Source organism: Rousettus aegyptiacus, unplaced genomic scaffold (assembly GCF_014176215.1).
Source record: "Rousettus aegyptiacus isolate mRouAeg1 unplaced genomic scaffold, mRouAeg1.p scaffold_m13_p_9, whole genome shotgun sequence".
NCBI lineage: Eukaryota > Metazoa > Chordata > Mammalia > Chiroptera > Pteropodidae > Rousettus > Rousettus aegyptiacus.
Window position 1 is genome coordinate 95,141,726 of NW_023416312.1, and position 576,716 is coordinate 95,718,441.

The 576,716-nt window shown below is 37.7% G+C and overlaps 2 protein-coding genes, 1 long non-coding RNA gene, 1 other non-coding gene and 4 pseudogenes across 25 annotated transcripts; 5 read left to right on the forward strand and 3 right to left on the reverse strand.

Annotated features, from left to right (window-relative positions):
• Positions 1 to 4,356: 4,356 nt before the first annotated feature.
• On the reverse strand, positions 4,357 to 374,297 carry LOC107520735. 10 transcript variants are annotated; one of them, XR_004952773.1, is made up of 14 exons: positions 374,171 to 374,297; positions 214,300 to 214,448; positions 64,610 to 64,663; positions 62,820 to 62,922; positions 56,227 to 58,321; positions 51,706 to 51,943; positions 30,460 to 30,637; positions 24,328 to 25,475; positions 18,613 to 18,718; positions 15,867 to 15,988; positions 15,140 to 15,538; positions 12,159 to 12,289; positions 7,069 to 7,171; positions 4,357 to 5,243 (listed from the first exon to the last, which is right to left on the reverse strand). It is a non-coding gene; the product is annotated as an uncharacterized LOC107520735 (long non-coding RNA). The 10 variants fall into 10 exon arrangements; XR_004952772.1 differs by lacking the exon at positions 374,171 to 374,297 and adding an exon at positions 341,622 to 342,569; XR_004952774.1 differs by lacking the exons at positions 214,300 to 214,448; positions 374,171 to 374,297 and adding an exon at positions 121,954 to 123,043.
• Positions 111,062 to 111,180, reverse strand: LOC118608430 (annotated as a pseudogene).
• Positions 268,830 to 272,886, reverse strand: LOC107520733 (annotated as a pseudogene).
• On the forward strand, positions 339,634 to 339,752 carry LOC118608485 (annotated as a pseudogene).
• Positions 374,298 to 390,872: 16,575 nt separating the features above from the next.
• Positions 390,873 to 390,979, forward strand: LOC118608120. The gene has a single exon (XR_004952920.1). It is a non-coding gene; the product is annotated as a U6 spliceosomal RNA (small nuclear RNA).
• Positions 390,980 to 432,880: 41,901 nt separating this feature from the next.
• FMR1 (FMRP translational regulator 1) lies at positions 432,881 to 475,109 on the forward strand. Of its 12 annotated transcripts, none has more exons than XR_001599396.2 (17): positions 432,882 to 433,147; positions 441,563 to 441,615; positions 444,923 to 445,016; positions 455,140 to 455,211; positions 455,476 to 455,624; positions 456,640 to 456,733; positions 456,818 to 456,934; positions 459,061 to 459,231; positions 459,328 to 459,406; positions 461,875 to 461,984; positions 462,772 to 462,906; positions 463,409 to 463,471; positions 465,747 to 465,833; positions 468,263 to 468,458; positions 469,164 to 470,136; positions 470,529 to 470,611; positions 472,749 to 475,109. XR_001599396.2 is itself a non-coding variant. In XM_016164836.2 (17 exons), exons 1-17 carry the CDS (start codon positions 433,097 to 433,099, stop codon positions 472,908 to 472,910), a joined length of 1,899 nt encoding a protein of 632 aa, XP_016020322.1. In that variant the 5' UTR covers positions 432,882 to 433,096; the 3' UTR covers positions 472,911 to 475,109. The 12 variants fall into 12 exon arrangements, 11 of the variants coding, with proteins under 11 accessions (XP_016020325.1, XP_016020322.1, XP_016020324.1 ...); XM_016164836.2 differs by having other exon boundaries at positions 469,954 to 470,136; XM_016164838.2 differs by having other exon boundaries at positions 469,954 to 470,136; positions 472,800 to 475,109.
• Positions 475,110 to 492,503: 17,394 nt separating this feature from the next.
• FMR1NB (FMR1 neighbor) lies at positions 492,504 to 526,618 on the forward strand. 2 transcript variants are annotated; one of them, XM_036227251.1, is made up of 6 exons: positions 492,504 to 492,904; positions 505,820 to 505,936; positions 508,877 to 509,017; positions 510,378 to 510,474; positions 524,829 to 524,980; positions 526,469 to 526,618. In XM_036227251.1, exons 1-6 carry the CDS (start codon positions 492,595 to 492,597, stop codon positions 526,483 to 526,485), a joined length of 834 nt encoding a protein of 277 aa, XP_036083144.1. In that variant the 5' UTR covers positions 492,504 to 492,594; the 3' UTR covers positions 526,486 to 526,618. The 2 variants fall into 2 exon arrangements, with proteins under 2 accessions (XP_036083144.1, XP_036083145.1); XM_036227252.1 differs by lacking the exon at positions 508,877 to 509,017.
• On the forward strand, positions 500,317 to 500,435 carry LOC118607999 (annotated as a pseudogene).
• Positions 526,619 to 576,716: the final 50,098 nt, after the last annotated feature.

The window sequence follows — 576,716 nt, forward strand, 5'->3', positions numbered from 1 at the left end:
CTTCCCTAGCATACATACATAGCTGTCCAAATAAGCCACACAGGGAAAGAAAAATACTCTATGATTTAGCTTATAATGTGGAACCTAAAAGTCAAACACATACAAACAGAGTAGAGGGGTAGGGGCTGAGGGAGATGGGGAGATGTTAGCCAAAGAGGATGTTACAAACTTCCAGCTATGAGATGAGTAAGTTTTGGGGTGTAATGTACAGCATGGGATTGCAGAGAGTAGATCTGAGGTGTTCCCATCACACAGAAAAATGTAACTCTACGAGTTGATGGATGTGTTAATTAACTTGGTTGCGGTAATCATTTCACACCGCCTACATATATTATCATGTTTTACACCTTAGAAATTATATCCAACCCAAATGCATATAATTTTTTCTTTTTCAACTGTAGCTCAATAAAGGTGGAAAAAGTAAGCTGATGTTTTGGTCTGAGAGAATAATGGACTTTGGCGTTAAGCGGCGGAGAAGTATTTGGGGAGCACTGAAAGAGGAGTCTTGCAAATGATGAGAAGTTGATAGGTGAAAAAAGATTTGGGAGTTTGGCAACATCGAGGGGACAGTCTCAGCTCATAAGCTAGGAAGGCTGTGTCCCAATACCATGGTTTTCCCACTTTAGTCAAGCCTCGTTTGGCAAAACTATATAAATTCTTGATGAACCTGTTTTTCCAGGAGCCCACTAAGTTCTTGTGTATACTTTTGTACATTGCATGGAATGCTCCCTGAGGTAGGTAGCCCAGCATCTCAGTGCTTGTGGCCACAACCCCATTGCCAGGGCCACCACTCATGGCCTATATGTTGTACATTGCTCTTCACTAAAAGGCGCCATTCATATTTTAGTGTCCATGAATGACACCTTCTTGCGAAAGGCACTGCACACTGAATGGCTCGATGTGGCAGCCCCATCCGCTTACTCCCCTCCGCCCCCACATCCATGCAGCTCTCGTTCAAGCTTTCACAGCTTTCTTCCTTTGCAAGGCACTGAGCTAATAATCGTGGGCCCATCAAAAGAAAGCTTCATCTCTAAAAGTACTTCATTGTGTTTTCCCTATTTGAAGCATTTCTATTTAACTCTTTCTTACAGTTTCTATCTCTGTGCCAAAGTTCCCCATCTGCTCATGCAAGATGTCTAATTTTTGTACTAGATACTAAATATGGTAAGCAGAGTTATGGTATATTCCATGTCCGAGAGTTCTAATATTTGAATCGTGTCTGAATCTAGTTTTATGGATTTCTTTGTCTCTTGGAACCAGGCTTCCTTGCCTTTCTTTTGTGTGTGTGCGCTTTAAATTTAAGATTTTTGTTCCTTGGGTACTTGCTAGCCCAGTACAATTACTTCACTTCCTCTGTCACTGGTAAGCCAATCTCTATATCCCATTTCTCCTTGGAGGCAGCTATCTTTCCTTAAGATCAAGCTACTTAATAGATCAGTAACCTTGGATCTCTATGGCGTTCAAGAAAAATCAAGTTAGGTATTTATCTGACGTTCTCATGTTGTAAGGTTGAAATCCACACCTTTCATTGTTCAATGTGCCAGGCGGAAGCAGAATTGGATGTGTGCTTTTTAGTTGCTGTTTCTTTGTTTTTCTTCCATTTAGTTTGGAATAATTTTTGGTTTACAGAAAAGTTGTAAATCTAGTACAGAGCATTCTCATACACCCATCACCCAATTTCCCATAAGGTTACCATCTTAAATAAGCATGGTATCTTAGTAAAAACTCAGAAAGTAATAACAGCACGATAACATTAACAAAACTATAGACAATATTTGGATTTTACCACTTTTCCCATTAATTTCCTTCTGTTCCTCTAATCAGTAACATTTCCCATTCATTTTTTGTTTTTTATGCCCTTTATAGTTTTGAAGAGTAAGGGCCAGAAATTTTCTAGATTGTTCCTTAAATTGAGTTTTTTTTGATTTTTTCAAAAATCAGACTAGGGTTCTTAGTTTGAGGAATACCACAGAGATGAAGTACCTCTCCCTCTCGTTGCGTCATATCAGGAGGTGTATTCACATAACTTATCACTGATAGTATTAACCTTTAAATTCTTGGTTAAGACGGTATCTGTCGGCCAGATTTCTGTAAAGTCATTACTTTTCACTCTCCATGCACTATATTTTAGAAATGAGTCACAGAGCCCAGCCCACATTCAAGTGGAGAGGCATTCATGCCATTTGGAGAGGGGCGTATCTACAGATATTTAGAATTCTTTTGTAAGGAACTTTTGTAGCTTCTCCCACATATATTTACTTAGTCTATAATTTATTTATATCGGAATGGGTTCATCAATATTAATTTTATTATTTGAGTTTTAACCTAATACTAGTGTTATTGATTTTGCGATCAAATTGTTCATTTTGGCAATTGGAATTTCTTTCAGGTTGGGTCATTTTCCATGCCCTGTTCTTTTTGTTGGAAATACTTCCTTAATTTCTGGTATTCCAAATAGCTCAGGGCTCATCTTGCATTTCACCTTCCCTCATTCCAAAATCAATCATCTATCTAAGGATTCCAAGTTCCTGTTGTTAGAGAATTAAATATAAAAAGTAAAACCTGGAATATGATTTTTGAGATAATATTTTTCCATCTTCACATTTTGAGACATATGTTCCAGGGGCTATTTACCTTGACCAACTAAGATTTGGACATGATGTAAAGATATGTGCAGAGAAGATTTGTACACACAAAAGATATTTTTAAAAATAATGTACTAAGCCCCCACCTCTCACACCCTCAATGGATTTCTGTTCAAGAAAGGCTCAAGGACAATCAATCCAATGGCCTGATTTATCAAGTGGCTTGGCATAAATTAAAAAGCAACAAGAATAACATTCTGTTCAAAAGGATATGGTTTGGACTAGTATCAGGCTGCTAAGGTGAAAAGAATGCATAGAAAGGTGTCATAAAGTAGGAGTGGGAATGATGGTCCATAGGACAGGTGAAATTACAGCCCATGAGAAACCAGAACCTAACAGGTGCAGAAGCACTATGGGATAGTGGATTAAGTAGCCATTTGGTGGAGTTCCCTTTATTGCTGGTATTTATGTTCTAAGGATGATACATTTAATTTTTTAGGAGTACCATCAGTCAATCAATAGATAAAGTTTTCCTGTTGAATTACTATGCATTGTAATTATAGGAGTGAGAATGTACACGCACAAAAAAAAAACCCAAGACAAGAAAAAAATGTACTAAAGTAACCTATGGACTTTAGGTGCTAATTATGTGTCAATGTAGGGTCAACAGTCATAACAAATATAGCACTCTGGTGAGTGACCTTGATAATGGGGAGGCTGTGCCTGGGTTGGGACAGGAGGTATATGAGAAATCTGTATATTTTCTTAATTTTGCTGTGAATTTAAAATTGCTCTAAAAAATAAAGTCTTTAGAAATAAAAAAAATTGAAAATTTGCATACAGTAAGAGTATATAGATGAGAACATAATGTGCAGTAAAAATGAAATTTTTTGTTTTTGTATGGGTTCTGTGATTTTAAAACATGGACAGATTTCGGTATGCTTCACAACTCTTAAGGTAAAGAATAGTTGCATCATCTTAGACACTTGCCTTTTGTTATAATTTTGTGGTTACACCCTCTTCCACTCCTAAGCCTTGGAATGATTAATCTACTCTTTATTAATATCAGTTTATCTTTTTAAGAATAGCATACAAATGGAATCATGCAGTATGCAACCTTTTGAGATTGACTTCTTCTAATCAGCAAAATACCTCTGAGAGTCAAGCAAAATGCTGTATATATCAGTGGTCCCTTTATTCTTATTGCTGAGTAGGATACCAATGAATGGATATACCACACCTATTGAAGGAAATTTGGGTCGTTTCCAGTTTTTTACCCTTACAAATAAAGTTCTCTAGAAAACATATACGAATGGCAAGTAAGCACATACAATGCTCAGCATCATTAGTTATTAGAGAAATACAAAATTAAACAACAATGAGACAGTACTGTACCCCTACTAGGATGGCTAAAGTGAAAAAAAAAAGACTGAATATATAAATGTTGTTAAGAACACAAAGGAACTGGAACGGTGGAGATGTAAAACAGTAAAAGCACTTTAGAAAGTTGATTAGCAGATTCTGAAAAAGTTAAATACAAATCTCCCGTAGGATCTTGCTATTCTAAAACAAATGTTTGCACAAAACAACTGTACATCGGTGTTCACTGCAGCATTATTTATAATAGCTGAAAACTTGAAACGACCCAAATGTCTATCAACAGGTAAGTAGATGAACATGATCAATATATATTGGAAAACCACTTAGCCATTAAAATGTTTGAATTATTGATACACAGAACAACTTGGATTAATCTCAAAATCATGATGCTGATGAAGGAAAGCTAGACAAGAGTTATACAACTTATTCTGAACACAAAAGAATAATAGCAGTTACCAAGGCAACAAAATGACGTGGTTTAAGAGAGGGATAGCCTTGGGAGCAAGTTGTGTGTGTGTGTGTGTGTATACATATATACATACATATATACATATATCTTTTAAAAAACCAATTTCTTTCTGCCTTTTGGGACCCTGATATGAGTAGGGACACCCCCCCAAAATAAAAGAGTAAATAAAAGTCAATATAAAATCTCACTCTCAAGAGTTCTAATCTAATATTCAACAAAATACCAGCAAACCAAATCCAACAGCATATTAAAACCAAACTTAAACATAATAAATAATAGAAATATAAAGAATAAACTCATAAACTTGGTATCAAAATCAATCCAATGAAAATATCCACACAAGAAGCACACCCACATATAATTACAACCCCAAACCAGACGTACATACATATTACTCTCACTACTACTATCTAAACGTAAAAATGTGAGGATTAATTCAGATTAGTCACTGTACCAGACTAGCATACGGGACATGATGAGAGTTCAGAAAGGAACACATAACAGTACCACTGGTCACGTGAGGTACTCTTCTTATAATGTGAGATGACAAAGAACAATTTATATTACAACCTAAATTTTCTCCCATAGCTTAGAGTGAGGTAAGCTGATATGACTGAGATTTGGACACAAAAATTCACAAAGAGAAAGGTCAACTCAACCCCACATGATTTAAATGAGCTTATATCAGAGGTGATACCAGTTTCTACCCCATTTCCCAACAGAACGATGTAACATTGACAATTTACCTTCAGGACCTGCTGTGGCTCTTGATATCCTTTCTCTCGCCTGTTTCTGTCTCACTTAGTCCTCTATTAAGAAAGAATAATCCAAGAAAAATTAGTGGGGGAAGCTAATACAGTATTTATTCACATTCAAATGATTCTTTTGTCATTTCATCCCTTCACACATAATATTTTCAAAAGTTAATATTAAAAATATAAGGAGAGTAACCAGATGAGAAGTTCTGGGTACCATCTTCATCTCTATATAGTGACATCAGAGAGGAGTTTCTAAGCACTGGCAAAGTTCTAGAGTCTGAGAAAGAAGGTGGAATAATGAGAGGGAGGGTAAAGGGATTTGGCGTTCAGATGGAAAGGTTTCTGTGTAAGGACAGAATATGAGTGATTCCACAGCAGGAGACTTGAATAACATAAAATTTATTGCCGAGAACAAAATAGGTTCTTTACCCGGTCCAACTGTTTGTGCACTGAGAATAGGTATTGTCTGTGAACTACACGAAGCTTCCAGAAATTTAAGTACAAAGTGGGCTTGGGGGAAGCACTGACATGTCTTTGTGTTCACTGCCGAGCTGTGACTAATGTGCCTTCTGTGGCAAAGCACTACTGTGACACCGTGTAAAATTAAAACCTTAAGAAACAGGCATGAAATCCTCAACTCAGAATTTACGGCAGCTTTTTGCAGTGCTGAACATCAGCCTTTTACCCGGATACGCCAGGGAGAAGGGACCTCCCCCAAACTGTGACAGACAATCTAATTCTAGAACATCTGGGATGCTAAATGCTAGTGAAAAGGTGAGCTTTGCATGAGATGAGAAACCTGAAGAGCTCAAGTCCTGACATCTGGTCAACATGTATATCACTGTACTCACCTCCGTCCCTACCAAGGGACAGGCAACTGTACTCTGTTTATTATACTTTTCCACATACATGCCTCTTCCTCTCTGACCTGACTACAGGCTCCTTGAAGGCAAGTCCCAGCTCTTATTCCACTATGTAAAATCTGTGTGTTAGAGACATTCTGCAAATGTCTTTAAACGTGTAAAGGGACAAATTTGGCACAATTATGATCCACTCTTCCTAATAACAGCTGGACACTTACCTAAGATCCAAATTTATAATACTGAGAAAGTACCTGTCTTGGATATGTAAGAAAAAAGACTGTGGCTGACTTGCATCTCCTCACACATCCTATCATGAACCTACCATGAAAGTACAGCCCCCCAAATGTTAAACATTATAAAGTAAATTTCTCATAAATAGAACAACTGGATGTAAGTCAAAAGCAATGAAAAGACTCTCCTCTAAACCAAAGAGTTTTGATTAGAGATGATTTATTCAAATTACATAGTTAAGATCGGTGAAATTTAGGGACATTGGCAAGGGAGAGTGAATAATGCAATGTGACATGGTTGTAACGTTATGGCTCTTAGGCCCACCCGCTTCCTCCTTTTCTAATGAACTAACTACCTGCTTTAGAGCTACTTCTGTGTGATTTTTTTCTGAAGGATTTTTGGATGGCCTTTCCCATTTAACCTCCTGGCAGCAGACCTTATGTAATATAGCATCCTAAACGCAGTCAGGAAAGACGGATTTTACACATTATTACCCACATGATCGCAGGTAGATAATAATCAAATTAATTCCTCAAAACTTTTTCAACTGACCAACGGATATTTTCCAAAGAACTATTAAATACTAAAATCCTCAGTGTCCCTCAGAATTCTCTCTTCGGGCAGCCCAGCACAGGCTCTCTCCTCGAACTGTGGACCTTCTCACCCATTTCATTTTATGTTACATATATATACACACACATATATACATACACGTATATACGTACATACCACACATGTATGTGTGTATATTTTTATGTATATACACATATATATTTACTTACCTGTGTGTGCGCGTTCCCCCTGATTGAAGTCTCAAGCTGAAAACTTTCTCTGACACACTCTTCGAGGCTCCAAGTTCTGCATCTCCCTCTTAACCTGCAGGCCCTCATCCCAAAAGACAGTATAGCATGCAGTTAAGATCAAAGAACATATACACTCACTGCTTGACAGCACTGTCATTTAATGAGTGTATGACCTTAGGCAAACTCTGGAACCTCTCTGCCTCAGTTTCCTCATCTATGAAACAGATAACAGTAGTTGTTGCAATAAGTAAGCTGATACACTGAGGAGAGCATCTGGTGTATGGCAAGTAACCAATAAATTGTATATTTTATTTATATTATAATCATCAAGGCTACATTTCCTTGAATATAGAATTTAAAGTAAGAAACAGAAATATCCTGGCTTTTATGCTTCAACTTTTTCCTTCATTTAAATCCCCAGCCCATTTTCAGTAATGGATCTTTCTATAATATACAAAGAATGCAAATGTAATTGGAAAATCATGTTAATAAAAAATAAAGAAAATTATATACCTCTTAAACTAGGATTCATCCTATTGGTATGAATAACCTTATTATTGGTTGTTATTTTCAACTCACCAAGAATCCCTGATGTTTCACTTTTTTATGACACTACTTTCTGTAATTCCCACCCTACAATTTCCTTTACTACAAAATACTTCATACTAACCTCTTTTTCAAGATAAACGACTTCTATGACCTGAGATTATTTCTGACTTAAAGGTTTTGCTAGCAAGCTCAGATTTCATGTAAAGGAAATCAAGGAAAAACCTGATACATATGGGTAGGTCAAATTTGTTGCTTTTACCAAAATTAAAATATCAACAATTCTAAGGGTTAAAATGCAAACACATGCACTTCAGATTTTGGGTTGGATTTATTTGTTTGTAATAGGCTAACTCTCTCTCCTTGAAACAACTAAATAAAATATTATTTTAAAGTCACTGGAGGGCTGTGGAAGAAACAAGAATAGAATGAATAAAAATTCCAGACAGGCGAAAGCCCTCCTAGGTAGCCTGATGATCACCAATTTTCTTTTCTATCCTGAAACATACGATTCAAACACTTGAGCAGCTAATGTAACTTCATCACTACTGCTCTTGAATCTAAGTAATGGCTGACAGGCAGTGTCAGGAGTTACGCTGCTCTTAAGACTAAAGGGTATGGAGAGTTCTGGCCAGGTTGTGGGGTATGCACAGTGGCCCCAGGGACAAGAGAAGAGAGGGATGGTGGGACAGGGGCAGCAAATGGTGTGCAGGGTCATCTGGGGTGCCACCAGCTACAGGGGCCTGCAGGCTCCAGCAGAGGCCGCGTGCCTGGGCAAGATAAGTGTCACAAAGTAAGTGCTCTGCTGACCCTGTGTTCCCCACAGATGCCAGGCCATGCACTGCATCTCATTTCGATCTTCTTAAATCTGCTGTTTTGTGACCTAACATATGACCTATACTAGAGAATTTTCCATGTACACTTTAGAAGAATATGTATTTTGCTCCTGTTGGTTGGAATGTTCTTTATATGTCTGTTAGATCCAGTTGATTTATAGTGTTGTTCAAGTCCACTATTCCAATATTGATTTTCTGTCTGGGTACCCCATCTATTCTTGAAAGGATATTAAAGTCCCCTGTTATTACTGGATTGTCTATTTCTTCCTTTGGTTCTAATATTTACTTTATATACTTATATACTCTGATGTTGATTACCTATATATTTATAATCAGTATATCAACCTAGTGAATTATCTTAGCAATATTGTCTTCCAATCCATGAACACAGTCTGTCTTTTAATTTAACAAGTTTAGAACTTTTTAAATAAACACCTTTAAATTTATTTAGGTATGTAATTTCTGCCAATAAGTCTCTATAGTTCTCATTGTACAAATATCACACTTTTGGTTACATTTTTCCCAAGTATTTTATTTTTTTGTTTGCTGGTTATGTTTATAAAGGTTATTTCTGATTAATTGACTATTTACCATTGTAAACCGTTTCTCATTTTCTCTAGAAATAATTTTTCTTTCAATCTATTTCACCGAATGTTAGTACAACTACTTCAGCTCTCTTATAGTTACTATTTGTATTGCACATATTTTTCCATCTTTTTATTTTCATTCATGCATGCAGAGTCTGAGCATAGCATGACCCTCTGGCTGTTTAACAGGATTTCTCTGTAAAACTTTTGGCTCTTCTGCCAGTTGTTAAGCCTGTCTCACCTAGTTTCACTAGGATACAAGCTTCCTCCGACTGTGTACCAGTGAGATCTCTGTTGTTTTAAACAATGGCCCTGGGAATGGGTTTTCCCGTGATCTGCTCTATATAAAGTCACCCGCTTCCAGCAGAACATCAGAGATGACAGTCTCATCATTGTCCTACATCACTCCTCTTTGGGTAGAACTTCTGCGCCACAGAGCTGGATTTGGAGGGTGGGGAAAGTAAGATGCCAGTCCTGAAAGCCTGTCTTAGCACCTGAGGCAGAACTTCTGCACCACGGATCTGGGGTGCATGATTGGAACAACTCCTGGTTAAAATGCCACAAAGAGATGCCCCAAAACACAAAGAAAGAAAAGCCAATTCAATATTTCCTAATTTTCCAAAGGTCTGAAACGGGGGTTACTGTGCTTGGTAGGGTGGTTGATCTCTTGCTACAAAGGGAAAATCAGACTGCTGGTCCTGAGGTGAGAAAGAGTATGTGTGGAATAAAAGAGATCCCTCAGGGCATCCCTTGGTCTTACCGCTCCCTGTGACTAAGCTCAATGGAAAATGACAACGACCTCCATCCAGGCAGTACTACTAATGCCCCAGGGCCTCTGGGAGTTAAGAACCAAGACCGGCTGAGGTGCTCACTGAAGGCAAAGGGAATAGAGAATGGGTAGTGGAAGAAGGTCGTTATAAATAACAGTGCAACCATGTAACTAGTTACAGAAATGTACAATTGTACTTCCTCTTTGTTTTTTTAAGAATATATTTGCATATATTATATGGCAAACATTTTTTTCCTTCCTTCTATTACCCCTTTATCAGGTAAAGTGAGATGTACTGACTTTAAATAACAGTAATTACATATTTTAAACTTTATATCCTATTGTTTCAGGTACAGGATACCGAGAAGAAGAGCAAACATCAAGGACTTCGCCTCCTCTTCTGGGGAGTGGGTCAGTGCATATTCAGCTGTATGTGGAATAGGTGTAGCACGTTAGGCAGAATTATGGCCGTGTTATGATCTTCCTTTGGAGACTAAGTAGGCTTTAAGGAGGTGGGTTCCAGGTAGACAAGGGGTACACTTGTGATGGTAAGATTTATGTAACAACTTGACTGAGTCACAGTGTGTTCAGGTATTTGACCAAATATCTGGGCGTTTCTGTGTGTTTTTGGATAAAATTAACATTTAAACTTGGTCACCCGAGTGAAGTAGATTATGCTCACTAATGATGGTGGGCCTCATCAAATCAGTTGAAGGCCTGAAAAGAATCCAAATGGTCACCCTTCACTGAGGAAGAGAAAATCCTGCCTGACTGCCTTCAAGCTAAGACACGAATTTTTTTCCTGCCTTTGGACTTGAACTGAAACATTGAATCTCCCTGGGTCTCCAGCTTGCTGGCTTTCAGAATGCACACACACCATTGGTTCTTCTGTGTCTCCAGCTTGCTGGCTCACTCTGTAGATCTTAGGACTTAACATCTTGGGACTTAATAGTCTTTCTAATAACGTGAGGCAATTCTTTATAATCGATCAATGTCGATCTCAATAGATAGTGGTGTGTGTGTGTGTGTCTATATATTTCAACTGATATGATGATATCATTGAGGCTGCAAAGAAACATTCAAAGAAATTGGGGAACATCTAAAACTTGAGGAGGGAGGCAGAATCATTCCATAAAGGAGTTTGGGGTTCAGTAGGGCAGGGCGGGAGGGTCTTTGGCTTGTCAAAAAGAAGGCTTGAATACTGTAAGGTAAATTCTAAAATATAACCTTTTCAGGAGTTTTGAAGGCAGGAAGTGTATCTGGATTATGCAAAGAGGAAAGACTAAGATGCACAGAGAAGGAGGCACATGTTCCTACCCAAAATATTGTTCCCAGTGTGGTCAGTTATTTTGTGGACAAAGCTATAAATACCTGAAGAACCTAGATGGGAGACTTTTTCCAGGAGCCCTAGGTCTCTGAATGGGTGCTTCAGAGAATACTGGGAGGTGGCCCATCACTGAAGGGCAAGTACTAGGGCTCAAGGGACTACAGCATTGTGGCTAAAGCTCCACCCGCCATCACCGATGCCACAGCGAATGTCGTCCAGAGTGCCCAGTACACTACTCAGAAAGGTGCCATTCATATATTAATCTACATTATGTGAATGATGCCTTCCTGAGTAGGGAACTGAACACAGTACAGCCGAAGGTGGCAACCCTGACCTTAACAAAGTGATGTGAAACCCTGCACAACCTACAGCTGAGGCTCTTCCTAGGATGCTCCCTGCCTAGGTTTTAGAAAGCTCTTTAAAGTGTCCTGAGTTGAACCAGCACTAGGTGGCTGGTTCCAAGAGTCAAAAAGTGACAGCTGTGGGCAGGTAGCTATATGTCCGATCTAAGGGCCAGAAGCGATGTCGTACTTGTTGTGCATTACTTCACTCTAAGAGGTGCCAATCATAATTTTAGTCACATGAATGGCACATCCTAAAGTGGAGCACTGCACAGAGCTGAGTTGAAGGTGGGAATCCTGCTCGACCCCCAAGAACCCTCCCCCTCACTATGCCGGTTCAGTCGACACCCCAACACTCAGTCAATGAGGGATCAGCGGAATATGCCCCAAAGACCTGGAAAGCAAGTGCTGTGCTCCCATCTCTCTTCTTCCTTTACCCGAGTGCATACCCCTTAACTGCTGTGCATTTAATGGCACAGATTTGAGGACTGAGAGAAATAAACCTTCTTCCTTTCCTCTTCCCCCTTCCTCCTGGACTTCGAATATCTGCCTACATTATTCTGCTTGTTTTCAATATGACATAGTTAGAGCATGAAAAACTATTTTCTATTTTCCCAAAGTCAGTTGTTAAGCAGAAAGGAACACATAACTCACTCATCATACCTAATATTGCAGACCTGCTAGAGCTCAGCTGGAATAGTGCTGGACAGAATCATCACCTGCTTCACACCTTGATTCTTCCTTATGCCACTATGTAGGCTTTGGTTCGGCATCCTCTTGTCAGAGATGGAGGTCTGCAGCAACAGACGAGGGGGCAACATTATGTACTATGAAGTCAACATGCACAAAAAGCAATACATGCAGCACATGCAAACCTATGTAACATGCAAGCAGTACGCACAAACACAGGTAACACATACAAACACATATAACACATGCAAATAAAAATGCAGATAATGAAATAAACCAAAAGATAATCCATGCAAAACAGTACAGTGCAAACAATAAAAAATTAAAATACTAATGAAGTAACACACATTAAAAAACATCAGGCAACAGAGCAGTAAAAAGGATGCACAAAATACAACAAATTCAAATATACAAACCTTCACAGGAAACAAACCCCCAAAAAAACAACGAGCAAAGAAATGATAACAATGCATAAACCAAATTTCAATGAAAAGATAAAAACAAGAATTCTACAAAAAATAAACAGCAACAAAAAACATAACGTATACTGTCACACATACAAATAAAAACCTCCAAAACATATACACTAAAAATGACTTCACTCCTCAATACACACAAAACCTTAGGACAAACTGCAAAGGAGACCCTGCTGCAGCCTGGCCCATATTAGAGATAGATGCTGCATTCTAGGGCTTGGTGCCCGCTCACCCTCTCCTGTGACAGCTGTGGGTTAAGAGTGACACCTCAAATGCGCAAGAGAATTGGCATAAAAACAGTCACATACACCAAAGGAACAGAATAGAGAGCCCAGAAATAAACCCACGCATATATAGTCAACTCATCTTTGACGACGGTGCCAAGAACACACACTTCAATAAATGGTGCTGGGAAAACTGGATATTCACATGCAGAAGAATGAAACTGGACCTATACCTTACAACGCTCACAAAAATTAACTCAAAATGGATTAAAAACTTACAAATGTAAGACTTGAAACCATAAGACTCCTAGAAGAAAACATAGGTCAAAGCTCCTTGACATTGGTCTTGGCAGTAATTTTTTGGATAAGATATTGGAAGCATAGGCAACCAAAGTTAAAACAAACAAGTGGGATGACATCAAACTAAAAAGCTTCTACACAACATAGGAAACAATAAATTGAAAAGGCAACCTTTAGAATGGAAGAAAATATTTGCAAACCACATATAATAAGAGATTAATATCACAAACATATAAGGAACTCGAACAACTCAATAGCAAAAAAAAAGCAAATAATCCAATTAAAAAATGGGCATAGGGCCTGAATAGATATTTTTCCAAAGAAAATATACAAACAGCCAATAGGCACATGAAAAGGTGTTCGATATCACTAATTATCAGGGAAATGCAAATCAAAATCACAATGAGACATCACCTCACACCTGTCACGATGGCTGCCCTCCAAAAGACATTAGATAAGTGTGTCAAGAATGTGAAGAAAAGCGGTGTTGTGCACTGCTTGTGGGAATGTAAAGTGGTGCAGCCACTATAGAAAACAGTATAGAGTTTCCTCATAGAATTAAAAATAAATATATCATATGATCCAGCACTCTCACTTCTGGGTACTCATCCACAGGCAATGAAAACACTAACGCAAAAAGATATCTGCACCCCCTTGTTCATTACAGCGTTATTTACAAAAGCCAAGACACAGAAACAACCTAGGTGTTCATCAATGGATATAGAAAATGCCATGTATATATACAGCAGAAAATAACAGCCATAAAAAGAAGGAAATCTTGAAATTTGTGACAACATGGATGGACCTTGAGGACATGATGCTAAGAGAATTAAGTCAGAGAAAGATAAATACTGTATGATGTCGCTTATAGGTGGAATTTAGAATGAACAAACAAACAAACAAACATAAAAGCCAAATTCATAGATACAGAGATTGTTTGGTTCTCAGTGGTGAGGGGTAGGGTGTGGGTGAAACGGGTAAAGGTGGTCAAAAGGTACAAATTCCAAATTATAAAATAAATAAGTCCTAGGGATGTAATGTACAGCGTGGTGACTACACTTAACAATGCCGTGTTGCATATTTGCAAGCTGCTAAGACAGTGGGTTTTATAAGTTCTCATCATAAGAAAAAAATATTTTGTAACTATGTGTGATAGATATTCAGTAGACCTACTGTGGTAGTCATTTTGCAATATATACATTAAATTGTGCACTCGAAAATAATATACCTAAATATTTAAAAAAATTGTTTTGCCACCGCCAAAGTTAACCTCTAAGAAAAGTCAAACGGCACCTCAGCATTTCAGGCTCTTGCGCTGCAAATTTCCTGATGAGTCTTTCAGTGTTATTTAGCTAAACTCCAATCCATAGCAGAGCCAATGAATAATATTGAGAACCTCCTTGACAGGAAGTGGGGTTTTAGGTGCCAGGACCATGGGGTCAGAAAGCCTACTTCCTCTTGAGGTACAGGAAAAAAAAAACATACCATATAAACAAGCAGAAATGGTTTACAAAATAGACTTTCTGGGACTTTCTGTGAGACTTATTTGCTGAGAGCATTTTCCCCACATTTTCATTCTATCTCTCTAGGTGTTTTCAACTCTTGTGACAATATTTAACTGAATAAACTCAGAATGAAGTTCAGGGTAAAGAATTTCCCATAACAAATGTGACATTGAGAGATGAGCAGTCAGAATCTGAAGTTCTTGGAGACAGGGAAGTGAGAGGATTTGGGCAAATCCATACCTAGCTGCAATACTTTTCATAGAAAAAGGAAGTCTGGGGTGAAGTAAATAGATCCAAACATCCCCAGGTCCTTGGCCTTTCTACTTCGTTACCCATCATTAATAATAAAAATCTCAGAATAAATAAGACAAACCACATGAGGACATTGCAGTTCTGATGGGGCAGTGATTTCATTTCCATGAGAAAAGGAGAGGGATGAGGAGTCTTACCTAGCTTGCTTTGTGTTGCTAGGTGGGAGATTGGGGAACCCCACGCTTGAGTTGATATCTTCTGTTGGGCAGGGAGCCATAGGGTAACAGGCAGGTCTACTATTTCTCTCCAAGCCTGAAGCTCCTAACCAGTTCACCTTCGTCTTTCCACCTTTTTGAGTTTTCCTTTAGTTGCCTCTTGTGTTATTTCCAGCATGAGAGGTGGACTTAGCTGAGATGTGCAGGGCTTGGTTTACACCACCTCGTCTGAACTTGAAGTCTCCCATTTTACTGATGAGATTTGGACTTGCAATGATTTTGAGGCAAATATTTTGAGAATCTTGGTTTGAAGCCCAAGACAACTACTGGAATAGTTTTGATGATGAAGCAGCTAATTTGATCTCCCTGTCGTGTGCATCCCTGGAGAATGTTTTAGAGAGAAAAGAGGTGGTAAGTGATAGGATATTCATGACTATCTAGTCAAAAGCAGCTGTCACAAATACAATGGGAATGGGAATGGGTAACAGGAGTACAGAATATCAGATGTACCCATGTCTGCCTTCATCCACCATCCCTACTCTACCCAACTTCTCTACCCTCATCCCAGCCCTGACCCTCTCACCGGACACCTGAAGGCAGAGGTGGCAGACTTCTTTCTCATCCCTTCTGTCTTATCCCATTTGGCTGCTATAACAAAGTACCAGAGACCGACTGGGTGGCTTGTAAACAACATAAATTTATTGCTCACAGTTCTGGAGGCTGGAAGTGTGAGATCAGGAGCAGCACAGTCACATTCTGGGGAAGTTTCTCTTCAATTTTGCAGATTTTCTTTAGGTAAAGATTTCTTAGATGTGACATCAAAAGCACAATCTATAAAAGAACAAATTGAAAAATTGGGTCTCATCCAAATTAAGTTCTTCTGCTCTTTGGAAGATATATTAAAAGAGAATGAAAAGAAAATCTTCCTGGGACAGAATGGCAGAAAATATCTGCAAATCACATATCTGATAAAGGACTTATATTCAGAATTTATAAAGAACTCTCAATATTCATTAATAAGAAATCAAACAATTAAAAATGGACAAGATTTGATTAGGTGCTTCACCTAAACAGATAAAGGGATGGAGATTAAACACATGAAAAGATGCTCTAAAGCATTTAGTAAACAGGGAAATTCAAAATAAAACCACAGTGAAGTACCATGACACAGCCATTCGAATGGCTAAAATTAGAATGATAAGTAATTAAAAGCACCTCCAAAGAGGTGGAACAACGGAAACTATCATAAACTGGCAGGTGAAATGTGAAACGGTACAACCACTTCAGAAAGCAGTTTGTTAATTTCTTTAAAAAGAAAGACATAGGCCTACTATGTTATATGACCCAGCCTTCTAAAGAGAGTTAAAGCACATTTTCATACAGATATTTTACACCAAGGCTCATAGCTATTTTATTTCTCACAGTCAAAGCGAAATCACTCCAAACTGGAGACAAATGCCCATCAACAGGTGACAGCATTAAAAAAAAAACAACAAACCTGTGGGATATCGACACAATGGAATACTAATCAGCCATAAAAATAAATGAACTATTGATTCATATAGCAATATGGATGGATTTCAAGAATAATCATGCTGAGGGAAATAAACTAGACAAAAATAGTATATACTCCATGATTCCATTTTGATAAAAATCTAAAAAGTCAAATATAATTTCTAATGACTCAAAGCAGATCGGTGGTGGCCTGGGCATGCAGTGGTAAGTGAAGAGGAAAGAATGAGAAATCAAGGGGAAGGAGGAATCTTTTGGAGATGATGGATGATATTCTGTATTTTGATTGTAGTAATGATTTCATGGCTGTATAAATAAGCCAGAATATAATAACTTGTAGATTTCAAATTATACCTTAATAATGTTTTGTAAATGGAAATGTATAGAATAGCCAAAAATAAAGTTATTCCCCGAAATAAAGTCATTCCTTAATACAAAAACCTTCTAATAATAAACTCATACACATGAATAAAAAATTATGTAAGCTAAAAAAATTAACAAATACAAATAATCCATTCCTAACAGAACAATTTATACTTCAGTGTACCAAAACTTTTATAAACAATTAAAAAAAAGTCAGAAAAACAAGGTACAAATAAACCAATAAAACAAAACCAATTAAGTTTTTAAAAAACATCCCTACCAATAATCCTCCATGTAAGCCAAGCTCAATAAATAGGATTTAAAAAAATAAAGTTACAACAAAGTCCAAACAAAAAGAATACATGAATATATCGATAAGAAAATATATTGCAAATATCAAACCATATAAGCATACACAGACACTGAAGTAAAACACATAAAACCCAAACAAATTCCTACAACTTGTGTGAATCAAACCCCCAAACAATAAACACACATAGATACCCACAAAATGTAAAGAGCCCCACACAAATATTAAAGGGAAAAAAAACAAAACCCACCCAACAATAATCATACAAATTAAAAAAATCACAAGACACAAGAAAAATGCACACATAAATACACATGCACACATGTGCAAACACAACTAAAACTCCAAAGCACCTCTCAGAACGGATCAAACAAAACACATAAATTAAAACTAAATCAGAAACAGGCAAAGAAACCCAGATTTGAACCAAAAACAAATAATTAAAAAGACACTCCCAAACCCAAAAACAAGATGAATATTCACTAATTAAGACAAAATTCCAACTAAAAAAATCCCTCATGCATACAAGCAAACAATAACAAGCCAGGACGCCATGTACAGAAATAGAAACAAATAAACAACAACAACAACAAAAAACTAATTAAAACAGCAAAGGCCAGATTCTAAAAACAAATACACACAGAGTCTGCAAATGAATGCACAATTATAAGCAAAATGATCACAAAAAGCAAAGAAACAAATAATAAAACCAGGTACCAAAGTCCAAATAAATATTACTAACCAAAACCGATCTGAAAGCTCAAACCAAATTAATATACAATATGTATGTGAACAGTTCAACTAATGCATGAACATCAACACACACACATACTCACATATGAGCTCTCACACCTTTTCAAAAAACAGGCACACATTCAATTCTGAGGACAATGTGCAGTGGCACCACTGTCACTGCCTGGCATGAACCTGGGGATGTGAGACTTTCTACGCAGGGAAATCCATAGAGCTCATGAGAGGGGAGCGGAACCCTTGAGCGGTAGACACTGATTGTATATAGGTGGTAATGTAGTAATATCAGGAGATAAAAGAGATTCCCTTCCTCTTGGGCATAATCTAAATTTCCCCCAAGATCTGGAGTGGGGTACAACATGGAAGTGATCTGAGATGAGAGCAAAATTCCACAGACTTCCACTCGCCCATTCGATGAACTGATACCATGTGGTTTATGGGACGTCATCTGGGCATCAGGACAAAGGAGCCGCAGCCCATTTCCCAGCGTGGCAGCATAGACCACGTGCTTGCCACTCACCGCTCCAGCCCCGCGCATGGTCTCCAGGGGTCCGGTGGTGTCATCCCTCTTCTCTCCGTGAGTCTTGTTTTGTTTTGTGAAGACGTTGGGTTAAGAACGAACAAGCCTAGGAATGTGAAAGGGAAAAGACAAAGTGACATGTCCTCGTTTTGAAGAGGTCTGAGATTAGTACCTTCTCTTCCTTTTATCCTTTCACAGAATTTAAAAAATAACATGTTAAATAGCATAAGAGGAACTGACCAAATTAAATATTCTGGGCATCTTTTTAACCCTTATGGTTATGGAGCATTTAAAAAGACTTGATATAGATATATGAAGATACATAGATACATATACATATATATGTATGTATTTAAAGATTTTAAAATATGCATATTCTTACATACATATACTTTAAAAGAAAATGCTTGTATTTTTCCCAGTAAGAAAGTGTGCCCCAACCCCTGGAAGACTGACTTGTCCTCAATCCTGAGAGAGGAAAAGGGCTATGGGGTATTAAAGGAAGCTTCTGAGGCAGAAGGGAATTTGAAAAGTCCCAAAGAAAAAGGGAAAAGTTTGGAACTATAAGGAATGTTGGCAAGAAAAAACAGGGGGTCATACAGAGTACTTGGGTTCTGCCGACAGAAGGAATTCTGACAACACAGGGAGAAAGCCACACCCTCACTGTGACTTTTACACGTGAGCGGGCACATCTCCTCTGGACAAGGGTATCAAATGCCTGGAGAACCTCCATGGGTGACTTTACCCACGTGCTAATGAGTCAATTGAGGTAGCCCAGCAGTGGGAGGGCAGCTCTGTGTATGTAGCACATACACTGATCCACAGCCAGCCATATCTTACATGATGTGCATTACTCTACTTAAAAAAGGTGACGATCAAGTTTTAGTTGATGAGAATGACATCCTTTGGAATAAGACATTGCACTCAGCCGAAGGCGGTGGCCCAGCCCAAACACACATGTGTAGTTTTCATACAGTACATGTGACTTTCCAGCACATGAATGACTGGTCCCCTGTCCTCTTTCCCATCCTGGGTATCTCCTTACTTGCCGCAATATTTAATGTTCTGGTTTTGAGGCCTGAGAGATAACAAGCCTTCCCTCCATTTTTCTCTTCCTCAGATAAGAGATAGCAACATCAACATTTTCCTGTTGATGTTCAAATTGTTAAGTTTGCTTTCCACCAAAGCTAAAATTTTCCCCAACACACCCACCATACCCCTCTGTCCCCCAGCCTTCCCAGTTGTTCATTCAAACTTCTATAACTTAACTCCAAGAGCCCAGAGAAAAGTGGAGACAATTTAGTTGTAGCCAAGATTCATAGGGAAGAAATCTCGTTTTCTCCACCATTCCTGTAGAGGATATGGACCATTCACTCTGCCTGGAGTTAAGAGAGAAGATACTCTTAGGAGTGCGTGATTTTTCCTTCCCAGCCCTGGATTTTGTCAACTTTTCTTAGAATCCCCATTGTTGGGAGGATCTCTCGCAATCTTTTCATTTGGAGGCATAAACCTCCAGGGGTCCTTCTTTCCCCTTTAAAAACTGAGGCTGAGAGAAGGTAGAAGCAAGAAGGTGAAAGAAATGCACACACCCCAAACCAGCTCTATTTTAAGAGCTAGGGAGATGAGTTAAACAAGAGTCTGTAAGACGGAGATGGATGGACTTAGTAAAATACACAATTAGCTAAATTATTTGCCATGGAAAGAGAGGTGAGAGACATTTAATCTGGATGCCCTGAGTCCCTCAGCATTCAGGCATCTCCAGTGCTGTTTGTAGACTTAACTGACTCAAGTCTAAGTCTTAAATCCACATCTATACACACATACAAAAAGCAAACCTGAAATAAAATATTTTTTAAAAATTCCTAGTCAATAAGCACATGAAAAGATTCTCAACATCACTAATCATCAGGAAAATGCAATTTAAATACCAAGTATTGATGAAGATATGGAGAAACTGATATTTTTGTGCATTGGCAGTGGGATGACAGAATGGTGGAGTGTCTATGGAAAAATGTATGCCAGTTCTTCAAAAAAAAAAAGAATTACCATATATTCCAGCAATTCCACTTCTGGGTATATACCCCAAATTACTTAAGGCAGAGACTAGCAGAGATATTTCTATAGCCATGCCCACAGCAGCATTATTCATGATAGCAAAAAGGTGGAAGCAACTCAAATGTCCACCATTAGATGAATCAACAAAACATGGTCTATACATACAATGGAATATTGTTCTGCTTTGGAAAGAAAGGAAATTCTGACAGATGCTGTAACACAGATGGCCTTGAAGACATTACACTACATGAAATAACTCCTGGCCAATGCATGGCTCTGCAAAAGAATCGCTCATGAGACATAAGCACCTGCCTGGAGCCCACATCATTGCCCTGCCCCGATTCCTGAGGGACCATCCCAAGGGCTCTTGCTAGTGACAGAGCCCTGGAGTCATGCGTTTGGGTGGTCTTCCTTTCCCCATGCTGGACTCCGGCTTCAGCTCCGCTCCCAGCTCCCCCATCGCTTCTCACGGAAGGTCTCTTGTGCTGCTCTCACCTCCCGAGGCTCCAGGACCGTTCTTAGTTTCCCAAATTCCACAAATCCTCCTGTTCTTATCTTCTATCCTAACCTACTCTTCGTCTTACCATTTTCTATTAGAGTCTGTGTTCTATTTTCTTGATTACCCACACCCAGAGGAGAACACTGAACCATGCAGGAGATCTGCTGACCTGGGGAGGCAGTGTGCCAACAGCTTAACTCTCGAGGACATCTAGTCCATAAGTAAGCCTGGGGGCTTCCATGCAGTCTCATCTGTGATAGTGGAATCCCCATAATAAAGGCTCCTTGGTGGATGACATAAACGAAGACAGAAATGATGTGGTGATAAAATCTGAGAGTTGATAAAAGTCTATGTACCTCATGCAATGGGAGATATAAGATGTCACTAGCCTGTTAGCATTGGGAAGGGAGGGACTCTGTGCTTTTCACCTCAGCATCCCCAGTGTGCAGGCTGTGGCACATAGTAGGACCCACGCAAATGCACATTGATGAGATGTCCCAAATTATGCACAACACAGAGAGATTTTAAAAAGATGGTAAAAATGCAAACCTATAGGACTGTTTAAGTCATATTACTCCTCAAAGACCAGTTAGCTAGTTATTAAATCACACATTATTTAAATAATGGCCTTTTCCATGTAGAAACAAATTCCATTTACAACTCTAACTGATGTTGTATCCTCTGCAATTGTAAAGTCCTTTAGAGATGAAAGATGATCTTTCATCCCTTTTGTATTCTTGGCACCATCTAGAAATCTCAATAAAGTAGATGATCCATTAATAAAAAAAATGCAAACTTATAATAACTTCCCTAATTCTTCCCACCAAGTAGACCCCACCGCAAAACGACACCATAATCAGCCATATCCACGTGCTGGTTAAAGACAAGGACAAAAATGAAATGAACCCAATTACTGGAGTTTTCCAATCCTATCTTTTCCATGATGTATGTTCATCCCTTGATTCTCCAAAGAGGACAAAATTCCCTGCTTGGTGCCCTAAAGCAGATCGCAAAAAAACACACATTCCTCCCCACCCCCCAGTCTTATGTATGGCTGCAATGAGTAGGATACTCCAGCTCTACCATTTTTGACATTGTGTGGCCAGTGTTGTGCTCCCCTGGGGGACTGTTAAAAACCGAAGAGCAGATGGGTGACATCAACAAGATGGTGGGCTGGAAGGTCCCAACACTCGTCTCCCCACAAAAGCAACGAAAACAACGAACAGCTACACACCAGTGAAAATAACTCAGAGGAAGCTCTGGACTGCAATGAAGCAGCAGCAGAAACCCGAAAGCGGCACGCAAACACCAAGCATGGAAATGTGCAGGAAGCACTTTACCTGTGTCATCTCATCCCATCCTGTAGTCCAAAGCAGCTCTCACCAGGAGGGGTCCCCTGGAGAATTTCACCCCCATGGGAAACTGAGACCAGGAGAGGCCCAGCAAGCCACACTGCCTTCGCTACTAAGGAACCCCCTACCTGCTAGTCTTCACCGACACTGATCCCAGTGGTCCGAGCATCTCAGAGCCCCTGTCTCTTTGTCCACCTGGGGCTGGAGCTGTTGCTGTCGTGAGATCTGTCCCCAGGTTCCCCATGTGCTGCTGTTCCCACTCTCCAAAATCGGACCACCACAGTGGGCTGCCAGAGCTGCTGCTGCTTTGTACCCTGCCAGGGGGGCCAAAGTCACAGGCTTTGACCACTCTGTACCCTGCTCTCGGCATCCTAATTTGCTGCTTGAACCACCAATACCAGGTGGCGCTGTGGAGTCCTGTACCCCACTCCACTACACCCTGGCCCCACCCCTTTGCCCTGCCATCCCCAGAGTGTGCCGCTACTGCACTACATTCCCTGGGCCCAAGCTACCAACCAAACATGTGTATATATGCATAGAAAAAGGCCTAGAAGGATACAAACCAAACCACCAGAAGTTAGGTCAGAGGTCCCCAATCCCCAAGCTATGGACTAGTACTAGTTCATAGCCTGTTAGGAACTGGGCCGCACAGCAGGAGGTAAGTGGCAGGTGGGTGAGCAAAGCTTCATCTGTATTTGTAGCCACTCCCCAGCACTAGCATCACCGCCTCAGCTGCACCTCAGATCACTGGGCATTAGATTCTCATAGAAGCACCGGTCCCTGGTGCCAAAAAGGTTGTGGGCCACTGCTGTAGGGAACTAATTTATCCTCCTGACCAAAACAATGAAAAAGAACTGACATAATACAGAGCTTACCAGAAATCAGGCAGTAAAGGGACAGTGATCCCTGAGAGAGTCAAAGCCTGGTGACATCAGGATATATACCAATTTCCCAATTTCCTAACAGAGAAATGTGCAATACACGTAGTGCTTCCCACGAACTGTGGCAGTGCTGAGATGGTCCCCAGGACTGTGATGTCTCTCTTCTAGTCTCTCCTTTTAGTTCCAAAGGTCTGAGAAGCGAAACCTCTCATCACCTCAACGAGAGTTTATATTTTACACAGAATACAAGAGTTAGTTAAAAGAAAGTGTACAAACAGACTAACTGAATGGAAAGTTCTGGTCATCATTTGAATTGCTGCCGATATCGTGGTATCAGAGAGGATATTAACAAAGGAAGAGCTACCAGACTCCTAAGAACAAAAGTGGCATTAGGGTACAAGAGGGGAAAGAGTGAGAGAGGGAGCGTGATGGACTGAATCTAGATCTTGTTCCTAGGGACTCGGGCCCATTTTGGACAGAGGTGTGTAAATCCTTAAAGAACCTGGATGGGAAGTGTTCCCAAGAGCCCTGAGATCTTAGGTATGGTCTTTCCAGAGACATTTAAGAGACTTCAGAAAGGATGGTGATTTGGCCAAAGTGAGCACAGCTGTGCCCAGAAAACCACGCCACCTGTCTCACTAGGACTACCACATGTAGTTGAAAATGTTGTGAATTACCACACTCGAAAAAGTGCCAATCATATTTTAGTGTACCTGAATGGCACTCTTTAGAGTGGGGCACTGCACAAAGAATGATTAAATATGGAGACCCTGACCAAATGCTCCTGAGCCATGTTCCTTTCAGTCACCTACTGTTTCCAGCCCATGTGTGGCCCCAGGATTTATACAACAACAAAAAAATCTAAAATCTATGAGCATCCATGCCAGTGCCCTCCCTCCTGTCTCCCCCTGCATTAGTATCCCCTCACCTGCTGCAGGCTGGATTTGTAGGTCTTCAGGCTGAGAAAGACTGATCCTTTCTTCTCTCAGAAGAAATACATCTTCATCTGTGTTAACCTGTTGGTTTTCAAGTCTTTAGAAGTGATGCTTTATATATGAGTTGTTCTCCTCCAAAGCTAAGGTTCCCATCAACACACCCACCGCGTCTTTCTCCATCCCAAACGTCAGCTCATACTTCCAAGTTCCTTAGGGGAAGGCAGGATCCTAAGACAGTCTTGAAGATAAGCCCCATGCACATGCCCTGAATAATCTTTCCCCTTTAGAGTCAGCAGGACATCTGAACTTTATGGGATATCATTCCCATGATCATGTTTTATAGCCAAAGGGATGTTACAGATGTAATTAAGGTCACTCATTTTTTGAATCTGATTTATTCAAAGGTAGATTATCCTGAGTAACCTGACCTAATTAGGTAACCTCTTTAAAAGAGGATACAGAGAGACAAGAGAGCAGCCTTGAGGCAGCTAACTGCCCTGTTGCTGAATCACATGGCAAGGAACAGTAGGGGTCTCTAGGAAGCAAAAGCCTCCATCCTGTGGCTGAGAGAAAATGAAGTTTGTCCATCTTGAAAGAGGACCTCAAGCTTCAGATGAGCTCATAACTCCAGTTAACACCTTGACTTTGGCCTTGTGAGATCTTCTGCCAAGGACCCAGTGAAGCTGTATACAGACTCCTGACCCACAGAAACCGGGATAATAAATGTGTATTGTTTTAAGCTGTTAAGATTGGAGTAATTTGTTAAGTAGAAATTGCAAATTAATACACCATTGTTTGGAGTTCCAACCCTTAATGACAAAAACAAAAAGCGGCAGAGAAAGCATGCATAAATCTCAAGGGAGACAAGGAAAGAGTAACTGGTAGTTGCCAACAAGTAGAAAGTCGAAATCCCTTTTACTCCTCCTTCTCCAGAGAAGAAACAAAATATGAAATTTACCTGGATTGAGTTCCAAGAAAGAAAATGAACTTAGAGTCCAGAAATGCTCTGTTTCTCCTCTCATCCTTGAAGTTTTTGGATTTTTTATCCGAGTTCTGGGTATAGAAAAGACATTTTCCAAACTTTCCATTCTAAGCACAGGCCTCCATGAGTATGTGTTTTTTTCTGGCTTGCACAAACACCCTAAGATAACATGGGAGAAAGGAGGCAAATGAGTGTCAAGATCAAAGACATTCTTGGTTTAAGAGCATGAAAATAAGGTTACAGAAAAGCTTATGGGTTGACAAGTTAGAAAATTCAGAAAACTACATACCTGTGCAAGTTACTTGCTATGAGGACAGAAAGTAAGTTAAGAAGTGAGGGGCACTTAAGCTGGATTACAGAATCCAGGGGGCTATTTTGCCTTCCCTAGCTTAAAAAATGAGTCAAGGCTGTACACTGCATCACCCATAAATACAGAAGAGTCAAAATATTTATATTTACCTGGTCATCCATGGCCCCGAGTTGGTTCCTATTTTTGATCATAGCCCCTTCTCCTTTATTCCGAGTAGAAATATTATTAGATGAAACAGAGAAGAAACTTGCCCAATGGGTATGGACCCTGAAGGTTCTGAGTGAGTTGGCCGGCAAAGAATTTGACACCAATCTCTCTCACCCACCCCAACTCAACCTTTCTTTACGTTCATATTAGAAGCTTTGGGACCTTTGGTTCCTAAACTTGTCTATGGGAATTCATTTAGAGTCCCCTGAGCTGGTCCCACGTAGGGAATGGCGTCAGGGGAACCGCGTGTCCTCAGAGCAAGCACCCCTCTGGAGGGCTGAATGCTCCCTACGCACCCACCCAGAGGGGCGCCGCACACGTTGCGTGTATCATGTGTTACTCCACTCACAAAGCTGTCAATCACACTTTATGACACATGATTGCCAGCTCTGGAGCAGGGTAACGCACAAAGAATGTCTGAGGACGGCGGCCCCGCCAAGTCACCTGTCCACACTCCTGAAAAGCCCGCCATGCCCCGGGCTGGAGAGGTACCCGCCTTCGCCCAAAACCGTTCGCCAGCGCCACGCCGCTGTCCTCCCGCACCTGGCCTGCCCCGACTGGGGTCCCCTCAGAGTCTGGGCTTTTCTCAAGGCAGATGAAAAACTAAGAACCATTAAGCCCCCTTGTTAGGGTCTCCTGCTCAGGGAAGAAATATCCACCTATGCCTTATGCTACTCCTTTCCCCACTGTTATGTAAAAAGCATCAACAAGCAGCATGTATCCCCCAGACCCCTTCATTAAGCAGACTTCATGTCAGCAACCCAGCTCGCCTCACCTGCTATGAGTCCCTCTACTTGAGTTACCTACCCCAGCTCCTGAGACAAAGGCATAATCAGGGAAAACGTACACAATACTAGATGTAAAGAACAAGAGACCTAGTAGTAAATGGTGGGGTGGAAGGAATAGAAAGCCCTTTTCTTCCTCAGACTCTGGGGTGTAAAAAGCCCATATGACTTCCTAAGAGTAACTTAGTAAATGGAACGTATACCTGACACCTGAGGATGTGCATACATTCCTTCAGCTCTTATGTTTTCTTGGTCATTCCTTGGAACAAGATTGTTTAGAGCACATTATTGCATTTTTGTGAGATATGCTATGTGATGCCTGCACTTCTCCGGGAAAATACAGTCTGAGACGCCATGATACAGGTACACAAATATGGTGTGTGAATGCCAGAGGCTGGGGTTTGAGTATTCAAGGTGATTGTGGCCTACAAAAGGGGTTCTGTCTCCCTCTAGCTCCCATTCAGGAGTCGTAGTGTACTCTCAGAAGTTGCAATCCTCCAGCATTTCTCATCCACTCCATAAACCCAGCTTAAGGCTTCTGAGGCCAAACACCAGTGGTGAGAGCTCGTGGGGCTGTCCCGCCACTCAGCCTGCCATCATGGAGTGCAGGCTCTGTTGCAGGCACTGGGCATGACAGCACTGCGTCTCTACTTCCCCCAGTTTGGCCACTGGATGGAGATTCTGCATGAGGTGGAGCGGGCCAAGGAGAACAGTATCTACTGCCACTGAGAAGCACCCTCTTTGTAAAGCCAAGAGTCACCCTGAGAGAAGCAGGCCACTGCCTTTGGTGCTAGCTTCACATGAGTCTGTTATTTTCCCTTCGTGTGAGGAGCTGCCCTGAGTCACAGGTGCCCTTAAGGCTCTCCCTGAAGAACATGACTTTGTGTTTGACAGCGTGTGGGGAAGGCCACACCTAACCATGGTCTCAAAAACAATGTAGATTTTGGTGATCGGTAAATGAAGTGAGACTGTGGCACACTCAGAGCAATGAGCTAAAGACTAGTCCCGCTTGTTCACCAGGGAGAACCCGGGCGAGAGATAGCTCGTAAGAGCCCTCATGGTGTCTGAATAAACCTCAAAGATTTTCCTTGAAACGACCTGTGCAAAAGGGTCTGAATTATTTAGATCAAACTCTGGAGAATTTTTTGCCTAAAAAATTTTGAAAACTATATAACAATCAGCCTGTGATTAGGAAGGCTAAGGGCTGGATGTGACACACACAGAGGCAGACAGCTTGATAGAAACATCAGGAAAAGAGTCAAAGAGTCAGAGCAAGCTGGAACATCAGAAAACACAACAAAATCTCATGATGGAATACCAAAAGCAGAAGCGAAAGGGAATGGATCTGAAAAAATCTTCAAAGAAATGTGGTTGATATTCCTCAGATATGCTAAAAAACGTTAATCTATACACATCGAAAATGTGTGAGAAACCCAACATAGGATAAACACAAAAAATTCAGACTGCCACATATTCTAGCCAATCTCTTGGTGCTGGGGGGTTTGGTGGGGAGGAAGAGAGAGGGAGAGCGAGAGCGGGAGAGGGAGGGAGGGAGAGGGAGAGAGAGACAGACAGACAGACAGACAGACAGACACAATTGAGAAAGAGCGATTTTATTTTCTGAGTTTTCATCAGAAACAATGGTGGTCAGAAGACAAGATATTCAAAATGCTGAAAGAAAATCTATTAACATTCAGATATCTAAGATGAAAAGCTCTGAGGTATCACATCGAAAGCAAAATTTAAAAATGTATGTTTAAGAAAATTAGATCAGTAAACCACAGAGTGAGAGAAATTTATGCAAATCACATTTCTGTCAAGAGAATTATAATCAGAGTATATAATAAACTCTGAAAGTCCCACAATAAGAAATAAAGAACCCAATGCAACGAGGGAAAGTTTCAACAGACACTCACCATAGAAGATTGTGGATGGCAAATAACATAAAAAGATAATCAATCCAGTTCGTCAATAAAGAAATACATGCCAGTGCACTGCAACTATCAGTTTACTAGGCAGTTGCATCCCTTTAAGAGAAGAAGAGGCTGAAGTCTCAGTCTCTGATAAGGATTCCTTTGGGTCAAAATTAATCAGTACTGGCAAAAGCATAATTTAAAGTATCTTCGATTACTTTTTCTCTTTTAAAAAACACATTCATTTTCTTACTGGTGAATTTTGGAAACCTCCCAGGCAAGAGCAAGGCCCCATACATAAAGCATTGTGGCAACAACTACTTTGTTCTTATTTCCCCCACTTCCTATCCTCCTGTCTTGGAAATACATTATCCAGCTTGACAGCTAATCTTTGTTTGTGCGCTCCTCTTTCTTTCTCACTACTCCAAACCTAGTGCCTCATTATTTCCATGAATTCGCATCGCAAATCCCTTGGAAAGGGACAGGACTGTGTGGGCTAGAGGTGAGTATGAATAGCAAGAACAGATTAAGAGGAAAAACGGAGATAGTCTTTCATTGCCAAAGAGGGGAAGTCTTGGAGCACTGAAAGATTGGAGACTGATTCCATCCATTACCTAATATAGGACTTGGCTCAAAATAGCGCCTCGTCAGAGAAGCCTTCTCTGACCACTACTCTGTTTAAAAGTGCCACATCTCCTCCTTCCTGGAGCACTGCCCAGCCCTCCATATGCTTTATTGTTTCTCCATAGTACTCTGGACTGTTGCTCAGAGTTCCCATTCTACTCACTTACTAGCTATTGTATATCTGTACTGACAGCACATCAGCTTCTTCAATATAGTAAGTTTTGCCTGTCCTGTTGGCCTGCTGTATTCGCAGCACCTCACAGATTGAACTGGTATTCAGAATGCACTCAGTGATTTTTCAGTTGCATGAGTCAGTGGATAGATAGCCCATCTAATCTCAGTTTCCAGGTCTATGTCCAATCTGGGGTTTTCAGATGTCCTGTGCATATGGGGGGCCTGGCTAAAACCATGCTGAAATTCCAACATGGTTGGAAAAGCCCACCAGGGAACTCTGTTGCTCTCATGAAGACCGAGTGGGATCGCGCTGTTGAGTATAGACAGGATTATATTGACAAGAGTCTAGGTATTGTCTAAACCAGGGAGTTTTAATTGGCAGAATTAAAGAAAGGCTATATGCCCAACGCAAATCTCCTTCTCATTGGCCTTATGTCTTACAATAAAGAGTTATAGACTATTCAATGACTTCTTCGGGATGAATTTTCCACAGGAACTTCAGCCACCACACAAGTTGGACTCGTTGAGCATTACTCTACTCAGGAAGGTGCACTTCATAATATAGTAATTGTGAATGGTGTCTTCCTAAATAGGGCAGTGCACACAGCACGATGAAGGTGGCTCTCTGCCCAACCCAACCCGTACCAATGTAGTCCTTCTCAAACCTGCCCGATCCCTGCCACCACAGCATGACAGTCGTCATTGCTCTCTAAGAACTCAGCACTTCCCATTTTAGTGCCCCTACCTTCCATCTCTCCCTGAGTAAGGTCTCCCTCACCTGCTCTATATATCCGTGGAAGGTTTTTATGCCCAAGAGAGATTAGGCCTCTTGCTGGTTTTTCTTCTGCACTTAAGAAATATCTTTATTTTCTCTAACCTGCTGGGTTTCAAGTTGTTAGGCACTAAGTATTGAAAATATCTGCTTTCCACCAAAGTGAACCAAACCACCCTCCAAAACAAAACAAGAAAATAATTAAAATACCCCCACAACTTATTTATTGTAAATCTACATACCATTAATGAAAACATACTGAAACCCTTCAGAAGTAATGGAGAGATCAGTCAAGAGGTGCTAATATTGAGAGGGCATTTTATGAATCTCTTGAGAGGAAACTAAGCATTTAACTCACCATTGTCGAATTCCCAGAGATGTGAGCTTAAATCCCAGAAATGTCCTCTTTTCCTCCTCTCAGCTCTACGTTATCTTGGCCCTTGATCGATGGTGTGGTTGTTGACAGTATATTTCTCTACTTTTCCATTCTGTGATGCAGGTGTCCAGCACTCTAACTTTCCAATGACCAACTGACCCTGGGAGATAACAGAGAGTGTGTAAAAAGCATGTAAAGGTGACAGGAGACCACAAATGAGTCACATCCTAAGAGAATGGGAGCCATGTTATACAAATTTTACAGAGAAAGAGGAAAGGATCTGGAAAGACAGCTCTGGCTAAGTTAATCGCCACAGAGAAAGAAGAAAAGACTCAGGGAAGAGACATTTAAATTGGACCTTCCTGTCTTTTTTTTTCTTTAATAGACTAAAAAGTAAGTCAAGTTCCTGTTTCACGAAACTGTTTTCACATATTCAATAAATAAACCTGAGCCATCTGTGACCCTAGTGTCTGGTCTGTGATAAGAAGTTTGTTATGGGTAAAATCCCAATGGCCTCTCTCAGCTCTGACAGTCTACTTACTGGTACTTACTCCACCTCAGCTATGCCCTGCAGCTGATTATCCCAGTATAGGAAGTGCGATGGGACAGACAGGATTCTCCCACCTGGAGAACAGAGAAAAAACAGCTGCATCCCTTCGTGTTTGTCTTCAGGAAGGAGAGTAAGAATTCAGAAAAATTCTTTGAAGTAAGCAGTTCAGTACTGAGCTTGACTGTATAGTAAACTTGAATGTTTTTGTTCTGCTAGAGACCCAGGAAGACTAAAATAATATATTCTCAGGCTTCCAAATCCCTGACTGACTGGTCCCCTTCTCTTTGTGAGATGAGGGGCACCTACTCTGAATACCCAAACCCACCAGTGAACAAACTCACCAGTGAACAGAAAACTCACCGTGGACCTTTCTGAAATGGTGTCTACAAGAACCAGACTATGTCTGTTGTGCTTCTCATTTGTGATTTAATGTCTTTATCATATGGTTAATGTGTAAGGAAATAGAATCCTCCTGAACACACATTTGCAGTCATTTCCTCACTCATAAGGAGTCCATTCCCTATCCCTCTCCTCTGTGCCAACTCGCTCTTCCCCTCAAGCTTCCTGTCAGGTCCCACTTTCACTAGAGAGAAAAGAAGTGGTGGCCAACTCACCCTGCTTCGCTGTTGCCTGGTAAAAGCGGGAGCTCTGCTCCCCACTGGGCCCTATTGCCCTAAGGAGAGGAGGAAAAGCAAAGTGCCAACTAGCCCCGCCTTCCTCCACTATCGTTCTGTCTCTGATGTCAAGAGCAGGTAAAGGCTCAGCTTCCCTTTGGGCTCTTGATATTCTCCAATAAAAAGGACCAAGGCTCCTTGAATAAGTGGTAAATCTAGGGATGGGTTGGGGAAATTACGAGACATGCCTAGAGCATCGTATAGTACCAAAAAAGTGCTCAAAAAACTCAAGGATGAGGACACATCGAGGAGACACAGGGGCCAACCTAAAAGAGCTCCCAATGGCCACTTACTCCACCTTATCCTCCCCCATAAACTCTTGCATGTCAGCTTTACTTAGTAACCAACTTTCAAATAATAAAGTGTGCAATGAGAAACTATATTAACATTTCAATAGTGAAATCTGACAAACACTAACATAACCAAGTGATCAAGGCTGACGACATCGGTGATACCATGTATATGTCATGGACCCCCGGACGTGATGTGCTAGGGAAGAGTACTTCACCTGTGCAGCATTTTTTTTTCTGAAACTCATAATCTTGAGTCAATCTTGAGAAAAGGAAAACATCAGAGCAATTCAAATTAGGTCGGTCAAAAGGGTATACCTTATTACTATTCCTCAATATTATGAAGGCCATAAAAAACAAGGAAAGACTAGAACATTGTCACAGATTGGAGGAGACAGAAGATATGAAGAGTAAATACAATAATATCTTTTGGATTAAATCCTGGAACAGAAAAAGGACATTAATGGGCCAAACTAATGAAATCAGAATAAAGTCTGACATTTAGTTAATAGCAATATGCTAATGTTGATTTTTTAGTTTTGAATAATATATCACAGTAATGTAAGCAATGTAAGCTGCTAACATTAAAAGGAAACAAATTGAGGGGTATATGGAAACTCTCTGTTTTACCTTTGGAACTTTTCTGTAAATCTAAAATTATTCTAAAATAAAGATTTATTTTTTTTTTAAATTAAGTCGTATATTTTGAAATAAGATGGGAACAGTTAATATTGTTGAGATCCCAAGTTTCCCTAATTTTATCTACAGATTCAAAAAAATGTGAGTCACATGTGTCTGCTGTTTTGTAGGAATTTACCAGGTGAGTCTTAAGTCTATGGAAATTAATCTAATTCAGGGGTCCCCAACCCGTCCGTGGTCTGTTAGGAACCAGGTTGCACAGTAGGAAGTGAGCGAAGGGCCAGGGAGCGAAGCTTCATCTGTATGTGCAGTCGCTCACCAGCCCTAGCATCACTGCCTCTGCTCCACTTCAGGTCATCAGGTGTCGGATTCTCAAAGAAGCACCTGTTCCTGGTGCCAAAAAAGGTTGCAGAACGCTGATCTAATTCATTGAAGACAAAATATAACCAAAACAATCTTGAAAAAATATAACAAATTTGTAGGTATCACACTATTCAATTTGAAGACTTACAATGAAGCTAAAATATTCAGGACGAATACAGAGATTTCATCAGTGGAATAGCATAGAAATAAACCCACAATTATACGGCCAATTGATTTTGACAAAGGCAACTAGGCAACCTAACAGTAACAGAAAAATCTTTTCAATAAATGTTAATGTAAGATCTAAATATCCTCAGGGATAATACCAACCGAGTCGGCTTGCAAGACCAATCATGCACCTAAACATTACAGTAAAACAATAAAGCTTGTAAAAAAAAAACATAGCAAATATCGCTGTGACCTTGGGGTAGGCAAATCTTTCTCAGAGTACATAAAAGCACTGAACTAAATCTAAAATAAAATATTGATTTTTCAAATGCTCATCAAATTAAATTCTGTGCTCATCAAAATATATCATTAGGAAAGAAATATTCAGAACAAAGAGTAGGATAAAATATTTTTAGTGTAACCAGAATATAGATAGCATTCTTACAACTCAAAAAAAGAAAAATACCAGAAAAAAATTAGCAATATATTTGTATTGTTGTCTCACAAAGATAAAGAAATTGTCAATAATCACATGAAAATATGCTCAAAACCATCCATCATTACAGAAATGCACATTACGACCATAATGAGATACTACTAAATATGTATTAGAATACCTAAAATTAAACAGCCAGACGATGACCAAGTGTCAGCAAGAATGTGAAGGGCCTGGAACACTCTTGCGTATTGCTGGTGAGAGTTTGGTGGCATAATCGTATTAGAACATTATTTGGCAGTTTCTTGTAATGTTAAATTACATCTACCCCATGACCCTGCAATTCAATTCTTATGTATTAACCCAAGAGAAATGAGTAACAATCAGAAATGAGTATAGAAGACAGAATTCAAAGTACAAATAGTGATTTTTACCCACAATACTTAAACACATTTCAGTGCACAAATATACTTTAAAGCATCTAGGGTGTTTTTTCTTTTTTCTTTTCGATTTGGCAGTATTTTGCAAAACTTCTCATTCAAAGGTGGATGACATGAGATACAATGCTATATAATTACTTAGTAACTGAACAAGGGAGAGAGTCAATCTGCACATATATGTACAACAACACATTTTCTGAAAGAGTGGAGGGGGGAGAGAATGAGGCAAAGAGAATATCGGCCAAGATTATCTGAACAGCTGCCTCCATTTTCTGACTTGGGTTTCCAATTTGCCTCCTGATATGTATGTTCTTACACAGACTTTTCGAAAAAGTACTATTTCATTGCAGAATCATGTCACAAATGTTTGAACAAGGTGATCAGTGTAGAATAAGATTCCCCGAGGTTTAGAAATAGAATTTCCTTACAAGTAAAACCGTTTTGAGTTCCACAGCTAGGTCTCTGGGAAGTTGTAGGGCTAAGCCCATTAATTTAAACCCATAAGGTTCTTTTATCCACTGTAAAGGTTTGTTTATCATTGGTGAATTCGCTGTAACCACTGTATTTGAAAAAGGCTTTGAAAGGTATAAAAATGTAATGGGAAATAAAAGAGAATAGAAATGAACGTGAATGCCTACATGTCTTGACTAGAAAACCAAATTTTATGTAAGAATGCCAATCGTTGCATGCATTTTCTTTTATTTAAAAATTTCAATGTTCTAAATGGATACGTCAACTACTTAAGTTTATTCCAAAATAATTTTATCCTTTTTGTGTGTGGTCATGACTGTGGAGAACTGTTATATAATCTACTGTATCATTGGCCAAACAACTTTTTTCTCTAATTCCTCCATTCAACAATCATTTAGTGAGCCAATGAATGGCTAAAGAACATTATGGCTACTCTCAAAGCTAAGGGGCATTCACCAACAAGCCTATAAGCACTGCATTCAGGAGATTCTTAACTCCCCAGCCTCTGTAACCCTATCTAGTTCTTATCCTGATTCAAATAGCTTTGACCCTCTTTTTGTTCACCCTCCAATTGACTGTTTTCACTTAGTGTGAATTTATATAATGATAAACAGGAATTTATCTTTTAAAATCTATGGTATGTCAGTGGTAACTGCAGAAGTGTGTGTAAGTAGACCACTGAAAGTGTTCTCTGTCCAATCCAGCACCACCACTGAAAGCATTCATTGTTAGAGATCAAGTTTTGATTTGTCCTTGAAAATTGAATTAATGTTCCTCACACAGATATCATCAGAACGATACCCATAGTAAAGTAAGAAACTGCAAACTCCAGTTCAGAAATTACAAAAACAGGAATCAATTCTCTAAACTTGTCAATAACCTTTTATGAAAACTCATTCCAAGGAAAGATTTCTGTGACAGATATAAAAGACACTGACTCTAGCTAACACAAGGATCTCATGAATTTTCATTTTAGTTACAAATTAACACCTGCTGGCAAAAAGTACTAATTCTTTAACAAATTGCAAATTAGTGATTGCAATTGCAACAGGGGTGCTAATTTTCATTTACTAAATGCTATTAAAAAAACTCTTTTATAATTCAAGTCCCTTAACATCAATATCATCATATTTTCATCATTTTTAAAATGAAGGTGGTTACTTTCTGAATTTCTATGTAGAACCCAAACTAAAATACAAAAAAGGAAATAAAATTATCAAGTGAAGGTATGTTGCATGTATATGTAGTTGTGTCTTTGTGTGTGTATATGTGTGTGTGCGCATACATGTATAAGGTGTATTTGGGCACATGGCACGAAGGTGTACTTGCATGTGTGTGCACGTGTGGGTAAGTGAAGGAAATATATTTAGACTTGATAATGATTTCGTGACCTGTTTTTTCAGTTATAATTAATTTATCATTGGTGGCATGTGACGTTATTTCAATTGGCATGTATTCCAACATTGTGTAATTGCTGTTTTATGTGAATGTGTATTAGAAAAACACTAATTAATAAATAAAACTTTTGGCTTCATGGATATTATTTGTCAGAAAGAAACCAAATATAAAAAGTGATTTGATATAAAGAATATAAGAAGTAAATTACCGTAGAGGTAAAATATGACAGAATTGTAAATAAGTTATAGAGGCCTTGAAGTTTAGGATACAATGATTTAAATCTGCTGTAAAAAAAATGGAACACAAAATAAGTGCCTTTATATTCTATATTTGTATTTCGACAGCAGACTAAGTTCTTTTCATTTAGGTGGTAATGAAATAGTTATGGCAAAAATATTCTATTATAACATAATTGGCATTATGTTTATACCTATGTTGTTGTTTCTAAGTGATTACAAATGTTATAGTATGAGCATGAGATAAAGAATTATCTGAACGACCTTAATCAGTTATACAGTAAAAGACTATGAAAAAGTCACTTGGTGTAAGCTAGAGAAAGAAACACTTGTGATGTTGCAGCTTCTTAGATCACAGTAATGGCCTACGACCACTCCACATGAAGACTGAAATCGATCACCTGATATCTCACTGGGATTAAAGATGCATGTACCAAACTTTATTACATTAAATCATATACCATTTTTCCCTGATTATGTGTTTATTTCTATAGCCAACTTGAGGTCTGGAGGTTTTACAGAACTCACTAAATCTGGATCACTAAAACTGAATTTTTAATTGTTGTATAATGAGCCGGAAATTATGTTGGGAATTGGTAAGGATGAAATGTACTGACTGACACATGCAGAATGAGAAATTGGATAACACATGGCCTAGCATATTTGGCAGTATCCAGTTATATGATTTACAGATAATACATAATGCAGACAAAGGGTTTTGAGAATTTCATTGGAAAACTGTCATAGATCAGCTAAATTTGATTTCATGAGCTATTCAAATCTTTATGGTATTGTGTTCCTTAACCAGGCATAAACATTCACCATAAACTCTTAGATCCATAAAAGACAAATACTACCAGGATTCCCTGGCTCCTAACACCTGTTATTTGTTTATTAACAAGATTAGAATCTGTTTTGCTCATTGATAGCCTTAGTGAGACCTGCTTTAGGGTAGAGAGGATAAGTTTCTTGTAATATAATAAAGAGGAAAGGAAGATATAGGATCAATGAGTACAAAAACCTCCCAGAAAGTAAGAAAAAGAAGTGATTTGGTAGTTGGTAAAGGTAAGACAGAGAAGAACATGTTTGGTTCATCTGCAGTCACCACCTGTCATTTAAGAGCCCTTAGGACAAATGCCACAATATCGAATGGCATGAGTTAAGAAACAGACTTTATTGGGGAGAAGGAAAAATTGCAAGAATTGAACCAACACAATATGAGAAAGCACAAGTCCTCTATTATTCAGTTATCCCACAGAAAGATGGGTCAGTGTCTCACTCTGTGACAGGATGAGCTAAGTTAAAATAGAGAACTCTGATTGCTATCCCTCCTTCTTTTAGGCACATGTGAGAATGTGACCATGACAGATGGGATACAAACAGATTCCTGGCACAAGGTGGTCTGTTTTCAGGTGCTGGCTTTACATAGGAGCTATACGGGAAGGATATTGGCTCTCATTACTTACATTCAATGTTAATGTGAGTCTTAGCAAGATAAAGCAAAATGAATAAATCTATTAATAAAGACCTACAGATGATGGAGGAGGAAGTTAAAATTGCCTTTATTTGCAGATGGCATGATAGTCTATGAAACAAATCTTGAGGAATTTACCAAAGTTACTAGAACTGACATGAGAGTTTAGCTTAGCAAGTTTGCAGGATATAAAGCATACGAAAATTGCTTGCAGTTTAATTGAAAATGGGAAAGAAAGGCCACTTACAATAACACAAAAGCGGGCAATACTTAAGTTATTTTAGCCACTACATTTTATTCTAAATGGAGATATACTTTCATTATACCTTTGATGAAATTAATCTTGAAATTTTCTGTTTTTACAATTGGGGAAAAAATATAAACCTATTAACTTAATGCCTTCTAAACAATGCCTTGCATATACTGTTTACTTCATAAGCCTTAAACTTGCCTTTAGTCAAAGGTAATAATCTTCTTTCTGTAAGATTAAATTAAGTTAAAATTATTGGCATATATTAATATGTATAGCCATAGAGGGGCACAAAGCTGAATCTAGTGTTTGACTGACTTTGAACTCATGCATTCAAGAAAAGTGGTCATTTAAATGCTTCAGGACTTTTATATGAAATTAATATAATTCTATAATTTCAAAGGAGGCTTATAAAAATTATTAATGTATAGAGTTATATGTATGATTGTTTTACTCTTAGAGTAAATTGAGTTATAGAGCTTGAACCTGTTAAATATTAATATGCTATGGGAGAATTAAACAAAGTAATAGAATACAGACTTCTCGAAATAGTTACCTATAAAATAGAAAAGTTTTGCCTAATTTCATCAGATTCTTTGCCACTAACATTTGAGTAGAAGGGCTTCTTTCCATGGAAATATTTAATTGCTATAGACTATAAACCTCACCAGGACAGAGACTTGATTTAGTTCACTGCTGTATTCCCAGAGCCTACTATCTCAATGCCTGAGAGTAGCTGTCAATCAATACTCATTAAAGAAGCAAATGTGTAACAGTTTCTTTGAATTTATCTACTGAAGAATTTCTATAAAACTGAAGATTTTTGATTAAAAATGAAAAACTAAAGTTTTCAAGAAGAGAATAATGATAGTCTTCTAAACTATGACCATTTATATTACATTGATGGTAATAATAACAAAATAATAAAATAGTAAGTAAAAGTGATGGAATAAATTTTTATCGCAACAAGAATAAAGGACAGGTATGCAATATTACATGTGAAATGCCTATTATAGAGTTTGATACATAAGTATGAGCTCACTAAATTAGTCACTACAGAGAGAAAGGTAGCATAAGAAAACCAGAGATGCAGAGTCCAAAGAAACGCAGGATGAGGAAATTCTTCAATGGATAGCCTCCAGGAGACTATTTGGGCATTATTCACACCACCCTGAACCCTTCTTCTCTGCCCCATCTGCCAGTATTAGAGTTGGCACCTTAATTCAAGAAGTTCCCAACAACCTGCCACAAACAATACCTTGAAAGTATATTGGGGTAGCTGATCTGATGTGTCCAAGCCACATGTTCCAACATTTATGACCTAGCACATCCCATCCCATTGGTTTTCTTTCCTCATATGTGTGTACGTAAATATTTCTATATATTTATATGTATATATAAAATTTGAATATGTATTAGAACATATATGCATGTATATTATTCTGAATTATCAAAACTTAATAGAGTTTCCTTATGTATTTTAGCAAAGAAAGTGATTTTGTTCAAATATAAGATTGCATTTCAGCCTCAGAATATATAATCGGGCCATAGTATAGTATTGGATTTGTGACATTTAAAAGAATAACTTAAGAGGCGGAGGGGTTTTACCTAAAATAAGGTGCTTTAAGTATTGTGAAGTACCTTCTAGCTTGAGTTAATGAGATTGCTCCATCACTTCCTCAGAGAGCTGAAAACCAGGGAAGTGAGTAACTCATTGGAACTTGTTTGAATCATTTATCGCAACATTTTTAGGAAGTTCAAGATAGCTCATGGTTCTATGTTTGCACAATTGCAAATGATTTCTTTAGTGTATATAGAAAGTATATTTTCCTCTTGTAGATTTGCATACGATTTAAGAAGGATTGCTTTTCACGTGAGGCTTTTTCCCTCCATTTCAACACACTCTTTAAAAAGCTGCAGTGGGCACAGTTGTTACATGGGTGATGATTTCTGATGGAATGGCAAATGGTCCAAGTTCATTTAATGTGAGTAAAAGAAACTAACTCATTTTACTACACGAACACAGAATCCAGAGGACCTCGGAGCCTATTTCCAGTCAGAATGAAATATTTCCTTGGAGTCCTTGTGTATTTCCCCAAATGTGCTTATTAGGGTTAGTACCAGCTGAAGTGAGAAATCTCAGAAGATTTTCTATATAGACAGAGAATAACAGTTTAGATTAAGATTGAATAAACAACAGGGATATGCATATGTTATAGCTCCACTTTTGTACATTTCCATGAATTCTACTAGGCAATTTGCATTAGGGAGTCATAGATCTATTTTCCTGAACTTTGAGCACTATCTAAAGACACAGAATAAATCCTCTTAGTACAATGCAATATTTAGCATTTTACTTGATAATATATATTATGCGACATCGATTCAGCATTAAGCACTCAGACTGTAAATAGACATGGAGAATTCCTGGTAGATTTCCATGTGCAAACAGTTTCCACATCATCCACTAACCAAACTTGGGACTATATGCTCCTCTGCCATTTGAATCTACTAATTGTCTCCTCACTTCACTGGTAGCCCAGACAACGTGATGACTTTGGTCTTCTCCATGCAATTGGCCCTTCCGTTAGACAGAGATTCAGTTTCTATGCCTTTTAGTCCTTCAATATACTTTCTGTGAATTCATCTCTGCATTCAAGTTGTGTAACAAAGATTTTTTTGTCATCCTTAAAATCTAGAACTCTTGTCACTGCTATCCTCGAACTTCATAAGATCCCCCACTTCTCTCAAACTCCTCTTATTTATTTTCTTAGCAAATATTTGAGTGCCTACAACATACCAGGCATTGGCAATACAGCAAGGCTATACAAATTACATAGCCTTGTAATTTGGCAGGGAATTATTGAAATTATTATCTACTGGGATTGCTCAATTATCTGGGTGTCCTATCAAACTGTAAATTTTGAGAGAACCAAGATCCTGTATCACCACCTTCAGTCCCAATATTGTCACGGCTGTCTGAACTAGATCTAGATAATACCAACATGGTCTGGGCCTTCTCACATACGTGCCTTGGCATTAGAATTGTAAAGACTGTTTTCCCCTTTGGGGTGTCTGTACCTGTTTGTGGGTAAGGACCAGTTTTGTTTGCAGTTTTGTCAGTTTACAGATTTTACAAGTCTGTGCCTAATAAGATTATATTAAGGTGATGCTGATAAAGATTCAGTATCTGCCTGATGTGGGTTCTCAAATTTGATTAAGAAACTTTACTCATCACAATTTATTCATTCATTCATGCAAATATTACTCAGTGCCTATCATATGCCAAGTACTGTCAAGGAAGCTAATATAACTCAGAATTCAAGTTCACCATATCCCTTACTCTTAGACATGGAACAGTATATGGACATAAAGGAGACTGTAAACAATGCTGTAAATGAGACTCTCTCTTTCTTGGCAGCACAATACCATAAATTACCTCATGATATCCTACTTCCTTTTATTATTGGAAATGAAATAGAAATCATTTCATATTCAAAACTCAGCAGACCATGTGCTGCAAAACCCAGATGTTTATGGCTTTATTATCTGAAATTCTTTTCTGCTATAATGCATTGACACAAATAAACACATAGCCAGCATCAGTGTATATATGCAGAAAAAAATGTACTAACAATGTCACTGGAGGGATTAGTCTGTAAATATTATCATTTAAATTTAGGTTATTTTTATATGCAATTGTTCTCGTTTGGTTATATATTTTATGCAGATATGTAGTAGCCACATAAATTATCTCTAGATATCTGGTTTATAGCATATAGCACATGGCAAACTTTATTTTCTCTCTAGTTTCTTAAAAGAGATTGTAAATCTTTGGGGAGGGGCGGGTAATGCCATAGGAACAATGCTGTTGAGATGGATTAGCTCAAAGCTTTATATAAAGCCTTAATTGTCCTCCCCAGTTTCCTCAAACTTTGACACCTTTCAGGAGAAAGGAGAGTATTAGAAAAATTGATGAAAAAGTAACTCAGTGCCTTTATAGTGCACTGCACTGAAGGACTCTCACAAAATATTTGTTGATTTGATGAAATGAGAGGCAACTCAACCTAACCAATGGTATAGCTCAGGTGTCTGTTATGTCATATGTATGTAAGCCAGTGAGAGAGGCCACAAGAATGTTAATAATAGTTGACTTTCCCACTATAATTGAACGGACAAATTTAGGAAGTCAGGGATTTTGTTTTTTGACAGAAAGTTTAAACGTACTAATACATTTATATAAAATTTAACAAAGGGTTTCAGATCAAATCTCAGCACATTAGAATAGACTGAGAATAAGTCTCTATTTGGAAATAGGGAATGTTCATCTCATTCCTCAGAATTATTCAGAAAATTATAATGTGTTACTTCTAATTAATGAGAAATTCTTAACCCTATGAATATGCAGTTTCTATGTTCAGATATTTCTGACTGGATGTGTATTTGATGTTCTTTTTTAATTTAGATTTTATCCTTTGATTAGTAGGCTGCAAGAAGAAATAATGTTCTTATGATGATAAAAATCTTTGTTTTGAATATTTTAGTAACTTGTAATGGGGTACTCCATTGACTTGATTCTCAAATACTTTTACTGATAAACACCATTTCTGCTTCTTGCCTGAAATCCAGACTTCTATAATTTCAGTCATTTGTTTATTCATTGATTCATTTTCATCTATTTCTGAATCAAGTATGTGCTGAGAACCTACTGTAAGCTAAACCCTGCCCTAGACATTTATACATGTAATCTTCCCTGTACCATCCCCCACCCAGCAGATGCTTTGAGTTTGATTTTGCAATGGCATATAAAGGGGTTATGTTAATGTGACATTTCTAGGCATTTTCTTACTGTTTATCACTATTTTCTTTTTCTGCCCCACTGTCTCATTCATAGACCCAATTGTGTATACCAGATGAAACCCTCTTGATTTCCTTCCTGACTGTAATAGACAGAATCAAAGATGACTCCCAGTTGCCTTTGGTAGTCATGTCTTTTTGCGAGCTCCTCTTTCTGAGTATAGATGAGACCTATGGCTTGATTCTGACTAAAGGAATACAGCAAAAGTGATGGGTGATGATAGTCCACTTCCAGGAGTACACTATATATAAATGAGGCATCTGCGTACCTAGGAGATTCTCTTACTTGCTGGCTTTCATGGAGCAAGCGGCTATGTTGGGGAGTCCCATATGTCAAGGAATTGAGGCTGACTTCCAGCTAACAGCCATCAAGAAAATGAGGCCCTCAGTCCAACACTGTCTATAAGAAACAATTCGACCAACAAACACATGAGCTCGGAGGTAGATTTTTTCCTAAATGAGCCTCAGCTAAGGCCACAGACCCAGGTGGCACATTGATTTCAGCCTTTTGAAACCCTGAGGCAGAGGACCCAGACAAGCTGTGCCTGGATTCCTGACCCACGGATACAGTAAGACAATAAATGTGTGCTATTTAAACACTAAGTTTGTGGTAATACTGTTACGCAACAATAGGTCATTAACACGAGTACTTCTATTTTAGTGTTCTTCATTGGTTCTACCTTTCTCCATCCTCTCCTTAAATATGCATGTTCCAAAATTATACACCTCAGATATCCCCTAGTTTTTCTTCCTAATTTCTATAAGCACTATTTATGTAAAGCCATCATCTCTTGTTATTACCTGATAGAGTCTAACTGGATTCTATAACGCATCTCCCCATTTTTGCACAAAATCTTCCCTGTTTTCAGAAGTGTTACTTCAAAGATCAGATTATGCCATTTCCCATCTTTGAAAAAGCACTTTCCTTTCCAACTCATTTGAGACTGCTATTACCCTGATCTCAAAAACAGACAAAGACATTACAAAAAAAGTAAAGGCTGATATTCCTCATAAACACTGATGCAAAAATCCTCAACAAAATTTTAATAAACTGAAATCAGCAATACATTAAAAATATCATTCACCATGATCAAGTTGGATTATTCCTGGGATGCAAGTTAGGTACACTATCTATGAATCAATTAATGGCATACGTGACATTAACAAATTGAAAGATAAAAATCACATGATCATATCAATAGATGCAGAAAAAACATTAGACAAAATCCAGCATCCATTTATGATAAAAACTCTCAGCAAAGTAAGAATAGAGGGAACATACTTCAACATGTTAAAGGTTATATATGACAAAGCCACAGCTACCATCAAACTCAATGAGAAAAACTCAAAGTGTTTTTCTTAAGATCAGGAATAAGACAAAGATGTCCAGTTTCACCATTTTTATTCAACATAGAGTTGGAAGTCCTAGCCACTGCAACCACATGAGGAAAAGAAAGAGATATCTAAATTGGAAAGGAAGGAGTAAAACTGTCATTATTTGTAGATGACAGGATACTACAGAGCAGTAGTCCCAAACTCCTGGGCTGTGGACCAGTACCGGTCTGTGATCTGTTAAAAACCAGGCCACACAGTAGAAGGTGAGCAGTGGGCAAGGGAGCAAAACTTCATCTATATTTGCAGCTACACCCCAGCGCTAGCATTACCACCCCAGTTCCACCTCAGATCATCAGGCATTAAATTCTCATAGGAGTACCAATCCCTGGTGCCAAAAGGGTTGGGGATCCCTGCTACAGAACACGCTAAATATTTCACCAAAAAAACTATTAGAACTGATACATGTACTCAGTAAAGTGACAAAATACAAAATTAATATTAAGGAATTGGTTGCATTTTCATATAGCAGTAACAAACTATCAGAAAGAGAAATAAAACACTCCCGTTTAAAGATGCATCAAAAAAAATACCTAGGAATAAATTTAACCGAGGTGAAAGACCTATACTAGAAAAATCATGACACTGAAGAAAGAAATTGATAAAGATGCAAATAAATGGAAGCATATAGCATGATCATGGATAGGAGGAATTAATATCATTAAAATGTCTCTACTACCCAAAGCAATCTACAGGTTCAATGCAATCCCTATTAAAATACCAATGGCCTGTTTAGAGAACTAGAATAAATAATCCTAAAATTTATATAGAATCACAAAAGACCCCAAATAGCCACAGCAATCTTGATAAAGGAAAACAGAGTTGGAGGTATCATACTACCTGATATTAAACTATACTACAAAGTTATAGTAAGGAAAACAGGATGGTACTGGCATAAAAACAGACATATAGATCAATGGCACAGAATAGAGAGCCCAGAAATAAACCCAGACCTATATGGTCAATTAATTTATGATAAAGTTGGCATAAAGACGGTCTCTTCTATAAATGGTGCTGGGAAAACTGAACGGACACATGCAAAAAATGAAACGAGACCACTTTCGTATACCATATACAAAAATAAAGTTGAAATGGATTAAATATTTAAATATAAGACCTCAAAGTACAAAACTCCTAGAAGAAAACATAGGCAGCAAACTATTTGATATGGCTCAGTAATATATTTTTGGATATATGTCCTCAGGCAGGGGTAACAAACAAACAATAAAAAAAATGATACTACTTCAAACTAGAAAGCTTTTGTACAGCAAAGGAAACCACTGACAAAATGAAAAGACAACCTACTGAATGGGAGAACATATTCATCAATGATACATCCAATAGCAGCTAATATCAAAAATTTATAAAGAACTCATATAACTCAACACCAAAAAACAAAACAAAACAAAACAAAACAAAGCTAACAGTCCAATTAAAAGTGGGCAGAGGACCTGAACAGATATTTTTCCAAAGAGGACATAATGATGGCAAATAGACACATGAAAAAATGCTCAACTTCACCAATCATCAGAGAAATCTGAATTAAACCACAATGAGGTATCACCTCATACCTGTCAGGATGGCTATCATCAATAAATCAAAAAACAAGTGTTTTGAAGGATATGGAAAAAGGGAACCCTCATGTACTGTTGGTGGGATTATAAATTAGTGCAGCCACTAGGGAAGAGAGTTTTGAGGTTCCCGAAAAACTTTAAAATAGAACTACTTTATGACCCAGAAATCACAGTTCTGAAATCTAAAATACTGGGTTCAAGAAAGATATATGCATCCCTTTATTCACTGCAGCATTATTTACCGTAGCCAAGATATGGAAGCAACCTAAGTGTCCATCAAAATATGATTGGATAAAAAAGATATACATAATGGAATATTACTCAGCCATAAAAAAAGAATGAAGTCTTATCATTTGCAACAACACAGATGGACTGACAGGATTTTACGCTAAGTGAAATAAGTCAGGCAGAGAAGGACAAATGCCATATTATTTCACTTATTTGTAAAATCTAAAAATCAAAATAATCTAACAAATAAAACAGAAACAGATTTGTAGATACAGAAACAAACTGATTGTTGCCAGATGAGAGGGCAGTTGAAGGGCTGGTTGAAAAAAGTGAAGGGATTAGGAAGTACAAATTCATCGTGACAGAATAGTCATAGAATGTAAAGTACATCATAGGGAAGAGTCAGTAATATAATAACTATGCATGGTGTCAGGTAGGTATTAGACTTATTGGAGGAATCACTTTGTATATTGTATAAATGTCTATCCTTTATTCTATATACCTGAAACTAATATAATATTGAATGTCAACTGTGAGTGAATAAAAATTTAAAATATGTAAAATGTAGAACTATGAAAAAAATAACACAGGAGAAAAATCTTTGGGATTTAGGGTATAGGAAAAATTTCTTAGGCTTGACATCCAAAGCACAATCTATAAAAAGAAAATCAACAAAATTTACCTGATCAAAATTGTTTCTATCAAAAGAATTGTAAATCAAATTTTGCTCTAAAAGTGCATTTGAAGAGGATTAAAATACAAGCTATAACTGGGAGAAAATATTTATTTGCAAACTACATATTCAACGACGTACTCATATATAGAATATATTTTAAAGACTTTCAAAATTCAACAGAAAAAAATATTAGAAAATGTGACAAATATATAAAGACATTTCACCAAAGAGTATATAAATATGGCAAGCACATGAAAAGATATTCAACACCATTAGCTGTCAGAATTGAAAATTAAAACAACAATGAGATATTGCAACACACTAATTGGAATGACTTAAAAAAATAGTGCCAATGCCAAATGCGAGTAAAGATAGGGGGAAACCTGGCTCATTCATACATTGCTCATGGGAATATAAAATGGTGCACTCACTCTAGGAAGCAGTTTGGCAGTTTCTTTTAAAACTAACTTGTAGTCCAATGTAACTCAGTAATTGCACTCTTGGTCATTTATACCAGAAAAATAAAACCATGTTCACACACAAAAAAGTAGCAACTTGACTTGTAATAGTCAAACCTGCAAACATTATTGATGTCCTTCAACAGATGAGTAGTTAAACTGTGATACATCCAAGCCATGGAATATTACTCAGCGATGGGAAGAACTAAACTATCGACAGACATAAAGGAGTTACAATCCCAAAAGTATACATGCTAAATGACAGAAGACAGATTAGTAGATGGAAGTGTGAACTAGAAATCAGGGATTAGGTTTGGGGATGGGACTGGAGACGGTGGTGGGTGTGATTATAAAGGGCAACAAGAAGGATGCTTATGTGGTTGGAACTATTCAGTGTTTTGACTGTGGTGGTGGATATACGAACCTACACAGCTAATGATGAAATTGTAGAGAACTTCACATACATGCACACACACACCCACAGAGGAGTATAGGTGAAACAGAAAATCTGAGTAAGATCTATAGATTGTACCAATATCAGTTTTTTTCATTGTTTTATGGTCCTACAATTTTGCAAAATGTTACTAGGGAAAACTGAGCAAAGAGTACATGGATCCCCGTGTCTTTTCTTCTCACAATTGTATGTGAATCTACGATTATCTCAATAAAAATGTCATTAAAAAACACTTCAGGGGTTCTTCAGGCTTATAGAGCCTGGGAATGGCAGAAGTGGTGTTCTCGCTTGAGACATGTGCACGTAAGTGATATAAAATTTGACAAAATTCATTCCATCAGACACAGTAAGTGCAAGAGCATGGCAGAGGCAGATCATACAGAAGAAGGAAGGGTACAGCAGCTTACCCACAAAGATGGCTGATCTCTGTAATCAACAATAGGCACTGTTGTTCATGTTTTTAATTTGATTTGTAGAAAAAAATTTTGGTTTACATTACATTTACTGAGAATTAAATTCACTTGTAAGGCATGAATGTTTTCAATAACGGAAGTGAAATTTTTCATGGATGAGAAAGTACTTGTTAATGAACAAGCAGCAAAAGGCAACAAAAGACAAGGACATCAGAGATCCCGCAAGTCCCTTATTGTCACAGTGCACATGGATTGTTGGGCTTTGCTCTCACTAAATTCATCTGATCCATTTTATAGGACTGGACTTTAAGGCTGTTTAATCAAAGATGAAGCCAAGTTGGAAGGTAATCATTCCTGGAGTGCACAGAGCTCTACATTAGCATACAGGCCCTCTCAAAAGGCTGATGTAATGATTTTCATCACTGCTGTTTTTAAGAATCACACTGCAGGGTCTGCAGAGCAGAAAACTGATATTTTCCTTTTGATGACAATGAGCTTGAGCTGAACTGATTCTAGTTTACCTATCAAATACTTTTAACATATACCCATAGACAAAAGAGGTAATGACAAACAGCATGCCTTGAACAAGGCTATGCTTAGAAAAAAAATTTGTTTCAATATGCCTAGAGGCCCCTTATCCATATTTTCCTCTCTCCCCCCAGATCAAGAACTATGATTAGCTAACAAGTCTTCACCTCCTCTGACCCTCAACCACGACGACTCACAATGGAGTATAATGATGATGATAACTATAATTTCTTAATAAACACTTAACAAGCTCTACACCCAAACAAATAATTATATAAAGAATTTATTTCGATTGTGAAGATGATATTGAAAGTTAAATTGAAGGTTTTATGGGAGTGCGAAATAGAGGTAGCTCATCTAGTCTGAGATGTCAAACAAGGCTTCCCTTTAAAAGTGGCACTTAACTGAGAACTAAAGAACAAGTAGCTAAGGAAACATGGGTGGAATAAGTGAATCTACGATTCCAGGCAGAGTAAAGATCATCTGTAAAGGCGTGGGAGTCGGAAGAAACAATTAATGAATCTAAGGCTAGACACGAAGAGGAAGAGAAGCCAGAGAAGAATCTGAACACGCAACAAAGTTCCAAGGGATGCAAGGAATTGTAGGGCAATGGATGCGCATTATGGATTTTCTTTACAAAACATAATAAAAGACGTTGTGTATATCCTGTGAGACTACCTTGTAAAGAGGGGTTAAGCATGGATAAACAAAGGACAGGTGGGAGGCTACTAAAAATGTGCTAGTCGGAAATGACGGTGGCTTAAAACAGGGAGGCAGCAGTTCTACCGGGTGGTTAGATTCTAGCTTTTTTTTTGGAGGTAAAGTAGGCCATTGTGAAGCTTAAGACCTGGGGATGGGGGAAAAGCATGGCTCAAGGACTCCGTTTGGGTTTCAGACTTATGTACCTAGAGTGGAGAGTGATCACATTTTCAGAAATTGATGTTTGGTAGAGAGATTAATTCGATTCAATTTTAGACACGTTTAGGTTGAGGTATCTGTGAGCTTATCTAAATTAAAATGTGTAATAAACATCTAAATATGGATCTCGAATTCAGAGAAGAGGTCTGGGATGGTTAATTCCTAGAACTTGCCTCTGAGAATTCATCTAGACTCCCCTGAATTGGTCCCACACAGAGGACTGCGTCAGGGGAACCGCGTGTCCTCAGAGCAAGCACCCCTCTGGAGGGCTGAATGCTCCCTACGCACCCACCCACAGGGGCGCCGCGCACGTTGTGTGTATCATGTGTTACTCCACTCACAAAGCTGTCAATCACACTTTATGACACATGATTGCCAGCTCTGGAGCAGGGTAACGCACAAAGAATGTCTGAGGACGGCGGCCCCGCCAAGTCACCTGTCCACACTCCTGAAAAGCCCGCCATGCCCCGGGCTGGAGAGGTACCCGCCTTCGCCCAAAACCGTTTGCCAGCGCCACGCCGCTGTCCTCCCGCACCTGGCCTGCCCCGACTGGGGTCCCCTCAGAGTCTGGGCTTTTCTCAAGGCAGATGAAAAACTAAGAACCATTAAGCCCCCTTGTTAGGGTCTCCTGCTCAGGGAAGAAATATCTTTGTCTTATCCTGTTTCTTTTCTCACTGTGTGTGTGTGTGGGGGGGGCGGTTATATTCCTCAGAACTAACAATTCATATGATATACTCCATATTGCCAACCCCTGCTTGTCATCCAAACATTTGAATATTTCTACCGAAGTATATAATTCTTGAACCACAGAATAAACAGGGAAAATACAAAAGATTCTAGAAGCAAACCACTGGAGACTAATCAGTGTTGCTGTGATGAAAGGAATAGAAATCCCTCTTTCTTCTGAGATCAAGGAGTAAATAAAAAAAGCCCTTTTGACTTACCAGGAATAATCTGAAAGACAGAAAACGTTACATGCACCTATAGATGTCCTTATATTGCTTTAGTTTGCAAGATTTCTGAGCCTTTTTCTCGAGCAAGATGTTTTTGTACTTTCCTTGGGAGACATGTAACTAACTAGGTGCCCTCGTTTACCTGGACAGATTAGTATGGGACACCGAAACATATGGACAAAAATGTGGTAAGTAGATGCCAGAGGCTGGGGATCGAAGGGCTAAGGTGAATGTGGCCTATTATATGGGGTCAGGTTCCTGGAGCTCCTGGTCGAAGATTATGGAATCTTCATGAAAAGAGCCAGTCACCAGCATTGCTCATCTGCCCCACCCCTAGCTTTGTGCTGCAGAGGCCTAGGACCCGTGCGTGTGCTGACTGGCCACAATGTCAGCAGGCAGACGCTCCGCGTTAGTGACTGGCAAAGGGTCTCGCGCATCTGCTCACCTCTGTCTGAGAAAGACTGTCGGGCAGAGCTTCAACATCAGGACAGGCAGGCTGACAAGACCAGAGTCTACTACTGCCAATGAGCACCCTGGACAGATGGCAGGAGTGCCGCTGTGAGAGAAGCAGGCCAATGTCCCTACCCTGAACTCCAGAACAACAAATCGGAGGTTTCTGCCCAGTGAGCGAGGCTGGTCTGAATACCAGAGGGCTTTAAAGCTCTTTAAAAATTCTTTATTTGTAGCAGAGTGTGGGGAAAGTCAGGCCAATAGCACTCCAGAAAGCAATGCAGATTTTGGGGATAAGGAAAACAGATGAGACTGGTAGCTGTCTGACAGAACTGAGCTAGGCACAGGCCCCTTCGTCTACGAGACGGTACCAGGCAGACAGACACCTAATAAGAGCTCACCTGATATTAACATAGCTGACTTGATTTTTTTTAAATGACTTACTGAAAGCAGTTCAAATTATTTTGATTTAACCCTGAGGCCCCTTGTTTTTTGTAAGCCTATGTCCCTGGACTGGGAACTTCCCAAGTTTTCCTAAATATTTTCCTCCCTTCTTGGAAGGACAGCATGGCTAGAGTAGGCTGCAGTTAGGTATTTCTGTTCTCTGCATGGCAGGTTGGAGCCAAGTGGAGCTGGGCGTTTCCCTTCCCCAGATCAGGTAGGCTCTGATGACCCCTCAGCAGGTTAGGCTCTGCTTGTCTCCTGAGGGCAGGCCTCGTCAAGAAGGGCAGAATGTTATGGCTTACTTTAGGGCTGGTGTTTCCTTTTCTCCTGCCAGAATGCCAAAAAGATACTAGTCTGCTATTTACCATAGGAATCTTGCCAGTCTCCTGGATGTAAATCTTACAGAACTGTGGGCCCCCCTATGACTAGGTCACCCTGGAGTTTTTCACTCTTAGAGTTGCCCGACTCATTAAATACAATTCAAGTTTTCCTACCTTGGTTCTGGTTCCCACGTGCTTTCTCCTCCCAGTTCTTGATTTCAGAAGCTGAGACTCTCTCGGTTTGCTTGTTTGTCTCTCCAATCTTCGGTGAAATCATTCGCTGTCCTCTCCTGCTTTTACGAATCCAAGAAGAGTTCTTGATTTTTCAGTCTGTTCAGTTTTTTACTTGTAAGGATGATGTGGCGACTTCTAAGCTCGTCACTTGCAGAATTGGAAACTGCTGTTGACACTCCTAGATATATAAACAAGTTAAATGAATCCTGTGTGCACATGCACATCTTATGCAAATACAGAGTAGCACTATTCATAATTGCTTGAAACAACTTGAAAAAAAATCCGATATCTTTTACCTGTGACTGGTACCCTGCTCAGTATTAAAAGGAAGTAGACTTTTGATCTATTGATTCTCCATGTCCTTCTCTTTCCCTTTACACCCTTTTCTCTTTTTCTCTGTCTTCACTGCATTAGGTAGGGACACCAAAAGGAAAGAGCAAAACTAGACAAATATTTTTTTTAGTGACAACAAAAAAATATCAGAGTACCAATTTCTCAGTATGATGCATATACCCAAATACACTGATAACTTAAATGGGATTCCAACATTCTTTCAAAAGAATGAGCAGGTTGTAGGCACATGTAGAAAGAAAGACCTCCATGCATGAGACACAAAGTATTCTGTGCTTCAGAAGGTTAAGGAGAAGCCTTAAAAAGAGGGAGGGGATCTAACAGAAGACAACAGTTTAATTGGTTTGTTTGTTTGGATAGAGAATAAGTTCTACAAAAGGAATTATATTATCCACATAGAATGGGACAATATAACAGGATGGAAATCAGACTGGAAGGTATTACATTCAATTTCTTGGTGTTGGGTGATAGGGGTTTGGTGTGGGGGAGGGGAGAGAGGAAGAGTGGAAGAAATAGATATATACATATTGAGAAAAAGGGATTTTATTTTCTGAGTTTTCATCAGAAACAGTGGTGGTCAGAAGACACTAGGATAAGATATTCAAACGCTGAACAAAAATCTACTGACATTCATATATCTAAGATGAAAAGCTCTGAGGTATCACACTGAAAGCACAATCTAAAAATGTATGTTTAAGAAAATTAGATCAATAAACCGGAGTGAGAGAAATTTATGCAAATCACATTTCTGTCAAGAGAATTATAATCAGAGTATATAATAAACTCTGAAAATCCCACAATAAGAAATAAAGAATCCAATACAACAGGGAAAAGTTTCAACTGACATGTCACCATAGAAGGCTGTGGATAGCAAATAAAAACATAGAAAGATTCTCAATCCAGTTAGTTAATAAATAAATACAAGTGAGGGGGAGAATATATTTGCAAAGAATGCCTCCGATAAGGGGCTAATATCCTAAATACACAAAGAACTCATACGACTCAACAACTCATACAACTCAACAATAAAAAACAAACAATCCAATTAAATGGGCAAAGGACCTGAACAGATACTTCTCCCAAGAAGACATACAGATGGCCAACAGACATATGAAAAGATGCTAAACTTCACTAGCTACTAGGGAAATGCAAATCAAAGCCACAGTGAGATACCATGTCACACCTGTTACAATAGCTCTCATCAATAGAACAAGTAATAACAAATGTTGGAGAGGATACAGAGAAAAAGGAACCCTCATACATTGCTGGTGGGACTGCAAATTGGTACAGCCACTATGGAAAACAGTACGGAAGATCCTCAAAAAACTCAGACTGGAATTACCATATGATCCAGCAATCCCTTTTCTTAGTATCTACCCCCTAAATTTGAAAACATTTATCTGTAAAGATATACACACCCTGATGTTCATAGCAGCATTATTCACGGTGGCCAAGACATGGAAATAACCAAAGCGTCTTTTGAAAGATGATGGGATAGAGAAGCTGTGGCACATATATACAATGGAATATTACTCAGCCATAAGAGATGAAATGCTGCCATTTGCGACAATATGGATGGATCTTGACAATATGGATGGATCTTGATATTATCATGCTGAGCGAGATAAGTCACTTGAAACCCAAGTATGTCTCAATTCAACATCAGCATCTATAAGCTTAAGTTATTCTTTGCAATGGTTTTAATACTTCCATTGGCGATCCTATTACATGAATATTGTCAATAGCAGTGTTTTATGCCACAAGACAATGATAAAGCTAATTAAAAAAAAACCTAAAGAAATAGGAGGCAAGAGTTTTATATCAAGCCCAGAAGAAATAAGAAATTGAGGGGCTCCCTTGCTAAGAGATAAGCTAAGGATATGTAAAGAATAGGCAAATCCTAAAATTTCTTGGAAAATATTCAGGGCCTATTTGAGAACAGTAGCTAACACTGGAATGGATTTTGGCACAATCTATTCTGTGGCTGGATACAAGGGGCACTTCAAGGAATGAAAAGAGCAGGCTGGGTCCTAGGAACTCTCAAAACAAACCAGCTGAACTTTCTCTTTAAATGCTTTTCATCTTTTTTCATTAACTTATTTTTTAAGTTCATCCCTTACCCATTTTATTTCCCTTAATTAAGAATCATCATCTGTTCTGATTATTTGGTCTTGTAATCCTTCTAATTTAATCTTTATTTCTGAAATGACTTTTATTTATAATTCTTTTCTGGGCATAATCACATCATCCCAAGTTTATCTAATTCGAATTTACATTTGTCGTTTATATCTTCTATTTGTCTTTCTACTTGTCAATTCATTTTAACTTGTTTTGAAATATTAGATAACATATTTTATTTGGTTTGTGAATGTCTTTCTAGAAATGCTTTCATTGCCCACAGTGATATTATTCTGCTTCTATTTTATTTTTAAATTTATACATCGCTATAGTATCCTCTCATGATAATGTCCTGGTCATTTTTGTGAAATTCATTTTCCTAAACTCACGGCTATGACGTTCCCTTTCTGTGAATTTTGCAGTGTTCATACTAAATGACCATATATTTTACATAAACTCCTGGCTCTCTTTCCCTACTGCTATATCAACTATCAACTATCTCTTCCTTTCGCTCCTAATGTCCCTGTTTTACTGAATTGGAATTCTACTCCCAGGGACTACTCTTCAGCAGAGGGCTTTGTACTCATTGGTACACATTGTTAGAGCCAACAAGATCTGCTCATCGTTAGGTGTGGGATATAAGAGGAAGAGAATATGGGTGATGCCTCCAAGGTTTTTATTTGGCCTAAGCATTAGAAGGATGGAGTGGCCTTTAATGAGCACAGAGGAGATGGAATGAAGAGCAGAATAAAGTGCAGGAGAGACAGGGCTTCAGAGCTCAGATTTAAGAATGTTAGTTTCAAGCAACACGTTACACATAAAAGTGGCAATATCAAGTAGGAACTGGGTCTGGGATTCAGGAAAACTGTCAATGCTGAAGACACATATATGTGGCACTGTCAATAAATATACAGTTTTAAAACTGTGACACCAGATGACATAAGGGGGTGAGTAGAATTTATAGCACATAAATAGATAAGAGATCCAAGGACTGGTCTTGGGTCACTCCAAGCAAAGGAGACTAAGAAGGAGAGGCCAGTGAAACGAGGGAAAACTAATAAGCATGTGGTACTTTAGAAGTTAAAGGAAAGAAATTATTTCCAGACGGAGGAAGTGATCACATATGACAAATGTTGCTGATATCTACAGCAAATAAAAGGTACCTGCAGGCTAAAATACTCTTACTTTATGTCTTCTCTTGGTCTCTCATTAGTTCATCCCTGTCAATATACAGACAGAGACTCTGACGCCCAGACTGGGGAAATAACTGTTTCAAAGCCTTACAGGTAGTTAGAGGCAGGCCTAGCTTAATGCTCACGTCACCTTACATTCAATCTAGTGTTGTTTTTTACTAACATTCAGTGCTAAATCATCCAGGCTTTCCTTCTGAGAAGTCTTGAATTATATTAATGAGTTGATATTTCCAAAACTGTAGTCTTTAATGAATACTAAGCATTCTGTCTAGGTTTATTTAATACAGTTCATTTAAATCTGTCTAAATCTCTCATAAAAAAATCCCTCCTTAAAAACTCAAGAAGGATCCTAGATCATCTGGAATCTCACACTACCAGATACGCAGAAGAACAGGGTGCAGTGAATGACAATAATCAATGCTAAAAATAATTAACATCTTCACATCTTTTTGGAGCAGGGGTTGTCATGTGCTAATACTGGGAAGATGGCAAAAGCGTGGCCTAGTGTCTGCTTGGTAAGATAGCAATCAACCTAGAGATACAAATGGGACAGTGCTCCAACATGGATTTTGGCACTCAGAGGTGGGAGGGGCAGGAAACCCCCAAAACAAACACACATTAGGGAAAACAACTGCCTCTAAGGAAATCCTTCCTGACACTGTAAGGATCAATCAATAATATTTTACAAAGAGACTTAAACATTTCTCTGGACCCATTTGAAACATTTCACTCTTCAGTCAATGTAATTAGCCTTTCACTGCATGTGAATTTACTTTTATGCAGTCATATCTTTCTTTACCTTGGCCGTCTTATGCAAGTCACATACTCCTCTGAGCTCCAGGGTTATTTTCTTCAATTTGGAAAAAAGAGATTAACAATGCAGTAAGTGCAGAGACCATTACAGCAATCATCTATTTACCCATTGCCTAAAATGTGACAGATATTACTATTTGGCTATACACATGTCATATTTTTAAAATAGAAGCAGCTAAATTTCTCTTATCATTTTTGTCTCTAGAATTTCCTCCTCAATTTCATTTTCCTATCTTAGCCCCTCCCTAGAAGAAACCATGAATTTTGTGTTTGTCCTTCCAATCCATATGTTATTAATATATATTTATCTCCATAAATACAATATAGTTATGTGATTTTAAATTACATAAATGATGTTCATGCTATATGTATCTTCCTACAAATTATTTTTCTCTAGATTTTGGAAATCTATCATGTTGATGCAGAGAAATCTAGTTGATTATTTTTAACTGCCATAAAACATTATACTCCATGAATAAACAAAATTTCATTTGTCTAAGTTTCTACTGGTGGACATTTATTTCCAGTCTTCATCTATTACAGACTGCGCTGTGTTGATTTAAAGATGCATGCCTCTTTGCACTCAAATAGGAGTTTCCCTAGGAATTATATCTACAAGTGGAATTACTATGTTATAGTGTATGCACATATTTAGGTTTTCTAGCTATTTCTGAATTGCCCTGTACAAAATGGTTGGGCTAATATACACACTAACAAGTACATACTTGTAATTGCCAGATTTTATAGTTTTTGCCAGTCTGAAAAGTATGGAATGGTATTTCACTGATATTTTTATTTTCATTCCCCTGATTACTACAGAGGCATAGCATTTTTTTGATTTTTTTCTACTGTGAATTACCTATTTTTATTATTGCCTATAATAATACTCTATTCACTTGTAGAATGTCTTCATATATTTTGGATTCTAATTATTCATCCACTGTATATGTTGGAAATATCTTCTCCTAATCTGTCCTTTGTCTTTTAACTTTTTTAGGAGATTTTTTTTGTCACATAAATGTTTTAAATTTTGATATTACCATTTTTATTTTAATTAAATGTTTTAAAAATGAGCATCTTAAAAGAAATCCTCTTTACCCACAAGATCATGAAAGTATTTTCCTATATTTTAAACATGTTTAAAGTTGTTTGGTTCACATTTAAGTCTTTAATCCATTTGAAATTTATTTTTGTATATGGTGTGAAGTAAAGATCTATTATTAGGGTTTCTGTTTTTCAGTTACCTGGTAACTATAGTCGAAGCACCACACGTTAAATAGTCCACCCTTTTCTTACTAATTCTAATACCACCTCTGATATATATCAAATTTCCTCATATGAGTTATTGGCGCATTCGCATCTGGAACTGAAAAACTGCAATATTAATATATTTATTTACTACAGGAAATTCCTAAAAATTCTGCCTTCAATGGCCAGAAGTGAGAAAGTGAAATGCTTCAGTACAATCCTTTGGATTCGCCTTTTTATATTCACCCTCTGGTGTCAAGACGCTGTCAAGTTAATAGAACACTGCACTGTAGAATGATGAGAACTAATTCAGAGTAGGTGGCACTAGGAAATGTCTATTATAGCATAGGGAAGCCAGGGTCATTCATGAAGGAGCTAAACTATATCTAACTTTAGATTATAAAGCAAACATAGGTCCCTGACCAGCAGTGTAAATCTGAGCAAGGTATTTAATATTTCAGAGCAGTTTTGTCATCTATCAAATAATCACAACACTTTTAAGGCAGAATAGTTATGAGAAATAAATCAGACATGTATACAGGATGCTGAGCATAGTGTCTGGCACATAACAAGAGTTTAGTCAACGTAAGTTTCCCCACTCAAAAAAGGATGAACATTTATAGTTGCATTTAACAATTAATTCTGCTCACTCAGTTTCATAACAATCTGTTATTCTGGAAGCGTCCACCTCCCTTTGTTGAGCAAGTTCTAATAGGTAAGAAGAATTCTAGGAACTGTAATGAAGGAGAAGACTTACCAATGTTGTCCACAGCACTATTGGAAGAGAAATGTGTGAAAATGTAGCTTTTCCAAGTCGGCATCCACTCCTCAACCTTGGGAGAGAACAGAAGAATGCTAGGCTAGCGATGGTTCTCAAACTTGATCATGCATCAGAGTGTCTTTAAGGGCTTGTTAGACACAGATACTGGGCCACACCCCCAGAGTTTCTGATTCTGTAGGTCTAGGTGGAGATCTAGGAATTGGCATCTCAATAACAAGTTCCAGGGAATGCTGGTGCTGCTAGTCCAGAGACCACACTCTGAAGAACGCTGCTCTATAGTGTCACAATGTGTGTGTTACTGCCATTAAACACTTTCTGTTATTGTTCTTTTCGAAATATGCTGTACCAGAGAAATCTAGTTACAATTTGCCATGCAATGACCTTCATATCAATCTAGAGAAGATTTCAGGAGAACATATTGTACAAAATATGTTACTTCAAATCAATTTGTAACACTGTTTGTAAAAAGCTAGCTATTTAAAACTGTGAAACAAATACATTGCTGAGTTTCCAACTGGGTAGAAAATGCAAACTCTTTTAACACTACATTTGTGCAATTCATTAGGTCAAAAAATCCACAATGACACATTCAATGTGCTGTATACCTTACTCATAGCAATCTTATTAATATTATATCTCAAATGGAATCATATAAACAAAACAACTGGATTAGAAGAAATGCCTGCTGGGACTAGTTTTAGATAATGAAAAACAAAAGAAAATCTGCTTCTGGTAAAACACAAAATGCTGAATGAGATCTAATCAGTTCAAGAAACAGTTTGGGCACTCTTAAAATAACATTGCATGTGGACTCAAAGCCAGTGTCTAATTACCTAATATTCCATTAATTAGCCATATAGGCTGGGAAAAGCATCCTGATCACTGATTTTCAGTTTTCTAATCTGTAAACTGGGGATGAAAATGCCTAATTTACAGGCTCCTTGTAAAGATCACACATAGTATATAAACACACTTTCTAAACTACAAAGTGCTATCAATATTAAAGTATGTATCATCTGTCAATCAATAGTAGCTTGAGGCAAATAGCAAGGAACTGATACCTGAAACATTCTCCTCCACAATCACTGAATGAAGAAGCAAAGCTGACAATCCCAAGATCCCCCAAATTAGGGCTGCTGGATTTAGCGACTAAAAACACAGGACACACAAATTTGAATTTCAGCTAAACAAGTGATTTTAAGTACTTCCCATATAATATTTGGGACTTATGTATACTAAAACTTTTTATTTGGTTTATATCAAATTCAAATTAACTCTATGTGTTAGATGTCACTGAGAGGATGTGACTGCTGTTGGCCTTTGAGCTGGAGCAAACTGGAGGCTTCTTACCCTCTCCCCTAAACCTGGGGTGGCGGGGGCAAGATAAGCCTCATTTGTAAATTCTCTTGCTCCTTAAACCTGCCACCTACCAATCTGGGTGCCAATCGACAGTATCTTGTATTTTATCTCATAGCCCTATCCAAAAAGCTTACATTCCTAGAAATTAGGGAAAGATGATCCCATGTTTCCATTTTCTCAAACTTCCAGTCACTTCTACAACCGTTGGCCCCTAACTCCTGCAAGTGAATGACCTCTTCTACCTCACTGAAAAAATGTGCTTTTCTGTAGGTCAGCTCTAGGAGCACTCACACCACTCCCGTGGGAATGTCTAATTCCAGGAATTCTCCATTTGCTCCTACTGCTGTGATCAGTCCCTCATTTTCAGCTACCTCACAGAAGATAGCATACTAAACTAATTAGATTCTCACAGCAACTCTGAAAACTTAAGCCAGGTGTTATACTTTACTCAATAGAATAATAATGAAGCTAAGGATCTAAAAATTAAGAGAAATGCACAATATTAGGCAGAGCAAGAACTAAATGCCTTTTTTGAATACTTATCTAGGGCTCTTTCCATTCCACTCACATTCCTACCCCAATCCCTGACACGTTACCCATTACCACCACCAGAAGGAAGAGAAAAAAAGGGAAGTTTTCTGGTCCTATAGGTAAAATTGAATTAAGAAACCAATGGGCATTAATATGTATAAATGAGAGCTAACTGAATGAAGGAACTGATGAAACTTGACATAATGGCTTAAGGCAAAACGAATCCATCCATTTCAACTGAGGCATCTTAAAGATTCCAGGGACCCACTTGAGGGCATCTGCAATTTTCCATGGCTCATTAAGCACACCTGACTTGCTCATATGGCACATTCAGCCATGCATGCAGAAGGGAAAACAACTAACGGCAGGACTTTAGTATTCAGCATAGCAGTAGGTTTTCACATTTGTGTTTCCAAAACTCTTTTGTCATTGCTTGTGCAGTTTGGAATTTTCAGGTATCCTGGTGCAGAAAAATATATATACCAACATGGAATGCTGAAGCCATACGGATTTGAAACTGGCTGACCATGCGACGGACTAGAATCAAATACACGCTTGACATGCTATCATTGCCTTTCTTATTATCTTTTGTTTCATATGGCGATCACATAGCAGATAATTCACCCCTTGGAATAGCCAATATTGCCATTCCCTCCTACAGCGCTGCCTTTTCTTTAATTTCTCTTAAGTTCTAAAAATAAGGCAAATACTTAAAATCTAGTTCATGCCTGAACAGAGAGATGTGCACACAAATCCTGTGCAGCATTGATTCTCCAACTTGGCTGCAAATCAGAAGAAACTCAGGGAGTTTTAAAAACACTACACCTGAGTCTCGACCTCCCTCCTTTTGAAAATTTCGATTGGGTTGGGGTATGGTGTGGTCATTTAGTTATTTCTTAAAGGTGCATGAAATGGACAAACAAGTTTGAGAACCACTAATTTAGGAAAGCTTGGCTACCAATTAGAAGGATTTGAAGGGGCTTTTACTCCCACCCCCCAACGCCCAGGGAAGACCTCAGACCAATTAAATACAAATATCTAAGGGTGGGATCCTGGAATACAATTTAAATGTCCCATGTGATTGTAATGTGAAGTCAAGGATAAGAATCACTGCTTTGGCTTTAGTGTTTTTTCATGTCCTTCCTGGCATTTAATTCATCACAAGAGGAGAGAAGACAATTATTTGTTAATCTATTTAAACTCACATTTGACTGAACACAGGGAATTCTGACTCATCCTGAGTGCTTAGAAAGTATTTGTTTAATGCATGAGCATATCTGAAGATCTTAATACATCGAAGACACAGTGAGTTCAACACATGGCTAAATATACTATCTTGACAATATGACAAAAAAAATACGTATCATATATAAGATACCTATATGGTGGACAAAAAAATTAGGTATGAGTATGTGGTATTAACACAATATGAACTTACTCTAAATTTCTCAATTTTACTTTTCATGTAACTAAGATGAGATGGGGGTGCTTGTACATGTTCCCGAGTCAAAACAAAACTACATGTAAGTGACGCTCCACCTCTGTGATCAGTCTAGGGTTGTCAGATTTGGCAGGAAAAAGAAAAGAGATGAAAAAAATAAAAAGACGAGGACTCCCAATTAAATTTAAATTTCAAATGAACAATATTTTTAGTGTAAGTATATTCCATGCAATATTTGAGACATACTTACACTAAAAACATACCTATCCTTTGTTTCTCCAAAGTTAACCTTTAACTAGGTGTCCTGTATTTTATCTAGCAACCTGAGACCAGTCCGGACTGTTGAGCATGCAAATGTCTTTAAAATAAAAAATGAGAAAGGTAAAAATACCAATTAAACATTACCTGACGGTTGCAAAACTGCTGAGATGTTATCTTTTAAAATTCATCTAGCAGTCCCTAATAAAAATAAGACCTTATGAACTTTTATCTTAAATTCAATGTCTAATGATTTCATAAACCCATCTGGCACAAGGCTTTTAATTTAGGACATAGGTAAAGTTTCCAGGTGGCAATTAATCACCCACAGAAGCACTATCGTTTTCAGGAGGAACCTACTTTAGGTTTTCATCCTATTTAATGTGCAGTACATTTGGGAGCAAATTCAGAAAATAACAGTATTTGCCTTACTTGATCATCTTCAGAATTATAAGTGGAATATTAGCAGACAAGATAGAAACAATCATAAAATGAAATGTATTTAAAAATCATTGATGAGGCTTACTTTAATATAAAATGGCATACACCTCTTTCAATGGACTTGATACATATATGTTTTTTTTTCTATTTCAAAACATTATTGATATGTGCAAACTAAAAAGATGATATACTGCTTAGCAACGTGCCATATATAAAGAGGACTTACTAATAAAGCTAAGAAAAGGCATTAGGTAAAACACTTGCTTTCTGAAGTGTCCCCATTCTACAGGAGAGAATGCATGAGAGGACAGATAGACTGGGTCTAGGACTGACTATACCACTGGGTTGGTCTTTGGACCAGCACTATCAGTATCACTTGAGTAATTGTTAGAAACAGAAATTATTAGGCCTCCACCTCGATCTGCTGAATCAGAAACTCTAACCCAGAAGACTGCTTTAACAGGATCTGCAGGGACTTCTGATGTACCCTAAAGTTTGAGGACAAAGGTTTGAATCCTACCTGTCATTACCGAGCTGAGTAACTTGCATAAATCCCAAAGTTATGGAATCTCAAGTTCATCATCTCTGAAAGGAAATTAATATCATGTACGTTGCAGGAAGGCCTGTCAAGATAATTCATACAGATAATGAACACGAAAACACTGTAAACCTACAAGCAAGAAATGTGAGCAATCTATTACTTATCATGTGGAAAAATTTTTTTAAAGCTTTTGAAACTCATAATGACACTCATTTAAGATGAGTATCTTGTTCTTATCATTATTTTTGGTCATTTTGACCATCAACTATAGATATTAAAATAAAAATATTCAAGATTAAAATGACTTTGAGGCTTAAGCTATTGTTTCTGTCTGCTAAAAGCATCCTATTGAATCCTCAATGCTTTACCCAGACATACATCCCTTATAACCATTTCTAAATGGAACAGTTCTAATGACGACTTACACTATGTAAGTACATAGTGGGGAGACTCTATAGTGGGGTCCAGGCTTACTGGGTTCAAGGACTGGCTCTGCAGGCCACTCACTGTATAACTCTAGGCAAATGCCTGCCTCTCTAATACACGTTGACCAGTTTAGGAAGATGGGCTTTGTGTGTTCTTTAAGCTCTAACCATTATGCTAGGAATATTTTATCATATTAAGGCAGACTGTTCTCTTCCACTGGCAGCTAGCACCTGAGAGAGAATTACCCTGATCCCATTGACATTAAATTTTTATAGATTCCGAGATGGTATATTGTTCTTAGAGTGTTCAGGAAATTCTTAAAGAAAAATGTATCTCTAAAAGGTTCTTTTAAAAAGTTTTTCAGTGTATTCAGAGCAAATATTTTATCTGACTAAATCTGTATGATAAAGGCTTATAGAAAAACAAGCTTGGAGCTTAGTCCATCACAGCTGTGTCACACTGCTTCCTAAAATCTAATGTCTACTCCATGGAGACAGAGATTTCATTTAGTGGGTATGTTGTGTTGCCCTTTACAGTTAAAACCCTAAGTAAAATATGCTTTAGTTCTTAGAGATTTAGATGACTGCTTTAAGCAAGAAAATCTCAAAGGCAGAAGAGTAAAACTTTTGCAAGAGACACATAATTGAAAATCAATACTTTGAATAAAACATACTGGCTTTGAACATGCAAATCATTATGTATTCAAAAATATTAATGCATAGTCATTTCTCCAAAATATTCATTGACCAGAAGAGTATCCATTTATTGCTTCAATAATTACAGCCTTTAGAAAATGCAAAGGGTGTTGAGCTCTATATTTCAACCCTTTTAAAGCATCACTTTAAGAACCTGTCAGAGTAAAAATTCTCATTAGAGAACCATTTTTTGACCATGTACTGTAGTTCACTTTAAACTAAAATATGGACTATTTATTACCCTGTCTACAGAACACCATTTGTCTAGGTCAGAAAAAGAAAAAAATATATAGGCATTATCCATGTAGATTTTCTATATGATGTTATTCACTTTTAATTATTATTTATGCCCACATCTTCTAAAAAGAACCCTAAGCAGATAGTCAGGCAGACAACACATGTTTATTGAGTATCCACTGTGTGCTTGGTCCTAGGGCAGGTGTTATAAATGCAATGGCTAATAAAACATATATGGTTTCTCCTGTCACTGAGCTTACAATAACCTGTAAGAGAAAAAAACACACAAGCAGATGAATATAGAAATAAAAGTCACAATAAGTGAACTGAAGGAAACAGAGGGTGCAGGAGTAGTGAACAGATAGGGATCTAACTGAAATGGTCAGAAAAGAACTCTCTCTGCATACTTACTGTTGAGCAGAAACAGGAACAGCGAGGTGAAAACAGGTCAGGTCTGAGGTGGCCCTGAGAGGAAAAAAAAACGACAAGATGTCTTTCTGAATGAAGATAATAATGACCAGTAAAAATGGAAATGAAAGGAATACAATCGTGAACAAAGTTCCATCCTTACTTTTATGGAGTGCAGATATTAAACAGATAATTACCAGTAATGATGAACATGCTGGTCAGGTACTGTAATAGAGAGTTACAGGGGACTTTGGGGTCAAAAAATAACAGGAAGTACCAAACCTGGATTGTGGGAATCATGAAAGTCTTCTTTGAGATAATAACGTTTAAATCTAAGAATTAGGAGTTCAAACTCATAAACTCCACATGTAATAGAAAAGATGGACCATCTATAGGGGATTGTAAAAAAGTCTAAGACTAGTATGAGATCTCGGGGAAGAACTACAAAGTAACTTGCAGGTTTAAGGCTATGACTAATCATTATGGTCATCTTACCGACTCCAAAATTCTGGTAATAATTTAGCTTTGGAAGAAAATGAAGACATTGATATTAGTACAAAGGCCCCCCCAAATGGTTAATATTCTCACTGTAATTAATATAAGTTCTCTTTAATGATAAAAAGTTCATTCAAATATAGATGTTTTTATTAGGATTAGCTATGTTTAAAAAAAAAAACTTTTCCTCATACTCTAGGCTAAGGAAAAGTAATTCGGAGCATTGCCAAAGATTACTCACTACCAATGCAGGCATCATGATGACCACATGAATTTTTGTCTTTTTGGGGGTCTTGTATCTATCTTTAATAGTTTAAAAAAATTGTTGTCAAATACACATAAAAAATTTACATTTTAGCCATTTTAAGTGCACAACTCATTGCCATTTATTCCATTCATAATGTTATACAACCATCACGAGTACTCATTTCCAAAATTTTTTCATCACCCCAAATAGGACTCAGTAATTATTAAGCAATAAACCCATTTCCCCTTCCACACAGTCCCTGATAACTGCTAAGCTACATATGTTTTCATGAATTTGTCTATTTTCAATGTAAAATATTTTTTCCAATTGCAGGTAGCTGAAAACTTTTACAAATAGAAAGAATGGAAGAGACGAATGGAGACATTTCTGAACTAATTGCATGTGGTTGCTATCTGACCAGCTCTCAAGACTGAGGATGGATAGTGACACTTTCAAATTCCTAGAGTAAAAAAAAAATCATACTCAATAAGAAACAAAAGACAATAAATAAAGTATAATGCAATTAAGGAAAACAAAGGTTTGGGGCTCAGAGGAAACCGGACTTTAACCTGGCTCAGCAACTTACAAAATTATCTGTATACCTGAGCGAATTATTTAATCTCTCTGAATGTCTCTATTGTCACATGCATAATGGATGAAGTTGCCGATGACTGTGAAAGGGAAAAATAGCAAATTGATTTTCATGAATCAATCTCAGGTTAATAGGAAGGCGCATATGTTAGCAATAAGCTTGGTCATCTAAATCTTTCTCAATCAGGTCCAATAATGCATAATGTTATTTGCCATTTAATCCCTTTCAAAATGCCCAAGAATTTTAGACCATAATAGGGTCAACTACACTTTCCGAAAAACTCTTTATATCACTCTTTACATAAAATGTCTTTGACACCAAGACTGGAATGCAGAAAAAGTAGTTATGATTTCTCATTTGTTTTGTGACCCTGTCCAAGTCAGCCATTTTCTTTGTAAAATGTCCACACTGTCCCACAGAGTATTCAAAGTAAAACAATAAAAGGTTAAAATGCATTGGAAAAAAGGAAACACACTGTTCACTGAAGACCAAATTACATATTATGTGCTTAATGCAAAAATCTAGACATAAGAAGACTTGGTTTATAATACAAAATATTAAGATACAATAGCCAGTATATGTTAAAAGGATATGGAGAGATAAAGGACAGCTTTTTTAAGGTTCAATTTTATCTTAATATTTCATTTTGCCAAGGTACTCATTAGCAAAAAAAGCACATCCCAAAAGCCCCCGAATATCATGCAACTTGGTAAGGGAGGCTGATACAATAGCTTGCACAGGCATTCGCAGAAGTGACTTTTCACAATCTCTTCCCAATTCCTGTTCAGTGGCTGCAAGTTCTTACCTTGACATTGACCGTGGTGGGAGTATTCACACCAAGGAAATCGGTGAGCTACAGGAATCAGGACCATTTTTTTTCTCTCTCCGAATGTCACCACCATGCCATAGGTTCTCCATCACAGTTACTTACATTATGGCTACAGAAAGAAGGAATGTAGAGGCAGACATCCCTACTGGGCCAGATATTCTACAGGAAACTTTTTCTAGGATTTGGTAACACTTTTGGTTCTTAGAAAGAACAAAGGAGAGGAAGTGGGGGTGGGGGGTGGGGGGGCGGGACTGAGGAAGGGAGAGGAAGGGGGGAGGGTGGGAGAGAGAAAATAAGAGAAAGAGAATAGAGGGGGTGTGGATCTGTCTTCAAAGCCAGGAGGAAATGAAAACAACCTTAATTCACATTAAACATGTCTCCAAAACACTATGAAATATAAGGCAAAATAAGGGAGAAGATTCAGATATAAAGCACATACCTCTTTACATCTTGAGAAAGATTCAGAGTTTCTCCAGAATAATTATCTCTATCCTTGGTGTTCTATTCAACAAACCTTTTGAATAATTAGATTTAGAAGGCTGGGCATACAACTAGAGAAAAAGAATATCTCTGCAGAAAATCAGATTGGCACCGCAGAATGGCATGAGATATAGACTTGTGGAAGAAAGCACACTGATATAACATGTTTATCTCCAATCTTACCTTATATCCAGTTAGGACTGCCAGAGGGGAAATGGAGTAAATGACAGAAGGGAAACAATAATCACTACAGCACACAAAAGAGTCCACAGCTTAAGGGATTTGCTGTGAAAGACCAATCTCTTGAGTGCCAGGAACTTAGAGAAAACATGCCACTAGAGAAAAAGGAATGACATTTGTGGTGAGGAGTTGGCGTAGGAAATAAACATGTATCAAAGATCTTGGCATCCCTACATCAGTATCCTGCCCCCACCCCTGAAATATGGCTGACCCATTAAAAGTGAGTAATAATCTTGAATAAATAAACATTAAATTATCCGAAGAAATAGAAAAAAATGTTATTTTTAATTAAAAGAAGAAATTAAGACACAAGCAAAAGGTCAGAGAATAATACGTCACAGGAAAAAATATCCAAGGACTCAGAAGGCAGATTAGACAAATACTTCTTCGCAGTCTCAAAAAAAAATTACAAATAGCATAAGGTGGATAACAACAACAAAAAAGAAGTCCAATAAGAATACAGAGGTTCAAGCTTAGGTTATACGATGATGGAGGTGAGAAGCTAGTAGAACCTAGAATATAAGTGGACAAGAAAGATCTAAAGAGTCCACATATAAGATCATATTAGAAACAACACAATTATACATAAATTATTAAAAATATAGTGGTATTTCATGGAAATGAACAAATTATACAAAATAGAAACAAAAGGCAAAGGAGAGTTTAAAATATTAAAAGCTATACCTGAAGACCAGACACAAGACTTCCAAAACACACAGCACTGGTGTTCCTAAAGAATGAAGCAAGATATATAAAGGCTAAGAAAGCCCTGGATATGTAGATTAAAATGTAACACTGTATCTCAGGAAAAATGGTACAGAACATTCAGCATGAGAACCTACTGTGAAAGAAGTTACTGAATCTCAAGGACAAAGAAAGATACATTTAGGTATTGGGGAAGAAAAACAAGTCAGTCACAAAGAGGGTTCTCTATTCTCTACTTTCCCTGACAGATTTAACTTATACTAAACTTTCTCTCCTGCTGTGAAACGAGAAAACTGGATAAAATATATGAAACAATTGTTTGCAGACAGTGGGTAACAATCTGTTTGGGACTATGACACCCAAAATAAGGAAAATAAATGCAGTCATGGGCCTGGAGGCATTTCTGGAGCACTAATCAAAGATGGAGAAGTAAAACTAAATAGTGGTCTTCATGATCTTTGCTTAAGGCTGCAAAAGTCATAGTTTGGGGAATATGAAGCATTGAGAAATAACAGAGTAACTAGAGCGGCCTGCGGGAGATATGGAGAACAAGAGTTGCAGACTTCAGCATAGAAATTCCTTGAGTTTTCAGCTCAATATTAAGCTATGCAGGTATATAGCAGAAAACTAAAAGAGGACAAATAACATGTCCTGGAGATTGATACACTTAACAATTCCTAACATAGGACAAGGAAACTTTTGAGTCCCAGCCAGCCAGAATGGAGGCATTATGTTGAATACCCAGAGCATTAAGAAGAGACCCTAGAAAAATGATGCCTTAGGAGTAGGTATAGAATAGCCCTAAAGTTTACTAATAAATATGATGGCAGAAAGCGTTAACTCCAGCTTCTGAAGAGTTGAGCAGGTCTGCAAGTAACTTAGAGCATTGCCAAATAAAAAAATAAAAAATGAAATATAAAATATAAAATAAAATAAATGAAGAAACATTAATCCTCTTTTAGGAAGACATCAAAATCCAGAAACTCAACAATGCAAAATTAAAATGTCTAGTGTAAAATAAAAAAGGTTCCAGACATGCTTAGAAGCAGAAAGATATACTCATGGCTGGGAGAAAAATAAGCCATTAGAAACAGACCCAGATATGAGAGACATGATAGAAGCTGCAGAAAAAAAAATGGATTAAAATAGCTATTACAACAATATGCTTTTTAAAGGAAGGCACAAACATAAAAAGTAGAACATATTAAAATCAAATTGAATTTCCAGAGATTTCAAACACAACACTTAAAATGAGAAATTCACTGCATGTATTTGTTAAGAGAAAAATCAAAATGGAATAAACATTGCTAAGAGAGGCTATCAGGGAAGTGGGGCCAAGGTGCATCTTGTGCCTCAGTTCTCAGAGTTGCTATTAAGTTGCTAATCTGTTGCTAAACTCAGCTCAAGGCTGAGACGACCATCCTGGAACTGTTGCATGGACACATATGCAGGTGACCTCCTACTTGCAGTTTTTGCCCCCATCTCATTTGAATTTTGGCACTAACCGAATCCTGTTCATCAAGTCAGCGATCCTCCATTTGCCTTGGTTTTTGCCTTTCTAAACCCTGCCTTTGTCTGCTCTCTCCTGTACACAATTTAGGTTGATACCTAAATTTGTGTTTTCCAGGCTGCGGCTCCTTTTGCTCAAATAAATGCTTTTTATTCTTCATTAGAGCCTTAATTAATTATTAAATTTATGGGGGGGGTGATATTGGCTAATAAAATTAGCCAATACGGGTCTTAAGTGTGAATTTCAATAATATATCATATGTATATTGCATTGTGCGTTCATCACCCAAAGTTAAATCTCCTTCTGTCACCATATAATTGAGCCCCTTTACCTGTATCTACCTCTCCCAGCCCCGCTTCCCTCTGGGAACCACTAATCACTGTCTGTGTGCATGAATCTCGGTTTGCCGTGTTTGCTGCTTTCAGTTTTATATCCCACATATGAGTGAAATCATATGATTCTCACCTTCTTCTGTCTGACTTCTGTCACTTATATTACAGCCTAAATTTAATTTTAGTTGACAGGTTTAATGACAGATATGACACGGCTAGCAAAAAAAGTAACTGAACCTGAGGATGTGACAATAAAAACTACTGAATCTAAACCACACGGAGAAAAAAGTGTAAAAATATGAACAGCGCCTCAGAGAAGTATATGGAAATCTGTAACAATTTAACACATGTGTGATTGTACATGGAGAAAGGTCAGGGGCAGAAAAAATGTTTAATGAAGAAGTAAAGGCTAAGTTTTTGGCAAAGCTGTAGAATAAGGACTTATAAAAATTCTCTCCTCCATAAAATCAATGTGAAAAGTGGCAAGAAAAAAAATGCCAGAGCAACCGAAGTGTCCCACGATAGATGACTGGCTAAAGAAGCTGTGGTACATACACACAATGGAATATTACTCAGACCTAAGAAGAGATGAAATACTGCCATTTGCAATGACATGGATGGACCTTGAGATAATCATGCTAAGTGAAATAAGCAAGACAGAAAAAGTTAAAAATCACATGTTATCACTTATATGTGGGATATAAACTTAAAAGCAACAAATGAACAGGACAAATAAAGAGAGACTCATGGACATGGACAATGGATTAATGGTTACCAGAGGGGAAGGGGAGGGAAAAAATAAATAAAATATTTTTTAGAATGCCAGAATCAACAACTGCAGAATTATAGAAAAAAATGAAAGTATTGCAAGCAAACCAGAAAATACTTATTCAACAAAAATGGCTAAAATTATGTTAGGTCAGTCATCTATAAAGCATTAAGTATACTGGCAAATAAATTGACAAAGCCAACTTTAATAAGTGGAAATTAATCAAAGGCTTGTGGCATTCTAAGGAGCATTTTTTCCCAAAAAGCAGAGAGGCATGTTGTTAAGAAGAGCAAGCTTTGGCATTTTTACTTCCTCTGTTCCCAAAGTCATGTATGCAAATATTTATAACAGTTACTAATAATCACCAGAAACTGAGGGGAAAAACCAAGTGTTTATCAAGTGATGAACAGATAAACATATTGTGCTAGAACTTCATCTTCCCATATTAACTGAAACACATCCCAGTCTCAAATATACTAAGAATAAAGAATAAAAGCAAAAAAAGAAACACTTCCCTCTTCAACTTAATTTCTCTAGCTAGTACTTTCTCTCTTACATCCCTTTACAACTTTTCAAGACGTTTGCAATGGCTGTCTCCTTTTTCATCCATCTCTCAAGCTGCTCAGTCAGTCTAGTTTCTGCCCACTCGCTCTTGCCAAGTTAGCTGGTGGCCTTTGTGTCGTTAAAGTCAATAGAAACTTTTGAAATACGGCGGGGCCTCATTCTCTCAGCGGCATTTCCATATGTTAATTCAAACATTTCCAGTTATTAGGCTTTTTTCAGCATTGCGCTTAAAATATAAAACCTCAGAAATTTAATATACTCAGAAAAATGCAATGTGCTCATAATATGTTTCGCCAATTACTACTGCTAACATTCCTTTCAGGTGATATGGATTATGTTTTTGAAAAGTGAAAGTTATTAGGGTTGATACATTTAATCCTGCACCATAGCAACTTTCTGGATTTAATCCCATTGTGCTATAATTGGATGTATTTTGTATTTATTATATTCAGTGACTGAGGTAATAGAAAAAAAAGATTAAATGTGTTTACATTCCTTCAAAAAGGGCACACTGTCTTTTCGTGGCCCACTTTTAGAATGTATATAATCTGAAGCTTTATTAAAATTAAGAATTGTCATATTCAGGTTGAAACTGCTCGGTATAAATTGCATTATTGTTCATAATATTTACCCGATTAAAACCTTTAAGAATAAACAGTCTTCTTTTAAAATGAAATCATGTTTTTAAAATACTTGATTTATTCCACAAATTGTAGCTATGATGAAGACTGTGTTTTATAAAGCTGAAGACCTTGTGAGACCTTTTGTACTATACAACCATGAAGCAATTGTTAGGTTGTGGGTCTGAAGTGTGATCGGCTCACCTGGTCTGTCCACACATGGTAGCAAGACAGTATTTCTCATTGTCTACTATGTCCTCCCTACACGGGTTTCTCTCCATGAGCGGCATTTGAAGTTTACTGTTGCTGTTGTTTGTTTCCCTTCAAGGAGATCTAAAGGGCAACATTAATGAGTAGCTGAAAAGAACTGAATCCCCTCCCAATCGAGAGAATAAGAGTGATCAGGATCAAGGTCAGGGCTACTCTCTGCTCTTCAACACCAAGCTTTCTAAGGGCAAAATCTAGTAAAAATGGATACAGAAATGTGTCCTTGCTAGTCCTGGATTATTTCCTCACTATTTCATATTTTTAAATCATTATCTTTTGATATGTCACTCACTGATTAATCCAAAAATGCATTTTTTTTTAAACTCCACATCACATGAAACTTACCTAGTTTAACTCCTAGAGGAAAATTTATTTCAAAGTTCTGAGGAACGCCTCACTATCAACCTAATGTACATATGAATCTTCTTCCAATTTTGCAAAGTATTTCATGAAGCTACCTCTAGATATGTCTTACTAAAAATCACCTTCTAGGGCTTCAGTGATAATTTTCAAAGACCTTCCTTTCCTTTACCAGGTAGGATAATATCTCCCCATTTGAGGCTGAGGTTACTGGCAGGTTAGGGTAGTACTTTCTGCACATGCCGGTCATGGCTGTTTTTAACCAGTTATTGGTTTATGGCCTTTCATTCCTTTGTTCCTCAGGATGCAGGGGTGATTTATAACTATAAAACAGGTGATGCAGGGAGGTTTCTAAGGTACAGAGTTGGGCCTTTGTTTCTGTCGCTCATGTCTCCCTAACTACCTAACACTCTACCCCATGTCTCCCACCTAATAGCAGTAACCCTAACTCTAAACTCTGTGTACTGCACTAATCTTTTTCTTTTGTTTTTGTACTTTAGCCTTTTATGTTAACTCTATGTACATTATACTGAGAACCCATTTGTCCATAGCTTAGCTTTTTGGATCCTGTGCATCAACAATACTGAAATATTTACTATTGTAAAAAGTTGTCATTAAGTGGAACCATTTTAAAATGGAGCTAGAGCAGCCATTCCAGAGGAACTGCCTTGCACATCTTACTCCTTGACCCCCTGCAATGTTTGAAGGTGGCAAAATAATCTTTGGACGGGGCCAAACCAACGTTGTCTTTCAAAAAACTGTTTGTGAAGCTAACAGGAAAAGAGATCTCCTGACCACAAGGGTCGATGATTATGGATATTCTTTACAATCAGTAATCAGCCATTTATAGATGAAGTGTAACTTAGCTTGCTAGCACCAACAGAAATTCCTTTCTACTGTTTCATATAATTATTTCCCCTCCATTTCTCATAAACCTCCCTTTCTTTCCCCCTATAAAGGAGACACTATTTTGGGTTTCTGCCTGAGTCTGTGCTTCCTGGAATTGCAATTCTTTGATCTCAAATAAACACTTTTTACCTCTCACTTTAGCTTTTCATTTTTAGGTTAATACTGCATACTCTATTCCTGCCCATTTTTCTGAATCATTGTCAGCAAACAGCTGTGCCGTTCACCTCTACCCTGTTTAGTGAGATATAAGAGAGCCAGACAGATTTAGGTTTTAGCCCCAGGTTCACCACTCCATAAATATGTGACCTTGGACAATGGTCTAACTCCTATAAACTCAATTTCTTCACATGTAAAATGAAAGTGATTACTGGTACCCTCCCCTGTAGAATTGTTATGAAGACTGAGCAAAATTATAAGATATTGTCATGTAGCACAATATCTGGCATACAGTAGATAATAAATAGTGATAGTTGGAATTTTAGGATGCCAGTGAACAGCAGTCCTTCTTTCCACGTGCAATGATTGAACCAATAGCTGAAAGAGACCAAGAAGTCAATTGATGAACAATAAAGGAACCTCTTATTACTGATAAGAGGTGCTAATATTGAAGCACGTGGTTTAAACTTCTGAAAAAACAGACTTCCTAGTACTCTATTCTAGAATTAGGCAGACTTACCCCAGCCAGTCCCAGTCAGCACTGAACAATCATAGGCTTATTCCTACAGAAGGAATCATGTAAAATTTATGGCTTGCAAAAATGTGACAAAATTTGCCCTCTATAATCACCCTTATTGCTGAAGGAAAGCAGAATATGCCACCCCAAAACATGCCTCTTTAGCATAAACATTATCTAGAACTTGTTACTTTGAAGAGACAGCAGACAAAGGAAAAACTCTGAAAACCTGGTAGAAGTTATCCTTTTGGAAGAGACATTTACATTTATAAAAGAAATCCCCATTTGTACCAGGAAGAGAAGAATGACTCTAAATTTCTAGAAACTCTTATCAATGGAAAAGTTCCCAACTTAAATCTTCATAACAACCATGCCATTTTTTATTGTGATTTTTGGTAATCTCCCATTAAAAGGCTTGCCCCCACCATACCCAACATCTTTTGTCTTTAGCTGAGTAAGGTATTTAAGGTGGTGCCTTGAACCATTCCGGTGAGTCACTCAGTTTTTGGGGGAGGTTTCTCCCATGAATACAGGAGGTGTAGAGTTATTAAATTTCTGGTTTTCTCCTGTTAATCTGTCATTTATTACAGGATTTCTGGGGGTCTTAACCAAGAACCTAGAAGAGGAAAAATTATTTTTCCTCCCCCATTGATCACTCTCAGTGTGCCAAGAGCTGGTGAACATGATATAGTTCCTATCCTATTGGAGTTTATAAGCTGGTTGAAGAGATAGACAATAATTTCCTTGAGGGCATCATCTGTATCTGTTGTCTTTTTCTTGTAGCCTTTTGATGCCTAATATTTGCTCAATAAAATTTCGTGGAATGAATGAGTAAATAATTCAAGATAAAAGTCACTATTTGCATGGGATTCAATATAAAAGCAAACAATTTTTCTCTATTTGAAGTGTCATATTTGCAATTAATAAGGACTCACTTTATACTCGAAATATGTGAATTACTAGTGACTCTACAGAACATGTTCACATAAAATATGAAGTGCTAATAAACACAACTGAATCTCATTAATATAATGACACTTACACACAAACAAAGCATCTGATGTAATAATTCCAAGTCAGAACCAGCTGGCATACTCTTAAAAAGATATCAGGATCTAAACAGATGACCAAATCACTGAATGAACCACTGCATTACATAGCAAAGGAATTCAGAACAGGCCTCCCCAAGATGTAGCACTTTGGCATGTGAATTATTTTGAGCTGAAGTCAGTCAAGATCCTACAAATTCATGAGAAGCTTTTACCTCTCTTTTGAAGAATTTAAGTTAGGAACTTTATGCATAATAAGAGTAATCATCAGAATTAACTTTTTATGAACTAAGTATAGGGCAGGATAAACTTCTAATTATTGAACAACTGCTCTTTTCATCATCCCGTGAATGACCTTCCTCCTCTCTGAAGCCCCAAGGTGCCTTACCAAATCTTTAGCTCTGAATGTCATGCCATATATACTTCATTGTTCCTTCCTATCTCTGACTCTCTCATGTATGTGGGGTTCTCATATGTTCATATGTAATTAAATTTGGTCATTTTGTCTTGTTAATCTGCCTCAAATCTATGTGATTATTTGACTAGCTGAAGAAATTAGAAGGGTAGGCAAGTTTCTTCCTCTCCCACCGTAGCTTGCATACAATTCCAACAGTATGAGCAGTCCCACAATTCACAACATGCTTATTAATAAGACATCTACGAGTAACCACTGAAGTAAAAAAATCCTGTGTAGTGTTGAAAATTTAATGTAGATCTCATGGAATATAAAAATATAATTCAAGCTCAGTTATTTCCATGATAAAACACAATCTCTACCACCCAGACTTTAGTGTGCATATAATTTGACTAGTAGATGTTATTAAAATGTTCTTTCCTGGGATTCATCTCCAAATATTCTGATTCCTTTATCTTGAGATAAGACCCTAGTATTTGGGTTTTGTAGGCATGGGAGATCCTTATGCAAGTGGTCACTGGACCATACAGTACTTGAGATACACTGTTCTAGATTAAGAATCACTTTCCAGACATCTAGACAGATTGACTTTCAGATAACTTCTTCTGAAATCAAAATAGAACTCCATCATATGTAGGGGAGGAAATATAACTTTCCGTCTATCTTTCTATATATTTGGCTGAGAGCCCCACGCAATAAAAGGCAGATTAACAGACGAGAAACAAACAAAAGTTTAATAACACGAATAGCTAACTCTTTATATGGGAGAAACCCAGGAAAAATGAGTAATTCCAAAATGGCCCAAGCCACCATCTTAAATACCATTTCCAACTAAAGACAAAAGAAAAATGTTGGGGGAGTAGGAGAGTTGGTTACGGGAGGTGACCAAGCAAAACACAGTAAACAGGGTATTGTTGTTATGTAGATTTAAGTCCTTGCTTTCTCCATTGACAAGTTTCTAGAGACTGAGAGTCAACCTCCTCTTCCTAGCACTGACAGAGATACCATTACAGATGGAGATTGCCCTTATAAATGTAAATGTCTCTTAAAAAAGAAAGGGTAACTATGAAGGGTAACTTCATAGTTTTTCCTATGTCTGCTGTTCTTTAAAAATAATCAGCCTCAAATAATCCTTATGCCAAAGAGGCGTATTTTAGGATGGCAAATTCTGTTGCCTTCATAGAAAATTCCTGAGGTAAGTGATATATAAAGATACTGAAAGGCAGTGTCTCTTAAACTTGACTTTATGTTGGAATCACATGGGGATATTTAAAATATAACAATAAGCGGACACCTCTCCCCAAACTTTGGTTTAATTGTTCTGGGGTACTTCCTGAAAATCAGTATTTTAAAAAGTCTCCTCAGGTGATTTTTATGTGAAACCAATGTTATGAATTTTTGATATACTCAAAGCGCTTCTCAAAACAATATATATATATATATATGAAATCATTGGAGACTGTTAAATCTTGTTTTGATATGGCAATTTAATCTAACCTTCCTGATAAGAACTATAAACTGTACAAAGTCAGAAGATTATAAAAGAGGGAAAACAGCATATTGTGGAAGGAAGTCAAAACTTGATTAAGCAACAGACAGAACTGTGAGTTCTTTTTAAGTTTTTTTTCAGCTTTGCCTCGAGAATGGGCCATAGTACCAGAGTAGCATAACACAAGCCGTTAAAACTCTAGTAGAAACCCTATTATTTTTCTGGCTGGAAGAACTAAAATGAGGAGGCTGTCTAACTATGCCCCATCTCTGGAGAGTGAGGGGGGACCCCTAATCCTATGTATAAACATATACATCTCAGACTAATCCCTGAGCGATGCATGTGCAAGACTGATTCAAAGCAGAAGGAAGGCTTAAAGAACCAAAATGACATTTGAACCACAGCCCCACAGAAGATGAGCCATAGCTAAGTTTGAATCTATCCAGTTTAACTGACACCAAAACCAGAAGTATCAACCATCCTCAAAGTGTCTACACAATGTAGTATTTACACTGTCGAGGATAAAACTAAAAATAACGTATCATCATTATCATAATAAGGAAAATGCAATGAAGGTGAATGAACCCCAAAATATCAAAGAAATTAGAATTATCAGACCATGAATTTAATGTAGATAATATATTAAATGAGGTAAAGAAATGAATACAAATAAGAAATAACAGCAGTAAAGCACAGAAAAGAACCAAATGAAAACTTTTAAATTATAGAACGTAATATTAGAAACAAAAATTTTACTAAATAAGTTTAAATACAGAATGACAGAGGAAGGTGCTAGAGCACTTGAAGATGAATAGAAATTATCTAATCTGAGGAACAGAGGAAAAAATTAAATTAAAAAACAGTCTCAGGGATCTAAGAACCTTGGGCTATCCCCAAGGATAGCCTCTGACGATATGGCCATCGTAAATCTAATTTGAGTCCTACGATTACTAGAGAGAATGTGGCATTAAAAATATCAAAATAATGGCTGAAAATTTCCCAAATTTAGTGAAAGATGAATTACAAATTCATGACCAGTGAACCCTAAACACAATGAATTCAAAGAACACCATACCTAGACACATCATAATTGAACTACTAAAATTAGAGAAAAAATGAAAAAAAGGTATAGAAAAATAATATTTTATATACAGATATCAATGCTTCAAATGATTGAAGACTTCTCATTAGAAAACTAGAAGTCAGAAAAGAGTATAATATTTTAATGTGCTGAAAGAAAGTGGAAAAAACCTGTCAATCCAGAATTCTTTATCAAGTGTGTAAAAAAGTAGTAACAGAAATCTCATTTGAAATCAAGTGGGGAGGCCAGAAGGGGAGCTTTCATGCTCTACACCAAACACAAGCACAATGGGGAGGACTCTGTTCATAACAACCGTCCCAACTTCCTCTTCCTCCATGGACTTGCATGTGGCCTGCCAAGGTTGCATGTTCCAGATTGCAATTCTTTGTTATTCCTGAATAAACCCATTTTACTGGAGAAATATCTGACTGACTTTCTGTTTAAGGTCAACAAGTGAAAATGATCTACAGGAATAAAACTTCTTTAAGATCATAAAAGCAAACTAAAACAGGATGTTCTTAGCATATCTGTATCACATGAACTACTAAGGGAAATTCTGGCTGAAGGAAATGATATCTGAGAAAAATATGGAATTTCCAGAATACATGAAGATAGCTAGAATGACAAACATCTGCAGAAATGTAAAATATTGGGGTTTTATATTAAATCATAAAAATTCTTTAAAAATAACATCTCATGAGGTTTTCACACATGTAATATTTATGACAGCTATGACAAAAGACAGCAAGAAGGAGAGGTAAAGAGTAATATTAGTAAGAAGCTTTTATATTTTATATGAAGTAGTACAATATTAAACTCTAATAAACTGTAAGAGGTTAGGAATATAGATGGCAATTCTTAGAGCAACTAGGTAAAATTATAAAGAAATATATCTAAAATAATAATAGATTGCTATTTTTAATGCTAAATTGAACACTGACCGCAATATAAATTAGACTCTGATATAAATATTCTCTCTAATGTTTTATTTGAGAAAGCAAATATATCCAACAGCAAATAGTACTCACAAACATCAAGATACCAAAAATATTTAGTGCTATTTGAAGAGAACTTTTCTTTAGAGAATCTTTTAAGTGATAAAAAAAAATCAAATGCACTTTTCTATTTTTAGAAAAATCAGATAAGACTACTTCAAATCCTTTGTAATTTTAGTTTTTCCCTTCAGAAAATGTGGAGCTATGCATTTGAGAAGGGATTAAGTTGTAGTTAGATTGATAAGAGATTAATAATCTGTGAAAAAAAGGAACGGAAAACGTGAGCTGCTTCAACCTAGATGATTGAGAAATCCAGGTGGCCCTCTCTAGTGCTTCCCTACTCCTCTAAGGGAGGATAGAGACACTGAATAATGTCAGAAGGCTGTCTACATCCTTGCTCTGACACTATTTCTGTAATCCTCTAACAAGAGACTTAACCTATCTGCACTGTGCTTTCTTTATCTCTAAGAGAAGGTTACTATCTGTCTGATCTATCTCCCAAAGTTATTCTGAGATCCAAACAGGATAACAAAGATAAATGTGTGGCTAATTGTAAATTGTAGCAAATTATAAATTATTCCAATGACTCAAGGTGACGCGGCATCGTAATTATAAGAGCTAAGATTAAGTATTCTAAATATCTGGCTCTGGGACAAGAACATCACTAAATATACCCTTATCCTGCATACATTTTATAAATGACGTATCAGTAAACTCTAAAATGTCTCTCCCACTTCCGCCCCTTAGCTGAGAGCCTGTCCCTACTTCCTGCCTTTTTTTGGGTGCAGCATATGCACATCAAAAAGGGCTCCAGTGTTAAGGGTGGAAATTTTTCAAATGGCCAACTTCTGCTTCCATTGTTTAATGTTAAACAGGGTGTAGTTCTAGGAGATATTCTGTGCAAAGATATGCTAATGTTAAGGGTGTCTTTATCCTGTGTTAAGATATGTTAATGGCCAGTCTCTGCTTCTGTAAACTTGCTTGCTTGCTAGAGGGGGTTTTGGGGTTAAGTTATTCCTTCTAGAGGCTCGGAGCTGATTCTCTTGGGGGGAGAGTCAGTCTTTGGCTGGCTAATAAAGGCTCATAATTAATTTCAATTGGCTCCGTGGGTCTTAAATTTGATCGCACCACAACACCAGGAGAAGAAAAAGCAAAGCTTACCTTTTTTTTTTTTACTTGGTGCAGAAAAATGCTAAACATGCTTTTAATGGTCGTTTTTCATAGAATTGTGATAGAATGCTGTATAGATTTGTTTTCTATCGCTGCTGTAACAAATTAGTTAAAATGACAAGTTACATCACAGTTCTATAGGCTAGAACTCTGACTTGGGTTTCACTATGCTAAAATCGAGGTATCAGCAGATATGTTTTCTACTGGGAGCTCTGGGAAAGACGCCAAGCTCACTGACTGTTAACAGAATCCAGTTCCTTGTACTGTGTTTGTAGAACTGAGGTCACCAATTCAAGCATCTTCAGAGTGGATGAGTTCTCAGCATATCTCTGATTTTTGCCTCCTGCCCCGTCTCTGTCACCAGTGAGAGAAAGTTCTCTGCTTTTAAGGATTTATGTGAGTCGACTGGGCCCATATGGAGAAGAGATAATCTCCCAACCTTAAAGTATGTAACTTTAATTACATCTGTTTACAAAACCATACATATGTATGATTCCATATTATGAAGTCCCTTTGGTAATGTAAGTTAACATATTTACAGGTTACAGAGTTTAGATTATGGACATATTTGGGGAGCCATTATTTTGTCTACCACACAATCTGTACGTTTATGATTTTTTCCTACCATAAGGAACATTATTTAAAGTAAGAGTGTACATATATTTGAACAGATATGTTGATATTACATGGATGTCAGTGACAACAGATACTCCAGTTCTTTCATTTATTAAGTCTATGCAAACGGTCTTCGTGTGTGAATGGGACGAGGATGTTGAGAAGATAAAGCATTAAATATTGGGTCATTTCTCCCAGAAGTTGGGATTAGCCTATTTTTGTTATTTTGTGATTAGTTTTAATTTGTACTTAAATTTGTACTCAAATAAGCAAAAAAAGGATATTTAGATTTAAACTTCCACATATAACAGGAAGGAAACAGAAGACATCTCAATTCTTTTGATTCAAGTAAAACTTTTGAAATTTATTGTGTATGTACACTAGTTACGATTTAAGTAAGAAGCTAGCAGAAATTTAGAAATAAAGAAATAAAGAGATTGGCTTCTTTGATGACATAAAAAGAACATAGCTCAAGGAACACACCTTTGAAGAGAAGGTCCTCGGTCCTGATATCTAGAACCCAGAATATTTATTAGCAACAACAAAACTGCTCTCTTGGAGCTGAAGTTCGCATGGTTAAATCATCTGATCAGACCATAAACTCACATGACAAGGAAACAGCAAATAAAAATAGAAGTATATATCCTGTAAATGATAAAATAGGCTAATTGTACATGCCTAATCTCTTTTATGAGATGGAAACTGAAAAAAAAAGATACTTTGTACAATTCAAAACAGCATTTTGAAAGAGATATTAGGAAAATAAAATGCATGGTTCGTAGCTTTTAAAAGTGTGTTTATAGAACACCTTATTACTTTTACTTTGGAGTTAAAAATTTTACACTTAATGAAACTATCCCTGTGAATTTAGACTTTTAATGTCATTAAGAGAAAATCTCTGGTTTTTATTTATGTTAAAATCAAACTATTTAATCTGTAAGAATAGTAGTTACATTCTAATGAACTATTTATATATTCAGTTTACATCATGTCATGTTAAAAAGTGAATTTATTATGCATAATTCCATAAAAATATTTCTATAGGAATATGTATTTGAAGCAGATGAGAAAATAAAACATGGACTTACAGGATAACCTTGGGTAATACATGTTTGTTGAGAAAATAGCCTTTTTAATCAGAGCTTTCAAGTATATCAGCCTAGAATAATATAAACTTATTATCATATTTTATTTGTGGCTATAATACTGACCTTTAAAAATGATGACTCATATATCTCTATTCTTTCTTCTTGAAACTTAGTCATTAATTTGTCTTTCATTGCTATTTTCAAAACCCAGATCCTTTTATTTAGTGATCACATGATTTTAATCTATTGGTAATTCAATTTAATGAATCGTTCTGGTCTCTTTCGAATCTTCTTGCTATCCTTAAGTTTATTTTCTTTCCTAGCTTCCTGAAATAAATACTTAACTTAGTTTCGAGTCTTCTTGTATTAAAATAAGAACATTTAAAGCTATTGATTTTTCTCTTACTACAGAATTTGTCACATTCTCTATGGTTTAAAGTGTAGTGTGATTAATTCCAGTGATTTCCTATAAAGTCAAAGATCAAAGTTTGGGTCACTGCTTAATTCCAAGAATTATATAAAAAGAGTTTCGAAATTTCCAAATGAGTTTGCTTTATTCTTGCTGATTTATTTAAAAATCCATTGCTAGTTGCATTTTCTCTATAGGTTCTGTATAATTTGTGTTAATATTATTCCTTTCTATTTTATCATTTTGCTGTTATGGGAAAGAGTATCTGTCCTTCCATTGATTTTCTAAATAGTTACCATTTGTATGTAGGAAAGCTATTGATTTTAATATATTAACTTTGTGATCCACCAATATACTAAATTTTCTTTTTGTATCGAGAAGTATTTTTGTTTGATTTATGTTTTGGATTACCTAGTATATATTCCTGTCACCTGTACATGATGACACTTATTTTCTGTTCTGCTTTTTTTTCTGTTTACATGCACAATTGTATTTTCTTGCTTATTTGCCATTTGCCTTGACTACTACCTTTAGAATGTTCAGAAAACATGACAGTTGGCATCATTGCCCCATTTCTGATGTTAATGAAAATGTTTCTAGCATTTCACAATTGAGCATGTTAAGAAAGCATCCATCTAGTCCTATATCAACAATGAGAAAAAATCTGACTCGATTTATTAATATGGTGAATCATATAAGTATACTAATACTTTCCCAGTAACAAATAATCCCTACATTCTGAATAAATCTTGTTTAGCTGTGGTAAATTAATCTCTTAATATGCCACTGGCTTCTCTTACCAACGTTTTACTTAGGATTTATATATTAAAATCTTCTAGGATTTTCTTCTTGTCTGCTATCTTTGAGTTCAGCATTTTGTCAATTTCCTAAAAAAAATTGGAAGTACTCATTCTCTTTCTATGCTTTGAAACAGTTTGAGTAGTTATTGGGACTATTAGACCTTCAAATATTTGAAATAATTCACTGTGAAATCAGCTTGAGCAGGGAATAATTTTAAGGGGAGGATTCTGCCTCAGACTTTATAAAATCCTTCTCCAATTGTTTTGGGCCTATTTGAGAGAAAAATGGGAAATATTTAATGAATTGTGTTTATTTTATTATTTGCCAAGTCTGACGGCTTATTTTCTATTGGGAGCAGTAGGAGGACAACAGTTGGAGTCAAACATATGTCAGTGAACTCCACCACTGAACTAACAATTCATTCATTTACCAAATATTTATTCAGTACCTACTAGACATTGTTATATACTAGAGACAGAGTGATAAGATAGATGTGAACTCTGTCCTCATAAAGCTGAGAGTCTAGTAGTGAAGACAGTCATTTAATGAATATCTATACAAACGATTATCAATTGCTAGAAATGTTGTGAATTTATGAAATAGGGTTGGTTATCTTGAGGAAAATCCTAGATTTGGGGAGCACACTTGAGTTTGGGGAACTGGGCTAGTTCTTGCAGAGTCCGTGACATTAAACTGAGACTTACGTAACAGTTGAGAGTTTGGAAAACAAAACAGGAGGAAAGAGTGCTCCAGTCAGATGGAATAGCATAGGGAGGTCCTGAGCTGGGAAACAGATTGGTATTCTCAAGGAACTGAAAGGAGTCAGAAAACTTCTCACAAACAAGGACAAGTAGAAGAATAGTGTCAGAGGAGGCTGGAGTTAGAGGCAAGGGGAAGACCTCACAGTTTCCCACCACCCTCTCCCCATAAACTAGGTAGGGTTCTTGCTGCTTGCTTCTAGCCCTCTTCCTTGACCTTTGGTAGGCAGTTGAGAGGTCAAAGCAGTCCACTCTAGGGAAGTGATGCTTAAGCTGGGCACTCAAAGTGAACATGATGTGCAATTTCTCTGTTTCTTTAGAAACTTTCGGTTAGTTGGGATAATGTTGCATTCTCTAATTCATATGACTGCTCATGTTAGGAACTCATTAGTGTGGCATCGAATACTGCCAGGTCAAGAAAATGCTAAGAGGTAGAGGTGGATACTCACTCTCGGTGCTCGCACTAATGCACTGATAGATTGAATTTGGATCCCATGGCCAACCCATCATCCTGCCCTCTGCTGTAGGCCCTGCTGCTCCGAGGCTGAGGCTTCAGGGCTCTGCCTAACATTGCATTTGCTTATTTTCTAGGCACACTCAACATTCAAAGACTTACAAGCTGCTTTGTTCTTCTCTCAATCTTTTATGTTCTGTACTATATTCTGAAAAAAATAATCAATGTTACCTACTTGTGGATAATACCTTTCTCTAGTTGATATCCGTGATTTTTTTTCTTAATTTCATATTCCCTTTTCAGTTTAAAAGGGATTTGGGAGGGGAGTCAGGCATATTTATTCAGTTGGTTATTTTGAACTAAAAGTTTGAAGAGCATAAAATTTGAAAAGATATAAAAGAGAAAAAATATAATGCTGCTCTTGATTCTCAGTTAAATAGGAGAAAGCATATATTTTCAGAAGCAAGAGTTAGAAATGGAGAGGAGACAACAGATTAAGATGCACAGGATATTGGATGAGATAAGCGATAAACAAATAAATTGTAAATGTCATGAAATAATTTTAAATTGTATAAGATTTAGTATTAACCAAAATTATCACTGTAAGAATGTGAATCACACATGCGGAAATAAGCCCGAGAAGCCAAAAATGCAGAAGATTATTACAGAGAAAATAATATGACAAAAGAAAACAAAACAGAAACAGACTCATGGATATAGAGAATGAACTGACTGCTGCCAGATGGGAGGGGGTTGGGGAGCTGGGTGAAAAATGTGAAAGGATTAAGAAGTACAAATTAGTGGTTACCAAATAGTCACGGGGATGTGAAGTACAGCACAGGGAACATAGTCAACAATATTGTAACAACTATGTATAGTGCCAGGCGGGTACTCAACTAATGGGGGAATCACTTTGTAAATTACATAAATGTCTAACCAGTATGCTGTACACCTGAAATTAATATAAAATTATATTGAAAGTCAACTCTAATTGAAAAATAAAATTAAAAACTAAACCAAAAAAAAAAGGAATATGATAAGAGGGAAGATCACAGAAGTAGGTGAAGATAGAGAAAGGAGAGTCAACAAATGGATAATTTGTGTTCCTGCAGAAAAGACCTGGATATAATTTATGGAATCAATTTACATTATTTTTATAGTAAAAAAAGTCATAAAAGTATTCAAAGCAATGCGATAAACAGATGGAGGCAGAGAGGGGGAGAGAAGAAAGGGGAGAGGGAGAGAGAAATAAAGAAGATAGAGAAACCAGATCTCTAGTGAGATTCTTAGTATTAATACTCTGTTAAAGCAAAACCTATATTCTCAGGTCGTCAAATTAAGCTCGGTATTCTCAGTTTTCCCCAGTTGCCATATAATTTTATTTATTTATATTTTTTATTAAATTTATCAGGGTGACATTGGTTAATAAAAATTATACAGGTTTCAAGTGTACAATTGCCATATTTTTAAAACAGAGTTTATGGCACAGTTTGTTTCACTGGAAAATTAAAGAAATTATAATATGTAGAATACAATTTTTCTATAGTTCTAATTTCCGTCCACATTTTCTTCATATAGACATCTGTAACTAAGTCAAGATCGACCAGCAAATACAATTTTGTATTCCAACTTTCCAACTTCATTTTGCCATGTCACCAAAATTCTTTACAATGGCTGCTGAATTTTCCATTGCTTTAATAGGAAAACTTAACATTAGTTCCTTTAAAAATGAGCACCTACCTTAAGGCTGCAGGGTTTTTTTCAGTCTAAGTAGAGAAGTTTCCCACTGAAAAGTGTAATGGGAGCTTATATAGATAAGACTAATGATTAGAGGAAAAGAAAATCCCATCAGCACAAATCAATGTCTATAGGGGACAGTATGATGAACTTCAATGATAAATGGTTAATGCATAGCAGAGAGAATGGTTGTGTAACATTATTTCATCAATTTAAGCAATTTACTTTATTATTCATTCAAATTGATGGTTTACATCTAAAATTGTATCATGGAGAGTAGTATGAAATGGTTACTTTTGAGCATAGAACAGTTAATACACAGAGCTGAGATGGAAGAGTTCCATATACGTGACCTAAAACAGGAAGCGTATTTAACTTCCAATAAAATAGTTTTAAATCAAAAGCTAACATTTCATACCTAATAAACCAAAGGAAACTCAGAAGTGCATGTGATAATTTTAAACATTTACTTTGATATCCAGATGTAACACTTTAATGGTTATACTCAAAATAATTTAAACCTGACAATTTTTTATGTATCATTTTCTTCTCAAAATGGCATTGTAATTTAACAAGAGAGCTAATGTTGCATCTTGTCATACGCACTGTATTTAGCAAATAAAACTAACAGTCATCAACACATGTGGTTAGAGTCTCACCATCATGGTTTACTATTCTATGATGTATGGAGAATAACATGAGTTTTCTGAGAGGATAGTGTAGTATGTATAGTCTTTGCAAGCACACATACTTATATTCTAATCCAATCTATCTATAAACTAGTTAGGAGACACTGGAAAAATTCCTTAACCTCTATGAATAACATTTTCACCATCAGTAAAAGAGAGATATTAACCTATCTCACGAGGACAATTGGGTGCATTACATAATAACATTACTGGTACTGTACCTGGAACACAGTAGATGTGCAGTGACTGCTAATCTTGGCCTCAGTTTCCTAATCAATTTCCTACTCTGCAATTAGTCAAGATGAAAGGAATGAATGAAAATCTTTATGATAACTAAAAACACACCATTCTAATATATTTTAATGTCATTGCTATAGAAGAGCACACACATTGTGTGCACACATATGCACACACGAAATCAACCTGTATAGAGAAGCACACTTTGTTACTGAATACACAACTTTGAATGTGCACATGAACACAAAAAAAGGCAACTGAAATGCATTCACCACACCATTATCAGTTATCCTTGCCTGTTATATCCACTGCATAGCTACCTTCATGATGAATATCCAAGTTAATGTAAATTAAAGATTGAAAGCAGCAAGAAGACAGTTGGATATAGCCTTTCATTTAGTTCCCACTCGGTTTCCTAGACACCTACTCCTTGGGATTTCTAATGTAATATGATTTCTTGTTGTCATGTAATCTTCCAAATAGGAGGGAAGGAAAAACTAAAGAATGGCAAGCAACAATTGAGACTATAAGTGAAAATAAAGGACTTTTTCTCTACCAAGTGAAAAACTTCTAAAAGAAATATTGCTGAAGCGAGACACACAGCGGCACGGGGTCGTGGTGGCGGGACCTCGGGCTCATCCCACACCCTCATCCACATGGCGTGGCCCTCTGTTGGGTCCAAGGCTGCTGTGTGGCCTTTCAGCCCTCTTGCCCTTCCGGCCAGGAGGCCCCCTACCAGACAGAGCTGACCCCGCAGTACCGTGCACAAGTGGAAGGCCTGAGCCAGAAGTGTGTCCCGGAGCAGCAGCCCCCAGGTCCACCACTAGCCCTCCACTCTGCCCTGGGGATCTGATGCCAGGGCTGTGGGCCAGGCGGAGTGCCCTCCACTGGTGGAGGTGCTTCGGGGCGCTGCCCCTGGATCTCACTGTATCTGCCTGGAGCCCTGGCTTCTCTAACTCTGAAACAGTTCTCTCTTAACCTATGGGAAAACACTGGAATTATTATTATGACTGTGGTTATTAATATATTTTTAAAACTAAGGTCCTAACCAATGTGCATAATCACTAATTCACTAAAACTCTCAGAAATATAGCATTACATTGCCACTCCTTACCTCATGTCCTTCTCCAACTCAGTTATCAAAATTAGAAACTTCCATTAATATAAAGAAAACATCCATCATTCATAATAGATGTTTTAACATGTAATTAGGAGAGTCCAGAAGCATACCACATTGCATTAACACTGAGAAAAAAAAAGATGAAAGCTGAAATTCGACAAAATCTCTTAGTTAGGGAATTAAAAATAAAACAGTGGCCTGAAGGTAGATAATGTATTTACACCTCTATATTGTTATTAAATTATGCAACAATGTAAAATCAAAGCAAATCATTGAGTCACCGTTCAAAAGCCCAGCCTTGTTTAAAAATGCTGATATCTGTGTTCATCACAGCAGCCACAAACTGTCCATCTGAAATGTCCATCTACTGGTGAATGGATTAAATAGCTTCTGCTATATCCATAGAATAGAAAACTACTTGGCAGAAAAAAAGGCTAATATGAATGAACCTCGAAATCTTCATGCTGAGTGAAAGAAGCCATACTTGACTCCACTTACATAAACTCCTAGAAATAAAAACTAATCTCTACTGTCAGTCAGAAAGCAGATCAGGGGTTGCCTGGTGAAGCAGAGGAGAGAGGTTGGAAGGAAAGGATTATAAAGTGGCACAAGATTGGTGGTGAAGTATATATTCATTACCTTGATTGTGGTTATTGTTACATGTGTGAGTGTGCGTGCATGTGTATATGTCAAAAGCTATCATATTATATACTCTAAATATGAGCAGTTTATTTTAAGCCAATTATACTTAATAAAACTATAAAATGAATAATCAATAGACAATTACATACAAAAATTCACAAAATTTCAATTACAAGGCAATAACCTCAGTGAAATTATTTTTTCTGATCCCCACTTTCCAGCCTTTAGAAGGGGTAAAATAATAGTGCATCTCCACAATACCATCTGGTGTACAAAAGAGATAAAGCATGTAAAAAGCTGAGCCCCGTGTCAGTTACATAATCCATATTCAATAAATGCTAGCTATTATTAATTTTAATATGGCAAATACATGGAGGGAACTGAAAAACAAAGTGCTAAGCTAAAACTGATTCTATAGCTACACTAGAGTGATATATGCCTTTCTCAGTTACCAAGAAGTTTGGATATTAACGGCCAGGCTAGAATAGAACATGAGGTCGTGTATACACACAAGGTGAGCAACAGATCTGAGATCTCTGCTTTAAGCCCAGAAACTCTAAGTCCTACACCTGATTAAAACGTCCACCTGCAGGCAAAAATAGGTAAAAGGAAACTTTTCTATTCTTTATAGTCTTTGAATAAAAAATTCATCCAAATATTGGGAAAGTCCAAGTTAACAATTACCTTAAATGAGTCAAGGCTAGTTTTTGTTTTGACCCAAGGGTAATTAGTAGCAGCAAATGCAAAATCTCCATGAATACAAATATCCTCCAATCAGCACTCTTGGGATTTCTACAACTCTCTTGCTAAACATAAGCCCACAACTTATATTTTATAAAGGTTAATGCTGGCTAGGTGGAGGGCCAGAGGAGAAAGGGAACAATTGGGGGGATCGTTTTATGAATATTATAGATATCTAACCAATGTACTGTATACTTGAAACTAATTTAAATAAATAAATTTATTAAAAAAAAGGTATGACAGAATAAAACTTAAATGTTCAACCAGGAGATGGGGAGGGATGGATGGATGTTATAAATACCTTATAAATTTCTATGCCGATTATATCTTAATAAAGGTGAAATTTTTTTAAAAAAATAAATGAGATAACACATGGAAAAATACATGTATAATCAAGCTACCATGAGCAAGAATCAGAAAACAAATAGCCAAATTAGTATGTTTAAATTGCTTGAAGAAATTAAAAAGGAATAAAACACAGGAAGGAAAGATATATTATCTTTGAAAATTAAAAACTCAAGTCTTCATGGACTAGACAACTGAATAAACAAATTAAAGATGGGTGATGGCAGATTAGAAATTACAAAGAATGTCACTCATTCTCATAAGTGTAAAAACATGCTATAATATCTTCTATATTAAAAAACAAAACAAAACAAAACAACTCCCACTGTTCTTGCTGCTTCTGCCCTTGTTCCATCACGGTCTTTCAAGGATAATCCTGCTCAAAAGTAAACCAGATTACATCAGTCTCCTACTTAACACCTTCCAATGCCATCTCATCTTAATCAGAGTGAAAAGCCCTCCGTACTGGTCCTGGCTCTTTGCTACCCCTTTGACCTCATCTCATACCATTTCCCCCTTTCCTGCTACTCTCCAGCTCCAATGATATCTTTGCCGTCTACTCTTAAACATGTCAAACAGGTGCTCACCTCAGTATTTTCACTCACAATGCCCTCTGCCTGAAATGTTCTTCTCATGGATATTCACTTGGTTTCATCCTTCACTTACTACAGGGCTCTAATAAATATTCATTAAAGACAGGCCTTCTCTGACCACTCTACATAACACAGTACACATACATACAGTCTTTCGTGTTATATACATACTGCTTTAATGTTACTTACGTGCTGCTTTAATGTTTTAGAACACGTTTCACTTTCTGTCGTATTATATAATTTTACTTTTCATTGTGAAATATAACGAAATACTAAAAATGCTCATCAGGTAATTAATATGGTATCAGCATTAATGTAATCACTACCAAATCAAGACATAACCCCTGACGGTATCGCAGAAGACTCCATCTGTCCCTTACAAGTCATTAACCTGTCCATCCTCCCAAAGGTAAAAACAACATGAATGTTTATCAAAACCTATTTCTTGCTTTTATTTAATTTTTCCCCATGAATGCCTTTATATAACAGTTTAGTTTTGCCAATTTTATCTTATAAAAACCCAAACATACTCTATGTATGTGTTCATTTGTATCTGGCTTTATTCTTTCAACATTACTTTTAAGATTTATCCAAATTTCTGCACATAACTCTGTCATTCATTTGCATTGCTGTATATAATGTCATTGAATATATACACTAAAGTTTATTGATTCAGCTATACTTTATGAGCATTTGCATTATGTCCAGTCTGTAGCTATAATAAATGATGCATTTATACACATTCCTTATGCATGTACCTGATATATATATATATATATATACATACATACATATATATATATATATATATATGTATGCCCACATTTCTCATGAAAATCCTTCACTATATATTTTCACAAACACTAGATATTGTGTGGTATTTACTGAGAGTAGAGATTTGAAACAACAGTTAAGAAGGTTAATCTAAAGAATATATAAAAGCTGTGCCCCAAATATATTAGAGAAAACATATAGAGCATATATAAATAAGTGACCATAAAATTCGTCAATAAGCCATAACTTAAGTCATAATAAATTTCAAAGGGCCATTATACCAACCGTGTTCTTTTACCACAATGCAGCTGAATTACATAGATCAAGGGGGGAAAAATCAACAAAAAAAACTTGGGAAATTAGGGAATTTTAAATATACTCCTAAATACCTCATGACTCAAAGAAGAAATAATAATAGAAATTGGAAAATCTTTAGATCTGAATGAAAATATGGCATATCAAATGAAAATATTACATTTCAAAACTTGTGGAATTTGCTAAAGCAAATATCCATAGAGAAAACATCGCCTTAAGTAATTACGTGAGAGAATAAATGCTGAAAATTCATGAGCCATTATCTAACGTAAGAGTTATGTACAGTTTCAATCAAATCAACCCAAAGAGAGTGAAGCAAAAAGAAAGGAAGAAATAATGAAATAGAAAATTATGATAAAATAATATCAATAAAGTCAACAGCTACTTCTTAGGAAAAACTAATGAAATAGATAGATCTCTGTCACTAAGAACAAGAAAATATATCAAAAGTGTAAAGGACACATAACTATAAATAAAGCAGCTATTGAAAAAAATGATGATCAGAGGTTATGATTAACTTTAGGCCTATAACTGCCAAAACTTATACAAATGAGCAGTTTCCTTGAAAAATAACTTATCAACACTGACAAGAAATAAGAGAAACCCAAATACACCTATAAGCAAGCATTAAAAAGGTGACCAGTCCTTAAAAATTATATGCCCCATCCATCCATCCATTCCTCTCTCTCCCCCACCTCACCCCCACAACACACACACACACACACACGTAGTTATACAGGAGGTATAATCTACAGATATTCTGAGAACATATTAACATATATAACTTTTACAGAGAATCAAAATAGAAGGAACAATTTAATCAGGATAGCATAAACTTAATACCAAAACATGACAAGTCCATCAAAAGAAAGAAGAATCACAAATCAGTCTGATATAGTGCTATTCACTTATTTTTGCTTTTACGTCCCTTGCTTTTAGGTCAAATTTATAAAATACTCTCTAAGTCCAAGGTCCATGAGTTTAGTACCTATGTTTTCTTGCATTCACCAATAACTTTTAATTAAAAAATGAACTGTTAAAAAAATCAAAAATCTACCTCTCGAACATTGAAGTAAAATTCCTAACTAAAAATAAAATTATACACACATATATATAGCAAATTAAAAAATATATATAATATAAATATATAAAATATGCATATATTATATATAAATACATAAAATACATAAAATATATATAAAATATCTAAAAATATATAAAATACACACAAATATGTATATATATATATATATGTTGGTTGTATTCTAAGAGACCCTAATAGTACAAGGATAGTATTAATATTAGAAAATCAGTTAATGTCATATCCTACATTAACAGATAAAAGGAGAAAAGCCAAATAATCAGACCAACTTAAAAAAGCTAGGGTTCTTACTTCATACCAAGTGCTTTGCTGTCTGGATCCATAACCTGGCTCCATCATTAATATTAAATTTGAGCTAATTATGGAAGGGAGCAATTTAGTAATATAAAAATAATAGTTTATGAATTAGTGAATTGAAAAATTTATAAACACTACTCACCTTCATCTCATTTATAAAAATAATGGGTTTGTCTTGTGAGGTACAAAAGCATACACTGATATAAAATGCAGGATTTTCTTGCTGACTAATAATATTCTTTGTAGAACATCAAATTCCTAGTGATAATTTTTTTTCATTCTTGGGCTGAAAGGGAGTTTATAGAAAAAAGGAAACATCTTTAAAAATATAAACATATGTCTCCAAGCAAAATACACTTGATAAAGATAACACATTGTGGGAACAACTGATTAACGCATATTTCTCAGAAAACAGAGCAGTTTACAAAGAACCAGTACTTTTTAGTTTCCATTAACTATTCTCTCTCTCCTTGTTCTGGAATTTGGATTTCTACTTTATATAAAATTGTATTAAACAGAGTAATCTTAGCAGATAATATAAATAAAAGGCATCTAATTATGAATGCTGGAAAAATGGGTTTTGTTCTTTTAACTAGAATTATAGATTCTTTGCTCAAATGAGAAAAAAAAAGTAATTTATTTTTTTAGCCATATTTCTGGTAGGTAAAATCATCTTTAAACCCAAGGCTCTGCTTCACAGGGGTGTTGAAGTTTCATCTAAAAGATGCTCCATGCTGGTTCTGTCAAAATGGTCACTTGCCTTGAAAGCATTTTTAAATTTCAGCTTTGTACGTAGCCTGGGAGTAGGCAGACTGTCATACATTTTCCTGAGACTGGGAGAGAATGTTAGAATTAGACAAGAAGGTTAGAAGGATCAATTGCTTTCTCATATAAGATTTGATTTTCTTTAACTTGAGCCAATTTCAACAAACCAGAACGTGTGTATACTCCTGATGGCAGAAGACAAGGCTAATGTTTGTGATCAAAGCCTTCCACGTGACTACGTGAGAAGGCATGTGCTTTGGGGCTCACTGGAAAATGGAATTCTCTTCTACAATAAAATATTAGAGATTAATTTTTAAATGATAATTTATTTATGTCACAAATCATAACCATGGATAAAAACGTCTCCAGTGACTTGAAAAAAAGTCAAGCTTTACTATCTTATATATAATTGACACTTAAGAGCTGAACAATATTTTCCTTCTTATGTAATACTCCTTTTCCCTATGGAGAAAACTGAAGCTCAGTAACATACTTGCAATGATACTATTAGCAATGCTGACATAACATTTATTTAGCGAGTCTTTACTCTGTGCCAGGCAGGCATCCATAAATGGCAGCACGGCAGCAGCTGCTAGGTTAGCTTGCCACGATTCCATCCATTTGACCAGTAAAGAGACGTCAAGCAGAGATGGACTTACTTTACTAATTACATAGAGAACAAAAGCAAAAGAAGCATGGTATCACCTTCACATGTCCCTGGACCCTTAAGATGACACTGAATCAGAGAGGTTAGATGACAGATGACTCGAGTAGTTCACTCTATACCCTAAACGATTTTGTAGATCCACACAGAAACTTGGAGCTGTATCCTAAAGGGCAGGGCAAAGTGAAAAGTCCTGTGCCTCAGTGGAATCGGTAAGATAGATGATGAACTGCATTATGGAAGCCTTCCACAAGATAGGGAGCCTCCTACAAGATGGGGAGGAAGATGAGAAATGGACTCATGACCATCTTCACAAGAGTTCCTTCTTGCTATATTTCTGGGAGGATCACAGAGTGTTCTGCCAAGGTTTGAGTCACATCGTGGTTGAGCCTCACCTCCACGGCCTATGTGGATACATGCGAAGTCACCAGGGTGGTATGATGGAGAAATTCCTCTACACGTATGTTACATAAATTAATCGTCAAAAAGAGATTCTTATCTCTAGTTCACCAAGAGGGGCTCAGAAGCTGAAAATGGTTAAATACTTATATGTCCAAGAGCACAGTTTATGACTTTGGGCTTTCAGGATCTAAGTAACAAAACACCCAATTTAAAGATGCTTAAACAACGGAAGCATTAATTTTCTCACCAAGATTTTGGAGAGTTGGTGATTCCAGAGTCAGCCTGGTAGCTCAATTATGTCATTAAGAACTCATTCTTTCCTTAATTCTAATCTGCCCCACTTTAGCGTGTGATCTTTTTGGCCTCTAGCTTGTTGCTTCATGGTCACCAGATAGCTGCTGCAGTTCCAAGTATCACATCATCACAGGACAGTGAGCAAATGAGGAAGGCAGAAATAACAGAGGTAAGGAGGGGAGGTGCTGCCCTAACAAAGTCACACAGAACTCGTCAGTATTGGAATTAAAACTAGAGGAAGAACTCATATTTTTGTAATTTAAGTCCACCATTCCCAAAGAAGACACTTGTTTCCTACTTGCCTATTTGCAAGAGAAAAGTCTGATTTCTCCTATTAGTGGTACCCACCAAATAGATAGAACAGATTTTATTATCAACATACCTTATCTAGTAGGTTAATCTGTTAGGCTTGTCCTGTGTAATTCTGAAGAGAGCAAAATAGAGGCAACTATATCCTCATGCTAAACCGAAAGTTTCAGGTATGTTCAGTAAGTGATCAAGACCACGCTTTATTTTGTCAGCAGGCATAGCCACACGACTCCTTTTGACAAGTGGAATGTGATTAAATATGGTGTATTTACTTCTGGACAGAAAACCCTTTAAGAATGGGTAGGCGAACATATATACTTTTTCTATAAAAGGCCAAATAGTCATTATTTTAGGCTTTCTGGGCCATATCCAGTCTGTAACAATTACTCAACTCTGCCTTTGTGGTATGAAAGCAACTGTAGACATAGACGAATGAGTGTAGCTGTGTCCTAATAGAACAGATGGTGGGCTAGATTTGGCGAACAGGCCGTAGGTGCCAACCATTGCTTAAAGAGATAACGAACGAATCATCATGTTCCCTTCCCGCTGGCCAGGATGAGAAGCAATGTTCCAAGTAGTGAAGAGCCTGTCAGCCCCGATTTCTCATGGAGAACGACGTGGAGCTGAACACCTGGTAAAGATGGATGTGTTGCAGGGGTAAGAAATAAACTTTCTTTAGCTCTCTGAGATCTTGTAGTGCTGTGTTCCCACAGCATGATCTAGCCCACCTTGACTTACACGACATATTTATTCCTAATTTAATTGAATTGGGTTCTTTCAGTAATAAAAGGGAAAATAATAAAAATGAAATATTTAAGAGTGGGAGAAATAGGAAAGCTTCTTAAGTTGCCAATATCCAACACTAAAACCTTAGCATTCCTGCAAATGAATGTGATTAATTAGAGTCTTGGCCTGACCCAGTTTTTCAATTTTATTGGCAGATTTCTTTTTGACTCTATGATTCACTTTTACAATCCCATTTAATATTTATAACATTCTGGGTAGGCACCCAAATATCTCTGACCACAGAGCCCATCTGTAAGAGAGAGGAGAGTATTGAAGAGACAAACTATGAAATCAGATTACTGACAAAGCAGGAAGGGGCAGTGACCAAAGCACAGGTGAGGCATCAGCCTAGAATTGGAGGAGCAACCCGACTGTGACCACGGAAAAAGCTGTCAAACCCAGCAATAAGCACAGTCGATATTAGAAACTTTACCAACCATATAAGCATATTTTATTCATAACGTTCTCTACTTTGTAAACTCTTCACAATAACTTTGCAAATTGAGTAGTATGCCCTTAAGTGTCCTTACAGGTGAGGACATTGTATCTCAGAGAGGTTAAAGAATTTACCTAAGGTCACATGACCAGGAAATGGTGAGTAAAGATTCAAATCTGAGGATTCTCCCCACCCATGGTTAATCATAATTTTAATTAACTTTTCCTTGTTTAAATTACAGTTGATGTTCAATATTATTTCATATTAGTTTCAGCTGTACAGCATAGTGGTTAGATATTTACATAATGTACAAAGGTATCCCCTGAACAATCTAGCACCCACCCGGCACTATACAGTTATTACATTATTGACTATATTCCCTATGATGGACTCCATATCCCTATGACTATTTTGTAACTACCAATTTGTACTTCTTAAGCCCTTCACCTTTTTCACCCAGCCCCCCCATACCCCTTTGCATCAGGCATCAGTCAGTTTGTTCTCTGTATTTATGAGGTTTTTTTTCTTATTTTGTTCTTTAGATTCTATATATAACTGACATCATATGGTATTTGTCTTTCTCTGTGTCACTTATTTCATTGAGCATAATACCCCCCAGGTCCATCTACATTGTCCTAAATGGTTAAGATTTAATTCTTTTTTATGGTCAAGTAATAGTCCATCGAATATATACACCACATCTTCTTTATCCAATTGTCTGTTGATGGACACTTAGGTTACGTTTATGTGTTGGTGATTATACATGATGCTAAAATGAACATAGGGGTGCATATAACTTTTCAAATTAGTGTTTTGAATTTCTTTGGATAAATACCCAGAAGTGAGATTGCCAGGTCATAAAGCAGTTCTCTTTTGAATTTTTTGAGGAACCTCCTCCATATTGTTTTCCATAGTGGCTATACTGATTTGCAATCCCAGCAACAGGGCCTGAGGGTTCCCTTTTCCCCACATCCTCACCAACACATGTTGTTTGCTGATTTACTGATGATGGTCATTCTGACAGGGGTGAGGTGATACCTCATTATGCAAACCTGAGGCTTCCTGATTCCAAAACGTGGGTCGTAAAATTGCTCAGTTGTAAGCTTCTTGAGGACAAGAACAGTGTTTTATTCCATACTCTAATAGTGGTTCTCAATCAGGGGTTGATTTTGTGCCTCAGGGGTTATTCAGCAATGAGTAGAGACAGTTTTGGTTGTCAACAATTGTGTGCGTATGTGTGAGGGTCACCACTGGCATCTACGGGGGAGAGATCATGAATGCCATTATATATCTTACAGTGAACAGGACAGTTCCCCTATGGAAAAAAATCATCTCAGCCCCAAATATCTGTGGTGTGGAGACTGAGAAACTCTGTTCTATACCTTATCTGCCTCAGCATAAATCTTATAGCGGCGGCAGGTGCCAAATGATTGTTGATTGAACAGTGGCTTGTTTCATGGAATAACTTTTTTAAATGAAGTTTATTGGGGTAACATTGGTTAATACAATTATATAATTTTCAGGTGTACATTATAATTTGACATCTGTATATTCTATTGTGTTTACCACCCAAAGTCCAGTTTCCTTCGGCTACCATATATTTAATCCCCTTACCCACTTTGCCCTCCCCCTACCCCCTCTATATTTGACCCCCTTAACCCGGTCTACCTCTTCTCTCCTCCCCTATCCCCTACCTTCTGGTAACCACTAGTCTATAGTCCATGTCCATGAGTCTCAGTTTGTTTGTCCTCATAGAATAATTTTTATTTCATGAAAAATGGAGAACAGTCTTTCCACACTGGGTTTACCAAAACGATAATCTTCAGATACCACTTGGTAGCACCACTGTTGGATAACATCCCATTTTTCTGATAATACATAAACAAACAAAACAGCTTGATCTGGCTCCCATAAATCAAGGTAGGGGCGTATGTTTTATTTATCATTCCTTGCCAATGCTCTACAGGCACTTTAGTATTCAAACTATTAAGCATCGTAAGACAATTAAAACATTAAAATGCAGCAACAAACAAATATTTTTAAACTTAATTTTAAATGTTCCAGCAAACTGAGTGTTCTGAATACCAATAGCTTGCTGATGCTGCAGCAGATTCCTGTAAATGCAGTATGTTCTGGCCCTTGCTGAACAGGATTATAATTAGCAAACACTGGGGAATCGGTTCATTCTCACCTCAGTAAATACTTACGAACTTACAGAGATCAAAAGTGAAAATGCTCAAGTAGCTGTGATAATAATAAGGACTCCATAGAAACAGGACAAACTTTACCAAAAGCTAAATAGGTGTGTTGAAAATTCTGAAACGCTAAGATCTTACTACTTTCAGGCTCGCCTTCCCCATTCCTTCTACCATATCCACCTCCATCTTTCCCATATCCACCTACCACAGTGTGGCTTGATGAATGGGATTGTCCTAAACTTCAAAATGTCACTTACGTGGGTATATGAAATAAAATACAAACTCGTTAGACTAGAATTCAACACCATTAACAACCTGGCCTCTTCCTATTTTCCCTAGCCCATTTTTTGCTTTAGCCATTCTCCATGTACACACCATGCCTCACTTCCTGAGTATTTCCTTTATCTAGAATACTTCTCAACCAAGTTTCTCTCCATGGGAAGTACCCGCCCACCATCCCACATCCTGGCATTCTTAATCATGATGAATCCATTGGAACAAAGTGCTGTACTATTTATTTGTCCTTTAAATGGTGACTTTAACAAACTGACACACAGGAGGCAGGAACCAAATTTTTATTTTTTACAATACTGTCAACTAGAGTACAGTTCTTTTTTTTAATTTTTATTTTTCAATTAGAGTTGAAATTCAATATTACTTTATATTAGTTTCAGGAGTATAGCATAGTGGTTAGACATTTATATAATTTACAAAGTTATCCCCTGGTAGCCTGTAACTAAATGTAGTTATTACAGTATTATTTTCCTTATGCTATACTTCACATCCCCATGACTATTTTATAACTACCAAGTTGTACTTCTTAATCCTTTCACATTTTTCACCCAGACCCCCAACGCCCCTCCCATCTGGCAATCACCAGTTTGTTCTCTGTATCTGAGTCTCTTTCTGTTTTGTTTGTGTATTTTCTTATTTAGATTTCACATATAACTGAGATAAAATGTTATTTGTATTTCTCTGTTTGACTTATTCACTTAGCATAATATCCTCTAGGTCCGTCCTTGTCACAGATTAAGATCTCATAATCATCAGAGAAATGCAAATTAAAACCATAATGAGATATCACCTCACACCTGTCAGAATGGCCATCATCAACAAATGAACAAACAAATGTTGGCAAAAATGTGGAGAAAAGGGAAACCTCGTGCACTGTTGGTGGGATTGCAAATTGGTGCAGCCACTATGAAAACAGTCTGGAGGTTCCTCAAAAATTTCAAAATAGAACTACCTTATGACCCAGCAATCCCACTTCTGGGCATTTATCCAAAGAAATCCAAAACACTAATTCGAAAAGACATATGCATCCCTATGTTCACTGCAGCACTATTTACAATAGCCCAGATATGGAAGCAAGCTAAATGCCCATCAAGAGATGAATGGGTAAAGAAGAGGGAGTACATATATACAATAGATTATTACTCGGCCACAAAAAAAAAGAATAAATTTGTAAATTTGTAAAGTAATTAAGTAATGAAATATAGAAAAGAATAGAACCATTCCTGGATAAATATTGTAATGGTATATCTGGAGCCAAGGATTATGATATAATCAATTCTATGCATTTGAGGTCCATAGGATAAAGATAAAAAGAAGAAAGACATTGACCACATTATTTTAGCTATTGGAATAAATTGAAAACTGCATTTAGGGGAAAAATAGAATGAAACCAATGTTTTTGAGATACAATTCTCTTCATAAAGAGGCAGTGGACTGGGTGCTACTGAATTATAGGAGATGGGATAAATTTTAAAGGCACTGGAAGAAAAACGGACCTTAAATTTAGAGTGTGATTAGAGAGGAATTGTATATACATATGCGTTTTTTTAAGTTAAACATTTTGTTAAGCATCAGGTGCTCTTTCAGCAAAAAGTTGATAAAATCGATAGTAGGAAATATTTTAAGCATTTCCCCCTAAACATAAAAATTCCTTCCAGGACAAAAGTAAAGAAGCTAGGAAAAAGTAGTACATTTAACTCAAATATATTTTATCAAATAAAAACAAAAACAAAACATTAAAATGATAAAAACGGGGTTATAATAGAAAATAATACCAAAGTGAACTGATTCATTACTATGACACCACACACTGACAAAGCTTCTTTGTTAATCAAATCTTAGTCAAGCTCCCAAACCTCCTGCTAGGCCAACCTGTGCAATTCCTTACACAATCCAGTTTTAACAACCATCCTAGGTCAGTTTAACCAGCCACCCTAGATAGTGGTTCATTCTTGTCTTTGGCAAAAAAGAATCCTGTTAAGTCAGTTTAGCCTGAATCCCCCTTAAGTTTGATTTCCTCTTGGTAATTTTCCATTTACTGACTCTCCACACTGCCCCTTGGCTATAATTTCTCAGTTGCACACAACGTATTCAGATTTGAACCCAATCTCTACCTTATTGTAAAATCCCAGTTGCAGTGGTCCTTATATCTAGCACGAGGGTCCTTAATACAGTCTGCCTTATCATCTTTAACAAGTGTCGCTGGATATTTTTCTTTAACATTTCATGGCGAACAGTGATATCGCCAACTCTTTATAAGAATATTAACAGGCCCTCTTGTAATTGTGTCAGCCAAGAAATAAGCATACAGTTGAAGTGAATTTCAGCATTTTAATGTATCTCCACTTTCAAGGAAGAAACCTAAAATCTATCCAAAGAAATATCTGAAGCTGGAATTTTCCATGCTACGCCTTCTAGTGATTTAATGTATTCCAAGCAAAGTTTTAAAATGGAACTTAAAAAACTGGGGTTGACAGTAAACCATAAAAGGCATAGGCATTTTTGAAGATAATTTTTTAAGTTCTTTTTTGTTTCAATTTTGTATCATTCTCCTCTGCAAAATATGTAGAATTCAGATACTGATACCTCAGTCTTCTAGTTCACTGGACATTAAAATTGTTATTGTTTTTAAAGTGGAAGCACTTCTTACCTTGAAAGAAGGGCATTTACTAGAAATAGTGCTGACATAATCAACACGGCTCAATGTAAATTTTTAAAATGTCATTAATCATCCACATATTTCTGTACCCAATGCGATGCCTAACACTAAAGAGAAAACAGCAACCTCTGTACCTGCTGATTATTTCCCAGACATTAATACCCAACTTTTACTGCTACATGATCAATTATAGAAATGTTATGTTTCCAAAGAGACAGAATTATTTATTCAAATATTAGCGGGGTTTTTTTGTGTATGAACGTGTTTTTGAGTTTTCAAAGTGTTTGTACACAGTTAACTCTTTAACTATGTTTAAAGCTTTTTAACTTATTTGAAAACTGCACACGGTTTTTTCCTTTAAAGTATAACTTGTCTACATGGACAGGATAGCTGCACAGTTTCTGTGACACATACTTGATTCAAACCTCTTAGCATAATCAGTTTATATATAGATGTGGCTCAATTATTTTGTGTGACTTGAAAGTTTCATTAGTCTGATATTGCACAAAAAGGCAAAAATTGTTTTTAAAGCTTTACATTAAAGAGAAGCATTACAGAGTAGATTATTTCAAAATCAGAAAGATTTCCCTTTATGTAATACATGTACGGGTTTATCTTATTGTGGTATGATAAATATAACATAAAACCTATCTTAACCATTTTTAAGTGTACGGTCCAGTGATATTGAGTATTTTCATCCTGTTGTGCAACCAGCATCACCGTCCATTCCCAGAACTCTATGAGTAGACTATCAGACTCCTACAAATAGTAATTCATAAATAAATATATTTTACATAAAAAATAGATATAGAATCTAAAATGGAGAAAATGACATTGTGAATCTATAAATGATAAACTTTACTCATGGAATAAGGTAGTCTATACAATGCATGACTTAAAGTGGGATTTAAGAAAGTTGAGCAGTGGGTACTGAATGGAGACTATGTTTCTTACACAATTTAAAACCCATATACAGTTAGCGAGGTTCTGCGAAATATAGGAACAGTTAACTCAACTAATACGTCAACACAGATATCTATTATAAGGTCTAAGTGATGAATGGCCTTTGCTTGAGCTGATGCATTTTATGGGGAAAATAAAATGAAATTATGTACTATGAAATTTGAGAGAATGGTTTATCTTTAAAATACTGTCTAGACTATTAAAAAGTTGATTTGAAAAAAATGCCAGGATGGAACAATTGAAATATTATGTACAAATAATGCCCCAAGTAAATTTAATTTTGAGAGTCTCCATTAACCCTTACTCTCTACTATCCAGTATGTTCTTGAAATATAATATCTAAATGTCCATTTGTAATATAAAAACTATTTCTATATTTTCAGGGTAAGGTAGAGGCGTCATGGGGACATTACGAATTCAGTGTTATTTTTTGTCTGTGTACGTATTGGGATGTGGTTGATATATTATAGCATAGCTAGTGTTGCTGATTATACTAATAACCATGGTTTTCATTGAATCACAAACTATCAGATTTAGGCAGGACCCTAGAGATCACGAAGTCTGTATCTTTTCAAACTTCATAAAGCGACAGAATGAAATCTGCCACAAAAGCCCAATATTCACTAGTGATAAAAGAGGAACCACTGTGTTGGAAGCCCATTCTGTACCTCTGGGGTCTTTGTGAGCCCTTTGTATTTAATTGAAAAGCTATTTCAATAAGAAGCTTTTTCACTAAAGAAAACAAATTCTGGACCCCTTTTTTCCTACTTTCAAAATATAACAGTCTATGTAGATGCCATACTGCACATTTTTGGAATGAACTATGTTTTCTGCAGCCTTAAAAGAAAGACCAAATTATACCAGTTCATTATCAATGCCAGGCCACATGCACTGTCAGGTACATAAGGTACCAATCTGTCACTCCTTATGCAGAGAGAGCAACCCAGGAAAAGCAATAACATTTTCACACACACACACACACACACACACACACACACACACGCAGAATGCTGTACCACTGTGCCACCCCTGCAACATATACACACATAGAAATGCATCAGACTTTGTTGTATGACAAAAATGGCTTTTAGGGGTATTATACTAAGTGAGATAAGTCAGACAGAGAAAGACAAATATATGGACTCTAAAGCAACTAAAGTTGTAAAAACATAATAGAATGGTGGTTACTAGGGGCTGGGGTGGAGAATTGGGGTGATGTAGTTCAAGGGTATAAACTTACAACTAGTAGACAAATAAGTTCTGGAATTCTAATGCACAACATGTGATAATAGTCAATAATACTGGTCTATAAACTTCAAAGTTGCTAAGAGACTAGATCTTAATTGTTATCACCACGAAAAAGAAATGATAAAGATGTGACAAGATAGGCATGTTAGCTAACACTACAGCAGTAATCATACTACAATATATCAATGTACTGAACCAACGCATTGTACATCTTACACTTACTCAATGTTATATGTCACTTCTGTCTCAACTCAAAAAAAATGGCTTCCAAGGATTTCCACTTATATGTTCTTTATTTAACTTGCACATCCGTCATTCATTTAAGTACTTACGATGCATCAGAAATGGTGAAAGGCATGGTATGGTCCCTGATCTTACATTCATTGAGTGCCTATCTATTGTGGGCCTCTTTTCAGAACTGTCCCTGCAATACAGCCCTACACCCACAATCCTCCAGTTGATCAGAATAGGACAGAAGAAGTACTATATGTTTAACTGACGCAGAGAAAGGTAATCTATTGATTGGTCAAAATAGCAGTTTTTCACCTGAATCTTGAGACTCTGAATACAGGAGGAAAATGGTGATGGTGACTTAAACTAAACTATTTGAAATCGGTTGCCTGGGGAAGCTGGGGGAAGGCATTTGGCAATTCATACACCGATGAAGCACAAAGGGAAAAAAAAAAGTCTACAGAAAGAAACAAGAGAATGAAAGACCACAAGGTCCCAGAGACACCTGGGAGAATCCTTTTACAGTCCTACTTTAGTTGTTTTAGACTGAATGAGTTCATTTTTCTTGAAGCTTAAAGAATGTAACTAAAGCAAACTTAAGAATACATGTTAGCACTCTCGGGTGGCAGGATTATGGATGACAAATGGGTGGCTTTTCTATCTTCTGAAATACAATTTCTACATTTTCCAAATTTTATGTAATGATCCTCTATGGCTTTTATAATTAGATAAATGTTCATTCATTCATTCATTCAACAAATATTTATTGAGTACCTACTATGTGTCAGGTCTGGTCCTAGGTTCTGAATATAAAATGGTGAAAAAAGTGGACGATGTCCCTGCTATCCCATAGCTCATATCAGAATTCATAATTTACCACAATCTTTCTCCTGTCTCATGGTCGAGGTGTACAATTTCTTAGAGAAACTGAATGACTTCAAATGACCTCTTTAGTTTGGCTTCGTTGGAAGTTTATGTGTGTGTATGTTTTTTAACATGGACTTTTTATCAATATTTGCAGCTGCAAACTGAAATTTCTCCTAAAATATAAAATCTTTTGAAACAAAATGGTAAATAGAAAGAGAGGAGAGAGAGACAGAGAGAGAGACAGAGAGAGAGATAGAGAGATAGAGAGAGAAGAAAGAAAGAAAGAAAGAAAGAAAGAAAGAAAGAAAGAAAGAAAGAAAGAAAGAAAGAAAGAAAGAAAGAAAAGTACAATGCAGTGTATGTACACACAAATACACATACATATATGGTACCACATTAGAGCAATATTCTGGGGATTCATAAACATATAGTCTGTTTCCTACCCACACCCCCTGCCCAACTTTTTTGTAATATTGTTTTACATCAACCAGACAGACAATTATTTCTTAAAGGCAGCTGTAGCTGTGTCAAATACATTGCAGATATTTCTAACTCTTTGAAAAGTGTAGACAAGAACAGAACAAAGACAGGCTGTGAAGATCTAAAAGCATATCTCAGGAAAGTTATTTGCCTGGGAAAGCTAGAGTTTGCTTTGCTATAATAACCTATTTTCAAGGACAAAGTTTATACAAAAAAGATACAATTTGCTGAGCAATATTATGAAGAATATACAGTGTGATTATAATTTTTATCAGCAAGACAAGATATTCTTCAAATAATTTTTGAAAGCAACAACAAGATTCTTCCTGCCTTTCTGATTCACAGCGTCCTCCATTACAAGCTGTTAACCTGCAATTGTCTATGGGTTTATGCACATCTAAAGCAAAATACTGCAAAATGAACTCTTGAAAATTAAATATGCCCACGCATAATATGTAGCAATTTATTTTGAAATTGACCAAGAAATGGGGTTAAGGGTTTTATGTGGGGTCTTTAAATGTAACTCACACCTCCCTTTCCTTTGCAACTGCAGAGAAAGGGCAAATTTGATGATCTTCCATTTCATTTGTAGTCAAACATAAATGCAATACTACTTACTTTCATCTATCAAGAAGGATATATGTACTGGTGAATACCCACTCAATATAGTCTCCTGTTTCAGATTGGGAATTAGACTTGCTGGAATAAAAAATCTCTCCCTGAGTCCTCCCTGTCAATATCATTTACCTAGCAGTTTTGGTTTGTTAAGAGATGGGTGGAGTGTAAAAAAAGAACAGAGCCATTTATTAAATATTTAGTGCATTTCATGTACTTTATGGAGGACCTTACAGCCATCTTCTCATTGGATCCTCTCAAGAAGTCCATTTGACAGGTACTATCAGCATCTCTGTTTTACAGTAAGTAAATAGGAAAGATAAGTAACTTGCCCAAGGTCCTACGAGGCCAATACATGGAAAGGCTAGGATTTGAATGACGGACAGTCCATCTGCAAGCCCCTACTCTAAACTACTATGCTATGCCGATTAAATGCAGAAATGGGATACTCACAAATTTATTCAATACCTATTTGTTGACTACTATTATGTACATTCTAGGTCCTGGACTAGGTGTGACAGAAATGAACAGGATACATTCTCTGCCCTTGAGGAACACAAGGTCCTACACAGGAGACTAATATATTGACTAATAGCTATAAAATGAGACAACCATAATAGGTAAAGGGTATGTACTGCATACTGTGCAAATACCAGCAGGAGAGCAACTAACTGTGCTTGGTGGCTAGACAGAGAAGGACTTCACAGTGCAGAGTGACATTTGAACATTGACTCGAAGGTGGAGTGATAGGGGAGTTTGGAGGAGGAGTGGCAGGGTAGGTACACTTAGGTAGAGCATATACAACAGGTGAAAATATTTTTCATTCTCATAATACAAATCCATGTTGTATAATAGATCACCAAAAGCTTAGTGGCGGAGGTATAAGGCTAGAGAGTTAGGAAGGGTATACGGTGTAATGAAAAGTTCCCTTGAGAGAGAGAAACTGCTTTGTATCACCTGATGACAGAATCAATCATGGTTTTCTCTCTTCAAAACTGAGTATAAACCATAATTTCTTTTTCCAATCATCTGTTGATAGGCATTTAGGTTGCTTCCATATTTTGGACTCTTGTAAATTCTGCTGCCGTGAATATTGGAGTGCATAGACCTTTACGAATTATTGTTTTGGTTTTCTTCAGATAAATACCCAGAAGTGCAATTGTTGGGTCAAAAAGTATATCTATATTTAATTTTTTTGAGAAACCTCCATACTGTTTCCATAGTGGCTATACCAATTTGCAATCCCACAGACAATGTATGAGGGTTCCCTTTTCTCCACATCCTCACCAACACTTGCTGTTTTTTAAAATTTATTGATAGCCACTCTGACAGATATGAGGTGATAGCTCGTTGTGGTTTTAATTTGCATTTCTCTGTTCATATGTACAATGGAATATTATTCAGCCATTAAAACGGAAATCCCACTATTTGCAACAACGTGAATGGACCTAGAGGTTATTATGCTGAGTGAAATAAGTGAGACAGGGAAAGATAAATACCATATGATTTCACTTGTATGCAGAATCTAAGGAACAAAAAGAACAAACTAATAAAAACAGACACAGAGATAGTGGACAATTTGGTGACAGACAGAGGGGAGGGGGGTTGGGGGGCTGGGAGAATGGGGTGAAGGGTTAAAGAAGTACAGATTAGTGGTTGATAGATGTTCATGGCAATGGGGAGCATGACATACAGAATGCAATCACCATTAATATGATGTGCAAGTGGAGGGCCAGAGGAGGGAGGGAGCATTTGAGGGGATTGTTTTATGAACATTATAGATGTCTAACCAATGTACTGTATACTTGAAATTAATTTAAATAAATAAATTTACTTAAAAAAACTGAGTATTAAGACTGTTGTTGTTCTGTAAACTTTGTGTGTTTTTGTTGAGAAAGGGGAAGTGAAAAAAAAGAGGATAATGTTAAGGATCGCCATTAGTATGTTTATGGGATTCTAGAGGTCAGCCTCTAAGGTTTTCGCAATATGCATTCAAAGGTAGGGTCCTGTCACCAAGATGGGCAAGCCCAACTACAAGGTGATGTTGACTGATCACAGTGCCAACTCTAAGGTGGTACTTCAGCGTTTACCACTTACATGAGCAGAAAATCATTAGCAGCCTGCGCTACACAGAAGAGAATAAAGGGAGTGATAAGGAAGGCTCTTTGGCAGTTGAAGCTATTGTTTTACAGGCTAAAAGGACGTTTGCTACATTTATAGTTACTATGATAATCCATTCATTCGGAATAGCAAGTTAAAGTCCCACAGCTGTTAGCTCCAAACTATTTAGAAATAGTTTTTCTTTTCCTGTTTGGTAAGAGTTAGACAAAAAACACCCACGTGTGCACATGCATTCACTCTCACATGGACACATGCATAACACAATTAACACATTTTCTTCAGAAGAGGAGCATTCATGGAGATGAACCCCAAATTTCTCAGTTTATTGTTTCCTCTAAAGAAAAGTAAAAAGTTTGTCATGTCATAAGAGTTCTCTAATTTGACCTCTGTTATTTCCCTTTCAGCCTGGCGAGCGGGTTACCAGGTTATATAACAGGGAAGATGTTTTTAAAATCTATTCTCATATAATTATGTATGGTCAGCAAGAATTCCCCCTTGGAGAAAATGAACTCAGGTCTGACTCTGAGATCGTGACCTGAGCTTTTAGTGTTTTGTTTTTCATTTAATTTTTTCTAATTTAACTTTATTTTTATTTGATATAAATTGGCCTAGAAAGGTTGATAAGTGAGCCTTATCTTGATGGATTTACTCTGTTTACAAACAAATTTTTTTTTCAAGACCTGGATGTTAGCCAGACTGAATAGAACAGGTTCAATATATGCTAAAGAAAAGACGGTTTTTGTCTTAGAAATTACCCTAATAACTGTATTAGTAAAGGCTATTTTAAAATCTGATAACACCATAATCAAGTGATTAGAAAATTGTGATTTTGCCCTTTAAACAGCTGAGTGCCTTCCTGGACCTATTAAGAGTACTACGGATCTACTTTTTTTTTTACATTTACATAATTCTTCACAGTCTGATTGATATATTAGTCCATTAGACCATTAGACTGTCCTAATAAACAATTTCAAAATAATAGGGCTTAATAAACTATTCTGGCATGTTTCACACAGTCAATAAAGAATGGAGACTTCTTCCATTGAGTGATTCATTCCACTGTCCCTTAAGGCCTAAGAAAAATACACTTTATCTAGTTTTGAACGGAAGTGTGTACATAAGATCACATAAGAGTTTTTTGGAGCCAGCCCTGAATGTGAGGTCCATCACCTGAGTTCACATTCTATTTTCTAGATTAAGTCAAATGCCTCCAACTGATTACGAGGATAGGAAATATAGTCTAGCCGTGAATCCATTAAAAAAAGAAAACATAATTTGATAAACATATCAGATTTCCCTTTATAAAGTCCATTTCCAGTGACTTTCCTGTGATTGCTTTGTTTTGGGGGGGCATGTTATTAGATAAGTTCTGGCAATCTAATAAACAACACAGTGCCTATAGCTAGCAATATTGTATACAGTAGATAAAATTTGTTAAGAGATCTTATGTGTTCTTCACACACACATTCATACACACATAAAAGTAATAACAGAGGGGGCAGGAAATAACTTTGGGAGGTGATGGATATGTCTATGGCCTTGGCGGTGATGTTCAGGTGTGTTTACTTATCCCAAAACTCATCAAATTGCATACATTAAATGTGGATAGTGTTTTCTATGGTGAAGATATCTCGATAAAATGTTTTTTTTGTAAAAAAGAAAAATTTCACTGAGCTCTTTTTGGCATTTACATATATTCTTGCTTGAGAAGAAAAGGTAGCAACAATGTAGATGTCATCTTTAGAGTCTGATGATGTCGTGCTCATCTAGATTTTCACATGACAGTTTAATAGCCTGGCATAATTGAAGCGTATAGGCTAAACATGGCAAAAGTTAGAGGTACCAAACATAGGGGGAAAAATTCATCATAGGCTTTATAAAAATTTTAAGATGAATTCTTGTTGTAATCACAAAAAGAAGCATATAGAACAGTGATTTTTTGGTCACATAGATATTGCATGGAAAATTTGATAATAACTATGAGCCCTATTCCCAGAAATGCATATATACACACACAAAGAAAAAACTGTGAATAAAGTTGCAAGAGATTAGCATACTTTCTTGTAATATATTAGACCAAAGCGCTTTAGGGGACATACATTTTCTATGGCCAATGTAGGTTACATGTTAACGGGCTTACTTCCTCAGATATTTTAGGCTTTCTCTGTCACCACTACTCACATGTACCATTGTAGCTTGAAAGCAACCATAGACAATATCTGAACAATTAAATGTGGCCATATTATGACAGAATTTTATTTATAATGGCAAGTAGCAGGCCGGATTTGATCTGTGCTTAATAGTTTACTGACCTCTGGTTTAGGTCACCCTTGGATATTCTAATGTCCCTTCCAAGTGATCAAACAAATCTAAGTTTGAACAACTTAAGGATGGAGAACTCATTATCTCCAAAGAACGACCCTTACATATTAGGACGATGCTGAGTATTACCTATGAAAACAACTTTGACACTCTTTTTTCAAAATATTAAAACCTGTAATTACATATTGCTTTCATTCAAAAACATTTGAGTGCCTATTAAGTACAAGACCAGTATAGCACTGGAAGACATAGCTTTATTTTATTAACTGAATATAGTCTGACTTTTTTTTTATCGCCTACAGTGCCTGGTATTCTTAGGTGGTCTCCCATCCAAGTACTAACCAGGCCTGACCCTGTTTAGCTTTGGAGATCAGACGAGATTGGGCGCGTTCAGGGTGGCATGGCTGTAGACCTGACTTTGAACATAGTGTGTTCTCACATCAATACTTTCCCATTGTAAATACGAGTAGTGTATATTAGCAAAATGGCTGACACTATGTCTACTGGAAGTGCTGATGAGCAGGTTAGAAAGTTAGTTCACATGAAAGGATAAATATATCTTAATGTGGTGCTTTCAGGAAGTAGTAAGTACAGAAAGAAACAGAAATCTATATACATGTTGCATGGAGGCTGAACACTGATTATGGGCACTCTATGCTCTGCACGTTTCTCTCCACGTGACTATGGATGCAGCAAAGCAAACTGGACATCACAGCAGAAAGAAAACATACTAGGGGAATACCCATCCTCAAATAAAGTGCTGAACAAGAAGTGTTTGTAAAACAAAAGAAAACAGATCTAGGAAAAAGTAAGGAAGAAAAATATCTCAAGAGGGCAGACAGTTATGAAGGCCAATGTCATCTGTTTTCTGATCCTATGGATGCAAGCCAGAAAGGAAAAAAGTTCTGCTTAGGGAACACTAGTCCAGACTCTCTGGTGAAGTGGGAGATAACTCATAGGATATCAAAAAGGAAAAATAAACCCTTAATGTGGGTGGTGTCACATTACAATTTCCAGGAGGAAGAAAATTGCATGGCTTTTGACCAAAGTGCCTATCTATAGACAGGCTGAGACTTATAAATACCTGAGAAAGAAGCAGAAAATTCTAAGACTGAATTTGGAAAACTAGAGTGTACAGAAGACACCAAATGTAGACAAAGGGTAACATAATGTGGAAGGTGATCACTGATGCTCAACAGTAATAAAGCAAGGAAAGGAGTCAGAAACAACACTTTTGGTCTCAGATGCAAAGGAACAATAGATGAAAAGTTGTTTTTCAGGAAGATTAACCTGTCAGCAATGTAAAGGCTACATTAGGAGTAGAGAGTCTGCAGGCAAGGAGGTGATTCACAAGATCCAATGTGAGAGGACAAGGATGTGTGCAAAGGTGGTAACCATGGAAATGGAAAGGAAGAGATGGGTGTAAAGTCACTATAGAAGAGAATATGCAAAACTTGGAGCTTTACTAAATGTCAGGATGAGAGTGACAGAAGGCCAGGCTCTTACAGCTTGAATTAAATATCCTATACTGAATATCCTTAGCTGGCTTAGCATATGATTGAAATCCATGGGTCCCAATTCTTACTTGGTTCAGGTATACAGGGCAACCAAAAGACAACGAACTACTGAGAACTGTGATCAAATTTGGATTTGTAAGTGTGGACCATATTAATCCCCATTTTCCTCTATAGACTACAAATCTCTCGGTCTTTCTGTAAATTAGGTTTACATTCTCTCACTGGGCATTGTTAAATCTCAGCAGACATAAACTAATCACTATAACATAATAATTAAGTCTTACTGTCAGCTATCAGTATCTACTTTTTTCTAGGGAAAAGAAAACAACTGGAAATGTTAGGATTTGGAGGAAATTCAAAGGAAGTACTTCCCTCACACTTTAGCAGTTAAGGAAATCTTTGGGTGTGCTATGGCTGTTTTGTTAAAAGATACGAGGCCAGGTAGTATTTTGCGAATTCATAAGAGAAATCCATAATTTCACCAGGTTAAATTATAAAGCTGAATTCATAAAAGGAGTTATAAAATTATGATCTTGAATGTATTTTATTTGCTGATCATGAAATCAGACAATCCTATAAAATATGTTGCCAAATTTTAAAAACAATTACTGTATATAAAAATACACTGTACTTTAATGTATTTTATTTATTGTCATATATGTTGTATTGCTTTACTCACGATCTTTAAAAAAAAGAAACAGGGACAGAGAGGTTTAGTCAGAAAAGATCAGATAATAAGTTATAAAAAGAAATGAGAAAAGGATCCAAGGTCCATTCTCCTTCCTCGGAAAGGTGTGGGTGGACAGCAGCTCTAGCTGGTGTGCTCATGGACTGGAAATTCTTCCTGGATTGCTTACACAGATCTGATCCAGAAATCTCTTCAAACAAGGCATCTAATTACTGCCTCCTCAGCTTCACATATCATCACCATAAACGAGTAGAGTGAACTGTAAGAATTCTTTATTGCTAAGAATTCTTTGGTTCTTTTTCAAATTTGCTGGTCATTCTGTATACTCTCAGTGGTTGCCGGTTTTATTGCCTTCATCTTCTCTTTCATTAAACATTTCCTAAATAATGACTTTACTACACACACACACACACACACACACACAGTCTAAAGCTGTTTAATTCTCACTCATGATCACTTGCTTCCTCATGTTTTTGGTGACGAGTTATTGCTACTGAACTTAACTGTTCAGAATACTGACGGTATACATTGGGTTGCAGTCTTCCAAAGAGAACTGATGTCTCCTTCTGCCAGAAGATGAGGAGTACTTAGAAACCTATCACACTCTAGCCTTCCTCAGTGGTACAGAATTAACACAGAAGTCTCACTTTGATCAGGTCTACAACCACGGCAGACTCTTGCTCACAGAGTGACTCTTTGATATTTTCTTACCCACCTTTAGAAGTTTCAGTTCCTGATTTTTTTTGATGAATCTCCTTTTTGAACGCTTACTGGCTTTCTTTGCTTTCATGAAACATGGTGGTGCTTTAAAAGTGAGCATGTTATAATTTGTCTGTAATCTATTTTTATTTTAATGGGAGAACCCTTCAAAATATTTAGTCCATCATGCTGATTGACATGGAAATCATTCTAGAATGTTGGGTACTCTAAATTTTATATGCTTACAACGACTCATAAATGCGTTACGCTTCCTTGGGAGATGTCAGGCTTTTCGGGGAAGGCTTAATGTTAAGCCTATAAACACAAAACTGAGGAGATGATGAGTCACAAAATTTGGCCTCACTTTATATATATCAGTGATACATGTTCAGAATATTTATGTCTTGTACTTTGTTAATGCTATAATTTAGTAGTGTACCGATCACCTTTAAACATATATGTTTTTCTTCTTTCCTTATTTATTTTTAACTGCCTTGTCTCCTATGGTCTTCCGTGAGTGTGCAGCTACAGTATCTGGTAGTAACATATAACAAGTAATGCTTTTATGACATCCTCTACTCAAGAACATGCCAGATACAAACCTAAATAATCCTGATATAGAGCTGACTATAGTAAGTGCTATTATAGCAAGTTTAGAAAGATCAAATGGCAGTTTCAGGGAGACAGAAGTTCACCATGACTGATGAGAGATAAAAAAATATGTTTTCTTATATTTTATTCGTCTTCCCAAAATTTGGAAGTGCACTTTATTGTTTTTTTTTAAATGACATATATCTTTCATCTCTTCTTTTTAAACAAAATTCTTTAGATTTTTTTCTGAACCAGTTTTATACAAGTTCAAAATTCGTTGTTTTTCTTATACTTTAATTTTACTTAAAATATCAATAAATCATCAATGATTAAGTATATGACTTGAACCAACACTTCCCATATTATAAATTTTCTGTTTCTAACAATACAATGAATCCTACAATACAGTATATGGGTGATTCAAACACTAATACACTCCTAACTACTCTGAGTTTAAGTAATTTTTACATTTAAGTACTACAGTCCTTCACATCACTGCAGAGGAGATCAAATGAGGATCAGAGCAGGAACTGGATCCAAGAGCGAGAAGCTCCACACTGAGGCTTTCCTTTGTAAACTATGGAACAGCCAGAAGAGAGGCTTGACCTCAAAATAGAGAAATCACTGTCCTTGGAAGCCACAGAATCATAAATATTGTCCATCTCAACTTCTCTTACCTCATCTAATCCTCAGGTTCTATGCACAGTGTCAATGAATATATATATAGCCAGATGAGAGGAAAAGATTCAAAAAAAAACACTGCTGTAAGAAAATTGTTGATATCAATTTTGAGTTGTATAGCAAAATATAAGGATTATAAATGTGATTATCTTCTGTGAGCCAGGAATTTCTATTTCAACTCTTAAAAAAAAAGGAATGCTAAAGTCTTTTCACTTTGGCTCTATGGCTCATACTTTATCAAGAACAATACGGAGGTCCAGTGTATCTCCCCAAATAAATTAGAACTCTAGCAAGAAAGGATACTACCATGCAGCAGCTGTGGTCCTGTCTTCTCATTAGTTGCATGAAGCCACATTAAAGTGGTTCGATGGGACTTAAAATATGTATGTGTAATATTTGTTAAGTGTCAGGTACTTTTGGGGTGGACATTAAACATATTTTTCCATTTAATACTCAGCAAAAATCTCTGGAATATTCACTGCTAATTTTAACCCACTTAACATATGAAAAAACTAAGTATTTGAGAGGGTAAGAAAGTGTCCCTCATCCATCTGATTCTAATAAACCACACTTTCCAAGTCTAAGATGGTAAGTAGTAACAATACAAGAATCAAGGAGCATTTAATGGGTCGGCATCAGGAACACATGGCTTCATGTTCCACCAGAGGGAAGCTCACTGGGCTAGACTTTTAGCCTAGACAGAAGCACAGAGAAACATTTATATCACAAAGTACCTTTTCTCCTTTCTGGTCCAGGGAGGCTAATATGTGATCAAAGAAGTCATAACAGGATCACTGTGGAGCAGTATGTAAGGGCTGCAGTGTGATCATCTTGGCTTTGAAGGCAGATTGACCCAATCTGCAGGCCTGCCTCTCGCCCTTGCTAATTGTGTGAACTTGTGAAGGTACTTAAGCTCTCTGAGCTATAAAATGGGGACAGTATGGACATCTATAGTTCTCTAAGTATCCTCAGCTACAAAAAGCAATAGATAATGATCTTTTAGGTTGTTGCGAAGATTGAAATAATGGATGAAAAGAGCCTAGCAGTGTTGGTCATAAGATGAACACTGAAGAAAAAAAAAAAGAAAAATGAATGCCACCGTTAGTTGTCAGCTTTCATATGTTTAAACTGCACATAAACTGACCTTTCAACCATAACACATTCAGACCCTTATTCTAGCTTCCCTATAGTAACTAGCAAACAAGTATTTCAATCTATCACATGATGGTATATCTGCAAACCAACAAATGCAGCTTGGTTTCTATATTGTCCTTCTATCTGTCCATCCTTCCCTTCCTTCCTCTCTCCCTTTCTCTCTCCCTCTATCCCTGTAGATATGCATGGGGCATCTACTATGTATTAGGTGCCATCCTATACACTGGGGATGCAGCAGTGAACAAATCGACCTGGTTCTTGCACATATGGAATGTAAAATCTACTAGATAAAGCAGACCCTAAATGAGCAACCTCAGATAAATTTATAATAATAGTGGAAAGAGCTATGAAGAAAAATAGCATGGCCATGGTAGATAATATTAAAGACAAAGCCTTTGTCTTCATAGAGCCAACCAGCTAGCACAGAATACATCAATTTTAAAAGCAGCTATAATAAATACATTGTGACAGTGGCCACGATAGGAGATGTAAAAAGTGTTCCTGGCAGAGAATAGCAGAAACTGGCCCAATCCAATCTGGAGAAAAGTTGGGGTGTTCCAGGTAGAGCATTTTCTCACAGTGATGTTTAACCATAACCAGGTGAATTAGGAAAGAAATGCTTTAGGTAGAGAAAAATTTGTGTGCAAAGGCTATGAGGCCAGAGAAAGACTGGTGCATTTAAAGAACTGAACAAAGTTTAATACAAAGTTTAAAAGATGACTGAGGAAATGGAGAAATGGGGATCTATTGGTCAGAGGGTACAAAGCTTCAGTTCTGCAAAATGAATGAGTGCTGGGATCTAACGTACAGCACGGTGACTGCAGTTAACAATATTATTGTATCGTAGAAATTTTCTAAGAGGACAGATACTAATTGTTCCCACACACAAAAAAAGAAAAAAGGAAAATGTTAACTATGTGAGGTGATGATTTGTAAATTAGCTGATTGCAGTAATCATTTCACAATGTATAACGTATCAAAACATCCAGTTAATATATATCTATATCCATATCTATCAATCAATCAATCATCTATCATCTATCTAATTATAACTCAGTAAAACTGGGGGAAAGGATAACTGAGGAAAATGATGAAGCTGTGGAAAAGGGTATGAGGATCCTGGTGAGAAAGTGGTTGAAATGATGCCCTATAAACTTGCATAGAATTTAAGCTGGATACAGGTCACCCAGGGGACTGAAAATTGAGGTGAAATTTCACTAGATGCTCCAATGAAGACAAAAGGCAGTTATAGTGAAAATGGATGAATGAGAAAGCTGGAACGGAAGGATATTAAAGTCAGAGAATGAATTGACATAATTTATATCAGAGTTTGAGACATCATGGCTGGTAAGATCAAGGTGAGGCCACCAGACTAGGGGACTGAGATGGAGGGGAAGAACAAGAGCTTATTGAGGATGAAGAGAGAGACCAAGGGGTGTGGACAGTGAAGTCCTCTGACAGTGAAGCCCATGATCACACTAGGGATGGACAGGGATACTATGATCTGGGGACACAATCAGTGAATAGGGACAAACAATGGAAAACTCCTAGGTTAACTGATGAGATTTTTGCCACCCAATACTGTAGCCACCAACCAGATGTGGCTACTGAATGCTTGAAATGTTTACAAGGCACTGTGGCAAATAAAATGTATTTTTAAATTAATTTCAACTGTTTGTTTTTAGTTGTTTAAAGAGACTAACGGAAATTTTAAATTTACATATCTGATTATATTTTTATTGAATAGTGCCTGATAAGAGGAAGAATTAGAGAATTCTTTGGCTGAATAAAATTATGCTCAAGGAGCTGGGACTATTTTCTATGTTATATATAGCAATACCTTTTGATGCAATTAGCTAAATATTTTGCTTTCGTACACCTTTGTTACATCATAAAGATGAGTAGAAAATGAAAATGTCAATACTAGTGTTAATACAATTGTGACAAAATTGACAAAATTACCTACACCAAAACATTTTAATCACTTAGCTTGAATTGGATTCTCACTGACCAATAAGATTTCACACTTGAACATACAGATAATCCCTTGCCACTGTGTAAGAGAGGTCGCAGGTAATTTCTGGGAAGAATCTCAAGTTCTCTGTCACTCTGTCATTTCTCTGCCCTTGGTACTGGTGGGTGAAATGAGGACTAGCCTTTCTTTCCATTTGAGTGATAAAATCTATGTCTAAAATAGGCTTAAGGCAAGTGGACCAAATCGGTTGCACAACTCAGATAAAGGAGTTTTACCCACTATTTTGTTTAATTTTCTAAAATTTCCTGTTTGGGGAAGTGGGGAGAAACGATGTAGCCACAGGAAAATGTCAGTTTTCCTCGATTTTCACCCATTCCAAGGATAAAGTAAAATAATAAAATAAATGAATGAAAGAGCAAAAAAAAGCTGGAAATAGATCATTAAACCTATGCCTAAAAAGACAAGGTGCAGTGTTGTTGGAAATGAAAATATCTAATTTTAGAAATCCAATCTGAATACAGAAAAGTCCACAAGTCCATAGAGCTTTGATAGTTTGTATGACGTTTGCTAAATTAGAATCTCTGGCAATGGGGTCAATGAATCTGCATTTTTAACAAGCTCCCCAGGTAATTCCTAGGTATATTAAGAGGTAAGAACCCTAATCCATTCAAAAGTGCCCATTCTATTAATAAGGAATTTGACACCCAGAACATCTTAGTGATTTACCCAAGGTCACACAATCAGGTAAGTAGCAGATTTAGGGCTCAAACTCAGGCCTCCTAATCCCTACTTTAGGCCTATTCCCAATGACTCCACACTGCCTTTCTCACTCTAGGTACTGATTGCTACGAATGGAGTCCACACTTCCCCTAATGTTTGTGACAAACTTTTCCAATGGCTTCTTCATGCTGAGCTAGAAATTTGCGAAAGAATCACAGAGATTCAAAGTGAAAAGTTATCATAAAAATATTTTACTTTAAAAGGGCTCGAGAATGAACCCCCCCTGCGGCATCCTCTTCAAATGCTCATCTTTCCTCTGCTTGATTACCTTCACTGACAGTGGGTTCACTACTTTACAAGACAACTGTCACCAATCTTACAAAATCTGGACATTCAAAAGCACTGTTTATTTGTAGTTAAAATCTATCTTCCTGAAACTTCCACCTATTCTTTTCACTTATGCCCTAAAAAAAATCACACAGGACCAGTCATTCCTTCACCCATGATATTCCTTTGCTGTCTGAAAGTAGGCCTCAAGTTCCACCATCCTTTTCCCGCTGCCCATGAATCAGCCTTCTCTTACACAGTCTAAAAATTTTACCTCTTTCAAACATTCTTCATGATAGTTTACAGAATCTTTCAAGCAACTGTCACAAAGTGGTGGCCCACGGGACAATATTACCTACGCTATGTTTAAAAAAAATTGTGACCCGGCATTTAAAAAAAATCAGTACATCACGCACACAAAAAAATGTGTTTTATTTTCTATAAAAGGTAAGACATCCAACCAGGCCTGCATCCCTGTGCTATTTCAATAGGACACATGCTCACCAATCAACTGGTCACACGCACAGAGTGTTAGCCTGTGCCCTCACACCTGGCAGTCTTCTCTTGTCTTTGTTACTTGTCTGGCCCCTGAAAGCATGTGAGTTTGCTACCCATGCTTTTGGCACACTTCTCGTATCTGATCTCTTTTAGAGTGCCATACCCAAAACTGAACAGAAAGCTCCAGATGTAATTTGCCCAGCAAGAAAAAGAACAAAAAGACTCCTTTTCTTGTCCTGGACACTACACTCTGGTGCATCTGCAAACCTATAGGTTATCTCTTACCTGGACTTGGCCGTTGCTGTGCTAATTACACTTCTTAAATTCCATCTTCCTCTATCTCACAATCGACCACCAAATAAATTTTCCTAAAATATAATCCTGATCATGTTTCTTTGTTGCTTGCAAATCTTGGATTGCTCCTACTTGTTCATTGACCTGCTGGTCAAGGATTATCACACTTTTAATTTTGTATGTGAATTGTTTACAGCCCTGTTTCCCTGGCTATCTGTGATTCCTGTGAGGGCAGTGAATGGCTCTTACTCCCATTTTTAGCTAAACTGTCTTTGTTCCTAAACCACCCCATTGTACCTACACAGGACTACACCTTGTGTATATAAAATCTATTGTTATTGTCTGCAATGCAAATCTTCCATGAAAGGAGCTGAACATCTTATGCATGATTATATTCTATTACATGCTGAGTTTTAAATAAGATATGTATTCAACTCATATCTGCATATTTTTTATTACAGGAATGCTTACATTTCAAATCCAAATGGGAGCAAGTTTTATAAAGCCAATACCCTATTCTCTTGAGATCAAAGAATATTTGTTCTAAATGAATAACAATTATCTTGAAATTAAGTTATTGGAAAATATCACAGAAAAGAAATTATCTGTAAATTAAATGATCTACAGAAGGTATATAAAACAATTATGAATTAATTTGAAAAATTAGTCAATTATGGACATGTAATACAATCTAGCCAGTAGTCCCCAACCAAAAAAGTTCCCACATGTGGAGATCATTCTCAAAAATAAAAAATGACTGTCCTTTGTGATACATGTTAGGCCTTCTTTAACTAAGATATTAGGTGCCTTACCAGCTCTATTGAGAGAATTCCTTTGAGATTGGAATTTTCCTTCTACTTTTTGCATAGGTAGAAATGTAAGCAGATGGAGTTTGAAGACATAATATACCACATACCATAACTGAGATAATTTAAATAGAATTCTCTAGAAGTAGCATGGTATAGTGGTGAGTACACTGGACCAGAAGCCAGGACCTGGCTGGATTCTAGTTCCAGTGCCATCATGTACTACTAATACAGTGAACTCTTTACACTCCACATTCTTCAAATGCCTTCCACAAATTAAGAAAAAAATACGATATGGAAAAATCAGTATTTATACGTAGGCCTTCAGACTGCAAATGATGAGCTATTTCCATTATCTCATAATGCCTAAAGAGATTTTTTTCTTCATAAGTCGTTGAGGAAGAGGAGTGTTCAGATTACAAAGTAGGAACAACCTAAGAGGACTTAGACCCAGAGACTCAGGCTTGAATCCAACCTTTCCATTTACTAACTTATGTGTCCTTGGTGATCATTCTGAGTCCAAATTTTCTCATTTGCTAAATGGTAAGACTGCTTACACCACAGGTGGTTTTGAGAATTGATAGTGCCTCATCCTGGCTGATTGTGTAGTTGATATTAACTCAAACTACAATAGTGGCTTTTAAAGTACTTTCAAAGATTTTAATTTGTTTGTACATTAGCCTTGCTCTAAATTTGTTTCATTCCAACCATCTGGTCCTAACAAAAATTGGAAAATTTAAACTGTCATCAATGACAAATTCGCAAATGTAAATCTGAGTGGGTTTGACTAGTGATCTCTAAGGTCCATTTTTATAGAAAGTAATTTTGCCATTGGTATAAATTAAATGATTCCTATCTTAAGTTAGAATGCCAGGGGCATAAATTCAAAGAGTACCACTTCGTTTCATTTGTCCCCAAAGGACACTTTGGTATCTGAACTATACAACTGGATGCAACTATGTACTGTGACTTAAAACATTTCTGTAAGTGATTGATGGGGAAATATCTAACAGTTCTGCAACTCCAAAAGACTTGTGTCATCATGGGGATTTATAGCTTATTTCATTACTACATGAACTAATCCGAATGCTATGAAAAAAATTCAACTCTGTCTCCCACTTAAATTATAAACTTTGAAAGATCTGAAATTTTATCTGATTTGCCAATTAACAAAGTAGCCTATATGTACATATGATACAAAACCTCCGGGTTGGAAACAAAGCCAATTACTCACAACAGAAGCAGCAGTCTGAGTGACATCTTCGCACCAGTTTCTTGGGACCAAATCTTCATGGGGCGAAACAGTGAGAGTCAGATGGTACACTTGCACATGCAATGGATGAATTTTTCAAATTCATTGCATCAAAGGAGAGGAAGCCGAAACTTAGGAAATTCTGGTTTTATCTAGGGCTGCTGGTGATCCTCTCCTGGAGAGAGAGAAACCTTATCTAAACTCTGGGTCAGCAAATGTCTCTGAAAAAAGGAAGAAGAGGTCTTTATCTTTGTTAATGTTGACTATCTCCAAAGAGAGAGAGATGTCTCTAAGCTTTACTACCCTGTAATTTCTCCTTATACAAACATTCTTAATTTGACTGGAAATGATCAGAGGATATGAAGTATGCAGAATCATGAAATGGTCATGGAGAATTATTTCCCAATAATCCCTTCTTCCCACCCACTATATCATCCAAAGAGAATTCAAATGTTCGATCTCAAAACAGTGTATTTGCAGTTTCGCTCTTTTTCTTGGGTTGTGAATATCCAACATCAAAACAAAGACTAATTAAGGCAATTGAGAGGAAAAAAATGTTACTGTAGAGGCAGCTCAGCACAGTAAAAACTACAATGGCCTGAAAGTCAGAAAATCAGAGAGAGAGATCTAGGTCTGACTGTGGTAGTATCTTACTGTGTGATCTTGGCTAAGTTACTTCTCTCTGGGCCTTCGGTTCCTCATCTGTAAAACTGGAATATGGAAGGGGTTTAAACTAGCTAGGTGCTCAAGTTACATTCTGGCATCACTTTCTATTGTACCAGGAAATCAAATCAGTTCATGGGCACTGTGTACACTGATGTCTCTAACTTTTCTACATTAGGATCATAAGCAGATTCAATGTGCTGAACATGTTAAATAACTGTTGCTTGCAGCTAATATACTGCCAAATGCAATGACTTGTATAAGAAGACTGTAAATAAATATTTCTTGAATCAATGAATAAAAATAAATGAAATATACTTTATAAATCCTTACGCTATGTCCACATGAACTCGACTATTTGAATACTTGGAGTATTTAGTGTTCTAGATACCTGAACATTTTAAATAAAGAATTCTATATATCACACATAGATTAGATTTTTTTCAATTATTGAAATGGCATAAACACACTTGGCATTAAAATTATATTGACTATAATATTTTATTAAAAGATACTTAATGATAATAAGCCAATGATTGATGTGCTGTAGAAATACTGTGATATAGAATAATTTCATGGGACACAATTTTGTGTCCACCTGCTGTTAATTCACCTCTCTGTCGATAAGTTCCAGTCTATCAGTGCCTTACTGTTCACCTCATAGCTTCCCATGTGCTTGTCATCATGAGAGTTTGACTAGCACATATTAAGTACGCAATAAAGTAAAGCTTAAAAAGCCATTTTATCCCCAACTTTATTGTATGCTTCTTAAAAATAGGTACCTTTGAACATACTAAGTAGCTTACAGGACAGCTAGCATAATGCTGTATCTTTGTAAAACACTCATTACAATTACTGAATTTCTACACTTTGCTGAGGGTGCAAAGATGTCTAAGATACACTTTCCATGAGCTCACAATTTACATGCTGATAGACTGATTAGCAATCTTAGAAAAAGGCCCTACTATAGTATATATATCATATGTCTATACTCTGTAGTTACACTTTCAATCTTAAGTAAATTCTCTTTATTGATTTTTTCAGATATAATAGCATATATCCAAAATTAAAATATAGATTGTAGTAGATTCTGCTGGTTACAATATTTCAAGTCCTTTAAAAGCCAAGAATGAATGTAAGATGATTTAATATTTCAGGATAAACTCAAGATGATAAAAGATGATAAAGTTTCTTTTAATGTTACCCAACTTCTCATATGCATGGATTATTTCTTTGAAAGCTCATTGTATTTATGTGTCTTATTAAATATATTCATACAAGCATTTTGAATTTCATGGCTAGCTCTGGGATTTAAAGAATAAAACTATGCCACTGAAATAACTGATTCTATAGTATTTCTTTGGGATCAATCACTAATTTATTATTGTACATAAACTGGGTAGCTAGGTTTGTAGGATATATGGCTACTGGGATTAATTTAATAGCCTATCTACTTATGAGAACCAGTGACCTGGCAAATTTATTTTGCCTTTGCAAACTAGAGATATAAAATACAAGAAGTAGCTTTCTTTACTTATTCCAAATGCCTTTCCTCTATCAAATATGTCAAGGTCAATGTTAGATACAGTGATTAATACACTTAAGATCTTTTTTTTAATGACTAAACTAAATTCCTGTGTAGATATAGACTATGAATATATTGGATTCGGAAGAGTCTGGAAGAGTTTTACAGACAGAAGACCTAAGGCTAAATGAAGAAAAGTGTTTTGTGTATGTTCATATAGATTTCTGTGACGGCAGCATGATAATACCCTATTTAGTTTTTTTTTTCTATTCCAATTGTTTTTGCCATGGCCTACTACTATCAAAATCGTTTCTTTTTAGACATAGTCCAATACACATAGAATAGTTTTGAGCTTTACTTTCAAAGACACATTAGTAATGTAACTGTTATCATATATTGAAGCTTCTTAATGATATAGGTTAAAGAAAACTGTTAGACAAGCTGATCTACCTTAGGAAGCCTGTACTAGCTTCTTACTGCTATTGTGATAAATTACAACAAATGTAGTGGCTTTTTGTTTTAACAACAGTAATTTATTACCTTACAGATCTGGAGGTCAGAAATCCAAAATGAGTCTTATGGAGCTAAAATCAAGGTGTCGATAGAACTGTAGTATTTTCTGAAGGCTACTGGAAGAATTCAGTCATCTTTTCCACCTTCTAGAGGACGCCTGCATTCCTTGGCTCATTGCCCTGCATAACTCCAATCTTTGCTTCTGTCATCACATCTGTCTCTGACTGTGATCCTCCTGCATTCTTAAAAGCACTTCTTATAATAGACCACTCAGAAAATCCAGGATGACCTCCTTGTCTCAAATTCCTTCACTCAATCACACATCTACAAAATCTCTTTTGCCATGTTAGGTAACATATTCACAGATTGGAGGGATTGGGGTATGGACATCTCTGGAGGACATTATTCAGCCTATATAGTTCTAGCATAGGGACTGGACCCAACCCATGGAGATAGGCATGGAGAGACAGGTTATGAGTGGCCTTGTAAGAGATGCTGCAGTGTTTGAGATTCATCCCACAGGCAAGGAAGACTTAGTAAATGGTTTTGAGCAAAGGAGAGCCATGATCCAATAGATATTTTTGGAAAGTTACTGCATTAAGTGTGAAGGAGAATTAAGGCCATGAGAGTGCAGGGAAACCTTCCTGAGGAGGATGTTACTAAACATGATGGCTACCTGCATTTAGGATGAGAGAGGAAAGGAAGTGTGATTATGAAAGGAAGAAGCTGCTACTAACTGAGGCAGGCAATACAGGAGTAAATTGGGGATGTGTTAGAGATCATTACTTATGATCTCTATATTAATAAAGCTTTTCATAGTTCAGAGAAAGAAACTTGGACATAGTAATTACACAATGGGAAGAAAAAAGAGAAAGATTTAAAGAACTTTAGATCAAGAAAGTGTCTTAATATATCTCTTTGACTTATTTCCAAGGTAAGGGAACTGAAGGGCAGAATGGAAAAGCCTACATAAACATCATGTACAAAGGGCCAGCTTCCTCCAATTACAGAATTTTCATTTTAAATTAAAGCTAGTTTTTATTAAATTTATGACTTCAAGGGCACTATTTTTTATTGTTTAGTTTTTTTCCCACATGCAAAAATTTTAGTGTGTTTTATGGAACTTACCTTTAAAATATTGCTTACATTGAAACACAATTCACATTGAATGATTCGCTGGTCAAAACATATGGAATTTGAGTCATAATAATTTTCCTTCACAAATGTAGAGAAAGTCATAAGATTTATAATGATGGAGCTAAGCCAGGTCTCAAGCCCAGATCTCCTGTTTCCTGGACTTCTATTATGTCATATTTTGGCTTTTTGGAAACCAGAGTTCCTAATTAGTGAATACGTGCACGCAGTGAATGCAGCTTCATTTTCTCTCCCTTTCCTCCTCAACAGAACCACTGCCACCATCATCCGCAGTTGCCAGGCAGGTAGAGGAAGCACCAAGAGAAAAGTTAAAAGCAGGATTCTTTTTTTTTCAGTTGTGTTGCAGCTTCTGATGCTGCTTTCTTTCAACTCTCCTAAACTCTTTCCTTAATTTCCAGTGATTCTGTCCAAACGTCCAGCCACCTTACACCAATTATATATTTAGCTAAAGAAGAAAACCAAGAAAGCAGATAGGTGGGCCTTGGGAGGAGGGCACTGAGAGGTGCACAGCTGAGTCATCATTTGCCTTTTTTGACTGTTAAATGCTTACACATCCCCATATGTGAAGGGAAAAGTTATGAGGAACATCTTATCATTTCCAGGGTAGGTGAACTAGACATAAGTTGCAACATTGTGTGAACCAATTGCTAAATAAAATGTCACAGAACTGCCATACAAGCTCCAAAACAGTTAGCACAAGTAGTTTTTTCATGGACTGCTACAGAATTCACAGTAGGTTCAGTCGGTTGCTGGGTGAAGATACTGACCGAGAGGCCCAGTGCAACATTATAGACAGGTGAAGGTCATTTTCAATAATGGGATATACCACTGAATAAAAACCAAATGGAAATTACTCAATATACACAATTCCAAGTTACAGAAGGAGTTTTCTGTGTATGTTAGTTTTTGAAGATGCAAAGTACAGATTGCAAAGTTGTGTCAAAAAAAAAAAGTAAACAGCAGTATTTCTGAAAGTGTGTTCTGCAGAACATGAGTCCAGTGACATATTCTGGGAGGAAAAGGATCTAAGATTAGGTTCCTAGAATATTTTACCTGCAGCAGCAGGAGGTGTCATTATCATTATCACTATCATCATAACACAGAGCAATAACTACCAATTTTATTTAGGGCTTACTATCTGCCAGACATTCGCCTATGCACCTCATATGTACTATCTAATCTAATTTGTGCAGCAATGCTGTGAGGTAAGTACTACCTTGTCCCTTTTTACAGATAATGAAACAACACAAAGAGTAGGTCATTTACCTGAAGTCCACAGCTCAGCAGAAGTCATTAAAAGCTCTAGGAAGTCCTACAGAAAAGAAACCTCCTTTATTTCACTTGGCATTTCTCAAACTTATTGGACTCAAAATCCATTAATATACGGTAATGTTAACATGTAGAAACTCATTGTTAAACAACAGTACTGAGCATCCATGTGATTGTACTTTCTAAGACAGGATTTTAACAAACTAAAAAAAATTTATTTAAAAATGCAAGCCATCAGCTAAATAAGGCCTAAGGATTTAATGTAAAATATTGACTGCAGTTGAGAACTGTAAAATTGAAATTTGCTTAGAGAGTAGAACTTAAATATCCTCACATAGAAAAATAATAAATATGTGAGGTGACAGATCTGTTAATTATATGTGGGTACTCCCTTCGAATGCACATTTTAAATATACTATGACCAGTGTTGAATCTAGTAAAGAGAAGGCCCTTAGTGAATATTTCTTGAATAAGTAAATGAGCCTATATTGAAACAGCCTTCTGGAACTTCAAAAGGAGTTTGGAAAGAAGTAATGGGTGAGTCTAGCCACTATTCGTTTATTCAAACTGAAAATTTTAAAAGAAAAATATAACAGGCATATAATTTGCCCAGTACTGGAGACAAAGTGAAGTTTATTATAAATATAAAGAACTGAGGAGAACAAAACAAAGACGTGAAACATAGGTGTTCTGATTCCAGAAGTAATAAGGGAAAAATAAATCCAGACAGAAAAATAAACAAAAATGACGACAAAGGAAAATCACTAGATGACTCTTAGAAATAGCCTAGTAGGTAAAGTTCTGTGAATCCTTCTGTGAAAATCAAGTTATTTTTATGTATGTATGTATGTATGTATGTATGTATGTATGTATGTTTTATTTAGACTGCTCCAAAAATATAACTGTTGATTAAGATGCAAACATCAATGGTCACTTATTAGGTCCTGTGAAACATACAACCTTCCAGCAAAATCCAAATATATCAGCCAACGAAGCTTGGGTACTGCTGTTAAATAATATCAAAGATCTTTAGAAAAAAAGATGAGATAAATGGAATATTAGCCCCTGAGGAGATACCTTGAGTGATGAAAGTTATTGTCAAATCAAATCAATGGAGACAGTAGATCACAGAAGCCCCAAATGCCTGAGCCACATATTCTTTCTGATCTGTTTGAGTACAGGAACTCAGGGGAGCATGTGAAAAGAATTTCAAGTAAATGTATCATTAAAAGTATTATGCTGGCAGATGGCTTATACTTAAAAAATTGGCCATGACTCATGGAATTACAAACATGTACAATTTAAACTTTCTTTACTGAGTTCCAAATTTAAATTCGAAATCTATTGCACTTTTCTAATGACACAAATAAAAAAAATCTTGCTTTCTTGTTAATTGAGGTCAATAAAACACTGTGGCCTACTTATGTCAATGTCTAATGCATCTTAAGTCAAACCATGGAAGTAGTGACAAAGTAGTTCCTTGCATAATTATCACTGCATTCATCCTTTTATCAGACACAATCTAGGAGCAGATATTTTGGCTGTGTTAAAACCAAGCCATGGCAACAGTCCAGAGATACAAGATGAGATTAATACCAGCCAAGGAGCTAGGCAACAAACGTTCGTGTTCCGATAAGTATAAAATTTATAAGCTAACGGTATCTACTAATTACATTGCTTCCTGAAATGTTTTATCACCTTTTGTTAAAACTTGCGTGGTGGAAATTAATTAGCAAAGAGTATCTTCCTAATCTCTATTGGACAGAGGAAAATTCACCAAAAAATTGTTAGAATGATGAAGGAGAAAATCACTTCCTTTGAAAGGGAACATTTTTCCTCCTCATGCATCTTTTCAGGCTTTTAGGGGATTAACCTGTATGTGTGACATTATTTCCATGTTTATTTGGAAAGTTTTTTCCAATTTTCATTTCTCTACATTTCAGAAATATCTATCCTCAAGGATTTATCTTAAACCTCTCCAGCTTTGATGTCATTTTGAGAAACATTCCAAAGAACATCACAGTGTTTCATCTTCACCCAACAATCTCCTGCCTTCATGTAAGATGTTCCTCCTGACTTCTCTAGCACTATTAAAGATGCCGCCATCCTTGCATTTGATTAGTTACAAATATTCAGATCATCCTTGAAGATATTTGCCCCTTCACCCACCAAATCCATTGATTCCACCTCTATTACATCTGTTGTAACTGTACCCTGCCATCACTAATGCCAGCATTTAAAAGTTACCAATTTACTGATGTCTAATTGAAGAGTTATTCTTTCTGTTAACACTGATCATTTGCATTAGTTGATACCTTTATAGTAGAAAAGAAATAGCCTTTGTTTACCAACAGTACTGTTTCATAAGATTCTGTGTGTTCTAAAGATATACGCAGTTTTTGTATAGACACTGCATGATACTATTGTACTTTTTTTGACGTTTTCTGATATTTACAACTATGTACATGGCCTACTTGATTTTCACATTTAACGGCAATATATTATATCATTACACTGTTATACGAGCTGACCTTTTAATGTGCTCCTGACTGTGGACAAATGCCAGTCTCTGCATCTATGACTGAGAGATTTCCTCTCCCCCTCCCCCAAGCACTATAAGCCATTCTGGTCATGCCCATGACTAGCGGGATGTGTTAAAGAATTAACATCACCCTGGAACGTCTCTTAGGAATTAGAGTATCAGTACAGAGTTCCATGAGTGGCATAATTCTGGTGCACATCATACCATTTTTCATATTTTTCCCATGGAACAGTATCACCCTCAATGGTGGCTGCCCCACTCTCCTCCCGGTGTCCCTTTCACCCCCCAAATTAACTAACTCTACTTCCATCCTTAGTCCCTGGATCTGTTTCCTATAGAAATCGAAGCTAAGACATTATATGATTCTATCGCTATTTTAACAATTCCCCAAACATATTAATTTTTTTTAAATTTCCAATTTGCTATAGGTTGTGCAGCTATAAATATCTTTGTATGAAAAAGAATTTTTTTTTCTTTTTGATTCACTTTCATGAGGTGTATTTTAAAAAATGGGTTCTTGGGTCAAACTATATCTACGATTATTTATGCTCTTTGAATTGCATATTACCAAACATTGCACACTGAAAAGACTGTAGAACATTTAAACTATCAGAAAATCCAGGCTATTTGATTGATTATAGCCTCATTGTAGGGTTTCATGATTTTTACTTTTTAATTTAGTGGGTATATGGTGATAACAACCTGTATCTTCCAGTAGAATCTAAATTCCCTGAGGGCAGAAATAGTGTTTTATTTACTGTTATATCACCACTATCTGATGTGTAATTGGTATTCAATAAACTTCTTTGAAATGAATTAACTATTGAATCTTTGTTATTTCTACTGGCATTTCTTTGATTTTCATTAGTGAACTAGTAGATATTTCTGAAGTAGTAAACAGGAAAAAAGTGAAGTATTCTTTGACCCCCTCAATCCACATGCTAACTTCAAAGATTATGTAACAAAAAATTTAGACTAATTAGATGAGGAATGATCCTATAAGGAAATACAGGTAAAGTAATTATTTTCACAGAAAAATGAATCAGGAAATTTCGAACCCTGTTTTTTGTTTTTTGTTGTTTGGTTTTTTTTTGTTTTTTGATTTTGTTTGTTTTTGGTTAATACTCAAAATATTTCACACTCTCTGTATAAGGGTAATTGTTTAATAGTCCTTAATATTCCTGTGCAGTCTTACGCAGACTTGGAGAATGTTATTATGTCATTACCTCACACTCCCCTTTCTCAGTATGGTCCCCTGGCTGACTTCTAGCAGTCTCAAAAGAAGCGAGATATTTCAAAATGAGAGTATCCCAAATCAACATGAGTCTTTTCTCTCAACGTTCCAGAAAAATAGAATTCTAGTCTCGGGTTAGTTGTTATTTCCAACTTATTTTATTGGTGGCTGGGCTCATTTTATCAGTTCGGGGTCAAACATAACAAGAAACAACCATCCAGCAAGAAGGTTTCCTAGGGTCCAGATTGCAGTGAATGGGCAGAGGTCAAACAGCTGTAAATTAGAGTCTGGGCAAATTAAAAGTGGCAGAGAAGAAAGTACAGTGAAGATGGTGGGCACAGTTAGTTGAGTAGTTGAAACATTGAGGAACAAAGCTCACAGCAAAGAAGATGGTCGAGTTGAAGGAGCATTAAAAAAGGTATTCATTTATCATCAAATATTTGTTATGTTTCCACTATGTTATAAGAATTTTTCTTGGTTCTGCAGATACAGAATTTTATAGTACAGATGTGGACCCTGACCTCACAGAATTTACATTCTAGCTGAGAAGTAGACAATAACCAAATATTCAGACAATTAAATTAAAATAATTTCAAGAGTGAATGCACGCTGTGGAGGAAGCAAGTAAGGGTATTTATAAGAATAACAAGAGAGAGGTGTCTATTTAGACAGTGCAATCGTGGATAGGTTATCTGAGGTTACAATTAAACTGATCTAAAGTATTGGAAGAAACAAGACATGCAAAGAATGGAAAAAAGGGACAAGAAACATCATAGGTCTTAAAGAAGGAAAGAATTTTCCATAGACAAAAAAAAATCTGAAAACGGACCACTTTAACTAGTGCTCTGTGGGTAAGAAAGAGACTAATAAAAGATGAGGCTGGACTATGTAGGGATTGTAGGCTGTGGTAAAAAGTTAAATTTTTATTGCAAGTATAACAAAACCATTACAGAATTTGAAGTTTAGTAACAGGAGCATATTTGCATTTCTAAAGATTATTCTGTTTTAGTCCATATAGCCTGCTATAACAAAAATACAAGTGACATTTATTTCTTATAATTCTGGGGGCCGGGAAGTCCAAGATGAGGGTGTTGGTGGATTCTATGACTGGTGAGAAACCTCCTCAGGGTTTCAGACTGCCATCTTCTATAACCTCACATGGCAGAAGGGGCAAGGGTTCTCTCTGAGGTCTCTTACATAAGGGCACTAATCTCAATCTCCACTTTCATGACCTAACCACCTCCTAAAAGCCCACCTACAAATACTATCACCTTGGGCGTGAGGCTTCAACATATTAATTTTGGGTGGACACAAATATTCAGTATACAGCACTTTGGGTATTACATGAAGAATGAATTAGAAGGTAGGCAAGAAAGAAAGAAGGAAGATCAAGTCGAGGGCTATTGTAATATTACAAGAAAATATAATTTGTGAATAAGGATATTGACAATGGAAATGGAGAAAAAGATAGATTCAAAATATATCCTGAAGATTATATATTTATGTATATTGAGTTAGTTGGTGTGGAATACAGGAATGAGTATTTCATAGTGCCATCTACTGAGAAGGATAATACAAGTTAGTAAGGATGGGGATGAACTGATTCTGGAAGGCAGGGACCATTCATTCAGTTTTGGTAAGTTTGAGATATCTGTGATGTAGCTAAGTGAAGATGTCAAAATCACAGCTGGATATGCAAGTCTGGTTGTCAGAGGAGGATCCTGGACTGAAAATATAATGAAGAAGATGAAGAGGATTGTATTAGTTTCCTTGGGCTGCCATAACAAAATACCACAGACTGGGTGGCTTAAAGAACAGAAATTTATTTCTCATAGTTCTGGAGACTAGAAGTACAAGTCCAAGTTGTGAGTGAGTTTGGTTTCTGCTGAGGCCTCTCTCCTTAGTTTGCAGATGGCTGCCTTCGTTTTGTGTCCTCACATGACTGTTCCCTCCCTCTAGGTATGCACCCCAATGTCCAAATTTACTCCTAAGAACAACAGTCAGATTGCATTAGGACCCACCCTAATGGCCTCATTTTAATGCAATCACATCTTAAAAGGCCTTCCTTCAAAAACAGTTACATATTGAGGGTTAGGACTTCAACACATGACTTTTGGGATCATAATATTAGCCATAACAAGGGTATTCATAGCCATTGTAATTGATGAAATCACTTTAAGACAAAATGTAAAGGAAAAAAAAGAGATCCTAGAACTAAATCCTGAAGAATCCCAATATTTAGAAGAGAAATTGCTATCAAAAGGACTACAATTACACATCCGGTGAGACAGACAGAAGAGTATGGCATTATAGAAGCCAAGAGTGGATAATGTTTCAAGTAGGGAATGGTCAGTAATGACAAATGATGCTCAAATATTCAGTAAATTGAGATTCAGATGTGTCCTTTAGGTTTGGTGACAAGGAATGCGTTTGTAATTTTGAGTAAACCTGTTTTAATGGAGTGGTGTTGGGAGAAAGATGATTGCACTGGATCCAATATGAACTGTGAGATAAAAAAAAAGAGCCAAGAAATTTGTCTCTTTTTATTATTTAAAACTTTTATAACAAAATCCATAATTTATATGGTAATTAAAATGAATAAGTAAAAACGAAGGGTTGATAGTCGACTTGATAAGGCCTTAAGAAAGCAAATGAGGATGGGATCTAGAATACAAGTAGAAGAGCTGGCCTTTGATAAGAGAGAGTCATCTTTTTTTCAGTTGTAAGGGAAGGAAAAAGAAAATAGATACAGACTAAGTATTTTTGTAGCCTTAATTCCAGGAAAATGAGCAATACTTCTGATTCTTTCAGTTTTCTAGGGAAGTTTGACACAACGTCACTGGCCGAGAGAAAGGGTGGGAAAAGTACAAGTGAGAGTTGAGAAGGGAGACTACCTGGAAGCTTGAAATGCATGTCTATAGATGGCATTTAGTCTCCTCACCTCTATTTCACAAACTTGTAGGCTTAAAGTTTATACGCAGTGCCTACCTGCTTCCCTGCAGGGCACTGAAACTCTGCAAATTGGTCTTTGGGGCTAAGTAGAGAGGGAAGCTTAATTGAGAGCCTTTAAAATAAGTAAGGTAATAAAAGGAAAAAAAAATTTAACTTTTATTATATTCAAAAACAGTAACTTCGAGAGCAATTAAATTGAAAACAACATTTATTGAATTAACAAATCATGAGTTAAAAACAATTTAATTTTTAAAGACTTTCATTGAGTTCAAAAAATAGTGCAACCACTTTATTAATTTAATTGTTTTGAAGTCAATGTTTTGGAACTCAATAAAAGTGTTTTTATTACTTTCATTTTCCTAAGCTTTCCTCCATACTCAGTCAGATCCCCTTTGTCAAAAGAGCTGGCCAAACTGTAAACGGGGAAGAGTCTACATATGAGGATAACATTTCTCATGTCTTTTTCCAACATTTACACTTTCTTTTCTATCCTCACCTCCAAAAGTCTTGTTAGGCTATCGCAAAAGACAAAGAAAGACACAGTAATCCTACTTGTGGATATTTATCTGACGAAACCCAAAATACTACTTTGAAGTGACATGTGAATCCCTATGTTTGTGGCAGCATTATTTATAATAGCCAAGATATGGAGGCAACCTGGGTGTCCATCAATGGATGAGTGGATAAAGAAGAGGTGGTACTGTTAAGGGTGGAAAATTTTCAAGTGAACCAACTTCTGCTTCTGTAATCTGCTTGCTTGTTTAATGTTGTTAACCAGGGTGTGGTTCTAGGAGATGTATTGTGCAAAGATATGCTAACAGCCAGCTTCTGCTTTTGTAATTTGCTTGCTTGCTTGTTCAAAGGCCCACCAGGATATGGTTTTAGGCTTTATAAACTGCCTCCTCTGGAAGCTGGGGCTGATTCTCTGACCCTGCATGGTAGAGAGTCAGTCACCAGCCAGCTAATAAAGGCTCGTAATTCATCTCAATTGGCTCTGTGGGTCTTAGAATTGATCACGCCACAACAGTACATATATACAAGGGAATATTACTCAGCCATAAAAAAGAATGAAATCTTGCCATCAGCAACAACATAAATGGGCCTAGATGGTATCATGCTGAGCAGAGTAAGTCAGACAGAGAAAGACAAAGGCCATGATTTTACTTACATGTAGAATCTAAAGAACAAAATAAACAAACAAATAAAACAGAAACAAACTCACAGAGAATATTTTGATGATTACCAGGTAAGAGGGGGCTGGGAATGTGAGCTAAAGGGGAAGGGATCGAGAAGTGCAAACTGGCAGTTACAAAATAGTCATAGGGATGTAAAGCGTAGCATAAGGAATATAGTCAATAACATTGTAACAATTATGCATGGTGTGAAATGGGTACTAGATTTATCAGGGTGATCACTTCATAAGTTATATAAATGTCTAATCACTATGTTATATATCTGAAAATATTATAATATCATATGCCAACTGTAATTTAAAAATAAAAAAATATTATTTTAATAAAAGTCTTGTTGGTCAGTTTATTTTGACCTTTATCATGTGCCGTGTGTGTGTGAGTGTATATGAGGGGGGGAGGGGGAGGGGGGAGGGGGGAGGGAGGGACAGTGTGTGTGTGTGTGTGTGTGTTGCTGTGCCAGTGATTAAAGGTATCAGTCAAGGTCCATTCAGGTGACATATAAAAACCACATTAGTACTTTGATTAAATATAACAAAAGTCGTTTTAAGTAGTTCAACATGGCTGACTAGTAAGGAAAAGAGGACTTTAGGGTTAACGGAGATGGACCGAAGAAGGAACTCAAACTTAGAAGAGTCCCCACCCAAGGGAAGATTCTGACCTGAAGAGAGGGAAATGACAACCACAGGAACACAAAGCGTGCTGTGGGCAGAAACTTGCTAGAGGCCAAAAGCTGCAGCTGAGCCTCAGGGCAGTTAGTCCAACAGTGGGTGAAGTAGAAACTGGCTTGAGAGCGTATGCCAAGGCTAACCAGGAGGACTGCTGCTGTGCTGGCAAAAACCATGCCAGGAGATGTGGGTCACTGCTGAAATGAAGGCTACTGAGGTTAAGCTATCTGTGTCCCTGACACAAATCGCAACAGAAAACAGCACAGGGAGAGAGGTCTGTCTCCTTCCTCCCTTCTAATGTGCGCTGTCCCTCCAGCACCCTCTACTGATACAGCCTAATATTAAGCCAGCTGGCAAAAAAACATCTGTACAGTCCAGCTGCCTTATCACAAAGAAAGGCAAAGAGGTGTGGATTCAGAGATGAGAGAAAACAAATGAATAACTATCACATTAAGCTACTGTCTCTCGGCCTAAAATCCACTCTTGTATACTCTTGACATTTGGGGGCTGAGGGTAAGGCTCTCCTCTGAAACATGTATAGATCAAAGATTCTTGTCGATGGCCATGCCATCCTGACCGTGCCCGATCTCATCTGATCTTGGAAGCTAAGCAGGGTCAGACCCTCTCTTCCTCCCCTAGGGAGTCAACGTTTTGAAAATATAATCTAATATGATTATGCTCCTTTATTAATATAGTAGTTCTTTCAGTCATCTACTAAGGACGGTAAATCTAATTTTTACAAACAAGGAGGTATAAAACACAATTGTAAAACTTTGGGGAAATTTCCAGTAGTTGCAAGGAAAAGCTGTCATTGTGTTATAGCCAAACGTGTTCTTAAACTTTGGAAGGGAAAAATAAACAAAGCTTCTATAAAGAGACTTAGCTAGGCAGATGTGGGCTGCGAGTCTAGTTCGGAAGTAATCCTAAATGGTTTCATGTAAATTATTTTCAATTTACAAGGAACTTCAGGAGTAAGTTACAGAGCAGCTAGCAATGGTTACTATGGTTTCAAAAGTAACTTTATGCTGGTTGGTGAATAGGAGTTGATGTTGGATGTTGGCTATTGGGTTCTTCTTGTAGGGATTTTAAACTGTTTAAATAACTAGGAGAGAAGAAAGAAAGAGGGCAAGATTCAGGGATTCAGCAGGTCTGGCTGCAAAAAGAAAAAGAATTTGCTGAGGAAAGCTACTTCTAGTTCTCATGAGCAGAGGCGAAAGTGATACATTGCCTTGACAAAACAGTGGGATGAAAGCCTGCCTACAGGGGTTTTTGAAGACCTAGAAGCAGCTGATCCCAGCCAAACTGCAAGTAGGGAAGGGAGCCAAGGTGACAGAATTTCATATGGAGGCTGCTTGGTACTCATGAAGGCTGGATCCGTGTATCAGCTCAGGTGGGAAAGGTCTTTGGTTCCACATAGTCAATGGAACCAGATGTCTGGTTGAGATGGGGCGCATTCCCTCCGCAAGAAGAATTAGATGACTTAAGGTGAAAGGGAGAGCCCTTGGTAAGTCTTCCCTGTCCCCTGCGCATAGAGAATCCTGCTCTTCCCCAGGTATGTGTGTTCCGGAGGCATTTGCAGAAAAAGCAAGGGTTTTGGAATTTAGATCTGGATTCAAATCCAGACTCTGCAGATGATTTACTCTCTCAGAATTAAATTTCCTTGTGATAAATGAAACCAGCGGTGCCTACTCATAGGTTTGTAGGGAGATTAAATAAGATGCACAACACAAGAAAAGCACCTAGTTACACACCTGGTGGTGTACTGATGCTCGATAAATGGTAGCTGCTGCTACTTTTGCTGCTGCTGCTGCTGTTACAACTACTATTGCTATTACTACTACTACTAGTAGTGCACCATTACCGCCATCCTCAAAGCAAAAAACAGGTTATTTTTTCTGAAGGGAGAACCATGACAAAACCAGCTTAGGGACTGGATCTCTAATATTTGGCATTCTACCCCCACGGCTTGGAGGACAGACTAGATTGGGCATAAACACACACATAAACCTCCATCATACACCCAAGCCTCACCAGTCTTCATGGCCATCTCCCACTTCCATAGGCATAAAAGATACAGAGGTTGTGCTACTAGCAAGATAAAATAGGCTTGTATAACAGAAAACATGGATAAAAGATTTTTAAGAATTTAAAATAATAAAAGTATCTAAAAACAATACTCAAACATGAAATGTTAAATGGAAATAATGGTTGTAAGCCAACCTTATTTGTTACAGGGTCTACCACGAGATCAAATTAAATAGGGGAACATACATGAAGAGTAAAAATGATAAAATATTCTGTGAATTAAACACTATAATACAGAAACAAATCAATGAAACCTAGAAAGTTAATGAACAAACAAGTAAAATGTTATCATTAGCCAAAATGGCACACTAACAATATTGACTAGTAAAACGAAGTAGTTTAAAATAAAGAATCTTTGACAAAATCACATGATGTAAAAACATACAAAAATCATCTTAGGATCAAACCTATCTGGAGAAACAGCCTTTTTTTTACATGAAAGGCTGAAGTGCGTCTTAGAAAAGGACACATGACAAGAGAAGACAGATGCAAGAGGCATGTGTCTAGCCCAAACGTGATGGTCCAGTCACTGAAGGAACAATTCTGAGGACAATGCACACTGTGTCCCTCAGCTCTCATATGACTTACACTACTATTTTACAGCAATTCCTACTAAGGGTTGAGGCTGGGCTCTGGTGAGAGGTAGACCTGGGTTCATATCCTGGCTCTACCACTTACCACTTACAGGCTGTGTGAATTGGGATAAGTTGTATAATCCCTCCATGTTTCGATTTTCTCATCTATAAAACAATGCAATGAACAGTGCCTTCCTCATAAGGTAGCAATCAGATCATCCATTTCAATGGCTTAGGTTATCCTGCCCAATTAGCACGAACTCAATAAATGATAGGTGTCCCTCTTGATATTATTAGCTTAGGTAACAGAAATAGTGCAGGTGGGGTGGAGCCCTTTAGAACATGACACAGAGTGTCCTAAGCAGCTAATTAGACTGACAAATGATATAACGGAGATATGGAGAGACAAGAAATACATGGCCGACACAGGTACCTTCGGCATAAAAGGAAAGGAGGGAAATGACAAAAGCCACATAAAATTTGAAGGAAGTAATCAATAACTGTACTTGAGATCCTCTATCCCATAAGGATAAAACACTGCAGGATAAATGTGAGGAGTCTGGAGTTCCTACAGATTGGTTAAGGGGAAAGCCAGAAATATACTGTCTTGTAATGTCTGTCATGGTCATATTTGTGCCCCCAGCCTACTGTGACCTGGAGGAAGACATTACAACAGCTACAGCAGAGTCCAAGGATTAACACAACAGAGATCTTTGGATGAGAAGACGCAGGGCACCAGACTGCCCCTTTAAATACCTTAATAATAGAATTCTCAGCAGGAAGTTCTTTAGAATTAAGTCCCATGCAGTTATGTCCAAGATCGAAAACTCCTAACCAAAAAGCCCTTCAGCTGTTACTGACGTTTTAAAACAACAGAGAAACATTTCCAATTATACACAAAAAGATGCCAGTGAATTTCCCGCCAGGCTCCGAAGACAAGCCAGGACAAGCAGTCAGTCATTCCAGATCCACTCTAGAGAGATGAGCCTAATTGTATGCGTCTATCAAAGGAACTTCATGTTATAAGGAGCGCTCGGTGGTGGATTAGTTATAACCTCAGTCAGGTCCATGGTATAATTTTTTAAATAATTAATTTAAATGATCTTTCCTTTTTTTCCACATGTAATTTAAAATATTTATTTATTTATTAAAGTACTGTTGACATACAGTATTATATTAGTTTCAGGTGTACGACATAGCGATTCGACATTTATATATCTTACAATGTGATCACCACAGTAAGTTTAGTAACCATCTGTCACCATATAAAGTTACCATGATATTGTTGTATATCCCCTGTATACTCCTTACGCTACATTCCCGTGACTTATTTATTTCATAACTAGAAGTTCGTACCTCTTATTCTCCTTTGCCTGTTTCACCTGCCCCTCAACCCCTGCCCTCTGGCAGCCATCAGCTTTGTTCTCTGTATCTATAAGTCCGTTTCTGTTTTGTTGTGTGTTTTTTTAATTCCCCATATAAGTGAAATCATACTGTATTATTTTTATCTTGTTTTTGAAGTACACGTACACACATAAAATTACACATATGTTAAGTGTGCCAAGAATTTTCACTCACCAAATACACCCACAACCGTCAGACAGATCAAGGTATATAACATTACCTGCACTCCTTCACGTCCTGTCCTGGCTGCTACTCTTCCAAAGATCACTAGCCTCCTGAATTTCTAATCGCACAAGTAAGTTTCTGCCATTTTGTATTTATTTAAATGCAACCGAGACAGTATGCACTTTCTGTGTGACTTCTTTTGCTCAAAATAACATTTTGTGATCTCCACATGACTGTGAAAAACTGCAGATCATTGATCCTCAATGCTGTCTGGTATTCCACTGTGTGAATGAACATGTATTTATCCGTGCTATTGTTGATAGATATTTGGACCATTTCTAGTTTGGGGCTATTATAAATAGAACGCTATAAACATTCTTGCATATGTCATTTAGTGATTGTATGTATGCATGTTTACTGATTATTTACCTAATAAAATTTTCTAGGTCATTGGATTCTTTAGGTTTTTAATGTTTCAAAGTTTGTAATACTGGATAAATCTCCCATCTGAAAAAAAGTGATAGAAAAAAAGTGATACTAAAGCTTGGGTATGCATAATCTACCAGTAGAGAGTTTGCAACAATGCTAAGGGTAAATTTACACATTGATGCAAAGCTTCTTAAAGATTATAAGTTACCCAGAAGAAATAAGACTCCTAGGGTTTACTTTGAAAATCCAATCTAATTTACTTACTTCAAATGTCTTAATGATTACTTTTTAATGTCTGGCTGCATCATGGGTTGCTATATATTAAAAACACTGGCAAGTTGCTGGACATCAACGCTATGTTCCTACACTAACATGACAAGACTGGATTTGGTATTTGATTTCTTAATTTTTCCCAAGAATTGGTTGACCATATCCACATTTCTTCTTCTTTTTTTTTAAAAAAAACTTTCAACAAACCTGTTAACTACATGAAAGAAAAAGAAAACATGAAGAAAGTCATCTGTTTAAGTCTTCATACTGAAACTACTTTCTCCAAACTACTCTTAAAATGTCCAGTCTAATTAAACACTAGAAAGGTTCTCAAAATGGTGAAGCTGTTAGGACTCGATAGGAATTAACTCAATAGCGTTTTTAGTAAGATAAACATTGAATCTGGGAAACAAAGTCTCCTGATGCTCAAATCGTGATTAGCAATGCCCATATCTTGAAGGAACGCTTTTTGTTTAAGTGCAGCTTCACCGGTATTTATGGTCTTATCATTTTTGGTAAATCACTCATACTGCTTCCTAGAATCACATCCCTTTGCAACATGAAGGGCCCTGAGAAACTGCCTCTAATCCACCTCTTTCCTCCATGTCTATTTTACTGATAAGAAAACTGAAACTTAGACAAAGAAAGCGATTTGCCCAACCCCGACCAGCATATTTTTTAGCAAACCAGTGCTGGAAAACCTGCGACTAGATCCCAGCTCTTTGCCTACCGCACTCTTTTATACCTCCGTTTATGGATATTAATTACTTCTTCTCACTATAGTAGAAACCAACAGTACACACAACATTCCAGACATTATACAATGTCAATAGATAACCAAACATTCCTTGTCATACCTGGAAAGACCTCATATAAACTTAAACAAAATTTTCATCGCACATACACATTAGTAAAGCAACCTAGTAAACATTTATTCACTTATGCATTCATTCACTCAGCAAATACATTGAACATCAATTATATGCAAGGCGTTGTACCTGGAATTTGGAAGAGAAAAATAATCAGCCAGTATATTTGACCTCAAAGGGTTTACAGATTTGTTGGGACTATGATCAAGAAAACAAATAATAGCAAACCAAGGAGATGAACGTTATGATGAAAATATACACGAACTTTTATGGGGGTCACCATATGAGGAAGTAGGGACTAAATCTGCCTGGAAACCAAAGGAATCATAAAGGGTTTCGCTGAGGAATTAGTGCTTGACCTGAATACTGAAGGATGAGTAAGAAAGAAACTTGCCAAGGGACAAGGACAATAGGAACAAGGGAGAGCATGTTCCTGACAGAGGTGACATCATATAAATCACAGCACGTGTGAGATCACAGAACATATGTCAATCAAAATGCCTGGAATAGAGGGTGCCACATGAGGAGGTGACTAGAAAAGTGAGTGGGGAAGATCATGATGGGCTTTGAGCTCTTTTCCATTGATAAAGCAGAACCCCTGGGACATTTTAAGGGATAGATAAGATGCAGATTGTTTTAGGAATATCACTTCAGCTGTAGCATAGAGACACATTCACAGGTTAGAAAAAGGAAACTGGAGGGAGAGATCAGTTGAGGAGAACTGAGATATGGTAGTGGCTTGATTTAATCTGAGGAAAGCGACTGCTAAAATAGGCAACACACAATGAAGACACTTTATTCTGAAAGTAATGGCAGCTTAACAACGCTATAATCTCATGTGAACTATTTTTACATCTCCTTTGAAAATAACCTTGTAAAATGATTTCCTAATCTTATCTTTGTTGTCCTTTACTGAAAACATACCTAATAGCAGCATGAGACCCCCATTCATTGCAATTCCCATCTCCACTGGAGAATCTTCCAAAAGCTGACTGGGGAAATGCTCAGGGCGACAGTCCACTATTGACTTTGATTCCCTGCCCTATGTCTCCTTATAAAAACTCTGCGGTGCTTTCTCTAGTGGAAAGCACATGACATTTGGAATGAGGTGGCAAAGTTTCAAGTCCCATAGTCACTGTTTGTTTACTTTATGACCTTGCCTAGCATAGCTCTCTGAAACTGAGAATGTATAAAATGGAATTACTGTATATTCCTACTCAACTCACAAGATTCTTGTAGAGATTAAATGAAATAAAAATGCTGTGTGCTATTACTTTGAAAACTGTAACATGCTATTTGTTGCTAGCATATATATCATAGATTTCATAGATTACATCCTTGAACATGAAACGAGTGACATAGTATTTCTTGCCTCTTAGCCATACATATAAATCACAAAAGCAATCAACAGAAATCTGAAGAGCTTCTAGATTCTTCTATTACCACCAGAGGAACTGACTTTCTACCTAAAAATGAATCTGCTAAATTCTCAGTGCTACCTCATTCCACTGTAAACCCCAGAAGCAGAGATTAGAATGGCATTCATCTGATGTACCATCATCACTCATGGAACATTACAACGAAACTCTATTTTCCTTAAAAGCAATGTTCTCCTCCTCATGTCTGTAGGCTTAGTGTGTCAAACTGGGGAGTGTATGAAAGTCATGAGCCCATCCCACTCAGGTTGAAATTAAGTGGCCCTACGTCTAGATATATTGCCTATATCTCCATCACACTCAGCTATGACCAGTCTCCAACTGCACATGGTAGAGATCGAGGTTGTAGATGGCAACAATGGAGCAGCATCTCTTAAGAAATAACTGTGGCTTGAGGGGAAGGGACAGTTGGAGCAGCCCAGCTGTCTCCACGCTGGCCAAACACCAAGGTCTCCAATAAAGGATTCATCCATATCCAGGAGATTTTTCACAGTTGTGCAAATTTTACCCCAATAAACTCAGTATTCTCTGATGAGAAACATTCCCTGTTATTCTTTCCAGGATATGTACAAAGACAAGAGATTGCTTGGCATGTAACAAAGTCAATAAATATGTATTTGTTGTTGACTGAGATCCAGGAATATTCAGAGTCTCCAAGGGGCTCAACCAAAACAGCCAGATACATTAATACAAACCATCTTTCAGAGGCTCTTAGAAACTGTCTCTAAAGTGCTGAATAATGAGTGTAGTAGACTGCTTTGGTTTGCTGCCCAGCATCCATTTCCTCTCCTTCATGATAACAGTATCCCAAACTTTCTCTTCTAGGTGATTTGTATAGGATTAAGTTTATTTCCAACTTCTGGAGGTGAATTCTGAATGTCTTAAACCAATTAGCATTTTCCAAACACCTGAACACAACATTGTCACTGGGAATGGTAGGACACATTCATTCTCTGTCTTAAAAAAAAAAAGGAGGCATTTCCCTAGGGATCTGGTCACAACCATGTGCGACCCAGGAATAAAATAACTGGCCTTTGGGATGAAGATAACCCCATGGAAGAGTGAAACAGAGCAGGTCCTTGGTGATGCTGTTTGGGCACTGAATCAGACTACCTGAAGCTCACAGCTTCTATGCATTTTTCAGTTATGTGAGTCTACAAATTCCCGTCATTATTTAACCAATTTTGAGTTGGTTTATATGTTATTTGTAGTTCAAACCATCCCCACTTATACTCTGGTAACTGTGAAATTAAATTGATACTGGTACTTAGGCTAAGATTTGTTTTCTGAGTGACACAACTAGAGTGTCTTTTTGGAAAGAAAAACATATAAATAAGTGACAAAGGTTCTGTGTAAATCCTTGTAAATCCATGGAATAGTTCCTGAGAACTTACTGTGCCTCCAGAAGGGACTGAAGGCCTTTTGGCACCCACTGGTGAATTATTTCTTCAACTATTGGTAAGTGATAGCTCTTTACTCCTTTCCACAGTACAATTCTGGGGGCCTGACACAGATTCTATTGCTTATAATGCACTGACCTGAATGTACTCCATTCACATCACTGGCTTCCTTAAAAGACTCCTCCACAAATGTTACAACACTGTAAAAGCATAAATATGGGTCAATATGAAAGGTACAGATCTATTGAGGGGAATTACTGGACACCTACGGCTGCTCCGTGAGACAGGTATGACCCTGGGCTAATAATTCACTAAGAAGATCATGAAAGTCGTAGCGTGTAACTGGATCTAAAGATAGGACTTCAGTGGTAAAGATGATTAGTCAGTCTACCATGCACAGGAAACTATGTGGCCAGAGACAGGGGCCCTCCTTAAAACCCACTGATATGTATGTGGAGAGCAAAAATAGCTTTCTAGTCTTGGCAAAAGCAGAAAATCTGTATACTAATAATGGTAACTATAATGTATAGATTTATGAGTTGCACAGTTGGATTATCCTAATCATAGCAACTTTGAGACACTTGTATGAAACAGATATAAAACCTGAGGCTTAGAATAGTGTATTCTTTTTCAGGGTCACGTTACAAGTAAGTGGCAGATCTGGGATTTGATCCAGGACCATCTGATTCCAGAGCCTAGACACTTAACCACCCTTCCACAGCACTCCCCAAAGCAACACTAGGTTGGAAATCCTGAAAGGCAGCACAATGGAGAAGAGATATTCATCCTTCCTCAACTAAATCAAGGTAAATGCATGTTTACTAGGTACATGATGGTACCCGTTGAAAATCTATCTGGAAATCCTGAACAACAAATATCTTCCTTTTTTCTTTCAATAAAGTTTCTTGCAGTTTCTTCCTCTTACTGTAGGACTTCTGACTATTCTGCTTCTTTGTCTTCTTTCTTGATTTGCCCCCTAGTTCTCAATGTAAGTTTTAGAAACGATGTACTACATTTTATACCATAATTACTTTTGTACCTTGTCTTGTAGCAAGGCAAAGAAAACAGAGATGCTTCGGAATGACAATGACATTTTCGAAATGACAAGAGGGCATTCATTTAGGAACCTGTGGTGTGGTAAATTGTATGGAACTGTTCTTCTCAGGGGAATTAAGAAGATAAAAGGGGGTCAGTAAATATGAGCTAAAGGTGGAGTCTGATTCATACCTATAAAAAGCAGCAGCCAGGAGTGTTGATCCACCACCGAAAACAGAATGTGCTTGGCGAGTACTGATGCAGAAATAGACCACTCTAGATGGCTTTTGCTCACCCTAGGATCCTAAAGGAAAAAGTCCTTCAGGAAGAGCATTTTAATCAGCAAGTTTTAAGCAATTAAATGCCATCTTCAGAAGCTTTATACATTAGGAATTCAATGTATAGTTATGAATGTTGAAGCCTTTAGAGAAAAGGGAATGAAAGCTGTATCAAAACCAACAGGGCATCAGGACCACAACATAAATGCTGAAGTAATAAAACTGTCCATAAGTGGTGGATCATAACATAAATCAGAGAGACTCGAATACAGAGAGATATGAGGTGAGAACTAGTTCATCCTTGCATGTTAGCGAGACATCACACTGAGTGGTTCATTTTGTCAACAATAGCAGGAGTTGTTTGCTGCCATCGTATTTCCCCTCACATACCCATTTATTTCTCCATTGTCAAATTACACCTGTTAACTGGTTTGAGGATCCAACCAGGTGTAAAAATGCATATGTTAAGTTTTTCAGAAAAAAAAAAATCAACAAACTTCTCCTCAACTTTTCTTGTTCGTTAGTTACTAAATCCTGCAAACTATTTGGAAATAAAAAATAACATTGTCATCCTTGTCTTTCTGTGATCATTTTCTTGACCCTAAACGAGCACCCATATCCTCGTGCCTACTGGAGAGTGCACTAACCTCCTAAGTGGTGATCCTACACCCTGCCCATTCTACACATTGCTAGCCAAATGGATTCAACAGTTATTGAGTGCCTTGTATGTATCAGACATTGTCCTAGGTGCTTGGGATCCCTTTGTAATCAAAGATCCTTGACCCTGTGGAACTGATTTTCTAGCAGTAGGAGATAGGCAAGGAAAAATATGTATAATAAATAAGTCATACTTTGCGTTGTGCTGATGACAAGTGGTAAGTGCTGTAGGGAAAAAAAAGAAGAGAAAGAGGAAGGTACATAAGATCTTCCCCAAATAGCACTTTTCATCGTGCCATTCTGACCCCCACCCCGTTTATCTGCCTTCAATGGCTCCGTTACACGTTTGTTTAAATGGGAACTCTGCAGCCTCTCACTTGCTTCTGTTTTCTGCCGTACACTCAGGATTCCACCACTTCTTTTCTATTTTTATCCTCTATCACTCCACATTCACAAGCTTTTGCTCTAGCAAAGCCAGTGAGCTTACAATAAGGAGCTCATAACAACAACGGCAGCAGATAAAAGAAATGAGCACTTACTGTGTGCCAGACATTTGCTGAAATCTTCACAGGGTCTACTCATTTGATCCTCACATCCTCACACTACTCAGTGAGGTAGGTATTATCCTCCTCCTTTTGCAGATGAGGAAACTTAAGTACAGGGAGTCATGTGTTCAAGGTCACACAACTAAGTGGCTGAGCTAGTGCTTGAATCCAGATCTCTGACACCAGAGCCTATGCTCTTCACCAGCATGTGCTGGATTTTAAATGATGACCTGAAACCATCGCACGAGGGCCAGAGTTGGCAAATATTTTCTGTAAATGGCTGGATGGTAAATATTTTAGGCTTTGCAGGCCACGAAGTTGCCTGGAACAACTACTCAACTCTGCCATTGTAGCATAAAAACAAAGCATACACGATATGTTCTACAGCGCTTGGAAACTGAGTCCCAGAGTCCACACAGTTTGTAAGTGATGGATCGAGAATGCTGACCTAAGCAGTCTGATTCTCAATCCAACAGGCTGGCCTGCTTTTCAATGATTAAATAATGTTATACACATAAAGTTCTTATAGAGTGCTCGGCACATAGTAAGTCCTCAAAAATAATAGTGGTTATCATCTTCATCATCTAAAAAAACTCACTGAGGTATAGAATAGTGAGGGCTATTACAACTAGTTTTAAAACAAAATTTAAAAAAATTATCTTTTCCAGCTTTATTGACAAATTGTTAGCAAATAAAATTATATACATTTAAAGTATACAACATGATGACTTAATATATGTATAATTGTGAAATGATTACCACGAGCAAGTTCATTAGCACATCTATCACTTCATATAGTGTGAATATGTGGTGAGAATGCTTAAGATCTAATCTCAGCACATTTCAAACACATAATACAGTATAATTAACTATAGTCACCATGCTGTATGTTATTAGATCCCAGAGCTTATTATTTTTTAAAAAAATTCTAGCCTGACAGGACCGAATGAAATTCATATTAGTCTTTATGGGTGATACACTCATGAACAATTGAACAAACGACAAAAGAACAATTTGATCGCAGTGTCCATCCTTACCAGCACACTTCAGTAGCACAAGACTAACCTCATCTGTAAAAGCCGAGTTTCCTGCAGGTGTAGTCTAAATTATCTGGTGTTAACCCAGAGTGAGGTCAGGGTGTTATCACCTTAGAACACAGAAGAACAAAACCCAGAAACCAGGCCAGGGCCTCCAAAATTTCTCTCTGGCACAAGATGCAGCATGAATGGTCATCAGAGTAAAGTGGTTCCTCTTGAGGCCTGGCTGCTACCTGAGGAGCCATGGGTATGTATTTCAGCTTTGCTTTGGGTTCTCATTTTTGGTTGGGCACTCAAACGGCTTCACTATCACCTGTCTAACACTTTCTCTTATAAAAATGTTGCCTGGTCTTGGCTCCTCTGTAAAACCCCTCCCCGGGGCTGTCCTACCACTCACAGGCAAACGAATCAAGCAACTTCTTTCCTGCTATGTTCACATTCACTTGTCAACACCAACTGTGCAGGCCTCAGGTGAGGTGTGGAAGATGACATCTCTGGAATGCTGCAGTCCAGGATATTGTGCAAAGAGGTAGGTAGGTAGATAGACAGATGGATTGATATGGAGATATATATTTTTTACTGGCAGAGAAAAAATGTATTTTACGTGTGACAGGGATCTGGAATTAGAGGATTTCCTTGGATGTAACTTTCTATCATTATAAAGCATCTACTCATGAGGCAAATTACTTTTTTCCAGACTTCCTATAGGATAAAACTTATGTTCAAATACTGTTAAATGTTGTAGGTAAATTGTTCTTTCTGTGTTTAAGATCATAGGGTGGTCATTTCTTATTTATATTAGCCTGATTCGTAATTGTTCCTTTGTGAGGTTATCATGACTACATGCATAATGGATGTATTTTTCTAGGGACAAAGCAGAGACATGAAATAAAACAACATATAAAATACTATGACTTTTTGAATTTAGTGTACTACTTTTATAACTCCAAAAACCAAAGTACTGAAGTCGACTTTGATATCCAAAATTTTCATTTCTCAGTTTTTAGTTAAACTATCTCTCGATAGACAGACAGACTGTTCATGTGGTATTTCCAGTCCAACAGTCCTTACTATTGGAGAGACAATAAAAAGTCAAACTTAGGCATTGCTCTGGTGTATTTTACAATTTAATAGAGAAGAACAAGACATACACGAAATCATTTTAGAACATGTGGCAAGTGCTATGACTGCAGGAATTCAAGGTACTAGAGAGAACTGAAAACAGGATGGCTTTGTTGAAAGGAAAGTGGTCAGGGAAGCTCTTCCTGGAAGAAGTGACATCTATTATGAGTAATGAAGCGTAAGTATGAATTAGCCAGGTAAATAAGCATTTTCCACATGGGAGAAATGAGAAAAAGCAGGAAGGTTAGAATGAATGCTCCAATTACAAGAAAAATCAAGACTCTCTGAACCACGAGATGATACAGCTTGAGGAAAAAGGAGGGATGTGAGACAATATTGAAGGTATGCTAGGAGTTCAGATCCATTCATTCATTTGTTCACGCACTCCTTTATTCATTAAGCAAGCTTTTAAGTGCATATCTCCTTTTTCACAAAAAGAAATGACTGTCATTGTGATGCTTATCATTGAGTGGAGGAAACCATTAAAACAAATAATTACCATCCAGTGCAGTGAGCATTTCCTATATAGAGGAAATTTATCCCCCAATCAAATATTATTTCTTCAGAAAGTTCTCCTTGATCACCCCCTCTGAGGAGTGGCTCTTCTCTTCCTATGCATTCCCTTTCCAATATTCTTTTACTGCTTAGCAAATTCTTAAAATATTAGGCCAATTATGTGAACTTGCCATTTTTATAGGTCAAAATCAGTAAAATATCAATAATTTAATTTCATGTGATTCAAACCAATATATATTTTTTCAACACAATATATTATTTGGGTAGTCACTTATTTTTATTGCCCCTTATGTCTATGAGCAAAGACCATATCTATTTTCCTCAACACTACAAGCTCAGTATATAGCGCAGTGCCAAGTACAGTGTATTCAATAAATGTCAGCTATTATGATTAATGTTGCTATCATCGTAATCATCATCATTACAGCTCTATAAACATTTTTTGGATTAATATGTGCTAAAATGGTATAATTCGCATAATGTTGGAGCACATAGGAGGAGCATCTAACTCAGAATTTTCTGGAGAAGAGCAATAGGTTAAGAGAAAAAGAGTTATTTAAATCGAGGTCCCCAACATGACCAGTAGTCAAAGAAAAGAAAAGTTACGATAAAGGGTGTCCTAGAAGAAAACTCAGCAAGTGTAAATACTCACAGATGAGAGGGAGCACAGCCTGCATTTCAAGGAACTGAGAGGCCATTGTGGCTTGAGCGAATGAAGGGCAAGGGGAGAGCAAGCTGAGACAGAGTGGTGGGCAGGGGACAAATGATTAAGCGCCTTGTCAGGCCTTGTAAGGGGTTTAGGTTGCACTGTAAAGGTGACTGGAAGCCACTGAAGAGTTTTGAAGAGAAAAGCAACATATTAAGGCCAGTGCTGAAGCTGTGTGTGCAGAATTAAGGAAGAGTGGAAGGATGAAAGGAGATCATTTAGAAATCTGGTACACGATCCAGGTTAGAAATCAGAAAACTCTAACCTCTGAAAGGAGGGGCGGATTCGAGTTATTTAGAGCTTTGTGAAAGGTTTAGAAGTGGGAGGGAGAGGCTTCCGGCTGGGCAGACTTGGTAGGTGGTAGGGCCATAACTGAGACGGGCAGCACTTAAGAAAGAACAGAGTAGATAAGGGTCGTTGAGATCAGTTTTGAACATATTGAGATTCTGGAGTTACATTCCTAGCTAAAGAGCCATGCAATTACAGGAAGGACCAGCTGTGGCTTTTGCCAAACTATTATTTCCCATCAACTTTTACAAACTGTACCATAACTACAGTTATCCTAACACAGAATTTACTACTTTGGAGTAAAATTTTACCATGATGAAACCTTAAAATATGTGGCATTGGTTTAGAGGGGTGAAAGCAGGCAACAGGTTATAAGAAAATAAATTTCGAAAGCTAAAAACTGGAGAACTGTATAATGCCGTAACAAAACATGTCATAAAACTTTTGCCTTCAATAATTTTGGAGGCAGAGCATATACATGCTGAACTAGTAGCTCTTGGAGAAAACATTTTGAAAAAGTGAGTGTTGGTCTGTATTAATTGTTGTTTCTTATGTTTAGCAAGATGAAATTGCTCAATATAGTTAGGTAAATATAAAGGAAAAATATGAGATCAGGAAAGAATACTTATGCTTGCAAGAGAAAATGAAAAATAGTAATGGAGTCCAAAATTTTAGTTTCCATAGGATTAGAAAGGCTGACTGCTTTTGGAACCCCAAAAGTATAAAATAAGACTGACAAAGGCTTTGACCAACAAATACCCATAAAAACTTTGCAGTTATACAAACAAACTCAGTTTAAGGGTGTTAGCTTCCTGCAGGCCTATAATCTCAGATGATCAGAAGGTAACAGCGTCAAGTTAAGAAAAAGAAGCATCAGGTAAAGTAATCAGGAAACAGAGGAGACTTAATGATGTCTACGAAAGAACTTGGGGTATAATTACTGGCACGCTGAAGTGCTTGAGACCAAATAAACATAAACCTGTTTTTCCCCAATAATAATTTCAAAAGGAACATACATATGTAAATTTACATATATGTAGTAAAAAAAAATATTGGCATCAGCAAGAAGCATGCTATAAAATCTGTACATTTCCCAAATAGAGACTGTCCCCTTCACATTGATGATAAAGCCCAATAGCAAAGGTCACCAGGAAAACTGCTGTCATCAAAATTCATTTTTTAACTCACTGCAGCAAGGGAGACTACATACCATGGGAAATCAGGGTGCCTCCATAAGAGCCAGTTAGGATGGAGTATGAATTTGCGAGGGTTACCACAACAAATATCACACACTGGGTGGCTAAACAAATTTATTTTGCACACTTCTAAAGACTGGAAGTCTTAAGATGGAAGTGTTGGCTGCTTTGGTTTTTTCTGAGGCCTCCCTCCTTGTCTTGCAGGTGGGTTTCTTCTCTGTGTCCTCACATGGACTTTTCTCTTGTATGCCTGCCTCTGACATCTATGAGTCCTAATCGCCTCTTTTCAGAAGGATACCAGTCAGAATAGATTGGGGCCCACTCTAAAGATCTCATTTTAACTTAATCACCTCTTTAAATATAAGATCTCCAAATACAGTTACATTCTGAGGCACTGGAGGTTAGAAATGCAACGTGAATGTATTTTTTGGTGGGGACACAATTCAGCCCTTAGCAGATGGGAATGTTTGGTCTTGTGCTACAGAATTTTAGGGAGGACTTAAAGAAATGAGGATGTGTTCTGGATTAAATGCTATCAGGAAACAGGGATAAATCTGTAATTTAATATCGTGTGTTTTATCTAGGAGGTAGAGAGAATGATATGGGCTAGAGTTGTCATTGGTAAAATAGTTGTATTACCAGGAATGGGAGGTTTTCAGTTATTTTATGTGGGTGCGGGGTGTTCTTGTTTTTTGGCTGCGTTTAGTCATGATTACTGAGAAGGCTTGTTTTTTTCTTTTATTTCATCAAGGTCACGGAGTGATCTCTTTTCAAATGCTGTTGATATTGTATGGAACTGTTTATTTCAGCAGAGAACACCATGGCCTAGCTATTTAGCAGTAAACACCATGGCCTAAATTTAGTTGCCAGGCCCGCTACCAGCTGTCAGCTGTCAGGGCTGTTTATTTCTTTCTCACCCACTTTCGATGTGGCAATGAAGAATAATGAACAATAAAGAACATCCTGGAATGTGTAGCCAGGTGCCACGGAGAGTAACTGAAAAAAGGATTTCCTCCAAGAAAGCAGAATTAGGGGTTTATCGTGGATGTTTCTTCATAGCCATGGCAGGGAATTTCACCGCATCCTTTTCCAAACGGGTTTCTCACTGTGTTCACCCTTTCCTACTCCATCATTCAATTTTGGGTACAACAAGGTGGAGATACTGATAATTCAGCTTTTTGGGTCATGGGTAATCAGAACATAAGGAACTATATTGAGATCGGATTGAGCTACATTTGGTGACTGTGTGAGATTTTGGGATATGTCACTTAAAGAGTTCTTGATTGTGTGCCATGTGGGAGAAGGATACAAAGGAATATTTGAACCAGAATCGTACACATGGCAGAGACTGGCCATAATTTGCATAGTGGTAAATGGCACTTCCCAGCCTCACTTGCATAAAGTGTGGTTATATGAATGAGATCTAGCCGAGGAAATGCTCTGTGCCACATTAATCCTTGATGCATTAGAATCTTTCAAATAAATGATGCTCTTTCTCCCTTCTGGCTGATTTGGATGGGGATTACCATGGAGATCAAGGAGGCCAAGTAGGACGATGGTGAAGTCTTTGTCAGCTTGAGCCACTTAATGACTGTTGGAGAACCGACCTCCCCAGCCAGAGCATCTATCTTGTACTTTTAAATGAGCAAGAAATAAATCTATATTTTGATCAGGCCATTATACATCTGGTTGTATATTCTTTACAGCAGGTGGTGATTTCCTAATTCGAGCCCAGTTTAGCATAATTATTGATTGATGAAATGGTTAGCTGTTGGTTGACTGCACTACTAGAAAAAATGATATAAACTCTTAAAAGCATATAATTCTTGCGAAAGGTACATTTTTGTTTGCATATTTAACCATACCTGGGTTACAATCATCTGGCGCCTAAAAGTGGTCATTATAGAACTATAAAATGTCTTTGCCCTTGGATTTCCTAAGCATCATATGTCACTGCACAGGGGAAAACCATCGAGGATATGGCTACTAACACTCCTCTTAGCACCCCTCTTGATAAATTCCTCCTAGGGCCTCTGGAAAGAAAAAAAAAATGTTTATTTCCCTGATGAACTCAAATACTTAATCAGACTAAAACAAGAATAACTACACATTGTATATGTTGTAGATCTTAAGACATTTAGAACTGAGTTTCATCATAGCTATCTTCTGACAGGGTCTTTTCAAAATTTAATATAGTCCCTTCCTTCCACCACTTGGTTTATGTGTTTTCTCCAATGTTAAGATCTTTCCTCCTAGAGAATTCATACTTCTATGTACATTGCCTTCCATCTTTCTTGGAAGCAGATATTGGATATTTATATATTTATAGTGTTATAGATTTTTCTTTCTCCTTCAATTCCTCTCAATGCTCTGCATGATCCCTAAAGTTTTCGGAGGAAATAAAATTTTCCTCAGTAATTCCAAACCTTTCTATTCTATGTTATTTTTACCTTTTTGAAATCATCCAAAGTTATCTGTAGAAGACTTTGAGTTCCCAATCAGGTTAAAAACCCAGAAGCAGTATGGGGTGGGAAGAATATTTGCAATTAAAATAGTAGAAGAAGCAAAGCCTTTCTAGCTACTTCTAACTGACCAGTGGGAACAGAAGGCAGAACAAAACACTTTTCCTCATGCATCCAACTCAATCCTTCTCTAGCTCACCTTTTTTCTCACACTACCCTGGGATTCTTGGCTCAGGCAGTGGGGGGATTATAGTGATTTTTATGGAGAAATAAGAAACACACCCAGGTAAAGCGAGTACTTCTGGTATTTGCTTTCCATTTAGAATGCACTTGAAATCTGAGGGAAACTCTCGAGCAGTGACTTGAGATATTTGTACTGCCTGGTCTTTCTCTAGATTTAAGCTGTACTTCAAATTTAAGAATGGAGATTCTAGAGTGATATTGGCAACATGGCTGAGCAAGATGTCCCTCATTCATATCTCCCCTCACCAACAATTTGGCATCCACCTACAGATAGAGGTGGCTTTGCGGGAGCTGCAGGATCCAGCAACATTCGCCAAGGGACCCAGGAGGAGTCTCACTCACTCATTTGTTGGATAACAGGCATACAAACCTTGGTCTCGACTATGGACCCTTTGGTGGCCTATGAACCAGCTCTAGCTCCTTGCAGCTGTGGTCCCAGAGCCCCTGAAGAACACTATCTCAAACAGAAACAGTCACATATGGATAAGAGAGCCTTTGAGGAGGTCCAGCACATTGTCGGAGCAATAAACCAAAACAAATAAACAAAAACCCAAAACAACAACAAAACCACATGAGTGTGTAAGCATTCAATAGGATAAGAAGACAAATTTGACTTTACCTGAGCCACCCCTCCCCCAAGGCAATACCACAAAGTGCAGAGATCTTTTCTGCAGTGATTTCTCCCACGAGGGAAAGTGAGTGTGTGAGTGAGCACCTGGCTTTGCCAGCTGTGTGGGATGCTGCTAAAGGCACCCACTTCTCTCTCATCCCATACGGAGTACTGAACTGTGCTGCTTGACTGGGGTCAGGAAGCATCTGGAAGAGTAGCAGATGGTGCTCTCAGAGGACATCGAAGGGAGGTGTGTCTTATTAGCTGCTTCACAGCTCCATCAAGAAGCCTGCCTACAAGGTGCTGGGGATACCTTGTCTCCATGTCCTCTTCAGCTGGCCCATGGGCACTCCCAGTGCCCCACATACCGCAACCAAATGTCTGTCTACATATGAGTCGATAAAGACGTGGCATGTACATACAATGAGATATTATTCAGCCATGGGAAAGAAGGAGATCCTGCCATTTGCAAAAACATGGATGGACCTTGAGAGCATTATGCTAAGTGAAACAAGTCAGACAGAGAAAGACGAATACCCTACGATTTCCCTCATATGTGGAATCTGAAAACATCAAACTCATAGAAACAGAAAGCAGGGTTAACCAGAGGCTGAGGAATGAGGAAGATGGGGAGATATCGGTCAAAGGGCACAAACTTTAAGTTATAAAATGAATAAGTTCTGAGGGTCTAATGCACAACATGGTGGTTGTAGTTAACAATACTGTATATACCCTTAAAAGTTGGTAAGAGAGTATGGCTTAAATGTTTTCACCACAAAAAAAAGGTAACTATGTGTGGTGGTGGAGGTGGTAACTAACTCTACTGTGGTGACCATGTTACAACAATATAAGTGTATCAAATGATCATGTTATATACCTTAAACTAATGCAATGTTATATGTCAATTAAATCTCCATAAAGCTGGAAAAAATAATAGAAATTCTAAATTTTAATAATACTTTTTAAACAAACAGTAATATTTCCTCTACTCCCACTCCTTTTCGGTTGCTTCCTCACAATACATAAACACGATCACCAAAATATGTTTCGGCAAAGCATTCTAGAGATAACTTTTAAAAAACAGAAGAAATTAACGTATTTGTCAGAAATGTGACAGTTTATATATGTAAGTAATTTTGACACTGTTCTCTATTATCAAAGTTTGAGAATCTGTAATGTTAATGAATGCTTCACTATTCTGTCTATACCCCGCACGCAGAGGTGTGATAGAAACTAGCACCCTAAGAGACTGCAAACAGAGCTTCCATCTGCCTTTATTTTTTAAATTTCTTCTAAGGCTCTCCAAAATTACTCTCAATAATACACTCGGGACACAGAAGTCCAAACTGAAAAGAGCTGGAAAGAACCTTAGAAGTCATCTACTTTAATCATCTTCTTTCCTGTTTTTTTTCTTTTCTTTACTTTTCTTTCTTAATACACAGAAAGAACTTTATTTTGTTGTGTGTTAGATATTTTTGTATTCTTATAAATATTTTGGAGCCTGTTCTCAGATGTAATTAAGTTGCCTGGAAGTAGTTCGATCTCTGATCCATCCAGGTCTTGCTTTCTGAGATTTGGTAAGCAAGGAAAAAAAACACAATTTTTTCTGTATGGCTTATTATTCCTCATGACTCAGGCAAGATCCTTCTGAGCACTCTACTCAATGACCTGTCAATCTTGAGTATTTCCCATGTGGATGTTGGGAACGGGCACTGTTACCAGCCCTGTGTGAGCTGCAGGCATTGATGCTATGGGAGAGTTCCTTCTCTGCCCTCAGGTAATTGCACACACAAGTGTCAAGCAGTATTACACTGAGAACTCAAGGGAGACTCTCTACAGAACTTCAGAATTCTCTACGTAGCTCTGAGAATAATTCAGTCTCATTGTGATTCCTTTACTCCTGTATAAATGTGGTGTGTGGCTTAAAGCCCCTTGCTATTGAAGGAAGTTTTGAATACTACCTCAGAGAAATTAAGTTCTTTTTTAAAAAACCATTACCCAATAGATATATTTAGTAAATAAAGTAAATGCTTATTTAACTGTTTAATGGTAATTATAATGTTGTAGATATTAATCTAGTAAATATATGATTCCCATCTTTTTTAGTATTTCTCTAAGAAGCCCTACTCATTTTTCTTATGTGCATCATTTTCCACACTGTTGATCTGAAGAAGGGATTACACCTTCTATCATAGATAAGACTCTTTTAAGGGAGAGAGGAGAGACTCCAGTACTAATGAGCTTCTGTATTTTGAGTGTCTATGGGAAAAGTTGGGCTGGATTGCAGTGTGTGTGGGCATGAGTATGTAGGTATGAGGTCAGTGTGTGTATACCGACACGTGTATCAGACTGAAGCATAATTACATATGTGAGAGAATGGTATTTACTACAGCTATGTATCTATAAGGCCCCCTGTGTGGTTATGTGTCTCGTGCAAGGGAACTGGACTTCTGGGGAATGATGTGAGATGGGGAACTAGGCTGCCATCAGATAGCTGTGTGGAAATGGCAGGTGGGGTGGGGACCAAGGCTGTGTGGTGACAGTGAGCAGGCAGAGCTTCCAATTCTACTCTTCCATAGCAATGAAATTTCATTCTACCTAATTCAAATTCAATTATGATGTCTTGAAAGCCCTTTGTTCTAGGGCAAATTCTGAAAAATATATGAAGATTACAGAGCATACCCACCCAAAGTTCGTATTTGAAAATGCTTAATGTTTTGAAATTTCATTTTGAAGTAACGTTTATGCTGCAGCAGCATTTAAATAAAATTTGGATGACCTCTAAAAACACCCAGTAAAAGAAATAAAGTATTAGGAGAAAAGAGGTAAGAAGTTGAGATCTATTTATTTAAATACGATTTTGGTGTGGAAGATGGTTTACTTGCCAAGTTGGAGAGAACCTATCTTGGTAGCTGCTTTGTTGTCAGATGTAGGACTTCCATGGATAAATAAAAAAAGCAAAATTAATAGGTGGAGAAAGAGTCATTTAAAAAAGAGCCAACCACTCCCATTATTTTCCCATGTCTTACAGAAAGTAGCCCAGATCAAATTCATGAGCTACCTGGAGAATCATGCAATGCTATTCGCTTAGAGGAAAGACTCTGGAAGATACTAGAAGAGAACCCAACAAACGCCCAGTTGCTGACTGTGTGTGAGACCATTCACCAAACAGTTCCTAAACACATATTTTCATTGTGCCTGGCAAAGTGCTAGTTGAGTAGATATAAGCTGGCCAGACATATGACCCTTACCCTGATGATCAACTGGAGACCTGTCTAGCAAATATAAATGAGGCAGAGCCTTACCCTGAAGAATGGGCCAGCTTTCCTGTTCTCTGTTCAAGCCCTAGCACCATGCTGTACTTGGCATAGGTAGGACAGCAACAAAGGATCCAATGTTAACACAGGATGACCTTCGTTTGCTATCTGCATTAAATTTTGATATTTAGATATTGTTTTTCAAAGATATATGAGTAATACCTGATTAAACATATTTTATTCAAAGTTCACTCAACAAATTGTTATTGGATGACTATTATGTTCCAGGCACTGTTCTAGGACATTAAGGTACAATGGTAAATAAAATAGAACAAGATTATATCTTTTAGCTGGGGAGAAAGAATAAACAATAAATATCATCTTTAAAAGGCAGCCATCTAATATGGTAGAAGATGATAAATGCCACGGGGGGGGGGTGGAGAGGGAGGGGGAGGTGGGTGTGAGACTGGTTAAGAGTGATCAGGAGTACTGAGGGAGCAAGTTAGAGATTTAAACAGGGAGGATGGGACAGCCCTACTTGAGAAGATGATATCTGAGTGACACCATGAAGGCAGCAGGGAGTTGGCCAGGAGGCAGGTGGGAAAGGGTACTGCAAGCTGAGAAAACAAGTAGAGAAAGATCCCAAGGTGGGAGCATACATGGCCTGCTCAAGGAACAGCAAGGGGGCCAGTGGGCTAGATCTGAGTGAGGAGAGAGTAGGAGAGAAAGTCAGCGGCGGAGGGTGGCGGGATGAAGATGGTAATGGTGCAGATCATGTAGGGCCTTGGGCAGTCATTAAAGGGACACCTAAAGAAGGTTATAATATGGGGGAAAGAACACTACACCTGGAGTCTGACAGTTCAAGTTCAAATCCTGTTCTACACATTTCTAATGGTATAACTTTAGGCAAGTCCATTGTTCAGGGTCTAAGTTTCCTAGTCGGTTCAACAAATATGTATGAGGTGCCTTCTCTGCATAGTGGATTCAGAGATGGAAAGCCTCCCAATGGGAAGTACCCATTTGGTCAAGAAGTCCACAGACTCTTAGGGAGAAAAGACAAGGAGACAGATAGGTCCAGCAGAATAGTCAATGTACAAATACGAGTGAAAGGTAGAGAGATGGAGGCCAAGGGGAGGCTTCCCTGACCACCCAACTACCACCTGCGTCCTCATTCTCTATCACAGTGCCCTGTCTTTTTCATGGCACATGTCACGATATGAAATTATTGTATTTATTTGTTTGGTTTATTGTCTCTCCTCACTAGAAAACAACTTCAATAAGGGAAGGACATTTGTCAGCCTGCTTCATTGCTTGATTATATCCCAAATCCCCAGCACAGGGCCAGGCACAAGGTTGGCCCTCCATACTGTGAAAAGAATGAATGGAGAGTGTATAAGGAAAAGCGTCACAAAGCAGGAGACACTTAAGCTGAGTTTCAACATTTATGTAGAGTTTAGTAGGTAGACAAGATGGAATAGGTCACTTACAGAATAGGAATGAACTTGTGCAAAGGCAGAAGAGTGAGTTTAGCAAGAGTCACAATTCTGTAACACAGGGGGATCATATCAGGTGTCTCATAAAATGGTTATGAGCATTCGACAAGATCATGAATCTGAGTGGTGTGGAATGGTTCCCCATAGTTTCTGTTGGAGCCATGTGAAGAATATTTGTTACACATGGTTTTATCTATGTGTTTCCAAAAAATCTCTTTGACAGAACTGTTATACAATTGCCTGGATGTCTCAGTGCCATTTAATGCTGCTGTTGTATCAGCAAGAAGAATTTATGAATAGGTTGTTGCTGTCTTTCAAACTTGACAAGTAGGTATCAAAACCCCAATTCCTCCTTTGAAGTCTCCTACTATCTCAGCATCACTGAGCTAAGATTCTAATAAATAATCAATATGGCTTCTCTCAAGGAAAACACCACTCCTGCAGTCCATGAAAGATCAATGTTGCTGTAGCGTTGGAAGGAAGTCACCTTTATGAGATACCTATTATACCAATATGGGGGATCTTTGGGGTGAGAAAAAGAATGCCAACAGGGGATTTCAGCAGACTAGCACAGACCAATCCAGAAATGTTATAAAATGGTATACAAAAAACCCCACCAGACGTCAAGGAATCAGCATCTGTAATGCAATTGGGATCCAGTCTTGTGATGTTCTCATATGATTTTTCACAATACTGTTTTAAATTTATATCCAAACTGACCGTTGAAAAGATTTTCAGAAATCTATGCCCATAATGAATATATTTTTTAGCATTTTCTTGTACCTAGTATTGGAATAATGAGACAAGAAACAAGATAGGAAAAAATATATAGAGGAAGATTGTTTTTGGAGCCTTTGATTCTATACAGGCTGAACACTAGAGAAATAGTGTGGGATCTGAGGTGACAGAATATTTTAGTTCAAATTCTGGCTCAGACACTAAAAGCTATGTTTGTCAGCAAGTCATTTAGTCTCTAAGCCTCATCTATAAAATGGAAATAATGATAATACCTGAACTCATAGAGTTGACAGAGGAACAAATGAGATAATAGATGTGAAATCGATTCTTTAAAATGTGATATTATACACAATGTCGTTTATTTTATCATGTCAGTTGTTTTACTTTCTACAAGTGTTAACTGGGAATAGCACAGGTTTTACAGCAGTTTAAATTTCTGCTACTGACAATGCATTGCTAGTAGCTTTGTATAATACTCCTTTTTTATGAAAAGCTGCGCTTGTGATCATGTTGCTGCTATACTACTTTGGATAATCCCTTGCCTATAGACTAAAAATTCTATATTTAGCATCCAAGAAATTTCTCAATATTACATGAATTTAAAGATTGTCTTGTCCATTCTTCCATTACCACTTTCTAGAACAATCCCTGGCACACAGGTGGTACTCAATAAACAGTTGTTGATTAATGAATTAGTTAACAAACCTACATTTTACTTTATTTCCCATTAGTCTTCTTAGTACCCATCCCAGAGTTCAGCCTCATTAAATTAGGTTCTCCTCATATGCAGGCTACTCTCTCAGGTCCAAGTCTTTGTTCAAACTTATTCCTTTCACCTGGAATGCGCTCCCACCATTCATTTTCATGTGTTCTTATCCTAACCTAGTTATCTTCACTTTTGCCCCAATTAGAAGTAATAGCTTCCTTTTCTGGGCTCCCGGAACATTGTATTTGCATCTCTCATGTGATGCTTGTAACATTGCACCTTGTGGCAAACAAATCAAAGGATGTGTTTTATTTCCCCTACTAAGCCACGCCTTTACTGGATTCAGGATTCCTAATGGATTCATTGATACATTTAACACAGCGCCTACCACAGTACACTGCACATAATAGATGCTCAATAAATATCCACTGATTATGAGTGGCAATATGTGAATAAAAGTCTAACAGAAGACAGAATTACAAGTTTCCAACTCCCAGGTAAAAAACATAGGAAGTGATCCAATTCTACTTAAACCAGAGTGTGGTTCTTGAGGAAATAAATCAACAGTTTGCTATTGAAAAATTAAGACACGAGATCATTTTGAATTCAACACTCATATTAAAACATCTTGGGAGCTTATATGTTCTAATTTAATGATTCAGTAGAGATGAAGGAAATGCATATGATGCAAATTTGTTAAAAATTCAACAACCTATGTCAACTAAATCTCAATCTGCAAGTCTGAAAGCTTCTCTATGATAATATTCTATTCAATGACCTTTCATATTTATCCTTTGGAAATTATGCTTAGACTTAATAACCCAACTTACTCATTATCATTTATTTTGACCTCAAGATTAATTTTGTAGCCTGCCAGGGAAAACTTGTCCCACTAATTAGTTCTTCTTGGTTGTATTCCAACAGAAATGACAAATTTTACCTTATTTACAATGTATCTTGATACCGACTTAAGTCAACTGAAGAAACCATGTATAATTTTTAAATTTGCATATTTTCCCCATGAGAAAAAAACCAACATTTTATTCAAACATTTCTCACTTTTTAACACCATTTAGCAACATACGACTTGGAACCCTGGTATCTCTTAGCATAATGAAATATAGAAGTAGTAAAATAATTTGGAAATCACATACTAATTTCAGTAAATTAACTAGAGTCTGACTTTCATCCTCGATGTATTTCAAATGATTGCTTTATTACTAAAGTCTACCTGTATTTCCTCTCTCAGGTTGATTATACACTATTAAGTCTACTGTAATTAAGGGATATTTCAGTGTTAAATACTTTATTAATGGATCTGTATTATGAGTGGCAGTCCTTAGCCATTTGTTTATCCTTTTAGAAGGAGACAAAGAGGTACAATTAGTGATTCTGTTCTAATTCTACGTTCCCTACTGCTTCAAAATCCTTGGAGATGATTCAGCTTTTTAGAGTCACCTATTTTGAATAGTGACATTTTTATGGGATTGACAAGATACATACTTTTGTGTTGCCAACACCACCCTCTCAGATGTCCTTTTATTGTCATTCTGTTAAACATCTCAAATCAAGAAAGTATATCTTTTCTACTTTCCATTTATTGATGCTTTATAAAAAGAGATATTTGGAAAACCTGGGTTCAATTTGTCAGTTTTGCCACCAATTCGTGTTTTTGTTTTGCCAATATTCTCTTCGAATCTCATTGCCAAAAAAAGATATTTAGCATTTCTCTGCCCAATTTCTCATTTATAAAATAAATATAACACACGTACTACCTTCAAATTACTCCCAACACTTTGCAAAACACAAATGTCGCCATGTTATCTATGCTTAAAACCCACCAGTGGCTTCCTGCTGCCTGCAGAATGAAGCCCATACTCCTCATCTAGGTAAACTTGGTCCTCCTTGATCTGACCATATTTATCTCTGCAGGCTTTACATCTGCAAAATGAGGTGCTACAATGAGCTCACACTACTGACATTTCTTTGGTGATGTGAAATTAGCTATGACGGGGGTATTTCCATCATAAAAATCAATAACTGGGCAGTTTGTTGTTCGGCATTTAGCAGCACATCTCTGGTGTTAGGCTCTTTAATCAGAGTGGCTCTGATTCTAATCCTCTGATAACAGCCCACCCAACTCAAAAGGAAAGCCAAAACCTTTGCAATGGCTTGGGAAATTTTATGCACTTTGCCCCTCATTACTTCTCTAATTTCATCACCTCTTCTTTTCCTTTACATATGCTGTTCTAACGACATTAGTCTGTTTACTGATCCTCAAACGCACTGGGCAAACTCTCAACTAAAGAACAACCAGACACCTGCTTGCTGTTCTTTCTCCCTCAAGTACGAATCTGCCTGCGGACTCCTGCTTATCTTTTAAGTCAAACCTCAAATAGCACCTTTGGAAAGACATCTTCCTTGATCAGTGCTGTCGTCTTTTTGTGCAAATTAGAACAAAGTCCCCTCTTGGGTGGGGTTCATCCCTGCAAGGACAGGATTTGGAGAGAAGACAGTATCTTTGGAGGAAGTAAAAGGTGGCCCCAACTCAAAAGAAAATGCAACCTGACATAGGACACTCAACTTGGCAAGCAGTGTTTGCACTAAGTTTTAGCCCTCACTCGCACCTCTGTGCAATGCCAAACTACACAACCATGCATGGGGCACTGCCCCTCACCAGTCTATATGAACAGCCACAGTCTCAGTATCCTCTATCATAGTACCTACTCTGTTTCCTTTCTACCACCTATCACGACATATAATCACTGATTTGAGCCAACTGAAAAAGTGCTGTACAATCTTTAAACTGGCATATTTTCCCTCATGAGAAAGAACCAACTTTATCCAAACATTCCTTCCTCTTTAACACTATTTAGCTACACACAACTTGGAACTCTTGTATTTAATTGTTAACATAATGAAATACAGGAGTAGTAAAATAATTTGAAAACCATATACTAATTTCTAGTGTCTGACTTTCATCCTTGGTTTATTCTAAATGATTGGTTTTTTTTTTTTTATAAAAGTCTACCCCCATTTCCTCTGTCAGGTTACACTGTTTATTAGTTTAGTTGTTGAATAGCTCTCTCCTCCAGTCACAACAGAATGTGACCCTCATGAAAATAAAGACCCTCTCTTGTTCACTGCTGTATTCAGAGCTTAGAACAGTGCTCAACAAAGGTTTATTGATACTGAAAGTTGAAACAACAGGCTTCCATGTAATATTTCATTTGAATGAGAACACATTTTTCTGCCTAAAAGTATAAAAAAACATTTGAGCTCTTCCAATTCTAGGATTTGATATTATTATCACTTGGAAAAATTCTTACCACAGATAGGATAGCAAAGGTGGAGTGAGGAATTTTAGTGCGACAAGTTTCCAAGATCACGGAATCCTGTTTCTCTGCTATCTTGAGGTGGAAAGTTAGTCTTTTAACCCCTAGTTTGTGTACTTGAAAAATATGTTGCTCTTTTTGTGCCTCAGTTTCCTCATCTGCCAGATGATGGGTTGGGGAAAACTGATCTTATGGGGGTGGGGGGAAACCTCCATTTAAGAAAAACTTTAAATAGCAAAAATGCTCCCCCCCCCCAAACAAAAAGACCTTGCTGGGAATCCCAGTATGTGATACAAATTGGGGAGTTTCTGCTCTGGTTGAAGTGAGGGCAGGAGGGCCCAGACCTTATCAAGTGTACAGAGCACAGAGTGGGAACTCATGCACCAGATGCTCCTGAAAGTCTCTGCCATCTTTAACATCCTACGACTTTATGATTTTGTCATGCACCAGATTCCAGGGGCAGTGAGGGATATGGGCAGGCGACGATGAGTTGAGAATTCATTCATTTAACAAGTATTTGAGTGTTTTCTGTATTCTAGGTACTATGTCACATGAAGGGGTGGATGAACAACATGAAAAAAGCATGGAGATTCTAAGATCTAATCGGATGAATTTCCTAAGCCATTCTCTATTTCTATTCCCATGGCACCCATCCCCATCTCTTCCAAAAAATGGGGATCACATCTAAACATGTGAATGAAAAAATATCATGACCTTTCTATACCTTAGGTCATAGTACCTTAGAGCCTTCATTTTTTCTATTACAGCAGTAATCTCTTCTACTTAAATAAGTTTATTTGCTCAAAACTTTTCAACTGCAAAATAAGTAATCTATATATGACTCCAACATAATCTACTTGACTTTCCCCTATACTTTGGTCACTGGAGTGAAGCCAATTGCAAATAACTAAAAAGCAATAGCAAATGAACCAAAAAGTTCATTGGCTTGCAAAGTTCATCCAATGTACTTTCTATGACTTACTTAGTCAATAAAAATACTAGACTAAAAAGTAAGTTCCCAAAGAGCCAGACTACAGATTTTGAGTAAGGTTTTAGTTCAGGATCCAATTTACTATTCTAGTTTTCTAAAAAAGAAAAAGAACAACAAACAAAAAATACAGAAGGTAGTTGTACAGTAACAACAATTGGGTTAGATATGCTGATGTCATGAAATGGGAAACAGTAGTCAGATAAATTCTAGAGATATATGGAAAGTAGACTGAGCAAGATGTTTTATTTCCTGTAGATCACAGAAGGAAGGCAGGGGTCATGGGTGAATGTTTTACTTGAATGACTGGGTAGACCAGGTGATACCCACTGCTGAGATAGGAAACGCAGGATAAAAAGATTGTTGAGGTAGATGAAAATGAGTTTTATTTAGACCTTTACAATTTAACTTTCCCATGGAATTTCTAAACGAGGCACTGTATCTCAAAGCGGGGTCCACAGGCATATTCTCAGGAACCTTTTGTTTTCATTAATTCTGTTTTCACTTTAATGGTAAAAATTTATAGAAATAAATAGCATTTTTTTGGATCATCTACCAAATTAGATTAAATAACGAACAAAATCCAAATGATGTTGTGGCACTACGCTATATATGTAAAAGAAGTTTCATCATGGAGTAAAAGAAGACGTGGTGACAGAACTGAGTCATCTCGGAGCACACAGGGAAGGCATGCTGAACTCAAAAGAATCTGACCTTTAGCAGTCAGCACCATATCCACGATGAAGGAAGTTATTTAGTTTGAGCAAAGAACATTATCTGTCACATTATGCTGTTGTTTTGCAGTATTTATTATATTTAACTTGAAATGTTGTCATTTTATCTTTAATTATAAAGAATACTGTCACACACAGGATTTACATCTTTAAAGAATTCTTATAAGAATAATATAAGAATCATTAAAGTCAGCGCTCAGGCATCTGCACGAATTTTCTTTCTTTCTTTTAAAAAAGAACCAGTACATTATTTAAGGTTTCAAAGCAAATGTGAGAAACACTGGGTTAATGCTCAAGGCTTATATTTGAATTGAAGATACACACACACACACACACACACACACATATGTGGATATATATATATTTTTAAGAATCGACTATGTCGATGGTATAGAAGCCATGAGACTAGGATGGAGAATAAGTAAAAAACAAGAAAGTCCATTTCAGAGCTTTGAGAATCATTAATATTTAGAAGAGAAGCAGAGAGGGAAGACGAAACAGTAAAGGAGATGGAGAAGTGGCAGCTGAAGAGGCAAGGAGACAACTAAGAACGTGTGGTGTGATGACTAATAAAAGGGGCATTTCAAGAAAGAGGTAATGGTCCACAGCAGCAAAGGCTGCTGAGAAGTCATGTTAGAAAGGGACTCAGAATTGACCATCAGCTCTGGCTGAATTCTGTTAGTTCACAGATATGAAACAATTCGTTTTCCACTCACAGCCCATCCCTATTCGTGGCATATAGCCCATAGTTGACCAGCTAAAGAAAGCAGGCCTTAATAATACCTCCACCAGAAGCATGTATGTTGGCTCTTTTCATAGGTTTGTTCCTTTCCGCAACCAGGCCCAGTTCCAGCTGCTTGACGGCACTGACTTGATGCTGATTCTTGCCTCCCTGAGTTTCAATATCTGACTCTTTTGACATTCAGCCTGTTTTCCAAAACTTTTGCTGTGGCCTGGTTTTGGGGTCTCATGTAGTCTGCATCAGTGGATCAGGCTGGTTTGCAGGACTTGGCCCTTGTCTTCACCCATTCTCATGATACCAGCCATGCATCAATTCCAACATAGAGGAGTTGTGTAACTTCATTTGGTCTACACAGATCCCTCTCTGACCTCTTTTTTCAATGTACCCAATCTACTTCTCCTGCTCAATTCCCTGTCCCTTATTATCAACATTCTGTTACAGTGATAAAATAATTCAATACTCAAATATCTTCAATATTCAGAATCAAATCCTCGATTCTCTGTGTTCCTTACATTTTCTATTTTATTTCTTTCTGCATAAAGACCCACTTTTTATATAGTGTACTCTATGTCTTTGAATCTACTTTATTCCAATGCAGCAGCAAAGAAATGATTGTCAGCTAAATTGTGTTCTTCATTTTTAAAAAATTAAGTAGCTTATAAAAGAGAGCAAGATGACATAGTTCAGACCAGTCACTGTATTTACTGCAGAGCTTGTTTATAAAAGTCAAGGTATAACTTAAAGACTATACATGTGGCTTGCTCATGGGTCATTAGGACACATTCTGCAGGCTTCAGCAAGGTGATTCTGTGAAAATCTACACACGTTAATGAATCCAAGTTTCATTAAATTGTTAATTACATTCAGCGAAAAACTATGTGGTGTTACTTTCTACAATTACTGGAAATCACAGCAGAGGAAACTCTCGGAAATTGGAAGGGCAAGTGTATACAAGTTACCGACATTCATTCCTTTTGGTTTTGCCTCTTGTTAACCTTGAGCATCACACCCATGGGACTCTAAGGCAGCTTTGGGGACACTTGCTGGGAAAATTCAATGGAGTGAATTCCAAAATATCGAAAAATCATTCAAGGCAATTCCCATTTAGATCTGACACACTTCAGGCTGCCCAAACTCGGGCATAGCCCTGGATTCCTAATTGTGATTGATGCTTATCGTTTTAAGTACCAAGAGAAGCATCTACGGAAGTCAAGGAGAACAGGTTTCGGTCCTGGTTTTTTCATGAGCTATAGAAGGAAAAGTCAGTTTTCCTTTCTTAGGGGCAACTTCCTCCTTGGAAATGGGGCATAGATCCCCATTTGGCCACCTGTGTTCGTGAGGGTCAAATGAAATCACATCCTTTTAGGGAAAGGCAGTTCACCACTAGCCCTGCCCTGAGCATCCCTGCAAGTTCTTGCTGACTGTGCCAAACTGCAAGGCTTATCGGTCTCCTGATACTAAGTTACTTCTGCAGCTAGTCACATAGGCAGCTAAGTAGGTCAAGGCGACCACAGCATGAATACTGTGGAAATGCTCACTCTCTAGGGAAATGTCACTGGCATGGCTTGTTTGCTGCTTGCTACAATGTTTCTTTCTTGCTCAAAACATGCTGAGTCCTTGGCCCTTGTTTCCTCAGCTATGGTGCAATGCCATCCACTGTGTGGCTAGCATCTATCTGGGGCTATCGCGTTGTCACATGGGACCTGGAAGCAGGGAAACTATATGACTATGTTGGTATTTACCTTGTTTGTTGTAGCATGAAAAACAAACTTTTGCTTTAATTCATTCGGCACCATTATCTACTTTCAACACTTCTGAGGTCGAAACAGGCTTAGTCCTTGGCATCCTATATGAAGCTGGGGTTCTCTTAAAGCCTTCAACCCTCAAATCCTCTTTCTCATACAGTACCACAACTTCAGTTATCATCTATATGCTACAGACCCCAAATTTATGTCTTCGGCTCTTCTCTCCTATGTTTCGAGATCCCATATCCACCTGCCTACTGAATGGCAACCCTTGATGTCCTACAAATACTTTCAAGTCCACCTGCCCACACCTGTTATTATCTCTTTCACCCACTATTCAGATCTGTCCTTCCATTTTGCCTGTCATGGTTAATGGCGCCACCAACTGCCTAATGTCCCCAGTTAGAAAATGTGCATCATTTTCAACCACTCCTTCCTCTTATCAAGGCCCCCAAACACACACACACACACACACACACACACACACACACACACACACACATTCAATTAGTCAACATATTTCTTACTTTTGATCCTATGTCCTGATTCCAGTCCTTCTCTCCCATCCCCATTGCCACTGCTCTAATGTCATCATCTTTTGTCTAAATATACCTTTCTTTCCCCAAAACTTGAAACATTTATTGCTGTTTTGGGAATTTACATTTGCGTGTCCCTCTCTACTTGTCCGTACAGTATAACATGTCATCAGTATCTGGCTTCTACTGATCTCACCAGCATTATCTTCTGCCATCAGCCTAACATCACCACCTTATGAAATAATAATAATAATAATAATAATAATAATAATAATAATAATTACTTACTGGTTTCTAAACCTGAAAAGCTATTTCACTCTTACCTGTCATCTATAATGCATCACCTAGATCCCTCTTCAAAGAAGGGCTTTCTGCCCCAGCTTCTGGGAATCTTATCAGTGGACAACCTTCTACTGGCAGCCCAATGACAGATTGCCTCAGTTGGAGACAGCTGCGTTACCCAAGGTCACACCCATTCCCAGGGCAACTCACATCTAAATGACCAACGCAGGACATTTTTGCCCAAGAGGTCATAACTCACAACCCTGTAAGGCCATCTCACCTTCTGAGACCCCTGTGGTATCCTCCTAGACCTGTATCACAACTGGTCTTCTCCCCCCGACCAGTACTGCTTCTCCTTTCTTGCTTCCATTAGTATTGAACCTTAATAAATAGCCTGCACACTAAACTCCAACTCAGAGTCTGCTTCTCAGGAAACCCAAGCTATGACACCCTCACACTTGCTCCTCTATGTATCCTCATGGTGAATACTTAATGATCCTTGAAGAATCAAATCAAGCATGATCTCTTCTGTTACTCCTTTCTTGAACTTTCTCCTCAACTGTCACCCCCACCCAGTATATAATTCAATAATCTTTCTTCTGTGCTACTATTAGGTTTTCTAGAAAATTCCATCAATTCACTCATCACAGAGTATTATTCATTGATCTGCCTGTATCTCTTCATTAGACCTTGCACTCCTTCATATAAGGATCTATATCTTGTCCGTCTTTACATCCCCACCATCTAGCACAGTTACTGGTACATGACTAGGGCATAATAAATACTCATATGATTATAATATTTCAGTGAAGAATAGGGGAATGACATTTCAGGTTGGTTGGATATGAATTTTATATGGATGTCATATAGAAAGTCACCAAGTCATTGGAAGTGCATGATGTGTTCATATATGAGTTAACATTCATTCATTCATTCATCAAATACTTTTTGAGTACCTATTATGTGCCGATCACCCTATTTTTACACAGAGATGCCAAAACAGATATGGTGTTTTTACAATTGTGTAAAGAAGACAGATACTGAATAAGTTACTAGAAGAGTTATGACAGTTACAAAGGAGAAATATGGATGGAGCATTATAGGATTCTATAGCAGGATGGTCTAATTTAGCCAAGAGGGCTTAAATTAAGGCTCAACAGAATAATTAATGTTTAAGCCGAAACCTTAAAAGTAATAGTCAGCTAGGTGAAGAAGTGAGAGCAAGAGTGATCCAAAATGATTAAACAGCATGTATCAGGATCCTGAAGTGGAAAAGAGTATGACACGTTCAAAGACAGGAAACAAGACTGGAAAGAAATGCCAAGAACTGGCACTAGAAAGATAATTTGGATCCAAAGCATTAAAAAATTTTAATTAATGATAAGAGACTTATTTGGTAGAAATCTGCATCTACTGAAATATAATTTAGTCAAAAATCAACATGATTATCTGCTGCATTGATAACAGATTAGAAGGAAGAGAGACTGGAGACAGAAAGACTGGTTAAAATGTTGTTTACTAATTTATTTCTACTTTAAAAAATATATTTAGGTGAGAAATGATGACTGAACTAAGGCCATGGTAGACAGGAAAGAGAGAAGATTTTGCATAGTAGAGACATCTCTAAAGTGGAATTGGAAGACCTGGTGACTTGTTAAATGGAAGAGATGGAGAAGAGGAACAAATTGAAAAATGCCCTACACGGTCTTGCAGAATACTTGAGAGGAGAAATTAAGAGTTCTTCTATGCCAAGAACAAAGACTCTAGAAGAAAGAAAAGTAGATTTATATGGCTATGTCCAATCAGGTGTTTATTGATGATAAATGTGGTTTTCTCTTTATATAGAAGTCGAAATACCACTGCAGTAGGATCTGGCATTTCCCCCCACCCAAGCTCAGGTTATTTATTCATATAGCTAATACATATTTATTAAACCCTGCCTGCCATGTGCCAGGCAGCAGGCCAGGCAACAAGGATAGAGCACTGAAAAAGACAGATTCATTCCCTGCCATCACAGAACTTAATTTTACCAAATGAATAATCTGATCAATTTATATTCCAATGGTTCCCTGTTCTATGTATTTTTCTTTAATTCTGAGAGATTGTCATCAGCGTGGGCTATAAATATTTGTCATCTTGTTAAATTGTAAAGCTACTAGGAGAGATATATGCATTGCCAGTATTTATTTTCAATTTTCATTTAATATCCACTCTTCTTTATAGTGACAAAAAGGCTGTTTAAAGGAGCTTTGCAAACTGATTCCAAGCACCAGACCGAAATATTGAGATTGAGTAGATTAGGCACTGTCAGCATGAGGGTTGCTTTTTCAATTAAAATCAGTGATGGTTATGTTAATATATACTTCTCTTTGGGGAGAATTTCCAAATACAAGTGTTGCTAAATGAAGTGTTTCTGGCTGTTGGTTAGACATAATTTTGAGCATGTACAAAAGGTAAAATGCTCAATGAAGGTGAAAAGAAGGGCAGAGTCTATTTCACAGCTCCATATTCTTTGCCTTCCGGTAACTTGCTATTGTGGCCTAAAAAAGGACTGTGGCAGTGGCTTGCCAGGCCCATCCTTGGCGATGCAGGCCCATGTTTCCGTAAAGAGTTCACCGTACACCCCCTTACTGTCCAGCCTGAAAAGCTGGCTATCAAGAAAAAGAAGGCAAACAGGAAATTCTTTGCTTAATCTCTGCTCCATACATCATGATACGTGTTACCCTCATTGGCATGTTGGTTTCATCTGTGAAATTTAAATTCTCTATAGAATAATTAACGGGTTTTTAATAAAGCAGGAAAGTAATTAACCGTTCCTGAGGAGCAATGAAATACCTTCTAGTAGCATACAATTTTTTTTTCATGCCTGCATCATTTTAAAAACAGAATGAAGGGCTTTTACAATACAAGTCCTACAAAGCAGAACGCCTAATATCTAGTTTTTCTATGTGAACCAGAGCAACCATTTAAAACCAAAAGGTTGTGAAATAGAAAAATCCAGTGACAGTGTCAGATGCCCTTCCTGGAGCTTTAGCTGCATTACCTCATTTAGTACCCATGACAATCTTCAGAGGCAGCTATTATGGACTCCACTTTTTAAAATGAGAAAACCGACGTTACGAGAGTTTAAATGTCTTGAACAAAGTTGTCCAACTAGTTACTAAAAAGTTAATATTCAGGCCTACATCCTACTCCAAAGTCTGTTGTAAACCATAGAGCTCTTTTCATTTGAAGAAGCTTACTGTGTTCCTCCTAATAAAAGCAGTGATTTATTTAAGCCCCTTATACGATTCACCAATCACCTTGGAGTGGAAACTATGAAATCACCTTATATTTCCTAAAATCTAAGAAATTATTCCCTCTTGGACATTCCCATATCCATTTGCTAGGACGGCAGGCGCAAACACAGAAGCCACACAGTTTCTGGAGCAGCTGCACCAGGCCTGGTGTACCTATCTCCACATTCTTTATTAAGTGAGAAAATCATGCCCTTAAGTGCTGTGACATTTTTTCTCGCATCCAGCCAAATACAATTCACTGCAGCAATAAAGTCATCCATTAAAATGTCTGGGACCAGGGGTTTTCCTGTAAAACACACACACTTCGACTGAAAAAAAGTCTAAACATGCATGTGACAAACAGGCAAAGCTTGTTTAATAACATATGAACATGGAATGAATCCCAAACAATAAAAAAGGATGTACGGTGAAACCTAGTTTTTTTCTGCCCCCTAAAATCCAACTCTCCCAGTTCCACTCCAGAGGCAACTGATAAGTTTTCTCCTGTACCTTCCAGCAATTTTCTATGCAAATCAAGCCTAAATTAAAGCACACTCTACACACATTTTCCACCTTGACTTTTCTCCCTTAAAAATATATCACAGAGATCACTCCATACCATAAATCCCTGTACTCTTTTTAATGGCTGCATAGTATTCCATATATTGATATACTGTCTTTATTTGACAATTGCCCTATAAACGGACATTTCAGTTGCTTTGGGTCCTTTGCTTTTATAAACAATGCTACAGTGCTATGGCACATCAAGCAAGGAATGGGAGACAATGGGAAGAAACTACCCTGGCAAGCAGGGTATTAACACTGACATAGTGTAGAATTAGCTGTTCATGATGATAATAAAAGGCAGACCAACATTTAGTCATATGTTTATTGTTCTTAAATTCACTACCAACAAGGTATTCAGGTACTGTCTCTCCTTCCTTGGTAAGCAACTGTTTTAGTGAGTAACCTTGCACAGAATGTTTTGTGCATACAGTCAAGTTTAAATGCATTACAATTTTGATAGATATTAACGAATTGCCACTGAAAGTGGTATCATCAGTATACATGTTCATCAGGAAGAAATAAGAATGTTGGTTTTCCTACACTTCCAACAACACTGTGCAATGTTAAACTTCTTGGTACCTTTTCACTCTTACTGGCAGAAATGGTCTCCTGTTTTAATTTACATTTATTTCATTATGCATAGAGCTTAGTATCATCTCAGGTGTTTATAAATTCCTCTTCCTATCAACTGTCTGTCCATGTGCTTTGTTTACTTTTAAAAATATAACTCACATGTCATAAAATTCAGACATTTAAAGTGTACTATTCAATACCACTTAGTATATTCACATGGTGGTGCAAACATCACCACTGTCCTAATTCACAACATCTTCATCACCCGGAAGTACAGCCAGCACAATATTTGCAATCATTCTGCATCACCAACTCTCCCGCCCAGCCCCTGCTAACCACAAGTATACTTTTTCTACAGATTTGCTCATTGTTGACATTTCATGTAAATGGAATCATACACTATGTGGCCTTCTGTGTCTGGGTTCTTTCACTTAGCATATGTCAGGATTCATCCATGGTGCAGCATGGTGCAGTCCTTTACATGGCTGAATAATATTCCATCATATGGATATAGCACATTTGTTTCTCCATATATCAATCGATAGACATTTGGTTTGCCTGCTCTTTACGGCTATTGTGAATAATGTTGTCATTAACATTCATGCCAAAGTCTCTGCATGTACATGTTTCCATTTCTCTTGGGTATATATGGAGGAATGGAATCGCTGCGTCCTTTGGAAACTCTATGTTTAAATATTGGAGGAATGGCCAAACTGTTGCAGAAGCTGCATCTGTTTGCATTTCTACCAGCAATGTGTGAGGACTCCAATTTCTTCAAACCTAGCCAACACTTGTTGCTGTCTGCATTTATTCTTATAACCATCTAGTGGGTGTGAAGTATGGTTTCACTGTGATTTTGATTTGTCTTTAACTGATGGTTAACGATGCTGAGCATCTTTTCATGTGCTTATTGGACACTCATATATTTTCTTTGAAGAAATAACTATTCAATTCATTTGCCCATTTGTAATTGGGATATTTAGTTTATTGCTGAGTTAGACGACTTTTTAATATAGTCTGGATGCAAGTCCTTTACAAACATGATTTGTAAACATTTCTCCCAGAGAGTCGTCTCTTCACTTTCCTAATTTTGTCCTCCAAAATACAAAACTTCTTCTTAATAAAGTCCAATTAACCATTTTTATTTTGTTGCTTATGTTTCTGGTGTGTCCTATTCTAAGAAACCATTGCCTAATCCAAGGTCACAAATATTTATGCCGGTTTCTTCTAAGAGTTTCACAGTTTTAGCCCTTTCATTGTGGTCTTTGATCCACTCTGAGTTTTGTGTATTACATGAGCAAAGGTTCTAATTACTTTACTTTCTTTAACATGTGGACACCTAGTCATCCCAAACACCATTTGTTGAAAAGACTATTCTTTCTTCATTTAATTGTCATGGCCTCTGAGTTGAAAATCAATTGACCATGAAGTTAAGGTTTTATTTCTGGACCCTCAATTTTATGTTATTGTTTACATGTCTGTTGTTTTGTTACCACACTTTCATGATTATTGTAGCTTAGTGATAAGTTTTGTTATCAAGAAGTGTGAGTCTTCCAGCTTTATTCTTCTTTTTCAAGATTATTTTGGCTATTCTGGGTCCCTTGCATTTCAATAATAATTTTAGGGTCAGCCTATTGATTTATTTATAAAAAAAAGCAGCTGCAATTTTCATAGGTATTAATTAAATATATCAATTTGGGAAGTAGTGTCACCTTTACAATGTTGATTCCCTATCTACAAATATATGGTATCTTTCCAATTGTTTAGGTCTTCTTTAATATTTTCAACATTATTTATTCCTAAATATTTTTTTTCTGCTTGATGATATTGTAAAAAGAATTTTCTTCTTTCTTTTTCAGATTATTTATGGCTAGTATAAAGAAATACAATTGATTTTTTTGTAAATTGATCTTATATCCTGAAACCTTGCTGAATTCATTTATTAGCTCTAATATTTTTGTGTGGATTTCTTAAGATCCATATACAAAATCAATTTATCTCTGAGTAGCGATGATGTACTTCTTTCTTTCCAATCTGGATGCCTTTTATTACTTTTTCTTACCTAATTTTCCTGAATAGACTCTCTAGTACAATGTGGACTAGAACTGATTTTTAAAAAGTCATTCTTTTCTTATTCCTGATCTTACAGGAACAGCTTGCAGTCTTTCACCAAGAAATATGATGCCAGCTGTGTATTGAGCATAGACGTCCTTTATCAGATGGAGGAAGTTCCCTTCTAACCCTAGTTTGAGTGCTTTTATCATGAAAAGGTGCTGAATTTTGTCAAAAACATTTGCTGTATCTACATAGGTGATCAAATGTTGCTTTTCTTCCCCTTCATTATATCAACATAATATATTACACATACTGATTTTCATATCTGGCACCAACCTTGCATTCCTGGAATAACTTTCATTTGGTCATGGTGCATAATCATTTTTGTTGTTTCTGGATTTTGTTTGCTGCTATTTAGTTAAGGATTTTTGTACATATATTCAAACGTGGTATTAATCTAGTTTTCCTGTGAGGTCTTTTCTCTGGTTTTCCTATCGGGTTAATATCAGCTTCATTAATGCCTTGGAAAGTGTTCCCTATTCTTCTATTTTTTGGAACAATTTGTGAAGATTTGAGCGAAAATTTTACAAATGTGGTAGAATTCATCAGTGAATAGATCTGGTCTTGAGCTAATCATTTTGGGATTTTTTTAAAATTACAAATTAAATCACTTAACTTGTGAGAAGTCTACTCAGATTTTCCACTTTTTTCTTAAATAAGTTTTAGGAGTTTGTGTTTCTATGAAATTCTAGGAATCTGTCCATTTCAGCAAGATTATCTAATTTGTTGGCATACAATTGTTCACAGATTCATGTCATTTAAGTAAATGTCTATGCCAATTTTATTAAGATTTTATGAGTAAACATTGAAGTTTATGAAGTACCTTTTCAATATTCATGAAAATGTTCATATGGATTTTCTCCTTCAATGTATTAGTGTGGTGAATTATATTAATAAATTCCCTAATAGAGAACCATTCTTATTTCCTATTTGTCTTCCATTTTCCTTTTAGCATATGGATGTATTCTACTTGATTACATTTTGTTTCAGGTGTTTGCTTTGAAATTCAAGTGTGGTCTATAGTTTTCTTTTTTATGCTATCTTTGTTGAGTTTTGATATTGAAAATATAATGGGTTTATAAAAAATTGAAAAGTTTTATGTCTATGTTCTGGGAAATGTTAAATTAAAATGGATTTTTCAATTCCTTGAATATTTAGAAAAATTCATCAGGGAATCTTCCTAGGCCTAGTGTTTTTTAAGTGGTAGCTCTTAGATAACTTCTGTAACTATCTCCCATGATTTTTCATTCTGTTTTCAGTTAATTTCAAGAAGGTAATATGTAAGAAATTATATTACAATGTTATTTTAAATGAGAAACAGTCTCCATAAAAGGTTTCAACCTAGGAGTGTTGGATCCATTCTTCTTCAGAGCTTATCCAAAATATCTCTATAGGTTCCACTCTTAGAGATGCTTATTCGGTAGGCCTGGAAAGGAGCCCAAGTTTTTGTTTTGTTTGTTTGTTTTTAGTTTTAACAAGGGTCACAGGCAATTCTGGTGCACTTGTCAAACTTTCTAATTTTTATTTCAGATCTGGTATTTTGACTTTGTCTTATGATACCTTCTTTAAAATAATAGAGTACCTAATGCCAAAGAAGCCATCCACTGACACTATGAGACATTTCCATAACTTTCTGCTCATTGATACCTCTTATAATTTTCAAAAAAATATATATATATATAACAAGACTTGTACTAACTTAGAATAACTTCATCTATTATCCCCCTACTCCTGCCTCTACCATCAACACAAACATGTACACACACTCAAAAATATGCACATGTGCACATGTGAACACCTTTGCACACATACCCACATATGCGTACTCGCATGTACATGAACTTGAAAGTGCACACAAAGACACATGTATACAACATGTGCATAATGTTCATATGCACATTCATATATGCACAAGACATTCAAGTGTACATGCACACTTACACCTTTCTTCTAAAAAGGTACAGTGAAAAGGACAAGGGCTTTGGTCAGACCTCGGCCCGAGTCTTGGCTGTGCCAATGACTGGTCATAGGACTTTTCTGACTCTGGGTTTGCTCATATTATTATTATAAGCCCTGCCTTGCTAGACCACAGTGAGAGTCAAGACATAAAGTCATCTGTATCACTCTGTAGCTTTAAAAAAAATTAAAACTCTACTTAATTATGTATTCCTATGCAACAACGTTATTTTTTCAAGAGACTTGTTTTTCTTTACAAAACCATTCAGTGTGATTTAGACATCTGGTAGTACCTGTCTCTTACAGATGAAAAATTGAAGGCACTGAGAGTTTTAACTTAACCTATAAAGCAAGTGTGGTGGAATTTGTGTTCTAATCCTGTTCTCTTACCTCTGGGGGCCTTGCTCTAAGCATCATCAGTGTTATATTGCACCTTCTGGAGCAACCATGCTGATGCCATAAGGATACTGCACTCAGATGGCAATTTAAACCTAACCAGTTTTATCTTTTAAAAAACTGGCTTAAGACAATAAGTGGAAATACTTCCTATAGATGTGACTCAGAAGACTGCAGAGCTCTCTGCTATACTTCTGTTTCTTCTGAAAGCCCCCCCCCCCAAATAATTAAACAGAGAGGTAAGAAAAATGCATTGGTGGAGCATATAAAATTATACTGCCCATATGTTTGATTTTAAGGTATGCTACCTTGAGAAGACTCAGAGTTGCAAAGCATGAGAAATCTATCACTTTGTTCTCTTGCCCAGAATAGTGTTTGTTCCATTATAAATGTCACCAAAGTACATTTATGTCAAAAGAAAGATACCTAATCAAATTGACAATGACTCAGTGATCAGCGCTGGACAGAAATTATTCTATGAGGTATCTGCCATGCAAATTGATGGGGAACTTAACAAAGATGATATCTCATGTCTCATCAGACATCACAGTAATTTCTCAGAGGCAAAAATATGCCTATGAAAGAAAACTACAAATTCTTTTGAGGTTATATGAATGATCCCACTACCTAGAACAGATTTTGCCCACAATATGCAGAAAGTTTATAAATATTCTATTTTGCATTGTGATGATTAATTTTATGTGTTAACTCGACTGGGCACAAGGTGCCTAGATATTTGTTTACTCGTGTTTTTCTGGGTGTGTCTGCGAGGATATTTCTGGATGAGATTAACATGTGAACTGGTGGAATGAGTAAAGCAGATTTCCCTCCTCCATGGGGTAGGCCTCAGCAGAACAAAAGGCTGAGTGAGAGAATTCTCTACCTAACTTTCTTTGAGCTGTGACATAGGTACTCTGCCTTCAGACTCAGACCGAGAGTGGAACTTATACCACTGGCTCCCCTGGGTCTCAGGCCTTCAGGTTTGGACTAGAACCGTACCATTGTCTCTCGAGTGTATGGACTTCAACTACTGGTTCCGTTTCTCTGGAGAACTCTGATTAACACATGGATCGATGCAAAGCTCTCTTATTGCCATTCAAGAAAACAAAATAGAAGAAATAGCTGTAGATGTTCAAGACAAAGAATATTAAAGTTAATTTAAAAGGCGAGATGAGTTTTAAGTGTGGAAATAAACTGCACTCTCTTTGGAAGCCAATTCATTTACAAGAATAAAATATGTACAGAAGGAAAATATGGGTCTGCTAAGAATAAGAACAAATATTTTTACAGTACTTTAGAGTTTACAAAGCACTTTTCCCTATATCATCTCATTTAATCCTCAGCACAACTATGAAAAACAAGAAAAACAAATATTGTCATCATTTTTTAGACAGCAGCTGGGCTCAGAGGTGTTGGATAGTCTGACTCCAAAGAGTCTTAAAAGCAAATAAATGGAGCAGGAAAGTGTACAAAAGCTATAAGAAATAAAACATTCTCTAGAATGCTTTTCTACCTTCAAATCTGATTCAAAAATATTGAGAACACTGATTTTCAAACTTGGCTGTGCACTGGAATCACCTACGGAGTTGTAAAAAACACTGATGCCTGCATTCCATACTCAGTGATTCTGACTTGACTGGTCTGGGCCACAGGCTGGGCATGATCATTTTGGAAAGCAATCTAGGCAACTATAATTTGCAAGGATTTAGGATCCCTTGGCCCAGAATGCCACACCAGGTCTTAGAATCAAGATCATCATCATCTCTGTTACTGAATTAAAAATGCAGATATATTTTAATGCTCAGAGGAAAACTAAAGAACTGAAATTTTCTTTCATTCGTGGAATATTTCATGGAATTATGGGAAATCAGACATAAGTTCTACATCCGAGGATTCACAGCATAGTGAAAGAGACAGGCGAGTATTCCAGTACTCCTATGAGAATTTGATGCATGTGTTACTTACAATGTGCTATAAATTTCAGAAAGCAAATGGTTGATTTAGATGCTGAGAGAGGTTGGGAAATTCCAGAAAGAAAATGGTTGTAGATCTGGACTCTAAAAGATAAGTCAGAGTGCCAGGGCAGGACATTTGAGATGTGTGTGTGTGTGTGTGTGTGGTGGTGGTGGTGGCGGGGGGGGGTGCGGGTAGATTGCCAAATGATTAAGAAAACTGGCAAGGGGAAGGGAAAGTAATCCAATCAGGCTAAATGACAAGTAGAGCCATAGAACAAGAAGAGACCAGGCTGGAGAGGTGGGTTCACTCGTTCATTTCTGGTTTCACACATTAGGTTCATATGGTGTTCAAATGTCTATTTAATAGAGAGTTCAATTCCTGGTTCCTAACTTCCAAATCCTTGTTGGTAGTTTTTGGTACATCATTTCCACAGCAATTTTAAAAATACACACACTTACTGTGTACAATTCTCAGCCTTTTAAAAGTTTACAGTTCCATTTAAAATATGGAACTGTAATTCTCCCATATTCGCCCTTAATTTTTATGTGAACCTCAATTCTATCAGGTAGAGGCACTCGATGTCACCTAAGCCAACAATGTACCCAACACGCATATGTGCACACACACACCCATGTAGAGTTTTCCTAGATAGCATCCAAGTTCCAGAAATTTAAATTTACTTGGTCTCGACCTTCAAGAAAGGAGGATAGCGACATAAATTTGGTCTGAGTTATCATCCACCCAATCTGATGGTCCCAGAAAATTCTTCCCACCTGCTCCCCCTCCTCCCCTCTCCCTGTTTTCTAACTCTTCTCCCCACCCCACCCCCCACACACACTTCCAGATTCTAGGATCAGACCTTGGAGGCTCCTGAACCCTGCTAAGCTCTGAGGAAATTCAGAAACTCAGGCCTTTTGCACTTCTGTGCTGTTCTGAGGAACAGAGGAACCACTTACATCCCCTACCACCTTCCTGCAACTCAGGGAGAATTCTCTGAGGCTAGCTCAGGTCTGCAGCCTATGCCAGAATTACAAAGTGGTAGCCTGCGTATGTGTTTTAAGTGGCCACACTGTTTTTCTTTGTTCCTTATTTCTTTGCTTTTAAATGTGAGCTAGTTGTCAACATATAAACTAAGGATATTGCTAATAAAACCTAGATTTCTAGCATCTCTTGAATAATCAAATCTGGCACCACTGGACCTATAATCTCACACAGCAATACTTGGCTGGAGCTAGTCATCTAAGCATGAGTTCTCCACTTTGATTGTTCCCAAAGGGCCCATGCCATCCATTCACATTACCGGACTATTACCTGTAGGTATTTAAATTTGACCTTCTGCCATAAACATGTCACACAACTTTCTCTACTCTAGGCTCTTGCTTCTTCCATAAACTCTATTTGAGAAATGATTTACACATCCTCGGCTGCTTTTCAACTCTTATTAACCATAACCTGTCCCAAGAACTCACAAGATCTTTTCCCTCCAGGTACACCTCTTCCCACTTCCCCTCCCACCTCCCTTAGTCCAGGGAGTAGTGTCTAGCCCTGAGTTGATGACAAGTCCCACTCTCAGCTCATCTGAATTTACACAGTGCTATTGAATGGTCTATGGACTTGTATTTGCCCTTTCTCTTTCTCCGAGAGAACCTAGGTTTTTGAAACTTCAATGGCCAGAAAAATGGTTGGTTTTTCTCTTCTGGACTCTCCTTTCCTTCAGGTAAAAGGTATACAGTGCCTGAGCTCTTGGCTAAAAGAGAAAAGGCAACAGGGTAAAAGGAAGTAGGAAAAAATGAGTTTAAGCAAAATAAGTCAGACAAAAAAAGTCAAGAGCCATATGTTTTCACTCATACGTGGGATATTAAACTGAAAGCAACAAAGAAATAAGACAAACAAGCAAAATCTCATAGACACAGACAACGGTTTAGTGTTTACCAGAGGGAATGAGGGGAGGTAGGAGGTAGATAAGGGTAAAGGCAGTCAAATAGATGGTGATGGAAGGAGATGTGATTTGGGGCAGTGAACTCATAATGCAATATTTACATGACATTGTGAAACTACATTTGAAACCTATATAACTTTATTAGTTATCTAATATCACCTCAATTTTTTTTTCAAATAGTATATTATTTATAATATATAGTTTATTTAAAATAATCAAACAGTATATACCTATTATGTTTCACATATTCCTTTTACACAACATAAGCATATATATTTGCATATATTTTTTCTTTCAATTTCTTTTGTTTCATTTAACAACCTATCTTAAAAACTGTTCCACACTTATGTGTGTATTTATAATTTTTATCAACTGAATAATATTCCAATATGTAGATATGCCTCCTGCTGGCAAACGAAAAATTTCCCTTTTCTTACACTCAATGTTCTAACAAGGTTCTCTCTATGCATATACAAATATATCTACTAGAAAAATCCCTATAAGTGGTACTAACAAGTCAAAGAATCAGTGGCTTTTAAGTTTTGATAGGTATTACCAAACTAGTCACCAAGGAAAGCTATACCAATCACAATGCCTTTGATGAAGGGCATACCTGTTTCTCCATATATATACGACCATGTCATATTTTCATTTTATCTTTTGCAACCTGATAAGTAAAAAGTAGAATGTAGTTTTTCTTTCATTCTACCTTTCTTTAAAAATGAGGGGATTTAAATAGCACATGAGGCCAAATATGTGATCAGTGGTAGATGGAGCAAGCATATGGCCTTTGTCTATCTTCCCCATATGTCTTATCACCTTGCTTTTTTATCTTTACAGGCTTATCGACTAGTGAACAAAAGTGCCACTTCAGGAGAATCTACTCAGAGGAACGGTTGCCGTCATCCTTACTCCAGCACTCCAGAACGACCACTATGGATGGGCAAGCCCTGTCCAGATATGTCCTTTGGCAACAATCAGAATTCTATTTTAGATAAATGATTCTGGAAGATTGATTAGAAAGGCAAGAGAATGAAGGCAGGGCAGACCAGTTAGATGGCTTCCCTCATTCAAGGGAAGAGAAGAAGCCCTAAAATATGTCAGAAGAGGAACTAGAAAGGAGAGATGACATCTGTAGACCTTTTAAGAACAGAAACTCATCAGGACGTAGTAACTATTTTCAGAGGAGGGCAGAGAAAGAGGGAGGTCCTGAGAGGGTGCTAAGACTGTTACTGCTATGTCAATTATGAAGCCATTAACCAATTCAACATGCACAGAAAGTGGAAGAGAATTGCTTTACTTTATGGAGGATAATTCATCTGCTTTTGAACATTTTGAGTTTAAGATGCATATAAAATTGCCAAGTGGAGAGGCTCAGGAATCATTTCAAAATTAGGGTCTGCAATGCAAGAGAAAAGAGAAGTGATATGTATTTAAAACCTTATATAAGAAAAATTGGATTTGAAGAAATCAGCATAAGTTCTATATTTAAAACATATCGATGCAAAAGAAGATAAAATAGAAGTCTTGAAGAAGAAAATGCCTGAGGGATTATACTGAACTAGAATCATATAAGCTTACATACTTTTATTAAACACTTTTAAAGTTTTCCATCTTGCGGCTGTGCTATAAAACAAGGACAAAAAGGAAACAATTACTTGAATAAGCATAATAAAAAATGCCTTCACACAAAGACTCCCACAATCACAAGGCAAGCATGGGAGCCTATTCTCTCCCTTTCACACCCCTCCCTGAAAAGGAGACAACAATAGCTACATTTTCATAAAATCTTGGAGCAAAGGGAGACATTTCTAAGCAGAACATAAAAGTAGAAACCTTAAAGAAAAAGATTCAACTCCCTGAAAATGAAAAGCTCGTGCATGACTACGAGAAAGCATTAAAAAACAGCAGGCAGATGATTACATGGATAAACGTCTGCAAAATATGACAGAGTTAGGATCTTCAATATATAACAGAACTTTTACCAATGAACAAGAGAAAAATGACAACTATGTCCCAACTCATACCACCTTCCTCTCCTTCCTTGCCACCCAGCAGTGCTGAGGTTTCGATATGCCTCATCCCCAAGGCAGCCAAGTAATGAAAACATCTGCTCTGCCTACCTCACAAAGTGGTTAAAGGAATTAAACGAACGATAAATGTGAAAATGCTTTGAAAACTGTAAAGATTTATTCAGATGTTAGTGCTTCATCTTATTGTTTACGAACAGTTGTTAAAGGTATTTTACTCTCCAGATCCTTCAGAGAGAAGCTGTGTGCTTGGAGGACTGTGAACTTTGTCACTTTTTTAGCGCCTGTCTGGTCTGTTTTATGTTTCAGAAAAAGATTTAATTGCTCTACCTGTTTTCCCCCCACAGATTGGCACATGGTTTTATGAAAGACCATGTAAACATGTTTTCTCAGACTCCACTGAAAGATGGTGGCGTGCCCTGGTTCTCCATCGAGGAGAAAAAGCTGACTACTCAAAAGGCAGAATGTTGAAAAGGTCACAGTAGTAGTGCTCACTTCCCTAATTTATATACCTTCTTCCAATTCATGAAACCTGAGTGGCAAATGGGAAAAAACGCAGGACAACCACCACTGCCTAAGTCAGAGAGCATTGTGGAAAAGTGGGAACAGATGTCAAATCATCCATCTCCCAGCTGGAATCCTGGGATCTTCCTCAGGTCTACAGTCAGTACGAAACCTTAACAATACGGATATTTTACAGTTCTTTCTTGAATATATTGCTTGTTTGTCATCCAACATAAAGAATTTTCACCATTCCTCTGAACAGTGCTTCTCAGTGCTTAAGAAGAGACTTGTTTCCAGAATAAATGATATGAAGAAAATGTGGAAAAATAGCACCCTTAGAGTTCCCTGACAACAGAGTCCTCCTAAAAATTGACCCTAAATCACAAGGGAAAAATGGTCTTTAGTTTACATGTATTTCTACCCATTCATATTCCACACAGGAATTATAGTGACAGGTTCAATCACTTCCAAGTGGGCCCACCAGTGAGCATGTCTTATGGACACCACTGTAAGGCCATACCACTGAAGGGATGTACTAGCCTGTTGCTGTCACTTTCACCCTCACTCTCAGCCCATTTGTAAGGCTTCAGGCCCTTAAACCCGTCACTCACTCTATAACAAAGTATTCACGCCAGGGGAATGGAGAGGCAGAAATGAGAAGGTCTGGGCCCTACCACACTTCTCAAGTGAGCAGCTCCTGTAGGGGGCTGCAGCCCCTTTCTGTGCTGTTTCCTCATTCAAGGGATTCTTTTCTCCTTATAACCTTACCGGCTTCAAGGGGCCCATTTTCCTCCTCCTCTCCCACATTTAAATCAATGTATGGGGACTCTTTTTGACTTGGGAGCAGAAGATGCTGTCCTCCATTAAATAAAATTCCAAATAAGGAAAATATTAGGGGACTAAATTCTACATTAGAGGTCTATAGCCTCAGAATTACACCAATATACAGCAGCCTCTTCTACCTCAGTATGTGACAGGACCAGCTGAGCAGAGTGACTGAAGGTCCAGACCCACAGTACACATGTAGGTGGCCCACCTCAGTAGATATATGCTTTGGAGAGAGTCACCTCATTGAACCATAATTCCCCCATCTGGGGATGAGATAGCATCTATTTATAAGTGTGTTCCTTGCTTTCTGTGGAATAATCCTTGTAAAACATTTCCCTGGTATGTGGTATGAGTTTTATAAATTATTAATAATTGTTATGGTTTGAATTGTGTCCCCAATTCATGTATTGCAGTCCTAATCTTTCGTACCTCAGAATGTAACCTTCTTTGGAAATGTAAAGACTTTATCTGGTCTTTACAAGGGTAACCGAGTTAAAATAAGGCCACCAATATGACTGGTGTCCTTATAAAAAAGGTAAATTTGGATACAGGGAGGAGGCATACAAAGAGAATGCCAGGTGAACACACCCAGGGAGAGACAGCCACCCACACGCCAAGGAGAGTGTCCTGGAACAGCTCCTGCCCCCACAGCCCTCAGAGGGAACCAACCCTGCTGACGTACCTTGATTTCAGACTTCTAACCTCTAGAATTGTGACATGATAAATTTTGTTTTAAGGCACCCAGATGGTTGTACTTTGTTACAGAAGCCCTAGCAAACTATTACAATAATCATCTGTAATAAATCTGACTGCATAATATACATCTCTTTTTGGTCAGTATGTATGCTTGGAGATCCCAGAAAATAAGGTATGTAAAACTAATTGTAGTCTGTTTGAAAGGTTGGGGTATCCACATTTATCAAGTTATAGGCAGGTAAAGAGAAGCATTAAATAGGGTAGCCATACAATTTATCACCCAAACTGGGATAATTTTGAGGATGAAAAGGGACATTAATAAATAGACTCAATACATTATTGGTAAGCATAAAAACAGGAGAGGCCAGGAATTGTGATCTCCCTAGCAATGGAGAACAAGGATGTATATACCCCCCCAAGCTCCATCAGCCGAGTTTGCTAACACATGATTCACTAGTTCCACTAGAGTAATCTCGTTAATTTAACTATAGCTATCAATTAGCTTGCAAAAATATGAGTTAAGTTCAGAATAACATCAGCCCTAGTTAATTACCTCCGCATAATTGACTTTGACATTTTGTTCATTTCCAAAATATCCTGAGGCTGACGGAGCTTAAGTTCAGAGATTTGGACAAATTTCAGGGTAGGGAAGTGTATAACCATCGCTGATCTATTACTTTCTAATTCTCTAACTTGGAATGAAAGAAAAAGATAGGTAGGTGCTCGAAATAATACACATTCATCTTAGAACCAGATCACTGGCAAACTGAAGGAACGAGTCGAGGGCGGTCATTATTTAGTGGGCCAGGGGAGAGAAAGTTGTTAGCTCAGAAAATTCCTTCCCCCTCCTGGGCAAAGAACAGTTAGTATGTCCCAGGGGTTGTTTCCCTGGCTTGGGTTCCTCCCCACTCGCCTTGATTGTCACATGGCCACCTCTGTACAAAGGGGAGTGCTCTAAACTGGAGATGGTTGTGAATAAAATATTTGCTCTCCATATTAACTGATCTTTTAAATTAATCACTTCATTTAGAATCCATTCAACCTAGTAGAGATGAGCATTCATCATACTAGGAAGACCCTCAGCTCTGAGAGAACATCCACGGCTGGTAATTAGTGTATTAACTGGCTCAGGAGTCTTTAAATGAGATTAAAGCCATTTTTATGAAGTTAAAATGCCACGCAACATTAAAGTTAAATAACCTTGGTTCACAAAGTGAACCTATTTAGAAAACTTTTTTAAAAATTTTATATTAGTTTCAAGTATACAGTATAGTGGTTAGACATTTATATATAAGTTACGAAGTGATTCCCCCAAATACTCTAATGCCCATCAGGAAAATTATTGAGTCAGTTGATTTTAATACTGATAAGGAAGAGATTATTGAATGGACAGTCCCAAAACTCATAACTGCCCTCTGCCTATGGAGGGGCAATGTAGTATAGTGGAAGGATGTGTCTTGCAGTAGTAAGCAAACCAGGACTCCGTCATTTTCTAGAAGTTCTGTCTTGGTTCTGAGCCTTAGTGTCTACATCTGTAAAATGAGGCAAGGACTATTTCTCCTTCTTAATTTGTAGGGCCCTTATGAAGATTCAGTAGGATAAAGTATATGAATCTTCATAAAATAAGAACTATCTCATAGTTAATTGGATTATTACAGAATTTTTTGAAAGCACAATAGTTATTTATAAACTTTAATAAGTAATTGTTGGGATGCTGAAATAAATGCAATGCTCCCATCCTAGTCAAACAATGGATGAAGCAAAGGTATAGTTGATAAAAAACCACAAACTCTCATAATCTCCCCTACCCCTCACCAAACTCACCATAAATACAGCACTATTAATGAATGACACATCTCGAGAAAAGGACTTCAGTAAAGGTGACATGTGACCCAGCACGCTTGCCAAGAACTGCTAGAGCAGCAATGTCCAACAGCGAAAGGATATATATGATGTGCCACAAAACATTTCAAGCTTTAATAAAAACAGGAAATTAGTGTTTTCATAAAAATGTTACACTTCAAACCAATAAGTAGGCTGCAAATGATAAAATAGTAATGAGTAGCGAAGGTGACAAAATTTAAACACATTGTAGAAATAATCGATTATAACTGGGTTAACTGAGTAACTGAATACAAAAATCCAGATTCTAGTTCATTGAGCAAGTTTATATTGCTTATTAAAAGCTTTTGATTAAAGCAGAAAGCAAAGTTGTTTTTCCCCAGTGTTGTAAAAAAACACAAGCACGTTTTCTTCCATTCCGCCCCCCCCCCGCAAAAAAACCCTTTTCTTGCCATGTTATTCTTAATCATTGCATTCTTATCACATTGAAAATGGCCCTTATACTCAGAATGAGAGCTTAAATGTTAGCACCATATGAATCTTGTGCTGTAATGAATATCATTAATACTAAGAATCTAATAAGAGCTTATTATCAGAATAATAATTCCATTAACAGCTTTTAATGGGATTATGCTAACTCTAAATGCGATTCTAATATAAACTATTCCAAAACAAGTGCCATTTTTATATAATCACTCCCTTGGAATATAGCAAAATGATAGCCTCAGCGTATGACTCCTGAATTTATTGTAAATGCCCTTTTGTGACTTTCCTGGATATTACTAACCATAGAGCATTAGAGCCACGAAGTTCCTTAGGATCATTTAGTTCATCTTCCTCATTCTGCAGGTCAGAAAGCATTCCATTCTTAATGAAATTAAAATTTAAAAGGGATTGTCTGTAAATAACAAGCTTGTTGAAATGCTGTAAGGCTAGCAGCCTAGCAGAAGTGCATGTGGGTTGGAAGGCTGGTGGTGTTAATAGCAGACAAAGGACGTCATGGCTTTGGGTCTCATAGGAGCAAGTAGATGTCGGTTAAAACAAATAAAATATTGAAAATAGGCTAAGAGTTTAATTGCAAAATAAGGGAAATAAGGGACTGGGGCTGGACAAATGCTTTCTTTCAGTATACCTATACCTCTATCTACCTACCTACCTACCTACCTACCTATCTCCTTATGTAATCCTTACAAGAAGCCTTTTACATCATGGGGAGACTAAGGCTTAGTGGTATTAAAAATCCACCCAATGACATAAAACTAATGAGTTCAAGACTAAGATTTGGAGCCAGTGTTCTTCCCATCACAACATGCTGCCTGGCTCACTGTCAAGAGTTCATGCAAAGGTCTTGCCTTTGCATACTTTATTTTCAGATTTTCTCTTCACTCCGTCTCCCTACTCTCATCCACAAAGAAAGCCACAATGTTTTCTATATATGTCCTTAAATATATATATATGTATATTTGAAAATATACATATATAGTGTTTTATCTATAAATGAATTACTTTATAGATTACATGTGGTTACTATTTTCCATTGAATATCGTTTTTTTAATATTCATTCATGTTGCCATATGTACATCTAGATCATTTCTTATGACAAGTGCATAGTATTCCATGATATAAATCTACCATCAATTTCCCCAATGATGCACACCAATGGATCCACAAAGCAGAATTATCTAGAAACTCAGAGGGTTCCTAAAGACATCAACGGTTTATTAGGACTTTGCCAATTGATTTTGTTCAACCTCACTATTTTATAGATGATAAAAATGAAGGAAAACTATCCAAGAAAGTCCATAAGAACTAGCATTAACCAATACTATCAGTTCACAAGGCAATCATTAAGAAACAGAATTTACTTTCCTATTAGGAACTGCCAAATGCGGAGAGATCACTGAAATCTGCTGATACCGAAAAATAAATGTATAGTGTCTTTGGAGACTGGTGTTATGCATGTAGGCATAACATACACTTATGCAGACCGGCAGAGACCTAGGTGAAGAAAAGATAGAGGTCCAGGCTCCCTGACAGTGTGACTGTGTGAACTTAGGCAAACTTAGGCACCTTCCTTAGTTTATTGTATGGGGTAACAGCATGAATCCCGAGCTAGACTGCCTCACTCCAAGCATTAGCTTTACCAATCAAGAGCTCTATGACTCTGGGAAAGCTGCTTAAATCCTGGATGCCTCAGTTCCTCATGGGGTAAAATGAGGATTGAGTTAATATTGCCAATGCTAAAAGCTGTGCCTGGGGCATGGGAAGTGCTCTTAAATGTATGTAGAGGTTTTTTTTTAAATCCTCTATAAATAAGAGCTTTCACATTTACAAAATACTATCTACCTCCCATGCATTTTATAGAGGGATAAATAAATGCATTAAGTAGTGGCATACCTTAGATGCTGCGGATTTGATTCCAGACCACCACAATAAAGCAAATACCACAATAAAGCAAATTACACAGCTTTTTTGGTTGCCTAGTACATACGAAAGTTATGTTTACACTATTAAGTGTGCAATAGCATTATGTTTCAAAAATGCACATATCTTAATTTTTAAAGTATTTTATAGCTAAAAACTGGTAGTCATAATCTGAGCCTTCAGAGCTGAAATTTCTTTTTTCCTAGAGAATGGTCTTGTCTCGATGTTGATGGCTGCTGACTGATCAGGGTGGTGGGTGCTGAAGGTTGGGGCTGTTGTGGCGATTTCTTAAAATAAGACAATAATGAAATTTGCCACATCAACTGACTCTCATGAATGATTTCTCTGTAGCACGTGATGCTGTCTGACAGTATTTTACCCACAGTAGAACTTGTTTTCTAAATTAGAGTCAATCCCCTCTAACCCTGCTGCTGCTTTATCAACTAAGTTTATGTAGTATTTGAAATTCTTTGTCGTTATTTCAATAATCTTCACCAGGAGATTTCATCTCAAGAAACCATTTTCTTTCTCCATCCAAAAGAAGTAACTCCTCATCCATCAAAATTTTATGAAATCTTAACAGTTCAGTCACATCTTCAGGCTCTCCTTCTAATCCTATCTCTTGCTATTTTCACCAAATCTGCGGTTACTTCCTCCACTGAAATCTCAAGCCTGAGAGTTGGAACCATTTTCTTCAAACTTCTGTTATGTTGCTATTTTGACCTCTTTCCATGAATCACAAATGTTCTTAATGGCATCCAGAACAGTGAATCCTTTCCAGAGGTTTTTGATTCACTTTCCCACATCCATCAGAGCAATCCCCACCAATGGCAGCCATAGCCTTGTGAAATGTATTTCTTAAATAATAAGACTCAAAAGTCAAAATGACTCCTTGATCCATGGGCTGCGCATGGATGTTATGTTAGCAGGCATGAAAGCAAAATTAATCTTGTGCACCTCCATCAGAGCTCTTGGGTGACCAGGTGCAGTGTCAATGAGCAGTACTATTTTGAAAGGACCCTTTTTTTCTGAGTAGTAGGTCTCAATGGTGGACTTAAAATATTTGGTAAATGTTATAGACAGATGTGCCATCATCCAGGCTTTGTCATTTCATTTATAGCGCACAAGTAGAGTAGATTTAGCATACTTCTTAAGGGTCTAGGATTTTCAGAATGGTAAATGAGACTGGCTTCAACTTAAAGTCACCAGCTGCATTAGCTCCCAACAAGAGAGTCACCTTATCCATTGAAGCCTTGAAGCCAGGCATTGACTTCTCCTCTCTAGCTATGAAATTCCTAGATGGCATCTTTCAATAGATGGCTGCTTAGTCTACATTGAAAATCTGTGGCTTAGTGCGGCCACCTTCAATGAATCATCTTGGCTAGATCGTCTGAACAACTTGCTGCAGCTTCTACATCAATGCTTGCTGCTTCACCTTGTACTTTTATGTTACAGAGATGGCTTCTTTTCTTAAACCTCATGACCCAACCTCTGCTGGCTGCAAACTTCTTTTCTGTAGCTTCTTTGCCTCTCTCAGCTTTCACAGACTTGAAGAGAATTAAGGGTCTTGCTCTGGATTAGGCTTTGGCTTAAGGGAATATGGTGGCTGGTTTGATCCTCTATCTAGACCATTAAAACTTTCTCCATATCGGCAAAAAGGCTGTTTTGCTTTTTTATCATTCATGTGTTCACTGGAGTAGCACTTTTAATTTACTTCCAAAACTTTTCTTTCGTATTCACAATGAGCTGTTTGGCACAAGAGCTTTTGGCCTGTGTTGACATTTGACATTGCTTCCTCACTAAGCTTATCATTTCTAGCTTTTGATTTAAAGCAAGAGATGTGGTACTCTTCACTTCAATGCTTAGAGAGCATTCATTATAGAGTTATTATTTGTCCTAATTTCAATACTGTTGTGCCTCAAGGAATGGGTGGCCAGAGGAGAGGGGGAGAGATGGGGGTTGGCCGGTCAGTGGGACAGTCACACATTTACAGATTAAGTTCACTGGCTTACACGGATGCAGTTTGTGGCACCCAAACAATTACAATAATAACATCAAAGATCATAGATCACTTAAATATAATTATAATGAAATAGTCTGAAATATTACAAGAATTACCAAACTGTGACACAGATACACAAAATCAGCAAATGCTGTCTGAAGAATGGCGCCAACAGACTTGTTCAATGCAGGTTACCACAGAACTTTAGTTTGTAAAAATGCGATATCTGCGAAACATAATAAAGTGAAGTGCAATAAAATGAGGTATGCCTATATATGAAATTGTGTGTTACTAGTCCATTATATTCTTGAGGAATATTCTGATAAATAACAGTAAGAACGAGGTCTCATTTATATGGAGAGATTTTATAATCTCATGGGATTGATAACAAATAAAAGAAACAGAAGTAAAATCTGGCTCTCCTTGGACTCAGGTGTGTAGCTTCCACAGGGCAGAAATTAGGTTCAGCACTCATGGGGTACAGTGAGAATTCACTCTAAACCAATGATGTAGGAAAGAGTCAATCGAATAGTTGGAAAAAGCAAGGACACCAAAAGGCTAATAGAACAACAAATTATTTGAATGGCTAAGTCTCCTTTAAAAATGGGAAGTGAAGCCCTTTGCTTAGTTAAGGGGGAAACTGAGACATACATTTAAAAAATAACTCATTCAAGGTCACAGAAGTGATCAGTTACAGTACTTGGCCAGTCAATCAAGGGTTCTTTCAGCCAAGTCATGCGCAAACTCAAACTCCCATTTATTAGAAGTTCGTGCACCAGATTTTTTTTGAAATCATACAAAGATAAATTGGGGGAAATTATTCACTTTGAAATAAAAAGACTTTGCTTTAAAAAACTCACAGCAGGGTTTTCTTTTTTTTTAACATCGGCTCTCTTCCTGCATTTGAAATTAGATCTGACTCTGACTGAAAATGAGGGAGCCCTGTACTGGTGCGGAGTCCTGGTTCCCTAAACACTAAATAAAGACTCTGATGAAGCTGGAAATTAATTTCATTAGCATAAATAATCACAGTCATGACTTTACAAGCATATAAATCAGAGACGTAGTGGAGATGAGCATTTGGTATTTATATACAGAAAAATTGCAAAGTCAGAGGAGCCTTAGGGGAAAGGCACATTTGGGTTTGACTCGGTGAGTGATTTTTTTCTTGGTTTGTTATGAACAGCCCTTCCAGAGCAGTCATGTTTGTCACTCACACAGCCATGTGTCACTCCCTCTGGGAAAAGTGGTATTTGTGTCTTTCTCTCTGATTAGACTATGATTTCCTCAAGGGCAAGGACAAGGACAAAGATCTTGACGTCCTCGTCATTGTATCCCTATTCTTCAGAACAATGTCTCACACTGAGAAGAAAGAACGCAATGACTGTCGGTTGAAGAAAATTTGAGGGAGTTAACTAATATTTCTTCAAATTAAATATTTTGTACATATAAATCTCTAAGCAAATAGACTTGTGATGTTTTTGTAGATAGAAACTGATAGGATAAAAATAAATTATACAGTTTATCAGATGGTGATAAATGCTGTGGGAAAACAAGCAGGACAGAGTTATAGAGAGTACTGGGGAGACGGAAGGGGGTTTGAGATTTTAAACAGGGAGGTCAGGAGAGGCCTCACTGTGAAAGTGGTATTTGAGGGGGATTTGAAAAAGGCAACAGACTCAACTATGCTGTTGAAAGGGAGAAAAGTATTCCAAGCAGAGGCAAAGACTACTCCAAAGGTCTTAATGCAAGAGCCTCCCTATCTGAGGAACAGCAAGAAACCTGTGTAACTGGAGGATGCTGAACAGGCAGAAGCATTGTAGGACTTAATTAAAGTCAGAAGCGTGACCGGGGTACAGTATCATGAAGGATCTGGAAGGCCACTGTAAGGGAAGCCAGTGGAAGGTTCAGAGCAGGAAACTGACATGATCTGACTTACGTCTAAATAAATCACCTGGGCCTCTGTGATTGCAATATGCCATAGGGAACAAGGGATGAACAAGGAGTCCTATCAGGAGGCTATCTTCAATAATTTAGGTGGAACTGAATGGTGACTTGGATCAGGTTGGTAGCAGAGGACATAGTGGAAAGTGGTCAGATTCTGGATACATTTCGAATATGGAACAGCCAACATTTGCTGAGGGATTAGACGTTGGGTATGAGACAGAGAGAAGAGTTAAGGATGACGCTAATATTTGTGGCCTAAGAAACTGGAAGGATGAAGTTTCCATTTACTGAAATGAGGAAGACTAGGAAAGAGCAGGGCTTTTCTTGAAGGCTGGGGTGCAGAGAGCAGAGTTTGATAAGGGTACATTATATCTGAGATGTCTGGTAGATTTCCAAGAGGATTCATAAAGTAGGCAGTTGGAATCGATGGCAGGGGCCCAGGCTGGACACATAATTTAGGAATCCATCAGCATACAGATGGTACATAAAGTAAAATTATTTAATGGAACCAATAGTAGAATTGTGGCCCTTGCCCAAATTCTTACATTGAAGTCCTACCCGCTCCGCCCCCATACCTCAGAATGTGACCTTATTTGAAGATAGGGTTCTTACAGATGTAACCAAGTTAAAATGGGGTCATTAGTATGGTTCCATTCTAATAGGACTGGTGTCCTTATAAAAAGGGGAAATTTGAAACATACACATACACACACAGGAAGGAGGCCGTGTGAACATGAAGACAGCCATCTACAAGGCAAGGAGAGAGGCAAGGAACAGATCCTGCCCTCGCGGCCCTCAGAAGGAAACAACCCTCTCGACACTTTCATTTTAGACACCTACCCCCACCACCCAGGGCTGGGAGACAATCAATTTCTGCTATTTGTTGCAGCAGCTCTAACAAACTAATACATTAACCTGATGAGTGACTGTGGATAGAGAAAACTGTCCCCGAACTGAATTTGAACCCTAAGTCGCTACAACTTTTAGAGTTAATGAAAAGGAAAAGTAACCAGTGAGGGAGACTGAGGAGCAGCAGCCAGTGACATGAGAGGAAAACTGGAGAACTACTGAAAGCGAAGTCAGGGAAATGTGACAGCAAGAAGGCAGTGATGAGTGATGAACTTCATCCACTACTACTCATAGGTCAAGTGCGATGAGGGCTAACACCTGACCATCAGACTTAGCAATGTGGATTTCATTACTGAAATTGAAAGAGCAGTTTTGGCAAAATAGTGGTGGTGAAAGCCGATTGCTGTGGGTTCAAGAGAGAAAGAGAGGAGAGAAATTGGAAATAGCAAAGGACATAACTCTTTTGAAGAGGTTTACTAAGAAGGAGCAGAGATATGAGGTGCTGGAGGAAGGGCTGTGTGGAGAGAGACTTCTGTTCTTGCAATTGGAGAGATTACTGCATCTTGGTATTAGAAAGGATCCATTGGATTAGAACTGGTAATGTTATGGGTGGAGGGAATTGTTGAAACCATATCTCTGAGGAGGGGTTGGGGTCTAGTGTAAATGGAAGGGCAACAAGAAAGAAGGACAAGTATAATATAGTATAATATGGTGTGGTGTGGTGTGGCGTGGTATGGCAGTACAGAATTTTTGCAAGAATTTAATTAGAAAAGACAGTGAAAGCCCTTACCCTGGCACAATGTGATTATTCAATGAATGTTATTATTTAATATTATATAAATACTACTGAACTAATCTCCCTGGCCCCCCTTTTTTCACTCTCGTTTGTGAGTTATTTACACATAAGTATGGACACCTACATGTATGATGTCATAGGGGTAACTGAGATCATATGAAGAGTATAGATACAGGAGACCTCTGAGTATTTCAATATTTAGAAATCGGATAGAGGAGCCTAAAAGAGGGCCTGGAGAATGAACAACCTGCATGGTAGAAGAGAAACTGTGCAAGGAAACCAAAAGGAGAAGTATTCCTCAGACTGGATGGAAGTAAAAGGTAACAGAAATTGTGAACACCTAAGTCTCTACAATGTCAGTAAGCTGCAGGGAATCCTGGGGCAGAGGAAGGTGGTGGCTCACTGAAGAAGCAAAATGATAAAAGGGACTTAATGCTCTCTTCTCATCTCACGTAGGCAGAGGCAAAGGGAGGAGGAGATAGCCTGGGCTACTATAGAGTCACCAAACCTCATGGTAGTCCTCATTGAGGTCGCATCAAGGGAAGGAAATCTGGGAATTCCATATAACATTATTTGGATTTTCAAACTACCAACAATACTTCCCTTTCTGCAATATGATAAATCTAGAGTGTACCACTTGAATCAGATTAATAAATGCATCTGTTCACCAAAGACATTGTACATTTGTGGATGATCCATCCTAAAATTTTGGCTAGCAGTTTCAGTGTTCTATTCTATAAATGGGAATTATGTCACATGCCGAGAGAAGTTTCCAAATAAGCAAACACGTCAATTCCAGACATCTTGATAAGTTTCTTAGGTTGTTCTTCTCAAGACTGACATAGGTCAGTGCATTTTTCAGCATATTTTATTTACTTTAATATTACGTATTTTTCAATTAATATGTTCCAACTGCTACCATTTACACATAAAAACTTTGATAAAGGTTGAAATGAAAGAAAAGGCAAAGATTTGACAGGTAAATGCAAGTGAACTTAAAATAGGTTCAATAATATCAAAATCAAACAAAAAGAATGTAAAGCAAAAGGGCACTAAACTGGGAAAGGTCATATTTCACTGATGAAAAGAACAGTCACAATAGCTAATATGAAGAAGCTATTAGAAATGCAAAGAAAATAAGAAATCATGGCATTGTTCATAATAATGGGACACTGGAAATAACGAAAGCTAGATAAACACGTAGTACTAAATAAAAGACTAGAAAATGATAAGCAAAATACATCAGAACATTATCAATGATAAGGCACGAAGTAATATGATCAGATTTGCATTTGATAATAAAAAAGATTCCACCCACAGTAGCCTAAATTAAAACATCGGATCCATATAAAGAGAATATTAAGTTTTGCTGGCAGCATAATGCCTTTGAATAAATGAAAAGATATACTATATTCTTGGATGGGAAGAATTAATACAGTAAAAATGTCAACTTCTCCTTAATTATTCATAGTCTTAACATAATCATAGTTTAAGCCCTTAATAAAACTGAACTAAAGTTCTTAGAGAAGACTAAAATTCATATGAAGAATATTAGAGAGTAATTTATGAAAATTCTGAAAAGAGGAATGATGACTCCAGAAGTGTCTTCTCAAAGGGCAAGTATTTACTTGGATAGATATTTGTTCAAGGGCTGGCTGACATAAGGCAGAACCCTAAAACAGACCCTGTAAACTTAAGGCTGCCAGGGTTAGCAACCAAACATAATCAAACACGTTGGAGACAACAGCAGAAACTTCATCAATGCCTAAAAAAACTTTAAAGGAAAGAAAGAAACTTGGACACATTTCAAGGAATATGGCAGATAAGACAACAAACTGTTAATGCCCTGTTGTCTACAAACCAGTCAGAAAAGGGTGAATACAACCCAAAGAAAATGGCAAAGGACACAAGCCAAAATTTCACTAAGAAAAAAATGCAAATGGCCAATAAGTACATAACAAACAGCATGTTCAACCTTACAACTTTGTTTGTGCTGTTTCCTGTATTTCTCGCCCTCCTACCTGTTCTTTGTGTGACTGATCCCTTCTCACTTTTTGACTCCCTGATTAGTTGGCACCTCCTCAAAAAGAACTTCCTGTCTTATTTAAGTAGCCACACATGCCTCCAGCAGGCACAGGCGTTTTTCACAATTGAAACACGGTGTCCTTCACAGCAAATACCTTAAGAATATATTTGTTTCCTCTCTACACTACTATATACAATATTCCATAAGAGTAAGGAGTATATTTTTTTACCAATATATATCCAATATGTAGCATGGTGTCTGGCACAAAGCAGGTACTCAATTACTTTTTGTCAAACAAATAATGAAGGTTTTTTGTTCCAATTGCTTTTTTTTTATTATGTTTTAGTACAATATGTGGTTGGTGTTAGGCAAGACCTCTCATATACTGCTGGTTGGAAGTAAAAATTGGTACAATCATTTTGGAGGGAAAATTGTCTGTATTTTAAAACATAAGACACACCTTCTTTGTTCTCTTCTCAAAATCTTCCCATGACCTATCTCCCTTGGAGTCGAAGCTAATGTCCAAAAAGGCCTACAAGAGTCTACATTATCTGTCATTCCCCATCCCTCTATCATTCTGGCCATATGGGCTACTGCTCTCTCTTCGTTCACTCCGTTCCAGCCAAAGTTCCTTCCTCATGGTTCCCCCAATACCTTAGACATGCACCTGGCTCAGAGACTTTACACATTTGCCATTCTCTCTGCTGGGAATTCTCTTCTCTGGATACATAAGCATCTCCCTCCCTTCCACTTTACCCTTCCTTCAAGTTTCCCTTCAAATATCTCCAGATCTTCTCCAGCCACTTAAAAAAGTCATTCAACCCCATGCCCAACCCCAGAGCTCCCCATCCTGCTACCCTACATTATTTTTATCCACTTCACACACTAGCACCTGATATATTCTATATTCTCCCTTTTTTCATGGTTTATCGTCCCTCACCCAATGAGGAAAGGGATTCTTCTTTTACCCATTGCCAAATACATAATCCCTTCCAGAGAGCGTGACACATAGAAGATTCTCAATAAATATGTGTTGAGTGAATGAGTGAATGAATAAATGAAAATTTTTCATGTCTAGGAATCTATGCTAAGTAAATAAATGGTCTAGTTGGACTAAGGTCTATATTAGGTTTCCCTTCATGACACTACCTATAAGAATGACAAATTAGAAACACTCTTTGTGTGCTGTTGTTATAAAGAAGTCAAGTAGAATGTTATACAAAAATTAAAATGGAATAGTCTGCAATCATTTAAAATTATGTCATTATAAAATCATATAACATGGGGAAATCTTCACAATGGAATATTAAATGAATAAATCATAATATCATGTAGTACCTAGAGCATAATCTCAAATATGTAAAACTAAAAAAATATAGATACAGTAGTATGATAATTTTTAAATGCATGACAAACACATACATACTATGTACATTATATAGACCTGTATACTTTAAGGACAGTAATATACTGAATATATATAGAGGGGGTGAAGGGATATAACTAGAACTTAAAATGCCCATAAGGGTTATCGTCGTGTAACGAGACTATAGAATTTGTGTGTGATTTCCCATATTTTAGATTTTTTATGTACTTTCACATTTTCTATAAAGGAAGGTTAAAAAGAAAATAATGTTATAATGAGAAGGAAAAAGATCAATGATATTCCTGTAACCTAGTTCTAAACAATACCACTTTTAACTGTTATTGCAGGATAAAATAGCAACAAAATGCAGTCAATGGAACTGAACGAATGGACAGGAAACTGTTTAAAATGGAGGGCTTAAAAGATCTATTTTGTCCAAGTTAATGTTAAGTAGTGCCTGCTAAACATAGGTAACAGGGTCATTTATCTCTTTAATAATAATAATGATGATGATGATGATGATGATGATGAAATCTGCTGTTGACTTATAGATACTTGTCCTTCTGTTTTCAGGTCAGAGGGAAAAAAAACAACCAATTATCGAAAGATGGAACGAAGCCTCAGAATTTAGTTATTTAGGAATGACTGTTGCAATGCACATGCAGTAGATATGAAACGGGTAAATATGGGTTCAGACAGTTCCTTTGATGTTGTATTTACTATGGGGATATTTGTCCTTAAAGCCAAGAAGTGACCAGAAAAAAAAAGTAATAAGTGAACAGGTTCTAGGAAGTCTTCAGCTCAGGAGGAAATTCTTTTTTCTTGTCTAAATCAATGCAGTTTTTACTACAAACCCTCACCATGCACAACAGCAGTAAACATTCTAGTACAGACACAGAAAGCATTGTGGAGCTTTACGGGGAGTTAACACAGCAGAGAAGAATCGCATGGGTATATGTACTTGCGTTTAAAAATAAAAATTAGCCAGAGGAGACCAAAAGCAATGTGATCACCAAACTCTGTGGAATGAAGACAGGAGACTTGTGTATTATAGGGAAAGAACTTTGTGCAAATGCAAACAGACTGAGAATGTTATCTGCATGGGTACCAGCCTGTCTGGAGGGACCTAGGTCGGATGCAGACGTAGACGCCATAGGTCAAAGACAGAGCCACTAAAGAGTAGAGTCCAGATGAGAAGGGTGACAGAGGAACTGCCAAAACTGAAGGTTACAAATACAGTTGCTCATAATGCCTTAAACATAAGTTGACTCTTATAATAATAACCATAATGATGACAAGAATTTATTTAGCATGTATTATTATTATGTACCAACAATTGTGCTGAGTGTCCTTGGTCAATTTTATATTTATCAGCAGAATCACTTTATTTGATGTCGACTCCTTAAGACATGGGTGAGAGTGTCTGGAACCCACATCCCCCCCACCCCCCACTTTTTTGTGGAAAGTGTACTGCTCTCCCCAAGTTTCAGTTAATTTGTATTGGAATTACATTCTCTTAGTTACTCGTGGCTCCAACCTCTTTCCTTTCATTGCAGGATATATACAATTCTGAGGTAACACCATTATCAGTTACCCTCGTACCAGGACTGGATGCACCACTCAACGTGGCCATCTACAGTCTCTGTCCTGAGTCCTCTCGATGTTGGCCAGGTGATAAGGGCAAGTGGACCCAGTTCTCGAACAGGACAGTCCTAAGAGGGCCTCTCAGAATTTGTGTGTCTCTAATGCCCCCACTCAAATATCATTTCAGATTAACCATGACCAGATCCTCCAAACTGCTCCTAACTGGACGAGTGTTTGACCACCTTCCCTGAATGTGCTCAGTTTTGGCTATGTCCCCTTAAAACGCTGCTCTAGAATTTCTACACTTGGGGCTATTGAGTGGCAATCTGCTTGAAAGGAAGTGTGCCAGTCAGAGACACTATATGTGCGTAGCACTTTATAGAAGATTAAGAGAATGTCAGTTCCCCAAAACAAAGGTTACAGAGACATGTGGGGAGAAGGGCCATTGGAGGTGATGAAAGGAGGGCAAAACAAAAATGAAAGCAAACGACGGCAGCAAAATAAAACAGGTCGGTCCTGGGCCTGGTTACAACAGGAAGATACAATCAACACTGAGGATAACAGTATTATTGCTTCACCTGTTCTAGATTTTACACATCTATTATTGTAGATAAGACTGACTTATTGAATTTATGATCAACTAAAATTCTCATTTCAAAGTCTATCCTGTCGAGTTGGTTTTTGGAACTTGAGCACAGTGGACATTTTTTCTTTATTATTTTGTTGGAATTGGCCATTCCTTCTAAGCTGTCAAGATCTTTTTTGGATCCTAAGGCATTAGCTATCTCTAAAGCCTTAGAAATCTCTTCCAGTCTCATTTTATTTGCAAATTTGCACTGCAGAATCATTTGCTTGGAAAACACACATGCACATGTGCACTGAAAGCTAAATCAACGTGGTTAGTTTTCACTTCAAGCATCCCATTCAGCCTTCTTGGATCCCTAAGAAGGCAACAGTTGTTTTAATGACTTAATCACTTCATACTATTTAAAGCAAACATATGGCCTTTAATGCAAAAGGTACCAGAAGTTAAATGTTCAAGTCTGAAATTAAAACATAGCTTCTGTACAGCCTGCTACTAGGACAATTGTATCCAACACTCTGGGAAATAAAAATAAATTCTAGCTTGAGAAAAGGAAAGAGAAAGGTGAGAGTTTACAGATGTGAAAAATACAAAGTGATACTTTCATATTTGAGCCCGACTCACACAAAATGTCAGTGAGCAGAATAATTACCATGGAAAGCAAAAAAAGAGGAAGATCCCTTCTCTCTCTGTAAAGGCATGAACCAGATTTGTGTGCCCTGAGCACATTCTCACTCAGAGAGCACCGATGAGTCAGCATTTTCTACCTCCCGGTGCACTGGCCTACTCTGTGGTGTAAATTTGTACATGGTAAAAAGCAGATCAAGCGTATTAGGGGATTTATCTGTACATATTCTAGAACTGCAAATTCTAAAAACAAACCAAATCTTGGAGTCTGAGGATTCTGGAGAATTCTATACCTAGGCATGGTCTGCTCACTCAGTCCAAAGCAAGACCCGGAATCTCTAATCCATGGCTTTGAGTCCTGTATCTTAAGGGCTTTGTGGGAGTTGAGAGACCTGAATTTTGGTACTGCCACCAACTGGTTCTGTCCCCCTGAAAAAGACAGAGCTCTGTAAAATGAGGAGTTGCATGAAATGGATGATTTGCAAACTCTTCTAATAACACTGAAATTTTTCAGAATTTAAGTGGAATCTTATGAAAATTCGGTTAATAAATGACATTAAAAATATACGGATTTTTCTGGGTAAAGCAAGACGGTAGCCCAGATACTTGTCAACTTAGCTCCAGAAACACATTTAAGAGACTCCTAAAACTTCTGTAAGCATAGTTTGAAAACCGTTAACAAGGCCCTTCCAGTTTTATAGAATTCTATTCTGGCTTATGATAGAAGAAATCAAAGCTACTGTTCAGCTCCTGCATTCAAAGGATGTATAAAGCAGAGGCTGGGCGACCTATAACTGATCGTCAATATCAGTAATAATCATAATGAGTACCATTTGTTGAGGTATCCTGCTGAGGAAGCTGATGATCTCAAACATCTAGTGGCAAGGTCAGGTTTTGAGCCCAAGTCTGATGTATTAACAGGTAAATGTACTATGGCGTGACAAGTGCTAAAACAGCTCTAGCTACCAAATATGGGAGGGTCATAAAAAAAGGATGTGATCAGTTCTACTGAGGAAGTAGGAGAAGCTGACCCTTGATCTGGGTCTTGAAGGATCAACAGCGATTTGCCAGAAAACAAATTTGGGAAAGGAATTAAGGGCCGTGGACACGATACGTGCATTGCCAAGGAGGTCATGCAGCAGGGGAGACTGGCTGGAGACGAGAATGCAGATATAGGAGGCTCATCTCATCATGAAGACATCTGTGTCTCACACTAAGGGATTTAGACTTATCCTACTGGGCCAACACCACTGCAGCACCAGATAATCCCTCTTTCTGGAACACTTTTTCTCCAAGTCTCTTCCTTTCTCACCATTCAGGGTTTGGCTTACATATCATTGACTCTGAAATGCATTTCTTACCCTTTATCTAAAGAGAACCTTCTTTTTCTCCATCCTCATTAGAACCTAAGTTCCATGAGAGGTGGCACCTTAACATCCTGGTTCAACTGTTTTATCCCCAGCAGCTAGGAGAGTGCCTAGCATACAGTGTAAGTGCTCAATAAATATTTGTTGCATGAATGAGAGAAATGAAATTCTGTCCATAATGCTTGGACTCACAATCATCCTTGCAATGCCTTTTTGACTGAGCCTGTTATGTTCGTGACTCCGCCTTGAAATAAATAGGGGATATTGTGTTGACAGTGGCAAGGTACCTGACAAATAAAGAGGCAAAAATGAAAACTGTGCTGTCTCACTATAAGAAAGGAGGAGTCTGTGTCTATAAGATTCCTTAGTGGCCTTAAAATGATGATGTCTATCCAGATATACCTACCTAACTACTGGGGGACTTAAGTCCCCAGGGAAAATATACCCTATTATCTTGTACTTACAGAAGCTCTGATGACTTAGAAGACTTTAGTTTATGCATTAAAGTCATAATCAAATCCTTCCAAATATAAAAAATGCATTCCATCTTTCCAACCGAAATAAAGTACAATGAACCTAACTGGCTGGAAGGAGGCTTATTATTATTTTTGGCAAGTTACTTTGGCTCAGTTTTCTCAATCGAAGAGAAACTATAGTAACACTTCCCTCATAGGTCTGTAGTAAGGATTAAACCAAATGATCCACACAATGCACTTCACACAGTGCCTGGCACATAGGAAATGATCCGTCAGAGTGAGCTTTCGCAAGCATTATTGTTATCCATGGCATTTTAACACAGTGAAGGCATTTATAAGAGCAAAGCATTTTTGTGAAGGCAGCTCCATTTCCCTTTCATAAACCTGTCCCTCCCTGTACGGCAGGTTCCAGACCCTGACCACAAAAAACGCAGTCTCGGTATCTGTTCTTTGCTGACGATATCCTCAAACCTCCCTTTCATTTGTCTTTCTCTCTGACTAATAAACCGTTTACTGCTAATTACTTATAATCATTTTCTGCTGCATAGTTTTATATTTGTTTATTACGTTCACAGCTGTCTTACTTAGTAAGGATAGAAATCTATTATCTCGTTATTATACCCAAGTCCCCCGATCACAGTGTCCTTGCCTTCCATTTCTTCCTCTGAAAATGTCCTTTGGCGGGGCAGGATTTTCCTTCTTCCTCACCCCTTCCTTCCTACCCCATACACACTCTGTAAGGAAAGAAGGGTTTGGAATAGATAAACCACATAACTAAACCTGCTAAACTATGATATGATTATGCTATAAAAGATGGTCAAATATCTGACTTACAGAGACTCCACTCTAAAAGAATTTATTCATTTATTCATTAAAAATATTTATTTAGCATATCCTATGTTCAAAGTTCTGGTGATTCGGCTGTGAACAAAAGCAGATTAAATCCTTCCCTTTCATGAATCAGATACAATAGGGGAGACAGACAACAAATATGCATCATCAGATAGTGATCAACATCGAATAAAACACAATAGGGTAAGAGAATGTGCTGAGTGTACTGCTTGAGTTTGTATGGTCAGTGTGGGCTTTAAAAGGAGGTTCATTTGACAATTGGAAGTTCTTAGAGGACTTCAGGGGTTTGGTGCTTCCTCCTTGTGGATGAAATCAAGATTCAGGGAGAAAAAAGAGGGCGATAAAAAGTCCAGGGGATCATGGGGAAGGGTGAGGAAATGCCCAGATTTCATTTAAGATGTACTCTGCATGGAAAATGAAAGGGACTGTTTGCAACATGCTGGGTATTATTTAAAATAAAATAAAAATGCTTGCTCAATTAATAGTACAATTCTGGTGGGAGCATCCTGGGCTTCCAAACCTGTATCATCAGGGGCATTAGTTTTAAAGTTAGATTGACGGGACAGTGTGGACAATGAAAGGGAGGACTATTCTACACCATCTTCTCCCAGGATGCAGTGGAGCAGGCCTCAGACTTTTGCATGGATGAGGGAATGGCAGTTCAGAGTCCCAGGTGGTGACTGTCAGCCACTTCAAGAAGTCACAAGAGGCAGGAATGTAAAAGAGTAAGAGCAAACCTGATTGCTCTTGTAGGCCAGGGAATGCTGGCCCTTAGAAGATGAGAGACAGCTAGGCAGGCAGCCACAAACATTTCCATTATCATCCTAGAGGTATTTAAGTACTTAAGTATAGTTTGAAAAGTTTACAGTAACATATAGTTTCACTTGACCTTCTGTGAGAGAGATAAATCAGGCATTGTTATCCAATTTTATGTATAAGAAGCTTAGAGTGGTGAATTTGAACCCAGAACTTTCTGCTGCCTTAACCAAGTGCTTAGTGAACTTCTACCTTCAGTCCAGCAATGTTTGTAGCACCAACAAGATACTGAAATCATCCAGAATTATGTTTGTACAAACAATTTCTGGGACAATATGAATTAAAAGTTAAAAGAAATCCAATACGAATTAAAAGTTAAAAGAAATCCAAAGGAAAAAACCTTCTACCCAAACATCGCACTTTACACAAGATTAACTTAAAATGGATCATAGACCGAAATGTAAAATGCAAAACTCTAAAACATTTAGAAGAATAGGAGGAAATCTTCAGGACCTAGGGCTTTGTGGAGAGTTCTCAGATATGACATCGAAAAGCATGATATATAAAACAAAAAATGGATAAATTAGACTTCATCAGAATTAAAAACTTCTGCTATACAAAGGAGTCTGTTAAAGGGGTAAAAATATAAGGTTATAGACTGGGAAAAATATTTACAAACCACATATCCAAGTATAATACCTCTCCTAAAACTCAACAGAAAAAAAAATCCATTTAGAAAATGGACATAAGACAGGAATCAATTTCACTGAAGAAGATACAGAGATACCAAGTAAGCACATGAAAAGATGGTCAACGTCATCAGGGAAATGCAAATTAAAACACAATGAGATCACTTCAGAATGGTTGAAAGAAAAAAATAGTGACAACACCAAATGCTGGCAAAGATATGAAGGCACCAGATCACTCGAGAATTGCTGGTGAGAATGTAAAATGATACAACTACTGTGGAAAACAGTTTAGCAAAACTAATGATGTGCTTACCATGTGACCCAGCCATTGCAGTCTTGGGCAATTGCCCTAGACAAATGACAATTCATGCTCACATAAGGATGTACGCACAAATGTTTTTAACAGCTGAAAAGTGGAAACAAAGAACAGATGTCCTTTAACAGGTGAGTGGTTAAACGAAATGTGGTACATCCATACTATGGGGTACTACTGAGCCATGAAAAGTAACAGATTACTGATATACTCAAAACTTGGATGTGCCTCAAAGATATTATGCTGAATGCAAAAAGTCAGTCTCAAAGGTCACATGCCATATGATTTCCATTTGCATGCCATTCTCAAAATGACAAAAGTATAGAGACAGAGAAGACATTACCGTTTGCCAGGCATTCATGATGAGGTGAAGGAAGGTGGGTGTGAATATAAAGGGTTAACATAAGAAATCTTTGTGATGGTGGTACAGTTCTGTGTCTTGATTGTGGTGGCAGTTTCATGACTCAACATGTGTCATAAAATTACATGAAACTGCACACATACATACTAGTGAATGCATGTGAAGCTGGTGATATCTGATCAACTTGTGGTCTGTATTAGCGTCGATTTCTTGGTTTTCATATAGTACTATCATTATGCAAGATGTTCACATTGGGAGAAGCTGAGTAGAAGATATATGGCACTTCTAGGTCCTATTTTTGCAATTTTCTGAGTATCCGTAACCATTTCAAAATTAATTTTTTTAAAAAAATAAATGAATGCGACCTTTATGTACTTCTGAACAGAATTCCTTCTAAGACAAAACATTCTGGAGAACAAAAGCAGCATATGACAGTAAGTTATGATGGGAAGAAGGGGACAGTACTGAGAATGAGAATACTTTTAGCCATTATTTAACCTCTGTGATTTCTATAGTTGTCTTCTCTGTAGCTCAGCTTCTAGTTACAGACCTTGCTCCCCTGACCACATATGTGCCTATCTGAAAAAGCCCAGGTTAATCACAAGCCTGTATCTCCTTGAGTACAGATTTTAATCCAAGAAATGGCATGTAACCCAAGGTAGGCCTCCCAGAATTTTTCTGTGGGGTTTGAAGAGTTAGTGCTGAGCAGCGTGGTGGTTTCGAAACAACAATGATATGAGCCCCCACCCTGCCCCCCGCTAAAGCTGCCAGTAACCATGTCCTTAGCTAATTGAAGGAATCTGAGAGTAAAAGACTAATATGCAAACAGCAACTGGAATAGGACCCGGGGAAAGAGCAAGAAAGAGACCAAGGAGCAAAAAAGAGACCATTAGACACATGAGCCCCTAGATCTACTAGCTTCTGAGGTCAGATCTGCCCAGTCTTCCCAGATACCTGAACAAATAAATTCCTTTTCAGCAATTTTGAGTGTATGTTGGAATTGCAACTAAAAGACTTCTGAACAGGATAATCTCATGGAATCTCAATTTGTGCATCTATAAAATTAGAATAAGAATATCTGATGTTCTTGCCTCACAATTCTGCAGTAATAATCAAAAGACCACACATGAATGCTCTTTACAGCACTGTATAAACGTAAGGGACTGATATTATTACAGACAAAAAAAACCGCAAAAAAATTCAAACTTTCCTGATGATATCATCATTGCATTTCAGTAATTTACAAAGCAACATTGAGGGTAAGAAACAAATACAAAATGCCACCATAAATAAACAGATTATTATGATTCATGTTCAATGATTCATTTATGACTCAGAACAAAACAAGCAGAAAGCAGTATTCAAATATATACAAAAATCTTCTCTGAAATTTAAAAATCAAAGAAAAGTTTAAATGTGTGTGTGAGAAGAAGCTTCTGTGTCAGAACTTTTTAAATTGAGCTATATTTCCATTTTGAACCAACTTGCTTATATTATTGTATGGAACCACTTTTATACTTTGCACATTTTGGCCAGAAAATTACCTAATTCTTAATTGGAGTAAAATCCTCAACAAGTAGTTTCTTTCTTTTCACATTAAATGTGTAAAATTTCAATTGAGTTCAAGATGTCTCCATTTTCCTAAATTATAAAAAGCCCAACCAGATTACTATATTGATATCAATTCAATTTGATTTAAAGCTCGACATCTTGGCTATTGTAAACAGTGCTGCCATGAACACAAGGATGCATAGATCTTTACAAATTATTGTTTGGGTTTGAAGGGTTAAAGAAGTACAAATTAGTAGTTGATAGAGGGTCACGGGGATGGGAAGCACAGCATAGGGAATGAGAGAAAGGGCAATTAGGGGGATTGTTTTATAAACTATATACCTAACCAATGTTCTGTATATTTGAAACTAATAAAAAGAAAGAAAAAAAAAAGCTAGACATCTAATTGAATTGGTAAGTCCACAAGACAGCTGGAGTTGGGAGGGCTTGGTCCAGCAGTGACAGCCCAAACCCTAAACCTAATGCAGCTTGTGGGTAAATCCACCTGAGCACGTGATGCGATGTTCTAGCTGCATCTCAGGAGCTACACGCAGCGCAGAAAGAAAGATGTAACTCCTACCAGTCATACCTAGCTTGTGCAAGAGGATATATGCACTGGGTGAGGGTGGGTATCAAGAGCACCAAAGCCACGAGAGAACAAGAGAACAATGGGTATCAGCTACCCTGCTAGCCTCCAAAGTGTCTGGAAACATCAAACCTTTAGCACCGACAGCGAGGCTAAGTAGTACTTGAAAGTGTGAGGGGGAAAGGAACCAATGAAAAGGGTGGTTTAATTACAAGGAGAGCTCTTGGTAGATTTACTCTTAGAAAGTGGTTTATTTCCATTCTAGCAACTGTCACTCGGTAACAAGTAAAGCCCTAGTTACCGAGCTCTGCTTCTGATATTTCCTAGAATGGAAAGGAATGAACATACATTTTCTCTACTATCAAACATCCATGCGGAGCCAAGTCAATGCTCCTTTTCACATCACGGAGCCAAAGCAATGGTCATAATGCTGATCACCATTCACAGCATTCTCATTCCCTCACACAGCAGTAGAGAACGGTGGTTAAGGACACAGACTTACACTGAAATGGAAACTACCTTGGCTCTAATCCCAATTCTACCACCTATTAGCTATTAACACATCGACGTGTCACTTCCTTCTGTGTCTGCTTCCTTGCTGTGGGGTGTCAGATCTTGATTGTTCTCCCTTCCAATTCAGAGTTGCCATCACCTCCCTGGTTTTGTGCGTCTTTCTTCTCTAAGACAGCCCAAAGAGCAGAGCAGAGTCTTCCCCATTACAGTTCTATCTCTGTAAGCGAATCTACATCTTTCAGTTTTGAGAGGCATGCTCTTACTGTAATCTCTGGAATAACAGAGGGCATCAGTTCATGAGAACCACTGAAAAAAAGGTAGTCACAACTAAGAGACAGTAGAAACACTCTGTTGGCACCAGACATTTCAGGGAATTATGGTTACAAAACAGAATTAAAATGAAAAAAAATAAAACTGACACTGCAAAAACGCTAAAAACTTGATAAAGTAATAGCAAAATCATTGAGGGCCATCTGAGGGCAGCCTACCACAAAGGTAGTTTTAAAAATAAGAATCCCAATCCCTCCTTTTTCATAATATTTTTATTATCTTTAGAAGTATAGCATCTAATATTTCTTTTGGAAAAGTAATATTTATTTGAAGTTTAGAGATATCTTTAGTTATACTGATTTTTTTCTCTGTTAAATTAACTAGAATTCAATTTCATACCTATTATTAAATCATCCAGTATAGTACAATCTCAATTTGTAAAATTATATCTATGTATCTAGCTTTATAAATGCATAGATCAACATGTATAATTATATTTATTAATAAGTGTGTCAAAATGAACCAGACTACTGTATTGTAAGGCCAAGGACACCTAAAGGGAATGCTAAAGAAAGGAAAATCTTCACCAACGAGACATTTCAAACCCAAAAGTTTCAGTCACTGATGCTTCTAAAGAAAGACTTTCGTCACCACCTTTGTTTTATGGATTAAGACCTTGATATGCATTTAATTTCCCTCGCTGGCAGAAATAAAGATGAATTCATTGCTCACTAGTCATTTCCAACAAGTCAAATTAAGGAGCCAACATTTTAGAGAACACAGAACTCTGGACTATAAGGGGGAAATATTTGCATTCTAGTTATGTATCTACCACTAAACTGCTATGTGATCTTTGAAAAGTCTAGATTCCTTTCTACAAAATGAGGGTCTTAGACTAAGCCATCAACAGAATTTGTCACTCAAGATGATCCAGGAGACAAAAAATGGCACCTTAGTCAAGAGCGTTTGGAAAATGCCAAATACAATTCTTCCGGAGTTTCCCAGTGAACATTATTATACTTAAATATTTAAGTACTCCTGAGGTAAATGAGTTTGTTTAAAACTATTTAATCTAAAGTTTCTCAGTTTACAAAGCTTTTTATGTCATACACACTGTCTTTAATATCACTATTACCTCCATGAAGTAAGCATCATTACTTTCCAGATGAGAACAGTTTTACTATTAAGATCACTTTAAGCAAATAAAAACAATTATTTTATACAATTCGGCTCGTGTTTCCATCTGAAAAAAGATATAACTTACATCTGAGTCCCAATTTTACCAACATAAACATGCACTAACTGTACTTCAAATATGTGACTAGAGATTAGAACATTGCTGTTTACAAATATCGAAATAACCACATTTTGAAAAATAGGGCAATAACTGACTTTTTCACATGAAGCCATGGTGAAAAATCAAATCATGCTTTGTGCAATTGCTTTATTTTTTATTTCTCCACTAAATCCTTCCATTGCTCATAAAGTCATTTCCAGAAGCAATTATATTTTAAATCATTTAATTTTCAACTGATTGTATTATTCAAAAAGTGATAACATATTTCATCTGTTGCCTTACGAATTCTGTTATTTTTTTATGTTGCAAATAAAGGTGAAAGAATTAAAGTTTGAAAATGCCCATAGACTTAATAAGAATACTTATCAAGTAATTACAAAATGCAATTGCAGGGCAAGCTTTTACTATGTTATGAGTAAAGAGTAAAATATCTGCATTATTTCAAGGGAGGGGACACTTTTGGTTTAAACCTCAATCATTACAGAGAAACAAGTAATAATAATAACAATAATAACCACTTACTGAATACTTACTATATGACAAGCACTGAGCTGAGTGCTTTACATGTTTCCTTTCATCCTTAAGACTGCCCATAATTTGGGTACTATTATTAGTCATTTATAACATCAAAAAAAAAACAACTAATGTTCACAGAGGCAAAGCGACTTATGCAAGGTCATATAGCTAACAAGTGGTAGAACCAGGACAAGAAGAAACATCCTTCTCTTAATTTCTATGACATATAATATTCACAATCTACCTGCTTTTCAAAACAAATTTAATGTTTAAAAAAATAAAGAGACATTACATAACATAATTTAAGGGAACTTTGGTAAAAAAAGGATGAGAATCTAAAATAGCCATCATCAACAACTCATTAATATATAATGATGCATTCTGACACTAGGTGAGTTCATACCATGTTAAACTGAAACCAGTAGGGGCCCTTGGTAGCCATCTGGTCCTGCCTCCCATCTGGTATTTTCAACAGCTTTCTTAAATGCCACAGAGCCTTATCTTGCTTGCTCCTAATGACATGAAATTCATTACCATGAAAGGCAGGACATTTTACTTCTAAATATCTTCAGATGAATTAAAATATACAGTCTTATTTTGAGTCAAAATTGCCATTCTTTTTTACTTTTACCCATTGATACTGCCATTGATATAACCCAATACTTGGTCCCTCTCCATGACCATGCTTTAATGGGACCCCCCACACACACACACACCTCTTCCCCAGTTTAGGCTGTTTCAATTCTTCCTAGTTGAAAGCAGCAACTTACCCTCCTTTGAAGGCATCCTAATTTGGCACTGTTCCTTTTAAATTTGAATACAATATCCCTGACATGTTTGAATCAATATAACAGTGGTTATGTATTTATTCTGTGATCTGGACATTGTAGTTCTGGTGACACCAAAATTGCATCCCCTTTTAAAAGTCACATCAAACTGTTTGCTTACAAAAACTTACAATTCTTTTTCACATATACCACTTCTAAATCAGGCCTCTGTCACGTGATGGCAATTTCAAAATGAAATTCATGATTAAACAATTATTTTTATAAGTTTCTTCTTGCTGACTGCAGTCCAGCATTCCCATTTGGGTCATATTAGAGGATTCTGTCACTTTCACTGTTGTTGAATTACCTCATGCAAAATCCATAAGAAACACTGTTTAAATCTCCATTTGCCTCCTCAGAGAAAAATACGGGTAAATGTGTCTTTTGTAGGGAAAATATGTTTAAGGTTTCATTAAACAACCTGTGCAACTTGTTTTTTTTCTTCTTCCCCCTCAGCGATTCTAAGAACCCTAAGAGCATATACTCCACAGAAATGCACTTCTGATCCACCACGACACCTCAGTCTGGGGCACGCTAGTTTCATTCATCGACAAGATATAAGAAGTTCAAACTTCTTAGATTCACTAATAGTAAGAAAAGTAGTGTAACATCAAACTATTTTTTAAATCCCTAAAATAAAACCTATAAATCCATATTTGTGGTCTATCTGGTTATGATTTCAGTACTTTTTTTCTTTCCTTTTTTTCAGCTTCTAACTTGGAATCCCATGTTCAACTCCATTTAAGAGACACACATCCTAGAACCTTCATGCCATGCTGGGGACCCAGTGGAACCACACTATGTTAGGTACTGCGTTATGTGTTGGAGAGCAAGGATGATGGAGAGAAAAGCAGCTTCGAAGGCATACACGTGGGAGAGAGTTTAAGCTCAGAGACTAGTATAACTAGAGACTGGAGAACATACAAAAAGAACAGAAGCAGATAAAATAGGAAAGAGAGAAAAGTTGGGTAAAGGATGTAAGGCCAATCTAGGAAGTAGTAACTTGATCCTTTAAGCAATGGGGAAGGGGAAAGGGCATCGAAGTTTTTAAATCAGAAGGTAAAATGATCAGACTTATGTTTTGGAAAGATTCTCTGGTGGCCATGTGAAGAGAGCTGGAGTGTCGTTAGGAAAGACTGATGGCATAGAAGGTCAGGAAGGAGGCAATAAGAATAGTATAAGTTGCGGACAGTAAGGGCTTGAATTAGGGAAATGGCAGTGAGAAAGGAAAGAGAGAAGCTTTGAATGTTTAGGCTGAGGGAGAGGACAATAAGGTTTCAAGTGTGGGTGACTGAGCTAATGTAGTAAGAGTGGGATTGGAGTGGAATATAGTAGGAATAATGAGTGCAATTCTAGATTTGTTGAATTCGAGACGCCCATGACACATCAAGGTATAAATATCCAGTAAAGAGTTTAAAGTATGGATCTGGACCTCAGGAAAGGAATCACATCTGAAAATTAAAATAGCTGATACCTTTGATGACAGATACAGGATCCAAAATGAATTTGCTGCTCAGACTGGAGAAATTCATGAGTACAAATGGAGCTCTCTGTGAGGCGGACTCTGAGCTAGAAATTAGCATGCAGGAGATTCATTAGTGAAGAGGCTCTGGGTATCAGCACCTGTGAAAGGAAGAGAAAGAAAGCAGGATAAGTGGAGAGAGGGACTGATGTACTGATTTATGATGCAGTCCCAGTGAAGGTCCAGCTTACTTCCCAAAGGAAATACTGGACCTGAGATTAACAGGAAAAGTAGTACCAAGCGGGGCAAGGTGCTTTACACCTCTGAGCTGATCAGTCAGTAGATGAAGGCTGCCCGCAAAATTAAGTGCGACACTGCTGGCAAAGGAGGATTTTTTGGCTGAGGCCATCTCCAGGGACTGCTGACAGCTGAGGGTTCCTGACAACAACATTCCCAGCAGCAGGAGAAATAAGCTCTTCACCTCTGAAGAAAGATCCGGCATCATGCGCTGAAGTTATCAAGGCTTAATATAAAGTCCTGACTTGATCGCCCAATAAACTCTAACACACAGGAGAGGTATAACACTTGTGGAAAAGATTATGGCCCTTTAGCTGACTGGAAGGGCAATATAAGTATTGGTTTTAAAGAAATATAAGTACCATTTTAAATATAAGTACTATTTTAAAGAAAAAAAAGCTAAAGTAATCTCAGGCTCTGTCAATAAAGATGTAGCATCCAGAACTCAGGAAGTGAGCACTCTGCTCAACTCTGTTACTGATAAAATTCCACCTGAAGTGTCCGTTTCATTGACAAACTGGCATATGTCCAGATCCAGATAACCAGGACAGGACAGAAAGGAAACCTGAAAGTCTGCCATGAATAAATTAATTAAAAGCCAATCCAAAAAATTCTATGTAAAAATAAGAGTTTTATCTTCAAAGATTTACTGGACTGACACAGGGAAATAGAGTTACATGTACTGGTACTATCCCACAAGTAGAAACCACGGCTAAAAACCAATTCTGTCACACCGTAAGGAGGAACTTCCTAAAGATGGATGTCATCCAACAGTGGAATGGACAGCCTCAGGAAGCAGAAGGAAGGGGTTCCTGTCACTGACACTCCTAAAAGAGGCCCAGTTGCCAACTGTGGAGAAAGAAGTGAGGAGGGGCAGTGGCGAGGAGAAAAAGAAGAATCCAGCTGGAGGCTGTTCTAGACGTCTCCATGACCCGCTGCAGGCCTCGAGTGTGTTGACTTATATGTGATGAGTGATTTCTTTAAAAAGTAATAAATGAGATACTAGTAGTCAGAATGTGTTGGTAAATTAAAACTATCTATGTCCTCCATCTGCTTATTCCTCTTCCTCAGTCTGTATTCTTAGTGGAGAATTACTTGTTCACACCAAAGAAGTAATTTAGTAGGAGGAAATTAAATGTATTTAATCAAATCTCTGTAAATGTCATTCTGAATAAAAGTTGCATGTCTTCAGAAATAGCACATGTCACAACACTCAATGTATTAGAACAGACTGGTTGAACAAATATGGTAAATAGGAATCTACAAGGAAAGGCAATGGACTAGAGAACCCAGAAACTATAGTGACAGGGGAGATTGGTTAAACAAAAAATCCCCAGCCTTGAAGTGCATGTCTACAAAGACTGTGAGAAACTTAGCATTGCAAGCAATGAGCCACATTCTGGAGTCCAATCCTCAAACTCTTAGCTGTCCAATACTGCAGATGCTAGCCATGTAGTTTCTTACACTACAATTGAAATTAATCCCTCGGTCACAATAGCCACATTTCAAGCACTCAGTGGCCACACTCAGCTAGTAGCTACCACACTGCATGGCACGGACATAGAATATTTGCAGCACTGCAGGAAGCTACATCGCATAGCCCTGCCTCAACTCTACTGGGGAATTAGCATCGCTACAGAAAAACTGCAAACGAGCTTTCACTTCTCCTTTGCTTTATTTTACTCTGTTCTTTTTTCTTTTTGTTTAAAGCTCTCACAGTTCAGAAATAACTTCCCCAGAGCAACTTCTCTGATAAAGCGCCCACCCCTCCTGCAGGATTCACTCCGAATTATCCTGCTGGACCCAGGAAAAGGCCAGGTTCACTGTGGTAGCAGGTGGCCCGACTCAACAAGACATCATTGATTCCTAGCCACTATATATTAAATACCATTTATTTACAGATTTATATTAAATAAAATAAATCGTATTGGAAAGGTCTTGAGAATATTCACCAGTGGCAGTCCTCCTTCCCCAGATGTCTACTCTTGCTGTGAGTCGCTAAAAGAAAAATAGCTTTAGCAAGAAGGAGATGAAAATGCAAGTCATAATATTGTACGTTTTCCTTATATAGCATCTAGAAGCCAAAGGCACTTTTGGTTTGTTGCTAAAATATAAATGCACATAGAAAACATACATTATAACCTATGGGTCTTATGAGGGAAAGATTTTAAGAATAAAAACCGCATGGGAAAAATTTATAAATGGTCATACATTAATGTCAACATTTCCAAATTTCACACCCAGGGTAAAGATCAGACTGATTTGGTGGCAATATGTGGTGGCTGGGAACAAAGAGACACAGGTTCCATTCTGTCTGTAAAGTAATAGGCTTACTCTTCAGTGTCTAGGCCTGCAGGTTGGAGAGAGACTGGGACAAGGGAGCCTTCCCTAGAACTTAGAGTGAATTCAAAGGATCAGAACTCAATAGCAAAACCAAAGGTCTAAAATGGTCGAACCTGATAACACAAGGTTTCCTGTAGGCCGAATGAATGTAGCCAGGTCAAGGTTGGTAAGTTTAAGGAGTGCTGGGAAACAGAGGTTATTTCAGGCAGGCCAGTCCACCCAGTACTTCCCTGGTATCATGTAGGGAGCTCAGAAAAATTTGTGTTTAATGTAGCAATACAGCTATCAGAGTGAGGAAAGGCGGAAACAGAGACAATGGTGAATGATGTACAAAGAAGCCAGGGGCTGTCGCCTTTGTCTATGGGTTGTAGCAAGCTCATCATAATGCAGGCAAAGGCCAATTCTGCAACTTGCATTCAGGCAGACAAGTGGGGACAAAAGCAGGGGATTCGTGAAGTAGTCAATGTTCACATGTCCCCCAGTGCAAGGGCAGTATCATCTAGAGACCTGTTTACACACGGCAGTATCATCAGCCAAAAGGCCAGAGTGGGAAAGGCAGCATCCATTTCTGAGGAAAGGGACTGCCCCTGGCTCAAATCTCCTTGGCAGCAACAGCTAATATAGGGAGGTGACAGAGAGGAGAAGAATCCACTGACGACTGGATCCCTTATCCTAGTTTTGAGAAATCACCTTTATTCCCAAGACTTTGAAAATAGAGAAGATGGGGAGGTGGAGGCTACTAAGATACATAAACTTATTTCTTACCAGGGCTTTCGAAGAACTGTGGTGTGTCTAACAGTACTGGGGTGGCCAGGGAGAGTGTAAATGTGTGTGTGTCTATGTGGGGGATAGGGGGTGGGGATGAGGGACCTGGTGAATACAAGAAACCCAGGCCGGGTTGACCTCCAAAACTGCAGTAAATCACCCAGATACACCACCCTTTCTGTTCTGCTCATCCTGCCTTATATCTCCTCTTGTCCAGTACTCAGAACTTCCTGACCAATAGATGTTTGCATTAATATTCCTATTAGACATCTCCTGGGCATAACATGGTGAGAACGTAGCAAAAGGAGCTGGAGTAGGTTTCTAATGCCCCTGCCTGAGCCCCGTTTTCCCCATGGATTAATTAAGAAAAAAAGATAATCCTAGGTTAAATAGTTTCCAAGAAAATATTTGAACAAAAAGATACAAAGCTATGACACATTTAGATTTCAACTTGTCATAGTGTTCTTCAGACATCCCCAGGGGGGTGTCATTCTCCAAAAGCAAACTCAAAACATCCAGGAAATAGGAAGGCACCATATTCAATTTGACAAGCACCTTTTTTTTCCTGAATTTTATGCCACCCCCATCCAACTGTAACTATTATGCTTGGAATAAAAAGCAGTAAAAATGAAGAGGCTCAGCTAGGATGTGTTAGGATCGTAGCTGAGCTTAGGAAGACATTAACGGAATTGCACTAGCTGCAGGGGAGCTTCCCTGCTGGGAACTTCAGCCCCTTCTGGCTACCCAGACATGGGACCCACAAACAATGAGTCGATTGATGCAGCCCACTGAGAATTCAGGCTGCTCAGTCTGGCCCAAGGTATCTCCATCCCATTTGTACAGGAGAAGCATCTGCAAGCTTTTCGTAACACTAACGGACTTGGCCATCCCCCTACACACACACACACACACACACTGCCAACAGTTAAATCAGAACCTCCAGCTATGAGGTCTAGATATCAGTATTAAAAAAAAAAAGGAAAAAGAAAAGCTTCTCAACAGATTCATGTGCAGCTCGGGTTCAGAAGCATACAAAGATCCTCCTGAGTTGGTTTTGGTTTTCATTTGTCCTGATTGTAGATGAGCTTCCTGATCTTTGATGAATTTCCTGACTACAAAACAAGGATAATATATACCCTGTGCTACTTTTCTCAAGTCTATTGTGATTATATGAAACTATCTCACGTAAAGAAAGAGCATTAATAGTAAGTGAGCACTTACGGCCCATGTAGACAGTTACAAATTGTCATATCTTAACAATCACTCTTCTATTCTCACTATTGTTTGAGACATAAAACATACCAGAATGAATGAATCCCTTAATTTAGAACTGAGGAAAATGATGCTCAAGTAAGTTAAGGGCTTCTCCCAAGTTCACAAAACTGTAAGACTTACCTGTTCTACTTTAAAAGCTAAGATCTTCCTATGACCCCCAACTCTATCTGGACCAGGATATCCTGAAATTTAGTCTTGATTATTGCACTAACTGGATGTTGGGCCTCTCAAGCCACTTACTCTCTGTAGTGTTCCCTTTCCACGAGTATAAAATAAGAAAGTTGAACTAGGCCATTCCTGATGTTGCTATCAGGTCTAATATTCTATAAGCATGAGATTTGATGTGTGAGGACATGTCAAGTCCACATATTGCTGTTGACCACATATGTGTTTTTCATTTTAAGTATGATGCTTTATCTAAATTATAAGACACTTGTCATGAGGAGAAAGCTACCTAATATTAAAGTTATCCCTACTTAAAGACAGATTTACTACATATAGTAGTTACATATTAGAAAATTATAAAATTATCCTACATTCTATGATGGTAAATGAGAGTCTACAAGAAAATAGACATGCAAAAAAATTGTTGCTGTTGTTAACAGTGAGAACCGAAAAACTGATTCCATCAGCCAAAATTTACTATATTAATGGCATGCTTTGGTTGATGGAATAAATTTGTATTTTATATATATATTTTACTTATATATATATATATATAAATGTGTGCATATATATATATATATAATGTATATACATGGTATTTGTGAACATATTTCAGGCACATACATTGAACGATTAAAAAAAACGAACAGAATTATAGATACAGAGAACTTATGGTTGCCAGTGTGAGGGGGTTTGGCAGGCTGGGTGAAAAAGGTGAAGGGATTAAGAAGTACAAATTGGGAGTTACAAAATAGTCATGGGGATGTGAAGTACAGATTAGGGAATATAGTCAATAACATTGTAATAACTATGTATAGTGCCAGGTGGGCACTAGATTAATTGGGGGATCATTTCATAAATTATATAAATGTCTAACCACTATGCTATACACCTGAAACTAACATAAAATATATTGAATATCAACTATAATTGAAGAAAAATAAAAAAATAAAAAAGGAAGAAAATAGCAAAAAAACATTAATTCAGTAGTCAAAATGAAATGAAAACCAATTGTAGTTTTTCATCCAGATTGTATCCTTGTCTTTGGGAACAAAGTATGGAATAGAGCAGTAGAATTCTCATGTAAAGCACAGCCAGCTCCCTTGTCAGTAGACACTGCCCACCGGCTCTGGAAAAAATATGTATTGTATTGCTATCTTCCATTTCTAGTGAGGCAAATTTATTTGGTTTATGTGTTAGCTGTCCATTAAACAGCATTCTTATCTGAAAGAGTAGCAAATCCTTCCATTCAATGTAAGTGATCATTAGCTAAAAAACAATGTTTAAAATATTAAAATACTAAACTTCAGCATAGTATGATCCAGCCTTGCTACCTTAATATTAGAATTTTTTTCAGGGTTGATTCCTTTTTTGAGTTTACCAGCCATGAGAAGTGACAGTCTCCACAGGTGCTCCTTCACAAAAGAGGTGGCAGGTCTGTCCTCATTAATTATACAACTGCATGTCCTCTACCATCAAGGTTCCTCATCTGTAAATAAGGATAGTAACACTGACCTTATAAGGCAATCATAAAAATTAAATAAAATCATTTATTAACCACACAGAAAATTGCGAGTTATTGGGGTCCTAACCCTTAAAAAATCCTATAAAATGTAAGCTGTAATTGCACTCATTATTCTCACCATTTTTCCCCTCTAAACCTACTCTTCTCCTACAGTTATTTCCATCACCAACATCTTACGTTAATGTGATACATTTTTTTTACAAATATTCAATCAATGTTGACACCAAGAAATCAAATAATTAGATACATCTCTAACAAAATACATATAAGATCTAGAATGGAAAAAGTGCAAAGCTCTGATGAACAAAATCAAGAGATCTAAATAAATGGAAAGAAAATCCATGTTCATGAATAGGAAGACAATATATCTAAGCTGTCGATTTTCCCAAACTTATCTATAGATTCACGCAATCCCAAACAAAATCCCAGCAAGTTATTTTGTGGCTAGTTAGAAACTGATTCTGAAGTTCATTTGGAAAAGCTAAAGACCCAGAGTAGTCACTGCAGTATTGAAGAACAAAGTTGGATGACTGACACTCTGACTTCAAAACTTACCATAAAGCTAGAGTAAACAAGACAGGGTGGTATTGGCAAAAGAAGAGATAAACAGATCAATGGAACAAAATAAAGAACCCGAAAATGGACCCACACAAATACAGTCAACTGATCTTTGACACAAGGGCAAAAGCAATTTGATTGAGAAGAGATAATCTTTTAAACAATGCTGATGGAAGAACTGAACGTGTAAAAAGCGAATCTAGACGCAGACATTAAACCCTTAGCAAAAATTAACTCAAGGAGGATTATACATCTAAGTGTAAAAAACAAAACTATAAAACTCCTAGAATATCACATAGGAGAAAATCTAGGTGATCTTGGGTTTGGTGATGACTTTTTAGGTACAACGTCAAAAGCAAAATCCATGAAAGAAAAACTGGTAAGTTGAACTTCGTTAAAACTAAAAACTTATGCTTGACTAAAGACGCTATTAAGAGAATGAAATGACAAGCCACAGACTGAGAGAAAATCTTAGCAAAATACATATCTGATAATGAACTGGTAGCTATAACATCCAAAAAAACTCTTAAAACTCAACAGAAAGAAAATTAATGAATGAATAATCCAACTTAAAAAATGGGTCAAAGATCTGAACACACACTTCACCAAATAAACACATGAAGATATGTACAACATTATTTGTCAGTAGGGAATTTCAAATTAAAACCATCAGATACCACTACACACCTATTAGAATGTCTAAAATCCAAAACTATAACACCAATTCTGGTGAGGATGTGGAATGATGGAGAGCCTCTTTCATTGCTGATGAGAATGCAGTTTGGCAGTTTCTTACAAAACTAAACATACCTCTTATCATACAATCCATATCATACAATCCAGTAATCATACCCTTTGGGTATTTACCAAATGAGTTGAAAACCTATATCCACACAAAAACCTGCACATGGATGTTTATGGCATAATTGCCAAAACTTGGATAAACTGTGGTCCATCCAGACAATGGAATATCATTCAATATTAAAAAGAAATGAGCTCTCAAGCCATGAAAAGACATGCAGGAACCTTAAATACATTTTACTAAGTGAAAGAAGCCAGTCTCGAAGGGCTACATACTGCATGATTCCAATTATATGGCATCCTGGCAAAACCCTGTACACAGTAAACAGACCAGTGGTTGTATGCCCCACTCTGAGTCCAAGGGTATACTTATCACCATTTACCATCACTGTTACCCTGTTTTTCTTATAATAGAGATAATAATATATAGACAAATCAAGAAAAGTTGGATAATTAAATTTGCTGGTTTTGTCTCTTCTTACAATTTAATCTTAAAATACAATCTACAGTATCATGCGTGTTATGTTACATGTCTACACTATAATTCAGTAAAAAAAAATTAAAAAGCATGATTTAGCTTTCTGGTAGTTTTTTTAAAAGGAAATAATATACCTGGTCTTCTTGTTTATCTTCTTGGTTGTGTGGTAGGCAGGTCAGTTTGCAAGCCCTGCTCTATGCCAAAGGAAAAATGGAAAAGTACAAATGATTTTCCAACTACTCTGGCATCTGAGTGGAGAATGGATAATAGGGCAGGAGTAGCAGCAGGGAGAGTGGGTAGGAGACTACACTAGAGGTTATTGGGGTAGAAAGAAATGGATAGATATTTTCAATATAAAATTTTGTGATGAATTTGGTCAGAATAAAATTTGGAAAGTAAAAATTGGGGAAATAACAGGTTTGGGGCTAGGAGCTGGAGTTACATTTTGAACATATTAAGAGAGAGCTACCTTATAAACATCTAAGAGAAGATACTGGGCATCCCATTTATGTACATGCAGTATTCACTGGATCTGATGACAAGAATTTCAATGTCACACTGGTGTCATGAATACTGACCTCAACAAAAGGACATATTTTCACAAAAGTCAGATCATGGTGACTTGAAAAATAAATGGGAGATGAGGAGGTGTTATCCCAGAAACTACCCTACTCTTTCAAGATGTTTTGATGTGAAATAGAGACTAGAAATGGAACAGAATATGGAAGGAGATATGTGATCAAAACAGGTTTTTGTTTGTTTGAAGACAGAAACTAGTACAGCATGTTTGTATGCTGATTAGATGATGTAATGGAAAGAGAGAAACTGATGATACAGGAGAAAGAAGGAACAATCGATGGAGTGATTTCAAACCACAGTAATGGAAAGATGAGAGGTCTCTTTTATTATTTTTCAATAAAGTATGATGTACATTCATCAGCTCAGAGTTTGTGAAAGGGGAAGTTTGAGCAAAAGATGAAGGTGAAGAAAAGAGTGTTGATAGAAATTGGTGAGCTCAATAGACTGGAGGTCTCAATTAGGATGTATGAAATTGAAACTTCAGAAGTGGTACAAGGGACTTATGGGCCATTATATGAGAGTGATTACATTTTACCTAAAATATATGTTTTATGAGAGCCGGACCTTTATTTTTCTCACTACTGTATCCAAGAAAAACACATAGCAGTTGTTCAGTTAATATTTAAGTGAAGGAATATAAAAATGGCTCATAAAATATAGTGGGTAAGGAAATACTTGAGGTAAGAATTGGGAAGCTAATTAAAGAGAAAGGATAAATTAAATTGTATCAGTGCAAGTATTGTAGTAAGTAAGGATAAGAGGAAATAATTATTGAGAATGGCATGCTTGAAATTGGAATTTTGGAATTGTCGACAAGGAACTGTGTGGCTGATTTGGGCTTGAGGAAAATGATGAACGATAATAAAAGCTCACCCAACTAGAAGGGCAGAGTTGGAGAGGTCATGCCGGCAAAAATGCTGATAGGAATAGAGAGAAACACAGCGACCCAGAGATATAATGGGTAGTATGCACTTATAATGTGTTTGAAAGAAACAGGAAAGTCTGAAGTAAAAATTTAAAAAACAAATGTTGGGAAGATTCACTGCCAATGATTTTGATTCAATCGGTTGATGAGCTAAAGCAAGATTGGCATGACATCAAATTCTTTTTGTCATTGCTATTTCCATTGCCTTAGTCCCTATGGTAGCCATAATAATGGCCCCCAAATGTGTCCACGCTGTAATTCCTGGAATCTAGAAGTTATCTTACATGGAAAAAGGGACTTTGAAGATGTGATTAAGGACCTCGAGATGGGGAGATTATCCTAGATTTTCCGAATGGGTCCATTATAATCACAAGAGTCCCTACAAGAGGATGACAAGAAGCTTATAGTAGTAGATGTGATGACAGAAGCAAGAGGTTAGAATCACGTGAGGAAAAGGTCACAAGCCAGGAGATACAGGCAGCCTCCAGAAGCCAAAAGAAGCAATAGAACAGATTCTCCTCCGAAGCATACAGAAGAAACACAGCCCTACTGACGCCTTGATTTTAGACTTCCATCCTCCGAAAGTGGAAGGGAGTAAATCTGTGTCATTTTAAGCCACTAAATTTGTGGTGATTTGTTACATTAACCAATAGAAAACTAATACACCATTACAATCTAAGGGAGAAACTGTCACCTTAAGGCGACATGGCAAGCTTCAGGCCAGACAACCACTCTTTCATATTCCAAGATGATGTGGCACCCTGCCCCACACTTGTGCCTGTCACAGTCCTTTATAGCACATAGTGTAAATGCATATAAATGCATGCGTATTGGTGTGAGGTCTCTAAAGGAATTAAAGCCCTCCTGTAGCCTCCCTGCTTTAAGTCTTGCATGTACGAAAACTGTTGCACAACTCCCAATAGTTTATGGTAATTATTTAAGTATCTATCCATCTTTGCTCTTAGACTGTAACTTCCCTATAGTTTTCCTATATATTCTCAATCTCCTTAATATGAACGCTTTAGCAAAAGACTTGTCATTGTGTTCAACACATGTGAATTAAGCAAACTTGAAGTAATAGAACACTAATGGGGTCCAAAACGGACCCCATTACATACACTTGCCTGAAGAAGCCAGGAAGAAAACTCAGTGAGTAAGGCATGGGCTCTGAAGTGGGGAGAAAGACAACCTGGACCACAGATCAGGGCTGGAGAGTGGCAAAGAAGACTTACTGCTGAGATCCTGTTTGCTTTTTAGATCCCACGTGCCTGAGGTCAGGTGTGGTCCTACAGCATGACACGTCTTTTGTGAAAAAAAGACAATCCAAGCATGAGATATGTGAGTGATGTGCACAATATTTTAGTAGATGTTCGGCTTATTCAGGAAGTCAACAAGTCTGAGCTGTACAGTGACTTCAAAGATGAACGAAATAAAATTTCCATGGCTTTCATTAAAAATGTCACTCTGAATTGTGCTCTGAGTCAGTTTGTGAGTCACACAAGAAAATTGGTTCCATTGTTTAGTAGTTACACCTTATTTCTGAGGGGAAAAAAAGGAATTTGTTGAATGAATCTATGAATGAACTGAATGCTCCTAAAAAGACGTTAGACAAAGTCCCCCACCAAAAAACAAACAAATAAACAAACAAACTTCAAAATACAAAAAAACATACCACAAGATCTAAAGGCTTCTTCTCAGAGGTTATTTGGAGAAATTAGCGGCATTTATATTTTGGTCTCTGTGTTAAAAATAGTTGTATTCCTTATCATGGGTCACTAAGTGGCACATTGAAAATGGACTCTGCCAGTTCCAGAAGTGGCTTATCTTAAAGCAGGCTCTTGAACTCAAACCAAGCAGCCTTAATTTTCTCCCACCAAAGCTGCCTATAATTCATTCATTAATCCAACAAATATTTAAGTGCTCATGCTGAGCTAGGCACTGAAAATACCATGATAAACAAGACAGATTCCATATGCCACTGAATTTCTAGCCTCGCCAAGGAGGTACATGTTCAATAAGCAGTCTCAGTGATCTTGAACTTCATGTATTGGGGAACAGAGGGTACTATGGGAATATAGAACAAGGATTCTCACCTAATGTGGGTTTAGGGAAAGTTTCTCTGAGGAAAAGATCTTGAGCTGAGATCTAAGTAATAAAGAGGAATTAGCTGGGTGAAAATGGCAGTGGGGAAGGAAAGAATGGGCTAGATTTCAGGCAAAGAGGCGGCATGTGCAAAGGCCCTGAAGCTAGAAATAATGGCATGATTATTTGAGGAATTAAAATAATTCTGGAGTGGCTGGAGCAGAGAGAGTAAGAGGAAAAAGACATGTGAGTCATAGGAGATGATCAGGTCCCCAGGTCCCTGTAGCTCATGGTCTTCATTTACCAGTTTTCATTTACTGGTTTTTCTCAGGACCAGTCAAGTAAACAGGAAGAAAGAACGCCATCCATATCTGATTCTGTGATGGATTTAAGTTGTATTTCTGTTGTGGTTCTCATTTCAGCTAAATATATATAAGAATGTGTTTCAGAACAGGCAACTGGAACCGGTAAATGAAGACCATTTCACACGCAGATCACACCAGAAAAAGCACCTAAGCTGGCTCTGCACCTAAGCTCCACCTGGTAACAGCTACACCAAACTGCATGAACTGCCTCTCACAGAGCAGTTACTCACCGAAGCCTTGTCCAAACAGTACAAAGTCTATTGGTGGTGCAAGACAGTCCTTGCCCAGATGCTGGATTCATATTCTCGCCAAACCATAGGGGAAGTGATTTACCCAGCGGCATACTGTGCCACAAATTACTGTTCTATTTTCTGGTGTGTATTTGCATTAGCATGTGAAACGTGGGCATCCCTGTCCTCTTCCTTAGATCCTTAGCATACAAACAGATGTGGCTCGTGCACAGCTGATCACTTTCATGTGTTGCCAGCAGCACAGGCATCTACACTGACATTACATGCAAATGGTTCCTCCCCTGCTAACAATGCCTAACAGTTGAGGGACACCCTAAGAAAATTAAAAACAAACAACAAAAACCAAAAACTCCATTTCTCTTCATCATGAACACCTTAATTATTGATTGGTCTAGTCATGCACAGCATTCATCCTAGATATGGACCATTTTGACATTTAAAGTTCCATGTTGCTTGAAGATTAAATAGCTTCAGAGTGAGAAATTATTGCTATAGTAACAGATTATTCACGGTTCTTTTAAAAATATACTTCCATGTCAAAGCAAGAATCCATTCAAACTCTAATAATAAGCAAGCAAAATGAGAAAGGGTAGTATTTAAAAGCATTGAATATTTTCCACTTTTACTTCTTAAAAAAGAAAAAACACGTAACCATACCTAGAATAGAAATTTCGGATTGAATCAAAGGATTCCCATTTGCTCAACATATAGGGCAAGCTTTGTTTTTTAAGCATAAACATTTTTTACTTTTTACACCTAGAATTTTAATAAAGGGTGCCACATTTGGAAATATATTTGGTTCTTCTGAGAAGAAGAAAGATTTCTTTTTTAAGAGACTGGCTCTTAACTAAAGAGAAAGAGATGTTGTTATAAACATGGGCTGAAGTTAGGTTGACTTCACTCTTTCTTCAATTCTCTATTTATATGAGTCTTTATGTGACCTTAGGTAACTACTTGTCCCTTTTTCTGTGGGTTAGGTCAACTGCCTGAGAAATGCCCAAATGTTTTGAGACACCTTACCCAGTTAACTTAACTCTAATAGCCAGCATTAGTCAAGTGGGTCCCCGATCACTCAAGACTTACGGAGACATAAGCTCACATCCCTGGTCCATCACCCAGTAACCTATGACTCTGAGCTAGGCCTTTCAGTTTTCTAAACTTCACATACTTGAACTATTAAATAGAATTTATAATTGCTGCATGCCTTATTCCACACCATTTTTTAGGGAGGATCAAATGAGGAAGGAAATGTGTACATACTTCTGCAACTCTCCAAAAGTAAGAGATGATAATTGCATTGCTCTCCTTTCTTACAAAGAAAAGTTTCATCATTAGGTAGATGTGTGTGAATTTCTGTATTCTTAATGTGTGGTTATAGACGTTGGTTTTTCTCAGAAGAGACTGTGTTTCTTCGCCAAAGAAGATGAAGTACTTCTGGAGCTACTTCTAGTTTATAGTTAGGTCTAGAAAAAAAAGGGGGGGGGGAACTCTCCTTGGAATCAAGTCTGATTGGAAGAGAAAGAGCTGAGTGAAGCTGCTGGTAATTTATAATTATTTTTATCATTTTATAGATGAGGAAATCGAAGCTCAAATATTGTTTCAAGTCCAAGGTACACGATTAGTAAGGGGCAAGATTCAGCCTAAATCCAGGTCTTATGATTTTTCAGTCTGGTCTCCTTTTTACTAAAAGAACTCCAGAGAAAATCTGGATGAGACTTGAATGCTAAAAGGATGAGAAAGTTAGCCTTCTAGACTGGGTATAAAATCTTTCAGTCAGTTCAACATCCAAAGACAAACTGCAAATAGGAAATGCACTCCTATCTCAAGGACCAGGTGAGGTTGTGTATCTCAACCAGGGAAAGGTAATAAAGTTAGAACTAAGCATGAGGGAGAAGGGACACCAGAGGCCTCTAATTTTTTTAAAGGAAGTACCACCCCTGAAAAACAAAAAAATGAATGTTAGCTGAAGCAAGAAAATCATGGTTCAGTTTTCTGGCTTTAAGAGACATTTCATCAAGATGTTTACCTATATGACAGTAACTAACATGTAACTAACATCAGATCACACAGCTGACATAAGTCAGGAAAAATTACCTCCCACTGCAGAGTAGGCATGGATCTTCAATCTCAATGGCAAAGGGTAGACAGAGGATGGGGGCCCCTCTTCAGTCTGTAATAAGATAAACTGGAGCTCCTCTTGGATATAAGTTGAATTGTGATTTGACTCGGAATCACTACACTGGGTATGTATGATTCAATACATACTGAAAAGTAGTCATAATAGAGTTGATTGTTGTACCAGAACTGAGTATTGATGGATTTCTCAGAGATCTTTGTGCACAAGAGGTAACTAGGTAGGCTCGTGTGTCAACACGTACTGGGAGTTGACCAGCCTCAGGGAGAAATGGGCTGAGCGCCATCTAGTGTAAATGCTTAAGGAGTAAATGTTCTTGAAATGGGAACTACTCACGAGTGCCATCTAGTGACAAAGGGAAAAGTACTCCCAGGACCGGGGAATTCAGCTGAAGTCCTTTTGTGAAGTAAAATTCATCTGGTGATGATAAAATTGGTTTAATTTCAATCTCCCATAAATAGGAATTAAGTCGTATTCCTAATTGTGAGTGCATTATAATGTGAGTGTATTAGCCCCTCTGACCTTCCCTCTGGCCCCCATCCCCTAAAATGTGACCTTGTCCACTAAGCATCCTGACACTTTGTCCATGTCTCCCACACTCTACTCTCAACATAAACAGCAACCAGACTTGTTATTTTTAAAAATATATGCCAAGTCATGTCGCTTCTCTGCTCAAAACCCTCTCATATTTCCTCATTTCACTTAAAGCACAAATCAAATTTCCTACAAATTCCTACATAATCTGGGCCCCAATTACCTCTCAGAGATATCTCCCATCTCCACTCCCTTGCCCACTCAGTTCCAGCCACACTGGTATTTTTGGAGCATCACAAACACATCAGGCACGCTCTGTCTTAGCCTTGTCGATATTTTCCCTCTGCCTGAAATTTGTGTTACATACGATATAAGTTTGGATTTGGGACAACTGGCTTTTCAGAGGATGAAGATAGTACAGCATAGTGGTTAACAGCATGGGCACCAGTGTCAAACACGCCTTGCTTGGTTAAGTCCTGGAACCACTCCACACTAGCCGTATGACTTTGCATAAAAGCATTCGATCTCCCCAATGCTCAGTTTCCTCATCTGAAAAATGGGGATAATAATAAAACCTATTCAGAAGGTTGTGGCAAGAATTGCCTGATTAGAAAGGCTTGTTCTCAGCAGAGGCTAATATAGAAGTTCCATAAATATTACCTTGTTGCAGTTAAGATGGACAAATGCTGGCTGATGAGGGGTTTAGTCAGATGGTGTTCTACTTGCCTGAGCGACAAAGACTGTAGCCAAAGCAGCTTAAGCCTATGTGCTGCACCTTTACCAAATGAAGACACAAATGACCTACGCAGCAAAACCAGAGATGACACGAAATAACAGCAAATGGTAGTGTTGTGGTGCTATGAGTTCTTCCCAAGCAGGAATGCTGGGCCCATGTTCTCATTAAGAAGGATAAACAAAATGTTTAAGTCCAAAATCTCAAAAGACATAAGGATAGGAGAAAGAGTGGCTTAGCAACAGCACGTATGAAGATGGCAGGGATTTTAGTCATCTGCAAGCTCAGTAGAAATGAGAAATGCTGTGTGACTGCTAGAAGGGCTAACATGACCTTGACTGCAGTAAGAAAAACACAGCGTGCAGAACAAGAGATGGGCCGGCTCCATCCTCCTTGCACAGCTGAAGCAGTGGGCTCATCTCTGGGCAGCACTATTTAAGGGGACACACACCTAGAGAGCAATCACTCAAATGCAGAAGGGATGACGGACATATGAGAAGCAGTCTAAGGAACTTGGGACATTTAACCGGAAAGCGTGTAGATCTGAGAGCACTGTCTTCCAGTCCCTGAGAGCTGTCACGTGAGAGAAGGAATAAACTAATCTGCTCCTTATTCTGGATGGCTTCATTCAGTAAATACTGATGACTTTAAAAATACCAGGGAGACAGATTGGGCCTTGAAAAAGCAAAACATCTCCCACTTGAAACTGTTCCCCCATGTTAAAACGTACTCGATGGTTTTATCTGCAGACTTTCCAGTAGACACAGGTATGGAGAATATTGCAGATGCTGTTCAAGTGTCATGGAGAAGCTAAGTGCGAAGTTTCCGATCCCAGAGTCTATGAGACAGCTGACAAGGGACAAAACAATTTAAACAAGAGATGCCAGAATCAGATATGGCTGGAGGGTGGGAGGCACATAGACATTAAGGCTGAGAGATGCACAAAGAAAATGAGAAAAGTTTGAGGTGCAAGGGATTTGATGCTAATTAGAGGAGACAAGACACCAATGCCAGCCCTGTCTGAGTCTTCAAGTCTCCTCCTTGCTAGTTTACGGCTCAGGGCCCAGAACCTGTTCCAGAGTGAAACTCTGTGTCGCCAGGTAGACACCTTGAGTCAGAGTTTTCTCTGTTCCACACCTGCTCCCCACAGCACCCCAGTTGTTTCCCCTATTAGTAAGGTCTTGCATTTCTGTGGTACATTCCTTACAATCAATAAACCAATATTGGTGCATTACTATTAACTGAACCCCATAACTTACATTAGGGTTCACTTTTCATGTTTCACTGCCCTAAAAATCCTTTGCTGCACCTACACATCCCTCCCTCCTCCTGAACCCCTGACAACCACTGACCTTTTTACTCTTTCCATAATTTTACCTTTCCTAGAATGTCACATAGTTGGAATCACACAATATGTATCCATTTAAGACTAGCTTCTTAGCAATATGCCTTTAGGGTTCCTCCATAGGTTTTCAGCTTGATAGCTCATTTCTTCTTAGCAATGAATGATATTCCACTGTCTGGATGGACCAGGTTATCTATCCATTTACCTACTGAGGGACACTTTGGTTGGTCCCAAGTTTTGGCATTATGAGTGAAGTTACTATAAATATTTGAATATGGGTTTTGGTGTGAATATAGGTTTCCAACACATTTGAGTAAATATCAAGAAGCATGATTGCTGGATCATCTGGTAGGAACATGTTTAGTTTAGTAAGAACCCGCCAGTCTTCTACAGTGGCTGTACCATTTGGCATTCCCACCAGCACTGAATGAGTGTTCCTATTGCTCTATATCCTCACCAGCACTTGATGCTGTCAGAGCTCTCAATTTTGCCCGTTCTAATAGATGTGCAGTCACATCTCATTAAGGTTCTAATTTGCATTTCCCTGATGACATATGATGTAGACCATCTGGTTCATATGTTTATTTGCCATTTACAGATATGCCTTGATGGGGCATTTGTTTAGATCATTTTGCCACTTTTTAATTGGGTTGTTTTCTTATTTTTGAATTTTAAGAGTTCTTTGAATATTTTGGATACAAGTCTTTTACCAGATATGTATAGATAAGGAAAAAATTTTATAGGCATTAATTAATTAAAATTAATAGTTCTGTGGTTAAATTTTTTTCTGGATTTTCTCTACTTTCTAAAATAGGTAACTTGGAGTGCTTTATCTTCTCATTTTAAGTCAATATTCATTCATGTTCATTTCTAATGTTGTAATCTTATTAAGGAAGACCCTCCCCACAAAAAAATTATATAAGCTTCAGGCCCTATACAACCTGGGTCTGGCCCTGAGTCCTGGCTCAGGGCATCCAAGGGGACTTGAACTCCAGAGTCATCTACAGCTGTGTGAATAGGGAATAAATGGTAAGCTAGACTTCAAGGCTGGTCCACATAGGTTTGCAGTTATCAAGAGTCACACCATGTCGCTCCCTGTTTACAACTCCCAAGTAGCTCTCACTATTTATAATTAAATTCAAGCTGAACATGCCATAAGGGCCCCTTGCAATCTGGTAATCGAGACTCTGCTGGCCTCTCTATCTTATTGTTCACTTTTCCCCTCCAGTGTTTCAGCTAAACCTATGATCTTAGTTACTCCATCCACTCAAGCTCTCTCTCAGCCTCCACATCTGCTGCTTCCTGTACCTTGGAATGCTCTCCATCCCAGCCTGCAAGCTGACTGCCACTCAACCTTCAGGAATAAACACGGATGTCATGTCCTCCAGAAAACCTCTTTAGATGTACAAGTGGGTTAGGCGCCTCCTCCTGTGAATCCCCACAGCCCCTAATTGACCCCTATTGTACACGTGTGACATGTTGTGCTATAATTGCTACGTTTTTAAAATTATTTTTACTTTATGGGATTTTTAATTACAAAAGATAATTGCTCTTTATAATAAGCCAAACATTACAGAGATACACATGGAAGAATTAATAACCTTCCCAGTCCCCTTGGCTCTAGAGAGATTTAACTCATTGCTGTTAATAGCTCCATTATACCATAGCAAAGATCTACTATAATTTATCCAGATAGTCCTCTATGGATGGACATTCAGGGCACTTATGGGGAATTTCTACTGCTATAAACATCCTTGTACTGCAAGGACTTTTATTTTTGTAAATTATATTCCCAGAAAACCAAAAAAAATATGCATTTCTCATTTTAAATAGATATTTCCCAATTACTTTTCCATAAAAGGTAGCAATTCACCCTTTCGCCAGCAATGAGTGAGAGTGTCTATGTCCCACAGCCTTCTCAGGATTGACACCACTCTTTTCTTTATCTGATGGGGAAAATGACATTTCCATATTTTATTAATTTACACTTCCCTGATTATTTGAAAATCGTTTTATATGTTTATTAGGAATATATACTCTCATCTGGGAATTGAAAGCTCATATCCTGGGCCTATTTTTCCTATTGGATTCTTTATCTTTTTCTTAGTAATTTGTAGAAACTCATTGCTCATTGGAGTTCTTAACCATTTATCATATGTGTCACAAATATTTTTGCCTAGTCTCTAAGAATTTAATTTTTTACTTTTATTATGATGTATTTACAATGCAAACATTTTCAAATATGTATGTAATCATATATCTTTATTTTTTTTTCTTTATGGTTTCTGAGATTTTCAGTCTTGCTTAAGATCTCTCTCATCCCCTATGCTTACAAATATTTATTATTTTGAATTTACTGATATTTCATATCTTTGACATATTGTGACATTAAATCTGTCAGAATTGACCTGCCTGTAAGTTCCTTGAGGCTAGAGATCACATCTGACTTATTTACCCACCTATCTGCAGTGCTTAGCCTAAGGTCCGGAATATGGGAGATTCTCAGAAACATTTGTTGCACTAATAAGTAAATGAACAAAGTCATGTGTATTCTCTTTCACTACACCAACCTATTTATATCTCATGTACCTCATAAGTAGCCAGTACTATGCTAGGAGCTAGGGACATAGTTCTTCCCTTTTAGAGAGGCATAGATTAGTCATAGAGGAAAACTCATGATATGATCACATTTGGTGATCCTAACAGTTGCTTTTGTACTTCTTGTCACCCCATTACCAAAAACATTAGGGCCATTAAACATGTAGCACTCATGGACTCAGGGAAGAGGTCACAAGGAAGACAGGCAAATGAATTAGATTTTGGCTTCTGAGTTTCAATAATCAAGGTCTAAGTCAAAACATTTGAAGAAAAACTATGCAAAAAGTCAGTCAGAACTTTTACTACCTCTATAGTTTACACAAAATCTTAATGGGAGGAGAGGAAAAGGGAGAAAATAGCTCTAGGAGGGCTTAGTGAACTTTAGGATTTCATTGTTTCCACTCAGCCCCATTAAACAAAGGCACATGGTGGGGAGATTCCCAAATGCAAGCTCCAATATGTTAGACCTCAGTCATCGCTTTCAATGAGACCCCCCTGCCCCATTGCAGAGCATCCATCAGGCAAGCTCTGCACACAGCTAAGCAGCCAACCAAGCTCATGCTCTTTCCCTCTCTTTGACCTATTTTCCCAGGTCTCATCTAATCACCAACTCCTTCTTAGCTCTGATCAGTGTGGGTGAGAACACCCAAGTCACGAAGCTAAGTGCTTTAGACACATGGGAATGATGTCCCACTTTAAGAAAACAAGTATAGTATAGATGACCTCAAACTGCCCACCCAAAATATATAAATTAATTTTCCTTTAAAAATTCATTAACTTTGCAAAAATACTCACAACAGGCTCTCTACAGTTCAATTATGAACTGATCTATAAATATTTGCAGATTGTGCATAAGTAAGTATATTGCACAAAAGGAGGTTTGCCTGCAGAGAGCAATTAAAATGGTTAGACTGGAGGAGGAAATGGATGCATTCATTCTTGTTAACTGTACTTTCAAAAGTAGCTCCACTTTGTAAATGCAGAGCGACTATCTGATAAAAGACTTGTGTCCAAAATATCCAAGGAACTGTTAAAACTCAGAACGCTATGGTCAGAATAAGGGGCATTTGACATAAGTGAAAGTTTAGATATCATCTATTATGTTGTATTTTGGTTAATGAGCAAAAATATCTGGTATTTTATGTCTACATGTGAACACTCAGATGGGTGGCTCTCATTTTGTTCAGAAAGTTAAAAAGTCAGATATCGAATTGTTAGGCTGTCATTTTAGTTCCAATCAATTCAACACACTTTTGAGCAATTATTATGTGTCAGACACTGTGCTTAGTGCTTATGTGAGATAGAAAGATGAACGAGACACAACCTGCTGTAGCACTTAAAACATGGAGAAAGTAAGAACGTCAAGTGCACTCATAACTAGAGACAGAATGAGGATCACACTGAAATAGACTCACCATGTGTCATGTGCATACATCATCTCATTTAATCTTCCTGACAACCTTTGAGGCACACATCATTACCCCCACTTTACAGATAAGAACAGAGAGGCTCAGGGATGTTAGCTAACTCACCAAAAGGCACATAGCTGGTAAATGACAAAGCCCGAATTCAAAATCGGGTGGTTTTTATGACTCTAAAATTCTTGCTCCATCCACTACGCTTAGCCACCTCATCTACTGCTGGAGGTAGAGTGCGAGAGGAGCAGTATCAAGAAATATAATCCCAAATGATGGTTAGTACCAAACTGCAGATACTTGGAAAGCTATAATAAGTTTTCACCTGTGCCATGAACAACAGGGATGCATTGAAGTCCTTTAAGATGAGCGGAAACAATGTCCGATTTCTATTTTAGAATGAACACTCCTTTAGAATGGGCTGTAGGAATAACAATAACGTGAATAAGGATACCCATGAGAAGGCTGCTGCACTAGTTCACAGGAGAAATAATGGCGGTCTAGACAAATACAACGAACATGGAAGGCAAAATATACTAATGATGCCCCACATGCAAAATCCATCTGATCTTGGGGACTTAATTCGGAAGACAACTAAGTATGAGAAGGGAAAGAGGTCTCTCAGCTTAATATTAGGGTGCCTGGGAGAATGGGGTGGCTATTAACAGACACTGAAACAGAGGAGGCAGCATGAATTTAGGTGATGAGAGCACTTATGGTTCCTTGGATTTTTTCCATGAGATACATATTTATTAGTCTGAATTTTTATGATGTTTAATTAGCAATATGTTTACTCAATAAAATTTCTGGCCAATTTAGTGAAAACAAACCAGCACTGCAAATTATTTGGGATACACACAGTGGCGCAATGAGTGTAAAAGAAAATTACATCTGAGAAAGTGGATATTCTTCTGGTCAATGTCCTCTGACACTTAGTTGTCTAAGAACTTGGAACTACGTTCAGAGCTCAGTAAACTAATAGATTCAGTTCACGGCTGCTTTCCAGAAACTATCAGAAGATACTTGAACAGGGACAGTGATCCAATGCAACCATCTAATGATTCTCTTTCACAGCAACTGAAGTTACGTGCTTTTCATACAGGAAATCGGGAGGCCAGATAAGAGCGATATCTCTTAAACTTGTCAGGTCTTGAACAGCATGGGAAAGGGGAAAAGCTTTTGAACACTGGGCCTTTAAAACAGTGTTCTCGTCACCCTTTCAAATGCCTTATCTTCTCAGAAAACCTACTAAAAACCATATCCACTTTTAAATGCAAAACATTCCTGAAGACTGCATTCTAAGAGCATTTATAAGAAGATAAAATTCTGACTGTTTGCTTCTTTTATCCTAATATTGATGCAGACAGAAACCTGAATATGTGGGTAAAGGTTCCAGGAAATGATAATTAAGTAACTTCCAAGTAGTGGAGTGATATAATATGAATCAAATTATTCATTTGTACATTCACCTGAAAAAGCAGCCAAATCCAATATTCACAGGCTTTGGAATCAGGCAGATGTGGGTTTAACTCTCACCAACCTCCTAGTGTTGTGGCATCAGGCAAGACACCTAATTGCACCTTAATTTTCTCATCCGTTAAAATGGGAGTGATGCAATACATAAGATTAAATGAGATCATGCAAATAAACTGTTTAATGAAATACCTGGCAGAGTAGACAGTCAAAGAGTAGGGGCTTAATTCTCATTCAATAAATATTTATGGAGTGCCTGCCACATGCAAGACAATGCACTGCATGACATGGATAAACAAAGAGGCCCCTCACTCTCCAAAATCATGCACCTGGAAACCTGAATTGGAATAAGGAAGTCCCATGAGCCTCTTCATTCATAAGTCAGACATATTGACGCTAATGCTGCTTTCTTTCCATGTCAACACTGCTGCACACATTATTCCTTCTCTAGGACAGGGATTCTTGGCTTTAACATTCTAACCTCTACAACATGATTAGGGGAGAAGAGATTTTGGAAGAAAAATAAAATACCAGTGAATTATTCATCATCTTCTACTCTCAAGAAATAGCACGATGCATTTCTACGCTTTCAAATGTAAGACTCAAGTCATTAAAACATTAAGTGCATTTTGAGAAACGCTCTTCCATGAGCAATTTTTGCTGCACTTGTAGAATCATTTCAATGCTTAATTTGTTTAAATAATTGTGCATGTCTCCAAATGTGTAAAAGGTACAAGCAATCTCAAAACACTTAAAAAGTAGGATTTGACTCTTCAAGAAAATATTTGCGGCATGAGTTTAAATTTTATCTTTCAGTCTCCAAAACACACATTCCAAAGGAGGCCCTCTTTACACTTAAATTATGAAAAAGAGAAATATCAAGAGGAGTGAGAATTCTCTATTTCTGGACACACTGGCCTAATGCAAACAAAAACAAAAAAACAAAACAAACAAACAAAAGCCTCATTTGCTTACGTGAAGTATTTTCAAATAACTAAGATTTTAATCTTTCAACTTTTTGGAATAAAATCAGGTTCTTGATGTAAATACCATAATGATCTCATGTTTTCTAAATCTAATTTCCAGACGGCATTTCTCCAAAACATTTTGAGAAAAACAATAACTGAAGACTGAAGCAGCTTTCTACCATAACTTGATCTTGCATTCTTACAGATGAGAGAGTTTGTTGCTGGTGTTGATCAAATTTTAGTTTCGTATGTAGTGGAAACTCATATTTTCTAATTAAGCTATACTACAGAAAGATGTTTATAGATTTACCCCTATAGGACCCATCATTAAAATAAATTATTTCACTCCTAAGACTATCTGGCGCATATGATTTTAAATATAATGTCTAATTAATGGTTTCCTAGTTGCGTGGTAGCACAGGCTCCCATCAGAGGAGCCTGACAGGATGAGTTGAAATCCAGAACAGACTCCTGCAGACAGAAACTGAGTCTTCACAACAGACTGATAACTAGCAGGAATGTTCCCAGTCTCCAAGAGTTTGAAAAAAACAACACTGAACCTAAAACTTTCTACTCCAGTAGGTTAACCAACAGGCTATTGCATACTTTAAACTATTTTTTTTCTGTATGTTCTAACGCATCTTTAAACCAGGCTCCAAATAGCCCATTTCTGCATTCATTACTAGAATTATACATTCCACAGTGAGAATGACCATAGATTAAATTTCCCTGTGCCTGTTTGCAGAGCAATAGTTTCTCTTTCACTTTCAAATGCCTTTTAGCCATATAAAACAGTAATCTCTAGAGACATATTCAGTGATAACAACTGAATATGTTCTCTCTCCAGCATGTATTTCCTAAGATGCTGCTTTTTAATTAGCTCCACAAATTCAAAAAAGCTGGCAGGCCCTACTTTATGCCAGCGCTCAAGAAGTCATAATTTTCTCATGACCCTTAATATTTTCTTTTACTCCATGAGCTGCAAAACATGTCACGAGTGCTCTGACCTCAAATGTCTCCCATAAAACAGAATGTTGAAATTCAGGTAATGAATTCATGCTGCCAAATCTCTTGGAGACAGCTCCTCTGCTCATCACTTCTTGTGGAATGAGTGCAAGTAAGGATCAGATTCAGTACTCAGATACCAATTATGTGGGCCATGTGTTAAATCCAGGGCTTCTCCCAGCTTGTCTGCTGAGTAGCCATGATTTCAAAAAGCTTCTTCAAAAACAGAACTTTGGGACATTAAAGGTGGTTTCCAAAAACTAAGCAAAAAATTACTGTCATCTGTCTATCAACCCATCCATCCATCCATCTGTCCATCCTTCTCTTTTCCTTCACCATTCCTGCTCCCCAACATTATGACCAACACATATGGCAAGGGTACTGTGTTAACATACTTTCATTTTCAAAAATTACTCCATTTCCTGCATAGTTTCACATATATGTATAAGAAAAACCATCAAAAAGTAAAATATTTGCATATATGTGTCCCCCTGATAAATTTTTCTAGGAAAGAAAAGGTGACTTGGAGCTTTTAGTAGCAGGGGAAGGGGGATAGGGAAGTGCTGCCATTTAAATTGCTTTAGTTCTGTTTCTTGAACATTTGCTGTTAGTATACCCAATCCTGAGAATATGTAAAGGACAAAGTAAGTTAAGTCTGTGCTCTTAAGAAATGTATAATACAACAGGAATCACAATGAAGATACATAAAAAAGTTCCAAACCACATAACTCAAAAATGCATTTAGCTAACTGAATAAAGTGGTATAAAGATATACTCCTGAGAGGGGTGGGTTTCCTGGAAGCGAATATCAAAATGTATGAAAGTCAAGGAGTTTTAAAACAGGCAAAGGGAAGTACGGTGGCAAAGAGATGACATAGCATTTAAAACTGGTGGAATGCCTTGCATGAATGATCAAAAGGAACGAATAAACCCTGGAGGAGAGTAAGCACAGATGTGCCCTTACATATAGGGTACAAGCTCAAACATCACATACATATACAGCAAAAATCAAGGCAGTTACATTAAGTGGGGTCTCTGTACACAACACTTTTGCAAACATTGTTTCATTGCAACCTCACAACAATGCTATTAGGTAAGAGAAGTGGTAGGTATCCAGTTCCCCAGAGCAAGGACCTAGACAAAGTCTTCACTCTGAATTTACAGATGTGAAGAGATCCAGAAGGATATGCCAGCTGTGATCTGTTCACCTGAATCACCCACAAGCATTCTAAGGGGATCTTGACTGAGAAGGTTTAGAGTTGCCCCCCAAGCACTGAGAGAACCAAGGTACCCCGTAAACTTCCCAAGCAGTGAAGAAAGCGTGTGAGAGAGAGTGAGGGCCCAGGCTAGAACAAGCATACAATTTGGTGTTCAGTGGGGGTCAGAGGAAAGAGATGATTTTTTTTTCAGAATCTCCTGGTCTCAGGCTACACAGTACCCCAGGGATACTATGCCAGGCCTTTTGGGATCATGGGCTGTAACAAAAAATAAAGAACCACATTGTTCCTGATGACAGAACTGAGACCATGAGAGTATAAGCAGTGGTGAACAGACTAAAGAGGAAGCGCAGAGCACTCCCTCACTCTCTCCTTCCAACCTTTGCAGTGAGATGGCTCTTGGGAGTGGAGGTAGGAGAGAGGGATATTCTGGGGAGAGGGAATCCTGAGCTCAAATCCTCGATTGTCTCTTCCTGACAAGTCTTTGAAAGACCAACTGAACAGCCACGTTTCCCTGACAACATGCGGGAGCACAGACAAGTTCCATAATGACATCTGAGATACAGTGTCAACTGGGAAGAAGATTTGGTTGCAGAACTTCATGAGTTATATTGCTTGGAAGTGAGTGACCTAGAAACCAGAATTTGTAAAGAGGCTTGCCTCTCAGCATATGGAACAAAGAAGGCTTCGCAGTTGCCGGGGAGAGTGATGGATGAGGGTAGGGTAGAGTTCAGTTTACCCTGGTGGGTTCCCTCACAGGGGGGAAGAGAAACATCTGTATGCAGCGTGGGGAGGAGCCAGCTGTTTCAGTCCATGTCAATCCATCACATCCTTCCTGTCACCAAAGAGACCTCCTCACACCAGACTTGCAAGAGTCCTATTTTGTCAAGCTGTTGACTGCTTTCCCTATGGAGGATAAACTCCCACCATCTCTCCTGTTGTCTGTTGATACAGCACTACCCAAGATATCACAGCCTGAATTTCAGGTATATTGAGAAAAATCTCGATGTTATTAAGAGTAAAATTAAGACCCCACGCTGTTTAAAGGAGAATGATCTAAACAGGGTAGTTCTTATGGAGACAGAGTAAAAGAAACAGAAAAAAATAATAAAAGTTGAATTAAGTTTTAAGATGATTCAACTTATAAACACAAAAGTTTTCAGTAACCGAAAATTCGATGTCTAAATTGAATTTAAAAAGTCCCTACTAAAATTCAAATTGATTTCCTGGAAGACAAAAAGAGGAACAATTCCATTGTGCAGGGCATAAAGAAAAAGAAACGAATCTAATGACTAAAAATAAAAGATGCTGGAGAAAGAGCCAGGTAGCCTAACATGATTACTAGAAGGTCCAGAAAGAAAAGAGGAATAGATAGAAGAGAAATAAACCATCGAGGATATAATAACAACTCCCTTGAGCTAAAGAATAACTTAAGTTTGAGGCTCTAAGAGCTTGCTGAGACCCAGGCAAGGTTAATAAAGTACAGACATAGTTGGACCTACCCTGATTACATTTCTAAACTTCAATGTTAAAAAAAACCACACTCTTAAAAGCTTCTAAAGAAATAAAAGGGTTTTTTTTGTTTGTTAAAGGGAGAGTAGCATCCAGTAGCTCATGTGTGACACTAGAAGCTAGAATACAATGCAGCAACATTTACAGTTTACAGAGATTCAAGAATTGTGACCTAAGAAACCTATATTGGTCAAGGTCTCATTTATATGAAAGAACAAAGAAAAGATAATTTAAGATTTGCAAGGGCTGAGAAGGCACTTTCTGAAGAATTCACTCAAGGAAGTATTCTAGCCAAAAGAAAATTAAACAGGAACAAAAATCTTCTGAACTAAGTACACAAAACGGCATTGAACAATGGATATCACTTTTATAATTACGTCTAAATGAATAAAGATAATGATACTAGAAACTAACAAAAGGGTTTTGTAAGGACTTTTGAAACAGAAGAGACATTTCTAATTGAAAATATATAGAACTTGGAATTAAAATTCTATAAACTATCTCAGCAAAACCCAAGATATATAAGGTGAAGGTGGGGGAGTAGGAGGGCGTTCAAAAAATAGGAAAGCAAAAGATTTCTAAAAGTGTTAATGGAAATGAAAGAATGAATGAGTAAATGACTAGGGAAGGAGGAAGCACAGGTCTATGTAAATGTGATATACTGATAGATAAATGTATATAAAATGTGCATACTACTACACAAAACAGATTCGATTTTAAAAATTTGACAATTTAACTACATATACATCAAAACTTTCTAAATGTGAAAAAAGCACTTCAAGACTAATGAACAGAAAAAGATTAGCCACGCATACCACCAAAAAGTCCTAATTTTCTTAATCTATAAATGGAAACTTTAAATCAATAGGAAAGGACGAATGATTCAAAAGCAAAATAGGTTAAAGGGTATGAACAGAGAATTCTCTTGGAAGATGCACAAGAAACTGTTGACTATGGCTGCCTCTGGAGAGAACGTGGTCTCTAGGAGACAGAGAGGAAGGATGAATTACTTTACGATGTATACGCTTGTGTACTTTTTCAATTTCAAGCATTGCAAATTTATTTCCATATCAAGGTAGATTAAATACTATGATCCCCCCGCCAAAAAAAAATAAACCTAGATTCCCTCATGTCACAATGCACTTGGGTGTTCTTGACGTTTTCCATACAAGCCTCAGGCTCCCTCCATCGTAATGTCTGCCTTCCACTAGGATCTCAAAGTACTTTTTGGATCCTCTGAGTTTAGTCAGCCCATGAACAGAGAGAATGAGTGAGATATAGGATCATAGGAGACCTTTTAAAGGCAAGACTTTTAAGTGACACGCATTACTTCTGTCCATATTTTTTTGATCAGACCAGTCCTTTGTCTCTATCCTTTGTTTCTAGCAAGAGTGCTAGAAAATGTCTTTTAGCTATTGACCCAGCCAGTTTTGGTGAGTATCAAGCCAGACTCTGCACCAATTACCTATTTCCAAACACGATGTTTTTTTAAGAGTATAAAGAAAATAAATAAAAGAGTATGTTGTTAAATTGGGCAAATGAAAAGTCAAAATATACATATCAGAGGGTTACCCTAAGTTCTAAAGTATTAAACTGGATGGGGAGAGATTTTGTGAAGCTGTAACCGACAAAGTTAATAAAACTAGACTAAACCATGATGCAGCAAACAGCTTAACTACTGAATACATTGAGGAAAACCTTCTAGGAAGACAGCAGAGTCAAAAAAGAAAATACCTAGATCACTATTGGGGACAGGAGTGGGAGCACACCATACCAAAAATACCTTGTATAATAGTTGAACATTCCCTCATGTTATTGGAACATTAATAAAAACTGTCACATACCTAGCCACGATAAAACCCAATTAGACTCAGGTTGGAAGACGGCAGACTAGGTAAAAGCGGGGTTCGCCTCCTCCCAGGTCTGCAATGAAATTACAACCAAATTATAAAATAATCAATGTGGAGAATCACCTGAAGTCCAGCTGATCATAACACCTACAGCTGATAATACAGAGGAGGCATACTGAAATCGGTGGGAAGTGCAAAGTCGGGAATTGGACTGGACCCGCACCCACGGGTGGAGGAGGATCACCAAGAAGGAAAGTGAGGCTGCAGAGGCTCCCCTTAAGGAGAAGGGGGTCCTGGCCTCATTTGGGGGCTTCCCAGCCCAGGGTCCTACCCCAGGGAAGAGGAGATTCCAATAATTCTGACTGTAAAAGAAGGGATTCGGGCCATCTGGGTGAGATGGAAGGAGACCAAAACCCTAGACGCCCCTTTGAAGGACCCACACACAGGGTCTCTGACCTGTGAACACTCACCCAGACGCCGGCAGAGGGTCAGAGACTCGCGGGATCCATACCAAGAAAATCCGCATCACCTGGCGCCAGAACCAGGGTTGAACAGGCAGCCAGCCACCATTGTGCCTTAGTCCGGCCCCCTACGGGGCAATCTGCAGACTGCTCCTGCTTGACCGTGCAGACCCCTCCCACAGGGCCATTAGGAATTTGGCCTGAGGGGATCCGCCCGCCCCACCCTACCTGCAGATAGCCCAGGACTATTGTTGCTGGATGGCTGCCACCCCCGGAGCCCCTTCAGGGCCAAACATTCACAGCAGGCAGAAAACACTGTGAGCACCACATTTCAGAAACAGTTTCAGGCAGATCGCTGCTGCCAACGTGAACTTGGGCAGATCTTGGGGATCTGTGGGCCTGTCACAGCAGCTAATCTTGCTGTGATCTGGGACTTTTGTGAGAACGCATGAATCTTTACCAAAGTTGCAGCAAGACTAAGGCTTTATTGATCTGACTGCCATTGTCTCCCTGAGACTGAGACCCACCTTACCCACGAATTGCCCCAAGCAGCCCATTGACAGAAAACTGCCACCACCATGCGCCCCCACCCACATCTCCCAATCCACCCAGACAACAAACTTTGGCTAGCTCACGCAGGGCGGGCACTGCACGGAAATCAGTGTCAGGCAGACCTGTGTTCCCTACAAAAACTGCAATGTCATGTGGGGGGAGTGCAGGGGTCTGTGGGACCGCTCTAGACAGCAGCTGGTCTCACTGTGATCTGTGACTACTGTGGGGACATGTAGACAAAGGAATTGCAGAAAACGGAGGCTACTGGCTTGATGGAAAAATGACTGCTAGAAATTTATTACTTGCAGGAAAATTACTGCTTGGCTATGTCCATGGGAACATGGCTATGTCCATGGGAACACAGGCTGTCACCCATAGGAACATAACATTCTAACAATAAGCTCTCTGCTTCTGTACCCCGGCTTATGCACCTGACCTGTGAGTTGACAGGTAATGAATAGAAGAAGGATAAACCTTTGTGTTTAGACAGAATAAAGAATGGGATTTTGGGCTTAAAAACCCTGCACCTCTACATTTCGGGGCTCCTTAATTTGGGGTGTGCATACCCCTGGCAGACCCAGCTGGCTGAATAAAGAGTGTTTCCTATAATTCACTGAGTTCTGGTGGTCCGTGTGTCTTTCGGGGTCTGGCGGCTACAACAACGGCCCTGGACTCCCTTAGCTCCTGCCTCATCCAATACCACAAAGTGCCCACCACACATTGAAAGGCAGCTGCCCCTGCCCTGGGGTGGCACATTCTGCGCAATCAATAGATCTCAGCCAGCAAAGTGAGCAAAGTTCAGGGAATACAGTGACAGGAAGATCACTGCTGCTAGTTCAAGATACAGTAGTGCCTGGGCAGATCTCAGGTGTTTTGTGGGCCCATCACAGACCACAGTATGTGGTGCAGTGATATCTGACTGGTGGGAGCCCACAGTCCCAGAACTGGCAGCAAATCTGATGCTGTGTAGGCTTCAATGACACGACATCCCACCTAACCCACAAATGACCTGTGGCCAGCCTGCCCCCAGACAACCCAGTTCCATGCTGTGCTTTCCTCGGGTCACAAATTAAACATCAAACAACAGACTCAGTTCACGACCCACGCAAAGCCCATTCATCTGGGAGAAGCATTCAGTGGCAGGCCACGAACTCATGCCTAGAGCTTCAGCAATTCTTAAACAGAGCTTAGGTGTTTGCAGGCCTGACGCGGGCAGCAGCTGGCCTCGCTACAACTGGAAAACTGTACAGGAGCCACAGAGACAGCGCTGGTATGTAAACTGACACTGCAGTGGCAGGGGGAAGTTTACTCCATAGACCCAGGAGACTCCCAGGCGCCCTGCACCACCCAAGATGCTTATCAACCAGAGGCCCTTCCAGTTTCAGAGACTTACGGGCAATTGACAGGCAGTGACAGGCCTGGAGGATCACTGGTCCCTCTGATACAACGGCCCTAGGTCAGGGACCGGGAATAACCGGATTGCTGCCTATTGGCATTATCTCTTCCTCTTACCTAAAGATGTAGCACAGGCAACAACCATCTGCGGATCACTTTATAGTTCCCACCAGGTGGCCCTGAGTAATTAAAAGCAGTGACTGACCTTGGCCTATAGGGGAGGCCCTTCCAAGTGGCCACAAAACCAATGCATCTGGAGGCTGGCACCAGACCACAACAGAGCAACTCCTGACTAGCCCCATAAGCAGTACACACATGCAGAGATCATGTCCTGAGCCCTCGGCATAGGGGATCAGAGAGAGTGTGCCACTGGGCCACATAGGACACCTTCCACATTAGGCCATCTGGCCAAGGCTGAGAGACGAAACAAATATTCCTGACACACAGAAACAAACACAGAGAGGCTAATAAAATGAGAAAACAGAGAAACATGCCACAAATGAAACAGGAGAAAACTTCAGAAAATAAACTAAATGAAATGGAGGCAAGCAACCTACCAGAGACAGAGTTCAAAATATGGTTATAAGGATACACAACAAACTTAGGAGGAGAATGGATGAGCTCAATGAGAACCTCAACAGAGAGACAGTAAGCATGAAAAAGGACATAGAAACCATAAAAAAGAACCAGACAGAAATGAAGAATACAACTGAAATGAAGAATATGCTAGAAGGAATCAACAGTTGATTGCATGGAGCAGAAGATCAAATCAGCAAACTGGAAATCAAGGTAGCAGAACACACCCAATCAGAACAACAAAAATAAAAAAGAATTTTAAAAAATGAGGATAGTTTAAGAGACCTCTGGGAGGACATGAAGAATAACAATATCTGGATCACAGGAGTACCTGAAGAGAAGAGAGAGAGCAAGGGATTGAGAATATATTTGAAGAAATGACAGAAAACTTCCCTAACCTGGCAAAGGAATTAGACATACAAGTTCAGGAAGCACAGAGTCCTAAACAAGGTGAAACCAAAGAGACCCACACCGAGACATGTCATAATTAAAACACCAAAGTTTAAAGACAGAGAGAATCTAAAAAGCAGCAAGAGAAAAGCAGTCAGTTACCTTATAGGAAAAGGGAGTTCACATAAGACCATTAGCTGATTTCTCAACAGAAACTTTTCAGGCCCGAAGGGCTTAGCACAAAAAATTCAAAGTGATGAAAACCCAGGACCTACAATTAAAATTACTCCACCCAGTAAAGCTATAATTTAGAAGCAAAGGACAGATAAAGAGCCTCCCCTACAAGAGAAAGCTAAGAGTTTATCACCACCAAGCCAGTATTATAAGAAATGTTGGACGGACTTAAGAAGAAGAAAATATGTACCAAATATATGAATAAAGAATGGCAATAACTACAATATCTATCAACAAATACTTCAAATGAAAAAGAATTAAATGCTCCAACGAAAAGGCTGAATGGATAAGAAAACAAGATTCTTACATAGGCTGCCTACAAGAGACTCACTTCAGATTAAAAGACACACACAGATGGAAAGTAAAGGGATGGAAAAAGATATTTTGTGATGGACCTAGAGGGTATTATGCTGAGTAGAGTAAGTCAGATAGAGAAAGACAAATGCCATATGATTTCACTTACATGTGGAATCTAAAGAACAAAATAAATAAAAAAAACAAATTCATAGTTAGAGAGAACATTTTGAGGGTTACCAGATGGGAGGAGAATTCAATGACATATAGGGGAGGGATTAAGTACAAACCGATGGTTACAAAATACTCATGGAGATATAAGGCACAGCACAAAGAATATAGTCAATAATATTGTAATAACTATGTATGGTGTCAGAGGTATACCAGGTTTATTGGGGTGATCACTGTGAGTTATATAGTGGTCTGATCACTATGTTGTACGCTTGAAACTAATACAATATTTTATGCTAACTATAATTAGAAACTAAAATTTTTTTAAAAAGGAAAAAAGAGAAAAATTTAAATATACTTAGGTATTCATCTAAGAGACTAGAAAAACGACAACAAAATGAACCAAAAGGGAAGGATAAGGTATGTAGCACAGATAAAAGTGGAAATTGCTGAGACTATAATAAATGTGCCTGAAAAAAGGTATGGATGCAGGTTGCCTTTGCTGAATGAGGGGAAAAATGAGGGAGGGAATCCAGGTTACAGAGATTTTGCTGGTGGGCCCTGAGTCAAAGACAACCACTTTGTAAAATTCTTGTGACCATGTGAGTAGGGTACAGAATACATGAAAGTACAGCTTAAGTTCTCAAAGGTCATATTGTCACCAGATGAGTTATAACCATCATTCATAATGTTATTCAAAAATCTTAGTGATTTAATGAATATGAGTCAAACATTCTCATCTCCTATAGAAACCACTGACAACTTGAGAGAGAGTATCCCTCAATTGTAGTCACATAATAATTTGTACACATCGCTGTCACATGATCACATTGCCTTATGAGTTATGCTTTTTTTTGTAACTCCCTTAGGCAGAGGGATCATGTTGTTTTCTTCTTGGATTCTCCCCAGTAACTCCCCAGAGCTCCAATCATGAACTATATGATAAATGACTAAATAAAAGCATAAATGTACAGATACTAATTAAAGAGTCAAATTGGATGACTTATGATGGCTTTGTGGCTGCAAAGAAGGCTTGGCTACTCCACTTTTCTGAAGTTAGGGCTAGAGAATTAGGGAGGAAACAGCTGAAGATAGCAGTTGTTCATCAAAGTCTAGGTCCCTTTCATGCAGAGTGACCTAAATAAAGAAGATGCCATAGGCCCATTAAATTACAGATGACAAGAACTCAACTGATAGAAGGAAAGAAACAAACAGATCATGTAGGAAACCTAGTAACATTTTAACTCAGAGACACTGCCGTTTTTAACGACTATTCAAAGATTTCAGAAATGATTTATTTTTTTAAGCCGTTGTCAGCCCCCAACACACATAGTGCAGTTTTAAGCTTCTGGAAAATCACTAACGAGACAGGAAACTGTCTGCCGACTAGGCTACCTTTGTAGTTATCATTAGTTTCTTTTGCTCCTAGGGACATAGATAAAATTTGAGTCAAAGAAAAGAAAAACAAAGAGGAAATGTGAAGGTTAGGTAAATGACTACTGGCTCATCAAAAGAGAGAAAAAAAGATCCATTCACACATCACCTACACTACCCACATTCGCACAGATCTGGGAAAAAAGTTGCATTCAGTAGATAGCCTATTGCTACCCCGCCCCTTCCATTCTATCCACAGTTCCCATTGAATTTGTTTCCTAATGAGGTCTCTAAACATCCAAGACAGATGTGGATGGTTTTAACAGTATACAAGAACCAAGTGAACCTACCAAGTTGTGGAAAGCCCTGAATGGATATGGCTAAGGGTAAGTCTTAATTCATTAGGGCAGGACCTTCCTTGTGCAGGGCCATTAATCCTTATACCTGCTCCCCTGTGGCCAATTACACCACTGGAGGCTGATAGGATTGGATGACTTATGATGGCTTTGTGGCTGCAAAGAAGGCTTGGCTACTCCACTTTTCTGAAGTTAGGGCTAGAGAATTAGGGAGGAAACAGCTGAAGATAGCAGTTGTTCATCACCATTAACAATTCTGCATAGAGATCCAGGGAACGTGCTTGACCTGCTCCTACATTCCTCTCCCCTTGTCTGGTAACTTCCATTCCCTCCTTTACCTCTCAGCTATCTTGGACATCACTTCTTCCAGGGAGTGGTCATTCTGGATTCCCTAAACTAGTCCCATAACACCATCTTCTACTGTCATATGTCATTTCATTGACTGATTCATGCCTGTCTTTCCCTATAGACCATAAGTCTACAAGGGCGGGAGCTATGCCTAATTCGCATCTGAATCCCTTATCCCAAGCATATTACATGTAAAGTAATACTTAATAAATGTCAAGTGAATGAATCAATCGACAAATCAATAAATAAGTAGCAGAGTGGCCTAGATTAAGTAGGGCCGACGGTCAAACCAGGTTTATCTAAAGAAACTGAAAGACTGAAAATTCATATTATCCCTGTCTATGAGTGATTTTGTTAAACCTATTATAGGAATAAGAAAAACAAAGCCTAGAGAAATTAACTTGTTCCTAAAGAAGAAAAGTAAGCAAATTAGCTACCTTGTCCTGTGGATCCTACATCTCAGGTCTGATTACTTAGGCTCAGAACAGGGATGCTGAACACTGGTCATTATCTGAGGGCCTCCCCAGCTCTGAAGGTTGGTGAACAGCCACATGAAATAGCTGTTTTTTAATTGTGTCCAAGTAGTAGGGTTTGTTACAGAGCAGGTTAGTATGGTGGAAAAATATGTAGTTTGCAGCCAAAAGACTTATATTTCACTCCCACTCTATGTTCCTATTTATAGGATCACCCTAGTAAGGCTTGTAACCTCTCTAGACCCACTAAATTCATCTATAAAATGAGAAAAATAAAAATACTATTTTGCCATGTTATTCTGAAGAGTAACTGATAGTACCTAGCACAGTCTGACTCATGGTATATATTCAATACATTTCTTAGAATGGACTAAAATAGAATTTAACTGAAATATTCCTCTTACGACCTGAAAACTAGGAGTTTCACTTACGATTTCCTCATTCATGACAGAGTGGGAGCTCTGCAATCAATGAATTGAAATTGGATACCCAGGCTCAAACTGAGAGGTTAGGATTAAATTCTGACCTAAGTAGGCATACTCTTTTTAACTTGTTTTATGACTGCTGCTAAAGCTGAGGAGATGCTCCTCTACAGAAAAAAGGCCTTTCTAAAGAGGATTCAGGTCAAGAAATCTTCATTGAGCACCTCCTAGATGCAAGGCCCTGTTCCAGGCTTACTGGGAGATCATGGAGGGAGAGTGGGGAGAAGGGAGAAATGGGGACATAATAATACCTACAATCTCTCTAACCAATTGGTCTTTTCTAGGCCAGTATTGGCAAGTCAAGTTCATTGGGATGGACTGCTTTTCTTTTCTGAAAATACCTTCACTTTCCTAGTCTAGCCCCCATCATTGCTACTTAAAGTGTAAGCTGAATCTATACTCATTTCCTATGTATTTGCTGGAACTGAGAAATGGAAGTCAACTGATGCTGGAAAGTCATGCAGTTGAATTCATTAGGATTTCCCTTATTAAGAAAATCACCTGAAAGATTCAAGAGCATTGAAATATAATTACACTCAATCTTCTGATCTGATATACTTTTAATTTTCATTTATTAGAAGAATAATTTGACTGTCATTGCTCCCTTCATAAGTATTGTACATTCTATTTTAAATGTGCTGCCTCCAAGCTATTACCCAAGTAGCCTGGACAGGACATCTTCATTTTTAGAGATGGATAATCATCAAGGACCACTCACTGTTCCCTGGATTTGGTCCAGCTCTCTATCACTGAACTACAGGCTTTAATCTTCTCACTTATAAAACTCATCTATAAATTTAAACCTATAGAAATAAAATTTTATAGTGCAGCTGACAACCTATATGAAAAGTATCAGTACCATGGGATTTATAAACACTAAAAAACTGCATTTTTATAATAGATTTCTTGACAAGCCTTTAATTTATAATGCAATGAACACTATTAGGATATTATGACAGACTCAAGATAGATTTTGTAATTCTTCTCTGAAGACAGGACAATTACTAAGTCTCTATTATTTACGTGGGAGTTCATCTTTGCAGTTAAAAAAACCTGGCTTCCTGACAAACTCAGAATGTTGATATCTAAAACACTGGTTTATACATGAATCCTCTAACCTAGGACACTGAGATGGAAATTACCCAAGAGAATGTTCATCCATGACTTGAGTTACTCTTTTTTTATTGGCAGGAGGAAGAAATAGATGAGTCAATGTCTAAATTGAATCATAGTAAGACATCTGAAATAACAGACTATTTGTGTTATAAATGGCCTCTGAAACCAGTTGCACCAAATCTCTCATTCTACATTAGAAGAAACTGAGGCCCAATGGAGGGTATTTTCATGTAACCATTTAATTATTATTAGTAGAGATATGGAGTAGGAGCTGGCTTTCCTGATTTCCAAACCAGCATCCACCGTATTACAGAGGTATATACCAGAAATCACAATAGAAAGGTAATAGGAAAACAGACCAAAATAAAAGATAAAGGAACAGAAGGAAACATACAGGAAGAGGAAAGAGCTGGAAAGGCATTTTACAATTTACTGTTGTCTTAGTCCGCTGAGGCTGCTATAACAAAATACCACAGACTGAGTGGCTTATAAACAACAGAAATTTATTCTTCACAGTTCTGAAGCATGGATGGAAGTCTGATATCAGGGTGCCAGCATGGTTGAGTGAGGGCCCTTTTCTGGGTTACATACTTCTCTTTGTATCCTCACATGGCGGAAGGGGTAAGGAAGCTCCGTGAGGCCTCTTTGAAAGGCACTAACCCCATTCCTGAGGGCTCCTCCCTTATGACATAATAACCTCTCAAAAGGTCCCCCCTCCTAATACCATCACCTTGAACATTAGATTTTAAAAGATAAATTTTGGGGGCGGGACACAAATATTCAGACCATAGCAACCATGGAATGAATACTGACAATCTGGGTTTTGTGGGGACAAGAGGTTGTTTGTGTTTGTGTTTATATGTGTGTGTGTGTGTAAATGTATTATTTATAATTTATAAGACTAAATAATACATGTATGTGCAATTTGGAGAAACCAGCAAATTATAGGTCATGGGCCAAATCTAGCCCACTGCCTGTTTTGTAAAGTAAGTGTTATCGGAATACAATACAACCAGTTGCTTTCATGCCATGACTATAAAGTTGAGTAGTAGTAACAGAAACCTTATGACCCACAAAGCTGACAATGCTATCTGCCCCTATATAAAAAAAGTATGCAGACTCCTACTTAAAAAATACTAATAAATACTAACGACACATACTCATACTAGTAATACAAATAAAATGAACTCCCAAACACCTCACATCCGAGTAAAAAAGGAAGGCATTTTCACTAAACTATTAAATATTACCAATACTTTAAAAGATCTATGAGCCCCTCCCTTCATCTATACATTGGTTTGAAATGCCAAGTATGAAGCATAAACCCAGCTCTAAAGAACAGGAAATATTACCATTGTTAGATAAAGAAATTTAAGAGAGGGAAAGCTGAATGGAGTGTAACTTTTACTTCACTGAGAGTTTACAAGAGCGTTTTCTGGGGTAAAAATGAACAGGGTTATGAGTGAGGCCTGGGAAACAAAAACCTCACCACATGGGACATCTGGCATGGCTGCAAAATGGTCTGCTAATGAATGTCTGCCAGGAACATGGTCGGTGAAGAAGGCAGCTCTAGTTTTTGCTTTTAGGTTCCTCCTGGAGAAAGAAAAGAACACCTCTGTAGTATGGTGTCATTCGCTGACATAGGCAGAAGGACTTGAAAAACAGACCAGGAAAATTTCCAGCAAATGGCGATGCCCAGAACAGATCAAAATCTGGGCTAGCCTTACATGGGAACTCTGTCCTTAGGTTAAAAAAGAGGGTACAGTGCTGGCAGCATATCTTGAATAAAATTGCCGTAATTGTGGCTGGTTACATTGGGGCATGGCTGTCATCCTGGGGCTCTGATAACCATCCTCAAACTCTCTTCACCCCTTTCTGGTGTCACCTGCTTTTTATATCCCATGTCTTCCTCTCTCTTGATTTTCTCTTTCATTTGGTGGAGAACAGCCTCCAATAGTTTCTTAAGAGAAGGTATATGGGAGGTAAAAGCTTCTAAGACCTAGAATTTCTGAAATGTTTATATCCTATCACATATTCAATTAATGATTTGGCTGGTACAGAATTTAGGTTGTAAACTACTGACACCCATGCACTGTGTGTGTGATATTAATTCATTATTTATTTGGTCAGACATAAGGAATTTAATGGAAGCAAAGAGGCCACACAGAGCAAGAACAGATGTAGCCAATCTTGACATAGTCTCTCTTCCAGCCCACTCACCCAGGCCACTTAAGGAAGAATTTGATGACACTCTCCTCACAAGTAGTGGACTGTCAGAGTTGAGAAAAAAGCTGGATTCTTCCTTGCTACTGCCCTTTTATACCTCCAAATTATTCCACTATAGCCAAATAACCCATACAATCTATGATCTTGTATTTGAAAATGTTTGCAAATACCAAGCCGTCTTGCTTCTTGAACCATATTTAGCAACTGCAAACCCATATACACCACTAGTAATGAGATTCCATGCAAATGATAATAACATGGCTGATAATGACAGTTCAATCATTAATGGTACATCATTCTTTCATATACTCTTATCTTATAAAAGGTAAGTTCATATTCATGTGTTTATGAGAATCCAGTCAGCTTGATTATGTATGTTTTTCTTGACAATAGCAGCAAGTTCTTAAAATGTAAATCTATGAAAATTTCATTTTTATCACCATCCTAGAGCTATCTTTATATAAACCTGGTTAAATATTTTTGTCCCTGGATGATGAGAATTGAAAGAATATATATTATACATGCATATACACCTTAATACATTTTGATCTTCTGAGAAAATACAGAATCTCATTTCAACATGTTCAAATAGATGACAGTATAGCAAAGGGGCTTTCAAATTATATAATCAACTGAACCAAATAACTTATATTAGATCCTTATTGATAAAACTGTCATTTCAGAACTGTGGCAAAGTAACAGCCCCACTAATTACATATATAGGCTACCTAGTCCCACAAGCATGAAATTAAACTGAAGATGGATATTACCTCCAACAAATACAAGTTCACCCAGAGCAAGTAACCATGTTATTAATAAATTCTACTTCCACTTCTGCCTTGGGCAAATTCTTTGGTGTTCCTCTTCATATTAGCTCCTCCAACTAAAAGAATTAGCCAAGTCTCCTGAATGGATTAAAAAACAAGACCCATATGTATGCTGCCTACAAGAGACTCACTTCAGATTAAAAGACATGTGGACTGAAATAAAGGAATGGATAAAGATATTTAATGAAAATGGAAATGAAAAAAAGAAACAGTGAGGATGTAATACTTACATCAGACAAAACAAACTTTAAAACAAGGGGTATAACTAGAGCCAAAGGAGAGTATCTCATAATGATGAAGGGATCAATCTAACAGGCTATAACTCTCATAAGTATCTATGCACCCAAGGTAGGAGCGCTTAAACATATAAAGCAAATATTGACAAAAATAAAGGAAGAAATTGCCAATAATACAGCAATAGTAAAACTTTAACACCTGTGTTGACATCAATGAATAGACCATTCAGACAGAAAATCAACAAGGAAATAGTGGTCTTAAATGACACATTAGATTAGATGAACTTTATTTTTTAAGGACATCTTACCCCAAAGCAGCAGAATATACATTCTTTTAAAGTGCACATGGAACATTTTTCCAGAACAGACTGCATGTTACAACACAAAACGAGTCTCAATAAAATTAAGAAGACTGAAATCATATCAAGCATCTTCTCCAATCACAATAATATGGACTAGAAATCATTTACATGAAGAAAACTGAAAAACACAAACACGTAGAGGTTAAATAACATGCTACTAAACAATAAATGGGTTAACAATCAGATCAAGGAGGAAATCAAAAGACGGCTTGATACAAACAAAAATGAAAACACAATGACCCCAAATCTATGGTACACAGCAAAAGCAACTCAAGAGGAAAATTCATAGCAATACAGGCCTAACTCAAGAAACAGGAAAATTTTCACATAGACAATCTAACTTTACACCTAAAGGAACTAGAAAAAGAATAAGAAACAATGCCCAAAATGAGTGGAAGGAAATAAATAAAAAAGATCGAACTTAAATAAATGAAATAGAATATATTTCATTTATCAAAAGATCAATGAAACCAAGAACTGGTTCTTTGAAAAAACGACATTGGTAAACTTTTAACAAGACTCATCAAAAACAAGAAAGAGGACTCAAATAAATAAAATTAGAAATAAAAGTGGAAAAGTGACAACCAACACCACAGAAATACAAAGAATTATAAGAAAGTACTACGAATGATTATATGCCAACAAACTGGACAACCTGGAAGAAATGAATAAATTCCTAGAAACATACAATCTTGCAAGGGTGAATCAGGATGAAAAAGTAGATCTGAACAAATGATAACTTCTAATAAAATTGAATCATTAACCAAAAACTCCCAAAAAAAACAAGTCATAGACCAGATATTGTCACAGGTGAATTTTACCATACATTCAAAGAAGAATTAAGACCTGTCCTTCTCAAACTATTGTAAAAAATTCAAGATGAGGGAAGGCAACCAATTCACGCTACAAGGCCAACATTGCCCTGATATCAAAAACAGATGAGGACACTATAAAAGCTTCTTTATCCAATCATCTGTTGATGGGCAATTAGGTTGCTTTCATAACTTGGCTACTATGAGTGCTGCTATGAATATAGGGGTGCATAAATCTTTACAAAATGAAAATTAAAACCACCATGAGATATTGCCTCACACTAGTCAGAATGGCTATCATCATTAAATCAATAAACAAGTGCTGGCAAGGATGAAGAGAAAAGGGAACCCTTATGCACTGTTGGTGGGACTATAAATTGGTGCAGCCACAATGGAAAAAAGTATGAAGGGTCTTCAAAAAATTAAAAATAAAAGTACCTTTTGACCCAGCATTTTCACTTCTGGCTATTTATCTGAAGAAACCCAGAACACTAATTCAAAAAGATATATGCACCCCTATGTTCACTGCAGCAGTATTTACAGTAGTCAAGATATGGAAGCAACCCAAGTGCTCATTGATAGACTAATGAATGAAGAATAGGTGGTGCACATATACAATGAAATATTTCTCAGCCATAAAAATAAAATCTTGCTATTTGCAACATTGCTGATGCTAAACAATGGATGTGGTTGCCACCACATCAATATTATGTCTGTCAGCATAGATTTTGCACAATCTCTGCTTTATAGCATTAATATGCTTCTTAAGTTCTGGGACAGTATAACTGGTATAGCCTCGGCTTCAAAGGATATTGGGGAAGGAAGTATCAGGCATTTTCAGCTACACTACTCTGCTGCAAAGAAAGCTCATTAAGTAGGCTCTGCCTCAAACATAGGAAAAGAATCTAGATGCTGAGCAGCAAAAGGCATGCATGCTAACTATCCACTACAGTGTGGGCTTTCTATTTCTTCTACCTTGTTAACCCATTTCCTTTCTAGGTGATTAAATGGCTATGTGGCATACTGGAGGGAAAGATGCCCTCCATCTACCCCAGGTGCTAAAATGGTATAATGGCTACTGGGGACACAATTTGGAGGTTGGGGTGGGAAGACTTGATAAATTATTAGAATTTTCAAAATACTCCCCACTAAATTGGCAAATAAAGAAGTCGAAATCACTGTTACATAAAGCTTTAATTTCAAGCATTTTTATATTCCAAGCACTGCGCATTATACACAAGAAACTATTTTGAGATTCAGAGTTTGGATTTGTTTTAGAAATCTTAATTTGAATGCTTATCTAAAACATATACTACCTAACAAATCAGGCTCCAATCCTTTAAAATTAGCAATGCCATTTCCCTGTGGGTTTATAATTAGAATAAAAATTTCTAGTTTTAGAAGATATATTTCATCTTTAGAAACAACAAGGCTTGACTATTTTTTGTTTGTTTTTACACATGATATTTTGTCTTTGTTTAAATCACAATTAAATGCTGACATGTAATTGTTAGGACCATGTAAATTTTCTATATTTATCCAAGATTTCAGCTGCATTGATTCAAAGAGCTGAATGTAAGAGGGTGAAGATGACTCCTCAGCAAAATATGTTTGGGAATAATCAAAATACAGGTACATTTCCATGTGCAAGTCAACACTTTGGTAAACTTTCCTTTTGCATGGGAAGAGTAGACAGACAACCCCCACTAGCAAACAGAACTCTTATAAAGTGTTGTCCATAAGGAAGCATGCCTATGTTCCTAAATCTCAAATACTTCAACACATGCCCAAGCAACATGATATGTCTCTTTCTATCAAAAGCACAGAGTATTCTTATGGTTCTGAATTTTTCATAATTGAAAATTATGAAAAATTATGAATAGATAAAAACAATGAATGTTGATGAAGATGTAGAGAAATTAGAGCCCTGAGACATTGCTAATGGGACTGTAAAATTGTGCAACCTCTTTGGAAAACAGTTGGGCAGTTCCTCAAAAGTTAACCATAGAGTTACTATATGACCCAGCAATTCTATTCCCAGGTATATACCTAAAAGAATTAAAAACAGGTACTCAAACAAATACTTGCACACAAATATTCAAAATGGCACTAATGACAATAGCCAAAAGGTAGAAACAACCCAAATATCTAACTGGTGCACAGATAAACAAAATGTGCTATAACCACGCAATGGAATATTATTCAGTCATAAAAAGAAATAAAGAGTGACATCAACAAAATGGTAGAAAAGGAAGCCCCCAGCTCTAGCCATCCTCACAGAAATACTGATAAGCAGCTATTCACAGACAACAGCACATTTGTGAAAATCCCAGAACCTGGGGGTTAGGTTGAAGCACCCATTTAGAGCACAAAAACCAGGAATGGACACATTAGAAGAGTAAGAGGAGCCATTTCACTTTGATCATATTGTCCTTCCCCCAGGCCAGCACGATGCCATCCCTAGAGAGATCCTCTGGGCCTATGGTTTCTCTAATGGAGAAAAGAGAGCCTGAGACAGACATCTAGCTTCCTGAGAGTCCCAAAGCACAACCCAAAAGGCCCACTTTGGTCTCATTGCAAGGGGAACACTGGGGAAATAGGCGAGGCTAGACTATGAGGAGTCAGCTGAAAACAAGGAAGTAGAATGGCGTTCACAGTGACCAGTGCACAGATCTTGGTGGTGACACAGCACCCCTGCCAGCAGCCTCACCTGACCAGAGAGTCTGGCCATCAGCTCTGCCTTTCCATGGAACTGACACTGTAGACCTGTCTGGCCAGGAGTACTATAAGAAGTCCTGTCCAGCATACCAGCTTCAGAGACTGGCCTAAAGCTCCACCAGATCACAGAGCACAGCCAGCGATCCCACCAAACCAGAGGACAGTCAGCGACTCCACCCAAATATGGAACTCCCAACAAAGAAAAGCCCAGGATCGGATGGCTTCATGGGTTAAATTCTACCAAACATTTACAGAAGGCAGAAACTTCTCAGGCTCTTCCAAAAACCTGACGAGGAAACACTTCCAAATTCATTTACAAGGCCAGCATTACCCTGATACCAAAGCCAGATGAAGACACTACAAGAAAATAAAACTATGGGACAATATTCTTGATGAACAAAGATACAAAAAAAATACCAGCAATATGAATTCAACAGCACATTAAAATGGTCATACACCATGATCAAGTGGGATTTATCCCTGGGATGCAAAGATGGTTCAACATAGGCAAATCAATAAATGTGATATACCACGTTAACAGAATGAATAAAATCAAATAATCATCTAAACAGATGTGCAGAAAAAGCATCTGACCAATTTTGACATCCTTTCTTAACAAAAACACTCAACAAACTGGGTATGTAAGGAATATACCTCAACATAATAAAGCAATACATGACAAACCTACAGCTAATATCACATTTAAGAGTAAAATACTAAAAACTTCTCTAAGCTCAAGAACAAGAAAATACTGCCCATTCTCACCGCTCCTATTCAACACCACAGTGAAAGTCCTAGCCAGGGAAATTAGGGGGAAAAAAACCAAATCAGAAAGAAAGAAACTTGTGTCTATTTGCAGATACAATCTTATATATAAAAAACCCTAAAGACAAAAATTGTTAGAACTAATAAATGAATTCAATAAAGTTGCAGGTTATAAAATTAACATACAAAAATCAGCTGTGTTTCTACCAGGCATCCCTAACCCCCAGGCTACAGACAGGTACTGATCCATGGCCTGTTAGAGACTGGGCCGCACAGCATGATGTGAGCAGGGAGTGAGCCAGTGAAGTGTCATGGTATTTGCAGCCTCTCCCTAGGAATAGCATCACCTTCTCAGCTCCACCTCAGATCATCAGGCATTAGATTCTCATAAGAGCACCGGTCCCTGGTGCCAAAAGTTTGAGGACCACTGCTATATACTAACAACAAACTACCTGAAAAAGAAATTTTTAAAAAATCACATTTACAATTGCACCAAAAACACCAAAATACTCAGAGATAAATTTAACCAAGTAGGTGAAAGATCTGTACATTTAAAACTACAAAGCACTGATGAACAAAATTGAAGAAACAAATAAATGGAAAAATATCCTGTGTTCATGGATTGGAAGAATTAATATCATTAAGATTTTCATATTATCCCAAATAATCTACAGATTCAATGCAATCCCTATCAAAATTCCAATGGAATTTTTCACAGATAGAAATCAATTTATATGGAGCCACAAAAGAACCTATAGAACCAAAACAATCCTGAGAAAAAAGAACAAAGCAGCGAGTATCACACTTCCTGATTTGAACTATATTTCAAAGATATAGTAATCAAAATAGCATGGCATTGATATGAAAACAAGTACATAAACCAACTGAACAGAATAGAGAGCCCAGAAATAAACCCATGCATATACGCTCAACTAATTTTTAGCAAGTGTGTGAAGAATAAACAGTAGGCCAAGGATAGTCTCTTCAATAAATGCTAATGGGAAAACGGGATAGTCACAAGCGAAAGAATAAAATTGGGCCCCTATATTACACCAATCAGAAAAATTAACTTGAAATGCATTAAAAACTTAAATGTTAAATGTAAAACCTTAAAACACCTAGAAAAAAACATAGTGGAAAAGCCCTTTGACATTGGTCTTGATAATGATTATTTTAAATATGACATCAAAAGCACAGGCAACAAAAGAAAAAGTAAACAAGACGACATCAAAAGAAAAAGTTTCTGTATAGCAAAGGAATGAACAAAATGAGAACACAACATAAGGAATGGGAGAAAATATTTTCAAACCATATATCTGATAAGAGAGTAATATCTAAAACCTATAAGGAACTCATACTAAATAGTAAAAAGTCAAAAACATAAAATCAAGGAATCCAATTTAAAAAAATGGACAAAGGAACTGAATGGACATTCTTCTAAAAAAGACATGCACATTATCAACAGGTATATGAAAAGGTGCTCAACATCATTAATCATCAGTGAAATGCAAATCACCACCACAATGAGATATCACCCCGCACCTGTTAAGAAAACAAGATTATTATCAAAAAGACAAAAGGTAAGTGTTGGTTAGGTTGTGGAGAAAAAGAAACCAGTGTTTGGTGTTGGCAGGAATGTAAATCGGTGCAACCACTATGAAGAACAGTATGGAAGTTTCTCAAAAAGTTAAAAATAGATCACATGATTTAGCAATTCCGTCTATGGGTATATATCCGAAGGAAATTGAATCAAGATACTGAGATATCTGCATGCCCATATTCACTGCAGCATGATTCACAATAGCCAAGACACGGGGAAAAAAACCAAGTCTCCATCAACAGATGAACAGATCAAGAAAATGTAGTACATACATTCAATGGAATATCGTTCAGTCATTAGAAAGAAGAAAATCCTGCCATTTGTGATCTGGAGGGCATCATGTTAAATGAAATAAGTCAGACAGAAAAAGATAAATACTGTATGATCTCAATTATATGGAATCTATAAAAGCTAAACCTGTAGGCACAGAAATTTAAAAGGTGGGGAGGGAGATGGAGAAATGGAGAGACATTGGTCAAAGAGTATAAACTTCAAGAAATAAGACAGATAAATTCCGGGTATCTAATGTACACCATGGTGATTATTATTAATAATACTCTATTATATACTTGAAAGTTGCTAACAGAGAAGATCTTAAACGTTATCACCAAGAAAAGGAATGGTAATTATGTGATGCAACAGAGATATTAGTTAATGCTACAGTGATAATCATTTTGCAATATGTAAGTGAATCAAATCAAACGAACTTATGCAATGTCATAGTATCTCAAAAATGTGGAAAAAAAGAAAATTAAAGAGGTGAGGGAAATGATGAATAAGTTCTGGAAATCTAATATACAGCATAGTGATTATAGTTAATAATACTGTATTACATATTTGAGATTTTTCTGAGTAGATCTTAAGTGTTTTCGCCACACATACACAAAAAATAGTAACTATATGAGGTGACAGATGTGTTCATTAACTTGACTGTCATAATCATTTTGTATGTATATGTATATCAAATCATCACATTATATACTTTAAATATATGTAATTTTATTTGTCAATTTTGCCTTGATGAAGTTAAAAAAGAATGATAAATACTACAACAGATACAAAAGTTGAAAACATTATGCTAATTGAAAGAAGCTAGACACAATAGGGCACATATTGTATGATTTCATCAGTATACATTGTCCAGAATAACCAAATCTATAGAGACAGAGAACAGATAAGTGTTTGTCAGGAACTGATGGGCGAGAGACCATGGAATGACTACTAATGGATACAGGATTCCTTTCTGTGCTGATAAAAATGTGCTGGAATTAGACAGTAGTGATAGCTGCACAATTCTGTAAATATACTTAAAACCACTGAATTGTATACAGCAATGTGCTGCTTAATGACAGGAATATGTTGGGAAATGCGTCATTAGGTGATTTCATCATTGTGTGACCATCTCAGAGTGTACTTACACAAACCTAGATAGTCTAGCCTACTACTGTAATTGTACGTGCCAGACAGGCACTGGTGAGGTCTCCTAATCCAGTCAGGAGCAGGAGGTGCTGGAGCTGCCAGATAAATTTTGGAATTAAGATTAAGAAGATCTCATACCCCACTTTTCATAACTGTGGCTCTGGATGGCAAAAAGACTCACGGAGACATCTTCAAACTATCGTGGCTTAGAAGAGGAAACATCTCAGCAAGTAGCAGCACAGAGGGGTGAGGATCACTGGAAATAAGACAGGAATGAGTACATTTCAGGGCAGATGCCATCCTAGGGCCTGGTATCTACCCCAGTACATTTTTAGCCCATGTTCCCTGGGAAGAAAGTCTGACACAGATTTTCCTTGAGAGTGTGATCCCAGGGATCAAGGACGAAATACAGAGGAGTAAAGTAGGGAAAGGACAGAACCAGAATAAGAATGCATTACTGTTGATCACTGCAAAATATAAATGGTTATTTGATCCAATGTAAATTGAGCAGCAATTATTGACTTATCCCTATGCTGTATGGGTCAAAGTTCTGCCCCACTGGGCATGAACTCCTCCCAATTTCCATCCTGCATACATACAGGCTCTAGGTGATTTCTGAAACATCTCACACTTGAGCACCAATAAGGCAAGAACTGCTGAAGCTGATGACAAACTGGTCTCCTCTTTGGTGGCTGAAATAGCAAGAGGCTCTGAAGGGATGCATAAAAAGTGTCGGATACACCTAAGTGAGCACATCTGACCTAAGTGCTGTTGTAGAGAAAAGGTGGGGAAAATAACCCTAAATTGACTGTGTATTCATTCCAAGTCAGCTGCAAAAGCTGAAGTTAAAAAGTTGACCTTAAATTGTCAAAATTAAGTTTTCCTTTTTGGAGCTGAAAGGGAGTTCAAAATAGAGACTAAATTGGGCTATTCAAAAAATCACTATACCGCTTCAATATCTGAGTTTAATGGCCTATAAAATGCATCTCTACTAGGTATTAAATTTAACAATATTCATTCAAAAAAATATGTATTGATTGCCTGCTGCATATGAGCCCCTGCACAAGGTGTCACAATGAGTATACACATAAGTAAAAGTTAGCATCTGTCCCCAACTTGTTCATAGTCAAGTGGGGAGAAAGACAGCCATACCTCCAACTATAACCCAGGAGGAAGAGCTAGCTATATGTGACAAAGCCAAGCCCTTGACATGTCTGGTCCTTGGGGCCCTCATCAGTAAAATGAAGTTAGAATAGCCAATTTCTAATATCTCTTCTCTCACTGAGATTCTGTGAACCTCTAAGTGTCACATAAAACCAGCTAACCCCAATGTAAAAGCTATACTGTTTAGTCCAAATCATGCTCCCAACTTCCTCTTGCAGGGGAAATTGTTCTAGAAAAAGCTGGATGGGAACCTGGTAGTCATGCTCACTTGTCCAATATAAAGCGTACACTGGCTTTATAACAGCTGACCTAGAAGTGGAAAATTCTAGCAAAAGTATATTCTAACGTCATACAGGCAGAGTAAAAGATTTTAAAATCAAATCTAACTTTGTGCACATAATACTGTCATAAGCAACTGTGAAATATCTTTAATAGTTGAAGAGTCAACCAGCACTAGAGGTTACTAATGACAGGATTTATTAACTGCTCGTCTGATACATCTCACCTACTGGTTATCCCAATTAATTTCTCTATTCATTCAAGTGCTCATTCCTGCTCTCCAATTCCAATCCACTCTTTGCTCAAATCCCACCTATACCAACCATCCTTTCGTGGCTCTCCAAGTCATACTGTTCAATGAAATATTTTTTCTTTTTGACATATATTACATACTAAATTTTTTACATACTATATTTTTAGTTATTACATAATAAAAATTCTAATTGGAAAAAGTACCAATGACAATGAGTGGAAGTTGACCTACCACTGGAGAGCCAATAGAAAGCCCTCAAATGTAATACCACTGTACAATTATGATCCATAAAATTTTACTGAAATATCCTAGGTAATACCACTTATTTTTCAAGCAAAAGTTTAATAGTACAAAATATTGGATCTGGGTAAAATTTCTGACACATACATCTAACTTTTGAGGGTTAAACAGATTAAATACTGTGAAATGTACCAACCTAATTAATCAGCCATACTTTTACAAATATAGTTGAATTCTCTCTCACACAAGATTGAATTTATCTAGATATAAGGTGTTTCTTCAGTTTTCCCAATAAGGGCACCTTTATATTTCAGACTTTGCTATGAAAATTTTGTTTCTAATACTTTTTTTCTTACAAATGTTATCTTTTTCATTAAATACAGGACAAAGAACATGAAATGTACAGCAACATGCCCACCTTTACACACTAGAGCACATTTAAAACTAGCATAGGAATATTTCTGTCTCATTTGTTCTTTTTAAAGTCTAGTGATTCTATGGAATCACTGCATTATGGTGTAAATAATGTATGAAATGAAAAATGGTGAGTTTCTTTGCATGGAGAATATAGAGGCTACTTTTAATTTACTTCTAGACTGGACTATTTGCTACAGTAAAGATAGTTTCTCACTCTCAGGTTGCCTTGATGCAGTATTCTATATAAAGTTCTTCGATAGCTGAGGGAATGCGATGTTAGGGTCCCAGTAGAAAAAAAAAACCATAAAGCTACCAATATGGATGACCAGGTCACTGGTTTAATTTTTAAACAGTTAGGCAGCCTTCAGGGTGGAAAAGTCAAGACCAGTTGTTTTAAATCAAATGTGCATGATGCAGCACCAATGTTGGTATTTGGTAAATTAATGGAGACAGTAATTTAAAAAGCTGAAAGAAGTATCGGTGTTTTTTTTTTGTTATGAATGTGTTAAAATGTCACTTCACACTTACTTTTAGATTTGAATGCGCCATGGGCTTGTGTACATGTGCATTTACACAGAAGTAGGGACAATATTAATACTTTTGGATGGCAATGATAAAATCTGTGGAATTACACACTATTCCAAAATAATATATATTTCCCACTGTCTAGTCAAACTCCTTGCATATTCTTGTGAGATAGAGTAGACAATAAAATGCTAGTCATGTAAGCAGTTATAATAAATATGGAATGGAACTCTGCTTCTGTTACTAAATACTGTTTTCTTACAAAATGTCAAAGAAAACTCAAGAAGCTATTGTGTAAAGTATACCCCCATATTGTATTTTCAATAAATATAATTTACTTTTTAAATTTATTACCTCCTGTACCAAGATGACATAGAACACATTTTTCCAAGATAAATTACTCAGTGATTGGAATCAACCGTCATATACAGGTCCCAGAGCTGAGAAAAAGCAGAATTTAATGAGGTCACTACAAAAAAGATTGCTGCTTAACTGTTCAAAGTCATTTGCGCCTAAGAAGACTTTATACTAAACAAAAAATATTTAAGACAGTGTCAGTAGAAGCCTTGCTTGATTGCTTTAGCAGAAGCTAAAGGGTTTAGTAAACCCATCTGGGAGAGAACTATTTCGGAGCCCAGGCGGAGGGTGAGGGGAGACAGAGAAGAGACCTGGGGAACAATGGAGGAGCCAGTAGCTGAGGAAAGACAGGGGATAGGTTGTGGGCTGGATGCAGACCAGCAGCCCACCTTTCCACTTCTTGATCAGGCCCTATTGCTAAGGCAGAAAAAGACAGTGTGGGCAGTTGGGTCACTGCCAAGTTCTGCCTTTTGAATTTAGTCTAAATTGAATCAGGTGGTAAGAAGGCACAGGAAGAACTGGTAACTGCTATAGCAGAAAAAACCAGGCTTCAAATAAATGAAGTAGTCAGTTAGCAAAAGAAAAAGGCAGCTGTGGTTCCTAAGAGACTTAAAACTCAGCAGTTCAGGGAAGCGGGGGCAGAGGTGCAGGGCAAAGGAATGTTGGAAAGCTTCTGATTAGAAGAGGAGGTTTAAAAGCAAAATGTGCTATAGCTCAACGTTTTCTCAGAGTCCAGAACCAGGGATTTGGGTTTGGGTGGGATGGGGGAGGGGTGTAGGGGGGTGTGTGTGTGTGTATTTAGAAATCACCTATCCTTGATTTAAAGCCTAATAACATGTCTTTCTTATATCCTTTATTAACTAATAGTAAGTCTTAGTGGTTTTCTTCACATAATAGTTTCTTTTCACAAAACAGTCCCCCAAAATAGTACAAGTTCCACACAACATTTAGATACAAGGCAAGTAAACCGAAATGAATACTTAGCTATGGACCAGAAATAACCAATTAGAAGATCTGAGTAACCTGCTAACTGCATTAAAAGGAAACATAAGAAAATTATATGAAGAAAACTGGAAAACATTGTTGAGAAATATAAATGATTTTAATAACGGGGAGACAAACTGAATCTGAATGGAAAGAGTGACTGTTAGGAAGATGGCAATAGTCCCTAAGATATTATGTAGTTTAAAAATATTTCTAATTATAATACCAATGTAAAAAATACTGGCAGGATTGTTTGAAACTTTCTAACATTAATCTAAATTTTATCTAGAAGAGAAATCAATCATGAGTTAATATGAAATAGAAAAATAAACCAAAAAAGGGAAACTTACTCTGCAAAATGTTAAAATTTATTATTAAGCTATAATAATTAAAATATTGAAGTAATAACACAGAAATCAAAGAAATATCAAGGGAAAAGATCGGATGGCCTAAAATGGAACTTAACACACAGATAATCTTAGCATACTGTGAAGGAATTGTCTCAAATCAAAAAGGAAGAAATGAATTTTTCAATAAATGGTATTGTGAAAATTAGCATTTTGGAACAAACAAAACTATTCATCCTTACCTTATTCCATGAGCCAAAATAAAATCCAGATGGATAAAAGATTTAAGCTTAAAAAAACTGAAACCATAAAATGCATAAGTGAATATTTAACTGTCTTGGAATGGGAAAGGACTCCCTAAGCATAGGATCAATGAAAGAAGTCACAAAGAAAAAAATACATAAATATGATTACACAGAAATTTCAAAATTCAGTTCTAAAAACTGGGGAAAAGACCAGATGAAAGGAAGAATGTTTTCTACAACTATAACATAAAAAGGGTTAACATCCTAAATACAGAAATAACTCATACAAATTGAGATCCATTAATATTCCCCCCAAAACCTGCAGAAATAGTCAGCTTTATTAGTAATTGAAACTGCAATTTAAATCAACATAGAAATGTCATTTTTCTACCTACCAAAGTGGCAAGAAAAATTTTAATGCAATTCATGCGCACCTCTGAGATATTATGGGTTCCGTTCTGGACCACCGCAATTAAGTAAGTATTACAATAAAATGAGTCATAATCTTTTTGCTGGTGGAGGCTCTTGCCTTCAGTTTGTAAAAACACAACACCTGTGAAGCGCAATAAAGTGAAGCACAGTAAAATGAGATATCCCTGTACTCTATGGCTATGCTATGCATTATAGTAATGACTAGCCACTCGAAACATGGCTAGTCCCAAATGTGATATGCTGTGAAGTGTGAAATATACACAAGAATTCAAAGACTTTGTACAGAAAAGAAATAAAATATCTCAATAATTTTATGTTGACTGAATATTCAAATGACATATTTAAGATACACTGGATTAGATAAAATATATTATTAAAATTTACCTGCTTCTTTTTACCATTTTAATGTGGTTACTAAAATTTGCTGATTGGTTTACATATCCACAGTGAAATGACTACCACAGTCAAGTTAGTTAAGATATCATCTCTTCACATAGTTACCATTTCTTATAGGAAATTTTAATTTGCATGTATGGCTTACACTGTATGTCAACTAGAGAGTGCTGCTCTGAGAATTAGGGGGCAAAGAAATCGTTACAATCATATACTGCTGGTGGGTGTACAAATCACTACAGTAGGATTTCTGGATGGCATTTCACAATATGTACCAAAAGTGCTTATTTAAAAATGTACTGTACCCCTTGATTCAATAATTTCTTCTCTAGGGTTAAGGAAGTCATCAGAAACAGAACAATGAGAAAGATAGATAATTAGTATATAAAATATAAATATTAATAATGAAATATTAGAAAAGTAGAAACATTCACTAACGGGGAATAATTAATTGTAGTATGTTTATTTAGTGACATGATGCAATACATATGATACAAAGTTAGGTGAAAAAAAGCAAGAACTAAAATTGCATATTCATTAATCTCCCAAATGTATAAAAATCATGTATATACATACAATCACAGAAATAAAAGACTGAATGAAAATAAACATATTGTTTCCTCTGAGTTATGAAATTATGAATTTTTTCTTTTCTGTATATGCGTTTTGATAAGCGTACATTCATTTTTATTAAAAATTAAATTGTCTTTTTGAAAAACGTCTTCCAGTTTGTTCAAACTGACACAAACCACAGCTAACAAGGAAATCTCTTAACTAGTCATGAAACCCTTGAAAAGGGGCCACGTGTTTACTTGGGGAATAACTTAGTTGTGTTTAAATGACAGCTCGAAAATAGGTTAGAATACTCAGTGGAGTCAGGATTGAACATGAAAGTCAAACCAATTTAGCCAACCATTTACTCTGGTCTAGGTTTTCTTTGTCTGCTGCCTGATAGGTTAGGAACTTAACAGTCTAGACCCAGGGCAGATGACTAACAGGTGTAATAGACATGAGGTTGAATGTTTCTTACCTCCTTGTTCAACATCAAGTATTTTAAATGGCCACATATTATTCATCTGTAGAAATAACTAGCCTCATTTCCCAGTGTAATCTATAAGTAGTTAGTTTGTTTCTCACACTCTCTGTTGGTAAAGAGGTCAGGAGTATCTGCTGACACATGACCAATAGGAAAAGATTGATTTAACTTAAGTCAGGGCAAATGTCCAACTCTGTCCTAGATCACCCAAGTCGGCTCGTCTTCATCCTGAAGTCTTCAATTCACCCAAAAGAGATGTGCTAATGTCATGTAAGTGGACATCAGAAAATCTCTCGGATCCAAGCATTTGAGGCAATGCCACAGTGAAGATTCAATTTGAGAATCCAAAAACATGCAGTGGAGCTAGTTAGTTAGGTAGATTTATGTATAGCAACAGAAGTGAGAAATGGCTTGGTTTGCCATAAAATACTTGAGCATTTTCGAGAGATATTTTGAAAGTTAGAGAATTTTATTACTTCTTGCAGAAGTCTCTTCAAAATGATCGCACAGGTAAAAATAATTTAATCTTGAACAAAATAAGTTAGGAAACCATGAAACAGCCAAACATTATTCTACTGATATGAGAAAGCAATGTTGTTATTTGAATTCACACTGACTTCTCTTGCTATCTCTGCATCTCCTCTTTCTGGGTCTTTTTCTTTCCTTCATTGTTTCCCTTTACATGCATTTCCCTCCCGACTTCTCATTCTGTTCTGCAGTTCTTTCTCCAGCTCTTTTCTTTCTTTTCCCCCTGGTTGCTAAATATTTTTGCCTTTTACTGCCTTCATGACGAATAAGCCTGTCATGAAAGCAAGTGTCTTCAGCCAATTATTGAAAATATCAATTTCCTGTAGTTTTGATCTACTTTCTTTCTCAGCTTCATCCAGTTGGTCTCATAATTGCCGCTCAGCTAGTACTTTTGTGGCTAAGCCTCTTTTGAGTGTAAGAAGTCAATCTCTGTGCCAACTGTTTTGCCGAACTTGTTTTAATTGGTCATTGAGTATCTGTTTTTCTAGAATAAGTCTTCCAAGCATTTGCTGAGACTCCTGTAATTGTTGCTGTAGATGGGTGATTTCAGCAAATTCTCAACTCTCTAGATTTGTTTGCACTCTCAATTTCTTGCCTTTGGATGGTCAATTGACATCCGATACCTTGAAGTTTTCCTTCCAGTTCATGCTTTTTATCATTTAGAGTGTCTAATTCAAATTGCAAAGTCTTTTTTTTCTGCTTTCAGTGCAACTATGTCTTCTTGTTCTTTCTTTGATTTACTAATTCTTGTCTTCAATTTTATTCCCATTCAAGATGTCATCACCTCTCAAGTTCTCGTTTAGCAGCCTCTTGCCTCTTGATTGCTTTCCTTCTTTCCTACTTTCTCTGATGTTCTAGTCTAGCTCCTGCTGCTTTTCCAGCTCTTTCTCAAACTCCAGCTGTCTTTTGTGCTCTTGTTCCCGGCATGTCTGCTCTTACCTTCCCTGTTCTCCCCACTCCAGCTGTGCCAGGAACTCTTGCTATCTTTGCTTTTGGTTCAAGAGAGCCTGTCCTTGTTTCTTCAGTTCCAGATTGTCACGTTCAAAATGCTCATGTTGCTTATCTTCAAATGTTACAGACAATCCTTTTCCAGTTGTTGTGTTTGCTAAAACTGGTTCCCCTGATAACCTCTGGAATATCAAAATTAAGCTTATGACAGATACACCACTGCCAGATCGAACTCTTCTAAAGGTAGGCGGAATATATTCTGGAGGCAGGACAGATGGCGGTGGTTGGCCAGATGTTGCTACATCAATTAGATGCATAGCCAGGATAAATACTTCTGATGTGAATTTTCCATATTGATCAATAAGAGAAACATTCCATTTTTAAGTCAGCTGAGACTGTGGTAAACTTGATTACATAAGAATAGTTCTTTCTTGGGGACCTGTTAAGGGTCCACTCATAGTTTTGTCACGGTTATTAATAGCTATATATCAGTCAGGATGACACAGGAACAGCCCATTCTGTCACTGGAGGGGCACGAGCCATGTCAAATTTCTGTGCCTTCTGTAATTTAGTGTTTAATTGTGACCCTGGACCAGACCTACTAAATGTGGCTGCAGGAGAGCAAATGTAGGCAGATGTCATATGTCTGGGGGAGTCCCATTAGCCAGGGAAGGCACTGCTGCTGGAGGAACAGAAGATATTAGGGGTGAAGACATTCCAACAACTGGAATGAATCCCACTGGCACTGGAGCAACAGCTGTAAGTGGTGGCATGTGGCCATACCTCCTATGCCGAACGCTGGTATACTAGACATAGCAAATGGTGGTTGTTTCATGACAGGGGATGTGCAGAGGGGAGTTGATATCCTTATAGCTTCTTCTTGATATGTTTCATATCTTTGGAAAACTCCACTTGATCCATTCCTCCATCATTATTCATATCAACTAGCAAATGTCTATGCTAAAACAGGTTGAGGTAACCCAGACTGAAAAAAGTTTTTAGCTTGATCCCAGTAATAAATTCAGATTTTAGCTTATAATGATGAAATTGTTGATCATACTTTGCTCTTTCTTCTACAGTTATGGCCTAGATACCCAGGCTGCCACCAAAAGGTGTTGGAAACTGAGCCACGATTCTGTTACTTTTACCTTGCTAATCCACGCCTTATCTCCAGACCGTCGGCACTACTACCCCAGCAACAAATCAATGTAGCGCCCACTCGCTGTCTGGAGGGGCACACGAGCCCAGGAGCACAGCCTTGGACACCATCCCACCCCGTAGCCTGCCTCTCAATGCATCCCGGAGTCTACTAGGAACTCTCCCCTCCTTGAGCAGCTACAGAGCAACCAAGCTGCACTGCCTCCCCTCTCCTCCACTCTTCTCTACCTCTTTCACTCACTCTCTCACTCCCTAAGAAGAGGTATTTTAAATTGCACAAAAGACACATTTTCAGTAACTAAGTGCTAGAGATCTACATTGTAAATCTCACTGGCTACTATTTGAAACAATACCTGTGCTACTGTTTGCAGTCAAAAGCATTCTGATTGTAATATTCGAAACTGAGCATCATGCTATAGTGACTTTGCTCTTGTGAGTGAAAGAAAGCCACTCTACAAACTTGGGGTGGATCCACTCACTAATACTAAAAAACTTCAGGCATCTTTCTCAACTGGAAACTTGCCCTTACACTTACTGGCTTATTATGTGTGAAAACAAGAGTTAGAGAGATTGGGTCTAGGCAACATCTGATCTCCCTTGTTCATCTCACACAGGAAAAAGCAAATTGTAATCAGCAAAAAGAACTGACTTGGCCATCACTCTCTGAGCCTCAGTTTCCTCATTTCTTCAGTTCTGACAATCTGTGATTTGCACTTCCACTAGAAAATCAGAATCATGCTACTCTATTTCTTTGTGTGCCAATAAATCATATAGGCAATATATACTACATAACCATATAAATAAAATTATTGAAAATATCTCTTGCTTGAAACAGTTTATACTGCCTCTCTAATTAGTCCTCAAAAAAACTCAGTACAGAATTAATCTTTATAAATATGATTGTGCATCTTCAGATTTCCTTGGCCCCTCAAACCATCTTAAATAACCAGCTTGCCTCCCCCCCACACACACACACCGTCCCAATACTGGGTAGTAAATGCACCCATCATATAATTTCAGTTCAAATTTAACACAGAACCATCTTCTCAGATGTGACCAGTAAAGAAATTAGTGTTCTTTGTCTGCAGAGAAATTAAACTTACAAGGACTATATAAGTGTATATAGTCATTCAACATCAAGCATAAGGATGTTTTATCAATGTAAAAATCTGACATGCAAATCTCATGTCTTATTTCCATTAAAATACTTAAACTTTTCAACAAAATTGGCTCAAACAAGGAGTTTGTTTTTCAACCCACAAAATAAAATAACTGTGTGCAAATAGCCCTGTTTTACATACATGAATTTATCATTGGCTCATTTCTCTGTAATAGATGGATTTTACCAGACTGCCACCATTTTAACCATTATTCTTTTAAATAATTCAAAAGTACACTTTCAGAAAGTGCCATGTCTATATAATTCGTATCCTGCTAATATTATCTCAGTAAATAACGGGGAAAATGTTTTTGCCTAGCAAAAGAAATTTTACAAATCATGTGAAATACCATAATTACATGATTCAAATGATTTTAAAACATACTACATGGTATAGTGACATGAGCACCAGGTTTATAATCCACCAGGCTGGCTTTCCCTGCCCAGCTCCACCACATACGAGCTGCCAGACATGACTCAGTCTGGGTTCTCCCTGTCTTTCGAATAAGGATAATAGAACCTACTTGGAGTCTGTTAGAAGTATTAAAGAATCGCTAATATTAAATGGATATTTAGGACTTGCTATCACAAAAGGCAAACTAAGCAATTTAGTCATCTCTACGACTGAGGATAAGTAAAATGTTATTAAAAATATTAAGAACATCTTTAAAAGCATTGAAGAGCTAATAATATAGTTGGAAATTGCCAGCAGTCCAAATCTCAGGGATGAATAGAACCTGGAGAAGAATGCAAAGCCCTCTTAATTCAAAGGGTATAGACTGATATAAAAGGAAAGTAATTGAGCTGCACTTTTCATGCGTGGCTCTGCAGGCCTAAAATAACAAAAGTCAGGCACTCTGAAAAACCATCTCCCTTTTAGGCTAAAACACCAAAGTTAGGACAAAACAAAAACAATTTCTCACACTGAACTTCACCCCAGTTTTGCAACATCTGGGATGTCCAGGAAAATGACCTCAAAAATAGAAACAAAATGTATAATTTTGAAACCAGTAAAATGGAATGATAAATAATCAGTACCGCTGAAATGAAGAAAGGGAAAAACAAAATACAGACCAGGCAAGACAAACACATTAGTAGTTATAATTAATGCAAATGGATGAACTGCTCAAGTTACAAGAAGAAGATTGTAAGACTGTATTTAAAAAAAATATCAGCATTGGCTCTTTCTAAGAAACAAATCTAAAGCATAAAAACATCTAAAGGTAGAAAATGCAAAAACATAAATGCATCATGCAAACACTAACAAAATTGTATTAAAAGCTATATTAATAACAGATAAATTTTACTTTTAGGCAAAATCATTACAGAGATAAGGATGATCACTGTCTAATGATAAAAAGCTTTAAAGAACAAGCAAGCTTAAGCAATCCCTAAACTGTATACGACAAAAAACTAAAATACATAAATCAAAATTTATCATAACTATGGGGAAAACTAGACAGGTCTATTATACTGGAATATTTTAACACATAACTCTCAATTATTGACAGAATGATCAACAAATAAATACACAGAAACTTAATAACAATCTCAAAAAAACAAATGACCTAGTGGAACTATTTGGATCACTGTAGAAAACAAGTACAAAATATCCATGCAAGAAAATGTACAATTTTACCAAAAATAGCATGATATTGTGTGCCATAAACAAGTCTCAGCAAATTTTAGAGCACTGAAATCTTACAGATTATGATTACAACCACAGGACAATTAAGAGATAAATCATTTTTTTTTATTTCAAAAAAAGCAGAAAAAATACCTGAATGGTTGAATATTAAGAAACACTTTTCTAATAATCCATAATCATACTGAATGTAAACTGTAACTGAAAAATAAAAAAAAATAAAAGAATTGACCTTAGAATAAAAGAAAAAAATAATCCATAGTCAAAAATTAAATGGTAATGGAAAAGTTTAGTAATTTTCCTGGATAAAATATCAATATAAAATAATCAAGTGTCTTTTTCTACATAAGCAATAATAATTTTAAAATTTTTTTAAAGTACCATGAAAAGTAACATAAAATATTAATTACCTAGGAATAAATCACACAAAAAGGTGCACAGGATCTCTAATGTAGAAAATTATAAAATTTATTTAAAGACATTTAGAAGATATAAGTGAAGAGATATGCTACAGTTAGGGATTTGAAGACACAGTATTTTTTAAATGTTATTTCTCCACAAACTGACATAGAGATTTAATATAGACCCAATCAAAATCACAACATGAAGATTTCTATTAACAGCCAAAATGGAGCAAGCCCCTCTACCCTATCTCTCCTACTGATTACAACTAAAACTTCTGGATGAAATACAAAAACAACTACCTGAGGGTTTGGAAAAGTAAACAATAGAAAGCAGATCTGTGAGATGATTCAAATTTACAAAAGCAACTGATATAGAACTAAATTTCTCAGGTTTATTTTCTCTCTTATCTTCCAGCTTTGACATGAATTACGGCTCAGTCATGTAACTGTACAGGCAGGAGGCAGCCAAAAATCTGAAAGTTTGTCTTTTTAGTTAGAGGGCCAGGAAAAGGGGCCTGGGAGCTAGGGTGTGTGAGGGGAACACAGATTTCGAGAAGGGAACTCATAATTCTGTATGTGGACTGGAACAAGTCCCAGGCTGTGCCTTGACTTTCTGGCCATAAAACCGAGGAAAGGAGCCAATTGAGAATGAGAGGAAAATCCCATTTTTTGTATTTTTCTCTCATTGCCAGTCTCCAAGGGAACTGTATGACAGCAGCATGAGCAGCTAAAACTATGGGAGCATCCAACATTGCTCGCCAGGAATTAAAAAAGAAGAAAAAAGAAAAATAGGAGGATCCTATTATCCAAAGAGTGTAGGGGGTACTCCCAAGAATTTTTATATGTCTTTCGATAGATATCACCCAATCTAGAAAAGAGAATAAAAAAAGTTTGAAGAAAAACAAAACCCCAGAAACTCAAAAACCTGTAGAGTAATATCGAATTACCTGACATTCATGTAATTGAAGTTCTATGAGAAAGAAAGTGATGAAGTATTTGAAGAAATAATGCCTAAAAAATCCTAAATTTGGTGAAACAGATAAATGTAGATTTTCATGAAGCTCAGTAACTCAAAGCAAGAGAACTCAACAAAACCATGAAGAGACACATTGTAATCAAACTGCTAAAAACTAAAGATAAAGAAAAATCTTGAAGCTGCCAGAGAAAAATTGACACATTATAGGTAGGGCAATATTGACTTGAATGGTGAAATTTGTCACCAGAAATTACGAAGACCAGAAGACAGTGGAATAACATCTAAAGTGCTAAAAGTAAAAAAACTATCATCCCAGAATTCTGTAACTAGGAAAAATGTCATTCAAGAATTAAGGTGAAATATAAATATTCTCAGATGAAAGAAAACTAAGAGTTTGTCACCAGTAGATCTGTTCTATAACTAAAGGAACTTCTTCAGTCTGAAGAGAAATGATACTAGAGGGAAACTCGAAAATTCAGGAATGAAGTGCAACAAAAATGATAAATAATCTGTGTAAATATAGTAGACTCTTTTTCTCCTCTTACATTATTTAAAATGTGTACAACTGTTGAGAGAAAAATTGACTCTGTCTAGTTTTCAATATATGTAAATGTACTACACCTGAAAACATCGACATAATGTAGGGAGAGCAAACAAATCTATATGGTTTGAAAAGCTTTTACATTTTACTTGAAGTGGTAAAATATTAACTCTAAGTAGACTGTGAAAAGTTAGGTAGACATGTTGTAATTCCTCTAGCAACCACTAAAATTATACAAAAAGTAGTAGCCAAAAAGCAAATAAATTTACTAAAATGGAATACTTAAAAAATTCAGAATAGAGAGAATATAAATAGACCCAATTCAATATTGAGAGGATAGTCTTTTCAACACATATTGTAGTAAATATTGGCTATTCATACAGAAAAAAAAGAACTCCATCCCCCTTATCTCGCACTTAGTTAAAAATTAACTCAAAATGGATTAAAACTTAAATAGAAAATGGAAAAATTCCTAGGAAAAAATCTCAGTGACCTTGGGTTAGCAAAGAGTTCTTAGATATGACGATAAAAGCGTCATGCACAAAAGAAAACTGTTAAATTAGACTACTTAAAAATTTAAAAACTTTCCTGCAGAAGACAACAAAGAGAATGAAAAGATGAACCACATACTGGGAAAAAATATTTATAAATTACATATCTGACAAGAGAGTTCTATTAAGGAGATTATACACACACACACATATGTGTGTGTGTGTGTGTGTGCGTGTGTGTGTGTATAAACTCTCAGAACTCAACAATACAAATACATAACATCTAATTAAAAATTGGAGAGGATTTAACAGATCCTTCACCAAAAGAAGTTATACAGAGAGCAAATAAGCAAATGAAAAGATGCTCAACCTCATTTATCTTTAGGGAAACACAAGCTAAAGCCTCAGTGAGATATTACTACACACATATTAGAATGGCTAATAATAATAAAATGATGATGATGATGATATCAAATGCTGATGAGGATGCAGAGCAATTGAAACTTTACTACTTTGCTATCAGAAACATAAAATGGTACAGCCATTTTGGAAAACATTTTGGGCAGTTTCTTATAAAGTTATACATATACTTACATATGACCAATCCAGCAATCTCATTCCTGAGAAATGAAATTTTTGTTCACACAAAATCCTGCACATGAAAATTTATAGCAACATAATTCATAGTGTTAAAAAAATACTGCTCGTGGACACGGACAACAGACTAGTGGTTACCAGAGGGTAGGGGGGAGGTAGACGGGGTACAGGGGGTCAAATATGTGGTGACAGAAAGAAATCTAACTAAGGGCAGTGAACACACAGTGTAAACATATATATGCTTTACTGTTAAAGTGTACAGCTGAAACATCAGATTTTGTTAACCAATGTCACAATAAAAAAAATTAATTAAAAAAATAAAAAAGTTTAAAAAATTAAATTAAATTAAAAAAAGAAATAACATTTGATTAGAATTACTTGTAATTACTTGCCTTACTTGAAGTGATTAATGTAAATATTTGGGAAAGTTGGCTTCCAAGAAATACATAAGTGCATTGATGATTCTGAAAATTATCTTCTAATTCTCTTGGTAATGCAAAGTATGGGAGTAACCTTAATATTAAGAGACAGAAATTGTTCAACAATTGGAAGGCTGCAATTGAAACACATCCCTGTTAATTCGGTGTATCAGAAAAAGCACCTGGAAATTATGTGTGTGTATGGGAATGTGGACATTGATACAAATAACAATGATAGAGTAGATGTTCCAAGAGGATTAATTTTTTTTTAATAATTTTTTTTAAATAAAAAAACTGGAACTACTCAAAAGCCCTTATATGATAAGTGAATAATTAACAAATTGTGGTACATCTACGCAGCTAAATGCTACACAGCAATAAACTGGAATGAATCACAGTAAAGTTGGTGAAAGGATAATCTTTTGAGTAAATGGTCCTGGGGTAATTGAGCATCCACACAGAAAAAGTGGAATTACACTCTACCTTGTATAATCAACTCCAGGTGGGTTACAGAATTAAAACGCAAAAGGCAAAAGTATAAAACTTTTTCATAATAATATAAATAATATAATAGAACATCATATGTGGAAAGACTTCTTAAAAGAGACACAAAGGTATTAAGCATAAATAAATGATAAAGTCTTCCAAGTTTAACATATCAAAGTTCCATCACTCTTTTACATAAAACTACCTTAAAATGAAAACTGTCGGTCTATTAAAAGACACAGGAGACAAATTGTAGAAATAATTAGTAAAGGACTCTTATTTAGAATATAAAGAGCTCCAAAAAATAAATAAGAAAAAAAATTAGGCAAAAGACAGGAATGAGTCCAAATAGTATATATATGGAAGGAGTGCATGATCAGAAGGGTCTCTTGGAGCATCTGAGTGCTGGAGGGGGAAAGGGGGGGTGTGTGTTGAGTTTTTTTAAATGATACTGATACTTGCTTTACTTTTGTAATGTTCTGTTTTATTTACTTGATTGCTGGTTGCATAGATTTTGATTTATAATTATTCATGATTCTCTCTTTCTGGATGTACATTTTATAGTTCATAACAAAATGATAAAAAAGGTAAAATATATTTATATAGCCAATTGTTTCTATAGCATTTTCAAGTAAAAGTAGATAAGATAGTAAATTGTCCTTAGCTTTATTTATAATAGGCATTTACTTCAGATGAAGGGTGAAAGTTGCATTGTTCTAAATCACTAGTGCTAGAGAAAACCACTTTTAAAAAACATTTTACTTTATTATTAGTTTCAAGTATACAGTACATTGGTATAGAAAACTACTTTTTTCACTATTTTTAATGATAATTTTTAAGAGAAAAGTTTTCTTCATATTCAAATTCAAATTAACTGTGCTTTCACCCATACTTACTTTTTGGAGTAAGAATATATGTGAGTTTATAATCTAGCTCAACTACTTCCTACCTCTGGGATCCCAGCTGACAAAGTTAATTTGCCTCTTTGAACCTATTTCCCTTTCCTTATGTAGGTAAATAATTGTATCTATGTCTTCTGGTTCTGGTGAGGATAATATAAGAAACCTCATGTAGAGTGCTAGCACAGTGGCTAGCACCCAGTAGACACTCAGTGCTTGGTAATTATAATAGTAGTTGTTGTTATTATAACACTCTTCCTCCCAAGCCAATTTAAGTAAGGGCAGTCAGCTAGTCCTGGATTGTATTCTGGCCTCTGCTACTTCACAGTTAATTGGTGATCTTGAACAAGTTCTTTAATCTCTCAGAGCCTCAATTTCATCATATGTAAAATGGGGATAAGTATGCCTCTTTCAATGTAGGACTCAAAGGGGAATATGTATGCAAAATCTGTGTCTGAAATACAGCAGATATCCCTAAGGCACAGTTAGTAATATCACTGCAAAGGAACTCAGAGAGCGAGCTGTCAACTCAGACTTCCTAAATGGTTCCCCATAGAGCCTCTGCTCCTCGAACATTCTCAAGATGTTAGTTATAGCTGTTTCTCTATTTCTCATCAACTATGATGGCCCTAAACCCCACCCAAGCTTTCACTTTGTTCATATATCTTGATATACTAAGAGAAATTGTAAAAAAATAATTGCACATTCTAAAAATTAATTATAATCTGTGTACAGTCATCTGTCACTTGACTCAGATGCTCGTGTCAATTCTATGACCTCAAGTGATGTAACATTCAGGCTAGTTACCTCTCTGGACATGTTTCCTCATCTGTAAAAGTTTTATTAAAAACTTACTGAGGTCTACTAATGCTGGACACTAAAGCAGAGGCTTAATATATTAGCACTCTTAATATCCATATACCATAAAAGGTAAATATTACTATTGCTATTATTTCTATTTTACATATGAGATAACTCAGACAGGTTAAGTAAATTGCCTAATGTTATGCTGGAGAAAAATCAAGATTTGAGTCCAGGTCTCTATTGTCAAAACCCAATTTTACTACACTTCAGTGCTTCTCAGTTAATGGAATACCTACTAAGTGGGAGGCAAGGGCTATTGGTTATCAAATGCTTGGCACAGGGCCTGACAAAGTTTATATACACACAGAAAGTGAAATGCCTGTAGCCTTCCAACTTTCTTCCAGTGCTCTTTCAAAAAACAAAACAGGTAAGACACTATTCTTTTGATTGGATAACAAGAGCTGCAAGGTCTCTGTTCTTCCCACATAGCTAATGTTCTTCCCACATACCTAAGGTTGAGTTCCAACTGACAGTACTATATGGACTAACATTGTTACAAAAATATCTTGAAATATAAACAACTGGAAGCACATTTCGCATGGAAAGGAATCAAATGGACTCACTTTTTAAACTGAGCAAAAAAAATGACACAATTTTTTTCATGTCATAGCAAAAATTCATGAACTCACGAAGATAGTCATTCTGGGGGCTTCAGAGTTTCCCTAAAGGTGGATGCAAAATGTGTATGTTTGATCACCAGCTAATTTTTCTGGAAATAGGATTCTTCCACAAGATTTATATAGGATTCATGATCCCAAATGCTTCAGAAAAAAACTATCATAAAATAAATTCAATTTTACTGTAGCCCAGATATTTTAGGAACTATACTTGGTCCCTGCGATAAGGAGAGTTGTTTGGCTAGGGGATCTATCTTATTAATAGGAGCAGAATGGGGAAGGGAACTTGCAATTAGACCAGTCAAAGTCCTCCTGATTTTGTCAAATATCAAGGCAACATATAAAATTGGTCCTTAATTTTAGGTCTTACACCACGGTAGGTTGGTAAGATCAAAAGTCTTAAAAATATACATCATCTTTCACCCTGTAGCTCCTCTTTTAGAAGTTTGTTATTAGGAAAATAATCCCATAATTGCATCACAAGTGATTGTTTTTAATAAAGAAAAATAGAAACAATGTGAATATCTATCATTGGGAAAATAGTTATTAAATTTTGGTACAAATAATGGAATGCTATCGAGCCTTTCACATAATGCAGAGGGAAATAGAATGACATAAAATATAATGAGATAAGCAGGTTCAAAGAGGTTTAAACAGGTTTTTTAGAACATATATGATTCTATTTTCTATGTATTTGCATAGAAACAATGCTAGAAGAATATGCACCAAAATGTAACCAGTGATTCTCTCTAGGTGGTAGGACTGCAGATGATTTTTATTTTTTCCTTTTGCTTGTATACATTTTGTGATGATGTGTATTATATATAATACACATATACAGTGTATGTTTATGACTACAAATTTTGTGACTATAGTCAATAATACTCTATTATATATTTTAAAATTGCTTATAGATCTTAAATGTTCTCACCACAAAAAAAAAATGAAACATTATGTGACAGGGATGGAGGGGTTAGCTAACACTAAGGTGGTTATCCTATTGGAATACACATGTATCAAATCAACACATATACCTTAAACTTGCACACATTATGTGTCAATTATATATCAGTAACAAAAATGAATGCTAAACTGACCATCGACTTTTCAAATTAGTCTGTGAGATATGTGTGCTGAGCTAAATTAATGTAAAGGTTTACCACTATAGTTAATTTTCATCTAAAAAATTCTATTCTGGCTCTACTTGTCATGTATTATGTATTTAAACAATGCCCTTTCTTTAAGAGAGAGTTGACATTGCTGGTTTTGAAGATGGAAGAAGAGGCCATGAGTTAAGGAATGTAGGTGACCACTGGAAGCTGGAAAAGGCAAGCAAACAGATACTTCCCTAGAGCCTCTAAAAAACTGCAGTACTGTGGACATATTAAGTTTAGCCCATTTTGGTGAGGCCCACTTCAAATTTCTAACCTACAGAACTATACTAGAAATGTGTGTTGTTTAAGCCACTAAGTTTGTGCTAATTTGTTACATCAGAAATAAGAAACTAAAATAGTGAGCAAAGAATTCTATCACTTTTCTAACACCCTCCCTACTCCAAACCCCTTTTCCCTTCCTAAGTGATTCATAACCACATGAAAAGCTGGTAACTTAGGGAGAAAGATAAGGGAATGGCAAACGACACAGCTCCAGCTTTAATAGATTTCCTCTGTGAAGATGCAAGGACTAAGAAAACATATTTTTAATCTTTTGCTCACTTAAAATTAACTAGAAAAATATTGTGACAGATGGTGTCCCTCATGCTGCATAAGCATTTTGGCATGTTCCATTTAATACATCTCCTATGCTCCCAACTCAGAGTGGAAAATCCAATTACTGTAAGGGCATTCTAGTGTTTTTGACAACTTCACTTCAGTACATTTTAACTGAAAAAGCGAGTTGACATAGTGACCAGTTGCAGGTGAGAACCAGCAGAGCTGGAAGGTAATGTACTTCAAGCAAAGAGAATGAACATTCATGTCTAAAGCTGTGAGCCACTGCTCAGGAGAGAGCAGGGAGGAGAGTGTAGCACTGTATTGTACTTTTACATAGTTTTTAAAGGTGCTCACAACTCATTTGACAGGGCAGGGGAAATAGTTGAGGGAAAAGAGAGAAGGAGCTGGAGGAGGTAGGGCCTGCCTCCCCAAACTTCATACAGTTTTGATCCTCTGAAGAGAAAGGGAAGGAAGGAAGCTTAGGTAGGAAGTCTCAGAATGTAGCACAAATCTAGGAAAATTCTGATCAGGCCAATGAAGAGTCCTTAAGCCAAAGCCTTCCATCACAGGAACCCTACATCTTCTAAGAATGACTTGCCTTAGCATCCTAGCCGTGCTCAGTCATTGGCTGAGGGCAGCCATGGGAAGCATGGCTTTGGCATAAACTTAGCGATTGATTTCACAGCACAGCAGCTAGAGCTGCCTGTCAATTCTCTCTGCAGCAGGAGATCTCAGAAGGGCATTTTCATGAATGTCAAAGTGGTGACATGTAAGGACAGAGCGGTGAGGGGGCCAAATCGCGTGGGTCCAATTAGGCCATCCTAAGGACTTTGGTTTTTACTCTCTGTCACATGGGAACTGTTAGAGAGTTTTGAGTGGGGGAGTAATGTGATTTAAATTAGCCAAGAATTAATTTAATTTAGTTATAAGGGGGAGTTATATCACTTAAATTAAGAGGGATATTCTGTTATGTTGAAAATAGTTAAGGGGAATGAAGGGGAAAAGCAGAGAGATAAGTCAAAGGCTATGTTATTAATTCAGGTGAGAGGTAGCAGTGACTTGGACTATGACTTTAGCAAAGGAAGTGGTGAGAAGTGGGCAGAGCCTAGATATATAATTTAAGGTACAGCTGACAGAATTTGTTTAAAGATAGGATATGGGGTGTGAGCAAAGAGAGTTGATGATAACTTAAAGGGTTTTGGCCAGAGCAACTGGAAAAATGGAGTTTTCATCAACAGAGCTGGAGAAGACTGTGAGAGGAGCAGATTTGAAGAGGGGTTATTAGGTTTTATTTGGACAGGTTAAATTGGAGATGACCAAGTATAGGTGCCAAGTTAGATGTATGGGTTAGGGGAGAGAACTAGGAGACACAATTTTGGAAATCATGTTTGTATAGATGGTACCTAACATTATGAAACTAGATGGAAACACCAAGGGAATTCAGACAGACAAGAGAAGAAGACCAAGAACTGAAACCTGAAGCACTCAACGTTAAGAGGCCAAAAGATGAGAAGCAACCAGCAAAGTATGCTAAGAGCAACCAGTGAAGCTAGAAGACAAGTGGTGACTCAGAAGCTGAGACAATATTCGAACAGTGTCCAACTGTGTCAGATACTGCTGCCAAGTCGAACAATATGAAGACTGAAAATCTGACCACAGATTTCGCAACACTGGTGATCTTGACAACAGCAATTTCAATGAAGGTAAAAGCTTGGATGGAATAGACTTTTTTTTTTTTAATGCGAGGAGAGGAATTAGTACAGAAATCTGTTTTCGGGAGTTTTCTTCAAATGTCCTAGAAGTGTGATGTAAAGTCAGATAAAGGTGTCCGGCCAATTGCTATAACTTTCTTTAAATGGTGCTTTACACCAGGAGTCAGAAAACTGTTCCTATAAAGAGCTAGACAGTAAATATTTTCAGCTTTGTGAGCCATATACTCTGCCACAACTGCAGTCACGCACTGCATAATAACGTTTCGGTCAAAGACAGATCACATATACAACGGTGGTCTCATAAGATTATAATGGAGCTGCAAAATTCCTTTGGCCTAGTGACGTTGTAGCTGTCCTAATGTCATAGAGCAACACAGTACTCATGTGATGCTGGTGTAAATAAACCTACTGTGCCGCCAGTTGTATAAAAGCAGAGCACAATTAGGTACAGTACATAATGCTTGATAATGATAATAATTATGTTACTGGTTTATGTATTTACTATACTATACTTTGTATCATTGGTGTACTCTTTCTACTTTTTTAAAAAATATTACGGTAAAACTGTATGCCATGTTACCACCACACCAGGCTCTTACATCTCATGTTTACCACCTCTGTTGATTGCATCATTTTCTCTTATGCTTCATTTACTTCCATGTTGTTTTATAAATTTACTAAGAGCACAGTATTTACTAAGTCTACAGGACTGCATAGTCATGTCCTAGGCCTTGACATTCACTCACCGCTCTGATTCACCCAGAGCAGCTTACAGCCTTGCAAGCTCTATGCCTGATAAGTGCCTCATACAGGTGTACCTTTTTTATCTTTTATATCGTATTTTTACTGTACCTTTTCTATGTTTAGATAAATGAAAATCACTGTTACAACTGCCTACAGCAGTCAGTACAGTCACATGCTGTACAGGTTTATAGGCTAGGATAACTAGCTATACCATACGGCCTAGGTGTGTAGTACACTAGACCATCTAGGTTTGTGCAAGTTCACTGTTATGATAATCGCACAATGACAAAATTATCTAATGATGCATTTCTCAGAATGTTTCCCCATCGTTAAGTGGTACACGACTGTTTCAGCTCAGCCACTGGAGTACACAGACAATATGTAAGTGAATGAGCATGGCTGTGTGCTGATCAACTTCATTTGCAAAATCAGGCAGCAGGCCAGGTTTGGCCCACAAGCTGTAGTTTGCTGACCGCTTATTTACAAAATCTAGCTCCAGTAACTATTTATAATGATCAGACTGAAAATACGTATTAACCACCTACAGTATGGCGGGCACTTTCCAAAATGTTGTGAATATAGTGGTGAATGAGAAAGACAGAGTTCCTGCTTCCAGGAGCTTCCACCCTAGGCAGATGATACAGGACTCCAAGGCAAGATGTCGGCCCTCACTCCCTGAGCCTCCTCCTTGCTCCTCCAGTGCCCTGCCCCCAGGCCACCTCCAAATTTAGTCACACGAGCCTATCCAGAGGCTGCTTTTACCTCTGCCAAGAGGAGACTAAGCTCCTTTCCCCACTCACAGTTTCCTTTCCTAAAAGAAGAAATTTGCTATGTTCATAAAGCAGCAACTTTTCTGTGACAACCCTGCAATATCCTTTGCAGTTTTAAGGAAATTAGGAAAATGTCGCATTTCTCTAGCCTCTTCTAGCTCCAGAGATTCTCTCTCCCATTACATGAGCACAGGCATCTGTCACTGTCTGAATGTGACAGCCCAACTCATCATCTCTTCTGGCTGACCTGCCAGAGTACCTCATTCATCTCCTGTGGCAGCAGGTGCTGCCATGTCTATGGAGTCTGCGTTCTCTGTGTGCTTGTGGAACAGTCTTCCTGAAATGGCATGGTCTCTGGGGGGTCACTCCATGTGACCAGTGAGTAGAAAGGTGAGGGTCTCTCCAGAGTCAGTTTTAACTGGACCCTGCAGGTTTCAGTGCCAGTTATCAGACCACTTCAGTGGGCAATATTATCACTTCCCTCCCCCATCGTCCATAATCCCCGAGTTTCCAGTTATGTGTCCTGATAGCAAATAAAGCTATGGATGTGAAAGCTCTTTAAAAACAGCTGAGTTCCATACAAGGTCAAAGTCAGAATCCAGAATATGGCTATAAACTACAAATTTTAGGGAAAGTGATTCTAATCTACAACAACAGGGCAGGCTGTAGCCACAAATGGACAGAAAGCTGAAGTTGAATCTCAGCTCTAATCACCATGGGAGCATGGGCAAGTCCCTTTAACAAATCTGATTCTCTATTCTTCAGTTGACAACATGCGGATAGAGCCACCCCCACTAAATACAGTAACCTTTGCAAATCACCAGGATCACATAAAGACACTCAGTAGATGTTTGTGGTATCTGAAAAACAATCAAGGAGAGTCCGGTGTGTTGGCTGGTTTGTGTTACAGCTGTCTGTCACTTCAAGAAGTCACTACTATGGCTTCTGGTTCTAAAACCATGCCAGCATTGCTTTAATTCTCACCAGCCAAAATAGATGCCTCACATACTCCTCACTCTCCCTTACCTCAGTTCCAAGTTAAAGTCTCATGTGAGTACATCTTATTGGCCAAACCAAAATCACAGCCAGAACCTCAGCTACAAGAGAGGATCTAGCCTCTACAGTATAGGGAAATATACTCCCAAAAGGCTAGGATGGCTGGTAAATGAGCCAGCACCCAGTTTTCTGCACATTCTGTGTGGTAAGCCAAATTTTAGCCCCTATGACATTCACCCCTAGTGTGATGTCTGTGGACATGTTACCTTACATGGCCAAAGAAACTTTACTGGTGACCTCAAGGTAGGAAGATTGTTTTGGATAAGCCAGGTATAATGACATGAGCCCTTAAAAGCAGAAAAGGAAGTAGAAAAATGCTGCAGATGATGACTTTTAAAGAGATTTAAATCCTGAGAGGTATTCAACCCACTGCAGTTGACTGGAAGATAGAGACCACCATGTGGAAATTGTTAAGAAGAAACTGAATTCCTGCCAACAACCTAAGTGATCTTCAAAGCTGATTCTTCCCACCAAAGAACCTTAAGAGCTCAGGCCAGCCACCATCTCAGTTCTGCCCTTGTGACACCCTAAACAGAATGCCTAGTTGAGACTGCCTAATCTTCTGAATCTATAGAATTGTGATAATAAATGGATGTTGTTTTAAGCTGCCAAATTGGTTATAGTTTGATACGGCAATAGAAAACTAACACATTCTCAATTCCATCACTGAACTCAAACCCTTAGCATCACCTTCTACTAATCTTTCTTCCTCACCCTTACATAATAAATTCTCCATCAAGTCCTTTAAATACTCTCTGGGGAATGGGTCTCACATTCAGCCTTTCCTACACCCATTCCTACTGCCCTGGGTCAAAAATCTTCCTTTTGGGCTATTGGAACAGCCTCTTAACTGCTTATTCACCATCTGTCCCTTCTAATACTTGTCAAACTGCTCTACATCCATCTGTTATCCTAACAAAGTACTGATGTTGCACATTTCTAATTTTTTTATTTATTTCTTTACAAGAAGAATATGCTTCTCTTGTAATTAAAAAAAACAAAATCACATTACTACTGTCAGAAAAACAAAACAAACTTGTCCATTCATTTACTTAGTGAACATTTATTGAGTGTCTACAAAGTATCAGGCGCTAGAAACATAATGAAAGTGACAGAGACTGGCTAGCTCTTTATTAAACCCATTTCTTCTACTCCTGGGCATACAGATTACATTTCCCAGCCTCCCTTAGGTGTGGCTACATGACCACATTCCAATCGATGGAATGTGAGCAGAGGTTTTAGAGGTCACTTTCTGGCCTGGCCCTTGATATCTTCCCATAAGCCATCTTCCTCATTCTTTCTCCTTCTGCCAGGTTGATATGGAAGAGCATAAAAATATTGGAGGCTATGTGTTAAAGATTATGAATCATAAATAAGACAAAAGTGACAAATGGCTAAGTCTTCTGACTTCCAAAAGCAGTCTTCTGGCCTCTTAATGGCCTCTAAGCAACATGAAGCACTACCATTGATAAAACAAAGTATTTATATTTATTACCCTTAAATGGCATTTAACATACACATATATACATAGACACACACACCAGGTGCAAGATGTGTGGATACATGAATGAGTGGTTCTTAACTACTGCTTGTTCTATTCACTGGAAGGTTTTGGATGTTAGCACTATTCTGGGAAAAAACTAGTATGAAGTTGTGGACTATTAAGCCTGAAGGCCTGGAAAGTCCATTCATGAAATTAATAAATGTGAATAAAACACATACTCTGTGCCCAGCTTGACTTCTGTCCTGGCCCACAGTCTAGTGAACATGAAACTAGCCTGAGAGAAGTACTCTAACAGAGACAGAAACAGAGACCAGGAAAACAGAGAAAATGTAGGTTGGACAAATCTTCATCAAAACCAGAAAAGACAAGAGAAAAATCAATTGTGCAGGGTCATAGATCCTGAGGACAGAGCAAACATCATCTAAGAAATAGCATGCCTAAAAGATATCTTAATAGAAATGATGGTTTTGAAAGTCTCTTAAATATTTTAATATAAAATTGCTATGATCAAGATTAAATTAATAAATACCATAGAATCACAGATTTTTTATATTTTTATTTTTTTAATTAAGTTTATTGGGGTAACATTGATTATACAATTATCTAATTTTCGGGTATACGTTATAATTCGACATCTATATATTCTATTGTGTGATTACCACCTAGAATTCAGTTCCCTTCAGCTACCATATATTTGATCCCCTTTACTCACTTCACCCTCCTCCTACCCCCTACAGATTTTAAGAACTAGTAAACACCTTAGAGATTACCTAAAATTGTAAACCTCACCACCCCACCTCTGCTAGCACTTCAAAATTCTCTCACTGGACTCTGTTTTGTCTTTTCCATAGCATTCATCACCTTCCAACCTAGTAAAACATCTTATTATTTTTATTGTTTGTATTTGCACTCCCACCCCCAACTAGAATGGCAATGCCATGAGGACAGGGATCCTTGTTTTGTTCACTAATACAGTCCAAACACCTATGATAGTACTTAACACACAGCAACTACTCAATAAATATTTTTGAATGTATCAAACACAACTAACAGTCCTCCTTTTTACAGCTGAGAAAACTAAGTCCCTGACAAGTTCAGTGCCTTTCTTGAAGTCACACAGCTCATCAACAGAGCTATGGCTAAAATCCAAGTCTAGTCCGCTTTGACACCACAGTGCTAAATAAAGGAATACGAGTTAGTTTAAGTGACCCCCATTTGACCCCTCTCCCCATACACACTTTACCTTTGACAGGTATTAATAAAACTCAAATGTTTCTCTCCTCCTAAAGAGCGCCTATATATCATAAAGGCTTGGGTAGTGCTACCACACATCAAAAAAGAAAAATGTATTCATACGGTTCGAAATGGAAAGTTTCCTAAGTGTGGTAAATGAGATTTTTAGAAAAATGTACTCTCTTCCTCTGAAGCATCCCAAGTAGCATATCATTATACAAACTGCCTTATCCACTCACTGTCTCATGGGTCAGGTAGCAACACAACTTGTTGGCCAGGCAACAATCTAAACACATTTGCTGGCTTTGCTGTGCTGCACTCAGATCCCCTAAAGGACCTGTGGCTTTCTTTCAAGGAGAAAAACAAAAGAGTTTGACATTTTTTGTTAACGATTTGTAGAAAAATATCCTGTAAACCACAGAATTGGGCACATCCCCTAATCCAACTGTCAACAGGAATAATATCAAAATTTTTTTTGTTAAACCAATTTTCTGACTCTTCCAGGTATAATTAGCTTTGGGTTTTCTATAGGGGTTTAGTTTTCTAATTGTGGCAACTCTAAGTACATCAAAATGCATTCACGACAGGGGGTTATTGCCTTACCTGAGCTGCTTTTGCATCTGTTATACAGAAATAAAGCTACATATTTCCTTCACACATTAAGCAAAGAGGAAGTAATATTTTTAGAACAGAGACAATAGAAATAATTCAGCTCAAATTTCTCCTTTGCATCTGAGTTAGCAGAATCATCTCCAAGCACAACAGAGAATCACACCTTCTGAAATACTGCTACACATGTGTGTTGGGAAAGGGTGGGGAGGAGTTGGGGAAAGAAAAAGGGCACACAAGCGAAGCACTAGGAAACTGGAAAGTAGGACAAAGGCAAAATTCTTACTGGCGACCTCTGCCCAAGAGCTGGCTTCAGAATATGTGATGTTGGCACGTGTTTTCAATGAAACACGGTGGCAGAAAACACCCATACTTGAAACCACCTTGGTTTCATGTTTGCCAGTGAGTAAAGGCAGAACAAATCCAATCCCAGGAGGCAGACATAGTGTTAGGGAAAAAGGTCCCCTTTGGGAATGTGGAAAGGAATTTTTCTCTATGCTGATCTGCCTGGGTTGGTGGGCTAGGCCTGACTACAGATGATCTGAAGTAACAGCAATGTCAAATCATGTTTCTTCGGATTTTCATCAAATAAAGGTCTGTGTGCAGTTTCATGAATGGCCTGAGAAAGCCCCCTCTTCAGCCTGGGCAATGGGAGTTTTCTTCTTCCCTCAGGAGTCTCTCTCAGGCCCCATTTAACCTCCTGGCCAAAATAATATTCCAAACCTAATCAAAGTCATTTACCTGTATGATGCCTTACATCTGGCAAACTTTCACACACAGCATTACTTTACTTGATTCATAAAAATCATCTTCAAATATCTCAAATCTGACACTTCTTACCACCTCTAATGCTGCTAGCTCGTCCAGGTCACCATCATCTCTCACTTGGATTATTGCAAGAGCCCCCTAATGGGTTTCATAACTTTAACCTTCACCCTGCTACCATCCATTCGCAAAACAGTAGCCCCAGTGATCCCCTTGAAAACTTAGGTTATGTCACTCTTCCACTCAAAGCCCTCCAAAGGCTTCCTATCTTACTATGACCTACAAAACCCTACATTATCTGCCCACCCATCCCTCTCTCTTACAACCTTGCTCCACAAACTTGAGTTTACTTGCTGCTCCTTGATCTTACAAGGCATGTTCCTGCTTTTAAGCCTATGTTCTAGTTGTTTGTGGAAACAATGATCAATTCTCTTCTTCTGCAGGGAGTCCAACAACCTCCTTCTAAAGTTCAATGATACACTAGAAAGAATGGATTCAATAGTGGGCTCTACTCATGGCCAAGATTTATCACAGCAGAAGATACAGAGCAAAAGCAGAAGGAAAAAGATATTTATTAAGAGTCCAGAGAGGTCCAGCATAGGTTTCTGATGTCCTTCTTCATCCAAGGCCACACAGGATGGGGTTTTTCCCCTCTGGCAGCAAACTACATGGACAAGTGTGGGAAGTTTCTGCCAAGAGAAATCCATTTGAACCTTAGGGCCTGAAGCTTTTATAGGAGGTTGGTCACATAGGCACCTCTTGCTAGCAATCAGCCATGACAACTGAAACTCAGAATCAAAATAATGAAACCAGGTGCACATCATCAATCTGGATGTTTGTGCAAAGCAATGCTGACGAGCTACTATGGGATGGTTTATTTCACCCAGGTGTACACAGAAAAATAATTGATTCATTGGTGATATAAAAAAAAAACATTCTAAGGGCTACATTCTCAAGAGTTGCCCCAAGAGTAAATCCAAGACACATGGAAACCATTAAGGAATGAGCAACCACTCCTGCTGTGTTAACTCTTAATACTCTCTAATCTTGCCATGCTTCCCTGTAGTAGAATATATTTTCCTGCCCTGATAAGCTTAAATACTTCCAATTAAGTCTAGAGAGAAGAAAGTATTTTTAAAAATTATGGAAGTGTCTATCAACCACATAATATGAGTAAAAAATAAATGTGTGTGCCTGTCAGAGCCTAATGTATTAGGGTTGTTTCTTGCTGCCGCAGAAGCTAATACATTGTTCCTTCTGTCTGAAATGCTCTTTCCCCAGATATGTCTTACCTCATTCCCTCATCTCCTTCCAGTATTTACTCAAATCTCACATTCTCCATAAGGCCTATACTGATAATGGAATTGGCTCCCAGAGCCCTCCTGCAAATTTCTGATTTCTCTTAACCCATTGTATTTTTTTCCTTAACACTTATCACCTCCTAATATACCATATAATTTACTCATTCATTAAGTCTCCTCTCCCCGCCACTTTCTCCCACCACTCTCAACCTGGCTAGAACAGAATCTCTGAGAAGGCAGAAATATTTATCTGCTTTGCTCACTAATTTATTCAAAGAATCTAGAATAATGCCTAGGAAATAGTGGATGATAAATAAATACTTACATTTATTGAATAAATTAGGTAAATCGTGTCAGGGATTATTATCTCATGTTTTTCAGATAAGGAAACTGAGGCAGAGAGGTTAAATGACTCAGGTGAGTCATTTAGTAATGTATATAGCTGAGTCTAAAATCATTCAGTAGAACAACAATAAAGCTGTGACTACAGAAAGGACAAATCCAAAGTAACATGCAAAATTAAATTGGATTTATTTTTAATATCTAAGAAAAGCACAATTCTATAATTATGTAAGAGTGCAAGATTCCATCAAGTTCAAAGATCTTTCAAATTAAATGGAAAACTACGTTCATATCTTAGAAGGAAAATACACATAATGATTTTAATAATTAATTTACCTATATAAGCACATACAAGCCAGGGACTATTCAAAGAGTTTTACACATAGTAACAAATTTAATTTTCACAACAAACCTATGAGGCACTTTCTGGTATTATCCCTATTTTACATATTATAAAACTGAGACACAGATTGTTTAAGCTCCTCGTCCATGATCAAACAGCTAATGAGTGGTAGAGCCAGGATTTGAACCTAGACAAGCTGGCTCTAGAGAGCAGGCTTGGGCACTAAGTACTATAACATACCTTAAGAAGCACAGAATTGCAAGTGGTCAGTGTTGGTGGGCAGTGCTGGACTCTTTAAGAAACAAAATCAGGTAATGTGAGTTAAGAGGCCTATTTCCTTTTAAGTAGAGTCAACTGAGATACAGTGACTGTATAAAAAGGGCTCAGAATGATAGCATGAGTGATCCACAGAACTGCAGTTTCAGGTCTCATACCTGGCCAACATCTCTGGTTGTAAGTAACAACAGGAGTGTGGAATGGTAGCTGTATTCTTTCGTGAGTACAGATTTCTTAAACATGCAAAGATTTAAAATGAAGAAAATAAAGCTTTAAGAAGATCAAACTATATTGTTTTATTTTTGTATATATTTCATATCTACATTCCTGCTATTTTAAGATAATCTGGCTTTTTAGAGTGACAGCCTGGTAACTCCAATATAAAATGTAGAACCGATTAACTGATTATACTTATGCTTTTAAGAAAAATTTTATTGCATTCTTTAAAACTACTGGAGCATCTAAGAGAACATTTGGTTCACTATAGATATAAATTCAATTTACTTTAAGAATTATTTCATACTGTAGAGCCTTTGTTTATCAGACAATTAAAAGACTTAAGGAAAATGAACACTGCATATTAAAATATATAAGTACAGTTTAAAATATTTGAAGGTGTCAAACTAAGTTGGTAAATGGTACTATACATTATTTAAAAGCCCTTTTAAGGACTGTTAAAATCTATCAGATTTATAAACAGAATAATAAGATTTGTATGCAGAACTCAGAAAAAAACTGCATTCAGGGATTTGTAATTTTAATAAACTAAATATAAATATTTAAAACCAAAGAAAACTTCTGAATAATCTGCCTTACGAAGACCAAAAGTTCATTTCCAAAACACCTAGGGTCTCTGAACTGGGTCCAATGTACTCGAGTTGTCACCATGTTCCCAGAAATCACAAATCACAGTTATTTATGTATTTTCTATGAAATGGGGAAGAAAAATCTTCTCACTCCCCAAGCTATGTCTTTACAAAATTAAAATGGATGCATTTATTCCCGGGCCAGACTGAGCAGATTGAACCTATGAACAAGGAGGCATTTTTAAGAAAATATCTCAGAAGTTTAGAGAAATTCCCATGAAACAGGAAGCTTTAAGGAGTGTACATTTATGTTTCTTTCCTCTTTTCTCAACCCACAGTCTACTCTGCCAATAAATTATCTTCATTATTTAGCCAAATGAAAGATTTGCAAATGCTGTAATACAGCTTATTTTTGTGGCCCATTTTCCCTCTAGGGATGAAGTTATTCAAATAGTGTTCCCTGTTCTAGTGATTCATATTCTCAACAATCAACACTTAGTACTTCAATTTAGATTTGCTTGAATCTTTAAATTGTTTTTAATGTCACAACCCCAGGAGAGTGGTATGTGTCAGAGAAATCTAATTCCATTAAAACGCTAGTTGTCAATTCACTCAAATAATTTTAGATCGAATTGAAGTTTTTCTAAGTCCTTTCTAATTAAATCATAAATCTGAAGAACAACCATCTGAAAGCCATTTGGGATGCTCCCTAAGTAAAGAGTATGCCATTCTTCAACTATGTATCTTATAAATCAGAATATCTCCAGGTACCTAATGTATAATGCATGCAGAAGGTTATTTAAATTCAGAAATGTACAGCTATATTGCACACATCGTAAGATAAATTTAATTGTGTATCCGTACATAAGAGTACAAAATTTGGTATTTAATAGAATTTGTAACTCAATTCAAAGCCAAAAGTATATGTTTAGTGTGAAGTGAAATTCAACAACTAAAGAAAACTGAAAGATGTGGCTTGGGAAGACCTGGACCCGAGACTCAGTCTTTAACACCTCTTGGACAAGTCATTCACCTCTTTGAGTTTCATATTTTTCATCTACAAAAAAGGTATAGGGATCTCTGACTTGCCTACCTCCCCAAGTTGTTATGAAGACTGCATGTTCTCTCTGCCCTTTATAAATTATGGCTTCACCTTCTCTGTAAAATATTGGGCAGCACTGTTGATGTTGTTCACATAAAAACGAAGCAGGTTAACTGGCCAAATGCATGAAATGATACACACATCATTAATGTTCCCAATGATAATATTTGAATATTTCAGGGACTTATTGGCCCTAACCTAACTTTCTGCAATGATTCTGGTTTGAAGGAACATTAAGCCCCTTATGATGGATGAACTCTTCCAGTGACTAATCTGGTATTAGACCATAGAATGACAACATGATGAAAAGTAAATTATATGCTGAGTTCCATTATCACTTTTTTGGACAATGGAAATGATTATTCTCAGTTTTCAATTGTCTCTATTTTTACTTCACCAGTCTTTTTTAAGCTTTCTTTCCTAATTGTTCTGTATATGAGAAAAAGATATCAATAACATTCAGATATGATATAGCCCACATTTTGCAGGACTCAAAAAGATTTGCTATCACACAAAAACTAATTACACAGAGTTTGTAAAAGGGTCTCAGTCTTCATAAAGGCACAACTATTATTTCCCTAGTTACTTTCTAATTGCACTCTTTATTACTGTTGACAAATTCAGAAGCTAAAGATTCAATTATGGAGACTGCCTATTGACTGCAACTGTCCCTATTAACTGTTCGTATAATAAAGAATTAGCAAAACTGTCAGATTCTAGCTCTAATTTATGAGAAATAGTTCCCTTGATCAATTAGAACTTAAACTATCTGATTAATGGCCTCTTCTTGGAAATATATCCTTTTAAACTTATTTTCAAGTCATAAACTGGCAATTTTCCTGTATTCTGAATTACAACTAATTTAATTCTTTTATTTTTGTATCTGACTTGTCACTGTGATTGAATTCAAGGTTGGTTATGACTTTTTGCATGCAGTGTAAGACTTTCTGCTGGTACAAAAATCAGAGAATCAATAAAACTTGGTTTACACTGTCTAGCCTTACATTATCATCTCTGCATGTGTGAAAATCACTCTGAATTGCGTGAAAGGGATAAAAGAGCAGTAAGAGGTAAAATACAGAAGTCTTAGTGTGCCATGTGCTGGGAGGAAGATGAGATTTTACCTCTTGAGACTTGCACTTGTTTTTTCATCCCACCTTTACCAGGAACTTCCACTTCGACATCCTAACCTTGGTTTCTTCTATTAAACAAGATGTTGGGACTAAGTGATTACAAAGGCCCCTCCGGCTCTAGAATTTTATGATTCTACACATTTTAATGTTTTTAATTGAGATAACATTGGTTAATAACATTGTATAAATTTCAGGTGTACAAAATTATAATCTGATATCTATATATTGTATTGCATACTCACCATCAAAAGTCTAGTTTCCATCCATTACCATATATTTGACACCCTTTACCCATTTTTCCCTCCCAACTCCCTTCCCTCACCCTCTTCTCCTCTGGTAACCACTATTCTGTTGTCTGTATCTATGAGTTTTTTTAGTTTTATATTCCACATTTATGTGAAATTGTGAAATCATCAGTTCTTGTCCTTTTCCATCTGACTTATTTCACAGACTAGATGGATTAAAAAGTAATACCTAACTATATTTCAGCTTCAGGAGACCCATCTCAACTCCAAAGATGAACATAGGCTCAAAGTGAAGGATTGGCAAATGGTACTCCAAGCAAATGTCATCGGGAGAAAAAGCAGGTATAGTCATACTGGTATCAGACAAAATAGACTTCAAGACAAAACAGGTAACAAGAGACAAAAATGAACATTTTGTAACAAGGGGGACAATCCACCAAGAATACTTAACATTTCTCAATATATATGCACACAACCTAGGGACACCAAAATGAATAAAGCAATTATTAACAGACCTAAAGGAAGAAGTAACAGCAACACAATAATAGGAGATTTTTAATACTCCACTTACATAAATAGGCAGATGGAGTTAATAAATTCTGTATGTAATAAAAACAAAGGAGATACTGCTGCAAGAAAGTGTTCTTTATCCTTTGCATTCCGAGTTTCCAATTTATGGTTTATTCCCAGAAGAGATCTATGTCTTACAGTCAATATTTCTAATTTTAATACTTCTATTTTAATAATTTCTCGTTTTCCCCCAAAGTCACCAACAGACCTTTATCACACACTCTGGAAGAATGCACTCAGATTAATGATAGTCAAAAATAACCACATTAGACTAAAGCCCCCATAAATACATTCAGTTTTTCCATCCGTGTGTTCCCAAATTATTAATAACAGCATATACAAATCATATCATCAAGTCTTATAGAAGAGAGGGCTTATCTTTTTTTACCACACATGATGTAGAAAATGGAGACAGTTATATAATTAACTCCAGTTCCCTTATACCATACATATACACTCACATCTCTTGCTCCAATTACCCAGATATTTCAAGAGATAATGTGAGCAGAGTACTCAAAGTTATGTTAAACCTGCTTTTACAAATTAGAAGACTGTTAGAGAAGAGATTTAAATACTTAGGAATAGGATCAAACTTCAAGGTGTCAGACAAGTCTACAGTAGTGAGCAGTACAGTGGCTAAGGAACCAGAAATCTTTAGTTCAAGTCCAAGTCTGGCCCCTACTAGGTATGCAAAGCTCTTCCGCACCTAGGGTCTGAGTTTATAAAAAGAGTGTGGTAATTCTGCCACCCTCACAGACTCATTCTTAAGGACTGAATGTCTGTGAGAGCACTATGGGCTATAAAAGTGCTATGCAGTATGATTCCAATCCCGCAAAACTCAACTTTCCTACCCTTAATGGTGAGCAACATCGTTGAGAGGAAAACTCTAAACTCACTGTAGAAGATCCAGATTCCATGTCCCACAAGGTTCCTCATTAACGGTGTTTCCTTAGATCTCTTAAATCTGAAGCCAGAAGTCTGCTAACACTCCCATTCAACTTCTCCCTTAACCTCTAAGAGAAATCCAGAACCAATAACTGGAAACCTAGCTAGAAGAAAGTCACAGAATGGCTAAAGTGAATTCTAGGCTGTCATATTGAATTTAAAGGCCTATTTATCAAATTTATGGAATAATGAGTGTAAGCGAGTAATCTTTTTAGATATACTCAGAACCCGATGGAACAGAAATTGATCTTTACAATTAGATCAGAAATGTAGAGAAGGATGACTAGGTTTGACAAGATGAATCTCTTCTGGGAAGAAACTACAAATCGTGGATTTTGAACTTCTTTCAAGATACATAAAATACAACCTAGTAAACTATTTTAACTATATAAATAATTACATAAACTAAAATTCAATGTCTTGTATTATGTTGGTTGCTCCCTTGAAGTCATATGCAATAGTGGCTGACTCACTTGATATTTCTTAGAAATAATCATGATATCACCATCTTATATGTGGACATAAGGTTGTGGTAGGCTGAATAATGGTCCTGAAGCTATCCACATCATAACTACTCTGTAAATGTTACTTTGTATGGCAAAGACACTGCAGATGCAATCAAATACCTTGAGATGGGGAGACTGTCCTGGATTTATGTGAGAGGAAGACTTAATAATAGAAGAGAAAGTAACAGATATGACTATGAAAACAAGCTAAAGTGATGCAAGAAAGGGGCCAAAGGATGCATATGATTCCCCGAACCTGAAAAAGGAAATAGACTCATCCCTAGAGCTTCAAGAGTGTTGCTCTGCTGAGACCTTACTTTTAGCCCAGTGAAACCCATTTCGGACTTATGATCTCCAGAACTATAAGATAATCAATCTGTGTTGCTACAAGCCTCTAATTTTGTTGTAATTTGTTACAGTAGCCAAAGGAAACTAGTACAAGGATGTTCAATTCACTATGGCTGTGTCCTTTTGACACTCCTGACTCTTACAAGCTAACTTTACCACCTGCGGCTACCCTCAGAAAAACTGGTCAATGTGTGGGCATCAGATTCTTGTGTCTATCTTCCCAAAGCCTTGGAGCAAAGAAAGCCAGATCTCATGTATGTATACTTCCTTCCAGCTAGGACTGTTGACTGCTGAGGCTTATTGGTTGTCTGTGGTTATGCTGTGTTGAGAGCTAGGAGACAAGATACCCTTTACCTTTCAGACAGTGTGAGATTAATTTCATTCAAAATATTTCAAATGCAACCTAGTGAATTATTTTAACAGTTATAAATAATTGCAAAAACTAAAATGTAATACCTTATATTTTATTGTTTTTATAAAAAGTGTTGTCCCCTTGAGAGCATATGTGACAGTGGTTTACTGGTTTGGTATGTCCTAGTAATAATCATGATGCATCTTATATGTGTGCAGCAATTTACAGTTTATACATATTTCTTCATCCTCACTATAATCCGACTGGGGAAAATAAAATCACCCCTATTTTATTGGCAAGGAAACAGAGACTCAGAGAAAGTTTCCCAGTATCTCAAAACCTAAAGAAGTTCCAGAGCAAGGACTCCAAATCTGGTCTTCTGACTATAAAGGGCATAGAACAAAGCCACTATCCAAAAAGTTAAGTGGGATGCTCCCAGCATTTCTAGCAATGAGCAGGGAGGATTAATAAAATTAGCCTTTCTTATTTAACAAAATTATAATGTTTTGTCAAGTAATATATACTTCCTTCTTTATTGTGTTCACAACTCAAAATGACTACTTTAAAAGCATTAGGATGTTCTTGAAAGAGCAGAATGTAGAATAACGCACACTGGCCTTGAGACCTGACTGTGCCTCTTTTCACTGTAGGACCATATGACATCCAAAAGGTAACTTCATTGTCTAGGCTTCAGTGTCCTACATTACTTACAATATATAGAGAATCGATCCCACTTTACGGATGAAGAAATATACTGAAAGTAGTTATAACTAATAACTGGGAGCCAGGACATACAGCAGGTCTTCTGAATTCATTCATTTATTGAAAACACAGTTATTCAGTGTCTGTATCAGCTAGCTCTTGGAAATACAAAGATAAAAAAATACACAAAGATGAAAAACTCCTCACAGAGCCTACAGTCTGATGAGAAGACATATGAAGGTAAACAGGTAATTACAATGGAATGTAAGTGACATGGTCAAGGTGCTACAAAAGCACACGGGAGGGCTTCTCAGAAGTGACATATAAATTGAGGTATGAAGAATAAGCAGTAATATGCCAGGCAAAGTCGGAGAAGTTGTATAGACATAGATGTATGTATCTTGCATGCAAAGCCTCGATTCACTGTACTATGTACACTCATGTCTGCCTGTACCTCTGGCCTTGAAGCTTAAACCAGTGGTCTTGCCAGTTTTGTATGGCCACTAGGGTATGCCCATGAGCCCACAACACATCAGATCAACACACACAGAGACTGAAGGTAAAGGGATGGAAAAAGATGTTTCATAAAAATGGAAACAACAATAGCGATACTTATATCAGACAAAATAGACTTTAAAACCAAGGCTATAAGAAGAGACAAAGATGGACCCAGTAACTCCACTTCTGGGTATTTATCTGAAGTAATAGTAATTTGAAAAGACATGTGCATCCATATGTTTACTGTAGTATTAGTTACGATAGCCAAGATATGGAATCAACCTAAATAAATGAAAACAGACTCACAAATATAGAGGACAATCCGGTGACTGTCAGATGAGAGGGCGTTGGAGGACTGGGAAAAAGGAGTGAAGGGTTAAAGAGGAACAAATTAGTAGTTGAAAGATGGTCACAGGGATGGGGAACATGGCATAGGGAATGCAGTAAGCAGTAATGTAATGGCTGTGTGTAGAGCCAGATGGGTGATGGAGTAATTGGGGGAATCATTTCATAAACTATATGAATATCTAACAATATACTGTATACATAAAATAAAAAAAAATTCCACTAAAAAAAAGATAAGATAAATGAATAAAGAGGTGGTGTGTATGTATGTGTATATAAATACACACACACACACACGCACACACACAATGGAATATTACTCAGCCATAAAAAAGAGTGAAATCTTGTCATTTGCAAAAACATGGATGGACTTAGAGGGTATTATGCTAAGTGAAATAAGTCAGACAGAAAAAGATAAATACCATTTCATTCATTCATTTTTGGAATTAAAAATAAACAAACAAACAAAACAGAAATGGACTCACAGATACAGAGAAAATTTGAGGGTTCCCAGAGGACAGTGAGGTTGAGGGCTGGGTGAAAAATATGAAGAGATTAAGAAGTACAAATTGGAAATTATAAACAGTCATGAGGATGTAAAGTACAGCATAGGGAATATAGTCAGTAATATTGTAATAACTATGTACGGTGTCAGATGGGTACTAGATTTATTGGGGTGATCACTTCATAAGTTCTATAAATGTATAATCACCGCTGTACACCTACAACTAATATAATATTGTATGTCAACTGTAATTGAAAAGTAAAAGTTATTTTTAAAAATGGCTACAATTGTATACCATACATAAGATCAATTGCCTGGCTCTAAATGTTATATATTCTCTCCTTTGCATATTGTTGCTGGGGGAATAGAGATACCAGTTGGTTGTCACATTTTAAAGAAATACCACATTTAAAAATCACCAATGGTGATTATTTTTGACATCAAAGCAGACCGTGACACAAACATTCAGAGAATTCATACCAAGAGGGAGCAGCTCAGGACATCCTCAACAAAAAGGGCAATTGAGAGTGCTCTTCAAGACCATCTGAGGTATTTTACACTAAACAAGATGCAATATACAAAAGTACCTGGACAAGTTTAAGATAGAACTCAATAATTTCCATTTTTCACATGAAGAACACATTTCTCTGCTTTAGACACTTTCCCATCAGATCCAAAGCAAAGAATAAATCAACTAAAATACTTCTTTTTGAAAGGTTTAATGCATCATTCCAGTGGATGCCTTCTTTCACTGTAATAAGATTTTCAAATGGTACATATGCCCCCAAAATTTCTGTAATATATATCTCTGAGTTATAAAACTGTTTTTACTTCCCATGTAATAGACTTAATTGAAAAACAGCAAATTTTATATTCCACAGTAACAAAAAAAAAATCAGAACAAAGCAGCATTGATGTGTTCACTTCATTATCCAACCTAATTTCTTAAAAATTAAATGAATTTTTGATTAAAATGTCCTTCTCCATGACTAAACCCTTTAACAAGCTATATTTGACTTTAGAACAATCTGAACTGAATTTTGAACATCTGCTTAATCTTAGACCAACTGGAAAGCTTTCAAAGCCATCCCTCTGTGTCTCTGCTTGCACTGAAAAAAAAAATGAATTCTCCTTCTTTGAATACTAAGTAAAATGATCTTTCCTAGACTCTTTCCTGGGTACAAATGTATTTGAATAGGCCAACAGTGCAATCCAAAAGTTAATAAGTGCCAGAAAAATCTCTGTCCTAATTCTAAAAGTAGAAAAATGAACAAAAAATTTCAAGCTTACACAATGCTGATTAAAATATTCATACTTTTTTCATCCTTGAATTCAAGGAAAAAAAGTATCGTGTGTTATGAAGTTGTATAGACCTAGCTAAAGAAACGTGCCTCATCAGATTCCAGACCATGTGTTGGTAGTCTAAGCAAGCTGTGGTAATGGCACGTGGTATTTAGATGCAGCTGTTTTGAATAAGACTTTTTTTGTCTTCTGCTTTAATGCAGCAATTTTGATGCCTGGAACAAACCATTAAACTTGCAGCTTAAAAAATCACTAAATGTGTGAAGCACAGACATCCTCACTCATCACTTCACTTCTCCTTCTGGCCCACCTCCATCCCAGAGTATGTATGGAAGATGAGGAGCAAATGCAGGATGGATTGAATCTCAGAGATGGGGTGAGGTAAGTTGAGTAGAAATGGGATGAGTGGGGGTAGACATCATCTGGTAGAAAACCCACATTAAACTAGAAGTCATATGCTTACCATATTCACTCATTGAAAAACATGGCACTTACCATTTTAGCAATGTCGCAGAAAGCAATTGTTCCTTGAATGCTGTTTATCTCACATTCTCAGTTTCTGATTTTGAAGTTACAATAGTTACATGAAGTTACTTGCTAGACAGAAATAGATATGCATATAGATGTAGTGTAGAGACAAAGTCAAAGAGATATGATCTGGTGGTCTTAATGGAACTATTTACTTGACTGTCTTTCTGAATAGGAATGTTGTTGGTGAATCACATGTAAAACACTGGGATGGGAGTCAGCGGGGGGAAGCAATGTAGAAAGCTATTTGGACCACAACATGACTTCTTATTCTCTCCTCCCGAAGGCACAGGAAACTCTAACATGAAAAGTCTAACATTTCTGTCACTATGCAAATCTCAGCCACAAACTCTGGTTTAGGAGAAATAAAACTTTACTGTAACTCAAGTTTATTTCTACTTCGAAACTTCCTTCTTCCCACTTGGTAGAAATTTAATATCAGTCAACTCATGGTTCCACCTCCTTTGACCTCTGTCATATTTAAGTTCTGTAGGGACCACTGTTTTCTCCTCTGCCACACTGGGAAGTCTTGTTGGTTTTCCAAACAAACAAACTGTGCCAGGAATCTCCTTTCCCCTGACTTTTGGATGCCAGGCCAGGGAGCCTTTGTTTCTGTGTTCAACCATGTCAAATTCCTCCCCTGAGGCAACTGATTTATTCAACAAATATTTACTAAGATTGCACTACATTCCAAGCACCATTCCGGCAATGAACAAAACAGAAAAACAAATCCTTACTCATATGGGGACAAACAGAAAACATGCAGGCAACTATGTAAAATGCATAGTATTTCAGCTGCAGATGATGGGTGCTATGAAGAAAACTCAAGCAGCAGAGGGAGTAGGAAGTGAGGTTGCCCTTTCGTAATTTTAGATTAGCTGGTAGACATCACGATTAGAGTGACATTTCAATAAAAACCTGAAGGCAGGGAGGACGCAAGCCCATGTGATTATTTGATGGGAATATGTTCCAGGCCCAACAAACAACAGTGAAGCCCCTAGGACAAAAGTCAGCAAGAAAGAGAATAGCAAATGAGGTCAGATGGAGGAGGCCATCGTCACAGAACGGTCTCGCTCAGCCCTGTCCAAAAGAAGCATAATGTGAACCATGTGTGAAATTGTAATTTTTCTAGTAGCCACATTAAAATCAGGTGAAACTGAGTTTAACATATTTTACCTGATCTACTATATCCAAAATATTTCGACATATAAGCGATATAAAAAATATTAATGAATGATTTTACTCTTTTACACTAAGGCTTTAAAATTCAGTGTGCATTTTATTCTTGTGGCACATGCCAATTTGAACTAGCCACACACATTTCAAGTGCCCAATACCTAGATGTGGACTGTGACTATCATATTGGACAGTGCAGTTCTAACTACTTGAATGAGGGAAAAGGTGAGGAGGGGATATGCCAGGAAAAAAAATCAATTACTATACCATTGACATTATGCTATTGTACATACTACATTCCATTTCCTATAATAATACCCCCTTATGACGCTGGCTTAGGGAGATGGGAGGACTACCATAGAGGCAGCATTTTCTTAAAGATTTTCTTTTCTAATTATAAAAGTCATATGTGCCCCAATTAGTCAAACAATACAGAAATGAATAGTGGAAAGTAGATATTTACTCAGATCAGGTGACAGTCAGGGATGGAAGGAGGTTCAGGCAGCCTGAGGTACACATTATGTGCTCAGTACCTGTGGTCTGACACATTGACATGCTGTTTTGCTGTGACTATTTTCTAAATTCATTTTTTCTAAAGTGGAAGTTTGGAGAGCCCAAGATCTATAGACAGAAAATCTTTGATGAGATTGCACATAGTGCCATTATCAAGACTTACCTATATAGCTCCAAACTGATGTAGCAGAGTACCATCTAGAGATTAGGGTGTATTTATTTCTCCTCTTCTACATAGCTAGTATACTCAGGGCAGCTCAAACTCGAGGAGGGGTGAATAGAAGCTTAGGCCAGCAATGCTTAGAAGTAGGAGTGTCATGGAATGGTCAGGTTAGTAAATCTGGAGCTGCATTGCTCAGGAGAGAGTCCTGGATCTGTCACTGACAACTAAATGCACAGAAATGATTCCACTCTTCTCCTCTCGTGGGTCTATTTCAAGCCTTCTTCTATCTCCTCAAACCTTCCATACCCATTCTTCTACAATCTTAATTTCACCAGAATTTCAGTTCCACATGGATTATTCCTTGCTGCCCTAAGCTCTCCCCAGAGAGCTTAGGGCAGTGCTTGGAATTTGGTGATATTCAAAAAAATAAGTTGAGTGAATGAACAAAGCAGGTATCATTAGGCTTGAATGCCATCACTTTCCCACAGCCAAACCTGCAAATCCTCCCACACCTGCATCCTTTTCTATTTTCAGTAGTGGCCCTTGTTCTACTCCCCTATAAGGAAACACTGCCCCTGGGGTTCTGGGCCCCAGCCTCCTTCTTGGCTTCTCAAGGCATCAATCCCTCTCTAGCCATTCTCCTTCTGTTATCAGTATCTCCCAACTTAAAGAAAAATCCTCTCATAACTACATATCACTCCACACTATCCACCCCCTACTTCTTACGTCCCCTTTATAGCTAAGCTACTCAAAATATTTGTCTATACCAAAGGTCTCCAATTCCTCTCCCATTCCCTCTTGAGAGATGTCTTTTGCCCACACTAATAACATCCATATTGCCTACCCCAACAGATATTTCTCTGTATTCCTCTTCTTACCCTATTGGAAATCCTGGACATAGGGAACCACAATCCTGACTTTCTTTTTATCCCAATAGCCACTCTTAACTCACTTTCACTGGCTCTCCTCCTGTGAAGTCTCTACAGGTGCTGCCCCAAACTCCACATTCATACTTCACAGCTCTCTTTCTCTCACCGCCACATTCCATTCATTAGCAAGACCTGTCACTTCTATTCCAAAAAGATATGTTGATTCTGTCTGTTTCTATCCCCCTACACCACCACCTCTCTAGGTCAAGTCATCAACATCCTCACTTAAATTATAACCTAAATTGTCTTTCTGTTCCCATCTGGGTCTAATCTCAGCCAAGTACCCAGAGTGATTTCTTTTAAAACCAAAGCCAGATCAGTCACTATCCTGCTCCATGGCTTCCAATGGGTCCATTATGATGACAGTAAAATCCAAAGTCTTTACCAGAACTCCTTCCTCCCCATTCTTCCTCTCCTACCACTCCCCCGCCTTTGACTCGACTCCAGCCACACATAGCTTTCTTGCTGTTCCTCAAAAACTCTAATCTTTCTTGCCTCAGGATCTCCGCATATGTTATTCCTTCTACCTGCAAGGCTCTTCCCATTTTCTTTTGTCTGGCTGGCTCCTTCTCTCCTGAAACTCTCAGCATAGATGTTTGCTCTGCAGAGGCCTTCCCTGATGACTTAAACTCCCACCACCTTCCAATCTTCCTTCTCGAGCTATGCTGCTTTTTTTTTTTTAACTCCATGGCACTTATGACAACCCATGATTATTTCACTTGGTTTTTCCTCTTTCTCCCCCACTAGACTGTCAGCTCTTTCAAGTTATCATCTCTCAACCTTGTTCACTGTTGTACCCCAAGTGTCTGGCTCAGTATCCTGCATATTTCAGTACAAGTGCTCAATAAATGTTTCTCAAATACATGAATAATTGAATGAATGAAGACAGGCATATAGTGATCTAGAGAGATGCTGGGGAGAAGCTGGTAGAGGGAAGTGCTGCTGAGTTCCAAATTCAAATAGTTGACCTCTGTACCTCAGACTAGCTCTCATATTTGGAGTGTGACTGAGAATATGCTGGATCCAGTGGGTCAGAAGAAAAACTAGACTCCATCGTAGCTATACTCAAACCAAGAGTTAACCCAGTCCACAGGCCCTTCCTTTATCACAAGCCTAAACTTGCAAACTGGCCAGTTATGGTTTAATGGTACTCCCAGCCCATTGGTGCTTCAAATCCTCATTGTCCAGACTGTTCAGCCACAGGTCAGGATAGTCTGTGCCTTGGGACTTTGTAAGCTATTAGAATCAACAAAGTTGTGGGCACAATGGGGTAAGAGAAAGATTGGAGCAAGCTCAAAGCCAGAGGCAGAGGAGAGATCACACTTCTGTTACAATTAAATTTCAAGGGAAAATGCCTTTTGAGAATAAGAAAGCAAAAGAATGAAATATCTAGGTTCATTCAGTAGTCTTAATCTATGTTGCTTATACTTCCTTTAATGCATATTCTGCAACTAAATAGTGGCATTCACTGACCTTAATATTTGTAAAATGGAGTTAATAATGGCTACAAAAGTTGTGAAGATTAAGTGAGATGATTCATGTAAAATTAGCACAATGTTGGTGCATAGCAAGTGTTCAATAAAGATTTATAACTTTGATTAGTAATGGTAATAGATAGATATATCAAATGGAACATTTCTTATAGCACGAGATGCAACTAGATGAATTTAACTTACTATAACACATAGCACTTAGTATGTGCTCAGTAGATGGTAACAATCACTAAGATTATTTTACTTATATATTATTTCTTCTTATTCTCGCAGATGTGTGAAGTAAGTAAAGGCAGGTAATGCCATTTTAGAGCAGTAGGAACTGAGGCTTAAAAATGTAAACTGACTTGCCAAAGGTCACGCAGATAGTAGGTGATGGAGCCTGAGCATAAGCCAGATCTTAACACTCGGGTCAATGCCATTATGATTACTAAGTGTATTAAGTGTGTCACAGGTAATATCAGGCCAGCTGTTTTTGTAAATAAAGTTTTACTGGAGCACAGCTACACCTATATGTTTACATATTGGCTATGGCTACTTTTATGCTATAACAGCAGACTTGAGTAGTTGTGACAGAAACCATATGGCATGGAAATTCTAAAAATATTTACTATCTGGTCCTGTACAGACAAAGTGTAAACCCATGCTCTAGATCAGAGATTATGTAATGACATTGTGAACTAACATTCTATATAATCATTTTATAAATTACCAATTATAAAATGAAACATTAGAAACAGATTGCCGAAATTCAGTCTTTTCTCAAAAGCAGAACACAAATGTGACAGCAGCCCTGTGGCCAGTGCTCCTTGATGCTGAGCAGGAAGGGCTGCAGTGTAAAAAGCAGATCGCTAGAGGGATTTTACTGCCATGGACCGTGCAAGGCTTCTAATACCAGGCGACTGCAGGTACCCTTTGACCTCAGGCCTAAGTGCCACCTGGTATCAACCTTTTCAGACACACCTTCAGACTAAAAATCACAAAACTTTTACCCTTTCCTTTTTATTTCCTTTCATAGTAGTAGTTATCCCAATTTGCTTGACCCCAGAAACCTGGGCTGGAAAATTTGAGACTGTAACCTCAGCTGGCACCACTAACCACCTGGCCCCAGCCAAAGAGTACGAAACAAATGGTACTGTAATTTGTGGTAATGATGCTGGTTGCTCTGTCCTAGATGTGCAGAGATGTTTTTGATTACTAGCCCAGAGCCCTGTCCCATCTGGAGGTCAAGACACTGCAATTCTATTAAACGTTTTCAACCCCGAGAGACAACACCGTTCCCATCAAGGAAGAATTTTCCTCAATCAGTGTAAACTTGGCCCTTCCTTTTAAACAGGTGGTATGGAGAAAGCATCTTATCAATCAAATCTTTTGCCTGGTTATTACATCACCGTCCCTAGACAGCAACTTATAATGAGTGATCTGCTATAAAAGTTACTGAGAACAACTTTAACAAATATTATTATGACGAATTCACTGACTTCCAACATACGGCTCTGAATGTACGTGTCACCGATGCTCTTTTCCCTGGTGATAAACTTAAGTAACATATCCTTGTCACTGTTATCAAACTTTTAATATGAGGCAGCTTCCTGTGACTGTGCTGTGCACAGGCTCTTCATCACTTTAACACATGCAGTTGACTGTGCAAGAAAAATTCGTGGTGGTGGGGGGGGTTCCTCCTAAGTATGTCACTATGAAAGAAAGTGAAACTGACTGGCAGTGGGGATGAGGAAGCCTTTTCTTCCTGGGTGAAAAAACACATTGATATTTAAATGCAGTTAAAATTGGAATGTTTAGTTTACATTAGCTTAAATTCTATGTAAGGAATCAGTACACTTGGTTGCAGAGATAGACTGCAATCTGTAGAAAGGCCATTTCTGAAAACGTAAGAAAAATTAACTCCAAGTAAAAGACAATATCAGAGCCTCAAAAGAGTCATCTTTAAAGAACGCAATACACTACGGTATTTTAATTCCAAAATATCATCCATAATCCAGACATGGCAACACTGAGGAAACAACTGAAGTATATTTTTATGCTAATTATCCTAACAATATTCAAGCCTTTATCATATTTATTTTATCATATTCCTTGAGGACTAAATTCTGGTTTATGTTCTTGCTACTGAAATGAGATCAGAACCAGAATAGCATTCAAGAGACAAAGATTAACTTAAGCAGCAGCAGTAATGTGATTTTCTTGGCAAAGATGCATGCTAAGAGAGTTGATGTTTTAGTTACAAACGATCTTTTTTGGAAGGAAATACACAATCCATTTAAAGAAACTTGGGTGTCTCTAGAGAAACTGTGTGGGAACGTAATAGGCATTTGTCATTCTTTTTAGCATTCCAAGACATGAACCACCTTCTAATGCACCAGAAAAATCCTTACCTCATGATCTTTGGTGTGAGATAGGGCCCACTTCTTCCTTAGAGAGGTTGAAAATGCCAGACACTGGCTTTGTCAGGCTCCCTTCTGCTGGAGCTTACTTAACTGTCCTAGGAGAGTACTTTTCTAACTGCCCTGATGATAAGAACCACCTGAAGTTCTTGTTAACAGTTACACAGCTTATTCTCATGGAGATTTTGACTTTCTGGCTCTGGGATTATCCTGGAGAACATCTACCTTTAACAAGTGCCCAGGTGATTCCTCTTATCAAAGAAGTCTGATAACCAAACATTGGCCTGGAATAGACCAGTGGTTCTTTACCATGGGTGTACATTAGAGTCAACTGTGGAGGTTTTAAAACACAAGATTCCTGGACCCCCACCTCAGACTAAAATGAAACAAAATCATCTCTGGAGTGGAGAGAGAGAGAGAGAGAGAGAGAGAGAGAGAGAGAGAGAGAGAGAGAGAGAGTGTGTGTGTGTGTGTGTGTGTCTGCGTGTGTTGTTTCACAGGTGATTCCATTACAGAGTGAATTTTTTAACCCCTATTTTAGGCTCAGAATTCACTAAACAGCTGCTGGAACTCTCCTGTAAGAGTGATGAGAGGAGAGAATGACTGTGAGCAGGGGTCAGTGGTAAGTGCAGCACAGTCAAATTGCTGAGGTGGCAGAGACTTCAGGGCTTACGAAAGCATCTATCAGCCAGTAGTCCATCATCGGTGGTCTCAACATAGCATTCAGTAAGGTGGGGTCCTTATTCAGTCCACTCTTTGGTCTGATTCTGAGCATTGCTTAAGACTGCATAGTCTTGAGACTGACTTTCCAATATCCCAAGTGATTAAATCCCTTCTCTACCTAAATCAGCCTGAACTGGTTTCTGTTGTTTTCAAATAATAATAATAATATAAAGTATTATTAATACAGAGTGGTCAGGAGAGACTCCAACTTTGCAGTAAGGGGACCTAAATTTGAGTCCTATGTGACCTCTATTACTATTTCCTTATCTGCAAATTGGGAATTCCACCTAGTTATACGGAGCAATTATGATTATTAAATAGTAACTCAGAGTGCTTTTGGCAGCCTCCAGAATCTCATTCTGAGAGAGTCTTAGTGACAGCAGTCTGGAAAGGGGTGAGGGATGTGTCTTGAAGGTCTATGTGCATAGCAAACACAATATATTTGTGTTTGCTATGCACATAGCCACTCGTGGGAACTGCCATTAGAAAGGGCTTGACACAAGCCATTAAATGTTATTTTCCTTTCATTCCTTAATATTCAATGTGCAAATCTAGTCAAAGAACTAGATCCTAGGAGAGCAAGATTCCAGAGTTTGTAAAAAAAAACAAAAACAAAAAAACTGTTGTTCATTTGTCTTAGTCACTAGTCTATTGAATAAATAATTTTGAGTTACAAAATTTCAAGTATATTTAATGAATATAATTTATACACCCCACATAATTTTCTCTGATATGCTTAACTATGGCCCCAGTTCCTATTTATATAGCCTTTACGTATGTGATTAAGAATCTAATATGTGGCCAATGTCTTCCAATCATAAGGCTGTATTTTGAAGTCTCAGCCAATATTAATTCAGTCAGGTCCTGTCATTAGTTGGCTGTTGCTATAGCAAAATGGAAATTAAAACTTGAGAATTCTAAATCTGATATCTGCTAGACGGGTAGGATGCAGACAAAATACATTTCTATTATGATGAAGCTTTTTTATAACTTGGCTCTCCACTTCCTCTTCTCTCCCCCTCACTCCAGATGATCCCCAATCCACCTCCTCTTCACAGGAAGATAAACCACTTTAACTACCTAGAATTCCATCACCCATCTTTTTCCACATTCATAGACACATGCCTATGTATATATCTCATACACAGGCTTTTTTCTATCAGTGATTATTTATAAAGATAAGATCATAAAGATAGTCTTCTGCATCTTGCTATTTTCACCTAACAATACTGTGTGGAAATCCTTTCAAATATATTTTTTTTCTTAATGGCTGCGCAATATTCTATGATTTAGATATACCATACTTTATTCAGCCATTCCCCTATTGACAGGTGTCATTTTTCTTTCACCTTTTTACAGTATCAAAAAGCATGATAAGTATATGTAAACATTCATTAAATAGACATGGGGGTTTCTATTGAATATAGAAAAGGAGCTGTTCAGGAGCTTTGCACGCCAGAGTTCTCTGGGCACAGAAGCTCCTGGGACCCTCCCCCACTCACCTATGTACCACTTCATCTATCTGTTCATCCATATCCTCTAAAACATCCCTTATAATAAACTGGTAAAGAACCCTGGGAAATCCCAGGCATTAGAGATAGCAGGCATCACTGATGGCAGGGTATTGGATTTTTCTGAAAAGCAGGACAGATTGAACATCTGATTGAGAATCCCTTACATATGCTGATGGAGGAATACTGGGGGGAAGCTGATCCAGAGAAATTTTGGATTTTGAAACACCAGTCAGAGCTAAGGATGAAAACACCTAAAGAAGAAGAGAATAAAGACAGGGGTACCCACTACAGCTATTAATGGACAGCTTAGCAACACCATACATTTGAGGGAGATCTCCAAAGTGAAAGAATCAGTCAAAAAGAATGATGCACTAAAAAGGAAGATGAAGAAAACAGAGCTAACATAGGAAACAATATAAATTTATAAAACAAAAACAAAAATAGGATAATATAAGGAATATTCCAAAAATAGCTTTAGGAAATAAAATAAGATAGCAGAAACTTTAAAAATCAATAGAAAGATTGGAAGATAAACATAAAGAAATCTCCCAGAATATATAGCAATAAAGCAAACAGAAAGAAAGTCAACATTTTTTAGAAATCTGAGGTTACAGGAGTTTACCCCCTTGAATACTTTTGGAAAATCGATTGAGTGTGTGTGTGTGTGTGTGTAAGAGAATACAATGGTGTTATAATGATAGGTACTACAAGCAAATAAGAGAAAAAAAGATATTCGATCAATGCAGACTAAAGAGCTGTATAAGAAAGGAAATATAATCATAATATACTACATGATTTAGCCATCGACAGAATTTCTGTGATAGTAATAATAATATAAAGAGTGACTGTGGATTTAATTATAATTATAGTATAACCATATCGGAGAAATCAGAGATACATATTAGATTGAAAAGTTTGAAAACTATGTAAGAAAGGCAAATTCTTTTTGTTCAAATTTGAAAGTGAAAGATAATATATGAAACTGAATTATAAAGAAATAGAAGTATTATATCTTATTTTTATATGGAGATAAATATGACAAGAAACACATAAAAAAGGATTTTTAATTAACTGCATCTGGGAAATGACAATGGGGATTGGGAAACACTGGATAGTTCATGGCTATTTTTATAGAATTTATAGAACTATTTGATGTTAAAACTATATATGTATATATATATTACATATATCATATATATTGTAAATGTATAAAACTGTGATAAAAAATAAAGAGAAATTTGAAAATGATACTGAAAAGAAACAAACCAAAATGCCAAACCAGGTATATCTAGGTGGTGAGACTATCACCACCTAGATATTTTTAATCTTCATTATACTTATCTGGATTATGAAATTTTTCTTCAATGAACCTGGGTTACTATTATAAACAAAATTTTAAAAGACAGGAAAAAAACAATTGTGATTAAAAATACCTTACTACTGTGAACAAATTATGACATTAAAGAAGAGTATTTTCTGAAAATAAATAAATATATTGATTTCTTAAAAAATGGAGTTGTTCAATATGTGATGTTTTGGCCATAACCGAACTCTCACCAACAATGGCTTATACCAGGAAGATATTTACTGTTTACTGAACAGGAAATCTAATGGAAAACAGTCCCAGGTTTTGTTTGAGCACTCAAAGACATAATCCAAAATCAAGCCCTTTTTGTCATTCTAGTCCACCATCCTCAGGCTCATTTCCCCTGGGTCTCAAGATGTTTGCTGCAGCTCCAGACATTCACACAACAAGATTCAAAGCCCAATAAGGAAAGGGGGAGAGGCTTTTTATATAGATCTCTGTGAGGGAGAAAAATATTCCTCCAGTAATCTAGGTGGCCAAAACCTGTGTCACACATACCCATTTGGAGACCAGTCAATGGTCTGTGGGAATAGTATTCCATGACTGGTTTAGACTGGGTACATCATCACCTTAAAAGACCAGGGTCCTGTTAGCAAAGAAAAAAAAAAGGTGGAGGAAGTGACTTGGAAAGGCAATTGAGAGTGACTGCAACAACAATGTATGGAGTTGATTGACATATTACTTTAGACATTCTCAGAAGAATATCTGACCAGTGTATATCTGGAAAAAAAACTATGATTCTATCTTACCAAAAAGATACACAGTGATATTTTAGTATAGCATGTTCTCTTGAAATAATCGAACATTTAAAAAGCATGTACTAAGTAATCCCTAACTATAAGGCATTGTGCTAAGCACACTAGTGAACATAAAGATGAAAAAAAAGGAGCCAATACCCTATACAACCTCGATATACTAATTCTGAAAGAGACATGACAGATCCAGTGATGGTTCTCAATGCTGGCTGCACATTAGAATCATTTGAGAAGCTTGGTAAGTGCTGATTCCAGCACCATACACTAAACCATTTAAATCAAACCTCTGGGCAAAGCTGGGTCAATGATTAAAGCTCCAGGATGGCAAAGATTGAGAACAACAGCAACAGTCAAGAATCAAAGCTTTCTATCTTGTTTTCACTCCTTTCCGCCTCCTGGTCACATCTCTTCATGAGAGGCCCTGACACACAACCCAGATACCCCGTCCCCAGAAACACCCCGAGACTTATTCGCTTTCCCTTTTCCAGGCTCCCAAACTCCTTCCATCAAAAGGAGCTACCCTGTGGCCATGTCCTGTCACATGTGAGGTCGCAGCAGCTGACCTACTTAGTTAACTCAAACTTTGCATTTTATGGCTTTCTGAGATTCTTCTTGAAACCTCAGCCTAATAACAGGTAGGGCTTGGGAATGATGAGGGAATAGGTTATGGAATGATACTTTATAGTCTGGTGTAGACAGATTCCACCTGCTCCATTTTGATGGCTCCTTTCCTGCCTTTCTCCACCTGGAAAGATTTTGCCCATCCTTCATAGTATGGTTCAGATAGACTGCATGCTTCCTTCTTGAGCCACAGGCATGATTTCCCATACCCTCCTCTCTGCTCCCATAGCACTAAATGCCTACCACTCAAAGTGCACACTGTGCCACCACATTAGAGCAGAGTCATTTGTTCCCACCCACGGTGGGCTTCTTTAAGGCAAGGATCTTATCTTACTGCTTCTTACCTCCAACTCCAGTACCTTTGGCCAAATCTTTTGAAATCGAACTTAGCTCTCCAACTGCTATTGTAGAATTTTCCACTGCAATAACAAACCTTTCTTTGCTCAAATTTTCTTTGGGATACTCTTATTTCTTTTACAGTTTTTTTTTAAATTCTCATATTTTAGTACTCCACCTTACTTCAGCTACATAAAAGGCAATGGGGAGAGATGATGAGACATATGTTGCAAGAAGACAATTGTAAAAGGCGGATCAAATACAAACAAAATCTTGAAAAAAGGTAGGTATGAATTACCTAGTCCATTACCCAAGGAAAAAGTTAATAATTTTTTTCAGATCTATCATTCAATTTGTTAATTAAATATATCGAGTTTTAAATTTCACTTACATTTTTATTACTATAAAATGTTTCATTATTTTTCGAAGCTTCCTGATAATTTTTATAACCTTATGTTCATAATTTTATTTCTTATAAATTTAAATATGATAAAAATACTTTTAAGTTTAGTATCTGATAATTCCAATATCTAAAGTTTTTCTTTCTGAATCTTCTGCCATTTCAGATGGCTGTTGCTCATGATGCCTTAAATTTTGGTCTTGTTTTTTTTCTGTGAATTCATATTTATTTGAATTTTAATTCTGTGAATTGAGGAAAAGCATTATGGTAGATTAGCTTCCCTGAATGACCCTTCCACTTAAAAGAATTAAAAATGCTAGACAGACAAAATATGAAATATATATATGTTTAAATGTATTAATGAGCTAGCAAGTGAAGAATATGCAGAGGCCAAAAAAAAAAGTGGGAATGCAAACTTAGAAAGGTAAGTCTATATATGAGTCAATCCCTGGACACCTAGTTGTTCATTGTTCAATCTATACAAATGTGGCAGTCCTAGATAGAAAGTTAAGATGTCCTCACCTGTCATATTAATACAATATTGAAATCTTTGCTTCAGGCCTGAAGGTCGGGCAAGTTTTCATAGAATGGCTTCGACAGTAAAAAAAAAAAAATCACATATTTTTTTACAAGAGGCTAAACGTAGTCAGTTAATAAGTGAGAAAAAAAAATGACTGCCCCACAATAGCATAGCCTGTGTGGACAAGATTGATGAAACTTATCCATACCCAGTTTGTCTTCTTAGGTACACAGAATACACTTCCTCATGCCTCTTACATTAAGGGAGGAGCATGTGAACTAGTTTTGGCGAATGAAATATGAGAAGTGATGTGTGCCATTTCAAGGCTTGAGAATTTAAAAGCCTCTACATAATCCTCCAGCTCTCTACCCCTACTGGATCATGGAGGACATGTATTGAAGTGATGCAGCCAGAAAATAGCCTGATATTGCTAAGTCACTTCATGGTGTAGAGCTGCCCAGAAGAGTCACCTGACTTGCATTATACTCACAGGTGCAAGAAATAAAGCCTTTTATGTTAAGTCATTAGAAATTTCAGAGGTAATTTGTAACTGTAGCATTCTCAATGAATTCCTTCCTACAAAAGCCAAAACCACAGATATTTCTCCTGGACTGTTACAGGCATAATGCTAATAATAGCAGTAGAGGCAGCAGTTACAACAACTGTTACTGCATCCTTTTTGCCAAACATTATGTTAAGGACTTTACATGCTTCAATTCTTCCATCTCCGCCACAAACCTATTAGATACTATCAGTATCCCTCTTTCAACTTATAAGGGACCCAAATCTTAGATAAGTTAGGTAACTTCTCCACAGTCACAGAGCATGTAAGTTATTCTGGGCTGACAAGAAATCCCACATCTGCTCTGACATTACCTCTAACACTTTTTTCACTCAAGTATTTATTCAGGGCTTACCTAGTTCTAGGCATTTAATTGCTGCATTCGTTGAGCCCAGGAAACAAAATGGACACTCCCACTACTGTCTAATTTCACACAGCACACAAAATCACATACAAAAGTTCTCATGAACAATCACAAAGTAACACACATAGTAACACACAGATCATTTTTTGGACCAGTTCACAAACTAACAGGCCTAAATGCAACTATTTATTCTTTAACACTCATCAAACAAATGCCAGGCACTGGGAATACAAAGTCAAGAGACATATACAGTCCCAAACCTTAAAAGAGATTACCTTTTAGGACATAAATCAATCAAATAATCTTTCTCTAAGAAGAATGGTTAAGTGGAGGCTATGAAGAAAACCACATGACAAACTCAAAGTTTTATTACACTTACAAGTCACACCTCGATCTTTGTCCAGCATATATTTAAAACTCACACACTCTCTGTGAAGTCAATAGGACTCTGGATATGTTAATAAAGCTTAATAAACTCATAGTGACAACTGCAGCTTATTTCTCTCAGAACAGAGGTATTTTCACTGTTAGACAGCTTTTTTATTATTAGCAAGAAACCCAGTCCCAAGACTTAATAATACTATTATTACTAATAATAACAATAATATGCTAAGCTATATACTTTTTGCATTTTATTTTATTATTAGTTTCAAGTATACAATACATTGGTTAGACATTTATATAGTTTATGAAATGATCCCACTGATTGCTCTTTCTCTCCTCTGGCTCTACACCTAGCCATTACGTTATGGCTGTCTGTATTCCCTCTGCCATGCTCCCCATCCCCATGACCATCTATCAACTACTAATATGTACTTCTTTAACCCTTCACCACATTCTTCCAGCCCTCCAACCCCCATCCCCTCTGGCCATCCCCAGATTTTCCTCTATATTTGTGAGTCTGTTTTTGATTGGTTTGTTCCTTCTGTTCCTTAGATTCCACATATAAGTGAAATCATATGGTATTTATCTCTCTCTGATTTATTTAATTCAGCATAATAACTTCTAGGTCTATCCATGTAGTTGCAAATGGTAGGATTACATTTCTTTATGACTGAGTAATATTCCACTATATATAAACCATAACTTCTTTATCCAACTGACTGTAGATGGGCACTTAGATTGCTTCCATATCTTGGCTATTGTAAATAGTGCTGCTGTGAACATAGGGGTACATAGATCTTTACAAATTAGTATTTTGATTTCTTTGGATAATTTTGGAAGTGCAATTAATGTATCAAAAGGTAGATGTATTTTTAATTTTTTAAGGAACCTCCAGACTGTTTTCTATAGTGACTGTACCAATTTGCAATCTCACCAACTGTATTTTTTTTTTCATTTAATCCTCATATCAATCCTATGAAAGAAATGCTGGATTATCCCATGTTTTTTAGACTAGGAAACTAAAAATCAGTGGTTAAATGATTTCTCTGAGGTCATATAGCTTGTATCCCCATCCCACATATACACTTGTTCATTTTACAATGTGTATATTTAAAAACCCATCCTCAAGTATAAGTGGGAGTTAACATCATTTAAACTGACCTAAACATTGAGATCATAACCTGAAATTTTACGGGAAAAAATATCAAGAAAACTGGAATAGAGAAAAGTAAAAGCAGTAGATGATGAGCTAAAAATTTTATTTTTAGAAGAGATAACAGATGTCATGTAGGCCATTGTACACTGATTTGAGATGGTAAACTTACTATAGGCTTTGGAGCAGGTGATTGATACTATCTGACTAAGAGTTTTAAAAGATCGCTATGGAATAAGGAAGACAAGGTAGCAGACTATTTCAATAATTCAGAAGGAAGATGGTAGAAGTTTGGACCAAAGTAGTTCAAAGGTGAGAAGTGGTCGAATTTTGGGTTTAATTGGCAATAGAGCCATAAGATTTGCTGAGATATTGGATGTGGGATGTGAGAAAGGAAAAAAATTAGAATAACTTTAATAATTCTGGCCTATGCAACTAGAATAAATTTGCTATTTTCTGATCTTAAAAAATGCAACAGATTGGTCGAATTTGGGGAAAAACATCAGGAATTCTGGTTTAGATGTCTTAGTCTATTCAGGCTACTATAACAGAATAGCATGAACTGCATGATTTATAACAACTGATATTTGTTTTTCACAGTTCTACAGGCTGCAAAGTCCAAGATCAAGGTGCTGGCAGATTTGACGTCTGGTGAGGGTTTCCTTCCTGCTCCACAGATTGCCATCTTTTTACTGTGTCCTCATATGGTGTAAGAGGCAAGGGAGATCTCAGGAGTCTCTTTTATACGGGCACTTACTCCGGTCATGAGGGTTCCCCCCTTATGACCTAATCACCTCCCAAAGACCCCACCTCCTAATGCCATCATACTAGGGGTTAGGTTTCAACATATGAATTTGGGGCAACAAATATTCAGTCCATAAGAAAAGTATTAAGTTTAAGATACATGTTAGCTATTCATGTGAAGATGTCAAGGTCACTGGATATATGAGTCTGGAAATGAGGGAAGTAGTTCTGGGCTGGAGATACAGAAATGGGACTCACTAACATATAGATGGTATTCTAAGCCATGGAACTGGATAAGTCAAGAAGGAATAAGTACAGATAGAGAAAAGAACTAAAGATTGAGTTTGGGGCAGCCAAATACTTAGGAACGAAAGATGTGGAAGAATGAGCAGAGGAAATGGAAGAGTGGCCAGTAAGGTAGAAAGAAAACCAGGAAAGCATGGGTCCTGAAATCCAGCTTGAAGAGTTTCAAGGAAGAAAAAAAGATTAACTGCATCAAATGTTACAAATAGGTCAAGTATGATCTATTTACCACTGGGTCCAACAATAAGAAGGTCTTTGACCTTGACAATAGCTGTATTAGCAGAGTTGTGAGGATGAAACCCTGATTTGAGTAGATTCAAGAGGGAATATAAAGAGAGGAAACAGAGACAGTCAGCACAGGCAACTTTTTTTCCCCCAAGTTTTGCTATAAAAGATAGAAGAAAAATGGGACAGTGGCTGGAAATGAATGTGGGGCCAAGGTTTTGGTTTTGCTTATAAGAATGGAGAAATTACATGTCTTTATACTCACAGGAATGATCCAGTTAAGAGGGAAGAAGTTGATGATGAAAAGAAGAAAGAGAAAATTGCTAGCATTGTCTTTGAATAGGTGAGAATGGGTGAAACTGACAGCACAAATGGAGGATTTGGCTTTAGTTACGAGCTTGCATGGGCCATCCATAGTACTAGAAGGCCAAATATATGGGCAGAGATAACAAAGCTTGGTGGAATGGATTTTATCAGATGGTCTCTCCTGATAACAGGAAAAAAAAGAGGCAAATATTGAGAAAGTAGCAGAGCCCAGTGAATAAGAGTTGTGAACTGGAGATCCATGAGTAGTTTCAGCTGAGAGTATGTGGCAAGAAAACCCAATCCTTGGAGCAGCTCCCTTAGTTACTGAGTGACAGCTATCTGTAGGTCTGGGGAGGTTACTCCTAGTCTATATTCTTACAAGAAACCCCAGTTACTTAAGATATCCTGAGTGCTTCTTTGTTCCTCGGAATCAAGGGAGCTTAACACACTTGAAGAAACTTTAGTCCCAGGTGTGATAACTGAACCTGCTTATTCTACACTCAGCAGGATCTTAAATTGTATCTATCTCAATCCAGTCCTTTATGGTTTTAACACCAAAACAAATGTTAACTATTTGACTTTTTTGGCCCCTCCCAACCCTGAGACTTTGATATGAGGAATATCTGGCATTATGACAGGTACATGATGAATATGAATCTGCTGTTCTATTGTGGCTATTTTTACACTCGCTATTTGAAATGACATTGTACTTTTCTACTGCCATTTTTATGTGTCCAAAATAATTTATCCTCAACTTTTCATTCATGCAAAATAATTTTTAAGTGATAAAGATGTTTATGCCTAGATTTTGATGTGATTAACTTCCCATAAATTTTGGCATCTGCAATAGTAATTTTACACTAACACACAACTCTTTTAGTATACCTCCAATGTCTGACATCCTTTATGTAACTGTCAGTGATTTCCATATCAATTCAGTGTACTAACAGCAATTTAGCACAAGTATTGACTACAAATAAAAGGGAAGAATTAATTGTTTAGGATCATGAATTAATGGGAAACTTCTTTAATCAACAGAGGCATCTATTGTATTTCCTCTATGAGATAATTGAAACTTTTATGATCTGCATTTTAGTGTCACCACAAAGCAAAAATGAAAATGTTGATATCTAGCATCCTTATACTTAGCATGACAATCAGTAGCAAGTAGCCTTCATCAAATACTACATCTCTATATTAGTAGCATCATGCTAGGCCATGGTAACAAATAATACTCCAAAATTTCAGGAGCTTAATACAACATAAGTATATTTCTTATTCCTATAATAGTGCAAGGTGGGTGTATCAGTTCTACTGGCAGCTTTCCTCCATGCAGTCATACAAAGATCCAGGTTCTTTCAACCTGTGGCTCTGTCATCCTCTAGGGCATTACTATTTGCATCTAGCCAATGACAAAGGAAAGAGAATAGAAAAGGCACATCCATTTCATAAAAGCTTCAATCCTAAAGTGATGTACATCATTTTCACTCCCATTCCATTGCAAAAATTAGTCAATGGCCACAACTAAAAGCAATGGATTCCGGAAAATATCTTTTCTGGCTGGTCAGCCACTGTCCAGCAGCACCTGAAGGGACATGAATTGTGTTGCCCAGCACAGAAGCTAATCTCCAAAGAAGGACCCAAATGAGCCACGCCACATGTCATTCATCTCTTTGAGTAGCCCCCTCTCACACTGAATCTGACTTGCCCCATGTTTTCCTTTATACAACAGAATACAGCCAAAGTGACCCTGTGCCTGTTCAGAAGAAAACCTTAAGAAGACTATGTGAAAAGGCCACATGAAGAAAGGATGACCCCCCAATATTCCAGCCAAGCCCATCCTTCAGCCATCCCCACAAACATGCCAGGCTACATAAATAAAGGAATCTGGTGTGTTTTAGCCCCAACCATCATCTGACTATGGCCATGTGAGAGAGCCCAAGCAAGTCCAACCGGAGAATAACCAGACTAAGCCTAATCAATCCATGGAAACACGAGAAACAATAAAGTGGTTGCTGTGCTATGCTGCTAAGTTTTGATGTGGTTTGTTATGCAGTGATAACCGAAACACACAGCTGGCCATCTTTCCTACAGTTCCCAAACAAATAACTATTCTTTACTTTAATGGTTTTTCTTGACAAAGATCAGAGAGCTGTATTTTTCTCAAGAGGGAAAAATAAAACTTTTTTTCAGAGTAAGTCTGCAATATCACATGAGGTACCAAAATGTCCATAGCGCCCAAATGGCCACATCACAATATCCTTCTTTGGAGAGTCAGGCAGTTTTCATTGGGAGCAAAAGGACCTGATGACATTTTCCTAATACTACTTCATAAGCAGCTGTTTAGACTTCTTACTTGTAAGCTCAGCTAAGGATAAAAGCAGCAGGGAAGAGAAAGAAAACATAAAACAGGAGACGGGAGAAAAAGGGAGGAGGAAAGGAAAGAAAGAGATCTTGTGAGTTGCCAAGCAAATCTAATGAGGGAGGAAAGTGACATAGAAAACCAAAGAAGAAAAGAGCTACCTATCAAGTCAAGAAGATCAAAGAAATTTAACAGCATAATGTGCAGTTCGAAATGAGAGAGTGAAAGAATAGTATATTTTCTTTATCTTAGAGTAGCCTGATTTACAGTAATATGAACTGAATATAATACATACATTCCACTGCAATGTGGAATAATTTCAGTGACGATGCTCAATTTTGAGTGAGTTTTCCCTTCACTACTCTTCTAAGTCTGTTTAGCATTTCCCTGTAAGCTATTGCATATTTTCCACAAATCTGAAACAGTAGAAGCCTCAATGAAAGTCCAAGGATTGACAATATTTCATTCATTGAAATCCTAGCATACCAGGATGAATCCTATATGAAGAGTCCTATCAGAGTAACATGATCTTAATGAATTACCAAGTTAGGTCAAATGTCTGGACTTCAATTTTGTAAACTCTGAAATCTGATTTTATCTTTTATTAGCTCACCTGAAACGGAATGGATTTGTCTCTCAAGGGCAAAGTCACATTAAGCAAATCCGGAGACACTAATAAAACCAGAGGCCAGTGTACTAACTTGTAATAAGTAATGTGGTTATCATTAGGACATCATTTGCCAAGCTCCTAGCACTAACAACCCAAACAGCCTTTGTAAAAGCACATTCTTTCATTTCATGTGTTATTATCAGACTACATTCAAGTCCTGCTGACCCATGAGTCATTCCATTACTTTGTGGTGACTTTGCATGCCATATATCCTTTATTCAAAGACACCACTGATTAAAATGTAGTACTGATTTAATAACAGCCCATGCTAAAATAAAAGAAATACTGCATGGAATGTACCTATTAACTCCAAGTGGCATGTGGGCTTTAGGGGTACATTATTTGTACCTCTCACTGGGGAGAGGGTCATTAGTTATATTTACTGAGTACATATCATGCAGTAGATATTGTTCTAAGCTTTAAGAATACGATAGTGAGCAAGAACATGCATGATCTCTGCCACCATGGACCATATATTCTAGTGGAAGAGTTAGATATCACATCAGTCACGATACAGAGTGAGAAACTGTAGTAAACGCCATGAAGGAAGCCAATAGGATGCGATAAAAGCTAAATTGAGTGGACATAGTAATGGAAAAGTAACCTGTGGCTTAAAAGACAGGTAAGAGCTGCCAAGTAATGAGCTTTTCCAAAAGACAGACTCCACAAAACCCCCAAGGCAGGAAAGAGTTTGTCATGTTGAAGTAACTAAGAGGCAGACAGTTTAGATGGAGCAGAATGGGCGTAGGGTAGAGGAGTAGGAGATAAAATGTGAGTGACTTTGGCTTTTTAAGTACACTGAGTGAGATCAGGAGCCACCATGGAGTTTTGAGAAGAGAAGGGGCATGATCTGACTGAAGTTGTTAAAGGACCCTTTGGATACCGTATTCATGATGAACTGAATGGGAGTGAATGTGGAAAACAGAGCTCAGTAAACAAGCATGAGATGATGATGGCTTAGACTAGAAGGCTGAAAGACAGTTAAGATTTTGGATGGATTTGAGATGCTTTTAGAAAGTAGAATTGACAAGCCAATATCCACTCAATTGATGCTACAGAGGAAAATACCTTCTCAATCTTATCAACTAGTAGCTTCAATCCACATACTTCCAGCTTTGCAATTAGCAGGCATTCAAGAAATATTTGTTGAATTGAATCTCTTGAACATTAGTGCATCGAACATTAGGTTCTACCCTTTCATCAGCACCATATGGTGTAGAAAAAGAAGCAGCAGGCTTTCCTCAAAAATCTAGGCTTAACGGTTTAGTTTCAACAATGGAAGGTGGTGGGCAGAGAAGGCAAGACAAAATCTTTTCCCCCTTTTGCAAGGCACTAAAGTGAAAAGAGGGACCTGTGCCTAATCATGTCTGTTAAATCATATGCTACGGTATGTGTAGCATGATGCTTCACCAGTGCCCCTTCACAAGGAACCAAACAAATGCTTCACAACACAGGCCATGATGATGTTTCTCATGGCAGAAAGCATCACACTGGGCTGCCAAGCAAAATATTTTAACTATCTCGAATTGTCAAAGTCTGGTCAAGACTTAACTACTCTTCAATTCATTACACCAAATCTGCTCTCCCCCAATCACTCCAGGATCTCTCTAAATTTTATATTCCATCAGAAAGCATTTCCTGCATCCTTATTTTATGCCAGGCCCTCTGCTGTGAGATGAACAAGACATAGTTACTGCTCTTGCAGAACTTGGAATCTAAGAGGGATGAAAAAAACTGCTGTCCTTATCAATATTAATTACAGTTTAACTATAGATTTTTTTTGAAAAGTTTTGATCTTTCCTCCCTGTTCTCTCTCAAGGATAGCCAGGGGTCTGGTATTAATCCACAATCTGTATTTTAGCTTGCTCTCCAATAAAATGTAAAATCCAACATATCTATTTACCAGGATGATTTTTGATTTGCTTCATCTTAATTTCTGATTGGTATTCCTTCAGCAGGGGCTTTTAGTTTATACCTCTGTTGAGTAATTAATGACCTATAAACAAATACTTGAGAGGTCCCACGTTTAAAGGACTTGTCATCCTTTTTGTAATGAGAAAAATCCTTTTGTCAGGTGACTACTTTCATCCTCACAATGCATTCGTTTGCAAGGCCTTCCCTCTTCTTTCCCCACTTTTCTTTATCATTTAACTGGGTTAAGCCGTTTCTCTAGAGAGCTCAAAGAGAGCTAGAACCCATGAAAGCCATCTCGCAGTGCCTGTGGGTGGTTGGGCAGCTTCATGGATGATACATGCGGCAACCCTCTGCCTGCTATTCGCAAAGCTGAAATCATTTCCTTTAATATTTGTTTTCCCGATATTTCAGACTTTCCCCCTCCTAATCCAATTATATTTCTTACAGCATTTATGTTCTGAGCTTCCCAATTATTTCTGCCTCTTCTGATTTTCCTTTTAATTTCTCAAAGAAACATCTCCAGTAAGTGAATGTGAGAAGCAAATGACAAAGACACATTCCCTAAAAATGCATGCTCCCTCATCAATAACAGAGTCTGGCACATGTTTCACAATGTGTTTTCCTATTTCAAGTAAAAAGCACTTTCTTGACAGCTCTCTCTTAGAGGCATTTTCAAAGTGAAGGCTCTTTTGCTGTTCCTAGGAGCCAGCTCCTGCCCTTCTACTGAGTGAGTGAAGAATGGAAAGTGTTTGAATGCTCTTCCCAGGAATGCTGTCAGATCACCTGCCCTCTCTTACTCACATGAGTGTCTCAGAAAATCAAAGCCACTCCTCTCGAAGATAAACTGTGATGTACTTTCTGTTCAATATCATATCGTTTGAATAAATGCAAATTGGAGTAGGACTTGTTCTTGAAAGATGAGAGCATTTCCTTTGTGGTTTCAGTGAATCGAATGCCAAGTGAGAATCAAGAATGATCTATAAGTATAGTAAGACTTTGATAGATGTATTGAAATAATGTAAAAGAATCTCACAGAAACATGGCTATGTTTCCTATTATGGATAGAAAAAACTGTGGACAATTCAACATTCAAATTTAAAATCATTTACGGAAGCCCATGCTAGGTGCCATGCACTGTACTGGGGGCAGGATTCCCTACATAATTTGCAGAGTGCAGAACAAAATGGAAATGAAAACGCAGGGCCCTTCATTCAAAAATCATTATGAGTTTTAAGACAACAACAGCACAACATTAAACCAAGTGAGGAATTCCTCCAAGTGTGGGGTCCTGTGTGACCACAAAGGTTGCATGCCTTACTTGGGGACTGGCTTTGTAACAATATAGAAAAGGAGAGGTAACAACTGATTTGGCTCTGCCTGTGGGTGTCCAGGAAGGTTGTGCAGCAGAGGCAGTAACTGGGAGGGCTTTTGAGGAGGCTTTTTCTAGATAGAGAAAGGAGGACCCAGAGAACAGAAAAGCATTTGACAAAGAGGGAGCAGCATTATTCACACATTTTCCAGATATTGAGCTCCTACTTAGTTCTAGACACTGCGAGGACACAAAGATGAAAAAGATATAATCTCTGCCTTCTAACAGTAGAGAAGACAAACAAAAAACAGGGGGTTATACAGTGGCTACTACAGATGGAATGTTTGTCTCTCCCCAAAATTCACGTGCTGACACTTAATCCACAGTATGATGGTATTAGGAGGTAGGGGCCTCTAGGAGGTGATGAGATCATGAGGGTAGAGCCCTCACGAATGGGATCAATTCCCTCATAAAAGACTCTGGAGAACAACCTGTCCCTTCTGCCATGTGAAGACACAGTAAGAACAAAGCCATCTATGAACCAAGAAGCAGGAGGATCTCACCAGACATCAAATCTACCAGTGCCCTGAACTTGGCCTTCTTAGCCTCCAGAACTGTGAGAAACAAATGTCTGTTGTTTAAGCTACCCTGTCTATGGTTTTGTTTGTTATAGCAGCCCAAACAGACTAAGACAGAAGCATTCGTTCGTTCTTTCAACAAATATTTATTGAGCATCTACTGTGTGCCAAGCACTGGGATAGTTATATGAGATACAATTGCAAATCCTAGACTTAGCCCTATAGTCTATTGAGGAAATGGACAATTTAGCAAGCAATTATAATGAAGTGCAGTATTTGCTATAATTGGATAACTCAGAAAGAATATATAATCCAGTTAGGGTAGAAGTGGGGTGCGAAATTAAGGAAAGACTTCCCACAAGGGTTAAGGGAGGAAAATTGTAAATTATGTATAAAATTTTATATTTTAGACTTTATTCTAAGGGTAATGACAAGGCATTTAAACTTCCAAATAAGGGTAGGACATAATGATTTTAAAATCACTCTAGCTACTGTGTGGATTTTTTTATTATTGAGATTAGTTTATTTTTTAATTTAAATTTTTTTCAATTACAGTTGACATTCAGTACTATATTAGCTTCAGGTGTACAACACAGCGGTAATACAGGCAAGAAAAAACACAGTATATTTGAGGATTAATATTCCGAAAGGGAAAAGCATATATTTCTATCCTCCTATTAACAGCTAAGAAGCAAAAATGGTCTTATTCAGTTATTTAAGAAAACAAGCATCACCTAAGGCTTTTTTGCACATATTGTCATAAGCCAGGCTTGGCCCAAAAGAGTAGCAATAAGTGTGTGTGTGTGTGTGTGTGTGTGTGTGTGTGTGTGTGTGTGTTTGAGAGAGAGAGAGAGAGGGAGCGAGAAAGAGAGAGAGAGAGATATGAACCTAAGGGTATCATCAAAACCCATTATTAGCTCTTTCAAAATGCAGGCATTTTGCAAGGAGATTTATAAGTGATTACAGTGCATACTTTGAAATAAACATAGTGCCCAGACAGGTTATAGACTAAATCAAGTAATTCTTTAGCCAGGGACCAGGTTTCCTATTTTTGTTTTCATTATCACCATCTTTGGACAAATAATAGGTGCTCAATAAATGCTTGCTAGCAGATTTTGCTGCTCAACATTTAAGAGCATTGCTCCATATGATATTTGGCATACCATTGTATGCTCATGCTCGCAAGCTATTTCTTCATCTTTGTTATCTGACACAGTGGAAGAATGTCTGCCGTGATATTTGAATGTTTTGAAAGAAGTTCTTGATGGGAATCTCCTTTTAAATCAGTGACAGATGTACTGTTGGAAATATTTATCAGTATCCTTTCTGAAGAGATATGTGGTTTGTGACGTGACTGCAATCAGGACTGGAATGGGGTGGGGTGACAGTAAACATTCCTCAGACTATGGAAATGGAGAAAATAAGGTTACCCTCTGAGTTAAACTTTAAAATCAATAGGTAATTATTTAGAACAGGGGTATGCAATCACCTTTAAGGTAGAGAAAGTCTCCCAAGCCTGAAGGACTAAACAATAACCAGAAAGAACCCATTAATGTAACTAAAATAATTTGCCCATCAGAAGAATCCTTGATACCTAAAGAAGCAGAAGACACAAAAAATAGCTAAGGCGAACATTGGCAGCAGCATCCAAACCCTGTCATAGGCTAAGTTTCTAACCCCATCATCAAGGCTACCCTTGCAGTGACAATGAATGCCTGAACACAATATACATTCGATTCATATAACTTATTCACTAGCTTTTGGTTCCATTATCATCATGTAACCTTCTGATTATTGTTTTGCTTCCCATGGAGATCAGCCTATAGTTTCTAATTTAATTGATTTGCAAAATGGCCTGAGATGAGGATTGTATAAGCTCACCAGGTGAATCTAATATGCAACCAGGGCTGTGAAATCACTGGCTTATTAGAAGATACTATGTGGTCCTACAGACTTAGGACACTCTAGGAACTCTGTGACGGGTGGCTGGTATGAATTCCTACTCATAAACTGAGAAATCTGGTAAAAAAAATTTAAAAAACTAAAATAATTGCTTTTTTCCCACAGCTGTAATTATTGCTATTTTGAATCCCAGGTGAGCAAAAATTTATCTTGGCTGCCCCCCTTTCTCCTGAGTTGCTAAGTTGGCAAGAAGACATTAACACGATCGCTTCAGAGTCTTGTCCTTGGTTACATGTTACCTCACTTACATCCACTGAGCTGTATTCATTTCTATCTAGTCTTTGGTCACCTGTGCACACAGATCACTGCCACAATCTCCTTGTCCTGACCACAGGACTTCTTCAAGTTTACCATTTCTCTATGCCATGTCTGTGTAGTTCTCAGGTACTCAAAAAAAAAACTCTACTGCTCTTGCAATACCTTGGACTCAGGATATTCTGTAAGAAGTTCTCAAGCCCTCACGTTAACCTCACTATCAGATATATTTACTTTGGGGTCCCATTGCTTTACTGAACTCTGTATGGGAAAAGGGAGCAGGGAACACAGGTCTCTGCTTTCAAATTCCCCCAAATTATTTAAAATCATAATTGTCTTCCCACACTTCTGGGGCTCAACCTGAAGAGGCAGGCATAAGTTTACTTACTCAAGGACCCAACCAAAACCCAAGCTCTCTTTGACTTCCCACTGACTTCCTACCCCTCAGTCTAAAGAATCCCTAGCTAGAGAAGTTGTGCTCTCATCACAGCCCAATCTAGCATTCACTGTTACTGCTCTGGTTCTTATTCTCCACCCACAACCTTTCCCAGGGCTCTAGGCTTTTGAAACTCAAGAGCCAAGAACTGACCTCTCCAATTTGGTCTATCATCTTTCCCCGAAGGCAGAGAATGATACAGCTATAGCAGAAGAAAGGGAGAGGAGCAGGGATGTTGGAAATGCCAGGGAAATGAGAGATTAACTTTCCAAAAATATCAGCTTGCCATAATATTAACGGTTCTCATTTTAAAGTTAGAAATTAGAATTTAAATTACAATTTGGATTCTCACATCAGTGTAAATTTCAAATCAGTGATTCTTAACCTTCTTTGCATCATTTATAATCCTCTGTAGAAATCTACTAGAACTAGACCTTCCCTCCAGAAAAATGCAATAGATACATATTTTGCATACAATTTTCAGGTGCCCCAGGACCGAATCCGAAGACTCTAGATTAAGAAGTGCTGACCTAAAGGAAAAGAATGAGTTAGTCATGCCAGTGAATATTCTCACCCCTGTGAGAATTACTTCTCGGTGTACTTTACTAACTGCTCGTTCTGGCAGTTTTATGAACTTGGCCACTTTGAATCCAGCTCTGAAAACTGAATCAGCTCTTATCGGGCTATGTATGTTCCCATGCTTGCAAGATTGATAGATGGCACTGGACTGAAGCCAAACACTGTGAAGTCTCCTGTGTTAGAACAACAGTCTTAACTCCAGTGCATATAGCTTTCCTTTCGTTTGAATTTTTAATGAATAAAGCATCTTATTCACATTAGAAAGCAAGGTACCGGTAAGAATGTATAGGGCATTGCCATGTGTCAATGACCATGGTAGAGAAAACAACAGGCATGACCCTCAGGATGCTTATAACTAATATGGCAGGAACAAATAAAGTATGAACCATCTAGGGCAGAGCCTGGCAAACTACAGCCCACAGGCAATATATGGCCCAACTCTGCCTGTTTTTTAGTAATAAAGTTTTACTGGCACGTAGCCACGCCCCTTCATTTACATACTGTGTATGATTGCTTCTGTGCTAAGATGGCAGAGCTGAGTAGCTGTGACAAAGACTATACAAAAACCACTTGCAAAGCCTCAAATATTTACTGTGTGGCCCTTTACAGAAAAAGGTTGCTGACCTTGGCTCTAAAGCCATGCTTCTCAAACTTTCACGTGTCAATGAATCGCTTGGGGATCTTGTTGAAATGCAGATTCTGATTCAGTGGGTTTGAGGTGGGACCAGAAATTCTGCTTTTCTGACAAGCTCTCAGGTGATGCCACTGCTGCTGATCCAGGGATCACATTCCTCAGGTAGTGACAGTGTAGAACTCTGAACTACTAGATCATTCACTGAGTAAACTTCTTCAGAGCGGGAGAGAGGTCTATGATCAGATATTAAGATAGCGATAGCATGTTGTGTACAGGCATATGTTCTGGCACTTAATAGCTCTACTAAGTCTTCCACTATACACACAGATACCAAATTTGACAGTCTGGATGGGTTGTTCAGCCACTAAGATAAATGAAAAGACATTGAGAGTCATTTGCTGTGAAAAATACTTCAGCTAGCTGCTAGAGTACAGAAATCCAAGGCTGCTATTTACCGCACCCACAAATTCTCCAAAGCACAGCGTATTTTTAAAAACCTATAAATTAAATTTGGTGGACACAATCCCAGACTGAGGAAAAAGAAACCAACATGACATTGTGAGTACATGACTCCACAGAAGTTACCTCTTATTCCTTGATGTGTAGGAGGAATCTGTAGCTGCTAACCATTTTCTACTTTGAAGTAAGTGAAGACGGAGAGACTTCTGGGAACCTCACTCAGTCTGCATAGACCTTTAGAGATCCATTATAGGAAATCATGCTGGTTTCCTTCTGAAAGAACATACCTACCTCACGGTAGGCAGTCTCAGGAGGCTTCCTGGGCTCAAACAGCAGAGAGTGGGCAAGAAAGGTGAACACCAGCCATAGAAATAAATTCCTTCCTGTCCCAAGGAGAACTAGTAGGGGAAACTGCCCTCATATATGATAAATCAGAATCAGTCAGGGAGGGAACATGTGCAACTTCCAAAGCAGAATTTGAGGGCGTGCTTCCAGAGTGGGGGTATGGGAGAGAGGACTGAAACTAGTGAGTCAGAGTAAGGAGATTAGGGCAGGGATAATGCCTTTAAATTAAAGGAAGAATATAGAGGTAAGGTAAGAACTATATAAATTAAAATTCTTGCCCTGAGTGGCAAAGAGAAGCAAGAAAATCATCATCTAGCATTCAGGCTCAGCTCTACAGCACTTGGAAGTCTAGAGAGAAAATACCGCCCACATAGCAGAACGCTGCTTGGTGTGTGGAAATTTCCATCCCAAGGATCTAGATGGAAAACAGAGCTAGAAGACCTTGGGAAAATGCTTTCCATTCCCTGAGATGAAATAAAAAAGGAGATGAATATAAAAAGATTCTTAATCTCTACTTTAGTAAGAAGGATATCAGGAAATCATTTTGGTAGTATCTCAAAAGACAATCACCTTTAAGCTAACAAAAGAGGAATAGGCAGAGATAGAGAACATGCCCCTCTGGAACAGGCTGAAAATATGAGTCCCATCAAGTTCTTTTAAGAAGGTATAATAGGATTCTGAGGGAAGAATACAAGATGTTGCTCAGGTCAATGGATGGACACTTGAGTGCATTTGGTCCTGCACTTCAGGTTGAGCCTAGGAGGAGCTAGGACCTGTGGGATGGGAACTATGCTGAGTTTGAGCAATGAGGATCTACCCCAGTATGCAGTCTGGGTTACAGCCCACCTTGGCAGTCCAGCATTCTAATCATTTTCAATTTCATGGATGCTATGGAAGGCAAAGCTAGCTAACCACCCAAGTCCCTACCTAAGTCAGATCTCACCTTCCCATTTCTGTACTTAGGTGGTGGTGGTCATTGTTTACCTTAGGTGCTGTGGACTGGAGCTGACATTTGACACTCTAAGGATGGACTGGAGAATGCTAGTGCACCCAACACTGGGGGAATGAAGGAATGGCTATCCTCTTTATATCCCGCGACCCAGGATGGTATGGTAGAAAACACACAGATTCTTGGAGCCACACTTATCCATATGGCAGGCAGTAGCATTTAAATTAATTTAAGTTAATTTAATGAAAATTTTAAATAGAGTTCTTCAGTTGCAGTAGGAATATTGCTACTATGTAATAGTCACATGTGGCTGTTGACTATTATACGAGATAGTGCAGATATATAATATTTCCATCAATGCAGACAGTTCTTTTGGACAGTGCTGCTCTGGCCCAAATCCTGACCCTGCCATTTACCAACTGTGTGCTTTTGAGAAAATTATTTTAGCTCTCTGAGCCTTAGTTTCCTTGTCTGTGAAGTGGGATGCTAAGAGAATCTACCTCGCAGATAAGGACCCAGTGAGGTCATGAGGGTAAAGTACTCAGCAGAGGGTCTGGCACATAATAATGACTAGTCATCTCTCCAAGTAAACAAAAAAATACTTGAAAGGAAATACCACCTGTCTGATTCACTGGTGTGCTCTCTAGAGTCTTACAAGGGGCACACACTTGGCAAATGTTTGCAAAATGCCCTACTAGACAAAACAGTTGGGTAAGAAATGGAACTGCTCTTTTTAAACTGTACCCAAGAAGAACAAACTGCCTTTGATACTTCCTGTTTACCAGAGAAAGAATTGTGGAGGCTTCTAGTGAGCTGTCTTTCATTTTGAGAAGTGCCAGATTATACTGATTTCATAAGAACAGGCTTTTAAACTGAAGAGCAAAGCAGAAAACCAACCAGGTTTAAGATAAGCTCAGGAATTCTTAAGGAACAGATAAACGACCTCATATAGTTCTTCCTGTAAGTGGCCTGAGGTGACCTCTGAAAATAGTTCGTTATTCACTTGACCCAGAAAGTCCCACAAAATCATGTAAATTAAGAGGTTCAACTCTTCGTGTTCGCTTTAAGAACACTTGTGAAACTGCCCAGGCCATCAAGGGAATATATATCCAAAAAGTCATCAGGTATCTGAAGGATGTCACTTTATAGAAGCAATGTGTGTCATTCTGTCGTTGTAGTGATGGAGTTGGTAGGTGTACCCAGGCCAAACAATGGGGCTGAACACAAGTTCAGTGGCCTAAAAAGAGTGCTAAATTTTTGCTGCACATGCTTAAAAATGCAGTAGTGCTGGACTTAAGGGTTTAGTTGTAGATTCTCTGGTCATTGAGCACATCCAGGTGAACAAAGCTCCCAAGATTCGTTGCAGAACTTACAGAACTTGGGGCAGATGACCCCTCCATGTGCTCTCCTTGCCACACTGAGATGATCCTCACAGAAAAAGAGCAGATGGTTCCTAAACCAGAAGAGGAGATTGTACAGAAAGAAAAAAAAGGCCAGAAGAAACAAAAATTTATGGCCCAGGAGTAAATTTAGCATCAAATAAATGCTAATAAAAGTAAAAAAAAATACATACCTCCTAAAAAAACTGGCCAAGGGAAGCAGAAACCTCCTAGGAATGATGAGCTTGGAAGCATATTATATTCAGGCATTGACATTTTCCCAAATGCTTTTAATTATTATTATTTCCCTGTATACTTACAAGAGAAATCCTCAAGCGGATTTCCTGGGCTGACAGGAATTATTACTGGCAATCCTGGCCGCATCAGCTGAGGCTGGAGTCTATCAGCTATGGTCGGCACACTTTGTAATATTTGGTTCAGGTTGTGCAATTTCCCCATCCCATCTCCACTCTGACTAGCTCCCTGACCTCTGCCTACTCCAAACTTCGCCCTACGTTCAGATTATAGCCCCCACCAACCCCTCATCCTACATCTCTCTTCAACCATGGCCCTATTTCTCTGCTTCCCTTAACAGCAAAACCTTTTTGCCTCCACCAACTCCAATCAGACTTCTGTTCCCACCTCTCCACTGAGACTACTTCAGGGCGATGATCTTTTCCACACTGCTGACTCCAATGTCAGTTTCTGTTTCTCATTTGACTTGATCCCTCATCAGTTGTCAACACAGTTGGCCACATTTTTCCTTTTGAAACTCTTTTTATGCCTTCCTCAGCTAGAGTTCCTGTTTCCCTCCCACCTCCCTGGCCACTTCTCCTCTGTCTCCCTTGCTCATCTCCATTCTTCACATGGGAACTTATTCGAAGTTAGTTCAGATTGTTACTCCCCCTCTTGAAGCCTTCAAAAATCTTCCCTCTACACTTAGAATACAGTCCTGACCTGTTCCCTAGGCCAGCAAGGCCTTCTGTGACCTGAGTCTTAATTCCCCCCCCCAACTCCTTATACTACTTCTTCCTTGCCTAACTGCCTTCAGCCACATTGGCCTTCCCTTTGATCCACATGTGCCAAGCTCATTCCCATCTCACGATATTTGTCCTAGTTTTACCCTCTGCCTGGATTGCTCTTCTCATGATCAAAATGGCAGGCTGCATCTCATCATTCAGATCTCAGCTCACATGTTCTTTCCTCTGAAAGGCAAAAATCTAACCTGATCTGACATGAGGCTATTTATATTATCTACTTATAATGTGAATGTTCATACATTCTGCTGCAGAAATATTAATGTATTGATTATAGGATGCTGTCCCTAATCTTGTTGAAGGTGTTACATAAGAGATATTACCTTTCCATAATTATGATAAAATTTGAATTTCCATACATATCTGGACTCAAGAGTTTTGGATTAGGGGTTACAGACCTATATGACTCCCAATTTTACACATGAATAAACCCAAATTCCAGAGAAGGGAACTGAATTATCTGAGGTATCATAACTAGGTTGAGGTCAGATCTCTTATTTCCTATATCAATGCTATTTCCACTATACTGTGCTACTACCCTAGAGATACTGGCACACATCTGGGGTCTTGCAAGGGAAATTTGTCTTGCATCATTTGACAAACAGAAAAGTTGATTAAAGGAGACCGACTCTCTTAATCTCCAAAGTTCCCTTAATGTTCTCAAAAGATGGAAAGGAAAGTCATAGTTTTGAGAGGTGCTTTGGGAATGGAGAAGGAAGGAGGAGTGATGTTAGAATTTAGAGCAAACACTATTCTTCTCTCCCTTTAGCCTATTACCCTCCATATTGGTGGGAGTGGATCAGAATGTTTTTAAAAGTCGTAAGCTATGTATATGGGAATAAGAAGGGATAGTGCCACCCACTCTGCCTTAACGACAGGGCAGTATCATCACAAATCAGTCCTGAACAGTATTTGAGAATTAGGTGAGTTTTAGCACCAGAACAAGGGAGAGTCATCCCTTCCGTAGCTGGCTGTCTCTCTGCATCAATTGCTCACTAAGCAGAACACCCTATACTTTCCCCCTCCTTATTCCACTGCTTTCTTCCTATAAATTAAAGTTCAGACTTCATCTTTATGAAGTTTCTATACCTGGACCTACTATGCCTGGTCCATCAATCAAGAAAGAGAACTATGAGCCAACACCTATCAGGTATGGAGCAGGCTGGAGCTGTGGATGGCAAAAATAGTCTTCCCAGGGATGGTCACACCTCAAAGGTTGCTGAGCAGAGAAAGGACTCAAAGGTACAAAAGAGAGCATAGAATTTTGTCCCTAGACAGGATGAGCAACAGAATAAATCAAGGCGGTATACCAATGATGATAATAACAATAAATACAGCTACTGTTGCTTATCTACAAGTGCCTCTCAGGTTCTGTGGTGAATGTGTCACATATAACATGCAATTTCATCCTTACATCCACTCTAGGAACAAGTTAGAGCTTATGGAGAATTTACGGCTACTTTGTATTTTAAATGGAAAGGTTAAATAAGTGAATTAGAAGCTTTGCAACCTTTAGAAGAGCTAGGGGAGTGCAAGTCAGGATTGCCACTTTCCAGAAATCTGAAAGTGCAGAAATCTCAAGGCGGCCACTGTGATGATCTCAGCTGCTACCGCACTTCAGTGGGGAAGTCTCAGAAGGACATTGAAAACCAAGGAAAGCTACGACAGATGATCCACTTTCTCCTTCTGTTTTGCTTTCAAAACTCACACAATTCCTTTCCACTGCAAAGTTATAAACCAGACTCATGGTGCTTTGGGAATGGAGAAGGCAGTCTATGAAATGTTGCTCCATGTTTAAACTCTATAAACCAGAGAAATTTTAGAAATATGCTAGGTTGACAACAAGCAATCCAGTCAACTTGTAAGATAGGCATTTTGACCCCTACTTACAGATAAGGAAGCTGTAAATGTCAAAGGTTACATAGGTAGAAAGCAACAGAGTTAAAGCCAGGTTTTTCCTACTTTGTCGAGCTGCCTTTTCCAAAGAGAAGACTAGTCAATGAGTCATGTCTACTAAGAAAGCACTGGATGTGAGAGGCTATGGCACCCTTAAACAGAAATAAATATAGTCCTTGCTCTCAAAGATCTTAGAGTCTTGTGGAGGAAGAAGACTGAAATAGAAGCATGGCAGAATAGGATGCAAGATTAAAGGAGCAACAGATTACCTGTGAATGTGTGAGTTTTCCTAAATTAAGCCAAACAAAGGGTAATCATATGTCTTGGCTGCCCAGAAAAGTCCTGTTATATGCCTATTGTCCCAGAATTCCATTTAGTTTAGCATTTGTCCTGGCGATTTTTTTTTAATGAAGCATTATTAATGGTTGCATTAAAATAAGCCAGGGTTTATTTAGTACATTGTTTTTGTTGATCCAGCTTCTGCCCTGGTTACCTCTAGAAGTGCCTGAGAGACATGTGCACTACACAGTTTAACTCATCATTAAATTTGAAAGATAATCAAATAAAAAGATGACTGTCTCTGCTGATCCATGATGACTTACAAGGACTCACTGTCGCACAATCACTGCTGAAATGAAGTGCTCTATGATTTGAGGTTCTAGCTTCCAGTTTCAGGTAGAAAAAGGGAACTATTTTATCTCTGTTGCCCTAGTCAGACACTTGATATACCAGCCAGTAGTGCTGTGGCCCAGGCCTTAACCCGCAAATTGCTCAAAGCAGGACATTTTAGGTATTCATGAACAGGGAGCAGAGACAGCAGCCTTGCCATGGAGTGTATAGAAAGTAGCCTGACCACTCTTGCACAGTGAATCTGTTATTCACTACGTGGCACAAATGTATAACTACTTATTATTTGTCAGCGTTTTATTTTTATTTTGCAATAACTACTTTGGGCAGCAATAAACTCAAAATATTAAGGCGCACATTTCACGGAAAATTTAGCACCAAATTTCCGCTTCTCAAGAAAATGGATGATGAATGGGAAACTTGCACAAAATGCTTGCCAGCATCTACTCACCACCATGGGAGCCAAAGTGATTATCATTGTGCCCACATGACAACCAAAAGACACAAATATGCTGAAGAAGCATCAGCATCTTCTTCAAAAGTTAGTAGTTATTTTAAGGAGAATCTGTCCAAAGAAAATGTGCAGCTGCAGAAGGTAGGCTTATATATCATTCTATGAAATGTGATTTTCATTTAGATCAAATGACTGCTCTTAATTAATTTATTTTCCATCCCAAATTTCCTAATACTTTGAAGGAAAGTAAAGCTACAGCTGTTAATGTATCGGTTTCATTAGCAGAAGAATTGCCCAAAGAATTAAAAGATGCTAGTAGCATCTGGGTCATCAGATGCTTCAAATATCCAATAATTATTTGATTTTCTTCATTCAATTCATGGAATCGAAATAAAGCTATGGATATTAATTTGTGTGAAAAATCTGATTTTGTTGTGAATTTGATTGTAAGTTCAATTAAAGCTTTGACACTGAAGATAAAATACTTGTTTTTGAGTGGCAATACAAGTACAAATGTAGATGAAGCACAGTATTATTGTAAAACTGTTGTTATTACTAAATTAAGAAGAAACCTATGGAGCAGAAATGTACTTTGATTTATTTCTGGTGCACGCATAATTCATATGTACACCCAAAAAAGCTGGGTGTCTCCCTGTTGAAATGGAAGCTGTACTAATCAAAATGTACAAATATTTTTAAATATACAGTTACATAAGTCAACTACATTTTCATCGTGAAGCTAATGTGAACTCCAAAACTTACTACAGTATATTGATGTGTGCTTTCTCACTTTGAGGATCATAATCTATTACATTTTAGACATTTGTCAATCTCTGAAAAACTATATTTTTAAATCAACTCTGTGTCCTATAAAATTGAATTTTTTTTCTAAATTTTGGTTGCATTTTGGTCAAAATCATTTTAAAATATTATCCAAGTCTTTATTAAATGAATTGATAAAAACTTTACCTTTTGAAACTTTTGGCAAATTTTATTTATGAAAAATGAAGTTTGCAAAAGACACTAAAGTATATTTCTACAAAAGCAAGGAAGGAACTGAAATAAATCAAAAAATACGGTACATATATATGTTGTATAATTTTTTATTTTAAATTTTGTGTGTTTTGGATTATTCCTGTTTTCGAAAAGAGTTTTTTAAAGGAGTTCCTCTTTTAATTATTTAAATGTACATTCTGTAACATAATGGAATAAAATCAAGAAGGCCTATGATTTTGCTCCATTTAAAATTGGCAAAGAATTCAAAAATATTTTAATTTTAGACAACGTTTGACAAGTTATTTCTTATAAAAATATTTGTTGAAGAAAGCATCTGAGTGAAGAAGAAAAATCAGTACCTATAAAAAATTTGGATTAAAACATGTATAAAATTATATATAAAAATAAGATTTGAGATTATCCTCCATTTAGCAGAATTTTCTCTGAATTTACCAGACACCAGATATCTCTGCACTCATGAGGACTATATTTTCTTAATTAAAAATATATGGTTTTTCTATGGCCATACCACCCTAAAGAAGCCCAATCCTGTCTGATCTTGGAAGCTAAGCAGGATAGGGCCTAGTTAGTACTTGGATGAGAGACCACCTAGGAAGACCAGGTGCTGTAGGCATAATAAATAAAAAATAAGGGACTGTAAACTGACAAGGTCCTTGCAATCTGAGATCAAACCAGGGATGCCTTGCATAGTATGTGTGTGTGTGTGTGTGTGTGTGTGTGTGTGTGTGTGTGCACAGTGAATATTTCACAGAGAAAAGGTCATTCAGATATCTCCATCCATTCCCTCCCTCTGGTCTTCTTTGCTCACTTGCTTCAGTCTTCTCTCTCTGCAAAATCCCTTTCTTCATATGGCAAAAACCTGGCATTAGATGCCCCTAAATTTACATCTTATTGCGTCAGCCATTAGGTGGCCCTCTGACTCCCAAAATCACAAATCCAAGAGAACAGATTCATTGGTGAATATCTGGTCAGGTGCTTTGGGCCATTCAACACAGGATGTCATTGTGAGCCATATGGAAGGCTGAGAGAGGGGTGATCCTAGAAAAGCAGTGCTGGACAAGCAATTCATAGGTGTCCTCTACACTGTAGACTTTGGTGCCATTCTCAGGTACAGAGAAATCAGGGGGAGGAGCTGTTTTGGGACCAATGGGAAGATCATGAGCTTTTTTGCCCAATAACTTATTATTAATATTTTCAAATATAAAAAAAACTTGCATCATGATACAATGAACATCTCTGTAGAGCAACCATCTAGATTTGATCATCGTTATCATTTTCTTATATTTGCTTTATGTCTCTACACATGCTAATGTGTATGCATGTGTATTTTTCTGAACTATTTAAAAGTCAGCTGCAGCTTATCATGATGCTTTACCCTCAATTGTTCATGAAGTATTCCTAAGAATAAGGTCGTTTCCTTACAAATCCACAATGGTATTATTGCACCTAAAAAATAACAATAATTTCTTGATATCATACTTAGTCTATATTCAAATTTACCCAATTTTACAAATAATGTATAGAGCTGGTTTTTGAAACCAATATCCAATCAGTATAGATTTATTTTTATACATGTGCTTTAAAATGACTGTTCAGATTTAGATGTTCAGCAGACAGTCCAAGAGCAGGCCTAGAGTTTAAAAGATAGTCTACAGTTAGAAAGAACAAAAGAGAATAACGAGGTTCCATTCAAAAGAGGAGGAACAACATGAGAAGCTATGGAATGAAATATCAGTGAATCAGGAAGGGAACCAGTGGCTAACAGAATCAAATACTGAAAGCCAGATGAAGTGGATAAGGTCTGAGGAGAAACCCATTGACTTGGCAAGCCAAATCCCATGGATGGCAGTTTTGGCAACAGAGTAAGTTTACAAGGGGTTAAGTACAAGCAAATCATGAAGAGATGAAAACAAAAGTATAGTCCTCTCTCCAGAAGTTTCACATTGAAAGGTAAAGAGATTAGATGGACCGGAAGTTCCCATTTCCCCATCACCATGAGCCTTTTTCATTTTTCTCTCCAGTCACCAGCACCACTACCCCGAAGGCAATGTTTTGAAAGGTACTGTTTATCAAATGGTATTTAACGATAATGAGACTCATAATTTTTTTAAATCTAGGCTAGTTGTCTAGTTAGAGCTTCTCATAATCACAGATGAGCAGTCCCTTAAAGAGAAGAGCTGGTAAACAATGTAGTGAGCCTTGCCAAAAGAGAAGGGACATCTTTTTCTCCAAGACACAAGGGAAAGAGGAGACAAGGAACTGCTGAGGTAGAGAGGGCACTTGTAGAAACAAGCGTTATAAGCTGTAAACTGCTGTGCAGATTGTAATAAAGTAAAAGTCAGATTAGCAAGGTTGCCTGTTTCAATTCCACAAATAGTCATCGAGCATTTATTATACTCCAGGCACTCTGACAGACCTTCAGTTACAAAGACACACAAGCCAGACTTCACTTCCTTTCTAGCAAGAAATAGTACCCTCCTACCTTGGTTTTCATGACAAAGCACTCTGCTGCTTTTCCTCCTGCTTCTCTATCCTCCTCAGGCCCCTCCAAGGGTCCCTTTTCTTCCGTGGTTCCCTTAGATACCAGATTTCCTTCCTAGGCCACTTTCTCTTCTCACTTAACACGTTCTCTTTGGGTGATCGCGTCCACTCTTACTGCTTCAAGTATAAGCTGTCTGTTGTTGAATGCCAAACTTCTACCTTCAGCTCTCTCTCTCCAGACTCACATAATGAAAGGAAACAAGTGGACATTTAAAATCAAAACTTCATTTCCCTTCTAGGGGGTATCATTCATATCAGCGGTGAAATAAATAACTCTTATACTCCTCCTTCTCCATACAGACATACGTGGCAGGTGGGGGAGGGATGGAGGGAGAACCCAGAAGATAATGTGCACTGTTAGCAGAGCACGTTATGAATCTTAGGATATGTAAAGATGGCTTGAAGAAAGGAACTACAAAAAAAATCTTTTTGCATAATACAATGGGAAGTTTTGTTTTACTTTGCTTTTGTTTGTCCATTTCTGTTGCTAGGAAGCACTGAGAGAGGGAAAGTAGTGGGTAAAGCAATTCAGGAGGAGGTTGCCACCCAGGTTGGCAGGTTGGCCAAGAGCTTCTTAAGAACAAGATGACAGTTATTCATTTTTAAATTGTACTGCATTGCAGCCATCCAAACCCCTTTCATCTCCACAAATCATGAGTCAAACCTGCTGCATACACAATGGCCTATGTGGTTGAGTTTTTGGTTTGGGTTTTGGGAAAATTAAGGGAAAGTAGCTTAGTTTAACAGCTGGGGGAATGTGGCACAGAGCCAGGACAGGGAGATGATCCATAAACTGAACTAATTCAGCAGAGACCAGAATTGAGGTCTACAGGCAATGAGGAAAAACATTAATCAGCCTCTCAAGAATCTGTGGAGACTTCAAGAAGCATGTAGTGCTCCCACTGCATGTGGGATGGAGTTGAATCATTTCCATTTAAATTCCATTTTAAAAACCCAGTTTATCTCAGCAGACTGGTTATACACAAATCCAAGTGATTGCAGGACATCCTTAGTTAGGGGCTGCCCATGGGGCACTCCCTGCAGCGTGGCCACAACTGACCTCATGCTCTCATCCCCTGCCCCGACGCACACCCACAGCCGGCTCCACCTGCAGTTTTCTATATTTCAGTGAATGGCAGGTACCACCATTTACCCAGCTGCCCACATCACTCTTCCTTATCCCTCTGCCCCCACATCCCACCAATCACTATGGCTTATTGTTTTTGCCTCCTATATACCTATCAAATTCCTCCTCCCTCCCCTTATTCCCTTGGTTTAGGCCCCCAGTGTCTCCAGCCAAGGTCTCACTGATATCATGGGTTCCATTCTCACCCTCCCACAGCCCCTTCTCCACACAGTAGCCAAAGTGATTGTTGCAAAACACAACCACATCATGAGATTCCAATGAATAAAACCTTTCAATTGTCACTCATTGTCCTTGGGATAAAATAAAGTCCAACTTCCTTAGGCCCTTTGTAATCTGGTCCTATTGACCTTTCCGCCTTCATCATGATTCCCTCTTTCATTTGTATTTCCCACTGCAGTCACAAAGAACTACTTTCAGTCCCAGGACTGCTTCATGTTCTCCCTTTCGCCTCTTGGATTTTACACATGTTGTTTCCTCTTTCTAAAACACTCTCCCCACTCAGTCCATTCCTTTATGAAGCTAACTCCAAATTAACTTGCAGGTTTCAGCCTAAATGTCACTTCTTCCAGGAAGGCTTCCACGATCATCCCCTCCAACTGGTCTGGGTTATGTGGCTCTCCTCTATGCTTTCTCAGCAACTGGTGCTTCCCCTATCATAGCCCTTACCACTCTCTATTTTAATCACTTGTTTATTTTGCCTGTCTCTCTCCACCAGCTCGTAAGTTCCACAAGGGCCGGGACCATGATTCTCTACCTGGTTCACAGCTATATCCCTACCATCCATCAGCAAGCCTGTAAAAGCCAGTAAAGAAATATTTACTAAATGAATGAATAGTATGCATGAAACATGTTACAGTTTATAAAGTACAAATTCATTTTCACTTCACTACCCTGTGAGAAAGATATTATCACCTTGAAGCAAAGCTCTGTGTCATTTTTACATTTAAGTTTGACATAGACTACATTGGTAAAGTTTTATTTAAGTAATAATTACCTGAAATATTAATAAATCTGATTTTTAGACTGTTTAGAGGAAGTTTTACTTACATAAATCTTTCAAAATTAGCGTTATAATTACTAAATGCTAACAAAATACCCTAAAGGCTACCCTGTTAGATGCCCTTTAATGAATATGGGACACTCTGCTGTGCAGAGCAGAGTATTCTTACATTCATAAATGTGCTGAAGTCCCACAAAACACTTAATACTCTTAAGTGGATTAAATACACCTCTTGTGATCTGATTTATATGGTGAATATGCCAAATAAAACCTTCCTCCACAGAGAGATCAGATTGTAAACTTCAGCTGAACTCTGATAAAATTATCATAAATTCCAAAGTAGTGGAGCCCAAATTAATGAGATTTTGCTTTAAGCTCTTCTCATGAAATGGGCAGCCAATCTGTGTTAAACATTTTAAATGTATCAAAACTGTTCTAAAATCATACTGTTTAATACAGTAGTCAGTAGACACATGTGGCAGAGCACTTGAAATGTTGTGTGTGATCAGTATGAATAGGATTCGAATTTTTAATTTTACATCATTTTAAGTACTTTAAATTTTAAAACAAATGGTATAATTTTATATTGATAATATGCTAAAATGAAAATATTTTGGACAGACTGAGTTAAATAAAACATTTAAATTATTTTTACCTGTTTATTTTTACTTTTTTAATGTGACTACTAGAAGATGCGAATTTCCTTACATGATTCCCATTATATTTCTGTTGAACTTTCTCTTCTAAACACACTCTACTGAATTGTATTTGCACTTTTAAAATGTGTTATTTATCCCCAATAGTAAGTTAAACTCTTTGGAATAGATGGTTTCTAAACATCTAGAAAATGTTCAGTGCCTCCTCAAACCATGATAACACCTTCATAAAGCATGTTCTGGGAGAGGGTAACTAAGCACTTACCTAATTACACCACCACATTACTTATCTGGATTTCTCTTCTGTTTTATTTGTATGGTTGTTGGCTTTGCTTTGTTTTTTATTTGTCTATTTATAGGTCTGTTAATAAAATCTGACCTTCAAAGTATGAGATAACGTAAAGGGATACTGCTCCAACTAGAATGAAAGGAGTGTGATCACTGGCCTCGCCTGCCACAAGCCACGACTCTAACACTACCACCACTCCCCTACACATACACACACACCTCCTGGCTGCCTCTAGCATCTCTGCAGAATCCTAGGGCCCTGCAATAATAAAGGGTGTAAATAGCACTGCTCTAGAACACAGCCTAGAATTGGGAAGAAAACAAGAGCCCCTGAGCATTCAAACGAGATGTTGTCAACATTCAGACGCTTCTGTTCCCACACTTCCCTCCCATGAGTGCTCTTTGAGACCCTATTAAATATGGTCTTTCCCTCGTCCTGCACACACAATTCTAAGATGCTCAGTTATAGTTTCCCAAGCACAGAATATGAACCATAGGAAATTAAAAGATGGGCCTTGAGGGGTTGGGACTGGGGTGGGGTAGAATGCAAGAAGGATTGCAAGCCAAAAAAGAAAAAAAAGAGCAAACAGGGAAGAGATCATTACAACTGGTAGCTCTGAGTAACAAAAGCAAGACAGAGAAAGAATTTTCCAAAGCAGGTACCAGAATTCACATAGCATGGCCATCTGGAGCTACTGAGTATAGAGATTTGTTGTCCCACACCCCTTAATAGTTCCCGAGGAGACTTCTATGTCACTGATGCTCTCATTCAACCTTAAGTTTTAAAGAAAGGACCAGTATGGTTTATCCTATTCAATGTAGAAGGCAGAGGAGTATATAATACATAAAACAGGCTAAAACAAACCAAACTTTGGTACTTAAAATGTAGCATCCAGCTACCTGAATGACTCACGTAAGTGAAATAGCTCATTTCCTACCAAAGTCTGGCAAATGAGGTGTTACAAGGAAGAAAAGAAGTCTCCATGAATTACAACATATAACTTACATACATCTCCAAATGGCCAGCACATGCATAAAAGTATCCTGTGCCTATGGACTGTGAACTTGGCAACTGAACGGAAAGCTTGCTCCCGTAACTCATTCATCCTACACGGCTATAAGTCAAGTCTGTATTCTGACAAGTATTTCCTGAATCAAAGCAGCTGTCTAGGAACTGGGTCCAAATTGCTGTGTCACTGTGGAATGGTGTAACAACAGATATCTTTCAAGGCTAGGGGGATGCTGGTGGGGGAGGGAAGTGGATGGGGACAATCATGGGGGGCTCGAAATGGATACCAATTGGGAATGGAAAAGAGCACACAAGGAAAGTAGCAGCAGCTTCTTTGCCAAGAAGAAATCCTTGTAGGTCCTCACCTTCAGCCCTGAAGCCTACCAGACCATCACAGCTGTTGGTATAGAAGTAATCTGTTCAAGAAACAAAATACCCTTCAGACAGTGTTTATTATTCTTTCCAACTGGTAGTGTGCTGAACATGTAGGCAATATTATATAACCTTTGATATGACCCAGATTAGAAGGGACTGGTAAGAGACCTTGGCATTTCTGTTTTGCTAGAGTTATAATTCAAAACCTCACAGGTGGTGTAATATAAACAGGAGAGAATGCATTTGGTAGAAGGGTTTTGGCATATCATGAGTCCTGTCAACTGGTCTCCTTAATAAAGCTACTATTCTTTTGGGTAAGACCACCAGAGCAGTCTAAGAAAAGTGCTATTATATGGCTGCAGTGTTTGCAAGGATTTTCCTTGTATTTATTGAACATAGAGTTCAAACACCTTACATGGTATGCTTAAGGAATACATGCAAGAGTCATGATGAACCATGTCTTATGCAAAGAAAATCATCAGACTAAGAAAAAGATTTGTTGTGCATCCTTTGGGTGAGTCAGTTTGCCAGTATACTCTTCAATAAAATGAGGAGATTCAATATAATGACCTCTAAGTATCTCCTGTTATGGTTCTAATAATACTTAGGATAGGGTGCAGATAAACGCCTATAACTAGCATTAGGCAGAACTCGTGCCATTATCCCACTGGCACACTCCTCAGTCACTAACACTACCATTACTACATGATGTTGGCTTAGGGTGTTTAGGACAGAATGTCCTTTGTGACTGATGGCAGCAGGCTCACTGCATGTGTAGATGTGGCTGGTAATATGCCAACTTTTAATGGACTGTCCAATTGTTCTGATGAATTTATGAAAAGATTAAGAATATCTTGTTTCATAATGCTTTCCACATTCCCTTCCCTGGGAACCCCCTTTTACCTCATTTGGGGACGATCTTACTTCCCTTGTGACTCACATTTCAATCATTAATACAGACAAGACAAGGGCAAATTGCAGCAAGTATATTTTGTCTCCATCCTCAGTTCATTCTCAAATGGTCACAAAGCACCACCCGTGTATGAAGAGACCTCATTTTACCATTCATACATTTCATCTCTTTGCCTCCTTCCCAAGTTGAGCAATTTTATTTGATAATACAAAACTACAACAGTTAATTAAATGCTATTCCCCAGGCTTTTACATGCCAATTTACATGCACACTGATTTCCAACTGAAAGTTGATTTTAATGACAATAAACTGCATAAATCCTTCCTTAGTCTCCCCCTAAGTTGATTAGCACCAGCAGTTCCCCCAAACACTTGGCAGTAGTCAAGAGAAATTTAATCTGTGTGGCCAAAATTTATCTGAGAGCTCTGAGTTTCCTATGGACTAATGCACCCTATTCTTAGGATGGTTTTCAGTATAAACCTGTGTATTTGCTTAGTTGTATCCAAATATCCTGCCCATAGTAGGCATTTACAATATAGCTGGCATTAATCAAATAATCAGTAAGAATCTCACGCTGAATAAATGACATCCCAGGAGGGGATTAATTATTTGAAGAACTGACTTAAACTCTTTAATGCCACTAAGTTTCTATTTCATAATTATTAATGTTAAATAAACTATTATTAATACATATGTTTAAAGGCTTCACAATTTACAAAATCTATTCCTATTTTAGAAATGAGGAAATCAAGATATAGAGAATTGGTAAAGCAATTTCCATTTATTAATGTTTTTAATCTTTGGACCTGGAGCAGTGCTCACTGGTACTGTCAATTACTCCATAACTCAGGGTGTTGAGTGACGCCAGCTCATTTTAGGTCCTTTTCCTTTAATTCCACAATAACCTTCTGATAGAAGTAGAAGGGAATAGGTTTTCAGTTATTCATCCCACCGGAGTCAATTAATAAACTTCATTGGAACAAAGTTCTCTATAATGTTATCAATAATAATATAACAAAGAAAAAAGCCAAATCATATATTGGTAAGAATTGTGCAACTCAAAGGCAATGTTCCTACCATGTTGCATTGCTATGTTCCTTCACACTCAGATGTCTCGGGCTTGCTTTCTCCTACCCTACCTATTCTGACTTGTGACACTGGCCAGCTGAGGCTCTGGAGACTGCTGCAGATCCAACCTAAGGACGAATTGGGAGGCCAGGACCCAGCCTAAACAATCACAAATAAATAATAGAGACCAGTTCACCTGTCTGAACCAGTGACCGAGATAATGACAGTCATCCTCTTTCTTATAAAAGGCTGAGATTTCACTGCAGTTTAGGTGACAGGATATTGCCATTTACTCATTTCTAACTCCCCTTGTGCTGACAGGTTGCCCCACCCCTCTCTTTTTTCTCTAATTCTACCAAAATCACCTTTATGTTTCCTGGTACACTACATTTTAGTTTGCAATGAATTTTGTTTTATTGTCATCCCCAAATCTACCTTTCCTAATGTTTTCAAGTGCATTTTTATGCCTTCCATGGGTTTTTGTCTTGTTTGGCAAAAATAAAAAATGTTTATTATTATACAAGAAAAAAGAAAATACAGAGAAGCAAAAATAAAAATAATCCCTAATCCTACCATCTCTGGAATTTCCACTGCTAACATTTGCAAAAATTTCTGAGGATGATTTCTGAGGAGGAAGGTTTCCTCCAGTTAACAATGGCAGGGCTACTAGATCAATGTACCCTATTCTATCGAAAAATGACAATTACCTTTCTGACAATGACAGCACCAAGTTTATCTCTGCCTCAGGACCTTTGCACCACCTGTGTGCCCTGTGGCTCCTTTCTTGTCATTTCAGGTTTCTGCTCCTTCAGAGGAGCCTTCCCTTACCAACTTCCTCACATTAGAACACAGTCATTTTCAATCAGGTTAACATATTCTATTTTCAATATAACACTTATTACAACCTGATAAATTTTCTTCTTTATTTTAGTTCTTAATTGCCTGTCTCCTTAACTCTGTCTGTGAAAACAGAGACCATGTGTGTCTTGTTCACCATTAGATTTTCCAGTACCTAGCATAGTACCTGATGCATGTTAGGTGGTCAGCAATTGTTTGAAAGAATAAACAATCCATAAGAAGACCTGTACTTTGGGTTGCACTGAATCATCCATACTCTTAGGTTACCTCTCATAGCCAGTAGCACTGGGATGCCTGTGAAGTCCATGGCATTGAAAAGCACTAACGGCCTACTCAGGGTTTAAACCAAAACATATTAGTATTGTCAATAAGAATGTTTCAGCTGCCTCTTTTACTTCAAATCAGTCATGTCATTGGAAGCACCTTGAATTCACTGACTACCATATAATAAGAGGACACTAGAATAGACACAAATAGTGAAGCTAGCCTTTCATAGTAGTATCCTATATTCAACTGAGGCTGTTTGAACAAGCATGTTTCTCATAAGTATTTATAGTTTCTATACCACTTAATCAGGACCTACTATTATGGTATGAGGAAAACATGAAACTCTAACCCTAAAAATGTACCATAAGCCTAAATATTAGGAATGAAATCAATCCTGATCTTTAGCATACTAGTTGCTCGAAGAGTTTCCCTTCCTTCAGAAAGTAGGACCTTTTGATACATAAAGTCCAGCCATCTAAATCCAATCTAATTTAGAGGAAAGACAGAATAATTTTACTTTTGAGGCCTGTATTCAATTCGACTGCACTCATGTACAAATTAATAAACATTAGAGCTTTCTTTGAAGGAAATAAAAGTCTCTCATTGTAGGTGGGTATTTGGGAGTCATGTCTAATCTAACTTTTAGAGGGGAAATGGCTAATATCAATAGGCAATCATTGAAGGCATGAGCTTTGCAGTCAAGAGTCCTGGCTCAAGTCTAAGACTGACCACTTACCAGGAGACCTTGAACAATCTGCTTTAACCTCTTTAAATCCAGCTCATTCATCTGTGAAATAGGGCATAATAGTGCGCACCTCCCAAATGGGTTGTAAAGATTAAATAACACACACGGCATTCTGGAAGGTACCTACTACACAGCAAAAATTCAACAAAGAGTAGCTACTATGACACTATAGATAGAAAAAATATATTTTTAACTTCTTCACCAAATGTAAATGCATATTGAGATGCACATAATATAAAACAGGAATTATCTAAGACACAGGACAAATCAGTGTGGTGCCATTTCACAGGGGGTTCACAAGGGTGCAGGGGATGAGATGCACATACAAATTACTAGAATCCAAGGGAGACTGTGATTAAGTGCTCCGAGAAGTGAAGTTGCATGGTTAAGGATTCTTCTGGCTGAATGTGACAGAAACCCAACCCAAAGCAGCTTGAGCATAAGGGTGATAGACTGGCTCTCAGAATCAAAGAATGAGCCTTGGGGACTTGGACTAGAGACTTCATACTACTGAGTAGCCCAGTCTCTCTCCCTCTCCCGTCTCTGCCATCAATCACCCATCTTTGCTTGACTCCATTCTATTCTAATGTAAGTAGAGTTCCTCCTTGTTATAGGAATTATGACTATAATTAACCCTAAATTCTAATCCTTACAACTTACCCCTGGACCAATCAATATGGCCAGGAGGATGAGGTATTATGATTGGATTGGTTTCAATAATCTACCCACCTGTGAACTGCAATGAGAGGAGAAAAAACTCCCCAAAGGAAGGTAGAGACAGGTTGCTAGAGAGATATAAAAAACAAATGTCTAAACACAAGACAACAAGTGCTGGTGAAGCTATGGAGAAACTGCATGCAAAATGATACAGCTACCATGGAAAACAATATGAAGGTTACATAAAAAATTTAAAATACAACTACCATATGAATCAGAAAGCTCACTTCTGGGTATTTATCCAGAAGAATTAAAATTAGGATCTCGAAGAGATAACAGTACTCCCATGTTCATTGTAGCATTATTCAAAATAACCAAGATGTGGAAAAGTCTAAATGTCCATCAACAGATAAATGAATAAAGAAAATTTATATGCATAAAATAGAATATTGTTCAGCCTTAAAAAAAGAAGAATGAATCTTTAGGATATTATACTAAGTGAAATAAGCGATCACATAAAGACAAATACTTCAAGGTCCCACTTATGTGAATTATCTAAAATAGTTAAATTCATAGAATCAAAGAGTGGAATGGTGGCTGGCAATGGCTGGCGGGGGCATGGAGAGAAAAAATGAGAAATACAGAGTTAATAATCAACAGTAATGAATTTTCAGTCAAGAAAGATGAGTAAGCTCTACAGATCTGCAGTTAAACACTGCCTATAGTCAACAATACAACTTAAAAATTTAAGTGAGATCTCATGTTAAGTGTTCTTACCACAATAACACAAAATTTAAAAAAAACAAATGTTCACTAAACATATTACATCATACCAAAAAATCCTATATTATTAGTACGAATATGTTTTTTATTATGATACCATTGGGAAATCTTTTAATGTCAAAACAAGTGATATTTCTCTTTCTGGCTTTCTTGTCTGTTGTTTATGTAGGAGGTGCTGGAGAGGAAGCCAGAATTTAAAAAAATATCCTGGTTATAACAAATTCGATCTCTATCAGAATCTTTATGATTTAGAAGTGTTGTGTAGGCCACTGGGTCAATTAAAAAGATAGAAATAGATTAAATTTCACTTAAGAAACTATAACCAAAATCAGAATAACCAGTTAATTCTCTCCAAGATCATGTATAAGCCATCCAGCTGATCATGAAGAATACTATTGAGAAATATTTATGTCTATGAGGTGGGGCAAATTTCATAAATCCATGAAACAGGAAAAAAGTCCCATCATCCTAGAGGCATTGTTGGAGTTTGATGCTATTGTAGTTCTGAGAAAGGTTAATAAAAGCATCAGGTAAAGGCAACATGAGGCAAGCATTCTTCCCTAGTAGTCCACACTTGAATAAAGAAGAGACTATTTGCCTCCCTAATATCCATTCTCCCCTTCTTTCTTAATAAAAGAACCCCAATCTTTAAGTTGGACACATTGCAACTTAGCTAAGGAAAGCACATTTCCAAGACCTCTTTTCAGCTTGGAATAGCCATGCAACTGAGCTCAAGACAAGTGGAAGGCCTGTATGGTACTTCCAAGAAAAACAGAGGTGACACCCTTCATGTTCCATCTTCCCCTTTTCTGCTGCAGGGAATGTAGATGCAACTGCTGGAGTCATCTTCATCTCTGAGGGAACTGTGGGAATCTAAGGCAAGTGTTGCTGAGCAACCAGATAAGAGAAGCCTGGGTCCCTGACACCATGGAACTCCCATTCTAGCCTGAATCGCCTCTCAACAGACTGAAATACATCTATATCTTGTTTAAGGCAGTAATTTTCACATTTGTTACTCATAGCCAAACCTAATTCTAACTTATGCAAAAGGTATCCTTAATCAGTGTACCTTACTTCATTTGAATTAAGAATGCTAACAGCCTTTTTCTCTGTGAATACACAGCCTGAAATAACCCTGAAACCAGAAGACACGTGTCTAATAGTCTTTGAGCCATTACACATCTTTTGTAAGTTTAATGCTTCTGTTACATGAATGATAAACCTAAATTAATACAATGTTTTTCTGAAGAATTTTTTCATTTTTCTTTTAAAATGATAAAATACAAAAATAAATATTAAAATAAATCCAATATTTTATGTCAGCTCTTTATAGATTCATTGTATAACTGAATATTTTAAACACCATTTTAGATTGAGTCAGCTTCCAACAACCTAGCTCTAAGAACAATGAACTGTTCTATCAATGCTTATACATTTTATGTTAATGTTGGAAGGTCCTTTCATGGAAGTATTATGTTCTTATTTTTAATATGCTGACAACTCTTTTGAGGTGGTAATAGAGTCTGCACCAATGACAATGAATGAATGGAAAAGCTGGAATTTTGGAATTTGTTATTTAGAAATGGTGATACTGCTGAGACTATAACCAAGTCAAACCCAGAAAAGTTACCTTCTCTCTCTTCATGGATAATGAAAACATACAGACCAATATTGGTGAAGGATAGACCATGAATCCTTCAACAGTGTCGACGGGTTTAATTTATGTCTACACTAGATGGTCAAGTAAATTGACAAAGCAATGATTTGACTAAATTTAATGAACATTTCTAGTATGTCAGTGACTCATTCATATAACCACCCAATCAATGCACTGTGCTTACTGTGTACCAGACAAAATACTAGGAGTTGAGGGTGTAAGGATAAATAATACATGAATAAAGGGAAATAACCCAGTGTGGCTTGGAGGAAAAGGTACATGAGAACATAAATCAGGAGATTTTTCTATTCATTCATTCAGTCTACCACTCAATTAACTAACAATTACCGAATACCTATTATGCACACTGTTAGGGTGGCTACAGAATCAATTCAAGCATAAATATGTCCTATAAAGTATTTAATTGACTAGAAAGTTGATTATTACCTGTGTAGTAGCTAAAATATTGTCTATATATGCAGAAGACTTTTTTTTATCCAACTGAAAGCAGACAACCCTTATTCAGTAAGGTTCTTAGCACATATCATATGAACAATAATGATAACAAATAACTATTAATATTACTCCTGTATAAGGCCTAATTCTTCCTGCATAAATATGGCACAGAGCCTTATTCTCAGGAATATAGGCCATTGTTTCATTCATTAAGTACCGACTGAGCACCAACAATGCGAGGGGCACTGGATTAGACACTCGAGGTACAATGGCGAACAAAACAATGACCCCTGCCCTTGAGGAGCTTACATTCTAGTGGAGAGAAGCAGGCAATGGATAATAAACAATGAAGCACATAGTATATTAGAAAGTGATAAATATTATGGAAAAATAAAAAGAATATAAAGGGAGATGAGGAGTGCCAGGGTGGAGGCTGACTGCATTATTTAAAAGGATGGTCAGGGAAGGCCTCAATGAAAAGGTGACATTTGAGCAAAGATTTGAGGGAATCAAGGAAGCTAGCTATGCAGATTAATGATAGGAGAGCAGACCGGCCAATGCAAAGGCAGGAGTGTCTGAGGAACAGCAGAAGGTCAGTGCAGCTAGAGGAGAGTGACTGAGGGGGAGAGTAGGAAGGAATGAGATCCAAGAGGCGATACGAGACCAGATTACTTAAGGCCTTGTAAATCATTATAAGGACTGTGTGTTTTACTCTGAATGAATAGTGAGCCACTGGGCAGTTCCAAGTGAAATAGTGATCTGATCAGACTTAAATTTTTAAAGGACCATTCTGGTGCTAATATTTAATCTAAATTGAAGACTGGGGAGAAAGCAGTAGACTATTAATAGGCAACTGTAGTAATCCAGCAAGATGATGATGATGGCTTGGACCAGGGTAGTAGAAGTGGTGAAAAATGGTTAGATTCTGTATATATTTTGGAAATAGAGTCAATAGTATTTTCTGGAGTATTAGATGTGGGATATGAGAGAACATTCAAAATATAATCCCGAAGTGTTTAGCTTGAGCGATTGGTAAGATGGTATTCCTATTGATAGAGAAAAGGCTGTTGGAGGAACAGGTTTAGTTGTGAAAACATTCAATTCAGGTCAGGACATCGTGAATTTTAGATGTCTATAGTCAACCATTTGGAAATATTAAGTAGAAAATTGAGTCTAGAGTGTGAGAGATGTACAGGCTGGAGGCATCCCTTCAGTCTACGGTATTTTGTTATGTCAGCCTTAGCAAACTCATACAGGGGGCTACCCATCTATCCCCCTTGTGGAAGATACTGGCTCACCTATGTTGTCCAGATTACTTCCTTCTTTTACTAGATTGTGGGAGGCGGGGGTGGGGGGGAGGGGGGGTGCAGTCAGTCAATGCCGGGTCTGGGTTGTCTTCTGCTCTTGGGTGAGGAAGAGGTCAGATGGTCCAAAAAACAGTTTGTGTTGTTCTTACCAATTTCTCCCTACTTGTTCAAGTTCTTGTTGATTGCTTCTTGCACTATCTGCAGATATTATAGTTGTACTTAGTGGAGAAGAGCAAGAAGGAACCATCTTGTTCAGACTGAAGGCCTAATACAATCATTTACTTAGCAAAGGAATATGTTTACAGAAAAGTAAAGGCAAGTGGGAAGTCTCGTAGTGCCCACAGTACCTAATCCAGTGTTGGGCATCTTGTGCAAACTCAATAAATGTCCCTTGCTTTAGAATCGAATTGAATGCCAGTATATGACTCTTGTGCCATTCTGTAGCACACACCCCTAACACCTTGATAACCTTTTCATCTCTGAAGCTGTGGTTACTTAGCCCCAAACATAAGCTCAGTCCCAACCAAGGCTTTGGGACCATGTTAACCGACCATCTATTCCAACCAAGAAATGTAGAGAGATGTGTTCCAATGGCTGGACATGAAGAACTTTGTCTCTAATCTTGTAGCCTGGTTGCAGTAGCTGAGACCTTAATATTTATTCACATTCTAGCAACTGGGCTATGTCCATTTACTGCCTAACTCCTGTGAGCTACATAAATCCAATGATGTATGCCCCCAATTTCTTTCCCACTGGGGTGTTGTTTTGGTGTTGGAGTCTGCAGACCTTGGGGCAGTACCCTTACTGCTGAGTCACACAATCAGGCCTCTCTGACTACCTGAACACCTACCTAATGCTTACTGCTGTACTTTCCTCCAGCCTGGAAACACATGACCAGCCTATTCCTGGTTCTAGAGCATGGGGTGCAGGTCCAGAACTCCTCAGAGAATCAGTGCCAAGAGGCGTAGTGCCGTGTGACTTGTACTGCATCAAATGGGAGAAGTATACTTTCTCACCCCATTGATATTGTACTTGGCCAATGGGACATTAGTGGACACATTTGAGAAGTCTTAAGCTAAACTGCATGGTGCAGCTCTGTTTCTTAAACTTTTTCCTTGGCCATAAATGTAGCACATACCAAATAGGGACTGCTCCTTCAGTCTGGGTCCTAGAATGAGAAAATACATGAAGCCAATTCATAGCCAGGAGCAGACGCAGATCCACCAATATGTAACAAGAGTGAGAAATACATAATTGCTATAAGCCACCAAGAGTTTGGGGTTGTTTGCTACTGCACTGTAGGTGACTAATACGCACAGGATGCCTAGGCTGTGGCCAGAGGCAAGGTGGGAATGTAGAGGAGGGGACATGAGAGACAAGTACGTTGCAATCATTTTTCTCACTTCCCAAGATCCACTCAGGGAAACTTAGTCCTTATATCAGAGAGAGGCATAGCTCTTCAGTGCTGCCCCCCTGGGACTGGGGCTTCACCATGTCTCTGGGGTATCTAGTATTCATTCCCTGAGGTCATTCTCAGTCTTTGTGTCCCTTAAATGGGGAGTTCATGCCAATAGAGTTCTACATGAACAGATTATTTTTCTCTTCCTCCTATTATTCTCACTGTAAAAACAGAAAATCTGAGCAGAGCTGTTTTAGCAGCAGTGAGAAAGGATGCAGTCACCCAGCACAATATCTCGAGTGATTCATTATAGTTCATTTAAATATTTACTGCCTCACAACACTTCCTTGCATTACTTATCACTGGAACATCCTATATATTTTTTTAAATGTTCAGCAGTAGAAGGTGAGCAGCTGTTCTGAAGCTGTTACCCTCGACCAGCCGCCAGTCGGTGTAACATGGTCAGCTCAATTTATGCAAAGGTAGATTCACATATAAACGTACATCCTTTTTCTTCCTATTAACATCTCTTCTCTTTCCATTTCTCATTTTTGTGCTTCCAGATATGAAGTTATCATTTATTAAGTACCTATTTTGTGTTAGGCGATTGAAGTATGTAAATTCTAATCTTTACAACAACTCTTCAAGGTAGGCAGTTATTCCCAATTTACAAATAGTCAGTAATTTGCTGTGCAAGCTTTCTACTGATGCTGTAGAAAACTGCCCCGAACTTAGCTTAACACAACATCCATTTATTATCTCACAGTTATGAAGATCGTAATCCAGGGATGGCATGCTGAAAGAGGTCCTCCGTTTAGACTCTCAGAGGCTGAGCCAAGTTGTTGGCAGGGCTGCGCTCCTTACTGGAGGCTCTGGGGGAGATCTGCCTGGCGAGTTCCTTCAGATTGTTGGCAGAATTCAGTTCCTTCAGTTGTGGCTCTGGGATTCCCATTTACTTGCTAGCTGTCATTCAGGAGCCTCTCCCAGCTCCTTAAGGTCCCCTGTGTACCCTGTCACACTGCCCCTCCATCTTCAAACAAGCAAAAGTGAGTCCAGTCCCTCTCATGCTTTGAATCTCTCAGCCTTCCCCTTCTGCCAAATCTCTTCTGCTTCCCACTTCCCTGCATCTCTCTGACTTCAACTGGAAAAAGTTTTCTACTTTTGAGGGTTTGTATGATTCGACTGGACCTACCTATATAACCCAGGATACTCTCCCCATCTCAAGGTCCATAACCTTAATTACAAATAAAAACTCACTTTTTCCATGGAAGGTAACATATTCACAGGTTCTGTAGATTAGAGGGTTAACACCTAGTGGGGGGGGTATTATTCTGCCTCCCACATTACCTAACATCACATATTTAATAAATGAGAGAAGTCGATGTAAACCAGGTCTAATTAGCATTAAGGCTCAAACTCTTCCGATGAGTCCACCCTGCCTTTCTAATATATATAATGTGTTAGAGCATATAATAAATCGGAAACAGAGGAGGAAAAATGTCTTAAGCAAAGCAGATATGTATTTAGTAAATAAAGTCTGTTTCTAATCTTCAATATGATTTATACCTTTGGAATAAAGTACCAAAATAGTCAAAGTTGTGAACAAAAATTTGTACATGCATATTCATAGCAGCATTATTGATGATAGCTAAAAAGTAGAAACAACCCAAATGCCCATCAACCGATGAATGGTTAAACAAAATATGGTCTAGCCATATATTATTATTCTGCAATAAAAGGAGTAAAGTACTGATACGCGGTACAAAATAGATGAACCTTGAAAACGTTATGCTAAAGTGAAATAAGCCTAACACAAAAGACCACATATTATATGTTTCCATTTACATGGACTATCCAGAATAAGTTAATCTATAGAAACTGAAAGTAGATCAGAGGCTGCCTAGGGTTGGGTTTATTTCTTTGGGTGGGGGGTGTAGGGTGATAGCTAAAGGATACAGGGTTTCTATCTGGTGTGATGAAAATATTCTAAAATTATATCATGGTGATGATTACACAACTCTATGAATATACTAAAAACCATTGAATTATATACTTTAAAGGCTGAGTTTTGTATCATGTGAATTATATCTCAATAAAGCTATTATTTAAAATAACTTATTGAACTCTTATGGGCGAAGGACTTCGCTAAATTATTTACATGCATTATCTCATTTAAGTGTGACTACAGTCCTGTAAGGTGGTGTAATGTTTCATTCCATTGTACAGTTAAGGAAGCTGCAGCTTACAGCTGGTCCCATAGCACCCAGCTAACCAGCAGCAGAGTTAGGATTCAAACCCAGTTATGCTGGTGCCAGTGCCTTCTTTCTTAACCTCTGTGCTGGACTGAATAAGCTCTCCTGGTCAGAGAGGTCACTTGGTGACAGTCTGGAGATCTCTATTATAAGGCATCTGAGAAGCAATGAAAGAGGTCATGGAATCTGGGGTCACACAGCTGTGACCAGCTTCGCTCCAGCCTCCACCCAAGGCCATGAGACCTGTAGGTGTCAAAAGCTTGCAACCTCTCTGACTTCATTCTCTGACTCCAGGAAGGGAATGTAAATAATCAAAACACTTTCCACATCTCTCTTAGTTGTTAATAGCAGCCAAAAATATAGTAACTGTGGTCACTCTTGGGACCGTGAAAACACTGTGCATAGGTTAGGGATTATTAGAGTCACTACTCCAAATATTTTTATACAAAATTCTGAACTGATGTGCACAAAAATGTAGTCACTGAAGAATTGTTAGTAATAGTAAAACATGTGGAGACAACCTGTTGTCTATCAACAGGGGAATGATTAAATAAATTATGATATATCCAGACTCTGGAATGTTGTGTGCACTGACCTGGTAGTTTTATATATGCTGACATGATAAAATAAGTGATAAAATAAAACTGCAAAGCTACATGTATTCTACCATCCTAGCTTAGGTTTTTAAAAACTATACAAATGATTTTTATCTTGATCTAAGTAGCTGTTACAAAGGTAAACACAAATGTAAAAAGAAGCAATATTCTTAATACTTGTGTACTTTTCTTTGTATATATTATATCTCCATAGAAATAAATTTATTTGTTTGTTTGTTTATACCTAGTCTGTACCCTGATAGAAGTTTCTAAGTACATACATCAAACTGTCAATCGAGGTTATTCTTGAAGAGTTACTAGGGAGGCGTGGAATCAACAAGGGCTTTCTTATCATTTTATATGCTTCTACCTTGTTTGAATTTTTCAAAATAGACACATATTTCTTTTATTACTTAAAAAGAAGAAGTATCTTTAAAAATAGCCAGGGATCTAAATCCTGAATTTTATTTGGGCTTAATTCAGACAGCACCTGCCTTCAGACACTTCCCAGCAGGCAAAATTCTTAGCTAAATGGAGGAGTTCCATGTGCGTATAAGGGAGCTGAAGGAGCCACCCACCCTGACAGCTACTAGGCTTGAGGCACACTTAATGATGGCCTCTTACCTCCAAATGCCCGTTTTTAAAGGGCCTCTGTTCACAGGCCATCAACTGTGGTGGTACCTTCAAGTACCTGTCACACCTAAGTATTCAAATTAGTATTTACATGTGTCCAGAGGAAACCACAGCTTGGATTCAGATCCCCAGTGGGTTTATGAAACCCCTACGAGGCCAGACATCTTCTAAGTTGGTGGTAAGCTGGGGCATGGCCAAACAACTGGGGCATGACTACAGAACAAACAAGGCATCGGAGCCACTCTGTCCACTGGACACCACTAATGAAGCATCCTTTTTGAAGGCCATCCTTTGATCTCCTCCTAGAACTGCAAAAGAGTATTGGCTTCATTTGTGTGCTTGGCAAATAATCACTGGTGGGGCTCTGACAGGATTTGTGCTTTACCAAATACTGACATCTGCTCAGATGACAAGGATAAGTGATTCCTGAGAAGGTCTCCTTTCTCTGCCCTTAACATAAATTGTTTATGTGGTAAAATTAACTCTGGACCAAATTCAACCTTAGGAGTGAGTCTAGGGTCAATCTCATTCCAGGTTTATACTTTGGGCAAGCTCCTTGTCTTTCTGAGCTTTAGCTTCCTCTGATGTTTAATGGAGATGAACCTATATGGGGTTGCTGAGAAGCACAAATAATATACATGCATGGGTTTCATACTGGAAGAACATTCACTAAAATATTAGCAGAGGTTATTTCTGCATGACATAATTATAAATAAGTTCTTTTCTTCGCTCTGGTCATCTATACTTCTCAGATTTCTACAGAAAGCTAGAGGAAAAAATAGCATTCTTATAAATTACAATGCAAATATTAGAAGGTGTTTCTACATAACAAATTAAGTTGGAGAATCTAATGAAATAGTTTTGAGAGAGGGCTAATTTAAGTTTGGTACACCAGAGAGAGCAGGCATAGGTGGGGAGGATGCACTAATCATCATACATCCTTGAATGACTCACTTAACCTCAGTGATACTCATTTTATCATCTGTAAAACAGTAATAAGTCCTACCTAAAAATATTTTGTGATGATTAAACACATTGAAAAGCATCTAGCACAGGACCTGACCCATAGCAGATACTCAATATGTCTGTTGGCTGGAGGGAGTGAGGGAGAGAAGGAAAGAAAGAAGGGAGGAAGGGAGGAAAGAAAGAAAGAAAGAAGTTGGGCAAGGAGGGAGGGAAGGAGAGGGGGAGGGGAGGAAGAAAGAAAAGGAGTTTAGCTCTATAAATCCACCCTACCTTAGTGTAAGCACTTTTTAATTAATAGAGAGAGCTCTAATTGAGAAAGTATAAAGGCATCCTAACTCTCTCAGATAAAAAACATGTGTCATCTATTTAATGTCTCTAGGAAAAGCGAAATCAATATTTGAATTAATGGAAGAAATTAAATGGCTGCAAAAATAGGTTTTGAATTTAACAAGTCTCAACAAGAAAGTAGTTGGTAAGTGATGACACAGAGAACAACAGAGCACCTGCCTTCGAAACATTCCTCTCAAAAGTTCAGATAGAAAAATCAATCTGTCCCTTGCCCAGTAGGTATATTCACAGACTAGCAAAGCTAATAGACCCAGGGTAAACCCAGGTGCCATTAGTCACCTAAAAGTCAAGCCATCTAAGAAATGTGATTTTAAAAATAACAGCAGATTAGAAATTGAAGTACTGAGATGACTGGGTTTAGACTCTATAGCTGCTTAGCACATAAAACCCTAGGCTGTCATTGCTGAAAGAGCCCACAGAGATGGAGCCCAAGAACCACTTCACTTCACTTTAGAGATGGGGGATGAGTCCCAGAGAAATGGCATACTCAAGGTCCTTGAGCTAGTTATGAAGGCTGGGACTCAAGCCCAGAACTCCTGACTTGCGGTCTGTTCTTTTTTAACTCCTACTCTTTGGAGCTTAATGTCCAGCCAACAGCACAAGATGAAGAGAACACGTGCCTGAAATTATTTTCAAGGTCATTAGAAGAAAGATGACTTCACTGCTGCTCCTCTCCCCACTCCTGTCCGATTTACTTTTTGGAAGTGTCTCTCTGTGAGCCTCAGCTGGGATATGGTGCCTCAGGTCTGAGCCCTCCTTCCGGACAGTGCTCCCTGACACTTACTTATTCAACACTGAAATCCCTGCCAACCCACAAGTCCAAGGGCAAAACAAAGGCAGAAATGGAAAAGCAAATTCCAAGGTCAACAGCCCATTAACAGAAATAAGATAAAATCCAGTTGGTTGAGGAAGTGCTTCAAAACAACCTGGGAGAGTGAGTAGGGTATGAAACTGTCTTCACACATGGTGGTTAGTTTCTGTCCTAGTGCAGATAGTGGTGCTTAAGGGAGGCAAGTAGACTGGCCATAACGCCTCCCTCATGAGATTCGTGCACTGCACAGTTGTGTGGATCTAAGGGTAGCCTTGAGAAATGAAAAGTTACAGTAGCTTGTTTGCCATATTGTTCTGATCTCAGTAATGTTACATAAGACTCTTAGATGCCCACTTTCTCAGAAGGTCTTAGGCATAAACAGGCCAATAAGAAAAAGTTCCGTGTTCCCTGCTTAACTATTCAGGTGACATGGACCAATGAGAAGCAGAAGGAGTTTGGGCCCTGTCAGAGGTCTGAATCTTCATAATGAGCTAGAGAGGGGTATTTTCCCCTAAGAAATAGTGTGCTAAGCAGACTGAATAATAAAGATCCTCTAGCCTACACACACTCTCACTCCAAGTCTGGCCCTCAGGCCAGCAGCTTTGGCATCTTGGAGAGCTGGTTAGAAATGCAAAATCCCCTCAAACTTACCGATTGGAATCAGCAATTTATCAAGAGCCCCTGGTGATTTGTATGCACATTAAAGTCTGAGAAGCCCTGGACTAGTAATAATAATAATGATAATGATGATGATAATAATAATAATAATAATAATAATAATAATAGCAAGTAGCATTTATTTGATGCTTATTATAGCTGGGAACTCTAAGTGATTTACATACATTTTCCTGTGGTGAAATGGGCTTAAGTGCCACAGAGCTAGAGGCAGAGGAACTACTCAGGAACCCCTGAGAGCTAATTCTGTTTTCAGCTGGTTTTGAAAAGCTGTTACCTGGCTTTTGCCTAAGGACCAGAAAAGGCCAGATGTCTCTAACCCTTCCTTGAAATATTTAGGAATATTTAGTGTGTAGGCTCTCTGAGTCAGTTCTTTGGGAACAGTGGAATAAGCCCCAAATATAAAAGGACTGTGATTCAACATAGTGCTGGGCATTCTAGGCAGTGCAAAAAGGAAAGAAAAAGCATACAAATCTTAAAGAATGAAAAACTTAAAACTGCCCCTATCTGCAAAGGACATAATAGTCTAAAATCCTAAGGAAGATTACCCTCCCCACAAAAAAAAACTCTTCATAGAACTAACAAGTAAGTTCAGCAAGGTTACAGGGTGTAACATACAAAAATAAAAGAAAGAACTGTGAAATAGCGCAAAAATGAAGCTTCAGAAATCTGACTGGACTTTATCTTGAGTGACAGCATCCCCAGCAGCTGGACTGGGATTTTGGGGGTCTTAGAAAGCCATACTTGCTCCTCTCCTCTGTGTGCCCATTACACTTCCTGTTAAGATTTTGGATCCGTTTGAAAATGAATCAGGAACTTGCCCTGACCTTATTTTGAACAAAGGTAGTTGTAGGATCTGTTCCCACACTCCACAGCCCTCCCAAAAATGTTGTGATCTCATTAGAGTCTTCTGACAATGCTCTGAAATTATCACTATTATCACTCCAATTTTTCAGACAAGCAAACCGAGGCTCATGAAGAGTAAGCAGGTTGCCCAAGGTTACACAGCTCTTAGGAGTCAGTCAGGATTCTAACCCAGCTCTACTCCAGAGTCTGTGTTCTTAACCATTTGACACAGTTTTAGTCAATCTTTGCTTTTCGGAGACATAAAAAGTTTTAATTCAACTACAGCATCTCAATCCTTGTGGTTTTTTGAAACTTGAATGAGAACATAGAGGATTACAACAAGATCTACTTCATGAAGGCTACTCTTAAAAAGAAAAATGATTGAAATACCAGATTCCTCCACCCCTAAAAAAAAATGGTGGGCCATTGTACTATTGTGTCTTACCAAGAAAACTGAATCTTGGAATATGAGAGCTAGAAGGCCCTTCGGAGTTGTTTAGTCCACCCTCAATTTTCAAACAGGGGAACAGGCCCATAGAAGGGTAGCTCACCCTGCATGGTTCATAAACCCCGACTCCCAGCACAATGCCCTGTCTGTGCATACTCCTCAAGTGCATGCCAGAAAGGAAGTCACCACGCGATTTCCAACTGCAGGAAATGTTTACAATTCCTGGAATACTGTGTCCTAGGAGCCTCAAAGTTCTTCCATATGTCGAGCTGAAATTCTGCTTCCCTCAAACTCCCTCCCCATCAATCCTGGTTTGACTCTCCAGAGACATATTCAGACATTCTTCAGACATTCCAATTTTAAAGCCAGGAAAATATCTGAGTTTGGGTTATAAATTTAGCTGTCTTATGCCTCCCATGTGCTCATTTCCTCATAACTTCTGCAACTTTAATTTATGCTATATAATGACAGTTTACACTGTCTGCTTTCCTATGGCCCAACTCATGCTGTCTTAATCCCGATGGCCAATGCAATGCAATCTGACCCACTTGGCCTTTGAGCAAGGCAGACTAGAAAATCAGTTCTTTCCAGTAGGTATAATACACACACGGAGCCCCCAAGCAATACTTCCCCAAAATGCAAAGTGCACAAAGCTCTAGATCCTCCAAATGCAGGGGAGTCTTGAGAAAGAGAGGGATGCTCATAGGAACTGGCTCTCTTTTGCACAAGCTCATTTTCCATTGCTTTCTGTGCTTAATCTGTGTAGAAAATGAACCATAAGTTACCTTATCAAGCAAGCTGAGTTTTCTGTCTCAATATGGGTACATGTATGGATTCGAGACATTGGCGACTATGCTCTAAATGTGCCTTTCTGGCACTCAAGACAACCTCACTACCTCTGCTTAGCCACAGAATCCAAAATATCTGAATGGAAGGAAATAAGGAAGGCATCGTCCACTTGAATCTCCCACTCGATGCAGGATTTTTACCTACAATATCTCCAGTAAGCATCCATTAGGCCATACTCCTTAGGCATAAATAGGCCATCAAGAAAAAAGTCCTGTCCTCCCTCCAGCTCCGCTCCATCTCTTCTCTCGGCACACTAGGATGTGAGAGGTTAACAGGACTGAGGGAAGGCTTTAGGGAGGTGAGACAGTTTAACCTCTCAAACAGTTTTGCAACTCTTCCCCTTCCTTTTTAGCCAAATTCCCCAAAAGATCTATTCTTTCTATGTCCACTTATGTCTTAATTTCTAGAAGCCTGGCTTCTGTTCCTACCTTTTCAAAATTGCTCTTTGAAGTCTACCAATGTACTCCTGACTGCAAAACCCAGTTATTTTCCTATCCCTCAAGTTCCCAGACACTTCAGCTCTGATGCTGACAATGTCCTCTTTTCTCAATCTCTTCTTTCAGCTTCTAGAACACTCCATACTTTCACTCTTCCTTTAATCCACCCCCTCTCCCGGCCTGGCTGCTTCCATTGTCTCCTTTTTCTAACTGCATATGTGGCTATTCTCTGACATTCTCTTCTCAGCACGCTCAATTGTTCCTTGGCTTCATAAATTTCTTCCGTGTAGACAACTTATAATTCCTAACCTCCAGCCCAGTTCTCTTTTTTGAGCTCCAAACTCACAGCTATTGGACATTTCTACCTGGATGTCACCCTGACATATCAAATTCAACATGTCCAAAAACATACAGCATCTTAGCTTTACCTCTAAAATCTGATGGTCCCACCATGTTGCTAATCTTACTTCATAAAACTAACATCATCTAGTGACTCAGGAATAAAATCAACATCTAACTTTACTTTCATCTCTTACGTTGCAACTGTTGTCAAGCAGAGTTGATTCTACTGGTTCAACGTTTCTCTCATCTGTCTCCTCCATTCTATTGCTACTGCTACTACTTTAGTTCTTAACATCTACATTATACTCTGAAGCCTCCTAATTAATCTTTCACTCTCAAATCTCCTACTAACAACTTTTAGAATAATTGTCACAAGATACCACTTTGATTTGTCATTCTTCTGCATATTTTCAACCTCCCATTGCCTAGCCTAAATGTCGGCAAACTTTTCTGTAAAACCCGGATAGCAAGTATTTTTGGCTTCATTGGCCGTATGGCTTCTGCTGCAAGTACCCCACTCTGCTGCTGTAACATGAAAGTAGTCATAGACAATCTGTAAATGATTGAGCCTGGCAGTGTTCTAACACAATTTTATTTACACAAACAGGCAGCCAGCTAGATTTAGCCCAAGGGCCATTGTTTGTCTACCCCTAGTCTACACGAGATAAATTCAATTTCCAGAAGTTTGGCATTAAAAGTCCACCATAAATCTATAAGCCAGTACTTCTCAACATAAACCTTATTTTATAAACACAATGTAGATATGTTATCATCTGAACACACTTTCTCAACCTCATGTCTTTCCATGTAGTTCCTTCTACTTGCAGTCTTCTCCCTAGCAGTCACTGGGTCTCAAGGGACTTTGAAATGCCAAACATTAGATGTGCTATCTGACTTAAAGGGCAAGAAAGTAAAGCACACTAATAGAGAGACACATCATTTATGAAGTTCATAAGGCAGGATGCTAAGAGTGCTCACATTAACACACAAATACGGCATTGTGGGTGAACCCCAAATATTTAGTAGGATGATTAAGCTCATACATCATAGAAATAATAAACCCAGCACTAAGTTCCCCAAATGTTGACATTGAGCCTCTGGAGGGTAATGGCAAAGGAGAGATATTTGGCCTTCAGATCAAATGTAATGTCTGTCTGTACAATCCTTTCTGAATTGCGAATTCCATTTTTTCCCACCTGCTTACGTTTCTACTGTGCTTTCTTTTGCATATGAATATATTGTTACTTATTCTAGGAATACCACAAACATGTGGAAAATATGCAAAGGTGACTGCAGATGACAAATATGAAATGCAATAATTATTCTTTATATACTTTAATGTATATTTTTACCTGATGAATTTTCATAACTATTATCTGTAAACAACAGCATATGTACTGCCACAGGACTGCCAGAAGCTAAACAAACTCAGTGTGAAGCTCCAGTATTATCCACCAAATAGAAGATCCATTCAAGATATACTAATTCAAAAAGATTTCCAACTCAGTAAAATCTATTTATGTGGAGAGCAAACAAACATTGCATCCGCATTTGGCACACACTAGAGGTCCTTAAGTGGTCAAGTTTGTAAAGTGTACTCTTAGCACCGGTTCTCTGGGTGTCTGTCTCATTATCAAACTAGGAAGAACTGCCATAGCTCTTAATATCTAATTCTCAATGGAAGTTAAATATCAAGTATTAGCTTGATTATAATAATCACTGCCCTGCCTCCCCAAAGAGAGATCTATCCCTTGGGACAATCCTGCAGAACACAAGATCAATTTTTATTTTTAGCATTTCAGTGACTGTTCTTAGGCCTGCATAACAAATACCAGAGTGGACCCAATGCCCTTAAATTGAACTCATCTAAATGCCACAGCAAGGAAAATATGGTGTCTGTTAAATTGATTCAAATTACATAAAACCCAGAAGAACATCAGCAAGATTTTCCTTCTAGGGTAAAAAAAAAATGGAAAGAACTTAGATATGAGGCCTATAGCCAAAACCATTATAAATAAACTTTGGGAGAGAATGATGGTCTGTCTGGCAGCAAAATAGCACCGCTACCTGGAGTTTTCTCTGATCCAATTTTTCCAATTAATACTCCAAGCACAGCCTTTAGGGAGGAAGAACAGAATGGGCTGGCCTAGAAATTAGGGTAGGAAATCCATGAGACCTTTATCAAGCATCCACACATTAAAATGAGCAGAGTTTCATAGGTTATTTGGCAAAAAGCACCCAAAGCTGGCTGCTGCATCTTCAAAACTCAAAAAGATATGACTCATCAACGCCACTGCTGGCAGTGACATCCTGTTGACCTGTCACCAGCTTAGACTTCCATCCAAGTATTAACTTCACACTGTGCTACGGTGATTAGGAAATTTTGTGTATAGTAATGTGTTTTCATAGGCAAACACTGCTATTTGTCCTGGGCAGACCTTGGACATCATTGAGTAGAACTGATTTATAGAGCCAACAATATTCATTTTGCTTCAGTCTCTTCAAGGCAGTAGATTATGCTAATACAGACTTTTTTTCTGCGTTAAGGTAGTTTCTCAATTGGATGTTTTTATCTCTGGAATATTTACCTTTATTAAATGATTTAAGTAGAACTTCCTATTTTCTAATGGTGAACAGAATTATGGGATATTAATTCATAGATGAGATTTTTCAAAGTGCACACATTTCCCAGAGATAGGGTGAGAATCAACTCTCATATTAAAACCCCTAGACTTAGTAATCTCTCTGTTGAAGTTCAAAGACACTGTACAGAGGATGGTAAAGCAAAAAATGCCAGAAATGGTTAAAAGAACACTTTGTAAATCCCATCCCAGCTTCGCTGGGGAAAAGACACTGTGGCAGCCATCAGGGACCTACAACTACAGAAGATAAAGCTTGGAAGGAGATAGGAGGTTGCCCCACCTTCCCTGGGTAGAATGAAGAATTCTATCACACTCTCTCCCTCCCCCAGTGGAGGGCATCAAAGCATTGAGTGATTAAATGGAATCTTTCCAAGGAAGACTAAAGAAAAGAATTATTAAAAGCTAAAAGGAAGATGTAAAGGGTCCCTTTCCCCCTTCTGTTTCTGAGCTTTGTTTCTGAGGTACTTTCTTAGAGGTACCTTTGACCTTGAAGAACTAAAAGAAAATGAGGTAGGGCCTAGATAAAAGATGGTAGGGAGCTGGATTCCTAAGACTGGCTATGAGCTCTAAAGACAGAGAGAGAAGAGAGACACGAGTTTTCCTTCTAGGCTGCCCATCACAGATCATCAGAGAAAAAAGGCAAATGGAGTTTGAGGGATGAAACATGTCTTGCTCATGATGACATGCTTAGCTACAACGTCATGTGCATGTGTTCAGTCTCCCAAGAGTCTTAGCCTGTGAGTGAAAGATGGGAAGCACCATCGATAGAAAGAGGGACACCTTCCTCAACAGTCCACACTCACACTGTGGAAACCTTCACCCTGTACTGTATCCTCATGGCCTTAAGCTCAACCTGGGCTCTAAGCAAGAAAGAAATGGGTGCCTAGAAAGCACAGAGTGTACTTATTTTGCTGCAACAACATAATTCCAACACTAATTCAGTAATCTCTACACTTATAGGGTTTTGAAAAAGGCACAGGAGGGGATTTTTTTGAATAACATTTTACTGACTTTCTAAATAGCTGTTACTGTTACTAAAATGTTACTATTACCCCTATCCCTGCACTTTGCACACAGGTTTTTTTTTTCTATAAAAAGATTGCATTGTGCCTGCCTGATATGTCTAAAGGCAAAGGGTTATTATGAGATTACAGAGAAAAATGTTCATGATTGTTCACCAGCTCAATCTGAGGCCTTGACCAAGTTGTTGAATTTGTCCTTCAACTTCACATTTTAAAGAAATGTAAAAGAATGCAATTTGAACCAAAGGGATGCTCTCACTAAATGTTGATGTGGATGCACATGAGGGTTCGAATCTGTTATAGCACTCCCCATAATTTTTAAATCTATTTTTATTGCATGGTACTTTTATCTGACTAGTCACAGACATAAGGTTATTGCAAACCATGTTTTCAGTTGCCATAGTACTTTCTATTTTAAAGAAGTAAATGCAACTCCCTCTTTAATGAAAACATTTTTCTCCAAGAAATAGTAGCTATATGATGTACTACATGTCCTACTAATGTCTGCTTGGTGGGGGAAATTCTAGAAGAACCAGAAAGAAGGGAGGTTTGAAATTTCTTCGCCTTCCTTCAATTCCATCAGTCACCGTTGTCCTCTAACTTTCATAGGAATCATAATTAACATTTCTATAATTTGTTGGTTACATATAAGTATCATGAAAGATGTCTATCCTTAATTTTGAAAGAAAATACGTCCAGATATACAGAAGGAAGTCAGAAATAGGACTGTGTGCTGGTCCTTGACCTAGATTCTTCTTTGTCACCTTGCCTGGACAAGGCACCATGAGTACCCCTGTACAGCTTGGCAGCAGGCCTTACATGGCTCCTTTGCTTGGAACACATCACTGAGATCTAGCAGTTCGCTAGCAAGAGAGTGTCGAGGTAGCCAAAACCCCCAAGAGGACACACTTCAGTTGTCTGCTCCATCTGCTGCCAGCACTCTGAGCTACCAATCCCGAAACCCCAATTCTACGCTTCTGTGGGACTGGAGTTGGGAGTGTTCAGCTTCTGACTGTGCCTGAATTGGTAACTAGTATAACTAGCCACTCCCTCACCCATTTTTCCTTTCTCACGCCAAGGTCTGCTTCCCATGTTCAGACACAAGGCAGTCAGGGAAGGCTGCAGTTTTTCGGAATGATCAGTCAGGAAGTCTGTTCTGCAGCTGAGTGCTGGAAACTCTTTGGGCCACACAAGGCCACTGACGGTGTCCAGGAGATTCCTACTGCACTTCAACTTCCTTAAACCATCTGACTCCTCCATCCCACTTACAAGCATAGTTTCTCAATAACAATGTCAAGGGACAGAGGGATTCAAGAGAAAATTAAAGCTTTCAACTATAACCAAAACCCCTGACTCACAAATGGAGATTCAGAAGATAAAAGAGTCATGAGGCCACATGGCAGAATTAGACCAATGCTGGAGATAAGTGTTCTCAGGGTTCCCCCTTGAAGACTGTGGCCTGGTCTTGGCTCCTCCAGTTTTAGAAAAGCTATAGGAACTGAGTGAGATAAGAGCTAGAGAGCTGATTTCCAGAGGGAGCATGGCAGGGAATGGAGATATTGAAAGAAAATAGAGATGGTAAGTGAAAAAGTTTCCATAGTTTACTGTGTGATTCTACGTCTGCTGTGACATCTTTAGTAAAGTTCTCATCACATACTACCATTTTGTGGAAGAGGAGTCTTCAACAGAACATGATGTGGAGTTGAGTCCTACATCCAGGTTTGTTCAGGGCAAAGCAAGAGATGCAGAAGCCAGACCACGTGATATCACTTAAATGTGGAATATAAACCTAAAAGCAACCAATGAACAGGACAGAGACTCATAGACATGGACAATAGACTAGTGGTTACAAGATGGGAGGGGGTGGTAGGGGAAGGGGATGTAGACGGGGTAAAGGGGGTCAAATATGTGGTGACAGAAAGAAATCTAACTATGGGAGGTGAACACAGTGTAAATATATATATATATACCTTATTGTTAAATTGTACAGCTGAAACTTATTGGATTTTGTTAACCAATGTCACCACAATTAATTAATTAATTTCAAAAACCAACATTAAAAAACTAAAAAAATAAAAATAATGAATGAATGAATGAATGAACAAATGAGATGCAGAAGCTAGAAACAAAGTTGAAATTCACATTTTGGTTACACAAAGAAATAGAAAGAGTACCGATTGGAAAGGAAGAAATCTCTACTTCATGCCATTGACATTGGTAGAAGTAATTTGCATATACACGGGAATCTCTGGACCAGGTTGCAGCAGCCATCTAGAGTGTCCCTCTGCACCCTGACAATAAGTATGTACATTAAGGCAAATTCCCACTCCTGGTGGGGAGGACCGAGTCTTTATTGTATACCCCAGAAAACTCAGGGTCACATTTCTGTGTGATCCATCTGCTGGGCCTCATCTGCTAGCTCATCTTATTCTGCCCTTTAGTTTCCCTGGAAGATGAATGTGTAGACGCTCAAGGCACCAGATTGTCACAGTCCTTCTTTTCAAGCCAAACATCTGGGTATTTCTAGATGTTCAGCAAATATTCTTGGAATTCCTCTGTGTTTTCAAAACTGTTTTGAAACCAAACATGAGTGGAGATATGCCATGCCTGTCTTTTCCCCAGCACTCTGCCTCTGAGACTTATCGGTCTGGTCCAGCTGCACCTGCAGAGAAAACGTGCTCTGGGCTTCCATTGAAGAGCTCTCTCAACTCTGCCCCCACTGTGGGTCTGAAATGCAGGTCTCATCAAACCTATACCTTTTCTAAAGCATCTGTGGTAGGCAGAATAATAGTGCCCCCTTTCCAAAGATAGCTATTTCCTAATCCCTAAAACCTGTGGCTATGTTAGGATATATGGCAAAAGGGATTTTGCAGATGTGATTAAGTTAAAGATCTTGAGATGGGAGATTATTCTGAATTATCTAGAAGTCGGATTATCTGGTGAGCCCACTAAAATAACAATAAGAATCCATATTAAATGAAAGGGGCAAGAGGTTCAGAGTTGGTGAGGTGATGTGAATTCCAGTGATGTAAAGAAGGGCCACAAAAAAAGGGGATGCAGGCAGCCTCTAGAAGCTGGAAAAGGTGAGGAAACGAGTTCTCCCCTAGACCTTCCAGAAGAGACCAGCCCTTGACTTTAACTCAGTAAAACCTAATGTGAACTTCTTACATCCAGAATTGTAAGAAAATAAATTTATGTTGTTTTAAGCCACATAATTTGTGGTAGTTTGTGACAGCAGCAACAGGAAATGAATACAGCATCTAGGCAGGCATGTGAACTTGGGAAACACTATCAGCTAACAGAAGGAAACAGGATGAACAAAAATACTTAATGCTATTTGCCCATCTACTTAGTGCCTGGGCACTTGACGTGCATAATCTCATGGACTTTTTGTAAGAACTCAGTTAATTTATTCCATTTCTCAGACAAAGAAACTGAGCTTTAAAAGCGAAAAAAAAGTTGCTCAGGATCTTATAGTTACTATGTAGTGAAGCCAAAATTTCATCATCTCTGTCTGACTCTAAAGCCCCGGCCTATAGTATACTATGTTTCACCTTAAAAAACGAAAAGAACAATATTCGTACATTCCACAAACATTTATTCAGTGACTATTAAATGTCAAACCTTGCACGGGGCATTGAGGATGCTTTAATGAATAAGACACAACGTAGTTCTTGCCCTTAGCAGAATTTACAATCTAGGTTGTGGGGGGTGGGGGGAAAGAGGCAGGCAATGAAACATGCACATATAATTACAACAGTGAGCACTGCTATGATGGAAATAGGGAATTATGAGCTACAAGAATGTGTAATAGGAAATTTATTACCTCAGGGGAGCAAGCGAGTTTTGGATTCCAATTTGAAGGCTGCAAAGGAGTTACTCACTGTGGCATCTCCCAACTAATACTGCTTCATTGACCCTCCTTCCACAGCTACATCATGGAACCTGGCAGGTGAGGGTACATAAGTTTCGGAACACACACTATTGGTCCCACGTGGTAAGAAAGAGTCCCACAGAACTACACTCCCCTTCCAAGATCAGATGGGGTCAGGCTTCAGGCCCAGTTCCAGGCTAAAAGAATTCTGATTTATGGTGGATGGCCCATTGGTGACACCTACCTCATGAAGGCAGTTCCCAAAAGCCTCACTCCTCCCATCTTACCCGCCCGTCTGCACCGGAGGCATTCATACCCTCTAGCACCCAGTTTTCGATCTTAAATCTTGCTAAGATTATATCTAAGCCATCCTCCTCACCTTTCTACTCACCTAAGCCTCATCCTTGGCCTCATCCAACTCCTGTTTAGCCACTCAGTGACTTAGGAACCTGGTGGGGATGCTGACCTGCTTAGGCCAATCCTACCCATTTCCACTGATGAATGGTCCTCCTATATCTAGAATAAGTATCTTTGCTGACCTATTGATGCAGTTTCCAGTAGGATCCAAATAGCATGAAAAAACAATAAAAGCTAATGCAATGAGTGGACTCCTCTGCAGCAAAGTAAAGACCTCTCCTCACAAGAACAAATGGACGCCTCTGCTGAAAAGCAGTGAATGTTTACACCTAAGAATGAGTGTGGCTAGCAGTGTAGAATAGTATGAAGTGCTTGGGCTTCAAATCCTGGCTGACCTGGGTTCCAAACCCCATTCTGCCACTAACTAGTGCAAAGCCTTAAAGCTGAGATGGAGCTGACTGTTCTTTCTTTCACCTTCTTGGTCACCGGGGTAAAGTAATTGGATCTGACTGGCCAGGCATTGCCTTCCTCCTTTTTCCACCCCATTTGCATCCTGCTGGAAGTCCCACCAAGAGCTCAAAGAAAACAATTCTCCCAGATAAAAGAGGACCATTCTATTTCTTCTATCAGTGCAGAGTAGCCTTAGTTGCCTACTTAAACTGTCTGAAGCTTGGTTTCCAATTTATAAAATGAGGATAGGCCTGGTATGAGGCCTACGTGGAAGGCCTGGTATGAGGCTAAAATGAGAGGGTATCTAAAGGGTCTTATATTTCAGAGGTGCCCTTTGTAGTCAGATCTTATACTTACATTTCCAGCAGAGCGAAGTGGATTCCATGGACGATTTTCCACCTTAAATACCACCAACCTGACAAGAGGTGCTCTTCTAGAATGCAGTAAATCAAGGGAACCTGGTGGGTAACTGTTGCTAGTAGGCAGTATGTGCAGTGTTATACACAGGGAGCCACGGGAGGACAAGCCCCACCCTCTGAGGCCAAAGCTAGCACAAATCAGCATGTGCTAGGGGAGATAACACTCAGGGAGAAGAAACATCTTGCTTACAGCTTAGGGGATTTCTAAAGCATCCATCAAAAGCCCAGACTATCTCCTGGGAACTAGAATATAAATGTGAAGATGTAATTTACTCAATTGCATGGTGACTAGATTGTCTGAAGCAGCTATGTAGCAACAGATGGGTGAAGCCTGCTTAGAGCCAACCCAAAGAAGCCAAAGAATTAGACTGAATCCTGGGTATATGGCCTTGCCCAAGCCCAGGGGTTCTGGTGTTTGACAAAATAATTCTTATTTCAGTGCTGGTATCATCAGGATATAACAGCTAATGACACTGAACCATGGAGGCCATCAGGTTTCTTCTCCTCTAACTCTATGCACACCAAGTCACTTTCTCATGGAAGCTTTGCTACCTTGTGTACGGTTTCCTAAAGGGCAGAGCTTGGGGCCATATTTTTCAATTTAAATTACATAGTTGCATTGTGGTCTATACTCTTAGGGTCTCTTCAGCAAGAATTAGTTTTCTCTTTTAGGCTTCACACTTAATTCTTGAGTGTCTTGACTCAGTCAGCCCAGTAACTATTTCTTCCCAGTTATTCTCCTGAACTCCTTTCATCAGCTGCCATTTGGTGACTATTTGTGGTTCATTCGTCCTAAAATAATTTTCTCTCAGTCTATTTGATATACAGTTCTGAAATTCTGGGAATTTGACTGACTTACTGATGCCAAATAATGGGGAAGGACCCAGGTCAGTCACCAAGGTGATTGAGAAAGCCCTATTCCTTAGGTCCTTATAGGGAGAGAAATGCAAGATGCCAGAGTACCCAGAACAAACATCTTTCAATTATTAAATGTGTCATTTTGGAGTTAGGTGAGAAATATTAACAGCTGATCTGCCATGGCAGTAGAGACACCATGATATCCGCAGAGCTTATGAAGAGGCTGGGAAACCAGGCAGGTGTCTGTTTTTGTTTCAGCTTCCCCTGAGCCCTAGGAGTCAAGAAGACAGAATAGACTGAAGACTCCATCAGTCTCCTGTGAATGTGATTAACTGAGTCCACCCCAATGGCTTGATGCCCTCTCATTCATTGACCCCATCCAGGTCCTGGACTGGTTAGGGCTGCAAACCAAACCTGGAGCTATGGTGACCCTACCAAGGAATGCCTCCCCATGAGGCTGATTCTTTCTTGAATTTTATTTTTAACTGGGAGAGGAGGAATGCAGAGGGGTATCCTGGGCTCCATCAAAGGGGTTTCTGTAACATTGAATGCAAATGCTAGAAAAGATCTCATGGCTCTAGCCATCTAATTTCAGAAATATAGAATTTGCAACTAAGAAATGATGTGACTTTCCCAGGGTCACAGTGACTTACCTGCAGAGCTATCACTTAAACTCAGTTCTCCTGGCTTTCCAATATGCTTTACACCTCATCATTCTGCCTCTTGTTTCCAGATAGCTCTGAGTGAACTAGCCCTGAACATATTCCAGAAAGAGGAAAAGAAAAAGTAACAGTGGGAGCCTGCAAGCCCTGGGGCCCTTTTCAATCCTGGCAACCACGCTGGGTTAAGCATGTCTTTTGAATGACAGTCTCTTTCAGGTACCTGTTTGTTCTTTCCTATCCCTTCCTAGTCCCTCTGATCCTCTTCCTGTTGAGAAGGGGTGGCTTACTTCCTCTCACAATGGAAGAAGAGAATTGGGACTTCAGATTTCCCTGGGTTCTCCTGATTCTTTTTTGGTCTCCGCAGGGGAGTGGCTTTGCTGTTCTGGTCCTTGAACTGGAGACCACTAAGATGTAACTGGTCCTGTCTGGCTCACCCTTAGAGCCCATCTGTCACAATCTTGACATCGCTACCTAAAAGCACCTCATCAGCCTGACCCCAGGCTTCTGTTGATCTTATGCGTATGACACCTGGAAATTTCTGGATCTGTTGCATACCATGTGCAGAACATCAAGAGCCAAATTCATTTATGTAGCCACATTCCTCCATCACTGTGGGGCTATTCTATCACTTTTCCACTATCCCTGGGCTCTAAACAGGGAGTGAGGAAAAAGTTTCTTTGCTTCTAGCTTCCCGTGTAATATACCCTCTCAACCCCAGGACTTGAGCCTACAGAGGGTGCTCAGGGCTCATGTGTCTCATACAACCTTCCTCTACATCAGCTTCCTTTCCTTTTCTTTCTTTAAATGTCTACTTTATTAAATTGTGTGCATTCATTTTAATGTGCATTAAGTAAAAATTCACCAACACATTGTTTAAGAAGAGACTTGAAAAAAAGTCTATTTCAAAATCAAAATATAACGTACATTATAGGCACTGTCCTAAGTGGTTTATGTTCACCATGTGTGAGAGTTACATGGGAAGAACTGAAGTCTAGAATACACCAACCTCCTTTCTCGTCTCAGAATCCACTTAGGTAAGAGGGGTGAGCTTTCTTTTCTTTTCTTCTTTTTTCTTCTTTTTTCTTTTCTTTTCTTCTCTTCTCTTCTCTTCTCTTCTCTTCTCTTCTCTTTTCTCTTTTCTTTTCTTTCTTTTGTGGTAGAAACTTCCCTTGTGTCATAGCCAGCTCCTTCTTCTGGGGCACTAAGGCTAATAGCTAAGCCTTAATAGTGGATGGAAGGGAGACTAACTTTTTAAATATTATGGAAGAAATCCCACGATCTGTGTTGGCCAGGCATGGCTTTTGATTCAGAAGCCTTGGGATGACTAGGAACTAGAGATTAGGAAGGAAGGAAGTACATTGGCTTAATATTCTCAAAATATTATATCTAATCACACAGATAAAAGCAGATGTGCTGTGGCTGAAACAACAGAACGGGCCTAGAAGATGGCCAATCAATACCTCTCTCACACTGGTGGCCCTGAAAGTATGTCCAGGGCTCACCGGGATTCCAGGGAACACAGTTGGAAAAGGACCATGCGTGGGCGAACCAGGGGAAGTCCATTTCCTTTCCTGGACTTTAGTTTCTTTAATTGCAAAATAAGGAGTATGAATTAAATAATCTGCAAACTTGTCAAATATTCTGGTTAAGCAGGTTTTTTCCCCCAATATAAACACAGAAAAAATCTGCTTAGCACTAAAGCTCTGCTGGGCAAAACTGTTTCTTTTCTGATGAGTCAGGAGACACTGCGGATCTTCAGCACCTCAGGGTCATCAATAGGGACATCAATCCCCACGCCCTGGAGCTGCATCGAAATGTGGAGGTGCAGGAATTTCCAATTGACTAAATGCCAGACAAATCACCTTTTGCGGCAATAACCTTCTCTTTACTCTATCCGGGAACTATTCTTCATAGAAATGGACAAAATTTGTATATGTAAATTATTTGGAAGCTATACTCACAAAAATCATTTTCTTTTTCCTATCTTGGATTTTTTTAAAAGATTTACATATCTGATGTAGCTATAACAAAACCAATATATAATGAACTCTTCTTATGAGGATATTACATGAGAAACTGCTCTGTGGAAGAAAAGAAATACTTGAAATTGTCTTTGATTGGATTGTTCGACAAGTAAACTCCACAATGAACATCTTATTTTTCATTTTGGGATTTTCTTTTGCTAAGGCAAAATGGAGCTCTAAACTTGACCAGAAATGTGTTTGTGGGCTCTTGTGGGGAACAAGATAAAGACACCTGCAGAAAAATAACAATTGAGAACCTTTTTCTCTGAAGCAAAAGTCATGCTTCATTCCTATCTGAAAAGGTCACTCCTTGTTGGAAACAACACTTTACTCTTATCTACAGTGAGATAGCAGCTCCCCCATGAGGCCTTGTCCAGAACTGAGAGAGAGAAAAACATTATTGAAGATAGAAGCAGAATTTTCTAAGATACCCCTGTGAGTTTGTCACTTGAATCTCAGGATGGGTGTGAGTGTGGGGTGGTTGGAAAGGTGAGGAATTTCATGTAATGTTTTTTTTTGGAAATATGCTGTTCTCTTTAATGTTTCACTGCATGAAACTTGTTGAAAAGAAAGTTGTATTCTGGTGAAAATGATAAACAACAAGCTCAAATATTTTAAAATTTAGACTTTCCATTGGATCCACTGACTTTAGCGGTAATTCTAAAGGGAGTTAGAAACAAGAAGGGATAAAGAGGGGAAGGAGACAATGAAAGGATGAGTGAGGAGAAAGGGAAGAGGAGCTAGAGGGAAAGAGTAAGAGGGGAAAAAAGTATGGAAGAGAGTATCTGAGAGAAAGTGGGAAGACAGAAAAAGAAGGAAAGAATAATGGGAGAGAGAGTGTGAGTACAGAAGGACAGAGGAATGGAAGAAGAGAGAGGAAAGGAGATGGGGAGGGAAGCAGAGAGAGAGAAAAAAATGAGGAAGCAAAGGGAGAGGGAAGAAGGGAGGGGGAGAAGGGAGAAAGACCTGGGAGATAGCAAGAGAAAAGAGGGACAGAGAGAGAAGCCAGAGGCTGAACTTCATAGGGTTGGCACCTCAGCTTTGCTCACTCAAGCACTTCATTTTCTCAAAGTCATTCACCCTCTTGAGGACCTGATTCAGATCAAGCAAGAAAAGCAAGACTGACACAGCAGAAAAGCAAGGGATTCATGCTGTATGAAAGAGATAGGTTCCTGCCATGTGACTGGTGTGTACAGCCCCACTGCTAAGGAGGTGGCTGGGAAACCCAAGTTTCCACAAGTTACTTTTCCAGTATGGAATGAGGACAGAGGGTCTGGCCTAGTTGCTGGGCCACTGTGTCCAGGCTAGAATGAGGGCTGGAGAATTCCTCGCCCCACTCCACTCCTGAATACCCCTTGGGAGCAGCAGAGTTGTCTGCAACACCTCATGCCTATCTCCCTTGGCCAGGCTGAAGGCACACTGCCAAATTCTTGCTCTTCAGTTCTTTCTCTTTCCAGCTACATCGACACCCTGTCTTTCTGTTATGACAACACGACAGGCCCTGGGATGGGATGAGATCCAATGGGTAGAAGTCAGCAGTTGCTCCAGTCTCATAGATGTAGACCTTGGAAACAAACTAGCCTCCTCCTGCTACCCACCAAGGTCTCAGCAGGAACAATGACAGCCCTTTGTCGGCGTGCCTTACTGCCAGGCAGACCCTTTCCAGACTCATTTTTTCTTGCTTGATTACACTTGGTTTCCTCATCAGCAGATGATGCAAATGTCCCTAATCCCTACCTAGTTTTGGCATTACATTCCACTTAACTGGACTGTCCTTAAGCCATCTTTTAGAACCCAAAGAGGACAGCCATTGGTGCCACAGTTGATGACTAGCAAAGCTCTGATCTGGTTTTCACTGCACCTTGCCTATTATATCTCCCTGGTTCACACACAAATTCTTTTCTGGCCTCGTTCCCTGACTACGCTCCTCCCTAAGGGGGAAGAGTTCACCTGGAGCCCAATTTGGACACCAGGACCCAAGAATTCACTCCCCGAACACCCTAAGCCTGCTTCCAAAGCTTGCTCAGGCATCTTCTTGAAGTATGTCCTCCTAGGGCAAACCACACCAAGGTGCGTGTACCCTGAGATCTGAGGGGTCACCAAGACATGGCCATGTAGAAGGGACTTGAACACATGTCCTGGAGTATCCACATGCTTCTGCAGGAGATGCTCCCTGAGGTGGGGCTGAGCTGGGTTGAGAAGAGAAATGTGACATCCCCTTCAGCTACAGAGCGCTAAGCAGTCAGAATTCTAAATTGAATCGTGCCTTCGATATTATTATGAGGGTAGATTTGTCAAAGCAGAAGAACAGAAAGCTTAAAAGCCTGTTTGTGTGATTTACAACTTCTAAATGTTTAGATAAAATGATACGTGGGCATCCATTTGTACTCTTGTCCCAGGCTTGACAAATGTTAGGAGTGACCCATGCTGAGTACAGGTGACTTTCCAAAAATGATATCTAAAAATTACTTTAATTATAGATACAATATTTCTTTCTTCCATCTCTTTCATATTTGAAATGTGTCTTTGCATCTTAGCACTCTATATGGGCTCTTTTGTGGGCTGAGAGTTTAGGGTAATTTGTTATGGCAGCCCTAACAAACTAATACAGGCTCTTAAAGGAAGACACTTAAAATGGAAGTCCTTGGTGCCCTTCCATTTATATACCCCACATGGAGAAAACCTGTCTCATCCAAACACAGCATAATTGTCTTCCTATCTTTACCTGAACTTCCTGCAATGCCATTTCCTCTTTATTCGGCATCCCTGCTTTGGACAGACAACAACATATACCTTTAGGGCATCCGATTACTTCTCTGCAAAGTCTCCAGTGGTGGCAACTAGTTAGGTGTATGGTTGATCGACTTCTCGATGCTGTCTTATTGACCTAATCGAAAATGTTTCCCAAAAGGAAGGCTTGCAGCTCTTCAGATCAGGAAGCCCTTCATTACTGGGAATCTTTGTGTTATTTAGGTCAAGGGGAAGGCTTTACTCAGCTTTTTCTTATCCTTCCCTCTCTTCTGACATAGTTAAAATTTCAAAACATGTCACTCAACAGCAGAAACAAGCTGTTGACCTGACTGAATATATCTGTGTCTGAGTTTTCAGAAACAGAATATCCAAGAGAATTCGTAATTTGTTTTGCCACTTTGTCGGTTTTCAGTTCTAAGGTAGATTTAATGTCAGAGTTTAAACTTCCAGGTGCCATTCTTCTTGCATGACTTGACAGTATAATTCCTAATTAATGCTGTAAGCATTGCCACTTGTCCTTTAACTAGTTTTCCTGTCAGATGATCCTCTTTTCTTGTGTGTGTGCACATTATGTGTGCACACACACACATAAACACACTGTAAACAAAACAAGTGTGTTAAGAAATAGAAGTGGAGGAGAAAGGAAAGCAGATGCTATCCACACAGACTATGATATAAATGGTGCCCCCTACAGTTGTTTGGTGTCCAACCTGCAACCCATATGAGGAGACTCTGAGGGGGACAGAGTGACAGGAAGAGAAAAACATGTTTGGGAGTTCTGAGCTATTGAGAGGCTGACAACGTGGGATCAATCAGCCAATGTTAATATTAATTATATTTTATCATAAACTAAAATTTAATCAGTGGAAAAAAATGTTAGTTTGAAAAACCATCTTTACTATAAAACTATATCTTTCAACTAAGTATGTATATATACATAGCTTATATTCAGTAGGGTTATACCATGTTGGACAATTACCTAGTTAATTTAACCAATGAAGAAAATCAAATGCAGTGATTTGAATGTAAAAACACTTTAGTCAGAAACACCATTAAGTTATTCATGAACAAATAATGGAATGAAAAGGCTGGCTCTGGAGCCAAACAGACCAGGAACGAAATCTTAGATCTGCTATTTAATATCTCTATAGCCTTGGGCAAGTCATTTAACGTGAGTATCAGTTTACTCATCTAGAAAATGGCAGCAATGTTACTGGCCTGGCGCAGTTAGTATGAGGATAGTCTGTAGAGTGAGTGCTGTATACAGGCACTAAATAAACAGTACTATCCTGCATGACTACGTACAGTAACAAAAGTCACAGGTCTCAGATCACGAGAGAGGAAAGGGTGTTAGGAATTCAGTACATTATAGGGTCTGGACTCACCCAAGAAGCTCTGAATGATCCAGGAGGAGGACAGTGACAATGCTAAGGAGGGCACTGGGTTGGTAGAGCCTGATATACTGACTTCCTATTTGAGACACGGATCACGTCACAAGATTCCTGATCCATCAAGGCCATCCTCTATATTTTTATCCAGGAACCAAGATTATAGCTTTTGAAAAAGACTATTCTAAGCTAGGTCTACATGGAGACTGCCAGATTTAGGGAAGAGAGGGTCTCCATAGTATAGCCCTTCTCACCACCTTCCCTCATTTGTGTGTGCACTTTATTTTTTCTGCCACACCAGCCTCATACTGTTCTCATCACCCGACACCTGGCAGCTAGCAGACAACAAGTTTTCCTGGAAGGCCAGTCAGTTTGCATTGGTAAAACTATCCAGTAGAATTGACAAAGCAGGTTCCTGAAACAGGAAATCTCTCAGGAACCTCAAAAGAACAGCCACAGTTTTATGCTCCATTGGAAATATATATATATATATATATATATATATATTTATTATAATATATATAATATATATATATATAATATATTTATATATATATATATATTTATTATAATATATTTATAATTATATTTATAATATAAATACAATATTTAATATAAATATATTATATATATATATAATATATATATCTTCCTGACAGTAACTCTTGCTTTGTAAAAAAAAAAATATCCCAATCAGTCTACTGTTTCTGGGTACAGATGGAGACATGGGATCCTAACCTGTTAGTAGAAAGCGAATGTAGCTCAGTAGTTCATTTTCATTCGGTCTCCCTCTCCCACCCTTCCTCTCCCCCTTCTTTCCCCGCTCTTTCTCCTTGCCCCACCCCACATTCTTAGGAAAGCCTGCTCAAATTACATCTCATAATATAAACTCCCCTGTATATGACATGGCCGTCCAAGTGTTAAATGTGTCCTCCAATAGAAAAAGTTTTAACTCAACCTAAAATAGGAGATGACAACATTGGAAATACAGTTGCTTTTAAAATGGGAAATGGTATTATATGGACACGGACACGCAGTAACAGAATCTTAGAAGCTCTGAGTTACAATGGACCTTTCGAAGTTATATTATTCAATTCATACATGATGTCTGGATTCCAACTACTTTATCCTAAGCAAGGGGTTAGTTAGCCTCTGCGATAACATCCCTCCAGTGATGGGGAAATCAGAATATTCTGAGGCAATCCAGTGGATCAGTGGCCAATTCAGACTGTCATAAAGGTCTTCACAAAATTACGAAATCACGACAGCTTCATAAAAAGGAAAAGTTGTACAAGTGGAACATTAAAGACAATTATTTACATGTGAAATAATCAATTCACAAACTTTCTCTAAATGATATTTCTATTACCAAAAAAATATCTACGGTGATAGTAATGTTCAAATTTTTGAGGTACATGAAACGATGCATGATGGGATAACAGAGAAGGTCAAGTGGTTCTAGGAAAAGACCCTAAGATCATGTGGGATGGTGTCTCTGAATTGACTACAGAGGAAAATGTGTAACTTCTCTGGTTAACAACCTTACCATTTCACTCCCTTGACTACAACCTTTTCCATATCTTCTGAAAAGTTCTCTACTGATTAGACCATCATTCATTCATTCATTCAACACATATTTATTGAATGTCTATGTAAGTGCCAAATGGTGTTTGAGTCACTGGCGATGTATCAGTGAACAAAACAGACTTTCTGGTGATATTTTTACCTTATCCTCTTTACTCACTGACCACCCATCTCTATTTAACTTCCACCTTGACCCACTACTTTTCTTCTCATCCAAAAGTCTCAAAAGAGACTTTTTTTTGGTCACACTTACTGCCTCCACCACCTCACTTCACATTAAGACTCCAACCCACTGCTGTCTGAATACACACCCACAGCTCCATTTAAACTGCTCTTCCTCTAGCCATCATGATTGCATAATTTCCAAACCTAACAGACTTGATCTCTCAACTACATCTGATGCTGTTAATGGCTCCCCACTTTTTAAAATCTTCAATTCCCTTTTGTCCATGACATCTCTCCTAGTTCTCCTTTTTGCTCTCCTTTTCCCCTGCCTATTACTCAAATGTTGATAAATCTCAGGGGTTAATTCTCAACCAAATGCTCTTCTTGTTTTACATGTATTTCTATGGTGATCTCATCCCCTCTCTGGGCTTGAACTACAAGATCAGACCTTCTCTAGCTTTGAACCCATATACCCAACTGCTTACTGGACCGCTCCACCTGGGTGTCTCACGGGCACTTCAATTATAAATATTCAAAAATTTCTTCCATAAATATTCCCCTGTTTTTCCCAAGTCCATGAATAGCACCATTATCTACCTCGTTACTCATACCAGAGACTTACACTTTTACCATTCTCAACCTCCAAATCCAATCAAGTTCTACTGATTTTATCTTTTGTTTCTAGAGCTCTCTGTACACTCTCCTCCATCCCTGGTACCAGTTTATTTCATGCCCTCACCATTGCTTGCATCTACACACCTGTGACTATCCTCTTACTAGTGTTAATGTCCTCTAGCCAAAGACCACTAGGAACACACCGGTTCTTGAACTAGTCTCCCCTTCATTGCAGTGGGGGAGAACACACACCATGGGGAACTGTGTGTTATCTCAGTAAGAGAGTGCATAAAAAAAACAAACCTATTACAAGATTTGGGTTTAGTTGATCTAAATAAGTAGGACTTCACTCTGAATTGGACACTGTCAGAAAATGGGCAATTTTATGATTGGGTAGCTCAGTAAATCTTATTATCTACATGGAGGACAGACTAAAGCAGAAATAAAGCTGTAATTAGAAAAGAAGTATCAAGCACTCATTTCAGCAGAAAGAAGAGAATGTTTGGTATTTTGTGGGTGGCACTGTAACCTTGATTTTATGTGCTTAGACAAAATTCTGAAGTGACCTTGTTTTGTTTCACTTTATCACATTCTCAGAGTAACTTTTCCTAAGGTTGGTATTCTGTGCGACTGTTTATGCCCAACAGGTCGTGACTGCCAGGCCAGCTTCCAGACATCAGGACTTGCTCTTTTATTGTTTTACTTCTCATTAGTATCCCTATTTTAATCCTTGTCTTCTTCTGATTCATCTTCCACACTCCAGCCAAGAGAATCCCATCTAAACCACATATCTGATAGCATGTCACCAAAGTCATTTACAAAGTCCTTTCCTAAAACCCTTGCCAGATGCAACTTCCATTTCCTTTGAGAGAGCACGCTGTCACTACCATTGTGCTGGCACATATATTTTTCCTTCTTATGTTTCATTTACTTATGTTTGACTCAGTACACTGCCCCTACCTCATTCTAAGTTTTCAATATGATGAAAGATGTCTATAACTTATTATCTCAAAGTCATACCAATTTGGTTGAGACCACCAAAACATAGGCTATAGTTACACTGCTAACTAGTCACCACAGATTTTAAAGACTGATAAATTCAGTAGATGGTGTTAAATCATCAACAAATGTATTTTCGCTCATTGAGCACACATTCAAATGATGCTGAGATAAGAATTCATCAAATTGAGCTAAGTAGACTCTAGGAATTTACAGCATAATATAACCAATCAAAGTCAAGACATCCATATTAAGAGTAGGTATTAAACAAATAAAATGTTAAAATTAAATATGTATATATGTATACAAAATAAATAGTAAGTAAAGAGTAGTGATAAGGAAAGCAAGAATTGTAAGGCTTTTATATTGGAGGACAAGTAACTCAACATATTCATTAGCACCCAGCAGACAGGCCGATAAGCCAGTGGCCATGTGTTTGGTCAGACAGCAGGGGACATGTGAGCAGGTTAGCATGGGTCAGGCAGGTAGACAGGCAACAAGCAAAAGAGATACAGTTAGAGGCTTCCCTGTGAGGGGTGTGGAATCCCTCCAGTCACTGCCTGCTGGGGCCTAGATATGTGCCTTAGAACTCAGTGTCCACCATATGGAAAGCTGGCCTGAGTCAGGCTGGCCTCCTTTTGGTACTAGATTTCCTTTAGTGTGAACATGAAAATACTGTCAGGCAGTTTGTAGATCTTCTCTCCCCAAAGTGATGAAGAATAACTGTTTCATGGCATCCTCTGTAGAGATCTAACTGCAACCCTCAACGTTCAGTGGCTTAGTGAGAAGGTTGGTCCTGTCACTGTCAAGTATTGGTACATGGCTCAAAAAGGCCTCAACTTGGGGAAATTCTAGAAGATGGAATGAGAGTTCATCTAACTGTGAATTATAGATTAAGTTAAATCCAATAAATATGTATCCCCTATAATGGACACAGCATGGTACTCAACTCTAAAGAAAATGCAATGTTAAGTAAGGCTAAGTTCTGGCCTTTGAGGAGCTTACAATCTAGTAGAAGCAATAAGACAAGCACACAAACAGCTTCCAGACAAAGTATGATGTAATGAGTGTCAGCTAAGAGGTGAGGGAAAAACCCTGTGGAGTCTCAAAAGAATGAGAAAGTCTATCTTGTTGAGAAAATAAGAAAGTTCCACAGACAAGAGTTCTTTTTAAACTTGGCTTTAGCACAATTCCAACAACCAACACAGTTCTGAACTTCAGAAAGGAAGTCTGATTTAGGTTTGGAAGTTAGAGCCATAAGATGGAATAAATTCATTTCAGAAGAGAAGAGATTAGCACAGAGGATGAAACCCCAAGGAAAACCCATGTGTAAGAGGTGGGCAAGGAAGGCGAAAGAGCCGCTGACTCACAGTGAGGAGGAATGTTAAGAAAACTAAGAGGTGAACAAGACACTGGTGTGGATGCTAAGAAAGGAAACAATTTCAAGAACTATGAGACAGCCAATATAGTGCAAAAGCTGCAGAAAGGTTCAGAGGAATGGAGACTGAAAATAAGCCATTGTGTTGGTCATCAGGAAATCCATGACAACCTTGGCGTGAGCTTCACTGAAGTAAATTGACAAATTAATAGAATGTGGACACAGTGAAAAGAAAATTCTCTTTGAGGGGGCTAGCTTGAAAGAGAAAGGATTGAGTGTCCGAGTTCTTTTTTATGCTCATCGTTGTAAGGTTAGGAAAAAAGAATTACCGGAGAAAGAGCCAAAGGGCCAGAAGAGATAGGGTCCAAATGATACTTGGATAAGCTGACCTAGAGGGAAGGAAGTAAAGAAATAAGAAGAAGGTAAGGATATAAGCGTAGAAAAGTCAGGAGAGGGGAATTGAAAAAGCTCACCCCTAATTGCCTCTATCACCTCTTGTCCCTTTGAAGTATGAAGCAAATCAGCATGGCTCTGGGCTCCACAGGCCTGGATTCTAGTCCCAGTTTAGCTAAGTGTTATCTCCATAACCCTGAGTATATTATTTACTGTCTGAGTCTCCAGTTTTTCATCTGTAAAATTGAGGAAACAATTATTTTCTTGCAGCAATATTTCCATAATAATAATGCATGTAAAGGAAATTGCAGAGGACCTGGCACTTAGTAGGTACACAATACATGAAAGCTATTACTATTATCATTATTTATAGTATAACAAAAAAATTATTATTTTCTAACACATTAAGTGGGGAAAATAATACCTATCACACAGGTTCCTAGGAAAATAAAAGATGATTTGTTTTCCCTTGCAAGGAACACCTTCTGTGACAAACTGAGAAAGGGATCAACCTACATGGCTTCCTGAATCTCCCACCTCTCAGGTGCTCCTCCTGGCTATATTCTCAGCTCAATCATGAACCACTTCTTTCCCAGATGCTGGTCACCTGACCATCACCTCCAGAAACACTTGAACATACTGTGTACTATATAACAATATAGCATGCTGCTCTCACAACATCAGCAGCAGGACCATTGTTGAGCAATTCACACTTACTTGTGCAATTTTGTCCCTTTACTCCTCACACCTCCACCACCCAAGCTGATGGCAGTTGCGTCTTTAACAAGGAGTTGTGAATCATTAAAGGGAACTGCAACATAGGATGGAAAATATTTAAAACTGTACTCTTCATATGACGGTTCCTGTGGCTCTGGAGAAAAGTAGCCCTAAAAGTTAAACTCTTCACAGAGTTCCCATCTTGAATATTCTCAGCTCCCAGTCTTTCTGCTTCCTCCACAGGTCCTTCCTCCAGGACTGTCAATACAACAGTCTGGGTGGCCTTTGTCCTCTAAACCTGGTCCCCACCACCCACTCCAAGATCTTCCTGCCAATGGAAAGAGCAGAATGAGGAGTCATTCTGCCATCAAAATGGCAGTAAAAACCAAATACACACTGTTCCCTTACTCCTGAAAAACTCCCCCACATACTCAAGTCATATTGAATTATCTGAAGGTGACCTGTGGGTGTGTGGGGGGATACTCCTCTTGCATAATTTCTTGCTTTTAACCCCATCTTTACACCCGTGTTTGCATCCACCTCCCTGCACCTACATACTGTCCTTCAACTCTATCAGATTATCTAAAGGGCTTCCATATACTCTGCTTCCTATCAATTCTCCCTATCACCTCTGAGCCCTCCTTTTTTAATTTTTATTTTTCAATTAGAGTTGGCATCACCTCTGAACTCTCTTAAATGCTGCTGTTCTTTCACACAAAATCCTGACTAGAAAGAGTTCAAGGGAGAATGAAGGTAAAGGCTATAGGGAAACAGACACTGTCACACACTGCCAGTGGGATACTTATGGTCCCAGCTCCATGAAGGGCTCTCCTATCCAATGTCAGTTGACTGTGGGACCTAATTTAGCAGTTAGACTCCCACATGTACCAATTATACACACATTACATACACACAATATCTGTATATATCTATACATGCCTTCATATGTTGATTATATATATATGTGTATATATATATATATATATGTGTATATATATATGTGTATATATATATATATATATGTGTGTATATATATAATCAATATATATATTGATTATATATATATGTGTATATATATATATATATGTGTATATATATATATATATATATATATACACACATATAAAATCTAGACCAATTTGAGTATGAAAATTTCTCTAAGTTAAACATGGTCTGCACAGATCTCTCTCTAAACCAGGGGGGAAAAAAGCAGTGTGAGGGGAAAGGGGACCAATTACCAAGCTATTATCCACCTATCAATGGCTCCACAAACAACCTCCACAAGCTTTGAAATTACCTCTTTCCTGCACCTAATTGTCACCAAGCTATTTTCTCTAAGATGAAGGAGAGTTAAATAAGAATTTATGAGCTTCCTGACCAAATCCACTCCTCCAATTACATGTGTAAAGAAGCTGCTATAGCGCCAGGCACACAGGAGCATTTGTTTAGTCACAATGTCCTGACTGTAGCACCCATAAGTTGAGAAATGTGAGCTTCAACCTTTCTAAGAGCCCCACACTTTTCAAAGCCTAATTCTCTTAATAAAAACCTAACCTCACAAACTTTGCCACCACAGTTTTTTTTCTTTTGTAAAACTTGTTTCATTCAAAGGTTCTTTGGAGCTTGTGAATACAAAGCACACTCATCACAGACTGACAAACAGTCATCACTGTGCCTGTTCTCTTTACAGGTAAGATTTTTTTAAATGAGTTGTTAAATGTTAATCACATTCAACTATGCTTTGGGCAGATGTGATTAGGTCAAGGCAAAAGAAACCCAAACACTGACATTTAACCTCTTGGGTGAAACCTTTACAAACAGAGTTGAAGCTAGTTGGTTGTTTATCTTTACATCATTTAAGTTTTACAAAGTGATATATTTTTAAGTTAAAATATATATCAATTTCTTCCAATTGGTTAAAAAAATTCAGATGTTGAATGGAAAATATCAGAAATACCAGCTATATCAGAATATACTAGCATGCTAAATAATGGGTTCAGAACTGAAAAGTCATGACCTTGGCTTCCAATTTCCCTTTTGGAGTATGCAGCCCTCATTCCTGGGACTTATGTTATTGTGCTCTAAGGTTAACTTTGGGCTTTAAGAGAAACCAAAGCATTTCCATCAATTTCTCATCCAGAAAAAGGTTTACTGGGTGATTGTTTCTTGCTGGGTACTTCTATAAGCATCCTCTCATTTAATCATCGCAACAATCATGTAATATAGGAATCATTATATCAACTACTTAGCTGAGAAAATGAGCTCAGAATCTTTAATAATCTATTCAAGGTCACATCTTTGTTACAAATGGGCTTTACAACCAACCCCAAGTTACTGCAGGTACTGGAAAATTGTCTAAAATTCTGCTGCTTTTTTAATTCAAACGAATCTGTACTCAATTCAAGTGAGTGATATCAGACTGTAGTTCAAAAGCAATTGAATTTGCATATGATCATTTAAAGCCTCTTTTTTAAAAAAACTTTTATTCTACTTTTTCATAAAAAAGTTTATATAATATATACACCCTTGTCTCGTGGTTTCTTTTTTCTTTTTAAGAAACGTGCTCAACTGTCTCTCATCTGTAGAGGTAGACCATTAATTTTAACTGATAACTGATCTTATCAAAGATTATATACAAAGTGTGAATCTCAGTCCACAATGTCGAATGCACAAGAACTATCATTTTCTTTGTTTTTCCACAGTGCAAATTAATTTCTATTTTGAGCTCCATTTAACTGGACGGCAAAAACATAATCTCAGTCAAGGTCCCTCTACTTCCCTAGGGTTGTATCTACATTCCAGGGACCTTGTAAAATGCCAGGACAAAAGGGGAGTGTGGAATCTGGCCCCGGAAGCAGGCACACACCCCTTGGATGCCTTTTGTCACCTCAAGATCTTAAATTAAGTCTTTCTACAGATTCTGCACCATGCAGGTGTCTTCCTGCTGCTTCTGTGCTAGAAGGACAGAGAACTCCTTGAGAATTTCAGATGCTTTAAGAACTTAAATACGAAAGGTCTAACTTTAAAACTTTAGATATTGTATAGAAAAATATATTTATAAATTTCAGGTAAGAAAGAATATATTAATCAAGATTTAAAAAGTTCAGTGCTCAACTCAGCAGCACATATGCTAAAATTGGAATGATACACAGAAGATTAGCATGGCCCCTGTGCAACAATGACACACAAATTCGTGAAGTGTTCCATATTTTTATAGACAGTGTATTAGTGGCTACCAGAGGGAAGGGGGTTGTAGGGAGGTACATAGGAGTAAGGGGGGTCAAATATTTGGTGATGGAAGGAAACCTAGCTATGGGTGGTGAACACAAAATGCAATATATATATATATATATATATTTATACACACACATACATATATATATGACATACTGTTAAACTGTACACTTGAAACTTATTGGATTTTGTTGATCAATGCATCCCAATAATTTTAATTTAAAAAATAAAAATAAATGAGGAATTTCAAAAAAAGATTTTAAAAGTTCGAACCATAAAAGAAAAGGTTGGTAAATTTGATAATTTTAAAATTAGGAATGTCTGGCCAATAAACAAAAATGACACTATAAAATGACTGATAATACACAAAGTGGGAGAAGATATTATATTCTCAATACATATAACTAACAAAGGATTAGTATCCAGAAATATAAGAACTGGTATAAATCTATAAGAAAAAAATAGAAAAATAGGCAAAAGGCACGCACAGACAATTCACAGAAGTAGAAAGGAGAATGGCCAATACAAGATACTCAACCATATTAGTAACTAGGGCAATATGAATTCAAATCACAATGACATCCCATTCCTCCCTTATTAGACAGCCAAAATTAGTGTTTGCTGATGCTAAGATGATGACTAAGTGGAACCAATGGAATTCTCATACATGGGTAATTAATTAGAGTGAAAATTGCTAAAATCACTTTAGAAAACAATTCGGCATTACCTAGTTAAATGTGCATGTACTCTATCAATCAACAGGTCTACTTCTAGATATATTTGGAGGTAACACACTGCATAACAACCAGTGAATCATAGGCACCAACCAATCAGAATGGATGTCAAGCGGCCAGTATCCAATACCAGTGTGGACCTACTGACTATTAGTTTCAATACACATGACAGAAGCTCTTGCACATAGGTACTAAAAAACGTACACAGTGTCTCCAGCAGCGTTGTTTGTAATGTCCACCAACAATTAAGTGGATGACAATATTGTGGCATTTTCACACAATAGACTACTTTGCAATTGTAAAAATGAGTAAACTACAACACATGCATTAATATAGATGAATTGCAAAAATGCAACAATGGGTAAAATAAGCCAATCTTGGAAGAATATATGTAGATAGAATGATTCAATTTATATCAAGATCAAAACCAGAAAAAAGAGACCTAGTCCCTTGACCTCTGGACCTAGAGGCTCAAAACTTAAAGAAGACTTTTGGAGTTATCTAGCTCACACATGTCATTTTTTGGCACGAGGGAGCCGAATGATTTAAGAAAGTAAGTACAAGACTTAAAGTCATAAAACTTGGATTCCAGCCTTGGCCCTCCATGTAATAGCTTTGTGATATGGAAGTAAGTTACTTAAACTCACAGGGGATAATAGCTGTCTTCTCTATTATTACAAGTATGGGATACTGCTAGAGAGGAGATAATAATGAGCCTAGGATTTTAAAAAGTTTATTATATGTGGCAACAACTGCTTTGACATTAGAAAGATGTACATATTCACATTTAATCATATACACTTAACAGACTGTTGCAAATCCAAAATGCACACATGACCAATTTTAAAGGCACATACTATTATTCAGTTAAATGCATACCTGTAAATAAGTTAAAGTGACTTAATTGGCTCTTTGGTGTCACAGCAAATTCTTGCTGACAGATGCAGAGTGGGAGCATTGATGAATGAGATAAGATTCATTAAGAATTGTCAGATCAAACTGGCAAAGATGTTTACCTTAGGCTAACGGAAAAAAGCCAAGAAGTAAGGTCAAGGTCACAGATAGGGAAAGGGTACCAAGCCTCAAACTTCAAATGGGCATGGCTTTGATAGAAATGTGAGCATGAACTATATACAGTTAGAAGCTGGAGAAGTTAGTCCTAGGACAGAAAAAGGTATGTGGAAGGAGCCAAGGAACTTGATTCCAATCTAAGTCTGGGAAGAGCAAGTGTGGATCAGAGCCGAGCAGGGCTGAATCCCTTAGACAGGTAACACAGTCACTTCCTGTCTTGATACACAACTGTATATAAGTCTTCCTGTCACTACTCATACAGAAGTAACATTATAAAGTATGGTAGTTTTAAAGCAATGCTCCTTTTCTACCAAAGAAATGTTCTAAATCCTGAAAAGATTAAGAGCTAGTACAAACTAATAACTAGCATTTTTGAGTACTTACTATGTATATTATGATAAGCACTTTATATGTGTTATCTTGTTTAATCCGCAAAAAAAAAAATCTACAATGTAGGTACTATAATTAGCTCTATTTTAGGATGAAGAGACGGGCCTGGATTCATAAAGCTAGTATGGGGGGACAAACCAGGACTTGACCCTGGCCTGTATGACTTCACCCCCCATATTTCCTTATTCTTGGTTAAATGGTACTTTTGGCAGTCTCAAGTAACCATTTATAGCCCCCATACCATGTGCTATTTTTAAATTAGATTAAAATAGATTACCTTTTTAGATTTTAATAAAGGCAGATGTGAGACTACTGACAATGAGATGTTTTCCTAATTACACTTCAGTTTAATAACATAAGCATGGCTGAAATTTGAGCAAACTTGTCTTTGCAGGTCCTCTTGTGGTACAAGTCAACTACTACAGTTTGGATCTTTTAGATATCTTATAATTTTGGAGACTTTCCAAAAGTGAATTATAAAAGATAAAAGTCAGCATTTAAAGGCCTGGAAATTTTAATCTAGAAAATATATTTTTGAATAGAGTATTTTTAATTTACTTTTCAATTGATCATATTAATAATAGCTGAAAAATATTTCATAATGTACCTGACTTCAGGATGACATCTATAGTTTATTTTCAGTTATAGGTACCACACCACAAAAGCTGCACTGTCCAATGTGATGGAAATGTTTTAGATCTGTGCTGTCCACTATGCCAGGAGCTGGCCATATGTGGCTGTTGAGCACTTGATATGTGGCTAATGCAACTGAGAAACTGAATTTTTTGTTTTACTTTACTGTACTTGATTTTGGTTAATTTAAATTTTAAAAACTGATAGAGTTTATAAAATATTTCTGTTAAATTTTCATCATTTTGATAGAAGTACATTTCGTTTTAACCACTAAAATTTTAGCATCCGAATTAAGATGTGCTATAAGTGTAAAGTACACACCAAATTTCGAGTATTTAACATGAAAAAGTCAAAAATCTCATTAATAATTTTAAATGGATTACATGTTAATACATTTCCAAATATATAGCATTAAATAATATATGCAATATATTAGAGCTATTTTCACCTGTTTTTGGTTCAGTTCCTCCATTTAAAAATATATTACATTATTTTATATATTATTACATATTATTTTTCAATTTTTACCCTCAATCTTTACATCTATGTTTACATCTGTTTCCCTGCCCTCCTCTATATCCAATACTGCACTCAAGTCATATTGAATTATCTGAAGGTGACCTGTGTTGATGTGTGTACCCCTCTGGCCTAATTTCTTGCTTTTAACCATATCTTTATACCCATTTACTTCCGTCTCCCTGCACCTGAAGACTGTCCTTCAACCATATCAGATTATTTAAAGGACTTCCATATACTCTGCTTCCTATGTTTGAAAGGCTCCTTGTAATTCCTGATCAAGACTTTTTAAAAATTATTCCTGATGAGAAACTTTGTACAAAATGTGAAATCATGGTTTATAATTCAAAATGTATGATAGTTGAAATGATATGAACAATTCACAGCTCATTTATTTCATTGACAAATATCATTCTGAATTTCTGGTAGTAATATAAGTGTATTTTTATATCAAGTTATTAAAAAGAAATGCAGAACATCTGTAGAGCAATCAACATGCAGCCACCATGGACACGACTAAAAAGTCATGTCAGCCACGAATGTACAGAAAATTCTAATGTATGTGAGGACAGAGATTGGAGCCAATGCTCAGAGCTGTTACGGCGAGAGCTGTTACTGGAGAGAAGCCTGGAACCTACACTTCTCTGAATATACTTTGTTTAGTAGATTTGATATTGGAACTACAGAAATATTTTACATAATTATAAGGCAAAATTAAATTTTAAAAAACAACCCATAAAAATCAAAAGCAAAACAAAGCAAATGAACCTAACCATATACTGTGTTGCTGGCATAACCTCACAAGGAGGAACTATACTATTCTATTTTTGTGTACATCTGAAATTTTCCATGAGAGTGGAGGGGGGAAAGAACAGGGAGGAGCAGAGAGATAGAAGGAAATGATAAAGAATGTGGATTCACAGAAAAAGATAAAGAAGATGGATTTACAGGAAAAAAAGAATGTTGATTTGCAGAAAAAGAAAAAGAATGTGGAATAACAGAAACCATTCTTTAAGCTGGAGGGGATAATCAAAACAGTGGAATGTTGCCCCAAGGTCAAACAAGAAATGTGAAGTGCCCATGACACTAAGCAACACTTGAAGAAAGTTGGTGGAAAAAAAAACAATACATGTGGTTTGAAAATGGTGAATGTGTTCTCATTAAAACATAATAGAAGGTAAAATCAAGAATGCTGTGCATAATCCAGGATGTGTAGATGTGGTTCTCTTACCTGTAGCCCTCCATGCTTCTAGATTCTAATCCTAACACCATTTATATTATTCCCACACATAAGACAAGTCTGACTCCACCAAAATGAGGGAAGCTCCTTTTCTGAGCCTCCGAGTTTCTAAAGGCCTCCAAAAGTCTCTGAAGGCAGCACGGTATATTATTGTTGTTGTTGGTATTATTTAACAAATATTAATACCATGCTTACTATATACCAGGCACTACTGTAAGCACTTTATAAATATTAACTCATAATTCATCTTAAAGATCCTATGAGATGGATATTATTAAAACAAGTTTTTCTCTAGCTTTATTACTTTCTTACCATGTGACACTGACCAAGTCGCTTCTCTGTTCTGTGCTTCAGTTTGCTCTTCTGTACAATGGAAGCTTTGGGGCTAGAATTTCAAACGTTCTTTTCAACCATAGATTCTGTGAGCTGTGGTGATAAATCAGCATTCACCACCCACCTAACATGGCGGGAGAAGGGTAACACTGACCTGACCCCATTTTTTCCTGCATCTCTCGCCTTAGAGTTCTATTATCTGTATTCTGTTGTTCTCCCTAAAGAAAGTGATAAGTGTTCAATATAGTCATCCCTCAATATCTTGGATACCAAAACCCACAGATGCTCAAGTCCTTTATAAAAAATAGTGTCATACTTGCATATACCTATGCATATCATCCCGTGTACTTCACATCATCTCTTATAATACCTAATACAATGTAAATGCTATATGAATAGTTGTTATGCTGTGTTGTTTAGGACATAATAACAAGAAAAAAAGTCTGTACGTGTTTAGTACAGATGTAGCCATTATAGGCCTAACTACACAGTACAGCAGATCCTCAGATAACATCCTTTCATTCAAAGTCCTTTTGTCATGTTGATGAGATGACAGAGGAACTTAACTCTTGCTTATGTCAATTAGCTAATGGTAAAATTTGTTATATATTACTTTGCTTAAAGTCACAGAATGTATTGACAACTTTAAGTGAGAACTTACTGTACATGTCAGCAACAATATACCTCTTTTTCTGAATTATTTTTGATCCACAGTGGGAGGAACCTGGGGTGTGGAACCCATTATTACCCAGGGCTGACTGTAACTACAGTCTTTGCCTTTTAGTAAATATTTAACAAATATTTGTTGACTAAATTAATGAATACAAAATTAAATTAATTATCCTGACCCCTCTTTTTTAGAGACAGTGCTAAGACACTTCTCCATCCAAAGAAAGGCCAATATTTTGGCTGTGTGTGTGCATGAGTGGATCCATGTGTGTGTGTCAAAAGCCATGCTGCTTTCCTGACCAGATTCTTTTCACTCAAGAAAAAGGCTGTTGACATTTAAAAGCTTCCAGTAAAAAAATTTTCTGCAGCAAAAAAACCAAGGTCAGATACTAAAGGAACAGTATTTGGGGAGTGCTGAAAAGTGACCTGAGGCTCTTAAGGTTGACTAAGTAGTTTAAACCCAAAGGAGAAAACTCCTTGGGAAGGTCTGCTGTTGATGGATTCAACCAAATGGCTGTTCCTTCAGGCTGTACAGGGGTTTGTTAAAGCATTCTTACGAATGTTTACTTTTGGATCAATCAACAAATAATTAAAACTGTAATCTCCAATCCTTCAATGTTCTCCTATAAAAATTACTGAGGTAAAAGAAAAATGTAGGGGCCCCATGCCTTAAGGAAACCAAAACTCACAAAATGGACAATTTACTTTCACTTTACTAAAAAAAAATTCACTTTGCCAAAAAAAAAGAAAAGTTCACGGAATGCAAAGTCCCTTTAAATAGCCTGCTCCCTCTGTGCCCTTAAGATGTGACTGGATTTTCCAAAACTGGATCTACACAAAGCCTTTCAGGAACACACATGTTTTGAAAAGTGAGGCTTCTCTGTATTTAACAATTTACAACTTTAAGCTATTGTGGTGTGTTTACTAATTTTAAGATTTACTTGGAATGAAATCTCACCTTGGATGAGGTAAAAAGTAAAATCTCCCCACTTGAAACTTTCCAGTAAACACACTATAGAAAGTTCATATTTCAGGGGGACAGGAAAGTTGCTTTTATTAAATACATGCTTGTCTCACGTCAGAAGCACTGCATTTTATTTCACAGTTACACATTAGTTTCTGGGTGATATGTCCCATGACTACATTTCAGTACAAGTCCTTCTAGGTTGGGGTTATCAGAAATCCTTGGAAATTCTTCTTAGCTCTTCATTAGTTTTTGTTTTTATTTTTCTAATGTGGCAGTTGCGATTACCTTGACATTTCTTAGCAATTTTTCATTTTGTGGAATGTATGTATGTACTACCTAGTTTCTGTTAAAGATTGTGGACTGAAAAGGAACCTGTGTGCCACGGCGGGGAAAAGAAGGAAGATTTAAAGCAGGAACATTTGAAACTGAGAAGCAGAAAAAGTGCTGCTCGTGAGGGAACGTCTTTCTCCTGGCCTGATGCCCAGAAGCTGCTATTCCTTCCTGGCTAAAGCCACAGAGAAGATGAAAAGCGGAGTCCAACAAACAGAGCCAAATTGTGGTGGGAAACAGAGCTTCATGGAAGTCGACAGTCTGCAAAGCTGGGGTGTCCGGTGTGAGAGCAAGACAGGACAGGAGGCTACACTGCTCAGTCAGTGGCACCTGGGAAGGGCGGCATGGGAGCCAGGGCCGTCACTCAGACCAGAAAGCAGTGTCTGCAGAAAGGGTGTGATCCTGTGGTCATGCAACCAAGGGTGGAGTTTCTCAGGAGGATAATGAGACCTACTGCCTCCCTTTTGGAGGGACAGAGTAGCACTGAGAAATGATGACAGGCAAAATATGGGAACACACAGAAACCAGAATCCAAAAGACAGCACAAGAAACAGGTGTGCAGCGGCCAAAAGAAAATGGTGCAAACAACATTTGCCACAAGAGCAGCAGTAATGGCAGCAGCAGGGAACTAGCAGATAAAGAGCACATGATTTTGCATCAGAATCACAGACACTGGGAAATGCAGAGGGAATCTGGGAGCCCCAGATGTCCACTAGCAAGTACTAATGAGATATCCAAAACGGGAATGACATACGCTGCCAAGAGGAAAAATGAAAACAAAATTTAAAAAAAAATCAGAATTGTGAACTAGCCTACCATTTTCATCTTCCTGATGTGGCAGAGCAGGAATTGCATAGGACAGACAGAACCAGGACCTGGACAAGGTGTGTCTGCCCTAGTGGGGCACAAACTTCTTGTAAAAGCAGTTTCCCCAATGACCTCCCCAGTGAGAAACGCCCTCCTAACAGATACTGTTCCCTCAAACCAGCCCTATCCAGCTGGCTCTTTGGTAGGTCAAGATTTCAGCTGCAGGGACCACTCCAGCCGCCTCTTGCCTGCAGTTAAACTCACTCCAGGAAAGCTGGTGCCAGCAATTAACCCTATGGGTCATAGTTTCCCCCAGGGAATGCGACACCTGGTTCTGCAGTTTCAGCAAGATCTCAGACTGAGTTCTCTTGCATTCCACTGGCTAGTTTATTAAGCCCCGCATCTACTAAGACTGTCAGAAAATTTTCAAGCTGGTTTCTCATGACCAAAAACATAATCCTATAATCCTAAAAAAATATTTTGAACAGATAAACAGTACAGTGTAATATGTGACACAGCCAGGCACCTGCGGGCCAGACATTCCCTAAAGCACAAGCCTCCCCACAGTTTCCTCTACTTAGTAGGCCCCTGCCAGTGCGCTTAACCCTTTCATGCCAGTCAGGGTCGCAACTCTCCCTTGGAAGTGGGGTAATGTTTTAAATCTTTTCTGGTAGAATGCCTGTTACATGCAAAAAAAAAAAGAATAAATGAATACTGCTGTATGGAATAGGTGTTAATTTTCAACCAAGAGTGTTGTTTGACTCAAGTGCCTAAATGGAGTACTTTGAAGGTCACGTTTCACTATGGTAAACCCAAGTATGGATGTTTTACCTCTGGATAATTAAAAGTTGAATATAAGAGACTGTTAAAAAAATAACTCTGCCACTTAATGAAAGGTTTCAGGGTTTGTTTGCTTGTTTGTTTGTTTTTTCATTAAATCTTACTTGAAATTTGATCTGAAGTAGTTTTGAATTTTGAAGTCCCACATGTACACCTGAAAGAATACTGATAATGAAGCAAATATGGAATGAGTACTCTATTCCACTTGCCTAGTGATCTAACTTCCAGCAACTTTAACCAATTGAAGCTCAAACTGGACCTTGAAAATAAATGAAAATGCATCTGAACCTCTAACAAAACAGCTGCGACAAAAGGGCATGCACTTTATTATGTAGTACACAAGGAAGCTACCCTCTGCCTTTTCAACTAGAAACTATTATTTTTGAATTATGTGTGATATTTAACCAGTTTCCTTATCTGGTTTCCCCTGGTAACCTTCCATTCTTTCTAAAATTACAGTCAAATTAGAAACGATGAAAGGGCGGAAGAATGCTGTGAGAAATAGGTTCACTAATAACTGAACCCCAAACAGAGTAAAGAAGTCACAAAAGAGCCATAAGAGCCTCAGCAAACAACCCTCCATGCCTTAGTGACCCCCTGAGTACCCTGACCCTGACGGGGCTATGAGGAGCAATCAAAAAAGGGTTAACTGCAGTTCAGTGTTCTCTGTTGAATAAAGCACAGAATGTACATATGGAAATTTAGAAAGTCTTCAACTTTTGGCAAACAAAGAAATACACTTCAGTTACATCGAAAATGCAGTTGCAAAGAATACCTCATTCCCTCACAGAGAACACCCCATCCCTTATAGAGCTCCATGATAAGTAGTAAGAATGGTTCTCACTTATAAAGCAACCTCACTCAGAGCCTGAGCTCAGGTTCAAATCCAGGATCATCAGGTTCCAAATTCTTTCTATTATCCAACAACTCAACAATAAAAAGAATACCCGATTAAAAATGGGCAAAGGATTTGAACAGACATTTCTCTGAAAAAAAGATATAGAAATGGCCAATGGGCACATGAAAAGACACTCAACATCGACAGGTTATCATAGGAATACAAATCAAAATCACAATGAGATATCATTTCACACCTGCTAGAATGACTATGATCAAAAAGATGGATAAAAACAAGAGATAATTAAGGACGTAGACAAACTGATACCTTTATACAATGCTAGTGGAACATAAAATGGTGCAGCTGCTTTGTAGAACAATCTGGCAGTGCTACACAAAATTAAACACAGATAGATGACCCAGTAATTCCACTCCTAAGTATAAACCTAAGAGGAATGATAATAAATACTCACATAAAAACTTATACACGAGTGTTCATAGCAGCATTATTCATAATAGCCAAAAATGGTAGCAATCCAAATGTCTACCAACTGATGAATAAAGAAAATGAGGCCTAGCCATACAATGGAATATTATTCTGCCATAAAAATGAATGAAGTACTGATACATACTACAATGTGGATGAACCTCAAACACATCATACCAGGTAAGAGAAGCCCGATACAAAAGACCACATTTTTGTATGACTCCATTTATAGGATATGTCAATAGGCAAAACTGTAGAACTAGAAAGTAGATTAGTTGTTACCAGGGCCTGAAGGAAATGGGAAGGTGGGGGGGAAAAGAACTAATAGCTAAGTGGTATGGGATGCCTTACGGAGGTGATGAAAATGTTATAAAATTGATTGTGGTAATGGTTTCACAATTCTGTGAATATACTAAAACTGCCTGAATTATACACTTTACATGGGTGAATTATATGATGTGTGAATTATATCTCAATAAAGCTGAGATATCTCAAGATATAATTTTTGCCTGAACCAGTAAATCTGAAGGATCCTTAAGACTGAGTTGTTTTGCTACTGAATTTTTTTAATTGCTTATGAAATACTGTTGTTTTGGAGTAATAGTCAATGATGTGCTTTTGCTTCTGTGTTTTAAGTGTGTGCTCTTCCAAGGATGCTAATTAAAGCCAAGATTTCATGTTGTTATTTACACCCAGCAAAGGAAAAAGTATTTAGTAATTTATATTTCATGGTACAATGTATTTGTACTAAGGCATACAGGCACCTCTGTCTTGGCATGCACAAATTTTTTCTTTACATTCTTTAATTTATAAAAGTATTGCTCTGTTATAAACTAATACATAATCAGCATAGAAAATGTGGGAAAATGCAGAAGTGATGAGAAAAAAAGCCAGTCAACTCTATTCCCACCCACAAGATAACAACTGTGAACATTCCGGTTTATTTTTTCCCCTTGTTTTGCAATGCATATTTTTTTCACATAATTATGATCAGATGGTATACTTCAGCATGTATCTACTGTGTTTTTATGAGAGCTTTGAGGAACAAACCTAGTGAAACTTGAACCAGAGCACTGATCTGTCTCTCAAGCTTCCTTCTCCCTCCCGTCCTACCTTCTTTTTCCTGGAGCTCAACACCACCACCCACTAAGCATGAAGACAACAAAGCCCTTAGGAATAAAAGCTACCAAATGAGGCTTGGAGTGGCCATCATCTTGAACTGCCCCTCCATCAATGTGAAGTTGACTGCTCTCTCTCCCAGGCTTACACAGAATAAATCGACACCGCAGCAACGGTTCAATTTCATCCTTGCAAAGAAGGTCATGAATACAAATGGAGACTTGGCTCTCATCTAATCAAGTATGTGACCCCCTTACCATCTCACAGGAGATTCGCCATGCTGTTGCCATTTCCTCAACAGGTGACCTCTTTAACGTTGTTAAGAGAACAACACACACAGTGACCAGTTCTCCAGAAAAAGGGAAGGCTGCTTCTTCACGATCATGAATAGTGTAGGATCATTCCAGGCTGAACTCTGTATTTCAAAAGCCAGTGATACAAATTACATCTATAAGCAGTGCGGAGCCAGCTCCAAGCATCAGGAAACAGAAACTCCACCTATTCTGAAGTCCCCAGCCAGCAAGAAACAGATAGGTCGAGAGCTTGCGGGCATAAGGTTCACAAAGACACCATACACCATACACAGGAAAAGTGCACTTCTAGTGCATGTGTGCTGTGTTGGTAGAAGTGCAATTAGGTCCAACAAAGCCCAGAGCCCCACAACTGAAAATGCCTTGCGAAGGTAAGATCCACATGTACTCTGTGAGATTTAACAAGGCAGCACCTGAAGAAGTTGCTGAGTTGTTTGGTAGAACCAGACAAAAAGAGACCTATTGCTAATACCCTTACGAATCCTAAGTCCCAATTTTCTCTATTATGTGCTCATGATTGAAGTGCCTTAGCTTTGCTTTTATACAGATGGAAATAACATGCTAAAAAAGGAATAAGACATCTTAAGCCAGTTGTTGTTTGGATCTAGCTGTGATCAAAACAACTATTAGGACAAAAGCAGAAAGAAACAGGAAAAAAAAAGCCTGTAACATTAGTCACTAATAGCATCCTGTGGGAGAACCAAATGTAATAAGATGGGTACATAGTATGATGTCAAACTAACCATCTTCCCAAGGACCACTGTACTAAGAAAAGCAAAATGAAATGTATAATTGTAAATCCAAAGGTTGAAAATTATAAATGAAGCTCTCAATTGATGCAATTTTCCCAAAATGACCTTAAGTCGAAGTAGCCAGTCCATTAGACAGGAACATATTTGGTTAAAATATAGGAAGAAGTCTAACTCAACTCTTGAGAAAATACTGCCATAAAAGACCAGCTAAGGAGGAATAATTAGTTAAATGGATGTTTTTGGAGCGTTTTCTACCTTCACCTTAATGAAAAAGTACCTCTGAAGTAAACTGAAGTCTCAAAGAACTGGCATCATGTGCCACAAATGATGACCAGAAGTCAGTAAACTAGTGATTGAACGTGAAGGCCCGTTCTAAGGCTAATATTCATCAAAATTATTAATTTCTGTCAAAGCAACCATGACTCCAAGAAACCCATAATCTGTCCAATGCAGAAGAGACAAATAAACATGGAGAAATAGTGCATCGTCATACAATATTTCTTCTCAAAATTAGTCTTGCAGTTTCAAGATAACTTGAATAAACTGTGATGCTACTGTTTTTGATGTCAGGGGGGTGGGAATTTACAGATTATTCTTTAGGCCGTTCTGTAGTTTCTATTTGGAGCTGAGAAAAATAATTTGGGACGTTCATTGTCAATTGCAGTTTGTCATCTTTCTCTATCAAAGACAGATGGGATTAGATGCAAACATATGGGAAGATATTTTTTTCTAAGTCTAAAATGTCTTGTATATTTGTATATTCTCTCATTATTATACAGAGCTGGGTTGTCACTTGGCTGTCACCTTAAAGTAATTTTGTCTGCGACACAGAGTGTCCAGATCTAGGTTAATTCAGAATGTAGGAAATGGCATTACTAAGCAAGGTGTTTTATTTTCTACCCTTCATAAAAACTACTTTTGACCACTGTGCAGTTCCAGCTATACTTTTCTGGTGCCCATGTCTGAGCAAATTTGGGACCCTAAGCTAGGCTAATGGGATTTTCCACAGCACAGCTGCTTACAAAATTGGTCTCTGTGTTGTCTTCCCATCTGTATATTCATACTCATGTATATCCCATCTGTATATTCATACCTCTTATTTCTGAAATTGAATCAGTATCTTTGTTTCATATTCTCTCCAGTCAGCCTTTGAGGCTTGTCTGCCACAAAACATTTCTTGCCTTTAAGCGGGCCCCCAAGAATCTACCTTATTTACAACCCATTATTGAACATTTTAACATGAGATACTTCCTTGCATAGTTTGCAGGACTGGATTGTTTTCCGTATGTTCAGTGGTACTAGATAAATTTTTTTTGCTCTGTTCTTTTGCACCCACCTCCCTGAGTCGCTCCTTTCCCAGTCTTAGATAAGAAGTCAATTAGGGTGCCATTCCATGTTTAAATTAAAATGAAAACATAAAAGATCAAGAAGAAAGTATAAAAAATATTCATCTTTTCTCAGAATGTACCAGGCTTTTCTAAGCACAAGAACAAATGAAGAAACCATAAAATGAAAAAATGTATAGAACGAACAATAACAAATATCAATCTCTGCACAGCTGGAACAAAACTAAACTGCAAACAAGAAGCTGAAAAAATACATTTCCCTAACAAATTTGAAACAAAGGGGTTAACATTGTTAATGTTCAAAGAATTTTTACAAATCAATAAGAAAAAGACAAACATACTAAAAGAGAAATAGGCAAAAGGACAGACACTGTTGATTGTCTGACTCAGCAAGCATTCCCAATCCACTTTTCTCTTACCTGGCTCACTGGCCACTGGGAAAAGCAATGAGACACGATCTTGTGAGGAAGTATCTGCTGGAGGAGAGGGGCGTTTCTAGGAAAATGTATGTTCTCTTGATTAAAATTACAGATCTCACACATACTCCTTACCTCATTCTTCCTTCCTTATACAAGGATGAGATGGATGGCTGAAGCTAGGGCAGTCATCTTGCAAATATGATATCATTGAGCTGCTGAACCAATACCACCAGCAGCTGGTTACTTCCAGACTCCTATTTGTGTGAAGAAAAAAATGAACCCTTATTAGTTTAAGCCACCGTTAATGAGGGTTTCAGATACTTTGAGCCAAAAATATTCCTCATGGATGTTCCTCTTATGATTAAGCAACTCATACACAAAAAGTGAGATACAGATGGACAATAAGCATATCACTGTTTCACCTCACAATAACATATAGTTAAAATAAAATATCAACCTTGAAGACATTATGCTAAGTGAATAAGCCAGTCACGAAAGGACATATCTTATGATTCAATTTAAGTGAGATGTCTGTGGTGAAGGGGAGGGGAGAATGGGAAGTTTAATGGACAGTTTCAGATGAGGAAGACTAAAAAATTCTGGAATTTGGATGTTGGTGATAGTTGCACAACAACGTGAATGTACTTAATGCCATTGAACTGTATGTCTACTTGAAAATGAATAAAATGGTAAATATTATGTTATCTGTACTTTATTTAGAAAAAATAAAATAGCAACAAAATAGTTTTTCCATTTTAAAAACTGACTACATTTAAAAATTTTTTGTTAACGATGGTACACAAGGTTTCTGACTGTGGGGAAACAAAGATTCTCCCATGCTCCTAGAGGAAGTCTGAATTAGCCAAACCATTTTAGAGGAACTGTGGTAAATTGTACCCCAAAATCTTATTAATATTCATACCATTTGGCACAGTGATCCTACTTTTAGGGATTTAGCCAATAAAACAATCAGAAATATAGACAATGTTTTATGCCCAAAGTTGTTCATAACAGCATCGTTTGTTATACTAAACAATCTGAAACAACCTATGTGTCCAGAAAGGGGTTTATTTAAACATACTATTGTCCATCCCTCTCATGGAATACTGTGTTAGCATGATGAACAGTGGTGTAGGTCAGTGGCTCATAAACTTTGCTACATATTGGAATCACCTGGGGAGTTTTCATAATTCCCAGGGCCACAATACATCCCATCTATTCAATCAGGACTTCTGGAGGTAAACCCAGACATCAGTACTTTTTAAAGTCCCCCCACCACCACTCCACTCCTTAGGGATTCTAACATGCAGCCAAGATTAAGAACCACTGATGTCTATTTCTATTTATTGACATGGAAACAACATAAACATTCATTAGAATTTGTTTGGTGATGAAAGCAGATTATAGAACAGTCTGTATAGCATGAGCTCGTTTAAAAATATAAATGTGTAGAATTTCTGAGTAAAGATGATGGATTAAACACCCACATTTGCTTTTATTTCTTCCTGAAACTCCACTAAAACAACAATACAAAGATTTTTTAAAGGTACAAACTGACGAGAAAAATAATGGGAGAAAACAGCAACACAATTTGGGAAGCTAGAAAGCATCTGAGCAGTGACTTGGTAGAACCAAAAAAGCTGAATTCTGAACCGATAATAAGGAAAGCTGAGAAATAACACATTTATAATGCAGAACTCCCACTCCAATGATAACGTAATTGGTGGAAGCAGGTACCTCTGGCAGAGTGATAGAAAAGGTCACTTGAAAGTTTATTTAGGATAGAGGTAAAACTCTGGATCCTCTCAGCTGGAGCTGAAGGCCTGTTTTCTGGAGAGGGTAAAATAGAAGGTCTCTAGACTGAGAAGATCAGACATAGTGGTTGGCTGAGGGTCCTATCGCTAAAAGCTGACAGATGTAGTTAATGCTGAGATCTCCAGCTCTCTTCCCCTATTCAGTTCCCAGTGCTGTGTTGGCCATGTTTATACTTTCCAGGCAGAGAAGATTCATATGTTGAAATACTACCCCCAGCACCTCAGAATGTGATTGTATTTGGAGACACGATCTTAAAGAGGTAATTAAATTAAAAAGAAATCATTAGGGTGGGACCTAATCCATCCACCAAGATTGATGCCCTTTTAAGAGTAAATTAGGACACAGACATACAGAGGGAAGACAATGAGAAGACACAGGAAGAAAATGACCATTTACAAGCCAAGGAGAGAGGCCTCAGGAGAAACCATACTGACAACTTATCTTCAATTTCTAGCTTTCAGAATTGGGGGTCAATGAATTTCTGCTGTTTAAACCACCCAGTCTCTGGCACTTTGTTACAGCAGCCCTACCAAACTAACACAGTATTATTTGAGAATTCTCCCCAAAATGGCATAGCCATACCACCCTGCAGTGAAACTCTAAGTTGACAAGGCCCACCTACGCCCTCAGAGCTTTAAATTGATTTTTGATCCCCAACTCGTAAACATCAGCAGATATCTGAGGATTATCAGACATCTATGGAACACTTTCAAAATAAAAAAGAGGATCTTAAGCAAACAAACAGAAAACAAACAAACAAAAATGATTCAGAGAAAGCAGGACTTATTCATGAAGGAGAAAAAAAACATGGATAAACCTGGAAAACATTATGCTGAGTGAAAGGAGCCAGGCACAAAAGGCCACATATTGTATGATTCTGTTTATATGAAATGTCCAGAAGAGGCAAATCTATAGAGACAGAAAGCAGATCAGTGGTTTCCAGGGGATGAGGGGAAGACAACAGGGAGAGACTGCTCATGGGTACTGGGTTTTGGGGGAGGAGTGATGAAAATGTTGTGGAATTAGGAAATAATAATGGTTACACAACTGTGAATATACTAAAAACCACTGAATTTTATACTTTGAAAGGGTGAATTTTATGGTATGTGAATTATATCTCAGTAAACTGTTATAAAATTATAATCTCAGAGATATATGAAAAGATAGTACACGTGTGTGTGTGTGTGTATAATACAAACAGAATGCTATACATAAGGAATATTCAAAAAACAAAAAAGAAGTCCTAGAAATTAAATTACATTATGGTTAAAAATTTTAATTCGATAGAAGTAGTGGAATATAAAGTTGAAAAAATTTCCCAGAAAGTAGAGCAAAAAATGAAGAAACAAAATAACAGGGAAAAAAGGTGAGAAAATTAAAGGAACAATCCAAGAGATAGAGCCCCACAAATGATGGCACTACAAAAGAGAGAACAGAGAGAAAAGAGGAAAAGTGTATGTTATCTATTGTTCCATAACAAATTTCCCCAAAACTCAGTGGCTTAAACAACAATAATGAGTGTCTCTTGTGATTTCTGTGGCACAGGAATTCAGACAGGGCACAGTGTCTGGGCCTCATCTGGAAGGCTCCAAGGCTGGAGACTAAGAATCATCTAATCATTCATCCATATGTCTAGTGATTGGTGCTGGCTGTGGACTGGGGTTGTCAACTGGTATACCCATGTGGTCTAGGCTTCCTCATAATGTGGTGGCTGGATTCCAAGAATAAGTGTTCAGAGAGAGAGAAAAGAGAGAGATCCAGGTGGAAATCATATTTCCTTTTGTGACCTATCCTTGGAAGATACACGGTGTCACTTCTGCTACATTCTACTGAGGCAGTAACAAAGGTCCACTCATACTCAAAGGGAGTGAATTAGACACCACCGCTCCTTCAAGGAATGCCAAGGTCACATTGTAAGAAAAGTATGTTAAATGGGAGATCTATTAGCATTCTCAGCTTTAGAAAATACAATCTGCGACAGAAGAAAAACTTCACAGAAACAGCAAAATACAAGAAAATTTTCCATAAATGAAGAACATGAGTTTCTAACATGAAAAGATTCATTAGGTGCCCGATCCAATGGATGAAAATAGAACCACGCTAAGTCATTTTATTGAGAAATAAAATGGACAGAAGATTCTATGATCTTCTGTTAGTTTTTTGACTGTCCTTTGTCCTTTCTATTTTGGAACCTTCCATGGCCCCACTGGGGAGACTTAACATAATCACACACTCTGTTTCCCCTACCTCTGAGGAGTGCACTTATTTGCCCCAAGTCACTCAAGGTACCTCATACTCTTGAGCATGCTTGTTGGATAGGGGCTGGACACATTTCACAAATAAAGCCAAGCCTGGCTTTTTTTCAGGGACTGATACAGACATTGGTTATGAAAGGGCCTCTTCTGAGATTGTAAAGCATCAGAGACAATGTAAGCCTGGAGCTGCCAGAGGCTGTCTTTGCAGCCAAGTGTGAGACGCCTGCTTGAGAATAAAGCCAACACTAAGAGAAGTCGAGCCAAGAGATAGAAAGAATTAAAATGATATTGTTAAAATTCCTGGAACCGGCTCTACCCTTGACCATCCATGGTTATATAAGACAACCAACTACTCCCCCTTTTTTTTCTTAAGCTCATTTGAGATAAGTTTCTATCACTTAAAACTAAGAATCCCGGCTAATTCAATAATTCGTTTCATCATTATTTCAAAGAATAACCATATGAGATAGTAATCACCAGAATATGCTCTTTGTCAGTTTCCCAAGAGTAGATTCCAATTATACCAAGCATTCCTATGACACTCAAAAATTCAAATAACAACGATAAAAGCTTTTGCCCCTCACAATTTACTTACATTTCAATGAGATCTTTTAAGGAAATAGAGAAAGATCCTACTGGTCTATCAAGTAATTTTGTATTTTTAATTCGACATCGGTGATGTGTGTACAAAATTTAATTTTAAAAAGGCAGTGTTATTTTCAGAAATGGCATATATTCCAAATGTGAGATCTGAGATATATGGTAGAGCTGAAGGTGTGATAAAAGGAGTTTATAATTCTGATCTGGTGTTTCGCAAGTCCTTTGGAATCTCATTAATTTTCCAAACATTACTTTTTAATCATTATAATTTAGTATTCATAGTCCATATATATGTATTGTCCTCAGGATATATTTTCAGAATTAAAAGAGAAAAATGTTTTCAAACAGTGTTGGTAAACAATAAGCTTATGTGGGACTCAGATTAGTGTGATGTTCTATATTGTTATTTTTCTTGTGGAAACTGAATATATGTATTTTCCTTTCCAGAATGGGGGAAGGAAGGAAAATAGGAAGGACACAGAGGAGAAAAAAGCAAAGGAGCAAGAAAAAAAATAAGTGGGACTTGAATTATGTGCTAATTATAAGCATAATTTCACATTTTCAGGTATGAAAATACAAGGCAGAAGATTTTTGCATAATTATCATTCTATTGAGCCAGGTTCCCACTGGGATGTGTTCTAAACTTGATATAAACAAATAGTAACTCAGGGGTATGCATTTCCCCACCACAGTATCTCAGAAGGAAGTTTCAAACTCAGCCTTTACCTATGCGGTTTAATGCTATACTGTTTCCAGAGAGAAGAATCAAATAAACTATGTATTACTAGACATATATGAAGTCAGTTTAAATGGATTTAGAGCCGTCAAAACACTTGATCCAGATTTTAGATTTTGTTTATCTACATTATTCACAATAAAGGATATAAACTCAACTAAGATTTTAAAGGGAAGTTAAAAACCAAACAATATTTTAATGACCAGACCACGATTCTTTGGAATTAACTTTCGAAAAAGTTAAAGTACATGAAATTATAGGCTTTTGTCACTAAAAAGAGGTATTTTAAAGCACATTTTCCCTATGATCTATAAGAACTAGATAGCTTTTTTATCACAGACACTGCTTAAGTATTTTACCAATTTTATCATATTCGTTATGAAATCCTATGTGATGAGTGCTATAATTGTTTACATTTTAGAATAGAGAAAACACAGGCATAGAATTATTAAGTAACTGGCCAGAGGCCTGACAGCGAGTAGAGGAACCAGGACCCGAACCTCCAGCACTACGGTCCCACAATTTTAAACACTTCTCTCTAGGGCCTGCAACTCAGAACTGGTTTGAAAATGCCCCCTGGAAATAGATGATCAATCTAAAAAAAAATCTTAGTTTATCCTGTCTGACAGAAAGCCACACTTAATAGAAAGCCGAAAATACCAGCTGCCTAATAAAATAAAATCTCCTATTCAGTAAACATCTACTCAGATCAAACTGTTTTTAAGAATATAAAACATAAGGAGATTTCATTGTTATTAATAGCCAATTCACAAGAATAAAAAAAAAACATCTGGTTCTAATTAATCATTATAAGCTGTATTTTCATATTCAAATAGCAATCAAATTTACTCTGTCCACAATCAGCTAAGAATGAATTATGGTAATTCATGCATATTAGCTTATCACAACACATAACAGAAAGCAGCTTTCCCTGTCTTTATTTTCATCAAAGTAATAAATGTAAATGGTAATGAACCAAAGGGTACAGAAAATCCTAGGACAAAAGGCTGTAGTCCCCCACCCACCTCACCCTTCCTCAACCCTAACCTCACTTCTCCAAAGCAATCTATTTTCAATACTTCTCCCTTTAGCTCCCTGGAAGTATGATATACCTAGACATCTATTTCTTGATTTGTATCTGTCGACACCCTAATAGCCCTGATATAAAAGAAGCACTTAATTCACAAGATCCCTCTCATCTTCTTGGTTGTTATCTTTCTTATTTTCAGTTCTCCCTCTCTTGTTACTTTGGTAACTTTAAATACTGTACTTAAAGCTCTATTTCTAGTCCTATCAAATTTTGATAGCACCTCTTGGACAGAATATAAATACCAATAATACTGAAAATATAGAGGATAGAATATGGACAGGACCAGTTTCCTGGGCATGTAACTTGTGCAATCACACAGAGCCTAGAAGCGCTAAGTGCTTGGTTTAATGATCAACTGTCAGTGTCTTGAAATCCTTAAGATATTAAAGAAAATCTTAAAAATAGAAAGGAATATCTTGTTCATGGTCAAGAGATCTATAATTCAATGTAATTCCAACTAAAAACCCATCCAATTTAAAACAAAAAAAACACTCAACGGGGGCATTCTAAAATGTATATATTCTAGAATATCCAGATTATTCAACAAATGCTGCTAAGACAATAAGATAACCTACCATATGCCATACTCAAAAACCAGTTGTTAGTGGATTAAAACTTTAATATGAAAAAATCATTTTAAAAAAAATGTAAAACACAGCATAGAGCTTTATAAACTCAAAGGGAATAGTTCTTAAATAAGATGCATAAAGCGATGACAAAGAAAATATTGACAAATTTGACTCCATTAAAATTATTAACTTCTTTTCATGAAAAAAGAAAGTGAGAAGACAAGTGATAAAATGGGAGAAGATATTTGCAACAAATATGCCTGACAAAATATTAAAATCTAGAATGTATAAAGTCTTACAAGTCAGTAAGACAAACAACCAAACAAAATTGGGCAAAAGACATGAACAGACACTTCACAAAAGGAAAATGAGTGGAACATAACCATGTAAAAAGATGTCTGACCTTGATAATAATCAGAGAAATGTAATTTATACAATTGGATATCATTTCACACCAACCAGGTTGTCAAAAATTAGGAAATATAACACTGAGTAATATTCTATCATATATATGTACCACCTTTTTATCCACTCATCCATTGATAGATACCCAGGTTGCCTTCTTATCTTGGCTATTGTTAATGCCACAATAAACATGTGGATGCACATGTCCTTTCAAAGTTCTATTTTGGGTTTCTTTGGATAAATACCCAGAAGAGGGATTACTGGGTCCTTCTTTGTGTCTTGTTATAGCCATTGTTTTAAAGTCTATTTAATTTGGTATAAATATTGCTACCCCAGCTGTTTGTTTGTTTCCATTTTCATGAAACATTTTTCCATCCCTTTACTTTCAGTCTGTGTATCTTTCTACCTGAAGTGAGTCTCCTGTAGGCAGTGTACATAAGAGTTTTGTTTTCTTATCCATTCAGCCACTTTATCTTTAAATGCCATATTATTTCACTTGCATGTGGAATCTAAAAAAACAAAATAAACAAAACAGAAACAAATCCACAGATACAGAGAACATTTTGAAGGTTGCCAGATGAAAGGGGGATTGAGGGGTTGGTGAAAAAAGGGAAGGGATTAAAAAGTACAAATGGGCAGTTATGAAATATTCACAGGGATATGAAATACAGAATAGGGAATATAGTCAATAATATTGTAATAACTATATATGGTATCAGATGGGTACTAGATTTATAACTTTGTAAATTATATAAATGTCTAATCACTGTTATACACCTGAAATCAATATAACATTTATGCCAGCTGCAATTATAAATAAAAAATTATTTTAAAAAGATATGATAACACGAAATGTTTGGCAGGATGCAATTCACTGGGAACTCTTGGTAGGAGTAGAGATAAGTATAAATACTTTGGAAAACAGGCCCTATGTTGATAACAGTCACATACTCTGAAGCAGCAATTCCACTCTTAGGATACACACACACACATACACACACACACGCATATACAATGTCCTTGTATATAGGCACCATGTTCATATCTACACAGTTCATAATAGCAAAAAATAAAAATGAAAAAAAATCAAAGGTCCAACCACAGGTGAATATAGACAAATGGTGGTAAATTCAGACAATGAAACATTATAAAGCAAAGAAAATAAATTCACTGTACGTGCAACAACATGAATCATAAACACAATATTGAGTGGAAAAAGCAAGTCACAAGACTATTTCAGTTTTTCATTCTTATAAAGCTGAAAAATATGCAGAGATTTATGTAAACACAAACACGAAATTAAGGATAATAGCTACTTCTGGGGGAAGGTTCGAAGATGGAAGAGGGAAGTACACAGGTAGATGTACCATCCAGAGCCCTGTATGAAACAGACAAGTTTTCTTGTTCTCCCCATTTCCTGGAAGATGAAATTTTTTCTAATCTACTTTTCCTTTGGAATGCCTCAGCTTTATTTGGGACTTCAGTTCAACTGTCCACATAATTTAGTTTCATTATGTCCCGTCCTGCCACAGTCACTGTATTCTAAACCTGTTGTTACTGAGATTGGCATGACCGATAGCTTCAGCCCCACCTCCAGTTTACCCGTCTGGTTTTCAGTTTCACTTGGTTTATTCCTTAGAAATTGTCCTTACTTCCTTTTGAGCTCAGATGTGTTTTTGAGATAATTTTATGATATTTATTCAACATTCTCTGGTGGATTTTGCCATGGTACATCTTAAATCACTTTTCTGATCTTCCCTATGAAATTGATCTTTTCCAGTTTTCCACTTTGACTTTGGTCAATTTTGGTCATCGTATACTAAAAAGAAATCAGTAATTCCTCTATGTTTTCAGATCTGCTGCCAAACACATGTATATAATACTGACATAATCATATCACTATATGTTACATATGAGTTCATGTCTCCTTTTCTATGATTTTTACTAATTTTTGTTTGTTCCATTTTTTTCTTTGATCGGTCTAGCAAAGGGTTTATCTAATTTATACTTATTTTCAAAGAACAAGCTTTTGGATTTTTATCCTTACTACTACCATTTTTGTTTTCTAATTTATGAATTTCGGCTTTTATATTTCTTAAATGCTTTCTCCAAGTTTCTTCTGGTTTCTTTCATTGTTCTTTTTCTAATATTTTTAGATTGGTACTTAGCTTCTTTGTTTTTTAGCATACTTTATAAAAACAAGTATATTTTAAGGCTCTGGACTTTCCTCTGAGAATATACATTTTAGTATGAAATACTCTCATTGCTTTCTAGTTTTCACTTTTGCCTTTGATCCAGAGATTACTTAAAAATGTATTTTTAATACCTAAGAATATAAGTTATCTTTATATTATTTCAGATTTTATTTAAAGTGGATCAGTGAATATAATCTGTAAAGACACTATTTTTAAAATTGTGTTTCAACTTTCTTTTTGGACCAACTCATGACTGATAGTATTAAATGTTCTATTACGTCCCACCTTATCCCCACAATATAGTATGTCTACCTGTTCACACATAGCTATTAACTCAAGTCTATTTATAGTTATTCAAGCCCTCTATACATCAGACAGGAATTGTGTTCCACTACTAGAAAGAGATCCAATACAACAGTAGCTTAAACAAGATAAAGGTTTATCATCTCTCACAAAAAAGGAGCAAATTTGACAATAGGTGCCCAGGACTGATATAACAGCTCTATGATGTTATTAATGCACTAATGTGTTGGGTTCCTTTTATCTCTCTGCTTTGCAATTTTGAGTTCTACCTTCTATCCTCGAAGTTGCTTCATGCCAAAAAGATGGCTGTTGGGGTTTCGATCATCACATTCAACATTCAGAAGGAGGAAAAGGAAGGGGCAAAAGTCAGACTTCTTTAAAGAGCTTTCTTAGAACTCCCGCCCAATGATTTCTATTTACAGATCAGTGACTACCCCTACTTTATGTATTTAGATGCTCTGTTTACTGCACATAGGTTTATGTTTATGTTTCTTATAGCCTTGCCTCTTATAATTACCTAAGTCCTTTGTCCTCTTTGGTGCTTTTAACTTTAAATTCCTCCTACATTCTTTAACTGTAATTGCCTAATATGTTTTGTGCATCTCATTAATTTCAATCCTTCTTTATCACTTTAACTGTATTTTTAATCCACTTAACAGTCTATATTTTAATGGAAGAAATCAGTCATTCAAATATAATGTATAATCTAATGTGCTTCATTTTGTTTTGCATCTTACTTTATATTTACTATTTATTTTGTAATAGTGTTTGCTATTTTTCCTTTCCTCTAAAATACTATTTCTTTAAAATAAGATATCAAATGTTGCCTCCATAAAAATGTTCCATTTCTTCCCCAATTTTCCCCCATGCCATTAAGACGGAATATTTACAATATTTTCACTCTACCTTTCTCTCTCCATCTTTTGAAAGGCCTTTATTTCCTCTCACTTCCTATCTTTCAGATTAGCTCTATGCTTAGTGCTGGAACAATTCAATATCCATTTGAAAGAAAAAAATTGAAGTTCAACCCATACCTCCCAAGCTTATACAAAAGTTAAGGTGGATGACAGACCTAAATCTAAAAGCTGAATTATACAATCTCAAAAAGATAATACAGGAAAAAAGTTTTGCCACCTTGGTGCAAGCAAACTTTTTTTTTTTTAGGTGGGACACACAAAGCACAATCGATAAAGAATATATAAATAAGTTGGACTTCATCAAAATTAAAAATCACTGCTCTTCGACAGACACATAAAAATAATGAAAAGACAAACTACAGACTGGGAGAAAACATTTGCCAAACACATATCTAGCAAAGGACGTATACACAGAATAATAAGAGAAACAATTGACCTAGTCTTAAAATAGGGCAAAAGATTTTGGGGCAGTTTACCAAAAAAGAAATACAAGTGGATAATAGCACATGTACTTAATGTGCCTGCTCATCAAGGAAGTATAGGTTACAATCAAAATGTGGTATCATTGCGCACCCATTAGAATGGCTATTTTTTAAAAAAGCAATACCAAGTGCTGGCAAAAAATGCTGAGCAACATGCATTTGTGGTGGAAACACAAAACAGTACAGTCACTTTCACAAATAGGTTGTTCATTTCTTATAAAGTTAAGTACACATTTACCATATGACCCAGCAATTCCACTCCTGGGTATTTACTTGAGAGAAACAAAAACTTGCATTTACACAAATACCTCCATGCAAATGTTTATACCAGGTTTACTTATAATCTCCCCAAACAGGAAACCACCCAAATGGCCTCCAAATAGCAAATGGATAAACAAACTGTGTATGCATATAATGTACTACAACTCAGCTATACAAAGTAATAAACTACTAATACATGCAACAACACAGATCAACGTTAAATGCATTTTGCTAAGTGCAAAAATTCAGACTCAAAAGGCTACACATTGCGTGATTCTATTAATATGGCATTTTGGAAAGGGCAAAACCCTAAGAAAACAGGCTGTGAGAGGGACAGGTTGCAACAAATAACAGTTACTGTTTTTAGAAACTCATAGAACCATACACTAAAAAGAGTAAATTGTACTTTATGTACATTACACTTCAGTAATAAAAACAACCCAAAGAAAGAAAATAACCTAACTGCACTCTGGTTTTCTCATGATCGACACAGTGATAAAGCAGAAAGTCCTTGCTTTCCAAACTGTCTAGTGAAAACAACCCATAAGAGGCTCAAGTATGAGATATGGTTTTGCCAGAACTGTAACAGGCCAACAAGGGGTTGACATTCCTGGTTGGGACCAGGACCAGTAATGTACTCTTCAGGAATTTAATTGTTTTAGATGAACCTTTTTCCCCTTTCTAGGGGCCGGTAATACCAATAATTCTCATTTTGGATGTCCCATCAGCACCTGTCTTCAGCAGCAATCTGGCGTGGGGGTCAGGGCTCAGTCAACTTTGTCTCCTCGGAGTTCAGTTTTATAAACAGTTTTTTTTTAATTCTACACCTTCCCTATGCCTGTGCTCAGACTTTTCTCTGAGCTCTGGAGCTAGGGAGTACAGCTTCTCTCCACCAGGTCTTGTTTGACTTTCCTGGCCTGTCTGACCCACGATATCAATATCGTTCTCCTTGGCTGCCTCTGGCTGTGCATGCAGGAAAAGCCCACTGTGTCCTAGCAGGGTGAGGCCATGGAGGTTCTCAGCTGTCTTGCTGGATTTCCTCCCCCTATTCTCTGCTTCCCTGGTGCCCAATGCCAGAGCTACTACTGCACCGTGAACACAGCCGATTTCTGTCCTTCCATTTAACACTCATCTTTTACAATCTGCATTTCCCCCACATTTAACACAGGGATAGTCCAAATTTTCTATTTGCCAGCTCAGCTACCTCAGGCTCAAGGCAAGATTTTAAAACATTCTAAGAGGAGGAGAACAAAAGAAAAGCAAACAAATTACTCTGTTCCCAAGACTTGTAGCCTTGGAGAGGAACTACTCAGTAACTCTCTGGGTTTTACTGACAAACACCCACCCCCACCCTGATCTCAACTTGGGTCCCACTCCAGCAAGATTATCTTCTCCTTTAAAGAAAATAAAGTGCTTATCTGTTAAAAAATTATACTTATTTTAATCCTTTGGGTAAATTGTCTCAAGGCCATTTTAGTTCAGTACACTTGGAGAGATCACAGAAATGATGAAATTTAGAGATCAACTGCTCAGAACCATTAAAAGTCCAAACACTGATCTATGTGAGCCAAATGCACACATGCACTCACTCACTTTTTAAGTAAAACAGTCATAAGTTGTTTTGTACCATTAACCAGTGGAACTTGCACGTCTCATTTACGTATGTATACATTTTTAGAGGGTCACATTCCACACAGAAAATCATTTCTAAATCCTTATCCTCTGACCATCGTTCAAAAACAAAAGAATTCACGTACACAAATCAAAGAGCTCAAAGATTCCAGCTGCCTTTAAAGGGCAAAGGTTTAAGTGCATATTTTAAGAGTTACTTCTAACAAAAAAAAAAACAACTTTAACTTGAAGCCTATTTCCTCCTTAGCAACTTTTTAGGTAGTTAATAAAAGCATAGCTTTTAGAATTTAATTGGCATTACTATTATACCTTCCTAAATTTAAAACTTCAGGTATCCATTTAAATCCCCCTGGTTTTGTAATCTCTGTATATCACAGCATTTCTACAAGGAGGGTTAGCTCCAGAAAAGTTAAAGCTTTTTCATCGCTGCTGTCACCACTTCTAAAAGCCCTGGTTGCTAACAAATCCCTGCCTGCAAAGTTAGCAACTGCTCTTAAGTTGGGTTGCAAGGTGGTCCTCAAGACACCCCTATTTCCTATGTCACCATCTGTACTATCAGGACCTAGAGCATGCGCCTGAGACACTTAATCAGGTCTCTGCCTGAATATCAGGCATCCTCACCCATCAGGGTTCCAACTCCCTTTTGCTGTTAAAAAATAGAAATAATAAATAAAATAGACTAAAACAAACAAACAAAAAAGATGGCAGAAATCTAAGATGCTACCATGTTCTCAAAATGGGAGAGAACCTGAAATATTTGGTAAACAGCACTAATGCTACCACAGCATGGGAGCAGATGCAGCATAGTTTGCCATGGTTTTTCCCTTGCTTCTAAGTTCTATCTGGAGGCAGGAGCAGCTGTTGGTGACACTTTCCACACAGGTAGGGTCCCCCAGATCAGAGAAGGCAGCTGAATTGTTGTTATCACGCTGTGCTTTTATTCTCAAACTCACATCACCTTCTAGACAATTTGAATAATCTGGGTGCTTTCTTTTAAGGCAATGTTTACAAACACTGAGCTCCCCTGGCTCTGGACTGGAACTTGGCATCAGTCAGGACATGGAGCAAAGTCAGTGCTCTGGTGTTCCTGGGCAGTACATCATCCTCCAGCTTCCTGGTGTCCTGGAAAGCCCATCTCTCCTCAGTGACTCTTCCTACCACCTGTCAGGGACATGGTGACCTCCTTCAATCTACAGCCTCTGGCCTTTCTTCTCTTGCTTTATTCCATACTCTCCTCCACTTGTTCCTTTTTCTCTTCCCAGAACAGCTATTAAACCTCTTTCTCTGACCATGTATTCCTCTGATCGTGCTCCTGTACAATTCTGAGGAAATGTGTTGGCCTCTTCAGTCTCTCAAAAATATTTCTAGTAAGTCCCCTAGCTGTGCTTCATGTGTTCTCCTAGAATTTTATATTTCCCCCTTCTCCTGTGCTGATATCTCCTATCACCAGAACTGTGTTAGCACTGCCAACCAGAAGCATGTCTGCTAATACGTCCACTCTCCTATGACACCACTGATGTTCAGGTTAAGCAATAAGCAAGCTAAGATGTGCACTCCCATTACTGCTGAAATGGCCAGCATGGTGTCCATTGCTTGGAGAAAATTTTGGGCCCAATGTAGTTGATACTTTACATCCTCAGTAGTCCAACTTTATGAACTATCTTACTGCTTCTCTTATATCTAGAACTCTGGCATGATGCCGAGGCTTCTAGAGCCAGGACAAGCTGAACGACTGATATTACACTGTACTTAGAATCAGTCCTCCTGCCCCATGGGAGCATAGGTTCTTGAAGCACATTTGCTTGATCTCTCGACTCCAAATATAAGTTCTTTCCTAATAGGCTTCTTGTCCCTCATGAAAAACAGAAACATGATGAGCCGAACTCCCATCAGTCTTCTGGACATGCCTAAATTCCAGCTGTGAATATATCTTAGGCTCATACCAGTACATTTGGATTCCATTCATTCTAATTACAGTTGCCATTAATGAAATGTAAACATCTAGTTTGTCATGTAACAACTCTTTCCTCCAACATTATTTTTAATAAATTTAATTCTTAATAAACTGTTTATGTTGGAATAATTTTCAATTTACAGAAAAGTTACAAAGATAATATAGCAGGTCCTTGAATAATGTCATTTCTTTCTATGTCATTTCATTTTGCCAATGAGGTAAAAATTGATTTTCGGCCAGAGCCATTGTCTGTATGGAGTCTGTACGGTCTCCCCACATCTGTGTGGGTTTTCTCAGGGTGCTCTGGTGTCCTCCCACATCCCAAAGATGTGCACGTGAGGCCAACTTGCCTGTCTTATGTTGTCCCAGTCTGAGCGAGTGTGGGTGTGTGTGATAATCCTTGCGATGGAGGGGCGTCCTGTCCTGGGTGGGTTCCTGCCTTGTGCCTTCAATAAAAAGAGGAGCAAGAAAACTCTAGAATGTTGCTTTATAATATAACAATCGCATTATATTTCTGAGATTGGACTTTCCTTTATTCCTTCAAAACAGGCAACCTTGTCAGAGAGGCCAGGAGCAAATATCTCTACACTTTGCCTATACCTCCTGCTCTGTTGAGTAGTTTGTATCTGTGAGCCAGGGGCTCCCTAGCTATTACTGTTCCATAGTTGACACTGTTGATGCAGAGCGTAGTACGCACAGCTAACTGTGTACACAACACCACTCTCATCTTCTTCCAAAAGAAACCTAGTTTTGTTTAAAACAGCAATGTGTCTCGCCAAAAAAAGGGAATCCTCAGGCTTCTTTGCAGCTATGTGTGGCCATGTAACATCATCCTGGCCAATGAGATGTAAGCAGAATTCTACCGAATGGGGCTTCCAAATAAGCTAGTATTTTCCTGATTTAAAGAAAAAAAAGGAATTGCCATATTCACTACTACCAATCTTATATTTTGGGAAAAGGACATAGAGATCAAAGTATAATTTATGCTGAAAACCTTAAAAATTGTATTTCTATTGAAGGAGTCTTGAGTTTTGAACAAGTTCTTCAAACTACTGTATCAGATGTCATTCCAGATAGAAGACCAATGACCTAGTGAATAGTGGAGCTAAGAAGGACTCAAGGCGACCGTACCCATATTCTACACTGGAAACAGCCTCATTTGACTCATTTTAATTCAACTCTCCTGCCACACACACCCACAACAAATTAATAACCAATTTTCATAGATAATTATAATAGTTGCTATTTATTGGACACTTATTCTATGTCAGGCATTGTAGTAAAGGCTTTAATCCTCTCAACAAACATAACCCTTTGAGGCAAGAGCCATCTTTATTCTCATTTCACAGATGAGGAATCTAAGGCCCAAAGAGTTTATGAAACTTGCTCATGGTCAGACAGCTGATAATTATGGAGCTGAGATTCTTTTCCATGTACCTTCTAACTGCAGAGGCAACATTCACAGTCCCTATTCTCCAGGGCAGTATTTCTCAAACTTTCTTTTTAACCACAACCTGGAAAAAAATACATTATACATCATAACCCAGGACCTAGCTATATCTATAAATGAAGTTCCAGAAAAAAAGCGGGGGCGGGGGGGGGAGCAGCTGCCATGTGCCTTGTGCAGTCTTCCCTCTTTTTCCTGCATGAAATATAAACTCAAGGCCTGAAGAAACAGCAGTTAATTTGCAAGCATGGGGATATCAAAGACAGTAAATGGGAAGCAGAAGGAGCCCTTATACCAACCAGCTCTATACTGCCTGTCTCCAGACTTCTTAGTACATGAGAATAACAAATAAAATGATGTCAAAAAATAAAGTCCTTTACTTAAGTCAATATTTGTCAGGTTTAAGTGATATGTAATCGATGTACTCATACTGATAACAGAGCCGTACTTGCAACATGTACTGACATATTACTGTAGTAGACTCTAAATTATCCCTGAGAAATCAAGAAGATGAGAAAAATGTCAGATTGGAGATAGACAATATTCCACATTGCAAAAAGGACATACCAACCTCTAAGCCTAGCCAATTACTCAAAGAGCTCTAAATATGATTCTTGCTAAATAACTTTATACTTCCGAAGGGCTTTGCTTACTGCTCTTCAGGTTAAACTTCACTTAACTTTGGCGGCTTATCGAACCCACGTGAATGATCAAACCAAGGTCCACTGCATCTAACGAACACTTCTCAACCCCAGCATTAAGAGCTCTTCTTGGAGCACTCCTTAGTGTGGGAAAAACAAGCCCATTATGGGTGCTGCTCCCCAGAGTGAACAATGCCATCAGAGGGCTAGGCCCACAATCCAATTGACACAGCACTTACTGTGTACAGACACTGGTTAAGCTCTTTACATAGATTACATCATCTGATGCTCACAATGCCCCCAGTGAGGTGCATACTATCATCTCAATTTTACAGATAAGGAAACTAAAGTGTACAAAGATCAAATAACTTGCCCAAGAAGACTGGCTAATTCAGCAAACTTCAGAAATCTATCTTTTGATCACTTCCATCTTTGCAGCACTGGGACACTGTTACAGCCCCAGCCACCTTAAAAACTGCCCTTTTCTCATGCTCCTGGTCACTGGCACTTTGAACTTACACAGAATCAGCATGTCCTCCACATCTCATGTAACATGTGTGTAACAAATGGCAATCAAAAAAGCTCCAGTCCTAGGCATTTCAACACTTAGACTAATACTCTTTGCTTTAGTTCCCTGAATAGGTGAGTGTCAGCATGACTCTTTCATTGCAGCCTAACTTATGCCTGCTCTTCTGAGTGTTTGTCTCTTAGACTGATCTCAAGGTTTTGTACCTCATGTTGTATATAGGTTAGGTGCCCCATCAGTTAGAAGTGCGCATGTCTGCAGGTTATAAAAAAGCCACCTTAGAAAGGCTTAGTCAAATGGAGGTTTATTTTTTTTCACACAAGAAGACTGGTGGTAGGTGGCTGTTGGCAATAGTTCACTGATGCCATTGTGATCCTCTTGGGCACCCCCTCATGGTTTCTCTAGCTTTAGGCATCACATTCACAACCAAGAAAAAGAGGCACCGTTCACCAAATTTGTCCCCTTTTTTCATCAAAGCAAAAGCTTTCCCAGAAACTCCCAATAAACCTGTTTATGTATTTTTGAAAAAAATAAGTCAGGGAGCCACTGTAACTGCAGTGTAGCTGGAAACGTGCATATTTAGGTTTTCCAGCCTGTAGGGCAGAAGCAGGCAAGAAAAAATGAGACTGGGAATGGAAATGGAATTAGCCAGCCCAGTGTCTGCCACAGTTTGTATGCAAATAGAAAATAATGTGATTATCTCATGATGAAGTAGATACTGAACTGACCTTGAAAGCTAATACTTCTACTTGTGTAGGCTTATTGGTGATATTTGGGCTATGAATATGACTCCTAACACTCAAACCCAAGGTACAAGAGAAATTCCAACTTAAATGTCTAATATCAAGCTCTGACATGTTGAGAGCTTGGAAGCTGTCACTCCCAGCCTCGAAACAAGAAAAAATGTTGAGCAGAGAGAAAAGCAATAATTTTTCTTTGATCCAGAGAACTGAGGTCACAGGGCAAACTGCCAACCCAAAATGCAGAAAGTCAGGTAAATACAGAGAATCATAGTAGAGATAAGATTAACTAAGCCAGAAGCCACTGGCGCCAATTATTGGTAGGAACACTCAAATGATGATTTTGATGAATTGCTTGAGGTTGTGCATGGCCTAGGCTGAGAGGTAAAAACTCCTGGGAGACCAGTCCAGTAGGGAGGCCTACATTTTCATGGATTTTGCTTCCAGGAACCCCACCAAGTACTCACAGAAAGGATCAGATAAAACTCTCCTGTTCCCTCCTGGAGGAGGAGAAAAGCAACCAGTTTGAAATATACCCAGTGTTCTCCATAATAAAGGCCTACCCTCTAAAGGAAATGGCTTACCAAAGCCCTTCCTGACCTGGGAGAGGGGCTATTAGCCAGTGCAAGCCCCACCCTAACCTTCCTGCATCACTTAAAGGGAGAAAAGAAAAGCTAAAAAGTGCTCCTGACAATCAGAGCCCAAGGACTCAGGCCCACTAAAAATCTGGGAGTCGTGAGATGAGAGAATGCTTCTCCTCTCTAAAACCTCGCCACCCATTAACAGGACTTCAATATAATAGTGTATTAGAACTAAGAGAGCAGAGGCAGACTATGCAAGAAGGAGTTCTTAGGGAAGCCCAAAGACAACAAATGAGACAAAAAGAAGGATACTAGGAAACGAAAGCATCTGGCACCTGCAGCTGCAGCAAACATTAAACCATCTTAGCTCCTAGCCAAATCAACATAAAACCTCAAACTAAAAGCCTCATTAACTCAGTTCCTATTACCCAATACATCATGCCTGAATTTCAACAAAAAATTGCAAGCCATGCTTAAAGGCAAGAAAAACAGTCTGAACAGGCAAAGCAAGCACAGAAATGAGACTTAAATATGATGCTGATTGTAGAATTATCATATAGGAAACTTAAAATAGTTATGATTGACATGTTACAAGTTCTCACAGAAAAGGTACACAACATACAAGAACAAATCAGTAGTCCAAAGTCAGATACCATATGCACAACTGGTTTCCAGCTTCCAATTGTTGCTATTATCCCTAATTCTATTTTTACTGCCTTTGTACCTTAAATTTTTCAGCATTGTAGTTTGAGTGGAAATTTGAGGGAAAATATTTGCATGAGTATCAGCAGTAATGGAACAAGCAGAAATATGATGCAACGAGAAAAACATAGCATCATTTCTCCAATATTACTGCCAAAGGTGTAAAAACTTAATCTAATACTGTTAAAATATAAGATAAATTCAAAACACATTACAAAGTAACTACCCTATAATCTTGAAATGTATCAAGGGCATGAAATCAAGGTAAAACCAAGGAATTGTTGTAGATACATGGAAATTAAATGTAAAAAATATTATTCTAAGCTGGATCCATTTGCTATAAACGGCTTTACTGGATAATTGACCAACTTAAATAGAGTATCAGGATAAGAGAGTAGTATTCTACTGATGTGAATTTCCTGATTTTGATGGTGGTATTGTCATTGTGTAGGAGAATGTCCTTGTCTGTATGAAATGTGCACTTAAGTATTGAGAAGTGATGGGCATCGGGTCAGCAATATATTTCTTAACAGTCCAGGAAAAAAATCTCTGTATTGTACTTATCACTTTTCTATAACTTTGATATTGTTTGATAATAGAATAAAAATTTATATGCACAAAAAGAACAAATCAGTAATGTAAGCAGAGATTAAATCTCTAAGAAAGAATAAAAACAAATTGACAGAAATTAATAAAAACAGAATGTCACAGAAACGAAAAACACCTTAGATGAGCTCATCAGTAGACTGGACACAGCTAAGAATCAGTGAGCTTAAGGATATGTCAATGTAAACTTCCCAAACAGAAATGAAAAGAGAAAAAAATATCCAAGAACTGTGGAACAGTTACAGAAGGTGTAACGTGCATAATGGGAAAACTGGAAGAAGACAGAGAGACAGAAGAAATATTTGAAGTAATAAAGGCTGAGAATTTTCCAACATTTATGACAGACACCAAACCACAGCTCCAGGAAGCTCAGAGGACATCAAGCATGATAAATCAAAAAAAAAAATCCACATCTAAGCACATCATGTTCAAACTGAAAAAAAATCAAAGACAGAGAAAACATGGAAGAGCGGGGGTTGAGGAAATTACTTATAGAGGTATAAGACTAAGAATGACCTCAGACCTCTCATCGGAAATCATGAAAGCAAGAAGAGAGTAAAATATTTAAAGTGTTGAAAAGGGAGAAAAAACTAGAAATCTGTATTCAGTAAAATTATCCTTCGTAAGTGAAGAAACAAACTTTCTCAGCCAAAGATTGAGAGAATTTGTAACCAGTAGACCTACTTTCAAGAAATGTTCAAAGTTCTTCAGAAAGGAGGAAAGGAACACAGGTCAGAAACTCAAATCTACATAACAGAAGGGCTTTTGAGAAGAAATTAATGAAGGTACAATAAACTCTTATTTTTCTTAACCTTAATTGATCTGTCTTTTCAAATCCAATACTAGCAATAATTTATTGGTGATTACAACATGAATAAGTGAAATTAAATGACAGCAGAGACAGGAGAGGAATTGGGAATACTCTGTAATAAGGTACCCATACTACCCATGAAACGACATAGTGTTACTCAAAAGTAAACTTAAATTAGCTGTAAATATATACTGCAAATTCTAGGGAATCCACTAAAAAATTTTTAAAGAAGTATACTTGATATCCTAAGGCCATAAAGAACACAGAATCATATATAATGCTCGATTAAAATCAGAGAAGGCAGAAAAAGAGAGGAAGATAAAAAGAACAAGTGTAATGAACAGAAAACAATTACAAGCATGGTATATTAATCCAACTATATCAACAATCACTTTAAATGTGAATGGTATAAATACATGAATTAAAAGATAGAGACTGTTAAAAATGGATTTTAAAAAGACATAACTATATTTTGTCCTTAAGAAACCCCACTTTATTTATAAAGACAGGTAGATTAAAAGTAAAAGGATGGAGATAGATGAACCATGCTAACACTAATCAAAAGAAAGCTGGAGTAGCTATATTTCAGATAAAGCAGACTCAGAGGAAGGAACATTATCAGGGATAAAGAAGGGCATTACATAATATTAAAGAGGTCAATTATCCAAGAATATATAAAAATTCTTAATGTACCTGCCGTCAACAAAAGAATGTCAAAACCATTGAGGCAAAAGCTGATAGAATTACATGGAGAAACAGACAAATCTATTGTTATGTTTGGAGACTTGAACTCCCCTCTGTCAGCAAATGACAGACTGAGCAGGCAGAATATCAGTAAGGATATAAACTGAACAGTTTCATCAATTAACTTGATCTAATTGACACCTATAGACTACTTGACCTAACAGTAGGATACACATTCTTCTCAAATTGACATGGAACATTCGTCAAGACAGACAACATTCTGGTCCATAAAACATACCTTAAATTTGAAAGAACAGAAGTCATACAATGTCTGCTCTCAGACCACAACGGAATTAAACTAAAAATCAATAACAGGAAGATAACTGGGAAATCCCCATATATTTGGAGATAAAATGACACATGGATCAAAGGAGAAGTTTCCAAAAACATTTACAATGTTTTGAACTAAATGAAAAAAAATACAATTTATCAAAATTTATGGTGTGCAGAAAAAGCAGTGGTAAGAGATTTATATATCAATCAGCAATGACCAATTGGAATTTGAAATGAAAAACACAATATCTTTTACATCACCACCAAAAAGTGAGGTACTCACAAAATACGTGCAGTATCGACATGAGGAACACTACAAAACCTTGATGAAAGAAATAAAAAAATCTAAAGAGCTATTTCATGTTCATAAAAAGGAAGATTAAATACTGTTAAGATAGCACTTCCTCCCAACTTGATCTATAAATTCAATGCAATCTCAATCAAATTCCCATCAAGTTACTTTGTGGATACTGACAAACCAATTGTAAAGTCTATATGGAAAGGCAGAGGATTCAGAATAGCAAACACAATACCGAAGAATGAAGTCAGAGGACTGACACTACCAAACGATAACTTATTTTAAAGCTACAGTAATCAAGACAGTATGGTGTTGATAAAAGAACAGACGAATTGATCAATTACCAGACTAGACAGAACAGGATTAGACCCATACAAATATGGCCAATCTTTTTCAAGGAAGCAAAGGCAATTCAATGGAGAAACAATAATCTTTTCAAAAAATGATGCTGGAACTACTGGACATCCATGTGCCCCGCCCCAAAAATAGTTATAGACACAGACCTTATACTTTTGACAAAAATTAACTCAAAATGGGTCACAGATCTAAATGTAAAACGCAAAACTATAAACTTCTAGGAGCTAATGCAGGAGAAAAGCTAGGTGAACTTAGGTTTGGTGATGACTTTCTGGATACAATGACAAAAGTACAATCCATGAGAGAAAAAAAATTAATTAAGATGGACTTTTTTAAAAAAAAACTGAAAACCTCTGCTCATGAATGGAAAAGACAGGCCACAGACTGGAGGAAAATATCTGCAGAACGCAACTTGATAAAGGGCTGGTATCCAGAATATACAAAGAAACAAATCAATGAGAAAATATCCAATTAAAACTCATCAATAATAACCCAATAAAAAATAGGCAAAAATTCTGAACAGAGACCTTATCTAAGAAGATATACAGATGGCAAATAAGCATATAAAATATGCTCAACATCATAAGTCCTTGGGGTGTTACAAATTAAAACAACAATAAAAGGGGTAAAAAAAATCCCCTACACCCCTATCAGAATGGCCAAAATCCAGAACACTGACAACACCAAGTACTTGTGAGGATGTGGAGCAACACGAACTCCCATTCATTACTGGTGGGAATGCAATATAGTATAGCCACTTTGAAAGACAGTTTGCAGTTCCTTACAAAACTAAACATACTCTTACCATTCGACCCAGCAATTATGTTCCTTGGCATTTATCAAAGAGTTGAATATTTATGTCCACACAAACCTCACACAAATGTTAACAGCAGTTTTATTCATAATTGACAAAAACTGGAAGCAACCAAAATGCCCTACAACAGGTGAATGGATAAATAAACATGGTACATCAGACAATGTAATATTATTCTGCGCTTAAAAGGAATGAGCTATCAGGTCATGAAAAGACATGGAGGAACCCTAAATGCATATTGCTAAGTGAAAAAAGCCAGTCTGTAAAGGCTACCTAATGTATGATCCCAACCATGTGACATTCTAGAAAAGACAAATCTATGGAGACAGTAAAAACTCTGTGGTTGCCAGGGATTAGGGGGTCAAGCTAATGACTAAATAAGCGAAACAAAGAGGATTTTTAGGGTGATGAACGATTGTGTGTCATACTGTAAGGGTGGATGCATGACATTACACATTTGTCCAAACCTATACACTGTACAACACCAAGAATGAACCTTAATGTAGACTATGGACTTTAGTTAGTAATAACGTATTGATATTGGCTCCTTAATAATAATAATAATAATAATAATAATAATAATAAAACATATCACAGCAATGCAAGATGTTAATAGAGGAAACTGGGAGGGAGGTATCATAGAACTGATGTGGGAACTCTAAATTATCTTTCCAATTTTCCTGTAAATCTAAAACTGTTCTAAAACATAAAGACAAGTAATTTGTTTCCTAACATCTAGCTCAAAGGAGAGGACAAAGTGAGGTAAAATTGTCAGAGAAAGTATCTTGAAAGAACTGAGACGTTAGCTGGGTCCTAGAGGGTACATACAATTTCTAGAGTAAGAAAGGACAAGGAATTTCGACTAGGACTGAGGCATCTAAAAGACCCAGAGGGCTCAACTTGTGAAGGAGCAGGAAATAACATAATAAATCAAGGCAAAGACAACGGGCAGCAATTTAATGGAAGCTAGGGGCCATGGCAAGGATAGAAGTGCTTGAAGGATCGTTCCAACACAAATTAAATATAGGAATGGAAGCAGAGTTGACCCAAGCTGGGTTCTCAGCACATATTCATTCATTCCATAAATATTAAGTAAGTATCTACTATGTTTCAAACACTGTAGTGGGCACTGGGGACAAGTAGTGAATGAAAGAAACAAAAATCTCTGTTTTCACTGAGTTTCAGTTCTAGTGAGAGGAGAGAGAATCTGCCTGGTGTTTTCAAGAAACAGCAAAGCAGCCAGTATGAGTGGAATGGAATTAAGGAGGGAGTTAAAGGTGAGATAGAGGAGATAATAGAGGCTAGTACCTGCAGGGCACTGAGGCTCGAATAAATAAAGACTTTGACTTCTACCCTAAGGCATTTAGGGAGCAACTGGAAGGTCCCCGTCTCTTCTGTGTTGAGAATAGATAAGAGTGGCTGCAGGGAGACCAAACAAGTTGGTATAATGATAGCTTAATGGAGGATGGGGGCTTAACCCATGGTTTTAGGAATGCAACTGGTGAAAAACATATTGTGGATTCAAAGGATTTCCTCATAGATTAGATGTGTGAGAGAAAGAGAGCGTGGAAATGAGTCAGTTTTAGGCCTGAGCAACTAACTCACAGAAGGGGTTGCCAGTGACTGAGAGAGAAGAATATGGGAGAAGCAGGCTCACGAGCAGGGCCGAGCCCATGTCTGAGTTCAGCTGAGCTGTCTTGAAAGGGGACTTTCAAGAGCTAGAGATCGGAGCATGGCTGGGACCCAGAGTTAAGTGGACAAGACTGAGCCACAGTACATACAGGTAGAGAGGATAGCATGTTGATTCACCAAACATTTCCTAAAATCAATCAGTGTGTATGTGCCAGAGACACAAAGGTAGGTAAGTAAGACATCTTTCCTGCCAATAATGAACTCAAAGTCCAATGAGGGAAACAGAAATATAAGTAAGTGATTCCAGCATCATAGTAGAGGTATTCAACATTTACTGAGTCCCTGCTATATGCCAAGCAATACAGTGAGGAAGCAGGGGATATGGATAAAGTTCTATATGAGCCCAAAAGAAATTCTTGCAAAGGTTCCTAAAGTCCTTCACAAGGGTTTTCACCACAGTGTGACATCAGGGAGTTGGTAATAACCTAGACACCCACCGCTAGGGAAATGTATCACTAAAATCTCTGGAATACTCAGCAGCAGTTAGAAGCAAAAACAAAACAAAACAAAACAAACAAAAACGTGTACACACAGCAATGGGGATTAGCTCACAAGAACGCAGTGTTGAGTGGAAACAGTGGGAAACAGATTTACAGTCCAATGCCATCTCTAAATGTAAAAAGCATACGCAAAACGCTGCATGCCTTAAATTATCAAGGATCTGTATAAAACATATTGCAATTGATGTCTAGCAGAAGAATGAGCGTAAGGATTGAGGAAAAATAATATGAACAATATAAAATAAATAGAGGGGCCTTTGCGGGACTGATGATGACAATGTGCTGAGAACTGAGAAGCAAAGTTAACTCTCTGCACCTGAGGTAAAATAACTAGCTAATAGGAATTCAGCAGATAACTTTGAGAAGGGTATTTCTGGGGGCCAGGAAGGGTGTGGAGAGACATGAAGGTATGAAAGTGTATCAGAGGTTCAGGGAACGGCACCCGGTTTGGTGCGGCTCGTAGTGGTTGCGAAGGACTGATCGTCTTTGAAAGCCTTGAGTAAAATGAACAATAACATGTGGAAGGCATTATCATTCTTACCAATCTTCCCCTTTCACTCCATTGGGGTTAAAGATCATGCTGTATGCCTATCTGGCCTATGGTGAGACTTTCCTTCAGCCCTATTGGGGTCTTTGCATCTTGTGACTTCTCCAGAAAGCCTAGTCCAAAGGGTCATTCCTGTTTACTGTGGCCTCGAGGAATGTGACCCTTGATCTGCTGCTTTAATCTTGGAGCTCTACCAGTAGTTGACGCTGCTGCTCTGGCTAGGAATGGGGTGGGAAGGGAACTGGAGGTCCAAGGATGCCTCTCATTCTGAGGCACCTGCCTGGGGCAGTTCACTCTGCCTCCACCAATTCAGTGCTGCTAGTTAACTCACTGGTCACATTCCAGCAGCAGGAGTCATTGCTCAGCTGACCACCCCTCCGCCGCCTTACAGTGGGCCCTGTGCTATAGTCATAGGTGTACCTATCTTTCATAGCCCTTATTACAGTTAGAACTCCACATTAAATTTTCTGATCATTTGATTTACGTCCATCTAGGCCTCTGGGGTCGAAGTTCAGTGCTGACAGTCTTTTTTTTTTTCCCTTTGCCGAGGTTCAACTAGCACTTGGCACAGTGCCTAGTATATGTTAGGAGCTCAATAAACTTCTCAGTTAGTTGGATACAAGTGTTCCAAAGGAAACCTAGCTCAAGGTGGATACAGCACTGTTGCAGAAGCAGGAACGAGAAAGAGTTGGGGTTTGTTCTTCTGTGGAAGGTAAAAGGGTAAGAGCTGCCAAGGACACAGGTGCACAGACCCCTGCAGATGGGTCGCCTGACTGGCCTCTGGTATGGGGTGGGCATAAGTGAAATAGTAGGGAAATAAACTGAGCAAATTAACAAGTGTTTAACACTTTTTTATGTATGTCAAGTAAAACTCTGAAACTAAATCGAGGGAAGAGTGATATATGGATCTGTGTTGGGTCTGAGGGAGGACTAACATTTCCAGAGGTCCGGGCACAATCCGTTGCCCCTCAGAGGACACAGGCTGTCGATCCACGGGACAGCCCGAAACCTCTCGGGGAGAGGGCGGCGTCACTCTCTCACCTTCTGCCTCTAAGGGTCACACAGGCCTGGGTCGCTGTGGTTGCCACTGTCACTAGTTCAGTGTCTTGATTTCTTCCATTTAACTCTTCACCGTTACTCTTGCCCCCACTCCTGCTCCACCTGAATCAGGCTCTGCCTCACTTGAAAAGAAAAAAAGCCCTCAAAACCAAGCTAGTCAGGACTAGGATAAGTGAATGCACTCGAACACTACGGAAGGCCCTTTCCCACGCCTACGCCTGCGCCTGCCCGTCTACAGTAATGGGCACTCTCGCCCTCGCCAGGAGACGCCAGGCGGCCTGACCTCTGCCAGCCATACGACCTGTGGCCGCCCTTCCCGCCTTCTCGCCCTCCTCCAAGTCTATGCACGCCGAGCCCGCGCGCCTTACGTTGGGCCCGGCCCCCCGGCCGAGTCTCAACAGCGCGCATGCGCGCGCTCCAGGCCCGCGCGGAGAGAGAAGGCGGGGCTGAGGGGCCGAACCCGCGGGGGGAGGGGCGGCGTCGGTCACGTGACGTGGTTTCAGTGTTTACACGCGGAGCGGCCAGAGCGTTCGGCCTCAGTCAGGCGCTCGCCTCCGTTTCGGTTTCACTTCCGGTGAGGGGCCGCCTCGGAGCGGGTGGTGAGCCAACGGCGAGCGCAGGCGGTGGCAGTGACGGCGGCGCTGCTGCCGGGGGGGCGTGCGGTAGCGCTGCGGCTGGGCCTCGAGCGCCCGCAGCCCACCTCTCGGGGGCGGGCTCCAGGCGCCAGCAGGGCTGTCGAGAAGATGGAGGAGCTGGTGGTTGAAGTGCGGGGCTCCAATGGCGCTTTCTACAAGGTACTTGGCTCCAGGGAAGGCCCCATCTTCGCTCTTCTTTCCCTCCCTTTTCTTCTCGGCCTCGGAGGGTGGCAGGCCTGGGGCCCTCTTCCCGAGCGTCGCACCCGGGGTACAGGGCGTGCTAGGTGGAATGTTATTTGGGAGGGAGGGACCGTAGTTGGGGCCTGTAGGAAGCCCCTTGGAGCTCCTCTGCCTCTCCTGCAAAGAGGCCCTGGCGCCTATCGGAATGAGAAGCAGGCAAGGAAAAGAGGGTGCCCTTTCAGGGGCCGATCCTCGCTAGGGAGAGCTGGGGATGGGCGAGGGCCGGCGGCAGGTACGAGATCGAGATCCCGGTTGGAAGGGCCAGTATCCGCGCGAAGTGACGGCAATGGCTAATTTCTCTTTTCCTAAATATCCTCTCCCAGTGGGATTCGGGCCTGACGTGTGGGTAGTTGGCGAGGAGCGGGGGGCGCTTCCGTCGAGCCGCCTCCTGCCTTGCAAAGAGGGTTTGAGATCTCCTTTGGGCTTCTGTTTTCCGGTCCAGCATTGGGACTTCGGAGAGCTCCACCGTTCTGGGCAAGGGGTGTGAAGAAAGAGTAGTAAGAAGCTGTAGTCAGTACCAAATCACAATGGCAACTGATTTTTAGTGCCCGCTCTTTGTGGATTTCAGAAGAGATTCTAGATCCAAAACTTTCAGGAAGACACTGACATATGCGAGTAATGCGTTAAAGAAGTTGGTAGTCTTGAATATTTGTGGCCCCCCTCCCTTGTTATAAATGCGATCAAATTCAGGAATATAGAAGCTTCGGGGTCTAAAAACATTAGTAACTCTGCTACTTAAAAACCAAATTTGGAATGCTCCAAAAACCTGAATGTATGCTATGAAATTTCAGGAAATTAATATTACTACTAGGGAATTTTTAAAATTGAGCGGAAATATTTTGTGCTCCAAATAGTAGACTATCTTCTCTGAATGTGCATTGTTGCCGTGGACTGTATTATTGAGGTTTTAAATAGGCATATATGGTTTTTCTGTGGGTTTTTCTTTTTTAAGTTAGACCACTGCAGATCAACTAATATTTTAATTTTCAGAAAGAGGATTAAAAAATATTTTAATGTATCAGTAGTGCATCCGTGGGTACATACTATAGATCTAGTGATCTATAAATTCTTGTTTCCTCTTCAGTGTCCCCACTATAACTTCTCCAAGTAATATCTCACCTTAATACAATCTTTTGGTAATAGGAGGTGCAAATGGAAGGAAGCATGGAAATTTATTATTGCCATTGTCCAACACCGTTCTTAAATTTATTATGGGCTAACTTAAACATTTCAAATGAGACTCCTTTTGCCAGTGGAAAGTATACAGTTGACTTAACTACATATGTGTTTACCAATTTTATGTAATTATTTGGAAGTCAACATATTTCACAAGTGAATAAAGTATGTGAACTGTTTCACACTTTTAGAAAAAAAGATAAAACGTTTTGCTGTAGGAGGAAGAAATAACCCAGCATGTATGTTCTTAACAGTCTCACTGATATAAAATTATTTCAGTTGACTCTGCAGTCAAAATTTTGGTTGCATTTATTTCAGCGATCCCTAATTCCTGCTAGTTTGTGTAGAATCATTCTGGTTCCAAGACTGGTAATTTTGGTCACTAGATTTGTGGCACTATTAATAAGTACGAGCAGGGACTAATGGTTGAACAGTATTCTAATCCGTGGTATTAGCTTTGATTGGATACCACTCTTAGTGTCTTTTAGTGGAGTTTGCTTGCTGTAGAGAGCAAGGAGCAACATCCTGGTCTTGAAAGATTTATTGTTCTCTTCTAACAACCTATGATTTACTCTCATGATTTTGCTTGCAAACTGATTGGAATATAATACATGCCCTCGATCTTTGCTATTAATCCTCCTGTTTTTGTTTTTTAGCAAAGGTGCTTAATTTGAAGGTGAATAAAAAGAATGGATTATCCCGTAGTTCCTCGAGGGGAAATGTGAAACTTGAACAAATGTGTGTAAAGAAATTGCTGTTGTGTTTGTTTAATTATTTTTAAGAATACTTCAAATGGTCTTTATCAGTAGAAAAATAATTTCTATAATGGAAAAAGTTAAAATTTTTATTGGGCTCAATATTGCTGTGAGGTACAAAAGTAAAGCAAAAGTAAACTGAATTGCTTGTCTAGTGGGATGGACAGAAAAGGTGGAAATAAAGATCAATAAAAAATGAACTATTATGGACAAATGTATTTATGAAAAAATGTTACATTTATGAAAAAAATAGGAACCCAGTTCATCAAGTTGTTAGAAAAGCCTTTAAAAACTAAACAACTCGACTTCAGTGTAATTGAATTCAGACTTTGATTAACAATTCTGTTAATTCTGCAAGGGACAGTTCTCCGTCTTCTGAGCACATGGTCCACCCTTGCGATATAAACTGGGTGGAGTATATGCTGAGAACAGTTAGACTCTTTCTCTAAAAAATAACTCATACTCAGTATTCGGAATTAATAGAACCGTGAAACCTAAACCCTAAGATTGTAACAGCTCATTTCTATTTTTCCCTCTGGTGTTTATTTTTAAAAACTTGAAAGTTAGATAGTAATTGTCACAGCACTGCTGTTATGCTTAGTTATTTCTTTGACTTAGAAAAAGTCATGTGTACAACTTATAGAGCCTTATGTTATTTAAGACATGAAGACACTTGAATTTTACCTCACAAAATCTTTACAAACCATTTCCTAAATGAATAATGTTGAAATCAGGTCTTTGTTCTAGAGGCATCTGCCCATTTTTTTCGATTTACATACAGTTGCCTGTGTCTGTTACCATTTTTAAATCTCGATTCAAAGATGTGAAATATTCAGCTTTCTATCAGCTTCCTTTTCCTTAACACTTACACTTGGACATATTGTAATTCTTCATTTGAATTCCTCTTAAGGAAAGGTAAAGTTAGAAATCTTTGCTTTTGTTACAGGGAGCACATGAGAACTAAAGTATTCAAAAGTTAGACTGCATACACACAGGAAAATGTATAACTCGTGTAATATTCTCTCCGTGTTGTCTTTGGCTCAGGGGGAACCAGAAAGAGTCCATTTGTCTCAAAATTTTTGATAAATACCCAAGTGGAATCAAGTATTTCTGGACATGCACTGTGGTTGGGAGGGTTGTTGATGAGGTTTATCATACTTTTCCCTTTCTGGTGTTCATTCCTCATGTTTCAGTGCCCACATACAAAGGGTGACAAAGCGATAACTCGCTTTGTGTATGAGGCCTTGAGTTTGAATCATGTTTTATCACATTTCGTATGTGCCTAATTCTCTGTCTCTTACAGGTTTTGTTTAGGACAATTATTTTGCAATGCTCTAAGTTTTCTCTGATGAGAATTATCACTGCAGTACGTGTGCTGTCTTCAGTGCTAATGTAGTGGTTATGTCGAGTGGTGGTCAGGCTTACACCGACTTTGTCTACACAATAATCTATCTTGTGACCAGCGACTTGCATTTGTGAGAGAGTTTACTGAACTAAGAGGTCTGAGGTATAGTGGGAGGAGTAAGAACACCAAATCGGGATGGACTTCCTTCTTAGTTTCATAAATTCTGGTAACATTTGAATTGGATTTCTAGTCATTACACACTTTGGTAAGTATGATTTTGTGATTGCCTCTTTGGCCCATTCGCCAGTAAGTTGGGATCCTATAATGATTTTTTTTTATTTCCTGTTTATTCCCCTTGGTGAAGAGCCTCTGTCTTTAGCTGAACTTTAGCACCTTTCTCAGAACCCAAAGATTTTCATCACTTTTTTTTCCTTCTTAGAGTCTAAATAACCTTTTAGCATTCAGTATCTTCGAGTAAACAGCCTTTTCTTTTCCTCTCTCAATTTTTAATTTAAATCTTTAAATGTGCTTTCATTGAGATGTAATTGTCTCATTATGGTTCTGCATCATTTATAAAGTATGCTTCTCTCTGCTCTACCTCTCAGACATTTGCTGGGCACTAAATACCTGTGATTTCCTTACAACAACCTTAGAAGGCAGGCCCCATCCCCCCATATCCATTCCTGACTTCCAGATGAGGAATCTGAGGCCCAGAGAGCACTTCTTGGAGAGTCCCACAGCTGTAATGTGGTAGAACCAAGATCTTGACCCTAGGTCTCATTTGCAGGGAAACTTAACAGCCAAGTTTATTGACTCTTACGAGAGCCCTAGCTCTCAGTAAGGTGTAGCTCCCTTTGTGAATTCATGTAAACCCATTCAATCTCTCTTATTTGGTAACCTCTCAGGAATTGCTCGACGTAGATAGGTTAGGGATCACAACAGAATGTAGTTCTCCAAACTGGTGGTAGGGCGGGGATAGTGCTCTGGAGGATAGCAGGGAAGAGGGAGTATGAGTGTTGGAGTAAAGGAGGGGCAGAGCCAAAAGGAGGGTTATTGGAGAAAGTGTAATGAGAAGCAGGAAGTAACAGTTTAGTAAAAGACCTTAGAAGTCCTCATGTGAGTGCAGGCCAGAAGCAACTGTTGAGTGTCTTTTATTGCATTTATTACAGCAGCAATGAGAGAAGGTATTACATGCCTTTTTTATTCACTTACTATGCAAACGGTGACCAAAAAATGACTGATTTTGGAACAGTCATGCAAACATCCATATACAGATAAGCCTCATTAACTTGAAGGCAGTGGCCCTGGTAGGCTGTGATGATTACTCACACCATTCCTCACACTGCATCCGGAATTGCTTTCAGAACCTTTGAAAGCTTTTTTTTTTGTTGTTTAATAGTCACAGCAATTGCAGATCTTCCGCCTTAGAGGGATCGTTTGATTTAAGAAAATAGTCAAGTGTGAATGAGCATGATTCAACTGAGCAGTAAGTTTGGCAAATAGAAAAAAATGTATAGCAATAAAGTAATGAGACAGACTTTTATGGTGCTTCTAAGGTGGGTTAGAAAACAGTCCCCAACATTTGTAAATGTTTTAAATCAGTGTTATCCAGCAGAGCTTTTTGCTATCATGGAAATGGTCTCTACCTGTGCTGGCCACTATAGTAGGCACTAAGCCATGTGTGACTTTTGAGCATTTGAAAAGTGGCAAGTATGACTGGGAGGCTGATTTTTCATTATGATTAATTTAAATATAAATGGTCACATATGACCAGTGGCTGCTATGGTAGATAGCACAGTTTTAGACAAGGGCAACAATTGGAAAGACACCTGATTTAATGAGAACAGTTCATTACCCAGCTATAACTAGGTTCTCTTAGCTGATGAAAGGACTTAACATTTTCAGCATATGATATGCGATAAGGAACTGGTATTAATTACAGTTGACCTTTGAGCAACAAGATGTTTAGGGGAACCCCCCCCCACACACATGCAGTTGAAAATCTACATATAACTTTTGACTCCCCCAAAACTTAGTTGTCCCTCAGTATCCTTGGGAGATTGGTTCCAGGACTCCCCGCGAATTCCCACATCCTCGAATGCCAAAGTCTCACATGTAAAATTGCGTAGATCAGTGCATACAGTCGTGCTCTGCATCCACAGACTCAACTGGGGAACACAATAAGAATTTATTGAAAAAATCCTCATGTGAGTGGACCCATGCAGTTCAACCCCATTTTGTTCAATGGTCAACTGTACTGGCAATGCATGCATAAAACTTTAGACAAGGGTGCGGACAGAGGCACTGGTCCTTCTTGGTAAATAAAAGATTGCCTCTTAATAGGATTCTTGATTTTAGTCCTTAATCAATCCCACCCCCCAAAAGCAGATTGTTAATTTGGTATTACTGTTATGTGAAGAGAGAAATGCAGATCTGTTTTTCTCATTCTCCCTAATTTTTGAGATTTACTTTGTAAAACTAAAAGCAACCACTTCCTGCAGTTTTAACTCAAAATCAAGCCTTTCTGCTCCTGAAGTAATAGTGGGGCAAGCAACCCCTTAGAGCATTGGGGACATGCGCCCTTAAGAAATCTAGTATTTCTGAAACATCATGGTCAGTATTAAACTAGAGTTCTCAAAATGCACTGTAGTAAATGTTAATGATTTAAATATAGTTGAGGAAAAACCAGCAAATTCAAAATGATAGGAAGAAAATGAGGATTTCCCCCCTCTTTAAACTAGCAACTAGAACAATATGTACACATGCTGCACTTAAAATAATGATTTAACCATCTCGGGTATAGCAGAACACTTGGATTCCATTATAGTCCACCATGATCTTACAAGGAAACTTCCTTTAGCGTAGCTTCGCGTTTATTCTTTTAAGCATAGCTGTAAAAGTTTGGTGTCTCTGCTTATGAAGCTTCAATATAAATGTTTTCCAGGGACCTGCCTCACCTACCGTTGTTTTTCTTAGGAGCAGCTAATTAATATTTGGCATTTGGGGAAATTTCAGTTTTTTAAAAATTCTTTAACTTTGGGCCTTCGAAGACATATTTACCAAGATATTTGCATTGAGTCGTTTAACAGATTTTTGGACACCTGCTATATACAAGAAATTGTGCCAGTTAGTGAAGATAGAAAAGTTAAATAGTATTAATCCAAACTAATTATCTTCTCAATATCCTACATCTTCAATATTTACAGTGTTTTCTTCTCAGGGTTTCATAGTTCTGGCTCTTAACATTTAGATCTGTGATGCATTTTTTAGTTGATTTCTGTATAGGGTATGAGGTAAGAGTCAACACTTAACTCTTTTGCACATGGATAATCAGCTGTCCCAGCACCATTTGTTGAAAATACTTTTCTTTTTCCGCTGAATTGTCTTGGCTTCCTTATCCACAATGGATTTATTTCTACCACACCCCTTCTTCTCTATGTCTAAGCCTTTGTTCCTGCTGCTCTTTAAGCTTAGCTTGTGTCTCTATCCTCCCCTCCCTTTTGTTGGGCTAGTTCTTCCTCAATCTTTAAAGTTTGATAAGAACCTCATCTTCCTGTCTGTCTTCCTTGATCAATATGCCACCCTCTCCCACACACTTACCTTTCCCCCTAGGCTAGGATAGGAAGCCCTTAGGCAAGGATCCACTTAATAATCAATCATTCATCTGCTGCCTTCCTAGACACTCTGAAGTCCAACAGTATAATAAAATAAGGCTTATCTCCACCTTCAGGAAGTTTACATTTAGTGGGAAAATGGGCAATAATAATAGAGTAAAGTAAGTTTATACTAGGGACGAGAATAGTAATGCAGAGGACAGAAATTAACCTAGTCTCCTCGGTTTTGTCATAGGAGATGACATCTGAAATGAAACCTAAAAGACCAGTAGGAGATAGCTAGGTGAGAAGAGGGGAAAGATGATAGGCAAGCAGGAATAGCATTTACGAAGAGAGGCCCAAGTAGTTTAGCACTGTCGGATCACAATCTCCAAGGATATAAAAGATGAAGCTTTGAAGAGATGAGCAGTGGGACCAGATCATGATGGGCCTTTAACAGCCAGAAAAGGAGTTTGGCCATAATCCTGCAGGTAGAGAGAAACATGTACAGGACAAATTTGAGTAAGCCGCTTAAATCTCTCAAGCCATTTTAAAATGAAATAAGATATAAAGCCCCTTGGGTTTCTTGATACTTTATCCTACTCCTCTAATTGTCAAAACAAAAGCAAAACCTCCTTTCTTGCACCTGTTAAAAACTTAATTTTATGGAATTATGGACAGCATGCTGATTAAAGAATTCTTGATAATTAGCTATTACTTTTGTTAGGTTATTTTATAGAATTACAGACAGCATGCTGATTAAAGAATTCTTGGTAATTAGCTATTACTTTTGTTATGTTTTTTCTGCAGATTACTAGTAATTGCGTCATCAGATTTAAAAGATTTAAACTTCTGTACTTTATATTAACTTTTTTCTTCCAAGTGCCTTTGAAATTGGGAATTTAATTAAACTCTCATAATTGGACTTTTTCCTGGTATTAGCAGCATATTGTTTTTAAAGAAAATTTTAGTGTACTTGTGTGTGTATTTTGTTTTGTTTTGTTTTGTGATTATGTTTAGTCATTTACTGTTGTATATTCCTAAAGTTTTATCGAGGAGAAAAAGATAGGTTCTAACAGATCTATACTGGCTGACATAAAGCTTTAGAACAAGCCAGTAATTCTAGCCTAAAGTTTACCTCCAGCTTCACACTCACCACCTGCATTGTGATTTTCAATTTACTTGTCTCCATCCCTCTCTCTTCTTTCCCCTCCTCCTCTCCTATTAGATGCTGAACTCTAGAGCAGTTTTTTTTCTCGTTTTGTTTTAACTAATCAATATTCCTAGGGCCTACCACATAGTAGGTGGCTAAAGATAGATGTGATTCATGAATGAGTGATTCTCACAGAATTACACATTTTCAAAGATCCATTTTATTCTCAAATATAAAATGTTTGGTATCTGTAAAATTTAAAAACAAATGCTCTTTAAGCTTAGAAGCTAATTTAACTATTTATTTTCACAGGCATTTGTAAAGGATGTTCATGAAGATTCAATAACAGTTGCATTTGAAAACAAGTAAGTGTCTTGATGTAATTTTAGTGTTTGGATTCTTTATTTTATGTTAACTATTCCTTTTACTCCTCACTTAAAAAATTCAAGTCTAGTTTGAGTGTTTTTCAGGAACCGATCTTCATGTTACCTACCAGGAAGTTCCTGAACAACTCAGTATTAAACAATTGTAAAGATTGTTCCTGCTAATGACCTCAGATACCTTTTGTATAATCTTGATCCTGACATATCAGTTTCCTTGAATGTAAAGAAAGAAACCAGATTCTAATGTGTTAGTAACTGAGATTTTGAACAGGAATATTTGTAGTAGTTAAAAGATGAAACTGAATAGAATCATAAGTATTGGTAAAAATGTGAGTTTTATAACGTTAAATCTAAAATCAGTGGTTTGAATTTTTTAGTATGTTTTATTGGAAATAATTGTGTTTACCCATTAATTTGTTTTTTATCTGTTTCATATATTTATAGTCAATAATAGTGGCAAGTGATCTTTTCAGTTTTCTTCTACTAAGTGAGTAAATAATACAGGCCTAGGAACATCAGCTGTACAAAGTCATCAATAATATAGATGCTAACACTTTCTTGGGGCAGATGAGTCTTTTGACTAAATTTTTCGAATCCTAATAAAGGCTCTTTTCACAGTAGCCATTCTAAAATACACATAAAGTCCTTAGCCAAAGTATAGATGTGGTCTTATCTTAGGATTTTACTGAACTCTGAAGAATGGTCAACAGTTCTAAGTTTTGGCTTCCTTTTTTTTTAGGTGAGGCAACCCTTAGTTGACCTCAGAGATTGCAAGGACCTCATCAGTTTACAATCCCTTATTTTTTATTTTTTATGCCTACAGCACCTGGTCTTCCTAGGTGGTCTTCCTACGTGGTCTCCCATCTGAGTATTAACCATGTCCTACCCTGCTTAGCTTCCTAGATCAGATGGAATCAGGCTTGTTCAGGGTGGCATGGTCGTAGATTAATGTTTTGGCTTTTATATAGCAAGAGAATTAATTGCATATCAAACACAAATTACAGCTATTTAGAGAGAAGAAACAGATTAGTGGTTGCTTAGGTCTTGTGGGGATAGGGAGCCATAGCTAAAGAGTATAGGATTTCTTTTTGAGGTGATGAAAACATTCTAAAATTGACTGGTAATGGTTGCACATTGCACATATCTGTGAATATTCTTAAAACTATTAAATTCACTTAACTGAGTGGATTATTTGTTATGCGAATTATATCTCAATAAATCTGTTAAAATATAGTATCTGACCCAGACATACTGTAATTAGACTATTCGCAGATTCTTTTAGCTGGCAACAGGACAAAGTAGTGTTCTCAAATATCTGAAACACGTTTAGAGGGACAGAGATAAAAGGATTTAGAGTATCCGACCCTATTCTCAGCTCTACACTAATAATCTCAGTCCAAATTATAGTTGAAATGATAGAATGCCTTTCTCCGAATACAAAGAGCCACACGTTCCAGAATCTGCCTCTTTGTTGTTTCTGGTATCCGTGGTTATACACTAGACAACAGCATAACACCGCTAACAGAGGAATCTTTGATAACTTGGAGAGTAATTTTTTTCTTATAATTATTCTCTTCACTGCTTGCTCCCATCACTAAGTAAACACTGTTTCCCATAAAAGCAGAGTTATCTTTATTTGCCACTCTTACTTTTTCTGTTGTAGTCCTTAATCTAGAGTATTAAGCAAACTGTCATTTCCTCTACATTTAAGAATGTGTCTCATTTACACTGATTTATCAGATCACTTCTCCAGTAAACTTAAAATCATTATATCTTTGGGCATCCTAATTCTCTCATGTACCACAGCTGTATAGAAGGTTCTCTTCAAGCTAGCTGTCATCCCTGGAATTCGAAACAGATCAACTGTTTTTCCCTTGTGTTCATGGAGTATGTTCAAGATTCACCGCTGGGTTTGAGCACATTACCAAGATTTGCGAGGTTCCCACTAAAGTAGTCTCTTTGCCTTTTCTTGTGTTTCCTTTTTGATTTTGTTTTAAAAAAATCTATAAAACTTCAGACTATATTTACCCTTTCAAGCATAAAGAAATTCTTATCACTATAATACCAAATTATTTTAGATGCTTCGTTTTAACCTTCCATATTTCATATCTCTTAATAAAGAATTTGAGTTTTTTTTTCTTTGTACACTTAAGACTTAAAATCTTTCTTTGGAACCAAGAAAATTATTTTATGTATTATTTTCTTTACAAATAAAATTTAGCAGTGAATTTGTAACATGTTAAAAATCACTGTTTTTCTGTAAATATAAAAAGGCTTTTTTGAAGTAAAGGCAGTTCTGTTTCATAGTTTTCAAGTGTGTGTAATAATTCAGAGAAAAAGTTCAGCCTAATATAGGCCCTAATCAGATTTCTACAAATTCTACCTAATTACCTATACTCCTACCTTATATAATAACTATTCTTAAAAAAAATCACTTTTCTCAGTAGGATTTTACTAAGAAAGCCTTTTAGCAAGAAACCCAGAAATGACTGCTCCAGCAGTTGAATCCTCCAATGTTTTTACAAAGTTTGCCTTTTAATATTTTACATAATTGTGGATATAAAAGAATAGTTTGGTGGTTTTCAAAATTGTTCCGTATCATTTTAACTTAAAAAAAAAAAAACGTAGGCAACTCACTGAACTCCTATAGGCTGTCTCCATTGGGTTTCTGCGGTTTAGGAGACCCCGCCAGGCCAGTGCATGCTGGTACATCATACTGATCAGCAGCCAGCTCCATGGCAAGAATTGACCACCTCGTGGGATCTAAAATTTAAAGGGGGAAAAGTGAGTTCTGAATTGCTGATGTGCTGACTGCCCCATTTTGCTTGGGAATTAGAGGGCATTTAGGACCAGTTTCTGCGGTCATTGGAATGTGGTTAAAATTCCTTTGCAAGTGGAAGTCTGGTGATGATATTACTAACACTGATACTAACATTTAATTCAAGCATCAGAGAAAATTGCTGTTGTGGCTTTACGTTTAGAACTCTTAGAGGTTGAAATTTTTCGCAGAAAGACTTGTTTGGGAAATTGTAATGTTTATCTGTTGTGTTGAGAGAAATATTCCAGATAGAACTACAAGGCTGTTGTGCTGCATGCAGACTTCATTGAAATGTCTCTATTTTGCCATTATGCCCCCCCCCACTCAGCAACACTGATAGTTTTAAAGCATTTGCTTCTTTCAACTAGAAAAACAGAGGGTCACACTTAACCAAAAGTTGATGGCAGCGTGGTCATTGTTTCCATTAAGCTGGAAAGCATGTTAAATAATTGAGTGTTTGCTTATTTGCAGCTGGCAGCCAGAGAGACAGATTCCGTTCCATGATGTGAGATTCCCACCACCTGTAGGCTATAATAAAGATATAAATGAAAGTGACGAAGTTGAGGTAAGTTTCCGGTGCCATCACATTATCAAGCACTGAAGGAGTAAGGCATTTAATTGGCCTGTGCCTTTTGTACCCTATCATTAATACTGTTTAAACTACCTTGAGAATTTTAGCTGTGATGGACATGTGCTTTTGACTGAGCCTCCTTAATGATAATTTGAAATAATTCATTATGTCTGGATGTGGCTGGCTGAGCAGCGTTTCAGGCACATTTTTGAAAGTTACCACTGATTTCCTTTGCCCAGTAAGATTGCTTTTCCCACTTACCTCAATTTCTTAATTTTCAGCTTAGGAAACTTGGTCTTATAAAGTTTCTAAACCATGACTTAGGATAGAGTTATCCTAGAATTTCCTTGCATAGCAGTAAATCCTCCTGGTATATTATTTAAGAGCCATTTGTGAGTTTTAGTATATACATGTATAAGTAAAACATCTTGTCACAGGACTTGTTCCTGGTGAACCACCTGCTCATGTGCCATTGATGGTTTTGACCAAGAGCTACTGTGGAGATGTAGCAGTTAACAAAAACATTGTGTTTGTGATTGCTCTAGCCACTGAAAACTTTGGGGGGACTTGAGGCACTTGGAGTCGGCTTTATGTTGTAGATGCTCTGTGTACTAGCTTCCCTGTCCTTCCCTTTCACGCACTTCATTTTAAGCTTCTCTTCTTTCTCCGTAATGCCTTGTTAGTAGTTTCAACTCCATGAACATCTGTGGCATGTGGAAAGCAGTTAAGTAGACATTTGTACAGGTAAGGTAAAGCATACTAGGTCTTCGATTTCTTATTTTCTGTGCTACATACAGATGGTGAAGTGAAACAAAAGCAGCCGCTGCCTTAGATGAGGTTGCATTCTAGTGAGGATAGCTAAAATGGCAGGTGTAAATCCTAGGAAGAAAAAACGTAAGAGGATGGAAGGTGACCTTGGGGCAGTAGTGCTGTTTGAGAGAGTGCTTAGAGAAAGTCTCTGGATATCCCAGCCTGTGTTTTTTGCTCTACAGTTTTAAAGTAGAAACAATAAAGTATTATTTATTTACTAAAAATATACTAGGTACCTACAAGGTGTAAAGAACTGAGTTTGGTTTTATGAGGGATCTCAGTAGGGAACACAAACACATTCTCCTTGAGTACCGTCAGCTACTACTTCTACCAGGAGACTGTAAGCTTTCTGAAGACAAGGACTTGATCTTTTGATTTGTCTATATCAAGAGTGTTCATAACAGAGTTTGGATGGATAAAGGAGACTTTTTTTTATTTGATCCAAATGAGAGGTGGTGACCAATGATACGCTACGGTGACCTTGCAGTATCGTTTAACAGTAATATATAACTGAGCTTATTGCTGTGGCTAGAGCACAGTTGAAAGGGATTGATGGTGGCAAGAGGAAAAGATAGGTTAAATTCAGTTGTACTGAGTCACTGTATTGTGTAACCACTAAATTTAATTATAAAAGGGAGGCAAGATACCAGGTCTTTTGGTCCTTCTATATCAGGAATATTCATAATAGGGCTTGAATGGTAAAAGGAAACTTTCTTTTCAATCGAGTCACATGACAGGTATGGACCAATGAGATGCTAGTCCCAGGGTAACCTCACAGTATTACCTAACAATAGTATATAACTGAGCTTATTGTTCTGGCTAGAGCAGAGTTGAAATAGGCTTAAGATGGTAAGAGATGAAGGTAGGTTAGTTCTGTATTTAGTCTCTGTATTGTGTAACCATCAAATTGGGTTTTGAAAGGGAGGCAGGATACATGGTCTTTTGGTCTGTCTGTATTATGGAAAGTTCATTTGATCCTGTATTGTATAACCATTTACTTGGCTTATAAAAGGAGGCTAGAGTTGAAAGGGACCGAGGCTGGGTGATAAGTGGTTAAGGTAGGTTAATTGAAGTTGTATAGAGCCACTGTATTGTATAACCATTAACTCCAGTTAAACAAGGAGGCAGGATACCAGGTCTTTTGGTCTATTTCTGGAATGTTCCTGATAGGTTTTTGAATACATAAAGGGACTTTTAGTTTCAACTGTGTCACATGACAGAAGTGGACCAATGAGATGCTGATCCTACAGTGACCTCACAGTAGTGCCTAACAATAGTACATAACTGATCTTATTGCCGTGTCTATAGTGACGTGAAAGGGACTGGTGGTGGTAGGTGGTTAAGGTAGGTTAAATGAAGTTGTACTGAGTCACTGATTGTGTAACCATTAGGTTAGGTTATAAAAAGGAGGCAGGACACAGGGTCTTTTGGTCACTCTGTATCAGGTATGTTCCTAATAGGTTTTGAATGATTAAAGGAGACTTTTAGTATCAGTTGTGTCACATGACATGTGTGGACCAATGAGATGCTGATCCTAGGATGACCTCACAATGTTGCCTAGCAGCAGTACATAACTGAGCTTACAGCTATAGCTAGAGCAGAATTAAAAGGGGCTGGTGGTGGTAGGTGGTTAAGGTAGGTTAAATGAAGTTGCATTTAATCACTTTATTGTATAACCTTTAATTGGGTCAAAAGAGGGCACAGGATGAGAGGTCTTTTGGTCTGTCTGTATCAAGAATGTTCCTAATAGGTTTTGAATTTTAAGGGGGAGTTTTATTTTCAATTAGATGATATGACAGGAGTGGACCAATGAGATGCTGATCCTAGGGTGACCTCACAATGTTGCCTAGCAGTAGTACATAACTGAGCTTATTGCTGTGGCTATAGTGAGTTAAAAGGGACTGATGGTGATGGTAGGAGGGATAGGTGGATGAAATGAAGTTTCTTTGAGTCACTATGTTGTATAACCTTTAACTTGGATTATAAAAAGGTGGCCGGACTTAGGTTTTTTGGTCTGTCCATATCAGGAATGTTTCTAATAGGTTTAGAATGATTAAAGGAGACTTTTATTTTCAGTTGTGTCACACAACACGTGTGGACCAATGAGATGCTGATCCTAGGATGACATCACAATAATGCCTAGCAGCATTACATTACTAAGCTTACTGCTCTGATTAGAGCAGAGTCGAAAGGGATTGAGGGTGGTAGGTGGTTAAGGTAGGTTAAATGAAGTTGTATTGAATTACCATATTGCATAACCATTAGGTTGGATTATAAAAAGGAAGCAGGATGCAAGATCTTTTGGTCTTCTGTGTCAGGAATGTTACTAATAGGTTTCGAATGACTAAAGGGGACTTTTGCTTTCAGTTGTGTCACATAACACGTGTGGACCAATGATATGCTGAACCCAGAGACCTCACAATATTGCCTAGCATTAGACAATATCTGAACTTATTCATGTGACTAGGGCAGAGTTGAAAGGGACTGATGATGGATAGAAGGAAAGGCATGGTAAATGAAGTTGCATTGTGTCATTGAATTCTATAACCGTTAACTTGGGTTTAAAAAGGTGGCCAGACTCAAGTTTTTTGGTTTGTCTGTATCAGGAATGTGCCTAATAGGTTTTGAATGATTAAAGGGGACTTTGATTTTCAATTGTGTCATAGGACACGTGTGGATCAATGAGATGCTGATCCTAAGGTGACCTCACAGTATTGCCTAGCAATAGTATGTAACTGAGCCTATGGCTCTGGCGAGAGCAGAGTTGAAAGGGACTGATAGTGGTAGGTGGTTAAGGTAGGTTAAATATGGCTGTATTGAGTCAGTGTATTGTATAACCATTAAGTTGGGTTATACAAAGGAGGCAGGATGCAAAGTCTTTTGGTCTGACTGTATCAAGAATGTTCCTAATAGGTTTTGAATGATGAAAGGGGACTTTTATTTTCAATTATGTTACATGAGACGTGAGAACCAATGAGATGGTGATCCTAGGGTGACCTCACAATGTTGCCTAGCAGTAGTACATAACTGAGCTTACTGCTGTGGCTAGAGCAGAGTTGAAAGGGACTGATGGTGGTAGGTGGTTAAGGTAGGTTAAATGAAGTTGCATTTAGTCACTGTATTGTATAACCAGTAATTGGGTCAAAAAAAGGGCGCAAGATGCGAGGTCCTTTGGTCTGTCTGTATCAAGAATGTTCCTAATAGGTTTTCAGTGTTTAAGGGGGACTTTTATTTTCAGTTGTGTCACATGACACGTGTGGACCAATGAGGTGCTGATCCTAGGATGACCTCACAATGTTACCTAGCAACAGTATATAACTGAGCTTATTGCTGTGGCTATAGCGAGTCGAAAGGGACTGATGGTGGTAGGTGGTTAAGGTACATTAAATGAAGTTGTTTTCAGTCACTGATTGTGTAACCATTAAGTTAGGTTATAAAAAGGAGGCAGGACGCCAAGTCTTTTAGTCTGTATCAGGACTGTTCTTTATAGGTTTTGAATGATTAAGGGGGACTTTTAGTTTCAATTGTGTCACATGACACGTGTGGACCAATCAGATGCTGATTCTAGGATGACATCACAATGTTGCCTAGCAGTAGTACATAACTGAACTTACTGCTGTGACTAGAGCAGAATTGAAAGAGACTGATTGTGGTAAGTGGCTAAGGTAGGCTAAATGAAGTTGTTTTCAGTCACTGATTGTGGTACCGTTAAGTTGGGTTATACAAAGGAGACAGGATGCAAGGTCTTTTGGTCTGTCTGTATCAGGAATGTTCCTGATAGTTTTTCTAATGATTAAAGGGGACTTTTATTTTCAATTATGTCACATGACATGTGAGAACCAATGAGATGGTGATCCTAGGGTGGCGTGATAGTATTGCCTAGGAGTAGTACGTAACTGAGCTTACTGCCTGACTAGAGGAGAGTTTAAGTGGACTGATGGTAGTAGGTGGTTAAGGTCGGTTAAATGAAGTTGCATTTAATCGCTGTATTGTGTAACCGTTAATTGGATCAAAAAAGGGCGTAGGACACAAGGTCTTTGGTCTGTCTGTATCAGGAATGTTCCCAATAGGTTATGATGTTTAAGGTGGACATTTATTTTCAATTGTGTCACATGACAGGTTTGGACCAATGAGATGCTGATCCTAGGATGACCTCACAGTGTTGCCTAGCAGTAGTACATAACTGAGCTTACTGCTATGGCTAGAGCGGGGTTGTAAGGGACTAATGGTGATAGGTGATTAAGGTAGGTTAAATATGGCTGTATTGAGTCAGTGTATTGTATAACTGTTAAGTTGGGTAATACAAAGGAGGCACGATGCAAGGCTTTTATTCTGTCTGTATCAGGAATGATCCTAATAGATGTTTTAATGATTAAAGGGCACTTTTATTTTCAGTTGTGTCACATGACACGTTAGAACCAATGAGATGCTGATCCTAGGATGACCTCACAATGTTGCCTAGCAACAGTACATAACTGAGCTTATTGCTGTGGCTATAGCGAGTTGAAAGGGACTGGTGGTGTAGGTGGTTAAGGTAGGTTAAATAAAGTTTCGTTTAATCGCTGTATTGTATAACTCCTAATAGGGTCAAAAAAGGGCACAGGACGGTAGGCCTTTGGTCGGTCCATATCAAGAATGTTCCTAATAAGTTTAGAATGATTAAAAGAGACTTTTATTTTCAATTTGGTCACATGATACGTGTGGACCAGTGAGGTGCTGATCCTAGGATGACCTCACAATGTTGCCTAGCAGTAGTACATAACTGAGCTTACTGCTGTGGCAAGAGCAGAGTTGAAAGGGACTATTGTGGTAGGTGGTTGTTAAGGTAGGTTAAATGAAGTTGCATTTAATCGCTGTATTGTATAACCTGTAATTGGGTCAAAAAAGGGTGCAAGATGCGAGGTCTTTTGGTCTGTCTGTAACAAGAATGTTCCTAATAGGTTTTCAACGTTTAAGGGGGACTTTTATTTTCAGTTAGATGATATGACAGGAGTGGACCAATGAGATGCTGATCCTAGGATGACCTCACAATGTTGCCTAGCAACAGTACATAACTGAGCTTATTGCTGTGGCTATAGTGAGTTGAAAGGGACTGATGGTGGTAGGTGGTTAAGGTACATTAAATGAAGTTGTTTTCAGTCACTGATTGTGTAACCGTTAAGTTAGGTTATAAAAAGGAGGCAGGATGCCAAGTCTTTTAGTCTGTGTGTATCAGGAATGTTCTTTATAGGTTTTGAATGATTAAGGGGGACTTTTAGTTTCAGTTGTGTCACATGACACGTGTGGACCAATCAGATGCTGATCCTAGGATGACATCACAATGTTGCCTAGCAGTACATGACATCACAATATTGCCTAGCAGTACATAACTGAGTTTAATGCTGTAGCTAGAGCAAAGTCGAAAGGGACTGATGGTGGTAGGTGGTTAAGGTAGGTTCAATGAAGTTGCATTTACTCGCTGTATTGTATAACTTTTAATTGGGTTATAAAACGGCACAGGATAGGAGTTCTTTTGGTCTGTCTGTATCAAGAATGTTCCCAATAGGTTTTTAATGTTTAAGGGGACTTTTGTTTTCAATTAGGTGACATTACAGGAGTGGACCCATAAGATACTAACCCTAGGGTGACCTCACAGTATTGCCTACCAATAGTGTATAACTAAGCTTACTGCTGTGGCCAAAGCAAGTTGAAAGGGACTGATGGTGGTAGGTTGGTTAAGGTAGGTTAAATGAAGTTGTCTTGAGTCACTGTATTGTATAACTGTTAAGCTGGGTTATAAAAAGGAGGCAGCATGCAAGGTCTTCTGGTTTTCTGTATCAGGAATCTTACTAATAGGTTTTGAATGATTAAAGGGGACTTTTGTTTTCAATTGTGTTACATGGCACATGTGGACCAATGATATGCTGAACCCAGGGAGACCTCACAATATTGCCTAGCATTAGTACATATCTGAGCTTATTAATGTGGCTAGGGCAGAGATGAAAGGGACAGTTGATGGGCGGAGGGAAAAGCAGGTTAAATGAATTTGCATTGAGTCTGGGACTTCTATAACAGTTAACATGGGTTTTAAAAGCCAGCCAGACTCAGGTTTTTTGGTCTCTCCGTATCAAGAATGTTCGTAATAGGTTTTCAGTGATTGAAGGGGACTTTTATTTTGAGTTGTGTCACATGACACTTGGGGACCAATGAGATGCTGATCCTAGGGTGACCTCACAATGTTGCCTAGCAGTAGTACATAACTGAGCTTATTGCTGTGGCTAGAGCAGAGCCGAAAGGAACTGATGGTGGTAGGTGGTTAAGGTAGGTTAAATGAAGTTACATTTAATCGCTGTATTGTATAACCTGTAATTGGGTCAAAAAAGGGTGTAAGATGCGAGGTCTTTTGGTCTGTCTGTAACAAGAATGTTCCTAATAGGTTTTCAACGTTTAAGGGGGACTTTTATTTTCAGTTAGATGATATGACAGGAGTGGACCAATGAGATGCTGATCCTAGGATGACCTCACAATGTTGCCTAGCAACAGTACATAACTGAGCTTATTGCTGTGGCTATAGTGAGTTGAAAGGGACTGATGGTGGTAGGTGGTTAAGGTACATTAAATGAAGTTGTTTACAGTCACTGATTGTGTAACCGTTAAGTTAGGTTATAAAAAGGAGGCAGGATGCCAAGTCTTTTAGTCTGTTTGTATCAGGAATGTTCTTTATAGGTTTTGAATGATTAAGGGGGACTTTTAGTTTCAATTGTGTCACATGACATGTGTGGACCAATCAGATGCTGATCCTAGGATGACATCACAATGTTGCCTAGCAGTAGTACATAACTGAACTTACTGCTGTGACTAGAGCAGAATTGAAAGGGACTGATTGTGGTAAGTGGCTAAGGTAGGTTAAATGAAGTTGTTTCAGTCACTGATTGTGATACCGTTAAGTTGGGTTATACAAAGGAGACAGGATGCAAGGTCTTTTGGTCTGTCTGTATCAGGAATGTTCCTGATAGTTTTTCTAATGATTAAAGGGGACTTTTATTTTCAATTATGTCACATGACATGTGAGAACCAATGAGATGGTGATCCTAGGGTGGCGTCATAGTATTGCCTAGGAGTAGTACGTAACTGAGCTTACTGCCTGACTAGAGGAGAGTTTAAGTGGACTGATGGTAGTAGGTGGTTAAGGTCGGTTAAATGAAGTTGCATTTAGTCACTGTATTGTATAACCAGTAATTGGGTCAAAAAAAGGGCGCAAGATGCGAGGTCCTTTGGTCTGTCTGTATCAAGAATGTTCCTAATAGGTTTTCAGTGTTTAAGGGGGACTTTTATTTTCAGTTGTGTCACATGACACGTGTGGACCAATCAGATGCTGATCCTAGGATGACCTCACAATGTTGCCTAGCAACAGTACATAACTGAGCTTATTGCTGTGGCTATAGCGAGTTGAAAGGGACTGGTGGTGTAGGTGGTTAAGGTAGGTTAAATGAAGTTGTATTGAGTCACCGTATTGTATAACCATTAGGTTGGGTTATAAAAAGGAGGCAGACGCAGGGTCTTTTGGTCTGTCTGTGTCAGGAATTTTCGTTTAGGTTTTGAATGATTAAAGGGGACTTTTATTTTCAATTGTGTCACTTGACAGGAGTGGACCAATGAGATGCTGATCCCAGGGAGACCCCTTAATATTGCCTAGCAGTAGTACATATCTGAGCTTATTGATTTGGCTAGAGCATAGTTGAAAGGGACTGATGATTGTAGAAGGGAAAGGTAGATTAAATGAAGTTGTATTGAGTCACTGTATTGTATAACCCTTAACTTGGTTTAAAAAAGGAAGTAGGACACTAGTTCTTTTGCTTTGTCTGTCTCAGAAATGGTTTTAATAGGTTTTGAATGATTGAAGGAGACTTTTATTTTCATATGTGTCACATGTCACGTGTGGGCCAATGAGACGATGATCCTAGGGTGACCTCACAATGTTGCCTAGCAGTAGTACACAACTGATCTTATTGCTGTGGCTATATCAAGAGTTGAAAGGGACTGATGGTGATGGTAGGAGGGAAAGATAGGTTAAATGAAGTTGTATTGAGTCACTGAATTGTATAACCGTTAACTTGGGTTATAAAAAAGGAGGCCAGACTCAGGTTCTTCGATCTGTCTCTATCAGGAATGTTCCTCAAAGGTTTTTGAATGATTAAATGGGAATTTTATTTTCAATGTATCTCATGATGATGTGGACCAATGAGATGCTTGTCCTACGGTGACCTCACTGTATTGTCTAGCAGTAGTACCTAACTGAGCTTATTGCTGTAGCTATAGTGAGTTGAAAGGGACCAATGGTAATAGCAAAGAAAGGTAGATTAAATGAAGTTGTATTGAGTCACTGTAGTGTATAACCGTTAACTTAGGTTATAAAAAGGAGGCAGGACACCAGGTCTTTTGGTCTGTCTGTATTAGTAATGTTCATAAGAGTGATGGGGATAATGTGAACTCTTTTCCCAAAATAGTCACATAACAGGTGGGGACCAATAAGATGATGTTGCCAAGATGACTTCATTGCAGTAAATAATTACCAGGTTATTTCTCTGCCAATAGCAGAGTTAATAGGAACTTATTGGGGCAAGTGGGAAAGGCAGGTTGTATCCAGTTATATTTAGTCACTGTATTATATAACTATTATTCAGTTGTAAAAGGAATATGTGTGTACCTGTGTTATTTCTTATTAACCTTGATTTGCTAGTGTCTTCACAAAAGGTTCCATGCTGTACATCGTAAGTCAACTTTGAAGTGGTCCCAAGAGAGATTTAGAAGAATTTATGTACAGTATATGAGAGCAGGAAGGTGGTATCCAGAACTTTGCCAGCATAGAGGTGTCCATTTTAGTGGAGAGGCCTGTAAAAAGTGTTTTCCTATTTCTCTCTTCTACTTCAGTAATAAATAGTACTCTGAACATTTGCCAATTAGAATAAAACAAAGTTTGTTTCTATGTTTTTAGGTATATTTTTGTAGCTCTCCGAGTACCCAAGAAAAGTGTGCCAAGGTTTATGCACAGTCAGCTTTTCTAGAGCATTCATGTTCAGAGTACTATTTATTACTGAAGTAGAAGAGAGAAATAGGAAAACACTTTTTACAGGGCTCTCCCGGGTAATCAGGTAGTTTCTAATTATGTTCCTGTGTCTTGCTGTAGGGTACAATCTGATTTAAGGACACAACATATGGGTTTGAAAGACACCTAGGGTCATTTTAAGAAAAATTCCTCAATGTCTGATAATCTGTAGATTTCTGAATGATATTAATCGTGAAATGTTCTGTTGTAATTTTTATGTAGGTTTATTCCAGAGCTAATGAGAAAGAACCTTGCTGTTGGTGGTTAGCAAAAGTGAGGATGATAAAGGGGGAGGTAAGAAAATGCATTTTTAAACTTTTTTTATTTCTCTTTTCTAAACTCAGGTACTTATATTTCAATCTACATAAGTGCTAGCTAACTTAAGACATTTAATTAAAAGATTTTCTCTACATGTTTAGTATGTTCATGTGTTTCAGTAATAGTTGATCAAATACAGTTTTTTCCCTCTAGAGAACTTAAAAATAACTAAATAGGTATAGTTTATTGCTCTTATTTTAAACACTTTGACCAGGAATGACTTTGGTTTATTTTTCTCAGTTTTACGTGATAGAATATGCAGCTTGTGATGCTACCTACAATGAAATTGTCACAATTGAACGTCTACGGTCAGTTAATCCCAACAAGCCTGCCACAAAAGATACGTTCCATAAAATCAAACTGGACGTGCCAGAAGATTTACGACAAATGTAAGTTGGTATGCAAGAAATACTGAGAACTTACAGATATTATGCAGTTTAAAGGAACATAAATTTTAAAATAATAGAAATCAGTTTTTAAATTCAGTGAGAATGGTTTGCAAAAGTAGTGAAGAAAAAACATATTTAGCTTTTCCAGTTATAAAATTAAGCCCACACTACGCTTGTTTAAATTTACTTGGCTAGATACATAGCTAATAATGCACATTTGTTTTCTAAAATAAACTAAAATAAACAACACAGGTTTACTGTCATAAATCACAAATCAAATTGTAGACCATGAAGATTACTCGAGATTTTTTCCATTTTAGCCAATATTTTCAGATAAATATAATAAGTAAAACAAAAGAAGCTTTAAAAGGTCATCTCTGTCTTACAGTCCTTGATCAAGGGTAATGCTTCAAGACTTTTTAGATACAAGATTCCTTTTTAAAGATTTCATTAAGGAGATGTGTGTTTGATTTGGACATGTTGCACTTTAGATAAACATTAACTTACAGTTCAAGATACATAGGAATCCTGCTTTTTGATTTTAGAGATTGCATAGGCACGTACATTTTTGTACCTCCTGATTCATTTGTATTTCCTTCTCTCCCTTAAATTGGTTAGCAGTTTTTCTTTAGAAAAGAAACAAAGCCGGGTACCCTGTAGCTATCCCCAAAAGCTGTCAGCAGTTGACTCAAGAAAATTACTGATTTATACATCACTGAAATGAGGAAACCTACAGAGGAGCATGCCCCGCCCCCAGCAAATATGTCACCTTTGGTAATCCAAGACCATCCGTAATCCCTTAAGAGCATAACTTTTTTTTTTCCTTTCTCTATAATCTCGATTGATTGGGCTGAGTATTTCAGAGACGTACAGCAAAGGAACAAAACTTTTAAATGGGTATAGCATATTTTGCATAAATCAAGTTTAATACAAATCCACGATTTTAAGTGCAAATCTCTCTGCATATATTTATGCTAGTAGTTGGTAATCATTCATCTTAACTTCATATTTCTAGGTGTGCCAAAGAATCGGCACATAAGGACTTTAAAAAGGCAGTTGGTGCCTTTTCTGTAACTTACGATCCAGAAAATTACCAGCTTGTCATTTTGGTGAGTGTTCTTGAGTGTCTGTTTTGGTGTATTTCATTTGGGGCATTTGCTTTGATAATAATGGTGTTAATTTATACCTTTTAGTCTATCAATGAAGTCACCTCAAAGCGAGCACACATGCTGATTGACATGCACTTTCGGAGTCTGCGCACTAAGCTGTCCCTGATACTGAGAAATGAAGAAGCCAGTAAGCAGCTAGAGGTATGTGGCTTTCCCTAGTGCTGCTTATCAAGCTGTCTAGAAACTATAACTGCTGGTTAGCAATACTTGACTATGGACAAGTTGTTCTTTATTTACTGTTACTTAGCAATTCTACATTTTAAAAAGTTAAGTTGTACAAAGCATAATCATGCTAAGGTTTTTGTGCCTGAGGTTTTAGAATTAAGCAGCAGTTATGTATATTAAGGAACTGCTGGTCAACTCACTCTTACTAGAAGTTTGTCAAAGCTGCTAATAAAATGAGGCAATGCTTCTTCCATATAACATATTATCATTAAAGTACTAGAGAGTATTTAAGTATCTAATCATATTCCTTTCATTATGTATGTTTATCTCTGTTTAAAAGGATATAGAACTTCATTCTAATTGGTTGTCACTCTTTAAAACTCCTGTCTTCAGATTCCTGCCAGAGGCTATTTCCCTAACTTACTATTTCGTCTCTTAAGGTGCATTTTATCTACTTTTATTAATCTTCCAATAATTTTCATCACCATACATTTGTTTTCATTGATAACTATCTAGTACTTCATCCATTACCATAGAAACTAAACAGATTTGAGATTAATGTGCCAACTGAAGTATAGTACTATCATATTCCAGAGTTCCTCATCATTATTTCATTTGAGAGAAAACACAATGCAGTTGAAATAGTAAAGAAAAAAAGGAATTCCAAACTGCATTTTATGAGAGAAGGTAGTCAGGGCCGAATTGCTGAAACACCCTGTGAAACTGGCCGCCTTCCAACTTGATGTGTGAATGCTGAACTCTTAGCAGAAGAGACATCGCTAAGGTCCATTGAATTCGTTTTTATTCTCATTGTTTCTTAATGTCCCAGTGTTCACAAGTTTATGGTTTCCTTAGTGATTCTGTCATAACTTTTAGGCCAAAACGGCCTCCTTATTTTCACTGTGAGTATTATGGGAATATACTCACATGCCTCTTCTCAAACATCTAATTCTTAAATGATCTGTTGTCATGCCTTTGCTTTACCATTTATAAGTGAATTTTCAAAAGAATGAAACAGGTGAATCAATCAGAACTCAAAAAACATTGCTTCTTGAAAAGTCCTAGGAATATTTGATGCACTTTGTTACTCTAATCTACAAAAAGGATATTCTACTTTTTAAGTTGTTTACAGTAATTACACTCATTCATTCAAATTATCTGGTATGTTGAATAGCTAGAAACTAGTATGCATGCCTATCTTTACTCACTACTAATATTAAAGAGTTCCACATACTCAGATAAGAAATTTCCATTTTTCAACATGAGTCACTAATATTTTTGGATTTCATTAATGGCATGCTAGAACTAAATATTAAATTGTGATAATACTAGATAATACTAGAGTGACTATCCACAAGTTTTGGATATCAGTTTAACTTAGTTCAGTCACCACTGAATATTTGAAAGAATTCATCATGCTTGTGGATACAGATCACAAGGTCTTCCAGACTCTGGTCTCAGGCATGTATGTAAGATAAGTCATAAATCTTTGATATTTTGTAATCATTCAGTTTAATTACTGTATTGAGGATTTTTATTATTCCTTTTCTCGGCTTGGAGGGGTGGGAGGATATCATTTTAACTTCAAAGAGATGTCTAGACCACAGTATCTAGTGATAAGTTATATAAATGACACTTTCCAGAAAAAAAGATTATATACTGATATTCTTTTATAAAAATAAAGTGAATACAATTCTGTAGAGATAGCATTTAAATTTCCTTTTAGTTGAAAAACATTGAGTCTGTCAGACCCTGTGAGCTGGTTTTTATTTGGGAACATTTGGTCTGCTTCTTAATCACTACATTGCTGATGTCGTTGGTTAACTAAGGCAGCCTTGCAAACAGGTTTTTCAAAAGTTACCTTGGAAAATTATCAACAAGCTCTTTCCTATTAGCAAAAATATATCAAATTGCATAGACCTTCATCAATCTAAAAACAACTTATGCTGTGGGAGATATTTTCTGAAACCTGTTAGTTTCCAACTGAAACTTAATTTATAGGCCCCTGATATACAGGGTCAAGATAATTTACATGGCTGACTTAAATACAGTTTTCTCAATAGTTGATAAAGCATATTAATCAGATATGCATTTCTCTTCAGAGTTCAAGGCAGCTTGCCTCACGGTTTCATGAGCAATTTATCGTACGAGAAGATCTGATGGGTCTAGCTATTGGTACTCATGGTGCTAATATTCAGCAAGCTAGAAAAGTACCTGGGGTCACTGCTATCGATCTAGATGAAGATACTTGCACATTTCATATTTACGGAGAGGTAAATATTTGACTTAATCATTTTTTTCCCGAACATAAAACCCAGCATTTCAGATGGCTCATCTTTTGTCTTAAATCTTACCCCCTTTTTTATTAGGACCAGGATGCAGTGAAAAAGGCTAGAAGCTTTCTTGAATTTGCCGAAGATGTCATCCAAGTTCCTAGGAACTTAGTAGGTGAGTCAAAAATTGCTCTTGACACAAACAAAATAATTTATACCAATAGAATTTCATTTCAGCTCACTCTAGGGGCGATTTAATCAAAGCTTAGTCTTTGAAATATGGTCCCTTGCTACAGTGTACAGAAAATATTTGGTAAATGTGATACTCAAACATTACATTTCAGAAGGTGTGCAAGGTACTGCTTTGCTGATTCAAACCTGCTAGTGCCTGGAAAGAAAGTATGTGTAGCCTCTTCACTATATGTTTTACATATATTAAAATTAAATGTTCCTTTTTACAAAATGAATGACATTTAGGGGCTTTATAACTTGGAATAGATCGATATAAAATTATAGCATTCCTAATTATCTCAGTTGGAGATCTACATGTAGGTTACTTAAATCTTTTAAGTTTCAAAGCTGTGAGTAACTGCAGATGTCTCTGGGGCTTTCAGCAAGATCATTGGTAATTTTTTTTCCATGCATCTTCCCCACCCCACTCCCCTTTGGCAACCATCAGCTTTGTCTCTATCTATGGGTCTGTTTCTGTTTTTTATATCTATTTGTTTTTTTTTTAAATTCTATGTATAAGTGAAATCATATGGTATTTGTCTTTGACTTATTTCACATAACATAATACCCTCTAGGTTCATTTATGTTGTCTCCAATGGCCAAATTTCATTCTTTTTAGTGACTAATACTCTGTTCTATATACATGTATATAGTATATGTTCTTTATCCATTCATCTATTGATGGACACTGAGGTTTCTCCTGTATCTTAGCTTTTGTAAATAATGGTACATTGAACATAGAGGTGCATATATCTTTTCAAATCCAGTGTTTTGGATTTCTTTGGGTAAATACCCAGAAGTGGGATTGCTGGGTCATAAAGTAGTTCTATTGTTAATTTTTTGAGGACTCTCCACACTGTTTTCCATAGCGATACACCAATAAAATGTAGATCCCTAGAATCAGTAGTTCTTATATTTGCAGTGTCTCACTTTACATTAATGCATGATGAAGGCTCTGAAAGCTGTCATTTCCCAGTTAATTATATGACTGAATCTTAGAAGTTTAATGGATGTTGTTGAGTAATACTTAAACTGATTTTGAGCATTTTTATTATTTTCTTAAATCAGTTTTTAATTTTAATTAGTTTTTAATTACATTGATAGTATACAGGAATGCCTCTCAATTTCATAGTTACAGTTGATGTTTCTAGTTCTTTTTTTTATTAAAAATTATTAGGATGACATTGATCAACAAAATCCAATAAACAAGTGGTTTTTAGTTATCTTAAAGCGTGATTTCTTAATCTTTTACTCTGTGACTTATCCATTCACATTTTAATATCCTGATATAACTGGTGAGGAATGTACCGGATTAATAATCTGTTAACACATTGTCCTGAATAATGTGTCTTTCTTTTAGATGGATGTAAAGCTGTTTAAGCCACTTGAAAACTTAGAGTATCTTTTATTATAAACGTGCAATACAAAATTCTAAAAATAAAGCCATGCCTTGCATGATGACACTTCGGTCAACAACAGATTGCATATATGAAGGTGGTTGCATAAGATTATAACAGAGCCATTGTAACATACATTGCTCATGTGTCGTGATGCTGGTGTAAAGAAGCCTACTGCACTGTCATAAAAATATAGCACATACAATTATGTACAGTACGTAATACTTGATAATAAATGATGGTTACTGGTTGATGTATTTACTATGCTATACTTTTTTACTTTTTTTCCTAGGAGGTACTCTTTCTACTCACTAAAAAAGAGTTCGCTATAAAATAGCCTCATAGCTTCATTTTCCCTTGTGCTTGATTACTCTCATTGGTTTGTACAGTGACATGGTGTACACAGACTTATAGCTTAGGAGTAATAGGGTCATATCATGTAGCCTAGGTACGTTGTAGGCTAGACCGTCTAGGTTTGTGTAAGTACGTTCTAATGTTTGCATAATGACAACATCGCCTCGCTACACACTTCCCAGAAACATCCCCGTTGTTAAGTGGTGCATGTCTGTACTTACCATGGGTGAAGGAACAGATTTAAATGAGGTACAGATAGAATTGAAACTGTCCAATAAATAAGCAAATGAATTTTCTATTATCTATTCTTTTCCTTAATTTCTTTTATAGAACTTTACAGAAAGAGTGGTATGCACCACAGGACTAGCAAGTTTTAAGTGCACTCTTTTGAGCAAAATAAGAGCGTTTTTTGAACGGCCTTAAAAATTCAAAATTATCCAATAAGTTCACGAGTATTAATCACCTTAAATATCTTGCCAAAGGAGTTTTAAACAGTGTTGATTTAATAAAATGAAAAGCCAGTTTAACAGTCTTTTTAAAGAGTCTCTGTCTTGGTTTTGAAATTCTATATAAAATAATGTAATAGTTTACAGTGGGGTGTGCTTACTGGCTTGAGGTATGTGTTCATAAAACAACGTGAATTATTCATTTCTTAACTCAGGTAAAGTTATAGGAAAAAATGGAAAACTGATTCAAGAGATTGTGGACAAGTCAGGAGTTGTGAGGGTGAGAATTGAGGCTGAAAATGAGAAAAATGTTCCACAAGAGGAGGTATGTTATAGTGCATATATTTCTGGTGTGTCTAATAAAAGTAAAAGTTGTTTATTGTTTTAGTTGAAATATTAATTTAGATGCCTCTGTAATATGCAAATAATATAGATTTAAAAATTCTGATTATCAGGTATGTCAGTTAATGTTATAGTTGCAGATAATGGCTTCTGTCTCTTCTCTCATGCTGTGACTTTAGAGAACAGTCAGTCACCTTAACCCCTTTAAGTCTTATTTTTCAGTCTTTAAAATGGATAGTTATAAATGTAAAAAAAAAGTGTGAAGCACTTTTCAGATCTTACCTAATGTTAGTGACTGAGACAAAATTGGGACACTGCGTGACTTTTCTGGCTTTCATCCTTTTGTTTTTTTAGTTTGTATGCATGTGTTTATTTTGTGTGCTTTAAATTTTTATCTGCATATAACATCTTTCCCAGTCTTTAAAATTTATTACCCTCACTTTTATCTTCATGAATATCTGCTTTTTGGTAGCGACTTGTAAAGTATTTGTGTGGAGTCGGGAAGGTGAGGTTGTGGTCTTCTGGACAATGGTACTGTTCAAAATAAAATCCCCCCGAATTGCCATCATTTTCACTTATTTGTCTACCCTTCTGTTTTTGAAAGGTTCTTTGGGATCTTTACTGCTTGATTTTTGCATTTTATACTTTTGTTTACCAAAACTTTATAGTAATTTATAGTCTTAAAATGTGATCATTGATACGATAATGGAGCTAATTAAAGTCTTAAAATTGGTTCTTTTTCTCTTTTGTGTTTTGTATTTTTTATCAAGGAGATTATGCCACCAAATTCTCTACCTCCCAGTAACTCAAGGATTGGACCTACTCCCTCAGAGGATAAAAAACATATAGATATAAAGGAAAACAGCGCTCATTTTTCTCAACCTAACAGTACAAAAGTCCAGAGGGTAAGATGGGTTTGTCACTTTGAATTACACTAAGAGTAATTTCTTCAACCCAGATGTTACTGTTGGTGTTTTGGGTGTTTTCTCTGGTTAGACTTGTAGGCTACTCGTGTATTTTTTTTCAAATATGATTGCTAACTTATGAGATATTACAAGCCAAAGTGATATGTACTTTTCATATTATTCACAGTGACAAATCTTACGGTGTAAACATAAAATACGGGGTTACATTTAATGGTCACATTTTCTCTTTTGAGGGTGGACTTTAATTTTTTCATGCTGTATCTTGAAATTTTGCAGGTTGTAATAGCTCAAAATATACCTTCTGTTAGATGCATTAGTTACTACTTAAAACCATATTTTAGAAACTGGTTTTCAATATTTGAACTAACCTAACTGTTTAGAAATGGGTTTAGAAGTCCTACAGTGAAAGTCCTGCGTTCAGGCTTCTGTGTATCATTTGTTATAGTTAATGACATCACTTGCATTCCTTATACTGCTTTAGGTGTTAGTGGTTTCATCAATTGTAGCAGGGGAATCCCAGAAACCTGAACTCAAGGCTTGGCAGGTAGGAAATCATTCCTTGAAAAATACATTTTAATTTTATATTTTAATGTTTATTCCCCTTGTTAAGAAACACTACAAATGATCATCAGGGTTGGAGGCTGGTGGAGCGTTTGTGGGTATGTGGATCCATTGCCTTGGGGAGAAAGCTCAGATTCCTTTCTGTTGTTTCAAAGGCCTTTCTTTCATGATCACCTGTCCAGTATCATCTGTCACAATTCCTCCTCCCTGCACTCTAGAGAGGCTTGAGCCATGCCGAAGTTCTCTGAACAGTATCATACCCTCTGTTGCTTCCGGACAGACGTGCGTGTTTTGTCCGCCTAGAGCACCCTTCCTTCCTGCCCCCTTGAATTCCATGTGCAGCTTTTCGTGTGTCCTTGCCACAAGTCCCCTCCCCTGACCGGCCCAAGAGCCTTTGCCACTTCATTGCTCCAGTGTGCTCGCCCTATCACAGCACTCACGACACTGACGTTTACTTGTCGCTTTCAGCCCCATCATGGTCCTTGAGCACAGCGACCCCCACGTGGTCCGGGAGAAGTGTTTATGAGGAAAATGTCATGAATCACAAGAGATGCAAAGCCAACATGCTGTTTTATAAAGAGAATCATAACCTCAAGTGGATTGGGTATTGTCTCTGCTAGACAACCCAGTCCTCTCAGAACAGGAGATCACTATCTCCTGGTGTCCATGTAGAAGGCCACCATTCCACTCTCACTGTTTTTCATTTTAATTGACTATTCTGGTCCACTAGCGATGTGCTTAAATTCGCGTGACACCAGAGTACGTGTTGAAAGAAAATTTGTTAAAATGATTTGTCTCCAAGTTGACCAAACTAAATCTGTGACATAGGGTTTCAAAGATTATTTTGGTCATGTGTGATCTAGAGGGAAGGGCATAGCACTTAATCATATGACATTTTAGATAATAATAGGGGTTAACTGCTTTGTAACAGAGTCAGTTGGGGAAAAAACCCAACAATCAGAAATGTTTTTGAGAAAAAGATCTGATTCATAGGCCTGATTATCTCCATAGTTCATATATTATTCGATGCAAAAAAAATCCTTATGAAGCCCATGGGTTTTCCTTGGCGCCTGAAGCATCAGGCGCTCATCACAACTACTAGGAAGCAGTGCCTTGCCTACCAGATGAAGGTCAGTCTGCAAGCTGTGTCTCCTAATTGTTCAGTTTTGTTCCCCATTAACAGCCACGTTCATGTGGAAGGAAAAAGAAAAAAAACCTGTTCCAGCCCCACATCCGTTTAAGATGCTGTGTACTGAATGCGAGCAAGCAAAAGCAGCCCAGCAGTAGCCACACCTATCGAATGAATGCTCTTTTGAAAGAGTCATACTTGCTAAAGAGACAGCCTCTAGGCTTCTAAACCCTAGAAACTTCCCTAGAAAATTATAATAGCTCCACATCAAAGCCATTGTATGCTTTTCTCTAGTTACTTGTGAATATCAGTAACCATGTGTATTCAGCAAAATATTGAACTGTTCTCAACTTTGTCATAATTGCCAGCCATTCATTTGCAAAATTGGCCTAGTCTTCCCTATGGTTTGTGACAAGAAATAGATTTTTTTCTCATTTGTACTGATGGGCTGGAGATACAAATTTTTAGTATATTCCCTTTCTAAAGTCTATCCTTAGGTTAAAGTAGTACCATAGAGAGAAGATGAAACTATGATTCATTCAGCCTATTACAGTTTTCAGAGCACATTATCGAAATGTATTGAAATGCTAAATTTTATGCTCATGGATGTGCCAAGTTTTTTTTCCCTCACAGAATAATTGGTGCATTTTAATGTATCCTAATTCCGTTTGTGTTTTTTTGTACTCTGTTGACTTTGTTAGCACAATTGATTGTTTTACTTTTATAGCCTAGTATTTAATTTTAAATGATTTTTTTAAAGAATTTGATCTTACTAAAACCTGTAGTAGATGAATTCGAGTATTCTAAAGTATTCATTTTGTTTATGCATCTCATGTTAAAGCTTGTATCGTTTTGGACTGCGTAATTTGTGACTTTGCCAACATTTAATAGTAGTGTTTAAAACATAATAACCTGATACATTTAAGGGGTTGCTGTATTGATCTATATTCATAGTAGATGTGTAAAATATACCAACTACTTTTGTTTTTATGTATTGATTTATATTTTCAACAAACATCTGTGTACCTACTGTTTTGTCAGACCCTGTCATTATTTAGTCACTATTTGCACTTTTTCAGATTAATCCATCATTAATATTATAAGATCATTGTTGCCATTTCTTTTTCAGGGTATGGTACCATTTGTTTTTGTGGGAACAAAGGACAGCATCGCTAATGCCACTGTTCTTTTGGATTATCACCTGAACTACTTAAAGGTGAGGACAGGAAGAACTTTAACTTCTGATCCTTTTTGCACTAAAATATAAAGCTTCATAGTAATCTTTCAGCAGTTAAGATTCATTCGGTATATTACAATGAATTACTTGTAAAATGTAATAGGGAAAATACTTACTTTGTTTAGCTTATTATATTTCTCCAGAAAACACAAGTCAATTTTCATCAACATTATAAAGTTAAGGACCTAGTATCCCAGTAATCAGTAAATTCTTCTATTTTTCAGTATTCTGTTAAACCCTTACACTCAATTGAGGTAATCCTGCACATAGTCTTTCATTCACTTCATCCTTTCTAGCCTTTGTGAGTTTTTTTCCAGGCCAAATTTTATATCTCTAACACTTGCTTCTGTTGTCCCTTTTATGTTGTTGGTCAAGGAAATCCCAGAGTTTCACGAAGTCTTCTTTTTAAACATTTACCGTTTGTATTTTTCTCTATACTCTCTTCTACAAAACAGAAATGATTTATGTTTTCTTGTAAATGCTCAATTTTGGTTAGTGTTTGTAACAGTTAAGCCCCCTCTAGATTGCAAACTGGATAGCAAGAACCCAGAGGCCACAAAGTGTAATAGACAGCATAGGACTGGTGGTCTTAGCAGTTTGCTTCTAGTCTCTCTTCTGCCATGAACTAGTTCTGTGACTTTAGACAAGTCACTTCCCTAGCCTAGATGCATTTTACAATTTCTTTTGGCCATAATGTTCTGTGAGTTAATTAAATGGAATCTTACCCATGTCACTTTTAATAAATTTCTTCTTTATATACATATCCAAAATTATAATGTAATTGGTACTAAATAATATTTTTAAATAGCCCAACTCTATTTATGATGCCGTCTTAAGAATTTCTTGCTACAGTCTTAAATGAAATTAAAGAATTTCTACTTGTATGCAAACAGTTCAATAGCTAGACGTGTCATTCATTCTTATGGTAGTTCGTTAATAACTGAAAGTGGGAAAGTTTTATCCAGCAAGGCTTGCCATGGGTAGGATACCCCAATGATTCGCTTATTTGTTTTTGTTTTAAAGTCTGTTTTATGTGTACTCTGTTATATATGTTTTGCTTCATATTCTTTGCTTTAATTATGAAGACCTGGAGTGTTAGGGTTGCATTGTATCAATCCCTTGATCTTTTGACTGATGTTCTTTCTTAGATCTTTTGATTTATTCTTCACAATTGAACATCTTTGTTTGGTTATCAGCAGCTGTCCTGTTGTCATTCTTTCCATCACCAGATCTTCTCTAGATTGGGCCTGGCATCTCTCACCAAAAGGTGACTGCTTTGCCCCAACAAGATTGCCTGGACTATGATTCTGTTTTGCTAGATATACCCATTCCATGAACTATAACTATACTTTCGGAGTAAGCCACTCACTCAGCAGCATTCTCTCCTTTGCTCGAGTCCTTTGTAAAACAAAGTCTAGTTCAGACCACAGATCAGAAGTCACCTAGATCCTCACCTGCACTTTCTTTTCCAGAAACTACCACAACCAAAAGTTTAGGAACTTAGCTTTTCAGGGGCTTCTCCAGTGACTGATCATGTAGACAGTCCTGACAGCCTCTGCTTGACTGAGATACCCAGTAGTACTATAGTTATGGATCCAGCTCCCTATAGCCTGTAAATAAGAACCTTCATAGGTATTTGACAGAACCCAGCATACTGAAAGCACTGTGTAAGGGTCTGTCAGTGGACCCCAGGTGTGTATTTTGATCAACTGAATTGATACTATTTGTCATACTTGTTCCAGCAGAATTCTAGTCTTTAACAGGTTTTCAAGGCTTGATGTAAGGCCTAACTTGTTTGGTCAGCTATTAAATAGTTTTCTCTCCTTGGAATATGAGTGTTTTGACTTCAGTGAAAATAACTGTTCCTTAATTGTATATCATATCCAAAGACATACTGTACTATATGTTCTTTGAAAACAGAAGAGGGCCCAAAGTCAACGCTTTGTAAATTAAGATATTAACTGGCAAATCTATTTCAATTCTATTATTAACTATGTGTGATTTTCAGAGTTATCTGGTTAAACCTTAAATGTCAATTTTCTGCATTTATACATTTTAGAGTTGTTTTATTCAAAATCCTATCATCAAAAAGTCCCAAAACTAGGATATCTCTGCCTTGGCAGATTCCATCAGATAATAGTGCCAAATCAAACAACTTTAAATTCTACTGATGCTGAGTATTTTTGTTATATCTCTAATTCTGGACATCCGTAATCTGTTATCTATAGTAATTTTCTTGTTAAGGAGATCATTCAGTTTCCTGATAATTCTGTGTAACAGTGTTTACTGTAAATTTAGAACTGAAATTGAAATATTTTCAGTGTACTTTTGATCTGATGAAAAGGAGAAAGGTGTTATTAAGTAAAATGTCAAATTATTTTTACTGTTATCTTGTATATTTTAAATAGGAAGTAGACCAGTTGCGTTTGGAGAGATTACAAATTGATGAGCAGTTGCGACAGATTGGAGCTAGTTCTAGACCACCACCAAATCGTACAGATAAGGAAAAAGGCTATGTGACTGATGATGGTCAAGGAATGGGTCGAGGTAGTAGACCTTACAGAAATAGGGGGCACGGCAGACGCGGTCCTGGATATACTTCAGGTACAAACTAAGCATTTTACTCAGTAACTTTATCTGTTCCTAGACTTAATAGCTGCTAATCTCTAATATTCATTAGAACCTCATTATAACAATTTCTCACTACAGTGGGTCAAATGGTGTTGCAAGAGAAATACAGAGTAAAAACCTAATAATAACACGTAGAGGTCACAGGGCCGGTGTTGAGTTCTGTCCGCTTTCTGACTGGGGATAAATCTGCTTAAGCCCTTGTGTGTTGATGACTTTCCTAAGGCCTTTCCTGATTTTATTACTGTATAGCCAAAACTTTTTTCATTTGTGTACTGTGGCTCATTTTTTGTCAGGCATGTGCTGGTCATACTTGCTGGACGGACTGTGTAAATCAGGGCTCTGCATCCTGTGGCCGATAAGGTGACTTTGAATGGCATGGCCAAAGTCAGCCCTAGGCACAGTCAAGAAGTAGGCGAAGTTTCTCTTTGCCTCCCCAGCTGTTCTGTCAGTGCTTCTTTCTTCTCTCCCAGTACCTTTCACTGAACGCTGTTTCCACCCGCCCGCGCCTACTGTCTTTCTTGCTCAACTGTGTATCTACTATGTAACGTGCTAATGATGGTATAAGGTATAATCCATCTCACAAATATTTGCATTTCAAAAAGGAACTCTTTAAGATGGAAAAGCCTTCAAGATCCACAGGAGTGAAGCTATAATGGTGAAGCTATAATTGGTCATTAGCTCCAACAGAGGAAGAGAGAGAGGTAGTAGAGTTGATGTCCTGGCCTCGGGGAGCGACGCACCTCCTCCTAAGGCCAACCTTGGACCTAACCCCTAACCCCTCTCCCAAAAGTCTGTTATTTTTGCCATCGAAGTCCCACCCTCCTACAGAGCTTTTTGCCCCCTACTCCCATCCTTATGTCATTAACCCACCCCTTCAGGCATAACGAGTTCATAAAATAATTCCTTTATTAAATGATAAATTATTCCAATGGGAATGGGAGGGAAGACCATGGACCAACCAAGCATCAGGCAGGCATATCCAATCCCTGATCCCACAAGAGACCCTTCTTTGCCACCCTCTCAGAGGTGACCAAAATGTGTGTATTCCCCTCTGTCCCTTAGCCAAACCTTGTTAAAAAGAACTCTCTTTAAAAGAGGTTTTATTTATCAAGGTACCACATTTAACTGTAGACAACTTTTCCTCCAGAGAGCACAGATGTTTAAAGGAGCACAGCTGTTTAATGATGTGGCATACTCAGGTTTGAACTTAGATGGCTAATAAAATACCTTTTATTTTTTTAACTGAGAATCAAAAAAGCTTAAAACCAAAATTACCTCAAATATTATAAAACCCTTCATTTTGAATTTAAGATAATTTGCTTTACAAAATGGAAGGTGATAAAAATCTTTGGCGGGCTTGGAAATTGGGAAGATTATTGGATTACCCCTGAAACGTCTCTGGAAGCTTCTGTTAACCTAACTTTTTTTTTAAGTCGGACAACGGTATATAACTTTTAACTCTCGATAGGAACTAATTCTGAAGCATCAAATGCTTCTGAAACAGAATCTGACCACAGAGACGAACTCAGTGATTGGTCATTAGCTCCAACAGAGGAAGAGAGGGAGAACTTTCTGCGCAGAGGAGAAGGGCGGCGGCGCGGAGGCGGAGGAAGAGGACAGGGAGGAAGAGGACGCGGAGGCGGCTTCAAAGGTACAGAGGTACCCTTTGCTAAAAAATAAAAGCGGATTGTCACAATTGTCCAAAGTTCTGTGAAACATCTTGATGTTTTGATGGCATGTTGCCAAGACTCCATTTCTTCTATTTTGTACTGGTTCAGCTTCTTTGGGGATTCTAAACGTCCGATCATTATTAGCTCAGATTGACCTGTGACGCAGTCGATGCAGAATTGTGATGCCTTTAAAATACTTAATTTCTCGCTAAAAGGCTAGATTATTACCCCTTTATGTACCTGGGATCGCTAGGTTGTTGATTATATTTTAGATTCTGTGATTGGTCAAAATAAATGGAGGATATGGGAATAAATAGTTTCCAATAAGCATGTCGGAATCAGTAACCATTGACCCTTTTTAAATGTCCTATAGGAAACGATGATCACTCCCGAACAGATAATCGCCCGCGTAATCCGAGAGAGGCTAAAGGAAGAACAGCAGATGGATCCCTCCAGGTAAACCCGTGTACCTCTTGTCATCTAAATTCTTAGGGTTATGGTAGTTTGAGGGTTGTGAGTTTATTTTACTTCATTTTTAAACATGTTCAAAGATTGTGAGTTTGACATGTGAAATAATTTCAACATTACAGTTGCGGGCAGTTTTAGTCTTTTGTGCAGGTATGCAGAGATTTCTGTAGGGAGTATTCAGTCTAAGTATTTGTGAAGACTTAGAGAGCTACATTATGGCTTAACTATCTCATTGGTGGTCCCTCTGAGCCCCCCAAGAAAAGAATATCTGGGAATGCACTGAGAGAGAGAGTCCTGCGTAAGCCCTGTGGGTCCTTCCTCCCCCGAGTTGCAGGGGATAGGTGTCCTTTTTAAGTGGGAAGTAAGGAAAAGGCAGCTTATCTCATGGGTAATAATCTGATACACAGGGCTGATGCTACTCAGCCACATCCTGCTGAATCTGCCAGCTGCTTGTTTACAGCCAGCCTCCAATTTGAGATTCCCATCTCAGTCATCTCCTTGGATGGACTCATTGTTAAATAATTTTAAAATTACCTTTGAGCTTGTGCAGACACCTTTGCTAAGTGTTTTGTGTGTGTTTTAACTAATTTAATCTTACAGCAGCCCCCTGAGGTAAGTAGTTTTATTATTCTGTTTTCTAGGTAAGTAAACTGAAATTTAGTAAGATTCGGTCCTTTGCCTGATATTCAAACCCTGATGTCTTATTTCTAGAACCCATCTTCTCTTCTTCTACTTCTTTGATTCTTAATTCTTAATCCAGTTTATTTAGGGTTCCTCCTTGACTGTGGATTAGTTTGGACCAGCACTCAAGATTAGTGACAGATAACTTTTTAAGAGCAGAAACTTCCATACAGATTGCTATTTAGAATTCATAGCCATTGTAGGTAGGCGTTAACTACTGGTCAGTTCTTCAGGATCAGCATAGATAGGAACTTAGACCTAGATAAAGAGATGGATTAAATATGTACTTACATGTGCCTTACAAAGACTTAAGGCATTTATATGTACCCACTTTTTATTGATTCCCTACTTAAAACTGACAGTTCGACGAACTTGGCAATTTGATCCCATTGGTTAAAAGGATGCATATTTATAATTATATATATAATTAAAACAGACTGTTGGAAGAAAGGTTATGTGTTCTGTGTTAAGTATGAGATTAGATCTAAATCAAAGCACAGAACCGTCGACAACAAAGCCTTAAAATGCAGACCCAGACCCAACACTTAAATACACTTTGAAATTATAGTGAACCATTTTGGAATATATTTGTAATTGGAGCAGATCGATATTTGTAGTTGTTTTAGGCCCATTGGTCAATATTATCTTCCGTATGTACAACATCTAGAATTCTGTTATCAGTGTTAAAGTGTTCAGTGTTGGCATTTAAAATATTATATACATCTCAGAATATCGTTTTTTAAATTGCATTCATCTTTACATCCGTCCTGGGACACACATTAGTGTCTTCAGATTTCCCTGTACTGTTCTTGTTCTTCAGACAGAGTTCAAGTTCTTTGATCGTCTGACTGGCCTTACTGAAATACAAGCTACTAGAAACCAATGCTCATATTCTTCTACTATAAGACAGTGGGAGCCCTCAATATATAGAAATGTAGTCATACCCATGTTATAAAGGTATAAACTGAAGGCTAGTTAATAAGGGAATTAGTTGAGTTACTATCCTAGTAAAATAAAGTCATAATAGGAAGACATTACTTTGTCACTCTTCTCCTGGGTTTTGTAATCTTTGGAGAGTAAGTCATTCTTTTCAACTCTAGTGTTATAGCCAGGTATATCTTATAATCAGTAACAGTAATTCATTTTAACTGTTTGTTTCTCACTGTTTTATTCTGCTTAGAAGAAGACACAGTAGACTTGTGAGTTTTAACTAACTTTGGATGCAGTGAGATCACCAGTGTGTTCCGGTTAAAGAAGAAGAATGTTTTAAAATCATAATCCAAATAAAGATCCTACCTGATCTAATTTCTTGCACTTCTATTTTCACTTGCATTTCCCCCTTTAACGTGTGGAATTTACACTTCGGGCTTAAATTTCTTGTCAGGCCAATTACAGATTACAATAGGATATGGTCTTTGTATATAACAACTATGACTTGTTTTAGATCAGAGTTGACTGCAATAATGAAAGGAGTGTCCACACTAAAACATTACAGAATACCTCCAGTGAAGGTAATCGGCTGCGCACGGGTAAAGACCGCAACCAGAAGAAGGAAAAGCCAGACAGCGTGGATGGCCCGCAACCGCTTGTGAACGGAGTACCCTAAACTGCATAATCCTGAAGTTATATTTCCTATACCATTTCCGTAATTCTTATTCCATATTAGAATACTTTGTTAGGCCAAAGACAAATAGTAGGCAAGATGGCACAGGGCATGAAATGAACACAAATTCTGTTTAAGAATTTTTTGTTGTTATTGGCCATAAGCAACAATTTTCAGATTTGCACAAAAAGATATCTTGAAATTTTTGAAACACTGCTTTTAAGTATACTTAGCATTTAAGGACAGGATTTGAGTTTGGTTTATTTTTTAAAGTACTGAAAAGTGACATTCTTTGTTAATTTGGATCATTTTCCTGCATTGGGTGATAACTCACTGGTACATTTCATTTTTTCTGAATAAATAGCATTTATGGTCATCATACTAGACTTCTGTTTTCAATCTAATTGAAATACTATGTCATTTCATGTCCTGTGTGAGTTTATGTTTTGGTCCACTTTTCCAGTATTTTAGTGGACCCTGAGATGTGTGTGATGTGACGTTTGTCATTTTCATTAGCAAAAAAAAAGTTGTATGATCTGTGCCTTTTTTATATCTTGGCAGGTAGGATTATTATATTTGAATGCAGAGTTCAGGGAAGATGAGTGGGAAACACTAAATGTTAAAGATGTAGCAAACCCTGTCAAACATTAGTACTTTATAGAAGAATATGCATGCTTTCCATATTTTTTTCCTTGCATAAACATCAGGTTAGGCAGTATAAAGAATAGGACTTGTTTTTGTTTATGTTTTGTTGCACTGAAGTTTGACATATAGTGTTATTGAGAGGGATGTGTAATTTTTCTGTATAGACAGGAGAAGAAATAACTATCTTTTCATTCGAGAGAGGCTAAGATGTTTTCAGCTAGGAACAAATCTTTTTTGGTCGAAAGTTAGTAGGATATGCCTGCTCTTTGGCCTGATGACCAGTTTTAACTTAGAGCCTTTTTAATTTTGTCCTCCCCCCGTTTTGTGAACTTTTTCATATTTTAATTTTAGGCTTATTTCAGAGAGATAGGAAGGTCATTTCCATATGTGCATAATCCTGTGAAGTACAGGTATTTTGTCTAAGAAATATTGGAAGCAGGTCAGATGTTTTGTAAACTTGGAAATATTAGGTCTAATGTATAAGCAGAATTGGAAAGCAGACTAAAATTGATTAACAAATAGTACTTTTTTTTCTTTTGATTTCACATGTCGGGTTTTGGTTTTTGAGTTTTTTTTTTAATGAAATTTACTAAAGAAAAATATGTGAAGGACCTTCACTCTGAGATGTTATATTTTTCATAAAAAATAACTCCAGGTCGGGGTACCACTGAATCTGTACAGAGCCGTACAAACCGAAGTTCTGCCTCTGATATGTTTTGTGAGTTTGTTTCTTTGAATTTTCATTTTACGGTTACTTTTCCTTGCATACAAACAAGCATATAAAAATGGCAACCAACTGCACATGATCTCAAGAATCTTAAAAAAAAAGTCTTTTAAAAGTATTGCCAAACATTAATGTTGATTTCTAGTTATTTATTCTGGGAATGTATAGTATTTGAAAACAGAAATTGGTACCTTGCACACATCATCTGTAAGCTGTTTGGTTTAAAATACTGTAGATAATTAACCAAGGTAGAATGACCTTGTAATGTAACTGCTCTTGGGCAATATTCTCTGTACATATTAGCGACAACAGATTGGATTTTATGTTGACATTTGTTTGGTTATAGTGCAATATATTTTGTATGCAAGCAGTTTCAATAAAGTTTGATCTTTCTCTGCTAAATTGATGTTGATGCAATCCTTACAAATGATTGCTTTAAAAATTTTAAGATAGGAAAAGAAATCTATAGAAAAGTGTTGTTACAAAATGTAACTGTTACCATTGGAAATTTCATGTCATAGGAAGTTAGCCGTTATCTACCAACTTTCAAGAACTTGATCTTGTTTAATAAGGTGAAAAAAATCAAAATGGTACAAAAGCACATTGTGCCATTACAATATGCACTAAGTCTCTTTTTTACAAAGGCTGAATTCAGCAAGGCGCTAACTTGCTTAAATGTGAACTACTAACTTCTAAAACTGTAATTTGATTCACATGTTTTCAAATGGAGTTGGAGTTGACTCATATTACAATATTTGTGTGCTAAACGTGTATGTTTTTCAGTTCAAAGTCATGATGTTTTTAAAATCTTATTAAAGTTTCAAAAATCTGAAGATTGTTTATCTAGATGTAAATTTTTATTAAAAAGTTGCACTTATGAAAAAGCAAAAAATTAGTCTGACAGATGTTTGCTCTTGGTCTTAAATTTCTAAATGTAATGAAAAATTTAACAAAATGTAGGGGGGAAATTTATTCATCATGCAAAGCGTATATGCCTTGCAAATAATCTTATGCACCCTTAAAAGGCAAAACATTGATATTTGAAAATATAATTTTGCATATTCCCAGTTATAAGATTTCAACACAATTACATAGAATACTACTAAACCATATAAAATGCATATTTTTGTGCACACACAAACATCCCTTGTGGTTTGGAAAACATTAAATGTGTCTATGTGGTTAAAAAAACAACTTTGATGTTAATACTTTCAGTAATAAAATAAATGACAGCTTCGTAGGTGGCATATCCCTGAATTGGCGGCTGTGGTCACTTCGAGAAACTGGCACAGGCTGGAAAAAAAAAAGAGTAGAAATGGATAGGTGACAGAGTCAGTGTTCTACTTGGCATTAGAGTCCAAAATGATCCGGTGATGCATGACAGTCTCATCTACGTTGAATTTTTTTTTCCCCAGAAAAACTTGTCTTTGTCTTCCATTTGTCTAGTTTTTCATTCTGGTATTTTTCTGGTTCTTTTGCTACCTGTTCTACTTAGTTCTGGGTTCTCCCAGAACTAAAAGAACCGAACACCATCTATTATTAGAGGTGGTAGGTAGAAACAGTCCTCAAGTAACTTGGTTAGGTGTTCCTGGTGTCACAGTAGTTTTCAGTGCTACACATGAACAGCCTGTTGGCAGCAGCAACCTTGAGATTCAACTTGGCTCACCCAGAGACATTTCTCTCATCTGGTCATGATCTTAGAGTTCCTGGTGGCTAGGAATCTCTAGTGCCTTTTTAGAGTCAATATACTGATTTGATCCCTATTAGCCAGTTTGTTTCAAGGCCAATAAACAGCATCTTTCCTCATAACCCTCTGATCCCTCTGTCATAACCTGTTATTCTGAAATAGCCATTACCAGATGCTAGACTTGATTGGTCAAAAGGCTTAACGGGTACCAGCATTTAAATCTTGAGCATCTTTTCCATTATATGTATGTTTAGGGGTGTTTAAATATTTTATTTGGGATTCTTTAAAAAATGTCTCTCCATTTCTGTCAGAACTTCGCATGAAGAAATGGAGAAATTCTTTAATTATATTAATTTCAAGTACATAGTACATTGGTCAGACATATAGTTTATAATTGTTCTTTCTCTCCTCTGGCTCTCCACCTAACCAATACATTAATGCTAACTGCATTCCCTAGGCCGTTCTCCCCATCCCCGCCCCCATCTATCAACTAATAATTTGTACTTCTTTAACCCTTCACCCCTTCCTCCCATTCCCCCCCAACCCACACCCCTCTGGCCATGACCAGATTGTCCTCTATATTTGTGAGTCTGTTTTTGAAAGGAGCTCTATGTTAGTGAGAGAGGCATTTTTAAAAAGTCTTTGCAAGTCATAACTGCTAAATGCTTAAAGACCACAAAATGGATTGCTTCAAGGTCTTCCCACTGACTTTGGCATGCCATACACTTGATTACAGGGGTAGGTTGAAAATTGGAAGGAAAATTGTCAACAGAGGATGGTTACACAGAATCCTGGAAATTAGGGGCTATTATTATTCAGTATCATACAGAACTCGGATGACTCATGCTAAGAAGTGTTATTTCTTCAAGTGTAAAGGCTTTTTTGGTTAATACTAAGGCATCTGTGTCAGATTTCCCTGGAGATCTAAACTTGTAAGATACTACATGAGCAGAGTACTAGTTCTCAAGGAATATATATCATTAAAAGTTGTAAGTGCAGCACAGATAGTACATGATAGAAAGGCACATGGAGAGTTACACTGTGATAACTGGATAAGTCATTTCACCTCCAGGTTTCGATTTCTTTGTTGGTTAAATAAATGGTTGATAAGTTATCCTAACTCCAGAGTTGTATACGTATTAATAAGGTATTCATGTTTTATGTGGAGAGAACTACAGTGTTAACCAACAAACCACCTGATTTCATCTGGTTCTCATTAAATATTCACTGAACATTCACTGTAGCAGGCATTTCACAAGCTTCTTGGGGATACGAGGATCCTATTTCAGGCCTTCAGGAAGCTCCGTGATGAGTGGGAGAGTGATCAGTTAACGGGCAGTTTCAATATATGGCAGTTCCAATATATGCTAAGATGCTCAAGGTGAGGTGGGAGCACATAGTAGGGATGACAGATGGGAGGAGTTGGCCGGGATAAAAAGTGCTGGGGACATTGATCCAAGCATGAAAAAGTGTATTCAGGAAGTTTCCAAGAGTTCAGCCTAAGATACAGACTTTGGGGCAGGGAGTAGAGGTGAGCTGGAGATATGCCAAGGAGGACCTACAGTGCCACATTAGAAAGTAGACTAGGGACGCTTCAAAGGGTTTGAAGTATGCAGGGACAAGATGGGATCGCCCATGACTCTGGGAGCCCCTGTCAAGTTGCCCGGTGACCAGCTACCAGGAGGGATTGGGCCCAAATCTAACTTCCTGTGGCCTACAGTCCAAATCCAGCTTTCCACAAAGTCGCAGGCACGAGCAACCTGTGTTCCCAGACAGCTCCTCTGACATGTGGCATATAAGCCCTGATTTGGTCCTCTGCATACAAGGCTGTCATCAGGGTTGCCCTGTGGACAGGTAGACTCCCAGAGAAGAAATGTCTTTCCTCTGGGATACAGCCCAAATATACAGCCAGCAGTGTCCCGGCCTTTGCATGTCTCTACATGAGAACAGCGGGTGTCCAGGGGCCTCTTATTTCTGAATCACCTTGCTGGTAATTTTCCCTCAATACCTTTTCCTTTTACGTGATGGTGTGCTGTTTGCCTTCACCCACTGCTTCACAGATGGTGCCCAACATGAGGCAAACTTATCCCAGCTCTAGCCCTGTGGAAACTACAAAAGGGATGAAGCCATACCAAGGATAGATGACATCCCTCCTAGAGTGGTGGTGGGAAACCTAGCCGAGCTGAAATCTGATGCACATGTCATTGCAGTGCTTATTTATGGCGTAAGGCAGGTTGAGACAATTTGATCGCTTGATACTCTTACAAGGCAGCCAATCCTGTGAATCTTATGAAGGAAGAACTTGAGAGAAAATAGCCCTTGGTCCCAAGTGCCATTGGAACAGGAAATGCAACCTAACCATCTAGATTTAGAGCCTGTCATGTTTAATGTACCATCCAGGGGCTTGTGGGGGAAGGGGAGTAGATTTACAACCCTAGGGTCTTCAATACACTAACACGGAATTGGACTCCCAGCAATGGTCACAGGAGTCCCTTGAGGCTTGCTTAAACTGCTTATGGAAACTACACCCATGAGAGAAATGGCACTGAATAGCCAACATTTGCGGTTTACCACCAGTTTCCCTTTTGCTGAATGAATTGACTCATCCGACCATTGGGTAGGTAGAAAGCAAATATGCCTGCCCTGTGCTTAAATTGGATACTCCTGGAAATCAGATTTACATAGCCACAAAGGAGGCTTCTTTAAGACACTAAATGCAACTGGGAATATTCCTACTGAGGTGACAGCAGTTTTGGGGCACTTTGGTATTAAGCATGGTTGGATGAAAATCCCAGGCCTCAGGGATGACTTGTGACCAAATGAACCTAATTCAAAGAATGCTGGAGAAGATGATAGCGTCTTACACAAAGACATCCCTAACTTAACTCCTTCTGCCAGGGAATAAGGGATGGGGTAATCATTTAGGGCTGATTTAGGCCCCACCCAAAAGAGGCAGATGAGATAATGGGCCCTATCAGGTGCCCCAGGTCCAGTAGAAATGAAAAGGCAGGAGAAGAGCACCACTCCAGGCTTCCTTCTGAGGCACCCTGGGGAGCACATTTTGTCTCTGGGTCTTGAGCAAACGCATTGCTAGGTAAGGACATAGGGGAATGCACAGAGATTGGTGGGCTGAGAAGCAACCCATCACTCGAAGGAGGTTGCAGAAGAACATGGGTTCAGCTGCTATGGAAAATGGTGTGGAGGGTCCTCAAAAATTAAGACTAGAGTTACCATATGACCCAGCAATCCCTCTTCTGGGTACCCACAAAATTTGAAAGCAGTTATCCATGAACCCTGGTGTTCATAGCATCATTATTCACAGTGCCCAGGACACGAAAACAACCAAAGTGCCTTCGATAGATGACTAGATAGAGAAGATGTGCTACATATATACAGTGGAATGTTACTCAGCTCTATGAGATGAACTACTGCCATTTGCAACATCATGGATGGATCTTGAGATTATCATGCTAAGTGAAATAAGTCAGAAAAAGTTGGAAAACATATCATTCATGTGGGATATAAATCTAAAAGTAATAAACTAACATGACAAACAGAGACTCATGGACATGAACAATGGATTAGTGGTGACCAGTGGGAAGGGGAAGGGGGGAAGTAGGTAGGGATAAAGGGGATCAAATATTTGGAGACGGAAGGAAATTTAACTTTGGGTGGTGAACATATAATGCAATATACAGATGACATTATTGAATTGTACACTTGAAACCTATATAATTTCATTAACCAGTTGTCACCCCAATACATTTTTTAAAAATAGCAGAAAATAAAAAATGACCAATTTTAGAGTGGGCATTAAGGCGACCCTCTATGGAGAGCTGATGGAAGGAGGTCTTGGGTGGAAGGTTTCCCTTGTAGGTACAGGCCAGCAAATCTCCAAATCTTCCTGTGTCCTTAAAGAAAGGTCCAGAGGAGGAAGCTAAGTGGTTAGCCGCATCTTACTGATGCTGAAATGAGACACTCGGACACTCCCCCTTCCCACAGGCCTCCATGCCGCCCAAGAGACTGATTTTCTAGTCTGACTGCTAGAAGGCCCTTCAATCCAGATTTGACTCCATTCGAAAGCAAGCTTGGCCCCGGGGGTCAGTTCTCTGTCCTCTTTCCAGCAGATTGGTGACTTTCTGCCTTAGTTCATGTAGCCTAGAACATAGGTTCGGGAAGAATGCAGCAGACCTGGCCCTACCAGTCACTGGAGCCTGAAGAATTATTCTCAGACCTGAGATATTCACAGAAAATTCGTTTTCCTGGCAAGATCTGGTACTGGTTTTACTTACAGCTAAGAGACTTGGCACAATTACTGCAGATGCCATCAGCTCCTTTGATGAGACCGTGCTCGTGGTCCCTTTGTCAGACTGCATAATTGGTAAAGACACGCTGTCATGCTTGGTGAGTGCAGAGCCTCTTGTATTTCCAAACCTTCCAGGATTGTACAGTTGAAACCGTATCACAGACCAGTAAGTGAGAAAGAAAACATATAAGGCTTATTCCACTGCCAGGAGGGAGTGGTAAGCCATACCATCTTCCAGTTCCCAGCCCTGTTTAGCCAGTGAGGAAATCCAGTGTCCACAACCCCTGATTACTAGTGACCACCATGATGCTCGAAGCACCTGATATACCAACAGGTGATTAAACTGATTGTAGTCATTACTGGCAGTTGGTGGCCCCAGAATTGCGCTGTCCAGTTAGTTCTTCAGCCACTAAGCCACATGTGAGTGATGAGTGCTTGAAACATGGCTGGTCTGAATTGAGACATGCTATAAGTAGAATACATAACAGATTCTGAAGACTTAGTTTGAAAAAAAATGAATGAAAAATACATTACTAATTATTTTTTAATACCTAAATGCTGAAATGTTAATATTTCAGATACATTTGGTTAACTAAACTAACTAAAATTAGTTATACCTGTCTCTTAACTGTTTTTTTTTTAAATAGTGACTACTAGAAAATTTAAAAATTTCACATGTAGCTTAATCTTGGACAGAATTGCTCAAGATGTTGCTAATATTTACCTTTCCAGATTTCTCTAGAGAGAAAAAAATTATTTTGTTTTCACCTGGCAGAGCATGAAGTTTGCCTTTATTGTCCTGCCTCAAGCATTTTGGATTTTCCCAGCAATACTTAATAACTGCACTGTAATGGGTTGGGCAAACCCGTTCTTTTATATTGATGACATTTTCAAAATGGCCCTCCCTGAGGGAAGTGTTATCACTGTAAGACATGCTCTCTAAGCACAACTATCCATAGATGGCAGAGCCTTGAATGAGGATAGAGGCCAGGGCCAAGCCACTCAAGTGCACATCTTGGGGGCTATATGAGCAGCATCCCAAAGAGATATTCCACAGCCTAATAAGGAAAAACTGCTGTTCTTGCAGACACTAACTATACAAAAGAGCCCTTAACATATGTTATGCTTCTTGGGTATTAAAGACATGTTATTTAAGCATCTGTACTATGTCACCAGACTGGTAACCAAATTTGATTGGAGACCCCTGCGGTAAGAAGCCACAGAGGCAATATAGGCAGCAGTAAAACAATACCTGCCCTTTCCTCCTCAGCTCATTCTGATCCGTCTCATATCGGATACCTCTGGTGATAAGATTCTGCCAATATTGGGGGGTAGGTCATCTCTCCACTACTGAATGGTACATGCTCTTTGAATAACAATTATTGTCCCTGGTGAAGACAGATTGTCTCACTAAAGGGAAAAACATAACTCTGAAATCCAGTATTTCCATCCTGCAGTAGGTTGCCCCTAAACCAAATTCCATCAGATGTGTGTATCAGTAATGGTCGAGTCGGGAAAACAGAAATCACAGTAGTGATTTTAACTGAGAATTTAATATAGAGATAGATTAAACAGATATTAAAAGACTGAAAGGTCTGCAGGAGGCATCTACTATCCTGAGGTTCGGGTGAAGGAAGGAATGGGGCTGGGATAAGAAAACTTAAAAGTTCAAGGGAGAGGCCCACAGAATAAAAACGCAGACTTCAAGGAAAGGGGAACTTTTGGTCATTACTGGTACCTTGGTAATTCATAGGCAGATCTTTATGAGGCTGGGACTTAGACCACTGAGAAGGGGGTGCCAGCCAACAGGCTGATTGATGCCAAATGTCTCAGAGGAGACATTATGATGCTGGTTGTGGGGGAGGGAGGGCAGACATTTGGAAATTGGATTCAGCTGTTATTACTGAAGCAAACCTTTCCTGCCGGAGTGAAGAACCATGGTCTTCCAGTCTCCTTCTAGAGCCTGTTATCAGCAGAACCTGATAGGGAGCACTGACAAAGGAGAAATGTAGAGTCGCAGCCCCAGCCTCACAGAGCATAGAAGAACAGTGTGAAACTGAGAGATACTAGCTTAAAAACTGACAAAGTGCAACAAGCCGAAAGACTGAAATGGAAATGGAACATCAAATTAGGGGTCAAGCCAACTGCAAGAATAGGGGGCTACCTACCCAGTAGGTACTGAGATGGCCCCATTGTCTGCTTTGTCTGAGCTACTGGCTCGATGGGGGCCTCAAGTTTGAGACTCAGTACCATACCAGGAAGCCTGTTTTACTGATGGGTGAGCAAGTTCAGTGGAATACTAAGCCATCTGTTATAATAATGGTGAGTGCTGACAACCAGTGGCATTGGCTGCTTTGCACAATGGGTGGAACTTTAAGTGGTGCTTTTGGTAATAAAGCATTCTGCTCCTCAATGCATGAAATATACTTTTACATAGACTTATGGGCTGCTGCTACTGGCCCCACTCATTAGTTGGGTTGTTAGGCCATCAAGGATGAGACTATTAAAGTCATACCCCGTAGTAACAAATGTAACTTGCCCACAAGCTCTATTAATATTAGTCACATAGGTATCTCCTAGAAAGGACCGCATCCTGAGAAACTCAAGATATCAGCAATGAGAAAACCAATTCAACCTGTGAGCCATGGTGATCTACTTACGTCCATGTCCATATCCACCTCAGTAACAAAACCATCATGAAGGCCTGTCATTTGATGTACAAGGAAACTACTGACACCCCCAGAGCCTGCACTCCTTCACAAGCTTATACTTACCACAAAACAAGCTTATACTGGCAGATACAGCCCTAAACTGGATACATTCTCTAATTATGGGGTTGCTGTCAACCTCCCCCAATTAGGTAGTACACACGGAGTTAAGGCTCTGATGGACTACCTTTGCCACATGCAACAGAAGTTCAAGAGGGATTTCAGACCATGATGCAGAGCTGGCATTTATGAAGGAAAAGGAAGGAAAGGAGATTGGACAGGAAGGATCTTAGACTACAGTGCAGGTCTGAGTAAGTTTCAAGTAGGCCGATGGGGGTTTTTGAGCCAAAGCCAACTGTTAAAAGGAGTTCTACTCACAAGAATGGATCTGCATTAGTTTCCCCTCTGTGCTCAATTATAGGCTAGAATTAGTCTACAGAAAAACATGACCTTTACACCAATACAGTGGTGGAGCCAGAAGGGCAACTGGGGCTGTCAGGCCATTATGCTGTCCACAACAGATTGGAGTAGACATACTTGTGTTGCCCCACACTCCATAATAATAACCCCCTCCTTTTTTGGACCTGCACTGACCCTGTGAGTATCCGGGAAGTTTTTACTGCATGAATCATAGAAATGTGGATGAACACAAATTTGAAATGGCATCTGGTGTCCTTTCCTACTGAGCGGAAAACTCTGATACTGGGTTTGCCACACACATCCTCTGCAAGTTGGGGACATTCCCATGGTTCCTATGTTCATGCAATAAACCAGCTTTGCATTGTACTCATCTTTCTCAGTCTCAAGATATTGTCTTTGGTAAAGGAATTGTTAGCCTGGGTCTCTGTAAAGCTTTTCATTCCCACTTATAAAATAAGGCCAGGTTCGTTCTTGAGGGGCACTCATGTGCCCCAACTGGCTGGGCTGGATAGATCCAACCCTGGGAAGCAAGGAGAGGATAAAGGAGCACATAACCTCTCTGTTTTCCTAATCCGGATATGGACAGATTATACCTGTCTGAGGCAGTGACAATAGTGCCAACTCTCACAAAGCTAGATACGTCACCCCTGACTTGATTTCGCTATAAGGGATCTTATCAGCATATCCCACTATCAAGCAATGCCTTACGTATTACTTCTACCAGTAGTGGCCTCAGACACTGTTCACCTTGACCTTCTGCACTTATGTGTTTCATCCTCTGTGATGCCCAGACTAAATGGATGTAGAGGATTTCCTTGGACTCCACTCAGAGCAGCATTTGTGTGCTTCCTTTCCATTTCTAGGACTACTTTTTCTGTTTGGTAATACAGCCTCCCTTACCTTTCCTGCCTCCCCTTTGGACACAGGGTTACCCACTTCCCGAGAGTAACCATACAACTCTTTGGTAATCGAGCTCCAGTGGCCATAAGCTATATATACCCATCGGCAGGATCTCCATGGGGACATTAGGGACACAGTTTATCACTATTTTACATGGGTTTTCTCCTCATCAAGAGGTGTTTCTAAGGCTCACCTGGGGAGATTACCAGTGGGATAGCAGGGAGTTTCATTACCAAAGATATTCTTGACTTTTCCCTCTGATTGTGTTGGATATTGGCATAGCTTTGGGTTACTTACTGACTAGGCAATAGACACTGTGGCCAATGGCTCTTGCTGCTTCTTACTGAATACCTCACTGCAAGTGGAGCTATCCACCAACAACTATAGGTGCTAACCACATGGTTCTGAACCACCTCCATCTAAGCCCTGGGATCTTTTTCTCATGATTTGGCCTGGAGTCTCTGACTGGTTTCAGAGAACTCTACAGCTTTCATGGTGAACTTTGTACTCTTCTCAGGACGCTTCTCATTTCAAAATGTCTTATTTGCCATTGTCACCAGTTCAAGAAACCCTGTTGAAAAGTCCAATTAATTTCTGTTCCCAATGGGAAGACAGGTCTCACTGTGAGATAATGACAGAACATCAGACTGTGTGGCTCATCTTACTAACACTTGGGCTTGTAAGTTAACCCCAATTAAACCTATTCTTGTGCCTATTCTACATTACATGGTGGTGTTTTCTTTCACTCACCTTTCAAAGATAGAATAAAGGGAGCATGTTATTGGAATAAGGATCCAATGCAATGACAGTGAAAATGGAGAAGAAATATGGGATTGCTATGATATTTTGGAGATGGAATCAGTGAGACTTGGTGATTATTAGGTGTGAGGAAAGGGAGAGGGAAGAAACAAGGGTTATGATTCACAGATTTTTGGCTTGAGTGATAGTTTTCCTTTAGAGGAACAGAGATTTATTCATTCAACTAATGTTTATTAAACATATACCATGAGTCTGGCAGTGTATTTGATGCTGGAGATGTAGAAGGAAAAGACACTGGGAGACAGAAAAATTAACATAAAATAAAAGATAGTGATAAGACAAATAGATATCATGTGCCTCCTCATATGATGCACTGAGAAGGGCATAACGCACTTCTGTAGTGTGCCTGCTAAAAATATTAATAAGCTGAATCTAATCATGTGGAAACTTCAGACTAGCTCAAATTGATGTACATCATACAAAATAAATAGTTTGTACTCTCCACAATTATCGGAGTCATGAAAGACAAAGAAATATTGAGGAACTGTTTCTGATCAAAGGATACTAAAAAGACATGACAGTGAAATGCAACATGTGATTCTGGATTGGATATTGAACCAGAAAAAATATTGTTGTCTTTTGTTATAAAGGACATTATTGAGAAAACTGGCTATAAATAAAGTCTATAAGTTACATAATAAGGCAATGCTAATTATTTTCCAGTTTTGATAATTGTGCTGTGATTACATAAGAGAATGTTCTTGTTTTTAGGAAATACATAAAATATTTAGAAGCAAAGGACTGAGATATGAGTTAGAAGGAGTTTTGGACGGTAGCATAGCGGCACAGCACGCTTAGGCTCTGGGGTTAGAGTGCCTGAGTTATAAACCCAACACAGCTATTTACTACCCATGAGAATTTGGGCAAGTTATTTAAACATTCTACAGATTAAATTTCCTCTTCAGTAAAATGTATGATGTTAATAATAGCACCTACCTCATAGAGATAGGATGACAGTGAAATTAGTGAGCACATGTAAAGCACTTAGACCTATGTCTGACATGTATGTTTAATCAATGTTGGCTGTATTTAAGTTATTTGGCCTCTGTCCTGTGAATACAGAGAGAAACAAGTCATTGCCCCCTTGTTCAAGGAGTCACAGTCTAGTTAAAGAAATAAAAAGGTTAACAGATAATAAAACCATGTGATGAGTGCCCTGCAAGGGATTTGAGTTGAGTGTAGTTGAGGTGGAGACACTGAATTCTGCAGGAAGAAGTCAAGAAAAGTTTCACAGAGGGCTTATAGTTTGAACTGGATCACAAGGGGTGAAGAAGAGTTTGCCAAAAATGCATTCTTCACACTTTTGCCAGGCCTAGGGCATTATAGTGCAAAAGCGCAGGTTTCTGCAAAAGGGCATCAAGTACTATAGCGTAGTGTAAATGATGCAGCTTTGGTTGGTAGAAGTGCCAGACACACCTGCCAAGTGTGTGTGGTGAGAGGGGCAGCATTGGCTGCTAGTTGACCCAGGTTCTGATCACAGTTTAAATAACACCTGTATTGTCAAGCAAGTCACACAATCTTTCTAAACCCCAGTTCCCCCCCCCCAAATGGAGATATTAACACTTACCTCAGGCCTGTTAGGAGAATTAATGTAATGTACTTACCACCGTGCCCAGCACATGGCTCATCTTCAATAAAGGATAGCTGTTAGACATTTTCTGGTTCTCCTTTACTTTCAGGCACAGGTCTCCCTCAAGTGAAGCATGACTCTGTAACTTTGGCCAATGAGGTGGAAGCAGAAAGGATACATGTTCTTTTTGGGCCAATGTACTGAAGGACCAGAGTGGTATATTTCTCCACTCTCTTCCCCTGATACAGCAATTTGGAAGCTCATGTTAAGATGGCAACAGGTCCCATGCCAATTCCAGATAAAGGAGAACAGGCATTATTCACTCTCCCACCTTGTTGTAATAAAATTGGATGCAAAGTTTATAAGTATGATTGTTTAACAGGAATTTCAACTCAATGGAAAGAAAATGCAAAGAAAAGCCATCGGGAAGATGTTAGCTACTTCAAGCCATCTTGTCTCGTAAAAGCTCCCGAATGGTGAGTGGAGGAAGCAGTTAACATTCAGCATGCCTTTCTTTTTCTCTTTGACTTAACTGCGAATTTTATTTTTTCATGTTTAAGCACCATAGGATTAACAGTATTATAGCTTAACCTTGTGGAAGAGCATAAGAAGAGGTTCTAACCTGGCCCAGGTGTCAGGAAAGGTCTCCTGAAGAACATTTACGCTGAATGATGAAGGAGGACGAAGAGGAGTTAGCTAAGGGAAAGGAAAAAAAACATGTGAAAGGCAGGAGAGAGTGTTGCAAGCCTAGGGAAGATGTGTATGGCCATAACATATGAAGGAAGGAAAGGTGCAAGAACTAAAGCCAGGATGGTAACCAAGGCACAGAGCAGATGAGCTCTCATTAACCTTGAACTTGTAGGGAAAGGAATTTGGATTGTCAGGGCAAATACCAGCTGTCGAAAGGTATTAAGCAGGAAAATGACACGATCACATTTACACCTTTACAAGTATGCAGTGATCACGGTGTGGCGAATGGATTAGAGTGGGCAAGACTACAAGTAAGAGGCTAGTTGAGATTATCTCAGGAGTCCAGAGGTAATGAGGGGGAGGCAGTGGAAATAGAGAGCAGTGGATGAAATAAAGATACTGTGTATTAGGTGGGGTTCTCCAGAAAAACAAAACCTATAGGATATATAAAATAGATTTGGATTTATTTTAAGAAATCAGCTTATGTGAGTGTGTGGCCTGGTAAGTTCAAAAGTCATGGGGAAGGCTGGCAGGCTGAAAACTCAGATTGAAGTCGATAGTGTCATCTCAAGGCAGCGTTTCTTCTCCAGGAAAACCTCAGTTTTGCTCGTAAGTGCTTTCAACTAATTAAGTAAGGCTTTCGCAGGTTATTGAGGTTATAATGTCCTTTACTTAAAATTAACTGATTGTAGATATTAAACACAGCTATAAAATATCTTTGCAGTGACTCCTAGATTAGTGTTTTCTTGAATGACTACACTCTATAGCCTGGCCAAATTGACACATAAAACTAACCATCATACAGAGTTTCAGAGGGAGAAGAGAGAGCTTGTGTTGATTCAATGAATGAGGATTGAAGAATATGGAGGAAGCAAGGAAGACTCCCAGATTTCTCACGTGAGCAACTGGATAAAACATAGTACCCACTGATTGCGATAGAGTAGAGAAAGTGCAGGTTTGTGGAGGATAATCACCAATTTTGGATGTGAGCAGTTTTAAATGCTTGTAAATTATCCAAGCAGAGATGCTTAAGTGAGATTCAGAAGAGAGAGGTAAACTGTAATTTTGTAGATAATCAGGTTGTAATTGCAAGTCAGCTGCAGGACTGCACATGATCATTTGCAGAGATAGTGTCATGTGTGAGAAGGAAAGAGAATATCCAGAAGAAGGCCCTGAGAAGGGCCTGGAAGAGGAGGATCTGGCAGAATAAATGAAAAACAGCAGTGACATATGTAGGAAACAACAGGGTAGAGATCTAAAATAGCCAAAGAAAGATACTGCTTAACAAAAGTGGGAGCAGATTTAGTCCCATCGTTTATCCTATGGGCTCTAGGAAGCCAACAGAGCTATTTAAGCAGGAAGAATCATTTGACTACAGTGAGTAGGGTGGATTAGAACTGTGAGAACCAATTGGTTGAGAGATAGCTTAGGAAACTTTCTGGTCAAGAAATGAAGTAATGAGGGTCTAAGCTAGGACTGTTGAATTAGGAATAGAAGGGAAGAATGGGACTGTGAAGTATTTTAAAATAAAATCAATGGGCATGTGATTGGATATGAGGGATAAAGACTCCAAGAGGACCAAGAGGTCTTAAATTGAAAGGGCCAGGAGTAGGAGCAGGACATACACAGGAAAAGAGAAGTCAAGTGGAGGTTTTGGTTTGGGAGGAAAAGATCTGACTTTTAGATTGGTAGAATATTTATTTCTGGTTCACAAACATACCATATCTATCATATCTTTTCATTCTTCCAAGGCTCTGTTCAGCCTCCTCCTTGAAAAATACCTTTTGCATCTTGTTTGCCTGGACATTTTCTATTCAATCTTCAAAGCCCAAATTAAATGTCACTTCTCAGTAGCTTTCACTGACAAGTTTAGGCTGAATTATTTGCCCTTTCCTCTGTGTTCCTATAGCTCTGTATTCATACCTTTCTTTTTAAGAGCATTTATCACATTGTGATATAATTGTATTTTACATGCCTGTTTCCCATACTAGCCTGAAGCTCCCAGAGCCCAGGGCTTCTGATATAGAAGCAAGAACAAATTGAACTGTTTGGTTGATCTTCAGCTTGGAGCACAGGACAGGTATGAGGCTAGATAGTTAAATAGGAAAGGCTCATTGACAGCAGTGATCTCTGAAGAAATGGAAGTAAACATCACGCAGGAAAAAAAACTAGAGAGCACAAAAAATAGGTAGCAGTGGGCTAAATCTTGGGGAAATGCTTACATTTAGCTAATGTGATAAGGCTTACAAGGACATGAAAACTGTACTTTGTCATAGCAATTATCCATTAAAATATATTTATTCAGCGGATACTGTGTACAACTCTGTTTATGTATTAAAATTATATAAATAAACAAGACAAACAAGATCTCTGATCTCATAGAGCTTATATTCCTCAGGAAAAGAGGGAGTTTAATAGTTTCATATGTTGTAAAGAGTTTGAGGAGGATAAATACTTCAGTGGTCTTTGGATTTGAAAATCGGAAGGGTAGGGGGGAGGGAGAGGTAGATGGGGTAAAAGGGGTCAAATATGTAGTGACAGAAAGAAATCTAACTATGGGAGGTGAACACACAGTGTAAATATATATATATGTATGTATATATGTATGTATGTATGTGTGTGTGCGTATATATATATATATATATATATATATGCCTTACTGTAAACTAATACGATTTCGTTAACCATTGTCACCATAAAAATAATAATAAATAAGTTAAATTTAAATTAAAAATAAAAGTAAGTAAGTAAATAAATAAATATTACCTCTCATCAAGCACAAAAAACAAAAAGAAAGAAAATTGGAAGGTGAAAGAACCATGCAGCCAGTTTCATTCCAAGGATAATAGACAAGAATTGTGATAGAAGGGACGTCAGAGATTCAGATGCTCAAAAATGAAAGTAGAGGAGAGAATTTCCTCAAAGTTAGTAGGTCCTTGAAATGAAATAGAAAATGAAGCAGATAGTATAATCAGATAATGTAAACTCTAAAAGAGAGGAGATTGATGATAAGCTTTGAAACCAGGGTCTTGGGGAGCAAAGTGGTCTAAGGAGTTAACTGACTCCTTCTGTTCACCTGGAAGTGGAAGGAGGGTTTCCAGGGTAGTGATGAATCCAGGGAGGGTTAATAAGTAGGAAGCCAAACTTCAGGTAATTACCAATGTATAAATCAGAGAGTGCTCAGGCACGATATTAGGGATTTTGTCCCCTCTAGTTTTTGTTAGTGATTTGGGTTTCTAGCAGTATGATGTGGATTGCTCGGGAATATTGCACTGCTGTTGAAGTGTCATGTCTTACCTGTTTATAACAAACTCAAATGCTACAGTCAAGTATGAGTCATAGCACGTCAGAGCTGGAAGGAATCTTCACAATCAGGCTGTCCACAGCCCATAAGCTGCAGAAGGGCTCAGAGAGCACACCCATGACGTGGTTGAGAGCTGAGTTTCCAACCTGTGTCCTCTCACCTAATCTCCCGTGACCTCAGGGCAGCTGCATGGTGCCTGGCCATGTAATCATTTTGCACGTGTTATAACATGAACAAAGTTGCTGTTGAGTGGCAATTGTTCGTGGGTCTCTCGAGTTTCTGCATGTCTCGGCAGAGCTTCTGTCCTTTGTCTCTGATCCAGTAGTCTTGCATCCTCTGTCAGCATCTATGAAACTGCAGCAGGCCACCTTATAACTCAGGAGTAGAGTAAAATCTCAGATGCTTCACAGTTCCTCACAGTTCCAAGCAGTAGCTTCAGAAGCTATTAACAGTGTTATGTGAGACAGACATCTTCTGATCAAATTAGTTTGGGAAAAACTGAGGCAAAAAATATATTCAAGGAAAGAAAACTGATTCTTTTCCTGTCTGATCCTTTAATAAACTAAATACTATTATGAATTGCTCCTGGATGTGAGGTTGGAGTGGGGTGGGGTGGAGTGTGCTAAATTTCAAGAATTATTTGCATAGGAAACCTTCCTTCCTTCTTCCTGTGGAGTGCCTACTAACATTAGAAAGAACAATAGAATAAAATTAGTAGAAAGCCATTCGGAAAGCCAGAATAGAAAATAGTAAAAATAAGGATGGAAACGCAGTTGAATGGCATTAGTTTTGACATCCCTTGAAAACTAGAATGAGGTAGGCTAACAAGTATGGCAGTATCACCTACTTGGTCCTTGTGCAGGCTTGCCTAGACCAAGCAAGTTAATGAGATTTTGCTCAAGGGTCAGATTTTAGAGCAAGAAGGGGGTTTAGAGACAATGCTAATGCTCTCATTTTACACATGCAGCAGGGGGGATCGGCAGGAGGAAGGTGCTTAGGACCATTCAATTCATTGGTGGCAAATGATGGGAATAAAATCTAAGTGTTCTGAATCATTCTTTGGTGTTCTTCACACAATTTATTCTCATGTTTCCAATTGTTTCATTTATTCATAACTTACCTTTAAGGTCTCTGGAGGCAAATACCATTTTGTCCCACTTAAAAGCTCCTAATACAGTGTAATCTACTATATTCGCCTTAGTCACTGTACACATCCAAAGCTGCCCATTACAACTTTCTGTTGTGATGGAAATGCTCCATATTTGCACTGTCCAAATTGAGAGAGAGAGACAGAGAGAGAGAGAGAACACAAGGGCGAGCGTGCACTCTGCTTTTTGGGTGCTGGGACTGAGGAACTAATTTCTTAAGACTGTATAATTTTAATTAATTAAAATTGACATTTTAATAGCCACATTTGGCTAGTGACTACTGTAGCAAGCAACTGTAAGTGACTGTAGGGGCTATAGTGCCTGTCATTGGACCGAATCTGAGGAGGAATTCTTAGCCAAGGCTGGAGCCTGAATGCAAGTGAGGCCATTTTGTTGATCTGTGACAGGCAGCCATGCTCCTGGCTGCAGGGCTTGGGCCCCATTCATTCATTCATTCATTCAACAATTAACAAGTGCTAGACAAGCCAGGCCTTGAGTGGGGGAGGATGCACAAGACTCCTTGACAGCCGTTAAAAGGGGCGGGGCTTGGGGTGAGGGCTACCACGTGCCACTGAGGGATACCACGCATGCGTCAACGCTCAAGGGGCTGGCACGTGCTGCTGAGGGGTACCACGCATGCGCTAGCCCCTGACGGAGGGCTGTCACGTGCCTCTGAGGGTTACCACGCATGCGCCAGCTGACGAGGGCTTCTCGGTCACAGGCCGCCTGCAGTAAAGCATATTTTTAGCTTGTTAGAGTATGAGTCATGCCTTCCCAAGGAAGGTTGCGTAGAGGAAGAACCAGATCAAAGACTAGGGCGTTGCGTGCTGCGCGCTCAAAGCCAATGATTTCTGAAGCTGAGGGGGGAATCGGTGAGGAGACCCCCGCGGTGGAATCGCCCCAGCGGGGAAAGAGCCCGAAGAAGCAGGCCATCATGGCTGCCACGCCTCAGCCCAGCCGTAAGGAGTTCCTGGGCGGCCTGACGCGCCAAACTCAGAAATGGTCCCAGAATCGCTTCAGGATGGTCCTTCTCACCCTCTTCATCCTGATGGTGCTGTGCTACTACATGAGTCCTGGTGAGTGTTTTTCCCGGGCCGGGAGGCAGGCTACCGGGATAGCCACCCCGGGAGCCTGCCCTCAGCGCCCCCCTCCACCCCACAGGCCTCCCTCTCTCCTCCTCTCCCTTCATAATCGTGGACTTCATTCGGCTTCCCTCAGAAAGCAGTCTGGTCCAGACTTTTCCTCACTGATCATTGACCTCCCTCACCGCCCCGCCCTTTTAGAAAAATGGAGGCAAAATTCACGGAACGTAAAATTATTTTACAGTGGACAGTGCAGTTTAGTATATTTAAACGTTGCATAGTCACCACTTCTTTTTCCAAAATATTTTCATCACTCCCAAGTGAAAACCCATACCCATTAACACCACAGTTCCTCCCCATTTCCCAGCCCCCTGCCACTCGCAATCTTCTTTCTCTCTTTCCGGACTGGCCTAGTTTAGACATTTTGTGGAAATGGTAACGTATACTATTTATCATCTTGTGTTTGGCTTATTTTACTCGGCATAATTTTTTTGAGATTTATCCATATGGTGTGTATCAGTTCTTCATTCCTTTTTTATAGCCAAATAATATTTCATTATGTGGCTATATTGAATTTTGTTTATCCATTTATCACTTGATGGGCATTTGGGTTTTTTCCGGGTGTTGGCTATCATGAATAATATTGCTGTTCATGTTCAGGTTGTTATGTCAACATGTTTTCAAGTTTTTTGGACATAGACCTAGGAGCGCAGTTGCTGGATTTTATGGGAATTGACTGTTGAACTTTCTGAGGAAGTCCCAGACTGTTTCGCAAAGTGGTGGAACCATTTTACATCGTCACTAACAGTGTATGAGGGTCCCAATTTCACCATTTGTTACCATTCCCACTTTTTTTCACTTTTGTTATTCTAGTAGGTGTAAAGTGGTTTCTTATTTTGGTTTTCATTAGTATTTCCATATTGTATAATGATGTTGAGCATCTTTTTATGTGCTTTTGGATATTTGTATATCTTCTTTGGAAAAATGTCTATGCAAGTCCTTTGACCATTTAAAAAATAATATAACATTCTATTTTTAATTTTAATTTTTATTAAATTTATTGCGGTAACATTGGTTAATCACATTATATAAATTTTCGGTGTACAACATTATAATACAATGTCTGTATACTCAATTGTGTGCTCACAATCCGAGGTCTAGTTTCCTTCCATTACTATATATTTATCCCTTTACCCTTGCTTTTGACCATTTTTAGATGGATTGTTTGTGGTTCTGTTATTGAGTTATAAGAGTTTTTTATATATACTAGATATATGATTTATAAATATTTTCTCCCATTCTGTAGGTTGGCTTTTCACTTTCTGAATAATTTTTTTTTGATGCAAGAAAGTTTTTAATTTTGAGACAGTCCAATTTATCTATTTTTAAATTTTGTCTCTTATGCCTTTGGTGTCATATCTAAGCAGCCATGAAATCATGAAGATTCATTTCTATGTTTTGTTTTAAGAGTTTTATGGTGTTAGTCCTTATATTTAAATTGTTGATCCATTTTGAATTAGTTTTTGTATATGGTGTGTTAAGGGTCCAACTTCATTTTTCTGCATGTGGATATCCAGTTGTCTCAGCACCATTTGTTGAAGAGACATTTTTCATTCCTTGCTGAATGGTCTTGGCACCCTTGTTGAAAACCAGTTGACTATACATTTATGTGTTTATTTCTGGACTCTTCAGTTCTAGTCTGTTGGTCTGTGTGTCTATCCCCCTGTCAGCACTATACTCTTTTGATTACTGTAGCTTTGTAGTAAGTTGACAAATTGGCACATGTGAGTCATCCAACTTTGTTCTTTATTCATATTGTTTTGAGTATTTAAGACCCTTTGCAATTCTGTTTAAATTTGAGGATCAGATTTTCCATTTATGCAAAAAGGCCATTGGAGTTTTGATAAAGATCGCGTTGAATCTGCAGATTACTTTGGGCAGTATTGACATCTTAACAATATTAAGTCTTTGAATCCAGAACATTTGGATGTCTTTCCGTTTATTTACGTCTTCTTTAATTTGTTTCAGCAATGTTTTGAAGTTTTCAAAAGTCTTTAACTTCCTTAGTTAAATTTGTTCCTTGATATTTTGTTTGTTTGGATGCTATTGTAAATGGAATTATTTTAACTTCCTCTTCGGATTGTTCATGCCTGGTATATAGAAGCACAACTGATTTTTGCATGTTGATCTTGAACTCTGCAACTTTACTGAATTTGTTTATTAGCTCTAGTAGGTTTCATTGTGGACTTTTAAAAAATATTCAATATGTAGAATTATGTTATCTGTGAATGGAGAGTTATACTTTTTCCTTTACAGTTGGGATGCCTTTTATTTCATTATTGTCCTAGTTGCTTTGGATAGAATTACCAGTACAATGTTGAGTAGCACTGGAAAAAGAGGGCATCCTTGTCTTGTTCCTGATCTCAGGAGGAAAGCTTTCAGCCTTTACTATTGATTATGATGTTTTTGTTAAATGTTTTTTCTGCATCAATTGAGATGATTGTGTGAATATTTTCCCATCATTCTATTAATGTGGTATATTACATTGATTTTCTGTGTTGAACCACACTTGTATTTTTAGGATAAACCACACTTGGCCATTGTGTACGCTGTTTTCAATATGTTTTGCTTTTGGTTTGTTAGTATTTTGTTGAGGCATTTTGCATTTATAATCACATGTGATATTAGTTTGTAGCTTTCTTTTTTGTGGTGTGTTTGGCTTTGGTATCGGGTTAATAATGGCATCATAGAATGAGTTGAGAAGTGTTTCTTTCTCTTTTATTTTTGGAAGCATATGAGAAGGATTGGTATTAATTCTTTAAATATTTGGCGGTAATCATCAGTGAAGCCATCTGCTCCTGGACTTTTCTTTGTTAAGAGGGTTGCTTTTTTTTCTGCTTAATAATATGAGTTTTCTCTTCTTTTAATTTTTATTTTTCAATTAGAGTTGCCATTCAATATTATTTTATATTAGTTTCAGGTGTACAGCACAGTGGTTAGACATTTATATAATTTTAAAGTGAGCCCCTGGTTAGTTCAGTATCCATCTGGCACTATACATAATTGTTAAAATATTATTGACTATATTCCTCTGCTGTACTTCACATCTCTGTGGCTATTTTGTGACTACTAATTTGTACTTCTTAATTCCTTCACCATTTTCACCCAGCTCCCTAACCCCCCTCCAGTCTGGCAGTCACCAGTTTGTTCTCTGTATCTATGAGTCTATTTTTATGTTGTTTATTTTGCTACTTAGATTACACATATAAGTGAAATCATATGGTATTTGTCTTTCTGTCTGGATTATAATACCCAGGTCCATCCGTGTCGTTGCAAAAAAAAAAAGATTTCATTTTTTATGGCTGAGTAATATTCCATTTTATATACGTACCACAACTTTTTTATCTAATTGTCTATTGGTAGACACTTAGGTTGCTTCCATATCTTGGCTATTGGAAGTAATGCTGCAGTGCACATAAAGGTGCATATATTTTTTCAAATTAATATTTTGGATTTCTTTGGATAAATAACCCAGAAGTGGAATTGCTGGGTCATAAAATAGTTCTATTTTTAATTTTTTTGATGAACCTCCATACTGTTTTCCATAGTGGCTGTACCAGTTTGCAATCCCACCAACAGTGCACGAAAGTTGCCTTTTTCCACATCCTCACCAACACTTGTTTGTTGATTTATGGATGATAGCCTTTTGGATCAGTATGAGGTGACATCTCATTGTGGTTTTAATTTGCATTTCCCTAATGATTAGTGACGTGGAGCATCTTTTCATATGTCTATCTGTATGTCCTCTTTGGAGAAATGCCTATTTAGGTCCTCTGCCCATTTTTTAATTGGATTTTTTTTGATGTTGTATGAATTCTTGATAAATTTTGGATATTAACCCTTTATCTGATATATCATTGGCAAATATTTTCTCTCATTCATTAGGTTGTCTTTTCCTTTTGTTGATTGTTTCCTTTGCTGTGCAAAAACTTTTTAGTTTGTTGTAGTTCCTGTTAGGAAGTTTTGATAAGGGTTTCAATTTCTTTAGTTGTTACAAGTCTTCCCTGAAAATCTTCCTTCCCTAAACTTCTTTCACAAACTACTAAATTCTCTCACTAACTCTTATAAATACCTTTCTTTCCTTCACGAATAGCTTCCCTTCCTCATTTCTCCTAAAGCCTTCTTTTCATTACCTCCCACCATATACTAACCTCCCTCATCTCACCACTCAAAGTACTACAACCTCTATCACCTCCTTTCTTAAAGCTCTTCTGCCTCTAAGTTCACTTTACTAACCCACCTTACCTCACCTGTCAAATTCCTTTCTTTATCACCTCCCTTAACAGATCTTTCCTTGCTCACTTCCCCTCACAAAGGCCTTCCCTTCTTTCATGGTTATCTTCCCAGTCTCCTCTGACCTCACAGCTGACTTCACTCTTTCACTTCTTCCCTCCAAGGCTTCCTTCTCTCAAGTACTTGACTTCTTTACTTCCTTTCTCAAAGTACTAGCCTCCTTTATTTTTAATAATAAAGGCCTTCTCTTTGTCACCTCATTTCACAAATATCTTCCTTCTCTTACCCTCTCTAATGCCTTCCCTCTCTCATCACCACTCCAAAAGTTCTTCCCGATCTTCAGTCAAGGTCATTTCATTCACCTTCCCACAATGACTTTCTTTTGCTCACCTTACAGGCCTTGTCACTCCTTAGTCAAAAGCCTTTCTTCCTTATCTCACAAAGCCCTTTATTCCCCTCATTGAAAGGTCTTCATTCTCTCACCTCCCTTTTAAAATGCCTTCATTCTCTTGCTTCACATTGTCCTTCTTTCTCTGATTTATCTTTTTCACAAAGGCCTCACCCCATCAGTCAAAACGCTTCTCTTCATTATTTACCCTCATCTAGGCCTTCACTCAACCCCCCCTCAGATGTCTCTTTCAGTCCTTCAGGGGCTCCCCTTCTTCCCAGCCACATTTTCCTCCTTTACCACCAAAAGTACTCTTCCTTTTCTCCCCAAAGTCTTCTTTTCTTCTTACTAAGTGGTCTTGCTGCCTCACTTGTTTCACTCAGAGTCTCCCAATTCCTCTTCCAACTCTTTCTTGCCCCCTTCCACTCAAATACCTTTCCATTCTCTGTGGCCTGTTCTCCTTAGCTTCAAAATGACATTCTCTAAAGGATCATCTCTACCTTACCTCCCATGGCCTACTCTTTCTCCCAACCCCCTCACAGTGGGATTCTATTTCCTCATCTGCATAAAGGCATTGACTTTCTCAAAGTCTTCCTCCATCCCTTGAGTTCCAGCCTAAAGCCCAAAGGTCTTCCACTATCCCCACCTATAATCTCAATGATTTCTCCCACCCTGTCCTCCCCAGAGGCCTTCCATCCCCCAACCAAGGTCCTCCAACAGTCAAAGAAGGAGTCATAAATTGGGCAGAGGCATTGTAAGTAAAAGGAACAGAGACCTCTATCTGTTGTGTTACAGCTGTATGGGTTTATAACTTTTTGTGAGTGGTGAAATTCAAAATTAAATAAAATATATGCTATGTATTAATTTATCAAATATTTTAAAGAAGTTAGAAAAATATTATTTCTACTCTTTAAAAATATTTTAAGATGCTTTTTAATTATGGTTTACAAACCATATTACTTCATATTATTCAGATTATTTTTTTTACTCTTCATCTAAAATATCAAAATATTTCTGAATTACTTTTACTGTATTTGTATATGTTAGTTACAAATACAAGAGCCTTACAAACTTAGAGCTTTCTCATTCTCTGAAAAAGTAAGTTAAAAAACTATACATTTTATTCTTTTTCTTGGTCCCGTGAATTCTTCATTTTTCTATTTTTATTTTAAATAGAACTCTTACAAAAAAAGAATTCTGCTATTCAGTGTTATTTCTTTATTTTCAGAAGGACCTTTTACAATATAGGTTTAACATATTTTTCCTAAAATAACCCATAGTTCATTCTTTATATTGTCAGATTTCCCAGATCCTCAGGAGGTAATATGTGACTGGATAGATTAAATTTCATTTTTTTTTGTTTAAAAAGATTTAATTTAATATAACTAAATACACTGTTATGAGTTGAATTATGTCCCTCTCCCACACAAAAAAGGTTGAAATTTTAACCCCCAGTACCTCACAATGTGACATTATTTGGAGATAAAGTCTTTATAGAGGTAACTAAGTTAAAATAAAGTGGGCTCTTATGACTGGTGTCCTTATAAAAAAGGGACATCTGGACACAGAAGTAGAGATTTATAGAGGAAAGACTATATGAATAGACACAGGGATAAGACAGCCATCTACAAGCCAAGGAGAGAGGCTAACCAACCCTGTTGACATCCTAATTTTGGACTTTCTAGAACTGTGAAACAATAAATTTCCACTGTTTTAAGCCACCTAATTTATGGTGCTTTGTTAAAATGAACTTAGCAAACTAATATATACTGAGAAATAAGATAATTTGGCCATGGCCCTGGAATATTTTGGTGAAAGCATGGACCTGGTCCTAGAGCTAAAATCCCCCTTCTCCTTCCTAGACAGACCCTTCTGAGTTCTCTTAGATTTAATGCCACCAAGGGTAATTGAGGTTGAGGGACCTGAGGTGACTCTGAAATATCTCCACTTTGCATTGTCATTTGGACTCCCAAGCCACATTGTTTTTCAGGTTATATTTATGCAGAAGATGTATAGACTAGTGGCACGCTGGATGAGGGAACTAATAGACTGGAGACTGAGAGTTTGATCCCACCTTCTCCACCAGTTCTCTGTAACTAGTTGGGTCAGTCCTTATTGCATATCCTTTTCAGGGAGATAAAAAAGGAGAAATAAAGACTGACTAACAGGTAATATTTTCAGAATGCTTTATCTCCATAAACAAAACCAGGCGACTAGTTTCTGTATCATCATATTAGAATACTTCATTTCTCTGTTATCCGTGGGGAGAGGATGAGGCAGTACATATAGATAGAAGGTCTGGCTGCCTGCCACGTACCTCATTAATCACCCAGCTTGCTCTTGCTTTAATCATTTGTGCGTGTGGTGTAGTTGAAGGAGTTAGGAGACTGCAATTGTCTTAATTCTACCACTGACTCAATGTGTGACCTTTGATGAGTCACTTTAGGCTTCGGCGACCTTGTTTAAATATTGAGATTTCACTAGATGGATCTTTCTCCTGACTCAGTCATTCGTATATCACCTTCGCAACTCTTAGTTATCTTAATGCTGCCAGTTATTCATATTTTCTTTAAACTGCCTCACTTTTTTACAAAAATATTTATTTTTAAAGGAAACTGTAGCATAGCTATAAATGAAAAATTGGTCATATTTGCTATTAAGAGAATTATTTATAAAAATATCCTGAAAACAAAGTAACGTTATTAAATTTAAAATTATAAACAATGTCTACAGCTATGCCACTATGAACATGCCCAATCTTGTCTGATCTCGGAAGCTAAGCAGGGTTGGGCCTGATTAGTACCTGGATTTGAGACCACCTAGGAATACCAGGTGCTGTAGGTGTTAAATAAAATAAAATTATAAACAATGAAAGACATGTGAGAAAATATTTACTTCTTTTCCATGGTACTAAGTACTTCAAATATGACTTTATTTTATCCTCACAATCCTCCAAAATAAATATTATGACCATATTGCAGATGAGTAAACTGAGGCAAAGAGAAGTTTACTGACTTGCTTAAGTTCACCAACTAGTATGTGGCAAAGCCAGGATGCAAATTCAGGTTTATTTGAGGACAAAGCCCAGAAAGACGATAGTCTAGGTAGACTTTCAACTTACTAAAGCCCAAGCAAAATTCTTTCCAAGCTGATACCATAAGCTACTGCTCCCATTCTGTGAACTCATCTAAGAGACCTTGCTACAAAGCAAGGCTGCAACATAATTTGCAAAACAAAAGTGCAGGGATTCTTGTTCAAAATTTATTATGAATTTCAGGAACACTGAAGCAAAATTGGGGCCCTTCTAAGAACCAGAATCTGCAGATTGCACAGGTCGCGTGCACATGAAGTCTGCAGCTTCGAGTCTATTTTCTTCTCTTTGAAATATAGTTAGATTTTTAGTATTTTTTTTTCTAACAGGGACATTTAAAAAATTAAAATTCTTTGTGACGGGCAAATATAATTGGCTCTTTACCTTTTCTTGCTGCCATTTAAGAAATTTGGCTCCTAATATTTTGTTTGCTGAGGATGTTAATTACTTTACACATGCAAATTAGAGGCTTAGAGGACAGAATTATTCTGCACAAGAAAAGTGATGGGGACGGGAAAAGAGGCTAGAGCCTAATAGGATGGAGAGGAAGATCGGAGAAGACCTGGGTGCTGGCGGAGACAGGAGAGGAGGACAGTTGCTCCCAGGGTTGCAGTAACAGGGACATTGTTTGATGACATGGTAGTTTTGATATACTAGTGGTATACATATTTTTGTACACTTTTAAAATAAATACATACGGAACAAAGGTTAAATACATCTATAGATATTCAACTATGTTCCACCCACATTCAATTCATGTAATGCTGATGGTACTCACATCACACTTAGGGAAATACTGCTTAAGTTAATTTGTAAATAATTTTCTTTGTAGGGAAAAAACTAGGGGTAGAGAGCAGGTTAAATATGTTGGAGACTTTTGATTCAGGCCTCCACTGATGGTGCCTATCTGAGCAAATATTTAATTGTCTCCTCCATTTCAAATACCCATTGAAATGACCAAAAGTTCTATGATGGTTGAAAACCCAGAGAACCAAGAAGGGTGCCATCTGCCATCAATATGCCAGAAGTTTGGAAAGCTTTCTGAAAGATAGAAAGAAGGCCAGGCCAGACACTACTGAGAGAATTTGTAGCAACCTGTGTTTTACCCCAGGTTAAAGCTAGCACTATTAGACAAGGGCTGGAGGCTAAGGTACTCGAAATTGGGGATCAGTCTATCCTGGAGGGATCCCAGAGAGCACACCATTGCAGAAGATAACCTAGAGCAGATGTCACCAAACCCTAGAGCCTCAGACCATATGTGGCCTGTTAGGAATTGGGCTGCATAACAGGAAGTGAGTGGCCAAAGCTTCATCTGTATTTGCAGCTGCTCCCTAGTGCCAGAATCACCACCTCAGCCCCACCTCAGATCCACCTCAGATCATTGGGCATTAGATTCTCACAGGAGCACCTGTCCTTGGTGCCAAAAAGGTTGGGGACCGCTGGCCTAGAGTGAAGACTCAGGCTGCCATGTGCTACTACCAGCCAACATTTCCTTTAGATGGTGTGCTGACAAGGACATTGGGAAAGGTGGGCATCGAGTGAACAAATGTTTGTGCAGAACATAGATCCTGTTGAGGTTGCTTCCAACTGTAGCTCCTTTCCTGTATGGCATAGGGCAGCAAGCTTTCCAATTAGGCAAAGTGTGCCTGGCAATATTTCTTTTCCCCTGTGCTGGAAATACTCTTCTAAGCCCTCTGTATGCCAGGCTTCTTCGAATCCTTTTTTTGCCTTTAACTTAAATAACATCTCTGAGAGACCAGCCCATATTTAAAGTAGTTCCCCTACCTTATACTCTATTGGTATTCACTTCTTTCCTGGCACTTATTACAATTTGTAATTATTTAATTTGTTACTATACTTCATTTTTTGTCTATTCTTTCCACTCTATTGTAAGCTCATGGGGGAGCAGAGATCTTATTTGATTTATTCACTGATGTATCCCCAAAACCTATAATACAGTAAGCAATAAATAAACATTTAATTGCATGAGCAGGTGTTAGGACAAAATGAATTGGACAAAATGGGTTATTTTTAATATTATCAAGATATGTAATATACAGTGAAGACAAAACTAATGAATGAACATTTATGCATAGTGTTGAAATATGTAAAAAATGGTTTTAGAAATTTTAGAAATGGACAAAATTACAGTCATGGTGGGAGACTAATACATATCTTTTAGTCTTTGACAGAAAACAAAGATATTGAGCATTTGAATAATTCAATTTAGTTTGATCTAACATGTATAATAAAGTTCATATTTAAATAATAAAATTCATATCGCAATAAAGTATCCTACAGGATGACAATACACATTCAAATGGATGTGTATGGAAGTTGGCCTCATCAAAATTTAAAAATGGACTTTTTCATTGATGTAAAGGACATTGAAAAAATATAAGTGAATGGTCTCATGATTTAATCCAAATAACTTTTTTAATTGAAGAAATGATTTAAAAATTTTTCCCCTGTCTACCTCTCCTTCCCCTCTCCCCGCTCCACCCAGGTAACCACTAGTCCATTGTCCATGTCCATGAGTCTCTGTTTGTCCTGCTCATTCGTTGCTTTTAAGTTTATATCCCACATATAAGTAATATCATGTAATTTTCAACTTTTTCTGTCTGGCTTATTTTGCTTAGTATGATTATTTCAAGGTCCATCCATGTTGTTGCAAATGGCAGTATTTCATTTCTTCTTATGGCTAATATTCCATTGTATATAAGTACCATAACTTCTTTAGCCAGTGATCTATTGTAGGACACTTTGGTTGCTTCCATGTCCTGGCCACTGTGAATAATGCTGCTATGAACATCGATGTGCAGATATCTTTTTGGATGGGTTTTCAAGTGTTTGGGGTAAATACCCAGTAGAAGGATTGTCGGATCATATGGTAGATCAATTCTTAGTTTTTTGAGGAACCTACATACTGTTTTCTATAGTAGCTGTATCAATTTTCAGTCCCACCAGCAGTGTATGAGGGTTCCTGTTTCTCCACATCCTCTCCAATAATTTGTTATTACTTGTTCTGTTGATTATAGCTATTCTTACAGGTGTGAGATGGTATCTCATTGTGGTTTTGATTTGGATTTCCATAATAGCTAGTGATGTTGAGCATCTTTTCATATATTTGTTGGCTATTTGTATGTCCTCTAGGGAGAAAGGTCTGTTCAGATCCTCTGCCCATTTTTTGATTGGATTGTTTTTTTTTGTTATTGAGTTGTATGAGTTCTTTGTATATTTTGGATATTAGGCCATTATTGGAGGTGTTGCTTGCAAATATATTTTCTCATTTGGATCAAAAAATTTTTATATATGAATGATTTTCTAGGCAAACTAAAACTAAACTTGACTCATGAGCACAAATGAGTGAAAAGTTGCTAAGGAACTACCCCCTCCACAAAATGTAGACTCAGATTATTTATGGATGACTTTTCCTAAACTTTTAATCGATTATTATATTTCCTGTGATGTTTAAGCTGTTTCAGTATAGAAAAAAAGATGGGTAGCTTCCAAGATTATTTTATGAAGCAGATATCCTCATGCCAAATCCTACAGAGATAGCACACAAAAGAAAACTGTAGACACATTTCACTTCAGAATGTTGATCCACAAATCCTACATAAAGCATTAGCACTTGGGGGCTTATTTCAGGAATGCAAGAATAGTTTAATATTGGGAAATATATTGACATTTAACAATTAATATGCAGAGGGAAATATGATCATGGCAGTAAATAGTAAAAGCATTTGATAAAATCCCACTTCCATTTTTGATTAAAATGAAACAAAACAGCAACAGAAAATTTGTAGTTAACTAGGACTAAATGACTGGATCCTTAATTTAATAAAAATAAAATCTAAAATCTATCTTTAGCCAGCAGCCAAAGTTACACTTAATGATGAAACAGTGCATTTCCATTACATTCAGATACAAATTAAAATGGATGCGATACCAGTATTCTGGCCATCAAACTGGAAATAAGAGAAAAGGTGAAAGTGCAAGAAAACCGGCATTAGTCCCACTACTGGTGTACCCTGGTTAAGGTCAAGAGCCATTCCCTAAGAATTTCTCTTAAGGGATTTTTGTGTATATCTGAAAATACATACCTCCAGTGATAATCGTTGTATGTTCTTTATTTCTAATTGAGGCATAATTGACATATAACATATTACTTTCAGGTGTACAACGTAATTTGATTCAATATTTGTATATATTGTGAAGTGACCACCACAATAAAGCTATTTAACATCCGTTACTATACATAGTTACATAATTTTTTCTTGTGATGAGAACTTTTAAGATTTATATTTTAAGCAACTTTCAAATATGCAATCAGGTATTGTTAGCAGTAGTCACCATGCTGTAAATTATATTCCCATGGTTTATTTATTTTATAACCAAAAGTTTGTACCTTTTGATCCCCTTCACCAACTTCTTCCACCCTTACCCCCATCTCAGGCAACCAATAATCTGTTCTCTTCATTTATGAGTTCTATGCTGTGTTCAGTATATCAATAAATTGTAAATAACTCAAATGTCTTTCTTTGGAGGAATTATTTGCTCAGTTATAATAGAGCCATATAATGAAATACTGTGAAGTTATTAAAGATAGTGTTGGAAAATATTTAATGATATAGACAAATTCATCTCATGGGAACAGAGATGGATATTGTTTCCTCTTACATAGGAGGGAATCATGCGAATGAAACTAGAAGCAGATTGAAGTAGTGAGGAGGAAGGATAAGGAAAGGCTTACAGTGTCTCCTGAGGCCTTGGTTTTTATCAGTAAATAAAGAAGCCAACATTTTCCCCAGGAGTTTCTATGTCAGAGTCTGATTTAGTTGGAATATTTGCTGATTCCAAGTTGTTAATTGATTGAGCCTCTCAATGTTAGTGCTGCTTATCAGAGGCAAATGCACAATTGCAAATCAGTTTACAGCACCACAATGGGATGTGTTGGACTATAATCTAAGCTTTTTGACATTCTGATTATTAATGGTACCTACGTTGTTATATGATGTATGTACAATATCTGTTAGCTCTTAGACTTTCCACAATTAATTGAAGCAAAGATAATTACTATAGAGAGTTATAAATGCCTTATATGTTGGGATTAATAATTTTGCTTTTCCTTAAGGATTCGTGAATTCTGTGTCCCCAAACGAATATCTGTGGAGCAATGAAGGTCCTAGAGGAGAATCTGTGGAAGAACCTTCTACATGGGTCTCTGCGTTACATTTCTTCTTTCCAACAAGTAAGTTCTTGTTTGATTTTTTTCCCTCCCAATGAATGTCTTTGTTTTGAAAATAATAGTTAAATGTTTGGTAGGCAGTGTGGTCACCTGGCATTGGAGTGGGATAGGCCTGACTTTGCCCTTTGCCTTAGGCAAGATTACCTCTCTGAACCTCAGTGTCCTCAGCTTTAAAATAAAAATATTTACCATAAAGAACTGCAAGGATGAACTGAAACAGTATTTCATAAATGTTTGTCACTCCTTCTCAAATATCTAAACCTTTCACAATTTACCTTAATGGCATTGCCTGAAATTCAGTCACTGACCCAGTTTTGTGAAATCAATATCTCTGTGGCATTAATCAGGGTGCTCTGTGGCTCTGATGTACGGAATATACCAGATGCCTTCCCATCTGTTTTAATGATAAAAAGTTCAGGTTTCAAGTCACATCGTCTTTTGTGATTCTGTATATAATGTGTTTATCAAGCACATGATGACCCCTGAGAATTATTAAGCGCAAATAAATATGTTTCATTTTGTACAGCATGCAGTATGCTTTCAAGGAGAAGCTTCAAATAAATTGACATATGCGAATTATTAAAAACCATACAGAATTTGTTCTAATAAAATTTACTGTGCATATATAAACACAAAATTATATCCATTGTTTAATTCCAGACTCTAGCACTGAATTATTCTTTAACCTTGCATAAATCTCTTCATGTTTCTCTATTTTGGTTTCATCAAGTATAAAACAAACATTTTAACACCGAGTACCAATGAGAATAACAAAATACACTAACTCTTTAAATAAATTAAAAATGCCGCCATGGCCAAATTGAGTAGAGAAAAAGAAATCTGGGAATATGTTGTAAAGCTAAAAAGAGTGGTTTATTGAGTATCAAAGTTGGTCATAAATAACAATAAAAGATGATTTAAACATTAGAGCTCACAAAGATAGCAGATGTAAACTGTTTCATAGTTATCTATAACTACATTATACCAACACTAAATCAACCTTTAAAAGGTCTAAATAAGATAATTATCTGCACGTCCAAAACACTCCTCCAACCTGGAACAGTAAATTGAGTCAAAATCAATTGTATGAGATGTTTTTACCCAATGAAATCAAACTGTTCCATTTTAAAAGAACATCTGACCTAGGTTAATTCACATCTTTCAAAACAGTGATTAAATATTGATAAAATATATATGCTGTCTTCTTTGAGAAGAATCACAACAAGTTCATTAAATGTGAAATACTTTTAACCAATTTATTTCCTCCCTTGTATAATTGAAAATGAACACTCTTCCCACTTAAGCACTAAAAAAAATCTGTCATTTGTTATTAGGCTGTTGTTTGTAAAAGATTCATCTCTTGTAGATTAAAATGATAACCTTGAGACAGACTGGCACGGAAACTTGATTTTTCCCCCTCTGAACAAAATTACATACTTAAACCTGATAAAAATTGTTCTACCCTTTTGATTCTTCAAAGTTACAAGTGTAGAGATCATCTAGTCTAGTTTCTTACATGATTTAAAATCTCTTCTATTATTTTTGTTCCTGGAAAGTGCTCTCTGAACACAGCTAGTAGTGACAAACCCAGCCTGCAGGAACTCCGTACCATCTCTGACTGGGCCCTGACTGTTGTTACCCTTTTTTTTGGGTGCTGCCCAACCTGAATGTGGTATTTCAGATACCGTCCAACCTGAGGAGGAGAGTCTCTGTTGGCCTGGTGGAATTGAGGAGCGGGTTACCTAGGGTGTATAATAACAAAGTTGACTAAACTCTAGTGTGTCTAAAATGTTTGGGAAAAGAATATCCAGGCCAACTGGTAATGAATTAAATCTGTGATCTTGCATAAGTTACTTTGACCCTTTATGTGTTTATTTTTCAAATGGAGGCTGTGAAACTCATTTTGAGTTTGTAGTAAAGATTAGAAATAATGTACGTAAAGCAAGATACCTGGTCCAAATAGGTGGCCTAGTGAATGGTAGCTATTATTATTTTTACCTTAGCTTCAGGAATTGCCAGTCTTTAAAGACGAATATAATAAAATATATCAAAACGTAAAAAAATGCTTATAGCCGTTATATTGTTCTTTGCTGATGTTGAAGTGCTTTAGAGTGACTGCAAAACATCAGTTATTACTTTTCTAAGGCTGTAGTTGTTGATGATATTGGAGGTGGAACCACATCTATGCTAGCCTTAAGCCATGCTATAGAGGTTTTCTTTTAGAATAATAATTTGATATCTGCCTTTTTAGTTGTCATTTGTTTGTCTTATAAAGCGGGATATTAAAAAAATCAGCTGCTTGAACTTGTGATTATAGATTTTAATATGTATGAATTTATTGTAGTTGCCTGAATCTTGGCCATAAACCATTGCCTGTTCAAAATTATAGAGTCATAACTTAAGTCCAAAAGGAAGACTCTTAAAACCTTTGATAGTATCAATATGATAAGTGTTCACAGAAAGTAGATCAATACCAGTAGTATTACTTAACTTTCTAGCAGTAAACTGTGTGAATTTTACGTAAATTCATTCTCATTCATCCATTCGTGTTTCTGTACCTTAGGAAAATTGAGTGAGAGGATATCTGTGGTATTATTTTAACAAGGTGTTAGTTTTATGGGCATTTGGCCTATTCTTGTTATTTGGCTCCTTCTGTGTTATATTTGTAGCACCACACCCAGTTTATGATTTATAGTACTTTTAACTACCTTACCAATGATTTTTTAATTTGTTTTTCTACAGTTCATGTAGAATTGAAAATGTGATATTAAATAATTGTTGTAATTTTTAGTTTAGCTCTTATCTTTTCAGTATTCATCACTATTTGTATGTTATTCAATCTTTTCTTTAAATGTACTAATTAAATATTTGTTTCTTTGACTTTAAGTAATTATTTAATTAGGGACATTGCTTATTAATCATGCTGAATTTTGTTTCCAAAAGCATGTATTCCAAAGGAAAATCAGGAGTTGAAGGCTTGCAATGATCGGCGAGATCTTAAGGAGAGTGAATGTTTGGAATACAAATGCTGTTATTCATCATTAAGAACCAGTAACTTCAGCTGTTTTGCCCCATTAAAAGATAGTATGTTTATCCTCTTACATTTATCATATTTCTATTTTTAAAAATTGAATAAACATGTCACAATGGCGTAAATCTAAATTTGGATCTCCCGGCTTAACATTTAAAGGGGGCTTGCAGCCCTAGAGCAGTACTGCCTGTAGAATGTCCTGGGGTCATCAGGCCTCTGTTCATGAGCAGTTTCTGCTTAGCCCTCAGATGTGACTATGGCAATTTGAAATTAGTATCATCTTTTCTTTTGCTTTAGTCACTGTCTATCTTGTCCCAGAGATTCCAGTCTTTATGAGACATAACTTTCAATGCTTGGGAGAAGATAGCAATCAGCATGCCTTAGTTTGCTTTTCTCTTCCTACTTCCACCTCCTGAGTCAACTTCTTTCATTTACCTTGTCTTCACCATCTCAGTATGTGACAGTAGACCTAAATGTTTTTTTGTTAGGGTCTGTCTCTTAGTTTCTCTTTGTTTCATCATTTTTGAATTAGGTTCTTCTCTTAAGATTTTTTTTCTTTACAAAGTTTTCAGACTTAGACCATTTGTTTTTGCTCCATTTGGGTAGTGGGGACATATTACCAGTGAGTGCTCTGATGGACACATTTGATGTGATTAAACACTGACAAATACCACAGAATGGATGCATGCAAAGCAATGTCTTAGGTTAATGTGGTCCCTATTCAATTTACACGTCTTTGTTGAACATCTAGTATTAATCATGGAAACTGAAACCTGATCATGAATATAGTATTCCAATTTTAACACTGTCACATGGTGTTTATATTTCATTCATCAGTTTAGTCTTCGTATTATGTGTGAAGAGACATTTGGTTCTTGTAGAGGGAAAAATTGAACCATGACTTAAAATTCTCCAATCATATTAGAGTGCATTTCCGAATGAATATAAGAATAAAATATGCCGATTCATCTGATTTAATTTCTTGTTTAATTTAATGTTTTATAATTTGGAAGTAAACATTTAAGAAGTCATTCTTTTATCAAGTTAACTGTTCACAGATTAATTCATTCTTTGAGTGCTCTAGGATGCATAACATATGGCCAAGGAAGAAAAAACACACTTAAGCCATAGGAAGAAATAGAGTGTGAATTAGTAATAATGTCAACAAAAACAGTGGGATCATTTTGTTAAGGCTTCCATTGGGAGGCGCATATTTAAAAGTGTTGTGTTTCAAGAACATTTCATAAACTCCTGCTACTTACAGTGTAGCAAGGATATTACCTGTCATATAAGAATACTTCCTTATTTTATTTTATTAACTGATAGATGTTTTTATAAACACTTTATAAAAGCACTCAGATTTGCTTCTTTTGCTTAAGTCATAAAAGTAACAAGATATAATTAAACCAACAGGGCCTCTGCAGATGTTCCGGATACTTGGATTTAGCGGTGTCAGCATGATGATCCTGGCATGCCTGCCCATTTTTTGCTTCTCTCTTTGCCGGAGGAGGTAGGAAGACATAAACTTTTACTCTCTGATTGCTGTGTATACTTGGATATTTCTGTGAAGTCACATTTATTCATATGCTCCAGAAACACAGGTATTATTTTTGGGTCTCCTTTGTTTAAAAAAAAAAGGAATCTTGGGGAAAAAACCCTAAAAGTAGAATTACCATAATATTTTTTGAAATGCATGTTATTTTACTTTTTCTAAAAATTTAAGACATCTTTTTGCATAGTCTATTCAGTCCCTCATCAAATAAAATCCCAATTGGAAGGACAAGTAAGTGAGCGGGAGGTGTGTGATGTGGAGATGGTTATTAACTGCAAATCAGAAAGATCCCCAGAAGTGTTAGTCTCCATTTACTGTTGGGCCTTAGAGCCTTGATCTGGCTTAGAGCCAATTTGTAGCAGGCTTTCTCTTAGCATTTTATACAAAATCCCAGTGGGCTACTGGCATGATGCTTCTAGTTTTTTTTTTAATAGCTCCCCTTTACTTGGACAGAGTGGGTGTGGAGGTAGAGAGCAGGGCCAAGACTAGGGTGAGGTGAATGAGGCACTTGGAGCACAAAATTTATGGAGACACTCACTCTCAGGTTTGTGTAAGTGCAGGGTTGGCACTAGCATGACCCTGAGAGTACGTACCTCCTTAAATTTTCTGGTAAAGAAAAGATGCCTGTTGAAGATTAAACATCTTTGATGTTTTTATTTAAGTTAATGAGAAAGTGATATTTGAGTTACCAAAAAATTATTTAGATTTCACTGGAAGGTTTAGACTATATACATATTATATCATTTTCCACAAATATCATTGTCTTTTTTTCTCTTTCTTGTACCTTTTCCTTGAGTCCAATTAATGTGTCATATTCATCATTATATTTTCAGTTTCTAGCAAGGTGCTTTATATACAGTGGAAACTTAATATATTTTTGTCGAATAATTGAGTGGTTGAGCAAATAAAGAAATACAGTGGATGGGGTTGGCTAGCCTGGAAGGCAGTCCTATAGTAATTTAAACTTTCTCATTGCTTATATGACTTCTTCAGACCATTTTGAAGACACTGTTGGGTCATAGCCTTTCAGGTCTTCTGGTTTGCATATGACTATTGATTCCTTTCTGAGTTTTACTTGGTTTCTTATACTGATTGGGTATCTCTATTCCTAGGCTTCTCTCATTTTCTTTCTCTTCTCAAGTGATTGGTAATAGGAGTGAAATTTTTGACTCTGTCCTTCTTCCCTCCAAAGCTTGAGTTCATATAAAAAATAACTCATGAATAAAAATGAAATCATACTTGCTAGAAAGTGGTGGCTAGGATAATGCTATGCAATTTAGAGTGTCTTGTATAATTGGACTAGTATACTAATTTCATCATGGCCCCTCTATTGTGCTTCTGTGTCAGAGTTTTATGGGGATGTTCAGGTATACTGGGTTTTTCTCCAAAATGAATTTCAAAGGAATATATTTACTTCTATATAATATGAACTGCTTAAGGTACTGGAACAATGTGAATAATATATATACTGAACATCACAAATTTTGGTTTATTACAATTTTTTGTTTATTTATTTATGTTACTGTTTTGCGTAAGAGTTGTATGTTCCTTTGATCATCCTGAGCTTCTTGTTGCAGCCCCAGAGTAGGTGTCAGTTTTGTCTTGCTCCTTAGCTGAATTTCCAGGATGGTTGAGGGTTGGAAAGGTCACTATTAGCTTTTCCTGGTAAGTTGATTTTAGGGACAAGGGGAATAATTGTGTTAGAACAAAGATCCTATCCTCGATACCAAACGAGGAGCTTAAATGGCATCCAAAGCCTGTTAAACTCTGTTTTGAGGGGGGCAGCATCTCTTGTTAGAACTATCCCCTTAATTCACTTCTTGTTCATTCCCAAGAATAAACAGAGATAAAGTATTACAGTAGATACAATAAATGGCCCCATAAAAGGGAAATAGATGTAGCAGTAAAATCAGTATGTTAGCGGTTTCAAAAAGAAAAGTCAAGCACAGTTGCCTGTCTAAAACAAAAGCCAAAAGCCAAATGGCAGATCTTCAGTAACATGATCTGGCCCTGAAGCCTTGAGCCATTGGAAAATACTCTTAAGCTCCTCCTCCTCTTGGCTCCTGTCTTATACATCAGCTATACATTCCTGCTGGCCTTCAGTGGTGGGCCAAAACAAATAATATTTTGACATTTCCCAGCTCCTGCAACTCGGACAGTGCCTTTTATTTAGAGGTCACCTAAGGAGCTAACAACTAATAGGAGTTAGAGGGATGAAAAATGAGAATATGAGCAGGTAGGAGAAAAGAAAGCACTTTGGCTGAAGAGGATAATCACTTTCTAGAGCCAAATGTATTTCATTCTTTTGATGCCTAATTCATGCTTTCCACAATTGACCATATTCAGTCAGTGTATGTGCTAGGTATTATGGAAGATACAGAACTGCCTGAGACATAAGTCCTTCTTATAACGAGCTTAAATCTACCTTAAAATAAATCTGAAGCATGACATGTTAAATAGTAATGTAAGGTAGAATATAATTAAGGACTAAAATCAGTGGTGACAATAACTTTTAAAAGTTACAAGACAGTGTAAGCATAGGTAAAATTTCAGGATAGTGGTGGGAGGAGAGGATAGGATGAGGGAGGGGCCCACGGGGGCTACCTGGAGGAGGACTAGTCAAGTTCTCTCTCTCAAGTTGAACTATGGACATCTATGTATATATTATTGCTATTTTTATACTCTTAATATAAGTTACAAGATTGTAAATGTATTTAATGTTAACCAAAGGTATATTAAAACCCATATTCACTGATTACAGTTAGGTACAAAATGTGTATCCCTAATAAAGGTGGTAAGGAAGTATGTATACAGATAACAGTGGCTGTTAGGGAGTGAAATTATGAATGGTTTGTTTTTCTATTTTCTCTCATTTCCAAATTTTCAGTTATGTGCTTACATTGCATTTTTTTGAAAAACAAAGGAAAGAAAGGAATATTTAAGATAACTGCAACTGTAGAATAATTTAAGTGTCCAGTGGAGGGAGTGTATTTGCTTTAGAGGGTGATAGACTTCACCACAGAGGCAGAAGGGGAGATGGAGTTAACATGTAAAAGTAATGTGTTTGGGGAAGTAGATCAGTCCAAAAAAAAATTAATAGTCCCGAAGCAGTGAGGATCCAGACGAGCTAATTGAGCTTTTTGAAAGAAGAACAAGATTTGGGTTTAGTGGGTAGGCGCCTTCTCACAGAATTCATTACATCCAAATAGAGTCTTTCCTCTATAGATCCCTTAACTGCTTGTCATTTCTAAGCAGAGGGCTGAACTTTGCCCTGGAATGATCTATAACCAACTTTCTAGTTCATTTCTGCTTGAGTTCAGGTGTGATATCAACCAGGTACATAGAGAACTCATACCAACTTGAACTGGTTGTACATTATAAAAAAGAAAGCAGAGAGTATTAGTGAAAAGCTTTCTCAGAATTTGCTACTAATAGCTCTGTTAAACTCACATATAAGATGTGTTTTGAAATTCATTACATCCTCAAGGTTATTTAAGATCTATTTTTATTTTCATTAATAAGGATCAGAAGCCTCATTAGGTTTAAGTGTCAGCTGGTAGGCTTAAGACTTATGTAGTTATGAAGGAAGGAAAAGATCAGGTGAGTGGGGACAAAAGGAAGCAGGGGAGGGGTCTTTAGGGGTAGAGAGGAGATGGGAGGTGGCTGAATTTGTTCCCATTACAGTAATAGAGTGCCCATAACAGTGCCAAATTCAGTTTCTAATCTTTATTTGTTTTTAAAGTTTAATATTTATTCATATATCATTTAAGCACCTATATATGATATAGAGATATGATAGTTGTGTGGGTACATAGCTTTGGTAAGGTGGAAACTTCAAACATGCATATTAAACTCAGACTAAGTGCATTTTTATATTATTTTTCTTACTATCAGATTAAATTTGTAACTTTGAATTAGGAAAAAATTCAGCACTCAGTCTGAAAATGACAAAACTGTTTTCTTTCAATTAATAAAAGAGGCATGTTTTTCTTTAAGGTTATAGATCATCTGATACACAGATGATGTAAATTAGCACATCCCCCATACAATTTCAATGTTGCTACTTGCCAGATGGCCCTTACTGAAAATTTCTACATTTAGAAAAATCCTGCTGCGTGATTCTCTGTATTATAATGTGGTTTTCATTATGCAGATAGTCTTAATACCACTTACTTTTTTAGAATAGGAGGTAAAGAATTGGGAGTAAATGTGTCAAAAATTGCCTAAAAATCATCACCCATTGAATTTTAAAAACAGGCATTTACATTTTCAAATCCCCATGTTTGTGTATTTCATTATACTGTACACTATAATTAGTAATGTTAGTTTGAAAAGCTTTATGCAGTAATTAGCCAACTGCTGAAAGGTTTGAAGTTCTTAGGATTATTTACATATGAATTCAGAGAAAATAAATAAAGCCTATAAATTTGAAAAGTATGGCTAAGCTCTAGGAACAGTGATAAAATATGATCAGATGAGAATGTGAGAAAATTGGAACCCTGCTCTAACATGAGTCACTACGGATTTGAAATTTGCAGAAAGCCAGCTCTTTTTGGACCCTGTTCAAGGTAGCTTAGTTACTGAAATAATAAGAGAACCTCATTGTATGTGGATTATATGTCTGAGGTGTTCCTGTTGCAAGGACTCTAAGGGCAGTATTTGAAAATTCTGGAAGAGTAGATACTATTAAAAAGAACAGTTTGTTAACAGGGAACTAATAACCTCATTGCCAAATGTAGTGGCCTTTTCTCAATTCCCATCCAACTTGACCTTTTTATGTCACTGTTGAGTTCCTTCTCGAAACTTTCCTTCCTTGGATTTCATTGTTTTCTGTACCATTCTGATCTATCTTAATTTGCTTTTCTTTGTTTTCCCAACTGTGGTTGTTTTTCAAAGCCTTATCTCATATACCAGAGAATATTACAAGTATCTAGCAGAAAGAACATTTACAAAGATCTGTGTTATATAGTTCTGTATGGTGAGCTTAACTTCTTTTAATACTGGTTTTTTCATAAGATTAGAGACTTGAGTTAGGTGATTTCTAAGGTCATTTCTGGCCATAATATTCTGTGCTTTTCTGAGTGAATGACTCTAATATGAATTCTGGAGTCCTCGCCTCTACCTGGTCCATATTTCCACCTGCCCTTATGAATTAGATGTTCTGTTAGCTCTTTAAATGCAACATGTGCAAAACTGAACTTATCTCCCAGATCATCTCTCCTTTACCCCTGTCAATTTCTGTCAGTGATTTCTTTAGTCTCACAGGCTTGAAACCTTAGAGTCATTTTGACTATTTACTTTCCTTTATCCGTAATATATAATCTATTCTTTTAGTCTCCCTGTCATTTTTTTTTGGTTTCCTTTGGAATGAGTCAGGGGTTTGCCTCTTATCCCATTTTATTGTAACAGCCTAGTCCAGATCTTGTATACTTTCAGCTATCGTCCTGGGTAAGTGGTTTCAGGAGAGGAGCAAAAGGGAACCAAGATTCGTTAGTCTTCTAGGGCTGCTATAATAAAATACTACAGACTGGGTGGCTTAAAGAAAAGACATTTATTTTCTCACTGTCCTGTAGCTAGAACGCCATGATCAAGATGCCAGCTGATTTGATTTTTGGTGAGGGCTGTCTTTCTGGCTTGTAGATGTCCACCTACTTGTTGTGTGCTCATATGGCCTTTCCTTGATACATGCAAGAGGAGGAAGAGAGAGAAAGAACAAGCTCTCGGTTTTTAGTAAAAAAAAAAAAAAGATAATTTTTATAATGATATTAGTTTTACCAGTTGAGGCTCTAACCTATTACCTCGTTTAACCTTAATCACTTCTTTGGAGGCCCCATCTGCAAAGACAACCACACTGGGAGTTAGGGCTTCAATAGATGAATTTTAGTGGCTCAGACAATTAGTTCATAAAACAAGGCTAGCTAGCATCCAAGGGCAAAGGCAGGATTGGGAACCAAGGAGCATGTCGGAGATGTCCAATCCAAAGAGTTTATATAAGACAAGCAATAACTGGGAAGGGGCTGCAAGTGGGGTTTGGAAAGTGGTTAGGAGTTGGGTCTTGGAGCAGTTTCCTGGTGCTTTAATATGAATGTATGGCTGTGCCCTTAGGAAGGAGGGAATGAGTAAGGATGCTCGCCAACCTGGTTTGGACATGTACTTGAACTCCTCATCTATCCTCCTTCCAATCCAACATGTAAAGTTCAGCCAGACGTATCTTCCTAAAATAGTATTATTTAATTTCTATATATCATTTAAGAACTAATGCATTCAAGAATATCTAGATTCCAGGCCATCCATTAGGACAAAGGTGAAGGATGACAGGTGAATTAGATCATACTCTGTGCTCTCAAAGGACACAGTCTAATAAGGTATATATATAGTCTTCAAAGTAGAAAGTTATACTGCATAAAAAAATGTACAGATAAAAACAATTAGCATTTTTGTTTTGGCCTTTTCTAGTTTATGTAAAGTTTTCCCATACATTGCCTTAGGTGACCTCAAAACAGAGATGCAGGTAGATTTGTCGTCTTGCTCAAGATTACATAGTAATAGAGTGAGGATTCCATTCTGTCCTCTGAGTTCCTTGCTTTTTTACTATAGAAAACAGGAAGAAAAGTAGATAAAACACAATGGCATCTGATTGCTTCAGGTCTACTCAAAGGGCTGTGGCTTTCAGAGTTATCTATATTGGACTCATTCTATAACTTCGACAATTTTTCTTGGAATACTCCATTAATCTTTTGCTCCAGCCGGGGAGCTATCTTTACTTTTCTTGGCATTCTCCAGGCTTTATCTTTGCCTCTGCTCTTTGCTTTGCTCATGTTGCTTCCAGATCTTGGTGTGATTATTCTTCATCACCTTTACTTATTTGAAATCTTTTTGACCTTCAGATTAAAGTGACCCCAACTCTTCCATGAAGTGTTCTGCAACCAATCCAGGTCCTAGTGTTTTATCTTTTCTTGGAACCTTTTACTGCACTTGTATTCTTATCTGCATAATCTAACATAATTATTCTTTGTTTCTTATTAATAGTTTTCTTTCTCTGGCTAAATTGGAATTTCGATGAGGCTAAAGTGCCAAGATTCATACTTCTTTGAGTGTAGAATTGTGGTTCCCCAAATGGGGTCCCTGTACCAGTATCATCATCATCCCCTGGCAACATGTAAGAAATGCATGTTCTCAGGCCCCACCCTGCACTTACAGAATTAGAAACTCTGGGTTTAAAGTCCAGCAATTTGTGTCTTGACAAGTCCAGCAAGTTATTTTCATGTACATCCAGGTTTGAGAACCACCAGTCTCTAGACCAAGTGGTAGGCAGCTCAGTAAATAATGACTAAATAATCTAATTAGTTGTTTCTGTTGCTCTTCTATCTTTGTGACATTGCAAATGATAAGTTAAACTTGTAAAATTTCCTATCTATAAAATTGATGTTATGTTTTTAACTATCTTAAAGAATATATATTTACGTAATAAGTTAGAGTTTGTTAGGAAGTATGGGAAAATTAACCCACCAGTGTTTCTCAAACTCTGGTCTATAGATGGCTTCTATCGAAGGAACATTGGGAATATTTAATAATACAGATTCTCAGGCTGTTTATTTATTCTTTCTGCAGATATTTATTGTACACCTCCTTTGGTCAAGGCACTTTCTAAGTGTTGTGTTGTGTTCTACATTTGCTCGTCTTCCTGGGCAGCCTCGCTGTCCATGTTATGAGCCATCTAAGCTCATAGTCCCAGAGTTCTCTAAGGTACTCAGTTCAAGGAATCTCTCCTGTACTCTGCACTGGCCACTCATTTTTCATGCCCGTATCCTGAACCTTGACATTCATCAAAAATGTAACCTCTGAGTCTCTGAAATCTTAAACTTCAAAATCCTACTCTCTTTAACCAAAGGTGCCTTGTCTTCTAGATTTTTCCTGTCTTTTCTCTTGCTTATACCTGTTCTCATTGAGACCGCTAGAATCTTTAACTCTGTTTTTCCCTGGTCTTCTAGCTTATTTTTTTTCTTTTTTTTAAAAACTTTATTGATATGTAATAGACAATTAATTGCTTCTATTTAAGTTATACAATTCAATGAGTTTTTTATTTCAATTATAGTTGGCATGCAATAATATACCACTCTCAGTTGTATGGCCTAATGATCAGAGCTCCACATAACTTGGAAAGTGATCACTCCGCTACATCCAGTACTCCTTTTCCCCCTTACATATTTATTACAACATTATTAACCATCTTCCCCCATGTTCTGGTCTTGTAGCTTTTTAACGTCATCTGATTTTTTTTCTTTTTTTTGTCCAGCCTGAATCCTATTGCATGGTACATTATTTTTTTTATATACTGCATAATGAAAGACCTACTTTGAATTCAGCATGTTTTTATTTCATTTTTTGCACGAAAATCACTTTTATTTTATTTTTCTTCCAAGCTTTTATATATATATATATATATATATATATATATATATATATATATATATATATATAACATTTTATTTTTTAATTTTTTTCCTCCCCCTCCACCCTCCTCTCTGGTAACCACTAGTCCATTGTCTATGTCCATGAGTCTCTGTTTGTTTGTCCTGCTCATTTGTTACTTTTAAGTTTACATCCCACATATAAGTGATAATGTGATTTTCAACCTTCTTTTCCTGGCTTATTTTGCTTAGTATGATTATTTCAAGGTCCATCCATGTTGTCGCAAATGGCAGTATTTCATCTCTTCTTATGGCTGAGTAATATTTCATTGTATGTATGTGCCATAACTTCTTTAGCCAATCATCTATTGTAGGACACTTTGGTTGCTTCCATATCTTGGCCATCATGAACAACGATGCGATGAACATTGGTGTGCAAATATCTTTTCGGATATGAGTTTTCAAATTTTGGGGGTAAATAACCAGTAAAGGGATTCCCGAATTATATGGTAGATCAATTCTTAGTTTTTTTGAGGAACCTCCATACTGTTTTCCATAGTGGCTGTACCAAGTTACAGTTCCACCAGCAATGTATAAGGGTTCCTGTTTCTCCACATCCTCTCCAATATTTGTTATTACTTGTCCTCTTGATTATAGCTATTCTCACAGATGTGAGATGGTATCTCATTGTGGTTTTGATTTGCATTTCTGTAATAGCTAGCGATGTTGAGCATCTTTTCATATATTTGTTGGCCATTAGTATGTCCTTTAGGGAGAAATGTCTTTTCAAGTCCTCTTCCCATTTCCTGATTGGATCATTTGTTTTTTTTTTTTGTTATTGAGTTGTATGAGTTCTTTGTATATTTTGGATATTAGGCCGTTATTGGAGGTGTTGCTTGCAAATATATTTTCCTATTTGAATGGTCATATCTTTACCTTGTTGATGGTTTCTTTTGCTGAGAAGAAGCTTTTTAGTTTTATGTAGTCCCATTTGTTTATTTTTACTTTTACTTCCCTTGCCTTTGAGGTCAAATTCATAAAATCTTCTTTTAAGTACAAGGTCCTTGAGTTTAGTTCCAATGATTTCTCCTATTCATTTTATTGTTTCAGGTCTTATAGTCAGGTCCTTAATCCATTTTGAGTTAATTTTCGTGTGTGGTGATAGACAACCATCTCGTTTCATTCTTTTGTAGGTGGTTTTCCAGTTTTCCCAGCACCATTTATTGAAGAGGCTTTTCTTTCTCCACTGTATGTTGGCTTTTTTGTCAAAAATTATTTGCCCATATAAATATGAGTTTACTTCTGGAATCTTGATTCTGTTCCACTGTTCTGTGTGTCTGTTTTGCTGACAATACCATGCCATTTTGATTACTGTCACTTTATAGTATAATTTGAAGTCAGACAGAGTGATACCTCCATCCTCGTTCTTTTTCCTCAGGATGGCTTTGGCAATTCTGGATCTTTTGTGCTTTTATCGAAATCTGATGATTTTTTGTTCTATTTCTTTAAAAAATGCTGATGGGATTTTGATGGTGATTGCATTAAATCTGTATAATGCTTTAAGTAATATAGTCATTTTAACTATGTTGATTCTTCCAATCCAAGAACATGGAATATCTTTCCATTTCTTTGTATCTTCTTTGATTTCTTTTAATAGGGTCTTATAGTTTTCATTATATAGATCCTTTACATGTTTTGTTAGTTTTTCTTCCTAGGTATTTTATTCTTTTCATTGCAATTGCAAAAGGAATTATTTTTTATACTTCTTTTTCTGACACTTTGTTATTAGAGTATAGGAATACTATGGATTTTTGAACATTGGTTTTGTATCCAGAAACTTTATTGTATTTGCTTATTGTTTCTAGTAGTGTTCTTGTGGAGTTTTTAAGGTCTTCTATGTAGAGAATCATGTCATCTGCAAATAGTGACGGTTTGACTTCTTTGTTTCCTATTTGGATGTCTTTTATATCTTTCTCTTGTCTGATTGCACTTGCTAGGATTTTCAATGTTATACTGAGTAACAGTGGCGATAGTGGACAGCCTTGCCTTGTTCCTGATCCTAGAAGGAAGGTTTTTAGTTTTTCACCCTTAAGTATAATGTTGGCTGGGTGTTTGTCATAGATGGCCTTTATTATGTTAAGGTACTTTCCTTCTATACTGATTTTGTTAAGTGTTTGATCATTAATGGGTGCTGTATCTTGTCGAAGGCTTTTTCTACATCTATTGATATGATCATATGATTCTTATTTTTAAATTTGTTTATGTGGTGAATTGAATTATTCGATTTGTGTATGTTGAACTATCCTTGTGCCTCTGGGTTGAAGCCCACTTGATCGTGGTGTATAATCTTTTAAATATGTTGCTGTATTCAGTTCACTAGTGTCTTATTTAGGATTTTTGCATCTGTGTTCATGAGAGTTATTGATCTGTAGTTTTCTTTTTTTGTGTTACCTTTGCCAAGTTTTAGTTTCAGAGTAATATTGGCCTCATAAAATGAGTTTGGAAGTATTGCCTCTTCTTCGATCTTTTGGGAAGAATTTGAGGAGAATAGGTATTAAATCTTCTTTGAATATTTGGTAGAATTCACTGGTGAAGCCATCTTATCCTGAACTTTTACCTTTTGGTAGATTTTTGATGATTGTTTCAAGCTCCATACTGATGATCAGTCTATTTAGATTTTCCAGTTCTTCTTGATTCAGTGTAAGAAGGTTGTATCTTTCTAAGTACTGGTCTATTTCTTCTAGGTTATTAATTTTGGTGTTACATACTTTTCCATCATATTTTTGTATGATCCTTTGTATTTCTGTGATGTCAGTTGTAATTTCCCCTATTTCATCCCTTATTTTATTGATTTGTGTCCTTTCTCTCTTTTCTTTAGTGAGTCTAGCCAGGGGTTTGTAAATTTTATTAACCTTTTCAAAGAACCAGCTTTTTGTCGCATTAATTTTTCTGATACATTAATTAATTTGTTCTAGATCCTCTGTTCCTTTGAAACTGAATCCACACCACTTCTTTGCTCCTAGTCTAGGTTTCTGGGAATTCCTAGAGAAAAGAATTCTCATAACTGTATAGATCTGTCTCACCAGAAATTCCCAGGGGGCCCACTTAGTGTTTCCAGCCACACTACTCCACTTCATGTTTACAGTGTGCTGACTTGCCACTTTGAGCTTTTCACACAGTGTACTTACCCACTGATTGAAATGCTCTTACACATCTCCCCATCTCCACTCTCCTTTATGTGGCTCACCCCAGACAGGATGCAGACCTCAGCTTATATGTCACCTCCTGCCCAGACTATATCAGGCTTCTTCTCATTTGTCTCCTACCAATCTGCTTACCTTTCCTTGGATTATCTCAATGTGATATAATTATCATCATATATATCTGTCTTCCCTTCCTAATTTTAAGCTCCTTGAGGGCAGGTCCCATACCCTATTGATCTTTATGTCTATAGTACTTATAATAGTGTTTATTTCATAAATGAGCAAATGTGTCATTGAGTGAGTGAATATGGTATAAGTTGATCTGTACATTTCAAGTGTGAGTATACTGGCCAGGATATATGACATTTTATATGAAAAGGAGAAAATCACCTCTAGGACATTGAACAAATCATGTTACCCCTACGTTTTGCCTTTGGCATTCTCATTAGATATTGGGTAGACTATCTAACTTTGGATCTCAGTAATGAATATTAGAAGGCTGAATCTAAAACCAAGTTTTTTGCCGTTAGACCAGTGCAGTGGGTTTCAAAATAATAAGGCTTTGTTACATTTTTCTTTGTCAGTTAAGGTGAAATATGTACTATTAAACTTAAAGTAAAATCTTTGGGTAAAGAAAGCGTAGTCATTTTAATCATATAAAGTAACATTGAAGTTACAGCTTTAGAAAAAAGATATGTCCCCAATTTCTTATTGAAAATTCTGAAATTCTAAATTCTAAATTTTAAAAATCTAAATTTTGAAATTCTAAAAATTCTGCAAACCCGAAGCTCTTTTCCTAACTCAATTGGCAGCAAAACCTGATCTGACCTGACCTGAGATACTTTCTTGTTGTTATGTAATGCTTAGAGTGAATATTCATATATTTTGTTATAGAAATATTACCGTGTTTGATCATTAGATGCTGTCTCAGACCTCATGGGAGTATCATGTAATATTCAGCACATCATGTCATATTACCTTTATAAAATCCAAAATATTCTGCACCTGAAACACGTCTGGCCCTAGGGGACTGAGAACTATGTAGTTGTTAAAGTTACTATTTTTTGAGACTGTAGTTAACAGTACTGCAACATAAAGAGGCCATAGGTAAATCATATAAATATATTTTTGGCCTTCTTCCAGTATTTCATTTATGCTTGGAGACTTTTTTTATGATTAATTGAGAAAAAGGTATTTGTTTGCTCCATATCTGTCTTACCTAGTGTAGCTCAGTGACAGCCCAGTAATGCAGTTCTAGGGGAGAAAAGTGAGTATTACCTTCAAAGTCATCATTTCAAAGGCAGGCTTATCTATCTCTGGGCCCCACATGCTCAGAACCTAGGTGTTCTGTGTAGCTAAGTAGCACCATCAGGGAGCATGCGCCTTATTCTGTATGCCTAGCATTGAGCTGAGGGTAGGAATATGTATTTGTCATTGCCTCTTTATAATATTAGACACAAATCTTTATTTTTTGAATTTGCATTCTTACCTTTGCTTTGAGTATTCCTGTTTTTCCTCCTTGGCTTGGGTTTAGGTCTATAGAAAGTGAAAGCTCTATAAAAATAAAAATCAACTAATATATCCTGAGCCCTCATTGGTTACTAGATTCTACGAGGTTTAAATAGTTACAAGGTAAGGCTGTAGCCTGAAGTTATTTCCAGATTCCAGAGGGGGAAAGGGACAAGTTAGCATAGCAGGCGGGAGATTGTGCTTTAAATTTAGACAGGCCTGACTTTGAATCCTGGCTCCACTACTGAGTAGTTTGGTGACCGTGAGCAAGTTGCTTTCCTTCTTGATGCCTCAGTTTCTCCATCTGAAAAATGGCAATGATGGAAATGGTACCTGCCTTATTAAGTCATGAAAATTAATAAGATAGTGCACATGAAGTGTTTATACACAGGCCTTGGTGTGTAGGAAATTTTCGTACTGTTATTACTAGTCAGTATTCGCTAATGCTACAGTGTGGTCTAATTGAAAGAGTTAGACAGACCTGGGTTCAAATGCTCACATCTCTATTAACTAGCCATTTGTGACCTTGGGCGAGTTATCTTACCTCTCTGTGCTCCAGTTTAATTATTTGCAAAATAGGAAACGTAATATCCACCTTATAGGATTGTTGTAAGGTGAAAATGAGATAAATTATGTAAAGCACCTAGCCAAATTCCTGGCCTGTGATAGGCTCTCAAGTATTCCCTTCTGCCCGCTGTCCACACAAATGCAAGGATGTACAGAATTGAATACCAAATGGTAGCAATAGTGCGTGAATGTGCAAAATTATAAAATTGTACATGATAATGTATTGTGAACTATTACTATTTAGTTTTGAAGTTATAGGAGGAAGGAATCCCTGTAGGATAGGAGTGAAAGGAAAGACTTTTTAGACAAATAATAGATAAGCTGAGTCTTGAAGAGTGGGTGACATTGATGTTAGCAGAGGGAAGTAGGATAGCATTCCTGTTGTGGAGGATCAAATGATCAAAATGATGCTGTATAGAGTAATAATAATGGTTATAATGATAAATATGTGGGGGCCAAGTATAATACTTTCTATCATATTTGTTAAATTGGTGAGTTAAATAATCACGTTGGACTGTGTAAACAGTTACATGAGCAAATAAGCTTTTCCTTATAACCTACCATTGTTATTGTTCTGTCACTGTTGAGAAATAAGATTTTACGTTGTACTTCTATGTTATAGCAAATGGGCCAATCCTTTACGAAGAAAAGCTAATCGTATGTTAAAGGGGTTGAAGAAACAAAAAAACAAACTAAAGAAAGATGCCCAGCTGTTAGAGACAGCAGCGGAAGATGAGGAAGAACTGAGTGATAAAAAGAAGCAAGAGACCAAAGGTAATTGACAATAGGGTATAAAGTTGAAGTACTTAATATTTGATCCTGTTACTATTATCTTGGTTGGATGGATGCTTATTTTTTACTCCACAAATGCTTGGACCATAGGAGTATTGGCCTCTGAAATGATGTTACCACTAGGGATATTTGGATGTTAGGAAGGTGGGCAAGAAATGTACCAAGTCGTTTGGGTGCCACATTATTTGTTATACATAGTTCATTCCTTCAGGGAAAACAAGCAGTTGGAATCTGCCACTCTGATTCTGAGGCTCCACAATAGACACTTTTACTGAAAAATGGCTGCAGTTCCTTATGAGTGTTGACTACACCATATCTCCATGGGGAAGGAGCATAGACTCAGGAGTCTGACGAATTTGGGATCGAATCCTGGATACAAGCTGTTAGTTTCAGCTACCTGTTCTCCAAACTTACACAATGCAGTATTAGAAGAGGTTAAGAGAAAGGATCCCAGAATCATATACCAGGGACTACCTGGGCCTCGCTTGCACAGGTTTACATATCTCCCAGCCTTGGCCTGCGTCTCCTCCTACTACGATAATTATGAAGGGCCAAGTAAGAATAAAATGGTTGGTGAGAACACAGAAGTATACTTCAGGGAATAGAGTACTGGGTTGGGAGTTGGGAGACCCGGGCCATTAACTTGTGGTATTTCTGTAGGCAAGTAACTTAACCTTTCAGCTCCTTAATACTATCAGCTGAGGTTTCTGTCCACCTTAAACACAGTAATTGTATGTGCAGATGCTTTGAAAATTGCAATGTGTTACTCAAACTTAAGGTGTCCATTTCTAGCCTCACTTTCAAAGAAGCAGAGGAATGGAATAACAGACCACTGAATTTAGTGTCAAGAGACTGACTCTAGCCCCAGTTGTGCCATTATTTAAAGTGGGAGCTTGGAAAAGTCCCTTAACTTTCCTGGGCCACAGTTTACAAAGCTGTAAAATGAGAGGTTTGGACTAGATGAGTAGGAAAAGCGACTTATCTTAGAAGAAACAAAAGAAAATCCTTATATAAGGTATTATATATGTATATATCTATGATATTATTCATATAATATAAGTATGTATAATAATTGTACATGTATATTATTACACATACATATATAGGTACTTTTTATAAGTTTAATGCAGTACATACATACACATATGTATGCACACACACAGACACATATGATGTCATAACTAGATTAATAAAACTTGATTTCTGTAGGCCAAGCATAGATGCTAACTTTGTTACTCAGAAATTGTCATTGTAATGGTATTTGCTATAGGGTATTTTGTCTGTATGCCTCACAGTAATATAAGATGATACAGTGGTAAAGTGAAAATATATAAGTTAATTATAAGGTTCAATATGTAGAGTTTGAGAACTTTGTTGCAGTCATTTCCTTTTATAAAAAAAGTGTAATATAATGTATATGTATACTAGTTCTTTCAAGTCGTTTAACACTCCTTCATTTTTTTCCTGTAGCATTACTTCCCCGTTAAGAAGAATGCAAAGCATTCAGTGCCCTGGAGACTGTCTCGCTCATCGAACCTGATGGAGCATTTTAGAAGACTAAAAATTAGTTCATACTGTTGTCATGTTTACTTCCAAATATAAAATAAATAGTTCTGTTTTCCTGCATCAAACCAGAATCCAAATTCTTTTTGTTAAAAATAGTTTCTATAGAGTTTTAGTCTACAACTATGCCACTGTCAATGTGCCCAATCTCATCTGATCTCAGAAGCTAAACAAGGTTGGGCCTGGTTAGTATTTGGATGGGAGACTACCTAGGAATACCAGGTGCCGGAGGTGGGAAAATATTAGTTTCTATGGAGTTTTAAAAACACATGAAAAGCACTGGTGGGATTTGAGGTCCTAGAGAGTGATGTGTTTTTTGCAACTTGGGTTGTATTATCAATATATACTTCTGTTGGTGTTAAATAAGGCAGAGATTTCATGTTGTTACTTACCTTCCAGCAAAGTGAGTAAGAACCAGTGATCATATTTCACTGCATATGATACTGTTAGTTTTGGAGAAAAGAGGTAAAAATATTTTATAGTAAGGTTCTTCTTTTTTATGATTTACAACATTTTTTTTCACCATAAAAGTAAGATACGCTCACTGTAGAAAATTTGGTAAATAAGGTTTATATAGAATAAAGAAAAAAAATCAACCATAACCCACTATCCAGAGCCAAACACTGTTGTTATCTTCTGTTTACTTTTAAAAGACAGCAACTGTTTTCCATGACATACACAAATTGATTTTTTTAAAAAAAATATGTATATCTATTTTTTATGGTTAGCTTTCCCCTTTTGAAATGTGTGGGGCTCACGTTTACCTGGATTTGTTGCTCATTAATTCAACAAACATCGATGGAGCCCCTGAGCAAGAGAGACTTCGCCTTTCCTTCACAGAGCCTAGAGTCCAGGTGGGGAGGAAGCCAAGTAAAGAGGTAGTGACAGGGTTGTGATAGGAGAAGCACCAAGTCCTGTGGGAGTGCATAGTTGGGGACACATAGCTCAGACTTCAGGAAGAGACATAAAATGAAAAGTAAAAAGGATCAATAGGCGTTTGCCATGTAGCCACTGTATGGTGGGAATAATGATTCATGGACAAAAGCCTAAGTGCATGAAATATTTGTAGCACTGCAAGTCATTCAGGATGATGGCATTTTTGACTTAGATGTTAGATCAGAATACAAGCCATATTACAGAGTTGGGTTTTATGCTTTGGCCAGAAGGAACCAATGAAGTGTTTTAAGTGAAGCAACGATATGCTTAGATCTGTATCCTTAGAGGTCACTCTGACTATTCTGCGGAGAATTGGAAGTGAGCAACCTTCTGGTCAAGGGAACCAGTTGTGAGGCTGCTGTATTAGCATGGATGAGAAAATATGGTACTCTGGACTCTGGTAGTGGTACTATGGAGAGAAGTAAGTAGATTTGAAAGTTATTTAGCATGTAGCGTCACTAGGATTTGGTGATTAATGTATGTGTGGGGATAAATGAGAGGGTTTAAAAGGGAGCATGAATTTTGAGTTTACAGTGATGAGCCAACTGGAAAGAAATGGGATAATGAAAAGAAGGGCAAGTTCTGCAGGGGAAGATGAATAATTTTTGGATAGGCTTGAAGTGCTCAGGGGCCATCTAGGTGGAGATAACAAGTAGGCAGTTAAATATATGTTTCCAGAACTCAGGAAAAAGGTCTGTTTTGATATAAAAGTTAAGGAGTCATCAATATATAGATGATAATTGAATTCACAATGAATGATTGGTTTAAACTGGAAGAATAAGTAAAAAAAGTTAGTGGAATAGAATGCACAGAAACACAAGTGTTTAAAGGATGGTCAGAGAAGTGTTGGAGCTGTCAGTGGAGACTCAGGGAAATGTGAGGATAAGCAAGAGAGAGCAGTGTGATGAAGTCCAAGAGAAAGGCAAGAAGGAGTAATTGACAGTATCAAATGTTGATTCATTTCCATTGAATTTGGTAACATTGGTGTCTTTGGCAATAGCAGTTTCAGTGAAAAGGCAGGAGCAGAAACTAGAGTTGCAGAGACTGAAAGGTAAGAAAGTAAGAGAGTGTAGACAACTTGTTGAAGAAGTCTGGCTGTGAAGGGAATCAAAGAAATAATGGTACAATGATTGGTAGTATAGGATGGGGAGAAGAAATTTTTATGGTCAGAGATGAGAAACCTTGAACATAAAGGTTGGGGATGTAGAGAAGTTTCAACCTGCCCTCCTGATCCCCACCTTACCATGCTCTGTTTTTTTCCATAGCATTTATCACCTGTGAACATACTCTATAATTTATTTATTATGCTTATTGTTTATTATTTGCCTCCCCTACTGAATATAAGCTCTCCTAGGGCAAGAATTTTTGTGTATTTTGGTCAGTGGTGCATCCCAAGTGCCTAGGACAGTGTCCAGCATATAGTAGGGGCTCAATAAATAAAATACCTATTGGACAGTTAGGTTAGAAACATATTTTTGCGGGGTTCTCTACTTTTGCTGTGATGAACGGGCATTCCAAAGCGAACTGAAATCTTAGAAAAAAAGTCAAATCATAGAACAAGTGATCATGAGAGTTCAGTAAACAAGTGGTTGCTTTTAAAGCTAATCCCTAATAATCTGGTACTGCTGCTCTAAATTAGGGAAACTAAGTGAAAAAGAACGACCAAAACAGTTCTCTGGGTAGAAATAAGTAATAAAACAACTACATAAGGAAACAAATACTTGAGAATATAAGATTGAAATTTTAGCAAAACAGTTGCAATATATAAAGAAGATAAGCATCGTCTGAAGCAGTACTTTGAAAGCAATGAAGAGCTGCTGCAGCGGTCTTCCATCTTTGAAACAGCAATCTCACTTTTAGTAATTTAGCCTGAAGACGCCCCTCCAGAAATATGAAACAACACATGCAAGGTTGTTTATTGCGCCATTATTTGTAATAGCAAAATATTCTAAATAACCTAAGTGACCATGCATAGGGGACTAGTTGATGGAGTATTCTGCAATGGTAGAAATACTACAGAAGATCTCCACAAGCTGACATAGAGTGATTTTCTGGTTACGTTATTAAGTGAAAATGCAAGGTACAAGAGAGTTTATGTAATATGCTGTCTTTTGTGTAAGAAAGCAAAGGGAATGGGAATATATGCATATTTTTATAAAAAGACAATGATAAACCAGAAACTAAGAGAAATGGTTACACATGGGAGCAGGTAGAAATTGGGTAAGGGGAGCAGGGATGGGGATAAGACTTCTCTGAGTATCTTGTAGTATAGTACTTCTAAATAGTCTTATTGAGATATAATTCAATATATAAAGTTCATCATTTTAAAGTATATGATTAAATGGTTTTTAGTATATTCACAAAGTTTTGCCTCAGTGACCACCGTCTAATTCTAGAATATATTCATCAATCCCAAAAGAAACCCCCTACCTATTATCAGTCATCCCGCTTGCCCTACCTCCCCCAGCATTTGGCAACCACTAGTATACTTTCTGTCTCTATGAATTTGCCTATTCTGAATAATTCATAAAATGGAATCATATGATACGTGATCTTTTGTGTCTGGCTTCTTTCACTTAGCATAATGTATTCAATGTTCATCTAGGTTGTAGCATGTATCAGTACTTTTAATAGCTCAATAATATTCCATTGTATGGATAAAGCCTTTTGTTTACCCATTATTAATTTTATAGCCAGACATTTGGGTTGTTTCCAGTTTGGGGCTATTATGAATAATACTGCTATGAACACTCATGTACAAGTTTTTGTGTGGACTTATGTTTTTATTTCTCTTGAATATATACCTAGTATATACCTGGAATTTCCAGGTCATATGGTACTAATATGTTTAACAAATTGAAGAATTGTGAAACTAGCAATGTATGAAGTTTCTAATTTCTCCAAATCCTTGCCAACATTTGTTATTTTCTGTCTTTTTGGCTGTAGCCATTCCAATATCCGTGAAGTGGTATTACATTGTGGTTTTGATTTCTTTACATTTCCCTGATGGTTGTTGAGGTTGAGCATTTCCTTGAGTGTTTATTGTTCAAACCCTTTGCCAAGTTTTAATTTTTTTTCGTCTTTTCATTATTGACTTCTAAGTGTTCTTTACATATTCTGGATTAGTTTTGTATATGCTTGCAAATATTTACCCCTATTCCATGGGTTTCTTTTTCACTATCTTGATAGTGTCTTTTGAGGCACAAAAGTTTTTCATTGTATTGAAGTTCAGTTTCTTAATTTTTATTCGGTTGCTTGCGCTTTTGGTGTCATATTTAAGAATCCATTGCCTAACCTAATGTCATGAAGGATTGACTACTCCTAAGTATGCTTATAAGATTTTCATACTTTTACTCCTTGTATATAAGTGTATGATTAATTTTGAGTTTGTTATTATATATAGTATGAGACAGGTGTTGAAATCCATTCTTTTGCATGTTGAGGATGCAGTCGTCCCAGCATCATTCATAACTGTCTTATCACTCTTGTCAAAAATCAATTGACCATAAATGTAAGGCTTTATTTCTAGACTCTCAATTCTATTCCATTAATCTTTATTTCTATCCTCACCTGTACCACACTGTCTTTTATATTATTAAAATTATTGAGGTGACATTGGTTAATAAAGTCAAATAGGTTTCAAGTGTACAGCTCAAGAATACGTTATATATATGTCTCATTGTGTGTTTACCACCCAAGGTTAATTTCCTTCCGTCACCATATAGTTGACCTCCTTTATGCTATGACCTCTCCGCTCTCCCCTTTCCTTCTGGCTGTACCACACTGTCTTGATTAATCTTGCTCATAGTGAGTTTTGAAATCAGGAAGTGCAAGTCTTCCAAATTTGTTCTTTTTCAGATTGTTTTGGCTTTTCTGGGCCCCTTGTATTTCCATGCGAGTTGTAGGATTTGCTTAATAATTTCTGGGAAAAAAAAGCGCCAGGATTTGGGTAACGATTTCATTGACTCTGTAGATCGTTTGGGGGGAGTACTGCCATACTAAAATACTGTCTTTGAATCCGTGAACAGGATGTATTCTCATTTATTCAGGTGTTTAATATCTTTCAATGATGTTTTTTTTCGAGCTTTCAGTGAACAAGTTTTTTACCTCGCTTAGATTTAGTCCTCAGGATTTTATTTCATGATGCTGTCGTAAATGGAATTGTTTTCTTAATTTCATTTTCTGTTTTTTTTTATTGCTAGTGTACATGAGTATACTATTCATATATTGATCTTATATACTGATAGTTGTTTGATGAATTGCTTAGGGGTTTATATATAAACGATGATACCTTTTATTTATAGGCAGAGCTAGAAAATATAGTTTTACTTTTTTCTTTATAATCTGGATTTCTTTCATTTTATTTTATTTTTTGCCTAATTGCTCTTTCTAGAACCTCCAGTACAATACTGAATAGAAGTGGTAAGAGTGGACAGCCTTGTTGCTTCCGATGTTTTGGAGAAGCATCCAGTCTTTCACAATTAACTATGATGTCAGCTGTACAGTTTCCATAGATGCTCTTTCTCAGATTAAGATTCCTTTTATTCCTAATTTGTTGTTGTTGACAGGCTGTTCGATTTTGTATAATGCTTTTTTCATGTGTTTATTGAGGGATCTTATCTTGGGAACTGCATACTGAAATATTTTGTGGTGAAATGTCATGATGAAAATAGCCTACTCTTCTGTGATTTGGAAAAGGGAATTGTGGGTTGGGTTTGTTATGAGATGGACTGGGTGTAGCAAGGTGGTAAGAGCTGGCAAATGTAGATGAGGGGTATATGGGTTTTGAAAATTAGAAGAAAAAACCCTGGGTATCCTTTTACTAGTTTTTCATCAAAAGCTCCACAAGATGGCAGTAGAAGAACACTCTTAGCCCGTGTTTCTTTGCAGGCTTTGTATAAGGTGACCTTATTTTCTGATTTGAGAAGCAGGTTGTAAGATCCAACAAAGAATTGTGTTTGCTTTGTGAATATACTTATATGGTAAGTTATACAAAAGAATGAACATGAAATGCCGTTTGGCTGTATTACTCTATGGATTATTTTTATTGAAATAAATACCATTTTGTTAAATTTGATCCACAAAACTCCTGAAGTATATCTAAAATGCTGTCTGTATAAGCAGTTTTCTGATGAGAGTATCTACGACTTTGACCATGTCTCAAAGTGGTGAGTTATCACCCCAAGATTGAGAATCTTGAAGGGTTCAAGAAAGTAGCACCAGCTCAGTGCTTTAACTGCATTGGGGTTGGTAGTCGTTTAAGCCATTCCCTTTAATAACTTCTCTGAAAGTGCTTGAGTGTAGTGAAGCTTCTTGGCAATGAGTGTTTGTTAAATGGATCGATGTAGGAATAAATAGATGTGGGCTAATGGGAGTCACACCTAGATGTGAATATGATGCTTATGTGTCCCTTCTCCCTATCCCACACCCCAAACCCACATGCCAAGATAAAATGTATTTAGCAAAATATTTAAAGCAAGTCCCTACCAAACAGGATCAGTCATTTGCCTCTGTTTATTTATTTATTTTTTTACTCCCGATACAAAAATGGTTGATCAATCAGAGATGCTAGCCTTATAACACTTTCTCTTTATAAATATTTATCAAAAGAGGTCATTTTTTAGGATAACATGAGCAGAGCTTCTAGTCTCCTGTGAGTGTCACCTGTACCTCTTGCTTTTTTCCAAGAGTTCCCGGTTCATTCTAGGACTAGGTTTCTACAGATTGCCACGTGAGTAATTTGCAGTGTAAGAGCCAAGTCACAACAGTCTTCTCCTTTTCATGCCTTAATCAAATAGTGGGCTTTATTTTCTGTGGTATTGAAAACAACTTGGCAGGTAGCTGCCTTAAAATTTTGTGTAGTGACTGGATTTTAAAAGAAAATCCCTGGTAAGTGGCTTATCTGGCTATCTTGGTAGTACGGAGTTTTTGAAAAGGATCATGGATTAGAATCAACAAAAGGAAAAGAAAATGCCCATTTAAGAACTGGCAGTGTGCAGTTCTTTTAAAGTATCAGTTACTGCATTCTTACCGTTTTGTACCCTCCCAACTTCATTACTGTTACAGAATTCCTTCCTGACAGACTGTGAACTACCAGTAGTTAGCACTAGGACGGGAAGTCAGAGACCATAGTAAAATGGTCACGTCTTTTGAAAGGAACTTTTAACTTCTCTCTCCCTGCATTCTCAATGGAAACACCATGTCATGCTACGTTGTTGGCTAAACGAGCTTATGTTTAATAAAGAATCAGTGAAATAAATTATGATATCCACAGAATAGATTGTATGTAGCTGTTGAAAATTATGACATAGATTTATAAATATTGACATGGAAAGGTATTCAAACTGAATTGTAAGAGAAAACGAATTACAGAACAATATATAAAGTAGGATCCTAATTTGAAATATATATTTGCTATTTTATGTTTAGAAAATAAGATCTGAGAGACCATACACTAATTTGCTTAAAGTGGTTAATTTTTGTTGTGATGGAGGGAGGAGTATTGCAGTACAAGGGAACTTATATTTTTGACTTTTTATATTTTTCTGTTGTCTGGATTTTTAAAGGAGAATCTAATCTGAGTAAATAATGATATAAAGAGAGCATATGTTGGCACAATCCTCTGAGACCTTCATATGCTGAATATAATTGTTGCTCAGTATAATCAATTCTGTCATTCATCTTGAACAGACCAAAGGCAAATAAAGCTAATTAATTAACTTATATCTTTTCTATATTTGAAACTGTTTACAATATTAAAAGACCTGAAATGGAACAATAAAAATAGATGGATAAACTAAAAATCACAAATTGTTTAGAAGAAATAAGATAACCGTTTAGAAGGAATGAAATAATTACACCAGGAATATGGAATGACTACAATCTCGAATAGACTGTAGAGTTTAGCTCTGAGATTTCTGGTTCCCAAGCAAAAAAAGCAAATAGCTTTTTTGGCTCCATTGTTTGTATTTATGTTTATATTTATACTAAAGGAACTGTATTACCAGAAATATAATGTATGGCATCTTCAATAAGCAACATTGAGTGATGTGTTAGGCAATGTTTTTATTATGTTTAAAAAAGACACAGAAACCTTTGAATATTTCTCTATAGAAACACAACCAAAATATGAAATCACAATTCAATTACTGAAAAAAATCTCTTTGGATAAACCGAAGGAATATAGAATAGGTATATGGATTCCTGATGATCCAAACAAATCATTTTCAAATCAACTGGGGGCCTTTTAGAAATTCAGATTCCATGGTCCACCATGCATCTTCAGAGATTCTAATTCTAAAGGTCTAGCATTGGGCTTGAGAACCTATAGCTATTGTTGCTCTGTGCATATTGTGATGCAAATCATGGTTTGGGAACCACTGATCTGCTATACACAACAAGCACAGCACATTTTCCTCTAGGAAATGTTTTATTTGAAAGTAAATAAATTAAGTACACATTTTATTAAAATCAATTATGAATTATGAAGCATTAATTTCTAAAATAAAATATGAGCCTCAGACATTTAATGCATGCAAAGGCCCATTTGGGGCTATATTTCCAGACACTAAAGAGGCAGAGTTCATGTCTCACTACTGTTAATGTATTTTTGGTGGAAAAGTTTTTACAGTACAAGAAAATCGTATTGGGGTTCAGTGCTTTAACGATACTTGGAAGGACTAGAAGATTGAGATCGGGAGGTACCACTTTAATAGGCCCCAGAGGCTAGGAAGCTGCTGCTCCAGCCCCTGTCACCACTCCTGTTGCCTTGACTACCTCTCTGCCCAAAGAGCTCAGGGATTACCAGTGACACTCGACCAACAGTGACAGCAGCAGCAGAAGAAAACCTTTGCTTCACTCCCACTTGCCAAATCTGTGTAGTGCATCTCATTGGCCAAATGGAGTTCACATCCAGAATTCTAGCTACAAAAGAGCCTGGGAAATAAAGTTTTTAGTTTTTCTATCTTCATAATGTATAGGCAGGTACATGGAAGAGGACAGGAATAGAAACTGAGTGTCAAAGACACTCATGAATTACAAGTGCTGAGCAGCTGGATCTAACTGGATGAGGAAGGCCTGAGATGCAAAATGTGGAGATATTGACTTCCTTGTAAAGTTGAGGGACATATTGTTTCCAGATAGGCTAAAATGGAAATTAATATTTTCCCTTTTATAGAAGACATTCTATAGATGGCTGTGTCCCCAAAATGGCATTTGTTATTGGCACTGACATCTGAGCCAAATATCTTCAATTGAGAAGATATTTGTTATTTGTTAATAACATTCTCCCCAAACAATATCTGGTTTATGAAAAATATTTTAAGTACATATGTGACTGAATCTGAGTAATATGTGAATGGTATCCTATCGTTTTGCTTGGGTGTGTGGGTGTGCGTGTGTAAAGCCTTCTTTACAGAGCTAAGAGATAGATGGGACGTTCCCCATTGGTTATTCAAGGTTAACTTCAGCCTGCTTGTGGTCGTGTTGGCTTAGCATCAGAGGGAAACACTGTTCTGAGAGGATGACAGTAATGATGGATATTTATTGGGTACTTTTTCTCTGCCTAACATTGTGCTAAGTACTTTACATATATTATTTCTCAAATCCTTATGATAACTCTTTGAGGTATTTGTTACTACACTCATTTTACAGATAAAGAAACAGGCACAAAGAGATTAGATAACTTTAAGGTGACAGAGTTAGTAGTACACGGTGGGGTCAAAACTTGAACCCAGGTGTCTGATGCCAAAACTTCCACTTCCTTACATGACATTGACGAGAACCTCAGAAATTACTTATTTTATTCTCTTCATCTCCTTAGTCCCTCTATTTTGGCCAAATGTATGACCAGACTCAGGAGCTGCAATATTGAGGCTAATAGTGTGTTTAAGAGGGGCAGGGATTAGTTTTAGTACAAGCTAAGATACACACCCAAGAATGCAGGCAGACCAAAAGTCTATCTGATTATTATCCTTGTTATTGAATAATCAACTGTTCCAAAGCAGACATAAGACAAGTCCCCTCTCATATTTCCTCCTCGCATGCTATTTCCAGTGTTAGATTGTGGGGTGAGGCTCTAGTACCTTCCATGTATTCCTATAATGTTTGGAGTTCAGATAGTGATATATATTAGAGAAAATAACAAGGGAGAAAAATAACACGCATTTGTCCACTGTCTTATTTAAACAAATTCTGAGTTAAAGAGGAAGTGACGGGGAAGAGAACGATTTTCATCCATTAGAAAATACTCAATGAAACAATAAAATAAGCACAGTTATCCTTATCCCACACTTCTGATACAGTATTTCTCAAATAAGTCACCATTATTACTTTGGGAGGGACTGTCCTTCACTGGGAAGGGTGGTCCTAAGTAGATTGTTTAGCGTCTCTGTCTTCAGTTTCAAGTAGCCCTGAACCCATTCCCTGGAGAGGCAGAATAGGCCAAAGTTCTGCCTCGTCCAACGTGTGACTCTGAATAGGGAATGCTGCTTCCCTGTGGGCCATTTCTCCACGGAAAACTGCCTACAACACAAATATGTAGTTTGCTCAAAGAAAGATCAACAGATAAAATGCAGGGTGCCTGCTTAAATATTAATTTCAGATAAAAATGAATCATTTTTTTTGTATAAGTATGTCCCCCCGATTTAACTGAGTGTCCTGGATTTTTACTTTCTGAACCTGGTAAATAACCAGGCAACTCATTCCCAAGGTTAGTTGGCATATCCATGATGTAATCAGTGCTCGCTTTGCAACTTGAAGGCAGTCCTGTTCAGTGTGACTTTAGAAAGTATGCTCACCATTGCTCTGTACCATCCTCTGTGTTTGTTGAGCAGGTTTTACATGCAAAAGCCATGCTCCGCAGGATGCAAAAATAGAGTTATTTAGAATCCTTCAAATTATTTGGCTTCTCCATGATGAGAGAAGAGAGTTGGGAAGAATTATGTATTAGGGCTATCTTCTTGAGGCCATACTATGTGGTAAGAGTGGAATCAGTTTATGTGCTACAGGAATTTCGAAGGTTTAAACAAGAAACTCGTGTTCCTCTGAGGAGTCTTCTAGAAGCATTCAAGTAATTTTACAGTGAGATTTCTGTAGAGCAGCATCATGAGGGCCTGAGAGGCCCTTGCTAGGAGTGACTTCCTCTTTCTCTTTAGTTCAAGTGACTTCCTCTTCCTCTTTAGATTAGGGGGCTTGACCAGGTAAGATGCTTGTTAATGAATGAATTTCACATATCAGGCAGATGGTTTTACAGATAAGAATACGACCCATCCGAGTAGCTGTCTTATGCCAACTAAGTCTTTACCCCAAATTCTCAGGCCTCCAAAAACCGAAGAAGCACTTTTTATCACTAACACCTTGTCTTCCCATTTGATTTTATTAATGACACTGTGTACACGGAAGTGCCTTGCAAACTGTAAAGATAGTTAAAGGAAATAACTGAAATAATGTTTTTGGTCTTTGTTTTAAATGTGAAGAAACAGACATCAGACAAATTAGAGTTCCAGATGAGTTAAATAGGTAGGTAGAAGGTATCATCCTGAACGTATGTTTGGCAACTTTCTTTATTCACTCAACATTGTTTTTGAAATTTATTTGTGTTAATCCAAATATTTAGTCCATTTATTTTAACTGGTATGATATGCCACTATATGAATAATGTAGTTTTATTTATCCATTCCCCTACCGATGGATGATTAGGTTGCATTCACCTTTCTATTTATTTATTTTATTTATTTATTATTTTTAAAATTATTTTTACTATAATGTGTATGTCTCCTTGTGCACATGCATGAAAATTTCCCTAGGATAACCTATATGTGGTCAATTTGATGCTAGTTATGCAAATTAAAAACCACCCAGAACAATATTATATATTGCTTACGAATACATACATATAGAGACAGGAATAAGAACATTCATGGGAAATACACACACCAACTTCAGGGAGTGGTTACTCGTGGCGTGGGGCGGGGAGAAGGAGAGGCAATATGAGAGGAGTTTGGAGCTTGAGCTATAACGTTTTAGTTCTTAGAAAATGGAGAAAGTTCAGAAACATATATGGCAAAATTTGAACTTTTGTTAAATCTGGGTGGGAGTACATGGGTGATGATACTTTCTGTATGATATAAATATTTCATAAGCGATCATGAAATATACTAAGTTGTATAACTAAAAAGATAAACCAAAGGAATACTCACCCCCATGTATGACCACTAGTTCATACTCAGATTAAAGTCGAAGAGTTTAGCATTCTCCTTTCCTTTAACCCAGCTCAGTGTCACTCCATGAAGTGCCAGACTCCCAGGAGCAGGGGGCATACTTGTTTAAACCAAAGCAAAATATACCAAAAAAAGAAAGAAAACCATGTACAGAAACTTTCTAAATGAACCCCTGTTCAATCATATTTCACGCTCTCTGATGAAGATGAGGATCCAGTGAAAGATTTTATAAGATGAACGGTTTAAAATGGAGGCATGGCATTTCTAAAGCTAAAAGAGCTGGATTTTTCCATTGGCAGTTTCTTGACAATTGTAGTGACAAATCACATGAGGGAGCTATGGGCAAAGGGAACTGGAAGAGGATGCCTGGGGCGGTGGGGTGAGTAGAGGGGGAGGATATTTTGCTCTGGAAACAGACAAAAGCACTGTCTGAAAGCCCTGTCTAACTATCTTTCTTAGGCCACTTGCTATTTGAGCAAGGGTGAACGCTCTCTTGCAATTGCACTGTTGATCGGAAAATAGAGGGGCGATAGCAATCTCCTGCTGACTCCTCAGTCCCAAATCTAAATCAATTCAAAACAATAGGTAGCTAAGGCCCAAATGCTAAATGTTGAGAAAAGACATTTTCCACCCTAATTAAATATCAGGCTTTGCCACTATATGATGTTACTGGTAAGATAAATTACTGAATTCTGACACATAGCTATTTGATTAACAAACATAATGTTAAAAGACAGGAATAGAAACCCAAAGGCTCTATAAGCAGGCAACAAAAATCACATTCGTGCCTAATCAGGAGATTATTTAGTATTAACCAGTACTTCATAGTTTGCAAGTATTACCCAATCTTAGTTAACATGATCTAGCAAACTTGGTAAGTAGTTTATTATTGTTTGCTGACCAGAGACTAATCAATGCAGAAGTCATTTTACTTTAGATAAAACCGCACTCGTGGAAATTTTTTGCTTTATATTTTATTGCCACATAAATTCACCGATTTCACATTGCACCTATCAGATTAATCTACCTATATTAACAACAGAAGTGAAATTATAAAAGAGATCCTAGCCAGTCATCCAGACTTATTCACCAGCAAAGAATTCAAAAACAGCTCTGCCTTCCCTTGTGCTCAGAACCCATATACAGCAGAGGGCTTTGTCCTGGTTGCAAATCTGACCAATGCAGGAGAAATTTGCTAAAGCGGCTTCTGCGCATGCAGTGGCATCATCAGGTCTGGCCACTGCTGTGCTTCTTTGCCAACAACTGCTATTGAACATTTGCCACCTGCCCGGCTGCTGCCGAGGCTCAGGATTAGATGTGGGCATGCCAGCAACGCTCACAACTTCATCTGTTGGCGCAGTAGGCAGACGGGAGCCAAGCAGCGTGGCAGAGGGAGAAACCTTTGAAATCATCAATTTGAACACCCTGTTTCGAATTGGCAAGTCTGAAGGGGACAGGAGTACACTGGACTTGAAGTCCAAAGGCGAGCAATGGGGTAGGGTTGGGGAGAAGAAGGGACATCGTCCATTTTGGAGCAGGGTGGGTAGAAAGAGGCATTCTTCTGATGAGGAGTGTGTGGTTGGCAGATGAGGTTTTGTTACTGTAGCGTAAAGGGATTCCAGCTTTGGCACTGTGGGCCAAATGCTTCTTCGTTACAGGCTGCTGTCCCATGCACTTGTAGGATGTTTAGTAGAATCCCTTGCCCTTCTCCACTAGATGCTGGTAGCACCTTCCCCCTTGTTCCATCAGATGGGACAACAAAAATGTCTTCAGAAATTGCTAAGGGGGGACAGAATCATCCCTGGTTGAGAACCACTGGTGCAGCATGGTGGCCTTCCCAGCAGGCTGCGTTGTGCATTTCGGTATGCTAAATATGCTCAGATTTACCTGCTATCATTATAAGTACATGGCTAGATGAAGACAGAGACACCCACACAGAGAAGGTCATGTCAAGAGAGAGGCAGGGATTGGAGGGGACAAAAGGATTGGCAGCAACACCAGAGGCTCAAGAGAAAAGCCTGCTAAGAGAAGATGCCCTATCGACTCCTTGATTTTGGGCGTCTAGCCTCCAGAGCTGTGAGACAATACATTTCTCTTGTTTAAGGCTCCTGATTTGTGGTAACGCTTTAATGGAAGCTAAAGTTAGTCTATTAACAAAGTCACCTTGCAGGGTGGATATTTGAAGCAGTCTGTCACAGCTCTGCTAACTCTGTTCCGGCCTACCTCAGCTTACTCACTGCATTTTGTATCAGTAACTTGGGCCTGCCATGAGATTGAGGTCTGCTTTGCAGAACCTCAGATTAACGGTCAATGGCAAACACAACCAAACCCCATGGTGTGTCCACTCCTATCCTCCATCCCTGTCCTGGATCTTCCTCCCTGATTATTTCACTCAAAGTCAAAACACACAGTAGAGTAAGCATCTTCCTCACTTCGCGGACAGCCCGTCAGAGTCTGAACAATGCAAACTCACCCAGTCTTCTGTCCTTATGACAAAGTTAGTTAGATCTCATGCTCCTGGTGCCTCTTCTTTCTTTCTTTAGTTCTCATTCCTGTAAAGTGCAGCTCAGTACAAAAACCGGCTTCAAGGGAGCCTGTGTTTGCTTAGGACATACAAGGAGATGACTTGAGGTAGATTGACAGGGGCTGTTGATGGTTTAAATTTTTTCTTTTCCATTTTTAAGTCTGGGGGCTTTGGCATGGTCAGAAACACCCTAGCCCTTGCCTTCGGAGTCTCCCAGGGGTGGGAGGTCTCTGTGGACCAGGGAAGGTGGATGGAGAAAAGGGAGAACCTGCAGTGGGAGGACTCGGTTTCTGAAGTGGTATCTGCCCCCACCTGGCCTGTGGCCTCTTAATTTAACTCTTACTCAGCCTCGACAGGGCCAGCTGGGCATACAGACAAATTTGCTGTTTCAGAGTTCAATAGAAGTGGGAGTACTTGTATGAAATAAAGTTTTACATTTTTTTCTTAAAAATTGGGGGGTGGGAAAACATGATAACAGCTCCCATTTGATGTGCCAAGTGCTTCGCAGAGCTACTTCATAGCCTTAGGATGACTTGGGGGATGGAGATTGTTAGACTTATTTTTGGATGATATAATTAAGTCTCAGAGAAGTAAAAGGGTTTGCTCTGAGTTTGCACAACTCCAAAGAGCAGAGACCAATTTGAATCCAGATCTTGCTGAAGGCAAAGGCCAAACTCCTTCCATAACATGACACTAGCTCTTGTTACCAGCTAGCCCTTGCCCCTCCTGCAAGCCCAGAGGTCTTCGTGGTGGAGAACATGGATACAGTGGCCAGAACCACCTTGCTTCCCAGACGTCCATGTCTTAACCCATAGAACCTGTGAATATGTTACCTTACATCATGGTGTTCAGGGTTAAACTGTGTCCTCCCCCAGAAGATCTGTTCATACCCTAATCCAAAAACCTCTGAATGTGACTTATTTGAGAATAATGTCATTGCATATGTAGTTAATATAAAGTCACGTTGGAGCAGGACAGGCCCTTAAACCAATAGAAGGAAATTTGGACATAGGGACGTCCAGAAAGGAGAAGGTCACGTGACTATGGAAGCAGAGATTGGAGTGCTGCAGCTGCAAGCCAAGGAATACCTGTAGCTGTCAGAAGCTGGAAGAAGCAAGAAGGACTGTCCTCTAGGACTTTTGGAGGGAGCGTGCCCTACTGACAACTTGACTTCAGTTTTTCAGCCTCTGGAACTACAAGAGAATACATTTCTATTCTCTTAAGCTGCCCAGTTTGTGGTACTCTGTTATGGCAACCCTAGAAAACTAATACATGTGGCAAAAGAGACTTTGCTGATGTAATGAAGAGTACAAACCTTGAGATGGGAAGGTGGTCCGGGTCGACCAGGGTGTGCCCAGTGTAATCACAAGAGTCCTTGGAGGAGGGAGACAGGGAAGCAGCAGAGTCAGAAGCAGAGAGATTTGAAGATGGATGAAGGGGCCATAAACTAAGGAACATGGGTGGCCTCTAGAAGCTGGAAAAAGCAAGGTAATGGATTCTCTTTTACTGTCTCCAGGAGGAACACGGCCCTGACAACTTGATTTGAGCCCACTGAGATCCATTTTGGACTTTTGGCCTTCAGATAGATGTATAAGATAATAAATTTGTATTGATTTAAACTAGTAAGTTTGTGGTAATCTAATACAGCAGCAGTAAGTGATGAATACGCCGGAAAACCTGGCAGTCTCGCTTCCAGCCAGCATCCAGCATCCAGCTGCTCTCTTGGACACCAGGATTAGAATGAGGACCTGCGATATTTTGCTCACATGTCTCTGGGTCTATTCTATGAACAAGAAAAAAACATATTACAAAGCAGATGTTTCTCCAGACACTGACAATACTATCCAAATTGAAAGGAGAAAAGGTAGTCCACAATGAATGAAAATGTGTGATTGATAATAGCTAATATTTTTAGAGAGCTTTACATTTTGCAAAATGCTTTCTCCTGTACATTTTATTTCATTTTCATAATGGCACTAAGAGGAAGACAGAATAGGGATCCCATCACATCATATGCATAAGAAAACTGTTTCAGAGATATTAAATTACTTGCTCAAGATCATGAACCTGGTAAGTGGCAGAGCCGGGACATGAAGATAGAGATTCTGATTCTAAGTAGAAACCTTTTCTACAAATCATACCTTCGCCTGCCAATGTAGTAATGTTTGATTTAAAAATAATCATATAGTGGCCACAAATTTTATAGCTCACACAATTCGGTCTCAAAAGTTAGTTCACTATTTATATAAGTGAATTTAGCTTCTTTCCTAAGTCCCGAATCTACCAGATGGCCCAAGGTATTATCTCAGTTACTTTCAGGTCTTAGCTCACATTAGCATCCTCCTTCCCATCCTCTTCTCCCAACTACCTCCTAGGTTTTAGGGGGTTTATAAAACTTTAGGGCATGCAGAAAGGGACGGTCATGCTAGCCGCTGCTGTGATGTACACTGTCCCTTATGAATCTTGCCCACTATCACCTCAATGGAGCATCCTCTGGGACTGTTGCATCCCCATCTGGCCTTTATCCAGCATTGTCCGATCCTCACAACCACATTACTCTTTGGGGTTTACCAGCTTATACTCTCTCTTGAGAGTAATGGAACATCTCTCACCACCACCCCCTCACCCTGCTGCTCTCCACACACACCATTTGGCACTGTCTCAGGGTCTTATTTTGCCCTTGACAGTGCCAGCAGTTATGTGTACTATTGCCATGCTGTGGTGGTTTAAGGAACTCCTGCCAGGCTGTCACCTTACAGTCATCATTTCTGCCATGGGCTTCAAAAGCTGAAATTCAAGAGAAGAACATTAACATGGTTCTCTTCTCTGTATCTCTGAAGCGATAGTCCTAACCTGTGTGTGAAATCCTCTAGCTGTTTGGCCTTGAATGGTACAAGGACATGTTGCTGTGGGAAAACAACAATGAATATTCCAGAATATTCTACCACTGAGTCATCTTAACTAAACTATCAGCTACGTATTGGCAATGCATTAGTGTTTGGGAAACTTTGCCATGACTGCATGTTAAAAGGTACTGGCTTCAGAATAAGTAAGTAGGTCATGTTGTATACATATAATTTAATGTTGATTAAAACTTGGAGAAGTTACTTAATTTCACCTAGCCTCAGTTGCTGTCTGTACAATGGAATTTAGAAGGATCAGATCCAGGTTTTTTCAGGGGCCCCTCTTGAAGAAAAGTAATATGAAATTACAGAAGCAAAACTAGGTGTAAGAGGGAATATTTGGTTCATTAGTGTCCAGCTAATCCACGTCTGGGGTAATAACAACCTCTGGGGATCTATCTCAGGATTGGCGAGGAGCCCAGAGGTAATGGATGTGAGAATGTTTTGTATACTGTGAAGTGTGGTATGGCTACAAGTTTGGACAAACATTAAAATGGTTAATTTGATGTGTTACATAGAAATTGTTAGTCTAACTAATTACATGTAGGAAATTTTACATGATCTCTCTTCTGAGGTGCATTCCATATTATCTTGGAAATAATACTTTGAATGAGAAAAAGAAACCAGTTAAAAGGGAGCCTTTGAACTCAGGGCTTAAAAGAGATTGAGCTGAACTAAGAGAAATCAGACTATTCTAAAACAGGTATAGAGAAAAAGAAAAGAAAAATATGCAGGTTTTGGAGGTGGTAGTGACATTTTTTTGTGTAATGAATCTGAGCATTGTTTCAGAATTGGGGTGTGGTGAAGTGAACCTAGAATTGGGGGTCATGAGAATTGGATTCAAGTCTGGCTCTGCCCTAATTCACTGTATGACTGACCTTGAAATGGTATCTTATCTGGTCTGGGTCTCATTTTCTTATAGTCATTCTCTTTTATGTTCTCATGTAAAATGAAATGATTATGCTAGATAGTCCCCAAAGTTACTTCCTCATTAATTTTTTAAAAATTTTAAAACAATTTGAGTTGTTTTGTTACAAATGACAAATTCTAATTACAAATAATTTTGGGAATAAGAAAACAAAAAATGTAGTTTATCTTACAATAACTGAAATTCGAAATTCAATGATTGCATTAGTCAGAAGAATAGACATGGCTAGAAAACGAACTCATTAATTGGAAGATAGACCTGAAAAATTTCTCCAGAATATAGTTCAGAAAGACAAAGAGATGGGAATTATGAGAGCAAGATGAAAGACATGGAGGATTCAGTGAGAGGTTTAATGTAATTGGTGTTTCTGTTGGTGATAGTAGAGGAAAAGACAATCTTAAAGAACTAATTGCTGAGAATTTTCCAAAATTACTCAGAGAAATCAATTCTCAGGTCCAGGAAGCCAAAATGAATCCAAAACAGAAAAAAGAAATCCTCATCTAGAGATACTGCAGTGAACCCACAGAACATCTAAGAAAAAAAGCATATCTTAGAAGCAGGCAGAAAGAAAAGACAAATCACCAAAATGGAGTAGCAATCATAAATGACATTTCAACAGGTACAATTAAAGTGAGAAGGCAGTGGAATCGTATTTTCATTAGGATGATAGAAAATAATCATCAACTTAGATTGTACACATAACAAAAATATTTTTTCAGAAATGAGGCAATTAAAATATTTTCAGAAAAACAAAAAATTAGGTGTTTATTATCAAAAATCTCTTATGGACAAATTTAAGGCTATACTTCAAATAGGAAAAAAAAATGATCCCAGAGAGAAAGCCTAGAAGATAATAATAAGGAATATGAGTAAACATGCTGATTAATATGTGTGTAAATCTAGAGAAACAGTGCTGGTATAAAGAAATAAAAACAATATCTAATTTGTGAAGTAAAAAAATAGGCCAGAAGTGAAATATCAGACAATGAAAACATATAGCACTGTGAACTACTCTGAGCCCTGAATTCCTGTGCTTACTGGACCTAATGGTTTGGGTAGGGGTAGATCTGGACTGTAGATCTGAGTCAATATCTGCTGCCATTTGTTGAAACCATTTGAAACAGGGTGGACTCATGCAACTGGGTGCCCTGGAACATTGGGCATGCCTCCAAGCTGGTCAGCTGTGCTTATATTGCAGCTAGTCTAGCACTTCATCCTAGGGATTCCAGAACTAAGACCAAATAGAAGGATGGATATCGGGTTGGACACCTAGAAGTCGCTGCCACAGTTATATAGTTACACCTGATTTCCTGAAGTTGTGGCTGGAGAGGATGAGGCTCAAGAGAGGCCACGAGTTTGACGGTTTGGCAGAGAAGGAGAAATAGATTTTTCTGACTCTGAGTTTAATGTTCTTTTCTCAGCACCATGTAGTCTCCTTGTTCTTACAGCAAAGTTGTTTTCCATCCATAACTTTTTGACCCAAGGGTGTTTGGTTAAAGGCTAATATTCAGATCTGATTTCAGACACCTGTCTGGATTATCATGTCAGTTGAACCTACTCTACAGCCACCTCAAGGGGGATGAACTCAGGACCTATGGGCAAATGAGCCCAATCTGAGAGGAGCCTTCAGTGAACTGGAAAATAGCTTTCTTCCTCCCAGGAGTCACTTGAAGTACCAGCTGTCAAGGGGACCCTTGACAGCATGGGGTCATCTGACTATGAAGCAACCAAATACAGTAGTTTGCCTAATTGACAAGAGGAGGTCCTTTTAAGTTTGTGGGACTCTGTGGATGAAGGTAAATTATCTGGTGCGACATTAGAACAGGGGTACATTTCTGGGTAGCTTTGACATTTTTAATAACAGAGTTGATGTTTGATAGAGAGGTTGGTGAAGACCTAGTTGGGGTTTTAGCTGGTCAAAACAATGATGACAATATAGTAGTTTTAGCAATGTTTCTGCTGTTTCAAGGCTACAGAATTTAGAAACAGACAACATATGAGTTAATCTTCAGGGATTTCAGGAAAGAGACTCCCCGACATGTCAGGAATACAACTGGAATACTTTGGAGAGAATTAGATTGGCTAGCGTCTTTGTATTAATGAAACTGTTGGACGGAAGAAAAGACTCCTGAAGAGATCTTGATATTTTGGTAAGAGTCTTTGTTTACACCACTCAAATTAACTCTGTGTTTTTATAGGATGTGCGAACTTTTACTTAAAACAGTCCTTGATTACATGTTGCTTATTCTTTCAAAAAATTTTCCTTGCTAATTATTTCTATTCATCTTCCTCATACTCAGCTCAGATGACACTTTTTGGAAGAGGTGTCATCAAACCTCAATGTCTAGGAGTGATGTGCATTCTCTGTGCTCTCACAGTTACCTGCATGGGATACTGTGGTATAATTTCTTGTTTACTGTCCATCTGTATCTCCAGACCATGTGCCTGGCACATAATCAAATTTAGTGAATACTAGTTGAATAGAAAAATGAATGAATAACTTGCAAGTAAATTTTTGTGAGGATTTGTAGGAGAAAGAATTTGCATTTTATTGGGTAAAATATAGAATGCTCCCTAAAGGATATATCATCAGAGATAATTTTTTAAGAGTATGTAGGATTTTATAAGGTGGAGAAAAGGCAAGGGGAATTCCAGATGAAGGAAAAATGAGCAAATCACAGAGGCAGGAGAGGTAAAGTATAATTGTGTAATGGCCATTTCGGATTGGCTAAATTGGTGGTTCTCCAGCATGAGGTGTATCAGAATCATCTGGAAGACTTATTAAAACTCAGATTGTTGGGCTCCACCCTTAGAACTTTTGATTCAATAGTTCTGTGGTGGGGTCCTATAACATATATATTCAACAAGTTCCCAGGTGATGCTGGTTGAGAGAATGCATTGTGAGAACTATTTGGCTGGAGAGGAATGGTAGTAGTTAAAGCCAGAAGATAGATTGAAACTGTACTGTGGAAGGTCTTTAAATGATAAGTTGAATATTTTGTTTTATTGGCTTTTATTGGTGTAGGAGATCATTGGTGAAACCTGAGTGTGGAACTAATTCGATCAGAGCTATTGCTTTAGGAAAATTAAATTTATAATAACCTAAAGGATGACTTGATGGAGGTGGGTAGTTGGGGGTTGATGGAGAGATTTGAGCCAGAAGACAGGGTAAGAGGTGACTTCAGAAGTCCAGTTTTCAGTAAACCAATCTATATTGCTGAACCTTACCTTTTAAAATGTTAATCATTTTGGATGGAAATCTTCCTAAAATATATTACGCACCCTTTGCTCTCCTACAGAGAGAATTTAAACATAATGCATCTTCTTGATAACTCCAAGTTATCATTCTGAACATTGATGATTGAACTGGGTTGTAATAGTGTGTTCTCATGGGTATGGAGGTGTAAAGAGCTTTGTGCCCAATTTTAAATGCTCTGGAACTGCTGTGAATTTTTAGTTTTGTGTCTTTATTGATAACATTTCTAGCTCTCCCTTGGCAGTTCCTCTCTCCATTCTAATTGGCTGATCCTAATCTGCAATGGTCTGGAAAACCAGATATAATTGTGTGTAATGTTAAGAGTAAGTAGAGTGTGGGTGATGTACTCTTCTATGAATAAAGTCTATAAGCTTCGGGGTGTGAACTTTGCAACATTTATTTGGGCTGCTTACAGGTCTTTAGATGTTCTTACTATTTTATGGCTTTGTTCCAAGTAAGTGAGATTGCCAGGAAGATGAGAAATAACGGATTGTCAATGGGAGTTTTATGTATTTTCTTTCCAAATAAGAATACTTGAAAGACTTTATAAAAGTCATAATTCTGAGTAAATTTACTCCCAAATATGGGGATAATATTTTAAAAGACAAATTGTTTTCAGATCACCCCCATCCTGATATCCCTTATCCTGGTAGTGGTTGTAATTACACTCTAGATCACAAGTCATTTGTGATATTATTTTTGAGAAGTCACCATAAAGGATGCAGAAAAGTTTCTGATATTTGAGATGATAAAGAGTGTTTATTAAAGTAATAAGATAAATCATTTCCTTGGTAGACTGTTGAGAGGTAGGAAGGTAGGAGAGAATCCCATTTGGTAGCATATCAAGTCTCCAAACAGCCTTCCTCCTTTCAAAGGAAGTGGAGTCTCACAAAAAGTCTTCAGGCAACTGCATATGGGCCCTGTGGAGTTTATTAACTTGTTTTTCACCAAAGTGAAAATGTTGTAGATCCAAATAACAGCAATTGGGGGAGGGGAAAGGAAGAGAGGCTGTTAGACCAAAATATTTATCACCACAGTGACATCGTAAAAAACTTGTAAAACATTTACTTGTAAGTTTGAGTGTGTGTGTGTGTGTATTATTGATGGGAAAAAATGCTTATAAAGTCATGAAATTTTTATCTTTAAAAGAAAAAGCCAGAAAACAAGACCACAAATGACAAAACATCCTAGTTAGAGCCCAGATGGCTGCATAAAATAAATAGCCATTTCCTTGATGGAAGCATAGGCAATTTGGCTGTGTGAAGCTGCAATTCCAGCAGAGATCCTTGAAACAGATGTTGATATTGCTTGTGCATCAAAACTTTCTAAAAGAGCAAGATGTTCAGGTAGTATGAGAAACAAATAACTGGTATCTTTAAATTCTTATGTCAGTATCACGGGGAGACAGTGTTCTCCCAAAGAAAGATTGCTTTGAGATACCCACAGCAGAGCACATAGGAACAAAAACTAGGGAAAATGGATTTTTTTATAGTTTTATTATAGACTGGGAGCATCTTCCAAATCTCCAGGTTATATGTGTTCATTTTGATCTTCCCATTCTGCCTCCCTGTGTAGCTCTGCCACCCTGAAGTCATGTCAGAGAGAATACCACATCAGCCATTCCTTTGGGAGAAGACAAAGGGAGTGTGGGAAGGAGAGTAAAATCCTCTCATCTCAGGAGGATTAGTGGCCTATGTGAGAGTAGTTAAGACTCTGACAGATGGAGATAGGTGAGGAAAAGCCTTATAGGTAGAGAGAATGGCAAAAGCAAAAGAGTGTGATATGTCTATGCGTTGATGACCAGAGAAATACGGCTAGAATATAAGGTTTGTAGAGGAGAATGAAAAGATTGGAAAGAAGATTGGTAATATAGCATGAAAAGTAATGATTGACAAAATACGAATTCAAAAACATTTTTTCAAGAAATCCTAGAAAACTAGTGATAATTCACTTAGAAGTTGCCATCTGATATTTCATTGGAAAGAAGCACTGGATCTCAGTAACTCCTAAAGCATTTACTTTCAGAATGAGAACAGGTATCAGGAATTTTAAAAGTAAGATGTACTTAGAAAAGTTCAGTTATCATATTAGAAGTTTTTACTAATAGAGAAAAATCATATATCTTTTTATACCTGTCCTGTAAAATATTCATCATTGGCAATAAAAAGTATGTCACTAAAGATGCCTCAGATATTAAAGTAATACTAAGAAATTATTATGAAGAATTATATGTCAACAAATTGGAAAATTTAGATAAAATGGACGAATTCCTAGAAAATATAACATAACAAAACTCATTCGACAAATTAGAAACCAAAGAATTAAATCACTAATCAGAAGGACCCTTTCCACAGAGAAAACTCCAGGCCCAGATGGCTTCACTTGCGAGTTCTTCCAAATATTCAAGCAATAAAAAAATTCCAATTTTGCACAAAATATTCCAGAGAACAGAAAATGAGTGAACACTCCCTGACTTGTTTCATGAGGCCAGCGTAATCCTAATATGGATGGACAAAAACATTAAGAGGGAGGAAAAACAGAAGAAAATCTCATTCATTATAATAGATGCAAAACCATAACCAAATATTAGCAAATAGAATTCAGCAAAATATAAATAGGATAAATCATCATGACAAAGTAGGAAGTGTCCCAGGAATACAAGATTACTTTTGCATTAGAAAGCCAAACAATATAATTCACTACATAAGCAAATTAAAAGAGAAAAATCATACAATCCTCTCAACAGATGAAGATAAATCATGTGATAAAATTCAGCATCCTTTCATGATAAAAATTTTTGGCCAATGAAGAATAAAAGAAAATACTGTAATATGAAAAGAGGTATTTATTAAAATCATACAGTAGAAGTGGACATGTCCAGAATGACAGAATGGGGGCCTCCATAAATCAACTTTTCTAGAACTCAGGAAATTAGTTAAAAGAGTGCAACAGTTTTAAGAGTGTTCATACAAGAAAAACAGCTGAATCTCAGTAAGAACATCAGGGTCTATGGCTTTTAATGTTCTATTTCCACTCATCTGTCCACAGTTCCATGATGGCCTCGAAAACCAGTAGCCTCGCAACCACTGGAAGCTGTATAAACTAGCAGCCTTGCAGACACTGGAGGGGTGCACTGGTTTTGTAGCTCCTCAAAATAATCCCGCCTGAGAGCTGTCATTATTTGACCTGTCTGGAAGGTTCCTAGAAAAGACCCATTCACAGGACTTGGCATTGTTTGACCTAACTCAGCCCTCACTCTTCTGGAAAAGCCTTAATTCCAGGATGTTTGTGGAAAACAATCACTTTCAAGTGTTTAACCTCATTGTTACAGGAGGCTGTGATACCAGTTGGGGCAAACGAGAACATGACCAGAAATACAAATGAAAGATCTGAGAATGACACATCAATAGGAAGCTTTGATGCCAGCCTTTAGGTGGGAGTCTTGTCTGGTGAATACTAACTATAACAACCTTCCCAGTATGACCGCATGTTTCTGAAATGTTTTGGTCATTGCACTGATCTTGATCGGGAGATGAAAAATGCTTGAAGAATGAGTACATTGAAGAAGAGTATCAAGCGTAGGGGGCATGGCTATGCGATGAGAAAGAGACTTCTTATTTCTCTAGAGGAATATGAAAAATAAATTATATTTTCACCAGATGCCTTGGCTGAGTGAAGACTCAAAGAACTCTTGGTTGATAACCAAAAGAATCCTATCTTATTTGGTCTCCAGAATTCTTTGAGTAGAAAGTGATCCATGAGAAACAGAGCCATGGAGAAATACAGAAACCATGAATTCTGAATATTTGTTGGGCAGAAACTTTATTACTCTCTCCTTTATCAACACACCTGATTTCTAACATTTCTTCCCTTTGCCTACAACCAGTTAACACTTCAGTTACTTACCTCTCTTAATAAAATAATTGACTTTAATTATAAAAGAGTAGGTGACTTTGAAAGGTCTTATGTATTTCTGGGGATCTTAGAAGTCCAAACACATGTGCGAGGCTGTGAGAAATACTGAATTCAAACCAAACAAATAATGACATCACTTTTAGTGAGAAAAAAGAATAAGAGCTGATATAACTATTTTGGAAAATAATTTGACATTTTCTAATGAGGTAGAAAATGAAATACAACAATGACTAAGATAATATATTCCTATGTATATTCTTTAAATCGATACATAATTATAGACATGATAACATTATTCCAAATTGCCGAAAACTGGAAACAAACCAAACAACCCTCATAGAACGTATAAACAAATTGTGGAATATTATACAACAATAAAAATGAATTAACTGCAGCCAAGCACAATGTCCAAACTAGTAGAGATTTATGAGTTTATTTGAGCCAAACTGATGATAATTGCTGGGAAGTAAAATCTCAATGGTTTGAGAAAATGGTCCAGACAATTTTACAGTTTATTTTATACATTAGAATCAAAGGAGGAGACAAGGAGGGGTACCTGAGACCCACTGACAGTATATTAAGGGGGCAGAAGAAAGCAATGTGGGGAAATCTCTGGGATTGGATAAAAAGTAAAACAGAGAGACTTGTACTTTTTTATATTGGTGGGTATAGGGTAGTTAATGTTTATAGTACATAGAGATGGTATGTGGGGCACAAGATAACAATGTGGTCTCTGTTCTGGTGCCAGTGGTATGTCTTGAGGGGTCTGGAAAAGATTGCTCTGACATTTCAAAGGTGTGTTATCTTAGATGCAAAAAGACAATAGGCCCACTTAAGGTAAAGATTGACCTTTGTCAAGGAAGCTACAGGCCTAAGACATGACTATCCACCACGACCCACTTTTACTTGGGAATTTTTATGTTCAGACCATTCTATGTGGTTACTTTTGGTCTCAGAGTTTCTAAGGCCTGCCATTCTGGCCTCCCTTGAGCTTGTCAAGTTTAGTGTGTAGCCCCTTTTTCATCCACAACAACACAGATGAATCTTACAACTATTCTGCTGAGTGAAAAAAAGCAAGATGCCAAAGAAACATATAGTGATTTCATTTATAGAAAATTTAAAACCATGGAAATCTATACTGAAAGTTTTGGAACTGCATACATATGTGGTTGAACCATAAATAAAAGCTAAGAACCAGTTACCATACAATTTAGGATAATGATATCCTTCAAGGGGTTATGGTGATCTGGAGGGGATATACAGGACCCTCTGGATACCAGCAATGATCTCTTTTTATCCTGGTTGATACCCTTATGCATCTCCTTCATCTGCCTCTTCCTGAGTTATATCCTTTTATGATCAACTGGTGTTCTTGTAAGGAAAATGTTTTTCTGAGTTCTGTGAGCCATTCTAGTAATATTTAAACCTGAAGAAGAGAGCATGGGAACCTCTGATTTATAGCTGGCTAGTTAACAAGTTGGTAACAACTGGGCTTGCAGTTGGCATCCTGAGTTGGAAGAGGGTCGTGGGAAACTCCAATCTGTAGCCCTTGATCAGAAGCAGGGGTGATAACTTGGGTTTTCAATTGGAGCCTAAAGTTGGTGGCTGGGGGACAGTCTTATAGGACTGAGCCTTTAACCTGTGGACGCTGAGGCTACCTCTGGGTAGGTAATGTCAGAATTGAGTTGAATTGTAGGACACTGAACCAATGACCTGGAGAATTGATCGGGGTAGAAGGAACCCATTTCCCCAATGAATTGGAATTGGGATCTGGACATTTTAGTGGAGGTTACTAGGTATTTATTATTATTTCATTTTCTTTATGAATGCTATATTTCACAAAAATGTAAGAAAGAGCTGTTCTTGAAATTTAACTGAAAAATAAGAAATTACTGTTTATTACGATATTTACCTCAGCAAAAGAGAACTAGTGAGGTAAGTTTGCTGCTTAGTCACATATAAAGAATGTGTCTCCAATTCTCTTTTCACATGGCTTATATATTTCTATTTATTATATAAAGCATAGCTATATGTCCATTAATAAGCATATGTTATATATATATATATATATTCTATGATAATTGTGTAATAGAAATATTTGAGGCATACAATACACATTTTATAATATAAAATATTAAATATATATATCCATTATATTTCTGGCAAAATACATATCTATATAGCTATGCTATATAACTTTTAAAAAGGTGCTTTAGGTATTGTTATTTGTATTAGTTGTCCTTGTGGTGATATATGTAAGGAGAAGGAGGTAGCTAATGAGCACTAATAGAAAAATCTAGAAGCCTGTAGATGAAAACTCTGTAAGAATTTATAGAAATTTCCTTTGAAAATTCTTTTTTTTTCATAGCTCTGTAAATGATACTAGAGTATTCCGATAGTTTTGCTCAACTCAAAAATCCATCTGTGTTAACTAACCATTTACCTCCATCAATTGCTCACTTTCTGATTCTGGTTCAGTGACTTCTATTGCCAGTGGCCCAGAGGACACACCATTCAGAATTTCTACTGGTTACCAGAGATGCTGTTAACAGAGATAAGGCTTTATTGCAGAACTTTTCTACTTAGGAATTAAGGGGCACAGGTTGTCCTTGATTCCCTAGATGGCAATGTAGACAGGTCATACTCCTGAGTGAGGCCTTTTAATGGAGGGATCATTGCTTTTAATATATCTAACCATCACACTCAGAATCCTACTTGTAACTCTTCTGATTTCTAGTACATATAAAAGAGTTTATAAATGCTCTTGAGAGCGGCTGGGAAGATTGCTGTAAAAAGCATGAGCATTTTTCAGTTCTTGCCCTAAGGGATTCTCAGGGGAAAGTTGTCTTGATGTAAAAGCATTATCTTTAAGACCTTGGCTTGTGCTAACTATCTGATTTGCCCTTTCCGGCATTCACAGTTGTAAAAAGTTTAACTGCACATAATGCCTGCCTGTCCACTTTTACTTTCTGATCTTCAGCTACTAAATCAGTCCTGGAGACTGAAACACAACTGAAAACACATTTTTTTCACCATGGAAACCTCTCACTAGGCTGCATCCACTCAGAAAGCAATCCCATTGACTCTAGGCATCTTTAGAGCACATTTTCATCACTGTTGCTTTTTTGTATCTCCAGACAGAGAATTGTTTCTTGGTTTAGGTTAAATTGGTAAGGATCTCATGCTATCAAGTCTGATCTCTTAACAGTCTTCTTCACAGCTATAGGATCTTTCCCTTGATCTTCAAATAGGCGCTGATTGGGTATGTGATGGCATGTAACAGAGCATGGGCCTGGCTATGGGCAAATATAAGTCAGGGGACCAAGAAGGGAACATCTCGTTGTTATAGCCTCTAACTTCATACAAAGCAAGTCACTTAATGTAACACAAATGATCAAACTGAAAAGAGGACAGGTCCTGGGATCAACATACAACCCTTACACCCCTGTCATGGCCAGCCACATTCTCTCTCCTCTCTCCTGGGAAAATGTAAATAGATGGAAATGACTGAGATACTCGACAAAATGTACTGACTTCTTTGCTGATATCTAGTGTTAGTACTTTGCTTCCCCCTCCTTCCTTTTAAACATCTATTTCATGATCACAGTCTGATAGATATGGGATGGATCATAGGAACTTCTAATATGGTAGTTATCCAATTGTGCTCTGGGAAGATTTCTCAGAGCCATCACAGGGGGGACTCTGGACCCTCCATTCCAATATAATTGGAACAACTCTACTTCAGTCATTTATTCATTGAGAAAATATTTTCTTAATGCCTATTCTATGTCAGCTCCCCTCTCTGTTGTTATATGTTAGTATGTTTATGTGTATGTGTGCGTGAATGTGTGAAGACCCAGTGGCAAGAAAGAACATGAGTCTTTGGAGGCACTGAAAGGTGGGCCAGTATGACTGAACTTAGTGTAGAGTAAGGATGAGGAGGATGAGGAGGTGATGATACTGGAGTAGTAAAAGTCCATTTTGTATGGCAGGTCTTGGGTCTTTGGACTCACTAGGTGCTAAATTCAGAATTCGTTTGAGGACAGTTTTGGCTTACTAATGCCTATCTCAATAGTTCACTCTCTCAGATGGCAGATACATTGTGACCTACTCATTTGGGAGATACCTAGGAGGGTGTGATGTGCCTTTGATAAAAGTAATTTGTTGTATTTTATTTCTTGTTTTATGTATAACTTATTCATATTGTTTGACCAAAACATTATGCCCAATGATTAGTAACTTTCGACTTACCTGGCAACCACAATTCCAGTCTTTGATTCTATGAATTTGACCATGTTAGATACCTCATATAAGTGGAATCATGCAGTATGTGTCTTTCTATGGCCGGCTTATTTCACTTAGCATAATGTACTCAAGGTTCATCCATGTTGTTGCATACTGTAGAATTTCCTCCTTTTCGAAGGTCGAATACTATTTAATTATAAAAAAAAACAAAACAAAGATAATAAATATTCTTGAGGATACAGAGAAATTGGAGCCCATACACACTGTTGGTTAGAATGCAAAATAGTGCAGCCACTATGGAAAACAGTATGGAGGTTCCTAAAAAAATTAAAATAGAACTACCTTATGATCCAGCAATCCCACTTCTGAGTATTTATCCAAAAAAAATTTGAAAGTCTCAAGGAGATATTAGCACTCCCATGTACATTGTAGCACTTATCACAATAGCCAAGATGTGGAAACAACCAAAATATCCATAAGCAGACTAATTAAAGTGCTGTTCAATGATATATTCAATAAGGGGTAAATATTGAAAATCTAGTAAGAACTCATACAACTCAACACCAAGAAAACAAACAATTCGATTAAAAAATGAGCAAAGGATGTGAATCGACATTTTTCCAAAGAGGACATATAGATGGCCAATAAACACATAAAAAGTTGCTCAATGTCACTAATCATCAGAGAAATATAAAACTACAACGAGCCATCAGCTCACACCTGTCAGAATGGCCATCAGCAATGAATCAATGAACAGTAAGTATTGGTGAGGATATGGAGAAAAGGGAACCCTAGTGCACTGTTCCTGGGATTGCACATTAGTGCAGCCACAAGGAAAACAGTTTGGAGGTTCCTCAAAAAATTAAAAATAGAACTATCTTATGACCAAGAAATTCCACTTCTGGGTATTTATCTGAAGACATCCAAAACAGTAATTCGAAAAAATCTATGCACCCCTATGTTCACTGAAGCAGTATTTACAATGGCCAAGTATGAAAGCATCCTAAGCGCCCATCAACAGATGATTGGATAAAGAAGAGGTGGTACATATATACAATGGAATATTACTCAGCCATAAAAAATGAATGAATTCTTACCATTTGTGACAACATGAATGAACCTGGAGGATATTATGCTAAGTAAAATAAGTCAGAGGAAGACAAATACCATATGATTTCACTTGTATGTGGAATCTTTAGACAAAATAAATGAACAAACAAAACAGAAACAGACTCATAAATACAGAGAACATTTTGATGGTTGCCAGATAGGAGGGAGGTTGGCAGGCTGAGTGAAAAAAGAGAAGTGATTAAGAAGTACAAATTGGTAGTTACAAAATAGTCATGGAGATGTGAAGTAAAGCAGGGAATATAGTCAATGATATTGTAATAACTATGTATTGTATGGTGCCAGGTGGGTACTAGACTAATCGAGGGGTCACTTTATAAATTATATAAATGTCTAATCACTATGCTGTACACCCAAAACAAATATAAAATAATATTGAATGTCAACCGTAATTGAATACTATAGATCTTAACCTCCATGTCCTGGCTTCTAATATTATGAATTTTTGAACAATTGGTTCAAATGTAGGTGTTATTTCTAGAAATTCTCCATGAGAATCATATGCTATCGTGGGAATATGTTGCTTTGGAACAATAATAGCTATTATCTATGAGTGGTGGGCACTTTATATACATTATCTCACTTAATTTTCACAATAACCCTGTGATGTAGCCACTATTACTATTCTCATTTTACAGGTTTCACAGGGATTGATTAACTTGCCTGAAGCCCCATAGCTAGTATATTTCAGAGCAGGGGTTTAGCTTCTCTTGGCCCTAACAAAAAGAATAAATTTTTTTGAAAGATGCTATCATTTCAAAAATATGTTTAATTATAACACACAGCAGTAACAATGTCAGGAACTCCCCCACTGCAGCTCATTGTGCCTGGTTTTCTTAATTTGTGAGCTCAGGCAGGTCTATACCCTGAAGTCTGTTGTTAATAGCTCCAGAAAGATGTACACATGGTATCTTTGACTGAAAAGGACTTTAATCAAGGATTAGTGACATTTTGACTCCTCCGCTTTGCTCGCCTTTTGACTATTTATGTCAAGCCTCTGACCTGGCTCCCTGAACCTTTATGGAGTACGTGGAAAAAGATATAGACCCTGGCAGCAGAGAGACCTGGGCTGAAACCTCACATCTGCCGTTTTCAGATTGTGACTTTTGGCAAGCTTCTTCACTCTCTGAATTTCAGTGTCCTCATCTGTGAAACAGGGTTCATGATAGTGCCTACTTCATATACCTGTCTTGAGAATTCAATGAGATAATATATGTCAGGTGCTTAGCACATTATAGAGCCAATGAAACTTTCTGCGTTGATGGAAATATTCATATCTACACTGTAAAATGTACTAGTAGTTAGCCACATGTGGCTATTAAGCACTTGAAATGTGGCTAGTGTGACTAAGGGACTGAATTTTTAATTTTTAATGTATTTTAATTTATATTTAAGTAGCTACATGTAGGTACTTGCCACCATATTAGACACCATGGGTGTAGATATAGAGCTAAATCCTCAATGAATAGAATGTTTTTTATTATTGTTTTATTAGTATTATTATTCGTAGTACTAGTATTAAACAAGGCTAATATTTTGCCTAGTTCACTTACTTTCTAGTTTACTTCCTGGACTCTGGACATCTCCTGAATACATGGAATAAGCACTGGATTTCAAGGAAAACTTTATCAAGTAGGGGATGGCTGAACTGAGTTTTAAAAGGTGAGAAAGAGTCAGTCAGATGGTACTGGGATTGGCAGGGAAGAGCCTTTTGGCATGTGCAAAGGTATGGACATCTGAGACCATATGGCATGGCCAAAGAATTAAAAGGAGCTTAGGATGGCTCTTATGGGTGGTGCTCATGAGAAAAAGGACAGAGATGAAACTGGAGAGGTGGTAAAGGCCAGATCATGGACAGTCTTGATGTCATATCTGGATTTTATCCTTTAAGTGAAATGGAGACACTAAAAAGTGTTTTATTTTATTTTTATTTTAATTTTTATTACTTTTTTGGAGGTAACATTGGTTAATACAATTATATAATTTTCAGGTGTACATTATAATTTGACATCTATATGTTCTATTGTGTGTTTACCACCCAAAGTCCAGTTTCCTTCAGCTACCATATATTTGATCCCCTTTACCCAATTCACCCTCCCCCAAACTCCCTATATCTGATCCCCTTTACCCCGTCTACCTCCTCTCTCTTCCCCCTCTCCCTACCCTCTGGTAACCACTAGTCTATTGTCCATGTCCATGAGTCTCTGTTTGTCCTGTTCATTTGTTGCTTTTAGGTTTATATCCCACATATAAGTGATATCACGTGAATTTCAATTTTTTTTCAGTCTGGCTCATTTCACTTAGCATGATTATCTGGAGATCCATCCATGTTATTGCAAATGGCAGTATTTCATCTCTTCTTATGGCTGAGTAATATTCCATTGTATATATATACTACAGCTTCTTTAGCCTATCATCTATCATGGGACACTTCGGTTGCTTCCATATCCTGGCCACCATGAATAATGCTGCAATGAACATCGGTGTGCAATATCTTTTTGGATATGGGCTTTTAAGTCTTTGAGATAAGCACCCAGTAGATGGATTGCTGGATCATATGGTAGATCAATTATTAGTTTTTGAGGAACCCCCATACTGTTTTCCATAGTGGCTGTACCAGTTGCAATCCCATCAGCAGTGTATGAGGGTTCATTTTTCTCCGCATCCTCCCCAACATTTGTTATTCCTTGTCCTGTTGATTATAGTTATTCTAACAGGTGTGAAATGGTATCTCATTGTAGCTTTGATTTGTGATTTGTAATAGCTAGTGATGCTGAGCATCTTTTTATATATTTGTCGGCCATTAGCTCTAGGGAGAAGTATTTGTTCAGGTCCTCTGCCCATTTTTTGATTGGATCATTTGTTTGTTTGTTATTGAGTTGTATGAGTTCTTTGTATATTTTGGATATTAGGCTCTTATCAGAGGTGTTGCTTGCAAATGTATTTTCCCATTTGGATGGTCATCTCATTTCTTTGTTTATAATTTCTTTTGCTGAGCAGAAGCTTTTTAGCTCGAGGTAGTCCTATTCATTTATTTTTGTTTTTACTTTCCTTGCCTTTGAGGTCAAATTTATAAAACCCTCTTTAAGTTCAAGGTCCTTGAGTTTAGTTCCTATGTTTTCTTCTATGAATTTTGTTGTTTCAGGTCTTCTATTCAGGTCCTTAACCTATTTTCAGTTAATTTTGGTGTGTGGTGATAAAAAACAGTCGAGTTTCATTCTTTTTCAGGTGGCTTTCCAGTTTTTCCAGCACAAGTTATTGAAGAGGCTTTCCTTTCTCCACTGTATGTTTTTGACTTTTTTTGTCAAAAATTATTTGCCCATGTAAATATGGGTTTACTTCTGGGCTCTCAGTTCTGTTACACTGGTGTGTGTGTCTGTTTTGGTGCCAATACCATGCCGTTTTGATTAGTGTTGCTTTGTAGTATAATTTGAAGTCGAGCAGAGTGATGCCTCTAGCCTCATTCTTTTTTCTCAGGATGGCTTTGGAAATTCCGGATCTTTAATACTTTTATAGAAATCTGATGATTTTTTTGTTCTATTTCTTTAAGAAATGTTGATGGAATTTTGGTGGGGATTGTATTAAATCTGCATAATGCTTTAAATAATATGGTCATTTTAACTATGTTGATTCTTCCAATCCCAAAACACAGAATATCTTTCAATTTCTTTGTATCTTCTTTGATTTCATTTAATAGGGTCTTGTAGTTTTCATTATATAGGTCTTTCACATGTTTCGTTAAATTTATTTCTAGGTATTTTATTCTTTTTGTTTCAATTGCAAAGGGAATTATTTTTCTTACACTTCTTTTTCTGACACTTCCTTATTAGAGATAGGAACACTATGGATTTTCGAATGTTGATTTTGTATCCAGAGACTTTATCGTATTTGCTTTTTGTTTCTAGTAGTGTTCTTGTAGAATCTTTAGGGTTTTCTATATAGAGAATCTTGTCATCCACAAATAGTGACAGTTTGACTTTTTCATTTCCTATTTGGATGCCTTTATATCTTTCTCTTGTCTGATCGCACTTGCTAGGACATCCAATGTTATATCGAATAATAGTGGTGATAGTGGACAGCCTTGCCTTGTTCCTGATCTTAGAGGGAAGGTTTTTAGTTTTTCACCATTAAGTATAATGTTGGCTGAGGGTTTGAAACATATGGCCTTTATTATGTTAAGGTATTTCCTTCTATAGCAATTTTGTTAAGTGTTTAGATCATAAATGGGTGCTATATCTTGTGAAAGGCTTTTTCTGCATCTATTGATATGATCTTATGATTCGTATTTTTTAATTTATGTGGTGTATCACATTGATTGATGTGCATATGTTGAACCATCCCTGTGCCCCTGGGATGAAGCCCACCTGATCATGGTGTATAATCTTTTTAATAAGTTGCTGTATTCAGCTCGCAAGTATCTTGTTTAGGATTTTTGCATCCGTGTTCATGAGAGATATTGGTCTGTAGTTTCCTTTTTTGTGTGTTATCCTTAACAGGTTTTGGTATCAGAGTAATATTGGCCTCATAAAATGAGTTTGGAAGTATTGCCTCCTCTTCAATTTTTTGGAAGAGTTTGAGGAGCATAGGTATTAAATCTTCTCTGAATATTTGGTAGAATTCACTGGTGAAGTCACCTGGTCCTGGACATTTACTTTTTGGTAGGTTTTTGATGATTGTTTCAATCTCCATACTGCTGATCAGTCTATTTAGATTTTCCAGATTTTCTTGATTTAGTCTAGGAAGATTGTATTTTTCTAAGTACTGGTCCATTTCTTCTTAGTTATGAAATTTGGTGTTACATACTTTTTCATCATTTTTTTTTGGATGATCCTTTGTATTTCTGCGATGTCAGTTGTAATTTCCCCTCTTTCACCCCTGATTTTGTTGATTTGTGTCCTTTCTTTTCTTTAGCGAATCTAGCCAGGGGGTTATCAATTTTATTAATCTTCTCAAGGAACCAGCTCTTTCTTGCATTTATTTTTTTCTATTTTTTTTGTTTTCAATTTCATTTATTTCTGTTCTAATTTTGATTATTTTTTTCCTTCTGCTGACTTTAGGCCTCATTCGTTCTTCCTTTTCTAGTTTTTTAAAATGAAGCATTAGGTTGTTTATTTCGGCTCCTTGTTTTTGGAGATAGGCCTGTAATGATATGAAGTTTCCTCTTATGAGTGCTTTTGCTGTGTCCCAAAAGTTTCAATATGTTGTACTATCACCATTCATTTCTATGTCTGTCTGTCTGTCTGTCTCTCTCTCTCTCTTTAGGCGAGGCAACCCTTGGTTGACCTCACAGATTGCAAGGACCTTGTCAGTTTATAATCCCTTATTTTTCTTTACATTATTTACTCCTACAGCACTTGGTCTTCTTAGGTGATCTCCCAGGTACTAACCAGGCTTGACCCTGCTTAGGTCAGACAGGATCAGGCTTGTTCAGGGTAGCATGGCTGTAGACTCTATGTATCTTTTGATCTCTCTTTGTATTTCTTCCCATCCCTGTAATTTTTCCGTAGCATGTTGTTTAATCTCCATGTTTTTGTGGTTCTTCCTGCTTTCTTTTTGTAGCTGATCTTTAGTTCAAAGCATTATGATCAAAGAATATGGTTGATATGATTTCAACCCTCTTATATTTGTTGAGGCTATCTCTGTGTCCCAGTATGTGGTTGATTCTTGAGAATGTTCCATGGGCACTAGAGAAGAATGTATAAGCAGCTGTTTTGGGATTGAAGGCTCTGTATATGTCAATGATGTCCAGTTGGTCTAATGTTTCATTTAAGGATGTTATTTCTTTATTGATTTACTGTTTGGATGATCTGTCCATATCTAACAATGGGTTATTTAGGTCTCCTACTATGATAGTGTTTGGTCTGTTTCTCCTTTTAGTTTTGTTAGTAATTGCTTTACATATTTTGAGCCTCCCTGATTAGGAGCATAGATATTAATAAGTGTTATGTCTTCTTGGTGCATGATTCCCTTTATCATTATGAAGTGCCCCTCAGTATCTTTCTTTACCTTTTTTATTTTGAAGTCTATGTCGTCTGATATTAGTACTGCTACTCCTGCTTTTCTCGGAATGCCATTTGTTTGAAATATCATTTTTCACCCTTTCACTTTGAGTCTCTATTTGTCTTTGGAGCTGAGATGTGTCTCCTGGAGGCAGCATATGTTTGGGTTTTGTTTTTTGATCCATTTTGCGACTCTGTACCTTTTTATTGGTGAGTTCAGTCTATTTACATTTAGGGTGATTATTGATATATAAAGTCTTCTTATAGCCATTTTATCTTTTGCTTTCTGGTAGCTTGGTATTTCCATTGCTTCCTTGCCCTTTTGTTTATGCTTTCTTTATTTTGGTTGGCTTTTGTGAGTTTTCCCTCTGGTTCTTCTTGTTTTATGTTATGTATGTCAGTACTATCTCCATTCCCCTTTGCAAATTTAGATCTTTGAATCCTCCCTTTTTCAGTCGTTGTTATCTCAGTTTGTCCCTATGTATGCTGAACGTTCATTACTATCTCACTATAGTAATTCTCTTATTATTTAAGCTTATTATTCCCTGTTCTTAGTAAGGATTTCACTCCTCTGCTTCTATTTGCCCAATAGTCATTTTACTACTAATTATGTTTTTTTTAATGTATTTTTTTTTCATTTTCTTTTAGTTGAGCTGACCCCTTTTAGTATTTCCTGTAGTGCAGGCCTCGTAGTGGAGATTTCCCTTAGTTTTTGGATGTCTGGAAAGGTCTTTTTTCCTTCTTCTTATCTAAGGGAGAGCTTAGGTGGATACAGTATTCTTGGCTGGTAGTTCCTTTCACTTAATAGTTTAAATATTTGATTCCATTCCTTTTGGGCTTGTAAGGTTTGTGCTGAGAATTCCGAGGATAATCTAATGGGTTTTCCTTTATAAGTTACCATTTTCTTCTCCTTGGCTGCCCTGAGAATTCTCTTTGTCGTTGATTTTTGATAACTTTAATACAATGTGCTTTGGTGAAGACTTTTTTGGGTTGAGATAATTGGGTGTTCTGTTGACTTCCTCAATTCCAAACTCCAGCTCATTTCTTAGATTTGGGAAATTCTCATCAATTTTTTTTGTCTGAAAATGATTTCTAGTCTCTGCTCCTTTTCTTCACCTTCAATAATGCCCATTATTCTTATGTTTTCTCTCCTGATGGTATCAGCTAATTTTTGAATTTCTTTTTCATTATTTTCATTCTTTGTTTTCTTTTCTTCCTTCTGATTTATTTCTGGATTTCTGTCTTGAATATCACTGCTCCTTTCCTCCATTTGGGTTGACTATTTCCCAAGCTTGTTCTTTTATTTTCAAGGCTTGCAGTGTGTTTTTTCTTTTTATCTCCAGAAGGTCTCTTCTGTTCTTTTTGAGGGTTTCAATCTCCTTGCTTTGCTCATCTAGTTGTTTTCTCAATTCCCAAAATTTTTGATATGACTCATTTTGGAACTCACCGAGTTTTTTTCAGAAGTACCACCCAGAATTCTCTGTCATTTAAGTTGCATATTTCTATGTCTGTAAGCTTATTTTCTGGAGATTTTTCTTTTTCTTTATGAGATGCCTTGTCACCTTGGTTGTTCATGGTGTTTAATGGACTATTTCTCCACCTGGACATCAGTGGAAATGTATTCTGCTGTTTTTCCAGAAAGATTTATTATATAAAGGTCTCCCTGCTACAAAGAAGGCACTTTTCTTTTGGTTTCCAGTAGGCGGCTTCTAAGCCTCTTGTATCCCTGCTGTATATAAAGCCTAAAAAATGTCTTTTTAATTTCCTTGTAGATATTTATTCACGCTTGCTATCCTCATTTTCAGTCCCTCAGTGTCAGTCTCGACAACATTTGCTCAGATTCCCCTGGTGCTCTGCGGTGTTTGGTATCGGAGGATGTGGGGGAGGGGCCCTCTGGGTTGGGAGTTGGGGGCTGCAACTCAGCCTCTGTTTTGCAAACAGGGGCAGGTAAAAATCAACTGTTGTTTTTCTGCAGTCCCATTCTGCTTCTCTGCTTTTTGCCCTGATGACTGGGACCTGCTTTTGGCTATGTGGAACTCAAAGCACTTCCAGGCAGGGCTGTTGGGGGGAGTCACTGTAGCTTTTCCTCTCCCCCTCCTCCTGCAAGGAGCTCCAGCAGCTATGGGGGCTGCTATAAGCAGCTTCTTTTTTTCTCCCAGTCCACTGCTCGATACCCAGGGTTCTAGCTTGTGGTAGCTCTTATATGCAGATCCCATGCTTAGACATGCTGGTGTGCAGTTTGGGTGTTTTTGTTGCATTTTAGATGTTCAGCTTATTGTTGTTTCAAAGGGAGAGATCTGAGGACATCTTTCACTCCACCATGTTTCCCAGAATACTGAATATTGAATTTCTAAAAAGTGTTTTAACCATGAGAATAACATGATCACATTTTTGTTTAAAAAAGATCTTTATGAATGTAAGGTGGAGAATATATTAGTTGCCTAGGAGAAGGGGAAGACTAGAGGCAGAAAGAATAATAATGAGTCTGAGGCAATGCTGTAGGTAAGAGTCCTGTTTTGGACATACTCAATTTTATGTAACTGTCTGTGTAATACCAAAATGGAGATATCTAGCACACTGTTGGATATTTTGATAGAGGTTTGTATTGCTCACCTGTATCTTATCTTCCTATCCATATGAGCATACTAGAGGATTCCACTGAAGTTAGACAGTGTCTTCTGACTAGTTCTAACCAATGGGCTATGAGTGGAAGTAATGTGAATTGCTTCTGGACCCAAGCATTTATTTGGCAATATAATTCTCTCTTTCCCTGTTGTATTGATCAAGGAGGCTGAGGATCTTATATGGTATAGGTATGGGATAATGGAATTTCCATCAGCCTGATTGTTGGAGGACAGTGCCTTGGAGTATCACACCAATCTATATTTTATATTTGTCGTACTTAAGGAATCAACTTTCGTTAAACTATTGAAGTTTTTTTTTTTAATTTTAAAACCAAATGGTAATGTATTCTATCCTGACTTATATGTAAATGCATGTCTCAAGCTCAGAAATGATATCTGGGCTACACATGGAGATTGGGAATCATTGATGTAAAGATGTAACTGAAGCCATGGAAACATATGGGCCCACCCAAGGAGGATGGGTAGAATGACAGAGAAATGGGCTGACAGGATCCAGGGGAACTCTAGAAGTTAAGGGAAAGGTAGAGGAAGGTAAGCCTATAAAATAGAATTAGAAAGAGGAGTCAGAGTGATAGAAGAAGGTAAAGAGAAATAAGGTGAATTTCCAGATAAGTGCTCAGCAAAGTCAAATCTAGCAGAGTGGTCTAGTCTGATTAAATCCTTCCAGGCATGCAAATGATTTGACAGCAAAGAGGTGGTTAGAGGCTTTGGAGAGACCAAATTCAGAGGAGGACTGGCCTGCAGAATCCAAGTTATTTCGAAATGGTGATTGGGAAATGTGATAGTTAATTTATGTATTAACTCGATGGGTTGAGGGTTGCCCAGAAAGCTGGTAAAACCTTGTTTCTGGGTATGTTTGTGAGGGTATTTGTGGATGAGATTAATATTTGAATCAGTAAAGCAATCTACCCTCACGAATGTGGCTGGGCATCAGGCAATCCATTGAGGGGCTAAACAGAACAAAAAGGTCAAGGTCAAGGGAGGGCAAATTCCCTTGCTCTCACTTCTGTAGCTAGATGTCTGTCTTCTCCTGCCCTCAGACATTAGAGCTCCTGGTTCCTAGGCCATTGGCCTCTGGAACTTACACCAGCTCCATCCCTCCTTCCCCTAGTTTCTAATGATGTTGGACTCTGAATTATACCACCCTCTCACCTGGTCTCAGCTTGCAGATGGCTCATAGAACTTTTCAACCTCTATAGTTGCATGAGGCAAATCCCATAATAAATCTATGCATCTATGTGTCTGTCTGTATAATCTATCATCCATCCATCCATCCATCTATCCATCCATCCTGCTGGTTCTGTTTCTCTAGAGAACCTTGATTAATACAAGAAGTGAGTATGTCATAAAAGTAAACATGGACAATTTACTTAGGAAGCTTAATTTCAAGTAGAAAGAATGGGAGGGGTTTGGGAAAAGAGGGAGAAAGAAAGACTGTGATTCCATTAGCTAGAAAAGAATATAAGGAGGGGGAGTTGATGATACTGTATTTATCACTCATGTAGGCCTGCTGGAATTGAGTTTGGGGACAGTAGTCTAAAGTGGCCTGGAGAGGGTTTCGTGGCGAATGTTCATGAACCAAGAGGAGATTTAGTAGCTGGAAGGAAGTTACACAGAGGACTGCTCTTTACCAAAAAGATAATCCCTAAGAGGGAGTCAGTGATCTGTCTAATACAATAGTACCTGGGACTTCAGGTCATGGATTGACAGACAGGAAGCAGTGCCAAGAATGAGCTCTCTACACACCAACCTGAAGGGCTGAAGGTTTTGAACTAGGACAAGTCAGCCAGTGGATGGGGGACAAGAAGGACTGAAATCACAAAGCCTAACAAATAGGAGCAAAGGGATGAGCCAGGAACCTAAGTGATGATGCTCTATGAGTCAGAGAGCAGAGAAAGAATCCAGCCAGGTAAGGATGTGAGAGGCAAGTGAGGAGTGGTCATTGGAAGAAGATTTTGAAGTAGGAAGGAATGCTCTTGGCTCCTCCCTTTCGGCTCTCAAGGTATTGGCTCCAGGTGTTAATGGCACAAGTGATGTCAAAATTAAATGAGATAACACATATGAAAAGTTAGCATAGTACTTGGCACATAGATAAGTTCTCAATGTTAGTTATTAATCCTCTATTGCATTTATCCATAGGAATTCTTTTTCATTCAGAAGCCACAGTACATATATGTATTATATACATACATACATATATATATATATATGTATGTATGTATGTATATGTATATATAAATCTTTTTACTTTTGTCTCTTTTATCCCTTTGGAATTTGTTTTGCAATGATGCTCTAGCTCTCCCACCTGGACCACCAGACACTTTTCTTACACAGTTTATTGAATCGGTATCTTTAATTTGATCAAAACAGCCAGAATCTCAGGCCCTACTCCAGACTTGCTGAATCAGAATCTGCATTTTAACAAGGGCACATGAGTCTGAGAAATACTTAACTAGACTCTTCTTTCTCCTCTTCCTTTTTCTTTGTGTGTGTGTATACATACACATACATACACATATATACATATGTATACACATACATACATATATACATAACAAACTCATACACATATATATATACACTCATGCTTATATACATACATATATACACATATACACACATACATATATATCTACAAATATATATATATACACACACACTTTTCTCCTGCAAAGTATTGCATATTCATTGTATAGTATTTGGAAATTTTAGTTAAGTGTCAAGAAATAAAAATTACATAAAATCCAACCACCTGGAGTTAGCCCCTATGAATATTATGATTTTTCCCAGAGTTTTATTAATTAATTTTTAAAATTGGCATTACAGTATACATATATATTGTTGTCATCTAGATTATTACCTGACAGTTGTACATATACTAAATAGTCTTCAGAATAATCACGGCTTTTAGTGGCTGCATGATAATCTATCCCATGGATAAAGCTTCACTTACTTAGCCATAACTCCATGGTTAAATAGTCAGTCGTTTCTACCTCATTGGTATTATACTGTGCACATTCTTGTAAATGCATTTCGAATAAATAGCTGATTAACTTCCAAAGATAGAGTCCTACAGGATTAAAGAGTAGGAATAATTGTACAAATCTTGATATATACATGGATTAATTGTTGCAACAATTTACCTTTCACAGCAGTGTATAAACATGCCTGCTGTGGTGTCTCTTCTAGCCAGCATTTCTTTTTTTTAATTCTTTATTTTGAAGTGATTATAGACTCACTGGGAATTGGGAAAGTAGTAGCAGGGTTTCGTGAGCTCTTCACCCAGCCAATTGTAGTACAATACCAAAGCCAAGAAATTGGCATACATTGGTATGATACTGTTAACTAGACTACAGATCTCATTCAGATTTAACCACTCATTTGTGTGTGTGTGTGTATGTATGTATGTATGTATATGTGTGTATAGTTCTAGGCCATTTGATACTTGTACAGATTTGAGTAATCACCACCACAGCCAAGATATAGAACTGTTCTATCACCACTAAGGAACTTCTTTGTGCTTCGCCCTTTATAGTCACGGTCATCTCGTGCCTTGCTCACTCAATCCTGGCAACCATTAATCTCTTCTCCATCTTTATGGTTTTGTCATTTCAAGGATGTTATAAAAACACAATCATATAATATGTAACCGTTTGAAATTGGCTTTTTTCCCTCAGAGTGATGCACCTGAGACCCATTCAAGTTAATGCTTATATCATTATTGCATTCATTTCTATTGCTGAGTAGTATTCCATTATATGTGCCAGAGTTTGTACCAGGCACATTTTGGTTGCTTGCAGATTTCAACTACTGTGAATAAACCTTCATGGACATTCCTGTATAGGTTTTTACATAGATATAAGTTTTCATTTCTCTGAGGTAAATGCCCAATAGTACAATTGCTGGGTTTTATGGTGAATGAAGACATAGTTTTATAAGTAACTTTCATATGCTTTTCTACAGTGGCTGTACCATTTTACATTCCCACCAGCAATATCTGAGTGATCCAGACTCCATATCCTCTCCAGCATTTGGTATTGTCACTTTATTTTCATTTTAGTCATTGTGCTAAGTAGGTAGTGATATACTACTTATTTTAAGTATACTTTTAATGTCCATTTACCTGCTAGCTAGCCTTAAACATCCTTTCATGTGTTTATTTGCCATCCAAACTTCTTTCTAGAAAAAGGTTTGTTCACGTCTTTTGCACAATTTCCAATTGGATTACTTTCTTTTTACTGATGAATTTTGAGAGTTCTTTATATACTCTCTTTAAGGTCTTTGGTCTACTTACAGTGTTTTACTTATGTCAGTTTCCTCATTTTGATAGTGTAGTACAGTTATATAAAATGTCACCAGTGGTGAAGACTTGGTTAAGGGTTCAGGGACTCCATTACTAAAGAGGTTAACTTTTTCAGGTATGAGATTTGCAAATATTTTCTTCCAGTTCCTAGCTTTGTTTCTCATCCTTCTAACAGGGTTTTTGCTCTGTAAAACCATAACAAAAGTTTTACGCGGTTTAGTGAGAAGAATAGACAAGAGATTGCAAGTAGTGTGTGGAAAGATGCAAAGTTGCACTGCTGTTCACCAGCTGAAGTGATAGCTCTTTTGCATCCTCTGTAAGCAGATATGAAAACATTCATTGTCACCTTAGCATTGTTGCACTAATCGGGCATCACCTATCTCTGGTTGCAGGGCCCACTCTGCTTTGATTCCAGCCTTGGGCAGAGAGAATGCAAAGTGAGCCTGCCTCAAAAGGCCTTTACCTTCTTGTCCAGCTCCATTCTTTCTGCTGGAAAGAATTTCTCCATCTCTTGGTGAATAAGCTTTTTGCCTGGATTTAAGCCTCCAGAAGCCTGGGTTCCCAGCCTCTCTTTGATGGTTGACACTGATCCAGTGCCGTTCTCCTTCCTTTGGTTGCTCTTCTGGTTTTGGCTTTTCTAACACACCTGATTTGTGGTATCTGCTAGCCTGAAGCAGAACCACAAAAACTGTTGTAACGTGTAGCCGTACAACCTATTAAATAGCCATTTTAACACTAGAGAATGGAGGATAGGAAAAACTGCAAAATTAAGTTCCAGTATGTTTGATTAAATTCCAATCTATTCAAAGACTGAGGATGACATCTATGTCCCTTTCATCAGTGGCCGGGGGTGAAAACACAAAAGGTCCATGGACAAGGCACTGCATTTTGTAGGGCCATTCCCTACTTGAAAGAAGAGAACATGTATGTGAAAGATAAGAGAATAGAGGTGGGACAATGATCACACTTACTCTTTCTGAATTCAGTCATTATGAACCATATCCGGAGCCAGGATCTGCTTTTGTTTGATGAACATGATTAATCCCACGAATGAGCAATCATTAATTAGAGGCAAAGACATTCTTCCTGCCTGTCTTCCAATTTCAGACTTAAAGTCATTCTGGGAATTTAAGAAATGTTTCATGAACACCAGTGATGTGCTGAAGCCAGCTCATACCTTTGGGCCCGAGCTGATAGTGCATGTCTCTTCCCGGCTGTGCCTCCAATGACATAAAGCTAGTAACTTGAAATTGGCCCTGGTGGGAATATTTATACCAATAAGTCAGCAAATGCTACACATCAGGATTATTTTTTATCTTTGGGAGTCCATCATTCAACATTTACCAATTCACCACTAGGTGCCTATTGGTGGGTCTCATGTAGACTCTGGGAAATGAGACATGATCCTGCTCTTGGGCACCTCAAAGTCTAGGAGTCACAATCTCCTTTCAGGGCCATAACCTCTTCTGTCAGGTCTTCTCTTCAGTACTCCCACCTTGGCCCACCTTTTCCTTCCTTCCCGTCTTCTCAGCCCCTTTTTGCCTTTAGGAAGTCCCATTTCATTGTTAAGCAGTTTCCTTAAGATCTCACTACTTTCTCTAACGACCTGTAACATCTTCTTGCCTTGACTATAGATTGGATTTCCGAGGGTAGCCTTTTCTTTGCAACCCTCTCAAGTAGAATGCAGACGCCCCTGCCTCCGCACTCTGATGGGTCTCAACAAGTAACTGTCATTCGGTTGGCTTTCCGTGGCTACTTCTAGATCATTATTACATCATTTTTATTCAAGGGCCTCTCATCTCATACTACCCAGTTAGACTATTTCCCTTTTATTAATCCAAAGAGGGAATACAGTAGGAGGAGCAGGCTTGGGAGGGAAGAATTTGACATGGGAGGTCCTGGTAGGATCAGGTACTACCTGGGACATTTACGTGGAGTATGTCTAGCCAGATATTGAAAATGTAGCTACCAGGGGTCTTTGTAAGCAAGCAACTTTGTGGGATACTTTTTAGTTCAATATGGAGGATTCATTTCTTCTTCCTACTTCTTTTCTGCCTACAGCACTTGATCGGGAAAAGATGATGGCATACCAGAGATAAGGAAAGAATTTGTTTTACATTACACATCATAAAATTAAAAGGAATTTCTATTCCGCATAGCTATATATATATATATATATATATATATATCCTTTTCAATCTTCAAAAATTGAGGATCCACTGCTCTATGGAATACAATGGTGGTTCACAAATAAGACTGCCTGTCAGGATCATCTGGGACATATAGAAAAAATTCACATGTGCGGCGACAGAATATCCTTGACGTTCTCAAGAGTTCAGTTAACTGGAAAAATCCCTTTCTGACCATTCTGATTAATTAAAGTACACTGCAATGTGTGGGTCCAGAGCAGCAAAATAAAAGCTTGAATTTTGACAACCCTGATCTTTCTGGTTCATCACAAATAAACAGGAAGGAAGAGAGGGAATCACAGCCTTCACTGGAACTGTCTCTCTTTCTATGCAAGCCCATCCTGAAAGCACATACTCCAGTCTGATACAGGTACTTTAGCATCTCACCTCTTGTTTTCCCTGGAGCACACTGGTCGACATCGAAACACCAAGAAGAACTTTTTGACAGATTTCTTAGGGAGAATATCCTCACCTAACAGATTTCTTCTCCCCATCCTACCAATTGCTGTCTAAACGCTTGCAAATTCTGAAAGAGCAAGGCAAGAACATGATACAGTTATCAGTCCAAGTGCTTTCAAAGCATTCTTCTGTCACCAAAGTGGTTTTTATTGTTCTTTTATCAGCAATTCAGATTTTATAAAGTGTGTGCTATATTAATAATAGAGCAGGTTGATGAGTTACCTTGCTATCAGTCAATTTACTGAGCAATCATCATTACAAACAACTTAATCTTCACTGTGACAGCTTGTGATAACGCCGAAAGAACTTCCATGATTAATTTACAATCAGTTCGCAATCCATGTACATCAAACAGATAGTGCATGTAGTAACATTTGCTGCAGTTAATGCAAAAATGAAGGCAGAAAAACAGCTTCATTATGATGTGGAAATGTACCTTTCTAGGGAGAAATAAGGATCTGAAGTACATTCATGTATCTAGTTCATATGTAATTCTTCATAAATATTTTGGGATGTACATATCATTCAGCCTTACATATCATTATCTCATGAGTGTTTAGTATCCTAAATGATATTGACCCCATTTTAAAGGTATAGAAATCGAGGCACAGAAAAAAGGTTGTCAACATTGTAAAAATAAGTAGCATATAATTCTACATTTCTGATTCTAAGCTAGTCTCTGAGTGGTACTGATGATATGACAGAAATATAAACCCATACAACAGTGGAAAAGGCTTGGAGAAAACCTGGAGACATTTTGTTTTCAAAAATACATCAGTATAAGATGTGGCATAAAATAGGGGTTAAGAGCATGGCCCCTAGCATGACCTGTCTGGGTTCAGATTTTGGCTCCACCATTTCTTAGTTGTGTGGTATTCGACAAATAACTTGACTTCTATGTGCTTTAGTTTCCTCATCCATAACAATAGAGATGATGGTGATAATCATACCTGCATTATTGGGTCACTAGCAACATTAAATAGTCAAGGTGCTTAGAACACTGTCTGGCACATGGTGTTATATAGGTGTGTGTGTGTGTGTGTGTGTGTGTGTGTGTGTGTGTGTTAGGTTTTATAGATCCCCTAATTCATTGGATAAGTGTCTGTTGATTGACTTTTGTAGCATGTCTAAAATGACTGTGTTGGTTTATTTGTCTTGTTTCATCTGGAATAGATGGCCATTCTCATATCTATGTAGTCCTCTTTCATTTGCTTCTTTAAGATTACTTAGTTTCCTCCTGGGCTTTCCTGCTTCAAGTTACAGATCTTTCATCTTTCATTATAGTTCCTATTTTCTTATATCTTAATCACCTCTTTTCTGTGCCTATAACTCATTCTCAGAAACTATTTTGTCTACTGAGTGAGTATGCCTCGGGATGCCATTTATAATGGAATAATAGTCTTATAAGATTTTACAATCTCATGAAAGATTGTCTAAGGCAGTGCTCCTCAAAATGTGGCATGCATCAGAGTCACCTGTGGCTCTCATTACAAATAAGGATGCTTTGGGCCCACCCTGAAGATTCTGATTCAGCAGGTCTGTTGGAGGATTTTGACAGCTGTATTTTTAAAAACTTTACAGGTGATTCTGAAGTAGAAGGGTTGGGACTCACTGAACTAGAGCATGTGCTTCCCTACAGACAGAACCAGCTAGATCTACTGGGTTCAAATACTCAAGAGACCCCTCCACGAGAAGATGGAGCTTCATGCAGTCAAATATTACAGTCCCGTGCTCTCAAGGGCTCTGATTATTATCATCATTATTAACAATATTTAAAATGGAATAATAAATGGTTAACACTTACATAGCACTATGTGCCAGGCAATGTTCTAAGTTCATGATGCTGATGTATGTATATCAAAGAAATCCAATTTCCATAACCCCATGAAGTGGGGGCTACTTATTTTATCTTACTCAGCAGAACTACCTGCCATCCTTGTGTTCAGACACAGAAAAAAAAAGAAACAGAGTATACTAGCTAAGCTTATTGACAGCTTACCCTCTGTCAGGTGCTGGGCTAAATAATTTCTTTACATTCATCGAATCCTCACAACACTTAATGAAGACAGTGAGGCCTCAGTGAGGTAAACTCTTTTCCAGAGTTCGTGCTGCTGGTAGGTGACAGCACCATGACAGGAGCCCAGGTTTTCACTGATCTAAATGTCTGTGAGCTCTGGTTGTCTAGATAGGTTATTGGCTTTTTCTTTCAATAATATGGAGAGTAATAATGTGAGTATAACCATCACTGACTCGTAGACTCTTTCATGGTGAGATAAAGGAGTTGAGAAAGATGGCATTCTTTGAAAAGGCTTTTGAAGCCCTGTCTTGATGAAAGTGGGTGGAGTTTCATTCAATATATTCTGGAGACAAGTCCTCCTAAGTGGGAATCCAATAACATAGGGCAGGAACCTCTATCATGCCTCCCTCAAAGAAGTCTCTATGGAAATGTTCACGAAGCCCTGGCTTTTTCAGAGAACAAAACAGTAGAGGAGTTAGTCAGAAGGCCCCCTGGCTGAGAATTTTCATTTCCTTCTAAGTCCTGAAAATGTTCTGAAACAAACCTCAAAGCACGTGATAAAAGATGTTTGTGATGCATCTTGATATGAGAGGCAATACCTTCGGGTAACAAAACACTGGAATTTAGGGGGGCACTGTTGATGAATAAAAGAGACAGAAAACCCTTGAATTTGGGATTGGATTGGAAAATCTATCTACTAGGCACCAGTTGGGAGGCTTAGTTAAGATGAGGATCTTGACCCTCTCATCTAGGAACTGTGTGGTCCTAAAAACAAGACAGGACCATTCTTGCTGTAGTTCACCGAGTAATTAGGAGAATAAGAATATTGTTCTCTTGGGTAGGGTTTTTGATTGCTCCTGCTTTGTGTGAGGAGCTGCAATTTGGGACTGGATGGGATTCTACAGACTTAAAGGGGAAAAATAATTTCTTTGGGATACAGACATCTCTGGTCCACCAATAAAAATAAGACAATAAAAAGCACAAATAATATTAATAAGAAGCAAAAAAGAGAAATAGATGTGTATAATCATATGCAATAATCTACCAATGTATAGCAAAGAAAAGAGAAAAAGTAAAGAAACCAATGGGGGGGCGGGAAATGAACAAATAAGGTGGCAAAGGCCACATCCATCTGTGATGATAAAGATGAGCTTCTTTGCAGGAGAGAGTATGGTGTTATGCAGATAGAGTAGAATCTTTGCTACTAAAAGTGTAGTCTGCAGACTAGCCACATTGACCTTACCCAAGAGCTTGTTAAAATGGAGAATCTCAGGCTCCCTCCTAGATATACTGAATCAGCATCTGCATTTTAACAATCTCAGCAGATGGTTCATTCTCACATTAAACTTTGAGAAGGACTTGGGTAGAAGACTCATTTAAGGTCTCTCTTATGTGTGTTGCTCCATTTTTGTATTTTCTCTGGGAGAAAATCCCTTTTTTATTGTTGTTAGTGGTGGGGCAGGGGGAATGGTCCTCTTCAGTGGTGAAT

Bases quoted from the DNA above. Each gene is read 5' to 3' on its own strand.
- FMR1 (XM_016164836.2), top strand. From the start codon at position 433,097: ATGGAGGAGCTGGTGGTTGAAGTGCGGGGCTCCAATGGCGCTTTCTAC. The intron at 456,734-456,817 runs GTGAGTGTTCTT...TATACCTTTTAG, and splicing joins ATTACCAGCTTGTCATTTTG to TCTATCAATGAAGTCACCTC. The intron at 468,459-469,953 runs GTACAAACTAAG...AACTCTCGATAG, and splicing joins CGGTCCTGGATATACTTCAG to GAACTAATTCTGAAGCATCA.
- FMR1NB (XM_036227251.1), top strand. From the start codon at position 492,595: ATGCCTTCCCAAGGAAGGTTGCGTAGAGGAAGAACCAGATCAAAGACT. The intron at 509,018-510,377 runs GTATGTTTATCC...TTAAACCAACAG, and splicing joins TTTTGCCCCATTAAAAGATA to GGCCTCTGCAGATGTTCCGG. The intron at 510,475-524,828 runs GTAGGAAGACAT...TCTATGTTATAG, and splicing joins TTCTCTCTTTGCCGGAGGAG to CAAATGGGCCAATCCTTTAC.